Source organism: Solea solea, chromosome 3, assembly GCF_958295425.1.
Source record: "Solea solea chromosome 3, fSolSol10.1, whole genome shotgun sequence".
In the NCBI taxonomy this organism is placed as follows: domain Eukaryota; kingdom Metazoa; phylum Chordata; class Actinopteri; order Pleuronectiformes; family Soleidae; genus Solea; species Solea solea.
In genome coordinates this window covers 25702532-26279247 of record NC_081136.1, presented here as the reverse complement: position 1 = coordinate 26279247, position 576716 = coordinate 25702532, and the positions used below count along the sequence as shown (strand labels likewise).

The 576716-nt window shown below is 40.8% G+C and overlaps 18 protein-coding genes, 1 non-coding gene and 1 pseudogene across 40 annotated transcripts in view; 9 read left to right on the top strand and 11 right to left on the bottom strand.

Annotated features, from left to right (window-relative positions):
- slc38a2 (solute carrier family 38 member 2) overlaps positions 1 to 7974 on the bottom strand; it is a 9241-nt gene extending 1267 nt beyond the window's left edge. Inside the window, exons 1-16 of the mRNA XM_058623787.1 lie at positions 7649 to 7974; positions 6126 to 6245; positions 5938 to 6013; positions 5735 to 5850; positions 4372 to 4445; positions 4189 to 4281; positions 4003 to 4078; positions 3121 to 3203; positions 2931 to 2989; positions 2464 to 2631; positions 2277 to 2356; positions 2069 to 2169; positions 1243 to 1367; positions 1009 to 1153; positions 812 to 909; positions 1 to 718 (exon numbers count right to left, since the gene is read on the bottom strand). The exon at positions 1 to 718 is cut by the window's left edge and continues 1267 nt beyond it. Coding sequence (XP_058479770.1) covers positions 602 to 718; positions 812 to 909; positions 1009 to 1153; positions 1243 to 1367; positions 2069 to 2169; positions 2277 to 2356; positions 2464 to 2631; positions 2931 to 2989; positions 3121 to 3203; positions 4003 to 4078; positions 4189 to 4281; positions 4372 to 4445; positions 5735 to 5850; positions 5938 to 6013; positions 6126 to 6244 — 1530 coding nt within the window. The 5' untranslated portion in view covers position 6245; positions 7649 to 7974 and the 3' untranslated portion in view covers positions 1 to 601. The remainder of the gene's footprint in view (positions 719 to 811; positions 910 to 1008; positions 1154 to 1242; positions 1368 to 2068; positions 2170 to 2276; positions 2357 to 2463; positions 2632 to 2930; positions 2990 to 3120; positions 3204 to 4002; positions 4079 to 4188; positions 4282 to 4371; positions 4446 to 5734; positions 5851 to 5937; positions 6014 to 6125; positions 6246 to 7648) is intronic.
- A 25643-nt stretch (positions 7975 to 33617) lies between these two features.
- Positions 33618 to 64005, bottom strand: slc38a4 (solute carrier family 38 member 4). Of its 2 annotated transcripts, none has more exons than XM_058625053.1 (16): positions 63899 to 64005; positions 48922 to 49131; positions 48314 to 48410; positions 48023 to 48138; positions 46785 to 46858; positions 46348 to 46440; positions 46001 to 46082; positions 45819 to 45901; positions 44058 to 44116; positions 42113 to 42364; positions 41323 to 41402; positions 40854 to 40954; positions 40209 to 40333; positions 35629 to 35773; positions 35083 to 35180; positions 33618 to 34935 (listed from the first exon to the last, which is right to left on the bottom strand). In XM_058625053.1, the coding sequence occupies exons 2-16, from the start codon at positions 49035 to 49037 to the stop codon at positions 34831 to 34833; spliced, it is 1626 nt and encodes a 541-aa protein (XP_058481036.1). In that variant the 5' UTR covers positions 49038 to 49131; positions 63899 to 64005; the 3' UTR covers positions 33618 to 34830. The 2 variants fall into 2 exon arrangements, with proteins under 2 accessions (XP_058481036.1, XP_058481037.1); XM_058625054.1 differs by lacking the exon at positions 63899 to 64005 and adding an exon at positions 53242 to 53370.
- Positions 47158 to 47240, bottom strand: trnal-uag (transfer RNA leucine (anticodon UAG)). Its single transcript has one exon. It is a non-coding gene; the product is annotated as a tRNA-Leu (tRNA).
- A 22928-nt stretch (positions 64006 to 86933) lies between the features above and the next one.
- On the top strand, positions 86934 to 92139 carry LOC131456508 (amphoterin-induced protein 2-like). Its single transcript, XM_058624899.1, has 2 exons — positions 86934 to 87234; positions 88506 to 92139. The coding sequence occupies exon 2, from the start codon at positions 88602 to 88604 to the stop codon at positions 90114 to 90116; it is 1515 nt and encodes a 504-aa protein (XP_058480882.1). The 5' UTR covers positions 86934 to 87234; positions 88506 to 88601; the 3' UTR covers positions 90117 to 92139.
- Positions 92140 to 107812: 15673 nt separating this feature from the next.
- LOC131456507 (anoctamin-4-like) lies at positions 107813 to 149409 on the bottom strand. Of its 2 annotated transcripts, XM_058624897.1 has the most exons (29): positions 149003 to 149409; positions 145714 to 145788; positions 137070 to 137294; positions 130642 to 130854; positions 130048 to 130211; positions 129801 to 129950; positions 128026 to 128126; positions 127005 to 127049; positions 126791 to 126922; positions 126510 to 126616; positions 125558 to 125613; positions 125304 to 125425; positions 125066 to 125200; positions 122784 to 122880; positions 122344 to 122404; positions 116663 to 116745; positions 115780 to 115920; positions 114119 to 114283; positions 113944 to 113980; positions 113654 to 113765; positions 112994 to 113051; positions 112013 to 112110; positions 111097 to 111239; positions 110077 to 110229; positions 109837 to 109984; positions 109627 to 109746; positions 109412 to 109517; positions 108972 to 109175; positions 107813 to 108301 (listed from the first exon to the last, which is right to left on the bottom strand). In XM_058624897.1, exons 1-28 carry the CDS (start codon positions 149232 to 149234, stop codon positions 108984 to 108986), a joined length of 3471 nt encoding a protein of 1156 aa, XP_058480880.1. In that variant the 5' UTR covers positions 149235 to 149409; the 3' UTR covers positions 107813 to 108301; positions 108972 to 108983. The 2 variants fall into 2 exon arrangements, with proteins under 2 accessions (XP_058480880.1, XP_058480881.1); XM_058624898.1 differs by lacking the exon at positions 127005 to 127049.
- An 8267-nt stretch (positions 149410 to 157676) lies between these two features.
- On the top strand, positions 157677 to 159933 carry LOC131457263 (angiopoietin-related protein 5-like). 2 transcript variants are annotated; one of them, XM_058626205.1, is made up of 7 exons: positions 157677 to 157736; positions 157836 to 157910; positions 158033 to 158063; positions 158164 to 158255; positions 158502 to 158619; positions 158885 to 159064; positions 159547 to 159932. In XM_058626205.1, exons 2-7 carry the CDS (start codon positions 157842 to 157844, stop codon positions 159837 to 159839), a joined length of 783 nt encoding a protein of 260 aa, XP_058482188.1. In that variant the 5' UTR covers positions 157677 to 157736; positions 157836 to 157841; the 3' UTR covers positions 159840 to 159932. The 2 variants fall into 2 exon arrangements, with proteins under 2 accessions (XP_058482188.1, XP_058482187.1); XM_058626204.1 differs by lacking the exon at positions 157677 to 157736 and having other exon boundaries at positions 157830 to 157910; positions 159547 to 159933.
- A 669-nt stretch (positions 159934 to 160602) lies between these two features.
- On the bottom strand, positions 160603 to 167232 carry LOC131457260 (NACHT, LRR and PYD domains-containing protein 12-like; annotated as a pseudogene).
- A 90-nt stretch (positions 167233 to 167322) lies between these two features.
- On the bottom strand, positions 167323 to 172536 carry LOC131457262 (homeodomain-interacting protein kinase 2-like). The gene is made up of 10 exons (XM_058626203.1): positions 172514 to 172536; positions 172204 to 172419; positions 171898 to 172089; positions 171627 to 171808; positions 171325 to 171448; positions 170271 to 170393; positions 169923 to 170176; positions 168740 to 169006; positions 168346 to 168563; positions 167323 to 167878 (listed from the first exon to the last, which is right to left on the bottom strand). The coding sequence occupies exons 2-10, from the start codon at positions 172384 to 172386 to the stop codon at positions 167835 to 167837; spliced, it is 1587 nt and encodes a 528-aa protein (XP_058482186.1). The 5' UTR covers positions 172387 to 172419; positions 172514 to 172536; the 3' UTR covers positions 167323 to 167834.
- Positions 172537 to 173192: 656 nt separating this feature from the next.
- Positions 173193 to 179932, top strand: LOC131456956 (zinc finger protein 11-like). Its single transcript, XM_058625677.1, has 9 exons — positions 173193 to 173511; positions 174812 to 175014; positions 175139 to 175228; positions 175322 to 175417; positions 175524 to 175634; positions 175914 to 176037; positions 176159 to 177311; positions 177529 to 177581; positions 178543 to 179932. Exons 1-9 carry the CDS (start codon positions 173478 to 173480, stop codon positions 179814 to 179816), a joined length of 3138 nt encoding a protein of 1045 aa, XP_058481660.1. The 5' UTR covers positions 173193 to 173477; the 3' UTR covers positions 179817 to 179932.
- Positions 179933 to 180124: 192 nt separating this feature from the next.
- On the bottom strand, positions 180125 to 183312 carry apex1 (APEX nuclease (multifunctional DNA repair enzyme) 1). 2 transcript variants are annotated; one of them, XM_058625679.1, is made up of 5 exons: positions 183203 to 183312; positions 181976 to 182113; positions 181676 to 181839; positions 181361 to 181553; positions 180125 to 181108 (listed from the first exon to the last, which is right to left on the bottom strand). In XM_058625679.1, the coding sequence occupies exons 1-5, from the start codon at positions 183258 to 183260 to the stop codon at positions 180594 to 180596; spliced, it is 1068 nt and encodes a 355-aa protein (XP_058481662.1). In that variant the 5' UTR covers positions 183261 to 183312; the 3' UTR covers positions 180125 to 180593. The 2 variants fall into 2 exon arrangements, with proteins under 2 accessions (XP_058481662.1, XP_058481661.1); XM_058625678.1 differs by having other exon boundaries at positions 183197 to 183277.
- A 161-nt stretch (positions 183313 to 183473) lies between these two features.
- osgep (O-sialoglycoprotein endopeptidase) lies at positions 183474 to 195596 on the top strand. Its single transcript, XM_058625721.1, has 12 exons — positions 183474 to 183621; positions 184404 to 184523; positions 184626 to 184745; positions 185613 to 185788; positions 185898 to 185993; positions 186076 to 186125; positions 186225 to 186303; positions 186420 to 186485; positions 186837 to 186927; positions 187280 to 187355; positions 189874 to 189972; positions 195227 to 195596. The coding sequence occupies exons 2-12, from the start codon at positions 184409 to 184411 to the stop codon at positions 195264 to 195266; spliced, it is 1008 nt and encodes a 335-aa protein (XP_058481704.1). The 5' UTR covers positions 183474 to 183621; positions 184404 to 184408; the 3' UTR covers positions 195267 to 195596.
- si:ch211-214j24.10 (uncharacterized protein LOC558894 homolog) lies at positions 195579 to 201623 on the bottom strand. The gene is made up of 4 exons (XM_058625722.1): positions 201470 to 201623; positions 198256 to 199044; positions 197371 to 197403; positions 195579 to 196415 (listed from the first exon to the last, which is right to left on the bottom strand). The coding sequence occupies exons 1-4, from the start codon at positions 201483 to 201485 to the stop codon at positions 196366 to 196368; spliced, it is 888 nt and encodes a 295-aa protein (XP_058481705.1). The 5' UTR covers positions 201486 to 201623; the 3' UTR covers positions 195579 to 196365.
- Positions 201624 to 202510: 887 nt separating this feature from the next.
- Positions 202511 to 210562, bottom strand: LOC131457234 (zinc finger protein ZFP2-like). 3 transcript variants are annotated; one of them, XM_058626151.1, is made up of 8 exons: positions 210364 to 210562; positions 207810 to 208889; positions 206694 to 206896; positions 206423 to 206515; positions 205718 to 205813; positions 205498 to 205608; positions 204649 to 204772; positions 202511 to 204297 (listed from the first exon to the last, which is right to left on the bottom strand). In XM_058626151.1, exons 2-8 carry the CDS (start codon positions 207850 to 207852, stop codon positions 202814 to 202816), a joined length of 2154 nt encoding a protein of 717 aa, XP_058482134.1. In that variant the 5' UTR covers positions 207853 to 208889; positions 210364 to 210562; the 3' UTR covers positions 202511 to 202813. The 3 variants fall into 3 exon arrangements, with proteins under 3 accessions (XP_058482134.1, XP_058482135.1, XP_058482136.1); XM_058626152.1 differs by having other exon boundaries at positions 204649 to 204733; XM_058626153.1 differs by lacking the exon at positions 206694 to 206896.
- Positions 210563 to 211233: 671 nt separating this feature from the next.
- nav3 (neuron navigator 3) lies at positions 211234 to 464616 on the bottom strand. 16 transcript variants are annotated; one of them, XM_058626189.1, is made up of 42 exons: positions 464566 to 464616; positions 447642 to 448090; positions 315965 to 316082; positions 313828 to 313880; positions 298229 to 298301; positions 293331 to 293511; positions 286933 to 287001; positions 281938 to 282080; positions 277664 to 278774; positions 274177 to 274292; positions 265548 to 265656; positions 259228 to 259635; positions 257516 to 257635; positions 244828 to 244951; positions 243660 to 243969; positions 242462 to 243188; positions 240871 to 241296; positions 240028 to 240069; positions 238274 to 238431; positions 237754 to 237948; positions 237267 to 237319; positions 236144 to 236167; positions 234793 to 234816; positions 234551 to 234628; positions 229713 to 229796; positions 228599 to 228710; positions 228248 to 228372; positions 225679 to 225702; positions 225074 to 225240; positions 224778 to 224864; positions 223777 to 223930; positions 222408 to 222594; positions 220491 to 220588; positions 220304 to 220396; positions 219660 to 219828; positions 219176 to 219411; positions 218721 to 218875; positions 218312 to 218383; positions 217620 to 217816; positions 217347 to 217465; positions 216458 to 216661; positions 211234 to 215242 (listed from the first exon to the last, which is right to left on the bottom strand). In XM_058626189.1, the coding sequence occupies exons 2-42, from the start codon at positions 447708 to 447710 to the stop codon at positions 215123 to 215125; spliced, it is 7134 nt and encodes a 2377-aa protein (XP_058482172.1). In that variant the 5' UTR covers positions 447711 to 448090; positions 464566 to 464616; the 3' UTR covers positions 211234 to 215122. The 16 variants fall into 16 exon arrangements, with proteins under 16 accessions (XP_058482172.1, XP_058482171.1, XP_058482163.1 ...); XM_058626188.1 differs by lacking the exon at positions 464566 to 464616 and adding an exon at positions 462199 to 462628; XM_058626180.1 differs by lacking the exons at positions 447642 to 448090; positions 464566 to 464616 and adding an exon at positions 363161 to 363674.
- A 76703-nt stretch (positions 464617 to 541319) lies between these two features.
- LOC131456793 (fish-egg lectin-like) lies at positions 541320 to 543157 on the bottom strand. The gene is made up of 5 exons (XM_058625434.1): positions 543041 to 543157; positions 542686 to 542922; positions 542246 to 542466; positions 542017 to 542138; positions 541320 to 541798 (listed from the first exon to the last, which is right to left on the bottom strand). Exons 1-5 carry the CDS (start codon positions 543093 to 543095, stop codon positions 541657 to 541659), a joined length of 777 nt encoding a protein of 258 aa, XP_058481417.1. The 5' UTR covers positions 543096 to 543157; the 3' UTR covers positions 541320 to 541656.
- Positions 543158 to 547851: 4694 nt separating this feature from the next.
- LOC131457042 (fish-egg lectin-like) lies at positions 547852 to 550231 on the top strand. Its single transcript, XM_058625809.1, has 5 exons — positions 547852 to 548056; positions 548186 to 548422; positions 549105 to 549325; positions 549414 to 549541; positions 549792 to 550231. The coding sequence occupies exons 1-5, from the start codon at positions 548005 to 548007 to the stop codon at positions 549931 to 549933; spliced, it is 780 nt and encodes a 259-aa protein (XP_058481792.1). The 5' UTR covers positions 547852 to 548004; the 3' UTR covers positions 549934 to 550231.
- A 1143-nt stretch (positions 550232 to 551374) lies between these two features.
- On the top strand, positions 551375 to 553280 carry LOC131456819 (fish-egg lectin-like). Its single transcript, XM_058625470.1, has 5 exons — positions 551375 to 551482; positions 551599 to 551844; positions 552083 to 552306; positions 552401 to 552528; positions 552866 to 553280. The coding sequence occupies exons 1-5, from the start codon at positions 551428 to 551430 to the stop codon at positions 553044 to 553046; spliced, it is 834 nt and encodes a 277-aa protein (XP_058481453.1). The 5' UTR covers positions 551375 to 551427; the 3' UTR covers positions 553047 to 553280.
- Positions 553281 to 556680: 3400 nt separating this feature from the next.
- Positions 556681 to 558612, top strand: LOC131456642 (fish-egg lectin-like). The gene is made up of 5 exons (XM_058625141.1): positions 556681 to 556788; positions 556905 to 557150; positions 557394 to 557617; positions 557712 to 557839; positions 558200 to 558612. The coding sequence occupies exons 1-5, from the start codon at positions 556734 to 556736 to the stop codon at positions 558381 to 558383; spliced, it is 837 nt and encodes a 278-aa protein (XP_058481124.1). The 5' UTR covers positions 556681 to 556733; the 3' UTR covers positions 558384 to 558612.
- Positions 558613 to 560221: 1609 nt separating this feature from the next.
- On the top strand, positions 560222 to 561918 carry LOC131456643 (fish-egg lectin-like). Its single transcript, XM_058625142.1, has 5 exons — positions 560222 to 560311; positions 560417 to 560656; positions 560895 to 561118; positions 561213 to 561340; positions 561553 to 561918. The coding sequence occupies exons 1-5, from the start codon at positions 560260 to 560262 to the stop codon at positions 561692 to 561694; spliced, it is 786 nt and encodes a 261-aa protein (XP_058481125.1). The 5' UTR covers positions 560222 to 560259; the 3' UTR covers positions 561695 to 561918.
- Positions 561919 to 565928: 4010 nt separating this feature from the next.
- On the top strand, positions 565929 to 567862 carry LOC131456747 (fish-egg lectin-like). Its single transcript, XM_058625349.1, has 5 exons — positions 565929 to 566038; positions 566187 to 566432; positions 566679 to 566902; positions 566996 to 567123; positions 567462 to 567862. Exons 1-5 carry the CDS (start codon positions 565984 to 565986, stop codon positions 567631 to 567633), a joined length of 825 nt encoding a protein of 274 aa, XP_058481332.1. The 5' UTR covers positions 565929 to 565983; the 3' UTR covers positions 567634 to 567862.
- The last annotated feature ends 8854 nt before the right edge of the window (positions 567863 to 576716 follow it).

The window sequence follows — 576716 nt, the reverse complement described above, 5'->3', positions numbered from 1 at the left end:
CTTTACAAATAAATTGTTTTTGGCAAAGTTGAAGAAGGATAAAAAAAAAAAAAAAAAGTTAACGGATGAAACAAATGTTGGAAGGAACTTAATTGTCCTTAAGGAGGATAAACATTCAAATGTGTTGCCCCTGCTGTCAACAGATGCGCGTACCTCTCTCAGTGAGACCAGATCTGAGGTCAGAGCCACACTCGTGCACATGCACGTAACGCCGCGCCTGAGTGTGAGCTGAATGGTGAACTCTAAGACTATGAGGCACCTTCATATATTTGTTTTCAGCTGTACCAAAAAGAGAGTAAAAACGAGCAAAAAAATAACAATAACAACAAAAAAAACTACGATAAAAAGGGAGACGAAAAAAAAACAAAAAACGAGTAAAACACCATCTTTGTGGCCTATAACAGCAAACTGTACAAAGTTTCAATACATTCTCTTGGAATGGCAATGGTCTGTTGCTCAGGAAGTCAGAGCTGAGCAGCAAGTGAGTTCTTGTCTTTTTTCATAATTTACATTATTCTTTTTCTTTTTTGTTGTAAGATCTTGTGGTTGTCACCGTCTTTCTCGCTTCCATCCCGGCTGCGGCACGGGGGGGGGCGGAGCTTTAGTGTCCGTTGTCGTGCTTGTCCTGGCCGACTGTGGCGTTATGGATCCAGTCCATGATGATGAGGGTCATGCTGCCGATCATGACCACGAGGCCGCACATCAGGAAAGCAGTGGCCTAAAGAGAGAGAGAGAGAGAGACAATATGAGCGAACGGGTCCCATCAGTCCATGGGCGTAACATTTAGCGTAAGTTTAAAACTCCTCCTTACCCCGATCTTTTGCACGGACTTCATGGACTCCTTCTTCACCAGTTTGATGTAGAAAGCCGAGGGCAGGATGAAGATGAGCATAGCAGCAGCAGATGCACCTGTGAGCAGAAGGAAAATCCCAACGTTAGTCACGTAACATTTTTTTGTATTGGAGTTTGTTTGTCTTTTTTAGACATTAAACCCAGAGAGACACGCACCGATGAAGCCAAAGATGTCCCTGATGGTGGGGACGAAGATGACCAGGGCGTTGGTGCATCCCAGCAGCACCACGGTGATGATGATGTGGCGGATCCAGCTGAATTCCTTCGAGCTGGACAGGTGATGGTTGATGGAGGTGCGAATCTGCCAAGAGAGACGGGGGAGGTTATTCTGACACTACAGGGAAAGTTCTGTTTCCGTGTGGACGAGGAACTAAGATCTTTGACACTTACAGGGAACAGCACCACGGGAACGGTGAGGGTGACGGCGGCCAGAACGGCCAGACGGACGACCAGCAGGAGCGTGTCGGACTTGTAGAATTTGGAGTAGGTGTGCAGCAGCTCAGGCTCCACGTGGACTGTGGAGAAAGAGGCGAGACTCCATTTAGACAAGCAGAACAGGTAAAACCAGTCGAGATGCACGTGACGAACATGCAGATTCCACAGAAACAGGAGAGATCAATTGTGACTGTGTGTGTTTGTACTTGAAAAAGTGCGTCTGTTCTTTCTTTACTTGCTTTGATCGTGACTAATTTCAAAGAATCCCTTCCGTTAAGATTAGCTGCCGTGTTTGTGCACGGCTTCACTTTTGCCTTTTCCAAAACGTCACGATGATTTCTCAATCCATACACGCCCTTGCTCAAAAACTATTTGCAGAGCTTTGCCCTGTCGTGACGACTGAGGAAGCCGTTGCTGGCAGCCCTGTTCTTGTATAACCAGTTAGTTGTTCCGAGAACACTTCTCCATATTCACTCAGATGTTCCAGCCACGGCAAACAGGAACACAAACACGCTGGCAACCTTGTCAGTTCCGCATCAGGTGGGTTTTTTCCCAGTCTTACATAACAGTCCTGGCCCTGTCCTTGATAGTTTCTGTATCTGTATTTAATTAAGACTTGGAGGCTTGTCCTCTTAACTCTGGGTCAATGACCTGCTCTGACAATACTTTGGGGGGCAATGACTGCTTGTTACACCCACACTGGTGTTGTTACCTCCTTGTTGCATTGTAGTCATTTGATTCCAGTGCATTTTGGTGCATTTACAAAACTTTAAAGACTCACTATTGAAAGTCAGGTATCCGAAAAGTCCGGCGAGCAGATACATGATGAACATGGCCAGGAAGGACACGTTGGCGACGCCCTGCATCTTTCTGCGGGAGCGGCTGTTGAAAAGAGACAAAATATTGTAATTGAGACACAAAAATCACATCAATCCGAAATTTCAATTTGGCATCGTGCTGATGGAAAAAAAAGAAAGTTGTGCACTCACTCTTTGAGCTCCTCGTACATGGGCAGGATGGCCGGGTGGCAAACGAAGGCGAAGGTCAGGATGGGAACGGCGTAGACGGTCTGGAGGGCCACGAAAATGCGACAAAATGAATACGATTGATCGGGGTTTTGTGGCACAAACGGTCTCTTCTCTGCACTTTTGCAGCAAAAGAGCAAAAGACCCTCACCTGCGAGTTGTAGACAAAGTACTTCGGCGTGCAGGCGTCCTCGCTGTAGTCCACGGCGGTGGAGTTTAGTTGGGACAAGCTCGAGTTCAGCAACTTGCTGAAGGTTTCGTTGAAAGCGTGGACGTCCTCGGGCAGAGGGCACGGGGTCTGGAACTTCTTGATGATCACCTGGAGGACAAATGAAGAGGTTGTAGATGTGAGCGTTGTGTGCTGACATTTACACTCGTGTCATGAATCAGTCAAAAGATGCCAGAGTTACTTTGTTGTGTTTTTCATGACAGTGGTTTAATGAAATCACTATGAAATCACTATGAATTCCCAGTGTTCCAAAGGAAGGGGAGCTGCTGTGGAAAAGTTGAAACGTGCTCTCTGACTAAGACGTCTCTGGAACAGCAGACTGCTTCATGTGCCAATGTTGTGTGCAGGAAATACGTGTGTGTGTGTGTGTGTGTGTGAGTTTGACTCACCACAACCAGGAAAAACACCATGCAGAGCAGAGACAGACCACTGGTGTAACCGAGGTAACCTGGAGAGGAGAGGGGAGGCAACACACCAACACATGAGCTACTGTTTTTACGATACCCTGTGGAAAGTACTCTTGACTTTTTTTTCCGAACATGTTCAGAACACGTTGAGAAACACACAGGCAGCTCTTACCTAAGTTCTTGAGCAGAGAGAGGGGCAGGATGATGAAGAAGGACACCAGCAGCACCAGGTAGTCTCCGTTAGTGTACCACTCTCTATAACACAGCAAAGAACCACATGTCAGTCACACCTAGCCATTGATTAAGTAATAAAAAAAAATAATACTTATATTCAATCTATTTTAAGTATATAATGTAAGCATTGGTAGTAGAAGGATGAGCACAAACGCCACATTGAAAGAACAGTCTTGACACATCCTGTGTCTTTTTGCATCTTTCACAAACTAAGCCGCGCCAGTTTTTTGGACTTGCAGCGAGTCTGTGGTGAGCTCATCTCGCGCTCCGTCTCGACGCGGAACCCGGCAGCATCTCCTAAAAGGGCTCTTTGAAGCGACTGAGCACTGACTGACTGTTCTTTTAAACTGTCGTCCCTCCCCCCGCTACAACAGAGAGACTTCTCTGACAAGAGCACTTGGGGGGGGGGGGGGACAAAGGACAGCGGTTTGGTTTTGTTGTGCGGCTTCACCTCGGATGTCTGTGTCATTTAGAAAGTCTAAACGTTTTTTTTCAAACACATCACTTCTGACACTCAAGTCCTGACTCTACGAACACGTCCGGTGGCCTGAGTAAACGACGCATCCTTGCACAACTGCTTTATAGATATTTTCATTGCCACAGATAAATCGTTACCGAAACTCAATCAATTGTTCTTTGGCCAAAAGCCGACCGAGGCAGATCAGACCGGTTTCTTGGAACACATTTATTTAACTCTGTGTTAAACGGAGAGGGAAAATGTGGCGCCGATGTTTAACTGTGTGTCAAGATTCTCAGACACCGGACGATATTTTCTCATATAAAACAACAACGTAGAAGAAGAAGATATCTGATCACTCACTCATTGTTGGGTCCCACAAAATTCAGAATGACGATGGGCAGCTCGTATTTGACGATGTAGAGGTAGCTTGACATGGCTGAAAAAGACAATAAAAAGCAATTAGCACTTCCACGGAACAACACCGTGCTTAAAGACTGACTCATGTTTCCAAACACAATAGTTGTTTTTCTAGCCACGGTCTCTCACCTCCAATGTTCTGCATGGTAATGGAGAAGGATGCAGCCAGTTTCCCCGGCAACCCGAAGGCTTTGTAGCCCAGCTGCTCGTACACAAGTGCACCTATGGAGAAGAAACAACAGAAAAGAAATTAAAGGTTGGCAAAGTTAAATCCAAAGAAGACACTGATACACGGCTGTCTCAGATACGCACCTCCTTCATTGGCCGTCTTCAGCAGCAAGTGGACAGAATACAAGGAGAAGATGGCGACAGCCACGAGGAGAATCCTGTAAACAGAGGCCAATAAAAAGAGGAATGTTAATTCTCCTCAGCCTGAGGCAGGACAAGAGGATTTGTGACTCGAGTGCACTTTGTCACAACGTTCTCGTGAGTGGGAGAATCGTCTGCAACGTTTTCCCTGTAAGGGATGATCTTAGCGCCCTTGTGATGCTGCAGCAGCAGCAGCAGCAGCAGCAGCACTGTGTGCCTGGTGTATTAATAGTCAGGGTCATTTAAGACCTGCTCTGTAAAGACACACTGTTACCTCTGATCGTCCAGCTGCTTAAAGCCTTTGGCGTGCCTACCTGCCTCTGACACTCACAACCCGTTATCACTTTATACACGGTGGGATCTACAAATATATGCTCTGCATGGCCTCATTGTTTGATGTCAACAGACTTGTGTTTTTGAAACACACACACATTGTCGGCGACATTGTCTTAATCTGAGATAGGGAGCAACTATACACACGATTTGTAATCCCTCACTTCCCGCAGTTGTCGGGCTCAGGTTGGTCAGCTGCCTGCCGACAGTGCAGCGTCGCCTGCGCCATTCATGATCTCCGTGCTGTGAGCGCGTAGGCTCTCCTTACGTAACTCTGGCCCAAAGGCAGCCGGATTAACTCGGCTAAGCTGCTTCTCCTGTCACTCCTCGTGTTTTCAAACAGACGTGCGACTGTCATTAGGTGGCAGGACAAGTGATTCTGCGCTCTTAAAATACTTTATAATAATTTGAACAATTTGACAGAGAACGCTGTTGAGGTGGTGGTAAAAACCCCTTGTGTATGACCCAAGGAGAAGTGGCATCTTGGTTCACCTGACAACATCAATCTCCAAATTTGCTTACACTTAAAATGGCGCAGCGAGGAAATGTCACAAACCCAGGGTCTCATTTAAATTGGTGACATTGTATAACCAGTAGAGGGAGCTCTTACTAGAACACAGTGAACTATAGCAAACCTGATTGAGAGGCAGTAAGCATTTATAAACCTTCCACCCCCTGTGCAATCACCTCAGGGTACACACACACACACAGCACAGGCGGGAAATAAACACCCTGTATCTAACCAGCATAAGACCTTGATGCAGCAAATGAAACCACACCTGCAAACGCTTTCTCCTCTGCTGTGGCTGAGATATGACACCAACACTCATCTGTGTCAAGAGCTGGTTTTCGTTTTACTTTTAAGTAATCCTTCCTTCTCTAGACCAAATACAGTTCGAAAGTTTTCCTCTCTGTATTATAAAAATGTTTCAGTATCTTTATTGTGAACACGGATGAGTAATTAGAGACTTACACAAAGAGGGCAATGCCAGTGTTGGCCATAGCGTAGGAAAGACCCAGGATGCCGCTGCCCATGATGGCGTTGCCCAGGTTGAAGACGGACATGCCAAAGGAAGCATTGCCCTGATGCTGTGGAGAAAACGAGAGACTGTTAGGGAACGGTGACACCTGTGTTTACAGGAGAGGAGTGAAGTGGAGTCAAAGAGGAGCTCTTACATATTCAGTCTCATACTTCTTCTTTCCCAGGCTGTTTTCGGGGAGGAATTTCTGATTCTCTGGGTCCAGATCCGAGCTTTGGTTTGAAAAGGAAGTAGAAGAGAATTTAAAGACATGAACACCAGGGGCGTTTGGGGTGTGTGGAGTGTTTATGTTCAGATGTGAAAAGTACTGCAGTCGCTCCTCACCAGCCCAGTGGGGTTTTCTTGTCCTGGTAGGTGGCCTCAATGCCACTGAAGCTGCTGTTGTCTTCATCTTGACACTGGTTCAGATACTCCATCTCCGTTCTGGTGCCAGTCTCATTCATACTGCCGAAAGATGACACATTTAGTAATTTTAATCTTCTTTGTTGTTTTAAGGGCGTTTAGCATGTGTGACGTTGCATTACTGCCCCCTTTTTTATCATTGGTATGTTTGGTATTTTCTCACATTGGCGTCTTATTGTTGAATTACCGCCTTGAGTTTTACTTCTTTTATTATTTACTTTTTATCTTTTATCTTTTATTGTTATTATTATTATTATTATTGTTCTTTTATACTCTATTATTCTTTTTTCTTCATTTGCTCGCACTTAAAAATGTGTTGTATAAATTAATTCTTCATCTTCCTTCTTTTTTTCCCTTCCTCTTCTTTTCCTTATTATTACAAATTAAACGCATTCCTGTTGTCTGCGTCATGCCCGCCCACTCCAGCCCGTCTAGCTGTGCGCGTTCACGCGTCCCCTCAGAATAATCAATATTATGGCCACCATGCCCGCGCAGTCGGTCATGTGACTCGCCTTTGCAGGGAGGGAGGGGGGGAGTGGGTGACGCACCGGCAGCAGTGGAAAAATACCAGACCGGCATCACACTGTCAGGCGCTGAATGACAAAAATAAATAAATAAAAAAAAAACATAGAAAACGCCGCAGACTTTGCGCACGTTTTCCTTCTAAACCACATGGAAACGTGCGTCTTTTTATTTCGCACACACAACATATGTGAGTTGTGTTTCCCTAATAAAAGAACCACATTGAACTAAAACTGATCACTTAATATTTTACTTTATATCAACAATCATTAAGTAGGTGCGCACATGTGCGTCCTCCCTTAAAAAAAAGGAAAAAAGAAGGCGCAGTGACTCCAGTGGCATTTAGTGACATTATATCCACGACCGGCTCCAATGGAAACAAAGGCACGTGTTGTCCCTTAATGGGCATGGCCCCTCCATTTTGCGCAGAGCGCAGAGAGCGCTCAAATTCAGTCTGGTGGTGCTGATTAAAGCCACTTCTCTAATGGACTCACACAGGCGCGACAGTGATATTTTGGAATGGAGACATTTGTGTTGACTCTTGGTCTGGCACAGTGACAGCTGTTCTACCACCTCCAGACATGAGAGCAGCACTGCAGCACCACCCTCATCATATATTTATTTAGACCAGGACTGACCTGCTTACAAATAAAGCCTCGGGTCACTCAGAGGGGGGTTGGAAACTAACATTTCAGGCTTTAAAAAAAACCAAAAACATTTAATCTGGTAGGATATAGATGTAATATTAATTAGCTGGGCTCAAATAAGAGACAACATCTTTATTTTAGTGATCTTCAGAATTCAAAGCAAATGAAACCAGACAGTGAATGGATTTACGCACATTGGAGTGTTGTGCCGCCGCGTCTACACCCACTCATCACTGACTGACTGACTGTCAGTGGAGAAAATGCCGGCAGTCTTACCTTTCAGAGATGAGGCAGGAGGCCTGTAAAATCCTTCCACTGGTGAGAAAAATGAATTAAAAGATGTCCAGATGATTTCTTCACGAGAGACCCGTTGATCCTTCAGTGGATGTCGTTGAAAATGTGAACGGAAAAAAAGCTGAAATGTCGTTTTGAAAGAGCCCTCTGTTATCAGAGTCAAGAAACACTGGCCGAAGTAGCAAATAAACACGCAAAGAAAGCTGACGCAAGAGAGGAAATAAATGTAGTCACTACAATTAAGGCAATTTCCACAGAGCAGTGGCGCACTCAATCACAGCTCCCTGATCTGCTACAGGGAGGGATGGAGACTCACCCTTTTTAAAGATGAGCGTTGCATCAGCTCAGACGGAGGGGGGAGGGGGAAGAAGAATGGGGGGGGGAGGAGCTAACAGGAGGCGTGGCTCCATTTTTTCCCTTTTTTTTTCTTACCCCAGCACAGTCGTGGGTTTGTGTACAAACAGAGGAGTGACCTAGAGAGTGGAAACCTACGGACACTGTATTACAGACCAGCACTGTACTGAGTTTATCAGCGGGTTGATCAATGACTACAGTCAGTCAATCAAACAATCAATTAATCAATCAAACAATCAGTCAATCAACTGCCGTATAATAAAGCATCTGATACTATTGAAGTCGAGTCCCCAATGTTCAAGTTTAAGTGAGAGTCGTCAAATTCTGAGTTGAGTGTGACAGGAGCTTTAATCGATTAATGCAGGATTATACTGTACGTTAGACTGTAATATGTGAACACTTAAAGGAGTCAACTGACTGTGGAGTGTGGTATCGTGGACCATTGATGTTATCAGATAAAGAGCCACCGTGGGGCTTTGATGTCTTTGATGGCGAATATATGGTAGATATATTAAAATAGAAAATATTTAGTGAACACTTGCTCCCGGTGTTTGATGCTGGGCTAACATAGGTGAAAATGTTTTTTTTTTTCAGTGTTATGTTAATAAACCAGACGTCTACAGTTTGGAACGTCAAATAAATAATTTCCATGTATTGTTGATCCGAGAGAGGCTTGGATATATGTGGATGAAAATAGAACCTGGATGTATGGCAAGTGGAAATAAGTGTACAAAACCTTTACATGACTCTTGGTTGACTCAGGAATAGAAACAATACATACGATAACAAGCCTGCCACTACTTTAGTCCCCAAGAAGGTCGGAGTGTTCAAGTCCCAGCCACCAATTTTTTTTTTTAAAAAGTAGTCAAATCGTCAGCATTTAAGTCATCAAGGGAACGTCCGGTGTTTAGTGTCTGCCAAGCGCTGCATGACTATCGAGAAAACACCCACAGGAAGGAGGAGCGTGAAGTATGGGACGCGTGTGTCTCTCACACATTTTTTTTGGTTTCAAAGTTTCATTTTCAAACATGTGACATGTGTATATTTTGATACGAGAATTAGTCAGAGCGCTTATCTTCGACTTTTCAGTCTGAATCGAGTCTAGTTTAAGTCCAAGTCAGCAGTGCTGGAGTCCTCTTTTGAGTCAGAGTCCTGGACCGCAGGACTACACAGCAATATTTTATCATAACGACGTTTGGTGTTAGTTACATTGATATCATTATCAGTGTTTTATCAGCAACTTAAACCATTTGAAATACGCAACATTACGTTTAGATGTTCCACTAATTATCCTTTATGTTTAGTGAGTGTTGCATTTGTTCATTTGAACCTGTTTGTGTAAGTGACACACAGTATTTGCCAAGAGTTTGAATGTGAGATAGAGTTTTATTTGAGTTCTGGCTGATAGCAGAAGTCATGGTGTGATGTGGCTGTGTATTTGGATGCAGAGCTCGAAGCCTCACCAGGTACAAACCACCATCATCCTCACTTCCTCTCTTTACCCGAAAGCACTGCAGTGAGTCAAAACAGTGTCATGTTGATGAGCACATGTGTGCAGACTCGTGAATAATTCATGTAATTGTGCTTCAGAAATGTGACTGTTGTTTGCAAACGTACAATGGCACAACATTTGATCCTGGCTTTAATGTTTGGATCTATAACCTTTAGCTAAGTGCACTTAACTCACTCAAATTGTGTTGTTGCTGTGGTGGAAAAGGCCCAGTGTTGTAAAAATGAAGGTGAAACCATGTTCATTTGCCAGAAAATGAAGATAAACAATTCACATTTTTACAACTACACAATCACATTTATCTGATTCAGGTGTTTGTGATTTACAAGAGTTTCCCCTCTCTTGACTTTCTCGATCGATAACACGCACATCTCGTCAGATACGCAGACGCAGGTTCGCGTCAGATGTATTTCCTTTGAAGGGAAAGTGGACTGAAAGTGGCCCGGACGCCTGTCGGTCCACATCAGGGTGGGCGCAGCAGCTTCAAAGCAGACCTCCATATCTAAAGGAGATTACGCTCAAACGGCGTCATGTGACTATGGGCCATCCTGATCCTCAATTATGTTGGCTCATCTCGTTAGGTCAGGTGTATTGTGTGAGTGTGTGTGTGTGTGTGGGAGAGAGAGAGAGGGAGAGAGAGTCAGAGGGAAACGTTCCACAGCTCTGGTTTCCAGTTTATTATTAATGTAGTGAGGACTGAGCGTAGCACACTCTGTTAATTATTAGGCCGGTGTATGGAAAAACCTTTGAATTCCAGGACTGGAAAATAATGTTCCCTTCTGTTGCAACTGCTGCTAATACTACAACTGTTTTTCTACTACTTTACAACATCCCGATAAGGATCACGCACACATTCTTCATCACTGTCTCCCTCCACTGCAACACTCACAACATCACAACATTTTTTTTTTTTACGATGGTCCGCTGTCAATCATTTCCTGCATTATAACAAACCCCTCTGGAGGGATCTTTAAAGTGTAATCTACACTGATAAATACAGTATTTATGCCATGAAAGTACAGTGTTGTGGACGCAGTCATTTACAGAAGACATACAGTCTGTAATTTACCGTGAATGTGCAGTCATACATTTCACAACGTCGTGTGGTAAAACCACTTTTACTCTTAAGGCTCGCTACTACTTGTACTATTACCACTTGTACTACAGCTACACACGTCAGACTACACTGATACCACTATTATTACTAAAGTGAATCGTTAACTATTTTGACGATCAATGAGTCGCTTTGGGAAACAGTTTTCAGATTTTTCAGCTTCTTAAATGTGATTATTTTCTAGTTTCTTTGCTCATATAACAAAAAAATCATTACAATTGAATACTTTTTGGGTTTGTTGCCATTTTCTAACATTTTATGGACCAATTACTACATCTCTCTACTATAACTACCTGCTAATCTCCTCAGGGCACTTCAGGTTTGACTGCAGGAATCAGCTGCAGGTAAAGGGAAATAAAGGGGTCTTTTGTCTTTTTGTCTCTATACCAGGAACTGCTTCCCAATTTTTTTTAGGCCTCACATTAATTTTGAGCTTTGAGATCTTATGACACATGATTACTGCAGACATTCTACCCGCTGAGAGTGATCACTGTTTCCATAGTGACGAGGAAGGATTTTGGGATGCAAACGGATCCACGGAGCTGGTCTGTTTTCCAGAAATTATTATAATTTTTTTTTTTTTTTTTAATGATGTGCAGACATTTTCTTGTAAAGGTCTCTCAATTTCTCCTGTTTCATGAACAGAAAAAAGAACCCACCCCCCCAAAAAGGAAGTCCTGTCTTTGTAGTGTAGTTGCTATACACACTAGTGCTTTAGTTTTCCCTGACTTTGTGCTTAAATCTTCACTGCACTTTGCTCACACTTGACAATGTTTGAATAATCTAAAAATAGTAATTATAATATAATTATTCGTATTCATTATCATGAACACAGAACACAGCAAACACATTTTTAACATTAACAATGAGAGAAATCAATTATTCAAAGGTGAAGAAAACTTGTGTTTATACTCATAATCTGCGCACATTCACACACACACATACATTGTGCATTCCACAGCTCTCAGTCCCACATTAGTACATTTGTGACTCACTCTATGTACAAGCCTTTGTTTGGGGTTTTAGCTCGAGCCAGCAGACCTAAGAAGGCTCAGGAAACTGGAGCAGGGGTCAGAGGAACATTTACTACAACGTCAATGAACCCACTGGAGGAAGATCAGGAAGTTTAGCTGAGGGAGTGTCCATGGTCGGCCTGTTGACTGAAGGTGTGGTCGAAATAGTCCACAAGGGTAGAAACCACGGTAACGAGAACGCGACAACTCATTCCCTCTTCGACAGGGTTGTCCATTCTCGCCGACCGTGTCATGTGGCAGCTGTCACACCGGGAGCCAATTCCTGAGAAGTTTTACGAAACAAGGCGTTCACTGTAACAGCGTCTGATACTGTGAACTGTATAATGCATGATTAAGCTGCCTCTGGGTTGTAAGCCCACAACAATGCCACTCAGCAAACTCATATGGGTGTGTGTGTGTGCATGTACTTGACCTTGTCAGGACCAGTCGTCCTCATTCGGTCCTACCGTATTTAACTTATGAGGTCCCGGTAGAGGTCAGTGTTAGGATGTAAATTACTGTTAAGTTAAGGTTAAGGTTAAGGTTAAGGTTAAGCATTGGCTGGTTGGGATTCAGGTTTGGGCTTAAAGTGAATAGAAGTCAATGCAGAGTTTGGTGTGGGTGTGTTGCCTTTTGTTGTTTAATTACTCTGGGGAATTAGTCTGCCACACACACACACACACCTATGCAGAGTATGAAGAAATGCTGATGTCGGATGACGTCCTCTGAGAAAGTTAATTGTCAACCATCGTAGTTGTAGTGTAGGCTGTTATTTTGTAATCATTTGGCGAAATGCGACAGGAGACATCCTGTCCCTGTCCTCACTATCAATGGAGGAAACCACAGCTTTCACAAGAAACAGGGCGATTTGAAGCATGAGTAGAAAAGGGTTGCAACACTGTTCAGTCTGGCAGTCTTTTCAAATCTCTGGAGAAGTGTTTACTTTAAATAGCCGTGATGTGAGAATGAGACATTTTTTAACTCGGGTGTCTGCAAACGTGTCACCTGAGATGAGTGACATTAGGTTATGACATTGTGGTGCACTGAGGGCTGTACTCGTTGCGCTATACTAGATAAATAACCGGTCGCTCAACTTTCATGACAATGCTGAGTCATTATAAGACAATAATAATATGATTAAAAAAAAAAGAAAACCCAAACAAACAACAACTTCCTTGTGAGAATGAGAAATGATAGATTCCACTCTTACTTATGTGTAGCACAACAATGCTACATGCGCTAATGTAAAGCGAAGGAGAAGCAATGGCTCAGTAAGAGTGAGCTTGAGTGAAAGGCTAACATTTACTTTCAGGACATAAACAGGAGGAACGACTTTTATATGTGTAACCTGTGACTGGTTCGACTTGACGAGTGACTCAGTGTGTTTGGAGATCCTGTTTCGTTGAGGTCACTTGTGGATAAAGTATTATTTTTTTCTCTCTGTCATTCAACTATTGCATGATATTCCTCCACACACTCGACACAGCAAGTTCTATACATTATTATTTATTACCATAACAAACTACTACAGGTTCTTTTCTCTTGTGTTTCCATTCTGTACTGAATATGAGGAGGAGGGGCTTCTCACACGTTTATGTTTTTACATAGCCCCGCCCACTTCCCCACCCAACCACATAGGTGTAATCACCTGGGAGTGAAAACACCTGTTCCATAGAGGAAATCTTAACTTTCATTTTTTAGCTTGAAGACACAGGAGCTGCTGGTCTACTGCCGCCCTGTTTGGTGAGTTTATGGAAGTCACAAGAAAACACATTCAAATGTAGCACATAGCAAACAAAAACTATATACAACATGTGACATTGCTGCATTAAAATATCTAAAAAGACATATATAACTTGTTGAATAGTGTCTTTAAATTAGCCAAAATGCTTCCAAATGCTTCCAAAATTTTAATGACATCAGATGCATTACCTTTGGGGCCACACCCCTTAGTGGCATCGTAAGATTTACCTTGACAGTGGTGAAGAAGTCAACAATGATCCCACACTGTTTCCTGACATCATCAAACTAGGTCTTTTGTCATGTTTTGATTAGTTTAGTTGGCTAGTTGCTAGCATGTCGAGTTCCAGTCTTCATACTCATTTACTTACTGACATACATTTACTTAAGAATGTCCAATTCTTTAAGCTGATAAGGGCATAGAATCAGTCTCCTTATCAGCCCAGAAAATTAGTACGGTTTGGAATGGCTTGCATTTTGACTTGTGTGATACGTAGCGTGAAATCATAACGGCTGTTATTTTCCTGCCCGATTTGTGGCTGCTTGTCTCAACAGGACGTCAATCTTTGTACGGAGAAAAGACGGCGGGTGTTTGCTTCAACCTCCATGGTTTATTTATACTTTTTCTGTCACCCAATCAGCGACTGACTGTGACTGACTGTCGCTGGTGTGGCTCCGCCCTGACTGTACTGTGCCATTTCACTCTGGTACGTGCCAAGGGAAGGGTACCAAAGAATGGAACAGTAGTGGTTGGTTATTTTGGCACTATTGCTAATGGAATCACAAAAAAAAAATACGTACTGTACCAAACCAAACGGTTAAAACCCTTGTGTCCCTGCTGTCACACGTATTATCAGTGCATGTAAATGGTGGCATGCTCGGCAAAGTCAGTGTTGACAATGTGCAAATACCACATATATGCACATTACACACAAAATCTGAACTTTTCCTTTAGCAGTATCCACACAAATAAGCAGTTCAGGTCCAATCATCCCACAGTGGGTAACCTCCTGTCCATTTCTTATGTAAGTCCACTGTATACTGTCCAAATGAACATCACCTCTAAATGTGCCAGTCTCCCACCAAGCCCCCCCGCCTGTCTCTATGTGTTAAACTTTCATTTTCCCTGACTGTAGACCATGGATTTTCTTGCTCCTCAAACTTACTGACCCCTTCCCCACTGTGTGTCTTCCTGGAATAGTCGACCTCTGAGGAGGATCTTTATTACAATATAGACTGGCAACTTTTTCTTCCCTTTTTTCCACACAGGAGGAGACCTCATGCTTTATTAGGAAAATAAATGTTGGTTTTTTTCAGGTGTGAATGAAACGTTCTGCAGGGGTCAAATGCGTGAGAGCTGAACTGGTGTAGGATCCGACAGTTTCTGGGACTGGTGAGTTTTGAACTGTTAGCTTAATCTTAAATTCCATGTTTCACATGTGGCTGCGCTTGTGCCCCCTTTTTTTTAGGGCGTGTGAGTACAGCCGCTGTATTTTGGTGACACAAAAGAGGCTGGTGTCCATCAGACTGAAAAGCAAACAGGTCGCCAAAAAGGACGTGAGTTGTCTTTTGGAAACCTTGTTGTGACGCTCGCATACGCGCGCACACAAACACACACTCACACACACTCACACAGAGGCGTAGTTGATCCTGATCGGACGTGAGGCCTGCGACAGGATCAAGGTCACTACGTAAACACAACCTCCGAACACAGTGGGAAAAATCCAACAACCGTCACTGGAGTGTCTTCACAGTTTGGACTGCACTCCAGTAGATTGACCTCAAACGGCAAAATAACCATTGAATTTTCACACAGTTTTCCACGCCAGTCGCATTCCATCGCAGCGTTAGCTTCGAAATGATTGCACATAACTCATATTAGGAACACAAGGTTCGTTGAGATTGCGTCATACTGGAACAGCCAAAATGAAGATGGTCCCTTTCACACTAATATTTGTGTGTAAAATGTGACGTCATAAGTGAAAAAATAGAAACATTCATGGCTTATGGCTGTTAATTGACAGAAAAGACGAATGTGCATAATTGTGTTGCACCAAAACATGTTCAGGACTTTGCATCATTGAAAAAAAGAGCAAAGTGAAGATAAAACAAACCCTGTGCTCCTCGGTTATTTAAACTGGACGCAGAGTTAACTCATTTCCACTGGTCAGAAACCCCTTTAAAACTGAATTTGAAAGTTTTTTGTCCAGTGTCGGTGTGGTATATTTATTATCCTACCAATCATTTGACTTGCGCACCAGGAAATCAAAACTTTAGTCAAGTTTTTTTTGTAGTGCGTTGCTGTTTTAAAGGAAGTGTGTGGATTATTTATCTGTAGAACAGACACACTCTGTATGTACTGTACATGTACCAACCAGAAACACAACAATTCATGATGAAAAATCTGCTCAGTAGTTTTTCTGTAACCAAGAACTTTGTTCACCAGCATACACTAGACTAGTGGTCACTGTATCTGGTGAGTTATACTTAACAAAACGAGACACTCAAATTAGTGCTAGACTCTAAAATATCGTTCCTAGAAAGGTCCCTGGGTGGTTTCTTGGTAAGCTAAGGGAGGAAAAATGACTGTTGAGAGTAATGACATGCTTCCTCATTTCATGCTTCGTTCAGCACAAAACAAGAGTGTTACAAAGAGGACAAACGCTCAAATAATCACTGACAACTAAAATTTAGGAGAGGAGCGGCTACAAAACCAACACCAATATTTCCAGCTCCCATCTCCATGAGTTTAGTTTTGACCAGATAATAAAAATAATCATCTTTCCAATGTCAAGATGTGCTGGAGCATCTCTTAATTCAGCAGCATTACCTCTGTAATCCTCTTACTGGTGGGAAAGTGGTTTAGCGGGCGCATTCTTTATGACAAGGGCACAAATGGAGGGATCACGTTAGTCTTAGGGGCCCCAGAGGGGAGGGCCAGGCCGTTCGTCTCACTCTCCAAAAACTTTCCACCCAGGATGGCCCTCGGTCATCCCTGTGAACCCACTGACTCCCTGTCCACCTCTGCCGGGCTGCTGTGGGATGTATGCTCTCTCACAAAGAGAGTGGAGACTGAAAGACTGGCAAAACAAATGTGTCAGAGGTCACACTTTGACCTTATTTTCAAGAGTCACTCCCAACAATTGTTGCACACATGAATTATTATTTGGCAGCACAATAGTCAATAATAAATCTTTTTTTTAAAGTTTGTTGCAAATGCTATGATGATTGAAATGTCCCACCTTACCTCCAGTATGATACCAGTACTAGTTTCAGACACATTTTTTCCATCGTACACCCGAGTTGTTATGGTCACTTCATGTGAGTCTTCAGGCAGAGTTTTCTTCAGGCAGAGCAAAACAATTGCACCTTTGACTAAAAACATCCTGGTCTAAGGTCAATGATTACAAATCATTTATTTTAAATTTGATTTTAATATAAAATGTCTTTGTTAAATCTGTTTAATTCACACACCCATAATTAATTAAAAGGCTTCAGTTTTTTGTTTTTTTTTAAAACAAGTATTTTTTTTTTCAATGTGTATTTTGCATTTATTATTACTGCACGTTTTCCACTTAGTGATTATGTTTGATTTTGTTTGATTTCTTTCCAATTTCTTCCTTTTTCTGTTAAGTGAATTTGACTGAAATCCATCTAAATAAGAACACATTGTAATGTGGGAAATGTAACACAATGTGTGTTTTTTTCCCATGTTTAGATTATAACTGAAACTTGGCTTTTCGGCTGCTTTTGACCTGAAAAAGACGTAAAACTGTGAAGATAGTTATTTCAGTTTCACTCCTCGCACAGCTCCAGCTGCTTTGCTTTGTGGGGCGGTACATGTGTGTTTGTGTACTTGTGCGTGATAGTGTAGCTCTTAAAACACAAAGTGAGTCCGATCGTCTTGGACGAGCAGCGGGGAGAGGAAAAAAAAAATGGAGAAAGGGCACGGAAAGGTAAATCAGTTCACAGCGCAGGGTAAAGTCAGGGCAGTGGAATTAATGGAGCAGCATCAGACGCACACACACACACACATAGGGATTTATTGTACAAATGTTAATACAGTTTATACAATAAGATTTTGAGATTTGCAATTTGCATTGTCAAGGGTTATAGAAAATACTTTTTTTTTAATTTAAACTGAATTGAGGAAGAGGGCCTTTCCTTACTTTGCTCCTTCTCCATGGTGTGATTTGCAGAAACTTGAAGATACAGTATAATCTAAATTTAAAAAAGGAAAATCCATGTTTAATTATTTGAATCATCAATTATTTATTAGGAAAATAAATAGTAGGGGGATCGGGCATTGGTGGTGATTAGCGTCTTGGATATGTCAAAGAACAACAAAATCAAAATTGATTTGATTGTGTTGGTATTTTATTCTGCATTTTATTTTATTTAATTTTTTTGTAATGGTAACTGCAGCAACAGAGGAAGTTAGAAATTAATAATTCAAATAATTAAACTGGCATTTAAAGTCTTCAAATCTTGTTGTATGATGATTTAAAAGCAGTTTTTCATAGAAGTACATTTTTGTCACAAAGGTGTCCAAAAGGTAGCAAATTTGAGGAGGGCACAAGTGTTAGTCGAGTTGCTTCTGTTCTCCTCCTGTTCATACATTTCACTGTTGTTTTTTATTCTCTACTGAATGTGTTTCACAATTGAGCTGTGTGTGGTGAGTTGGTTTTGCCGTCTTTCTTGTAAAAAAGATTTCTATCTCAAGAAACTTCCTCCAGGGTTAAATGAAGATAAAATAAACAAAATCTTTTTTAGTAGTCCCTTAAAAGGAAGGTGCAGTATGTTATATTTTACATTCAACTTTGTAAATGTGGTTAAATTGGCTAATGTGAGAGAGAATGTGTGTGTGTGTGTGTGTGTTTTTGGTATATTTTCGTACCTTAAATGAACATCATACAGAAATAGTGGTTAGTGATTGAGAAACACAGGCTTGTCAGTACATGATAACTTCTGACTTCCTATCTGCTCTGTGTGTCTCTTGTCCATTGAACACAGGAAGTGTAATGAAATACTTACACTATGACAGTTTCCTGTCTGCAGCTAAAAGTGAAGACGCAAACTGGAACCTGATGTCAGGAAGAGGTGAAGTGTCAACTACGGTAAAACAATGTACTAGTTATTTTCCAGAAGTGCCATGTAATGAAAACATTGCTTTTTTCCTGTCCTTTCCTTAAAATGGCTTTAACGAGAAGAACAGATTGTAACACCACAGAGCGTGGAGGGGAGTTGCTTGTTTGGGGGGGGGCATGTGCAAAATTACAGTCCGTGGGGGTGGGGGCAGGAAGGCTATGGGGGCTACAGAGAGTTCATGAGTCTGACAGCTCCAGGGTAGAAGCTGTTCCTCAGTCTTGTTGTCCTGCTCTTGATGCTCCGTAGCCTCCTGCCTGAGGGGAGGGGGTGAAGGGTACATGATGCAGATGGCCTTTTTCCTGCATCTGGAGGTGAAGAGGTCCGTGGTGGTGGGAAGGCTGCTGCCCACAGTTCTCTGTGCAGCTTTCACCACTCTCTGCAGAGCCTTCTTCTCTGCTGCCGTGCCAAGTCCAGCGCGTCTCAAACTCCTGAGGAAGTACAGGCGCTGGTGTGCCTTCCGGACCAGGCTGGAAGTGTTGCTGCTCCAGGTGAGGTCGTCCTTGAGATGCACGCCCAGGTACCCGAGGCTGGAGACCACTTCCACCGCTGTTCCTCCGATGTGCAGGGGAGAATGGGGGGGATGTCTGCCCCTCCTGAAATCCACGATCATCTTCTTTGTAGTCTCGGTTGTGTAGGACTAGATGTTGCTATACCCTCAAAAATAATAGGACCGATGACACTCTGTGGGATGGTCAATTGAGTGATGGCATCCATTGGGTTGTCAAGTGGGCGCCCTCCTTCTTGGGTGTTTCGCTGATGGGCCCACGACACCTCCAGAGGGTTCAGCAGTGAATCCCAGCGTCCCAGGTTCACTCCCTAGATGCCATCAACTCATTTGAAGGCCCAGGCAGAGTCCTTCCTCTTCGGCCACAGACACTGGCTCCCCTTCTCTCTTCTACCCTGGAGAGGTCTACCCTGGATGTTGAGGTGGCTACGAACCCTCTGCAGCCTACTTCCACTGGGCGTATGTTCGCTTTCTGGTTGTTGTGCGTCGGCTGCAAGTAGGCCTCCTCCACTGCACTCTCCCAGGGCACCGTGAGCTCAATGATGTACACGAGCTTGAGTGAGGCTGACCACAGAACAAGGTCCGGTCGCAAGTTGGTGGATGCGATCTCAGCTGGGAAGCAGAGCTTCGTGCTCGAGTCTGCCAACAGCTTCCAGTCCCGTGCTCTGCCCAGCTGCCCAGTGTCTGGTCTTATGGTGGTGAGGCTTGATTGCCCCTTGCCCTCCCGGGCAACAGGATGGTGGGGGAGGAAGGGCGCTTGCGCTTGTTCTGCGACTTTCCAGCACTGCCCCAAGATTGTTATTATGTTAAATATGATATAGTTCTGTGATCGGGTAGCTATCACAGAGTTATTACACAACACTTTTACTCAGTCAGAAGCCAGAATTCCACTTGGAGTGAGTCCTCTCTCCTCCTGAGTTTGGGCCGATTTTGATGTATTTTGCCGAGCTCATCAAAGCTGGCGAGGTGATACAGTGAGGGGAATGGTAACTTCAGCAACAGAGGAAGTTAGAAATCTGCCAGCTTTAGCATCGCATTTTGCATTGATTTGTTCATTTATTCAGAGTAATTCTGTCATTATAGTTTTATGAAGAGGTCTATAAGAAAAACAACATCACTTACATCAGTGTTTTCACTTAAAACTGATCAGCTCTCGTCTTGACACTCAACTGTGCTTTTGCAACAACATCACTTTTTCATTTTCGCACTGCAGAGCTATTCTTGGAAATGACTTTGTAAGTGTGGTGAGTGGACACACTGTGACACTATGAGTGCAAGTATGTAGCAGTGCAGTGTGACACTGTAGCTACGTATGACTGATTGATTTGTAGTGTGTTTGCTAAATTGCAGCCCTTCCATCTATAGGCCTGCTATGTTGACCGGAGACACGGTTCAAACTGGCGCTGGCATTGCGAGGTGTTACGTTGTGTATTTTGATCTTAACGTGTAAAGTATCAGTGTTGAATATGAGGGAAAGGTCGGGCTGTGTGAAGTTTCTTAAGTCGAGATGCCTCACTATCGACCTGGGAGGTTGGGAGTGTTTTTTTTCCAAAGCGCAGATCATTAAGGGACATCAAATGATCATATCATAAGCTGCCCCACAACAAGTACAAAACATTACCTTTGTTACATCAGACACTTCTTTAAATACCTTTAAAGTTAAATAAACACATTAGCATAAGATACAGTAATAGTAGCGTTTTAAACCTGCAATTACAAGCTCTGCTGCTCATACGCAGCCAAACAAAGACTTAAGTGTTACAGTCCGTGTATTTTTCCATCTTAGTACAGATGAAAACAAAGCACAGAAGCCATGTAATAACCATGATGATGTCATCGTTTCGCCAAAATGCCACACTTTGTGACCACACGGACTCGTACACTTTCCAATTCAGTCGGTGGTGCACTCTTGCTTTGGTCAAAAGAGAGGAAGATGGTAACTTGCTTGAGGTTATGTGAGGATGTCCGCTGGTACTACACATGAACAACTCATGAACAACATTTAAAATGAACGCTACTCCGGCCATGTACCCACGTGTGTTATTGTGTAGTGGTGCTCTGAAGACATGGAATGAGGAAAGTATGAACCAGTAAAACTGCAGAAACATGTCAGGGGAACTACGATGGCCACTTATTGTCTCCACTTCAAAATGTGAAACACATAATCTGGCTGGTTTGTCCATGATGGCTGCTGCAGAAACCCGGTTACCTATGTAAAGCAAGGCCATTGCCTAGAGTACATGTAAAAGACTTATTCCAAAGCTGCAAAAAACAGTTGTTTTTAAGCAGTTATACACAGAAACTTACTTCTTAGGGTCATATATTCAATGAAATTGTCCAGTGTGTAATAATCCTCAGTCACACGCTCCTCAAATCGTCCTGAGTCTCCTTTTAACTCCTAACCATAAACACAAACCTAGTTCTAACCATCAGAAGCCCTTTAAAGTTGTGAGTTGGAGCATGTGTTTGTGTTTATTGACTCTCTCTGTGTGCATTTTTAATAGAATTAATAAATATAAAAGTACTGAAATAAGAGAGATTATTCAGATTTTAGAAAGTGAAAGCACTTTTTTTTTTAAGTCTTAACATCTGTACAAAAGTTGTGATGCAGGCATTTTAAATGTACATGTTTAGACTTCATAACAATTGAAGAAAACAACATGTAAATGTTGTTGTTTTTTTTTTATTGTAGACTTTCCCTGTGTCGCTGCACATGCTCTGCTGAAACACCTGTCTGACATTTCAGCTAACGATCCACCCAGGTGTGTTTGGTTTGTGCCTCGTTAGCGCACACTGGTATAAGAGAGGAGCCGTCTGTGACCGGGGTTTGCTTTCTTTGACTTTGGTGAGAGAAAGTGGAAGCAGAAATGGGGAGGGTTGATGATGCTTTTAAATGTTTGTTTGTTTTGGCACTGCCAAATGTGACAAAGATCTTATGGGACCGAGCTGATGCTGTACTAGTGCTTTTGTTTTAATGGTTGAAATGCACGTTTGCATCAAGGGGAAAATGATGTGCTCGCATGTGTCTTTCAAAAACCATGTGAAAGCAAGTGTAGCGCAAACATTCTGATGGGCATGACAGCAAAGAGGCAATCATTGATCCAGAAATAACCCACGTAAACAAACGAGTAACCACACACTGCAGGAGCCTGTGTTCACTGTTCAGCCAGTTGCCAGCTGTCGCTGAACGCTGGACATACTGCAGTCTTCTGTCCTGTGTGGCAGTGAGTCATCATGACTGTGTGTTACAGCAGGTCCGCCCTTCATGCTATCATGTGGCAATGAGGAAAGACGGCTTTAAAAAATAAGCCCATTCCAAACATCTGCTGCATGTCCCACAGGCCATGCCAGCTTAGACAGCCACATCTGATGCAGACTATAACTATTTAGAGGGGGGAAAAAAAGACACAATGATTAAATCCACACTTGCTTTCTCTGTGGCTGTTAAAAAGAAATCATAAGAGAGGTCGTGCACTGTGGCACAAGTATGAGGATGCTCCACAGTAGCAGGCAGTACTGGAGGAACTGGTTAGATAATTAAAATCTAAGCATGTTTCACACATGTTGAGTTTCATGTAACAAGTTAACTCGATATAAAAGGGAAAAAAATGCACAAAATCCTATCACCTGTGCTCACATTTACTAGTTTGTAAAGAATCTGTTGACCTAGTAATGCACTGCTGAAAACTGCGTCAACGTGGACCTTGACTCCTTGCTGCGTATGACTCTATATGAAATACTATTCAGTTCAGGAGGGATGTCTTATGTGACACAGCTCCATCCTGTCCCAATGTCTTCTGAATCAAATCATAATATGTCATCTTTAAAATGCTCTATGTCAACGTAGGAAATGCATGCACTGTGTAGGTCCTTCATAGATTCTGATAGATTTTGTGAAAATCACCAAAAGTCTTCCTGGCAGAGCATAAAGACACTTTTTTTTCCAGTATACTGTATCTAGATCTTAATATTGGTAAAAACATGGAGGGTGGTGTTGGCGCCAATCCTCAGCTGACGTGGGGCAAAAGGCGAGGCACACACCTTGGACATGGTCACACTCACACTTATGGTCAATCCCCAATTTGGGGAATAGCACCTGGAGAGAACTCGCACACACACGGGGGAGAACATGGAAACGCCACACAGAAAGGTCCTCAGTCAAACTCATTAATATATTAATGCTACAGCTCTTATGTAATCTTCACTTGATATTGTATATCAGACAAATACTTGTTTTATAATTATACATAATAAACACAGACAGTTGATCTCCTGACAGCAGCTGTGCTGCTAACCTCAACAGCAAATATTATCTTGTTTTTATGGTTTATTTTCTAATAATATTAATAATTGTACAGTGAACAGGGAAACGGGCCTGTGAATAGAAAATGGTGCAAATTTCATTGCAAATTTCTTTCTTTGAATATAACTGCATTTACTGAGTAAGTCACATTCAAGAATGGCATTTTAATGAAAGATTAACTTTTTGCTCATGCTCATTTTTAACCCTTCCGAGCAACAAATGTCGAACGCTACACGCTGTTACGCATAATATGTGTTTCTTTGTTTGTCTGTGGTGGCATTTTTGCAGATTTTCTGGATAGGACAGATAGTAACATGTCCACTTTTAATCAGATCAACACAAAAGCTTCTTGAGTCATGACCCGATCTTTCACAAAAAACACACACCGACGCTGGGTGGATTGTGAGTAATCCTGCAGACAGACAGTCTCCCGACGTGGTGGAGGTTATGAAACTGAACGCTCAAGGATTGAACGATTGAACCAATTTCTTTATCAAAATTAAAAGCAGAGGTAACGTCTGGTTTGTTCCATATGTTACTCTTTCTGCTTAAAACCTGGTGCGTGGTATCACCTACCCACAATGCAGCTCAACAAGTCCACCACCTTCAGCTTTTAAATATCTTAAACAAAATACTATTTCCTTCCTATGAAATGTATTTCCTGGCTGTTTTCTATTGCATGTTTTTCTCCATAGCATGTTGTGTCTGTACTTTTCTGAGACAAAAATAGTTAAAGGTCATCCTTTTTCTTGTCACTTCTCCATACGCTGAAGGGGTTTACTCACTGCTTGCTTTCAAGCTTGACATTTCCATGGGAACCAATCTTCTGAATACAAATACCCGGTGAAGAAAATTGACTTTTATTTGTTTCGTTTCTCACTTTCAAAGTAATAATCTGAGAAACCTTTGTCTGCCGTTTGTTGTTGTGGTGGAAATACCACACATGACATGTGAAACACTGAAGCAGAGGAGCAAGACCTGTCACTAAAGTAGTAAATAAAGTAGAGAAGTCGCCATTGGCTGCTGATTGTAACCTGATACGCCTCCACCAGTGTTTAATGCATGTTGATGAGGCATTGTGATGCAGCAAAACTGCACCTACAAAAAAAGATTTCAAAAAGCCTTTGTTATCACCTGTAAGCATGTGCAACATTTCCAAAGAAAGAAACGCACTTCCCTGTGTTTCTGTGTTTCTCCACAGAACTGGTGAAAACCTGTGTTGAATGTGCGTGTTGTTCTCTGATATGTGTTTTTTTTTGGGGGGGTGGTAAAAGGAAGTGGTGAATCATGTTTCATGTTTTGGAAAAAGCAAAAGATGATATTGCGCGCCAAACACGTAAGCGCACTCGACTCCAAAATAAATAAACCTTTTCCCTTTCATTAGATACATAAAACAAATAGAGTCCATTGTTCTCACTCCACCTTATCTTTCAGTATGTTCTATCAAATTCTGCTTAGTCATGCCAGGTTATGAGGATTCAATCACCTGCAGGAAGCGTGGAGTAAAGTCATTCAAAACTATATAGAGTCTTTGTGCTACTGGGTTTTTTGTTTGTTTTAATAAAGCATCATGAGAGGGTCTGTGGCTTCATGGATTTACCTTTATGAATTCCATACTGTCTGAGACCTGCTTATACAATATCTGACATATTTTCATTGGCATAACAACATGACATATGTATCAGAATCCCCCAGATATTGGTCTGGATGGTGCGTTTGTTCTCTGCCTTCCACACATTTAGATTATCCAGGAATGTCTGGAGGAACCACGGAGAAGTTTAGTGTTCAAGAGAGTTTAGAGTTAAAGCTGCAGTGCGTAACTGTAAATTAAAAATAAAGAGTAGTAATCTGACATGTTAGAGGCGTCTTATTTTGAAAGATTTTTTTTTCTGTTCACATTAAATAAAAACCCAGAATAATCTGAAGCTGGGTCAGACACAAACAACAATACATATCAATGTATTATTAGCACATAATCCCATTCATGGCATTTTTGTTGGATAAAATGAGTTGGCTCTCCCAACAGTGACCTTTGAACTGTACACTCTGTCCCACCAGGAATCTTTTCCAGCGCACATGTTAACTTATCATTGTTTGCCTGTCACTGTGGAATGTTAAGTTTCTAATCACAAATATAATGCGTCACAATTCTGGGATGTTATCTTATCCACAGGAAGTCACAGTGATGCCTCTACTCTGATAACAGTCACATTACAGTCAGGCCCATAAATGTTGTTGTTGTTGTTGTTGTTTTTTTTTTAAGCAATGGAGTGTGAACTTCATTATGTCAAACCGGTGTAGCTGGTTAAGTCCAATATACTCAAGTATTCCAAGTATACGATTCAATTTCAGTATAATCAACCTTTATTTTGAAATGTATTTGTCAATCTGAAGTGGAAATGTTCGTTTCTAGTGTCAGGTGAAAAAATAAAACATATTTTTGCACATAAAAATACCCTCAGTAATTAGTAGTGTAAATGAAAAAAAATCTGGTGTTCAAGTACAACTACAGTGTTTTTTTTTTTTATAAACCCTTTTGGTTTTCTTCATTTGAAATTATTAATACACTATTTTAACATGTAGTGAATTGTAAATAACCCCCAGATATTGAAAGTTATTCTGGAAAAATGGACAAAAGCACTTACTCACAGGACATTTTCTGGTTAAAAAAAGCAAAAAAAAAGTCCAGATGGACATTTTGAGGCTTATGTGTTAAAGGGTTAATAATAATAATAATAATAATAATGTAATAAATTCACTCTAATTCTCTATTTCCACTGAGACACAAGTGTCACATTTGATAATGAGGTTTTGCTGCGTCGCCATGTTGACACGTCTGACCTGCTGCACTCTTACACTCTTATATCATCTGCTGACTCATCCTAGAAGCGCCCCCTGACAGATCAATACCAAACCTCTCCGCACAGTTGCCCTCTTGCACCAGAATGTGGGTTTTACCACCGCGTTGCCATCTTTGTGTGTGTGTCACACTGCACCCTCAAGTAAAACACACCAAATCAAACAGGGAGCTCTGATCCCGGACGCCCGGAGAGCCTGAGAGGAAGTAGTCTCAGTGCACTGTCAACACAACACAAATGTTATGCATGCTTGCACCAAAAAGAACATTTTGTGCGCTTTAAAAAAAAAAGAGGCAAACTGTGACTAATAATGAATAATCATAAAAGTAAATGTATGAAATATACAAAATCGGATACGTACACAGTTAATTGTATAAATAGACATTGCAAGTTTTGTTTTAATGATGCTGGACAGCTTAAAATGATAATATAATCTTTACCATCGACAAATGGTTTGGATTAACAATTATTTGAAAAGAATTAAAGGGAAAAAGAAGAATACCATAGTTTTTATTTAAAAACCTCCATATGCTACAACAACACTGTGGTTTAATATATAAATAAACCATTCTTTTTTTTTTTTAAAACAACTAACATGTGAGACGATGACGTGTAGGAAAGTCTACATCAATTCAAAGAAAAACAAGTTTATGTTTATTTATGATGCATGGGGACAAAAAGGTGATGCTCCAACAATTCACACTCACACACACACGTGTTTGTGTTTATTGACTCTCCTGCTGTGTGTGTGTGTGTGTGTGTGTGTGTGTGTGTGTGTCCGTGCGTGTGCGTGCCTCTGGAAGGCTGACATTTGCCCGTCTCTGGTGATGCTCCTGTTGTGTTATGATGCCGCAGCCACCAGCCACCACCAACCAGCAGCCTGAGCGCTTATATAACACGGAGGCAGACACATTTCACACATTCCCTCTCAACACACACACACAGGAAAATCCTTCCATGTCTTGTTTTCTCGGTGAAATGAAGTCCTTGCCCGGTCGTGACACTGAGCTGACTGCTCTGCTGTAATGGACACTGAATTGCTGTTACACAACAGCCTATTAGCACCTATACTGAACAGCTTCACCTTGGCGATACAGCGTGTGTTGCGATCCATGCAGGATGTCCTTCGTCATCCTTCATGAGCACATTTTCTGAAGAGAGTTTAGTTTAATGACCTTGGGGGATCACGTGTGTGTGCTTTTATCATTATTTTCAGTGTCTGTGACAATACTCACTTGTGCATATGCAATTTTCCTTTTTAAGCAGGGAGAGTGTTGCTGTTGCCACGGGGCAGATCCTTGCATCAGTCATCTGTGGCTCAGCCGGTGCATGAAAATAACTTGCCAACCATATTAGAAGCTGAGCTCACTCACTCACTCACTCACTCACAGGGATACGGTGAAGAGATCAGATAACTGGGGGCAAAAAAGTCAAGTGAAATCAGCCCACAGCCACTAGATGAGGATGCCTCCCATGATGCTTCACTCTGAAGGTCTTCCTGGCATATCTGACTGTGAAGGGAAGATGAGGTCACACCGGGAACATATTGTATCCCAGGACTTGATCTTCCTCTGGAACAGCTGGCATCACTGCTTTGTGTGCTGGCACATGACCCACATATCATAATCAATCATGGATAGAGAACTCTGTGTTCTCTATCCCCCCCCCCCCTGCAGTGCATACCTTTTGGGTTTTTTGTGTACTTTTAAATTTGAATTTTACTTAAGTAAGTATATTTTTTTTTTTTACAACCTGAATTAAAATGTGACCCATTTTGACTGATACAAAATTGTGTTTATTTTGTCAGCACTTTCATTGGTAAAGGTTTGCCTTTCATTTAAAAACTATTTATGTGAGATGTGTGTCCCCATGACCTTTTTGTACGACACAAGAAAGAACGACAACCTTGTTAAAAAAAAGTATGTAAGAGTACATTTTAAACAAGCTACTCTTTTACTTTAACTTGAGTACATTTTTTAGACGAGTACTTTTACTTGTACTTCAGTAAAAATGTATCAAAATAGTGATACTTTTACTTGAGTAGAATATTTCAGTTCTCTTTCCACCTTCGATAATTCCACCCCTGCCTTGTGTTTATGAGCATATTTGTATGCTGTGTACTTCATCTGAAAATGGGCCCAGTCAAGCAAAACTATCAGACCTGACTGAAGGAGCATTTGTGCGTGTACAGCAGCAGCACACGAGCCAATGACCGGGCATTAAAATTCACTTCCAAGTTGTGTTTTCACCAACTTGTTTGCAGCCGTCTCGCTTTACTAGCACGATCTTTGCCGTTGCGTCCATCTGCCTTGAAGTAGAACAAAGCACATCCTGTGTGCACCGCGTGCATGTCATCAAGTGACATGAGCTCTAGATGCTGCTGTGCGAGAGTCATGTGGAGCTAATGGGCTTAATCGGCATTTACTCGTCCAACAGTGGTTTGAATGTTACGGGCGTTTGATTATGTTTGAAAGCCGCTCACTACAGCTTAAATAAATCAGTCCACAATGTATCATCCACCTTTTACAGTTCCCCTCACTGCCTCACTCTCACAGCTCTTATCAGTGTTATTTCCACCAGCAGGCAGCTGTTTGAAACTGTGCACCACCATTCCTCACTGCACTAACCTTGGCTGTATGGCTTTCCCGAAGTCTACTCGTTTGACCAGTCTGAGGACACTGTAGGAGCTTTTACACCAATACTATCTGCGTGTGGCTGAAATCTCCGCAGGCTTTTTCCCACACTGATATTAGGTTATAAACCGTAAGCATATTCCTGGAATTCAGCTCCCTGTACAGAACAGCTCAGTTAATCCTCATAAAAAGAAGATCGAGGAGAGGAAAATGCAGGGATCCAATGTGATGGGGTGGTTAATGGGTAACAAGAAGTGGAAAAGAAAAGAAGGAATTTGATGAAGGGCACAAGATATGAGGAGAGGAAAGTAGACCGGTTAAATGATTACTTGTTTTTCTTCTTAATTCTTTTATTTTTTGGAGCTATTTTCTGATCTTTGCTTTTAAGCGATCCCAGATTTCCGTCATAAAGAAGGAGTTCTGTTGTGACGCTCAGTGACAAATGGATTGTGAATCAAATTCTTGTGAAACTACTTGAACTATTGAGTGACGTCACACTCCCAGTCATTCACCAATAGTTTGCAAAGTGTAGGAAATCCTGTTATTCTTTCATACCCGGTGATTCAGATCTCAAAACAGCTGCAGTCGTAACGCACGAGGCATGCTCCTTTGTCGGTGTCGCACTTGGAATTCTTTGTTTTGCGCATATGCACCTGGCTGCAGCCGACAAATGCCGCTTTCAGTTCAGCAAATCTGATTATTCTTTGGCTTGCCTGTTCCTCCATGGAGGATTAACAGTATTCTCACATTTGGTCGCCCGCTGCGTGCCAAGGAGGCAAAATGGAGGAGAGAGGGTGAGGCTGAAATACAGGAGGTTGAATGAAGCCCTCTATATGTATATATATGTATATATATATAATTATTATTATTATTTTTTTTTTTTTTGCAATCAAACAAATGCAGAAGTAATGTGAAAAGTGAAAAAGCCACAGGCGCCTAATTCCACTCCGTGGAAGTCCCTGAATGAATATCTGCGGCAGCTTATCGTGTCCAGCCTGATGTTTGACCTGTAGATACTGTGTGAATTTGGAAAGAACTGCAAAGGTTACTTAATTCCCTTTTTTTCCCCCCCCCACCCCTTCATGTAACCTTCTGGGAACATTGCGAGCTGGTGTTACAAGTCACCAGTAGATGCTAGCGAGACACGAACAGGAGGATCTGCTTTATTTGTCGAGGCCTCGTATGATCGTATGATGGCACATGTCAAAACAGACGGAAAAGTTATATAAGATTATGTAAGACTGTGTAATTGATGATATATAGTATATCCAAGTTTATTAAAGGACACTGGTACTGTACAGCACTACATATACTACGACTAGAAATCACTGCAAAATGACTATATAATCCTTGGCTTCCATTGTAAATAAGCAAAGATATGTTTTTTTAAGATTGACAGCTACAAGTAGTTCTGTGTTCCATTGTATGGAACAAACTAGAGAAAGCACACATAGCACTTTCATATTGGTTTGCAAACCGGTGTTTCATGGTTAGCGGTTTGCAAACCCCCAAAATTTTAACCCGCAAGCACTTTCACGTGGGAAAAGAAATTTCGTTGGAACCTGACAAGTTGGTTACCAACGGGAACCAAAAAACAAACTTCCTGTTTCCTTGCAAACGGTTATTTATACAATCAATAGGCATGTCAGTGTAAGCTGTAGATGAGAGGAAGAAGGAAGGACAGTGAAAGTGATCTGTACCAGCATCACTTTCTAAACCCCTAAAACCTTATACTTTCCTCCTTGTGACATAACCTGGAGATTATTTAATCCAAATCCCATCCCTTTTTTTTAGTTACGCTGCTCACACACACACAGACAGACAGGCACTCAATGCGGGGACAAACATGACCTCTTAGTCAGAGTTAAGTATCTGCAGTGATGTCTATCAAGATTCATTTGATACATATTTCCTTTTTTATAATATACAGTATATGGTGAATATAAATCACAATTTAGCTCAGCACATATACGTAAAGTCCTTTACACAAAGTTAACGATAGTATTATCGATGTATAATCATGTTTATACCCCGATCCACAGGGCATTGAATATGTGGCCAACACCACAGAATAGTTCCTGAATTATATATGCATATTATTAACTGACGTCATTGTCCTTATAGTGCGCGACTATTCAACGACAAACATTTTCCAACCAGGAAATGTAGCAGCAGGTGAGGACATGTTTAAAAAGGGCATTCAAAATATAATAAAAATCATTTTGGTCATAACTGTCCTTTGTACACCTCAAAGTGTGTTCAAAAGTGCACAGTATTAGCTGTCACTATTTAAAAAACAAACAAACAAACAAACCTGTTTGTCATCTTATAAAATACATTTTAATGCTAATAAAAATATTAGCATTAGCATTAGCATTTGTTTCTGTTTGAAATAAGGTGAACGTGTCATATACGACTCACAAACGTACCTTTTTAACAGAATACAAAATAACTAACAATGCTAGCAAACCTATCAGACTACTGTATGAATGTAGAGTATGTGGGAGTCTCTGAGGGACAGTGAAACCACAGGCTCGGCCGCTATGAAGCTAGCTACAGGCCGCATTTGAAGAAGCTGGTTGTAGTGCGTCACCTTGTTGTTACAAATGGCGGCTGCACAAAAAGCACAAAAACAAACTTTTACATTTCACATTTTATTGGTCATCATAAGGAAACAGCATCACTGATTTAAAAAAAAAAAAAAGAAAGAAAAACAATATGACAAAACACCCCCTTCATTTGGGTAAAATTACAAATGTGAATGAATGTCCAGCCTGATCCACAGGAAGCAGGCACGCCGCACACAGCAGAAGCATTTCTCCATTCTCCCGACTCAAAGGGTCCCAACAAAAATAAGGCTGGTGCTTTTGTACAAGTTGTGTGAGAAACTCAGTCAACACCTTTGCTGGGAACTTATGATTCTTCTTCTAGGCCAGCACCAATATACAACAACATTGTACATCTTGGCTCAATCATGCAGAAGAGGGGAAGAGATTTGAGATTATCCATGAAACGATGACGCAAAAGTACATCCAGAGTGAATACCTGAGATACTAGAAGGGGTGGAGGTGTAGCGTTGGCAGTATTCTGCTAAAAAAAACAATGATGCCTCTCGTTCTAAATGAGCTTTTTTTTAAAAAAAAAAAAAAAAAAAAAAAAAAAGATGAAACCCAAATCTCACCAATCTTCTACTGATTTGCCAGTGATGAGAAACACCACTGACAACAACAACAACAACAAAGAAATGCTTATTAGCAGGCAAACATTCGTCAAAGTGTTAAAGGGAGAAAAAAAAATAAAAGCACACAAGATTTTCAAATGGCGGACAATCCATGATTGAACATTAACAGCCGGTACCAAAGCTCGCAGAATCGCTCAGACCCTGGAAAGCTTCAGTTCAAGTAACATCATCAAATAAGATGCTATAAATAGGCAATGATAACAGCGTGGTGTGAAATACTTCGGCATAAGAAAGTGTCCTTGTCGAGCTTCAGAGGTGGCAAACAGGAAAAAAGATTCTTGTTATACAATCTGCTCATTGGTGTGTGGCTACATCGGATAAATACCTTAAATTACAGATTATTAAGGCGTCCTGTTCTGAAACCTGTTGCTAGAAAACCAATGAAATAAACCGTTATGACGCAGACAGGTGATTAATTCATGCAGAGAAGGCAAGTTAACAAAAAAAAAGGATATAAAGACCCAAGTTTCAACAAATATACAAGCTTCAAATAAAGGGGGGGGGGGGGGGGGGGGTAACTAGTTATAGAGCAAGACAAAAGACTAACACATGTTTCATATATATATATTTAAAGTGTATTATACTAAAACAAACACTGGATTGCAGAATACTTGTAAGGCAGAATCCCCGACAACCCGCTCACAGACGATGAGTCTAAAGTGTACCATAATATAAAGAGTATTTACAGAGCATTTACAATTGTCCAAAAAGACCATGTTTAAAATCCAAAAACATGCACATAATACACTATTTCATTTGAAATATCTATCTGTTTAATGTACATAGATCCACAAAGGATCTATAAAAGTCGTCCACTTTGGCTGGAGCCGGAGAAAAGGGTCAAATGAATCTTGACTTTCCTCTTTGTTAAAAATAAAATGTCCGTCTCACTGCGTAAAAAATGAACAAACGTGAATACTGAAGTTATGGAACTACCTGATATTAAGTCCAAGGAGCTCAATGACTGTACTGTGTCCACATGAACCGGGACAGAAAAAGTGACCTGTGTGCCCTGCTTCAAGTGCTCCAAAACAAAAATGCTTCTCAGTTTTCCCCCCGCAACAACAAAGCTGAGACTTCTCCCTCGTGAAGGGTGAGCGTGACCGTTTTTGTTAAAAGTACAGATCACTTATCATCCCAGTCTGAGATTAAAAGACGATTGTAGTTTTTTTTTGAGCTTGGTTGACCGTCAAGCATGCATGGGTCACATCCTCTGCGTGTGTAATAGGTTTTTAAACGCTGCTCCTCTGCTTTTAATTCAGATATTATGAAGCGTGTGATATTATGAACCGTCTTCTTTGAAAGTAATACTTTGACATTTTAGGGGAAAGCTTGAAACTTGAAGAGCTAAAAATATCTTTTTATTTCAACTCAAATGTAAGTTTATTGGGAGTTATTTCCTCATTCATATATTGATAATTAGCAAAGAGAGAAGACAAAACACTGCTTTGGTTCCTTTCTTCTAATTCTAGGTGAGGAGAAAAACTAAGAATAACCTTCCCCATAAAATATCAAAGTATTTTTAGACAGTATAGGCACATTTTATTTTAGAAACATAAAAGTAAGGCCCAGTTTTCTCAATGCACCTTAGTGTTAGGCATATGTCAGAAAGAGTCATTGTATGGCACGTGTGGAAAGTATTGATTTTCACTTCTTGAATTCACATCGTTTGGATTACAAAGTAATCTTTCAGTGAGCCCTGCTGATTGAATTGAATTCATCATTTTTTTTGTTCTTATTTAGTTAGTTTTCACACTGTTACAGCATACTACGTGGTAGAACACTATTAAGTGCCTTTTAATATACATATATATATCTATATATATTATTCCATGTGGGTTCAAAAGGAGGATTGAAAGGCACGGCGCTATATGAGGTCAGATATCACGTATGTGCAACACCTTTTTTTTTTTTCTTTTTCTTTCTTTTCTTCAGTAGATAAAACTCAGTAATGTACAATCATACTGTTGCATGTTCAGATCCCTCTGTTGACAGTCAGCGTGGATCATTTGTGTGACTAACAGATCCTCGAGAGTGTGGAGAATCAGGCCGATTCACGCAAGCGTGCACGGAGACTTTGGCAAAGCTTATGACTGTGAACACGTGACATAACAGCAGAGAAAATGTTGTTTCGGGATGATGATGATGATGATGATGATGATGATGATGATGATACATTTGTGCGCGCGTGATAGCTCTACACACATAACCAGAGTGAAGTGTAACGCTAGTGCTAAGTGCTCCTTGTTTCATGGTGGACAACACTCCGCACAGAACACTCTGTGAGGGGCTCGCGGCGCCTGGCGTTCACAGACGCCGGCGTGACTGTCACACAATTCATGTTTAATAAAAATAACTAGAATAACGAGGATGATGATGATGATTTCAAACTGGTTACAGTAAAGTACATTAAACCAGTCTGTTTTTCCCCCTCGCTGGGATTTGATTCTCTTGACTTCAATGTGTCACATCCAGAACTTTTCAGCAAAAAAACAAAAAAACTAAAACTAAAAAAATATATATATATATATATATATATATAGACGTTCCCTCCAGTGATATTCTCTCTGTGGGGGCACATCATAGTGCAGCACATCATGTCTTTATACTGAGGTTTCATGATTGACGTTTGAAAACAGATGAGGCAAAAAGGGAAACGTGGAAGTGGAAGAACGCAGTGGGGACGGAGGGTGGGGCTCAGGGCGCCGCTTTTAAGTGGGGGAGTGGGGGAGAAAGGAGAGGACCTTAATGGCCACCGCTGGAGCCTGGCGGGTTGTGAATCCAGTCGAGGACGATGAGCGACAAGCTGCCGATCATGAATACGATTCCCACGACCAGGAAGACGGCCGCCTGCAAAGTGAAGACAAGAACAAGAGGCGGATGAGGGATTGAATGTGCGCTGACGCACAGCGGGGAGTCTGCAGAGTGTGGAACATGATACAGTGAGAAAGCTGTCGGTGTGTGTGTGTGTGTGTGTGTGTGTTCCTGCACTCTTACCCCGATCTTCTGTGGGGAGCGGAACGGGATTGATTTTACCAGGCGGAGGTAAAAGGCAGCAGGTAGGATGAAGATGAGCATGGTGGCCGCAGAAGAACCTGCAACAGAAAGCAGAGGGAAATGGTGATTCGGCCAATCAGAGAGCAGCATTCCACACTGTCACCTGATTATTGGAATTTGTGTTGCATTGAGGTCAAATTCATGATGAAATCATGAAGGTTTTGTCACAAAACTGCAGGACCACGTACTTTTCTTTTTAAACTCCACACAATCTGGTCAAATTAGCTACTGGGGCCAAGTTTAAGTCACTGTGACAGTTTTCAGACAATAACAACTCTTTAACTGATATATATTCGGCCCATCGTTCCCTTGTTAAATATCAGAACGCTCATTGTGTGTGTTGTGAGTTTGTGTGTGCAGGCCTCAACCTGGTGCAGGCTCAACTGCAACTGTTTTATATCAAACTTATATCATTATTATTTGACCTCGGTGATATTTGAACGTGTCCCCGCGACGAACCGCACATTGTTCAGAGCGGCGACTCACCAATAAAGCCGAAGATGTCTCTGATTGTCGGGACAAAGATCACCAGCAAGTTGTTGCAGGCCAGAATCACGACGGCGATGAGCAGGTGGCGAGTCCAGCTGAACTCCCGACCGCTGAATAACAAGGTCGTGATGGAGGAGCGGATCTGGGGAACACAGAGTATTGACATTTAAAGTTTTCGGCTGACACAGACTCCTTTCATTAGCATGTCATGGAACTGCTACTACTAGAAAGGATGTAAACACTCTTTCGCAACTCTGCCATTTCCTCCTTCTTTTTAACTGGTTTATGCATCGAGGTTAGAGTGGGCAGAGCCGTTCTTTTTCATCTGCGTGTCAACGGCTTGGGCTGCTGTAGAAACATGGTGGTGCAAGATAGGGGCCTCCATCATGCAGAGACCTTAAGGTGCTTATTCTAAGGCTACAAAAACCAAGAAATATTTTATTATAAAGTGATTATTAAACCTGATGACGCCTCCTTATGGGTACACACTGGACCTTTGTGGTATATGACCGTGTTTTCGTCCGTCTATGTCTATGTTTAACACACAAGTCGTTCCATTAACATTAACAGTCGAGTCGGCAGAGTGTCAGCTCGGCTGCCCTGTTGCCTGACACTGATTCCCACACTTGGCCTTGACTGAAGTGTGTGTGTGAGTGTGAGAGGGAAACATGGAGAACCTGGAGATCACAGCTAAGCTGCTGGGCCACAGACAGCCTGTTGGAGCCACTAGTGGGTGAAAGGTTGGCAGGTGAAACCTGAGGCACGGGGAGCTCACAGGACGCAGGGGGGGAAGGTTGAAGGGGGGGCAGTGCCTGTGGCACCCATTGACAAAGGCAGGGGATTATCTCCCACAGTGCAACGGAACCATGGGATTGCATCAGCCGCCTGTGAGAGGAGGACGGCCTTGCCAGCAAGTGGGAGGTGTGTCTTTCCAAAAAGCTGCTATTGTATAAGACGCCTTCACCTCCGACAAGTCTGTCTTCCTTCCCCTTTTTAGTTACTAGTGCTAAATTCGGATAGATCCGTCGCCATGGCGACACATTTTAATCCCAGCCGTGGCAGACTCTCTTAAACAGTGTGTGTGGAGAAGGTCTGTCATTATTTAATGAGCCTGAAAAGGACAAGACTGAGCTGTACGTCTCTGTCTCTCTGAGAGCCACTGCACCAAGAACTCCACATGCCTTCTTTGTCTCCTTTCACGTTGGAACAAGATTCATATGCAGTTAGTTAGTGGGTGCACAGCGGAGATTAAAAAAAAAAACCCATCACATTCACTGGATTTTCTGCTCTGTCAGATTGAGCCAGGCGAACTCAGGAGGCACCGCGGTGACGCCTGCCCTTTAACATGGACAGCCAAAGAAACGTCTTGTTTGACAGATACAGTAATAATGATAGTTCATCTCTCCTGAAACTCTCTCTCTCCCCGGTCACCAGTTGCATAATTCCCGACTAAAACTCGGGCTTAGGCGTGGTATTTCTATCCAGGGCTCCGAACTATTCAGCACTTGGCTGTTAACTGGTGCAAAGGCTTTGGAGTTCAGTGTGCGATGTTTGCACATTTTTTAAACACATACACATAAACACACGGGGGTATGTGGACAGACGAGCTGTAGGCAGACAAATCTGGAATCAGCCAGGTGCTGAGACCAGAGCTGCTCCTGCAACGTTTGTCCAAACCAGAAAGAGATAAAAGCAAACCTTTTCGCCTCGAACCGGTTTTTACTGAAAACAAGGGTCGTGTTTTCTTTGAGTCCAGATTTCTGCACACGTGAAAGTGCATTCGAAACTGGAGTCGAAGCAGCAGCCGCACATTTGAATTTGAGCGGCTACAGAGAGAGAGAGAGAGAGAGAGAGAGAGAGAGAGAGAGAGAGAGAGAGCGAGAGAGGCACGTTGTAAAAGTCCCTTTTCATGGGTATTAATATCAACAGGAAGTGGTGTCTGCGTGTTTTTAACAACACATGCAACGAACCATCGCTTTAAATGAGCTTCACTGCCATGTCAACAACAGTCTGCAGCATTTCAGTTCCACAATTCCACAGCTGATAGGCACACAGATGGTGTGTGCCAAAAAACGGATCTCTGTTCCAGACAGAAATATGATTTCATTTACATCACTTAATAAAATGGAAACTTTGATGCCATTTTAGAGGTTCCCCTGAAGCTTTACAAATGCTTTATATTACACTCGATAAAGGATTTTTTTTTTCTTTTACTAATATAAAGGTAATAATTAAATATGAGACACCTTTTGTCCCACTGGTTTTAATAATTCAAACCTTTTCGAATTAACAATTAAAGAATTAAAAGCTTAAAGGTGATTAAAAGACACTTTTAAAGCTTACAATATCAAGTGCTACTAATGACACGCAAAAGTACATGATGGCGGCATTTTAACGTTATTACGCTGTTAGTACGCTGTTATGACGCTGTTATGACACTGTTATTACGCTGATCTGCAGACCTCTGCCATGGATTCATGAATCCAGCAAGACCCTGAGAACTGGGGCATGTTTGACTCCACATAAAGCCCTTTCATTATGAACTGGATCTCGCTAAAGCCTAATCTGGCCTCCCTTTACAACTATCCTTCACGTGACTGCACAACCTACACACACACACACACACACAGGTCCACACCTACACTTGTATTTTCAAACGCTCAGTCCTCCCACACGCACACATTCTCTCCCCTCCCACCTGAGCCAAGGACGGCCGCAGACAAAGCTGTTGTTAATCTCTCGACGAAGGTCAATGGCATTTCCCTTCAAGATGAAGGTCAGGCTATCTGAGGGAAGATTCTTAAATGTCAAATGGAAACTTGGCAGAGTTGACTGTGGGACGAAGTCATTCTTTTTGTCCAAAGTCGGACATCGGTTTCCAAAGTTCTTCAATCTGTGGTTAAATTATGGCGAGATTAAGTGCTGGCCAGTCGAATATAGACGCACAAAACCACGGCCGTGTCATTCCCATTGCCGCACGTCCTCATCTGCACAGCTGACACGGCTCACGTTACGCCTTTTCCATGCAGGTATTTCTACAGTACACGAGAACCGGTTTTTAAAACAGTGTCCAAGTGAACGAGCGAGTATGAGCACGAGGTTGTGTTGCTGCTCTTTTCACTGTGCTCCACCTCACCACTGCTCTTTTCGCTGCTTCACCTTTCAGGCCTGTGTTCAATTACACAGCAACCCTCGTCTCGTAATCACACTGTCTTTACTGCGAGGGCTACTCGAAGTTGACGGAATATGGGTGTGTGTGTGTGTGTGTGTCACACACGAATATTCAGTGCGGTAACTACATGTTTGCTGTTCCCCTGACTAGACATAATCCCAAATCACCAGTTTGTCATCCGCGTGGTATAATCTGTGTCGTGTGAAAGACACAGATCAGTGCACGCTGACTAAATTTGGGCGATGTGGCTGCCAACTAAATGAAATAAAGTTAACCCACATTTAAGGAGGAGGGCAAGTCCCTGAGCGAGGTTGGCGCTCCTGCTTCCCTGCTACGCTGTCAATAAACTGCACCCCGCTCTGTCTCAATGGTTCTGTCCTTTAATCTCCCTGAAGGTGGCACTTAGGGTGTGAGTTTTTCCTCTCCCGAGGTGGTAAACTTCCACTGCAGAGAGAGACGGGGTCACATTTTCTCTCTTACGCTGTCTTCTGATGTACTGTCTCTTTGTGTGTTAATAGAATGAGGAACTGTTTAAGAGTAATAATTAAAGGGGGTATTATTCTTATTTCCATTTGTACAAATGCATGTATGTGTGTGTGTGTGTGTGATGTCCAGCTGTGTTTTGGTCACTGCTGCATCATTCTGTCATTCCCCTGAGACTGAATCCCATTGAATCTGCTGCCATCGAGCGGACACTGCCCGTAGCTACACCTCAGTCTCAATAGCAACACATCTGCTGCCATCTGGTGGCACACTAGTGTCACTACAACCACGTGTGGGGGGGGGAAAAAAAGAGAAAAAGACACAAGAATAAGCAGCTGCTTGTCTCGCTCTCTCTCTTTTTCTGTGTGTGTGTGTGTGTGTGTGTGTTACTCAGGCCAGCAGCCACTTTTCTTCCCCTTGTGTCAGATTGGGGCCAAGTTAAAATTAGACCATGACCATATAAGGGCAGGGAAGTGAGAGGAGAGGGCTATGTGACCGAGACAAATAGTTTTGGTGGCCGGTCATCGCACACAGGCTTTGACAGAGGCTTTGGCTCCATCTTGCGAAAAAAGGCCAGTGAACACTGACCAGACACGAAAAGTAAGACAGGCGTATGTGTTTGGGGATTTCAGATGACGACACGAGGAAAACTGAACAGTGTGTTCTTTTTCACCTGCCAGGAAACACATCAGCCTTGTCCACAAAATGACTCTGCATAAAGAAACCCAGAGAGGCTGCAGTGTTTGGTCGTACACATTAGCCGCTCGGTGTGTCAAGATCCTTTAAATTACAAGGGTGGAGTTTGTGTTTGTGTGTTTCTGTGTGAAGCGCGTTTGTGCGCTCTGACGTCAACCGGGTTATGCCAGCGCTCGGTGAGACAGACAACAGAGGAAGGCTGCGTGTTTGTGTGTGCTGTACTTACGGGGAAAAGCACGATGGGCACGGTCAGGGTGACGGCGGTGAGGACGGCCAAACGCACCAGCAGCAGCAGCGTGTCGAACTTATAGACCTTGGTGAAGGTGTGGAGCAACTCTGCTTCTACGTTACCTGTGTCGGGGGAGGGGGGGGGGAGGAAAAAACAACAACACCGGTTACATGAATGCAACAAAAGAGTCTGGGAACAAAGAGTAAGATGCTTTCACACAAAGATAAAGCGGTATACCCGGGCTTTTTGCCAAGCCACGTCACCCGCTCAAAACTGGTGATGTCACAAATGTGACGAGGTTACAGTCGTTACTATTTTCTAACAACACTGCACGATGAATCGATTATATAATAATATTATTTGAAGTTGTTTTCATGATTAAAACAAGATTTCTGATTGTTTAAGCTTCTTAAACGTGAGTATTTTCTTCATTTCTTTGCTCTGGATAACAAAGAAATCATTCAAAGTTCATCACTTTGGTTTGTGGACGTTTAAGAACATCATCATTTCCAGGTTTGACGAACACCGCTCACCATTTTTTAAGGTTTTCTGATATTTTATGGCGCAAACGATCCGTCGAGAAAATAATCGACAGATTAATCGATTATGAAAATAATCGTTAGTTGCGGTTCTACTTCTTACCGTAAAATGTGAGGTAGCCAAACAGCGCCGACAGCATGTACATGACGAGCATGGCCAAGATGGACAGGTTGGAAACGTTCTGCATCTTTTTCCTGCTGCGACTGGAAAAAGGGAACACACACACACACACACACTCTTACTCACTTTTAGAAGGTTTGGAGTTGCTGGGTCAATTTGTCGTCATATGCGTGACACATTGTGTATTTATCCATGGTGACAGCCAAAATCTGAAAACCCCTCTTTTGAGTTTGGTTTGCAATTCGATGAATTCTTAGTTTTGAATGATGATTATTATGTTCCATTCTGCCTAATCATTAAGGATATAGAATCCCTGTTCACAGTTATGTTGTGGTGAATAGGTATTTGTTTTTGAGATCAACACTAAAATGTCTGTACCAAAGACAATCTGTAAGGCTTGATAATGAGTTTGTGTGCAGTGGAATAATTTTTTTGGTGGCAGCACACTTACTCTTTCAGCTCACTGTAGATGGGCAGGACTTCAGGGTGGCAGACGAAGGCGAAGGCCAGGATTGGCACAGTGTACGCTGTCTGTGGGAACATAGCAGAGAAATAAACGGACACATTAAAGACACCAAACAGTCCACAGTCCACAATCCCAGGGATACATCCTGGACAGGTCACCAGTCCATCACAGGGCCACATAGAGACACTCTCACCTACAGAGGGTCCAATTCCCCTAATCCTCAAATCTGCATGTGTTTGGACTGGGGGAAGAAACCGGAGAACCCCCCCCGTTCCAAAATTATAATCATTTGAGTGTTTAGGTTTTGAAATAAAATCTAATTTTTTTAATTTTTCTTTAAAAATAAATGAAACAAGTCAGGATTTAATGGTTTAGAGTGAGGTTTAATAGCAGCTTCACTCTGGCTACTGACAGGTTGGGCAACTTTTAAGTCTTTCATTAAGGCTTAAAGATCAGGAACACACAGGAACTTTCTGCCATGGCTGTTGTGTAAACAAAAAGTATGTCATATTCATGATTTATGATATATAAAAAAACTCCACACACCCTAAAATACCCAACCTTAACCAAACATGCCTCTGCAAATGCTTGGTGCTTTGTTTGCTTTGCGTATCGTGTACATTCCTCTGTTTAAGCCCATTGATGACAAACTGACAGTTGGCTAATACAGTGTTGACGTCTTCTTGTGTTGAGACTGAACATGAAACGACCTCTTAAAGTTCACCAAGGTTACGTTGTGGGTCAGTGAAAGGTTGCACCGCCGAGCCCACTGTACCTGTGAGTTGAAGATGAAATATTTGGGCGTGCACTTCTCGTCGTCATCGGGGTGAGGCTCGAAGTGGACGCCGGTGGAGTGGTGAGCGTCGGGGCTGCCCGGCACCGACGGGGAAACATCAGCACGGGAGAACTCCATGGAATGGTTTAGCGCGTACATCCCCGACATGTCCGAGGAGTTCATGCTGAGGTTGGACGAGTGGTGGCTCAGGAAAGGAAGAGGACAGGGCACCTGCGTCTTTTTGTAGATAATCTGGAAAATAACGACGCAGAGGTATGGTCTCTACGCTGTAATCATTTTTTTTAAAACTGTAAAATTTATCAGAGCAGTGAGAGTGAAACAAAACACCAGAACAGCAAGTTAATATAGTTAAGGTGCATTTCTACCAGGGTGGGTACTTTGCATTAAAACAAAGAGGATTCAAAGTGTTTGTTTTTAAACTAATAATGCCAGCATCTTATTATTCTTTATCTATTAGCAGGCTACACTTTTTCACAATGGTATGATATATAGTAGGTGACACAGCGATCACTATACAGCCATCACACATGCAAACGAGTGATGGGAAGTTCCGGCTCTTTTCAAAGATTCGGCTCATTTGGCTCGGCTCCCTTAGAACAGCTCCTAAATGGCTCTTCACTGAGTCTCACTCCGTCTATTTTAGCCTAATTTAGCATTTATGAATGGTTTGTGTGTTGGTACGCAGCTTTTTAATCAGTGTTTTCACAAAAGCCTTATTCTTATAACCTAACCAACCATCCTAACCCTGCACCGAGCTTCGCAGTCTCCAATATCTTTGAAATGCAGCCAGACGCTGCTTCTTTTTCGGTTTCCGCTCATTTCTTCTTGAGCTTGCATTTAAATCTGGTTCCCCCCACCCACCTGTCATCTCTCTGTCGCTCTGTATGAAGCTGGCCTGTACCACCACACTGGCTATTTTCCAAGGGTCTGCCCCCTATGTTCTTTTACATAATGGTATGACCCTAGTCTGTCCTCGCATGGCCTTGGCCGCAAGGTGTGCCCATCGAAATAAAAAGTCCCGCTCCTGCCTACATGGATTCTCTTTCGCTACAAAGAAGGCGACTCTTCACGGACGACACGTCACTAACGCAAACCCAGAACGGGGGGGTACCCTTTCCAACTTTCTAAAATCAAAAAGCAAATAATTGCGTTCACATACCAAACCAAACCGAACTATCCTGCTTTGGTTGAAACAAGGACTAATGTGTGAAAACAGAGAGAGAGAGAGAGCGAGACTTGTTTGCTAGTTAACACTGAAGTCTTCTCCATTTGTGGAGACTAACTGATGTTTTTAATCCAGTCTGACTGTGCAGAAGTGTCCGTCGTCAGGACGTGTGTGTGTGTGTGTGTGTGTGTGTGTCAGTGTGCACGTCTGTTGGCTCAGAGGACAGATAGAGGAAGATTTTGACAGAGGAAAAACGGTGTGTTGATCGGCGTTGGCAGCTACAAATAAATCAAAATATGGGCACTGAGAAGTGTAAAAATACTTTCTGTTCACGTGGAAACTGCAGCCGGTCAGAGAAAGAGCGAGAGAGAGCGAGAGACCCCATCCTTTAAGCAGACACTGCTGGTTTTTCCTGGCACAGAGAATGTGACAGAGGATCCCCCTCTCTCTCTCTCTCTCTCTCTGCAGTGGAAGATTACTGCCTCAGAGAGGAGAGTGGAAAAAACCCAGTCGGGACGATAGAGCGCATCACAAAGCGCTTTCGTGGAAACGTTCCTCTATATGTGATGTGTTAGTGATTGATAAGGTGAAGAAAAAAATCCAACTGGAAAATGAAAATCCTGTCTGTCTGCCTGTGTCACCGAGCTACTACGGAGCAAGATGTGGCCACATCAGGCTTTAAAATGGGTGTAATCCCCTCCCCCCACATCAACATGTTGACCAGTCCATAATGTCACACTGTGAGGAGGCTGAACTTACCACAGCCAGGAAGAAGACCATGCAGGTGAGGGAGAAGCCACTGGTATAGCCCAGGTAACCTACCGAGGAGAGAGAGAGAGAGAGAGAGAGAAAAGGAGAAAAGAATCAGCAATGACATCTGTGGCCTTCAGTCACATCAGCCGTCTATTTTAAAATAAACGTCACATCCAATTCTCAGATGTCACCAAAAAGCGACCTTTAAGCATCAGCTCAGATATCAGAACACAAGGAAACGAATGCTTGTGAGCAGGGCTGCAACAACCTTCACTAAGTCAATCAAGTTCCTCTTAAACGCTTCTGGTTTCTTTGCTCCATATGAACAAAAAATAAAGCATTAGAAACATTTCCATTTGTGGGCACAACAAGTTGTTTGAGAACATCATCATTTAAAGGTTTGGGAAACACTAACCAACATTTTCTGACGTGTTATGGACCAAACAACTACTAATTGAGAAAACAATGAATGGATTGAGTTGCAACTCTACTTCAACAGCTTCATCACCAATACTGTTGTGGCTTATCAAAGTCAGTATCAGCTCAGGCAGTTCTTAAGGCAGTGCCCATGATCTGAATGACATCATCTGGGCCATTGAACTCCCATATGCTGCGTGTCAGGACTGAGACGAGTAGAAACACGTCTGCTTAGTGTGTTCCATCTGAGTGTCTGAGCTGACCACAAGCTAAACTGCAGTGTTACATTACTGGAACTCCGGAGTTGACCGAGCTGACTAAGGGCTCGACTAGTGTTACGTTACCGGCGCATGCGTGGAGCCGCTTTCGGGGCAGCTGCTCGATCACGGACGCACTGAGACCTTTGGCTTCAGGCTTCATCAAGTGAACATTAGGCCTTATTAGGAGTCAGGAGTCAGGAGTTTTGATTTTACGTATTTTTCCATGTGCACTTAACGTGAGCTATGCTTGTTGTTTAATTTGGACTACTGTTCTTCTCCCCATTTCTTCTACTATTCTTCTTCTCTTCTTAACCCAACACTAGCAGGCAAACTATTGAGCGACTGTCAGCCTCTGCCTCACTAGGTGGCGATATTGACCTATTACATAACACACGAGAAGCACTTTGTTAGCAAGTTGTTAGCATGCCAAGCGCCCTTCTCTGTATGTCCACTGACTTATTATATTGAGTTCTATTCATTGACAGAGCATGAAGTCAGACTACTTCTCAGTTAGTCTGACTAACACTAGTGTCATGTAAATATACAACAAAAATATTTGTTTTGGGAGTCACGTTTTTGTCATTTCCTGTTTTATTTTGGTGAGGGTTTAGGGTTTCCTGTTGGTCTACACTTCATCTACCTTGTCCTTGTCTTGTCTGATTACCTTGAGTGTTTGCACCTGGTGTCATTGCCTGATTGTCAGCCCCTGGTCCACTTTCCCTTTCCCCTTCTTAAGTCGCTCATTTCCTTTCGTCCTTTGTCTCCATGTTCTTTGTTACCTTGTTCATGTTTAGAGTGTTGAATCAAGTTGATATAGTTAACGTTTTCTGGTTATAGGTTTGTTTTTTCGCCTTTTCTCTTGCCTTTGGCATTCTTCTAATTTCGTGTTTTTGAATAGTGTTTTTGCTCTTGCCTTTGGCATTCTTTTTTGTTTTTTTGTTTGTGTTTTTGAGGGAGTAAAAAAGCCTCATTTTTGATTTTACGTATCTGTCTCGTGCCTATTGGATCCAAGCTCTGTTGTACGAACCCTGACAAAAGCTTAAATATTAATCTAAAGAGAACTTGAGTTCTAATCTTACTTAATCCTTACCAAGATTCTTCAGGAGAGACAGGGGCAGAATGATTCCAATTGACACAAACACCACCAGGTAGTTTCCGTTCATGTACCATTCACTGCGAACGTGAAACACGGGTTAACATCAGGGCAGATGATACTATATACGTGCACTTAACAGCACATACACACACACACACACACACACACACACTCACCCGGAGATTTCTTGTAAACCCAAAAAGGCCCGGATCACCTCAGGAAGCTCATACTTCACGATAAAGAGGTAGCTGGATATTGCTGCAGAACGACAACAGGGAAAATGTGTTGTTTTTACACGATATATATATATATATATATATACAGACTCAGACAATGGGGGACAATGTAAAGGGGAAAATGATTTAAGGTATCTTAGTAAGTCCACTAATGGTTGAATGAAGAATCTTTTTTTTTGTTTTGTTGTTAGTGGTGACGAATCTGTCGAACTTGTGGCCCCTAAAATCATAATCATAAAGTTCTTTTGTTGGTCTTTGTACAATAAACGCACAAAATAAGTCATTACCTCCGATGTTTTGCATGGTGATGGACACAAAAGCAGCCATTTTCCCCGGCCAGCCGAATGCTCTCTCCCCCAGCTTTTCATAGATGAGGGATCCTGCCAGAACAGAACAGAAGTAGATAAAATAATGATGCATTAACGATGAAGGTTTTACTGTGAGACTATCTGATGCAAAATACTGCAGAGCAGAAAGTACTTCACTAGCAGTAGTTTAAATTTCTGGTAATGTGAGCTTACTTTCTGGCAAAAAACCTTTATTCTCCTTATCTTCCATAACTGCTGTTCCATATTTTCATTTTGTACTCATTTTTACTCGTGTTTAAAATAATCCTGGACCACTTTTGGGGGGTCCTGACCCCCAGGGTAAAGAAACCAGCAGTAACTTTCTACATCAGTCTTAAAGGAAACCGCCGAGCTTGGGCGTTAAGTGAAATACCAACCTCCTTCTTTTGACGCCACAAGGAGAAGGTGTACAGAATACAGGGAGAGAATGGCAACGGCGATGAGGAGGATTCTGCAAACAGATGGAAAGCAAAGTTTGATGCTCGGTGCAACACAGTTAAACATCAGGTTTATAACCCCATTCCCACTGGTCAAAAAATGGGAATTTAAATCCAGGTTTAACTGGGAATGTGTCGAATCAGCATCTACTCCCAGTTCAAATGGAAGTGTTGGCGTAAATGTGACAAACAGAAGGATACCAAGTTAATTTAATCTACGGCAGAAGGAGGTTAAAAGAATTTGGATGAGAAACAATTCAAAAAACATATTTTATAACATATATAATTCAAAAGAAAAAAAAAAAAAAATAACTGTCAGAAGTGGGATTTGAACCCACGCCTCCAGAGGAGACTGCGGCCTAAACGCAGCGCCTTAGACCACTCGGCCATCCTGACTGATGAAAACAGCAAAACTATGACTGACCATCTTCAGGTGTCATCAAACACACATCAAGGACTCATGAGTCACACAGCAGCTGCTCAGATGTGTTCGTCGTCCATTTGTTTTGGGGGTGAAAACTGCTGTGTGGTTTCAAAGCTTATGTTTCCCTGCTCCATCTAGACTGTGTTTCAGCGACGTGACAGCGCCTACGTTTTTAGACCCAGCAAAGGTGCTTGGATGGTGGACAGAGTTGGTGGGATTGAGAGGGTGTAAGGTGACAGAGAGGGGTGTCAGATGTTGGAAGTCATTCGTGCACGGGACAGTGTTGGTCGTGCACTTGAGGGCAGAGGGTACAAACGTTCACGCTCCGATTGCCTCCAAGAATAAATGTTACCTCGCAGTGACTCATTTTAAAATACACTCTGTGCAAAATGGAATGTTTTCAAACAAAGCTGCATTTATGTGCTTGGCTTCCTGAGTCAGGAAGTCCTTTCAACTTCTTTGTAGTTATGTGCTTTTACCTTGAAATGTAAAGTTTCCTCTGGCCACAGCCTTGACTTCTTATCAGTATGCATGCTATCAAATAGCCGATCTAACTGCACTGTCAAGTGCATTTTATAAACATAACTCATTTCTATGAGGGGGGCATTTTCATTTGTGGTACAAAAAAATAATTTTCAAATAATTCTGACACCCCCTGAATGCTCCATTACCTCATCATTTACTCAGTGTGATCAAAAATGTCACAAAAAGCATGCATTATTGTTTCTTTCATCTAGCTTCGATCACAACTTACGAAAAGAGAACGATGCCAGTGTTGGACATGGCGTAAGACAGGCCCAGGATGCCGCTGCCCATGATGGCGTTACTCAAGTTGAAGACAGACATCCCGAAGGAGGTGTGACCTGGATGCTGCTCAGGCAGAAGAGAGAGAGAAAGAGAGAGAGAGAGAGAGCGGGGGAGAAAAATCTGTTTAAGACAGGTGAACCACGCAGAAGAAACATTTGGCTTTGAAATAGTTACAGATCATACTCTATGGTAGGAAACAAACTGATGACATTGTGTTGTGATCTGTGAATTTTCTTACATATTCGTCATGATAATCTTCATATTTCTTCTTCCTCATCATCCCATTTGTCAAGAACTTCTGGCTTTCTCCATCATCAATGTCGTCAGTGAACTGGCTGTGAGGACCGAGAAAGAATCAGTGTCGGCAGATGCTTGAAAAGAAGGCACTTCTCTCTATGCAATATACACTATATATACTGTATATATGTATATATATCTATATCTATATATATGTAAATATGTATATATATATATATATATATATACATATATATGTATATATAAACTATTAACACAAATTGTAGTTTTTGCTCTTTTAATGACCTGCTAGAATGAATCCATTCATCTGAATTAACATTTTCCATCTCTAAACAAATATTACAAGCTTCTATTCCTTGTCTATAACCAAATAATATATCCTTGACTGTACACTTGCTGGTTTAATCAGGTGTCTCTTTTACGACACATGGAGACAGTAGTTGCGGCTTATACAGAAAAGTATTAGTAGGTCCAAAATATTTCAAGGGCAAAATTAACAGAAATGTGCCAAACGCGCCGACAAACCAGAGTTACAGTGTCACATGAAGCCGTTAGGAGTCAACACATTTGGATATGTGACCTGCTGACCTGCTTATGGTGGCCTTCTCTGCCTCTATGTAGCGGTCGTCCAGGCTGTCGTTGCTCTCGTCATCAGCCTCTGTGCAGACTTTTCTCAGCTCCATGTGATCCATAGCTCCTGGCATAGCGGTGCACAGGACGATACAAGGCAGAGAAATTCCGTTTTTTTACAATCTCGGGGCAAAGATGTCGACAAGGTGGAGATACTTCTGGAAATAACTAACAAACAAACAGACAAAACATGGGAGGAAAGAGTCAGTGATGCAAAGTTCAAACCTCACTTCTTGAAAGTGCTGTTCAGAGACTTTATTATGATTCAAACATTTTAAGAGGTGTACACAGATAATCGTGGTATGACCTCAAAATGATAGTCGAAAGCAAAGTTCATAAGAAAAGCAATTTGCAACTGCAGAATAATATATTCTCTGGTCTCACTGTCCACAATGGGCCCTTTTGGCCTTGATGAAGAACAGGGCCCCTCTCCACTGTAAACCAGTCAATCTCATTTCCTGGAAGTATGAGGGTGTTTGTTATGTTACCTCGCGGAGGAGAGTTAGCACATGACGCAGTCATACTGCCCCGAAATCAGCTTTACCAACACTAACAGGGCAGAAGTCATGTATGATACTCCTATTTTCCATCTTTATACCACCTTGATTTATGGTATTAATGGTCCTACTTTGTATATAACAAGTGAGTAAAAACACATGAATGACAAACAAAAGGCATCATTATGTCTAACATGAACCTGATGCCTTCTCAAGGACATGACCAGCCGATGCTGACGCAAACAGATGACTGGCTGGTGTTAAGTCAACAAACCCTTAAACCAGGTTAAAGACACAGTCATGAGGCCGCCCGACCACAGCCTTCTTCAACAGAAAAAGAAACACATTATATAGGGGTTACATAATAGTCAACTTATGTAAGTAGGACAGGGCTGGCACAGGACAGGGAGTGGAATATTTAAGGCCAAGCTAGTCTATGTATAGGGGCTGCTGGACTTACAGGCTTGGACGGTAAAATCTCAAACCTGACAAACAACTAACCACAGCAAAAAAACAAACAAAACGAAACCCCACGGCAGCTTAATTTGACTGTAATTTTGTTTGGTTTTTCCGGAGAGGTCGGAACATTCTCCTTGACAATATTCCAGGGGGGACGTTATGTGTGTGGGACCAGTGCAGCTTATCCCATCACAACCACAGACATTTGAGACAAACACACTGTGTAAAAACGTTCAGTAAAAATTCAGGTGAGCCAGGTTATATGTTTTTTCTGTAAATTCTGCCCGCACACAGTCGACTGGACCCGTAAAAAACACCGAGCGCTGACCACGTAGCTTCTTAAGCTCATAAGAGGAACAAGGAAAAGCAGCACGCTAACAGACGCGCGCCTGGACAAAGCACAAACACAGCTACAAGCAGGTCAGCAGAGACGATAGGACGAGAATTTGTCCAGGACTTTGTGGCTGTGTGTGCCGAGTCAGACAATACTCTAGAAAAGCTAAGAAGCTACGGTCATTTCTAGTCAAATCATGCAAACAACGAGGAGGCGTGGCTTGAACAGTAGCCTCTGACAACACCATAATATGCTAGAAAGCGATTTCTAACAGTCAGACATGTTATGTCTGAAGTTATGTACTTCTGGACTAAAAGCACATGTTTTAACATTACATTACATTACTTACATGTCATTTAGCAGACGCTTTTATCCAAAGCGACTTACAATAAGTGCGTTTAAACATTTGGGTACAAACAAGAGATAGAAGTAAGTAAGAGCTTCAAGTAAGTCAAACTATAAAGTGCTAGTCATAAGTGCGATGTATAAGCAAGTCTTTTTTTTCTTAGTCAACAGTGTTGCGTAAATAAATGTATACATTTATTGTACTGCATTTTATTAATTCACATTCTAAGACAATGTTTGCAGGTACAATAAGAGTTCAGAAAAATCTAAGAAAAACTGAAGTGGAATTGAAAAATTAAACGACAATAAAATCTCTCTCATACACCCAGGTCCTTGGTTCCCAAATAATGTCAATTAGAGCAAATGCCGATTTTAAAAAAAACTCGCTGAATTGCAGAGTCATTTAATCTGGAGTTAAATACCAAATGAACACATCCCCACTGGTAAAAAACCCATTTAAACTACGAATTAAACAGGTCTGTGGACCAGTGGGAATGAGGTAAGAAACTGTCTTGTTTAGGAAATTGTTGCACAGCAGGATCTTTGCATCACAAGTGTTTACAGTAGACGATGGAAAGCAGTATGTAAGTATACACTGCATATAATGTCAGAGGTGTTAAATCCCCCACTTGGTTTAGGTAGTTTGACCCTCAGGAGAAGGCTCTCCTTTTAAATAGTCTGCTGTTTTCATTTCAGAAGAATGCAGCTTTCAAGTGCAGTGTCCCAGAGCCAACACAGATTTAGTGGCCGCATTACCGTTAACAACTACATCACACACACCAGTACATCTAATCTCTCAGTGTCACACGCTGCTGTGTGGCGGGAGGGAACCGCTGAGTCTTTCCGCACATCTCACTGCCAAGAGGATTAACCTGGCTGAACTTTATCATTATATTCATTCAAGGAACGTCTGTCTGTCTGTCTATCTGTCCAGGCTGTGTCCAGGCTGACTCAGTTGAAGCGCCGGATGCTGAGCCGGTGAGCGACGCTGCATGTGTTCCTTGATTGACTTAGAACTATATACCATTAAAGTATAGTTCCTGTCCGTTTGTCCGTGTATTGCTAAACGCGCTGCTTCTGCATGCCTCAACACATTTGTGCCAATAGAGAGAGGATACCAAAGGCAGTGTGCCACGCACGGGTTTGCTGAGTCACTTGAAGATAGACGAGGGCAGCACCCGAGATGCGGGTACTGCCCTCGTCTATCTATAAATGCAAGGACCGTCTGTCTGTCTGGCTGTTTGTTGCATAACTGTCTGACAAGTCGCTCAACTCGAGAGGTGACTTTGACATGGTTTCGATAAGAAATAAATGACAATGGGTACGGGTACTTCATTAGAATTGCCCAATTTAACCCTAATTAAAAATGAAGAAAAACAAAAAAAAATTATTTAGAAAAAACACTATATTTGAAATTTGAACAGTATAAAACTTTTAAAAGAACATTTGTTTGAGTCTTCGTCTCAATGTCCAAAAATGGGCCAAAAAATGTAAACTATGCACAGGCGTTTTTTCCAACTCTCTCTCCTCTCTGATGACAAAGCTGCAACAGTGCAACAGTTTTTCCCCGATTCCCCAAATTACAGTAATGCAAAGTGTGCTTGCACAAACGTGTCGTCTTCGATACACTCTGTGTTAAAGGGTTTAAAGCCATTGTTGTTAATAAGATAGTCACTCATTTGGCAGTTTGCCTCGCAGCAAGGAAGACAGACAGACATCTACCTGATGTAGATCCGACTTCACACCAGCAATTAACACAATGCATGGAAACTAGAGTTTGAATGGCCACTTCTCGCATTTTCTTAAGGCTTTCACAGCTGTAAATGAGGACTTCAGAGCCCATTTGCAAACTAGATCAAACCCACATACAAAAACAGAAGAAACAACTGTAAACAATGAGACTGTGGGAGGAGACGCTTCTAACTTTTCCAACGACTGGTATTTCGCAGGAACACCGAAACTACGACTACTATGAATTCTGCAAGGGAATACTCTGTCTGAACAATTCATTGAACTACAAAGGCTGCAATGTAGGCATTTTATTTGTGAGATTCTTCTATGTTACATGCCAGTTGCCAGAAAATGCAATACAGATACTTCTCACTGAATTGTCTCCTGTGGAAATGTCCAATCTTCTTGTGAATTAGATAACACAGTTTAGTTAAAAAAATTACACTGCGACTCTGTTGCAATAGAAAGTAAGAAAGAAAGAAAGAAAGAAGGAGATGAATGGTCTTCTTCAGCTTAATTCAGTTACACAACATCATGCAGTTTCAGCTCTACAATAAATAATACAACTATATTTTAAGAAGGAAAAACAAGGATCCTGCATCCAACAAGAGATTAATTTAGTACTATTGAAACAATCCGGCAAACTCATATATCCTCCACCCAAACAAAGTCTTGCATCAGCCAACCACTTCTGTGCAGTTGGCTCTTGCCTGCAACAGCTCAGCATTCTGCAGTAAATCAAGAAAACTGAAAGCAAGGGGAGGGGGAAAAAAAAGGCATTTGCTCCAAAAACCTACAGTTTACAGAAGAAAGTCCTCGTGTAAGACGACACTTCCCTTTGGAAATCTGTGTCTGAAAGATTATTTTCATGCAAAATGAAGCAAAGCTTTGAGAGAAAGTGTGTATACTCACTTCTTATTATCAAGAAAGTTCCCTTTTCTGTCCCCTACGCTTTCTTTTTGGAGGATTTTGTGATTACAAAGTAGGATGTATGCTACAACAGAAGTGTGAGGAGCCGCAGCAGCTCTTCAGTAACTCAGGTGAAAATACAGGCTTTTAAAATGGAGGAGGGAGGGCCTCTCTCAACCAATGAGGACAGACAGTTTGCATAGGCCCCTCCCTTGAGTATGGTTGTAACCACATAGATATAAACATGTCTGGTTCAACAGAAGAGAGCAAGAAGGCCAATGGAGGGGAAAATAACTAAAGTACCCACAAGAGGGGCGCCTCTAGGTGATAATGAATGGACAAACAGAGAGAGAGAGAGACAGAGAGAGAGAGAGAGAATCTTAGGACACAATGTTCATCCCCATCAGACTGAGGACACTATGTAGCACCAACTCTGTTATATACCCACTGTTGCTTCAACCTGGGATCACATGACAAACTATATGACCACCATGGTCTAAGCGGATGCTAAGTGTCCACATCGGACATGCTTATGTGCATCGACCTACAATGAACTTGCGAGCCGAAGACGGTGATCTCCCACACTCAGACCACCGGCTCTAACGTCACTGTACCACCTCTTGTGAAACACACACAAAGACAGATTGTTTGTTCATGCAGCTGCACACACACACACACACACACACACACACACACACACACACACGTGCAAGACCCAGAGATACCCAGCTGCACTGTGGACAATAGTCAGAGGCTTTTGGTGTAGGTTGTGCCCGCTGACTGACCAATGAGAGAATCGGCAGACGGTGTTGTCGGGATGTCACTTTGCCCCGAGGCCACATTCACGTCAAGGATAAAGCGTTATCTCTGTCTACTTTTGTGATTCAGCCTGAATGAAAGTCAAAGACAGGAGATAATAACTGAATAAATCCTTTAGAATACATGTATGTGCAAATATTTGAACTCAATATCAAAGATGCGACTCAACTGTTACTTATTTTATAATTCATTTATGAGGTCTCATTTTCAATGAAGCTCAGAATTTTGTATGAATTCAATGTATCTGAACATGAAGAGCTAAACTTTCACAATCACTTCTGTGACTTCATTGATAATAATTGAATCATTTCAATTATACTGCAATGTGAATTCAGACGCAATACAACTACTCATATTCTTACAAGATAATCTTTAAAGGAACTACACTGACATTTCACGTGAGATACCAAACTTCCACAACAGTAAACTCCTTGACACTATCCACTCTGTAGCTGCTCCTCTATTCCTTAAATGGCACCTTGGGAGTGTACATGGGGGGGCTTCGTACACACATTCAGTCAATCACCTCTGACCAGAAAGCGCTCCATCAAGACCCAATTCTACAACATGCCAGACTCAAATGGTTGGCGGTGGCGGCGGCGGGGGTCACAAACTTCAGAGAGAAGCAGCTAACTTTAGAAGTGAGCAATGACTCAGCTACCCTTGAAATCTGATGTACACTGTCTTCTGACAAGTGAAGAAATAACGCCCAAACAACGTCATCAGACTAAATGAATGCTAACAAAAAAACCAAACCCTCTTATTGTACGTTTAGAAAGGAAGCAAAGACCTACAGTAGGACATTATTTCCCCCTGTAACGCTGTTGAAATCATAAAAAATAGGCTTGATCGACCACAGCATTGGAGCTGGATACTGATATCATGGCTGATCTATGTGTAGTGTGCACATGGGAATTGTATTTGGCGCTTCAGGCATATTTATAATCACAAATTAGGTCTTTTGCCAGAGAAATTATTTAAGTATGTGTCTTATTGTACAACAAACCAAACTGAAGTACATTCATTTTTTCTACAAAGCATGTCACTGTGTGTTGAGAAAGTGTCTTCTTCTTTGTTGTGACACAGATGGGGTTGGTAAAAAAAAAAAAACAAAGAAAGAAAAAGGATTTGCTCAAGTAAGAGTTGAGGCAACACTATTTGCTTCTTTCGCTCCAGCGCAGCTGTGGGTCTTTGTAGTGGCTGGTTCACTGCAGCAAGAGTGCAACACCTCATAAAAACTCCTCTAATTGCCACCAAACCACGGCCAAGTCCAAAACACTTTCATTTGAAGAACGGCAGCATTTCAGCTGTGTTTCAGAAGTAATGTGGCCATAACAACACACTAAAAATAAGTTAGTGAAACAAGTTACCATTCAGGAACACTTTGCTGGTGTAAGTCAGAAGTTGACTTTCTCCTCTGCTGTTGTTTGATGAGACACAACGATGGTGAAAAGTAAGACGAGACATGAGATGAGAATTTTTGAGTCTGTAATCTGCAAATGTCCTAAAATAACCTTGGTGACAGCCAAGCAACATCAGCTGAGATATGTTCCCCCGTTTAAACTGACTGATGTGGCTTTAACTTGACAGAGATTTTATGTAATTATGCAGCACATACATACATTAAAGTTAATTAAAAAAAGTGTCTGTCTTCCCTATTTTTAGTTTGTATGAATAACGAATACATAAATAATTGTGACTAAACGACTACAAAAACTGATGAGTCGAAGACTAAGACGATCGTTAGATGCAGCCCTGTATGAGACAAATATTAAATAAAAGACTACTTTCTATCAAATGACCTCAGGGCTATGACATGGACTATGGAAAAGTTTGGCCTCTTCAAGAATTTCACAGGTCAGTGGGTAACAGATATTTCTGTCGCCTGCATCTATCATCTCTCTGTTCTGTGGACTCTTACACGTAGGTGACTGCCGTCAAATATATAACATGACACTTGGCCATTAATATTTGTAGAAACCCGTTAAACTCTTGCTTTCGCTTGCACGTGAGCGGTCCATCTCACAAACACGGCACAACTGGCGAAGTTTCTCTTTTTGACAAGAAGCTCATTCGGCCTCGGTTCTATTTAGTTTTTAGCGACCACAGTCTGTCACTGGAAGCAGTTTGGACCGAAAGCTCATGGAGGTCAGTGTAGAATCGATCGATTCACAGGTAATCCTATTGGATTCTTATCGCATTTGGACTTTCAAAGTTCATCGAATGTTTTTTTCTTTTCTTGGAAATATTGACACGCTTCTATCTCTCTGGCTAATTGCCAATTAGCACATAGACTTTAATTCTGTCCAAAACAACAAACGAAACTTTACTATTTCTTGGCAGGGAGGAGTCTTTCTGTCACTGAAGTTGCCGGGTAACCTATGTTGCCTTGGGGGAGGTGAGACCTGTTCACATACCACAAAGCCAGGTGTCAACAGTCGGACACCAAGTTCTCCACCTCCACGTTTCTTTTTTTTTCTACTGCTTTGTGACTTTGTGCAAGTCAAAATGGTATCAAGTTTTGAGCCTGTAGTGCGTAACATTTAAATATAATTAAACATTAAGTATAAACAAAGAGGTGAATCCTACTCCTCCTACTATAAAACCTGGTTGCTCAGCAGGTTCATGTGTTCAGCACTACTTGCCCCCACCCCCTTGTGCCCTGCCACTACGCCCATTACGCCCCTAACCCTAAATTAACACCATACCATTATCATCTCAATAACAAACCACAGCGAGTAGTAAAACTTAACCACAATACAATACAATACTCACTGTGTATGTTCAGGATGATGTAAGCATAGATTTACAGCTGCTGCCTGAAGTCAGTGAAGTTTTACTGTGCATGACAATAAATGCAACCACATCACATGGAGCTGTGAGAGACAGGACATCTGTGTAAAACGAAGGGTCCGCCTTCTTTCAAATGTTTTCAGGCTCCCAGTGCGTCCACGTAGGAGGAATTCATCATTCTGAGTGTGGCACATTGAGACAACCTCCTCCCACACACACACACACACACACACTCTCCTTCAGTTTTCCTCCTGTCAATCTGCAGTCTTGCGTTTCACACGTTGGAAGCAGATGGATGTGTCAGGAAGGCCGCGGCTCATTGTCGACAGCGGGGTCAAAGAAGGCGTCGTTCAATGCCAAGTGACTCGAGAAGCAAACATTAGTTTATGTTCTAGGTCCAAACAAAGATAACGTGATAATGTGTGAAATGTTTGATGCATTTAAAGGAACAGCAGTATTGAGCTGCATATTTTATATTCCCCCAACATGGTTTGTGTGTAGAGCTGAAACAATGAATTTATTATTAATCGATCACTAAATTAATCGACAACTATTTTGATAATCGATTAATCGGTTCGAAGCTTTTTTCATGAATAAAACAAGATTTCCGATTGTTTAAGCTTCTTAAATGTGAGTATTTTCTTAATTTCTTTGCTCTGGATAACGAAGAAATCATTAAAAGTGAATCATTTTAGTTTGTGGACAAAACAAGACATTTGAGAACGTCATCATTTCCAAGATTGACGAACACCGATCAACATAGGCTTTCTGATATTTTATGGACCAAACGATTAATCGAGAAAATAATCGACAGATTAACCGATTATGAAAATAATCGTTAGTTGCAGCTCTATCTGTGTGCATGTGTTTCAGGCGGATCGCGACTCATCTCCCGACAGCTACTGTTGACGTGTTCCAGAACAACCCAAGAGGCTTTGCTCATTATAAGGCTTTTCTGAGTGTTTACTACCTCCTTCTCTGCATAACATATTCCTTTTTTTTACAATGTGCTCTTCACACTCACATGCCTTCAGTGCGGTTACCGTTTATGCATTATTTACTTGGGTTGTCTCTCATTCAATTAACCTGTTCACAGCATTGCACCAGACACAGTGCAGCGAACATATGTACACTCCCACTGATGCCGACTGAAGCTGGAGCTGATAAAACTCCTGCACTGCAGAGTAATTAGGGAGTGAAGACAGATTTAACAAATTCCCATTGGTTAAAAAAAAAAAACAAAAAAAAAACCTTCTTTAGACCTGGAATTAATGTGGTTTTCTGACTGGTGGGAATGGGGTACAACAAAGTGCTGTTTTCTTTGCCTCATACAGCCATAAATGTGGCTCTGGGCCAGCACATGCCTTCAGGCTGAGTTTAGACTGTATGGTTATGTGATACATTAACAGAAATAATAGGAAAGGAGCTCTCCCTCAAGAACCCACTATCCCGGACTCCCCCTTTCTCTCATATTACTGTAGTCTCTCACCTTCTGAAGAAACTGCTGCAGAATGTCCAAGGAACGATCTGTGCAAACCATTAACTGACAGTCATTCCTGGCATCTCTCGTTTTTTTTGCAGGCTGTTTTTGAAGAGGTACAATACAATGACCGGTAAATACAGACATGAGTACAATGCAAGAGCTAAAAACTGGGAAAACTGCAACTCGTGTGTGTATGTTGAAAAAGTCTTTGTGACGTTCTCCGAACACAATCGGGAAAATTGAAGGGACGGTGACAATTCAACAGGCAAGTGGAAAACTCTGACTGAACAAAAAAAACAAAACACATATTGACAAAAACTCTGTGTCGTCATGAGGCAGAGAAGGCCAGATGAGCTTCAGCAAACATTGTATTGACCTTTCGTCTTTGCTGTTTTCTTCTTATCACTTAATATCGATCTACTAGTACGTGTGTGCAAATGGGGATGCAAGGATCCTGCTTTGTAACAAGAGTGACCTTGACCTTGAGAGGAACAGTCAGTACATTTAGAAACACTAGAAAAACACAAATTCTTGTGTTGGTCCAACTGAAAATCTGATTTCTCTGACTCACACAACTTATTTGTGAGACGATGCGATTGGGAGTCAAACTACTACGGCATGTACACCTTTATTCAGACATCGTCTGACTGGAGCTATAACTACAACTAAAACTCTGAAATAATATAAGGAAGTGGTAAAAAAAAAATGAGCATAACACAACAGCGACAAAAACATAGTGAAATTCAAGCCGGTGCATTTGAGATTTCATGTCAGTTTAAAGAGCTGACTAAGTTCATGGTAGGGCTGTCACTTTTATAATAAATGAATTTATAATGACTTATAATTCCACTAAGTACAACCGCAGCTCAGCTTAACTGTACTGCTAGTCTATTGGCCCAACAAGATAGTTTTTGTGTTATTTTTATCGTGACTGATTGAGTTTATGTCAGATTCTGGTTGACCACACCGGAGCTTGAAGACTAAGAATGTCCAGTCTGTGCTATTTTCCACCGTGTGACATTACAGAATCATCCACTAAGTGTAATTTGAGGGCACGGGAGCAAGCGTTTGTCCAAATATCTCAGGTTGTTATGTCACCTGTACAAAAATGTCACTGGCCGCCACAGACGTGGAACAGAGTGCTCATTCAGGAGGACACCACATTATTTGCGATCGTGTTTGCTGATTTGCCTCCACTTGAACTCTGGCCAACAATGGAGGACCGTGGCAAATGCTCCGTACAGGAAATTGCATATTTTCAAGCTCATTTGTGAGGGGAACAAAAAGTCTCATACAAAGAGCTCCTCACAGTGTCTCTGTTTGAAGACATCAGATGACTCTCATCAAGACCTGTCCTCATTGGTCAAACCTCGCCTCGGCAATTCATCTGCCAGACTTCAGCATGCCGAATGAAGTGCAGCACATCCAAGGAGAATTAAGTCTTTCAACACATAATGACATAGTGAAGAATTCATAACGAATCTGCTCAACTGTTTGTTCAGAGACACGTTGTTGTCGTGCATTTGGCTGCTGCTCAGTTCTGACAACAAGAGACTAATGACAGTCTCCCTTTGCCTAATCTGTCACTTTGATATCTTTAGATTGATAGATTAAATGATGTAGTTAACGGATTATCATCTACTGTAATCCTGGCTCAGATTCTAAGACTATACATTCACCTAAAGGAATGAGCAGGTCTATGTTACTGCATGTTCCAAAAGTTCCCCAAAACATGACAATTTTAACATGCAGGTTATTAGTAGTTCTCAGGCTTTTATTGTGTTTTCCAATTCTAAAGGGGGGGTTTAAGGGTATCGCTGACAGAGTGGAAGAAAAGCATATGGAATATGTAGCAAATGGAAGGCTTATAGCCATAGTCTGCATCCGGTGACTTACTGTAGACTAAACAAAGTTCAACAACGAAAGCCTGAGGTTTTACAACGGGTGTAGCTGCCTCCTGTCTCAGGGGAACATATCATGCACATGTTAAGGTATATCATTATAATTTAGCTCATGACTTGGAGAGTTTACATGTTCAAATATCAGAAAACATTTTTACCCAAAGTGGATACTTCTTTTAATCCTCTCAGAGAAATAAAGTGCTCCAGTCTTCCCTCTCCAAAACCTACTCTGCTTTGATTTGTCAGCCGGTCAGTCCGCTGTGATTGGTCAACCGCTTCCAGCATGTGGGGGAAGTCACACACCCAAGATACCTGCCGGGGTCCAAGTCCGACGGCAAGGATGGAGAAGCCACCACTCTCCAACAACTCATCGCATGCATTGATAACAACCACGATGAGACACGCACCGTAGCAGTCATGTAGTTGGACCCGCAACAGCTCTCTACCGTAGCTGACCACATCCCGGGTAAATAAGGTAAACAAGTGACTTTGTGTCGCTGATGTTTGTGGTGCAGATTGGTAAACGACATCAACAACGGGCTCCATTCATCTTGACTCAGAAATCATTTAAGCTAGAGCAGACAGATCAACTAGATAACCAAATCTACCGTCAGTGGAAGCAGAGGCAGCAGCTACTACCAGGCCCAGGCTTTAGCAACCAGCGCTGGGCCCCAACAGCAGCGGCATATTATGCAATCAGTATCAGTAACGATAGCTGACAAGTGCTCAGTGATTCTATTTTGTTGCAATTTGTACAACATTTCAGTCAAACGTAGATGGACAGTTGATTAAATAAGCCAAAAACATACTTATTATACTTACTATACTACGTCTCTATAATGTTTTCATCATTTAGCAGTGATTTAAGAGAGACCTTGTCCTTTTCATAACACGGCGTCGTCACAACATAGCGATACCCCGATATACAAACTCTTTTCAGGATGCTCTTGTCTGTGTGTTCATCACATCCTTAGTTACAGAAGTAAGAGTCTGACAACTGACCCAACTGACCGCTCGTTTTCTGAGATCATTTTGAGAGAGAGCGAGTCAAGTCAAGTCACAAGTCATGGCGTAAAAGATGCTGTACAACAGGCTTTATGTACCTAGATGTAGTTCTGTGATCACAGGCTCATGACAGAAACTGGAAGAGCTGTGTGAGGCTGCGTGTCCTTCCTGTTTGGTCATTATCGTAAAAGACACGAGAGTACTTTTCCCCAATAATGTGTTGTGTCTTGAAAAGGAACCCTGTGTGAAAAACAAGGTAGATAACACTGAATGCTGTTCTCTTCATTGTTTTGGACATGGTGTAACACATTCTTCGAAGGAAATGGGGAAAGGCTTGCAGGGGAACAATGTCGATTTGGATGGCGTTTTTTTTTTCTGCTGCAATTACAATGAACAATAGGTTTAAAGTTCAAGGTGTAAGGTTGTGTCACTTAGTTTTCACACGTGTACGTGATTCAATGGATATTTGCACACAGTTAATTCACATTGCTTCATTCCACCTTTCAAGATTCTGAATGACCGATTACATAAATGCGGTCCCGCAGATAAAAATAGGCAGCTCTTTACAATGTACAGTGTGTGTGTGCCACCATCTCAGATTTCCATTCAGTGTATTGAGTATATTTGGAAAACTGCCACACACGCTGTGCCTTTGTGTCAGCGACACTCTCACTCTCCTTTGAGACTTACTTGGTGTAAAGGCTGTGGCTCATTTAGACTCAATCGAGGTCCAAGTTACATCAGCCAGCAGCAGCAGTGGCACTTCAACCCCCAACTGCTGCATATAGGTTTGACCTATATGTGTCATTTTGGGTCGAACAGCCAATGAGGAGCCAAGGATCCAAGTTTCACTTCACTTCACTTCACTTCACCCTGACTAAAGTTTCCTGAGGAGTCAACGTGATGAGAGTTTTCAATATAACCCAATGAATTAAATCACATTTGTTGACTACGAAACTGCTGCTTATCACTATTGTGATAATCCACTTATCAGTTTAAGTGATTAAATGTGAATGTGTTGGGGTTACTTTACTCATCTTTAACAGTAAACCGAACATCTGCAAGTGATCGGATAAACGAGAACATAATCAAAAAAAAAGGAACTAGAGATAGAGAAAATAATCTTAACTTACAGCCCTTTAAACGAACGGGCATAATAAGACTTGCATTCACTATCCTTCTCATTTCAATTCATGCACACTTCTTTTTGTGCGGCGTTTACCGTGTCACGATCCCTGTGACACACAACAAAGACACGGGCGAGCTTAAAATGCCACTGTTATATAAGTAAGATGGATGAGTTGAGACTAGGTTAAGCGCACATACACATTCACTGTGTGGCAACCAGGGTTTTTTTTTAGCATTGAGTTGGACAATTGCAAGAAGCTGAACTCACTACTCAAACACGCCTCAGCTGAAATATTCTCCTGGCTGAATCTAGTCTTTGTCTCTGCTGTATGTGACTTGACGCGGGCGTTGTGTTGGTTTTTCAGAAAGTGACAATGACACATATCTGAGACGATTCCGCGGATTGCCTGCGTGATTCAACGCCTTATTTCCATTGGTTTTCTCTTGAAAGAACCATTACGAAACCCTAGCACCAGTTGAACAACAGCAAATGTGACAAGTGGGAAGAGTGAGAACATGTGAGATGAACTTTTAGATAATTTAGATGTGGTTAATCCAGTCTCCAGTGAGAGTGAGACTCACTGTAGCCCGTGGGCTGTAGTGCCACAGGCTACAGTTTAAACAAGTCAAATTATGTCAGCAATTAATAATTTCAAAACATTTTCTATCAACGCATGACAACAATCTGATCCTGTGATTACAAGTCACAACACATGTATTAGTCCTCAATGAACCCGGCGGGCCACGCGCAGCATGCCCAGTTACATAACTCAGTTTTTAAATGAATAATTGATCACAAAATAAACCAGTTTTCCCCCACTCAGCACTCCACGTACAACAGTCTCCGCCGTGTTTCTACCATTTCCGAGCTGAGTGCAGGGACAGTGACGGTTAGAGGATGCAGACCGCAAACAATAACAGTCGCCTTTGTGTTTTCTCGTGAAGCGAACGAGGGGAAAAAACACGGGACGCACGAGCAAAAACGTGGGGCAGCACGCAGGACACAGCAGAGCCACGCAGAACGTACACTTTCACTCCATGTGATCAACTGGTGAGTGCAGTGGCACATTATCCGAGTCTCACAAGTGAGATAAATGAAGGCAAAAAAAATCCTCGTTTTGTTGGAGAAATAACAAAAAAAAAATCAAAATAAAAACATCTAGTTCTAGTGACGCCCTACGCGCTCCACAGGAAGCTCATCCCACTCAGCCACTGTTGCTCTGCAGCTTCACTTCATACGTTTGTCTACATTGCTGATCAACGAGTGCGAAGAAAATAAAATGCATTTTAAATTTCGTTTGCTTTAAATCTTTTTTTTTATTCTCTTCATCTTCTCAGACTGCACAATCTGGATTTTTAACTCCGCGCGCCCAGCTCACATCAAATATGAACTCGCAAAACACATGCGCGGGTGCAAACTGTGCAATACTAATCATTAAAGACTATCAGCACTGCTGCTAATAAGAAATAATAATGACGATGATGATGATGATGATGATAATAATAATAAAAGAATGGATGCATAAGTTACCTATTACTCGAGCGTGGCAGACAGTTGCTCGCAGGCGGAGGAGGAGGCGCAGCAATGAAAACAGGAGTTGGAGACCCTTCCCATTTAACAAGCATGGAGACTGAGTGGAATTTTCCATCTGCCATGTGATGATGGCAGCCGTCGGAGCGTCGTGTTACACCGCCGCGATCTGCTGGGAGGGGGGAGGAGGAGGGCGTGTGGGGAGGTGCACTCCTTCTGTCTGGAGATCACCCCCCGCCTTTTACAAGTGAAAAGACACTAGTGCTGGGAAGCAGTTGGTGGGGGGCGTACTTCTTTTTAAGTAGTAAAGCCACAGTAGAGATCTCAAACTGGACTTACAGTGTGGACAGTCACAATTTAGACAGATAACCTCAATTCACATTGTTGAAGGTCCAGAAGATATTTAATAGTTGTCAGAAAGTGGCATCATTTCTTCTCGAAATGAAGTCGTGAACATCTGAAAGGTTCATCTTGACTAAGAAGAATTTTAACCACGGTTATCGTTGAGGCGGGAAACGGGTTGGTCCTGTTTTGATGTTGCAGATCAAGAATGCGATCGTAATCATCATAAAGTGAGGCATGATGGGAAGAGGAGTTGAGTATGTTCAGCGTGGCGCTCGTACTTGATCCTGAGTGTCTGTTCTTTAAGAAGCATCTCCTGCACCAGATAAATGCCTGGGGCCCCCGGAGAAAAGGGGCCCCCCTGGGTACACTTTCAATGACAGCCATATTCATTCATTCAGTCGACGTCTACCGATTTATCCTCCACATCAGGGTGCTGGTGCCCACTCCAGCTGACAAAGAGCAAAAGGCAGGGTACACCCTTGACCGGTTCCCCAGTCTATTGCAGATGACAACCATAAAGGTTCAACGGCATTTCTGGAGCCCCAAAAAACACAAATAACAAGTGGGCCCCTGATAACCAGTAGTGTGCACCTCTAACGCTACATCTGAGGGAGTGTATATCCCATCACACTGTAGCAACCAAGTTTTGTGAGCAGTGGAATTCACTTTTCCTGGGCACGTCTTTGTGTTTTCAGTCATGATCCAACCGGTTTGCAGCTAAGCCTCGCTTTACTAGCACCGTGTTGCTGTTGACTCTGTCTGTTTTGACAAAAAAAAAAAGACCACTCCCCGCGTGCAGCGCCGGAATGTTGCCGAGCAACACAAAATCTAAACAACCCTATACTGAGAAACACAGAGAGAGCTGTGTGGAAATCACAAGGTTGATCAGCACGGTGTGAACTCATTTGACAAGGGTTCAAGTGTAAGGGATATTTATCATTAAAAGTTATGCACTTGAGTTTTAAATGTTACAATGACATGCTGTAGGGACTGCCTCAACCGACCAGTTTAAGTGTTCCAACTTCTTTATCTCGTGACATGGAATCAGAATGCATATTTATATTGGCTGAAGTGTGTGGCCCTTGCACATGGTATCTTAGATCATATGAGATGTTTGTTTAATGAGTGCGTGTGTTTACTGACTGAGGTTCTTTGTTTACATCCTGGCCGGTCACTCCACACCCCCAATTCACTGCAATTATGGCGTGAAGGGACAGTGGGAGTGAAAACATCTAGAGGGTATTAGGATGTGCTTAAAAAGGCCCAGTATGTAAGAATGAGTGACATCAAATGGTGAGACTCAAGAATGTAACAACTCCCTCCACTCACCCTTCTCTTTACCAAGCATTTCATGGCCTTCATAAACCACTGGTCAGACAGTATTTTTTACAGTCTAATATTAGCTTTGTTATATGTGTGAACTACATGGTGGCAAGATGTAGAAATTAAGCAATAACCACAGCTAAAACAGCGAATGTGGAAAGTAGTTGTATCTTTTTTTTTCTGTGACACCTGCTATTTCTGAAATGTCTACATCTTCTGTTTACTGCAGACAAACAAACATGTGTAAACTAGGAGATTCTCTGGTTAAACTCGGAGAACACATATGGCAAATCTACCCAATTTTTCACATATTCTTTCAGCATAGAAACGTATGCATTTCTGAAGAAAAACAATAACACTGTACAGTAAATGAATAAACACCCCTTCCATTCAAAAACACATTTGAATGAACATAATCCCTATCAGTATCAGGACTTGCACCAAGTTTCCTTATGAACTTTCACTTCTTTTGAGTTTTAAAAAGAAAAAAAACCAGCGGTGTCTCTGTATCATTTCTCAAGAGTCTCAAATAATTAAAGGAAATTGGGGTGACACATCTTTTGCAATATTCAATAGATTTAACAGGACTGTTTAAATCAGTGATCTCAAACCAATGTCAAAGCCACATTCGTGTTTGTCCATATCACCACTCTACATGCTGGATTGTTTCCAACACGATCTCTGTCTCATTTCTTGAGAAATTCAATTAAATTGGAAGAGATTTCATAAGTGTCCCTGCATCATTTCTTGAGCGTCTCAAAAATATAGAAAATTGCAACATTAAAAAGAAATTGGGGTGAGTCACATTTTAGTCATATCCATTTAATAGAACTACGGTGACCCTCCCACACCAGAAAGGATCATAAGTTCATGGCTTACTCGCTACACTGCTAAATAGGGATACCAAAATTGCGGCCTTTTCCTCAAATGCATGTTACATTACATTATTACATTACATGTCATTTAGCAGACGCTTTTATCCAAAGCGACTTACAATAAGTGCATTTAAACATTTGGGTACAAATAAGAGCTAGAAGTAAGTAAGAGCTTTAAGTAAACCAAATTATGAAGTGCTAGTCGTAAGTGCGATGTATAGGTTTTTTTGGTTTTTTTTTGTCGTCATCGTCTTAGTCGAGGTAGAGTCGGAAGAAATGTGTCTTTAGTCGGCGGCGGAAGATGTGGAGGCTTTCCACTGTCCGGATGTCGATGGGGAGCTCGTTCCACCATTTGGGAGCGAGGACAGTGAACAGTCTCGAGTTCTGTGAATGCCTCTGCGATCCACTCCTTGTAGGTTTAAATAAAAACATGAAGTGTCTCTGTGTCATTTCTCAAGAGTCTCAAGAATAGAAAAATATTGCAACTTTAAAGGAAATTGGGGTGCAACTACTGTCACCTCTTAGTCACAGCTTTTGCAATATTTCCTAGATTTAACAGGACTGTTTAAATCAGTGACCTCAAACCACTGACAAAGCCACAGTCTACACTTCCATCAACTTCATGTGGCCCACCAAGTTACAATGGAGTTCCATTTTTATTGTGAACTATATATATCATTTCATAGAAACACATATGAACACTTTTATTTTGAAATTCTGTGAAACTAATGTTTTTTTTATTACAATTTCATGATGGAATATCGAGATATAATCTTAAACTCATGACTGAATAGTTACTTTATTCCAAAAAGGTTGGAATTTTTATCACTTGAATGGCCCCCTACTGGCCTTTTAGCTTCTCCCTTTCAAGGGGTTCATCACAGCAGATAATCCTCATATTTAATTTGCTGAGATCTTTACACCAAGCACTTTTCCTGAAACATTGCATGTGACTGGCAAGGAGTCAAACTGACAACCTTTCAGTCACAAGCCAAGAGCCCTTTCCGCTTGGCTACAGGCCCCACTTTAGTTACCATTAATAATTTTTTACTAAAAAACATTAACTTTCGTTGAATTGGCTATGTTTGTTAGCTGATGCCGCTAGTTAGCATAAACACATACGTGAAAATCTATTGGTTATGATAGTTTGATTGAACGTCTATCCAGCCAATCACGGCCCCACGACCCGCCCACAGACATGCGCGACGTAAACAGCTGATGCTCGTTAATGATAATTAACTTCATGCTGAAACCTCTGCTTCTGACTTACGAAGCAACCCAGCTATATGAAACAAGTAGAGGGACATTTGTAAGTTTGTCTTGTTATATGTGATGTGACGTAAAATATCATATTAGTGAACATGTAGTAAAAAGGCCAAACACTTGAACATTCTAAATGTTAGCTATGTTGTTGATACTAGCATTGCCGGAAGTAGACAACTGTTTTTTGGGGCATCCTCTATCCTTTGTTTTTATATTCTGTTTACAATGTCTCTTGTTGCTGTGCTTAGGTTAAACATTTTCCACAGACACTCCCTGAGTTGTCAAGATATACAGGAACATGCACACAGTGAAAAAGCAGAAGATATCTGGATGCTAATATAAGTCACTCTTATGAATAACATTAGTTATTGTGATCTTTGCTTTGGATGGAAACAAACATGAACTTTTATTGTAATGTAGTCAAGTTTTTGAATAATAAGAATGAAACTATAATTCATACACATTACAACTGTGTTCTGCATGTTTAGGACAGGAAAACACACACCAGGGGTTAACCTCAGTGAAAGAGAATGAAAGTACCCTTGCATTAGAAATGTCATCGTTTGCTGAGGGGGAATTGTGTTTTTGAGGTTTGCTTTAGCAGGAGGAAAGCGATACACCTTAAAAGTGTAAATATGTGGTGTATGTAAGAATATATACTGGAAAAGTGTAGTGAGATATTTATTTTACAAATGGGGAGAATTTATTTTTTACATTTGAATTTAAAAATTTGAATTTAAAAAAGAAACCTTTCAAAATCACACGTTTTTCCAGTATAGTAATATTGTGTGGGTGTGTATATGGGGTATGTGTGTGTGTGTGTATGTATGTATGTATGTATGTGTATATATATATATATATATATATATATATATATATATATATATATGTGTGTATGTGTATGTGTATATATGTGTGTGTATATATATATATATATATATATATATATACTGTATTTTTTTTTTACAGTTATTTAAAGATTACAAAACTGACAATTCAATATCTACACCCTGCTACCACCATAGACTAAACTGTTTCTGTGGTGTGTCAGTGTTGGAGAGTGTGGTAGTGAGCAGTCAAGGGTGTGGTGCTGCAGTGGACATTGTGAATATACTAGTATTTGCCTATGGTGGTGAAGAATGAAGGAATGCATGTTTACGAATTATGATCCAACATGTTGAGACTGAAGATGGTTTGTTTGTTGCTCATGTGCCTTTTTTTCTGAAAAACAGACTGAAAAACAATCCCCATGTTTAAACAACAACGTTTGTTTTTAATCTAACGATAGAACTCTAAATGAACTATCAATAAAACAGCCCATTGAACAAATCCACTGTTCTTCTTCCAGACATGTACTGCCCAGTTTAACACGCAACCTACGAAAATGTAATGGACTCATCCTTTGTATCTAATGTTCTCTGCTTCCTCCCACTGTTCTCAGGGTGGAAAAAGGAAGCCGATGTTTGCTCAACAACATCTGCAAAAGTTTTCAACTCTCAACACGGACATCATTTCCTTTTAAGGAGGTACAATTAGATGATTGACAGTTGAGGAACACACCTCACTGAGTACTCGGTGTACAGCCTAATTGCCATCTATTCATTCATTTTGTGCAGGGCCATGGGAAGCTGAAGCCCATCCCAGCATGTACTGGATGAAAGGTATGTCTTGTGATGACTGATCCCTTACCGGTCATCACATACAGTCACATTTTGACACCTTATATTTTCAGTGTGGGGCTATTTGTTTCCAACATAATTAGATTCAGTATGTGGCATTAACTGGTGAGGATGGGTAGGGGAGTTGGGGACAACACAAACATTAAGTCACAGAAAGTTCTTATGTTAAAACTTCTAAAAACTTTTATATTTTATAAAGTTATATGTGGAAAACACCCAAAGGTTTCTGGATTATAATGAAACTCTAGCAGGTCAAATTAGACCATGGCGGCTTGCCACAGTCTGGGTAACTAATGGCAAGCACTGGTGGTCCCATGAAGAACCATTCATGTGCCGTTTAGTTTTCTAATCATCCTCACAAGGCCCTAATTAGTAATCACAATCTCTAAAAAGAACTGCTCTATCTTCATGTGAATTTTATTATTGTGCTGAAATGGCATTGTACTGAACAAATATAAAAAGTTTAATTGTTTGCCAATCCCCGCTGCCATTAGTGACTGCTGCTACACCCACAAATACATTTTCTGGCATAAAAGCTGGGGTTAGTTTTGTGTGTGTGTGTGTGTGTCCACACTCCCTTTTTAGTTACAACTCAAGGACTTTTTCTGTCATCAGCACTGACTTTTTTTTTTATCCTCATGAGAACCAAAGCCTGGTCTTTAATGAGGTACAACCTTAAGTCAAAGTCTTATGTAAGGGTCAAGAATATGGCTTGTGTGTTTGAGTGGACAAAAAAACCTCAATGAATAAATTGTATTGTCCAAAACGAATATCTCAACAATATGTACAAAAATGATGAAATGGATCAGAATGTTATTGTGAATAAGTTTGAAAGTAACATGCAAATGTTCTCATCTGTTGTGTGAGGATTCTCTGTATCCTATAGCACCATCAAATGACTGAAAACTTGTATAGATCCTTAAAAAGAACGATATTACAGTTTCAGAAAATTATGTTAAAGAATGCATTAACTTTTTCAACCAATCGTCAAGGATCTTAATAGAAGTGCGAACTGTCTCAATTGGAAGTAAAGGATGCTCTCATGTACAGTAAAACTTTGAGGCTTGTCTTGTCAGTAGCTTCTTCAAGTGGCAACCAGTCGTGACGTCACCCATAAGAATCCAGACTGGTTTAGAAGCCTCCAGAATTGTGATTTGGCCAGTGCCATGTTGACGTTGTGCAGCTAGAAGTTCAGAGGCATCACCTTAACGAGGCTCTTGTTGGATGATACAGCTGTCAATGTAACTGTATTTTCGAGTTTTTTTCCCCTCTAAATAAGTGGTAAATCGGCTTATTTCCCCATAGACTTGGTTTCAAACAGACATATTTTACAAACAGCAAAGACACCCCCTAGTGGTGGAAGACTACATCCATTTGTAATGAACAGTCAATTTTCTACATACCTGCTTTTTGCATGTGACTTGTTGACAAATCATTTGCTGTTGTGTTTCAAGATTTAAGGGTTCACTGTGAATAAATGGCCATGTTCCTGTTATGGTGTCTATGCAGCTGTGGAAATTTGTATTTTGACGTTACGTGACTTGTCTCGTGTTCTGAGTTCTGAGTACTTTATCGAATATACACAGATATTCGATAAAGCATCTCACATGAGAGCAAGTTTCCTTCAGCTGACAATAATTAAACACTTCTGACACAGAGTGATTGGGTTTAGTTTCCATCCACAGGTACATTTATTAGCTCTTGGGACCATTTTAGGTCACCAGAAGGTGCTCCAGTAAACCGGACTCTTCCCTAATCCTGCAGTGTATATTTTTCTGAAATGAGCTGTCCATGAATGAGAGTAGCAGTATGGTTACTATCTGTTATATACTTAGTATTGTGGACTATCATGACATGGCATCTGCAGAGTCAGGAGCCTTCTTGTACTGTCCGTTGGCAGGCTGAGATGCACGTCCGAACTTTCGTGAAACCTAGCTCAGAAAGCTGGGTGACCTACTTAGCTGAAATAGCAAGCACATTTCACTGGTGGAGCTGGCGAGAGGTGAGAGATTTGAAGCCTCGATTGACATAGTGACACCACACAATGTGCTAGAGAGCTTCATAAGATTTATTTGCAGATATGGAAGGCTGATGGGAGATCTGCCAATAAATTTAACAGAACAGCTTAACACATTTCTATTGCGAAAGATGAGTGCCAAGGGGAACAGTGACCTGCGTTTGATTCCATTCGCTGTCCTTTGCTGCATGACTTTCCCTCGTCTCTTTCCTCCCTGGGTGCCAATTTGCTATTTGTATATTTTAAAAGCAGAGTAAAATGTGAATGCCTATGGAATGGGGCCGTAAAAACTCTACTATCCTATGTTTTATTAATAATAGCCAATAAATCGATCGATAGGAGCTCCCTCAAGGTTGACTCCTTTTGTTTGTTGCTAAAAAAAAGTGGAAAAAAGTTGTGCAGTTCTAGTGTTACTGCCTTTAAGTTATTTTAACAAATATCTTTGCAGTGGAATGACCTACAGGCAGTAAAGCAGTAACCTGAGAAGACCTCACGTGCATGACTGTAATCTACTTCGTTGTGGCCTTTAAACCTCTTTCAATAAAGATAGTGGAATCAGTCAACTCACTTTAGAGATTTACTGAAATTTAATTTGGCCTACAAGAAAAACAACAAAGGGGTTTCTAATCATGTGACCCTCATTTTGAGGGCGTTATTTTATCAGTTATCAATTTCATTAACTTAATATTGGACTGCAGTTGTGAGTTACAGTCTTAAAGCTCAGCACAGTTATTAAAATCATTATTCAAATTTAGCAAGAAGACCTAAATTTGAATAGATATGTCATCTAATTAGGTTAGGGTTAATAAAAAAAAAGTGCTGCTGAGAAGTTGAAAGCACTGCAATTCATTGTGTTTTTTTATGCAATTCTTTATAATGCAACTACAGAAAACATGCATCTTCCACACAAATGTTGTACAACTGTATAATTAGTTTTATGGCAGCAGTTTGTTAAATAGTGGAAAGCAACAGTAAATTGATAGTTTGATGGGACCATTTATTGTACAGTCAACCCCCCCCCCCCCGTGTCACAGCTCGATCAATTGACACTTATGTTGGGAATGTTTTGTGAACTCTAATCTAGCATAATATCCTGTTTCTGTGAACAGTCTGTGCTTTGGTTGAGGTTACTGTGGTTTGTTAAACAGTGCAAGGACTTCAAAGTGTCAACACCTTTTGTGGAGGTACATTGCTCTTGTCGCCAGTGTTCAAGTTCAATTCTAATACTGATTTACGTTAGTGCAGGACCTATCTTCTTCATGAACACTGGGCTGAGAAATATTTGCAAATTGAGCTAGAAGGACTGAGCATGCGTCAGAGTACCTGAGATATATGCTGGTTGGATGGTGGACTGTCCTTTTGAAGGCTAGGCAGCTTTATTTATATAGCACATTTCATACACCGAGACAGCTTAATGTGTCAGTTAAAAATTCGAAACACTGAATCACACAAATTTAATAATACCCAAATATAATGATATAGGACAGAAAAAAAAATGAAAACCTAGCTAGGAAAATAAATAAAATAGAGCACATAATATGATAGTGCAGCATAAGCAATTTCCTTACTAAATTATTAAAATAATGTAAAGCATAAGATTAAAATTTAAAGTGCTTTAAACGAGCTCAGTAATAAGCATCGCAGAATAGAAATGTTTTTAACCTCGATTGAAAAAGATTCACATTTGGTGCTGATTTCAGATCTATTGTACGGTGGCCTGGAAGTGCAAACCAGTTGAAATAATGGTTATACTGTTTTGCACTTCCAGGCCACCGTACTATTGATCGCTTCTCCTGTGCAGCATAACGGCTAAATGCTGCTAGATTTAGATTTGAACTCTGGGCTTGACTTTCAGACCTGTAAATCTCAGAGACCTACTAGGTTTATATTATTTTAATATGTCATGAATGTTTTCTGGACCTAACATTTAGCGATTTGTAGACTAGCAGTTATTCGATAAATAATTAAAAATTAGTTAAAGGTCCAGTGTGTAAGATTTAGTGGGATCCACTGATAAGACTGCAGTGTCACAAATGCAGGGCTCCCTTGCCCACCACTCTAAACTGCGTAAACCAAATGATTGTTACTTTTAGTAAACATGCACCTTTACAAACTTATTATATTGAAGATATTATATTAAATGTATGCCCGCCTAAATGTTCTTGCACCTTTTTAAGTCTTGTTAAAATGGCAGAGCCTTAAGAGATCTGATGTACTGACCTCCAGGGTTCGTCTTACTATTATTTTTGAATCCCTGTATATTTTGAACAGTGAAATGCAGTTGAACCAGGGTCAGCCTCCCCGTCCTCTCTGTTCAAACACTGTTGAAATCAACAGCTGAACTTGAGCATAAAAGACAAATAGAGCTTACATAAACTTCAGACGGGAACATACCTGTTACTGTGGATACCTCCTGTTGAGCAAACCAGTCAAACAAAATCTCCCATTATGTAACTTGCACAGAAATGTCAAAAGTCTACTCGTGTTAGAATGATTAGTGGGATACCTTAGCTGCATATGAAGAATAAAGTCTCTGTCTGAACCTCGAATATTGTATTTGCTGATGATAGACAATCATGGCGTGGTCTCCCACTGTTTTCTACATGGACAACAACCACATCTGTGTTTATGCTGTGGTTTGATGGACAAAAACACAGTCTTCATCTCGGACCACAGACCCTGACAAAGACCCTTCACCTCTTAGAAATGCATGTTTATCCAGATGGATGATGTTCTGACCAACCAACAATCGTCTAAGAATAGCCTCAAGTCTAACAAATACCGTTTTTAAATTAAGGTGAAGCCTTTAATAACAAATTTGTTGCAGAGTGGAGTTATTATATTCAGATTATTTGTTTCAGTCAAATAAAAAAACAATTGAGTGAAAAATATTAGAGATCCATATTCATTAGAGGATCAGCTCTTTGATCAGGACTCTAATTTTTTCACGTGACCACACCTACTTAACTAATGACCTAACTTTCACTCTTTAAATGTGCGCCATGTTGACATGTAACTAGGAAGTCCTGACATGCGGATTAACAAAACTGAACATGCCAAAGTGGCACAGAACTAAGGAAACAAAGAAACTCAACACAAGCGATGTGAGAGCATACTCATTATGTCTCCAGTGGGTTCGGTCAGTTGAGAGTTTATTAGAGTTGCAAACTTTGCTTTGAAATAATTTATAAATTCTCATTACTTAAAGGAATGCTTCACCGATTTGCATTTAGCTTTGTAGTACTAGAATAGGAGTAGTATTTAATATTTTTGAAAAATTGTGCTTCCCAACCCTAGTTTACCCTGAGTCAAGAAATATTTTTTTGTTACGTGCCTACCAGTGACACTTGGTCCGAGCCTTAAAACTGCAACACTTTCCACATTTTTTAGACCCACTCGTAGGGGAACGATACCTCATTCAGTGTCCGCCATCTTTGCTAACAGTTACGCTAACAGGACCAAGTGTCACTGGTGGACACGTAACATAGGCGTGTACTTTTTTCTAATGAATATAATCGATCAAACAAATAAAACATTCCAGTCAGCTGAGGCAGTCACATGCAGCAGCTAGCACCCGTCACAAGTAATAAGGAATCTCGCACATGAGTGTACGCGTACTGCACCACATGGACGCGAAGCTGCAATCTCGTTATTGGTGATAATCATTTGTCTCTCAGAGGTCAAAAATGTCATTACCCTGTAAAGCTGTAAAAATCAAGGTGAGGAAACGTGCAGGTTCTCTTATCTCTAAGAAGTCTCCAGTTTGGATAAGTAGTGTTTACATACACTACACTTGTATCTAATTTATGACCCCAGCGAGGATGTTAAAAGAATATTGTGGTGTGTGTATGTTCAGAAATGTATACATTTTTCTCGATTGGTTTAGTTTGGAACAATATGAAGTCACAGTGGGTGGTGTTCCTGTTGGTGCATCCTCTGATCCCTCCTGTGTGCCCCTCATGCCTGGGCGACAACACAATACTGCAAGGCCTCAACATAATTTCCCAATTATTTCGCTTCTCTGCTCAATTAATTTTTGGGACTTCTTACACAACCTATTATGCAATGTGTTTTGCAGCCATTTATTTTTCTCAACCTTGTTCGCTAATAGGTCTTTGGGCAGGTTTTTTTTTTTTTTTGCTTTTGACATTCACATGCTCATGAAAGGAGCCCCCTGCTCCCCTCCTGCTGCTGGGGGTTTGGCTACAACAAACCCAAACAAGCCAACGGTCGCCAGGGTTGGAGAGATCACTGCAGCGATGCACACGTGTCCCTAAAAAAGTTTGAAGAAAACAGGCGACACGTGCAGTTTGTCAGTTACTGCACAGCTTGGTCATAATGGTCAATATGTCCACAGGCCATCTGGTGTGACAAATTCTAAAACAAAGCCATCTTCCTGTTGTCACATTAATCTGGATAATTGAAAGATTCAATATGTTTTTTTTGTGTTTTTGATAAATTCTTTAAACACATGGACTGTTGTGAATACACTTACAAATCTTTTAAAACTTAACTCTACAGTGCTGTGCACATACTATATTTTTCATTAACTGTCATTAGCATTGATTTTTATCCTGTTTAAAGATCTCTTGAACTTGGCAATAATAGTTAATTTGCAAGTCCATATAAAAAAAAAACAACAATTAAGTGAAATGAAAACACTATCATCCCATAACTAGAACATAAAAAACACTCGGAAAAAGTTTTGTTATTTGGCTTAAGTTGGCAGTAGTTCTGGTTTATTTTCAGGTCTCTAAAAAATAGTATTTAATATTGTAGCTTGAAAACTTCTAATAAACTGTGATAATATACCAACATACACACATGCGCGCGCACACACAGCCACACACACACACAGACTTTTATTTGCAACTGGTGGGGAGCCTTATCATTTTCAGTCCTGCAGCTAAACCAACTAAATCTGTAAAGTGTTCCCAACTGGACCTTTCTGTAAATTGACGATACAAACCTGATACTGATATTTATAGTCTGAAATAGCTACACATCTGTAATATAACTAAATATGCTATAAAAAGTAAAGCTACAAAAATAACCAACAGCTTAGTTTGTCTACATGTGACAGACCCTATAGCTTCAGTTGTCACATGACGTAATCACATTCATCACACCCTCCTGGAGACAGTGGAGAAAGTTAGTCTTTTTTTATCTTTTTTTATTCAGTGTCAGTTTAAATATCCAGTGGCGTACATGAAACATGCTTGTTGGGAAGGGGACACAAACATACGTCAAATCCTTTTGTGTGACTAAGTGTATCCAAGGCCACACTGGCTCTAGATAAGCTGTCACAATACAGCCATTTCCTGTCCATCAAACGTTCAGTTGCCGCACAGAGACTCACTGGAGTGTTGTGGTAGAAATACGAGGAAGGACGGAGGATAAGAATGGAAAGGAATGTTTACAAGTCGATGGTGTTTTGCTGTCATTTTTGGACATTCTGTGCATGAGTGATATTGTGAATATGAACTTGTTACTTGTAGGGTTGCAAATTCCAGGGCATTTTACTCTACTAGTTTAGTTGGGTTAATACAGTTAATTTTTAACAATAAATATTTTTTGTCTAAATTTTAAACACATCCTTTAGTGGTGTATAAGTTATATGACCTTCATTTAGCAAAGTACTAATGTTTTACAATTACTGGGACGACCTGGGGAAACTTTTTTAAACCTCTGTTTCAATGCTGGATGCATTAGAAAAATAATGGTACTGCAAAAAAGAGAGAGCTGCATGCTGAGTCTGCTTTATCTCATATTTGTTACCATGTTCTTTATTGTCTTTTGCAAATTATGTTAGTGTTTTGTGTGAGGTGCTCTGCTGGTTTAAATCGTATTTACATAAAAGTGGCAACTGGTAAGCCCCTTTTCCACCTATGGTCCCAGCTCGCCTTGGTCCGGCTCGGTACGGTTTAGGTTTTTTTTCCACTACAAAATAGTACCTACTCAACGTGGGCGGAGTCATCACTGCACAGCTGCATGAAACTGCCGTGACTTTGTTTTATACGCCACACACACAAACTAGTGACTAGTGACTTGTAAAGCAGTTGTTTTCAGTGTAACTGAATCATTAGAATCAGTTAATTAAAATATTTGTTCAGTACTTGTTTCAGTACTGTCTGACACAGTCACTGGACTGAAATACAGCGGCAGGGTTTGTGATGCGGCTTGCCAATCGCGATCAGCAGTGCTGTCGCTAAATACACCAGACTCCTCTGTTAAATATTAAGATTTTAGACATAGACGAGCCGTTGGAAACGTTGCTGGTAGTGACCTCATCCACAAGAATCTGAACTTTGAAAGCTTGAAGGCACCTTGAGGTTTTGCAAAAGGAAATGTACTGGCAAACCGGAAACACTATGTCCACTTTTCTCTGATTACACAGCATGTGAGATCCATAGAAATGAAAACGAAAGGAAACTGACGTGTTGCGTGACTAAAAAATAGGTGACATATCATTCGTTGAAATTCTTCACGGTGTTACATCAGTGCCTAATGGGTGACCTGGGGTTGTAAAAAAGGGCAATTAACTGATTAATGATTCATGATAACATTGGTAGCATAGTAGCCAGTTAATGTGGCATAAAGAGCAACACCGGAAAGGTCACACAAACACCTGAGTGCGTCTAGATTATTTACTGATGGAATGTAGAATAAAATGTAAAAATGTTTTTCTGACCCAATGAAACTGCTGTTTTCACAAAAACAGCAGTGAGTGGTCTATGCATATTTCCACAATACTATTTTGACCTAATCAGGATCATATACTGACATAATTGGCAGTTTCAACCACCTTCAATGTGCCGAACTTTTGCCAAAGTTCATGTATCAGATCACCTGAAAATCCTTTTTTTCCATGATGAGAATGTCCCTTGTGAGAGGGTTTAGACAAACAGATTTGTTTGTATGGATTGTCATGTGCCACTTGTTTTCACAAATTGAGTTGCTCTAATTCACTGAGATGTCAAGTCAGAGCCTGGTACTTTTCCTTTAGGCAGCTGAACAAATGGAAAGGGCCTTTGAAAGTTTCTCAGCGGTCGTGCCTTATCAAGGGTCATCTTTTTTCTCCTCCCTCTTTTCCTTGGGCTTTTGTGTGCCCGTTGAGTGTGTATGTGGGTGGGTGGGGTAATGGAAGTCCCTGTGCGAGAACGTTATTGTTTCTGGAGCTGCAGATGACACGCTTCTTAGCACCAGAGGGAGAATCTACTGAGTGTGAGGGTAAAGCTTTGTCTGTACTTCTGCCACCTTCATTGGGCCCCACCAGCTTCCTGTTAGTCTTATATTTTTGGATTTGACCTATGACATTATAAACCCACCACAAGTAGGAACATGTTGAATGCACAGGGAACTGATATAGGGGATACAACTTGGAATCAAAAAGGAGGCATATTTGCCAAATGTTTTTTAAAACTCAAAGACACTGGAAGAAATTAAACCATTGGCTTTGAATTTTTACTCAAGGACACAGACTGTGTTATCTACCTGGAATGTGAACTCTCTAACCTCCTCTAGCCTGGACCTTTCCTCTTAAATGTTGCAGGGGATAAGGGCGTGTATGTGTGCGTGTGTGTGTGTGAGAGAGAAAATACATTTTATTTGTTACCTCTTTACCAACACTGATCTTGTCAGGACCAGTAGTCCTCATGGTGATCAAAACCCGGTCCTAATGAGGCACAAGCTAATTTCTGCGGAGACTAAGATTTGAATTATGGTTAGGTGAAAGTTAGAGTTTGGAATTAACTGGTTATGGTTAACTTATATCACTTTGTTTAGGCTTAAGAAGAAAAGCTGCACAAACCTGTGTGTGTGTGTGTGTGTGTGTGTGTGTGTGTGTGTGTGTGTGTGTGTGTGTGTGTGTGTGTGCGTGTGCGTGCGTGTGCGTGCGTGCGTGCGTGTCTTCTTTTGGGGGAGGGTCTTAACATTCACTTTGTGGTGATGGCATGATGTATGACGAAAACAACCCTTTTCACCTCCCACAGTTGTCGCTGTGTGTACACGTGTGTCAACATGGTAGAGAAGAAAAACGATCCATGACAAAACAGGCTTAAAACACACACCTATGCACACACAGCTACAAAAACACAACTGTATGTGGCGTCTCTGAGTGTCAATGGCAAAAACAGATTCTATCTTTAAAAATAGGTTAATTGGTTCAATGTATATCTTTGGTGATATTATTTTAGGTTAGCAAATAAAATTATATGAAGCCCAGTTTTCATCACATCACTGTATTTTTGCCACTGTCTTACCTATTTACTAATTTATCTTTGATTTTATTTGCACTGATCTTAGGTGACAGCTTTGTAATGTTGAGTTTAAAGCCTGAAATTGGAATTGGTTTTCCTCCTTTTTACACATTCGTCACACATGTCGGTTTTCCATTTCTAATTTGCTCAGAACATTCTCGAAACAGACAATATATCATCACCTCAAAATGTTTGCTGAATCATTCGTATTTCCAGATCCTACGTGCTAGTAAAAAAGCAACATGCTTCTTATTTTTCCTTTTTTAATAACTGAGGTGCACTGAACTGCTTAGTTTTCATGCTTTTGTGAAGTTGGGGATAAAGTCGGATATCATGACTTTGCAATTCTCCAAAACATGATTCCACAAATCCTCACACACCAGAAGAAACCTTTATCACACAGTCAGACTTATTTTCAACTTCCCTTATGTTTCTCCATGACAGTAGTGAGAGAGTACTGACTATAACAGTCAGGGTCACATTGATTTAAAGGGTTTGACCTATCTCTTACTACATAATTTCAGATAAATACACGGTACATCTAATCAAACCGATAATACATGTGAATGCTGATGGGGCAAAGAAACTAAATGTATTCAGGTTTACGCAGAATGCCACTTACTGTAACTTAACACTGATTTATAATGGAGCCTACATTACTGTTTGCATGTGTAAACCTAGATTTATGGCAATGCCAGTAAATGCATGAAATTGAAAATACTTTGAAGGTGTATTTTGACACACTCTCCCTATTCACATTAAGTGCGATGCGATTAAATTAATATAATTATTATGTGAACACTGCCAGGATCAGGCCCAGCAAGTTAAAGAGTGAATCTGAAGTCTGTAAAGACAGAAGTCGTCAAACATCTGCTGCCGTTTTGTGTGATTGCTGCAGTATGTGAACAAAAGTTTACAGTGTGTCTTTGAAAAGTAACTGAACATGCCTGCTTAGTATACGAATACACACAGAAATGAGCTGTGACTGAGCAGTAATACCTCATGTGTCCACATGAGGGTGCTGTTTGACAACTGTAGGATGAGCAGCGTCACAGTCGGGCATGCATGCTGACCTATTAACTTGTCCCAAGACATTTGTAAAACAAGACTACTGAGTACTTTAACCCACACAGCCATTTTAAAGGCTTTTCTTTTGTTGCATGTAAACAATTTTGTGCTTTAAATGGTTTCACTCAGATTAAAAGACTGAAGGCTTTCTCTTTCTTATGTGTACCTAGAAAAATAATATGCAGAAAAACAAATTTTCTAATCCCACTGCATAAACCAAAAATAAATTGAGATCACACCAGTCATGTTTATTTAAATGAGAGTCAAATAATTGATGTAAATTAGACAAGAGGTTTGGAAGAAAATGGGATGTATATTTAATTGGAGCTGGACCCGAGGATCAGAGCTGTATGTAATTTCCTGCGAAATATGAAGATCAAACTGAGAGAGGCTGTCATTGTTAACTGCTGCCACGCAGACTTGAATCTGCCAATGTATTAAACAGCAGCCAGAAGACAATCTAACCCAAATAAATGTGCAGCTCTAACAGACAAAGTCTTTTGGTATTTTTTGTCATTATGTTCTTGTGCGAAGTCTCAGAGAGAATCTCGTTCAAGCGTGTCTTGAATAAGAATAAACGTGGCGTAATGGACCTTTTTTCACAGCAGATATTTCTCAACATGTAATAGCAGGACAAACCCAGGTCCTACCAGTCACGCTAATTCTATTTCCATTCCAGGTTTAGGAGAGTCAGGGGTTGTGTTATTATTCAAGTGTATGGGTAGGTCACACAGTACTTGACTCTAGAAGCAAGATCCTTGTTGTTGCCATGTATCTGCCGGCACTGTAGTTCATAACAGGTGTGTGTTACTAAATCACATCCCTGCCTAACAATACAAATCCCCATTTAATTTGTTCCATTATTCACAGTTAAACTTGTTGGCTTGGACACATTTAAACACTACAAAACACTTCTCAGTGTCACAAGGATTCTGCAAGGTGACACATACCCACACATTATCAAAGAGGAGGTGGTAGGCAGCTCGTTGAACCAGGCAGAATAGTGTGTTTTGAGGATTTGAACTCGCATATAACACCGAGCGTCTGTCTGCAATAAGCAGCTCTGAGCACATAGAGTCAAAATATGCAGGTGCTATTATATCATCGGTGATGGTGCATGTTGTGTTTGGTTAGCCAAAGTGATTTTAATATAAAATATTATCATGATGGCAGTCCATCTCAACGGCAGATGATGGCGATTGTTTAGTAAACATCCAGACATTCTAGCCACTTAAGAGTCATTGTATACTCATAAACAATCATATCTAACAGTATTTCCCTCATTTTTGTTTTACACATGGACCCACATTGTGGATCCCAGTCTCTATAAATGACATAGGACAATAAAAATAGCAGAAACTCAGATTTTTGATGTTTTAAATCCACATTTTGATTGCAGATTATATAGATTTTTCTCACTGTGTAATGTTTACATTGTACAAGTCTGTGATTCTTCATGTGAACCCAGTCACATGTTGCCACTGTTTATTTATGTCATCACTAATGTTGTTATGCATTGTCTGTATTTAGAATTTCAGTCCCATTAAAACTACAGCATTTTGCACGTTGAGCTTCTCTGAGGTTATGCTGCTTTTTGTTTTCTCTCTTACATGTTGGTTAAAGTAGAAGGTTTAAAATATTATATACACCTGCTCGTCAACAGTGTGTTAGTGTGTCTTTGAGTATTTTATAACTTGTTTTAATGTGTGTCTGTGGCACTTTATGTTTGATATTCATTTTAACTAAACACTGCACTAGAACAGCCATCACACACCAAAACAAATATTTGACGACCCTGTGCTTCCTTTGTTCTCAGCAGGGAGTTGTTCTGCCTCATCTACATCATATATTACAAATACATTAGCGTTGCCATGATACGCTCCACAGCAGTGATTGCAATAAACCTAATAGTGACTTCACATTTGCCAAACAAAGTTTGCAAACCCCCACTACCCCCACATGGTGAGATAAATAGCCCTCATCATCCATACTCTGGCTGCTCACTAATGAAAACATCCATGTTCCCATCAGGTTTCCTACTGTAGACATCAAGAAGAAGAAAAGTCAATTCAAGTCAAGTGAGGCCCTTTAGCAGCTCACATGGCTCTCAGTCTCCTTAAAACCAGACCATTATTGACTCTGGTCATATAGTCTTTCTCTGTCGGAGACCTCATTAGTCGAAGAACATGGTTAATTCTCTGGAGGAAATTCTGCAAGGTCACATTCATGGGTGTCAACAAATGTGCTCTGCTGCCGCACTGGCTCCCAAAACAAACAGAGAGGCTTGGATGAAAACACACAGAGGAGAGTTTTTTTTTATATATATATATATATATACATATTTTAGTTTAAACGTATAAAAACAGCAAGGCAGTAGTTGTCAGCAATTAAAAGAATAATAATAAAAAAGAATAAATAAAAGAATCTTCGTAAGTGCACCAGAGTTTTGTATCATAATGAAAGAATGTCCTGTAGTGTGATATACAGCTTTATTTCTTAATTGTTTTGAGCTCTTTAGCACAGAGGTAATTACTGAAGTGTTAAATGGCTTATTTTAATTGTAGGGGATTTATTTACTACCAATAATTATGGCTGTAGCAAATGGTGATGCCACATAGTGAAACAAACAAACATACTATAAAATGAACGTGTCTGCTCGGTAATTGTACACCCCTACAGTAATTATGGCATATCGTAATTATGGCAGGTCCTGCCATTAAAACATCTGGCAGCTTCTAAGCTTTGTCAAAGCCTCGAGTGCAGCCGTTGAAAGGGTCGTCATTGATAGATGACAGATACACGGCAGCTGTAAAAGTGTCAAATAAATGACTACATTTTCAGAAATAATTTGTCTCTAGTGCTCATATATTTATTTATTATTTTTACCTTTGACCTTGGTTGGATGACGCTTTTATTTTCAAAACATTTGAAGAGCAGTGACACAGGACATGTTGACGGTTATAGTTCGCTCCATATGATGTAGTTTGTCAACAGCTGTTCACACGGTGAATAATTCAAGAGAAAGTTAATTTGCACTTGGATGGATGGATGGATGGATAGATGGATTTGTCCTTGCTCTTCATCAGTGTGAGTTTATTCATTCTCACCAGAACATTGCATCCTCGCTGATCAACACAGTATTTGAACACCTCATAATTGTACCATTTAATATCAGCAGCTGACGCAGTTATGGAGTGCCTGACCCGACATCTGCACAATTGTAACCCATTTTTATGGTCTGTCAAGCACTATTTCCAAAAAAAAAAGTCTATTGTGAAATAGACAAGAAATGCATTGGCTTTCTTGCTGAGAAATGAGTTTGATTTTGATCTGTTTAACAATAATGGAAATGGAAACAGCTTGACTAGCTGTGCTGTCATGAGAAGAAAGCTCCATATTCACACTGCGATGTTGTATTTTTAAAACATATCGCAACTACTTCATGGTAGGAGACCTTTGAAAAGGAAACCTTTGAAAAAGCATCGGCATAAATCCATGCTCCTACTTGTCATCATTGTTTCTTGTTTATTGTATTTTCTGTCACTAAGCAACCAGCTGCAGAGGAGAGATCTGTACCAGTATGCTCATGGCTAGTGTCACTGTTGGGTGACGGTTTATTTTTGATGCGGAGCCACAACACTTGTCTGGTTTGAAAGGATTTGTGTTTGTTTTGTTTTGACGTGCATGAAAACCCAAATGTGAAGATGCCAAGTGAGAACAATGCATGCGCACAAATCTGGGCTTAAATTCAAACTTCAAACACAAAATGAACGCCATTGCGTCCTCATAATGAACTGTCATAATTAAAATATTCAACTATACCAGTCAAGTTGGTTTATAATTGAGTAAAAAAAAAAACTCTGACAAAAGAAATTGCACCTAATTATGAGTAAGTAACAAATGGGTACCTCTGAGTAGCCGTCAGAATCAGTTATTGTGAGGGAACACAAAAGCTTGTTCGAAAGATATTTCCCACCGTGACCCTGTCTGAGCTCTGTAATGGCACAATGAGAGGAGTTCAGCTAAACGATGCTGTTAAGCTGGATGATGATTCTTGGTGGATTTCACCGCTGTCCTCCTTGTACAAATGTCACCGTCCAAACCTCAGGGAACACAGCTTTTGCCCCATTTTATCTGCAGCACAATCATCATCCTTATGTGGTCTTAGCTCATGGATGGACAGATAAATGGGTTGCTGAACTCCGAAAACGAATTGTCTTGTGTCTTTTATCTGCAGCACAATCATCATCCTTATGTGGTCTGAGCTCATGGATGGACAGATAAATGGGTTGCTGAACCCCGAAAACGAATTGTCTTGTGTCTTCAGCCAGCACTCGGAGTCCTGCTGGCATTCATTCTTACTGTGTTATTATTGGCTAATTATCTGCTTTACTGGGATCTAAAATGTATGCAGTTACATGAAAGCTCTGCTGTCTGATTCTTGCAGTATTAGGTATACAGTCATTTGTAAAATCAATGCTCCAAATTTTCATTACTGCTTCCACATTAAAGAGCATTAAGTCATCGGGTATAAAGAAGGAACTGGCAGCGTCCATCAGTTATCCAACTGTGTGATAGCAAAGATGGGCACTCTGACAAAAGTCCCCAGAGACCTTCCCCTTTGATCGCCGGCACCATGGAAACATACAGCGATTTGTCCTGTCACAGTGTCCCGGGTGGAAAGCTCATAATTACAAGTGCATTGTGATTAGACTGATGTCAGGATGGTGAGACAACAATCCTCATTCTCGACTCTCTTCCAACTAAACAAATTGACTCATTTTAGAGAAGATAATTCAGGTGATTTTCTTTCCCCCTCTACTTTCTCCAGGAATTGAATTGGTTGTGTTAAATGCAGATACTCGACTGAACGAGACGGTAAACGGGGAAGCAAACGGCAGACGGAGCTTCAAGTTCACAGCTCACAACCTTGACAAAGTGATTAGGTTGAAGACTACTTTGATGCAGCATGAAAGGCACCATCTGCTACTTGCAATCTGAACCCACCCAGACAGTGGGAAACCACATCTGCAGCTCAGACAGAAGCATTTAAGAAAACAAAGTTACATGTCATTGTAATATTGCAAAGTAAAGCGAAGAAATGGAGCAGCTATTTTCTTATTCCAACGCCACATAAATACTGGGGATTATTTAGACTAATGCCAAATATTCTGCTTCAACAAGCAAATATGAAAATAGCTTTTTAGTTTAAAATGGGTAAAGATTGATTTTATAAGCTGCATAAACATTTCCACGACTAATGCATTTTTCCTGGCACATGATTTGCCCTTGTATCGACCTTTAACAGCACAGTGCTACACAACAGCAACAAATCTGCTACTTTGTTAGAGAGAGAAGACATCTTCAGGGTCACACATGGTTAATTGGGATGCTATCTCTTGCCAAGCTGCCATTAACAGCACAATGGTGAAATGAACCATAGACAGCTGTGGCAGTCTCTGCTGGAGTTATGAGATGCATGCAAGTGCAGCGTTTTAAAAGCTTAAAAACAGTATGTTAAAACATTAACATACTGTTTATTATTAACAATGAAAAATACTTACTTTCAATATGACTTGTATAATGTTAAAACATTAACATACTGTTTATTATTAACAATGAAAAATACTTACTTTCAATATGACTTGTATAATTGGAACCCTGAGAAACCTGAGTGAGGTTTATAATGTCGCTTTACTGAAAATAAAATATTCACCAAAGGTAATATAAAGGCATAGTGCTTTCAAACTAAGTGGTGTAGTATTATCCAAAGGAAACACGTGAGGTGAGTTTAATAGCAGTACCATCATGGTGACGAATTGAATTGAATCTTTTAAAAATATCTTTTTTAGGGTGTTGCACTTTGTAGACGGTCCCTGCGCTCCGGGCTCACTGACGACTGCACGTAGTCGAAATCAATGTAGTTTCACTAGCTGTTTTTTGATGAAAACGAGGTTCTACCTTGTTTTACATCACTATGATTCAACATATGTGTTTTCAACACTGCTTCGTTTCAATGTTCTTGCCTGCGGAGGTTCGGATGTGTGATATCTTTCTAACTTTACTTCACTAAAAATAATGAGAGTTTGTTGTTGCACAGATGCTGTTGCCTTCTCTCCTGCTCTCCTCCTCATCTGTGTGCACCTCACCTCCATCTCCTCCTCTTCTCCTCCCCTCTCCGCCTCTTGGCTCCGTCCACTCACACACGATTGGTGTGTTATTGGCTGCTGTTCAGTCTGGCGTTTACTCTCAGGACGATCCTCTCCCTCCCTCAGCTGCGTGTAACCCGACCTGCAGGTGAACAGTTCAGCTGCTGCCTCCCTGCTCTTCCCTCTCACTCTCGGCGGCGGATCATCTGTTTCGGTTTTGGAGCAAACGCGTTTTGTTTCCAAATGAGCGAAATTCCGTGTAGGATTTTTTATTTATTTACTCGGGACGTGATCTTTCACCGTGTCTGGCGCACGTGAAGACGATGGTGAGAGCAGACAGCGGTGTGGAGGTGAAGAAGGTGAGCTGTCTCCAGGGTTTACTCTGTTTTTGTTTTGGTTTCTCAGAAGTCCACCAGTATGATCCTATGTCTGTTATGTTATAATATAGAAAACTTTACATTTTACTTTCACTTTTAATTTTGTACATGTTCAGATTAAATCTTATTCTACTCTCTTGTGTAAAGATTGCATTGATACTCTATTGGCTTAATATTTTGCTAGTAATTGGATAGGAAATAGTTTAATCTTCCTTTCTAAATTCTATCTGAGCACATGTTTTGAATTTATGCCAGTGGCTTGATACCACGTATCCCACATACCTTAAGTATGATATCAGTCTTTTTACAATTTTACACTCCTCTGTTCTGCTGTTGTTTTTTCTTTAAACATTAAATCAAGTCCACATAGGTCCACTTGATCACTGCAGACATGAATTCCTCACATTCTCAGTCATAAATTGGTGATTAGTCCGTCTCTCTTTTACAACATTCATGTGAATATATAGGGTTTTTGGATTGCGTCACATTATGGTGTCCTCTTGTCCAATATCTAATCAGTTTTTTTTATATCAGCATCTGAATGATACAGATACTAAATATCACATGGGGTCATCTCTATATAAAACTCAATACATTTTGTTTTACACTGGCTTCAAACATGGGAAAATAAAATCCAGTAAATAAAACGCCACTGCCATTATTATGTTTTTGCTTAGTAAATAAATAAAACACCTTTTGAGTATTAAAGTAAATATTCACTTGGCTTTAACAATGTCCCAGTTTGAAGTATAAACTGTAAATTACCGACATACCTGTTGGCTGCAGTTTTTGAGGAAGCCTATGGGGATTTTAAAATATTGAGTCATGTGACTTGATTTAAACGATGCCGTGGAACTACAGCAGAGCAGCGGTGTGTATTTTATTTGTGGTGAACAGGGGAGGAGTATGGATTATGTGCATGTATGGATTAAGTTTCACTTGTTCTAGCAGTTTCTACCAGTTGTCATGTGCAGATGATGCCAGCAGCTATCACAGTTGGATTTACATGAGGATCATTATTTATTTTTAGTTGCCTGCAATTCTTCTCCCTGCATTGTATTTTTACCCACATACTGTTACTATGTGTTGTCCCTGTTTACACAGTATTTAACTGTGTTTATATACAAATAAATCATTCAAATATGTATATTAATTAGTCACAAAATTATTTTTGCATTTTTACGTATAATAGTTCAATAAAACACAAGATTAATTTCCATTTTCTCTTTATCTTCCTTGTTTTCCCTCCTCAGTTCATAAATGTCGTCTGTTATCAGATCCGTGTAATGCTGACATGTGTACACCCAGTGAGACTGTGACCTGAGATCTCGCCTAAAGGGAAGACCAGGATGCATCCCATTGCATCACAGCTTTTAGGCAAGACCGGCGTTGGAGGGCACCATTGTAACCCAGCTGCTGCAGTCTTGCTGCTGCTTCTGTGTCGTGGCTTCCTTCCCTCTGTGGCTGTTTGCCCACCCTGCTGCCTTTGCACCAGTGATATAATTTCCTGCAGCGGCTGCAATCTGTCCACACTGCCCTTTGATTTACCAAGCTATGCCACACGGCTGGACCTCAGCCACAATCTTCTCACTGCCCTGCCAACCAATTGGATCCCCCAACCGTTTGATCGACTCATTACGTTGGTTATCAACAGAAACTCGATAAGCAAAATTGAGGTGAATGCTTTCAATGTCACCCCACATGTGCTGCACCTAGACCTCTCATCCAACCAAATGACAGCACTGAACCTGTCCCTTTTCACTGGGTTGAAGGAACTGAAAGAGCTGTTGCTCTTTGACAACCGCATTGTCCAGATCTACCCGGGGGCTTTCAGTGGTCTTCACAGCCTGCAAAAACTCTACCTCTCTGGGAATAGACTGAAGGCTTTTCCCCTTGGACTTTATTGGGAACCTGGAGGTCCTCACAACCTGACTTTTCTTGATATGTCCTATAACAGACTGTCTAAAGTACCTGTTCAGAGTTTGCTGTCTCTCACCCGCGAAGGTAGAGTTTATTTGCAGGAAAACCCTTTGGTCTGTGACTGTGCTTTACTTGCCTTGCTTGAGTACTGGATGTGGAAACAATATCGCCCCTTAGTTGACTTCAAAGCTGAATACCCATGTAGGGATGACTCCATATCAGGACTGGTCTGCAGCCAACCGGACATGTTGGACATGCCCCTTGAGTTGCAGACTTACAAAGAGGAGCCTGGTAAATGGCTCAGAGTACCATGTCCAGGCCTGACTTCTTCAGCTGAAGAGGGGCAGGTGGTTTTCTGGGTTACACCAAAGGCTGTAGTCAATTCATCAACCAGTGATCCGAGTGCTCACTTTATCGTTCTCCCCAATGGCACACTGGAAATCAGAGGAGCAGTCATCGAGGATTCTGGTACGTATGGGTGTGTGGCAGCACGTCAGCGACACTATGACCCCCTTGAGTCTGTGGAGGTTAACGTGGTTGTCGGAAACTTGAGCAGTGCCTCTGCCAGAGGCTTGACAAACCGCAGTGGGACAGAGCATTTTAACACTGCATTCACCACCCTCGTTTCCTGTTTTATCAGCATCGTATTGGTGCTGCTTTACTTGTACCTCACCCCATGTCGGTGCAGAGACAGCCGCGGTGGCACCAGAGGGTGCGGCGGACGAGCCTGGATTCTCTGTTCAGACCCCAGAGAGGTGGAGTCAGGACACCGGCGGTCAAACGGAAAGAGGGTAGCATTCTTAGAGCCTCAGGCAGAGGACTCAGATATTTGTGCTCCAAAAACACCAGCAATGAACTTGGGTCATGTTACTACTGAGGGAATTCTAAAGAATGGAAGTAGGACAGTGGGACAGACCCACACAGACCCTGCTCACATGGCATAGCAAGAAATTGACCATTTACACACTTGTATATTCTCAGTCTGTTTTTTTTTTTTTTTACAATACCTTGCTTTAGTACACACTGAAATTTGAATCTATTTGATGCAAACTAGTGTACTGTATGTCTTGTGAAGTGCTTTTGCACTGTAGTTGTGGTTTTTGTAGCAGGAAATGCAGACCTCGTGTAGGCAGATTTTCAATATTGTCTCAACTACACTTTAGATCTTTTTTATATTACAAAAATTCCATGGGAACAATGGAATAATTTTATTATCTCAAGAATGATAAATGTGGGAGGATTTTTAAGTTTTTCTGAGAAGAACGTGTGTGTGTGTATGTATATGTGTATATGCGTATATATGTATGTATGTGTGTGTATATATATATGTGTGTATACAGACACACACTTGATTTGATAAGCAGCTAGAGGCATTGATATGTGGTGTACGGTACATTTCGCAGAGACCTTTCTTATTTTAGACATCTGTCTCTGTCTAGATTATCTGAACTCAAAGATATGTCGATCAAATATGACCTTGTTATTTTATAAAATATGTATAAACTGCCATCTTAATCCAAGGGGTTAACAATTGTAGTATTGAACCATTTCACAAATACAGCCAGTTCTTATTTTCTCATTTTTAGACTTTGAACAATAATGCGACGGTTTACTGTCATTTTTATGACCAGGTGTGGCCTGTTGTACCAAGTGCAAAGCTGTTAATGGAAACCTTTATGTGGCTCAAAGAAGTGCAAGTGAAAATAGATTGGAGGATAAATTTGATATGCTTAACTCACAAGGTCAAAAACACGTTCTTGCCTGCTTTTATAAACCATATGAAACAGTTTTCATAGGCATATATGGCTACAAGTAGAACTGGCTACGGTGGTGTTGTCCCCTGTCACGGCATGGAAGGTGTTTTCACCGTTGTGTGGGTGTGTGTGTCGTAAATCACACGAGCTGTAGCAGGAATGACTGTTTAAGCAAGTCATCAAACCAAAGCCAGAGGTCAACGATACTGTAGCTGTGGTCTGAGCAAGAAGTGTAGAAAATAGAGAGGACGCTATCCAGGAGCTTGTCAACACAAAGGAATGAATTATGCATGTCAGCCTGGCTTCAGCCTAAACAAACAAGAAATCACAGCCAACCACAACCAGGTTTGCAGCCATTGAAGCCTGACAAAGTAGAATTATGTCTGATTAAGTGAGGCTATTTTTTTTTTGCTTTTCAGTGTAAATAATCACAAAATGATAACAACTCCACAGTTGCAAAGTTACATTGATCATCATTCTGTTTATTAAGAATGACTGTTACGTGACGGGGGTGTCATATTGTCGTTGAATAATGTTTACAATGTGAGATCACATCCACAATTCCATTTAGCTTCATTTTATTGCCGTATTACAAGATATGACAGAGGAGAAAAGTTACTGGTTGTAATTCGTGTAGACTGTCGCAGTCAAATGAACGAGCATGAAATCTTTACTTGCCAAATACCAGCTTAAAGCTGAAGTATGGACTGTTTAACTGTCATAATTTGATCACTATATATATAAATAGTGATAATGTCATTTAAGACACTGGCTGTTCAACACATTAGACACTTTGTTCCCTTTTCCTTTAGTTAAAATGGGACTCGGGGCCCACAGCTTTATAAATGACAGATTTGTGGAGGAATTGATCCTCATCACTTCAGACAGGAGTGTTCAGGCTCGGTGATGAAGCCACAGTCAGGCCAGATCAGCATCACAGTAATCAGGAGTTTTGTCACTCCACTCCAAGCCCACCATGACCTACATTCCTTTGTCCTTTGTCTGTTTGTATAGGTGTCGAGCCATTTCTAAGGTGCCAGGAGGCTTGTTATATATGTATATATTTTGTTTTTGGCTGTACTCGTACAGATTGTCTGAATATCAACTTCTCTATATGTATATACAGTATTTATTTTGTTCTTGTACACATTGTCAATTTTTTGATGACTACAGTGATTGATATTTGTAGCTATGAAATAAAATGTTTCAGTGAGTACGAGTGTTATTTTCTCCCTGCAAGTGTCATCATACTTGTTTATTTCCCCTTTTAATCGTTTTTTGGCTCCTCTCTCTGGTCAAATCTTTTTCTTCATCACTCTAAACCGAAAATGTGGGGCTTTTCGGGTGACAAATGAAAAGTAGTGTTACATCTAGTGGGATTTAAGGATGACGGATAACCTCTTAGTGACAACACAATCACAGTGAAAATGAAATCCCCTTAAAAGCCTTTCCAGTGGCTATGGAAAAATCCATTTTTTTTCCCCCCGGTGTTCACTTGGAGTGGTGAGACCATGTCGTAATGTTGGGGAAACACAGCTTCATGATTTCAGAGGAGAGGCCAATGGCAAGTGCTGAACAGAGGCTTCATCATGATGGATCCCATTGGGACCAATTTAAGCACCTTGTCATTGTGGTTCACATATGTTAACACATTTAGATGACATTTAGATAGATGCAGGCGTTGACAGTGGAGCAAAAAAGACTTGTTGGTGACCGAGTTGTCACTTCTTATTATTTTACTGACTGTAACAGAATCATAGGATAGAATATTATTAGTGTGATTTAAAGCTATTTGTTTTTATTTTGCCCGGGTTTGGACAATGTAACATTATTTATATGCTGTGTCCTTCATCTGAAAGCAGGCTCTGTCCATACCAAAACTATCAGTCCTGACTGAGGGAATGTTTGAGTGAAGCCAGCAGCTGCACAGGATAAGAATCATATATCCTGTCAAACTGCTGGACATTTAGATTTCTTAAACAGTAGAATTCACTTCTGAAACTTTTCCATCGGCTCTTCTTTGTCTCTTCAGTCATACCCCAACCTGTTTGCAGCCATCTCGCTTTACTAGTACAATGTCGCCGTCTGTCTTCACATAAAATTAATCACTTCCTGTGTACAGTATGAGAATGTCTCATAATGCTCAGAAGGCTTTTCCATTAGCGATAGTACCTGGAATCTGGTACCTTTTTTCGTACCTGCTCTTGTGAGGTTCCAAGTGAACGTCAGACTGCCGGCCATGATTGGCAGAATGTCGGCACTGGTAGAGCAGGAAGTACTCAACGATTCTGTGAACAAATCTTTTTCATTAACTGAGTGCTAAGGTTACTAGCTTGTGTGTGTCGCATATAAAATGACGTCACAGCAGTTTCATGCAGCCTTGCTATGATGAATCTGCCCACGTTGCGGAGGTACTATAGTATAGTAATGGAAAACCGTACCCAACTGAGTCATGCTGGAACTGTGTAGCAGAAAAGAACCATAAGAAATACATTGAATCATCTGGAGTTATGCAGTTTTAGGTAGAAGATTCTTTGCATATATTCTGTATTAAAAAAGATGAAGGCTTCCAATGACAACACAAAGAGTTTTGAATCCTCATGATTCACAATATGACCAGAAGTTCACCTGTAATCAGGCATAGATAATATTACATGTGCCGTACTTTATCTATTGTCCTCCAAGTGTGAACACAATTAACAAAATTGACCTTTTCAAACCTAATTACTAATTCAAACCTCAGAAAAATGTTCACTGACTTCAATTCAGCTTTTTTTTTCTTTTTTCTTTTTTTCAGCCAGCAGAGTCAGACACTGGTTAACTGCTTCTTCCATTTAAATGTACATTCTATGGTTTCTGGTTCTTTGCTAAGAACGAGAAATTAAAGACACTGAGTTGTGTCATGGTTACTTTAGGATTCAGTGTTAGGGTCTGCATTTTGTCTATTCCAGCTCGTCACTAGACAACAGTGAGTGGATCGTTAGATGCACAATGACTTGTGTGCCGAGTGATTTTTAACTTAATTTTTATGATTCTTGCAATTTAGCAGTAGTCCCTTTAGCACTGGGAGCAGTTTCAGTGCAGTACTGTGTTGTATGTTTCCCATATTTTCTGGATCTGTTCCAATAAGGTGAGTGAGAAATAATCATACTGGTTGGGTTATAGTAGCATTGCTAAAACAACAAATCTAATGGTGGCCTAAGACTTTTGCACAGCACTGTAGTAGTAATGGAGCCGCAGGATGTAGTTTCAAGAGGCTTTTAATCTCTTCTGTGCCCAATATAAATGTAGTAATTTCCCGACTATCCATAATTCAAACGCTAGTTGAGTGTAATGGATGTGTGGGTCGTAGCTTTAATAGAAACATTAATGTGAACACATTTAAGATAATGGCACCATTTAGCTAATTGTTCTCACTGTTTAATTAACACAGCTTTATTATAGATAGCCGCTTACTTGTACACAGTCTACAATTAGCTGGCAGTTCATGCCAAACCATGTAGTGTGAAAATAAACTTCCTATAATCCTGGGAATCATACCTTTCAGTCAACATTTATATCATCGATAAAATAAAAATGTTATTGTGGAATCGGAGCTTACAATATGCTGATGTAAACAAATATGCTTACAACATGCATCAAAAATGAATTATGCATGTCTCCTTAAAAAAAAAAAAAAATATGGATAAATAAAATGCCATTTAATGGCGACTTCCGTCACAGCACACTAATGCTGGCAGCACGTGTGCCACGTGTGTATACATGCTGCAGATTTAATAATTTCCAGAGGGATGCTGGTGACATGCATGAAGAAAAATCCATTAAAAAAACTGCGCCATTTGCAATTCTTTATTTTTTCATTGCAAATACAACCCATTTAGAGTGACCAAATGCAGACTCAAGAAATATTTAAATTGTTTTTATATATCTGTGGAACAAGCAGATTTGTGTTGAATGAGAAGTACATTATTATGGTATACAGTAGACTGGAAAATACGTAATACACCGTGAAGGAGTTCTGCAATAATTGAAAGGCTCCTGCTTGTTGATGGACTGACTGTGTCCCTCAGTGTGGTGGTGAACATGAGAGGTTTTGCCATGTGTTTTCAAGATCTTACCTCGTGATGTTTAATTTTCCTTTAAGGCCTTTCATATGCAAATACACCTAGTTCATTAGCATGTCTCCTCTTTATTTAGGACTCTCACTATGACCCTTGCTATTGTGATCAATGATGATCTAGTGTGGTCGTTTTAAGAATAGACCAAAGAGACACTAATGTTTTTTTTTAAGAGTTCTGATGATTTACATAAAAGTTTCAATGTGACAATAATAATTGTTACATAAAAGAGAACAACACAACAGAACTAGAGACGGCACAAACCCCCAGAGAGGCGGCCAAGTTTCTCACACAGTCTGTTCACTCCCCTACCTCTCAAGGTCGAATTTGGTTGACAAGGTCAAATAGTTTGGTTAAAGAAAACTCAAAAAACTCAAACTCCAAATATCTAAAAACTCCAAACTGTATCTGGATCACTGCGATAATCTAAAACTTGCTTCTTGGGATTATAACCCTTCATTCACAGAATATTTTATCCAAATCGGCCATTTTCTTTTATGTTCTGCTGCTCATTGACAGACAGCCAGACAGACAACCTTGACCAAAAACGGAAGCTCCTTAACTTAAAACACAGCATTAAAGAATACAAATGCACACATAGAATAATCTAATATATGACATAGTAGCTGTCTAAAGATAATATCAAAACTAGGGATGTATATCGTTAGGATTTTATCAATATCGATACCGATACTCCTTATCGGTACCGACACTTATCGATACTACATGTAATTTTGTGTAAAAAATAAAGATGTTACAAGATGTTAAAAGATTCAACCTTTTTGTTATTACCACAAGGTAATATTAAAGCTTCAACAGAACAGAAGCTATGCAATTACAAATGCTTTCTTTCTGCTGTCATCTTCATTTGTCTGGCGATTTGTGAATGGGTTTGTCTGCAATGTCGGCGGAGCTGTGGTAGCTGCTGTTTGGTTCATGCTGCCTACAGTCTTTAGCGTTAGCCGGGCTGCTAACTTTGTTATAGCAATCAAACATGCCACACTCCTTTAGCTTCATACTATGAGCACACTCCAAGTGAAAAAAAATACAGATAACAGTACCGTTTGTCCAGAATCTTAACAGTACCCTGGTTCGGACCCAATTAGGAAACGGTACCAAAAAGTACCGGCCCTCGGTAAACATCCCTAATCAAAACTGAACGAAGAATATAGTGCAATCCATCATTTAAGCAGGGAGGATTCAGTGTGGCCTTAGGAGCAGCCACTTTCACAATAGCAGCAGCAGCAGCATATGAAACATTTTCCATTTATTTATTTTCTTCTTTTTGCAATTTTGGTGCTACTGTCAAATGCAGACTGTCTATTTGACACAGATTTACTGATTAGATTCACTGTCTTGAGGCAGAGATGCTGGCTGTCAGGAGGAAGTGATCAGCTCAAACTGAACGTTGAAAACCTGAAAAATTGACTGTTGTAATAATTGCAGCCAGAAATGGGAAGTTGGTTTCTTCTTTTCTATATCTTATCTCATCTCTACATTAAATCGCTGTACTTTGCGTTAAATTCATCCGCATTTGTAGTACATTAGAGGTGCATTGGAAGTGTCTTTGTCTCTTTTGATTTTACCAAAGATACCTTCCATCCATCATCATTCTTCATCTTGAAAAACTGCAAGAATTAGCCTTTAAAATGTCAATAATATAACATTATGACCTGTCTGTGAAGGTTAAAAGACACTGACAAACTCAAGCAGGTCCAGTCACCTATAAATAGTCTCTTGAAGAGAACAGGAAGGTGCAATAGCAGAATATACAACTAGGATCGCCTTCCATAACACTAATACTGCTTAGGCACAATGAAAGCAACTGAAAATACTGTAAATACTGTGAGCATGGAATCATGAAAGTGCTTCAGACCATAACAGTCAGTGTTGTGGTGAGAGGTGCTGAAGAATGGATGTTTCATCAACTCTATAGGCTTTAGTTTAAGGAGCATATCAGAGTAAGTGGAGGAGGCAGACAGAGGAGGGAATGTGATTCATTGCTGTGAGAGTGATGTGAGCTATTTGTTGAAGGGATGAGTGTTCAACCCACAGTCACATCGGGAGGAATTCTAATGTTGTGACTGTAGATAAAAGCCAGACTGACCCGGTATTGTCAATATACTAGACCAGGTTTTTCAACAGCACTTGAGAGAGGGCAGTTGGAACAATAGCAGGTAAAAATACGAGCTCACATTGTGCTTCAGTAAAATGTGCAATAGTAACACTAGTTATATGTTATGTCGTGTTAGATAAGGATCAGGATAAACACGATATGTGGTGCATGTTTTAAATTTATTACATTAAGTCACAGAGGTGGGGGACTTGACTCGAGTCTGACTTAAGAAGCAAATTTCAGGACTTGAGACTTGCTTGACTAATGTTGGTGAAAGACTCGACTTAAGGCCCTGGTATACTTCCGCAAACCCGTGCTTATGACACAAATTGTGTCAACGTGCAGGATGTTTTTCCATGGTTTAATATAGGCCATTTTAACACTTCTTCGTAAAATAATTAAATGATGATTAAAGATGATGACGACGTTATTGTGATATTTTATACTGTAATATTACACAACTACTGTATATATGCCAGTGTATACAGACAAATGTTCTTTCTGTCTGTTCGGTCTGATAGTATTGCTTGACAGAACCAAGTAATACTATCACTTTTCATTTGGAGCACACAAACAATGTTTCTGCTCACAAAGACCAAACTGAGGCAGAATAATATTAATAAAAAACATGATGCACTGCAGCTTTAAATAAAAATATAAAAAAATATATATCTTGTAGAATTTATTTTTCTTCTTTTTGGTGGTAAATTTCAACCTACAAGGTCTTCATACCTTTGTTCTACCTCATCAGAGTTTTTGTGGCATGCATTGTAGATTGAAAAGCATTAAAATACAGAGCAGGGACAAAGTTATCACAATTCTGAGAAAAAACCTTTTTCCCTACAAGAAACCACATATATGCTTCACATTTACAGTAGCAAGGTTATTCTGTAGAAGCCTGTAGTGGTTGACCATAGCTATTTATTTTGTGATTGGATTTAAACACAAGGGCATACTGATTCAATAATGAACTGAACGCGCATTAATTCTACCAATAAAATACACATGGCTTTCATGTCAAGCTGATATGAAAGCAGATCATCACGACTGCCAGAGAAGGCTGGAAGCCATTTCCTTTCACTAAATTGCTTGGCATATTCTCAGCCATCGAGAAACTGGTTCAAGGTGAATGTTTGACACTGGGTTTTCTCTGAAGACCAACATCAAGCGCTGTGTGCAGTGGACTTTAAAGGGCGCTGGTGCTCAAAGCCTGTGGTGTAGCTTCTCTGTTTGGACACAGGAACTGCTCCATTTTTATTCTATAAAGGTGCAGTTTGCAATGTTTTGTCTTCGTTTATTAGAACATTGTACTTTTGGAGATTATCTGTGCCACCATCCAGCACATGTGATTATACACACACGTGAACCTGCCCGATTCGGGGGCTTATAAAAGTTAATAAAAATCACCAGTACTTCTAATATTTCTAAATGTGATTGCAAAGTAGGCTGTAATTTGATTAAACACAGATATTACAGGCTAAATAGTGAGGAAAATGTCATGACTTTAATTTAAAAAAGTTCTTTCATGTAAAGCAGTGAGTTTTTTTTCTCATTAATATTGAATTAATCCCTCATGTGAGGCTCCTGTCAGTCAAAGCTGCTCTGGGTTTTCTGTTGCTGGGGTTTGACTTTTAGAGTTTTAATATTAGTTTTTGCTGTTTCTGTTTAGTCATAGCTCTGTCAATCCATTAATCTCTTGATCATTTTCTGGATCAATCCAGTACTCGTTTGGTCCATAAAATATTCAGAAAATGTTTATCGGTAATTCCCAAACCTGGAAATAATGATGATCTCGAATGATCTCAAACCAAAGTTTTAATGACTCTTTTGTTACATGGAGTAAAGTAACTTAGCACTAGTAAAAAAATATTCCCATTTAATAAGATGACAAATAACTTAAACCGATGAATTGATTATCAAAATAGTTGATGATTAGTTTTGTAATCTATCAATAACCGATGTTTGATCCAGAAAATGGTGAAACTTTGAATTTGATTACCAAATATGAGAATCCGACATCAGATAACTTATTCTTGTTTGTTTATTTAACTAAAGACTCAAAGCGATTAATTAGCAAAATAGAGGTTGATTAATTCAGTAGTCAATTACTAATAGGTCAATGTTTTAACTGTTTCAGCCCTTGTGTCCTTTAAATTAGTTTCTGAAAATTCTGAAATAAAAATGTAAAACCTTTTCTCACTCCTGAGGATAAAGAATGGCCACATGGCAAAAAAAAGGCTTAGTATTGTTAAAGTCACCAAACGACTAAACAGGCATTATTTAACTGTATATAAGTTATTTAACAACAACAACATCAACTTACTTAAACTTAAAGCCACAGCAGTCCTGACATTTTTATATTCTGCACACAATTACAGTGAGTCTAAGACAGACAGGGGCAAGGTGCAGCCTTCATGTCCCACAGTGTGACAGCAGGAGCTGTAAAAGCTTGTAGTGAGAGGACAGACAGAAAAAGAGAATGTTGCCGGCCACAGATACAGCAGCCGGAGCTGACCCAGATTCCTGCAGAGTTAAGGTTGAGAGGAGTCTCTCGTCTGCAGAGTCATTTTCTGAAGCGAGCAATGACAGATTTGCCCTCAAAAATGTGTTATCCAATATTTCGAAGCAGATGTAGGGTCACAGTCTGAGTATGAATGTAAGCTGCTGCCCATATATCAAACATACCATTATAGGCCTTAATAATAATAGTAATAATCATAAAATGTTGAGATATTTTCTCAACAGTGTTACAAAGTGCTTAACAGTAAAAATCGAGGAGGGAAAAGTGATATACTAGACTTGAATTCTAGAGCTGATTGTTACATATGTGAAATTAAAACGATTAAGCCCATAATACAGTGCATCATATGGCAGGGCTGTTTTCTTTTATTTTGGTATGAAATAGTGGTGCTCATGTTTTATTTGGATGTTTTCTTGCACATGTCTAACAAGCTTCCTGGTTAAAAAAAAACGGGGATGCAAACCTCGGCAGCTGTAAAACCAGCTCTGCCGAAATATGCACCCCTTGTTTATTTTATTTTGTATTTGGGATGAAATAGTGATGCAGAGTGACATCCGACACGGGAATCAAACTGAACAATGTAGGTCACTCTTATATTGAAGTCTGGTGTATTTAGTGACCGAAAGCCGGTGATTGTGACCCGCATCCCAACCCCTTCCTCCATATTTTAATTCAGCGACTGTGTCTTTGCTCCAGTCATGCACTTATCTTTTTAATTAACTGATTCTAATGATTCAGGACACTGAAAAGAACTGCTTTGTTCATCACTTGTTTGTGTCGAGTATAAAACAACGTCACGGCATTTCTGTGCAGCCGTGCTATGGCGATTCCGCCCTCCTGTTGAGGAGGTAATATAGTAATGGAAAACGGACCAAACCATGTAGAGTCAGGCCGAGCCGTGCTACAACTGTATAGTGGAAAAGCGCCATATACTGTAATCATGAGAGCTTTGGGGTGTCTCCTCTTGACATTTTGGAATAACACTTTGGGCTCCATCAGTCGTACCAATTTAATAGTGGCAAGACCATTTAATGCTTTCAATGTAAGACATTTTTTTAAAATCACTATGGAGGCTAATAGGGAGACGGTGAAAGGAGGCAAGGACAGGAGTGATGTGCTCTTATTTTGTGCTTCTGGTGATTAGCCGAGCAGCAGGAGATTGCAGTTGAACACAGTGGAGGGAAGACTGATTGATACCATAGTGTAATACATTACAATTGTCAAGAATAAGATTCACAAGGACGACACAAGGAGAAAAAAATTTTTCAACATTGAAACTGTGTTGAAGCTTCAGGTCTCTTTCTCGTGGAAGTGAGATTCAACATTCTTTATTTGACATTTACGAAGTAACAATGCAACATTATTACCAGTAATGAAATTCTTTGTGCTCAGTGGAAATGGCAATAAAATACAAATACGAGCGTAATAATACATATAAACGAGAGATAAAGTGACTGTAGAATAAAATAAAATAGGCATAGATAGCAGTGATTAACAAGTGGTTAACTGTAGAATACCGGGTCCACTACTGGCTACACACATAGACACACAATACATAGAATATCCTAAGCTGTATTTTTACTTCATGTAATTTAAACATTTTTAAATTTGATTTCTGGTCCCTGGTGGCACTTTGTTTCTGTGTTGTCACATTAGAAGGAACAATCGTTAGCCTATATCATTACCTGCCTGTGTCATTTGCTGTGTGCGTTCATATTGCCAGCCACATTGACTTTCATGTGAGTGCAATGACCCTCTCAAACAGCACCTATATGCACATTAATACCTCATCACCAAAAACAGAAAACACAATTTTTGTTAGACTACTTGTATTGAAGTAGGATGTAAGTGGGAAATGGAAGCTGGGAGAGATTTGGTGTCCAGACAACCCTGAAGAAAATCCGATCAGAGTCACCTCCATGGAATCAAATGGCACTGAGCCACTTCAGCCTGGCAATCTGATGGTATAGCCTATGTATAGCCCTATCATAATTTGAGTGACATATTGTTTATGTATTTGAGGTAAAGTTCTTGCACAATGGTAGAACAAATAGCCGTGAGTAAAACAACAATTCAAGACCAGGGTGAGACGAAACATCACAGTGTCATCCAGGTGTGTGTTAACACAGCCACAAAAGGCATAGATTGTTTGTGACTCAGTGAACCACCTGTCCCGAGCTTGCTAGTCGTAACTCTTTTTGTTTGGCCTGATTCAGTCCCATATTCCTTGCCCATGAATGATGCACAAATTCCAGTTGACTCCTGAGCCCTCCTGTTCATGAGTAGCTCAGCTGGTGTCGCATCAGTTGTGTTCTGAGGGGTTGACCTATACAGAACTTGGCTAACTTTGTCTCCTCCCCCATCTCTTTGATTCCTTCCTTAAACGCCCGTATGGCCCTTTCAGAACATCCCTTTAATGAGTTGTGACATGTTTTATACCTTTTTTTTTTTTGTTTTCATAAAATGTTCAAACTCTGCACTCACCAGGCATGGCGCGTTATCACTTATTAGGACGGCTGGGATCCCATGGGTGGCAAAGATGCCCCTCATTTTTTTCCACTGTTCATCAATCACAATTAGGAACCTTGTTCCTAATACTGGCCCACAAAAATCCACGTGCAGCCTCATCCAGGGTCACAGATGTAGTGGTGCCACTGCTGGTGTGGCTTAGTTGGACTGGCATGCATGGATGGCACTTGCGCACTTCTGATTCCAAGCCTGCATCCATGTTGGGCCACCACATGTAACTGCAGGCGAACACTTTCATTCTTGAGACCCCTGCATGGGCCTCATGAAGCTCTTGCGTCATAATCTGTCTCACTTGTGGTGGGATTATTGCTCTACTCCCTCCATCATATGCACCCATCCTCCACACTTAGGGTGCATTCTCACCAGCCCTTCTAAATCGAATCCTAGTTCATTTGCTCGGAAAGTCCCGTTCGTTTGGGGAGGTGTGAATGCACAACCGAACTCTGATCCGCACCAAAGAAGCAAACTCTGGTCCGCCTACAAACGTAAATCGCGGTTTGCTTCAAGTGAACCAAATGCAGGAAGCGGACTACAACGCATTTGTGGGTAAACACAACCAAAACATACGTGTGTGTGTAGAACGATAGCCGGGAGAAATGGCTGAGCCCATTATTGCAGCGTATACAGTATGTGTCTATGTTCACATACAACCATAGGATTTGATGCAGCTCCATGTTTTGCTCTTATGTGCAGGAAGCGACCAACAGATGAGCGAGTTTCCTTGTTCATTGTCCTGTCTTCTCCTTCAGTAATTATTGATGCAGCCACCACCTCAGGCGAGGAGGGGAATACGTCACTTAAAAGGAAAGTGTGAAAGCCAACCCCCGATTGAACCGAGTCCCCAATCGCGCCGAGTCTAGCGGACTATTAGGTGTGAAAACAACCTTAGTTTGTTTTGCCGTTGCATGCATGGCTACACGTCCGTGTAACATTACACAATCGAGTTCACTAACTCATCTGTCGTTTCAGGTCTTGCCCTCCTATGTAATCGACTCAATTCCCCTCACCTGTTGTTCCACATCCCTTCTACTCACCTGCAGCTCATTAGTTCCTCTCTATATATACCAGCTCACTATCACCTTACCTCTGCCAGATTGTCTTGTGTTTTTGCCAAGCGCTCCCATGTTCCTTGTTTTTGTAGCCTGTCTGATCTGACCTGTTTCATGTTCTGATGTACTGAAGATAATAGCCAGTGCCTCTTTCTCAGGATGGGAATAACCCCTGATGATAATATCTGTGGTACAATACATGATCTGTCCTTTAATTCCTTTGAATGTTTTACCATGGGTGTTTGAAAATGTTTTACTTTCTACCCATGAAGAAGTTTGTAACCACAATGAACTGGTTTCTTCAACTTTCACTCAGGAGCAATAATTCCTCTTCATTTATCTGACATTTATCGTGATAATGCTGTGTAGGGTTTTCCAATAAAACCCATCTGAGTCCAGTGTTTATGGCTGACGCGTGTTTCCGAAAAAGTTTTTAGATTTATTCGCTAAAAAAATTACAAAAGGGAAAAGTGTACGTGAATCTACAGATCGACTCTTATCCTCTCTGAACATGGTCTGAACACAGTCAGAAAACCGTGAACACACCTTTTAGTGCACTTCCTTAAAGGTCCCCTTAAAGCTACAGGTGCTAATTGCTTCTCTCGCATAAGAAACAAATTGTGACATTTTAAATTAAATTCCAATTAACATAATAATTAGGACCTAACTTACACTTTTAAGTGTGGGTAAATAATCAGAACTAATATTAAACCCAAACATAATCAATCATAAACTGAAACTACTATGAAATACATAAATTATTCCTATGACACCTACAAATGCATTGCGAAGGGCGTTAATGTAGATGGGACTGAAAATTAAAATTGCTTGTGTTATTGCATGAGCATTCACGGATCAAACCAAATGCCAAGGATGTACGGTATGTGTCACTTTGTTCAAGAAATTAAAGTCTGATCTGGGACTACAGATCTTAGGTGGATCAATACGTGAAAGGAAACTTACTGAAGACTAAAGGGAAAAAAAGGACAATTGTAATGAGACCGACAGGGAAAACAACAGGAGAAAGAAAGAAGGGGACATGCAGAGATGGCGTAGTCAGCTGTGTTGCCCTGGCAACTGCAGCCAGGAAACAGCAGGAGTGTTTAATTTTCATGTGTTTTTTTTTGTTTTCCTGTCGTTTGCAGGGAGGATCCAGGATGTGACATCATGGCAAAGAAACAACACCTGGGAACGCCAATAATTTATTATCGCAAGGTAAGTGAAGTTAAATGCACCATATTCAATGAGATTAAAATGGATGAACCAAAACATGGTATTAAAAACACCACTGTCAAATAATAGTAGAAATGATGATTTAAAGTGATTTACGATCACACCATGGCAAATTTGAGTAATTTAATAAAAGCAAACACAACAAATGTGTGAAAATACGAATAATTTGAGAAGTAATGAATCTTACTTTCAAATCTAGAAATTGCAATGTTCATGTAAAACCGTGACAGGGATTCTTCTGGCTGCGCATGGCTGATCAGGAAAGTCACATAGTGCTGGGATGAAGCAGATGATTGTTATTTAAGTGGCTAATTGCTGATTTATATTAACACTAGAGGGAGTCGAGATTTCAGCACCGAGCGCCTGCTGAGTTCAGTAGTCTGTGGCACATTTGCCACTTCAGTCTTGGCAGTAGCTGATGGTTGCACTGTTGGATCAGATGAACGGAGGGTTCAGCTGGTCAGGTGAGCACACTCCTATGTTTTCTGTCAGAAAAGAATCATACCTTGCAATGGTAACTGCACTGAAGGCGGGTACAGACATTGACGAGGCGTTACACAGCAAGAATCTCAGAAGCTACTGATCTACTCGATAGAAAATGTATCATCAAATACTGCTGGAACTACAATTAATGTACATTTTTCCCTGTACCGTTTTGTCTGACCAAAAACCTTTACCATAATAATAGGATTTTTTGGTGGTTTTCATATAAGCATATATACATATATGACTTTATACTTCTTTCTAGAATGAAAAAATAATGTATTTCTTTAAGTCTAATAGTACATTTAAAGTGGAAATGGGTTTTGGTTTTTACCTGCGGCTGCCACTGCTGAAATCGAGAAATTAAAGGCTCAATCTTTGGATTTATGGCAAAAAAGGACCTGTGTCCGTAAAGCGCTCTCTCTTTTTTTGCCCCAATAGTTATCGGTGGCTTTTTGTGTGAAAGTGGAAATGTGCTGGTAGAAAAATTCCGCAAATAAAGTTACATTTAATGGAAAAGGTAAAGACAAAACCAGAGAACCTTGAAAAAGATTGCTGTGAGAAATTGAATAAATGTGACATATGACTGTGGTTTTACAGTAAACAGGAGCCATGTTGTCATCCTCTCTTTGTGACATTCAGTTCTCTTACTTTACAATTCAGACTTTTATCAAAGTATTCCTTGGGATCTTGCGACTCTTCAACGCGTCCAAAAGAGTCCGTCTTTACCACATTAACTTCGCCACCTTCCTCTTCCTCTTCCTCGGCTGACTTGCCGTTCCAGCACACCTCAGCTGAACTGCAGCCCTTACACAGAGTGCCGCGCTTCCAAAATGCAGGATATGAGGAAATGTCAGATATTATCCTCTGAAAGCTTTATGTAACCCCTGGGCTTGTGTCAGGGGTAATCCTCTTAGAGAGGAGACGAGTTGCTTTAATAGGAAACAAAAACACAGTTTGCCTCCTCTGTTGTGTTTGATGATAAAAATGGAGTTTGATCAGAGGCCACAACACCAGTGTAATCCACGCTGAAGGACGAGACCAGCCACAGTGTTGGGTGCTGGATAAACTGGTGTGTATTAAATCTGCAGGGAAGTCTTAACACAACAGTGTAGTGAGTGGGACTGTGTAAGGCTGAGTCATACAGTACAAGGTAGAATGATGTTATTCCATTTATAATTTGAAATCTGATTGAAATTTTTAAAAGCACCATTGATTTTTGCAGCTTTTTTTTGCAGAGAACATGCTCACAAAGGGCTGCGTTTCATCATAAACCACATCTCAGTGAAGATATCTGTAAAAGCCTTTTTATCTGCAGTGAGAGGGATAACGAGCTGGTCAGCCATTCAGACCAGTCTATTATCGATCAATTTTAGAGGAAAAGCAGACTCCAAATTATCATTACATACGCTTTTAGTTAATTCAGTCAAAACTTTTTGTTATTATTATTGGCTTGTCCACGGTAATGTTCTTACAGTGGAACGTTTATATAGAAATCTGTATCTTCAAGGCAACACAGCTCTCTGCCTCCCCCGTGTGGTGGCAAAGACACTTTGTCCCTGTGCGTGAGCGTGATAGAAGATTAAAATGTCCCATTTGGAGGGTTTAGGAGAATAAATTGTTCTAGACCTCTGTTCATGGTTCATTATCCATACCCATAACGTCTCATATCATTCATTTAACTGTGAAATGACATTTACAGATGGAAGAAATGATCAGTTTAAGGTTGTTTTTTTGCCTCACTCATCAGTAATGTCATTATAACCTTTCAGCATTATGTAAATCCGGTGAGCTGCGAGAGAGCGAGAGAATAACACTTCTCTGTGGCTTCTGTTTTCAGCCTCTCAACTAAATATGTTGTGGCACAAGAGGATGTGACCAATTACGGTGCAGTTCCGAGAGAGACAGCGTGGGAGCTCATTACTGGCTGTTCCATTACACCTCGTCTGCATAGAGGTGATTGCTGGCAACAAGTTTAAATAAGGAATGAGTCTGTGCTCATCTGATGAGAGGAGCTCAGGACAGACAGTTGCAATATCAAGTATTATAGAAAAATATGCAATAAGGTAAATTGGACACTCTAACTTGACCATAGGTGTGATTGTGAGAGTGGATGGTTGTTTGTCTATGTATGTGGCCCTGTGATGGACTGGTGTACCCAGCCTTTCACCCTATGTCAGCTGCGATTGGCGGCAGTGCAGCCCCAGCAGCCTTCATGCGGAGGATAAAGCGGTAGAAGATGAATGAATTAACTTTTAACTTGTTTGGTATGGGGATGCGGTGGTGAGTTGTGTCACAGCAAAAATGTTTTAGGTATGAATCCAACTGCTGCCTTTGTATGTGGTATTTGTGTGTATTTTGTTGAGTCAAAGTTAAGATTAATTTTCTGTAACATTTTTAGTAGCGATAAAAACAACAAAATTTTCCTTTGTGACGTGTTTCCAAATTTCACAATTTCAATCCAGTTTTAAACATTTTGAGTACTTTTTGCTCAGGTGTGTTTATGTAGTTGGTGAAAATTATTTTTATTTTCATTGCCAAGGTTGTGCTGGAAAAAAAGGATATAAGACACTCTATGTTGCACATTCTTATAGCCTCTGTATTTACTGTTTACGTTTTTACATAGTAATGGAAAAAAGCAACTGAATGCTCTGTGTTCTAAGGATAACCACAGCATAACCACTAACCCCCAGCCCCCCATAAAAAACACACACATGCAGTCAAATTAAGTTAAAATCTATTTACATTAAATATCTTTATTACTGCATTTATCAATCTTAATTCACATGGAAAGCATTTTCAATGTCAGCTAAATGTGGGCTCAGATAGATCTTAATTTGTCTTCTACTACACTATAGCAGAGCAGAGGGCCTAACATTCATTCAAACAGCTTCATTTACAATAAAGCAAAATGTGAACTCCTCAAACCAGGAGAAAATGTAAACAAGGTTTGTCATTCAGTAAGCTCAGCAGAGTTGTATTCTCCTTCTACGTCAAACAGTAAATCTGCTAAAGTTTTGTTTGAAACTGTCATTCGGGGTCTGAAGACACACGCTGTCGACAATCCAAAGGAGATGAAACTGTCCAGAGAACAAAGAGTAGTAAATCTTGTTTCTGACTGTTCCAGAGGACACAATGTGGTTCTGAGTCAGGAGGCTGAAAGTGAAGGATCTCTGCCATCCTGCTGCTGTCCACTTGGAGGCGTTGGTCTGACATGACAGGAGGAAAGAGGGGAAGAGTGAGGGTCCAGTATCATCATGCAGGAAACCCAGCAGCCTTCACTTTCCTGGATTGTGCCTTAGAAAACCAAACTGACAGCTGACAACCTGGAAATAAGAGAAACTACATGGTGAGCTTTACAGGAAACGGTCATGATGGGGTTTAAATGCTTCATTGTGTTATTTTTTTATTTTTTCTAAATTCGGTATTATTTCAGTTATTAGAATTTTAGTTTACTTTCTCTAGTCAAAGAGTTACAGATGGACTAAAGCTACGAGAAATTAGGTTTCCGTAAGTTTTAGCATTCACTTAGCTATTGCAGCAACAAGTCTCTCATTTTAGGGTTGAGAAAAAGCCGGTTGTACCCAGTGACGACAGTGATGGCAACTGTTGCTATAAGATGTTATTCACCACAGCTAGAAAACACTAAGGTTTTGTTGATAATTAGTCCTGACATTATACGCAGATAAAACTGTATATACTTAAAGATCATAACATATATTGTAAAATATAGTATACTGTTTGTTTGAATGCTCTAAAAAGTATTGCATGCTACCCTTTTGGCTAACGGATAATACCAGCATCTTAGTTTACTATCCTAGTAACATTTGGAAGGGCCAGAAACAAAATCTGAGTAGCCAAAACTGTTTCCATGAGCAACTCTTTTTACATGTGGAGAAATCCAAACCTTATGACTGGATGATCTTTGTAGTGGAGGGGCAGATTTTACCCTTACATATAACATTTTCTTGGTTGATGAAACATGTCTGGTCTTACCAGTTGATGTGTTCAGGGCCATTCCTTGTGGTGGGCCCTGACTTTCTTCTTTTTTGCGTTCTTCTCTTTCTGCAGTCTCTCCAGCTCTGCCTCATACATCATCTCCTGGATCAGGTATTTCTCCCTGCGCATGCGGTCCCTCAGGTCCTTGGGAAGGTCTGGGATTAGGTACGCAATTAGGGTCTTGATGGCAAAGACCATATGCTGCAAAAAAAACCCCAGAAACATCAGAACATCTTCTGTGTTCAGCTCATCACTAATTGTATCTCTTGGCTGTTTGTGGGTGCAGGTGATGCACAGTGGCTTATTGTGACATGTCTTTGCTGAAATGTTGATGAGATCGGTGAGTGAACTGGAACTGAACCCACATTTTATCTGAATCCAGTTCAGAAACGAGTCTACTGTGTGGAGTCATTCATCAAAGACTGACAAACACTCACCTCAAAGACAATAATAAAGGCGAGTCTTGCTGCCAGGACGTGCCAGAACTGTAGAGTGTACGAGTAGGGCTCCGCAGAGTCTGGAGGCTCCCTATAGTCTCGATACCTGATGGGTCACAACACGTAGGTCAAAATGGAAATGTGTTACTTGTCCTGTTAAACAAAGGGTGAGCAAACGAACAGGAACATGCAATGTGTGCTCAGTAATGTGCGACCTGCAGTATGTTACAGCTTCTCCAAAGAGCTCAGAGCCATTAGTCCTGGGCTGTGATCGCTTCTCAAAGTCGGACACTCGGAACACTGAGAGACTGGCGTTGACATAACCCATCATACACCTGAGGATCACATGCCAATACATAATTCAATCAAACACTTTATAGTATTGAAACAAAACGAAAGAAATTCATTGTTCGATTGTTTCTCACCCTTGCCCTGCTCGGCCCTGACCAGCACAAGGTCCGTATTTGTAGGCGTAAACAAGGCGAGGGATGAAGTCTGAGGTGACAGCGATGACAAAAGCATTGGTGATGACTGAGAGGATGCCAATGCCTTCCAGAATGCCATACCAGATCCCTGCCATAAATAAACACGTGTTCACTGTTTACACAGGAAGCCAATCGTTTGTGGCTTGAGAAAATTGAGATAAGTGCACTGTATTTCATTACCTATGTCTTTGGCTTGTGATGGCAGAGGCCGCCGCCACTGTGTGACAAATTTGTAGGCGTCTAAACGGATCTCAATGATGTTGTTGAGCAGCGCTAAGAGAGGGGCCAGAGGGAACGCGGCCACAAAGATGGTCGTGAAGCCGAACTGTAAAACTGAAACACAGCACAAGGATTTAGATCACACTTTCAGTGTGTCACGTCACATAAGCGCTTACTTTGACTGTTTAAATCCAAGATTAACTCCGCTATTAGCTTCAGTTAAATCCTGAGGGTGTCGATTAGCTGCTAACTTCTCCACAATGTTCACCAGTGAAGCTGAAAACAGCTTCAGACTCAAGTCCCAAATCCCCCCAAAACCCAGACAATGATCTCAAGGACACTAAGATGCTATGTAGAACTGCAATGATTCTTCGCTGCGTCCATCACCGTATTTACTTCACTTGTTTACTTAGTATTAGTTTTGTAAAAGGTGAAATATTATAAATTGAAAGTACTCTGTGACCTCTGCGAAGAGAATCCGGATCATCTCCCACCAAGTTTCAGATAAAATAAGTTTTTGTAGTTTTTCTTGTAATCTTGCCTATAGACATACATTTTAATGTATGTCACAGATTAATGACACTGAAAACATGAACACTTTGTGAGCAGTAATATATATATGTATATATATATATATATATATATATATATATATATATATATATATATGTATATATATATATTGCAATATTGATAAACAATGGCGACCAGGGACAAAAAAAGCCTTTCTGCCCAATTTCAATCCACAAAAAAAAACAGTTGCGTAACAAGGACTACAGCTGCTGTATTGCAAATGAAAACATGTATCACTGTTGTTCTGAAAACTGTGCTGTAGAAGATTAAATTGTTGAGAGCATTTGGGATTACCTTAAAATAAAGATGCGATATCAAAGGATGTGACATTAATATTGGCACAGTTTTTTTCCCCCAGTACTGACCATGAGAGGAAATTGCATGGATTGAGATTAAGATTCCACATACTCATCTCCAAATATTCATCGAAGAGTCCGTAGGCATTCATTGGTTGCAGGTTGTAATCCCTCTCCCACTGAGGGAAGCTGGCCTTAGCGTTTGGCCCATGCTCTCGCCTCAGCCTCCGCCGTGTCCACCAGTTTTGGATCAGTCTAAAATAACAAATAAACAATGTACACGTTCAAATGTGTATAGTAGTATAAAAGACAGTATAAAAACACATGAAAACCTAGGTCTTTGTAGGGTTGTGTCTGTTGCTACTAATGACCCTTTTCCACTATGGTCCCGCCGGAACCTGGGACCTGCTGAGATGACCAACATTGCCGCAGCTTCACTGAATTAATGAAAGCATTCAGCACTTACTGCATCCCAGAATGATGAGATATACTATATGGACAAAAGTATTTGGCCACACCTGTTAAGTATTGAATTCAGTTGTTTCAATCAGGATTTGGGCTAGGCTTCATCTTCAATGCAGGAAAATCTTAACTCATCTCGGACAATGCTATGCTTCCAACTTTGTGGCGACAGTTTGAGGAAGGTCCTTTTCTATTCCAACATGACTGTGCCCCAGTGCACAAAGCAAGGACTATAAAGATATGGTTCACCTTTGGGATGAACTGGAACAGAGATTGTGAGCCAGGTCTTCTCATCCAACATCAGTGCCTGACCTCATAACTGCTCTACAGAATGGATGGGCACAAACTCACATAGAAACCCTTCAAAATCTTGAGGAAACTCCATATTAAAGTACTGCATGTGTATTTGAATCCTAACCCTATGTCATTATAGTCCCTGTTGATGAACTTTTGTCCATATAGTGCATTTCCACCTTTTTTCCCCAAGGACACAGTAAATTGATACTACGTCTTACTGTAGATACATACCAATTTAGTAAGAATGACGACAAACAGACAAAACTCACGGGTAGCCGAGCTCCATAAAGTTGTTCCAGGTCTGTTTTAGCACCATGATGATCCCCATCTGCATACAGAGGTCAATGAGACAGCCACTGGGGTGGCACTGCAGATACAAGAAGACAGAGAGAAACCGGGGCAACATGATCAGTAGCACTGGCTTACAATGGCATTCCCAAAATGTCTGCAAAAATGGAGGCACTCGTGTGCATCATCCTCGTGTTAGGTTTTGTCCGTATCACTCACTGGAAAACACACATTGTCACTGCATTATATAAGTTGTAGAGGAAGAATTCTATCTAAACACCATGAGTAGACACACTTTTGCCATACGTACTTCTTTGTATTTACTATATTACACCTTATATACATTTAGAATGACCAAAGTCTTTCCTGTTAATATTATAATTATCTTTGCATTGCATTGTGGGACGATATCATACAGCAACAGCTCACAAAACCGGTTACATTCATTAATAGAAGGAAACCGACTAATTCCTATGATTTTATGGTGTGGTTATATATATATATATATATATATATACAATAGAAATGATAACATTGTTGTTGTTTGACATCTAAAGAACCTTGTCAACTTTGAAATGTCAGTGTGCGGGCAATTCTTTTGAAAGATTTCTGCTCCAAAGGCACAACTCCCTCCAAGCAAAATCATCATGACTTGGCATAACTACGAAAGGCTGACTTAGGCTACACTGTTCATTACATGTCACAGTACAGAGATTTTTTTTTTTTCCAATTCTGCAGCCAGGGGAACAAGTGGGAGCCCATTAGCTCAGCATCTAAAAGTGCCAGCTCAGTCCCTTAGTTCCCTCACATTATTTCAGTGTATATTTTCCAGCATACACCTATAATCACTTATTGCTGATGGTGTTTAAATGCCTCATAGTTGGGCATAATAGCCCTAATGTCTTATTTAGAAATACTTAGATCCATAATGATTTGCTGCCCCACAAGAATACATTACTCACCTCTTCCAGTTTCCAGCGATTGATGAGGCGTAGATATGCACCAGGCCGACCCGTAAATCTGTCAACCAAGAAAAAAAAGTTGCCCTTTTTTTTTTCAATAATTGATCAATTAATCAAACAATCTTTATTTGTACAACACTTTTCATACATATGAAATGCAAGACAAAGTGCTTTACTTAAAAAAAAAAACATCCCCACCCACACCATATAATCACACATTTACCCAGGTACATTCACACACATTGATAAGTGTGAGTTGTTTTTTTTTTGTTTTGTTTTTTAAATGTAGTAAATTGGGTGATCTAAAAATGAAAGTTGAAGTCGAATACCTACCTAAGATTTGGGTGAATATGTTAGAACCTTCATACTGTGCAGTCTTGTGTTGGGTCTTGTGTCTGACTGCTATATTATGTATGATCTCCAATTTCTTTGTGTACTTAAGAGGGCACACTCTTTACTCGTCACATCATTTCCTTAAGAAAGTTTGAATATTTAAACCGTGAGGTTATCTCTTAACCTGATAAAAAATATTTAATCAGACAACATGGGGATTAGCCTGTGTTTTAGTTGTCATTACTCTTTTGATAATCTTATTTTCTTTAATTAAATTAATCCATTCCTGCAGTGACACCCGTCTTACTTGATTGTTGTCTTTCTTACCTTCCTAAAAAGAAGGCAATGTAGAATGTTGAACTGTTGAGGTTGACAAACTGAAAAAGGAACATCTTGAGAGTGAAGCTGTTCTCCCACTCTGACTCTGTCCTCGGCTGCTCTGTGGATACACAGAGAAATGGAATAGTGAGACACGGGATCAATTAAAAAGGGTATATACTGTATGTATATTCTAATCAGTTGTATGGGTTAAATGACAGGGTTAATGACAAAGATGTCATTAAAACTGAACAGAATAAGGTAATTAGATAATCGATCTAATGGTGAAGTCAACTTACCTAAGTTAGTGAGAAGAAGAGCAACTTTTTCATAGAGCTAGAGAAAAATACAGGTTTAAGCTTAGTTTCGAGGGAGGAAGTTGCACATTTTGTCACTTACAGTGATTGCGTTACTGCTATTCAGTTATTAACTGATTGACCGTTGATCTCTGTACCATAACAGCCAGAAACTCACCACGTTGAGGAGCATGATGATGCAAAAGTTGATGCAGACTGCCGTGCCCGTGGTTGCCACCTGAGAGTTGTTCCTGATAAGAGCCCAGCCAAAGGCGGCAAAGGTGCTGACAGTGATGACGCGGTAAATGACAATGCCAAACACAGCAGCAATCACCACCAGAATCTGTGACATCAGAGTCATGCAAAGAGTATTGATACAACAAATTATAGTAAATGACAAATTTACATTGCACTGACAATATAATCTAAAATTACAAACATGAATTTAAATAGCCAGAAAATAAATGTCATATCCTTAATTTAATGTCCTCATGTCCTCTTTTTTTTAACAGTAGCACATTATTTGTTCAACAGTAATCCACAAAAGTGGGGACAGATAAATATAATTGTAACAAGGGAACACAATAATTAGATACAAGTACAAAGACAGACCTTGAAACGATTTTATAAAATAAATTTGTGACATTTTTACAAAAAAAATGCATTGATAAATAATTGATTGTGTGCACCTCAGTGCTGCCTCAAAATTAGCTAAGGCGTGCCACAAGGCTCAGTTGTAGGGCCCACTCTTTTTTGATCAATGTTTATAATGTTGGTCAGAATATTACTGATGCATCTTTTCATATTTATGCTGATAACACAATTGTTTCTTGTCACACAAACACTTTTGCTTTGGACTTTCAAATTTCACATTTGGCATTTGACACATTCATTCAGACCTGTCCCATCTTAGTTTTGTGCTAAATGCTAACGAAAACAAAAGGTATACTATTTAAAAAAACAAACAACATATTAAAATTTGAATACATGTACATAGCTTTTAGTATGTTATCTACGTTTACGTGACAATTTAACTTGAATGTGTTGTATAGTTTAGTTTAGCCCTAGTTTGTTTAGTAAATGTTGTTAAACAGGTCTTTCTTGTGAATGAGACTCTGGTCTCAGGAGATTACCTGTATAAATAAAGGTTAAATACAAATATATGAAAACATTTAAGTTTTTATCTTGGAAAGAAGGTTTACATATAATATGCAGTTTGGATGAAATTGGTCAATATTGGCCAAACATAAATTTGCGTTTGACAGTTAAGTTAAATAAGACTGATCTAAATCAATAGTGCACTTAATGAATTCAAGGAATTGTCCTATAGAAGAGCATGGAGATAAAAATCCTCTACATCAGTGGTCACCAACGTGGTGCCCACAGGCTCATTTCACTTCACCTCACTTGCATGTATCCATATGATCACTGTGTAAAATGTCCTTGATATTGTTTATAAAAACTGTGATAATCATTAGGAGTAAGCACTGGAATTAATGTGTATGCAATTGAATGCATAATATTCATTATTTAAATGGTAAATTGCATAAAATGTTAATATGGTAGCCCTCCATATTATTCTCTACCCTTCAGGTAGCTCTTGGTCTCAAAAAGGTTGGTGACCCCTGCTCTACATGAACATAATTTACTAAACTTGCAAAAATATTATGGAACCCTTTTATAAATTACCACATTCAGAGAGCATGTTACAAAACTTGTTTTGAACAGGCTCCTGTGCAAACAAAATGAAAATATTCCACATGGTTAAGTGTTTGTATAAGCCTGTAGGGAAGATACATGCAAAGGCGAAGGTCTAGCTAGTTGACACTTCAAACTAACCATGAAGAAGATCCCGGATGTTGAGACAACAAGGCGACTGTATTTATCAGTGAATGCTTGGTAAGGCTCAGGTTTTCCAGATATGGGGTTCATCCTCTCTTTCTTTGAGTATTTGGCTTCAAACTGAGGACGTATTTCATCCTGAAAAACAACGGACAAGACTGTACCAGCAAAATCAACTCTACTTGTGTTTCCTCCCTAACACAAATGAATCTGAGTGGTGCTTGAGTACAACCGTTGAATGTGATAAATAGATGCTAGCGAGACCTGTCCTTTCCCATAATAACAAACACAATGGAGACGTAGCAATGTAGAAACTTGTGTTCAACGTCAGTGAACTTGACATGAAAGTTAAAGCTGCAGTGTGTAACTTTTGATCATTTTTATTCTTTGTTATTCTACATCCGTTTGGTCTTCATGAACAGAAATGATGTTAATAATTTGTCGGCTTTGTCCTTCATCTAAAAACAGGCTCTGTTAAGCAGTGATAATAGACCTGACTGAGGCAGTGTTTGTGTGTCTCTATTGTCTATTTTGTTCTGACTGAGAGTTTCATTACAGTGACAAACTCACTGTTAATGAGATAAAATGGTACATTTCCACGAAGTCATAACAGACTCCTGGTGCCAGCAACAATCAAACATTTATACATTCACTAGACTGACACAGTCTTAACAAAGATATGAGGAGTATTGTATGTCTCAAGGGTAGAGTTGCTGTGAAGGTAGAAATACATTATTTGAGTTGAAGATCTTTTTGGGGGATGTCAAAGATAAAAAGAGTAATACCTTGGCAAATGAAGCTGCATAGAAAAACCTCTGTATATATATATAAATACCTCAAAATGTCCTAAAAATGTATTGACACACGGACGATAGTTTACCTCGTCTTCCTCCCAGTCGATCAGGTCCCAGTCGTATGCGAGGACAGCCCTGCGTCTTTTCCAGAACTCCAGGAAGACCGTTGCTGAAAAACATCCATAAAACAGTATCAGGTGTCTGTATTTATATAGTGCTTTTCTAGTCGTGACCACTCAAAGCTGGTTTAAGGCCCTGGCATACTTACGCACACACCGTGCAACGCAGCCCAGATTTTGGAACCGCGCGCAAAGAGAGCGTTGGGTGTGCAACAGGGCCTTTACACTACATTTATACAGCAACTATGTGCAGCACCTGTTTTATCACTTATCTTTAGCAAAGCTAGGAATCAAACCCACAACCTTTGAGTTGAAAGACTTCTTGCTCAATCGCTGAGCTGAGTAGTGATCGCAGGACTGCTTAGTCCTAATGAAATTCAATTCTCTGTTCTCTAAATTTCTGGGAAGCTATCTGCATTGTGTTAAATGATCCTTGCAAAAAAACAAACTGGCTGCTGTTGCTTGAGACAAGATCAATACCATCGCTAGGAGTAAACTAAAACAGGAAAGTTGCAGGTCATCAATCCAAAACATTGAGGAGAAAGACACACAGGGAAGTTTCTTCATCACTACAGTGGAGTTCCATTAATGGGATTCCAGAGAGACGTGTCTGTGTGAAGTCGGGGTGAATAGTTCACACGAACTGAGACCAAGTCATGACCAAGAAGTCCAGATTGTACTGAAACCAAGATGAGACGAGACATTTCAGGACCAAGAACGAGTCTCCATGCTATCAAATCATGAATCAAGAAATGTTTGGACAAACTGGTCAGAAGTCACATCATCCACGGACTTCCACCCACAATCGACCACCACCAGTTTGCATACAGGGATAACAGATAGACAGTGGACCCATGTGGAGCAGAAGGACTCAACCTCCTGAGGGTCCTGAAAAACAACGCCCTAACCAAGTAGCTGCTGGCGTTCCTTCTCTTCTGCATCACAGGGTGGTTCGCACCAGCTGCACTGCTCAGGAAAAGACAGCGCCCTCTCCAGAGGGTCAACAACACAGCACAGAAGATCATCGGCTGTGCTCTCCTGTCCTTAGAGGAGCTGTACAGGTCCCACAGGACAGCAAGCCAAAACAAACAGGCTGGAAAACAACACACGTCGAAGGGCTGCTGCAGTAATATATGAACACTGGAGGGTATGCTTCTTTTTCATGAACCTGTGCCATATTGTACCTGTAACACAGTGAAGCATCTATAAGCATGATGGAAGCACTTTTATTTTAATATACTAACATATACCGTATATTTATATATTTTATTTGGGTCTGTTTATTAGAAATTCTCTCTTTTTAATCTTTGTACTTAGGTAAATTGTTTTAGTAAGATCATTAGATTGCCATCTTTACACTGAATGGGTCCAATTTTGTTGTTTTTGGAAGCATGTATTTACAACCAACCTAACTGCGCATAGAACTAACCAAGTAAACAAACCAAGTAAAAATGTGTCCTGAGGAGACGTCAGTGATCTTAACACCTAGGCTAGTTCTGAGCATTACAGTGCTAGAGGACAGTGTGACACCATGAGCCCGATGTCCACGTGAAATAGTGGAATGTGTAGTGTGTGGATGTTATAAAGATAAACAATAACTGCTAATAGTCATGTTAAGGGCCACGGGAGTGTATGCTTTTATTTTAGTTTTAGCTCCCGGCACTTTGATCCCAATGTAAACATGTTTCACAGTAAAATAAAAGCCACTCCCAAGACAGCTTGTTACAGAGCTAGAGTTTGTAACCCTCATGGATAAAGTAGAGCCAACTATTCTTCAGGTCAGGACAGAACAACAATCAGGTAACGGGTCGACAGATTTTTATTTTTATTTTTAAAGGAGGGAGGATTGTGGTACGTGTTGAGATGTCTGGTAGGGCTGGAAATGGATTACTTATCCAAGTCAGAAGCAGCTGATCAGCAGATCTGAGAGACCACGATGGAGCATAGCACTGAAGCAAGTCAGAGAGGTAGTGTGGAGCAAGGCCATGTAGATAGTGATAGCCAGTGAAGTGGCTCATGTGTTAGGTAGAAGGGCCCCTAGGTAGTTTTTTGCTAGGGGTCCAAAGGAGGCAGGGGCAAATCCTACTGAGCTACATTTACATTAGTCAATCAGTTACTATTTTAGTATAAGAGACTCTCCCATGTCCTTTTCATCAGCATGGGTTTATCTGTAAGTTTGTCCTTTTGTTAGCAACCTCCTGTCTCCAGTTTTTGACTGATCAATGAGAATGTTTCTTTCCCATTACATTTTTGTGAGAATCTACGTACCGATAACATCACAGAAAAATGATCACATTTTGATCACAAGCTTGTTTTGAGTGTGTAAGAGAGCGACTGACTGACTGAATGAATGAATGAATGAATGAATCAAAGCACATGGTATAAGTTTTTAACCATTCAAAAATAAATCATGAATGCTCTGAATGTTAATAATGTGGTGGAGGCTATGAATCAACAAATGGATGCTGGTTTGTCTAAAACTGTGGATGAGAGGACGTCACTTTCACCACAGGTCACAAACGACAGTAACTACGAGTGCTATCAGCTGGTTTGAAGCCAAGATAATCAAACCGTGTTTAATTTATCTCAGGGCAAAGTAACACTGCTGTGTTTTCTACTCATGTGTTCACAGAGCATAATGAGATTCTCTCTCTCATTACCATAGCGAGAGATTGCTTCGGGAGACATTCACGAAAGTAAGTAATGCCGAACAAAGTCCTATGGATAGCTTACTTATTGCCTGTTTACATGCCTCAGCTCAGCAGTGCATGTGCAGGGACTTTGGTCTGATCCAAGGCTTTTATTTTCACCCTATTTCCAACCACGTTGCCTTCTTTTATTATGCCCAGGACCATGTTGAACATGCAGCAGGGGAAGATGTTTTTGTGAATGTCTGAGAGCCACTGCTTCCCGTGTGCAGCCAGCAGGGGAGCACACTTCTGAGGAAACTTAATGAAGGGATTTAAGCTGATTCTCTTGAAGCAGAATCACTTTGACGGCCGCAGCAAGAGTGAATTCCGTAACAGAGACGCTTTAAGGTCAGTACATTCATGGGTTTTTTAGATTGAAAAGAAAAATGTTCTTGCAGATGTTAGAGCAGGCTCATGCACGTCTGTGCAGCTGTGAAAACAACTTTAGTCCACAGCCAAAGTTTCACATTCATCATGTGTACTTCGTTTTCTGCTGCTCTCTACTGTGCTCACTCCGCTGTGTGTGCTTTAATTAACAGGCAAGTCCATTATGTTGTTAGTTTTAAGAACTGAAAACTTGACAGTGACAGTATAGTGTCCTGTAACTGACTGGTTAAGGTGATATTAGTAGTCAACAGTGAGTATAACCTTAAATTCCACAAGCTGTTGTACTGGCTACAGTTAGACACTATTAACCTTATTTTAAACTACACTAAGGTAAAGATCTAATTGAAATCTTACATATTTAGTTTCCCCAACACTATCAATGTACTTTGAATTGAATTGTTGCAACTTTTATTGCAAATAACACCAAAAAGATAATTTCTGTCTCTTGTATTTAAAGTGGAAGTTTTTTTTTATATCATACAAATCATGTTACACTGTTTCAAATCTTGTGAATTCAAATAAAATGTTATATTTATATTGTTATATCAGTTTCAGTACTCGCATTTTGTTTGCTCTGCCCATGATGTTGGATTCTTGTGTAGACCAGCATTTGTTGTTGGCTGTTTGCTTAGAGGTTCCGTGGATTCATGTCTCTCCTTTAACTTGTTTCTTTTTTAAGTGTCACTCAACGTGTAAGGGCCTCATGGCTGAGATAATAACTTCTAAACTTGAAACAACACTTGAGAAAGAATTGACGCTTTTTGCAAACTGCTTTAACCTTAATATAATATGATGTAATGTAAAAAATACACTGATGCAGCTATGTGGTTAAACCATGACTCTCCTGCAGGGACCAAACATCTGACCAATGGGATTCCTCCAGAGCCAGAACTTGACTCGGGGCTTCACCCAGCAAGAGGTCACCAACTGGGAGTCAATATCACACCAACAGCAGTCATTATCTGGTACTCAAATGAATGTCACCTAATGAAAATGTCTTGATGAGTAAATGTACTCAAAATTACAGGAACAAATAGTGAGCCTAATTAAGAAGAGTAATTTCACTCTAAAGTGAACATGTATCTGTGCATTAATCCAGCTCTGCCTACATTAATCTCTTCATCCCTGCTCCTCTTTCTCTGCAATTTTAAATAAAGATAAAAATTGTGAGATCCCATCAGATATGTAAGTATCACCGTAGATGCCACCGTGTCAGAGTAAACCTTGGTTGTAAAGTAATACAAATACTGTCCAGCAGACATGATTTTGTCTTTGTTTACATGATCAGGCTGATTCTCCGGTGACATTTATGAATGTTTACACTGTTACAGTGTTTTCTACACCTGCTGGTTTTTGATCGATGGCTCTTTAAGAAACCTTTAAAACTAACTATGGTTTCTGTTTTACATTCTTAACTTTTCTCGACCAAAAGTCTGTCACACTGTTGTTTCCTCTGTAATCGCCATAAATCTTTAATAAGAGTGTGCAACAGATAGTATTTCCACTGGCAACAGGACAATGTCTGAATATGTCTGAGCATCTGAATTATTAACACACTCTAATGCAACAGGGCGCAGGCTTTTCACTCTATGCTGCAATGTATGAGAGCTGGACCACTGCCTGTCCATGAAAGCAATGACTGTGGCAGTTTGGATATGATATATCTGATATATGATTCAGATTTCATCTCATAGCCTCTGTTCCTCCTTCCCCTTCAACAGTTAACACCATAATCCTGCTGGGTGTGTTGACCTTTGCCCTCCAGCTGTGTTTACTTCTGTTCGTCCTGCTGAGATGTTGGAGAATCAGCAACAAAGTAGAAAAGGCGCTCAAGCATCAAGACACTGAAAAGCAAACTATTGGTGAGCACTGAGTCTGGTGTGAACACTGATGTTTTTTACTGAAACATCAATTTAAGTGTATTGCTTTTATTAATATCAAATTTAGAATCATGTGGAAAGATATTTTGTATTTATGTTTAAACCTTTCTGTAAAAAGTATCTTCATTATTGCTGTATAAAAGTGAGTTAATGATAGATCTATATAAAGGTTAATTGTAATGAGGGAGGTCACAACCTCCACAAAAGTTTCCCACTTTCTTCAGCACAGAGATTTGAGGTTAATTTCTCCCTCTTTTTTCCCTCTAGCTTTGTCAACCATCTGTACAGACACACATCAGCTATTTGATTGTGGGACGCCATCACATTTGACATCACGTTCAGTGTTTGTAGATGACGATGAATACGAACCCTTCACAAACTCACAGTTGGCACCGTCCATACCCTGGGACCTTGTTCAGGGCTGAGTAAATGAACACATTCACGGAATGACTGCCTTCATGTGTCATCTACTGTACATGTAATGATGTTTGTTTGTTGCAGCTTCTTGAATGTGAATACCAAATGATAAATAGATGAATCACGGGATTAACCAGTAATGTAACTGCTGTGAAGTGTGATTTATCAGCCAACATGGCCCCCTTAAGCTCAATATGTCGCTTTTATGGCTCAACACATTTGGCTAGTTGACAGAACGGAGCATGTAGTTGCTGGAAAGATCATGTCGACTCACCCCAAACAGCCATGAAGACGGCAAAGAAAACAGTTGCCCCGTTATCAAAAAGATGTGTGACCTAAAGAAAAAAACAACAACAAAAAAACTAGATTGAATAACTATTTCACACAGTTCACAATGCATTTCTATAGAGATAAACAGACTGCCATTAATTGTTTTGTTTTCTCTTTATCTGTGGCCTGAATGTGTCAGATTCCTCAGTGGCACGGAACACACCCTTTATCTTCCTCTTGGTGCCAGCCTTGAAGTTATCAGGAGTGTGGCGTCTAAGACTAGACATCTTACACATAACTGTGTGCGAGTTCATGAACTTCCCCTCACAATTGTGTTAATTCTTATTTTAAGGGAACGTCTGCTATTAGAACAACACAACAATAACAACATGCATCACGTCTGTCAGGAACATTTTGTCGTCCCACTCACTGTGGCGACACTACCTTGGCGTAGATGCAGCTGTCAGACAGTCTCAGGTAGGGACAGTACTGGTCACAGATGGGACACATGATGACGTCAGTGGCCTGGCAGATTTCTTTACTGGAGAGAAAGACACAGCGTTCAGTTCATCACATCCCAGTAAGCCTGTGTTTGTCACACAATTTTCTACTGTATTAAGAAATGGAGTTTGGGACAGCCCTCACAGCTTAACAGGGATTTTAGGGAGTTAAAAGCCTGGTTTTGACAGTCCGTCAATCAAAACCATAATAAAAAACCTTGTTTGTTGACGTCGGGAAGCAGCGTGGCATCATGGGAATTGTCATCTTGTCATGTTTGATGTGTTTGCGCTTCAGCAGCAGAACAGTAGTAATACAGAATATTTCCTTCCTTTCATGAAGTGGATGATGTCATTAAAAGGTGACCAAAGATATCTTTGATAGAAGTAGAATAGAGTTTAGGGAAGCGTTTGGTTATTGTAAGTACTCCACTCAACAAAATATACAACACTATTCTTGTTTTAGAAAGTTTAATGCAGAAATGTTACTTATCATATATTAAGGTTAGGATAAGGGTTGGAATTTGGCCTTTCATTGAGATTGTTAAAGTTAAAGGAAAATACTTCAGCGATTTGCATTAAGCTTTGTATTAGTAGAATAGGGGTAGTATTTTTGAAATATTGTGCTTCCGAACCTCAGTTTCCCCTGAGTTGAGAAATATCTTCCTTCTTTTCTTTGTTACGTGCCCACCAGTGACACTTCCTCCTGTTAACATAACTGTTAGCAAAGATGGCGGACACTGTTTACATTGTGGGAATGAGGTCCGTCCCCCTATGAGTGGGTCTAAAAAGTGCGGAATTAGCTTGGTCCTGTTAGCGTAACTGTTAGCAAAAATGGCGGACACTGTTTACATTCTGGGAATGAGGTCCCGTCCCCCTACGAGTGGGTCTAAGAAGTGCGGAATTAGCGTTGCAGTTTCAAGCCTCGGACCAAGTGTCACTGGTGGGCACAGCCCAAAAAATATTTCTCAACTCATGGGAATACTACAATACTCATTTCAAAAATACTACAACTGTTCTAGTAATACAAAGCTAAATGCAAATTGGTGAAGTATTCCTTTAAAGTTAAGGTAAAATGCAATGACATTTAGTGTGTGTGTGATTGATAAAATGATGATGCTCCTCTTACTCCACAGCACTGCATTGTTTCACAAACTGATGACGGAGCACATTCACATTTAGTTTAACCAGAGAAACCTGGTCAAATGTATTGAACTTAAGAAACGTCCAAGACCAGGTTACACGGGACAATTTCACGCTCCACTGCCTTATCTGTAATACAGAATTAGTTTTGTGCCCGCAAACAGTTGTTGTAACTGAGTGTGTGACCTCTATTTGCTTTTGAGTGTGTTTAAAGCACAGACAACAATATGAAGCGCATTTAAAGCTGCGGTAGGATGGATAGTCTTGTCCCTGGGTTGTTATAATTTGGGATTAAGGCTATGTGATCTATTCATCTTTTAAAGGAATACTTCACTGATTTGCATTTAGCTTTGTATTACTAGAACAGTTGCAGTATTTTTGAAAAATGGTGCTTCCCAACCTTAGTTTCCCAGAGTCGAGAAATATCTTCACTATTCTGGTAATACAAAGCTAAATACAAGTCAGCGAAGTATTCCTTTAAATGATCCAACAATATTGACATATTTTTAGCATTTATTATTGGACTATTTTTTCCCATTATTTAGTTTTGGGGATTTGTATTTATATTTTAGTTCAGTTACAATTTATGTGACTTAATATTTGATTGTTCTATGTTCTATAAACATTTTAATTCATATACGTTGAATGCAATTCATTTCTAACTTTTCAACCTTTTTTTTTTTTTCATTTTTAACACAGTGGATATGGAACAGAAACTTTAAATCATTTTCCACCTCAAATTGAAATCACAGTATCTGCCAGAAAAATCACAATTAGATATTCTTCACAATTCATTCTACTCGAATAAGTGAAGCTGCAACAACACCAAAAATATGTTGCCTACTTTAGCTTTAAAGCCTCTTCTTTCCAACATTTTACCTCCACCATGGATGTTATGTCTCTATGTGAGCAGCAGACTAGTAGTAGTAGCTCAAAAATACATATTTTGATTCAGTGTTCTGGAGAAGAAATGATTACGTTGTGGTGGTTACGTGGATCATAATTCTGTTCATTGTAAGTCACAGTGAGAAACTGGGCGTACTTTTTCTAGCATTTCACATACATTTATCAGGAAAGAGTGTTTACCTGACCTGGCAGTGGTCCAAAGTGAAAATGCCGTACACAAACACCAGGAGGCCGACCAGAGCAGCAGGAAACAGCATCCCGGTGTACCAGCCAAGCCAGGCAAAGTATAGGCCGATCTTCTCCCCAAAATACCTCCTGAAACAGCAGCGAAACTTCAGCATCCTTGAATTGATTCTTTTACGAATCATTCATACAGACGTACATCCTGAGGAGCTGTCTCTTCACAGGACTAAGATACCTGATGAGGTCCAGTGGTTGGTACTTGTACCACACGCCCCACCAGGCCCAGCACTCGTACAGCAAGTGCCGATGGTTCTCAGCTCCATGTGTCCTGATAGAGTTTTTGCTGTGGTAGCTTCCCTGTTAAAGTGCAAACACAAACACGCGGACGTGGAGCATCGTCACGTGTCTTTTAGTGCAAGTGCTTGCAAGTGACAGAACTGAATGAATGAATGAATGGATGTTTTTTTTTATGAAGACCGGTGTCATTACCTCATGAAGAGGGAAAGCTGCTTCATAGGAGTTATTGCTCAAAAGACGATTGAGCCCTGCAACCAAAAAGAGAGAATGATGAGAAACGTGTCTGATACAGTGAGAAGCGGTGAAATCATTTATGTACTATAACTTGCCTATGACAAAAAAATTGCAAATAATTTCCACATACACACGAATGGGAAACGGTCGAAAAAAAAAGATCACCACCCAGCCCTCACAGTGTCGTCATACTTTAACGTAGAGATGTGGTTGAAACTTTAAACGGGTCACAAGACTTGAGACTTTTCTCACCTCAATTTCCTATTACGCTTTTTAAACAGTCACAGTTTAAGTTTTGCATTTTTTTTGTATGTTTTCAGATTTTAGAATGAGTGTGTATTGCGTGGCTAGAGGTTCATGTAAATAATCACAAAAATCTTCTTCTCCTGCCCACAATTTCCAACATACACAGACATTTTCTTTTTTTTACATAAAAACGTTGCTATGGTTTCTATGGTTGTGGACAGTTAGAAAATAGGTGTTTGGAAGGGGGAGGGGGAAGCAGGGAGGAGGAGGGGCTTGCACAACCAGCTGCAAGAGTCAGTCTCTCTCTCTCTCTCTCTCTGAAATACTTCAAGTTTTAAAGATTCAATTAAATCCCAATCCAAATTGGCAGCATGAAGCTGGCGCGATCAAAATTTTGCAGCGGAATTTACTAGTTTATTAGACAAAGTATTAAGGCTACATTGAGGGAAAAGAAATGCACAGACTTCGAGAATAAAGTCTTCATTTGCCAGATTAAAGTTGTACATTTACGAGATTAAAGTCGTGAGAATAAAGTCGTAAATTTATGAGACTAAAGTCGTTAATGCACGAGAATAAAGTCGTAAATCTACGATAATAAAGTCGTAAATTTATGAGACTAAAGTCGTTAATACACGAGAATAAAGTCGTCCCGAGGAAAACTCACCCATTTTATTTTTCCCCTCCTCGTATTTGACTCTCTGGAGGATGTGGTGGACGATGCGGCTTCTGGTGGCGTTGTTGAAAAAAGTGTCTTTGTTGTGGATGATGAAACTGCAGTGAAACAAACTGGTTATTACAAATCTGTCTGCTGTGACCGAGTGGCGCGTTTGTGTGTGTGTGTGTGTGAGGAAGTAGAAAACGCAACACGCAGCAACGTGAGATGGGATAAAAATCCATCTCCCGTTGATTTTACCATTTAAAGGACACTAAAACGTAAAAACTCACTGATGTATCCTTGAGCGACTGAAGGGGGCGGTGAAGCTTTCGTTCTCCTCCAGGTCTGGCAGAGTGTTGTTGTCAAACTTCATGGGCTTGCGCGGAAGCCAGCCTCGAAATTTGTTGACGCGCTTCTCCATCCTGCAAATGACAGTTGCGTTAAAGCTGCTGTAGTTAAAACTGCGTCGCCTGATCGCCGTAAAGCCTCACGTCGCACACTCACCTGCTCATGAACTTGTGCCGTCGATGCTTATAAAAGATTTTCCTCCTGGAGTTTGGAAGGTGGAGAACAATTTACTTGGATGACAGTTTAGTAATGAGGATAGTGTTAATGAATGATAAGGATAACAATAGCATATCGTTACTAACCCTGCGGTTAAAATGCCTACAAGTAGTTTTAATCATTATTAAGTCATGATAATCTAATCACTATAATAAAGAGAAAAGGTTCAATTTCAAAAAACGTATTAACGGGGGTTTTAGGGGACCTGAAATGGTATTTTTTGAAAACGCCACCCAGAGTGGGAAAATCTCAAAACGCCGTTTCTGTGTGGACAGTGAATTCAATACTTTAGGATAAGGATGACGTCATATTCCCAGCTCTCTCTTGCGCTGTCATTCATCGTCTTGTGTTTGGAGATTGTTTGACAGTGTTACCAGCTACTGTCAATGGAAAGTAACTGAAGTCAGTCTGAATAGACAGTCGACTGCACTGAACATCCACAGCTCGTCCTTGTCTGTGACTGATGTGCGCTGCGCTCACACTGTGTGTGTGTGTGTGTGTGTGTGTGTGTGACACTCCGCTCGCAGTAAATACAGTTGGCTGGATCTCACTCAAGTATTTAGGGTTATGACAGAAAGTTGCTAGATTTGTTGCTTCTTTAAAAAAAAAAAAAACACTTAAACAAACACACATTATTTTCTCACATTTCTCCCCCTGGCTCGGTTCATTCTGCCTGTGTTTCTGTTATTATATTTAATGTTTACGATGTCTTTTTTGGGTGTAACGTTACAGCGCAACTTACAGTCCTGGCATATGTACTGCAGCGTTTTGAGTTGCTTCGGGTGGTTCCGTGTGGACGTGGATATTTCCTGAAACAACGCCGTGTTTACAGGGAACTTTTTTTTTTAAAAAAACAGCAAAGAAAAGGATTGTTGACGTTTCGTGCCGTTTCCGCCCGGACGTGGCGTGTGCTTTGTTGTGATGAAACACACAAAGTGACACAAAGTGTTTGTTGTCTCACCTAAAAGGCATGCGAATGTTCATGAGCTCTGCATAGCGACAGAGCACATCCCACGGTGCGTGAAGCTTCAGAAAGATCACGTCACTGTTTGTTAAAGACGCCTAAGAAACAAACAGAAGAGAATAACAATTTCACCTCAGAGAAAAAATACAGTGAAAATAGGGAGGACGCAAACAACAACACATACAAACAAAAGAAATGTAATTAGCACAGTGATGATTAGACCAAGAATGAATAGCAGTAAAAACAATTAAGATCACATTTAAAAAGCAACTGAAACTAATAAAACAGTGAGATTTAAGTTACTCATTATCCTCCTATTATGTCTGAGTGGGTGTTGCCAGATTTGAATTGGTGGGAGGTCCTTTTGATTTAAAAAAGAAGGCTTGTGTGTTGATGCGGGTTTTAGGCCACAGAGGGTTTCTAGAATTGAAATCAGGCCCGTGGCATTCGTAAGTTTCAAATTGGCTGGTGTAAAGGCAGTGGCATAGTCAGCTACTCAGCGTGTGATTAACATTAATGTGTGTTTTTTCCTGACGGCGTAGGAGCCGGTGTGAAGGTGCACAAATCAGGGGCTCAAAGGAAAGAGGCCTGAAATGAACAGAATGACTCAACACAAGAACTGCACATAAGTGGGCTGTTGAAGAGCCATTCTCTTCCTCTGCATATTCTGGAACACGGTGTCTGTGACGCTTGAGTATTGACTGTGCTGAAGTTAAACACACACACACACACACACACACACACACGTCACTCTTTCAAGAGACACTTTAACTAAATAGGAAGCCGCCAGGGAGAGAATTGCCATCAGCATGTTCTTTTTCAGTCAGTCTGTACAACTGATGATTGTTCAGCCAGTCGCGTTGCATGCATTCTACGACAAAAAACATTAAAGGACTTAAATGCTTCTTCACACAAACTGGCACTGATGTCGCTCATGTTGCATGGACAACATGGATGCAGCTGCTGGTAAGAAAAACTTTCAGGTAGAAAATTATGATCGTAAAATAAATGAACTTTAAATGAACTTAAATGAACCCACCAACATTTTCTAAAAGCTGTATAAAGAAATCTAACAAAAAAACACACATTAACCTAAAGAAACCCTAACCCAGTAACCCAATGATTGACTGAGATGGGCCGCATGAATTTAGAGGGTTCATTGGCACAAATTACATATTCTACACATAAGTTTGTCTGTAAAAGTATATTACATAAAATAAAAATCGTTACATTTCCATAGCCTCACAATTACCCTCGTATAAGAACGACACAGGTAAGAGGCTGCCATCTCATTTCTCTGAATGGATGTGCGTACAACACAAACAAAGAACATCTCAGTCCACAAAAAAACCAACGTATAAACCAGTGAACAACAAGTCGAGCCCTGATTGTTGTGGTTTCCAGTTCAGCTGGCTGAGTTGTCCTACCATCCATGGACTTAAAAAAAAAAAAAAAATCCAATTCTTAGAGCTGGCAGAGCATCAAACCGTTCTCCTTGTCCATCTGAGAAAATGTATTGGCCAGGATTTTTTGCCATTTCTCTTGCTGTCTTTCTCTTCTTGTGTTCCGGCTTCTTCAATTGAATGTACACATGCAGTGGCTCCCGACTGACTGTGAGAAATTGGATTTCTTACACTTACAGTGAGTCAGTTAAAAGCCTGGATTTAACCGAACTTGGTGTGAGAGGGCCACTGTGATTTCAGTTTATATTCTTCTGTTTATTAATGCACCCGGACATAACGTTGACCATACTCTCTTCTTTTTTTTTTTACCTCTTTCTCCATTTGTAAACCCTCAGCACGGATATTCCGCTCAAACACCTCCCTCTTCTCTGAGAGCGAGCTGGACTTCCTGTACACCAGGATGTAGTCGATGCGGCTCTTTCCGTCGCTGAAGCAAATGCCGCTGGACTTACTCCTCCCCTGCAGACAGACAGACAGACAATCAGAGTCTTCTGTGGTTTATTACAGACCAATGAAGTTCGTTGAAAAAGGTGAAAAAGTGATTTTCTCCACTGACCTCTGAGTGAGCAGAGTCGGACTTTGTGTTGTCGTCGAGGATGCTGCTGTGCGTGGCCGGATTCAGCAGCGTGGAGTCGTCGTCGTCGTCGTCGCCGCCTCTGGACGGGCTGCTGATGCCCTCTGACCTCTCCTTCTCCAGCAGAACATTGACATCCTTCACAGCTGGAGGAAAAAGGGGAGTTTTCGTGTGGATTAATATGCTGTAGTGTGAGATAAACCAACTTCTATCACACTCTAACCAAAATCAGTGGAGTTCAGATCTCGTGCTTTGCCTGGGACACACAGGAAGTGATTTGTTTTATGTCAAGACATTCCAAAGCAACAACATCGCAATAATAAAGCGAGACAGTTGCAAACAAGCAGTTTCTCATGTGAATTCTACTGCTTAAAAAAGCCCCGTCAGATAAGAACAATGACAGTTGTGTTTTTCATCAGGAGTTTTGACTGTTGACCCCATTGTTTGTCCTTGAAGTGGTGAAAGAGAGTCAACACACTGACCATGAACCCATGAGTCGCTCGACATCACGGAGCGTCACGGACACATAACTGCATTTGTACAGAAATATCGGGGTTAGTCGATGTTGGGTCTCACCCAGACGAGGCGCATCGTCCTGAGTGCTGGAATCAGGGGCTCCAGCCGAGGATTCCTCCATGATGTCTGCCTTCCCACTGGAGGGGAAGGCGAAAAGTCTGACCGCTGCCTGGTAGCCGGAGGATGAGGCTGAGGCTGAGGGCTGCAGCGGGACTCTGCGTCGGTGGAGGCTCTGATGTTGAGACTCAGACCCATGTAGAGACAAACTCACACCTGCAGATTTCAGACACATGAAACGCGAGAATGTTTAAGTGGCACGGATCGTTGTGAGGAGGAAAAAAAAAGAATCACATATAACCCAGATTTGAATATGTGTCTGAGTTCAGTGATAGTCTGGCACTTCTCATTTGTCTTATCTGTTCTGATTGCTTAAAAGGGTTTGATGTGGCCGACAGTAAGGCAGAGCTAATGGTTCAATGCAATCGCCAAAGATCTCTATGGTCAATAAATCTTATGAGTTTACTATGAAAGAGCAGTAAAACCACACCGCACACTGCTGCAAGGCAAACAAAATGAAGAGGAGCAGCTGAAACTAGTGATTATAAGACCATTAACCCTTTAACACTTTTTTTTGTGTGCTTATTTTAACCATAAAAGGGCTGTGATGTAGTGCTTTTGCCAATTTTCAGAATAACTTTCAATATCTGGCAGTTATGTATAACTTAGTGCATGTTAACATAGTGTATTATCAATTTAAAATGAAGAAAAACACAAAGTTTTATTAAAAAAATAAATACTGGAGTCGTACATGAACACCAGATTATACGTATAAAACATACAGTATTTAAAGTAACATTTGTTTGAGTCTTTGTCTCAATGTCCAAAAACGGGCCAAAAAACTATAAACAGGCGTTTTTCCAACTCTTTTACGGACGAGTTCATGCAAAAACTGCTCAGTGTCAAAGGGTCAACTCCTCAGGAAAATGTTTTGTGACGTTATAAATGACGTGAGAAGTAGACAAATTCTCCCACTGACATTCATGCAAACTAAATTGACTGACATTTTTATACCCAGTCTTTAAATGAAATCACTTCACTACTTAGGGGTATAAATGCATGACATATTAAAGTGTCTAACCACAGTCAAGCCCTTTCTTCACTCTCCTATGTTATGCTCTGCCCTCACTTAATTCCAGGGTAAACAGTATCTTGCTCTGAGCTCTTAAATGCTCAGTGTTTAAGTTATCTTTAAGTTATAAGTTATAAGTCAATATCTGTTTTCTGGAAATGATGCTCAAGTAAGTCTGCTTTTAAAAAACTTCAATGAAAGGTAGTGAACGGATTAAATGAGTGAAAGATGCGTCCAGCAGCAAAGTGATGACAGCAGAAATCTGACTCTTGAATCAAAGTCTTATATTCAGCAACAAACGCGTCAACAGGTTCAGAGAAGCACCACACACACTACACAGGGTGTGAAGGGTGACATTTAAGTTTAAAAGAAAATAATAGGGTGAACTAGAGCGGGGGGTAAAGCCCAGCTCAGTCATTTTTATCTCTCTAACAAGGATTATCCTCGAAAGACCTTGGAAAAAAAAAGCCTCACATTGGAGACACAATCTAATTGGGTCTATTTGTCAACCGCACGCTGTTTGGAGAAAGAAATTGTCCAAAGATGCAGCGACTAAAACAGTTTAAATCCATTTATCTCAACCTGTCTCTATGTGATACTTTCAGTCCTCTGGAGAACAGGAGGACTTCAGTGGAGGTGGGTGGATGTCTTGGTGCTGAATGACTCAGCTATATTTTTCTGCTGAGCCGTGGTCCCAGCGACACACAGAGAGAGAGGTCGAGGAAGCATCTGTGCTCTTAATCAGCTGTTGATGCTTTGCAGCTCTGGATTGACGCAGCGAATAGAAATGTGAGGAATCTCTTTACAAAAGAAGAAAAAGAAAAAGAAAGAAAATTGCAGCTGTGAGTCCTCATCCTTTACTCAGAGCTGCAGCAATCACACTGATCGCTGATGCTGCATCCTGTGCTAATCAAACTAACACTAATAATTGCGATATCATAATAGAACCAAAATAGACACTGAACTTGTTGTGATATAGTGTTGCTGTAAAGTGCAGAAATGGTAGCAGTTTGTATTATCGCCGTTCCTTTGCTGCGCATTTGTGATCGTGGATGTTTACGTTGTCGCAGTTTCGGTCTCGCGACATAACGTTTTCGGGATCGCTACATAGTCACACTTTAGCAACAGTTTCTTCAGTACAGACATAAACACAGGTCAAAGACATGTAGGGTCTTTCATGAAGCATGGTCCTTAACCCTTACAACACTTTAAACGTACAGTATCTACAGAGGCTATAAGAACGACTACTTTATATCACTACTAAAAATGCCATATAAAATGAATCATGACTCAACAACGCATAAGAAGATGAAAGAAAACACTTCTTTTTTTTTAAGCCTGAACATGTGACCCATAAACCAGGATGTCCATATAAGGAGTCGTGTGCCACGCCGCCTGAGCACTAAGGGTTAAACTAAGGAAAAGAAAACATGCATGGTAAATAAATGAATAAATAAATAAATAATAACGCCAAAAGATAAGGATAAAAATATGCATCTACATTCTTATTCTTGTGACATTAAATCACCAGCAGTCGAAAGGACGCAAGGCAAGGTAATGCGTATAGAGGTGACACTTTTGAAGCTCCATTAAAGCAGGAAAAGAGATGTGATGCATGTGGGGAGTCTCTCTGTCTCAACCAGTGTTTGGTAAAGTTTACATGTAAACTGTGTCTTCCCTGTGTTGCATGACTTGGCATGAGAACTGCTTAAAACAGGCGTGTCCAAAGTCCAAAGTGAGATTCTGTACGGTCAGCAGCTTCGCTTTTTATAATGTATTATTTACGGCCAGGGAGGGAATTGGAAATCTTCACATTATCATAATTGTTAATAAAAGTTTGGACACCCTGGGCTTAAAAGGCAGGTTTCCCCTCTGATGAATCCATTTACAGGAATGTTCGAGGAACCACTTAGTGCCATGACAATGGAATATAATGGAATATGGAATATTGTCTTGTTCAAGTATAATCACTTTTTTTTTGTTTTCTTGGCCATCATCTGGACGAGTGATCGAGCGATGTCGAGCCTCATCTCGTGTTTCAATCCACTCCAAATGGAGGAGAAACAGGTGATTGTTCTGTAGTTCTGCTGCGGGGAGCAACAGTCAACAGTCTCCGCTGCGTATTCTGGACACTCACCGACCCCGTTTCCTCTGCTGGTCTCATTAGAAGGAGCGAGAGCTGCTCTCTATAAATATTGGCTCTCAGAGGACTGACACACTACACATTAGCCTACATTATGCTGTTATGCTGAGACTGTGGCTCATCAAACAATGTATCCATCAAAGTTTAATGGCCCTGTGGCTCGTCTGTAACTCGAGCCACAGCTGAGGTTTCATGCTCCTGAAGCTTTGGCAGCCCAAGCACACGGTGGTGCAGTGGACGGTTCGCTTCGCGTACAGTAAATACAACTTATCATATTTCATTAGGGATGTGATAGGACAATGTTTTTCAAATCAAAAAACAAAGAGATAATCAAGTTGTAAAGGCTGCAGTTAAGGACGGGCAAAACAATAAAATAGCAAAAAAATGCTATTCTTCAGTATAACAAAGTATATATTGATATAAAATCAGACAATTGCTGTGAAATCAGATTTGTGAAATGTTACTGTGCGATTATTGTTGTTGACTGGTTTCTTCAGCTTTCAACATTCCTTATTAATTATTTATTATCATTTTATCACAATAATTATACATATCTACTGAACTTTTTTATATTATTTTTTATAGTGATAAGGGGTTTTGGTGATATCGCTCAACAATATGACAGACATTTAATGTTTCTATTGGATTACATCTATATCTTACATGCTGCCAACATGCACTGTATATATATTCCATTTTTTTATCTGCTGAGAACATTATATAATATATTATCATGTGGTATGTGCTGAAAACATCGAGGTGGCTTTTTAACCCTTGCTTATACTTGAGCCACAAAATACTTTATACTTATTATTCAATTGTTGTTGTTTTTTTTGTTTTGCTTTAATCAACTTTAAAAGCTGCTGTGTATCTGTCTATCAAAAATGTAGGTGTGTTTTTAAATTCAGCAGCTCACTTAGATGTGCCGAAGTTTTCAAATAGAATCACAACACTCACTCTGACTTAGTAAGTAGTAGCCAAAAAGTATGACTGGAGCAGCATAAGCTATTAAACGTTGATCAAATATGTAACAGACGCGTAACCTACTTACTTCACGTTCATGAGCCTCTCGAGTCTAAATATTGGAGGATTGTTTCAAGTCTAGTGGGTCGTTAAGTTTAATATACTGTACATGAAAGGAGAATCTGACAGTGACACAATTCAACGCAGAAAATCATCCGTCATTTCTACAGAATTATATTCTTCACCAGGTAGAGATGAGAATCCTGAAGTTCCTTGTCAGCTGTATGATAATCATGATTGTTTTTAAATGAAACAGTAACTCTAGAGTCAAGATTGTCTTACACCCGATAACAAAGTACCATCATTACCAGTTACCACTGGGAACAGTAACTGTATGTTTGGTCGATTCATCGTCACTGAGGAAAGTGCACTGATTCAAGCAGAGAGGAGAGTGTGTGTGTGTGTGTGTGTGTGTGTCTGCTGCAGATTGTGAGACATCTTGGCCGGTCCTCACCTCTTTCAATAGGTTTTTTCAGGTTAAGAGTTATAATTTGGCTTAGGTTAAGAGTGGGGATTAGGCATCTAGCTGCGCTGGTTGTGGTTCGGGTTGCATTTCGCCTCCGAGTGTCCTCACTACAGCCGCTGTATGTAGTGCATGTGTGGCAAAAGGGACCAGATGTCAGTCACTTGTGAGGATGCATACATGCACTCGCGCTTTGTGCCGGACGCTGTTCACGCAGTGCCATGCTCACAGCAGGCACATGTCCACTTGCGTCACATGACCCACTGCAATACTGTGATACGACAGGTAGCAGAATTTGTATGTTTGAAAAGATTTTTTTTGCATGATCAAGAGAGCGGGGGTGGGGGGGGGGGACAAATACGAGCAACGTGTCAAGGTCAAATACTCGTATGGGCACAGGGATAACGTGAAAGAGATGAAGCTACATTTATAAACAGGAGTGGGAGCAAGACAGACAGAGAGAGAGAGAGAGACAGACAGAGAGAGAGAGAGCACTGCAGCAAAAAAAAAACATCCACTCTTGAGAACAAGCTGCCTTTGCTTCAAGACAACTTGATGACACTCACCGTGTGAAGGTAGAAAGAAGAAGGGAGGCAGCTTCTTCCCTTAGAGGGCGGCAAAAAAAAATGAGGGGGGGCTTCCCTGCTGAGTCGCATCAGACGCCAAAACAGCCGGGATACTATTTCCTATCATCACACACACACACACACACATGCAGCGGTCACCCCACCTCCACCTCCACCTCCTCCTTCTCCTCCCAGTCCCAGCGTACAAGTGACCTCACTGGGGGAAACAAACCAGAGCAACATCCCAAGAGGGAAACCAGCCACTATTTACTCCTCACTCCTCCTCATCAGTGCCACGGACCATCCACCGCCACAACACGCAGACACACACACACACACACACTCACACACACACGGACGACTCTGTCACAGAAAAGATGCTAAAGCGGCAGGCAGCAGAAGAGGAAGGGGGGGAGAAGCTGTCAATTCTTCTCTGAGGAGAAAAAAAAAAACACACACAAGCATGAGCAGGATGTTTACAGTGGCACAGAGAGAGAGAGAGGGAGAGAGAGAGGGGGGAAAGAGAGAGAGAGAGAGGAGGTGCATGGCACCCTATGGTATTCTTAATCAGTTTTCAATGCAGCCAATCAGAGGGGAAGCCGCTCTGGTAGCAGCCAATGAGGAAAGAGGGCTGGCTCTGTCAGTGGTGTTGCCTGAGAGCGAAACAATGACATTTGGCACTGATGACAGAAGCTGTGTGCAGACACACACACACACACACACACAAAATTCCTGCAGATTATCAGCAGAGATTATAGGTCCCTGCATTTATTATACTCATACTGGTCATGAGAAGACTCTTCAGAGGAAGTGATGCATGCGACATAAAGTGCACCAGAGCTAACGCCGGTAAATGAGCGGGTGTGAGAAAATATTGCTTTTGACCTCCTCTCAAAAGACAAATAAATTGTTTAGGCAAGTAGTGTTTTTTTTTTTTTTTAATATAAATCACTTTGACGGAAAGTATGTGGCAATATACCATTCAATATTGTACTGCCTTTGTATACAAAATTAGAATAATATTCAAAATAGAACAGCGACTAACATTATTTTCATTATTTTCAATACAATTTCAGTTTGTTTCAGAGGCAGTTTAAACCCTTTTTTTTTGTTTTTACAGTTATTGTAATAATACAGTGAGTCCCAATCATGCTTTATACGTACTTGTGCTACTGTCACACAGCGTCTCCTGGCTGGCGCTGCAGGTGGGCAGCGGGCTCACTGACAGTGACGCTGGGCAGGACACCGGCTCGAAGTGGTCACCGACGGGCGGGACGGCCGTGGCCTCCGAGTGGACGCAGTCCAGACTGGGCAGATTTTGACTGCTGCCTGGGAACGGGCTCTTCCAGTGGGAGAACCCGATCGCCACTTGACCTCCGAGATCGAAACCTGCAATACAGAAACACAGATAACGATAGAAAAAGTAACACGTGTCCAACAATATCACATTAATAACAGGAAAATAGTCTTATAAACTTTAAACCATACATTCAAACTGTATGTAGACTGTAGACTTGAACATGAAAACAATCCATGATCAGTTATATCACATTCATGTATTCGGTATTGTTGCCCTCTAGTGGCAGAAGCTGTCAGCAGCATGACAAGAAACCCAACTGAAGAGGTGTGAAGTATCAGCCAGCATGATATTAAACATGATTGCTGTACTTAAGTACAACATTCACGTATCTGTACTTTACTTTCTTATTTATACTTATAGCAACTTTTACTTTTACTCCACTACATTTATTCCTCCAACTATCTTTGTAACTCGTTACTACCAAATTTAAATCAGGAGAAGAAGAGTTGGTCATGGTCTGTATTTATATAGAGCTTTTCTAGTCTTTCTAATCTTTCATACCTGCAACATGGGGTTAGGTGCCTTGCTCAAGGAAAACATAGACGAGCAGAGCCAGGAATTGAACCCACAACCTTCCGGTTGAACGACAACTCGCCCAAGACTGAGCTACCATGGCTCAATCCTCACTTTTTTAATACTTTTACTTACTAAAACGTCGTATATTTTATTATAAAAAGTGACTTCAACTTGTACCAAAGTCATTTTGAGTGACCAGTCTCTGCTGCTCTCTTTGCTCCATGAGGATCCACACACACACACACACACACACACACACACACACACACACACACACACACACACACACACACACACACACACACACACACACACACACACACACACACACACGCTGCTGAACCAGCTCATCACCACCCCAACCTTCGATTTCACGTCTCTCTCTGTTTCATGGCAGTGAATTACCCAGTGTATACATTCATTGACTCGCGTTAAACTATAATGTACTGTAGAATGTAGCCAGAACGTTGTGTTTAGTTACTGTACTGTAGTTAACATGAGCAGTATTAACCCCTTAATGCCTAACCCTCACAATGTTTTGCTTATTTTAACCATAAAAGGACCAGAACATGTCCTGTCGATTTCTCCATAATAACGTTCAATATCTGGGAGTTATTCACAATTTACTGCATGTCAAAATACTGTTTTAACTATTTAAAATTAAGAAAAAAAACCACTGTAGTTATACTCAAACACCAGATATTGCATGTGCAATTTGATATTTGAACAGTATAAAACATATTTACAATAACATTTGGCCAAATAATGGAAACTATGGACCGGCGTGTTCCCAACTCTCTCCTCTCTGGTGACAAAGGCACTGATTCTCGGGCTTCCTGTAACAGCACGAGTGAAATTACCGTAATAACCACATATTGGTTTTGACATGCAGCTTCTCAGCTTTCAGAAACCATCGGATTTTTTCCGATAGCACAAACCGTCGCATATTTGCAGTGATGCAAACGTGACGTCTGTGATACATACGCTTAGTGTTAAAGGGGTTTAATACACCTACACAGAATCACCATCCCAGAACCAAGAGATTAAAGCAAGTATTAATAAGCTGTATGTGTGTATATGTATATATAATGTATATAATGCTCACTAAGAACATGCTGTGTACTGTGTGTATTTTCCTGCTTACTCAGCCCCACATACATAATTTGGTACCTTTGGAGACACACGTGTGAAAGTCACAGCATACGTCCCGTGTTGTGCTTGGTTGCACAATGTACAGAACACCAAATATAAGATGGATTTCCTGTGCTACGTGTTATGTAAAACACCTGGGCAAGTGGGACACCCCTCATCACACGCACACACTCAACTCGTCGTTTCCTGTGAAACACAAAGCCCAGCAGATTTCGGAGGCACATCAGCAAAGAACAAACGCAGTCTGATCAATAGCAGAGTGGAGGGAACGCCCGGCTGTCTCTGAGCATCACAACGCACCGCTGAGGAGGAGCGGAAGAGGTTCTTCTTCTGAATCCTGAGCTATATACATCCCATCTCAGCAGGTTTACAGATCTGATTTCACTAAAAAAGAAGAAACAAGAAGGGCAACCGCGTCAGGCTGTCCCTGGGTGTCCCCGTGATAATGTTTGTGCTCGTGTCAGCTGCAGCTGCAAAAACTAGAGCACTCAGGTCATTATTTCCTCTCAGGGGAATTTGTCTAGTATGACACTTTTTTATAGGGAGAAAAGTCCAACGGCTCTGTTGAAATGAGAGGAAAGGGAATTGTCTTTGGTGAACGGGGTCATGGAGTACATTTGATAATAGCATTAGCTGTGTGATCATTGAAGAATATCTCACTTGCAGCAGCATAGTATTGGACCACAGCATGGATTTTGGTTTTAAAGTTACAGTGAGTAGGATTTAAATAAAATAAAATAAAATAAAATAAAATAAAATAAAATAAAATTAAATTAAATTTTACAGACTATACTATTTATTGGGTTTAACAAAAATAAGCTTAAGTAAACAAGTAATCAGTTATAGGCTTATTTATAATAAGCATCTAACTGTCACAATTAAATAAATCATAACTGGTGCACAGAAATAGGTAACATTATAATCTCCTTAACCAACTCCCCATCACTCTCAGTTTGATTGAGAAAGTTTGGTTCTTGTTGCTCACACATTAAAACTTTAACAGAGCAGTTCTTCTTGATACACTTGGGGATTTTAGGACCTAACTGTAAATAAAAATCTTAATACATCTTAATGTGACTTTATAGTAAAATAAAGGTTAAATTAATAAATTAAGTTTTTGGACAATGTTCTGTTTGGACTTTCTGTTGTTCTGTTATAGTTCTTTGGTGGTTTCCTGTTTTATTTTGTAGTATTTCTTCTTTAAGTTTGACTTCCTGTCCTGTCTCCACTCATGATTGCCTGACACACCCTAATGTGCTTCACCTGTGTCTTATTAGTTTCACCTGTGTTGGAATTCCCCCTTTAAATCACCTGTGGTGACAAAGGTGGGACGCGCAAACAAAAGGAAGACATTTATGTTCAATACGAAGCAGAGTCATCAAGAAACAGCGTCGCGTGGGCGAGGGAAACTCTGGAGTTCATACTCATATTGTGCAGGACTGATAATGATGACGGGTCTGCAGAGAATAATGTGAGGAGCATCTTAGAGCGTGTAGAAAGCGCACAGGGAAGCAAAGTGATATTCTCATATCTGGCGATGACTGGACTTTATGAAAGGATTTAAGACGACCATAACATAAGAAGAAAGAGGACCTGAGGGTGCCTGTAATGCAACTACATGGATGCCAGCTGCCATAAAACACCAAAGAGGAAGAGTTTCACCTCCAAGGTATTTTTCTGTTTGAGTTTTACTTCACGCCACCCCCTCCTGCTTTGCTTTGCTCTGTTTTTTGGTTGTTTAACCCTCTTATGACCTTCACCATAATGAGGCTGCCTGGATTTATTTAGATGTTATGGCTGTAGTGTTGTCAAGAAATGTTCAATGAGTGAATGTTTCCCAAGATCACTTTCACTGTCGATATCTGGCAGTTATTCAAACGTTTAGGAATAAGCTGACGTCACATACGTGTGACGCGCTGGCGAATCTTGTCTGTGATTGGACGCAGAAGTCCTGAGGGCTCTATTTCTCTGCTTCCCGGTATTCATCCATCCATCCGTCTTCTACCCCTTTATCCTCCACATGAGGGTCACGCGGGGTGCTGTGTCAATCTCGGCCGACATAGGGTGAAAGGCGCGGTACACCCTGGACAGATCGCCTGTCCATAGTTTTTGAATTTTCTAGATATCACAAATGGTCTAGGAGTTACGGTGATGAGAAGGGTCACAGAAGGGTTCATCAAAGATTTTTTGGGGGGGAAAACATTTTATTGACGCTTGCTCCTTTTAAGTTGGTCCATGTCATGTATGCATGTGTGTTTGTTGTGCTTTTTTTACACCACATTGATAACTACAGTGAGCCAACAATCCTCAACACGACATGACATGCAGGGAGGGACAGAGGTTGTAATCTACACCTGGCATGCATCCGAACGTCCTCCAAAAGTACCGGCGCAAAGCCTTTTCGCACGAAGGGTGTTCTAAGCGATATCAATGCACAGTCATCGGAAAATTGTGCCCACGTGTCTCTCCGAGGTGAGAGAGTCCCAGATCTGTAGAACCTTCACCTCCTTAGGCGCTCAGGAGGAGTAAGAAAACAAGCGAGCGCAGGTGCAGGTATCTGGGCCACAGAGGGACACAGGGCATTGCACAGGGACTGAGAGAGTGAGCCATTTTCAGTTTGAAAGTCAACAGTCATCACAGTGGACGCTATGAAGGGACAGGAAACAGGATTTGAATTTTCTAGATATCACAAACGGTCTAGGAGTTACGGTGATGAGAAGTACACATGTCAAATCCTGTTGGCGACGACAGGATGGTAACATGAAGGGTTAAAGGGTAAACAACCTCTATTACCACAATCTTTTGGTGCCATTTCCTGTGTCCCACTACCCAATTGCGTCCAGAATTGGCTCAAACAATTCAATTTGGTTTGACTGTGACTGAGGTCTGATCGGGCCCTTTTGCCCTCACACACTAACAGATTTCTGTGCCAAGTCGCCATGCCGACCGACCGTCCCTAAGTAGTGCTGACTGAATTACACCAACTACGTCCAACTGTGAATCGTGGCTAACAACTAAAAATCTTGTGGTGTGTCCCCAGCTTATGTGTTCGTTTTGTGCTTGGGATGCATAAGCGCATGCTTTGAAATGCTTTACTCAGCACAAGTATTCTTTACGACAACAAAAAAAGCAGCATCTTGCTGTTTCAAGGTCAAGTGAGGCAGAAAATCAGTGATGGAAGAAACGTGTCTTCACAGCCCAGACGACCTTTTTATGTTTAGCTTCAATTTCAATGGGCTGATCACACGGAGTCCCTCACTAGAGCCTAACTGCCATGTGTATAGTAAGTGCACAACAAATAAGACACTAGATATGTGTCTTTTAACTTTGGCTAAACGTAGACTAGCTGATTCATTTGCTGGCACTTTTCATGCTAAGCTAATTGGTTGTATTTTCAGCAACAGAACGATGCATTACCGCCTCCTTCTGGAATCTTCCTCCTCTCCATCCTTTGCCTCCTCACTTCCTCCTATTTACCTTACCTTCACACCATACCCTGGTCATATGCTAATAATAATAATAATGATGATACTTCAGAGGTTGCAGAATCAATGCGGTGTAATACTATACTCAATTTAAACTCTATAAAATATTTAATACAAGTGACAATGCTGGAGGATGATGTGCTCTTCATGGCATGAGTTAAATGAAGGTCTTCAGAGTTTTAAAAAGAACTCTATTCCACTTTGCTCCGCAGCCTTTCATGAGAACCATCCTTGAACTGCATCTGACACACTGTGACCACTGTGACCACCACCTTGAAGAAGGTCATGCCTGAAATGCACTTCAGCACAAAACAAGGTTAGTGTCAGGAAAATGACCACACATTGTGCTTTTCTGGTCATCCCCCCGCCCCATCCCCCACCCCGTTGAAAACAAACTGGCATTTTTGAAGCCTTGACATTCACACTTTGACCAGCATCATGACGTCTCCTGCAACCAGGCACTTTTTGGAAGGCACATGCTGTCGGCCACGTACCTGTCCTCTCAGGTATTGTGCTTTTAAGTATAGGTGAACAAAAATATGTACCTTGAATAAGCTAATTATAAATCGTAAAAAAAAAGATGCAGGCTATACTCTCCTTGTGGCACTTGGAAAGTGTGTGCTGGCTAAGTTAGACCCACATAAAATATTAACATTTCTTCTCCCGTTCACAACTACAGCAAAATGTTTATTCACGGCAGTCAACTTGAGTGCTTTTAATCCTGATGTGTGATAAATGTATATGTATATATATATATATATATATATATACCCTCCCTGGGAAATACACAAACACCTCTGCACAGTTTTCATTACTGCTGACAAATCAGCCATGTGCAGTGATATACTGGTTGATCTTAATCTGTTCCAGATATACGGGTGTGATGTATACACTGTATGTTAGCTGATAGGCAAGAAGAAATTAGATCGTCACTTTTTTTATTTTTTTCACATACTGGCTATACCTTTTTAGCATATTTTTATTTTTTTTGTGTGTGTTTTAAAAATGATAATAAGACTTGCAGTTTGCTGACTAAATGATGTCAATACATCCAGAATCCCAGTTTCAAAACCCACCTGTCCTGTGACAGACGGATACATGCACTCATCTCACATTATGTTAGATTATTTGCCTCCAGATGTGAAAGACATTATTTTTCCACTCCTGCATTGCTTAGAATTGGTAACATTGCCATTCAAAGATGATAATTGTGACAATGAGAATTCAATTATTATAAAACAGTTTGTATGTAATGTTTGGACACCGCTGACTGAAATAATGAAATGCCGTATTTTTGTCACAAAATGTAAAAACTCCATGTACACATCAGTGAGCACGTTCCATAGTTTCATTAGTCCAGTATTGGTTCTATATTTGTTTTATTTAGCGTGTCTCTTAACCTCAACAAAGTATGACATATGGTAGTGAACTGTACAATAATTTAACACTTTAACACTCTTAGTTTATAGAGAATAACAATAGATAAAGATGGAGGATGTAACAAATGACTGATCGTTCAGGACTTTTCCAAAACAGACTGTGATGCTGACTGTTGTCCAACAAAGGCTGCACTCAGACAGCACTCTAACTACTTTTTGACCTCCGAGTGCATGGCCATGACTATAGATTTTTCCCTTTGTTAAGCCAAAGGGGGGAGTCCCAACTGTCCAAAACTCTCCTTCAGCACTTCATTAGTTTGTTTTTCACCTTAGGGAGGAGAGAGGAACACCTGCATGCAGCAGCACAGCCTGAGCTGAACCCACACTCTTCACTGTCACAGCAGCTCGTTCTCCCACTCTAACCAGGCACTGCTGTGATGGACACTGGAGAAAAAAAACCTTCTGTGACCGACAGGAAAGTTATTTCAGACGGCTCCGTCAACTATGCATTATTTTCTGTCTAAAAAGCCTTGACATTCAAATAAAGTTGCATGTCAGGGGAAATCTTTAATTTTCTTACTGCTTAGCAAACCTTCGCTTCATAGTCCCCTCCTTCCCGGCCGGCTGTCACAAAGCTTATCGTTTTTACAGCAGTGTAAGCTCTGTACACACATTTACCTCATAAAAAGGTACACTGTACTGGTACACTTTTTTTTTTTTCTTTGCAATAAACACTTCTTCAGGACTGGCCCTGTCTGAGGAACTGGTTAATTTTAGAGCAAAGGTTTTAATTATGGTTAGGTTAGGTTGAGGCTTTGATTGGTTATCATTAAGGTTAGGGATAAGGCTTTCTTTAGGCTGTAGTCAATGCAGTGTGTGTGTGTGTGTGTGTGTGTGTGTGTGTGTGTGAGAGAGAGAGAATCTGATGTGGTTTGCTGTTCCCCTCATAAGACATTTCCATAATGATTAAAGTATATAAATGTAATATTGTAAAACACAATATTAATTGGTAGTTAATGAGCTGATATGATACGCGGTAATGGGTAAGTTGGATATATAGGAAAAAAGAAAATGTAGAAATCCATGATCCCAAACCCTTAAATTTGTGGGCTGTTCAGTTCTAACTTTATAGGGGCAGAATATGTGTTAATGTTTTTACAATGGCTGATTATGGCAAGGTGATGAAGGCATCAGCACGAATGTGTGAACAGCTTGGTATGAAAAAATAGTGTGTGAGTGTAGATCCTCAAGGTCGTGATGTCGGTATGGGATAAGAACATGTGGTACAGAGCTACATCCTTAGTTAGCAGTTGTCATTGCTATGTTTGTAAGCATAACATGGGATTGATTAAACAATAAACAGGAGTACCTGAATGTATGTATGTGTGTGTGTGTGTGTGTGTGTGTTACACAGTATATACATTTCATGAGACTTGCTCCATCAGCTAACATGGAGGAAGAAGTTACTGACATGCACTGCAACCAGCCACCAGGGGGCGATGGAAACAATCTGGCTTCACCTGTCACATTGTCCTTGTCTTTATTGAGACTAGAGTTGCACGATATTAGTAAAACAAACTATACATGACGATTTCGCTTCATTTTAATGACTTTGACTTCTGAGAAATATACGAATACTTATGTATAAAATGTACATGTACTGCTTTGGCTTCACTTCGATTCAAAAACATTTTAAGTGTAAAGCAGGGTGCCATGATGTGAGAAAATGTTATAATAAACAAGACAAAAGAATAATCTAAACTGCAGGTGGGGACTGTGAGAGTGAATGGCCCAAGCAACGGCTCGACACATAACTGGAATGCACTGGATGTGGATTTCATGGAAATATGCAATTATACGCTCAAGATATTAGACAATATTTAAATAAGCAAGGCTCTGGAACCAAGTGTACTCACCAATAGTGATTTGACTGACGCAGCTGTAGAAGGTTCCCGAAGAGACATTGTAGCTGCTACTGCTGGGCTCGCGGTCTGTGATGGGAGCAGAGATCACACACGGTTGAGTTAAAAAAAAAAAAATATATATATATATATATATATATATATATATACTGTATATACATATATAATTATAAGGCAGTTCTTACAGTTCATTCATCACCTACTGCTGATATTATAGATGTATATGGCAAAAATAAGGCAGGGTCCCACAGTATCACGTATCTGACAGTTGAAATGTGTCCACTCAGCCAGTGAGTACAGTTCTGTTGCAGAGCGCCGGTGGAAACCTGCGACCCTGCAGCGTTACAGGACTGAAACTAATCCTGCAACGTTAGAGTCCTGTTCCATCCAACTACACGGGGAGAAATCCCTTGACCTTGACACAGTTGGGGGAATAAAATCCACAACTCTGGCAGCTTTGCTGCCTCAGTCGAACAATTTATATGAAGCGGGAACAAAAATCATCCACTGTGGTAGGACACCGATAATGACATTCACAATGCTGGCAGTGAAATGGGAACGAGCCCTTAATAACTCTTAAAGACTCCAGAGGAAATGACGCCTCACTCTCCATGAGGCTCCGTCTGTCTGATAGTTGACTACAGAGTACATATGGAATAACTGTTTGAAAAAAAAAAAAAAAAAGGTCTATGGCTATGTTGTATGTTTGCCAATCCACAGACAGTAGTTACTGTGTGTGACTATTTAATCGATATGTACATTGAATATTTCCTTTTTATTTAGCTCATGACTTTTGTATACCTCAAGGGGGACCTGCAGTATCTGGCTTAATATGGCTGCTATATATTCAACTACTATATATATTCACCTGCTAGGTGCTACCTTTGTATGTTTACAGGAACCTGTCTTAATAAAAGCAGTGAGACTGAACGGGAAACATAATTGCTGAGCCAAAAGGTGTTTTGTTGTGCTTTGTGCTGCTTTGAGGAGACTATTGAGAGTTGCGTCGGCAGTTGTCACAGCCTCAATTCAAACTGAAGTGTCAGTTTTTTTCCAAAAGTCATTGAAACAACAGCAAATGGACTCGCTACAAATCAACACTGGCTCCTAAATCTTCACAGTTTCTATATAGCTGGTGTGTATATACATAATAAAAACAATATAAAAATATTTGAACATGAAGTCCATTAATAAAATAACCATGACACTGGAAGTCACAGGCCTAGAGTTCCATATTATCATGTACCACCTGACTGATTGTTCCCCCCTACATGAAAACTTATACAAACGCTTCCGCTGATTAAGCAATTTGCCGGAAGCTCTCATTTCATTTTTTTTTTTTTTTTTCTTTCCCTGATCTAACACCAAGAGCTGCATCAAAGAAGAGTAAGAGCAGCAGAGCATGGACATTTATCACGGAGCTGGAGTCTTTTCAGCTGAAGGACGTGCATTTGCTCGCATGTTTGGAGATAAAGCTGCAGGTATCGTTTGTTACAAAAGCCACGGGACGTCAGCAAGTGGACTCACCCGCTGAACAGCTTCCAACTGTTTCATAATTCATCATCAGAGTGCACTTTAAAGTGGGTTCAACGTTTTATACGCGTTGTGTACAAAATATTACACCAATATTTTCAAACTAGGATCCAGTAAGTGACTGGAACAACATTGCACAATGATGATTACAGCACTGTCCTAATGTGAGCATCCAATATGGAGCAATACAGTAGGTTTCCATCCACCTGTTTTATGCACATGTTCTCTTTGTATGTGAATACCAGGATGAAATCTTGCAGACATTTTGCATAAAATTAGAAGTAAAAGTAGAAACGTTGGCATGTCAAACAAAGGTGAATGTGAAAGAGTGCAAGTAAAGAATGAAGAGTGAGAACGTCACTCCAGCATAAACGGTGGACAAGAAAAGTAAGGTGGAGACTGATGAGAAAAATCACAATGTTACCCAGACTTGATACAAGATGCAAATATTATGACAATGAGAATCAGCAATGGAACATGACCACAGATGCGACAGAAGCAAATTTCCAAATAATCATCCATCAATAATACGTCATTAAATTGCACCTTCTTAACCTAATGACCCAGACTTTAACTTTTGTGCCACCCACTGCTTATCTCTGTGAATTAACTCCCATTATTTGCTTAAGGGCAACATGCACACTTAAATGTTACATTTGGTGGAATATACTCTATTATTCCAAGAGTATATTATTATTACCGCCCCCCCCCCCCCCCCCAGCCCTTTAACTAAAATGTATGTGCACATGCATAAAGTTAAGTTGTGATTAATTTATGTCTGGTTTTACTATTCAAAATAACATTAGATGCTATAAAATGTCAATGCAAACTATATTATGCGCAAATTATGTTGTCAGTCGGGTGGCTATGATTTGTTGTCTTTAAAAAAGGCGGGTCCCCATATAAAAGCTTTGTGAAACACTGCTTAAGGTGATGCAGCAGTGTTGTTTTTTTAATACTGTATCCTCACTTGATCCTATCATTGTTCAAGTGAAAATGAGCAATTAAAATGAAATATTCCTTAGGTTAGGGTTCTGGTGCACTCTTGGTGGCTGCAAACTAACTACTAACTAGTTTGTGTATGTTGTGTAATTCAAAAGTCTTGGAGGGAACGAAGTGTTCCGAGTGTAGACCCACACCCTGACCTTACATCACATTTAAAGCAGTGAAAAAGAATTACTATTATTATTATCTTTATTATAGTAGTATTTAAAATTAAACCACATGCAAATGTACAAACATGACACTTAAGTGAAGAACACCATTCACATGCAAATTAAATAAACAAGTCAAATACTTTGAGACAAAAGCGAGACCCAATAATCATAATAAAACAGTTCATAAACAGTTCATACAAATTAGGAGAGATAAACACAGTGGGACTAGGGCTTGTTCATTTGTAATCTTCAATTTGGATTAAGATGGTTGCATTTTTCATTGTCATAAATTGAAGGGATCATTGTGTGTTTTTAATGTTAAATGATGTCAAATTTCCCGAGGATTAAATAGCATTAATAATAATAATAACAATTATAAAAATTGACCGAGGAAAGTGATTTTAAAAGGAGTCCAGTGATCATATATTTTGGGCAGAAAGCGATATGTGAATGTGTCCAACCAAAGAGTTTCAGAGTTGGAAGAATAAATGAGTTTCAGCACCACACACACACACACACACACAAACACACACACACACAAACGGTTCCTGTGTGCTCCATCATTTATTTGCTGTTTCCTGAGTGACTATTACCTGCCGATCCCGAGGACAGCCGCGTCGCGATGGCGCTGCGAGGACTGCGTGGACTTCCCGGACAAACCCGCACCAGCTCGTCCTGACACTGCAAACAGATCACCTGGTTCTCCTGGTGGTTCTCCCCGACTTTGCTGCAGCCGATGGGCTCACCACCCGCCGCCTGGATCTTCATACCTGAGCTCATCTGACGGACCAGTCGCATGTCTGCCGCTGCTTCATGCTCGAGCATCTTCCTCAGGACGACTGCACCGCCGGCGCTCGCACTTACTGTTATTATTACGCATGGCTTTGCGGTGTGAAGGCACCAACTTCTGTGGTTGGTACCTACAGCATCCGTAGCTCCACCCACCCCTCTCCTCCTGTGTATTCAAACATTATGATGGTGCTGCTGCTGTTGCTGCTCACTCCGGCTCACCTCCGCTCCAGTACCCTGTCAGACTCTCTGTGCTCGTGGAGGAAGCTGGTGATGTTGCAGTCTTTACGCACTACACTGCAGGCGTGGCAGCTTCACGTGGTTCCGGGGATCAGAAGTTCTTGTGGAAAATGTGCATTGTCTTGATGACTAAGCCATAAAAAGTACATAGTAACGTATCATCCAATACCAAGTTAAAGATGTTGTGCTTAACTTTAAAATGTGATTTACATTAGAATTATTTTCAAAAGACTGACCATGATGTGTCCCATCAGCTTCATATTACTCTCTGTATTTCACAGCAGAAGTGTTTAGATCTCGTTTCACTTTGTGACACAGGAAGTGATTTGTTTTTCATCAAAACAGAGGCAGCAGCAACAATGTGTTGGTAAAGCAAGGCGTCTGTAAACGGGGATTTGGATTATGACTGAAAACATGGTTTCAGAAGTAAAATTGTATCTTTGGAAAAACTCAAAACTTTCAGCAGTGGGATGGATTATATATCCATTCTTTCCCCTGTATACGCTCAACTGTCCCCACAGTCGGGTGTAATAATGCTCGACAGAGCTCGTTTTCAGATGGAGGAAGTAACGTACAAGTATTGTTACAATGTTTCTGTTCATGAAGACCAAACAACAGAGGAATAATACCATCAACAACAAAAGTCACTTAATTACACACTGCTCCTTTAATGTAACCTAAAGTCAACAGCAAATGTTTCCCCACTGGCAGCCATGTTTAAGTGAGAGTGCACACGGTACGTTTACATGCACAGTTCAATTGAGCCATAGTCTGACTAAGACAACATGTCCAATTATACGTGAGGAGAAATCCGATTTATTGGCCGTGAATATCCGCTTCCATCGTGGCACTGTATCTTTCTTTAAGCTAGTGCGTATTGACTCATTTTCCTGTTGACAGACAAACTGCGTGATGGATCACTCTGTGGTTCTGTGTGTTTCGTACCTGCTGCTCATGTTAATCAAGATACAAATTAGATGGAACATGGCAAGACTCCACTGCTCTATGATTTCCAGCAACAGTACTACAGTTTATACAACGTCCGCTTCTACTTCCAGGGCAAAGACCGGAATAATCGCACTATGAATGGCATTATTCAGGTATGATAGTCCGATTAAGACTAGCGAGATATTAGTCGAACTATCGTGTTTACGTGACAGTATTTACAAATGTTAAAACCGGACTTTTAACATGCATGTAAACGCATGTCTCATTCTGGATTTTGGTGACAGGGACACACTCGCTGTGCACTTGGCACAGTCAGTGCTGCCTGTGTTAGTACACCATGCAACCACACTTCAAAACACCTGAATTATACCTTTTTAAGATGTGTTCTAGCAGAAAGTTAAAGGTCCAGTTTGTAAGAACTAATGACATCTAAAGATCACACTGCAGAACAAACAAAAGACTAATAAGATGTAGAGCTCATTTTTACAATTGTGTCAAGGAATTACAGTGGCCTTCACATACAGAATGTTGCTCTTATTTGTTTGTGTGGTAAATGGAGGTGCAAGATGAAGGCCTCCATAACACCCTCTGGAGGCCCCTTACCTGAAAACATAGAAACATTCTATTTTTATTTCAGTCATTATACACTAAATATTAAAAATATTTATTGGAGTATTTTGAATATCTGCCAATAAACCCTCCTAAATGTTGCACACTGGACCTTTAACATTAGCATGCTAGTCAGTTAGCCCACAACTGGCTCATGTTCCATTCTGATAAACTATAAATATAAATTCAACAATGACAGAAACTTGAAAACACAATATGTAGGTTAGGTCCATAACATTAATGTCCCAGACATTGTAGACATTTTTAAAACCAGAACTGTATGTTTGTTTGCATATTCCAGCCTTGGCTGAGCTGAATAATTTGGACATGAGACTTCAGTTGAGGAAGTCCCTATGGCTCAAGGGAAATAGCCCAGTTCTGTCAGGTAATAATTCAGCTACTGCAGAAATCCTTTATACTGTTCTACATTTACAAGCAGAGTGTGGACTCAGACTCAGCTGAGCGAGGCCCGACCTGCTGCCAGGAAATCAAACTGTGTGTCAGCTTTAGTTTGTTCATCATCTCTTATTTTACATCCATCGTGCTGCCATCGTCAGAAAAGCACTAACACGGGACAAAGTGCACATGAAGACGAGTAATACTGATCATTGTGATAATCGTACTAACCTTTTATCTGTGTGTGTTCGGTCTGATAGTGGCGTTGAAGGGGACACTTTTGTGATTCAACTTCATGGGACATCCACGATGTGTTATACACAGATGAGGACAAATGGAGACAATACGAGGGGACAGTTGCTGAAATCCCTTTTTACAAGCTCTGACTAATGGCGATCAGTCTATCTGTATCTCCTCTGGCAGCAGTAGAGCACATAAGTTGCTAATGTATCTTTGGCTACACTGAAGGACTTTCTACTCAGCTGATGGCGTCTTTTGGGGAAACAAAAATAAATCACAGACGAAAGAAACTGAGCGAGGGCTGACATTTGGTTATGCTCTAGATTCGGCTAAGGTCCATGACTTGATTAAAAAGATCCAGCGGTGCAATAGCTCCTAAACCTTTTCTGCAGGACCCGTGTTCGGCAGATTAAAAATTCAAGCCTATTTGTTCCCGTCCCATACGGTGGAAAGTGCAGTTAGTTAGTTAACCCTTTAAGCCTGATTGGTCCCTACAAATGCCCCCTTTTTTAAACTGTTGTTCAAAGTTAATGCCTAATGTCCTAAATGAATGTTTAGAAACAGCTTTTTAATCTTTCTTGGGCTCATTTGGAATGTTGGACTAGATTTTTGTAGTCCTTTGAAAGGGGAGGAGCTACTGAATTATCATCACGTTACGGTATTTTTGTGGTCAAGGAGTTGCTGAAGGGGATCAGTGTCATCTGTGTGCATGGAATCATTGTGAGCATTGTGTTATCCTCTGTCAAAAAAAACCAAAAACAGGCAATTCCTCCTTTGGTTTACTCAATTTTACTCAGGCATAATAACAGACACAGTATTTCTATCACTGGTTATACGTTCTCTGAGGTCCCTAGATGTCCTTAGACACCAACAAGATAAAGATGCAGATGAATTAATTATTGTGGAGCAATTCCTCAATTACTTCGGGTATGTTTTTTTTAGGCATTTTTCTCTGAAAAATTGAGTCGGCAGATCTTTATATCTTTACAGCAAAAAAAAAATCACAAGAATCATCTTCTGTCCAACTTCTTAGTCTGTAAATTCTTTAACCTTTATTTACATTTCATTTGGTGTCATTAATAGATATTCTCCTGCTACTGCAGCTAGTGTGCTGCATGAACAATAGTACTCAAGTTACCTTTAAATTTCATGGTATTGTCTGAATAAGAACTTGACAGTGAAGCAGAGAAGAAGAATAGTGTGTGGGTTTTAATGTCTGGTCTCTGTTGCCGCAGGAAGCATAGCAAACAGTAGGTGGCAGCACAGTACATCAGTTCACTCGAAGCACTGCCACCAGTCAATGTTTGACCGCGGCAGTTTGATTTATTTCAGACTGTTTCTATCATTTATTCTCTGCGATACACTTGTTGTGGTTGGACATGTTGTGTGTTCAGAGATGGTCCTCTACATACTATGGTTGTTATTAGTGTGTGTTTGAGTGACTTACTTTTTGCCTTTCTATTATTTTGAATCTATCTGGCCATTCTTCTCTGATCTCTAGCATCAACAAAGCATTATACATATACATATATATATATATATATATATTATATACCAGGGAAGTGCTGTGCACTCTGTATTTTCCCTTTTTTTTTAAGTATCCTCTCTAAATCCCAGTAGAGCAGGAGTTTCTGAAATACTCAGACGAGCTCATCGGGCACCAACAACTCAAATTCACTCAAATCCCCTCATTCTAATGCTCACTGTGAACGTTGTAAGTTCACCTTCACCATGTCTATGCTTTAAGTTTCTAACAAGCAGTTGAACAAGCGAATCTAGCCGTACAGTGGCCAGTGAGTGTAGATCTCAAGATAACGTTCACAGGCTGAGGCCAGTTTGACCCTTCATGGTCTAGTACACCTCTGTAACTGCCACGCCCCTCCATCTGACCACAGGATGGCCAGAACGGCCATTAGTGAGCTGACGACTACAGTTCTCTGTACTTTCCCAGAAGTTGAATAGGTGTTGCTTTGTTTGTTTGTTGGGAGGTTGATGAAAGACCCGCAGATCTCTGACAACTTATTTTCGGTGGGTTTATCCGTCAACCATGTTGATTCCATTAGCCGGGACTTGACAGCGAGTGGCTGCGCTCCAAGCTCTATCAGTCTCCCATCACAAGCTAGTGAGAGGAAAAAGGGATGGAGAAATAGGGAGAAAGAGATGGAAAGAGGTAAATAATGGCTGGACCTTTTTACGATACAACTCCTCTCTACGAAACCCCTACCCACCGAGTGATGGCGGGATATGACCTGACATGGGAAGCTGAAACGTGCTAAAAAGTCAGAATTAATAGTGTATTTCTAATCTTTGGGTACAAATTCACCTGAATGTGTTGATAGTGCTGCACAGTTGACAACAATAACCTCCATATGGCGAAATCAGATAGCAGCAGCATTATTCCATTCCTGTATGAGGTGGCCCAGAGCCCTAATGCCCTCTTTGTGAATGTGAAAAAGTGAATGTATAAAGTAAGTGTATAAAATGACCACCCCGGCTGCCTTGTCACATAAATCTCCTCCTCATTTACCGCTGGTATGGCTGAAATTCCGTTCCTGGGCAAGTAGATTTGAGAAAACACTTCAGGTCTGGCAAGTTATCAGATAAGGCAATACCCATCCCCATTTAGGGTGAGCCGAATTGGATCTAGGGAGACGTGCATGCAGCCAGAGTGCCGTATTTCATTATGAATAAAAAAACAGAATAAATATTTGTTTTTTTTGTGAAAGAGTCTCACAAGCTCTTGAGTGTGTCTCACTGTCTCTCTGTCTCACTGGTCTGGTGACGCACTTCTCTGTCTCACACACACACACACACACACACACACACACACGTATACTGCTGACATACTGTCCTGCTGACACACGTGTTAGCAATGCTATTCACGTGTTAACATGTATAACATTTATTCTTTCCTTCTCTTCCTCACATGTGATTTATTTTGAAAGCTAAATTAGAGTTAATTACTGTATTTATGATAATTGAGTAAAGTGTGTGGAACGTACGGCTCCTTTCATCCTTTGTGTCATACTTTGACGCCTGGGCGTGGACACCTGAAAACTGTATGTTCAGTTCACCACCGCGTAATCTGCGAGAACTTGGCAGCACAGTGCAAAACAAACGTACGCCCGCCGGCGCCCAGGCGTATTCACCTGAGATATTATCGAAAGCCGTCCAAAGCCATTGGACAGTCAATAACTGTCCAGATTCCTTGTTGACAGGATGGCCGATGGCTATACAGCTGATTCAGCATGATGAAGCAGCATTGGACGTGTATCGCTGGTTGCTTGTGCTGAGTCCCAGGCCTAAGATCAGCCAACAATACAGATAATGCACAGAATTAAACATCTTATAATAATTATACATCATAAAAATACAAACTTCAGGTTTGGCTATAGGCAACAAGTGGAAGTGGAAGATATTTCACATTTCGTTCCAGAGGCTTGGACACCAGACTCTCTGGTCTCTTAAATGACCCTAATTACCCTCTTTACCACCATGATACAGGTAAAACAGGTATCCAGCCCACAGAGGATAAATACCAGTTAGTCAGAACCAAAGGGGCCTCTTGGGGCCTAAAGCTAAATAAATACCTGCATGACAGACATGAAAAGATAAAGCACTTAAAGCTTGAAGAAATTCATTAGAACAATATAATTCCTTCCCAAGGAAAAGATGAATTAAACTGCATGTTACAGCTACTGGCCGTTATGTTCCTTTTCCTGTGTGTCTGTGTGTGTGTGTGTGTGTGTGTGTTACTGTGTTAGAAAGACTCTGATCCCTCCTTCCTTATGGTGCTCCTGCTTCCTGTTTTAAAGGTACAAAAATACTACTTTGTCTAAGTACTTCAAGTTTTAAAGGTTCAAACGACCCAAAACGGCACCAAGAAGCAGGCACGATTGAGATTTGGCAGCGGAATTTTCTAGTTTAAATGTTAATTGTCTAGCTAAGTCAGACTTCAGGGTGCTCTTTTGGTGTTTTTTGTTTAATCCAGATCGTTGAATTTTTGAACAGCCTATCTAAATCTGGTTAACATTGCAACAAAGAAAACAAACAAAACATTTGAACAATAAAACAAAATGAAATATGGGTTCACTTAAAGAAAATAAGCAAAGGAAATGCAATGTCTCAAGTTTAGCATTTGTTTTCTTTTGTACAATGGCAGATATACAAACATACAGTATAATATTTAAAACATTTTAAATTTTGTTTCCAGATGAGGATGTGAATGAGCCAAAGATGCACGGGGGAGCAGCCGTCATTGTCACCATCACTAGTGCTGAAACCATATCCATTCTGGTCATGGAGAGCATCACATTTAAACAGAGTTGAAAATAATTAAAGGTCTTGTTCTTTTACATTTGTCAGAAAAACAGGAAAATGTAGAACTTGAAGTCATTATTTGCTCATTTATGTTAATGACTCCACAGTTGTGACAAGGCTACAGTACCTGCATTTCCTTCATATTCCCCAACGTCTAAGGTTTTTGTACAGGGCGTAAAGAGTGCGACCATCATGGGTATACAAGTCCACCCTGGGGGTCCACGTCTTTTTCTGGGTCATAGAGAAGACCTTGCTCAGACCAAGCCAGTGATTCTCTGATGGAATAAGCAGAGCATGGAAAACAAATAATTATAGATGTGTTTCAAATCAGTTTCCACACAAAATTAAACCCTGTGCACCAAAAACAGACTTTGAGAGTTTTACTGTAACAGTCATCACATCTGCATTATTCACATTCGTTCCTCTCTTTCGCCCTATATCAGCTGAGATTGGTACCCTCATGTGATGGATCTTGGATTTTATTACAGATAGTTTTAAAATGTTAATGTCAAACATCCATAAAGCATTTTGAGTGGCACTTGATTTGTTCAGAAAGTGCTGTATGTAGAAGGATTAATAGATTGAAGATGCCCTGTTGATGGATTGCCTTGAACTTGTATTATTGTATTATTGACCTACATTAGCCTCAGCTGTATTTTTCTGCCACTAGGTTTGGATCATGAACATCAGGCCCGGTGTCACGAGGGGGCAAACGATCACTTTACCCCTAACTGAAGAATTCAACTGTATTATGTTAGGATTTTTTTATCGTTTCAGAGTGGTGACAGTATGGGTTATAGTGGTTTTGTTGATCTACTAGTTTATGTGTTTGTGAAACGTAGCCTATATTTTTTTCTTGGCACCGCCTCCTCTCTGCACGTCATTCGACCCTGCGTCATTTACTGCTGGCACTGGGCCTGATGAACACGAGATTTAATGTCTTCCAGGTGTGTCAATGATAACTTAATGAGTCCACAATGTACAGAGCCAAAAGGATCTCATTTGACAAGTTTGGTAACTGCATGTGTTCTAATTCAATTCAAACCAAAGTCTCCCCGTTTTTTACTTTACCAAACATTCACCTTTTTGTGTTTTGACAACAAAATCAGACAAACTGACTCACAATGTACAATTCAACATGTCAACGTCAAATCTCGTGTTCATGAGCTGAGGCTAATGTAGGTCAGTAATGCAAGTTCCATCAGGGCATCTTCAATCTGCTAATCCTTCTACATACAGCTCTTTTTGAACGAATCAAATGCCACTCGAAATGCTTTATGGATGTTTGACGAAGAAACGTATAATAAAAATTTGTTTGACATTAACGTTTTAAGGCTATTGTGATCTGTAATAAAATCCAAGATCCATCCATGTAAACTCCATGCAGGAAGGACCTTGTTTCCGACCGGGTCTTCTTGCTGCAAAGGCAGCAAGATGTCACAAATAAAATAAAATAATAAAAAAAAAACTCCTCCAATGATTTTGTTTATTTTATTCATCTGTGGATTTCAACTAGCAACAGTGTGCATTGATAAGTACTGTACCAGGCGTTTACTATTTGACACAGAAACTTGGAAAGGAACTCCAACTGGAATCGGTCAAAGAACTGGGCCAGAGTTCTGAACATACCGTACATGTGAAAGAAAACAAAAATACTTTAAGGGGAATGTGACACAGTTTTCTCCTCCCCAGGAAGCAACAGACTTAAAATACTAAGGAGGAGTGGTGGCTTAGTCAGTCAGGGAAAAGCAGCTGCCTCTGTTGTGGAATTTGAGACACACACAGGTAAGTGTCAAGAGACAGAAATGATTAACCTTTACTTTCCTTTACAAAGCGCAACGTGAGATATATCAGTTCAAACTAAATGGTCGCTGTAAAATGCAGGTCAAAATGAAGAGGCTGGTTTTATGTTGTGGACTCATTTTGGCACTTCTCTTGAGCAGCAAAGCACAAGTCGAGGTAAATGAAGAAAACCTATACTTTCTTCTCTCTAAGGCTCCGACTATAATGTCTATATCTTTACACTGTTTATTTCCCACCATCAAGTCTCACTCTGACAATTGTTTCTGTGATATTTCTAGGGACAAAGTGGCCAAAGTCCTTCTCATCAAGGTACATACAGAGCATATTATTACATATCATTTCATAGGATGTAGACACCATGCGTTCATATGGACTGAAGGTTGTTTTTCTCTTGTCATGTGCACCTCAGGAACAGACTGCACACAGATTCATTCTCAGAACCCTGCAGCTCCCAGTGGTGTTTATGTAATCAAGCCTGTTGGAGTCAAAAATACCTTCCAGGTAACAAACGTGACATGATACAATACTTTGTTTTGAAAGAGAAATAAAAAGAATTTGTAATTATAATCACGAAAAACAAGATCACAGTGTATCAATGGGCAACAGTACAGGTGTACCATACCTCTGTTGTGTGTATTATGTTATGTTATCAGCTTTGTTGTTTTTATGTCTGACAATAGGTGTCATCAGTCTTTATTAAATAATGAACAGCCGTTTTCTTACACATTTCCTGGACTACCTGCTCAGGTGTACTGTGAGATGCAGACAGATGGAGGCTGGACGGTGCTGCAGAGACGCAGTGGACGAGACGTTTCTTTCCGCAGAAACTGGGCAGAATATAAAGATGGTTTTGGAGACCTAATGCGTAAGTAACATGCTGCACTGCGCTGACGGCTGCCGCGTGTCATTATGTGAGTGAAGTGCTTGTCGAGCAGAACGAGGCCTATCATTTTGTGGCGTAAAGGAACGCTCACATTGCACTGTGAGGATGAACTTTGACCAATTTTGTGATTACTGTTACAGTAAAAATCTCAAAGTCTGTTTTTGGTGCACAGGGTTTAATTGTGCATGGAAACTGATTTGAAACACATCTATAATTATTTGTTTACCATGCTCTGCTTATCCATCAGAGAATCACTGGCTTGGTCTGAGCAAGGTCTTCTCTATGACCCAGAAAAAGACCTGGACCCTCAGGGTGGACTTGTATACCCATGATGGTCGCACTCTTTACGCCCTGTACAAAAACTTTAGACTGGGCGATGAGACATCAGGTTTCAAACTACATGTTGGGGAATACGATGGAAATGCAGGTACTGTAAGAAACGTATACTGTCTCACTGATGGCCTTTTTACATCACTTTTTATTGCTGTTGCTGTAAATACAGTATAATCAAATGTAACCAAACATCGTTAATAAAGAGACATATGTAAAATATGTACAGGAGCAACCCTGAGTTAAAATATTGTTGAGTTTAGTTGCCAAAGAAACTTGAAATACAGAAACAAGTACTTGCACTCTTTTTCTCCCCTGGTCGAGATGTTTTTGGGAGGGATAGTGAGGCCTTTTAGGATTAATTGCAACTTGATGTGATTTTTAAATTTTTTTGACTTCATGTATTCCTTACATATAACATTTACTAAAACGAATTAGCAAAGTTAATCTGGACATACAATTGGGGAGTAATGAACATAAATGGGCAAATAACGACTTCATGTTGTAGACTACATTTTCCTGCTTTCATCACAAATGTAAAAGAACAAGACCTTTAATTATTTTCAACTCTGTTTAAAGGTGATGCCCTCCAAGACCAGAATGGATACGGTTTCAGCACTAGTGATCGTGACAATGACGGCTGCTCCCCGTGCATCTTTGGTGACATTGCTCGGTATAAGTGCGTCGGATCTCAGGAGGGTTGGTGGTACAGTCGATGCGGCTCTGCCAGTCTCAACGGTGACTGGCATGCTAGTGGTGATCACATCGGCTGGTCGTCAGGCCTTCACTGGAGAACCGACAAATTTCCAAAACTTTACTCAGTCAAGGGCAGCAAAATGATGATCAAGTCTTGCTTAAAGGGCAGCCCGTGACCAAGTGGAAAGGGAACTTGGCTTGTAACCGGAAGGTTGCCAGTTCAAGTCCCCACCAGGTCAAAAGGGCTGGGTTACCCCTGAGCAAGGTACCCAACCCCCATTGCTCTCTGGGCGCGACTCAGTGTGGCAGCCCACTGCTCCTAATTCTAGGATGGGTCAAATGCAGAGAAATAATTTCCTTAAGGGGATTAATAAAGTGTATTTATCTTACCTAAAGTCCTGAAGAATTTTGTTGCATTACATTTCATCAGTTGCTGAGCTCCTCATTGAGGAGCTTCATTTCAAAAGGTGGAGAAATATGACATTTGAAACAGGAATGATGGATGCCGTTGTATATTTGCCATTTGTACAAAAGAAAACTCATAAAATTACTGGATATCATTGTGTTTTATTTTATTGTCAAATGTTTTGTTTGTTTGCTTTGTTGCAATATGACGACCCCGGCTCATTATGGAGGGGGAAGCAAACATTCACTAAAACTAAAATACAAGACAGGAAGAGCACCCTGAAGTCTGACCTACAGCTAGACAAAGAATATTTAAACTAAACTAAAACACAGGTCCAGGCCTTCAACACAAGTCACAAAAGATGGCACACACAGGCCAAGTGAAATGGCTAACAATTAATACTAACTCTCCACTACCAATAACACCATATAATAGTCAGCCAAATTACAAGGAGGCATCCAACAAGAACAACAACAAGAAACAGAGTTACACAGGACGACTTTTAACCTACACACAATATCAAAAACAGGAGAGAGTGATGTCCTCCAAACCTAAAACTAACTAACTTGCTGTGATAGCTCGTGTTCCTGAATTTCCCTGATTGGAGATCAATAAAGATCTATGTTAACTTGTCTAACTGATCTCCCACTTTGTTGATGATGAGATATTTGTGCATGTGTGTGTGCAATCTGACAGCACAATCACATTAAAATAGAAGACACTTGCAGTTATAAATGTAAAATCTGTAACAAATCAAATTTGAATCGGCTGAGAGCAATGTGGCCGTTAATCAGATTGTAGCCTAAAAGAGAGAAAGACACAATTTCCTCCATAAGTACTGTAAAATTGTTCATAACTACATTTAAAATGCATTTATTGTGACTGTACTACAGCTGAGTGAGATCTTTCTGGAATTCCCTCCTCTGTACAAATGATAACAGTGCTGTCGTCCTTCTCCATCCCAAACCCAGCATAGAGGGGCTCAGTGAAAGTGTTGTAGAATGTGTGAAGGTGACTGAGGCTCCCAGAGGAGATGCTGTAGAAGGACAGGGTTCCACCAGGCCAGTCCAGATACACTCCAACCCTGTAGGAGTGAGACAGAGGTGCTGGTATCTCCTCAATCTGGTCATTATGTTTAGCACTGTAGTGATCCTCAGAGCAGTACAGAGTCCAGGACTGGTCTGTGTCGCCAAACCCGGAGAGATAAGGGCCTGCCTTTCGACGGATGCTCCTCATAGCCAAAGCAACATCCACCCAGGATCCCCTCCACTCCACTTCCCAGTAGTGGCGTTGAGTGAGGGCTTGGTGACAGAGAACCTGGGACACACTCTCAAACCTGTCAGGGTGATCTGGGTACGGCTGCTCCCTCCTCACCCATGTCACCTGCTTCCCCCCGTCATACACAAAGAGGGATTTGGCTGCCGTGTCTTTGTTGAGCGTCAGTGTGCATGCATCTGTAGAAGACACAAATATGTTTCAATTAATTAATTAATTAATTAATTAATTGATTAATTACAAAGAAAGAAAGAAAGTCACGTAAATATATATTTTAGCTCTATTCTGCCATCTGTTGGACAAATGACAACACAACAATTAATAAAAACCTTCATAAACCTTTAGGTGCATGTAAGTGAGAATATCACTTACACTTTTTCAGTGTTGATTTCAAGTAGCACTCGGCATTATGGTCCACACTGTCGATACGGGATTAATGGATGAGAAACGTTAATCCACAACAGACATCAAAATGAAGTATATATAATCATTTATAGCTATTTTTTGGAACCAAATAATAATAAGCCTTTGATATTTACTTTTACTTTTTCTTGCCCCACCATGTTTTTACAGCTGCCCAAATAAAAAAAAACATTGTCGCTTACTATACAAACCAAGAATGACTTTCTGGTATGCGAAGGCCACCGTAGTTCCCCGACATATTTGGGAGAGGTGAACAGAGTCCCCTGTTTGTTGCGATATACAGCTTTTACCATTAACTGTTAGTGCCCCCTACATGCTGAAACTTAAAGAAGCAATGTTTACATTTTTATTAACACTGTTTAACGTTAACACTGTTTTACCTGAGTATTTCTAGTTTACACTGTGGGTTGTCCCGCTGCACAGCGAGCAGCTTCACTCCAGAGTCCTGCAGGTAATTGTAGCTGAGGTCCAGCTGCCTCAGGTAAAAGGAGTTGGAGCTCAGTGCTGAAGCCAAATAAGCACAGCCTTCCACTGTGACTCCACAGAATGACAACCTATGTTCACACAAAAATATGCTGATTGACATTCATTGTCACGTTTTCTAGATAAGATTGCTATTTACTAGATGACTATGAGCTGACCTTAACGTCTCCAGTTTGCATTGTGCACTAGCCAGTCCTTCAGAAAGCAACTTCACCTCAGAGTCCTGCAAATCATTCCCACTCAGATCAAGCTCTGTCATGTGAGAGGTGTCGGAGCCAATGATTGAGGCAAAATCACTGCAGCATTTCTGGAGACTCCCATCATTTGTCCTGTACATGAGAATATATTCTGTCTTAATTCTTTTTGGTTGCCTTATTAAAGCAAAAGGCTGCACTGGAATTATACTGTATGGTGTACATATGACTGTCATTATGCATCCTTGTGTTATATTTTTGTGTTCACCTTAATTTCTCCAGTTTACAGTCTGGGCTCCTCAGTCCGGCAAACAGGAGCTGAAAGTCTGGACCCTGCAGGTTGTTTCGTCCCAGGTCCAGCTCTTTGAGATGGGTAGAGCTGCAGCTGAGAGCTGAGCCAATGGGATTGCAGCATTTGTGTGTAAGGCCACAGCAGCTGAGACTGGTAAATTATACATTTCAGATCAAATTATTTTTTTATATATGCTGCAAGGGCTGCAACAAACCTCTCTCTCTCTCTCTCTCTCTCGTCTATACATCTAAGTAAATGTGTCAGAAATCCCTACATTGCTCTTACATCTGAGGCAGCTTGTTTAGAATTATTTTGCCCTCTAGAGGACAAACTGTGATTGGTTTGTCTTTCAACAAATATGTTTGTATAAGATTCCGTGGTAAAAAATAGAATCAGGGCTGAGCATCAACACAAAATGCCATTCTCACTGAGTAAAATATAATGAAATACAGTAATAATGGCTTGACTGACCTGACAGGGTGAAACAAGAATGCTCATGTTCTACAAAATGGTGGAGGCACTGACCTGAGTGTTTCCAGTCTACAATGTGGACTCTTCAGTCCTTCAGTAAGCTGGGATACACCAGAATCTTTCACACTGTTGTTACTCAGGTCCAGATTTTTCAGTTGAGATACACCTGAGCTTAAAAGCAAGGCCAGATCTTCACAAGAACCATCCTTGAGCTTGCACTGATTCAACCTGTGGAAGAGGAGAATTTGATTTAAATGTGTTTAAATCCAAGCAAGATATTTGTCAGAAAGAAGTTCAGGTTTTACCTTAATGTTTCCAGTTTGCAGTGATGGCTGCATAGTCCCATAGTCAGAGGCTTTAGTCCTGTTTTTTGAAAGTCATTAGCACTTAGGTCCAGTTCTCTGAGTTGGGTTGACTCTGAGCCCAGAACAACCCCCAGTGCTTCACAGCAGCCTCCCTCCAGTTTACAACTATGCAATCTTAAAGATGGAAAAAAGAAGCTATATTATTATCCTTATAATCCACAGGCCCTGCACAGTAAGTATTGTGTGCTGGGATGTGAAAAACAAAATACCACAAGGCAGAACAACCTCAGGCTATGGGAATGGTTTTTAATCAGCTTCTCCCTGGTGTAAAAAGTCACACTTATGCCCACTAATTTTTTTAGTATAAAAGTGACTTGAGTGTTACAGACCTCAACTTCTTCAGTTTACAATTTGGACTTGATAGTCCAACAGAAAGCACTATCACCCCTGAGTCTTTTAGGCTGTTGTCACTCAGGTCCAGCTCTATCAGGTGAGAGGAGGTCAAGTTCAGTGCAGAGGCCAAAAGTTGGCAGCTGGTTTCAGTGAGGTGGCACTGATTTAACCTACAAAGTGACACATGGGAGAAAATGACTCATGGAAAAAGTATATCAAGTAAATCTGTAGGCTATAGGTAAAAGTCCAACATCAGCTGCAATAAAAGGTATCACTTCTGTCAGCACCTTGGAGAGCAATAACATCTAATATGTAAGAAGAACAGAGGTTACTATGTGTGACAACTCACAGAGCATGTGTGGAGGACGTTATGACAGGCAGCAGCTTCACTACTCCTTCCTCAGATCTTATGTACTTCTTCAGGTCAAACGTCTCTGTGGCCTCTGATGTCATCAATTCAAACGTGAGTGCTGACCACTGAACTGGAGACAGGTCTTTGTTATCAAGTGTCCCAGAACTCATAAAACGCTGGATCTCCTGCACTAAAGACTCATCTTTGAGCTCACTTAGACAATGGAATAAGTTGAGCTTGGCCTCTGGTTCCTCTTTGATCTTCTCCTTGATAAACTGGACAGTTCTTGCTACGTCTTCTTCTCCTACTGCGTCCACGTCAAGTATTCTGCCCAGGAGCTCCTGGTTTGATTTCAGTGACAGTCCCAGGAGAAAGCGAAGGAACAGGTCCCAGTGGCCGTCCTTGCTCGCCAAGGCTTTTTCAATAGCTGTTTGGTGAAATTTGAACATAGACTTGGGGAGCAACCATGTAGACATTCTTTTCAGATCTCCAACAAGAATGTTGTCCTTTCTTTGCATGTAGGAGTGATGGGCATACACAGCTGCCAGAAACTCCTGAACAGTCAAATGTACAAAACTAAAAGCCTCTTGCCTCCGTCTTCCCTCCTTCACAAACAACTTTGTGCAAACTCCCGAGTAAACAGTTGCCTCTTGCACATCACATTCTTTCAGGTCAGCCTCATAGAAGATCAGGTGGCCCTTCTCCAGTTGCTTGTATGCCAGTTTAGCTAGCTTCAAAACAACACAGTCACTTTGTACTGGATTATGCCTTTCTCTCATCTTGTCCGTTTGACACAGAAGGAGATACGCGTACATCTCTGTCAAAGTGTTTGGCATGTGTCCGGTCAAGTTGTCACACAACATTTTCTTCATCACAGTGGCAGTGATCCAGCAGAAAACAGGTATTTGACACATGACACAGAGACTCTTTGATGACTCGACATGGTTGAGGATTTTGATGGCGAGGTTTTTGTCACACAAGTGCCTCCTGAAGTATTCCTCCCTCTGCTTTTCAGTAAAGCCCTTGACTTCTGTCCACTGGTGGATGTATTTTCGAGGGATATTGCTGACTGTGGCAGGCCGGGACGTGATCCAAACAAGGGAGTTACAGAGCAAATCTCCCGTGATGAGGTTTGTGATCAGGACATCCAGTGAGGCTGGCTCTGTCTCATCTCTCAAGACCTTGTTGAGCTTAAAGTTTAAGGGCAGGAGGGTCTCATCAAGACCATCTAAGATGAACAAGACTTGGGATTCTGTTCCCAATGTCTCAAGAGGTTTGCTGTCAGGGAAGAACTTGTGGAGCAGCTGCATCAGACTGTAGTCCTTGTCATGTATGTTGGGATTTAGTTCACGGAAAGGAAGAGGGAAAATGAAGGTGATGTCCTGGTTTTCTTCTCCTTCAGCCCAGCTTAGGATAAACTTCTGCAAGCACAGTTCTGATCCCCTTGTCTTGATTGGGGTTAGGTTTGAAAATATCACCAACTTTGATTATAGTTTCCCCTGCTGTCACATGGTTGAACCTCTGCTGCCTGGTTTCATGCTCGTCACTGAGGCCTCCCCATGCTCCTTCTATCACATGCAGTTCAGTGTAGATTCTGTTGAGGTAGACGTTCTCCCCCTCATCTGCATTACCTTGATAAATGTTTTTGTACTTTTCCCTCAGAGTGAATTTCAGTTTGTCTCGAATTGCATGGTGGGGGATTTCTGTTCAAGAATTCAACAATAATAATTGAGTTCAAATTTGAACTATTCACATTAAAATCCTGTGTCTGAAAATAGCTTTATAATTTGGAATTTGTGTGTGTTTATCTGCTTACCTTTGGGTGTTTGGTTGCTTTGGACTGATAAAGAAACACAGAAGAAAATGATGTTATCTGGCCAAACTATTTAGTCCCACAACATCAGTTGGCGATCTTTAAAAAAGTCATGTTTTACCTTCCTCATACTTCTTCTTTAATGTTTCAGCAGACAATTTCAGTTGCATCTTTGAAAGTATATACACCGTGACTGTAACAGCGTCTTCGTAGCCATATGCCTGTACCAAGTGATCCACAGTGCCCTCTCTGTCCACCCCATCAAGCCTAGCCTTTGGAATATGAGGAAATCCTTCAACAACTTTACTGGACAGATACCAGCGGAACGTCCTAAACTGTTCAACAACAAGCTCATCGAAGGCTTCCAACAACAGCTCTGGGACAGACGCCATATCAGTTCTCCATATGGATCATATAGCTGACCATTCCTGTTACTGCGCGGCCATCCTTTGTCTGAAAACACTTTCAGTTTTGCCTTTATGTAGGCTAACACTTGATGTGTTAGTTCACTGTTGACCCTGCCCCTTCTTATCACGACTGCACTTGTTTGCTTGCGATAAACTAGTCAAGTCAGTGCAGGCAGGATGGTGACTGGTATAGGGGTTGTTGATGGTAAAAATGATAATGACGTATAATAAAGTAGCTTTGCCCGAACACTGTGAGGTTGTGAGTATATCATGTGGTTCACTATGCAGTGTTAATGGTTTGAATCTCTGTCACTATCACGGAGGATCTTAGTTTTGTTAACTTGATCAACAATAAGAAATAGACAAGACACCTATGAGATGATCTTCTATATACCTTAGTTGGAACAGGTGCTAATTTGACTGGGTCTGGCAACCTTACAATGTTAGAAAAATGATTAATGAATTACAGGAACTGCTTTACTTCCTACCTGTATGTGTGATGCCAAGCCATGAATCAGAAGCATGATTGTCCTAATTAGTAAATCATTATGATGTTCTTTGACCGTTCAATCATAAAATGTGAAACAATCTAATAATTTGTAGCTGTGTGACAGATTTTATCCCTGTTTTTTTTATTATTTGTTTTATGTATATCCTCTGTGACTGCAGAACCTGTAACCCTGCAGGGTAAATTGGACTACATTAACATTTTTAGATTGATTGACTATAAATGATTCAGTTATAAAGGTCTGAAAACACCAGCTGAGCAACATATTACTGCATAGTCTACCTACCTATGCTGTTTATTCGTAAATACATTCACACATATGACTCACTGCATATACTGTACACTGAATGTATTCAATATGCACCTTTATCCGCACATAAACAAACACACTTAATATAACATAATTTGATTTAAAATTGGACACTCTAAATTGACAGTGGGTGTGAGTGGGAGAGCGGATAGTTGTTTGTCTCTATATGTGTCCCTGTGATGGACTGGCGACCTGTCCAGTAAGCTGGATGGATGGATAATTTGACAAAATACTAAAGATACAAAACAGTACCATTGTATAATATTACATGTTTCAGTTACTTAACTGTCCCCCCCAAAAAATCAACACCTGTAGACTTGTATTTCTTAAGTCAATAAAAGACTAAATGGAAATGAATGAAATTACATTAAAAAAAAATACATTAAGAAATTAAAGATCGATTCACACATCTCCTCTATCCAGATCCAAGGGCTCCATAATTCATTAAACAACTAAACATCTCCCTTAACTAAGTGCAACACCTCTTCCTTTCCTTAATTATCTCCCTTCTCTCTTCTTCTCGTTTTAACAGGGTCATCCTAGGTCAATCTGCACTTGATTCTTTCAGACCTTCTGAGGATTTCTGAAAAAGAACAAAAAAAATGTAAGTAAACAGGTTAAACTAACTCGTCATAAACATAATACATAAAGACTCACCTACACCATTTTATCTCAATATATATATTTCCCTATTCATCTCAAGTGTCTGTGTGCATGTGAGTGGTTGGCTCTTTCTTTTTTTAACCTCTTAAGGACCTTTTTGGTATAAATGCTGACTAGGTCCTCTTCATGGGGACCAAAACCTGGTCCTAATGTGGCAGAACCTAATTTCTGAGGAACTTTGGTTAGGGTTAAGATGTGAATTATGGTTGGGAATGGGGTTAGGCATTAAGGTAAGGAACGAGGTTTTGTTAAAGGTGTCTAAACTAATGGAGGTCAATACAGTTTGTTAACATGAATATCTGCACAAATGTGTGTGTGTGTGTGTGTGTGTGTGTGTGTGTGTGTGTGAGAGAGAGAGAGAGAGAGAGAGAGAGCACAAGATCTTACTTTTGACACCATTTTCCAGTTTGTTGACTGGGACACTGTTGGCCTTTTTAATTCTTCTGCCCTTCCACCCTGGGCGGTTGTTTTCTGTAGTTGTGCTTAAAACAGCATCAATCCTCTTGCGTCCCTTTGACTTGTCTGGTCTCATTTGCTCTCTAGTCTCTGCTGGCACTTCTTTCTGGCTTCCTCTTTTCCTCTTCTTGACTTGGAAACGCTCTGGGCTTTAGTGATATAAAAAAAAAATATGTGAATACAAAAACATCATGAACATCTTGAAACAATTGTTTGAGTTGCTTTGTTGCCACTGTTAGATGTGAAGATCAACACTGCACTCATGTCTGGACATTAGCCATGAAACAGCCATAATTGATAAGCTCCACATATTTCAGACACCTACGTGTTGTCATGATGTGGATCCTCATCGGTATCCCTTCTTCTCTTTCTGTCATCTGCCTTGTCCTCGCTGATGATAGAGTCTGAAGGTGAGAAATGCTCATTTGCACTCAACCAAACAGAGCTGCCTTCAGAGGGGTCACTGCCTCGTGAGCTGGCAGTGATGTAAGAGGAATCCTCACTCTGGTATGTTGACGGGACTGTGCTGTCTTTCTCGTTATCAGAGCTCAGACCCTGAAAGGTGCTCCTCTGCTTCATGAACGACTGCACACTGGAAGAAAACCAATCAATGAGTCACATTGCATCATCTACTTCCATTATGTACAGTATATATATCTATATACACCACCTTTTTTTGTTTCTTTGCAAAACGTGATGGGAGCCAACCTGGGGGGGCTTTTTTAATCCCTTTTTGTTTTTAATCTCCTCACTTCCCTGTTTGTTACAGACCCAAATTTAATATGGTGTAGTAGTCAGGAGAGGCTGGGGGTGTGTAGTAGGAACTTGCTGTGACAACGAACAAGTGTTAGTTTGAATCATTCTAATTCACATAGTCTGCAATACCTTTATATAGTGTGCAGTGGAACTTAATCCATGTCTGGTGAGTGAAATGAAATCAATGTATGGGACGTTACAAAGTGGGTGTTTCTGAAATTCAAATCTTACATAAGAAATCAAATAAACTTCACCTTCGTCATTGTCATTTATTACGCAAGCACCTTCAGTGGGTATAATGTCTTCCATTGTCCATGATAAAGTCTGTTTGAAAGAAAGTCTATGGGCAAGGGTGGCTACTTGTACCTTGATTTATGCAGCAAACATTAGAATTAACGCTCTCAATCCCTACTGTGAAGTCTTCTTCAGAAGTCAATTGTGTAATATATGTTCCCCAGTGATAGCTGGTATCGTCCAATAGGAGCTTGGTAAGAGGTGATGCCTTTAAACATGGTGCCGGCCAACTCGTTACTCTGGAGGCTTCAAAACGCCAGATCAGATTCCTATGGGTGTCATTGCCAGTTGGTATTAACCTATACTGATATCAGTCTGTTGAAGTTACAGTAGGGGTTTTAGATGGTTTTTATGTTTCTCTTTGTCCAATACCATTTTATCATTAAGTATTGTATCAGCTGATCCCCACTCAGCACAGAGACAGTACACACAGCGTGCAGAACAATCCATACACTTACTAGGGGGAGCAGCCGAATATGTCGACAAGGTGGTCCATTGTGATAAATGGGTGCTGAAGAATCTGCATGGGCGTGATTCTGTCAGCAGCATCCACCGTCAACATCTTTGTCACCAGGTCAGCAAAGCTCACCCTTTCACAGATTTCACAAAAGGTGTCTTTGTCTGACGCTCTATAAGGCGCCTTCTGCAGGATTGTCTGAAGATCACTCAGCATGTTGCCCTTGTCAGTGGAAATCGTCTCATCACGTCTTGACTAGAAGGAGGAAAAGATTTAGTTGGATCATTTACTCACAGACTGAAGGATAGGCACAGATATGTATGCATTTAAAATCACAGTCAAATATTACCACAAAGGTCCACTGGTTGGTTCCGGGTCGCAAGACATTTTTCTTGAAAAACTCTGCCGTGTACCGTCCTGCATCGAGCACACGGACTGGTGGCTGTCCAACGGTGAAGACGATCCATCTCATCTGTGGGCAGAGTACAGTGTCGTGTTTAGAGACTGACTTTAATGTCAGAAATGTACCTTAAAGTTAAACTTAAGTTAAAACAAAGGTTTTGTGAAAAGGAGATATCTGTGATTTCACACAATCCCACATCAATCATATGGATTCAGGGCTTTTAGAGCGAGAGGAGAGTTGTTGTCTGATTTAAGGTCTAGTGTGCAAGAATTAGTGACATCTTTCCAAAGCATGTCAGGGAACTACAGTGGTCTTCAAACACCAGAGAGGATGTTAACACTCCTCAACTCTCTGTCAGTAATCTTCCTCTTCAAAACCTAAGACGCACACTCTGGCTGGTTTGTCTGACTGCTGTGAAAACATGTTGGCACAAGATGGCGGAATAGAATAAATAGAGTACTACCCATAATTATGCTTGTATTAATGCAGAACCGCTTTAAAATAAAAAAAAAATAGTTTGGTTTTTGTAGCCTTAGAATAAACCTTTAAAATTAACTTGAGGTAAGGGCCTTGTATAGCGGCCGCCATCGTAAGTCACCATGTTCCTACATCAGTCACATCACATGTGCACTTATTGAAGAGGTTACTATGCAAATGAAGAAGTGCTGCCTATACGTACATTTGACGCTTAAACACACAAAATAGATAACAGCAGAGAGTGAACGCGCCAGGAGAGCTGTGCAATGGCGCTTAGATTCTTTCTGGTATGCAAAGGCCACCATAGTTCCCTGACAAGCTTGGGAAAGCAAGGTTTGTTTGTTACAGTCTGCTATGTCACCATCAGATGTTACACATTGTTTACACACTGAGCTGAATAAAATGCTCAAAGTCAGTGATCATGTAATGGAATGTGGCCCACTGCTGATTATTCAATTTGCATATTGAAATAAAATAATCATACCAAGACTGTGTTTTAAGCTTATTATTGTGTAATGCTAACCATGTCATATTCATCACAGCCCTGGAAAAGTACTTTGCCCAGTAGGAGTTCAGCAGCAACGCATCCCAAAGACCAAACATCGATGGCCTCGTTGAAGGGACTTCCAAGCAAGACCTCTGGAGCTCTAAGAAGAAAAGGTCACAAAGACTAATGAAGAAGTCAGTCTCTGTTTCATGTCAGTGTTTTGAATATACAATGATTTGGTATGACATTATCCTCAGTTAAAAAACCTGAGATGCCAGCATTCAGGGTTTCACATCTTCTCTAACACACATACACATGCACAGATGTCACTGACTTACCTGTAACACCTGGACTGGAGGTTTACACCCACATGTTTCTCAGGATGTCTGCATGCTAAACCAAAGTCAATGACTTTGACTCTCACTGGCCTTTGTAAATGGTCCACCACCATAACGTTTTTCGGCTTTAAGTCAGCATGAACCACCCCGATGCCCTTTAGAAACTCTAGGGCAGTAGCCATCTGAAATCATGACGACATGTGACACTAGTGTGAAAATCATCACATCACAATGTAATTTGTGGTGAATCTGAAATGTTCCGGAAACAAACCTGCTGCACAATGGAGCGTATCACCGCCATCTCCAGAGTCTGATTGTGGTTATTCTCGATGAATTGTTTAAGGTTCATGTCCAGTTTCTCAAACTCAAGACAGAGTTGGCCCTTGAAGGTGAAGTAGGTGTTCAGTTTGAGGATATTGAAGTTGTCTAAGTTGAAGTTTCTCATTGACTTGAGAAAAGCCACCTGCGATCATAAATGTTAGAGAGGTAAGTGTTTTAAAATTCTTACTTGACATATTACTGATTTATTGTACAAGTGGAATGTTGAATATAATAGGTGTGTGTGTGTGTATTGCACCTCTTTCTTGGCAGCTTCCATACACTGTGGTGACCGGAGGATTTTTAAAGCCACAATTTCATTGGTGGTTGTTTTCCTGCACTTAGTGACTATCCCATAGGTACCTCTGCCTAGAAGCTCCTGCACCTCATAATGAGTGGAGTCAGAGGGGATGAGTTCATCAACGGAGATACTGAAATACATTGTAAATGCTGAAATCTGCAGGTTTTTCCACACCTGACAAGAGAGAACAAAATAAGACATTCATATATAATTATAAATATATACTATATCAGTTATCTGTCAGTGTTAATTAAAAACAAAAACCTACCAAAATTGTGAAAAAGTAAATGTGAAATGAAGAGCTAAAACAATTTCTTCCTGCATAAAATGCAACTAAGTTCTCTTGCCTTTGATCTGTGCATGATCTACCTTACCACGACAACCCACATACACATCAAAGGTAGATGATGGTGACATACATATCCATTCATTTTCAAAAGCAAAAAGGCAGTAAGGCTAAAAACATTTCATATCTAAATACATCTGAAGTAATTTTAGTAAATTAAAATGATTAATTTTAATATAATAAGCAAGTTCTCTCTGCTCTCTCATATTAGGATTTCATAACTGACCGACCTCCAGGTCACGTCACATTAATGCTATTTACTCCTGGATGTGGACAAAAGAAAGGTCTTCCTCCTGCTCTTGTTATTTTATGGCAGTTGGCCATCATGTTGCAGTCCTACCTTCTTTACCCTTTTCTGTTTTTCTCCCTCTCAAGAAACTGCAACTGACTAAACTGTCCCAAAGCTTGAATTAAAGGATCAAAGCTGTGAGGTCATCATGATATAACCTCCTCCTTGTTATATATGCATATATTACATACAATAGTCATTGTATGTGCAATGACAGAATACAGGAAGAAATCAAAAGGTACATCAATTAATAAATGATCCAAAAGTGAAAAGCGAGCCAAAACAAAACAAAAGTCTAATTTCTTGAGCCTCCAGCAGATGGCAGTAAGAAAAAGAAAGAAAATGTCACCTGCTGTAAAATATATACATAAGGAAGAAGAAGAACCCTAACCAACAAGCCAGCTGGTGTTTAATATTTACTTCCCCACTTATGCTTCTAATTTAAAATGTTACTTCACAGCTACAGATGAACAACTTCCTTAGCCACAGCTTTGTCATTCAGCGGCTTCTAGTAACAGTCCTGTGGCTGATAGCTAGCCAGCTGGCTAACAGCAGCTAACCGCAGCTAGTCAAACTTTTCAACACTGGAAAGAGAGGATGGACTCTTGTGTTTTTACGGCCATTTCCAAAGGTTGGTTTAACGGAGAATATATAACAGACTTTTAATAAAACTATTAATGTTGATAATTTGAGTTGAAGTTATCACAACACACTGGGTTTTGGCTAAGTTAGCCATGGTTGCTAGCGTACTGCGGGTGGATTATCCTCGGAAAGCAATGTTGCATTGGCATGTTTTGTTTCCGTCGTTCCGTAATGTAAAGCATTTTGACAGCACGTTTACTACATTACGCAGACTTTTCAGAAATGGCAAACGTTAGCCCACTGCTTTGAATGACACTGAGGTTATTGAACATAGACTGACGCGTTTCCTGCAAGGATGCGTTCAGATCACGTTACTGTTGTTTTTGCAGGATGTTGGAAAAATCTCTGTTCATGAAGTGTCCTATACTGAATGAGAATTTCAGATAAAATGTGTTATTTTCCCACTCTTTACTATTTGTCATTGTTAGGACTATAGTACACACCTGTATATTACAGAAATAAACTAACATCACATACAAATGACATAGAATTTGTTAAAATGTGACTGAGCAATAGGGCTGAACGATTTTGAATAAATATCTTATTACGCTTATTTTGATAGGAAATGCAATTGCGATATCAGAAGGAGTGTTAACGTCCTCTCTGGTGTTTGAAGACCACTGTAGTTCCCTGACATGCTTTGGAAAGATGTCCCTAATTCTTGCACACTAGACCTTAAATCAGACAACAACTCTCCTCTCGCTCTAAAAGCCCTGAATCCATATGATTGATGTGTGATTGTGTGAAATCACACATATCTCATTTTCACAAAACCTTTGTTTTAACTTTAGTTTATCATTATTCTCATAACATTTTATTAATTGTTCAGCCCTACTGAGCAATGAATTATAATTGCAGTCTAGGTGTCACTCTTTATCATTACAGTTGTACACAACAATACACTTACTGGGAAGCACTCATGTGTCTGCCAAAGTTACTTAGTTTTCCACATTGTCGGACTATCAATACACTCCCCTATGGCTGGTGTTAGAGCATTATTTTTGGAAAAATCGGAATCTGGACCTTTGTCTTAATCACAACCAAAATCATTTCATTGTGTCACAACCTACATCCCCAAAAAACTAACCTTAATGCATCTCTTACTTTTGCTTTTCACAAATAAACAAAAAACTGACAAATTTGGCAGAAAACATAACCTCCTCAGAAGAAGGAATCACGGCACTGACATGTAATTTTGTCAGATCAGACTGAAAATATGTAAACACTTAATTAGTGACAGACAAGTGAGCTGTATTTATCTTCAGTCTACCTGTGTTCTTGTTTTTCAGATGGGGCCTTACCTCTGGCGTCACTGCGCCTCCTGGTCCCACCTCTGCAGCTCATGACAGCCTGGATGTGGCAGGTGCTGAAGAGACAGGATGTCATGAACTACTGGAACGTGGCAGAGTTTGTCGCACTGGTAATGGACATGGTTCCAGAGCTGCTTATGTACAAGCACAGAACACAACTGAATTTGGGATTAAAAGCCAGGGTGGGTATCATGGCAAGGCATTCATAGCTAATGTAATATTTTAATTTTTAAGATGTAGGTAATGTAGACTTTATAGACTGCTAAAGACATGTAAACACTGGATGTTTGTTTTTTTCCTGAATAGTACATCCTTGAGTTGTGCCGATTTGAACTTGCTGAAACTGACTTAATCTTATCTCACCTGGACAAGATTAAATCTCAGCACACCACACAGGTACGTGGTGTCTTCTTGGTCTTTGGGCCCCACATTTCAGCTACCTATCTCACTTGCAACTAACTGTGGGTCATGTTTAAGCCCATATTACAGATGGAAACAGCAGAGGAGGAGAAAGTAGTAGTTAACTTTCTTGAGTTAATCCAGGCTCTGCTCAAAGATCCTGAAGAGAGAAGAGACTTTTTCTCAGTAAGAAAATATCACTTCCACCTGCGTGGATATAGAGATATAGAGCAAGTACCTGACTTTGTAGTGAAATTGGTATTTTTATCACAGTGTCTTTATCCTTTTAAAGGAGGTCTTCCCTGCAGAGTATGGGCCACAATATCACAGTGATCTGCTGATACTGTTTTGGGAATTCCACTGTCGGCTTGCTCAGCTGTTGCCCGTTCCTGACCTTGAACAGGTGAGGTGTAATTTTGACTAAAAACACAAGACTTTGTACGCAAACATTTTTCCAGACTAAACTGATAAAGACTGTTGTCATGAGCCTTCCAGGGAACTTCTGTTTCAGGTAGCATTTTCCTCCTCTTCTGTCCTATCCTTTACACTGCAAATGACGTGATTTAATAAATATGTGGGTAATATAGATGCAATGGCTAACAAATCGAATTGGTGGTGGTAAGTGTTGAAACCTGAGGACATTGGATTTGGTGTAGTTTATATTTTCATCGGTTTCCCTCAGACAATGTCCTGGCTTGGAGCTGAACACTCACTGCTGGAGGATTGTGTGCATTCCTTCTCCAAGCCTGCAGACCTGAAACATTTACTCCAGCACCACAAAAGCTTGGGACATTTAGAGCAACACGGTGAGTAAATACTTGTTTTTTCCATTTTTTGTTTACGTTTCACTTTTATTTGTGGACACAACTAAAAGTGAAAAAAATAAGTTTTTTGTTCCTGTCCTTTTTCTTTTTTCTTTTTGTGCAGTACCTCCATGTGGCATGGGCGACAGCATCCTTTCCTCCCTCTCTGCAGGTCCTCTTACGAAAGTGACAAAAACTATAGAACAGTCCAAATCAGGTTCACTGTCAGGCTTCAGCGATGAAACACAGACTGTATCATTTGTGGATGATGTAGCAGTTGAAATAATCACTGTCACAGATTACGCAGAGGTTGAATTAGCCACAAGCACAGACAATGGGGTCATTATGCGAGAACACTGCTATGAAACTACAGACAGTGGCACAGAGGCTGACATTTCCTTGGTAATGCTTCCTGAAAAGGTGTCCAGGGAGGAGGAAGCTGATGAAGCAGAGGGAGGAGGGACACAAGGAAAGGCTGAAAGTGGTTTGATAGACCAGAGATTTTTCCAACCAGAATATGACAAGGACCAAGACCAAGCTTCCCCCCAACACAAAGTCTGTGTAGGTCCTCATGACTGTCCAGACTGTGAAAAGAAATTTCAGTTTGCCTCTTCACTAACTGCCCACAGGGTCATCCACACTGGTGAACGCCCCCACTGCTGCAATGACTGTGGTCGCTGCTTCTCTTTCAGACAATCCCTCGACAGGCACAGGCGCACGCACAAAATTGGACGCAAATACGACTGCGCCATCTGTGGTGAGACTTTCCTCTCCTTGTCAGCCCGCACAGAGCACAAGCAAACACACATGGAAGACGGTGTTTACATGTGTCAGCAGTGCAACAGGAAATTCAACTGGGAGCTGGCATTTGCCAGGCACTTAAAAACTCACACGGATTGTCACACTGCTAACAAGCTCACAGATGATGATGATGATGATGATGATGAGCGAGAGATTGGTTTAAGTGTTGAAGATATCTGCAAGGATCCTGTGAAGTGTCTGGAGCCTGGTTGTGAGGTGCAACTGCAAGCAGATGATAACAGTGATAAGGATCCAGAGAAAGCAGATGTTCAGACCAGTGAACTCATCACCTGTGATTCTGGAGGCCTGGTCCCTGAACTTCATAATCAAATCGCCTCTACGGTGAAGGTCCGCACAAGTGGGCGCAAACGCAAACCAACCATGAAGGTTCAGGTGATAAATTTACAGAAGAGCATAACTATGAAGAGAAAGAAGATCATCAATCCTGTGATCCTGAAGCCTCTTCCCGTGAGCTGGTAAAAACATCTAATCTTATTAATCATCTTTGAAATGTCCTTATCTCACAAAGTTTCTTTGTCATTATCATCTATCAACTGTACTCCGTTGGATTAGTTTCGATTTGTCTTTGGAAGTGAGCAAGTGCACTCCATGCTTGTTATAGTCATGTGTATGAATATATCGGTAATTCTCAGGCTGATCAAATCACCTCTTGCAAATGTTTTTCTTTAACAGTGCAGAGCACTCTTATGGGTCACCAATGGCCTCATCAAAGGACAGTGATGGAAGTGAGTTTTTTTCTTTTTATCACAGTTACATAATCAGACGGACATGGAACAGAAAAAGACCAGGAGCAGATGTATAACACTTGTTTTGAGTAGAGTTATATTTTTACAATATATGTGTGTTACTTATACTAGAAGCAGCATGCATTGTGATGACAACATTTACAGATATCAACTTTAATCATTCTCATCATGACACAAGGGATAGGGTGAGATGGAGGCAGATGATGGTAACCCCTAAAAGGAGAAGCCAAAAGAACTAACTCATCGTCAGTCATGATGAAAATAGTAATACAGTTAGAGAACGTAAGACACCAAACAATGTAAAAAAAAATAAGAAAATAGGTCGATGGAGTTGATGGAAATGCATTCAATTACAGGCAAGAGAGTAATAATAGTTTTCACCTCAACTCAGCAGGTTATGTCATTGTCAAGATGACATTGTTATTATTAACTAATACATGAACTAATAATATAGATAAACTAATTATAGTAGTTTTTTGTATATTTTTGATGGGCCTGTATGTCCTGAAAGGCATTGAAAGTTTAATGACTTCCCTTTACCCCAAATGACCAGTTATGAGAAGCATATCATTTTCTACAAATGATCTAATATATCTTATATGTTACAAAGTCACTGTTCCTGTTTGTAAAGAAATATGACTTCCTGTGCAGAGTCTGGTTAATATATGACAATGTATACTAAAACACACTTATATAATTACTTAATAATGTAAAATGTGTCATTAAAGGAGAACAGCAAATGCTTTATAATGTGCGCATGACATACTTGTAAATACGTTAAAGCATTACACTTGAAGAGAACAGGTGTCGTTAATAGAGAAACAACACAGTGTGATGGCAGTAGCTTGTTTGTACTGACACTTGTCAGTAGAAGTTAAAACATTGTTTTGTTTATAGTAAACACTACATTTAACCAGTTATATTTTCTTTTTTTTATTAGGATCTGTAGCCGATATCGCATCCACTGCTTTGTCCTGTTCAAAGTGCTCGCTTCACCATTCAGATGACGTGCAGGTTCAGCAGCACAGTGACAGCTTCCGCTCTGCTGAGACTGAGGAGCAGGAGGACATGACATCCCTTCTGTCTCTCCCAGATGAAGAGGGAAGTTTTGCTTGTGCAGACTGTGAGAAGAGCTTCAAGTTCCAGTCTTTACTTAAAGCCCATCAGCGCATCCACACAGGTGAACAGCCGTTCCTCTGTTCACAGTGCGGACGGCGGTTCTCCTTCAAACAGTCACTGGAGCGGCACAAGCAGACACACAAGTCTGGCCGCAAATACAAGTGCCTGATCTGTGGGGAGTTCTTCAAGACGTCACTGGCCCAGAGGGAACACAAGAGCACCCACATGGAGAATGGGGAGTATTTATGTTCAGAGTGTGGTAGGGCATTCGCCTGGAAGTCGGCACTAGTGAGACATCTGAAGATCCACGGAGAAGATGCTAACAAGGATGAGCATTCTTACAGATGCCCTCATTGTGACCTGAGCTTCAGCTGTGCCAGCTACTTGAACAGGCACATTCAGACTCACCAGGAAGAAAGAGTGCACACGTGCAACTGTGGAAAGAGCTTTGCCTACCAAGCCGCTCTCACTGCACACCAACGCATCCATCTGAAGGAGCGGCGGCACATATGCACTCAGTGTGGCAAGGGATTTCTCTACCGGGGGGGTTTGCTGAGCCACATGAAGATCCACTCTGAGGAGATGCCCTTCATATGCTCCTTCTGCGGCAAGAGCTTCAAGAGGGAGCGCAACATGAAGAAGCACGAGCGCTGCCACACCAGAGAAAATGTTTTCAGCTGCTCACAGTGCGACAAGAGTTTTGTTTACAAGGCCACTCTGATCCGTCACGAGCTGACTCATTCCGGTGAGAGGCCATATCTCTGCTCCGACTGTGGGAAGGGTTTCTTTTCCCATGCAGAGCTCCTGAAGCATGAACGTTTCCACACGGGCCACAAGCCATTCCAGTGCCCCCACTGTGGCAAGAAATTTACTCAGTCCTGTTACCTGACCGTCCACCTGCGCTACCACACCGGAGTGCGACCTTACGCCTGCACCGAATGTGACAAGAGCTTCCTGAGTGCCAACAGGCTCAAAAGACACCAACGAACACATTCAGGAGAAAAACCATACCTCTGTGGAGAATGTGGGAAGGGTTTCAGGCAGGCGTATAATCTCAAAATGCATCAACGGACCCATCTCATGACTTTAACATAGATTGACACTTTGGGAAGTTACAGTGGGACTGTAGTAACTTCAAAATGATTACTGTGAACTGCATTTAATATAGAATCTTGTGCTGAAAAACAATTAAAGCTGCTGTCAGCGATTTATTTTTTTTTGCTTATTTCCCGTCTTCTCGCCACGTCACCTCAAGAACCTGAGGCCAAGATACTCATGTCAAAGTATATAATTATTTTAAACATTTTATCTATTCAAATACATAAGGACAATTTCAAAATATACTGTAGTCTAACTTTGGCATAATATAGTTCAAATAACCTTTAAAAAAATTATCAGAAACATTTATATAAATTCAGTCTTTATTCAGAAATGAGCCAAATGTTTTTCAACAGTCTGGTTGGGAAAGAAAGCTTAAACATTTTGTGTTACAACATATACATTATCCCCAACAGCAATTTGAAACTTTTTGAATGATGACAAACATGAACTTGTGTCATATCAGCAGTAGCATAAAGTCATCTGGTTTTACAGTTGGTCATCACATTAGTGTTGTATTTTTACAGAAATTAAAAAGTAAATTCAGGTGTAAATGAATGGATTCATTTACTATGTTCACTAACAGGAAGAGGACAAATACAAGTAAAAAAGTAAATTAACAGAGTTACTACAGTGCTGGCTTTACTGAATGAATGACATAGGGCAAGTGTGGCTGAACTCAAATGGAGCAGTTGCTGGCAGCAGTCAGAAATGAAGTATTTAAATGACAGTGCACGACAGGCAGAGCAGAGACCCTTCTGCCCACTCAGTGAGTTACACAGCAATGTGCAGAGTGATGGGGCAGTGGTCGCTTCCCATCGCCTTATTCCGGATCTTGCTGTCGCACAAACCTGGCACCAAAGAAGATGAAAGCAAAAAGTAATCAAGCCTCCAGCCAACATTCTTTGCACGGGAATTCATCATGTAGGTCCAGAAGGTGTAGGCATGGGTCTGCTCGGGGTAAAGCTCGCGGAAGCTGTCGACGAATCCCGCTTCCAGAAGCTGACTGAAGCCCTCACGCTCCTCGGGGGTGAAGCCTGCATTTTTCTTGTTCCCCTTGGGGTTTTTAAGATCGATCTCCTGGTGTGCAACGTTGAGGTCACCACAAAGTACCACAGGTTTCTGGATGTCCAGCTCGCTTAGATACATCTTGAAGTCCTCATCCCAGGTTTTACGGTAATCTAAGCGCACCAAGCCTTTGCTGGAATTTGGCACATAGGTGGTCACCAGGTAGAAGTTGGGGAACTCGGCAGTGATGACCCGGCCCTCCTTGTCGTGCTCCTCTTTCCCTGGAGATGAAGAGCTTTATTAATTGTTTGTACAAAATGTCAAGTGAAAACATTCATTTGTTTTTTAGGGACTCTATACTAGAGACTTTTACAATTCTAATGATGAAATTTTACTAACTATTGGAAGATGCACTCAAAATTTGAACTTCTTGGTAGAATTTTCAAATAATCATTTCAATCTAAACATTTTTGGTCTGCTGTGTCTTGTATATATTGTTGGCGTTCTAAATGGTGTACAAGCCTAATACTTACCAATTCCATAGGTCACATTGAGGGGCTCAGTCTTGCAGAGCATGGCCACACCGCTGTAACCCCCCTTTTCATTTGAGCTAGCCCAGTACTTGTGCGGGTACTCAGGCATTGAGGTGATGTTGGCAGGGAGGTCTTTCTCTGCACACTTTGTCTCTTGTAGGCACAAAACATCTGGATTCTCCTCACGTACCCACTGGATTTTAAAAGCATAAATGAGAAGCATTGAGCACACATGCATTTACTCTGTATAACTCTGTATAACTCTGTATCAGGCTGGCAGTGAACTCGTGTTTCTCAGGGTCACTGCAAACTCACATCCAGGCCGTTCTTTTTCACCCAGGCCCTCAGTCCATCGACATTCCAGGAGGTGATCTTCGTGTTGGCTTCCCGTCCATCTTTGCTCGTCATTTTGTCAGGAGGATCATCGTACAGTATCGGGGCCTCTGGTTCCTTAGCACTCTTCCCTTTCTTTGCAGGAGCTGTGCAGTGGAAGACATGTTATAACACAAAATCCCATGAGGTCAGATATGTACTGAGCAAAAGCAAGTTATGTTTAGTCATTTTAAGAATGCAGGAACAGCATGTTTCTGAATATGCATGGGAACATGTAATTACCAGAGCCGGTGTCGTTCTCCCCCTCTGCAGTAGCTGCCTCCTCTGTCTTCTTGCCTCTCTTCATACTTGAACTCGCTCTGACCTTAAACACACTTTTCAGACACACAGCACGCACACAACACAACCTCAAACACGCCGCTACGGAAAAAAAAAGTTTTTAATTTATTAGGTGCACTCATTTCAACAATTTGCATTTTTTTGTATAAGGTTGCATCATTTGCAGGTTAATTCATAAATAACAATATATCAAATACAGAATCTGTACATGTTTCTTTGGAAATGAGTAAAAATGGTTGTTTCCAGCTATTCATTGGTAAATATCGTTTTGTGCTATATGTACATTGCAGCACATCACACATTGTGCACCCCAAGAACAAAAAAACCCTACTTATTTGCCTGTTTTCCAATCTTTAACACACTTGCTCAGAGCACACATGGTCAGATGATGGAATCTGATGATAGATCGATCGATATCAATAACAGTCTGTCGAACTTAACAAATATGCTCATTCGCAAAGCATAAATTAATATTGTAATAAAATAACTGACGTTCTACAGGAGACACTGTAACATATAGACCAATATTAGCCAAGTAATCCGTTTAATTGCAAATAAGTTGTTTGTGTAAGTTTGTTCAGTTGCTTCTTCCATGAAGTCCAAAACTCAGTGTGTACACGTACATTTGAAGGCGACCAGTCTCGCCTTCAAACAGACGCCATATTTCTGAAATCGTGAGCATCCTCGTGTTCACACTTATCCGTGTACTTTTTCAGATGGTGCACGTCAGCTTGATAAAGACCACGTGTGTTCCGAAAGCTTTTAATATGTTATCTGACAGGAGGAAAACGCACAGAGAGCGTTTATTTGTAAGTCGTTGCTGTGGAGAACAAAAACTGCGAAACGTACTAAATGCAACGTATGAATGAATTTGAGTTGAGTTTAAACAGCAACAATACGCATGCAGAAGACACTACACCGAACTACAGAATCCATACTGTTTTATTATGTGTGATGCACAACCAATTGAATGGGAAGCTAAGCTAACGCTAGCCCTTTCTCTGACAAAGAGAATAGAGCCTGCAGCTGCAGCAGTCGGCCTGCAATTACAATCTGTGTAGACTTTAATCTATATGATCCATCTGCTAATGCAAATGCGGTTAAATACCGCAAGTTTTTTCTTTTCAACCGTGTTTTAGTTAAAGGAGATGCAAATAATCTTACTCGTACTTTCACAACAGGATGTAAAGACCAGCCACACTCCCCCGAACAATCTCGCAAGTCGCATAAGATTTGTGAACGTGAGCACGCGCTCACTGTGTTATGGGGGTGACTACACTTGCGCCTGATATAAAACACAAACGGATAATGCCCCCTTTTTATTCATCGTCATAAGAAAGTGAGAATGACATCAGATACAACAGTAGAACGCATTTAATTGCAAGATTTTATCATGCTCACATGCTGCTGCGGGGAGATAAATTCTGTTTTAAGTGAGGCGCACTGTACAGCAATGTTGGGGTCCTCCGAGACTTATTTAGAACATTTGGGTTGCTGTAATTAACTCTGTTGGTAAAACAAGTGGTTTCATAGATTAACCGACTCGAATTGCGACTAATGCGTATTACCGTGGGAAACTGAAAAGCGAGGTATAATTGTCTTGTTACTCGCAGCAGCGTTTGTATTGTCTAATTTGTAGTTAGACTGCATGTTAACATTGCTAGCATAGCAGCAACACAGCCTTACAGAGTGGTTGATGTGAGTTATCTCCTGCTCCCACTGAGCTAATTAACATAATATGCTATTAACACGTTAGTTCTACACGTCAAGATGAACACTTCATTTGAGTACATTCATCTATATTTTGGTTTTATTGTTTTGTTATTGTTTACAATGAAATAGTGATTGTAAGGTAAATAAATATACATGATATTAGATACTGAGTGATACTGTGATTTCGGAAATTTTAAGGCTTGACAAGTTAAAGCTGTCAACATGACAAGTGTTCAACAAACATTGCAATGTTGCAGCCAAAGTTGTACAATAACTTTAACACACTCAAAAATATAACTTTCAAAAAAATTGTAATCTTCATGCAGGGAGGATGTATAATTTTGTTAAATCATATTGTGTAAGTTTTAGCTGTGTGTTCTGAATACACTGAATGTATTGTAATGACCTGCAGTTTTACTCTACAGTTAATCTGGGGGAACAGTGAACACAACACAATACATATAAAAAGTGACACCAGTATCCAGTCAAGCCAGCAAATGCTGCTGAGATGCAAATTTAGAATTTAGAAATTTGAATCATACCTATCTTCATATCTATTTATACATCAGACGTGTACTTTCTTAAGATACTCAGTCATTAATGAGAAAACTTTGTTGTTTTCTGCAGTTTCATCTCTATTCTGTTGACTGTTTTCCAGCTGCAATGACTGTAGTAATTGGGTTTGAAGGCAGTGCCAATAAGATTGGTATAGGAATCATTAGAGATGGTGAAGTTCTTTCCAATCCTCGACGAACTTACATCACTCCCCCAGGTCAAGGTGAGTCACATTTTTGTCCTATCTCCCCTTCTCCAATGCTACACAGTTAAAGTCATGTGTACAGTGAAGGTGACGGGGAAAGGTTTTTTTTTTACCCACCAGGATTCATGCCGAGCGACACAGCCAGGCATCACCGTGCTGTCATACTGACTGTCCTGAAGGAGGCTCTGGATCAAGCTGGGCTAAAGCCTGCAGACATTGATTGTGTGGCTTACACCAAAGGTAGTGTAAGATCCTGTGTGTTCATGTTTAATTTAAATGTTCCAGGACATTTGATAGAATGAGGGATCCTTTTGTCTCCTTACATGTTTTACAAATTTAAATTATTGTGTTAAATTAGAGTGCCATTCTATATTATTCTCTTAAACAAATGATATTCTTTGAGTAAAGTAGAATACATGCAGCTAATACAACAATTAATAATTAATAAAATTAAAAATGACTAGTCAAATGGAGAGGGAGAACAATCTAATAAACAGTGATACAACAACAACAACAATAATAATAATAATATTAATAATAATAAATATACACTATAAATTAAATTATAATAATCAGTAAATAATACCCCTCCCCCCAAAAACATACTTTTTAAGTATTGCCCATTGCACATACTATACATATGACTTAACTGCTCTAATAGTGCTTTCTTTCTTAGTTAAAGATTATCAACAGTCAGATGAACCTAACAAAGTCTGTAGCAATAAACAAGGCAAGGGAGACCTTGCCTTGTGTCATTCTAAACTGCTTATTACTTCAAATCCAGTTTTAGGAATGTATGTCGATTTTCAGCCTGCTCTGGTATGTTTAATTATTCCTCCTTGCCAAACATACCACACTGTACTTAGAGTGAAAGACATTTGTTTTTAAAATGGTAATGCTGCTCTTTACGTGGGTTCAGTTTGAACTTTAAAAACTCCTCTAAAGAGCTTCAGTTTATCATAGTACACAAAGACTCTCTACTGATGTCAGGTTGAGAAAACTTAATTTGAACTGACAGGCTTATATTACATTCTTTCCGAAACACAAACTGCATGACTTTTGCACCCCAGTATGGAAACCCTTTCACTTGTTCTTCTTCTTCTTCAGGTCCTGGTATGGGTGCCCCCTTAGTAACGACGGCTCTGGTGGCTCGTACAGTTGCACAGCTTTGGGGAAAGCCGCTCCTTGGTGTGAACCACTGTATCGGACATATAGAGATGGGTCGACTCATCACCAAAGCCAACAACCCCACTGTGCTGTATGTTAGTGGGGGGAACACACAGGTTTGTTTCCGCGTTATGAAGGTCTCATTCAATTGGACTAACTGCTGTTTTGTAATGACGCAACACACGTACATTTTTTTAATTTAGTAATTGGTTTCTTCCTGTGCAGGTTATTGCATACTCGGAGCGACGGTATAGAATATTTGGGGAGACCATTGACATTGCAGTTGGGAACTGTTTGGATAGGTTTGCCAGAGTTATAAAGGTTTGTGCTATTTTGATCTTCTTTTTGTCTGTATTTATAAAAGATGTATAACATTTCTATGCCCAACTGTTTCTCACCTCAGATTTCTAATGACCCCAGTCCAGGTTACAACATAGAGCAGATGGCCAAGAAGTGAGTGATGGTGTACAAAATACATTTATATACGATCTGCAGCTGTTGGACACTTAACAGCTTCACAGATATTCACTTTGCTTCTGTCCGTGTCCTTAGAGGGAGTCAGTATGTGGAGTTGCCATATACAGTTAAAGGAATGGATGTCTCATTTTCTGGGATCTTATCCTACATTGAGGTGAGTAGAAATTCATGTTACTTAATAAGTATATAATCTTATACTTTAATACTTACCTATATGTTCCCTCAGGGTTAATGTTAATGAGTCACATTTTTAAACTCTTTCTTTTATAGGAGGCTGCTCATAAGATGCTGAGCTCTGGTCAGTGTACAGCAGAGGACCTGTGTTTCTCACTTCAGGTGAGAAGGATCAAATAGGCTGTTTTTATATATGGTGACCTTTGTTGCTATAAAAACAGTTGTATGACTTTGTAGCACCTATTTGTGAGTTTCAAGATCCTAAATCTTGTCAAAGGTTGTTTTATCTTATTTGGTCTTAAATATGATGAACCTGCTGTTTCACCTCTCATTTCATCAGTACCTGAAGTTTTACCTGTTTTATTGTTTTTTAGAAAAGGACCAAGTTCTTATATTTGAAAATGAAATTAAAACTACATTACATTCTGAGTATAGCCATAGATTGACTTTGTATTGATGAATAATGGTTGCAGCTGTAATCATGATATTAAATTGTGTCTGTTTTCCCTGTAGGAGACATTATTCTCCATGCTGGTCGAGATCACAGAGAGGGCGATGGCTCACTGCGGCTCCCAGGAGGTCCTCATCGTTGGGGGTGTTGGCTGTGAGTAACACAGGAATGTAATGTCTGTTCAAATGTGTATTTCAATCTCATTTGTTTGTGATTCTGCCTGTGTTGAGTTTGTTATCATGCCCAGTAAATTGTACTTGTGAAATATCCCAATCATGTAGTAATATCAAGAGCAAAATGTTCCAATTTCTAGGAAAAAAGGGGTGAGTTTCTGTCACATGGGCAAAATTGCAATAGAGTACAGTGATATGATGTATATTGCGATTTGGATCGTGATAGTTAACCATCTGTAAAAAGTGGGTCCCTTTGTGGAAGGTTTCGGAAACACTGTTGTGTAGAATATCAGTTTGTATTGAATTGAGATGTGTTGTTAATTTTGCTGCAGGTAACCTGAGGCTACAGGAGATGATGGAGGTGATGTGTAAGGAGAGAGGAGCCAAGCTGTTTGCCACAGATGAACGGTAAAAATATTTATGTCAAGAGTTTGATTCAGCCGGGCTGTATATTACTGGACTGAAGTATTCTCATACAAGTTACACTTGTACCCTATCAGAATTTGTGATTTTCAGAGAATATGGATGACAATGCAAAAATGTTTCTTTCACTCATGGTTAGTGGTTGGGTGAAGCTAAATTATTGCTCTTTTTAAATCATAATGACAACACCACAAACTTCCCAAATGACCCTGATCAAAGTGTACATACCCTAGTTCTTAATACCATGGATTGACCCCTTTAACATCAATGACAGCTTGAAGTCTTTTGTGGTAGTGATGGATTATTTTCTCAGATGGTAAAGCTGCCCATTCTTCTTGGCAAAAAGCCTCTAGTTCCTGTAAATTGTTGAGCTCTCTTGGCTTCTGCAGCCCAATTTTTTTCAAGTGCCTCCTTATTGTGCTGATTGGCATTCTCAATTCCTTGGATATCTTTTTATGTCATTTTTAGTTCTGAAACAATTAATCGATTACTAAATTAATCGACAACTATTTTGATAATCGATTCATCGGTTCAAAGCTTTTTTCCATGATTAAAACAAGATTTCTGATTGTTTAAGCTTCTTAAATGTGAGTATTTCCTTCTTTTCTTTGCTCTGGATAACAAATAAATCATTGGTTTTGGTTTGTAGACAAAACAAGACATTTGAGAACATCATCATTTCCAGGTTTGACGAACAACGCTCAACATTTTTTAAGGTTTTCTGATATTTTATGGACCAAACGATAAATCGATGAATCGAGAAAATAATCGACAGATTAATCGATTATGAAAATAATTGTTAGTTGCAGCTCTAGTAATTTTCCTGTTTTATAAAGTTCAACTACCTTCACATGCAGATCCTTTGATAATTATTTTGCTTTGGATGAAAACATGCAGGGGTCTGTTCGGAGACTAGAAACTCACTGACTTTTGTTTGAATCCGGGCCAAAACCTCCAGGGTATGTTAACATTTGATCAGGGTCATTTAGCTAGTTTCTGTTGTCATTATGATTTTAAAAAAAGAACTCACAATAGTTATTTTAATACTATACTAGGGTTAGGGTTAGGGTATATATATATATATATGTATACATACACGTATGTATATGTACAGCGGAGGAAATAAAAGAATTGAACGCGTCAACATTTTTCTGAGTAAATGGGGTGGGGCTGATGGGGCTATCACTATTGGCTTTGCATGACATTTTCACAAGATGTCAATAACAACCCAAATAATCCACACATACAAATATATCAAAACAAATTAGTCCATAAATGAAGTTGTGTGTAATAAAGTGAAATGACACAGGGAGAAAGTATTGAATTCACTTGCTGAAATGTATTTAATACTTAGTAGTAAAGCCTTTGTTGGTAATGACAGCTTCAAGACGCCTCCTGTATGGAGAAACTAGTTGCACACAATGATCAGTTGTGATTTTTGCCCATTCTTCAAATCTTGAAGGTTCCGGGGGCATCTTCTATAAACTCTGATCTTCAATTCTTTCCAGAGGTTTTCAATCGGATTCAAGTGTGGTGATTGACTGGGCCATTCTAACAGATTGATTTACTTTCTCTTAAGCCAATTGATTGTTTCCTTGGCTGTGTGTTATATATTATGCATATATATATATATATATATATATATATATATATATGTATATGTGTGTGTGTATATACATATATATATACTGTATATATATGTGTGTATATATATGTGTGTGTATATACATATATATATATATATATATATACTGTATATATATGTGTATATATGTATATATATACATATATATGTGTGTGTGTGTATATATATATATATGTATATGTATATGTATCAGTCAGTCAGTCATCATCTACCGCTTTATCCTCTGCCAGAGGGTCGCGGGGGTGCTGTGCCAATCTCAGCTACATCGGGCGATAGGGGGGGTACACCCTGGACAGTTCGCCAGTCCATCGCAGGGTCACACAGATAGAGACAAACAACCATTCACTCTCACACTCACTCCTATGGTCAATTTAGAGTGTCCAATTTACCTAATCCCCACATTGCATGTTTTTGGACTGTGGGAGGAAGCCGGAGAACCCGGAGAGAACCCACGCACACACGGGGAGAACATTCAAACTCCATGCAGAAAGGCCCTTGTTCCAACCGGGGCTCGAACCCGGGTGCTAACCACTACACCACCGTGTGGCCCATGTATGTATGTATATGTATATATATATATATATATATATATATATGTGTGGCTTCACTTTACCCAGTATGTAAACTTATGAGCACAACTGTATATGCTTGTCTCACAAATTTGGTAGATCAGAATAACACAATGACCCTGCAGTAACATTTTTGTGTGGTTGGTGTAAATGCACACACAGGTACAAAGGTTTTTTTTGTGTCACATTGTATACTCAATCGCAGGTAAATTCCTGCAGATTTCAGACTCTTGGAAACATTGTGATATAAATGCAGGCCAGATAATACTTAGTTCACTTTGTCCCTCAGTTTCTGTATAGACAATGGTGCCATGATTGCTCAAGCTGGTTGGGAGATGTTCAGATCTGGTCAGGTGACACAACTGGAGGAATCATGGATAACACAAAGGTTGATCCCATTTTATTGTGGGTTTTTTTTCACAAACACTACAGCAAGGCATGGAAATATAGTATAGTAAGTGACAAACAGGTCATATCTGACATACTATTATGACGTTTTTGAGTGATTTCGGGCGTCATACTATACTAGGACTTTTTTGAGTGATTTTGGATGACATACTATACTACAGTATGGCTTTTTTGGACAACATACTATACTGTATCTTTTTGGTATAATTTTAGACGACATAAGATAATATGACTTTTTTGGTGTCATTTTGGATGACATACTATACTATGACTTTTTTTTAAGTGATTTTGGATGACATACTATACTATGACTTTTTTCAATGATTTTGGACGACATACTATATACTATGACTTTTTTGAGTGATTTTGGACGACATACTATATACTATGACTTTTTTGGGTGGTTTTGGACGACATACTATACTATGACTTTTTTGGGTGGTTTTGGACGACATACTGTACTATGACCTTTTTAAATGATTTTGGGCGACATACTATACTATGACCTTTTTCAATGATTTTTGACGACGTACTATACTATGACTTTTTTGAGTGATTTTGGACGACATACTATACTATGACCTTTTTCAATGATTTTGGACGACATACTATACAATGACCTTTTTCAATGATTTTGGACGACATACTATACTATGACTTTTTTGTGTGATCTTGGATGACGTACTATACTATGACTTTTTTGAGTGATTTTGGATGACATACTATACTATGACCTTTTTCAATGATTTTGGACGACATACTATACTATGACTTTTTTGAGTGATTTTGGACGACATACTATACTATGACCTTTTTCAATGATTTTGGACGACATACTATACAATGACCTTTTTCAATGATTTTGGACGACATACTATACTATGACTTTGTTGAGTGATTTTAGACGACATACTATACTATGACTTTTTTGTGTGATCTTGGATGACGTACTATACTATGACCTTTTTCAATGATTTTGGACGACATACTATACTATGACTTTTTTGAGTGATTTTGGACGACATACTATACTATGACCTTTTTCAATGATTTTGGACGACATACTATACAATGACCTTTTTCAATGATTTTGGACGACATACTATACTATGACTTTGTTGAGTGATTTTAGACGACATACTATACTATGACTTTTCTGTGTGGTTTTGGACGACATACTATGCTATGACTTTTTTGAGTGATTTTGGACGACATACTATACAATGACCTTTTTCAATGATTTTGGACGCCATACTATACTATGACCTTTTTCAATGATTTTGGACGACATGCTATACTATGACTTTTTTGTGTGATCTTGGACGACATACTATACTATGACTTTTTTGGTGTAATTTTGGACGACATACTATACTATGACTTTTTTGAGTGATTTTGGACGACATACTATACTATGACTTTTTGAGTGATCTTGGACAACATACTATACTATGACCTTTTTCAATGATTTTGGACGACATACTATACTATGACCTTTTTCAATGATTTCGGACGACATACTATACTATGACTTTTTTGGTGTAATTTTGGACGACATACTATACTATGACTTTTTTGAGTGATTTTGGACGACATACTATACTATGACTTTTAGAGTGATCTTGGACGACATACTATACTATGACCTTTTTCAATGATTTCGGACGACATACTATACTATGACTTTTTTGGTGTAATTTTGTACGACATACTATACTATGACCTTTTTCAATGATTTTGGACGACATACTATACTATGACTTTTTTGAGTGATTTTGGACGACATACTATACTATGACTTTTGTGTGATCTTGGACGACATACTATACTATGACTTTGTTGAGTGATTTTGGACGACATACTATACTATGACTTTTTTGGGTGGTTTTGGACGACATACTATACTATGACTTTTTTGGGTGGTTTTGGAAGACATACTATACTATGACTTTTTGAGTGATTTTGGACGACATACTATATTATGACCTTTTTCAATGATTTTGGACGACATACTGTACTATGACTTTTTTCAATGATTTTAGACGACATACTATACTATGACTTTTTTGGGTGATTTTGGACGACATACTATACTATGACTTTTTGAGTGATTTTGGACGACATACTATACTATGACCTTTTTGGGTGGTTTTGGACGACATACTATACTATGACTTTTTGAGTGATTTTGGACGACATACTATACTATGTCTTTTTGAGTGATTTTGGACGACATACTATACTATGACTTTTTTGGTGTAATTTTGGACGACATACTATACTATGACTTTTTGAGTGATTTTGGACGACATACTATACTATGACTTTTTGAGTGATTTTGGACGACATACTGTACTATGACCTCTTTCAATGATTTTGGACGACATACTATACTATGACTTTTTTGGGTGGTTTTGGATGACATACTATACTATGACTTTTTTGGTGGTTTTGGACGACATACTATACTATGACTTTTTTGGGTGGTTTTGGACGACATACTATACTATGACTTTTTTGGGTGGTTTTGGACGACATACTATACTATGACTTTTTGAGTGATTTTGGACGACATACTATACTATGACCTTTTTCAATGATTTTGGACGACATACTATACTATGACTTTTTGAGTGATTTTGGACGACATACTATGACCTTTTTCAATGATTTTGGACGACATACTATACTATGACTTTTTTGGTGTAATTTTGGACGACATACTATACTATGACCTTTGTCAATGATTTTGGACGACATACTATACTATGACTTTTTTGGTGTAATTTTGGACGACATACTATACTATGACTTTTTTCAATGATTTTAGACGACATACTATACTATGACTTTTTTGGGTGGTTTTGGACGACATACTATACTATGACTTTTTTGGGGGGTTTTGGACGACATACTATACTATGACTTTTTTGGTGTAATTTTGGACGACATACTATACTATGACCTTTGTCAATGATTTTGGACGACATACTATACTATGACTTTTTTGGTGTAATTTTGGACGACATACTATACTATGACTTTTTGAGTGATTTTGGACGACATACTATACTATGACTTTTTTGGGTGATCTTGGACGACATACTATACTATGACTTTTTTGGGTGGTTTTTGACGACATACTATACTATGACTTTTTGAGTGATTTTGGACGACATACTATACTATGACTTTTTGAGTGATTTTGGACGACATACTATACTATGACCTTTTTCAATGATTTTGGACGACATACTATACTATGACTTTTTTGTGTGATCTTGGACAACATACTATACTATGACCTTTTTCAATGATTTCGGACGACATACTATACTATGACTTTTTTTGTGTAATTTTGGACGACATACTATACTATGACCTTTTTCAATGATTTTGGACGACATACTATACTATGACTTTTTTGAGTGATTTTGGACGACATACTATACTATGACTTTTTTTGGGTGGTTTTGGACGACATACTATACTATGACTTTTTTGGGTGGTTTTGGAAGACATACTATACTATGACTTTTTGAATGATTTTGGACGACATACTGTACTATGATTTTTTCAATGATTTTAGACGACATACTATACTATGACTTTTTTGGGTGATTTTGGACGACATACTATACTATGACTTTTTGAGTGATTTTGGACGACATACTATACTATGACCTTTTTCAATGATTTTGGACGACATACTATACTATGACTTTTTGAGTGATTTTGGACGACATACTATACTATGACCTTTTTCAATGATTTTGGACGACATACTGTACTATGACTTTTTTCAATGATTTTAGACGACATACTATACTATGACTTTTTTGGGTGATTTTGGACGACATACTATACTATGACTTTTTGAGTGATTTTGGACGACATACTATACTATGACCTTTTTCAATGATTTTGGACGACATACTATACTATGACTTTTTGAGTGATTTTGGACGACATACTATACTATGACCTTTTTCAATGATTTTGGACGACATACTATACTATGACTTTTTGAGTGATTTTGGACGACATACTATACTATGACTTTTTTGGGTGGTTTTGGACGACATACTATACTATGACTTTTTTGGTGTAATTTTGGACGACATACTATACTATGACTTTTTTGGGTGGTTTTGGACGACATACTATACTATGACTTTTTGAGTGATTTTGGACGACATACTATACTATGACCTTTTTCAATGATTTTGGACGACATACTGTACTATGACTTTTTTCAATGATTTTAGACGACATACTATACTATGACTTTTTTGGGTGGTTTTGGACGACATACTATACTATGACTTTTTGAGTGATTTTGGACGACATACTATACTATGACTTTTTTGGGTGGTTTTGGACGACATACTATACTATGACTTTTTGAGTGATTTTGGACGACATACTATACTATGACCTTTTTCAATGATTTTGGACGACATACTATACTATGACTTTTTTAGTGATTTTGGACAACATACTATACTATGACTTTTTGAGTGATTTTGGACGACATACTATAGTATGACCTTTTTCAATGATTTTGGACGACATACTATACTATGACTTTTTTGGTGTAATTTTGGACGACATACTATACTATGACTTTTTGAGTGATTTTGGACGACATACTATACTATGACTTTTTGAGTGATTTTGGACGACATACTATACTATGACCTTTTTCAATGATTTTGGACGACATACTATACTATGACTTTTTTGTGTGATCTTGGACGACATACTATACTATGACTTTTTGAGTGATTTTGGACGACATACTATACTATGACCTTTTTCAATGATTTTGGACGACATACTATACTATGACTTTGTTGAGTGATTTTGGACGACATACTATACTATGACTTTTTGAGTGATTTTGGACGACATACTATACTATGACCTTTTTCAATGATTTTGGACAACATACTGTACTATGACCTCTTTCAATGATTTTGGACGACATACTATACTATGACTTTTTTGGGTGGTTTTGGATGACATACTATACTACGACTTTTTGGGTGGTTTTGGACGACATACTGTACTATGACCTCTTTCAATGATTTTGGACGACATACTATACTTTGACTTTTTGGGTGGTTTTGGACGACATACTATACTACTACATACATACTAAACACACTATAACATTTCAAAGATGAGGTTTTTCTCGTCTTTCTGTGTCATCATCCTTTTTCCTGTTGTAGGTTCAGAACTGATGAAGTGGAGGTGACGTGGCGAGACTGACATAATGGCTTCGAGCTAGAAGAAAAAAAGGACCCCTCAACTGTGCTGCATTTGGCCTTTTCATAACCAGATATTTGATTTGGTATAGTCATAAGTCCTGCAAGATTAACAGTACTGGAGGTTTATTGTGGGAGTCTTGTTTACATTAATTTTACAAGCTTCCTTTAGGGGTGAGGGGCCAAGCTGAAACTGAAGAGCATATTCTGAGATTATGTTTACTCACCTTTGCTAAACACCGTTTAAGAAACATGAACAGAAACTATTTTTGACTTTCAGCCTGTACAGACGCAATTAAGATTTCACACATTCAAATAAAAGGATGATGGACAATTTTATTCATTTTTATTGAGCAATACCGTTCACTTACATTTCCTCATTCTCCAGTGTAAATTTTCTTCTTCAATAAATTTTCTTTTCAAAAAAAAAATCAACATACTGGACACGGTGACATATCTTATTTCATGAGTAACATTCACCCGATTAGGGAATGAAATAAAAACAAAAGGAACACAGCATTAAGATCTGATGGGATAAAGGGTGAAATCTACTGTGCCATTGACTACACCCTTCTGTAAACTGAAGACATGGCTACAGAAGTCCTCTGCATACATAAACCATAAAACTCAAGCAGGTACAAGACATTCCGTTCATCATTAACAGGGATAAATTACTCTCATGAGGGTTTCTGCCACAGAAATTGGTCACAACAGATTTTTAACAAAGTGCTTGATTGACCACTTGCTTTACAAAAGGACCATATTTTGATAAAACTGCAGCTTTGGGGGGGGGGGGGGATTAAGTTATAGCCTCAGAGATTTAGAAAAAAAAGGAAGAAAAAAAAAGGACCAGCTCTAAACATATAAGCTAAGATAGCAATGAAAACATCGGATTAATTAAGGCAGGCTCTGTAAGGCATTAAAAAAAGTCCAATGTTGCAAGATCTCAGAGGAGTTAGTCCAAAGTGTCTCAGTGTGGTTTCGTGTGAAGACATCATCCTGAGTGCAGTGTGTGACAATGGGACTCAAACGTTGTCCGTCTTTTTATGTTTTCGTGTGCATGTAGGCGTGTGTTGTGTGTTGGCTTTGGGTTTCTGGCGCTGCTAGGCTGGGTGCTCCTGGGTGTCCTTGTACCAGACGATCCTTTTTGGATCTGGAAAACAACCAAACATAAAGGAAAATATTACAATTAATTTCAACTCAATCAGGACTTGTGCGTTGCTGTTCACTTTCTATAAAAAGGTACACATGTTCCACTGCTCATTACCACAAATATCAGATTGGTAGTGGTTTGGTAAGACAAGATCGGGGTCACGATGGAGACAAGTTTTAACTAGAAACAATGACAATATAACTTGAAAATACTTAAAAACATGTAACATTTTTAAAATTGTGACAGGATACATTTCCTTCAAGTCAGACTAGATTTCAAGATGGAAAAGTTATACATTTGTGTGTATTTACAGTAACTTGTAGTGCCACCACCTAATGGCCTGGAGTGTGAATCAATAGATAAGGCAAAAAAAATCTTTTTAATGACTCTTGTGAAACAGGTTTTCACTAGATGAGACATCTCATCATATATTAACCTCATCACACCCCTACTAATAAGCCAAATGCGTGGCAGCAACTTGATGCCTTTAGGCGTGATCAAGACAAGCTGCTTAAGTTCAAACACAGAATCAGAGCAGGGGGAAAAAAACCTGCTGATCTACTGGGATTTTAATGCACTGCCATCTTAAGGGTTTACAGAGAATGTCCACATGAGCAGCAGTCTGAAAAGCTTGTTGACACATTTTGTTTTTTTTACAATCAAGAAGTGTAAATGACCACAGCAGGTACCACTTTTAATTGAGACCCCCACCTAGCTGACGTTTTCATGGACCAGAGTTCTGTGAAACAATGTCTGTGATAAATATGACTAAGGAGTTTGCAAAATAGGCACAGTCACAACACTGCAGTGGCATGTTGAGGTGTTTTTAAAGAGTTAAAGCCCATTACAACACAAATCCCCACTGTGGCAGTCTTCAATGACTCAAACATGCTCACGTTTGGGGCTGAGCAGCAGCCCATCATCACCTAAAAATTAACTCTTCATATCAACTCACCTTTTTTCTGTCTGTTACAGGTAGAATTCCATTCTGAGGAGGAACAAAAATAAGAATTATTAGTAGAGACAATTATCAAACTAAAAAGTCACAGCATAGACTATATATATAAAAAAATGAACTCCCACTGTGAAGCCTCAACTTTTCTGATTCAACCACTGCTATGTCAAAAATTCACAGGTGTTAGCTGCAACCAGGTGGACAATACAACTCTCAATCACACTGGAGTTTAACTCATATGTCATGTGATATCCTTTTTCCACTTAATGAGAAGAATTATTCACAAAACTGACATGTTCTTTTAAATCAGGTTCTCAAAAAAGGGCCAGATTAAATAATGTGAAGCTGTCTGGGGGCCAATGGTCACTTCAGACCTTTTTTTAACAGTGACTTTACATACAAATGCACTGTTTAATTCAAATACATTTTCATTGTCACAACTACCATTGTTAAATGGCAATGGAACCACACAGGAGTGACAAATTATAGAAAAAGAAAAAAAATATGACCGCTACAGGTGGGTTTCGAACCCAGGACACTGGTTACAAAGCGCAACTCCTTTGTTAAAGTGCCTCCCTGGCCATAAATAATACATTATAAAACAAAAGCCATACAAAATCTTACTGAGGGCCATGATTGGTCCATGTGCTGGACTGTGGACATGCCGGTTTTAAATCAAACTAGTGATTGAGGCCATTCACTCCTCAGGAAAATGTTTACTGACATTATAAATCATGTCAAATGAGTAGTAAGCTCATTTTACATTGGACTTCCGTTCAAACATTGGAGTTGTTCCCTTGTGGCCAACTGCTGCCCCTTATCCCACTTTTCAGACATCCATTTTTTGTACATAGTCTATTCTTCAGAGCTTATCTTACTACTCACCCCTATTGTGATAGTTCAAAGCTTCTACTAGATGGCGACAGCTCAGCAGCAGCTTTCCGTTGCTCTCTTCCACCTCTGGGCGCGTGTTTGGGGTGATGGAGGTAGTGACTGGAACTGGTGTTTCTTGAGGAGCCTGGACTGTGGCTGCTGTATGGATCTGTGGGTCTTGTGACTGTTTAGCGTCTGTGGGCTGTGGTGGGAGGGCAGTGGGGTGAGGGCTGGTGCCCTCTGTGACAGGCCTCGTCTCACTGATGAAACTGAGACCCCACTGGTTCTGTAGCAGTACACCGATGAGGGGGCGGTCCTCCTCCAGCGCTCCACCTGCTGCTCCTGCTTTCACCTTGGAAGCGTAGCTGACAGCAGGCTGCAGCTTGGCAGGACTGTCCTGCACAGGGAAGGCAGGTGGGGGTTTGAGCAGTGACAGACTGTCCTCCACCCACCTCTCTTTTTGGTTAACCTTCTGTGGCCGCTCGCTAACTCGGCTGACTCCCTTCTGACTCTCCCTACGGAGGCTGCGCCCTTTGTGCTGCTGACCCTTGCGGTCCTTTTCCCTGCGGAAGGTGAAGCCGTGCGTGTGACTGGGTCCAATCAGGACACCCTCGGGTGAGAGCTGTCGGGGCTGTTGGTCACCTCCAGAGATGCAACCACCACCACCACCTCCGCAATTTCCTGAGCCAGGGGATAGGCGGCGGTTACGAATGTGGGGCTCTGAGTTAGCGGCTGAAACGAGGGCGGCTGGGTCACACAGGTTATCGGACTCACACACAGTGTTGCTGGCTTCCCATGTACCTGAAATAAGCATAACATGTTGGTCACACATCTGCAGTTTTTAAAAGTTGACACATTAGACACGATAGATAATTGTTTTTTTTTCCTCTGCTTCTCAATGACAATAGTGAAAATTTTTGTTTTCAAAAGAAGTTTATGGGCATCATTTTGAAGTCTAGGTAACACCTATTGCCATTGTACGTGTGCAGGATATGAAATGTGATTTTTTTTTTTCAAAGACTGCTTGAACTGCAGTAAATGCTGCTTTGTTTTTTTTAACAATGTTTTCTCAATATGATAACCTAACATTTTTTAATTACATACCCTCATACATTAACTACTTGGTGGGCAGAGAACTTGCTAGACACTTGCAACAAGACATTGCAGTTGGATTTAAATTATTATATTTACATTTATTCAAAGGTTACTTTAAGGCATTAAGATTTAGTATTTTTTTTCTAATAAAAACATTAAAAATACAGTTCATTTTTCAATTCAGACTGTACAGTAGGCTCATGGTCTTAAGAAAATTAAGAGATCCACAGAAAAACAACACAATGTATAGCATCTGGAATGTATTTGAAAAGTGCGGAACCTGATTCAGCTCTTTTAATTTAAGGATTTAATTTAGAGACGTATTAAGTAAAGAACTAAATGTAAACCTGCAATTCCTTAAGACAGCTTAAAGAGTATTGAGCTGCACAGACGCGAAAGCATTCAGGTCGGTTAGAGTAAAATTCCCAGAGCACCAATTACAGCACCTGTAGTCTGTGTGTGCTAAATGTCTTGTATGTTTGACCAGAATTTGACAATATAAATAGACTATTGTTTTCTTACACGTAAAGACTTATTTTATTTACCAAAGAAATACATAATCTAAATTGTATGCAAAACAGATCATACCGTTTTAGTACTGCAACTAACGATTATTTTAATAATCAAGTAATCTGTTGATTAATTTCTCAAATGATCAAGTAATTGTTTGGTCCATAAAATGTTAGAAAATGTTGATCAGTGTTACTCAAACCTGGAAAGGACATTGCCCTCAAATGTCTCGTTTTATCCTATCCTAACAATCCAGTTTTAATTATTTCTTTGTTATATAAAACAAAGAAATCCGAAAACATTCACATTTAAGAAACTACAACAAATAAATCAGAAAACTTGTTTTAATTCCTTAAACCACTTAAACATATGAATCAATTAACAAAATAGTCAATGATAATTTAGTAAATGATTAATAATTGATTCATTGTTTCAGCCCTAATCTAAAATTATATTTTGACACATTTTGGCTTTAATATTGCAGACCATATTGTGATTTCAATATAATTTCAATTAATTGTTCGACCCTACCAAAATATGCTACATATATTGGCACATTCTACTAGTATAATATATATATATATATATATATATATATATATATATATATATATATATGTATATGTGTGTGTGTGTGTGTGTGTGTATGTATATACACATACATACACACATAAAAAAGAACGTGGCATAAAAAAAGAAATAAGGAGGATTCAAACAACTGCAATGAGAGACTACAGCAGTTGGATTCGAACTATACTGACCTGGATTCAAAACCGTTGTGAATTTTAATGCATTTATTTCAACAATCCTGCTACTAAGCAACGTTTTCATCGTCCTGGTCTTCAGTCAGAAGAGAACCCAAAGCAGGAAAACGGTAATGCTGTCATATCATCATCGCATTATTCAACGACGTTATCGCATGCTTTCCTTATATAGTGTCGCCTCAATAAAAAGTATCAGTCTACTAGCAAAAATGTCATGTCACGAAAAACACAATTGTCGTATTCTTTGGGAGGCCGTGGTCTTGTCGGGTGTTAAAGATGAAGCGGGGACATAATTCACATGTTACATGAGTACAGTTGGCCTGACCAGCGTCCCGCTCCTCATTAGCACCACATTTCTATGAACGGGTGAGGTAGTTGTCCAGGTTAACAGGCCCGCCTCAGCATATAAAGATAATTATCCGATTTTAATCTTACACCCGCCACAGTCTCGGATTTGACGAGTAACTTTGCTGCCATTTCACGGGATTCTTACGGTTTGTAGCTGCGGAGCTAGCAGCCAGTACCGGAGTTAGCAAACTTTAATTAGCAGCGTCACTGTGCAGCGAATTAAACATGACTACTTTAATGGTCGTCATTGTGTTATATGTAGTATAGTTAAAACATGTCCTGATAGTAGCTACCGTCGACGAAGCGGCTTTATTTGCCGCGTATTAGGAACTCCGATGCTAGCTAGCTCGTTGGCCGAAGCCAAAGTTTCGTAACCCCCATTCAAAGCGGCGAGCAGCCTGCTATCGACACCGCTAGCAAGGTAGCTAACATCGTAGCGGGACAACAAAAAACACCAATGAAAGTAAAGAGTTTCGGTCATGTGTATCAGAAAAGTTGTACAAACTTACCTGTCTTGATATGCATGTCTTTTCGTCGGATGTGTCGTGGGAGCTGAACCGTTTACTAACTTTTGTTTACAGCGTTGGGAGAACGACAACTCGCTGGATGAGTCTTGACTGGCCACCCGGAAGCGACACGAGAATGTGGGTGGAACAGGAAGTCCCTGTAGATAAGCAGTCCGGCGGGAAACGTGGAGGGAAGTGAAATATTTAGCTTGCGTTATAATTACAATCCACGATAACATTGGTTCTTATAGATATGTATTTCTTTAGGCTCAAACGTCTCAAGTTAGTACTCGTTTTCCAAATTGTATAAATACAGCTACACAGCTTTTGTATCCTTTTTTTTTTTTAAATGTCGGTTGTTTACGTTTACACACGCAATACAATGTTCTGTTTTGAACGCCAAATCGTTAAATACGTTGTGTTAGAAATGATAATTAACGCAAATTCATACGAATGAGATTGGGATTAAAATTAAAATGTTGGGATTACTATACTAAAGACATGACATGAAACACAACAGCCCGGTAATCTGCCTATTGATGAGTTTTGCCCCTGGCTAAAAGTACAAATCATCCTCAGTGTGATAATTAAAGTTTAAAAAAAGGGGGGGGGGAGCGTGTTCTGTAGTCAAGACTACATCAAAGGGGTCACAGGAAACATCTAAATATTTGCCACTGCTTGAATTGATGTAAGCAATAAAGTAAGAACTTTTCAACACCAGGCACACAAGGTTCTCTAGAGACTGAAAAGAATATAAAGCAATAGCTGAAACCGTTTTTAACAGTTGTGGTGATGAACTGCCTTGGAGGAGACTTCGAAGAGTTGTGACTGAACCTTGAGCAAGGTTCACTTTACATACAGGAGTCTTTGTTCTGATGTCCTAAAAGGCCAGATGACCGAAGTATTGACCTAAACAGGAATAACATGCTTAACAATAGTCACAGTGTGAAGAGATAACGAAGTGGACGGTTGGCCTTCAAGTTTCTGGAAGACCACAATGAGTGAACCCAAGTGATGTTGAAAAGGACTGAAGTGGTGCTAAGATCAGGACATCAGCTCTGCTGGATCAGGAGCCGTTTATTTAAACAAGTTAATGATGTCCAATTACATAATTTTAGAAAAAAGTAAAAAAAAAGGACAAAGGGCATCACAAATTATTACATTTTAAATCTTCAATATTGTAACTGTTTTAAATCTGAGGTCAAAAGGAAAAGGCATCTACAGGCACAAGGCTACTGTTTTTATAATCAGACCTTTTGAGTGCTGGTAATGCACTTAATCTTTATTAGGGCGGTTTTCACTCTTGTCAATTTAAATTTAAATTACAAGAATCATGCTTCTGGCAGCTCAAATATTAAATGACTCCCCAGCTATGCCTTTGTTTATGTGTGTGCGCATGTGTCTCTTCAGCCTCGTAGATGTAGAGAAGGCTTTCTTACAGAAAAGACAGCTGTGTGGCTTCTCCCCAGTATGTGTCCTGATGTGCATGTTGAGGTCAGAGGAGCATCTGAACCTCCTCTCACAGTAGGAGCAGGGATAAGGCCTTTCTCCTGTGTGGATACGCTTGTGGAGGAGGAGCTCACCGGAAGTGAGAAAAGACTTTCCGCAGTGAGGGCATTGGTGGGGTCGCTCTCCTGTGTGAGTCAGGTTATGCCGGACGAGCGAGGTGGACTTGGCAAACGTCTTTCCACAGTGCGCGCATGCGAAGGGCCGCTCACCTGTGTGTGTATTGAGGTGTTCACTTTGAGCACGCTTAGTTTTAAAGCTCTTGGGGCACTGTGAGCAGCTGAATGGCCTGAAGTTGCTGTGGCTGCGCTGGTGTCGGCCCAGCTCTCCATGTGTGAGGAATGTCTTCTCACAGGTGCTGCAGATGTATGGCCTCTCACCTGTGTGGGTTCTCTCATGGCGTTTGAGGCTGGCCAATTGAGTGAAGCTCTTCTCACAGTAGGAGCACTGGAAAGGCCGCTGGCCGTTGTGGGTTAGCAGGTGCCTGTTGAGTATCTGGAGCTGTGTGAAGCTCTTCCCACACTCTGTGCACGGGTATGGACGGTCCCTGCTATGGATCTGCTGGTGCTTATTTAGAAGCCATACATGGGTGAAGCTTTTGCCACACTCACAGGCAAATGGTCGCTCACCTGTGTGCTTCATCTGGTGTCTCTTTAAATCTGAAGCTCTGCTGTAGATCTTCTCACACAGTGAGCATTTGTATTGTCTGCGTGCCACATGGCCCTGCCTGTGCCTCAGCCGCTCCAGGATGCTACTGAAGCTCTCCCCACATTTCTGACATTTGTACAGACCATCATCTTTCTCTAAAGTCTCATCTGCTACTACAACCTCTGTAGTTAAGTCTAGCGGAGGGTCGCATGTCTGGCCACACGTGGTTCGTTCAAAGTGCAGTTTGAGCAGACCCATCTGTGTGAAGCGTTTGCCACACTGGGAACAGAGGAAGGGCCGCTCTCCGGTGTGAATGCGCTGGTGTCGAGTCAGATCCCAAGAGTTCCTGAAGCCCTTCTTACACTCCTCGCAGGTGTAAGGCCGCTCACCTGTGTGCGTCCGCTGATGACGAGTCACATCTGAGGCACGGGTGAAAGTTTTGCCACATTCCTGACACATGTGGGGGTCAGGTCTAACGTGGATGGGGAAAGGCTTTGGGAACTCAGGGTACTGGAACCTCTTCTTTGGGGCCTCAGTTGTTTCTGCAGCCTCCTGGACTTTGCCAAAGTGCTCTGGGTGACTGTGCTCAATGTGCTGCAGCAGGTATGACTCCTGCATGTGGAAGAATGGACAATAGGAGCAGGCAAAGACCTGCATGGACATCTCCACAGATGTACCTATACAGAACAGAGAATATGCAGAATGTTTTACGTTCGCTGTGTTGCCGCATAAAACCTTGCAACTAGGAATGCAACTAACAATTATTTTCTTGATTAGCTCTTTAGTCAACAAAATGTGAGAAATGTTGATGCGCGTTTCCCAAACTTGAAATGATTATGTTCACAAATGTCTTGTTTTGTCTCCAGACTAAAATTATTAAAATGATTGTTTAGTTTTTTTGTTATCTGGAGCAAACAAACTAGAACATTTTCAAATTTAAGAAGCTGGAAAATCAGAGAACTTGTTTTAATGATTAAAAGTTGGCAAAAACTTTGGATCCCAGATCACACTGCCTCTGGTTTTCTTACCTTGAGTGCCAAGGTGTTCCAGGCATTTATGGTGTTTCAGTAAAGACCTCAGGTCATCAGGATTGGAAAGTGCCTGCAGGCAGTCCTTCAGTACAGAGGGTGCAGAGGTCAGCCATGAAACAGTCTATTTTGACAATAAAAACCATAATGAGACAGTGAACATGTGACTCAATGAAACTTGTTTCACATCTACAGTACTGTGCAAAGGTCTCAGGGTACCACCAGCTGTCTGTAATTCTGTGATCACTGGCATTTGGATTGGAAGGATGTGACTGAAAGTTGGTCTTATATACTATCAAGCTGTTAATGAGTTAAGTTGAACTCATACAACATGTGTATATAATGCTCAAGCATATCTTGAATCAACCTGGTGTAATAGACCTTTTTTTTATTTGTTAACATGATATAGTTGGGCAAACACATGTTTTACCACTAACATTAATTAAGGTTCCACCCAAGAGAATCCGAGTCAAGTTAAGTTAAGTGTAAGGATAGGTCACACTAAATATTGACACTTTATCCTGTAGAAGCCATTTTTTAAACTGCATAAATGTTTCTGGATGTGTTCCAATAAAGTGATTGAGAAATAATTATATTGTATGGTCATTATAGCATTGCTACAATAACATGATGACAAGATCACCACCATATTGCTTAGAACTCAAAATAATCACTAATGTTGTTGCCAGTACAACCTGACTATCTGACTGCTTGATGTTTAAGGTAGTATATATTCAATATTTTGAATATAAGGACAATGGCAGTGACCAGTCATCCATGTCAAACGCAATCCTCAGGAGTTAGTTATACTACGATAATGATAGCACCAGTTGTACTGTCATTTCCCACCTGGCCGAGGTCAGGTACTGGCAGGAGTTTCTCCATTTTGGAAAGAAGCTCCCACACAAGCAGCTGCGTGTCTGTATCATAGTTGGAACCATAGTCTGTAGGGAAAACCTCCTGAGAAGAACAAAGGAAAAAGTGTTACTTTAAAATCCAGCTGTGCACACAAAGTATAATTACAGAAAACAATTAAGTGCACAAAAAAAAAAATCAGTGTGGGATTTGCCTGATAAAAGTGCTCCCTCTCTGCTGGGTCTTTGACGAGTGTTAGGATGAGCTCCATGAAAATTGCCTCCTCAGCATCCACCTCTGCATCTCCGCTCTGAGTATACAGTGACTGGTACTCAATCATCTCCAAACAACATAAGCATATTAATCTGGCTGATGGTTACAGGGGACAAGCCTTGACTGTGCTGTACATATGTTAAGACCCTGTCCAGACTTGGTATTAAAATCTGTCATGAATGATCAGATCACAAGTGGACAGTCCTAAGTACAGGTCTGAACACACCAAACTGCATCTTAAGATCTGCTCACAAAAACCACATTCAGATGTGGTTTGAGGCAATTGTGGTCTAAATCTTTAGCATGAATGACTCCTGAGGACACAGTAAAGAGCACCTCCACAGCTGATGTCCTCTGACCTGCTGCAGTTTCAGTGTTTTAACATTTCTCAGTGCCCAAATATTGATTGATTTATAGCCATCAGTGCACTACAACATTTACAGTAAATGTCCTTCTTTTAATAGTTCAAATCATCCATGTTACAGCAGCTGGAGAAGGGCTTTGATTCACTCAGCTCCCCCCCAACATGTTTTCTCTCTCTCACCTCACACATAAACACATAGAAAACAAACAAATCTGTGCAATCAGACTCGTTAAAAACATCATTTTGTGCAGTCATAGTTTGCATTATGCACTTGTGACTTACCCCTGTGTATCCTGGTGGGCGGATTCGTTCCAAATAAGGCTGTATACACAACATGTTGGCTGTTTTCTCATCCCTGCACAGCTCAAGAATAATCTGAGGAGAGAGACACAAAGATAAGCGGGACTTTTTCATCTGAAGCCCAGTAATTAAAGCCCCATTTCCGCTAAGTGGTCAAGTTTGGTTTAATAGCCCAGGGGTATCAGGGGTCCCCTCCTATAGAGTGGAGATATACACTAGACACACAGCAGTCTCTCCGTTGGTCAACTCTTACTCTGGCTCGCAGTCGGAGAAGTAGTTTGCCTCGTTGCTTTGGACTGAGCAGGTCTGGAACTGTGGCTGTTACCAGCGAAACAAACTCGTCCAGCTTTTCATAATCGAGAATGTCTCTCCGCTGAGCCACCTGCCACATGGCTGCAGACAGCAACCTCAGAGGAGGGATAAGCAACCTCAGTGATGACAACGGCAGGAACACATCTGTACAAACACAGGCGTGAGGTGAACAGGGTCATGACAAGCCTCTGTGAAGTGACAGGTCATATTTCTCCCCCCTTTTTTTTTATCCTCCACCAAGGCCACATTTGTCTGTGAACTCCAAAATGACAGGAAAGATTTTTGATGACATGTTCTGGGGATGCAGGCCATGGCCAGAGGAAGAAATGATGAAAAAGGATATATTCAGCTAAAAATGTCAGTTTTGCTTGGGGGAAAACATATAACAGTACCTCATATGTCTGCGTTACTGTGTAATTTAATCGAAATCCAAGGGACACTGTGGAAAACTGAAAACTACACTTTAGAGTGATTTCTCTAAGTCAATATAGGGTATGAACGAGAACATAACATTGATATTAAGCTGGTACTTCATTGCTGCTCACCGAGTAAACCTTATCCATCTCCTTTTGTCAACGTTATTTAAAATAATGAAGAGAATCAGTCAGGGTTGTTGCAGTGGTGCAGGCAGCCACCAACTTTCACAGAACGACAACGGCACTTAAAATCCTGTACTGTAGTGATTATAAACTCAGCTCTTCCATGTTTCTTTTTCTACACACACATACAGCCGTTCAACATTATATTCTGCATCAATTAATTTCTCTCACTCACCAGGAGCCATAAACATAAACAATAACTCATTTAGCTTAAGTTCGCAACTTGGCATAACGATGAGCATTGTAGCATAGACACTGGTTCAAAGACAAAGATAGTGATAAAACAACATAAAGTGTTTTATTTACTTAACACAATATTTAAAAACAGTGACTGTTGTTCAGGCTTTACGTTTCAATGTTTATATTGGTATACGTTAGCTACAATCACTGGTGTTGGCGGGGGAAAACATGCTAACCACACAACGTGAGAAAGCTAGTTAAGGTTAGCAGCGACAGACCTGTGTTTTCCAGCTGATACGAACTGACAGACGTGTCCATCATTGACACAACACACACAAACACGTTTACGAGAGTCTCCTCCAAACTAATGGTTACAAGTCATTTGTCAGCAGCGCTTGCCGAAGCGGAAACATGCCTACCTCTTTTCAAAATAAAAGTCTTCAAAATACCGAGCAAACCTGAAGGCAACGAAATGAAAAAGATAACTCTTTACCTGATCAAAATCGAAAAGCAAAGCTATACTTTATATTTTCTTTATATTATCGCTATATAAAGCAAATGTATTTCAGTAGCCGTCTACAGGATTTAGCTTGTGGCTACTGTGTGAGCGTCAACACAGTGATCACTGAATTATATTGTATTGAGTGTATCTGAATCAATCCTTTCATTTACTGCTCAGTTAAAGAGAAAGACACACCTGGTTGAAAACACAAACTCATTGCAGAAAGTGATCACTGTACTGTTGGTGAACGTATGTTCTGAACTGTGAGCAACTGTGAAGCCTTAAAGTGCTTAAGATGGAATAGTCACCATTCAGCAGGTAGAGAGAATCACTTTATTTCCAGTATGTGCAAACTGTCACTACATTGTTTTTTAATGTTTTCACAAAGCAAGTACAATGTGATCACTTATCCAATGCTTTGTATTATTTTTTTCAAAACGGCTCTTCTCTTTCCAGGAGTTAATTGTTGGTGCTGTGGTCTGACATATTTATAATGATAATACTTAAAATAGCATTTTAGTGATATTATAGATACATTTTTACAAGTCTTCATGGTGCAATTGCCACTCTTCAATATATAAATATTTCATTTTCCCCCCTCCTTCCCCATGGTAACAACATGATGCAGTCCAGGAAGAAGCAGCAGCAGCAGCTGGCACAGGGTCAGAAGGGGAAGGCATTTTGTGGTTCAAATCTCTGATATGAAAGCAGGATGCCATGGTTTCATGGTCCAAGGCGTGGAAGCTTGAGATGTTATGTCAGATAATGCAACGTTCAGTTCAGTCAAAGCTCGGTTTGCATTCCAGACTAAAGGGCGGGGCCAGCATGTCCTCAGGCTCCAAAATCCAGGAGACAACTTTAAAAAGAGGGACAAAAATAAAATGGTAAAATCCATGAAGCCTGATTAAAAACAAGTGGCAGACAGTTCCAAATATAGAAAAAGGTTACTGATTAAAATAAAGTTATGAAGTAGTGAATGACAGCAGTTTGAACTGAACAGGTTTAGTACATTCATGAGGGTAATTTAAGGTCAGCGTTAGTGAAAAATCGCAATCACAGGAAGTTTATCAGCTGACCATTAGATTGTTTGACTGACAGAAAAATGAGTCACATTTTATAATTTTTCTAGGCAAACAAGCACAATAAATGCTGGTGCCATTTCCTTATACTGTATGTATGAATTTGTTGGTTTATGTAGACAAGCCCAGTTTCCTGAGTTTCATATTTTATAGATTAATAATTATCAAAAATGATTAAAAATAAACTATTTTGCAACTCAGGTTAAACGTGCTACTTCTCTTGTAGCTTTATACATCCAGTAAAAAATATTGGTAAAATTGTTATTGGTTAAGATGTATGTGACTACAGGCCTGTATGTGCTGTTCAACTTAAATACAGCAAAGAAAATCAGGTTAGACGGATGAAATATACTGCTGAGTTCAATGGACAGTTATTAATTAATTATTTAAGATTAACCTATATATATATATATATATATATATATATATATACACATATATATATATATAAATAAATATAAATATATGTATAGATGTGTTTTTTAAACAGTAGTCCAGTGTTGATAATAAGCTTTCTGAGGCTATTCCATGATAAAAATCAATTTAATTATATTTTATGAAAAATGTATCCATTGCGTTCACAAATGTATCTTAACATGGCAGATCTTTAAATTCAAATTTGATCTCTGATTTGTGACTTTATTCAACCTATGAGCTTGGTCTGTTCTTAAACTTGTATTATTTAACCGAGTCTGGTCCTCGACTTCTGTTTAGTTGTTATATGCCAATTTATTACCTGTGGCAAGGAGATTTTTTGTTTTCAGTCTCATCTGTCTGTCTGTGAGCAGAAACTCAAAAATAAAGGAGAATTCTGAGAATGTAGGTTAAGACCAAAAAAGAAATTGTTTGGTTTAGGTGATGATCCAGGTATGGATCCAGATTAAATTAAAAATGTTAATGTTATGAGGTAAGGCAGTGTATTGACATTGTAGATATCTTTTTACTTGTATGTAGTACTATGATACTACATATACTATATATATATATACACACACACTATATAATATATATATATATATATATATATATATATATATATATATATATATATATACATACAATACAAACAGACAAGCTTCGACGAATGTGTTGCGAATTGGGACAAACTTCCGGGCTTTGGGAAGTTTAAGTTAAATTTAAAAAAACAGCGTTGAAGAAATGATATTCATTGTGTCGTTGTGTCAATAATGACTAGTAGTAAGTTCGTCCTGAAACTTCCGTAACCGCCCTCGGCTAACTAGTGCCACTCACCTTTTCACGGAACTATGAAATACATGACGAGGAAAAACACGATATCAAAGAGCACGAACAGCCAGAAGTCAAACCAGTAAGAGTGTTTCGGTAAAGACACCGCCGCGGATTTAGATTTAAACATTTTAACATCTTCCTCGGATTCTCTTTCAGGAGCTGCGCCGAGTCCCATGTTTGCTTCCGTTTGAGCTGCGAGCCACCCCGGAAACACGTGACCTCATTCTTGATGTTGTTTCCGGCAAAAGAGACACTGCATTGCTGCCCCCCAATGTTCGGAGTTTACATTACAGTTTGTTATAGCCTGTATTTCAAGTAACACTTTTCCTATTCGCTTAGTCATTTCTTCTTTAAAATCTCCCAGTATCGTTTTGAGACAGAATATTTGAACACCAACATTTTCCATCTTTATGAATAAAGCTCTAATTTCTGCAAAAAATGTACAATGCGCCAGTCCATGCCAGGTCACAGTGGCCATAGCAAGACAACAACTCCAAACACACAGCCATTGTAATTAAGAATTTTCCTCAGTGTAAAGATCAAGGAGACCTGGAAGTGAAGGTATGGCCCCCACACAGAGCCCTGATGTGAACATCATCGAGTTTGTCTGGGATCAAATGAAGAGACATTTGTGTATAAAAAGAGATGATTACACTCCACTGTCGCATTGTGTGTGAACATACTAGTGCCATGTTTTGGGACGATCTCAAAGCACTGGGAAACTATTACATGTTGACCCATGCAATAACTCACCACTCTTCTTTCTTTACTTTGGCAGTTTATGGCAACCCACCTCTGATGATCTCACCCCACCCCTGATATACAGATCCCACCGGTTCATCTCACATGGACACAAAAGACAGAAACTCAGCGTGTTGTTTGCTTGTGTGACACCAAATACCATTTATTAGGGCTTTACAAAGACTACAAAATCCTCCAGATGAGTTAAATCACTGTCTCTGTCTATTTACATGATATGTTACATACAAATGTACAAAATATAAAACATTTAAGGACAAATGTTTCACCCAGAAAAGAAGAAAACTTTCTCTCCAACCAGAGTAAATGCTATGGTTTTCAACTGAGATGTAACTGCAAAGGTGTAAGTGGGGAAAAAATTGTTACCGGTTAATCATTAGCACGACGGTGTACACTGTTAACGGCGTCCAAGCTCTGAACTAATGGCCTACAACAGGAGTGTAGAGTAGCTGAGAGGTTAAATGTGGGATAGCTAAGCTCAGGTTTGATACATAGGTGTAAGTCAAGTTAAGGAGCCACCTGTTACTATGGTAACTGCTCCCTTAGCATGCAACCACACACCCTTGCAGACACAAGGACGGTGAAGTTGGCAACATATATTGTACTGAAATGTGCGAACCATCAGAGGCCTGGCTGTCGAGACACGTGAAGCTAAACACAGGTAGGATTGTATAGGATTGGATTGTCCTGAGGTTGTGACAATGTGACTCGTCTCTGGTGGGCTTTGACTGACAAGTAGCACCGGTTGGTTGTTGGTAAGTGTATACAGTACGGTGTCAGGTCAGCTTCAGTGCCTCAAACAGCGAACAAGCCCAACGTGGCGGTAAGCTTGGGTTAAAATGTCCACAGAGAAGTGCTTTTAAGAAACAACAGGCATTCATATAGACAGAGAGGATCCAGAAGAGATTATGGCAGGATGCGGGAAAACTGGAAAAGTGCCTCTTTTTTTCTTTTCTTTTTTTTTGTTCTCAGTCTGTGATGTCAGTGAGTCAACAAACAGTTCACTAACTTTACACCGTTGGCCTCCTGCATAGGCGAAACATCCAATCACTACAAGACACATACCTGTTTCTGACAGCGTGTTGAGTTTTTGCCTTCCTTTTTTCCCCTCCCCTCTGTTTTCAAAGTACAATAATTTACTCAGCGGGATAAGCATATTGTAACATCAACAGAGCAGAATGCATCTTTGATTCACTGTGCAAGACTTAAGTATTTACAACCCACCCCCGACCTCAAAGTGTGCAAAACCAACCCACTCGTTAAACAAAGAGAGGACAATCAAAATTTAAAATGGCTTCCGTCCAATACGCATACATAAAGGTAAAGGTCTCTTCTCAATGCATCCCCTTTAAAAAGCTTTAAAACATGCTCATCAGGCTAGAAAACCCAAAACAGTTTGGTTGTGCTCCTGTCTGTTCAAGTGAGCCCAGCTCAACTGGGCGCAAAACAACAACTAAAAAAATACCCCGTCCCTTTTAAATGTTTTTACAATATTGGTCAGTTTTTGAATTCAAATGACAGCAATGACTCTTTTATACTTCAACTGTCGGGAACAAGAAGAAGCGGAGGGTGGGATGTGAGAGAGCGACCACAAACAAGAAGCTGTTTTTCAAGCTACAAGCAGCATCTTCATCATCATCATCATCATCATCATCCATCAGCCTCCCAAACGTTTGCACATTTAAGGCAGTGAGAAAGCACCAGCACCACTGTTCTCATATAGAGTTACTGAGCTGATCTCTTTAATTTGCATTTCAAAATACTAATGATAGTTATTTTTTTGGTACCTCATGGATCCCAGATGAACTGCAGACGCTGAACTGCAGACTCTCACATGAGTGCCAGAGATTTCCAAGCAAGACGCAGCCATTTTATATTGTCAGTTTTTATAATAATCAATATTTTTTTTTTTAAGTGATAAAACAGTGTCACAGCTCTGTCAGGTGACACCAGTTAATTATCCAGCCTACTGTTGTCCTGTTACTGTCTGAAATTCCCCCATTTTCTACTTAGATCACAACGAGATGAAACTATTTTCAAAGGACTATCTGCTAAGCCCCACCCCCTTTATACACTGTACACTATGCCAGTCAAGCTTTACATTTTCCAGCTCATTCGTTATAATAACAACTGTCTCCTAAAATTGGTCTTTGGCACTTTGACAGCGGCATACATTACGTAACACTTTTTGTTCTTCGAAAAGTCCATTTGCACCAATGGATTTATATATTCTAAAGCTTATTAGACATCAAAACAACAAAGTCTTACAGTTTGTATCTGGAGAGTGTTCATGGGTCACAACTAACGCTGCTAAATCTAGTCCTTGCATTATTTACTCTTGTCTTTTTGGATTAGGAAAGGCTTCAATCAACGCCAGCCTTTTTTTCTTTTTTTCAACACTGAGTATCTGAACGTAAGAGCTCAGGAGGAGAAATCCAAAGCTTGACGGACATGAGCGGACAGTCACTGATTAGGGGAGGAGCTTAGCAAATGATCAGCTGATGCTGTTGTGCGCTGTAACAACATGCTTCAGATGTAAATAAAGCGGAAAAAAGAACTAAATCTAAGTCCACAAATGGGCAGCTTTGCATTGTGGTGGGAAGTGTTTGGTTATGTGTGTGTGTGTGTGTGTGTGTACATTTGGCAGTAAATCAAAGGGAAACATTGGCACTTGTCCATATTTTGCTTCACAGTAACGATGTGGCCGATGACACGGACAATGAGCTGTCATTGTGCTTGTTGGCATGCAGGGCAGAGAGGAGCGACATGGCAGTGCCTGACACTGATGATGAGGTTCAGGGCAGGAGAGAAGCACCGTGAGGCTCAAGTCATGACTGAGCGTGTGTGTGTGTGTGTGTGTGTGTGTGTGTGTGTCCAGGTGTAGAGGCTGTGCCACCACTGACTGGCCCAAGTGAATGTTTAAAAAAGGTAATGACAATGTCAGTGACACAGAGGTAAACAACTAGATAGAAAGTGTCCTGTAGCCCTGAACCTGATTCTAAAAAGAAAGTAACTGTCAGCTGAGCTCAAACGACAAATCTAAACTGACATTACTGAAACTCAGAATCAATTTGATGAATCTGTAACGACTCCAATTTGTATGTGAAGGATCAACATTCAGCGTTAGAGCTACGAGCCTCAAGTGAAGCCACCAGAGGGCATCACCTCCCCTAAAACCAAGCCGCAGTGTTGTCCTCCTCCCTGCCTTTCTCAGATTGGACGTCACGTACCTCAGAGGTGGTGGAGATACCATGCCTTGCTCAAGGACACTTTGGCAGGCTGCACTGTTGGTCAAATGCAGGCTTGAACTGGTTAAAGCCACGGATTAAAAGAAAACTCCCGCTGCCGGTGTGTAAGTGCATTTATATGGGTGTGTGTTTGTGAGAAGCACCTCTGTAAACAAGGAAATACGTTTAAAAAAAAACCCCGAAACACAATAACCACCCGCCCCCGCTTGTAAACATCTGAAGATATAACTGGGTTTTAAAAAACGAAAATCCAGTTTTATCATGTCAACCTTTCGCGCTCTCTCTCTCATGTTTGTAACTCTCTGGAAATTGACGTCTCAAAAGGAAAGTGTGGCTCATCCTAGCTGAGCACAGACTGTGGTTTATGTCTTGAAAGTCAACTGAAGAGGAACATCCTGCCCACACACATATATGAAAAGTTGTATTGTTAAAATGTTATAGATCCAATAAAACTCACTCGCTAACTTAAATATTTCACGCCGGCAAAATAGAAGTGATCCAACTCATATGATTGTTTGTCATTGTAATCAAGTTGGAAACTGCTCTTTAAAACATATACTTTTGATTTAATATTGCACCATCATTATGTCAAAAATAGGAGTTTACTTTGAAATGGTGGATATACCATTTAGGATAATAAAACTTTTCATATATCATACGTCTATAGAGGTCAAGTCTTATAGTGATGGAGGTTTATGTGTTCCCTGGTTCAAGGAGTCCAAGGATCCGTTTGTCCTCAAACGCAGCGCTCGCTCTTATAGCGCCGACTCAAGGGAGGAGTCCAGCTGGTCGTCATGGTGACTGGTGCTGTCACTGTCGCAGCTCTGTGTGCTGGAGTAGTTCGCTGCCTCCTGCAGCCGTAGCAGCATATTCATCTGCAAACACAGCACAGCAAACAATGTGATAACAGACTGTGAGTGGGGGAAACTACAACATGTCAGACACTAAACACAAACACTGATTGGAATTAGTAAAAACTAAGCGAAGTCACATGCAGAGTATGTCATTTCTGCTGCTCGGTGACGCTCAGTAAAAACAAAAAGACATAGTCTGATGACAGCGGGGAAGCAGGGGAGCGGCGGGGGATCATGGGAAGACAGAAAGAGCTTTGGTGGCAGAATGTGTCCTGATCCATTAGTGACAAACACACACAACTAAAGTGCAATAAACTGGCTAATTAGTAGAACTGAATATTTTCTCGCTCACTTGGACATTTCATAATGTGTTTGCACCAGAGGTTGAACAGAAATACAGCTCTCTATGGATTTTAAGAGTGTGTGTCTTGTAGTTTTTTGGAGAAATATTTTAGCTGACGAGTGGCTGTAGCCAGTGGTTCAGCTTTCGTATTCTGTTTTGTCTTCACCATCTGCAGTCATGTTGTCTGTAAAAACAAAATCAACCACCAAGTCAAATGAACATCATCATTAACTTTTTTAAAATGTTGTTTTTTGGGATGAAAGCACTTTACAGAGCTCACAGTGAAGCGCCACAATAAAACTGCAGAAACCTCTCAGCCCTGGAAAAGAGCTCATTGTCTCAATAATGCATCTGGTGCATGGCTTCAAGTGTTCCGAAAACCAGTCTTGGCAACACCTGTGCTCATCGTACACACACACACACACACACACAAGTCCACTTGCTAAATCAAGGCAATTGTTTTTGGATGACTAGCCTTTAAGTCCTCTTAGGCTCTAATAACCCTGCAAATGGAAATTAATTCTCTCTTTCCACCCATTTGCCTTCTCCTCTCTCTCCCCTCCCCTCAATAGTGGATCCTACAAAGTGTGTGTGTGTGTGTTCTGTGCTTCTAGTTTTGCAAAAGCCAATGCAACACTTGTGAGATGTTTCTATGGAAACCAGCAATAAATGAGTAACCATGGATTTGCACTATGTACACATTTGCTCTATTGAAGGTAGACATTTGTCGTCATAACACCTCATGTTCCGCACTTTCTAATTTAATTGCTATTCCACATTATTTTTGTCATCTCTCTGTGAACTTAACTCTCCTTAACAGGCTCTTTAATGACACAGATAAGTGTGTGTGTGTGTGTGTGTGTGTGTGTGTGTGTGTCGTGTGTCCTCCTCACCAGTGGGTCTCCCTCAGTGTCACTCTGAGACACTTGCTTGGACGAGGCTCCCTCCTTGGAGGAGTTGTAGCTGTCGTATCCCACGTCCTCCGGCCTCAGCTGCAGCAGTGACTGGCCGTCCTGCTGCAGAGAGGCGGCGTTCCACGGATACGTGTCGTTCACCCACTTGGACGGATCCTCCCATGCTGCTCTTTTGCCGTACAGCTGCAAAGTGGTCAAAGGACGGGGGGAAAGAGGAATGAAGAATTACTCGATTATTAATCGCCAACTATTTTGATCATCGATGAAGCGGTTTGAAGCTTGAAGATTTCTCTGTGTTTCAGCTTCTTAAATGGTAACATTTTCTGATTTCTTTGCAAAGAAATCCTTAAAACCAGATCACTTTGGTATGAGGACAAAAACAAGACATTCGAGAACATCATCGTTTCCAGGTCTGACAAACACGGACGACATTTTTCAACATTTTCTGACATTTCATGGACCAAACGATGACTCGATTAATCGAGAAAACAATCGACTGTCGATAATCGATTATGAAAATAATCGTTAGCCGCAGCTGTAGTAATTACACATAAAGGTGTTTGCTAATGTTATATAGGGAGTCATATATGGACACATTATTTCAGTTTTTGCATCTTAGGTCAATAAAATGTTAATTAATATGACCAATAAAACAGGGACACACTTCCATGTCCCACCTTTGAAGCCTTTGTTACATGAGAAAAAGTAATTTTTCTTATTGATATTTTTGAAATGAAGTCTCTGAAGAAAGAACTGTGCATTTGTTGAAAACAAAGCAGCTTTATAACACAGCTTGTCTTGGATTTCAAATCCTATATTTCTTACAGATTCTGCAGCAGACTAAGCAGAAAGCTCATTTCTGACATACCTGGAGCCCTTCTCGCACGGCTTCCAGCAGATACGGCACCAGAGAGTAGTTCCACAGGTCCGTGAACCAAACACGAGAGCCTTCTACATCCATGGGACAGGACAGGAAGAGACGGGGGCCTGCGGGCACAACGAGTGTTTGTTGAATGGAAAATAGAAAGACCAAAGTCATTGATGATTGGAGCTGAAGTTATGATCATAATATTTAAAGATTGTATTCTGCATAAATAGATCAAATATGAGCCACACAGTGTGTCCGTATGCGTGAACTGACCTATGGTGACATCGGAGGAACTGTGTGCTTCCAGGAAGCCGTTGAGATGCTGCCAGATCTTCGGGATCCAGTCGATAATCTTTATCAAGTCATTGCTGCGCATGTTTTTCTTGATCTCAGTCTCCACCAGCTTCCTGCGCAGGAAACGGCCCAGGAATCCTTTGATTGGCTCAGTGTGGTTGGTGCACAGCACCCACCTGTGACAGAAGGGATCATCAGTGAGGAAACAAAGTGGGAGACTCATTTTGGATGTTTTTTTTTTAGTTTGATTTATTATGTATTTAAGTTTTTTTGCCTAATGACTTCACGTTTGCAAAATCATCAGCTCGTCAAACATAGCAACCACAAATAACTCGGCACCATATTCCCTTTAATTAAAAAGTCTAATTATCTGAGAGATGTAATTATATCACTCCCTGTGGAAAATGGCCTTTAGTTGACAATCTGAGAACTAACATGCTGCTCGGAAATTGAAATCAAACACACTGTGTGAGAGGCGAGATTTAATCAAATCGAGTAAACCCAACCGGTGTCATTTGTACACATCACACAGACCTACACAATATGTACAACAACACAATCAGTATTTTAACCCCCCCCCCACAAAAAATTAACCACTAATACCACAATGATCTGAACTCAAATAAAGATATTTCAGTGTGGGACAAAGCTTTGGTTAAGGTGTCACAAACCTGAAGTTGTGGTGTAACTCGAGGTTAGGAGACGAGGAAACTCCTTGATTCATGGTCCCAATAACATACGGACTATAGGAGACGAGGAACAAACAAAACACGCAATTAGTTATTAGTCAGACACTAAAGAGCTGCTGCATTACAGTTCAGACACCAGGGTGGCTTCTCTGTGAATCCCTGTCTGCTGTGAACCACTCATCAAAGTATGTTAGAATTAGTGACATCTATTGGTGACACTGCAATCCAACATTTATACACGTGCAAAAAAAACGTATAGTTAATATATTCAATTCCTGCCAATAAACCCTCCTAAATATTACAAAATGGAACTTTAATTATATTATTACACCCGCACCATTGCACCACAGCTCTGCCTAAATAAAGAAAGCCAGGGAGAGTTCTGCCTCACCATTTATGGTACTTGCAGTTGAGGAAACCGTTGAATATGTCACTGAGGGAGCCGATGTGGTGGAGGTTGTCCAGGACGACCACAGTGGGGAGCTCCATGTCCGTCTCCTCAGAGTTGCACTGCTCTGCCAGGTTGGACAGGTACTGACGCAAATCCTGGAGGGAGGAGGCATGTGAGGCAGTTTTGAAGTGTTGGTCACAGTTTCAGTCTCCACTATTATATCTATTATTTTTATCTTAAACTCTAGTCATTTAAATAGACAGATTTGTAGAAAATAATTTTTTGACAATGACTGCTTCCTCTGGACTCATTTTAACAGCAGAGAGGCTTCTTCAGCTCTGGTTCAGTTACGGTAGAGAAGGCTCAGAGACCAATGTGAACACACACACACACACACACACACACACACACACACACCACCACCACAACATATGACTTGTGTGTGTTCTTTCTACCTTGCTGGAGTTCTGGTCCACGTTGAAGCTGGCCACGTTGTGCTCCGTCACCTCCTGCCCCATTTGGGATATGATGTACTCGGCCAGCTTGACAGCCAGGAAGGACTTGCCGGTGCCGCTGGGTCCTGAGAGGATGATGCGACGGTGCTCCATCAGCAGGTTGAGGTACCGCTGGATGATGGGTTTTGGGATGAGCGTGTCAAACACCAGACTGTCTATACTGTTGTCCTTCACTCCTGAGAAGACGAAGGAAGGAAAATGAAGGTTTATCGTATAATTAAATAAAGTTTAAAGTAAAATCAAGGAGACATCCTTGTGTGCAAACAGTCGATAAATAATTTCAACGTCCACACTGAATTGAAACAACACAGCGATTAGAGCAATAATGGTGTATTTCTCCTCTGTCAAACACTTTCTATGGGACTCAGCTGCATTATTTGCAGCCATCCTTGAATAGAAACTCCTCGCTTCCTCGCTGCCACACCTTTGAGGTTGACCTTGATGATGTTGTTGTCGCCCACCAGGTAGCCGCAGGGCAGCAGCTCAGGCACTTCGGAGGCGTGGGCGCGAACCACCCCCCCCATCCTGTAGCAGACGATGCTGTCTGAGTTGAGACCCAGGGTGGTCAGAGGGTCCACGCGAAATACGTACTCCTGCAGGGAGGACAGAGGGAGATGAGGGGGCTGCGACGTTTATAGCGCTTAAAATACGTTGCGACTCCAGCGAGATCACAACCACTTCACCTCAGTCAAGCTTACACAGTCAGTCAGTCAGAGACAACACGAGCTGGAGGAGTGATTTTTGCACCACATCAGAGCTCAGCAAACCAAGATGGAAAGAACGAAAAAAAATATCTAGTCTTTGATAATGAAAACACAAATGCATAGTCGAGTCACCTTTTTAGAGGAATCGGAGATAATTGTTACAGCTACATACAGTTCAAACATTACTTGATAAGATAAAGGTGAGTTTTCACTTCCTTTTAATGATGAAATACTACATGATTCACTGACAGTCACCAGCAACGAAAAGCTACAAGGAACGCCTGTGCTTTTAAAATGTCTGCCATTAAAAATGAAACAAAAAAACTGCATCTGTATTTAAGAGCAAAGACTTGTGTTGTTTTACCTTGAAGAGGCGCCGGATGACGCCGTCCAGGACGTCCCACTTGGTTTTTCCACTCACGCCTATCGACCCAATCAGGTACTGGCTCTGTGTGTCCTAAAATGTAGTGAAATGAATAAAAATCACATCTGATTTCAGTGGTTTAAGCTGGAGGACAGTTGAAATGAACGTAAAAATGTAATTCACTGACCTTAGTTTTATTTGGCCCACTGTTGATGTTGACCACTATACGCACACTCCGGCCCTCTTTGCGTAGATTGCCCTCATAGCTGTCATCTAGCAGAATATCTGGAAGAAAAACTTTCTATTACGAAACACATCAAACTTTATTTAATCAGACTCTTGATTAATTTCCGAAAAACAAACTTTCTCCCCACCAGCAAATTACAGCTATACACGGACAAACAGAGTCCCAAGAAAAGGGAAGCAAATTTGTTTCTTTCATGTGATAATTACTTTTACATTTAATCATGGTTTTCATCTCGACGGCTCTCTAGTGTTTGTGCTGAATGATAATGACAATATGAGTCAGCATCATACAGTCAGAACCCAAATATTATAACGGAAACATTTCCTGAAATACCACAGGTTTGGGGATCCACAGTGCAGAATGTGGTCATAACACAAACCTAAGCTAAGAAGTTAAGAAAGAACAAATCCATCCATCCATCCATTCTCTACTGCTTTACCCTCTAGATGAGGAACGTGGGGGGAGCTGGAGCCAATCCCAGCTGGGATAAACCCAGGACACATTGACCAGTCACTCTCATATTCACACCTACGATGAATGTAGAGTGTCCAATGAATCTAATCCCTAAATTTGCATGTTTTAGAACTGTGGGAGGAAGTCTGGTACCCAGAGACGTGCAAACTCCACACAGGCAATTGGTCAAACCTGGATCTGAACTTGACTATAAAGACAGGCTATGAAGGTGATTAGATTAATTGTCATGTTTAGCTCCCGACAACCTCAGCAGCAACACTTACTCTAGTTTAAGCAGGCTGTAGCTTTATACTGTATGAAGTGAGTAATGAGTAAACTCAAACAGTCCTCGATCTGACCAGTGGTGAATCTTCATCAGCTGCTGCCGTCCGGCCAAAAATAACAAACAACATAAAACTGAAGGAGATGAAGTATTCTCCTATTTCAGTGAGGCTGTGATTTCTTTAATCTTTGCTCACAAACCATTAACAAACCAAACCATAAATCTCTATCCTCTTTTCGATGGTACATTTTATTTGGCTGGATTCCCTTAGCTCTGTGTTGAGGCGATAACGGCCTGCGTAGCCTACTCATCGCCCCATGTGTCACTGTTCTTGGTTCGTCCCTCCATCAATTAACCAGGGCCTGAGTCCTCGAGTGAGACAGCTGCTGCCTTCTATGTAAATTACCGGACATGTAGGAGGGACAAAAGTTCTCAAACCAGAGCAGGCGGAGATTCAACATGTTGATGTTTGTGTGTGTGTGTGCATTAGACTCCTGCTGTATGGCAAGCCCTCGCAGATGAGAGAGGAGCTGTTTCTACTGTTTCTACTACAGCCAGTACAGAGAGAGCTAATCCATCGTGATGCCACATGAAAACAAACTTCTGTTCATAGACCTGAGCATATTTGAGAATCTGTTTTGTTGATTTATCTTTCTTTCTCTGGCCTCTCCTGAATATACCTGAACTGTTTCCTCTTGTGTGGACATTAGCTCTCTCCAGAGCTACAAAGAGGTAATGGACATTGAAAATTGGGGACAGAATAAAAAACATTCTGTGTCTTGCATCTGTGTTATACATATGCACTTATCTGCAGCCCAAAATAAATATATTTGTTTTTTCACATCACAGGTGTAAAAAGGCCTTTGCACTGCCATGGTAGCGGTTTAATTCTTTAATATATTGAATACACCACCTTTTTGAGAAAACATCCCATTGTGAAACAGCTTTTCTGCGTCATGTTTGACCAATAACACAGGGTGTTATTTTCTGCTTCACTGCCTCGAATCACTCTCACACTTACTGTGGTCATAACCCAGGCCAAACTGCAGACTGTGAACACTGATCGGTGCAGACACTTGAGATGGATGCACTGCAGACAGCGGCACTGACACTGAACTGACCTGACATGATGGTGTCAGTGATGTTGAGGTTATTTAGCGACAACCCCAAGGACTGACGCGAAGAGGACGAGGAGGTGCTGGAGGTCTCAGAAGGCGGCCGGGCGGTTTTGACGGGCGTGGCCGTGGGCGTCGCGTTGCTGCTGGATTTGAGGCGGTCGTTCTCCGCTTTCAGCATCTCTATCTCGTTCTGGTCAGAGAGAAAAGACGGAACAGCGTAGAAAATGGTTTCAGCTTCACATTAACATGCTGCTCACACTGTTTGACCACGGTTGAATCAGTATTGTTTGAGTTTCGGGGCTGTAAGCAGCTGTCTAATCTTCAAGGGTCTCTTTGTAGAGAAGGCTAGGAGTTAGACGAGGAGCCTTACATGATCCCTAGATCTGAGAAGAGACTATAGGCTTCTACAGACAAGGCGAACCACATCCAAAAAGATCCACTTCACTCAGACTTTTATCGTGATGGTGTTTGAACATGTGCTTCTTTTATAGATGGCAAAGCATCTCTGAAGATTTCCTTTGAAACGATGGGTTCAGTCATTTATATGATGTGCTTTATTCAGCTTCATGGACAATTAAACAATTTTACTGGATGAAGTGTTGCTCACCTTGACAATGCATTAAGAAAGTCTGTTATTTCACCGAGCTGGAGGAAAACCAGTCAACAAGCTGGGGTATTCTATTTTTTCACAGAGTCATGTATGGTATTACTCTGTGAAGTTTGACCTTTAGACTGAATGAAATAGTCCAATATTTTTGGTACATACACTTTCTTGCTGTAGACAGTAGCACAAAACGTCTGATACATTAGCGTTAGCCTAGCTAAGTGTGAAGAAAACAAAAAGAAACAGTTTGCCTTAAAAAAAGTTAAAAGGTTAGAGCTTAGTTAACAATTCCGAAGATTTCAATTTATACCTCAGGTTTTTTCACAATAAAAAACAAGATAACACCTGTCAGCTTGTTAGAAATGCTTAAAAATGGGATTTTGTTACCTATAGAAAAGGTAGGTGCCTTCATCCCTCCTTCTGCCAGTAACTCAGTAACTTGAGTTGCTTCTGTCAGTAACTCAACTCCCTGACTGGTACAGTAGCTGCATGCACTACTTTAGCCCAGTTAGATTAGACAGAAGAGGGAAATGTAGCACTACAAAAGGTCATTTCTGTTTCTATAAGTCTCCATCTGGGCCTTTGGAGAAAATTGTCAAAGGAAAAGACCATTTTCCTGCAATAGTATAGCAAGACTTTGAGGAAGAAAAAAACAGTTTAAATATAAAGTTTTATAAAAAAAATCACCAACTGATTCTCCTGGCAATTATTCATGTTGCTCTAGTTTATCAGGTGTCAAGCACAAACAGACCCTACAGGTGAAAGTACCTGCATGCGGTTCATGGCCTCTCGGATCTGGTCAAGGTGGTGCGCAGAACTGAGCGCCTCCAAGCGTATATCTGTCAACTTGAGCTCCTTCTCTCTTAACTCATTCTTCAGCTGGAGGATGATTTCGGCCTCTGCCTCGGTGCATTCACACAACCTGCAGCCGGGATTACACACAGGGAGCAGGACGGGGTCACCTTGAGGGTTTCACCAAAACACAAAACCCAACCATAGAAACACACACACTGTACACACGTCATAGAAGTGCTAAGAGAGCTAAGGCTTGAAGCTCAAAGGAAGACTGTAAAAACAACTGTACAGGCAGATGCAACATGAAGGTGAAAAAGGAAGTGTGGCATTTGGGACAGCAAATCCTTCACAGTAACAAAACTCACTCATATTTTCTTATTTAAGCCAGAGACTTTTATAGGTGAAAACAGTGCAGCTGTGATCCCAGCATGCACAGTTGTTCACAGTGTTTTCTTTAGGACTCATATGTATGCGCAGTGTGTGATACTGTATGTACAGTACAGAGATAAAGTTACTTTACTTTTCAGCAGGCAGAGATGTGAAATCCAACTTCCTAACTTTGCTCATGTGCTAAGCTAAAAACACATCCTTCATGGATCACTGTCATTCGAGGCTCAAACACGTCCACATGCCCTGCCCTTGAGCAAACTGAGGTGATCTCACCAGCTCCCAAACAGCACAGCAGATGTGCGCCGTGTCCTTGCATGGCTTACTGGTTTGATTGCACTGACGTGAATATGAGACTTGTCACTGCTCCTTCTTATCATTTTAAACCATTAATCCAAATGAATGCCCCTTGTTCTTCACTAAGAGCTGGACACTCTCGAGTTCCAGGTCCAGTTCATGAGCCACTGAAGCCTATCGCCGCTCACATGCCAAGGTTTTTTCACAGCATTGAGATGCAAAATTAGGTCACACCAAAACACCCCACTCCACATTCAGTCAATGGGAGCATGCCACACAGCGCCTGTTACCGAGATCTGTGCTTGTAGACCACATGACCATTTTGCTTTTTCTTTGGTGTCCAAATAGGGGAGGACTTGCTATCGCAAATGCACTTGCTACGGCGTCACAGAAAATGATGAACAGAAGGACAGAGGAAAGGACATAAAAGAAAAGGGAGGAGTGGTTTAAAAGAAAAAAACATAAATAATAAGGATTCAGACAGTCAACATGTCTACAGTACATATAAGTTTTGACTTAAATGTTACTGAGAATGGATCAATTTATACAAGTATGTGCGCATGTAAGGGGCGGCGTGAGTACTCACTCTGTCGTGGAGGGGGAAGAATGCAACGTGGCGATGCTGCCTTGCCTGTTGTCATGCTGCAGTTTGGGTGAGGATGGCAGTGAGTCTGTCATCTCCTCCGTCTCGTCATGTGCTGACTGGGATTTGGTTTTCTTCTTGCTGAAGGCCTGCTTAAAGGAGCTGCGCAACTGCAAGACCCAAAACACAAACACACAGAGGCAGAGGTGTCAATACTGCCACGTGCCTCTCCTGTCAATTATGGAGAGATGCGTTCACATCTCGGCAGATCAGGAAATCACTCCGCACTGTTTCCAAGCAATGGTCACTGTCTAGACTAAGTAAAGTGGGAAGCAAGGCCGTAAGTAGAGAAAGTACGAGATGGCAAAGGGGAGATGAGGCTTTTTAATGACCCTAGAAATTAGGGCTAAGCAGGCAATCAAAATGAGTGGGGGGCATCAAAGAAGGGGAAGGGAAGGGTAGCTGTTTCCATGCCGACGTTTCCAGAAAGAGAAAGAAGAGCTTGCGCTGAGAGGGAGAAACTATAAGGGATGCGAAGGAAGCTAAGGGAGGGGAGATGGGGAAATAAGCACTGCAAACATACAGGAGACACTCTGGAAGCCACTGACCTGAGCTGGGATGGAATCAGCCACCTGAAGATGCAGAGTACACTCAGCGTTAAGTCACACTAACACACACACACACACACACACTCCCGCTCGCTTCACCCAACAACATCAAACCCTCTGCTGATTAAAGCTAATTGCCGCGAATGTGCGTGTGTGTTTTTACTGAGCAGCTGTGCAACTTTGTCCTGATGATGTACAATTATTGCTTTGGCACGGATGCTGATGATAATGATGATTAGTGTTATTATAATTACATTCACGACATCCTATGCATTTTCACCCTCCTACTAACCCGAAAAAACACATTCACGGGCGTGTTTGTCGCTTGGATTTTTGATGGCTGCTGATGCAGAATGGTGACTCACATGACAAGGGAGCACAGACTCGATAAACCTCTTCAAATCATAGCGAGGAGCTTTGCATGCTAGTGGCTTCAAATGGCAGGGAAATGGTTTCTTTTTCATACCATATCAGCAGTGCATGGTACCAAACATGGCTTTACAATATAAATACAACGCCTGTATTACAAGATATTCAGGAGGGCCAGTATCAAAAGAATCCTAATTATACAATAACAAAACACACAAATATGGTGCATGAATTAAATAATGTATGCTATAGCACCACTAACAACACCTAGTGAATTATGGAAAAGGCTCCAGCCTCAAATGGACCATCATCATGGTTCTCTTAAATAAGGTTTTAATATTTATGTGTATGCTGAACAATAACAACATGCATTACGAGTCTCTGTGGGGACATTTAGGTCTTCCACGGGGACATCAGACATCAGATATAATCTGAACCATAGACTTTATATGAAAATAGTCCTCCAGTTGCAAAACGAACGTCCCTTTTTCACGGCAAGAACCAGTTACAGACGTCAACTGCATCCAGTGTCCTGTTTTATCGTCTATTAACCTCTAAATAGGAACATCTTTTCCCAAAAAAGAATGACATCATTTCTCATGAAGATTAGTGATCGAGAACATTAACTCCTCATGAAAATGTTTACTGATATTACAAATCAAGTGACAAGTAGTCTAATTTTACCATAGACTTCAATTTAAATGTAGTTATTTTTAATTTCTCCCTTGTGGCTTCCTGGGCTTCACTTTTCAAACCAGACTCTGTCCATTTTTGCATAGTGTCCTCTCAACTAACCGTGAGTCAATGTCAATAACAGGCCAGAAGTTTGCTTACGACCTTACTAAAAAGTAGTCGACTGTATATAGTCATTATAGTGTATATTACACGCTTTTCTGCTTACTTTACCTCATACTACCTTTGCTTCAGCTCTGTCTTTTTCAACCACATGTGCAGCAAAGCAAAAATGTATGCAAATGAATAATTAATAGCTGCTTAAATAAGGGACTGATTTGTATTCATGAGCCCGTATTCAATCTTTTTTTGGGTCTCACTTAACATAGCGGGCTAGGATGTCACACTGCGTGGTGAACTTTTGGGCTGTTTGTGTGCATTTAATTTCAAGGGCAGGTGCTCTGCATTGCAGCCGACTGAAAACTGGCTCTGGGCCTGGGTGTTTTTGGATGAGATGAAATCTCCAATATGTCATCGGTCCAATTCAGTGAACTGCAGCAAAAATGCTCTCAGGGACACTGCGTTGATAGTGTAGAGCAAAGCAAAGAGCGGCGATGTTGAAGATGGGGACGGAGGCTTGATTTATGGTTATTTGTGGACTAATTTCTCAGAGGAATAGGACATAAAAAAGATGGGTACTGCACTAAGCAAAGGTCCTCTTTGTCTCAAAGGTGTAAGTAGATCAAGGACATTGTAGCAAACTGAGACACCAAAAAAAAACAACAACACCATTTTAGCTTTCAAGAGACCAGTGAGAGTAAACTTTGTGTTGGACTTGTGATAGAGAAATAGAAACATATCTGTGCTGTTTGACTAAGTGTAGTTGAGTAAGTGAGGGACTGAGAGCGCTTCTGTTGAGACAGCTAGATATTTCACATCTGCTGAGACTTTCCCACTTGTCACAGCAATTCAGTCAACTCTTCCCCAACCTCTGGGCAAATAGCACCCTGGTTTTAAGCTGAACATCAGTATCTGTGATGTTACTTCCCACTTTATCATCTTACCAAACCAATTTGCATGTTGTTGGCTCTGAATATGCCATTTTACGTGCTTCTTGAACAGTAATTGCAGGGGAGTCAACTCTACTGCTTGACCTTGTGTCCGTCCTCACCACAGGATGATACCTTGGGTACTCAAGCTGATACCAACTCAAAATGGTAACCTAGCAACCGTGACATGATGGATGGCGACGTTAATATCATTTGACCTATGGGAATCTGAGCACACTATGCACTCTCCAACCTCAGGAACAGAGAATGTTTGCACTACCTCACCTATCCCCCCCAAGCAATGAAGATTTTGCAATAAATCTAACGTTGATAAGTTAACTCAATGAACTAATACCACAGTATGAGTTTATTGTGAAAAGAAAACATAGGATGACTTTTCTTCTGATATGTTTTTTTGTATGTGGAATTCAGTTTTTGCTTCACAGTGATGCGTCCTCATCTTTGTTTTCTCCACCTACCCAGCTCTTCTTCTTCTTCTTCTTGTCCTCGGCATCCTTGCCCAAGCTGCCCATGCTGGAGTGACTGGCTGCGCTGTTGATGCTGGACATGCTTTCAGACGACTGCTGCCGTCTTATCCGCAGATCTGGGAAAAGACAGGCTGGTCAGTTGGTTGATTTCCAGCTTTTTTTTTTACTGTTCTGCTCGATTTGACTCAGCTGGGCTTGAATAAGCATAGCATTTTTTTTAAAAAGTTGCATTTAACTGATATTACTGCTATTTTTGCGATTGCATTGGCCCATGAACCACTTTTTCAAACATCAGATCATTTTAGATTCTGGTCCAATGTCCCCTGCTGGTTCCTTCATTACCTTTGTGGAAATGGTCAGGACCGTTGAGAGCCACCTGAATGGCCGTCTGTGCGTCTGTGTTCTGGGTCTTCAGCGTCTCTATGGTCTCCCGCAACTCAACTAACTCAGACTCCTGAAGAAAGAGAGAACACAAACATTATTGTGTGTGTGTGTTTTTCCGAGAAAGAGAGAGAGAGAGAGGGGTGGGTGGGCGTAATCTTTGTAGTCAGTAATAAAACAGATGGGACATTTATTTATGAGCAGAAGTAGTTATTTTTAAAAAGGATGACACACAAGTTGTTGGAATGAACCAATTAGCTTTGTCACCAGAAACAAATTATTAAAATTTTGATTTGGCTTTGCCTTCAGAGGTTGAGAATGAGGGGCAAAAAACAGGGGATGCTATTTTGGTGAAGATAGGAGATTCACAGTGGATTTGCCCCAAAGCCAACACCACCTGCTTAGAATAAATAAAAATAAAGCTCTTCTGTCTGTTAAACAAACACAATCAGATAGAGGGCGTCTCATACTATGCCTTTGCTGAAAACCTACTGAGGGCTGCAGATAGGGTTTCTGCTTTAATTAAAAGTTGGGATGGCCTTGTTTGACAAAGACATCCCACCAGATCCCACTCTGCTTTCATTTATAGGGGATTTAAAAGGTGCCAGGGCTCATCAGTGTGGAATGCGAGTGTGTATGTGTGTGCGTGGGTATATGCAAACAGAGGGAAGCATTCATTATTTACTGGATATAACTTTGAACATATTGCAGCTGCTAATCTGCGTTCATGAGTATTTCACCTCCATAAAAGCTAGAAACCGAAAGAAGAAGAAAAAGAAAAGCTCACGTTAGTAAATAGAACATCAATTTGTAAGGAAATGGAGAAATTGGAGGTGGGAGCAGATAAATACTGGAGGATTTCTGCAGAAGACATTGGTTGTAAATGGGCTTTTTAGCCTTTAGGTTTATGAAATATGCAGAAACTTTGCTTGTGTAAACTTTAGGAGAAAGTTTTAGGAAAACTCTTATACGGGTCAGGAACGGAACCTTAAAGGTAAGAAAATCCATCCAAACACGTTCTGTGCATGTTCACGCACATGCACTATATTTCACATTCAGGACTAAGCCTTTGTACCTTTTGTTCAGCAGTCATGGTGAGACTCTGCAGGCGGCAGGTCATGTTGCTCAAGCTCTTTTCAAAGGCTGCCACCAGGTGAGCCTGTAGAAACACACAGAGACGCAGGGATCCAGAGTAACACGTCAATACATTGCTGTAACAATGGGTCTGGGGTAAAGGAATCAGGATATTTGTCAGATCAGGGTTCTTTACCCTCTGGAAAAGGGTTAATCTATTATCTATTAAGAATCTCTTTTGATAATTAAAATGACAAAGTAAACACATACATCTAAAAGTGGCTAAAAATGACGATCAAACGCTGCTGTCACTGTTAATACTAGTGCCATGAACCTGAACTAATACCATGAGGAAAACTCTCAGCAGTGAGAGAAGGATGTTAATATGACAGAGGCACAGGATGCTTCCCCTGACTTCATCTATCACCTGAAGATGCAGCAACATCAAGCCATCTGCTCTACTGACCCTGTCTTTCGCTTGGGAATAGATTTGTTTGAGTGTGTGTGTGTGTGTGTGTGCTATGTCTGTGAGTGTGTGTGTGTGTGTGTGTGTGTGTGTATGTGTACGGCAAACGTATCGTCCCATCCTGAGACACCTGTCAGGCCTGGTGTGTCACACAGAGGTGGGCGTTCTGCCCAGACCGATCACAGACTCTCTGCTCTACACACCCAAACACACATTTGTTACACTATACGTATGAGGACTTTCATTTACGGAATATAGCAGCACATATGCAATATGCAATCTATCCCGAAACAGCTCTGTGCCTGGGATAATCTAATATAAAAGCGCTTTTACATCAGTTCAGACATCCATTTAAGCAGCATGCACACCACTGTAATGGAGCAAATACATAGAAATGTAGGTTGTACTGTAAGTGAATAAAGGAAGTACATTTTTTCTCACATATGGATATATGAAAATAGAAGAATTGTAAAATACGGTTAAACTGCGGGGGCTGCATTTGCTTTAGTATTAATGATTTAACATATACTATGTGTTTAACATATACTATGTGTGTAACCCTACTATAACTGTGGAGATATTCTCAGTAAAAGGGAAACAAATACTAACAATAATAATAAACAGTATAAGTAGAAGCAGGGTGACAGAAGACATGAGACCAAGACATAAATAATTTCTTTATATTCTACTCACTTTCTCAAACTCACAGGACACCAGCATTACTCCCTGAGGCACTCCACTCTACATTTTTTTTTTACTGCGAATCCACCAATACTGTTGCCTAAAGCATCATATAGGCAACACACAGTATGAGCTACACTGAACCAATGAATATGCAACAACAGACCCTGAATATTCTTCTTCTCAATCTTCAGTTTGTACACACACACACGCACACATATGCAGTAGCACCCTGTGCCTGTTCTCCTCTGTGTCCCTGGCTGAATCTCAGAGGATCTTGACCTTTAGAAATGCCATCTGCTCCAACACATCTCTCCAATGCCTCATCACTTTCCAGCTCCACCTGTGAGCTCCAGCTCCCCCCCACCACCTCCCACCCCCAACAGCCCACCTGTCCTCCCTGAAGTAGTTGCTCATCAGACTCTAATGTGTCCTGGTGTTCATGGCTGAACCATCTGTGCAACGACCGGGACCCAAAATCCTGTTTGTCATGATTTTGAGGTACAGAATAAAGATGTTCAATCAAACCAGAGAACCGGTAAAGAAAAGAAATCACTGATTGATGCTACTCTACATTTTGAGGTTGAGTTGGGAGTAGTAGACATTGTCTACAGCCCTTAAACACTACAGCAAGAAGAGGAGGGGACAATAATAAGGTTGAAAATGAGGGAGGAGGAGAAGAAAAGCAGAGGTAACCTCCTTCGACGTAAACAGGAAGGTAGAAGAGGCAGGGTGACAGGGAAAGGTCAGCAGTAATAGGGATGAGATTAAGAGGGGAGGAAATCTGTGTCCCTCTATGTTGGTTTTGCTAAATAGCTTTTCTTTTTGAAATAGACACAAAGATGTGGTTCATTAAAGTAACACCAGGAAAGTGTACCGAACAAATAGGTTTTTAATGCTCAATGCTCAACTCATTCATACGAGATCACACAGGATGACAGTAATAAGATTTGTTTATAATTATTGTAATAAGGATGCAATCATAAGATTTGCTTTAAGATCCAATTTCCTGAACAAAACAGAGACCAAAGTTATTAATAATAATAATACAAGTAATTGCATATGCGGTGGCAGAGCAAATGAGACGAGAACAAGATCAGATGACCTCAATCACTGCACATTTCCTCTCATGAGAGAGAAAACAATGATGCATTCAGCCACTGGAGGTTAACACAAGACTGTTTAGAGGATTTTTTTTCCTCACAAAATGCCTCCTTTAATCCTTAAAATAATAGATTTATTTTGCTTCCATATGTACGCACAGAAACTGGAGGGGAAAAAAAAGAGCATGAAATGAGCTGCAGAAGGATTTGAAGCTTAGCGAGTTAGCCTCGCTAAATGCTTTTAAACTCCCGACAATGTCGCTGATTTTAGTCAAGCTATTATATAAATACTATACTATATAAATATTTTAATGTGCTGCTGCCTATTCTGGACTGGTCTCCCTTGAAAAGGAGATGGGACTTTTCCCTGGTGAAAGAAAGAGACATTTATTTTGTATATTTTGACCATTTCACCTTTGCTTGAGTTCAGAATTGTTGTTGTTTCCCCTGTAGCTTGAAACAGGAAAAAAGGTTGAGGCCCATTTTTATGACACATTTTACGATACACATGTTAGGTGTATCCATACAATAGTATATGTCAGAGAGATTAATGTAATATATCACAATTAAATGTAGTTTCTCATGGACAGATTACCTGTAAGTACATATGCTTTGAAAGTATTTGTTGTGGCACACTGTGAGATGAAACAACTTCACAGTGATCTGCCTGTTTGCAGGTTTATTTGTGTAAATGTGTGTCTACTGTGTGTGGGTGTGTGTGTGTGTGTGCAGGAATAGAGATGATTAAAGTGTGTTTCTGGCATGTATTACATGTGCAAACTCCCAATCTCACACACACACACGCTTTGGACTGTAGGTGGAGAGCATGTGAGGGCCACTGGCTGACATTTCCACAGTCACACTCCCCACTGGGAGGATAAGATGAGCTTATAGCACCAACAGCCCACCATGCTGTCATGTACATGTAGATATTGTGTGATTCATTCCCAGTCAAACATGACAGAAACTGTATTTTTTTTAAATACTAAAACGGGAGATATAAAGCACATTGGTATAGGTTGTACGTTTACATATGGCCCGGCACTGTACCCTTTTTTATTGTTTTGATGTTTGCTGACCCTGCAGAAAGCAGATATGATGAGACACTTTTGGCAATATCATATATCCCAATATGTTCATATTTTCCTACACAAACCTTACGCAACGCAATCTACTATATATATCAGTCATGGAATACAGTAAAATAAACCACCAAACATTTGATGCTGCAGAATTCAAATTCACGTATTCATGCCCTGATTTGCCGTGGAATAATTTCTTACGCTTCTGATCCCGTCTCTAAATGTAAAAGTGTGTTAGTGTCTCTTAATTATCTCGCTAAATATTCATAATAAGCTGCATGTGATGTGATGCTAATAATAAAGTATAATCATTCGCTTACTTTACTATTGTCAAACTAAACTGAATAAAAGATGAGACAGGTACAAACAACTCACTACATGATTTGATGATGGGGAACGCCTCACTTGACAACAGTGAGAGTGAGTTCCTCCCTTTAAAGTGGCTTTATCGCTGGTGACCTGATGTGCTAACCTGTTTTTATAAATGTACCACGGATGAGTACAAAATTGAACTAAATATTGGAGTTATTTTGATCACACTGCCAATCTCCGCAAACACACACTTGAGTCATTACATACGACTATTAGCAATTAAATTAATTACACTATTTTGCTAATCCCTTGAGAGCAAAGTAATCGCATTGTTAAGTAACACTGTCAAGCTGGTGAGGCTGGTTCTCACCGGCCTCACTCTCTCCACTGACACATGTACCTGCTCACTGGGTGAACTGTTGGGTTTCTTTTCCTTCTAAAATATTGTCAATGTTGTGATTTGGTGCTATATAAATGAAAATGTCAAAGCTGCCTTTGAAAGCAACAGAGTTACCACTTCATTATCATATAGGTAGGACAGACCAGGAAGAATAGTAATCATTTCCAATATTTTGACGACTGAGAGGACACCATATCGAATGGTGGAGCTATTTGACTCTTACTTAACTCTGTTACCATGCATTCAGTTTCCTCTCTGTGCAACTTTGTGATCAAAGTGTTGGGCCAAAGTTTCAAATGATAGTATTTGTTGATCTCTGAAGCTCAGCCCAAAGACAGCTGTGAGCCGCGGGTCGGAGGGGTTTCTCACTATTTCACCAAAACATGATGCACTGCAGCCTTGTCAGTTCTCCTCATCCCCCTGTTCTCTTTCTGTGCCTGTCTGTCTCGGCTTGATCCTCTCCGCTTGGCTGAATTTGAGAGCGGCTCCAGTTCTTGTTGAAACCCCACAGAAGAGACAAAAGCAAAGATAGTCGATTTGCACTGCATGGTAGACACCCAAACACTATGTACGGAGAAGCACGCAAACACACACACACCTCAACCAAATCAAAACACACCGAAGCTGCACAGCCGCTTCAAACACAGAGAAAGGGATTTAGTGGGCGTCTTAAAGATTTATATTCTCTCCACAGCTTTGATAGGAAACAGTTGCCATAAAAGCCCTAAGACAGCAGGTTATCATGCAAATGAGCCGGGCTGTTTTCACCCCGTCTTTTGAAGTAAACAAACTCACATTGGCAGACAGCTGAGACGTCAAGGTCGCCACCTTCTCCTGAGAGGCGTCCAGCTCCCGACGCAGTTTTCTGATTTGCTGGTTGGGGAAAGAAAAGAAAGCAAGTGAACGCAGAGTCAATGCTCCTGAAAAGAGGTGTTGAACTTGCAACGCCCGTGTAGATATTTTTCGAAGCTGCAATTACAAGATCAACACTGTAAAGACACTGGGGTGAAATGTGAACATAAAGTGAGGGGGATTACCGTGGAATTTTGGACTGTTTGGCCCTTGATTGAAAAGAGAAGAGTATAAATTAACACTATGTTGCATGCCTTCATCAAACAGCATGTAGCCCGGAGAGACAGAGGTTTGCACAAGCCACGGCACTGGTTGTCTTTTGGTTAGACTGTGAGCAGCGAAGCAGGAGCTACAGGTAAGTAATCCCTTACCTGGGTCAAATAGTATTGGCAAATACCTGATATTGTTCCTTATCTGTCAGTTTACACACAAGAACAACACAAGTACGGAGGTACTCGTATATAGTCTTTTTGTTTTGATAAATTATGTATGAAATGTCCTTTAATCTTGACACTTTGTGGCATTGGATTTAGATTTCTACTTTGTTTTTTGGGAGATTGTTGTTTCTAAACCTCCTTGTTAACAGTCATGTCACCATTACAATTAATGTCTCATGGGGATGAAGACAAATTCAGTTAATGTACAGGCTACCTGTCACTAACACAAGTCGGATTTAATGGGAAAACAGACCTAAATGGTACTGCAGTGTACAGTCACTGCAATCCATGATTGTAGTGTTAGCAAAGAGAGAGTTGTCATGAAATGCCACCTATCCGACATGATTTGAACATAGACTACGATGAATTTGCCGTTACTGTTTGATCCAAACACGGATAAACATGTGCACACCAAAGGAAGTTGAACTCGAAAAAAACTCCAAACATAAAACTGGAAAATCAAAGAATAATCAGTGATAAAATGTCGAATGAGGGCAAATAAAGAAGCCAGATGGCAGGGCATGCATTAGATATGTGCAGTGTAAGTTTCTGTATTAATCAAACTGAAAGACGCTGTGTAGCACAGTAAGGATGTGTGGTTATTTATGATCAAGACGAAATAAATGCACAAAGCAATGCAACATAGGGTTAAACCGCTTTAATGTAGAACTTGAAACCATTTTTTTCCACCATCACTTTCTTCATGTGTTTTTTTTTTTTACTGGCTTTGAATTAAAGAAAAACAAATATCACTGTTTTTGCTTTGATTGATACTGTTTTTGACCTCAGATGCAGTGCAAAAAAAAAAAGGCACACAGATATAAAGACACACAACCAGCAGTCGCCAGAAGGCAGACAAACATGCATGTGATATGAGGTTGTAGGACTCAATCCCACACAGAACTAAATGGAATCTGCTAAGTGAAAAGCTATCTTCAGTGTGCACACAGGAAGGCACCTCACCGCCCACCCCCACCTACAGTGCAGCCACTGAGCAGCTTCATGGTGTAAATATCTGTGACCGCACTGATGTAAAGCAGAGATGTGCTAGAGGGAAACATGCAGACAGACAGGGAAACACATCGTTACCCATCCTTACCTCTGAGTGTGCTTTCTCCTCTGTCTGTAAGAAAGCAGCAAAAAAATCTTTCAGAAAACCTTGAACGTTGGCTCAGTGAATGAGAACATACACCATGACAAGCATTTTCATGCTGAAGTTAGGAAGACAAAATGGCTAAAGCAGAGATGAAGAGAAGTAAAACAAATCTTCAATTAAAGAGATATTAAAATGCATAAAAAGAAAACAAAATGACTGAAAAATGACAGAACCAAGACTTGAGCTTGAGCAGAAGGAAAACTCGGACCTTTCCTCTGCAACCCAGTGCAATTAGAAACAGGCTGAGGTGGAAGGCAATCCATTCTTCTCCTTAAAACTAATCTATTACTGCCTCAGCGATTGTGACAAATCCAGAACTGCACAAGGTCTTAGAAACCCAACATCTGTCCACAGTCGTAGGTGCCAAAGTTACTTTAAAAGAAATCATGGAATGATGTTTTTCCTATACAGAAATTCAAGGTACAACATATTGGAAGAACAAGCATGTGAGATTTAATGAGGAGCTGGAGGATTTCATGTGGCACTATTGAAAAAGAAAAAGAAAAAAAAAGATTTTTTTTAATAGAATTGATTTAATGATGATGCCATTTTAGATTTGCATTTTAAAACTACTATTATCTCATATTGTCAAATATACAATACATCTAGCTTTTAGATATGGACCAAAATGAACCTGGAGTTGGAGTTTCTGGTCACCAGGTGGATTTAAATTCAATATTTGCTTTCCTTTTAGTAATGTTTTCTTCTCAACCATCAACGTGGGATTTATTTGGGTGCTAAAATGCTCAATTATGTTTCACAGGCTTGCTGTAAACTTTATGGTTCGGTGCTGGAGACGGAACACACACTGGGCTTTTTCTGAGCGTCTCTCTGAAAACAGCTGCTTGTTGTCTGGAAAAGACTCAACCAGAACACAAAATGTTGCCGGCAGGAAAAGAAAACAGCGAGCGGAACAAGAGTAAAAAATAAACAAACTGTTGATTGGAGCAGCTTTAACTAAGCATTTATACAACAGAATTAGAATACCAGTCACAGATAAGTGGCGGCAATGCTAATGTGGAAGTGCTGAGATTTAAAAAGGAGAAGAAGCTGTTCAGCTACTTACTGCAGAGTAGAGTGAAGATGTGCTGGAGACCAGTGACAATGACGAGCCATGGACTGTGACAGAGCCAGAGAGAGAGAGAGAGAGAGTAATGAGTGTCTACATTTTAAAAACAACAGGGGGAAATGCCACAGATAAAATGAAGACATGATATCTGCAATATTTTCCAGTTGAACGAGCACTGCATATGCTAAGCCCCTCTGATGATGTTAAATTAAAAAAAGGCAGAAAAAACCATGATTTGGCCATTTGACCTCTTTATGGAGGCAATCACCGTCTCTTCAATCGCACATAAAAGCATCAGCACGGAGCGAGTATCACTCAAGTCACTCACAGCAAACAGCGAGAGCTTATTAAATCGGATATTTAAGTACTTGACGAATGGGTACTTTGCTCGAGTGCCCTTTATGGACCATAAATTATTTTTAAAGGTATGTTAGCATTGGAGCTTTATTTTGGAACTCATTCATTGATTTTCAGCGCCTCCCACCTTCGTCAGTGCTGTCCCTGAAGGAGCCGGAGCGGCTGATGCCCCGCGGGCGATCTTCCAAGGAGGTCGCGCTGCCACCCAGTGGGTGACCCTCTCCATACAGGTCAAAGGAGTCCTGGGCAGGGATGCTGTTGGAACGGCTCATGCTGGTGTTGTTTGGTGGCAGGTTATACTGGCTGTTGTTGGTGGGACTCACTGCACAGAGGATAGAAAGGAGATCAGGGTGAGTGTCAAGGTGAATTTGTCATATATAATTTGAAATGTGCACATTTCTGACAAGCTTCATTTTCAAACAAAGTACTCTGTTTAAACTATTCTTAGTCGTGAAAATGAGAGAAAATCTGCATTAGGAATTAAGCAAGGTTTTGTGCCATGTCTGTTTCTTTCGGTGTCCTGTGATGTTTAGGTTGTTTAAATCAAGCACTTAACAAATTATGTTTGGTTTTAGGGCTGCATGTGGCAGTTCATTCAATAATAACAATATATATGCTACAATTAGACTTTATTTCTATAGACTTACACAGGTTTGAGTAGTGGTATTTTCCAATTGCGGTGCAGGTAGCTCCTGGAGGAGACAGTGGGGACTGGCTGCCTGTGTCCTGAAGCCCCCCTGTTGAATGGGACCTCAGCCATTCCTTCCCTTCGTCATTTGAAGTCTGCCGAGCGGACGCTGGGTACCTGAAACCCCCAAAGAAAGTGTAAACCTGCAGCATTTCCAGTGGCATACACATGGATATGTGGAAGTCCAGTGAAGTTGATGGAATAAGTATGAAGCTGATACTAGACACAAGTGAGAATATGCTTATAATAAAGCATGCAGGCTCATCAGAGTGGCGTTCACATGCTTACGTGCACACACTTTCATACACAGTATGATGTAATATATAAAAACACCCTTGTTGCTCAAAGCTGCCAAACGCAAAGACACACACTGCTGCTCGCTGTTCACTTCTTCTCTCCCCAGCTCTAAAGTGGCTTGGCAGCAGACGGCCCTTATCACACACATGACAATCCGCCATATTTAATCCTCTGAGGATGATAATTGAGTTTGCACTCATCCCTTTTCAGCAGCGTCTTCCTTCATGCGACCCCATTACTACACTTGTCACATCTGACTCTAATGCCGCGCCTATACTGTATTCTGTCCCTCCAGGGATTGGACGGTGCTAAGAGTGTGCTGACTGGATGACAAAGGAGCATTCATCCCTCGCTTCAGTTGAAATGGTATTGACTGGAAAATTCAGAGGTCAGTCAGTGTTTGACTCAGTATATTTATTGCCAGACACATATTTACATGTCTAAAGGGGGCAATCACTAGTCTAAGCTCCATGTGTAGGGAATCTGAAGATCAGACAATTTGACCAGACCATTAGAAGGAGAAAAGACGTACGTTTCTTGAAATTCAACAGGTTTGGGGCTGATTCCTGCCGAGGTTTTACATTCAACTCACCTGCCTCTGCTGCTGCCAGAGGAAATGTTATCAGGGGATTTAGGCTGTTTTACGGAGCTGAGGAGGAGGAACCTCCCTGACATAGTCACTGCTTTTGCTGCATTTCTAGCGATGCTTGAGATGACGGATGGGGATGAGGATGCACACAGAGAAGCAGACAGGCAAACAGACAAGCATGCACCTGTGTGTGCTCATTTGAGGCAGTGTTCACACTGCATAACAATTGACTTCCTCACTCTGAGACATCATTATTAAGATAAAACAATTGGCAGAGAAATACCTCGGGGTTTTGGAAAGATGTTTCAATTATATCAAGAAATAAGCATATTTCTTTCTACAAAAATACATTCTGCAAAATCTGTCACTCCGCATAAGATACTGACAAGACTATTTTATGGATGAGTGGATCCAAACCTGCACTAATAGAGCATGGCAAACTGCTCATTTATGACTTTTTTATTACATTCAAATCACACAAACGTTTGTCTAACATGGATTACAATAAGTGACTTCAAATAATGCTGGAGCAAGAACTAGCTCCACCAGGCAAGTTCTACCATTTAGCTACTTCTCCTATTTAGCAATACAAGGCTAAATATTATATAATTTGTCATTTATTTATTATTTACTATACTCAACAATCTTTTTATGCTATGGCAATCAAGAAGCCACATCAAGTGTAGGTGCCACACATACTGTGCGACAACGCGAACATAAACTTGATAAAGCTTGTAATTTGCAAGTGCATGCAGGCTCATGTTATCAGTGTGAACGTGTGGAAGAACAACAGGTTACATAGAGGTCTGACTACACATGTGTTGTACCTCAGTCCTTTTTTGGGGAGTGTGTTTCTGTCAAGAGGCATGCTGTTAAAACACAGAGGATGAGCGGATTAGATGAACACCAGAAAACAGCTCTTTCTGTATGGGCTAAAAAAAAGTAAGTACTAAAAGTATGCCATATTTTACAACGTTGACCTCAGACATATACATACACATACAATATGTAAATGGATGTATTCTACGGAAACAACATTAAAGACGCAAGCTAACTCATCACTGTACAACAGACAACAAATATAAACGATTTTTCAATTGTTTCATTTTTGAGACACTAAACTGATAAGGAAAAATAGACTTGTGCCTTGTTTACTGTGTGCATGGTGTGTGGACAAAACAATGGACAGTTAGAGTTCTTTGTTTGGGAATGTGTATCTGAAAGACTCTGAATTACTTCTCAGGAATAGTTGCAAGTGACACTGTCTTAGACTATCTGACAGCAGATGACATTTACGATGCTTCAGTTACCAAATTAAGATTGCTAACTGGTCAACATGCTAGAACTAATTATGATTACTAGCATTTGTTAACATTACGATAACATTATACGGGAATGCCATTGATTCTGTTTCCCTGACACCACATTTGACTGAAGTGAATTACACGTTGTATGTATTCTAGTACTGTTCTAGTTGAAAATACCAAACATAAGTCTTCAATAAACTGTGTGCTGGATGAGCGATTTCCCTCAATTATCTTTATTGCTGTTATTATTCAGGTTTACTTGATGGTATGTTTATATTGAAGGTGAGGAGATGTGCTTTTTGTCTCTGTTCTCAAATGAAACAATGAATACGATTCAGCCCAATTGAATTTCCTGTTACTCACCCCTCAGACAGGGTGGACTTGACACTGCCGGTTCGTGTAATCTTTGGCCCTTGGTGGCCCAGTGGCAGATCAATAGACTCAGAGCTGGTGTGCAGACTGGTCATGCTTTGGCAGCTCAGTGTGTCCTTGCTGCCAGCTGATGAGCTACAGGCAGGCCAGGGCCGAGCGTTGGAGGGTAGGGAGAGGCCAGAGGCCGGGCTGGAGGCCAGGGAGTCAGTGCACAAGTCTGGGGTTTTACCGTACAGTGGGCTGCTGCAACCACTCATGCCACTAGCGCTGCCCAGGCTCCCTGTGCCAGAGGAGGGTGAGTCCAGACTGGCCTGCCTTGCCAATGTGCCGTGGGGGCTGCCCAGAATTGAGGGGCACTTGCCAGAGTCGGGCGTACCTGGGGAGCTGGCCTTGCTGCTGGCTTTGGTGCCAAACAATCTGGGGGGTAGAGAGGTGGGTGCAGTCATTCAGAAATGCTCAAAGGACAAGTGATGAGCGTCTGCAAGATCCATACTGGATTACTTCATAGGCGTCTTGTAAATTAAATTGTGTTTCTGCATTTGTCACAAGAATCAAGAAGCAAAACTGTGAAAAGGATCAGTGTAGTAGAAAAAGACTGTCTCTAATAATATTCCACATCTTTATTTTAACACCAACTTCAAACTGCAGATAAAACACTAAGTGGACGTCCCGACACATTTGTCCCGTTTGCAGCAAACTCTCCACAACTTACATCTACACATCTGCTTTTTTTTTTTTTACCCGTTTCAACCCTGTAACTTCAAATAACCTTATCTGTTAGGCCACTCAACACTGGTCACCTCCTGCATATGCTCTGACAGCTGGTTATTCTGCTCCAGCCTGTCCCAGTCTGTCATCACAATCACACAAAATACATCGATGGCACATTCTCTCTCTCACCCTCTCTCTCTTGAATACATGCAGATTAAACATGTTGGCTTGAAAAATGGGATGGATGAATGTTTGGACACGCCTGATGAACGCATGCCTCTAATGAGTCAGAGATTGGTGTGCCCAGAAACTGCTGTCGGATCAACACTGGTGAGCTGGATCAATGAGACCTAAATGAAAAGCTATCAGACCTTCATTTCCAGGGTAAAGATATGCTTCATAGCTGCAGAGGCTTATCAAATATTACAAAGATTAACGTTGAATGGCTGTGCAGCTGAGTAAAATCAGTATTTTGTCTGGGAACGTTTCATTCAGCCGTTAGACGCTACCCAGTCAGGTCTGATAGTATTGCTTGACAGCGATAGGTTTCAGCTGGAGGATGCAGCATATTAATAATGTTAAATTGGTATTAATGTATTAATAATGTTTCACAAAGACCAAAGGCAGGGGCAGAAAAATAACATAAGGCAACAAGAAAAATCCCCCAAAGCCACGCGCTGCAGCTTTAAGCATCTTATATTTACAGTATATGCAAATGTCTATGCCAAAGAACACATCTAAAACTGATATAGATGACTTTAAACACCACTGATGAGATCTGAAATATGACAGCGGTGAAGTGGTTACATAGAAACACACATGGTGAAGGACAGAGACAGAATGAAAGCAGATGGTATATTTAGTGTCTGACCTGCGGAAGGTAGGTGAAGCGATATCAGGATACTTGGAACCTGGCTGCCTGAGGCCTGACTGGCCTGTCGAGGTGGACGTCGGACTGGCTTTGGGGGATGTGGATAGTCCTGCTGTCGGGTCCTGGTCTGACACTGCTACTTTCTCCTTGTCTGTCTGGTTTACTGTGATGGGACTGGAGCGGTCTGAGCCCACTTTTCCATCTCTGCGCTTTGCGCCCGTTTGTGCCGCTGCCCCACCAGCTGACTTGCCACTGACATTTGAGTCGATGCTGCTGGAGCTGGAGCGATGCCCGCTGCGTCCTGCTGCTGCCCCACTGGAGGATTTGGCTGGTCTGGGCAGAGAGCGGTATTGGAGGGTCACTTTGGAGCCTCCGCAGCTGAGTAGAATGCCGTCATCTTGGGGCTGTGAGCCATCCAGGCTGGTCTTCCGCACACCACCAATGCCTGTGCCTTTGCCAAGTGCAGCTGAGGACTTGGGCGCCTTGCCCAGGGTGGCTGAGCCACTGGCGAGTGTTGCCCCACTGGAGGTGATTAGGGTGCCACTGGGACCTGGAATCTTCTTGTATCCAAATGAGCTTGTAGCAGGTGGGCGTGCGATGCCAGAGGGGGGTTTCTTGCCTTCATCCCCACTGCTCTTCCCTGCATCTGAGGGTGAGCGTTGAATGGCAGCTGAACTCTTGGAAGGTGCTTTGCCCTTCTCTGAGGCCTTAGCGTCGTCAGTTTTGCCTGTCAATGTGCATAAACTCTTATTAGCATAAATACAAAAACAACATTCACAGCAGATTTTTTTGGCCTGAAACCATCGCACAGCGGGAACAGCCAAATTAGTTCTGGCCTAAAGCCAGAGGTTTTATTTTATCACAGCTCAGCTTCATTGAAAACTGAGATTTATCTGAACAAAACTGCTAGTTTTGCTGCATAGACTAAATGCCTTTAAACACATGAAAAAGAACATTATATTATGTTGACCATTTGTTAATGGTTAATACTCAAATCTTGCAACTTAAAAAAGCACAGCTAGCTAACACATGGTGTAAAACTACATTTAACATTTTAAAATCGATTCTTATTCAGCTACAACACAAAACTGGTACCTTTGCCCATTTCCTCCTATTTATGAGTCAGCTGTCTTTCCTACTGGACCTAATGTCTATCTGTTGTGTTTGGTTAAAAAAAATAAGAGCCAGTCTCACTTACCTGGAGTTTTGTGGGCAGCAGAAGTAGCCTTAGTCCTGGGCGGTGTGATGCCCACCTGGGCTGTCATGCCCCTCCTCCATGAGCCTGTCTGGGACATCTGGGCCAGTGCAGCAGCCTTCTGACCTGCCTCCTCATACTGACCCTGGGTTTGGGAGGAAGGGGAGGATGACGAAGTCTTCCAGCGGGAGGATCCACTGCTGGGGTCCATGCTTGCATCCAGCTCCTCCTCTACCTTCTTCAGGTCCTCAGCTCCGGCCCAACTGCTGCTCACCTCCTGCTCTGCATGCTTGGACCTGCTTCCTCTCTGCGACTGAGTGGTGGTCAAAGAGAAGCATGTCAAAGACTTTAAGAGATGATTAAAGAATGCTTCAGTAAAATAATGAAACTAACTTTTAGAGAGGAGTTTAATTTAACACAGTTAACCAAGTTTAACAAGTTCAGAACTATTGTCAGTCTACACAATGAAATATATTGCAAGTCCCTGGACAAGTGGAGCAGTGTGTGTGTGTGTGATGATAACCCATGTCCATATTTCCTTTTTTGGGACACATGCAAACACACCCACACACATAAATACATACACAACAGTGACAACTCCAGCCTACCTTGACAGATGGCCAGTCTCCCTAGCAACACCAGAGTCTCTTAAGAGCACAGTCTGTTGAGCATTTCATGATTGGCCAATAATACTTGGCAGATACAAAGCCTTATGAGGAGAACTGAACAATGGCCTTCAGACCACAAATAATTCCCTCTCCTGTGATTTCAAAGCTCAAACAGACGTTGGCCTCGCTTTCATGCCAAACTTTTTTAAAGGCTGAATCAAATACGATCAGGAATCAGAAACTTATTTTTGGAAAATGAATCATTTCCATCATTTAGTGGTATTTTCTATTAATGTCTGTCCACTTATGTTTTTTCATTTAAAGATCTGTGGCTTAACATTGCACTTTCATAGGGTAGAAAAAGATTATTATTATTATATATATATATATATATATATATATATATATACATATATATATATATATACATATATATATGAATAGCAACTTTAAACTAAACTAAACTTTAAACTAAAAATCCTAACAGATGCCACAGGACATCAGATTCCGTAGAGCTGAGGAGTTGAACTTGCACTCAAATACTCAAGTGCTTGTTTCCTTACCTGTGCTCCCTTGCTTTTGCGTGATGAGGTAGAAGCAGAGTAGGCAGGTGTGTTCAGATCATCCGTGCTGATGTTGTCCAACGTGTCACTCAGACCACTGCTCACCGAGCTGCTGTCGTCCCAACTATAAAGGGAAAGAAAAGGACAGGGATAAAGGAGTGGTTAGTAAGGTCCATGAAGCTACATCAGTAGCAGAGATGATGACAGTACTGAATCTGCCGCCATCTTTTACTGTGGTGAAACCTTTCTTGTAAATATCAATGTGGGATCTCAGACAAAAGTAAAATGCTAATACTTTTCTCATTGTCTAATCAATGGCTCTGCTAGTCGACTTGTAGATCATTTTTAATTGCCCAATGTGTCTCCTCTTTCTTGGGACCCACTGACTTCTGGGTATTTGAATTATTTTTGAGGGGGGAAAAAATGGTATTGGCTCATTAATCGTTAAGCTTCTCATTAACTCTGAGAGACTGGAGGAATAAAAGGATCTTCATTAGCACAATCATTATTTCGCCGTTGTTGAAGGCGGACAGACGCTATGAGCTCCCTAAATGACGAGGCATGTGGATCAGACACTGATCGTTTCCACACAGTCTGTTTAATTATACCGGAATTACAGCTCTGAAAGCTCATCTTTTGCAATTGGACACAGTAAACCACCTTCGATAACTATACATAATCTCCTTTTTTTGATTGCACTGTTCTCTCAATTCGCACAACAAATCCAAACGAGAGGTAGGAGTTTCATTCAAAGGGAAAAAGAAATGAACCCAGACCCAGTCCCAGTCACGACCCACAACATGACTCACACAGGCCCACAAGTTCATCTGATCTACATCAAAGCAGCAAGTAACAGTTATATGCAAAGAAGCAGTCAATTATTGCAACAACACATTAAAAATGAGTTTCACTGACTGATGTCAAACACCCACTACATTTGAAAACGTGTTTTTTTTTTCCCAAATTAAAATAAAATAACACTCCCAGAAGCTAATTACATTTTTTCAACAAGTAATTTCAGGCGCACCATCTATAATTCATGGGAGACAAGATTGTAACCTGAAGGCAGACTGAAAATGAGAGAATAATTACTCAATTTTGGAAGGCTCACAAGGAGGAAGTGAGCAGGCGAGCAGCAGATGTGTGGAAGAATACAGTATCTGTCAAGGGAAGACGGTGGCGTTATCTGTTATAGTGGAGGAGCTGCCAAGCTTAAAACAAGCATACCTTTCCTGATGTAAATGCAAAGGTCCGTGGTACATGCAAAATTGATAGATGGTCTATATTCGACCGACATCTGGAAAGAAGAATGCAACGCAGTGGAGACAACCTGTAACCCAGTTGTCCACTGGTGCAGTGCAGAATTGATTTGCTCTACAGGAAAGTGCATCATTAACCTTCAAAGCAAAAACCTGACCAAGTCCATGATTCAATAAAATGACAAACTGCAGGCTTGTGTATAGTATGTCACATATGAAATGTTTGGTAACAACAAAACATTTCATTTTTGTATGTTAATGTGTGCAAACATCGCTAAAATCAACTCCAACACACCATTTAAAAACAAACAAAAAAAACAGGTCATGGGTCTTTGTGTAACAGAACATTATCAGTCATTATCAGAGATGGATGTTTTAATGGAGGATCTTGTTTTACAAAGACAGAAATCTTCAGTATCCTCACTGCCAGTCTCTGCTTTTGAGCCGTGTTTTACAGCTTTAGTGCTTCAAAATAAAAGAGGCTGCTGCTGCTGTGCAGTCGGTGAAGCTCTGATATCAAACAAGTCTTTAATTGAGTGTGATTCTGCACACGCCAGGCTTTTAAAAACAAAGCCTGTGGAAATCGACGGCTTTAACACAAATCTTCCTTTAATCACTTTTTCCTCATCTTTTCTCGAGGCTTTACTGATCCCGTGGCTTTGTTTTTAGAGTGAGGGCATCTTTATTTCACAGCACCCAACTGCTGCTGACTTGCTCCAATAAGAATAAGAAGTGCTTTGGTGCTGGGCAGGGACCTTGTTGGTGACAGCAGTTCACCTTGACAGTCTGATCAAGAGTTACGTCTCTGAAGTGACAGGAGCGTTGAAGTGCACGCTGGCGCTTCCTCTGAGACAACAGAGGCAGACGCAGCCAAGTTAAATGATCCAAACAAAAGGAATCAGTCTAAAGTGACTTGGCTATACACTCCTAAACTATACAACATATGAGAGAAACGTGTTTGAAAGCTGAAGGTCAGGAGAAAACAGGGGCTCAGGTGGTTCCTAATGGGTGGTCTGCCCATTCAAGCTTCTGAGAAAGTGAAAAACGGGATCACTTCACTCCTATCATGTTATGAACAAAATTAAATCCAGTGCTGTGGATTTAATCGATGATGAAACAACAAGGGAAAGAATTGACACACAGTGCATCATCATAGCACACAAACGCGGAAAGCAGATGGCTGTGAGGAAAACCATCAACTTGAAATTCTTATCTAAACATGAGAATAATCAAGCGTGGCTTCCTTAAGCGCCAACATATCTCTCACTGCTCCAGGGTGGTCTTTCTAATACAATGCTGAAAGTCTTCTTTATGGAGAATTAATCTCAACTGTGGTTAATATGATTAAACAATTTTCTTGGGTAATTTGTGCCTAATTAACACAACGGCTCACAGTGAGCGTCTTTTTGAGTCATAATAACAAAGTAAAGATGCCCTTTAGCTTTTGCTTTTATTTAAGGACACTCAAGCTACTTAACAAACTGGGATAGTTTAAGTTAACGCACAGGTTACTTTTATAGGGTATTAAGCTTTCACTATTTACAGTTTTCTGCACGCTACCTGGAAATGAAATGGGTACCAAAAGCGATAGTTAAAGCACTAAAGAGGGAAAAGTACATGTGGATTGTGTGTGCACTGTTTTATTAACACCACCAGGAACCATAGAAACCACTGGGTTTCTACTGAGGAAGGCACTTAAAGGACAGAGTTGTTTTCTTTGTTTACACAGGTCACTGACCTTTATCAAGACAGAAACATCCTGCAACTTTGAAAATAGCACGTAGAGGCGGTAGTTATGCATCGCACCAATGTGTCGCCATACTAACAGGGTCATAAGATGATAAGATAATAAGATAATACTAAAATATAGCAGGCATTGTATACCTTGCTCACCACTTATTTTTTTTTTGTTAGCCCTGATAAATTAACACCAAAGACAAGATATAGCTGAGGCCGGCTGTTAACCTTTAAGTTCTTATCTTCAGCACAGATTGAGGTAGAAGTTAACTCATCAATATTGATCAAAACCCCCATACATTTTTACGGATATAGGACAGGGCAGACCTTCAGTGGCTCAGCCAATCCTGTCGTGCTGCTTAGTGAACAGTAATAAATGACTCTGGAGACAGATAGATAATAGATGAGACTGGGGCTGCTGGAGAAGAGCATACATGAGCTTTCCTGGGACAAATGCTGACGAAATACAAAGCCTGATACTGCCTGATGCTTAAAAGTGACATACCACCATACCGTAGACACACGTCATTCAATCAATCGATTCCCCACTCGTGCTTTTACACTGAAACAACAGGACAGTAGTCTAATTAAATGGCATAGACTAGAGGCCGACTTGCTAGATTTACGATGAATGCTGTGGATGAACAGGCTCCTCCCCCTCAGATATGGGGGCACCGTTTAAAAAAAGGCACAGGCAAACTTGATAACCCCACGGTGAGGGCGGGTGAGTTGATCTTTTGTGTCATAACGTCTTAAATTAACAATGTAGAGAGCAGAATGCTTGAGAGGAGGCTGAAGTGGAAGCTTCTCTCTCTCTCTCTCTCTCTCTGCTTTGGAAATGAGGCCGTGAAACGGGCAGCAAGGCTTCTTTGAAATCCACCTAAAACACACATATTTTCCTTCTTCTGACACCACAACATGCGTATAGCAGGGTTGTTTGTAAGTGAATTGTTCTTTAGTCCCTGGACCTGTTGTGGAAAATCTCAGTATGCAATTTTACAACAAAGTGCTGCTGAGGTGCCATTCGGAAGGCAAGTCAACGGCAGCAAGCAGGTGAGAAGATGTGACCTCACCACTGCAAGAGTGCAACAAGTGATTATTTTGTTACGGATTTTATTTGAGATTTTATTGTCACTCTGCCTGCTGTTACACAGTTTGTTTGGAAGAACATAGCTGCTCCCATACTGTGCTACTCAACCAAGCAAACATGATCTCATTCAATATTCAACACACTAGGCCTTCAACTGACTTAAGAAGAAAATGCTAGAAGCAATATAAAAAAACCCCCCCAGCAGTGAATAAATGTGTTTGATTGTTTTAAAGTACATGCACTTGAACATTGCCTCGAGATGAGAAGATGCAAACACCTGATCTCTTGTATAACAAAGGTGAACAAATTGTAATGCTATTTTATTTTACAATTATTTCATAATTGTAAAATATACTTAAACCATGTGGATAATGTCATTTTGTCATTGTTTGATGGTCCACAATTCAATTAGAATAGAGAATTCATTGGCGAGGCCTCTGCTGCTGTTTAACTGACAGTCAATGAGGCCGGTGAATTGCTCAGCTGAATGTGTGGGTGTGTGAGAATATTTACATTAACATTAAACATATTCAAATGTATTATAATCATATTAACTCTGAACTAAAAAAAAAAAACACACTGAGGTCCAATGAAACTCATCCACTTGACTACAGGATTGTAAGTTCAAGAGCAATAATTAACTGTCTACAGTAAATTCAAATGCAACAAAGCCACAACAACGTCCCTTTCAAATGACACAAGAACAAAACGTGAACTGGGTGTTTCTGTACAGTCTCACTCTCCCATACATGCATACAGGATATACACATAAGTAACAGAGCTCTGTAAAAAACATTCTCACTTACTATAAAGTACAACAATCACAGTTATTGCAACAAAATATCCACACAAAAGAATTTACACTCCCTCTCTGCTAAAGCACAGAGACCTGCTTTGACAGCAAACAACACCGTGTGACTCAACACACAAAAGATATTGGTTGGAGCTTTGTTGTCAGCTCACCTGTAATGGGTTGGACGCTGCCTGTCAACTTACCACAGCAGTGATTGTTAGTTCCCCTACTGCAGCCACAACAACTGGAGGTAAAACCACAGGAGGCAGAGAAGCCGTGAGACGAGTCCGAGTCCAACGAGGAAATGGAAAGGAGACAGAAAAGAAGAAAGGACTACTTCACTCTTCCACTTTCACCCCTCACTGCTGCTGCGGGCTCTCCCTCCCTTCTCCTCGTCTCCTCGCCCCTCCTCACCAGGATGGGCCTGTCAGAGCTGAGGGAGGCAATCAGACCTGCCTTCAGCGGTGGGTTATGGAGGGTTAATTAAAGGGGGATGACAATGCACAATCAAATGAGTGCTTGGCTGGACGAGAGCCTGCAGTCCCTCGTCTTCGTCGAATACCTCTGACAGGAAGTGATCTTGTGCATAATACGTAAGATGCCTGAGAAAAGTCTCAGCATATAGCCTCATATTGGGACATTATTCATAACTCTACTCTCTCAAATATTCAAAGACCCCAATGATGGCTGATGAAGACGAATAATTAATCTTTATTTATCAAGGAAAGGTGAGGTTTTTCACCCTAATTCAAAGTCTGACAAATGTATCACAAGCCTTTTGTCATCATTTGGACATTAAATGCCACCTGCCTCCTACTAAACCCTAAGATTAAACAAACTAATATAATTAGAATCACTGCTGCGTTGTGTGGCAAAGCAAATCAGGCAGCTGCCCACACAGAAATACGTATTTGTTCGAGGCGTCATTTCACAAGGAGAAAGAAATTGTGAAATCCAATTCAGCTCAACAACAATCTCGGTTAAGAAGAGGAAAAGTGACCTTGGAAGAACCGAATGGAGAATGTTTCTGCTGTCAGGCAGTGACAGACGGCGGAACATCAGCGCTGCTTTGCGACGCTATTGAAGACAACTATAGGCTCTCTGCTGCAATGCAGTCGAAGTTGAAGACAACTATAGGCTCTCTGCTGCAATGCAGTCGAAGTTGACGGCAGAATCTTTAGCTGCTCAGAAGCAAAGGGGTTTCCATGCTAATACATCCCTGTAGGGGTTTGGTCAAGTCGGCTGGCAAATGTGCAAACAAAAGGCCGAAATAAATGCTCCCAACCCACTGCTGCCCAAATCATCAGCCTCCTCCTCCTTTTGGATTAGGAGACCAACCCTTTCCTTACCCCAAGCTGAGTAAACTCTTCTCTATATAGCTCTTCACAGGGTCCTCAGAAATAAAACATAGACCAACAGACACAAAGACAGATGTCTGGAATTATTATCAGGATAGCAAACTGAATGGTTTGAGACACTGGTTGCACAATAGGAGTTTGCAGTGAACTATTTCCCCACATGTTGGCAGCAATTCATATCTTACATCCTAGCATTTAATCATATACTCTTAAAAAATTCATGTGGTAATGCTCTCTCATGTTCTGAATTGTTATTATTATTACTATTATTATTGGACTTATTATGTCATAAATCAAATCACATTATCACAGTTAGATCCCTAGAACAGTCTCACAGTGAACTCAACCATGTTGGGAACCAGACGGTCAACAACCTGGTGAGGTTAGGGTTGGAATAAATTGGCCGTCTGCTTCAGCTTTCTGTGGCTGATCACTTGGCAAACTGTTCATCCTCAGCTGTTCTGGCACAGATGACCCTTTATCTGTTTAGGATTACGGTATTACAAGTTGACAGACAGAGGTGGCATATTGGCATCTGTACCAAGCACCTCAGAATCAAACCACCAGTGATCTTGGTGTGTGTCCAGAATCAATGACGAGTACCAGACGACCAGCTGCTTGTCTCTGCAAGAAAGAGACACAGCTTTGCCACAATTAACTGCAGAATTGTTCTTAATTGTACGTCATTCCTGATGCTTGAAACTCGACAACCGAATACAATACACTACAAAACGAGCTTCTCACATTGCAACCGTCGTTTACAAAGGGAGTTTATCTGCTGGAGATTCTGTGCAGTACTTTTCAGCATTCATCAGTACTGTCCATTTATGACAATAAAGCTTTGTTGAAAATAAAAAGAGAAAACCGGAACAGGATGTGCTGTGTTTGTGACATATTAGACAAATGCATCCAGTGATAAAGTGATTGGATATATAAAAGATAGAACTTCAGAAAGGTTGGACTTTATGACAACACTGCGCAACAGGGTCTCAGTAAATGAGCAAGGACGGGCTCTTTGTCGATTGTGATTTTCATTTGGACTGAATAGGTCAGAACCTTTAACCGAGAAGGTCTTAAGCTGATTTGTCTCGAAATCTATCCTCATTAGCAACTATCACGAGCACGGTGAATACAACTTCCATGAAACTTTTCGGTTAAAAGCAGCTACAGGTGATACTTTGATTTCAAGGTTTAATTTATTTTTGTAAATTCAGCACGGCCTATTGATAAGTGTAACAAAGAATTGGCTTTAACTTCATGCAGACAATTCAATCAGTTAAATGGATCCTCAGTCCAAGTGAACCCCTCACAGGCACAACCATAAATAACCTGCAGGTTCCCCTCTGTTAACACGCGGCCTTTTAACCAGACAAACTTTTATTCGATTAAAAGTTTCAAACCAGCAGAGCGTTAAGACTCAAGATATATTGGCATCATTGCGTGTTATGGAGGGAACTGCGCTCATTCTTATAAAGCACTACATCACTTCTTTGTTAAGATCAATGGGCCACTTTCCTATTCTCTCCTACCATTTTCCTCACATCGCGTCTGATGCAGTGCTCTAGTGTAACTGCTGGACCTATAGACAAACATTAAGACAACCTTAATTTGTTTTTACTTACAGACACACCTCTTTTAATATTATTTAGTCTATTACATAACAAATGGTAAGCCTTATGCGCCTGGTACATACAGTAATACAAGGCATCATGACAGGCTTATAAGGTCATCCTTACGATGACTCAACATCTCTTTTCCCCTAAATGTGATGAATTAATGAGGGGGGGTAACATACATTCTGACCTAATTAACTTATACAGAACGCCAAAGGAAGGGATGCAAATGAATGATTGTTAATGTCTTATGTCACCTTTAAGGTGAGTCACCACAATGGCATTGCCGTTTCCGATAAATCACAGCAGCTCTGGGACAGTGAATGTGAATAAGGGACAATTTACACGGTGTACAGATGCCTAAACACCGACAGGACAGGACAGATAAAGAGATAACGTCGGGGATGATAAACCAGTCCGTTCAGCACTCTGCTAGATGTGAGACGGAGATAGAATTTAAACACCCCAGTGTCTTTAACTTTTTAAACAACTATTTTTCTCCATTTCTTCAGAATTCATCTCAATTTTCACTGGCAATTAACTTTGTAAAGTCTTTCAATGAATGTTTTTATTTAACAGAGTCAATAGCAGAGATTTTCAAAAGTGTAATTTTACTTCTGAGCCCCTTTCAATGAATGGATGGAAGGCAAATAAGTGACTTATAAAATATTTTAAAGGGAATTGTGTAAGCACAAGGAACGATTTGCATTTGTATATCCTGTGCTCCATTTAGGTGGAATTACTAAAGAAATATAAGTACATGAAAACAGAAAGAGAGAGACAAGTTACTGAACAGTTTCGAACATTTTAGTGAAACTCAAAAATCACTACTGTTTGAGATGCACGGTGAGAGATAGGGCCCTAAACCGAGATGAGCTACGCAGAAACCTGAAAAAAATGACTGATTTTGTTGCTGTTTGTGTGGAAAAAAAACATCTCCTTTAAAGTCTCCTCACTGCTCACGGCAGTGCTGACGAAGGCGAAGCAACTGCACGACGACTGTCACAGAGTGACAGCAGGGACACACACACACACATACACACACACACATACACATAAACACATGGACAAGCGCACAAACAAAGCATGTCAAGTCCGGTCAACACACCCAAAAAACACAAACTTGTCTCTAATCTCCCAAAGCTTCAAAAAAAATGCAGAGCCAGCTGCCACAGAAAGAGAGAGAGAGAGAGAGAGAGAGAGAGAGAGAGGGAGTGAGAGGGAGAGCAAGATGCTAAAAGCGAGGCCCTGTTACTTATTCATGTCTCGGCTGAGAACGGGGAGCCTGTGTCAAAACATCCTCCTTAGTTGTCTTTTCTTGAAAGTAAAGCCATGAGTATGAACTCATCTATGTTGCATGACACTCAGGAGGCTATTTTTAGAGAGAGGCTTTTAGCCAGGGCTGAATTCCCCATTGTTTTCCAACAGAATCGGAGCGTTTCCGATTCAGCCGCTCTAAAACAGATGGTTAGTTAAAGCAAAATGAAAAACACCTCTTCACACACAGGTTCTTTGCCGAAAGGTCTTTGCACATAAATGGTGACGGGAGAAACAGCACAGAAGTGAAATAAGATTCATTTGATGCACCCTTTCCAGTCACACTAAGCTTGATGCATTTGAGAAAAGAAAGCATCTGCTGTCCAAAGGCCATGTTGACTTCTCAGCCTTGTCTTCGCCCTTTGAAGACAACCACCTTCAGAAAATGACACGCATTACTTCCTGAATATTTTGCCAAGCAGCAGGGACACCCACGGAGCTGATCTGAGCCAGAAGATGATCTGAGCAACATCTTACAGCAGTTAGAATGACATCAAGTACACCTGTCATGTAAGGTTTACCGCAACAAACGGAATATCACGCGGCTCCAGCCTTGCCATTGTCTGTGCCACCTGCTAGCTATGAGTCTCGACCCGGTGAGTCACTTAGATGCACTTCCTCGGGGGCTCTGTTGGTCGGGTGGGGTGGGGGATGAAGCTGCAGTGAGTGGCAGCCAGGGGAGTTGTTATGGAGCGGATAAAGTGTGGCGCGAATAATGAGCCCCATGGGAGCTGGGTTTGTGTGCGCAGACCAGCTCCCACTTTCTGCATCTCTCCCTGCTGCTGCCAGTTCACCACAACTGGGAGTGAGGGATGTGGTGTGTGTACTTGTGGAAGGGTGAGTTTATTCTTGGTTGAGGTTTCGTGTGGCTTTGAATTGTGTGTGCTACCTTCTCTCTTAAAATAAGAGGAAGTTCAAAAGAAGGAGGGAAAAGTGCCATGTCATTGCTCAGTATTTCTTTCCAAATTAACAAGGAGCCTTTCAGCTACACATTGCCAATTTTTTGGCGACAAGAGCACAAAAATATTTCTCAACAGCAGTCATGCGACATGCGAGGCAAGTCCTCACTTTGCTTTGAGATGAGTTTACAGCCTCAGTGCAGAGTCGCTATAGGCTCCTGTGGCATTCCCGCTCGTATTCTTATACACACACAGTTGTGCGATTGTGCTATTGTACTATTGTAAATGTCCAGGTATATTTAAAGCAGTAGAGTCCCCTTTCGAAATTTGTCATTGGAACTTCTTGGTGTTTTCAACTATAAGGTGACTGCATGAAGAGCTGTGTGGAGCTGATAGGCTTACGCACTACAGCTTTAATTAAGACATGTAATATCATGTTATAGAGGCAGTTGACAAATGCCATGATCAGCTCAGTTAAATAAATCTGGGCTCATAAGGGAAAGAGAAACTACACAATTTAGATTTTGACTCTCTTACAGCCGCAGAAGAAATGCTTGGCATGCACTTAACTTTCCTAAAAATGTTCTTCAAAGTCAGTGATTACTTATTGTTGGACTCGAACTTGGGCCTTAACTTCAGGAGGGTTATGTTAAAAAAATAAATAAATAGAAAAATGCTCTGGGATACAGAGGAGAGAGGATCATGGAGGGGAGTTCCTGTCTCACAGAAGAAGCTATAAGTCAGGCTGAGGTGTGAAGCTCAGTGTGGAAATCGCTTTGCAAATGAGTTTTTTTTTTCCCCCTGTGAGAGTTGACGTGTGTCAGTGGGAAACGACAGCTCAGCTTCTGACAGCCACACGTCAGAGGGAGACAGGAGTTAGCAGTATGTGTATTTGTGTGTGTGTGTCCACGTGTGTTTATATGTGCAGAGTTTTGTAATGGAAAAGGGGATGAAGGAAAACGGGGAGGAAAACATGGTACCACAGCTCAGATTCTGATCCTATCTGGAGTTGGTTGCCTGCAGGCATCTTAAGGGGAAGCACGCATCAATATTTTCTCATTTCCCCCGGGGCCCTGAGCGCTAACACCAACTTTAGCTGAAAAAAAACTGCAATTTTCTGGATTTATGTCAAAGCTAGGTGAAAGATACATAAAGAGAAAAAAAACATTAAAATGCTCAGTTAAAACACAAGCGGGGCAAAGCTGAGACCTGGCAAAGTTCACTGGGTTCATGTTAATTCTAATCCAGTCTGAGTGTCAGAGTCTGACAGGCAGATCAGTTTGAAACTGACAGGAGCAGGTCGATCGCATACTCTGAACCTCTGGTCAGGTCTAGCATGTTTTGATACTCGACAGAACACAAATATGATTGGACTCTGGCCTCTGGCTGACCGAGCTTGACAGACTGTTGTGACACAAGCACGTAACCAAGAAGCAGCGGGGTCGTCTGGGCTGTGAAACAGGAACCAGGGCACAGACACAGCAGGAAGCATTCACATCTTCAGGTCATTTCCTACTCTCTCTCCATCTTCCTGAATACAATCGCAAATAAACCTGATAATAACTAGGCGCGACATTTGTATTTATTTATTTTACTGACTTATTTTTACGCCCAAAAGAGTTGTCTCAAAGCTTCCCAGGCCTCCCACTCCTCTCAAAACTGCCACTCATTAAAATCTTGACAGAAGTTGAAGCTGTGACTCTGGGAAATGTCACCGCATTAGTCGATTCCCAGCAGCCTCTCTGAAGGCTGGCCATCACAATCTGGGCTTGACAGCTTCAAATCGATACCACGTCTTGGATGTCCCTGCAGTAAGACGGTGACCTGACAATCACCTCAGAAGGACTTTAACTTCTTTACAACTCTCCACTCGGGGGGGTTACTCTTAGTTTCGGTATAAATTATACTTATACTGGACACAGTTACATCTGTGATGAGCAAATGAGACATAAAATACTAGCACACGTCTTTCACATCATCAGCAAAGAGTAATACACTTTCCTAATGCTTGATATGATATTGTTTCTGTGCTCTAAAAATAATTAGAATTTTAGTATCATTTTGATATTCATACAGTTCTAGAAATAAAGTTGTAGTCTAACCTTAACCATACAGCATTCAAGAGCTGGATAACCCAAGTGTAAATGTTCCCATTCCCTCTGATTACTTGCGCTAGGTAGCTGTCACCGTGGCGAATGCTTCACCTGCCATTACATCAATCCCATTCAATTGGCTGGAAGAGGACGTGCCTCCAGTTTCTGCTTGGAAAAGCTGAAACACCTTCAACCTTGCTTTCAATCATAGCACTGGGCATGGCTTCTCTCGCGCACATGCATCACTGGCTGCAAAGCACAGCCTGGTGCCTTTGCCCATGCAAACGCCCACCAAGCTGCAGGTGACAGGTGATTTTGCCAGGCACTGAGGCTTGCATTATTCAAGCCACTGTAAGGTGGAACAAAATACCTAAAGTGAAAATCGATTTGTGTAATGTAAACGTGTGCAAATTTGGATATTTAACGATGCGCTTTCATCCATTAAACGTGTCCTTGGATGAAAGTCTGTGCCGTCCGTACACATACATCCAACAAAAAGAACCGTATGAGTGACAGACTCCGTCTTTACCTGTCGATGTCGCCCTGCATCTCTTTGCTTCCTCTCTGGGATACGTCTCGTGAAGACGTCACGTCTGACGGTCTGCCCGTGTTCCTTGCATACAGATGGAGGCCACCGTCTGTAATGTATCTGTGAGAGGAAAACCAATTAGAGGACGTACATGCCCGACCTTATACAAGCCACTTAAGTGTTTACTTGTTTTTTTTTCTTCATTAACAAAACAAGAGAAAAAGGCTTGTTTGATTGGTGTGACTAACGAATGCTGAAATGATTTGAATCTTTGAACAAACAACAGAGGTATAGTGAGTTTGCATATCGGGTGATGTGTACGTATATGGCTGTGAGTAAGTGGGAGCACTAAAAGCTACCACCAGATAGCTATCAGACATGGTTGATAGAACATGGGGACCATTAGTGTTCAGCTAATTAAGCTTATAATTCAGCTAATCACCTTTCCCTCCTGATCTGTTGCTATATTTTTTTGCCTGACATGTCTTTAACGCGACGGCACTCCATCGTTCATTAATTATCTTCTTCTTCTTCTGAGTCTTCATCTGAGTCTTAGTTTGTCTGTGTTGTAGGCTGAACTGCATTTCCAGCACACACACCACTTGCTCAAGCATCTCTTGCTATTAAATGACCTAAGGTCAGAAGCCCACACATTTGTCGTCATAATGTTTTGTGCAGAGACACTGACTTGTCTGTCTTCAATAGATAATCTTTTATGTGAAGCATTCCTCTCAAAGCATAACCATGTTGTAACCTTGGTGGATGCTTGCAGGTGATTTGTATGGATGTGCAAAGCAAAAAAAAAACAAAAAAAAAAAACCTTGGCCTTGACAAGTGTATTAATACACAGCTAACTGTGAACGGAAATGTGTCACTTGTATTCATCATGCTTCAAAAGACTTCTGATAAGTGGTATTTTAGGTATTATAAATGATATAGAAGATGCAGAATGTAGTGTGTTATAGAAAGCAAAGCTGTCAAGCTAGTAACTGTTACTGTATAAAAAGAAAACATGTATGTATAAGGTTGTATGTAATGCGGTTTCACACCACACCACACCATGCAGTGTGATACATGCTATTATGAACAAATACCAAAACATTGAAATCTGATGAGGGCAAATATTCTATCTTGTAAGGGATGCTTTGATACCACTTATCAGTTAGAGTCAGTTAGAGATAGACACCAAATAAAGCAGTCTCGTCATTGCCTGGAGGTTCCAGGTGCAGTCTTTGGAGACAGTGCGCCTGTTTTAATCTACGTGGCTCAGCTTTGTTAACCAGCCAATGGCTAACACTGGCTGACTGTGTATAAACATGTATGTAGTATTCCTGTTTATTATTATTGTTGTTTAAATGGAAGTCTATGGGAGACTTCTCACCTGATTTTTAATGTCAGTAAACATTTTTCTTCCAGGTTAGGTCTCAATCACAAGATTCAGGTCTTCTTCAGTAGAAAAGGATGTCGCTTTTTAGAGGATATTAGACGATAAAGACGATAAGATGGAAGACCCTATTCAAAATACACTGCTAAAATTGAACTCCACTGTTGAAAGTTGCTTCAAAGGCTGTAGGAAACGTGGTCATGCCGTTAAAAGTTAGTCTAAATCAGTTAACACCGGGTAAATATGGTATCATGCCTCATTATCAGCACTGTTGTTCATGCCATTGAAACAGCAACCTGTGTGGAAGCTAACATGCTGTTCATCCTACCCGTTGGTGATCTCATCCATCCGGTTGCTCTTCCCTAGGACGTCCCCATCACTCATGTACCCTGCCACCTCCATCTGCTTCCCTCCTTCCAGCCCGCCTCCTCCCTTCTCTCCCTGCTCCGCCCCCCTCGCCCCTGTCCCTGGAGCTCGTCTCAGGGGGGCGCTGAACACAAACCTGGTGGAGTCCGAGTGCCCACTGTAGCGCCCTGTGGTCGTGCCAGCGCCCGCCGTGTTGGTCCTGGGTGCAGCGTAGCTGCTGGGCATTGAGGGGGCATCGCCCGCCTGGAGACGTGGGGTTTGTGTTTGGCCCAGTCGCCAAGCCATGGGGGAGGAGCGTGCAGTGAGGGCTGGGAGACTCCGTCCATTCACCTCAGTGGTTACTGTGGTGTCAAAGGTTGTTTCTAATGTACTGTGGAGACAAAAGTAGGGGGAAATTTTTGAAGGGAACTGTTAAACTTTGATCTTAAAAGCTCAGTATAGAAGATCTTTGATAAAGTGCCTCACATAGACCCGGAAGCCTTCGATGAACCCATCATATCAAGTGCATCACCGTGTGAAGGGCAAACCATTCAAGTGAAAAGATCAGCTATATTTCAGGAGAGAGCTGTCAAAATAAGTGGAGGGCTGCTCCCATCAGATCACATGCTCGTGTTTCTCACATGACTGTGTGTGTGTGTGTGTGTGTGTGTTTGTGTCACCTTCCAAAAACACTGTTTTGGTGAAAATGAAAACCCTGTGAGAGCATACTGTATGTCAGTCCTTCTTGGTACATCACATTGAGACCGTTGTTGGCAAATATCCTTCAAGTATTTTCATAAATTATTACAAATTATTATTGATCTGATAGGATTGTGTCAAATGACAGATATCATTGCAGCTGAAACATGATTAGTCTTCTGGGATAGGAGGAGAAAAAAAAAAAACATGTATTCTGAGAGTTAGTAAAATGTTGGCAAAGAAAAGAGCCAAGACAAGGAATTAATGAGGGAAACAAAGGCTAATGACTCACTCTACTTGATCAACTTATCAAACAATTTCTCTTCTAATGCTGGAGAAGAATCCAACAATGTCACCTGCAACATACAGCTTTTCAACACATGCCAAAAAACCTTGCCAGTTCTTTTCTCCGCTTCTCTTCTTCTTTTTTTTGGCAAGAACAGAAGGCAAAATCAAAATGATGGGATCAATTCCTAAGTGCTGCAGACCACACACACACCAAGCCCGTGCAACTTGATACATCATTGCAGCAATAGCAGCAGCAGCTCCTCGCTGGAGCTCTCTCTGCTGGGAAAAACAGTGCACTGCAGTCATATGATGAAAGATATCAGGAGCTGATATTAAACCAGAAAGAGGGCACTGGCATTTGCCCTAAGCGTTTGCATCAAATGTGCATTCTACTCACAAATATCCCACTGTAGACAGATTAATGGGAGTGTTGCATGGCATTATAATAGACACTGCCCATCCAAAAAAGTCTTAATGTCTATTGTACAAGACTGTGAGCTCAGTGCTATGATCTGGTGTTGCTTCAGTGGGTCAGGTCTCGGTTCATCAACATTACACGCCCAAAAATGAGGTACACAGTCCAGACTTTTTGAGAGGGGGCTGGACAACACTTCACACAGTCGTCCAACCTTAATTTGAGACACATAATGTGACATCGTATAAGCTTATATGCATGTGATATGCATCAGAAACAAAAGGAGGCATACCTGAAGGCGTGAACACTGCCATGGAAACAGGACTAACACAAAGCCGAAGTGTAAATACAGCTTCAGGTGTGCCTGTTGTTACAGACGCCAACACTACTTTCACAATACCAGGGTATGAGGGGTGTGTGGTAGCAGCATTATCCACGATAAACCATGAAAAGCCTATGCTTTATCGTTCGAATGATTCTGTGCCGTGTTTTGCAGATGAACTGTGGGATGAGACACCAGCATGGGCGTTGGCCTCGGTGTGCCTCTGTCCTCTATTATGTTCATCAAAAGCAGTGTCTCACACAGAGAAAGGGCAGTGGACTGCACCACTGGGATGCCAAGCAACAAGATTAGAGAGTCAGGGATGCTGACCAGATTCACACCACATCTCTATCAACACCTAAACACACACACACACACACACACACACACACACACACACACACACCATTAACCATTTGGACACAATGTGTTGGGCTATAAGAGCTTATCTTTACCTTCAGTTACCTTCAGGCAGAATAGAGAGCAAGCGAGAGAGAGAGGGAGGGAGGGAGGGAGAGAGAGAGAACGAAAACAGATGTGTGTGTGTGTGTATGTGTGTTCATGTCAGTATTAGTGAGTGAAGAAAGCGAGGATATGTGCTAAGGTGCAGCGAAAGGGAAATGCCTACCACATATGAACAGATAACCAACAGTCAACAAATAGCCTCTAGCTCACATGCGCAAATATTACACAGAACTTAACGATCTCGGAAACTTTTGACCACGTATCCCCCGAAAACCCTGCTGTGTTTTGAGGAGCTTTACTTCTCGAGTCTATCTGCTGTGAAGCAGAACTGAAAGCAAAATAAATCCTAACAGAGGGAGACGACTTTGTGTTTAGCCAAGAGCTCGGCAGAAGAAGAAGAATCCATGTTCACAGCAGGGAGTTACTTATTGCTGAACGTCGCTAGATATAAATTACACTGGAACCTTCTCTTGTAGCTGCTAATGAGGCCTGAAAGTTTAAGGTGTCAATGTTCACAAAAGCAGTTACATTTTTTTATATATATATATATATATAGTTTTTATATATTGGTCGTATAAGTGATCATAAAAGATAGGAGCAAGTGATTAATCAGCAGTAACGGGAGAGGGAAATGAAAACACTGTAAACCTGCAGTTCACCTCTAAAGTAATAATGATCCAAGGCAGGTTCACTGTTGGTATTTTAAATAGACTCTTCTTCTGACTACAGTGGTGCAATCAACTGCAGTCTGGAAGTTTATGAAGACCATAAGGGACAATATTGTCTGGCTGATGTTTGACTAAGAAGCCAAGTCACTCCTCCATCATAGATCATTATGTCAAGAAGTGCCTTATATGACCTTTTTGACCAACAATTTCTTACAAGGACTAACTATTTAGGGCCAGTGCTTTTAGCGTACTGCTGCAATTATCACACATCACTAGTACATGAGTAAACATTTAAGAGGAAAACATCTCCTACATTGCTGTGAAATGAATAATTGAACCAAGCCAAGTAGACTGAGTAATCTAAATATAAATACACAATAAACATGTCCACAGGGTGAAGCAATTATGTTCAAATGTCATTCAGCAGCAGCTGAATCTCCATGGGACTCGTTTTGGGTTCCTCACAATAGAGCAGACAGAGCAAACAAGAGACGGAGATTTCCCTGCTACACGACGTTTGTCCTTGAACGTTAGAGACTTACGCGTCTTTCTGTCCAATTCTGACGTCAGTCAAAACTATTTTCATGGTTGGAACTGGAAAGGTCTATCTAGGTCGTACGGTCAAGAGTATGGATCGCAGAAGACGCAGCACACATGCTTTTTTTTGAAGAATGTAGTGGATGTGAATGAAGCTGCTGCGATTGCTGCAGCCCTGTAGTAAGGTCAGTGCAATGTGAAAGGGAAATAAGTCAGTATGTTTCCGGGAACATTCAATTGTTTGTAGTATTTTTGAAAACTGTGCATCTTAAGTTACCATAAAAAGCCAAAACACACGATTGCTATAACCCCACATGTAGTTACATTTAATCACGATATTTATGATTTAAATTATCTGATGTGTTACGTTTGGGAATGTACAGTGTGTGATGAAAGAACAGACGGAGGGTTCTTTTGTGCTGCAGTACAATTATAAGGCAGACGGGCAAAACATCTGTCTCCCTTGGTCTCTCCATGAATTTCTAACATCCCAGCGTCATACTATACATCATTTGTCAGCTGTAAGTTACAATTAAAACACATGATTGTGTTCAATAAAATATAGTGAAATTAATAAATGAATGATGAAATGCATCATTCCTGATGAATTCTGAACCCTTCAGCCTCGCCTTGTGTCAGCAGGATTACTCAAAACCTACTCAACGAATTTACTTACGTAAAATATAGTATTAACCTCGGCAGTGGTATGCACTTTATGCCTCCATCTATTTGGCTATGCCTTCAAAAAAGTGCTTAGAGCATTTCGGGTTAGAGTTATTAATCCCCTCAACTACAATTATCAACATGTAGACATCAATTGTACACACATGCTTCTCACAGTGCACATATTGTCTGCTCATTTCATCCATTAAGTGGCCAATATATGGCTTCCACCACTGATACAAGGACTTTGTTACTGAGAGAAGACAAAGTCTAAAAATAATAACAATGATGATCAACATGACAGTCATGTCCGCGCGAGCGCAACAGTGATTAATTACTTGCGGAGAGTCAGAGCGTCATGGTGATTTCAGCCACTTCTTATTCAGGGTAAGGGATTCGGACGGACTGGCCAGGATTTTGTCAAATGTTTAGATTGGAGCTCGATGCGGTCGCGCACTTAAGCTCCATCTTCACTAACTGTACCTCTACAAATCACGGAAAAACAGTGTGTGACTCAAGATGGTTTGACGTGTCTTGTCTTGATTGCGTGCGAATGCGAATTGTGTCCTATAAGACCAATCAGACCACATGCACATCAGCCCCCGTGAGATGACGCGGTGAGACAATAGCGCTGCACTGATTGTGCTTGGCTAACATTCCTTTGACATGAAAAAAAAAGAAAAAAAGATGTAGAAAACAAACACACTAGTGAACACAGACACACACAGACACAATCAGACAGACACACACACACAGACACAGACTGCCATCTGTCATGGCTGTCGGCAGCCTGGCCATCTTCCATTTTCCACATAGGGCAAAACACACAACAACAATAATTGACTGGAGGAGAAGGAGAGAGATGAGCAGGGAAGCGCTGCCTGGGGAGCTCACGAAAAACAATGGTTACCATTTCTGTCTTAAACTGCAGTCACTACACTGTTTGTTGTTATTTTGTTGCCCATTTCTCAACAATACGGTTCAGCCCTTTAAGGTGCTCTCCTTCCATCAGCTCCTGAATGTACATCGGTGCCCGTGGAGGACGACGGTGACGCCTGTGTTTAATTAAATGTAGGGGAAATGGAGGGGAAATCATTCATACTTGGGAGATATACTGTAGATCCCCGATGAATCTGTGTGATAAACTGTGCGAGGTGAGTCAGAAGTAGCAACATCAGAGCTGCATTTATTTGAAAAGGACAACGGGTGCACGATAACACTTGACTAATTTGAGCTGACACAAAACGCAGATTACAGAGGAAGCTTGTCTTTTTTTTGTTTTAACTACGCCCCCCCCCCCTTTATTTTGTCAGTGACTCAGTCATGACATATGTGTCTCTTCTTCTTCTTCTGATGTGTGTCTTTTGATGTAGCAGTGTTTCTGAAGTTGTCTCCCTCTCACACTAATGTAAGAAAAAAAAACAGTTGAAAGCAGACGCACATAAAACCACCTGCGATGGCTTAAGCTTTAGGTATTTCAATATTGTGTTTGATTTATATTTATGAAACAGTTTCTGACTGAAAGTGAATGGTGCCTGTAGAGAGAAACAGGTGGGTCTACTATAAATTTTCAATGAATATTCATGTCACGCCAGTATGAATAATTAAGAAAAAGCACACCAGGGTTAGATGGAATGCAATATACTCATGTATGATTCTATTTGACGGTTATCTCAGTTAAAATGCAGCAGCGCAAAATCTTATTGTGCAGAACAATCTACTGAAATTAAATTCATTTGATTTTATCTTTTACGAGTGGAGCCTGTATCCCGTCTCCGTGCATCACGTGCTATTGTGGGAGCAGATTACAACAGACTCAGGCTACATCTCACTAATTCATCTTAGTTTTAGAATCAAGTAAACAAATACAGTCGACCATTAATGAATGCAAAATACTATGGATAATATAATATATTCATAAGTGTTGCTGACATTCTTTTTTTTTTTAATAAATGTGTCTAATCCATGTGGAGGACATAAATTATGATTGGAGCAACTGGCAACTATTCCATTAGCGGGCTAATATACATAATAATATGCATTTTCACACTTTTTCATACATAGACTGGCAGGAATTTTTAAAAAAAAAATCTTTTGGATGAAGATGGTTTTGGCTTCCAGTAAAATAATTTTGTATGAATGTAAACGGATTGTAAAGACAGGTCTGAACTGTCAGTTTAAACCGCAAGGGTGTGTATGTATGTAAAAGAAAACGTTATTACGAGTAAAAGAGTGTGTGTGCCCACCTGTGGCTGATCTGAGTCCCCCGTAGACTGGACATGGTTTCTTCGAGGTTCTGTCGCAGGTCGGCGATGTTCTTCACCGTCCTCATGCGTCTCGTCTCAGGATCCTCTCCTGAAGAAGACATTCATTTTTTTGATAAGATTTACCGAGACACTTGAAGTTACACAAACGCACAAAGACACACGCACGTCCCCATTCAGACATTTCAATAAATCAGCTTGTACGACTGAACGTGTCTTTTTTCACTCTAATAAGTGGACACATTATTTTACACAGCATTGACAGTTTCCCTTCAGGCCGATATGAAAATATTATAGTGCCACGACACCACACACTCAGTCAGCTTTGCCTTTGCTGCTACTTCACTCCGCCATTGTCTGTCTCGCCCTACAGCAGCACACAGCCAGAGAAGCACTTCATAATGCTTTATACCTCTCAACACATTGCTGTGGTGTGACATTAGGTCTTCTCCGAAGAAGTGCCGCTAACAAGCACAGGGTGGGCAACATTTCGGAACTGTGAGCCAAGGGCACACACCAAAGAATCTGCATGTCTGCTCCAATTAAGCCTCTCCGTCGGCTCGTCAGGCTCCGAAACGGCAGCAGGGTAATTAAAAAGCGAGATGACACGGAGGAAGGATGCAGGTCACGCGGCTCTCTGGATCTTCCTCAGGTGTTGTTCAGAGGAAAACTGTCTCCACTGTGAAGATGAGTGATTCTCTACACGGCAACTTTATGGTGAGATGAATGCTAGAAGCTGTTTTCTGTCACTAGGGTGTTGATTTTGAGATACTGACAGCGAGCCGTGGTGATTACTATGACTGGAGCAAATGGGAGCAGTAAGTGGAAGATTTAAAAAAAAAAAGAAGGCCCCCAGCGACTCCTGTGGCACAGCTCAGTGCCAGCAAGAGAAAAATGGTTCAGGTGTTGCAGTGAATCTGTGCCGCCAACATAAGTTTACAAACCCCGATGCACAGTTGCTCTTCTCACAGACACACACTGCACATCGTTTCCTTTTGAATAGACATCCACACTTTGCAGGATGGAACTCTATGTGCACATTTCCTCTCCATTGTTTCTACAATTCATATATTTCCCCCATGATTTGAACAGACTACTGTGACACCACCAGGTTTACCAGGTCCAAAAAGTGACAGACACACACTTAACTCATTTCAGTAACCTTATTTCAAGGGGAACTATTCTTAGGGATGTCCTTTACTTGCATTTCATTAGGTGTCACTGTGTATTTGCCCTGTTTTACATATTTTACATGCTGATTGTTACAGCGGATACAGCTGCTGTGACCATGTTGGTCCTGTAGGGAGACCTTGTTAAATAAAAGTTACATTAATGATATCCCTGGGACACGAGACAGCTTAGAGACTGAGAATGATACGGTTCGGACATTTCTTCCTGCACATTAATTTAATGAGAGGGATCACAGTTATTGTCTAGTTCCTCTATTTCTGTAATTCGTCTTCTGTTTCGGACGTCGTCGTTGCTCTCGCCGCCTCTCACGGGACTCTTTTCAAGAAAAGATCCAATTACAATCCCATTACAAAGTGACATGAGGAGATCTGGACTCAGTCCTGGACAAGGATCTGGTCTCCATCATGAAGATGCACTAGATAAAACATCGAGAAGCAGTTTGGAAGCATGATGTTTTGTTTTTGTGTGGGGATATGCAGACAGAAATGCAGGACCTGAGGTTTCACCTGCACAATAGCTAAGCTGAACCAGAATGCAAATTTGGGGCTGTCAACTGATAAAAGTATATAATGGTGATTAATTGCACGATTATCGATAGTTAACTCGCAATAAATCACAAAAATAATCACATATTATTGTAATAGCCTTATCAGTGGACACATATATGCTTGCTTTATGCAGACTTATTTTTTTTCATTATTGCTACAAAGGTTGTGTGGATGAAAGATGTTATCTGTGGCTGACAGTGTGGGGTCCATTGTGATGCAACTCCCACTGCCACACAAACATATATATATATCATCATGTTTCACTATCTACCAATCTCCTCCTCTGCTCCATTTCACTAGTGCAGCTGCGGCACTAACAAATGCAGACAGACTAATATGCAGACAGACTAATATGATACAAGCAGCGTGATTCTGTGACAGAGCGAACCAACGTCGCCTCTCTCTCTCTCCCCTCTACCTCGCAGCAGAGCTGCAGCCTCCTACATTTAATTATTTCACAAGATTCACTGTATACCCTTGATACTTGGCAAAGGAAATGTAATGTTCATTGTCTCTCTTTCAACTCAGCAACTCCAGTTATGGATGTTACTGAATCTTTTGTCCATACCGTAGTGGTTTGTTATTCACCTGTAGCTGCTATAACTGATGTAACTATTTCTATTTCAGTATCCAACACTGCAGAAAGGTGAAGAGTCACACAGCAATCATTTGGATTCAAGCTGCTCTCCAGATCTTGGCCCAGGAAGCGTGCGCCGCAGCCAAACTGGCCAGTGAGGGGGTTTGAATAGGGCACGCATGCACATGGGCACACAGACAAATACACACATGTAAGCTTGTTGAGGGGGGAATTAACGGACATAATTTAGTCTCCAACGTAAACCAAAGGCAAGGTTTGTATGTAGGTTTATTTATTTCAGTCATGCCAGTTAGATCAGTTTATCCTTTTATACAGGTTGTAAGACAATGACGGGGTTTAATCAAAAATCTGTCCAAAACCACACACAAAATGAAAGTCTTCCAAGAAAACAATAAAATCCACTATAGAATTCAAATAGCTGCAGATAGAGACTGAAGCATTTGCACACACACACACACACATCCTCGTAGGTTGTGTGTGTTTTGCCGGTTTTCAATAATGCATGCAAACAAATACTGATGCCCATCACTCCAGCTGACTGCTATTACTCAGTTACACAGTCATCCAATGGTAATGCACGCAAATGCGAGCCCACTCCAAAAATGTACACACACACGGAAAATACAAGTCGAACACAACAATATGCTACCTGCTTCTTTGTGGAGCTGTGCCACAGATCAACCTTGACGAAGCCTTTGTTGTCAGTTACCGCAGCAGCTCCCTCGTGTACACAAACGTACACACACACTAATGTACAAAATGATAGATGTCTCTATATCCACGTGCAATTTTATGGCCCTGTTAGTAAATGCATTTGCTAACCGGAGCAGCACACCAGAAGCTTGTTAATACATATTAAAGACAAATACTCCCCCTGGGCTAAAAGCACAGACTCTATCTCAGAAGCTGCTGGAAACTGTGAGAGCCAGCTTTGATGGGGCGAGTGAGTTTAATACGGATCTAAATGACTTCTCAATACATACATAGACTGGTATATTGTGATTTTTCGGGAACGCAGCAATCAGCCAGCTGACGACATTCCACCGCTTCATCCTCAAGGGGTTTTGTTTGAATTTGGCCAATTATGCGCCATTACGGAGATGAAAATGTCCTCCAATGAGCATTGAATGCTCCTTTAAACCACGGCATTATGTTGTTCCCGCTCAGCAGTGAGATCGTCAATTAATACCAGGGTTCCCATTTCAGTGGCAGCCATACCAGAGCCACTAGCACGTTTATAGAACTTTGTTGCAGGTGTTGTTTCTGATGCTTCCAGTTGCAAACATGTGGTGGTTACTGAATCCTCAAGCATTAAGGTGATTATGGTCATGAAGTTCTCTTGTGATCGTTGTCAAGGACACATGTCCACCTTCATCCTGGAGAGACCGATCTTCTTGGTTTGTCCACAGGACTCCTCAGTCTTCCTTCTACAGCACGTCGGGATCTCTTGGCTTTAGTGAGACAGCTATCTCTGCGTCATATCATAGAGGTTGATTATTCACTTGCACGTTTACTTCTTTGCGTCCACTTCACTCCAATCCAAAGTAAAGTAAAACCAAAGTAAAACCAAAAAGGCACTTTAAAATGTGGGCGTTATGGGTTACAGGGACTATGTCACAGATACACTTCCAATATTGGTCCAAACCAACTTAAATTAAAGCTGAGTGTTTGCACTTCATGTGGAAATCCATTATTCTACTTCTGATTAAATGTGCTGCAGAGACGAGCCCGAAGAACACTACAAGTAGAAAAATAAAGTGCCATACACACTCTAAAACAATTACTTGTGTGCATATATATGGTGTGGATACACTTACACATGCACAGACACACACACACATACAGTCAAAGGTGTAGTAATAAGCTATTGATCATGTTGGCTGTGTGAGGGAGGTGCACGTATAAAAGGCAATGTAAGAGGTGTTGATTTGTCATTATCTTCTGTGTGTGTCTTTTATGCTGCGTCATGCCTAAACCTGGCTAAAGGAAGCCAGCAGTAATGTGCTCTATGCCAGGAGCTCACCTTGCTGTGCTGTGCATTTTTACTTTGCTTTATCTTCAAAGTCACAATAATAATTTCTTCTGTCACGGCTATAAAAGAAAAAAAAAAACAAAAACAAACTGCAGCTCCCCTCCCTGTTTCCTTTCCTCTGACATCAAAGCGAGGTCCTCGTTCTAAAAGCACATTATGCACAGAAATGTTTTACACCAAACTCACATATGCTGCGTTCTGGTGAAGATCACACCTATGGGTATGGGTTTTTACACTGAGAGGCACAGTGAACTCAAATTAAAGCACTAAACAGTGCTGCACACATAGTAAGTGCATTATTCACAGACAATGACAAGGAGTGACGTAAAGGATGTCTACCATTTTTGACTACCTGTGTAGATTCATTTAAAGTAGTTGTGAGGGAGGCTAAATTGTGTGTGTGTGTTAAGGAAGGATGGGTGTGTGTGTGTGTGTGTGTGTGTGTGTGCTTACACAGCTCTTGCCGTTTTCTTAAATACGCTCTTAAAATGCTAATAGTGTGCTCTAAGAAATAGGCTTCTGCATCACAAGGATTAAGAAAATAACCAGCTTATTAAAGGCGCATTCTATCACGCCGTTCTCATATTCTGCTCGAGTTAGCATTTTTTAAACCACAACGTAATGACTTGAGAGTGAGCACACGTTATTTTAAAGGAAACAAATGGAAAATGACTTCAAGTGTTTTCGAGAAATGTGATGGTTGTTCTCTACATGATGTATTAAATGACACATTCATGCTGACTTGCTGGGGTTGGTTGAGACTGTATAGACTTACGATGGCGAGTTTGCGTGTGCAGAACTTTCTCCAGATCACCCAGCATGGTGAGGATCACCTCCTTATCCAGCTGAGCCGTTCCCTCGCGAGGACCTCCCTCTGAAACCTCCTCTTCTGCCCAACCCCCCCTGTCCCTCTCCCTGTCTCCCTGCTTCTTGCCTGCTCCTTGTTCCTCGACTGAACGCCCACTGCTGCCCTCTTCATCTGCTCCTGCTGCCTCTACCCTGGACTTGCGCTGCGCCTCCGTCCGTGGATGGCCACTGTATGATGCCCGCTGTGGTCGTCCGCCTGCAGCTGTGCTCCTCCAAGGGACTGGGATGAGGGAATGCTCGGATTGAGAAAGCACCTTAGTGAGGGAGAGTGACAGAGATCGAGCTCTGGTGCCCCGTGCACCTGCACCTCTTGGCACCACCTCCTTCCTGGGGCTCCCTTGCAGGCTACCTCCTGCCCGTTGCATGGAACAGGAGTGCGATGAAGAGTTCTGAGGTTGGGAAACGTGAAATGGTGGCTCATCAAGTTCAAAAGAGTAAACCTGCTGCTCACCGTCACTGAGCAAGGTCAGGTTAGTGAGTGAGCGCTGCTTGAGCCGCAGGTTGAGGTTGTCAGGGAGCGGCTGGGGAGGCCGTCGAGCTGGGCTGCCTCCCTGATACACAGAGAACTCCGCTCCTCTCTTCATCTCTACTCACTGCGCTCCCCTCCTGTTTTTCAGATTACCTCTTTACCTCCAGTGGCTGAACGTATGCATGTAAAAGGTTCCACCTGTGTGCTGCTCTCCCTTTCACATCTTGGCTGCACTTTCACAGAGAGCAGAGGGAGAGAAGGAGGAACCGGGGGACAGTGGAGGCAGAGAGATGTGTCCCTGTGTCCCACGCCACCTGACTGAGGTCCAGGCTTCAGAGAGCCGCGGGGCGAAGAGCAGAGAAAAACCATCCCTTCCAGATACAAAGGTAAAATCCAGATCCATCGTTGAGGCAGCCCATGCTCATCGTCAGACACCAAGGCTGGAAAAAGACACTTACTCCATCCACTCCATCTCCACTTCTCATCCTGTCTCTCCGTCTTCTTGGCTCCTTGCTTTTGCCTCAGCACAGGCAGAGGCGTGGATGAATGAGTCGCTACATCTCTCACCAACACATTCCCTTTCGCTCTCTCGTCCGTGCTCACACTCTCATTATCTTGCCTTCGACTAAACGAGTTTCTTTTCATTCACTCTTATCGCTCCCCCCCACCTTCTGTCTCTCCTTTAATTACCACCTCTCTGCCACATTTCTCCTGCCTCCCCTCTGACTCTCTGACGGTCCTGCTCTCCTCACAGTGGAAAATGAACGGGTGGTGAAGCCGGCAACCAGGCTCTTATAGCTTTCTGTCTGCCAGTTCATTCCAGCATGCAGCCTGCAGTTCTCTCTCTCTCTCCCTCTCTCTCTCTCCATCTATCAGCCCTCCCTTTCTGTGATTATCACCCTCTCTTTTCCTTAATCCCTTTCATTGTCTCACTTTTTGTTCAGCTCCCCCCTTCTCCCTTGCTCTTATCTGTTCTCCCTCACTCTACCCTCACCCTCTCTCTCTCTCTCTCTCTCTCTCTCTCTCTCTCTCTCTCTCTCTGTCTGTCTCTCCATCTCTCTCTCTCTCTCTTCCTTGCAGTGTGACAGTGAGTTGTTTGGACAGTGCACCTGTAAGATTGCGGCTCCCGCAGTTCCCCGCTGGCCATCCGACTTAATTAAATGCTATCTTGAGGAGTGAAAGCAGCGAGCCCGCAGCTTATCGTGGATCAACAGTGAGACCGCAACCAAAAGATTCTCATCAATCAGTCCGAGCGTTATTAGCCCTGTTGCTATTAGTCACAGCTGTCCTCCACACATTTTCACATCCCGCTTACCAATAGCTGAAAGACACACGGAGCGGTCACTTCATACGTCAATACTCTGCAGCAACCATTTTACGCAAATCTTTGCAATGTGACCAATACAAATAAAGACACTCATTTCTCAACTACACATGTAAATAAAGACGCTTGTGCTCTTTTGACGTCTGAGTGTGTCACTGCTGATACTGGTTCAGCCCGTATATGTAGCAATAAGCAGCCTTGTCATGCGGTCACTGCGGCATGCGTACACTTGAACGTGTCCATTTACGCCGCTCAGTTGGAAAAACAGCGGATGTGAGACGACCGTGAAACGCGTGACAACAAAGCGCAAGTGTTTGAAATGGACCTCAAACAAAGGGAATTGGTCAGGAGTGCAGTCTAATTTTATCTGCCAAACGACGGCCTTTGGAAAAGCCACGACGAGAGCAAAATGTCTGGAATGTCATTACCCGACCTGACATCCCAAACCTGTAATCACGTCCTGTTGTTTGTGCACGCAGAGCTTTATAGACAAAGTCTTTCTGGCTTCACTTTGAACTTGACATCTTTTTTTTTTTTTTTTTTAATCAGCTGACCTTTTGTTTATTGGATCATTTATTTTACTTAGAGTCACAAAAAAAAGCGTCTTCGCAAATTCAAACAACAAGAAAAATAACTTGGAGAATAAATAAAACTCCAGCACTAGAAATCCAATTGAAAACAATGGTGTGGTCATCTGTGCCAGTGGTTTGTGTTTTGATGGTGCTGCCTTGTTTTAAACTTAAACTCATCCAGCTCCTTGTCAGCAGATGGAGCTTGTGGCCTGAAACTCTTGACCTCTCAGCTCTAGACGCTCAATTACACAGATGTCCACTTTGTGTAATTAAAGGACAATGAGGATGTTTGCAGTCCATCCCTCTTTGCGAACAAACATAAATCGAAGTTTAACCAGCACTATTCCACTACGTGAGTGATGGGGTTGCGAATGCACGTGGGATACACAAAGAGGCTCTCTCATAGATGATGGCAGTCAGCAAAGCTGTACACAAAGAGCCACAGATGCTGCCTATGTCCGTCCGTCCGTTCGTCTGCCTGTCAGCACTGACCTTTTCCTTACTCTGCATCAACTCGACACAGAACAGAGATCCCACATTAAACACAGACAAGGTCAGGTCAACATACATACAACACATTCCCTTGAACCAGCAGCAGAAACCAGTCAACCGAGCCTCAAATGTAGCCTTGAACAATCTCTTATTCTGCACCAAAAAACAACCTTAAATGTTGTAAACCCCAAACCTTTGAAATGGGTACCCTCTTGTTGAAGACGATGCACTATAATTCACAATATAAACCATCACATAATATAGCAATACGAGTGAACTAGTTTAATATACAGACTTCATATTCAGGGCAGCGCTGCGGCAGGACTGAGGTTAACCTTTAAATAAATACAGTGGCTGCACAGCAGATGAAGGTAAACTGTTGCTCTATGAATACATCTGAGTGCAAATTCCGATAATAACAAAAGAGAAATGTAAACATCCAAGGGCATGTGCCCATTCACACTCCCGGTCCGAGAAAAGGGACCCATGCACGACTGACTGTTGTTGATCAACTGTACCTGATATTTCCTCCAGGCACTGTTTGGCTGTCTTGCTGTACACAAGCTCTCCCTTGGTGGGGCTGAGGCAGGGGTCAACTGGGGCCATCATGGTGCAGTCATTTTCTGAGAATGTCCTGAAGGCACAGAAAACAAATCATGCACGGCGGTTATCGAGACGGGCTGAAGTAGTCGGTGAACGGGTGCTCTTTATGACAGTGGCAAAAGATGCTTCAGGAGGAAGAAAAAAAGCGTCGCACACTTTAGCTCCAAGTGCATTTTTTCTTTGCAGATAACATTTCAGTGCTTAGGTATTTTCTCTCATAGTCTACAGGCATAAGAAGTTAAAGGGAAAAAGTCACATTTCCAAATCATTTCCAAAGAATGACAAACCACAATGGCAGTTAAAATAGTATATATACTTTTTTTTTTTTATAAAGTCAACATGTCAACCCTATATTTTCCTCCATCAAAACAGTTTTTCACATGAATTGTGTACCCTCATTTTGTGAAGATAGGATTCCATCTTAACTCAACATTATCTTAAAAATTACAAATGTTATTCTATCCCATTAAATAAGTGTCATTTGCTTTCAGCCTTGTATAATATTAGTGTAAAGGAATGAAGAAAAAAAAAACACCCAAAAAATACTTTCACATTAATAATTAAGCATCACATAAAAATTGTATGGTCGGCTTGTAAAGAGGCTAAAATGGTATATAGCTGATGATAAGTCAGACAGATGCTGGTGATGGAATTTAAGGATTATTTTTTGGTGTTTTTTAAGAGCAACAGCCAGAATATTTTCCTACTTTGGGCTGAGACTTTGTTTCTTCAGTGTTAGAAAAGAGTTCAATTTCCGAGTCAGCTACTAGTCCCAGACACATATTTAACAGATGGACACCTCAAAGGGAGGAGGGGAATGGTCTTGGATGAGATGCTTTCTGTGAGTGGTGTGGAGTGTGTGTGTGTGTGTGTGTGTGTGTGTGTGTGTGTGTGTGTGTGTGTTTGTGCAGGAGTGTGCAACAAATGTGTGTTTGTGTGCATCTGCTTCCCCTCCTCAAGCCCGAGCTGCATCTGCCTGCATTGTTTGTTTGCTCATCTGAAGAAACAAGTACCGAGTCCAGTACACTTCATGAGATAACTGTGCTGCACACGCCAAGAGCAGAACACAAAACCATGCATGTGCAAACGGGCAACAAACAGACCAACAACTCAACACACAGACGCCGAGAGATGATACACATTCAAACACGATGCACGCACGCACACGCAAGCGCGCGCCACACACGCGATGGAAAGCATGAAAACTTACCACATGCTCGTGAAAATCTTGAAATACGCACAGTAAAACTTGCATAAACACATCAACAGATCTAAGCACAGACTGCTTCATTCTTTCCCTTTTACTCAGACACGACATTCACACACACACACACACACACATGATGCTACCACCACCTGCAGAGCTGCAGATAAAACGTGGCCTCCAGTTTGACAGACATTAGCTTGCGACTTCAGCTGAAGCTTTTCTCTCCTCACCTCAGTATTTTCACAGAGAGACACAGACAGAGATATTTCCCCACATCTGCTGCAACTTACAATGTGGACCCGAAATACCTAGTTTTGGCACACATGGTAACCGATGCAATGACGATTCATTATTCAATATGATTGATCCTGTTACTTCCATAGGGATGGTTTGCTTCTCCCTGCTTCTGCAACTGTGATTGTGACTGCACCAGCAAAAGTAATTCCATCTGCCGTTTCGTCAACAGATAATCTAAGGAGATCGACATCACACTGCCATAAATGTGGTTTGTTTGTAAGGTGAAAACTAATCAGCACTGAGCATCAATTTTCATTAACTTTATATGAGTATGTATCGCAACAGAAATCTGGATTTTGGAAGGCACCGTGTTCCGTTAGCAGCAGCATAGAAGATTTGTGTGTGTTCTAAATTGTTCCATGACCACACTGGTCTGTTCAGCTTTGCAGGAACAACAGCTTAAAGTGTATAGAGACAAAGATGCTTAATTGGGCCAAAAAGGATGATGAATTACAGCGCAGCAGGAGGCCTTCACGCTGACGTGCTGACGACTGTGGCGAAGTTTCAGCATTTATGGTGTAAAATTAGGCAGATAATGATGGAAGACGAGGATACTTAACATCTGTATCTGATTATGTATTTTTATTATTGGTTAAAAAAAAAAAAAAAAAACTAAAACAAATGTTGAGTTGCAAAATTGGTTCAGAAAAAGGTATTTTTTACAAGCCACTGTAGAATTTCTTGCTTAACTCTACCCACTCAAATAACCCAAATTTGGACTCTGCAGTTAGAATTAATGGCAAACATGGCAGTGGGTGCTAAACTCTAGTCCATGCAGAGAAATGTTCGGTTGGAGCTTTGTGGATGACAGATGGTATCATCCACTTCCACTTTTTCCTACACTCAATATTTCTCTGTTCTCTTTTTTTTGCTTATCGAGTGGGCCGCCTGCATCTTTATTTCTGTCTTCATAAATGACAGTCACTATTACTCACTCGCCGCCCTGGAATGATACCCGCAGCAGTTTAACTTGCTAAATGTGTGGGATTTAAGTAAGTCTAATGCTTCGAGGAGCCGCAGCTGAATCTGGCAGCGCTGACAGTGCACAACAGAGGAGATAGTAGAGAGAGGAGAGGAGAGAAGAGAAGGGGTGAAGGATTAAGCTTTGTTTAATGGGATTCCTATATCGCTCTCTCTTTGAGCACAAAGGCTTCCCAGTGATTTGGCAGTTTCTCCTGGATTACCTCAGCTTTTGTAGGAGAAAATTGTCCTGCTGGGCAGATTTACCAACTTCCAATACCTCTGATGGCTGTAATGACAGGAAAACCGTGCACCAGCTGCATGCATCAAAACAAGACTGGTTGAATGAAGAGCGGGGGAATGTGTTCCTGAAAACCACCAGTGGCCTGGACTCTCGCAGAAAAGATGGAACACAGACAGTTAAATAATAGGCTTTGGAAAGTACCAGGCAGCGGATGTCAGTTTATTCAGTAATGGCTGTCGAGGGATGTGGAGGCGAAACCAAGATGCATAGTGCCAGCTGATCACGTCAATACATGTACGAGTGACTGTAAGCAATGGGACTATCACTTTTCAGTTTTTTTTAAACGCCTATTAGTACAATAAGACGTGATATTAAAATAAGAGGCAAAGTTATGTTGTGCTGCGGTGACACACAATTAAGCTAAATCGTCCTCCAGAGCAGACAATCAAATCATCCAAATATCGTTCAAGGGTTAGCATGGCGCATAATATTTGTTCAAACTTGTTTGATTTTGGGGTTATTTTTTCGAAAAAAGAAACAAGCAGCCCCAGGCGACACACGTGTCTTAGTATGTGCAGGTATGACTTTAAGATTCAAGGTATATAGTTGAAAAAACTCTATGGGGAAACTCATTATGGTAAAGCATTTAATCATAAATGTCTGGTCGGTATACACACACACACACATATCTCACCTGTACATGAAGGGGGCCACAGTGGCAGTATTGGGATGGTTGTGCTGCTGCTGCTGAGGAAGCTGAACCACTCCGTTCCCCCCCAGTGCTCCTCCACCTCCTCCTCCCAGCATCCCGCTCGATCCAGAGAGCGCTGAGGTGCTGGTGGAGGAGGTCATGCTGGTCCGTTTTCCTTCTGGGCCGCCGACGGAACGCTGCATATAGAAACTTCCACCTTGCCCTCCTTTTGTCATTTTCCCTTTCTCCCCCTCTCCTCCCCGGATGTTGCCGCTGCTGTTTAAGGCAGCCTGACTTTGGGTCTGGGACGGACTCTGAGGCTTTGCTGTTGTTGTTGTTGAGGGAGCTTTTAGTCCTGGCTTTGGGATGCCAGTGGAGGCACCACCGTCTTTCTTACCCGACGATGGCTTCCCTCCCTTGGGGATGAGGCTGGCAATTTTGGATGTCTTTTTGTTGGAGTCTGCAGAAGACTCACGCTCCTCTTTGGGTGGAGAACTTTCCTTAGACGGTTTCCCAGACTTGCTTTTGTCTTCCTTGTCTTTGTACCTAGTGCCATTGGCAGACGCTTTTGAAAATGAGGAGGAGGGGGACGTAGAGGACGTCTTGCTTGGTGGCGTGAGGGACGATGACGGGGTTTTGGTAGGGATTTGCTTGGCTGTAGCACTGCTACTGCCACTGCTGCACACTGACCCTGTGGGTGTCAGTCCGTCCTCGCCATACTCGGACAGGTCATCCTCCTCCTGCAGAGCCATCTCTGCGACGGATGGCGACGCTCGCGAAGCCGATCTAGGGTTAATCATGCGGAACTTATCCAGCATTGACCTCTGGGGGCCGCCACCAACTGTGGATCCCATTTTTGATCCATCAATGCCATGAGGCTGAAGTCCTTCTGGGGACTGGGTTGAAGGAGTGGTGGAAGGTGAGTGCGTGGGGCTGGCCAACATTGACGAAGTGGCACTGTGTTTAAGGTTCATGGACTTGCTGCGCCAGGACTTGCCGGCTGTGGGTGAGGGGATGGCAGAGGCCAGCTGCTGCCCACTGAGGCTGGTGGGAACTGTTCCACCAATACTGCTCCCATTCATCCCACTGGGTACGGGGATGCCCCTCACTGCTTCTAAACCAATCAGAGAAACAGAGAGGATTATTTGACATGGCATCTTTAATCACAATTAAGACATTCAAAACAACACCATGGAAACCATAATTACTTTTGAGCATTTGATGTTTACTGCAGTTCTTTCTATTCTGTAATTAATATGCAAGACTCATAATGTTAAATAGTCAGAAACAAGTGTAGTGCAGGTAAGGATTTGGAGCTCAGACAATGGCAAACTTTCAGCAGCATTTGAATTCGCTGCTGACTTCCTCCTTAGTTTTACACACATTACAACAAAGCAAACCTCGAGAGGATTTCAAGCTAGTGAAAAATTAAAGAGGATATTTTCAATTGATGATATCGGATAGGTTCTCAAAAAAAAAACAAACCTCTACTGTCATTACACTGATAAAATAAAAAGGAGGTTGCATTGAATGTGCTGTATCTTCCTGTTGCAACTTTCACCCCCTGAATTACACTCCTACAGAGGCCTGTCACAGCATGTCTGCAGGCGGATCACAGTGGTTATCAGGGAGAGACCATCATGTTGTAGCCATGACAACGGAAATAAATCCCACCACCTATGTTTACCATGGGTAGAACGTTTCTCGCCTGAAAGAGAACCATCCTCCTGTTCAATTTCACATTTTAATCTTGGATGATCAACATGTTAAATAATTGTGTCTGATTTGACTACTTATGGCAATAAATACTGACCTGAGCTCGTCATTCACTGTCTATAAACAGCTGTGTTGCAGAGGGAAAGAGACAAGTGGAGAAAAAAGTGAACCATGCAAAGTCCACTTAAAAGTGCTGAGTATACTGTGCGTCTATGCCTCTAAACCAGAAATGTCTCCCCGAGTGTTTGTTCTCATTGTGACATAAACTGCAGCTTTTGAAGAAACCTTTGCTTTTCAAAGAAAGAAAAATCAAACATCAGACACGGGAAAGCCTCTCCTGCTGTGAGCGAGTTTGAAGCCTCTTTTAAGAAGAAGCCGTGCTGATAAATAGCAGGTAAAGGGACGGGCAGAATTAGAGGGTTTATTTACGAATTAAAATGAACAAATGAACATGGGGTGTTTGACACTGGATACGTACGCATATAGCGTCATTATGTCATATAAAAGTAAATATACAGTCTACCGTGGCATATTTTACAGCAATATAAAACTTCATTGCAAAATTGAAAATGAATAACACTGGGAATCACTGTCCTACAAGATTAACATTTTCTTGGTCTTCAACCATGAGCGCTACATGAACTTATATGTCCTGGTCTCACACCAAGTATTAGCTGTTGTGATTTAGTTTGAACGAGGAGACGCTCAGCCCCTGGATTTTGTCTTTGTGTGTTGCATCTGATAATAATAGAATAAAAGGGAGCTGTGTTCTAATGTGTCCTCTATATTACTCCTCAACTGAACTCTACAGATAGTGTGGGGTCCAACGAGGCAGTTCATGGACGTGAACGAAAGAGTTTGCAGTGTGTGTCTTTTGACTGATTAATTGACCCTGTCCTTCGAGACACCCCCCCCCCCCCCCACACACACACCAGCTCCCCTTTACACATGCCAGAGGCTTTTCACAGCATCACCACATTTTTCACTGTGCAGTGACTTGCCATTGTCATGGCAACAGACAATGTTCTTTTTTTTTTTTTTTTGCCTCAGCGGCCAAGGACCCTCGACCCTGTGCTAAGACAAACACATATACCAGCCGGGCTGCTGCTGCTTCTGCATCTATACGTGTCATATATATGCTGAAACTCAGAGGCAAGATGGAAAGATTAAAGCAAGTAGGTCTGTTGAAATAACACACAAACCTCTCCACATCACATTACACCACTGTCAGATAAAAGACATTATCACCTGGCAAGATAATTTGATTGTATATGGGACTGTCGGACCAACTACTGCTTTATCTATGTACCTAAATTAATCATTGTTTGGATTGACGTTTAAACACTGATAAAAATTAATCACAGGTTGATATTACCATTTTTGCAAATCGGGTATGCAGAGTGTTTTGTCATTACTGCATAGTAAAACAAAAAAGCATTGTTTGTGTATGCAGTGAGAGGCAGTCCAAATTGTCTTCTTTGTATACATCTAAGTCTAAAGTCAAGTCAACATGGGCGTTGTATTTACACAAAGGTCCAGACTAGATGTTGACAAAATGATTAAAGCATAACACAAAAGCTACAAGAGGAAAATAAAAACAAATAGATGCACCACGTAAAGTGGTAAATGGCTCAACCGTCAAATAAGACCATGTAAAATGTGTCAGGCAAAAATGAAAATACCCATTAGAGAGACGACAAATTGGAGAAGATGAATAAAATGGCATCGTGTATCTGTTTCTCTGTCTTCCCTTCTGTCTACTACCTGCTTTTTGGCCAGACATTTCTGGCTGCATCGCTGACATTTCGCCACAATTGATTGTTCTCCCTCTTCTCTTTTCCTTTCTGACCATAACAGGGTTTCATCTCCCCCTGCAGTGAAGCTCCAACACCTGCTGTCTCATCTCAGCAGACTGAAGGTATCTCTGGCACAGAACCAAGTGCACTGTGAGAAATGGCCCGGAAAGGATGCATCACCGAAGAACTAAATGATTAAAGATGATCGAATTCATTTTTTACTATTCAAGTGACTGTGAGCCGTTAGACTCCATTATCATTACTGTACGTGAGCCAACACATCATGATTATTAATGTAAATGAGCCAAAAGTAAATCTTGTGTGAGAGCCATTAAAGTAACAGAGGTTGTTAAAACAACTATTTACTTGTAAATAATACATTTTTCCTCTTCCTGTTAACTTTCAGTTCACTAATGTGAGACTGTTTCTCAAAAACTAAATGACTCTCATTAGCTTCATCATGCTTGGCAGAGCAGCTGCCTGAATTTGGCCCTTTGGTCATCTCTAAAATGGCTCGCGCCATGCTGGGAAAATGTGTCGCCGCCTCCATTTATTGGCGTCCACTGTAAGTTGGAATAAAGAGAGTTTGGGGTGATTCAGCAGGCTGGTTAAGACTGGTGAAGTGAGCTTCGCTGCTCTGAGTCAGTGGTGCCATCATGTGGCTGGGATGGAGAATATAAAATGGGTGTGACTCTCTACCATCAAACTCTGTATGCACTGTATTCTGTGTGTGTGATGAAGCTGTGAGGACAGTGGCTTTCTTACCTCGGTCATTTCCACTGGCATACTGAAGAGGCTTGCTCTTGTCGATGCTGTTGAAACTCTGGCTGCGACGGTTGAGGTTAGAGGAGCCGGGGCTCCTGGAGGCCCCGCTGCCTGCAGCAGGTACCCTAGAGGGCCCCGGTAACCTGCGGAAAAAGACACTTTTTAAAAACTTTTTGTTGTTGTTTACAAAAACGGCTTGAGGCAGAGCTACACCTGTGACAGAAATATGTTAATACAGTCATGTTAACTGACACAAAATGGAGAGGATGACTTCACATTGGCACTAAAACAAAAAAGTGATACCAGAAATGTATTATTTCTGTCTTCAGAGCAGGTTTTTAATAAATAAAGACATCTGTTGCTAGAAAATGCCCATGTTTAACACATATGTACATATCTATTGGTTTTTGTACATTATGTATCTGTCTTCTACTTAAAGTGATTTCATTAATGACGGGGGGCCAAAACACAAAGGGTCTCCTTCAACTGACATTTGAGCATTTTCCTATGTTGCCCTTTTAAAGTATTATAATCCTCTTGTCTTCAGTATTTCGTTGCTGAACCGTGGCAGAGTAGCCAAACAAGAAGGACTTTGATACTAAATATACAGCGACTCTGATAGATATTTGGTCGATTTGCATATACGTCAAACTCGTGCAGTCTCATAGAAGCTTCAGCTGAACTTTTAAATGGACACAAAGTCGACAGTGGATTTAATACAGGATCATATAAATTAAAATTGAGGCTTGGTTGTAGTGCAGGACACAGAGCAGAGCTGCTGTAAGTGCTCTCTGTGCCACTGTGACATGAATACTAAGGCTGAGCTCTGTATGTATTAGAGTGTAAAGTGAAAATACATCAAAAAAATTGTGTGTGTGTTCCCTTGTGGGTTGATGGGGGTGAAGTAAGTGAAAAAACTTTGCCTCCACTCACTTTATATATGATTCATCACTACATTTTATGGGAGTAAAGAAACGTATGAAAGCTGCAGTATACTGCAGCTCTTTTTTCTTTTATTTCTTCTGACAATGTATAGATTTATACACACACACACTATAACACATAATCCATTTCTCAAAAGAATCATATCTGCCAGTGTCAAAGGTCAAAATAATGATATAATCAAACACTTGTTGTTACTGCACAATAACCTTTGAGGATTTCATTTTCAAATTCAAATTTTGCAACTTGTTTAAGGACCATGACGGTCATTTTGACGACCTCTTCTGCTTCAATCTAATTATTTTTAGATGTTTTAGGAAACTGTTCCAAAGATCACATTTTTCACCACCGTAGCGTTTTATATACATTTTTGTTTTCTCACACGTGCACACACATAAAGTATGATGCCGAGTGGAAGCGAGTTGCTTGCATCAGAGTGATGTGGGTTTTTCCATTCCTAGCCTAGCGATGTTTAATATGAAAGATGGAAGGAGAAGAAACCTTGAGCCAAATCAGAAAATGTGCTCCCTTTCTGTCTTCCTGTCCTCGTGTCTTTTAACCATGATAATCAATTCGCTACGCTGAATATGTCACTCGCGTCTGTGTTAAATCGCTGAAGTATTCCTTTAAGTCTGACAGTTAATGACCACTCAGCATCTCTTAATGCCCCTCCTTTATCACAGTGGTCTCCAACTGATCCTGCTCCCTGTTTATCTACTCAAATCAGCTCAGCAGGTCAATTGTTGATATCAGGTCAAGTCAAATTATTTCCCTAATCATAACCAAAGCTTCGCAGATCACAAAGCTGCCTCACGGGGGGGGGGGGGTTAATCTGAAGAGCATCACAGGCCCTTCTGTCCTTGGATCATGTTCACAGCATGAGGTTAAACTATACCTGCAGTAAGTCAGCTCAGGTACTGTGAAATGCAAACATTATTTTACATACGTGACGATAAAAACATAATAGGCAAAAACCTGCTGATAAGTAGCGGAAACAATGCCAGTTGTGAATATTTCATACGCTGCTTTTACACTCTACTGTACATCTGCACTGGCGACAACAGACTGCAGACAGCAGTGTGTTCACAGATGCTAATCCAGGTCTCAGAGCGGAGACTTGGTGCTCTGCCTGGGTGATCTCACTGAGCTGCAGCCAGAGGAAGTCCCTCAGCTCAAACAGATGGACTGCTACAGTAACAAACACATATTGTAATAGAGAGCCAAAGAGAGATAGAGAGAGGGACAGAGGGCAGAAGAATGCAGCAGAGCAAACAAGAGAGCGATTGAATTTTGGTGTTCAGAATGAAATACAACCCATTCACACATGCACTGATAGTGGTGTTTTAGCGGAGGGAGCTTTTGAAACAAGCAACTGGGAGTGAATTAAAAATGATCAATAACAACATTAAAAGAAAGAAGAAAAATTAAGAGGAATGGGAAGATGATGCAGAGAGCAGGAGAGTCAGAGGACACTCGCTGCAGATGCAGACAACAGAAAATGAAAGATGCATAGTGGGGGGAAAAAGGAGAGAGATTGCAGCAATTCAGTCCCTTTTATCATCAGATTCTTTCATCTTCCAAAATACATGTGATAATGCCCCGGCAAAATGGATCTGTAGGGGAAAATAAGATTGTTTTAGAACAGACTTTGGTGACGTGTATGTGTGACAGAGATCTCCATCCTGCAACTGGAATGAAGAGGAGAGAGGAGAGGATCTGGACATCACATTATTCAGCCAGTCAGTCACTGGCTACTGCAGACGGGAGAGCATTTTCTATTCATTCTCTGCTGGGGTCTTGCCAGTGAGTGTGGCTCAAACCAGCACCTACACTTCCGCGTTTTTTAATAATACCCTCTGTTTGCCAGAATGCAAAGGAGTATTTCTACTCCCTCTTAATGGGATGTCAGCATATTACAAAGTAGGAAGTAGGTGCCAAAATATGAACCACCAGCCTCCCACTCCAGAGGCACTCACTTTAACCACTCTAACTTTACAATGTATTTTCTGGGCTGATATGAATGTGCATTCATTTCTGCATTGTTTACATTTTTTACATGTTTTTTTAAACATTGACAAAGGATAATGTAGCTCTGTGTTTATTGTCAAAGATTATAAGACCCGAGTGTCTGCTAATTATGTAATAACATAATCAATGACAGCAGTAAAACTGTATGTTTGCATGTAGGATTTGTACTTAATAACATAGTGGGATGGTCCTTTAAAGGCTGCGTAAGTTCATGCGGATAAAACTCTTTCAGTGTCGTTTTCATCAAAGAAAGCTACAGGTTGCTTAAACTCAAGAGAAACAAAATAAGAATTAATGACATGAAGTACAAGTACAACCACTATGTGGATCTGAAGTATAAATGAAAACGCTCTGTTTGGTGGGCACAGCTTCTAATGCTCCAAACACAAAAGCTAACCAAACAAACACTGAACCATTATAAGTCACTGCAGTGAACAGAGAAGTACAATTATAGCAAAGAGCACTTCCCCCGGGAAGGTAATACAGACAACACAGTGGATATGTTTTCACACTTGTTAGTACAAACCAAAACAAGTATAAGGAGCAGCTCCTTTAGCTCAAGCGAACAAGCTAAATATTATATAAAGATCATATTTTAAATGGCACACAAGAAATACATCAATTGTAAGAACTGATTTTTTTACTTTCTTCAGTAACAGGAGGTGAGACAGAACTCACGTCACCACACACAGGGATGGTTACGATGCTTAATAACCTCCACTGTTTTCTTTTTGTTTTGGTTTGTTTTGCTGTGTACAAATCTCTATCAGAGTGCGGGTAATATAAAAGCAATTTCTGCAGCATTGAGGATTGATGTCTGCGATGTGAGAGGGGAGATTACCACCCATAGGGTTGGAGCTGCTGGCTGCAGCAATTTTGCCATTGCTCAGTAGCGGCTGGAGAGGAATTATTTGGACAAATGCTGCAAAGCATTAGACAACTGCACTCCTGGGTGTGCACGTGCTGTATGTGAGTGGTGAATTGTGGGTGCATGTCTTAGTATATGAACATATGTGTTTCTACCTGTGAAGTTTTGGCCATATGTGTACATTACATGTACGTGTGTACGTGTCCAAATCTGTGCAGACTACTGTCGTCTCGAAACATCGCGCAACATTTTGCAGATTTTGAGGCCTGTGGTTCCCTAACTCTAAGCTACAGCACAGAGCTGACACCGAGAGTTTACCATCAGTGGAAGCTGATTTAACAGCAGCTGCTTTGCCAACGTTTGCAAAAGAGAGATTCTCGAAGGACAGAAAGGAACCCTTCAAGTGTAATAAACAACCTCTCTAAAAAGCTTTGCATTCGATTCTTAATTTCCTTATGGTGATTCTGGCAATGTTTGTAAGGGTGTGTGTGTGTTAATGCTGTGTCAAACGTCTGTAGCTGTTACCTGTCAGTCAAACCGTGACTGACATTTTGTTTTCTTAAGTCAGTTTGGTCGGTGAGTTTTAGTGTTTCTTTTCTCTCTTTATTTTTTTTCAGAAATGAATTTAGCGCAATTAAGACAACATTATTTACTCGAGGTCAGTACTTGCTTACTTGCACATTACTGCAGTAGCATGGAGAGAACTTCTCTGCTACCACATTTACATTTAAATGTGTCACTTTGAATGCGCCGGTCTTGACGTTAATGAGAACGACTCCATGACAAAACTACAACGCCAGATGATTATTTCCAGAAAAGCTGAAGTCACACTGCGGGTGTTCCAAACTGAAAAGGTTATGTTTAATAAGGCTGATAAGTCTTGGGCTAAAAAAGGTACAAGGGAATGTTATAATTAACTCCTCACGGATCCTGCAACTATGAGCTGACTGGTCTGGTGACTGTGTCCTTCAGGAGAAAAACAACACTGAATCACTATCAGCTGTTCCGTGGCTGACCTCTGACTTCCCTTTGATGGTCACACAATGTAATATAATGGAAATGGTCAAAACACAATGTGACTTGGATACAAGCAATTCGGAATGTGGAACACTGTATGGATTTGTCATAATTGACATAACGTTTAGTGCTGTATTTACCTTGTGTTCTTCTTTTGTGGTGACCCTATTCCACTGTGGCCCGGAGGACTTGCATATCGTGCTGTCAGACTGAGGAGAGAGCAGAAGGGAAGACATTACTATACTCTTAAGACAAGTGGATCTATGCCTGAATGTGTAGAGGAGGTAAAGATAGACGGAGCAAGAGAACATTGTTTACGAACTGGATCATGCCACCAGATATTTAATGTGACACATGTTTAATACCACATGCGTATGACTAAGCCAATAATGTCCATTTACAGAGCCGCCGACATTAAACAGCCAGGAAAAAAAAACTTTGGCAATCAACTTCGTGGCTGCACCGTTTGAAGAAAACCCCTAGAAAACACAACACACAAGGCAGAGGCTTCGGAAAAGTCCACAGCACGAGTCACGTCACAGTTTATTGCCCGACACTCACTGTTAGTCATTCACACAGGAATTAAAATGGGCCGTTACAGGTGGGCTGTAAAACGTTTGACAGGAAGTAGTTAAACTAATGTAGAGTGCTTTATGAACAAAGAGGTCATCATACGTAAACCCACCCTGAAGTCAAAGACCAGTTAGGAATGTTGTGTGTGAATGTCTAAAGTGTAATGGCCTGTGTGAACTATTACGACTCACAACCACGTGAGTATCTCTCTCTCTCTCTCTCTCGTATCTCTCACACACACACTGAACAGACTCTCTATTGAAAGTTAATCTCTCTATCATAGAGGTACAGTATGCATATTATTTTTAGCTCAAAGACATATTTGTATGGGTTGATGTTGTCACAAAAACAACTCGTGAAAAACCATGTGTTATTTTCCGTAGAATTGACGACTTCTGTTTCTAGAAACACAAATGTACATAAACACAAGCTGTTGGCTTCATTTTAAATGTTATGTCAAACCTCCTGCTGACAATAACCTGGTTTCCATTCAAATTTTCCAAACCTTTGGCAAAAAAAAAAGAGCACATCTTCTACTGTTGAGCCAATACTGGGAAACTAGTTCACCAGGATCAGGAGTAGGTGCCGCAAAGTGTAAATACTGGGTCACAACAGGCACAAATTGATGAGGGAACCAAAGGCTGCCAAGCATTTGCCTCTGAGGCTGTTGATTCCTGGCTGCGTGTCATTGCTGCTCCCCATCATTTGTTGTTAGCTCTAAATCAAGAAATAGTGGCATTTCCTCATCAGTCCCCATATACTCTACCTCCTGTGCTGACCACAGTGACTACCATTTTCCCAGTGCAGTATGTCGACATATTCACATTTTCACAATATAATTGTAACTAGTGATAGCAATCATAAAAATAAAAAGACTACAATCACCCAGAGAATTCATTTCAAAAAGCAGTTTCACAGTTTCATCACAGAAAATTGACCATGCGCGAATAAGTATCTTGCCTCAAGTAATACTGAACATTGTATCAAAGAATTCTGTGTTGACAAAGAAGAGCCTTTTATACCGAGATGAATCAAAGCTTATTTTAACCCATACCTTCCACAGGCTGAACACACACTTGAGTTTCTCTTGAGGAGAGTTGAGACACAGACCAGCTGCAGCCGAGCAGTATTTGAAAACAGTCCTGTACAATGAGCTTAGAGCAGTGGAGCTGCACTTTCAGCCGCAGCACGGAGGAAGCACCCAACACCAGCAGCCTGCTCTGACGTTCTCCTCCTCTGGCAACGGGGAACAAGTCTGTTCTCTGTTGTGCGATTGTGGGCAGCTGATTTGTCGTTGGTGAGTGACAATAAAGTACCTATACTGTTTGGCTGAATGACGCACTGCAGTCATCACATCACATATTTTTTTTTTTTAACTTTGCATTAAACCCGATTATGAATAACTGCAGATCGCTTTGAATTCACCACATTGCCCCTCAGCAGAGTGAATGTAAAACGGTTTCAGCAGTGAGAGACTACAACATAATCAATCATGTAAGCAACTGATGCATTAAGTAGAAACTTTAAAAATACATCACTTTAATGAAAATAATTACACAGCCTAGGATAAATTAAATTTTGAGAGAGCTCATAAGTTGTGATATGAAGCATAAATTAAGTGAATACGTTGGTCATTTGTATTTTTTTTTACACGTGCACACGCACACACACACACACACTTATTAGTATTCATATCTCTCCCAATGGACAATGAACTTCCCTTTAAAACCATCTATGCTGAGGTGCCGAGTCATTGTGTATAAGTAATTGACCTTGTAGGTTATGCTAATTTACCTCAGAGCAGACAGCAGAACCCAGAGGAAGCCAGTTCATGGCAGTTCCCTATTATAGTGGCGAGTGCCTCTGGATCATGCTATTAATGTACTATATGATACATGACATGTCCGCGTTAATGGTGCCCGGCAACTAAATATGTTCCTCCATAACTTCCCAAACCCCTCACTGTTCACATCACAGTTCAGTTCCCATAAGTTGTTATTTTTGTTCTGGTCAATGTCCTAAATAGCACTCGTTTGTACTTAAACATGTGCTTCACATACCTCTCTTAGTTAATTTGATTTCTTTTATACATAGTGCAATGTTTAAAGTCAATAAAGGCTGCAGAGGTAAGCTTGTAGCAGCAGACAACACTTTTTTAGTGGGTGAAAAAATTGTGGAAAAAATGACAACTCTTCCCGACCCCTCCTCACCAAATATATACAATTCAATGAAGGTAGTGGTGTAAGCAACTGCTGTCCCAATGAGTTAAATACATGCAGCATAAAACCTTTTTGTGATTGACATCATTAGACGAATTGAAACAAATGTTTTCAATCAAATCAGAAAGATTCTTAGAGCGCATACAGCAAAAATCATGAAATCTAAATGAAGTAGCAAAAGTACCAGTCCATGCTGAGCTACAACAAACTAAAAACTATAAGACTATTGGAAGCAAACTATTTACCAGTTCATAATCCATTCTCCTCGTATCACCATGTGACCTCCAAAATAATCCAAACCTTTGGGGTTACTGCAACACTACTACTATGACGACTGCACACACACAGCTCAGCCTACAACTGTACCTAGGAGACGAGTCAGGCTTGGTCAGGCTGCTGCCTCTCCCATAAGGCAAACGACTCTTCCTGTCGCGAGAAATGGCGGTGGGCAGGCGCGAGGAGCGCCGGACCAGGGGGTCAACGTGTTCACCCCGGGACATGGTGAGTTAAAGAGGGGAGGGTTTGCTGTGCCCTGCCTGGCTGGGGGCCCCCTGCCTTCTAGAGCTCTGAAAAACTCCCGTGGCTCCGGCCTGTCTCAATCTGACCAATGGGAGTTTCCCTTTTGACACGCGCAGATTCACACACATCCCATACCCTATCTAAGACATCAGTTGCGGCCAGCAGGTGCCGTCTATAGAAAGCTCAGCATACTGCAACTGTAGATGTGCACCACTCCAAATATGTGTCAGTGTTGGAGTGTGTGGGAACGTGCGTCTCATCAGACAAATGACAAAGCGTAACTAATTTCAAACATCCAGTCCGGTGCTTTCTCCCATATATTTTACTGAAGCTACTCAGTCAAGTTTTTCATCTCCGTGTTTTGAATTGTGGGTGATGAGGAAGAGAAGCGTTCCTCATCAAAGTTGATATGGTCAATAAAAATCGCAGAGAAAGCAAAGTTAAAAAAAACAAAAAAAAAAACGGGATTCCATTCAATTTTGTGCTGTGGTCTCAAGTTATGCAGCGCATTCCTCATTTTCAAGCAGTCTAGACACAACACACAAGATGCAGGATGTGGTGTCCCACATATCTGTATGCAATACTGTTCTGAAATATATTAGTTTTAAAAGGCCACAGCATCTCCTCTCAGAGAGACGCCATACGTTTGTGATATTCACTGCAGCTCGGAAATGAGAACCACCAATGTTAGTTGTTGTTGTGTAACCTGTTCTTCATTGCCCCAAATGCACGTAGACTGCGTCTGAATCGGATGTTCAGCCATGCGAACATGTGCAGGTAGTAAAAGTTAAAGCAATAGTCGAGCAGGACCAGGTCAAAGTCCCACAGCTTACACACATTATAGCTACAGTGCACCGTGAACATGAGGAGAGCCATTCCTATACTTGCACCTTAGTTATTGAACGTGATTTCCATTGATGATGGAGCAAAGTGTTCATTTGCGCTGCATGTCATTTCTCTATAAATAACAAGACAATGGATTTGTCAATCACTTGGTAGCATTTGACCAGAATTATGGATCCAGTACTGCAACAACTGGTTAAAACCAAATATGCATGACTCCCTTATCACAGTCCAAGGCAAATACATGCAGATTGTGGATTAATTGAACACTCTAGATTAGCTGTAGGTGTGTGAAAGCGAGTGGTTGTTAGTCTCTGTTTGTTGGCCTTGCGATGGACTGGCGACCTGGCCAGGGTGTACCCCGTCTTTTGCATTATGTCAGCTGGTATTAGAAGCTTAGCGGAGAATAAAGTGGGACAAAAAGAATGAATGTTCACCGTAACAGATTTACAGATTATTGAGGCTAAATATTCCTGCAAAATCTGCAAAAAAAAAAAAAAAAATCACAGATTAATGACTGACTTTATCACTGTCAGACCCAGTTTGGTTTCCTGACCTCAACTGTGGCCTTCGGCATTCAGACGTGATTAACTCATCAGCCCGGGACAGTGAGAGGACAGTGAGACATTAGTGGAGCTGCAGACAGCAAGGGCAGAGGCTCTGTTTTGGAAATGAATTGAGCCACTTCACAGGGATCTTCCATCAAAAGATGTGTAACCAGACACACACATGTTTGGTTGAAAGACAAAGAGAATGGCTTCTGGAATGACTTTACGAGTGTGTGCATGTATGCGTGCACTTACTGGTATTGCATTATTTATTGGGGGGGTGACGCAGTGCAGAGCAGTGAAACTTTGCAAACTTTGCCGTTTGGTTTCATTTGTGTGCGTGAGGGTTCTCCACCTGTTGTGGTGGGGAGAGGCAGCTGTGCCCTTCATTTACATGCACAGTGCATTTACGACGCACAATGCACTCGTCCAGACAAAGTAAAGCTGGAGCTCCTGACAATAATATCCTCTTACTCATTTCTCGAGACTATCTGCTCTTATTGCACCGATTTTCCACACTGTACCTACACGACCCCCGCCCCCACCCACACACCCACACACACACACACAGATGCACGCAAAGCATGGCTAAACAGAGTCGTAACTTGATCTAGTCAGTAGGAATGTTGCTCATGTATGGCATGTCAGGCCGTCCTTCAGACGCTGCTCTAAGACCTGCTCCATCTATTTGCATCGCACAGGGAAAGACCCTTGCTTTTCCTGCCTTTTACTGCTCAGCTGTCAGTATACCAACACTTGCACTGTGCAATGTATAATAATACTAACAATAATAATAATGACCAAAAATGCTACTAATAATGACAACCTTTGCAAAGTGAAAACCTAGCAAAACTTCCTAAACTGTTGTGTTTTATTGTCCATGTTTAATTTTTTTGTTTCTACTTGTCCGATACCAATACCGATATCACAATCTTGAACATTTCCGATACTGATACTGATATCAGTCCACATCTTTTAAATTAATTAAGTTTATTAAGGAATCTACTTAGCCTTTTGAGCTTAAACCTAACCATAACCACCATTTGATATTAGATTTAGTGATTGTGTCCAGTACAGGACCGATACCGTGTATCATATCGGCTTATCCATATAAGCAGCCATCCAAAATTCAGCCTTTTACAGTAATGATATGTTACTTTATTTCACTCTGTAGATTTTCAAGCTAGTCTTCTCGGCTGAAGTTTCACTCATTATACAGAAGTATTCTGAATTAGCTTTTTAGTAGATAGCTAAAGTAAATGCTAACAAACCTTAACATAAAGACTGGAAACTGAGGAAGACTGAGCCAAAATCAGCAGATAATTAATGTGATAAACACAAGTGTAAAAACGGGGATGTACTGTATGTGCATTATTTGTGACCTTCAGGCAAAGCTACAGTGGGAAAATTGTTAATTGCAGCATAATCATGTACTTTACCTCTCTGCCACTGCAAGGACACGTTTTAATGTAGAGATTACATTAAAATGCTAAAAAAATGCTAAAAACAAAACAGCTGATGCAGCAAAAAACCAACTGAACATTTAATGAGAAACATCTTTCATGAAAGCTGCTACTTATTTCCTCTGGAAATCTGGTCATATAGATTTATGGTTTACAAAAGCTCTAACTGGACCCAATTAAGCATCCGAAAAGCAATAAACCAGGCAACCTCTCTTGCAGCATGCACCCTAAAAATAATGGGTCAGTTAACGCAAACCAGTCACATGAGATTACCACGCTGACCTGTGGACTACCTCTGCCTCACAGGAGACCCAGCAACGTTCCACGTACTACACCCCAACCACATGGAGCACCGACAGTGTAAAACACATACCTGGACTGCATCTCTTGTGTTTGTCTGTTGTGGCTGCTGGCGGATGGCGCAGTGCTGCTGGTCTGCTGGCTGAGCTCCACCAGGGACTGGTAGTACTGCTGCTGTTGTTGCTGCTGCTGCTTGTAGCGCGACAGGATGAAGAAGAGGCCCAGGATGCTCTTTAGGTTGCCATTCCTGATCTCTGCACAAACAAAGACTCATGTGAGCTCATCATACGACTTCCTCCTGCACTGCAAATGTATATACACAAAACACGTTTTGTTCTTCACGTGGCATAGAGCAATTGTAGACCAACATCTTTTGTCAATTTATGAGAACCAAACCAGTGTCAGTGTTTGAAAAAAAAGAAAGAAAAATGCATTTTCAAGACCATTTATTGTGTATTTCAAACACATTGAACATCATTTGGAGATACAAGCTCAACAGCAGCTGTTATACAACAAGCATACGTTTTATGAGGGCAGTTATGCACTGGCTTGGTGGAGTCATTTTTGAATTCTGCACGAAGGGACACTTACTCAAAGAAGAGGAAGCAGTTGAAATAGATCCAGACATGAGCATCTGCTCACATACACAAGCTAACACAGCTGGGTAATTTAGGGGTGAAGCTCAGCATGGGAACGGCCAGAAATATTGAAGAGGATCTTCATTTACAGTTCTGCTTTGGTCATGAAATAGGGAACTGATATACAGTTGCTATTGCCACAGCTGTGGGACACTGACAGTCAGAAGCACCACAGCTCAGGCTATTGATATCATCATTGCATTACTGTAAGTATTACATGGATGTTTGGAGACTCCAAGAAGTTCTAGCCCTGCAGGTGTTTCCGTACGGTTCCCTTCTTTTAAAAGTTAATATTAAAACTTTTAAAGTAAACTTTAAATAAATGTTGAGTTTGAAAGCACAGTGGAACTTTATCTCGGCCTAATCTTACCCTCAAAAGATCTCAGGATCTCAAGTTCCTCTGAGACAAAACTCAAACAAATGCATCTCTCACACATTCCTGCACACACAGCTGAGATGGGATTCACTCGTCTAAGAGTATAGGGAAAATTGATTGCTGTGGCTAACGCACCCATTTGTGAAATGGACTTTTCATATCAAACCCCCGGTGAATGCTGGCACACACACAGAGGAACAGGAAAGATGGCAGCGGCTGACGCAGGGCTTTTAACTCCATTTTTCAATCTGGAGAGGCTGAAGCGTTTGCTGTTTGGAGTGTGAAAGTTAGAGAAGATTAATCTCTTGGGGGGTGTTTTCCATTTTCTAACACCCAGAGGTGGTAATTTATACCGGGCCCAAGAGAGGGCGTAAACAGCAGTGTTTACTATGCTTTAGAAAGACAATCATTAAAGACCAAAGGGGTTCTCTGGACTGGAACGAGTGCATTTAATAGCAATTATACTGATGTGGACAAGAAGAAAACAATATTTCACTGATCCCAAAAGGGAAACTGCATGCCTTAAGGCCAGGCTGCACTTGTTGGCCTTGTGTCCTGGTAATGAATATGCTTGCATCATAACATTACTGACCTGCACAGTTATATAGAAATGTAACTTGAGTAGAAAGATGAAGTCAATTGCAAGTACATGTTTCATTTGTATGTTTATTTTGGGAGACACTTCATGTTCCTGTTTTTATAGTTGGGTTGTCTTTTTTAGGACTCAAGGTTTCTGTCAACTGACTGGTGTGATTTCTTTTTTTTTGATACTGCGATACAACGGTCAAAACCTTATCTACAGCTTTACAGCGTGTCTGCATATTTCTCCATTGTGGTTTTTGGTTTGGATTCACATCTGGTGATTGTGGACGTCACTGACATTCATTGGATTCACTTTCGTGTACATGTACATTGGCTTTTTGTAGGTCATTAAGAGCTAAATAAGGTCAGCAATAATACTTAGATTAGATTGTGACACGGGCCCCAAAGTCTAGCAAGGAAACCTGCAAACCATCAACACCACACTACTACACTATAGCTGTGCAGAATGATGAACACAATCTCAAGCCCCCCTTGTGGTTGAGAAGAAAATAACTTGCCACTTTTAAATTCCCCCCTTTAGAAATGTTCAAACCTTGACTTGTAAAGCAGGAGGACTCTGAGGGAATGTAGCAGAAAAGTGTTTCTCTTTATTGGCCCTTACTCAAGGAAAAATATATCCTTTGCTCCTGATGGGTTTTTAAGTCGACATTCAGTGTTCATTTTCTTATTTAGAGAGGTGACTTTTTTAATGAGTCACAAAGCATATATAAACTTATATTGTGTCTTCGCCTATTTAATGTGCAGTCAAGGTATTTCTTTCAAAGTCCTTAACATGGTTTTCTCCTTTCTGATGTTGCTGCACTGAGTTTCTTTTAATTCCTTTGATTTCAATGAGCTCCCATTTAAGTTCAAATAAATGATAATAAATGATTTAAAATAGGTCTTGTTTGCTAGACCAAATCTTCTTTCACAGGTATTTTGGATTGACATTAAACAAAACTTGAACCTAATGCCTTGCCCATGCCCTAGGCCTGACCCTCAATGCAATTATGGTAAATTACGCAGCTGAAATCTTGCTGTCACAGCACATATGAGCGTTTAAGTGGACTAATGAAATTAGACCTATTTTGAGGGGGGAAAAAAAGAAGAAGAAAATCACCCACTGAGATCAATAAGCATGGACTTTATTGTGGTGAGCAGGTCATACTGAGGGTTAATTGCTAACACTGAAACCACAAGGAGCTTGTTCTGCTTAGATCTCCGTTGCAGAAAACCTGCAGTGCATAGAAGCTCTAATAACTGCTCACGGCAGCCCAATATCAACTAGAGGAAATGTGCGTTTGAGGCCTTTGCACCTGCTTCTGCGCCTGGAAACAGTAGAGTGAACTTCCTGTGGATAATTATCACATTTCAAGTCATAAAAATTGCTGCTTTTGATATACTTTTGTAGTTATGGGATCATTTGTGCGATTCCGTTTGAGTTGAGCTGATGCTTCAGGTCCAGTTTAACGAAACATGTGTTTCACAATATCAACTGAAATATGGTAGTACTTAGCATTAAAGTTCAACAAGGTTCAACATATTGAGCACATGCAGCGGCTATAGTGAGTTAGCATGTTAGCATAAGGACTGAACACAACATCGAATGGAAATTAGTTTTGCACAAATTGAACTATATATAAAAATGAATGAATTTCAAAACAGGGTGCATCGTCTGGTGACCATGAATATGAAGTGTCTTCATCACACTATCATATAACATTTATCTCATCATATTCTAATGATGCAGGCTTTAATCTTTAGTCATTGGTGTCATTATTATCTTTTCATTCATAAAAAAAAAGAGTTTCTTTATTTGAATCTATATCTATGGAGATACACCCTTAAGATGCTTTTTCTAGAACTCTGGCTCCCAACCTTCCACCAGAGCACAAGGGGACTTCTAAAAGAGGTCATTATAACAAATAAAATGTTAATGTATGCACATCAAAGATTCCACTTCATTTTATTCCCCTGCCTTGCTTAAAAAAAAAAAAAAAAAAAAAAAAAAAGGTATAAAGAGAGCATATGGCAGCCAATGAAACCCAGGAAACTCTGGGCTGATTCAAGATAATAGAGGGGAGACATGGCCATCTCACTGAACTATAACAAACACACGTGCGCTGTTAACGCCACAGGTTGAGGCCCCGAGTGAAAGATGGACTGAGTGAAGAGTGATGATGAAAGGCAGCAGCAACAGCAACAGACTAGGAGTAACCCAATAGCCCATATATTTACAGACCCACTTTGAAATTCCAGGTCTAGTGAGTCACCTTGCTGTTTTTAGTGCTGTCGTGGTGGGAAGAGAATTGGGAGCTATTGGTCAGTGTGTCAGGCTCTCAGATTATTTCTGCTGCTGGGGGTGGGGTCAAGGGCACATTCACCTCCACAATGTTTAAAGAGGGGCGGAGACAACATGAGGTCTCGGCAAACGCAGGTCCTAAATAACGGCGGGAGGGAGTTTCTCGTCTGTTATATCGAAAGTGAGGGTTTAACTTCATATGTATGGAGAGGTTCTTAAATCTTAAAGGTTTAAATCTCACTTGAATATTTGGGCAGTTGCATTGCCGCAAAGTTACAGGGTTGATTTCCTTGAGTCATTAAAGTGCAAATTTTCATTATTTTTCACTGGAAAGGAAATCTCTGCTCTATAGGGACTGGTATAAGCACTCAGCTACTGCACTTTGACAACTACCTAATAAATGGCTGGTCAGGTGTGGGCTGTAGAAATCAAGTGGCACACATTAAATGACAGTGCCACACAATAAATCAGGTAGGATTTGAATGTTTTGCAGCAGCTCCTTACATGTAATGTAGAAAAAAAAAATAAAAATAAATACCCTGAGTGCAGTTGGATTTATTTATGAACTTGGTAAAGTTAAGTGTAAAACATAATCATAAAACCTAGTTTGGACCCATACTCTATTTTATTTTATTTTTTTTACCTTGGCCTTGTGAGACAATTTCAGTGTATCATTGAATTTGGCGAGCAGTCATCTGTCATATAACACGTGCACCCTGATGGGTGGAAGGCCAATCCTTCGCTGCAGTTTTTATCCTCACATAATCCACTTTGATGCCCTAATGATAACCTACAGTGCCATCGCGAACGCTGCAGATGGAGAAACTGTGCACCCCTGCCATGATATCATGCCATGGCTGATGAAGTGAAGTGTAATGCTATGTCTTGGAAATTGTGTTAATACTTTGAGAAATGGAAAACTACCCACAGCGAGTTTGGGTGACGCTGGACCTTAAATCCTTTTCCAGGTCTTGAAATTAAAGGGAGATTAAACAGGGAGGGATTCTGCTGAGCCACTGATTCAATTAAGGGTTTCATCGGACTTTGAATTGCATATTGTTCGTTCTTCTTACCTTCTGCTGAGAGCCCTTGTACATTCACTCCTCTGGCGTCCAGGAAACTGAGACAGGCGTCCACATTTTCAATCTGTGGAGAAGATGGCAGACAGTCAGCACAAAGGACAGACGCTGCAAGAATGCGCCTATCGTTAACATTCAGTGGGTCTAAATGTCTCGGGGGAGAGGATGTGGATGATCACTGTTATTACCCATAAAGCACATCATTGTGTGGTCATTACTCGACCCCCTTGCGCCCCCGGGGACCCCGGCTGTGTGTCATACTGACCGCAGTGTGTGTCGCCACCTACACAGACCGGAGCACGTCACACGCGCACGGGGCACACACATTATGTACACACAACGCCAGGGACATGTGTTATGTGTGGTCGATACACACATTTCCATGTAAACACAGTGCGTGTCAGTGAGCGTGGATCCATCGAGTCCTTCTATGACAGTCGACGGTGCTCAGTATCACAAAGCCTCACTGAGGGTGCAGTTATGAGGGGAATTCTTGCATTCCTTGACTCAGGCCCATGGGTGGCTTCATTAGCATGGTGGTGGCAGCAGCCAGCACCACTCAAGAGGCCTTTTTTATTATGAGGTCAAAGGTTGGGGCGCCCGGGTTTGCCGCAGTGTGCCAAGGCCACACAAAGGGTGAGCTGGGCTACTCAGACAGACGTCCAGTGGGCAATGGTGATTCATGAGCTGTAACTTTTTCTGAGCTGGCTCCGTCTCCCTGTCTCTTAATGTGTTCTTTCACTGTGCCTGTATCACTTTATTTAAATGAGAGAGACACTTCATAGGACCGGGATAATGAGTCGTATCTGCCCACAGCCCATTTCAATACTTGCTGATTTGTCTTTTGCTCCCATTGAGCTGAACTCAATTGTCCTCAGTGGTTTAATAATATGTATTTCGGTGGCATTTTACAGAATAGAGACAATCAGCACTGCCTTAATGGTCCTAGAAAGGCAGAGAATGACAGGCATTTCACGGGTTTGCTATCTCCTGGGCACAATTAACTCCAGTTATGAAAAGCTCAATCATCAGAAACGTTTTGATTGAGATTCCAAACTTTTTTTTAAATTGAGTTTCTTAAAAAAATAGACAAGATAAAGCACCGTACATGTAAGTGAACGGGTGCCGTGTTGCATGTGCCACCTCTAACATAGAAGATGGAACTCGACAGAGAGGTGGTCCTCATTAAATGCTCGGTAATCTAACAAAGCCCATGTGTCTCCAGACATAGTGTACATACAGTATGTCACAACAAGGGGGACTCATCAAACCATCAACTGCAGCGCAATAGCGTCATAAAATCCTAAATGTTGTTTATGTTGCTCAAGGGCACGTCATAAACTTCCAGAAGACTGAAATGTCAACACATGCTGCATTACCAGAGACCTTGAAGTCACATATGAAGCCTGGCACCATCTGCCTGACACCACTCACCTCCTCTCCTCATTTCCCAGCAACCAAACATATTTCCGCCAGCAGTCAGCAGACCCTCTAACATGTGGGCTGCCATATTTTCTTCCCACATGCTACACACAGACTGACACATGTGGGCCTGGCTGCTCGCTCCTCTGAACATACCACATGCACACTCTCGGAGGTTTGTATGTGGAGAGACATGTGCAGCGCAGCATCTGCGAATGTATTAATTAAGAGCGAGTGGGATGATGACATGAAATGCTGAAAGCATATAATCGGAAAAAAAAAAATCTATCTCCTAGTTGGAGACAGATTTCTGTGTTTTTTTGTTTTTTTTTGATGAAACTGCCGCCTTCTTTCTCTAAGCCTACAAATGGCGATCCAAGCAGAAAGTCGAAGGCTTTTAGACGAAACCGCTGTTTGCTTAACTTTAAAATGATGCAAACATGTGGAACGATGATTGAAGGCGTTGATGACGGACAGGCCATTAGTGTTCCACAGGGTTCTGGTGATGTTTAACTGCTGGTTTGGTGGGTGGTTTGGCTTTGTGGCGTCGCGCAACAGTTTCCCGAGAAGCCGGCGTGATTTAATTTTCCAATCCCGGCTGGCATCCGACAGTTCCACATAAGCCATTAAAGGCAATTTGGGCAAGGGCATTTTTTGATGACGAGCACTTCACCCCAGTCATGAAGCACTTATGGAGGCAGGGGAAAAAGGAAGCAACATGTTGAGGAGTGACAGGAGGGCGGCACATGAGCGACATACGCTGCGGTAAGAAAATCTGCCACTGAGCATGGAAGAATAATGAGTGGGGGGGGGGGGGGGAAGCTGTTTCTTCTGAAATAATCACTTCCAATTAAACAATGTTTCATTCAGAGAGCCACAGTGCAAATCAACACATCACATTCAAACAAAACACAGACAGCTGAGCGGAGAACAGCGCGTGCTATACGGCTGGTGTTGCTGCGTACAAAACCACACTCCCCTGGAAACACGTAGTCATATTTTAAGAGGCACAGACCAGACTGTAAAAGATGACGAGGATAACATTTTGAATTTTACATGTACGAGGAAACAAATCTGTTATAGGGGAATTCTGGCTTTGTACAGTAACAGAGGTTGGCTGGAACACAGTAATCTATGTTTTGTCCTTTGTAGGAACATATCACCTTGTTTATCGTTGGCCATCTGCTGCTTGTGACCATGCAGCATGCCTGCAAAGACATGCAAGGTGTTTAATGTTAATGCTTACAGGGATATTTAGAGCTTGGAAAACATCCACTGCTGTTTAGGTGCTTATCAGACGTATTAAGGTGCACACTTTTTTGGACCAGCGGGTCATGTCATCGTTGTAATAGCCATGGTAATTGTACAAAAGGTGTGTTAATTTTGAAGACGTCATTCATAAATGGGTGAGAAGTTTTTTTTTGGTCTGTATGGAGTTTGCATGTTCTCCCCGTGTGTGCGTACTGCATGTTTTCGGACTGTGGGAGGAAGCCGGAGAAAATATGGGGATTAGGTAAGTTGGACACAGAGTGAATGGTTTGTTTGCCTCTATATGTGGCCCTGCTATGGACTGGCGAACTGTCCAGTCTGTGACCCTGTCTATTGCCCTATGACAGCTGAGATTGGCACAGCACCTCCCCCACAACATTACATGTCATTTAGCAGACACTTTTCATCCAAAGCGACTTACAATAAGTGCATTTCAACATTCAGGTACAAACAACCCTCCTGTGGAGGATAAAGTGGTAGAAGATGGATGTTTACATTTTGCAACCTAGGAATTTATGGTGGCAAAGTAACGAGGGGAAACTGTCATTGTGGGTTTCATTATGAAGTATATGCCGCCATTAGTGTTTCGGTCTCATGTGGATGATTACCTTCATCATTATTTTCAACAACAAATTCCACTCTCTCAGACAAACACTATACATACAGTGGTTTTGGGAATAATTGGTTGCATTGAGGCAGCTGCACATGTCGTCAGCTCAACTAGCAAATGGTTCACATGGCAAGACTATAAAGTTGCCAGTTTGTCTTTTGCCATTTATATATCTTTAAATTTGTCTCTCTTCAAATGGAAAGTTAATTGCAGTTCACTGGTATTCTTTGTGGCAAATGACTCAGCTTTTTTGTCTGACTTAACTCAGAGGAGCGTCTATGTGAGGGTTAATCCTGGTTAATCTCTATATGCGGCACACGCACATTATAAGAGTACATTTATTTACTCTTTCCTCTCCAGTGAGACATGGTGAGTCACCAAAACGAGACATCAGCTACATCTGCATGTTTGCAGCGTAATGTGTTCACATCATGCCTGTGAAAAAGTCTTCGGTAATGTTTTAACAGTATCGAGTGACTAATGTATGATGACTGAGATTGGAAAGTGTTATCCCTTAGATGCAACTGTCAAATACAAATGGGCCAACACCTCAATTACCACTTCCTGCCGGATAGAAAACAAACTTCCATTAAGACAGGGCTGGAAAAGCAGGCGTTAGCGCTTCACAGCACATGGGAACAGCTCAATAATTAAAGGGTTTCAGTCCAAATGGTATATTCACTGGAAAATGCAAATCCATAAGTCAGGTTTTAAAAACGCTGATGACTCAAGCCACGCATGGGACGACTCAGTTGACTTCTAGTTTTTTCTTTTCCAAGTTGTTTCACGTGATTATTCTCTGAAGGCTGTCACTTATTATTCATCTTTTTCACACCCACATGAAAACAGAACTAAAATCTCATCTTCTCGATTGGAACCTGCATCAACAATCAGGAACTGTGAAGTCTGATTAAAAGTGAGACTGATTTGGATTTGCTATACTGACACCACTGTGTCAAAGTTTGCTTTTTTTCTTCCATGCGACAGAATGTCAAGCAGATAAAAGCAAACTATTCTGCATCTATTAATTTTTCACAGCACTCGGAAACCTAATGAGGCGGAGCTTCTCACACGACATGACTGGGATGCTTTCTTACAGCCGAAATGTCTTTTATTGATCATTGCTGCTGAGCAGAGCTGCATGGAAAAATGTAATGTTTACACGCAGGAAACGCCAAATTCTTCTGCTTTCATCTGCTGAAGGACGTGGCAGCTTACAGCACTTGACTGCACTGTCAGAATGTCAAAGCACCGCGCTGCTCGTCTCTCACTCCATCAATGCTTTGTCTGTGCCACGCTTCCCACTGGAGGCCTGACACTCGTGCTTCCACTGGTCTCATCTGTAACAGCCCATTGGGTCCTCTCTCACCCTGTCCTATCACTCTTGCTGTTTCAAAAACAGGGCAGCGGCTGACAGATGAGGACTCAAAACAGATCAAATGGGCAGAGCTGAAGATCGGCTGATAGGCAGAGGGGAGGCAGCAGGTTAAAGGATCCTGTCTAATTATGCATCATGCAAAAAACCTAAAGAAGAGAAATGGTTTTTCTCATCAGACAATGACCAGGGGAACTGTTTGATGCTGTTATTAATCACAATAATATTAATAATTAACCACGGGGCAGCCCGTGGCCAAGTGGAAAGGGAACTTGGCTTGTCGCCGGTTCAAGTCCCCACCAGGTCAAAAGAGCTGGGGTAATCCTGAGCAAGGTACCCAACCCCTATTGCCCCCCTACTCAGTGTGGCAGCCCACTGATCAAATGCAGAGAAACAATTTCCCTAAGGGGATTAATAAAAGTATATCTATAATAACAAGTGGGGGCGAGCTGATTCCATTCTTGGTATCAGTCAAGACTGAGCTAATGCTCAATATAACTAGATTGGATATCGACATGTGAGCAAACATGACTTATTAGTAACAATATTAGCATGTTTGCACTTCAAACCACACATAAAGATAAAACACAATAAAGCAGTTGGTGTATTCAATGGGAGAAATGGTCCTAGTGCCCCCAGCCCACTTCTTCCCTGCAGCCCTATTGTTGACTTATTTTAAAATAAACAAGTCAAAAGGGCAAAACAAACGTGTGTAGTCTTGTAAAAAGACTGTATCGGATTGATAGCGGGAGATACTCAAGGCTGTAGAATGTTTGAAAGAGCTGTTTTGCTCATTTTTAAAGAGATCACGAGTTTGACCCACAGGCTTAACCTCATTCATGCAGATTCATTTGGCCTGCTCAGCCTAACAAAGTGCACATTCAGTATTATGCCCTGAACTCTTCTGTAACTAAAAAAAAAGGATCCCCAATTAGATTCAGTTTAAGTAGCCAGGCCTTCAGAGATGAAAACAAGTTGGTGTGAGTTGATGTTTATCACATCAAAGCCCAGCTTGTTGCACATAAATTAAAACATTTTCTTCAAGGATTTTTACAGCCTGTGACATAACTGTTTCTCACAGGAACTACATCAGCACAGTCAGAACATAAACACATGTCACAAGCAGGATCTGCATGGCAACGCAAGCCTATATCCATGGACGTCTCAATTATATACGGTGGTCGAGTTTAAGATGTTTACAGCATCAAATGACTTGGAGGGCTTCCACATGGCTTCATGCGTCTGCATGTGTGTCCACATGAGTGGAGGCTGTGTGAGGGAGCAGCAGAGAGAGAGAAATAAAGAGGGTAAAGAGTAAAAAAAAAAAGATGTGACCAACTGGATCACTTAGAGTTCATCTCTGTACAAAAACAACAATATATGAATAAAAGAAATGTTAAAGAGATGTTGAAATGGACAGTCCATTAATTACAGGTAGAAAATGAAGTTCCTTGTATGTATCATTGTCCAAAACCACTGCATCTTACACTGCAACAACAAAATTCTAGTCGTAAGATTCTAATGAATCCAACTGCATATGGATCACCACCAAAATTCCGTTCGGTCATATAAATCCCTAACCCTAACCCCTATGCAACCAAAGTCATACAGTTCTTGGTGGAGGTAATGACCATAATGTAACTTGATACTTTATGCCCCGTGAGTCAATCTCCGTGTGCATTTATTGAAGTAGCTGAGATTGAACACAAGAATTTTTCTTTTGCCTTTTAAGCAAACACGAGTCGGAATCCAGTCCTGACTCGTCTGACTTGTGTCTGTCTGTCACGAAAACATCATACCAGGCCTGCTACTGACCATCCCCGACATTGTGAAGAGCATTAGGCTGTCAAACCTGTCTGAGGCCGTCTCCACCAAAAGGTCAGTGAGGTTAAGCTGCTGACTCTTAAGGCATCTGTTTGCATAACCTGGAGACCTATCTATGGTGCAAGGTGACAGATATCTGCACAGCCCTGCGGCTGACGGTGAACAGTGTTGTCCTGCTAACCCATATTAAAACAAATAAGACACAGTTTTTTTTTTTTTAAAGCTGCAAATGAGCACCCATTGCACAAGAGGGAGTCTATGTGAGGGCTACTTCAGGGAATTGTTAAGTGGGCTCATGGTCCAGCTCAATAAAACTAACTGTGACGGAAGGAGGACCGCGAAAGTATGATGAGCTGCCTCAGTCGTAACATACCTGAGTGAACCTACTATGAGCCATTAAAAGTGGGGAAAATGAAGCAGGGGGTAAAACTGTCTGGAAAATGATCTTGTGTTATGGTGTTGAACACAGCGCTACCATAAGCATCTTTCAAACGCGCTGCAGTCCTCTTTAAATCACTGCAGTCGCTCAGCTCGTATACCACACGTTTTGACACAGCGTTTCCTATTTTGCAAGTTAAATGTTGAAAAAAAAAACCCAACAGAATGATCGAGAACCAGATACATAACTCACAAGTAGTGTCATAAACAATGATGTGACAGACCCAGGGTTGTTTTTCTTTGAGTTTGGTGGATTATTGTACGTTGTGTAGAGTATGTGGCGTTCACTGTTGTGTATCATATATTGTACTTATGTGAAGAGTTATGTCTGCTATTTTGACGGGGTCCCACTTGTGGCAGTTAGTTTTTTTTTTTTTATCTCACTGGGATTTCCTGGTGACATAAAATCAAATGGCCATACTTTCGCTCTCTCCTGGGTGTCCAATAAAACTGTGCTGCGGATTTTACACCAGCTTTTCCCAGATGTTAAACGTCAGATACAGTTTCCTCTGCTGCAGTGGTCAGTCTGTGGTCATAAATCAGGCTTGGCAGCTCATTTACATTCCTCTCCTCCCACATGTTGTGCCACTAAACAGTCATATCAGTGACCTGTTGTTGGTTCTCTTCTATTTCACCTGTGCTAAACCCCTTTGTGGTCCTTTAGGACAAACAACAGCTTGGCCATTTGAGCATGTAAAGCAATATTATAGGGCCGAACAATTTGGATAACAGTGGATACAGTAATGTGCGAATACGTTAGGCAGGTGTGGAAAAAATAAGAATGCTTTGCACGAATATAAATGAATGATATTTTCAAAAATCTAAATCAAATCGTTATTCGGTGTGATCGATGACACGCTGAATGCTCAACTAAAGTAAGACCAGGTTTACTTGTGTCTAACATGTAACTGTGTCTATTTCAATTAGCATAGAACAAAGAGCAACAAAGAAATAAAAGGTCTTTATTGTGATTTGCTAATGGCTTTATTTCAAATTGTAATGATTTGATTAATTGTTCAGCCAGGTACAAACTCTCTTTTACAGTGGGACGGATGTATTCAGTGGACAGTGGACTTGTAGGTCATTCTTCATATCCTTTTGTGAGTTTGCATTTGTTTAACACTGTACAGTCAACAGAGCTGAAGACTTCCGTTTTGACTTCTCGGTACAGAATTTATTGCATTTATGGGAGAATGTGTGAAAAAGAAATCTTCACCAAAGCCACAAACTTTGACTTTTTGAACAAACAAAACCTAGTTGTCGAGCAGACTACAAGGACCTTGTTGTTCAGACGGTGAGGAATGAGAGTGATGTTCAGTGATCACTTGCGGCCATGGCGCTTGCAATGGTTGGCCGAGGGAGGATTCCAGCTGGCTTGAGTTCACTGAGGGCAGGGAGATGGGAAGCTACTGTAACGGTGTGATAGAACGAGTGAATGTAATAGGAGGAAGAGCAACGGAGGATGGAGAAGATAAGAAGAATACTGAACAAGAAGCAGGTTTCTGATCTCTGATGTGTGTGTTTAACACAAACAAAGGGACACATTCCCTGTTCACAGCAGCTATGGACGGAGGGAAACAGTGGAACGACTTGATTGTTTGGTGTCTTATTGCTCCCCAATTGCAACATGCACACTTAATAAAGGGACATTCGCAGAAATGAAGAGTGGCTGTAGCCCGGTGTTCAGCAGTCAAACAAACCCGGAGCTTGATCAAAGGTAAACAGTCCTTCACAGTGCCAGTTTAACAAGGCGGCACAGCATCCGCCGATGCCATTCATTTATAATGAGTATTTCTATTGTAATAAGGTTCTGTTTATGGCACTAAACACATCAGAAGGTCAACCTGTGTTCCACAACACAAAATAAATAAAGTGGGGGGGGGGAAAGGACTATGAAGAGGATTCACAAGAGTCAGAGAATGAAGGGATTAATGTTCACACATTGTGGGAGTGAGTTTTACTACAACAGCTGCTGAGGCAATTGAGCAGCCATACAGTGAAAAGTGGATTACAGTTCGACTCCCTTGGAGCTGGCTGTAGACCTCCCACATGATTCACCATGAACTTCTTTTCGACACGAATTTCACTGGACTTCATGCTTTTCGACAATATGCCGTGTTGAAAACAAGGCAAATGTGTTTTGGCCCAAACAAGACGACAGAAACAGTTGCAGCAAAAAAAAAGAAAAAAGGATACGACTGATTTCATTGAGGGCAATCGATGTTTTTGTGTTATTTCCTTGAATTGTTTACCACTAAGACATACAGACTGCAAAAAAAGAAGAGTGATTGACTGAATTCTATACTCTGACTTTGAATAGCTTTTGTTTCAGCCGTCCACGTTGCCCATCTGCCTTTGCCCTCTTTAGCCTATGTTCTCTGCCAAACACTGGGCATGCACAATGACATCAGGGCTGTTTCAGAAGCCTAGAGCTCCTATCATCCAGTTGTCGGTGTATTTCCAGACCAACTGAGTCTCATAATAGGCAAGTGGACTGACAGCCAGAATCAATGACATGAGGAATAGTGTCACACAGATGCCAGTTGGTTTGGCCTTTGAGGGACCCGGGCCAGGGAGTCAAATTAGAAACATGCTTAATTAGAAGTGGAGATCAACAGCGAGCTGTGCTGAGGATGATGATAATGATGCGCCAGGCTGGTGAAGATGACACCACTGAGTGGCTCATGCTATTTTGTCCTCTTGTCAGGCTTCGTGTGCAGGCAGCCAACAGATGGAGCCCAGATGAGACGAGTGGTCTTTTATAGTCTCTAAGAAACCCTATACTCAATTAGGCCACAAAGGCAGCGCACCGATTCCAGACATGCTCCTAAGACCAAAATACTAAACTGTCTACAATAACTGACTATGCACAGGCATTTAAACACACAAAGCTCACGGTTTTGGAGTTAAGTTTGGGATTCTAAGGTGCAGTAGTTCACCAGAAGCTTAAATGTGTAGTATCAAACACAGTTTCTTGCTAAAGAGCTTCAGCTTCAACGCTACGGTTGTGAAACTTCAAAGTTTCCCAAATGAAAAGCTACTTCAAGTCGTTATTTGTTCGATCGCAATCGCTCCTGCAACACAATCCTCCGCCAAAGTGATTTCAGCATCTTTGTATTAACAATTAACAGTTTGTTTTCCCTGACATCCTCCGACGAGGTTGTCAGAAGCCAAACAGACACACATGCGCACAGTCTGACAGAGAAACGACACCGTTATCCATATTGCAGACAAGTGCTGCGTGGTTTGCCTTTTGTGTATAATGAAGAGGATGTGTGTTGTGAGGCTTTGATATTTCTGCTGAGCGGCTTTCTTTTCCTGTCTGTTGCCTGCCGCTCGTACATCTGTGCACAAATTAGGGAAGTGAAATAAACATTCCTTCATTTGATTTAAAAGTCAGTCCACGCACTGATATAACGGCAGTAGAAGACGGATGGATCTAATTTCTTTAGATGTCTGAGAGTGTCATAGAGTGTGAGGTTTGACGTGAAGGAGGGATTACAACGAGAAATGAATGAGGTGTTTAAAGCTTCACACAAACTCTAACTGTGGGTCTCAACTCACTGTAAGCGTTTAGAGTTTTACGTCGTAATGACTTCTAACCAAAACACCATGATAGCAAAGTCAAATTCATGTGTTGTAAACATGCAAGTAATCACAAACAGTCTAAACTGAAGCTAACATCGGTTATGTCACACTCCCGCTCCTCTGACAAATTGAATCCACCAAAGCTGCCTCACATCGCTCTCGAGACACTGAATCACATTTGTGCATTGTACATTTTAATAACTCCGCTTCTATATATCGCTACAAAGCTGAGAAGCAGTGAAAGGAAAAGCACATAAAAACAGTGGAAAGATTACACAGTGTTGAAAGCCTCTCGTGCCACACTTCTGTCACTCCTCATGCTCAGCATCTTCACTGGCTTTCACAGTGGTCTCTGACGATTCCTTCTCGGACCAAATATGTGGTTGGGGAACAGCTCCGTATTCGAAACCCACCCCCAAAGTGCATAAACAAAATTCCCAGCAATTATTCTGTTTCCTATACAAATGCATCCAACCAAAACCGTCTCAAACCAGGACGTTTTGATCGGTCTGACCACAGACAACAACACGGCCCTTAAATGTGAGGCTTCCAATTTGCATTTATTTATGTTTCATTTGCCTTCAAGAAAAGCAGAAGAAAAAAAAACCTTTTGTTTCATTAGTGCAAGAGGCTACTGTGCAATATGGCTACAGTGGAGCTCTGACATTTTGTTATAGTGATTTTCTTGTTTTTAGTGAACGGCATGCTGCCGTCATAAGCGGAGGGAATTCAACATCGAGTGTTTTATCGCCTATACTTACACTAAGGGGGACCACGAAAAAAGGACTGAGTATTCTTTTTCCACACTTTGGCGACTGGTAGGGCCTCCAGAGTCCCAAATATAAGTATTGAAATGATTAAAAAGTTGATTTTGCATAATATGTCCCCTTTAAGACAAACTGTGAGAAAACAGCAACAGGACAAGGGATTTAGAGGATCTGAGAAAGGAAACAACAAACTGTTATTTAGAGGTTGTTAACCGCACATTACTACACACGATTACTTTGAAGTCTAAGAAAACATGTACTTATATCCATGTGTGTATGCTACAAATGCAGGCTTTTACTATAGAATGCAGCGGCAATGAGTTCAAATGTCAGACTCTACACATTGATCCTTCCCAGTGTTGTAATGTAACAAAGTACAAACACTTTGTTACTGTACTTGAGTACAAAATTCACGTATCTGTACTTTACTTTGTTATTTACATTTCTAGCAACTTGTACTTGTACTCCACCACATTTAGTCCTCTAACTATCTTAGTTACTCGTTACTACCAAATAAAATCAGAAGAAGAAGAGTTGGTAATGGTCTGTATTTATATAGCGCTTTTCTAGTATTTATATAGCGTTTTTCTAGCGTCTTGCTCAAGGACACATTATAGACTCGCAGAGCCAGGAATTGAACCCACAACCTTCCAGTTGAACGACAACTCGCCCTAGCACTGAATAGATTTTTAAAGACTAAAGTACATTTTACATCAGACAAATTACCTTTGATACTCAATTACAGTAAAGTAATATTATAAAGAGTAACTTCAACTTCCACCAAAGTCATTTTCTGGTAAGATTCTTGTACGTTTACTCAAGTATCTCTTTTAGGTACTTTACACAAGACTGATCCTTCGAAATCAGAAGAAGTAGAGGAGAATGACGTGGGACGTAGGGGGTTATTCACACTGCTCTTAAATATGCTCTCCCATGAGTCCTTGGGGCAGACAGAGGTGAGACCTCTCAGCCTCATACTTTTAAAAAAATACTTTCCTGTTAAGAGAAAAACAGGAATTTAGCTTGATATGATCTGCCACAACAGCTTGTATCGGCTGTTCTGTGAGAATTCCTTGCACAGCTTTCTTGGCCTTTACACGACAGACACATCGGCCAAGTTTTTTCAGTCTGATAAGTTCTACAGGAAATTATTGTCTTTAAGTGATTTGTGGATCAATCGCATTGCGGCGGCCAGTTAAGAGAAAAAGTGTGTATGATGAGCTGGGAGGTTTGCAGATGCTGCAGATGCTGCAGATGCTGGTGCTGTGCTGGATCTAGCAGCTGCTCAGCTGGCCTCAGTCCACTCACCAGACCAGCAGTTAAAAAAAAAAAAACTGGCTTCTGACACCAGGATCATCATTTCAAGTCCCAATGGGAAGAATCAGTGCAGACGACGTAAATCAGAGTCATCTGCTCCTCCACCGACAGCTGCTGCTACCGTGATGTTTCTGGCCGAGGTGTTGAAGCTGCAGGTGCTACGTGGCCTGTGGCAGGTCTCCAACTTTCACAGCTCATGTTGTCCTGATGCAGCCAAAAGTTCTTCAGTTTTCCTCAGGATGAAGTAAAGGTTGTCAGTAAATAACCCAGGTCCCACATTGATATAGATGCACATGCTCGTGGGATAGAGGAAATTGCCAGTATGGAGCCACAAGGTCAGAAAAGTAAATCCAGGACTGGGCAGTTTTGATAACTGTCATGCTCCATCAACAGCAGTGACTGACAGCATGTGGAATTGTGGGGTTTGTTTAGAATGTGCTTGTGTTCATTCTAAAAAGTCAAAAAATATGACAAATATATCAAATATTGTGACGCACCCTCTGTGATATGAACATTTCCTCCAGGTTACTATAACCACTAAATATTTACCTTGCCACAGTGTGGCTACACAATGGATGTTGTGGGTGTTTGGGCGCGTAATATGATTCTTTCCCTACGCGCCTCCACACTGTAAGCAAGCGTGCTTCCTCAAACTTAATTTTCTGAAGCTGGCCAGACCCTCTGTGGTCTGAGCAGGTGGTGGATCAATGGGCTTAGTAAGTGACTGAGACAAAGAGCGAACTGCGCACACACGCAGACACACACACACTCGTTGCTGGCATCTTGAGCCACATGCCTGCAGTGCTGCAGCAGCTCGCCCCAGTAATTGGTGCGTCAGTCTGGACTCAGCTGTTTCAGGCCGGGACCACAATCACTTTTACGTGCCAAGAAAAATACGTCTGCAGATGTTTATCTTCCCAGAAGTGGTGGTGACACACTGAGCCCACACAATGACATTAGAGTCCACATGACCTTTACATTATCTCCCTTCCTGGTCCTTTAATGTTGTTTTTCTAAGAGAGTGCACCGCCTGCTTACACTACAGCTGGACTCACAAAACAACAAAACAGCTGAAATTGACTTGACCGTGTGAACCCAGCTGTGAATTGCACATCACAACCGTTGAGATCTGTTGTCTGGCTGTCACCTGTTGCATATGGAAGAAAAACAAAATACTGCATTTAGTGCTGTCAAGAGATTAATTTTTTTTTTTAGAGATTAATTAATTATGATCTGTAATTAATTAGTCTAATAAATCTCTTTTTTAATCGCACCTAATTACTTAGAAAAGCCCTCAACTTGAGGTATTTTCATTTAAATTCATTATTACATTATTGTGGCAGATCAAAAGATCGATATATAACAAAAAAAAAAGTAGTTTTATGAAGTCATTTGTTGTTTTAACAAACAGATGCAGCCATTTACATTCCCGCTGTGTTCTTTTGTCAAACTCCAAATAATTAGAAAATACAAATTAAAAATAAAACATCAGGTCTCCAGTTTAGTTTGGCGAAGAGTTTTGCTACAGCTCGCTAAGTTGCTAACGTTAGCTGCGGCTGCACTCGCGACTGGGTGCTTTGCATTGACGTGGTAGGCTAAACTTGAGCTTCGGTGGTAAGCAAACTCCTTCTTACACAGACGGCATATCACTTTACCTTTATTAATATAAATTATATTAACGCGATAAAAAAACATAACGCGCTAAATATGACTGCGATTAATTAACGCGATAATTTGACACCCCTAACTGCAATAAATAAAACAGTTTCTAATGAATGTTTTCTCAAAGAGTCACAACGACTTATACCCAACATCACACACTCCTCACCCACCGTGTCTTACAATGAAAACACGCCACAACAGCCAAACAGCTTTAGTCACTTTTAATGGAAGGAGGGCAGATGCCGGGGCAAACCGACACTGCATAAACACTTAGTCAACTCCACTTAAAGTGAGGGGTAATTATCTCAGATTGACGACAATCAGCAGTTGTATGAGCCGTCGTCTCATTAACGACACCGCCAGCATCACTCATGGCACATGGCAGCCAGAAATTCAGATTATTGAAAAAGACAGTACATCAAGTATGTCAGGGTTTGATGTTTTCAAGGCTCTTTGCTCGAGTGGCAGTGTGGTCACACCAGTCATCGCTTTGCTGCGAAGTGGAGATGCTTCTGGTTTGTGAGTGGCTTTAATCAGAATTGGCTGTCATTGGCTGCTTTAAGGCAGGGGTCGAATATCAACAGTGAATAAAACAGTGTAACAGTGTGAAAAAATAAATAAATAATAATGATAATGTCCTCCATTCAAACATCGTAGCAAATATTCATTATATCCAAAACGTGTGTGAGATATCACGTTCAAAGGAGCTACTTTATGCATTAAAGCATTATTGTTTGGTCAGGGCATACAAACTGAAAAGAGGAAAAAAAGTAAGTTATAGATACACATATGTGTGTGTGTGTGTGTGTGTGTGAAATATTTAAGAAGATGAGGGAGAAACTGGGAGTCTTCCCAAAGGGACTCTGCAGTGCCCATGAAACATTTATCAATGAATTGTTATTTTATGGACCTTTCATGCATTTATTCGTGTAAAACCCTAATCTGACAAATGAATAGTTGCTATAGCTGTCGCAAAAAAAGTAAACATGACAGACCAGCAAGCCCACCATCGTTCTTAGAGACGAAGTGGAGTCGGTATGCACACAGTTACGAGCGCGTGCACTGCTGTGCATCACCTGAGCTCTGTAATAATGTAGTGCAGTGTGATCTCGATCTGTAATAAAGGATTATTCATTCATTTCTAAAGGTTTATTTTAGTGCGTCTCCGTTGGTTGACTCGACAAAAATACAACAGTGAAACTTACTCACGGCTCGGCAGTAAGAGTCAGCACCTCACACACTTCAAGTAATTATTCCTTTACAAACATACCACGCTCACTACAAGAGTGTTACAAATGAATGGAGGAAATAGAACACTCACCATTTGTGACTGGCTCCTCGGGCTGCCATTGATGTCCTCCACCTTCTCATTCGCTGTATGAGAAAGTAAATGCAGTTAGATTGTCTGCTGTTGTCACATGCTCAACTTTCACATCCAAAATTCCAACCCCCGTTCGTTTAGGTACACTAATCCACGAGGAAACCTCTGTTGCAAAAAGCATCAGCGCTGGTGTGCGTGTGTGTATGTGTGTGTGTGTGTCTGTGCGTGCGTGCGTGCGTGTGTGTTTGTGTGCGAGCATGTGCATGAATGTGTCAGCGATGTGTGGCTGTGTAATGCCGAGGTGCAGAGCGACGCAGGAGAGGTCTGGGAAGGAAAGCTGCCTAATTCGTCAGCTGCCGCTGGAGAATTACTGACAGGCCTGCTTGGCCTCATTGTCTGTTTGGGCGAGAAGGGAGGGTAAAGTTTCAGAGAGAGAGAGAGAGAGAGAGAGAGAGAGAGAGAGAGAGGGAGAGAGCAAAGAAGGAGAGATGTTGAGTGAGTTGGAGAGGAGATAGTAAATCCCAAAAAGAAAAATGTTCTACACAGTGATGCAGAATGATACAAAGAGAAGAGGAAAGACAAAAGACAAAAGAATACAACACAGGTGAGTCTAAAGGAGGGGAGGGGTGACTGTTAAGTTACCTAACCCTGAGAACACGAACCATTTCTATGTTAAAACGTACTTATATCCTTTTTTCAGCACAACCTAGGCAATCTGATGGAGAACGTCTTTCATTTTCACCAACTATATAAACACACCCGCGCAGAAAGTACTCAAAATGTTTAAAATCAGACTGAATTCGCGAAATTGTTTTTTTTATGAACAAGAAAACGAAAAGCAGTCTATTTTGGGACTTCTGACGGAGGAAAAAAAAAGCATATTTAAAGAGTGACCTATAAACACACACACCCCCTAGGATGTCCATATAAGGAGTTGTGCATTATTGTCACAGCAATTTACCATGGGTGCAACACCAAGGGTTAAAATGTATGTAGATATGCATGTAGATGTTAAACAAGCTGAATAATTGACCATCATATCTATCTATCTATCTATCTATCTATCTATCTATCTATCTATCTATCTATCTATCTATCTATCTATCTATCTATCTATCTATCTATCTATCTATCTATCTATCTATCATCCATCCATCCAAAGGCAAGTTAAATCCAAAACTTTTTAAGACTTTTTTTTTTTTTAAATGATCCACTCTACACAATATTTTATTCTCTAGTAGAATATTTTGTATTTTCATGTTTTTTATTTATACATATCTGCTTTTTTCCCCTACATTTTTATTCTAATACTAAATTCTAACACCCTTATGTTCTACTGGGGATATCTTACACATTTGAAATGTAAACTCCAAATCATTTTAGGAGTTCAATAAAGCGAAAAAAGCTGAAGCCTGAATTACATTTTCCACATCTGTGTGGCTCTCGGAGTGTCATCATCTGCCCGTGGCTGTGTGAGGATCCATGTGGTCAAGCTGTGCACAGCCCGGAAATGTATGACCACAAAGAATGTACATGTGAACTGTGAAACACCTACAATGCCACAGTGTGACTGAGGCTGGACTGTGATTACCGATGTTCGAGTGGAACTCCGAACACACTTTCGGCGTCGTTGTAATTTGTTGCTCAGTCATGTGTCACTTGGTTGCTCTGATGCGACCGAAGCGAAAAATCAATGACGTGAGGTGTAAAAGACAAAGAAAGCGAGAGACCTAAAAAAATGAGTTGAAGACAAAAATGGAGGCACAAAGAGAAGCAGGGCACCAGAGAGGAGGCGGAGGAGGGTGAAATAAAAGACAGATAGAGAAGAAGTAAAGACTCTCTGTGCTCTATTGGGAGACTCACACTTCTGTACCCCAGGGCAGCAGAGTCATAGATCTCCATAGCAGGCAGCGCTCCCGCCCAGCACCCATAACAAGGACTAGCTGCTGTGATTTGGCCCAAATATCAGACTGAGGTGCAGATTCCCTCTCACTCACCACAACAAGGAATACACAGCAAAGAGCGAGGGGGGGTTTCTAAATAATATTTTAATACCGCTAATAATTAATCCGCACATCATGAATTTGGTTCTGTCCTCTGCGTGTGTGTGTGTGTGTGTGTGTGTGTGTGTACCTACCTATGATCTGGATGATCTGTGCCAGCAGGACTCCATCGGTGATGTCCTGGCTCAGGTCCTTGATGAGGCGTGGACAGCCAGACTTGGCCAGGTAGTGATTGGCCCAGTCTGTGTAAATCTGCAAAGAGAGGAACAGATGCACTGTCAGTGTGTGTGTGTGTGTGTATGTGTGTGAGAGTGTCTGAGAGACAGAGACAGAGACGTGATGTGATGTGTTAGATTATAACCCGACACTAAAAATGACCTGTGTGCACGAAAATGAGCAGCTATCAGTTCTTTGTGTGAGTGATATGATGCAACGGATAATATAAAGTCAGACTGCTCGAGTCAAAAAGCTGGTTCGGATGCAGTGACATCCATTTACGTTTCAACACACATGGCCTAACAGTGCTTTCTGGTGTTCATATCATTACATGTGAAGTACATTTTTGATTTTGTGATGTTTCTTGTTACATCACATGTGTTCAGACTGTATTTACTGTAACAGTTCAATTCCACTTGAATGCTGGCATCACATAACTGTTATATTGGCCATGCCTGCTAAAGGTTCCACTTTAATATACTTAAATACCATATCAGAAGCAATAATGACGCGTAAAAGACAAGACACTCAATAATCCTGACATGAAATGAAAACAGCAAGACTTTATTTTCTGAGCTGTTTTAAGAACTAAATTCCAGATTTAAAATACAAAGAAAACTAAAAGGAATGTTTTGACCACAATGCAGATTAAAATCTTTCAATGACTCTAAATCGGACCTTTCAAGTAATAACCTGATGATCTGATGAAGATCTCCCCATAACAGGTGGGCTCACTCTCCCAACCGTGTTTGTCAAACTGGGAAAGCGGCGTGGCGGCTAATCTCGTACGCACTGTGTCACCTAAAACCTCTTATCAGCCGCTTTGTCTTTCATTGGAGCCCACGAGCCAAACAACACGCAGCGCTTAGTCTGCGAGACGACAGACTGGTCTCGACAGCTGCCGCGGAAGATGTGAATCACATTTGGCCCCATTACAGCAGACTTACTGTAAATTGAGGGTTTTTTTTGTGTGTGTGTACAAAAAGTGTAAAAACTGAAGAAGCTAAAGGGAAAGAAACTTCCCTCAACCCTAGAAAAGGGTGTTTTCTTTCCATTCACACACTCCACTTTTTAAGGAACAGACTGAACCTGAACTTAAAGAGCTGCAGTGCTCCCAAGTGTGTGGAAGGTGCATTTGATTTCCATATGACAGCCATGCGGGGACATCTTTCTTCCTACTGAAATGAGATTCTGGGAGGAAAAGGAAATCGAAACCCTACCCATATAAGGAAAGTGACTGTAGCTTGAAACTCTTTGTGGTATTGCTTGGTAAAGAATAACTGAGCAGAATTCATTTTTTTGCGTGGGGGAAATTGGAAGAAAAAAATCAAAAATAAAGTTCAGATTAAAATGCTTTTCCTGTCCGTGAAATATGTGACAGAACGCTCACATCGTCGTGTTTTTTCCACAAACAACATTTCTGTAAATAGTAAAGGCTTCTCGCCATCTTACATGGGCAGACATTTCCCCAAGGAATTCCCCCTATAAAAACTTCCTCATGATGAAATGATCCTTTTTTCCCCTCATTTACCTCACACCCCACTCTCAATTAAAAACATTCTCATCCCGCCCTTTCTTCTGTTTTATTGGAAACGGGTCCTTTGCCTACTTTGAAGGCACCGCCCTCGCAGAAGTCTGTATCTGTTGTGGTTTCTTTCAGCGACTTTCTCCATGATGAGAAGTCGTAAAAGCGTTAAAACCCCTAAAAAGAGGGCCATATAGTCATAGGGAAAACACGCACACACACACACACACACACAAAGGCATCTACTAAAACCTGCTTGCAAAAAAGAAGCACATGCACACAAACAAATGTACCGCAAATGCAGACCACATCCCGTCGGGGGGCAAGTAAACAAACTTGGGAAGAATGAGAAAGTGTGTGCGTGTGTGCGTGCGTGTGTGTGTGTGTGTGTGTGCGTGCGTGTGCGCTGCTGCTGACAACTACAGTCATATCACGCTGCAGTAAGTCCGACAAGGCTCAAACACAAACTGTCGGACAGCTGTGGTAAACAGAGATGTGCGATGAAGAGGAGGAAGATGAGGATGTGTGGTTTCAACTGTTACCCTGTTCAGCAGCCTGGTGCCACTGAATACTATACGTCTTTCTCTTCCTTTCCCTGTCTCTGTAGAGACCGTGTACTACTTCAAAAAAGGACATAGCCTACCTGTATGAAAAGTGAAGCCACCAGAGGGCGACTGGGTGCAAAAAGAACCTACTTGCCAATAGATTTATGATGTCTATAAGCATTTTCCTGAAGCGTTTAAGGGTCTCAATCGCTAATTTCGGGTCTTCTGCAATAGAAGATTGCGTATAATTTGTAAATGATGCTACGGTCAGAAGAAAATAGACATATGAGTGGACCAAGTCACAACAAGAGACTTTGTCTCCTTTTATATAAAGTCTATGACAAATTCTCTCTACAGCAGTAGACCGCATGCGAGTCATCTCTCTGGCAGAACGTTCATTCCTCACAGTTATTAACACAATTCTGTCCACTATTCCGATTCATACACGTTTTTAACAAATACTTTCACATGAATATTAAGAATTCTGTTCAGTGAGATGTCATGTGTCAGTGTCTGCTAGAATCAGACCTGCAGAGGTGGATTCCTTCATCTGCTGCAGTGGCTCCGCTCTTTGTGTGGATCACAGCATCAGTGGACAAAGTCACAGCTTCGTGTGCAGCGCTATTCATTCCTTTGCCTTTGGCATATTTGGCTTTTATCAACAGGCCGAGGTTCCACGTGGGATTTTGGTGCAACATGAAACTGCATATGTATATATATATATATATAGATATAGATAGATACTGTTAATCCTACAGGTATAGCACTTTAGTTTTTCTGACTCCACAGCTACACAACATTGATAGGTTCACTTTTCCTGAAAGGCGCAGTTTCAGCCTGCAGGAATACTTTTTTTTATTCTGAAGCAGCACGTCTTTGTGACTGCTCACAAATATGCAGAGGGACTTTCTGCTTGTTTTGGTTCCGTGGACTGTTTTTGGAACAGCACGAGCTGTAAAATTCAGTCTGAAACTAGAACATGTCTGCTCGCAGCAGAAACTGTCACGCTGGCAAAACACTATTCTTTTCAGCCATTCCACAAGACCTGCCTCACTTATGTTGTCACAGAAGGTGTCCACAATGCTGATTCATTACTTAATTGCACAAAGAAATAGGATTTCTTACCAAATACACTGACACTAACATAAAACAATTCAACCAATGCTTGAAAGATGGAAGTTAAATATTTAGAGTGAAACAGCTGCAACGAGATTGTTGCTGCTTCATAAAAGTTGCCCCACATCTACGCTTGGACACTTTCTGAACTTCTTTGTGAGAAGATCGGTTTAAAAAAACAACACAAGGAAAAAAGTAGACTGCAATAGAGCCAAGATGCCTTCAAGTCCTCCTACTTCTCCCTTCTACTGGTTTATTCGAAAACGGCAAGAATGAAGCAAAGATCTGACTGTGATGTCTTGGGTTCACACTTGACCTGGGGCCTGTGTCTCCTGTCACACTCTCTGCCTCACACTATCATCCCCTCATCTCTGATTCTCCTCTTTCTGACAAGGCACAAAGTTCTCAGAAGCGTTTTTTTTTTTGTGAGCGGCTCGTCTCCACCGCCACAGATCCACTCGCTTCTCAACTCCTCGTTGTCACTCAAGAGTTGAGGCTGTCAGCCTTCCTGCACCCATTCTCCTCTCCACCTCTCTCTCTCACTCAATCCAGCGCTCTGTGAAGAGCTGATGCCGGCATGCAGCGACAAAACATCAGCAGCAACGCCACCTTCAGTGGAACTGGCTGAGACCACCACTGACATCATAGACATACAGAAGAGGACACACACACACACACACACACACACACACACACACACACAAACAGAGCTACTGAAACAAAAGCATGACACACATTGATCTCCCCCCCCTCCCGTTGCCCACCGCCTTCCTCTTTCTTTCTTTCGGCAACCAGCATCAATCAGCAAAAGTCCAGTCTCTGTGGTGATGTTATCCTCACTGATGCCACATGAAGTATCTTTCCTCCTCTTTCTCTGTCCTCCTCCTCCTCCTCCTCCTCCTCTCTACTTCCTCTGCAGATACGTCCCCCTCTGTGTCTGGGATCCAAACGGCTGCCAACAAACAGCCAGCTCTCACCCTGGAGGAGATAAACTGTCTTCAACAGTCCTGATCACAATGCAGTGACTGGAGCTACGCAGGTACTAATGAAAGAGCCTGCAGTGGTGCAGCTCAGCCTGCAGGGGGAGCAGGGTAAAAGGAGAACCCCGAGAGGCTGAAGTGAGAGGAGACGGGACAGAGAGAGGAACATGAACTGTGCAGGACTGACTGTATTTATGAATGTGCTTAAGCTGCACGCTGTTAAGGTATAGGCTCTTTAATCAGGGCATCATTCCAACACTGTCTAATAAATAAAGAACTTAATTGCATTGAAGGGCTTTGAGCATGCACAGAGTCACCGTGAGGATATTTAGCTGTGTAATGCTGTTTGAACCAGAGAGACGTCTCCTCTGTGGCTGCATTGGCTGAAAAACCTCAGCTTGGCACAGCTCGGCCACTCCCGCTTGGATCCTAAATGTAATTAAACACAACATAAAGCCACGTTAACTAAACGAGCAACGAGCCAACGTAGTCAATAGCTGTGATGTGTTGAAGCTTCTCATCAGGATTCCCTGCATCTCTGTGTCTGGTGCCTGACAGACCAAGTGATGGAGGGATGGAAACAGCCAGCAGCAGAATATCAGCGTCGCTGCCAAGTCAGTTTATGGGGCATGTTTAAAAAAAGAAGGAAGAAAAAAAAAAAAAAAAGACAGCAGGAAGTGGAAGTTTGACCACTAACTTTAACACATCTCTGCCAATAAAATATAATGATAAAGGATCCCCTTTGTGTGTTTTAAGACATCATCTGCTTTAACCCTTAAACACCGAGCGTATCGCTGACGACGCGTTGGCGCAAGTGGAAGAAATGTGTACGTAGTTTCCCTTTTTGTCTTGTTTTTGCACACTGAGAGACAAAGACTCCACAATGTTATTGTAAATATGTTTCATACTGTTCAGATTTCAAGTTGAACATGCAAAATGTGTTGTCATTTCCAACTGCAGTGTTTTTCCTCAATTTCAAATCGTTAAAACCATATTTTAAAATGCAGTTTATTGTAAACAACTGCCAGATATTGAAAGTTATTATGAAAAAAAGGGCAAAAGCACTTAGTTACAGGACATTTTCTGGTCCTTTTAAGGTTAAAATAAGCGGGACATTTTGAGGCTTAGGTGTTAAAGGGTTAATAATGTATATAGCATGTAACTTAATATGTAAACAAACGTCCATTATATCCAAACTAATGCCAAATGAGTTACACAGTGGTGATTAAGTCTATCGGCTCGACACGAGCGTCTGTGTTTAGCAGTGTTTGGATCTTGTGTCGCTTGGCGACCGTCCGACGAAACTCTGGCTCCAGCCGGCTGAAGGGTTTCGACTTTTATAAAGTGAGGATGCAAATGTGAATATTTGTCTCTGATCATTAGATGACTGTCCTGCTCCTGGAGGTGACCTACAGTGAGCATCTGCTTAGATATTTATATGGCAAAAAAAAAAGTAGGAAGAAGAAGAAGGAAAAAAAAGAAAAGAAAAGAACTCTTTAAAGGCAGATGGCCTCTTTCTGTGTCCAACTACTTTATCTAAGCACATGGAAGCCATTTCCACAATGTAAACCTTTTTGCTGTTCCCTGGGATAAGTCTGACACATCTCTATTCCCTCTGAAACAATCATTATCTTGTCCTGGAAGCAGAGTAGAGAGGCCTCCTTCAAACGCACCTAATCCAGAGGTAATAGCAGCAGGCAGCTTTCCAACAAGGCTCTATTCCAATCTTGCGGACACCCAAGTGGAGAGTTTATACTTCTGAGGTATACAAACCACTGACTTCAGGATTATTTGTTGCTTGCCCTAGTAGTGAGACGGGACCCGGAATAATAAGTACTTATGTGAAAGCATTCTCACAAATAATGAAAAAAAAAAGAAATCTAGAGGCAGTAAACTGAACGTTCTTCACCGCAGCAACCAAGATGTGATCACTAAGAGGATTCAGGTGTGAGAAAAGGTCCAGTTGTAGTTACGAGAATGATAAACCAGCTTTAAACACACAGTGATAAAACATGAAAAAAAAAACCAGACGAGAGAACAGAGGTGATTGTTCGAGTTTATGCACGAGTGGGACTACAAATGAGGCTTATGAAAGCAAATCAATTCACTCTGTCCGAGACCAAAACGGCTTTGACTCTTCAGCCAAAGTCTTACTCAACATTTCCTCAGAACTGAAGAGTGTGCATCACTGTTTGTTTTGCTTCATTTGTCCGAAAAAACAAACTGATTCGGGAAGTGTGTTGCCTTCAAAGCATTGATTACGGCGTCATCACGGTCATTCGACAGATCCCTCCAAGAAGTTGAGCTGCTCTCACACAAAAAAGACAACAACTCCAGACAACTGACCCAGTGACTTCACTACGTATAATCAGCGGAGAACAGAGGAGCAGCTCGAGCTGCTAAAAACTGAAACATTCAGTGCCCAGCTTTCTCATGCCATCGTCAGCCAAGCCACTTTGTCATTTCAGGGGAAATCCTAAGCTGAAAATGACATAATTGCACGACAGAGAGGTTTGGACACACGGGCCAACGTTGGACCTGCTCACACTCGTCAGTCATCACTGATCGGTTGGAGCACAGCGGGGGCTACAGGCCAAGCAGGGAGCGAGACAGAGGGAGAAGATGGTCAAAAAAAAAAACCAGGAAAGAAGTGACAGCTGAAAAACAGCTTGATAATGGATGGGAGCGAATGAAATTTCAAGGCGGACAGGAAAAAAGACAAAAAGACACGTCTGTTGACAGATATATAGTCTGTACGCTGTCAGTGTTGTGGGCACAAAATCATTTACATCAGGTTTTTAGGGAGGACGCGAGTGAACAACACTGAAATATCCCGTTCACAGAGCGAGGAGACGAGAGTCTTTCTACCTCACTCACAATAACAAGGCGAAAACTCAGAACTCTGATTCAGGTTTGACGTGATGAAACTCCGTCAGCTGTGAGGAAGCTGCAGTCATTTTTATACATCCTCCAAACACACATCCTCAAACATTAACACGCTTCCTCTCTCTGCCAGTGGCCCTGACCCCGAAACCAGACAACGGAGGAGTAAGATTTACAGCGCCTCTCTTCACCCCTCCCCCTCCCCCTCTCTCTCTCTCTCTCGGTGCAACAGGTCATTTTAGTTTACACTGCTATAAAACATTAAGGTGAGTCGCTGAAAACAAACTGTGAGTAGTAAAATGGAAAAAAATAAATCAAGGCGCCGAGTTGAGTAACGTTTCTCCAATGTGTTTAAAAAATGGGCACGGCATCAAGGGTCCTCATTCCATGCAAAATAAATACGTATCTCTAAGAGAAACAAATACAATTTCAGTTTGGAGGTGGCCACTTAAAGTGCTTTTGAATTCACGACTGATACTGTACATGCAACATGGAAACCTCTTATTCTTCTGTTGTTAGGACCAGTGATACTGTTAGGTGACTGTACATTTACAGAGAAGGATGTTTTTGTTGGTGGCGTTGCAGCATTTACATTGTGGACAGCTGCCTCTTAGCCTTAATATTTCCCACGCGACTGATCGTGCACAGTCATCTCTGCCCACTGACCGTGTCCGTGCAATTTCCGCAGATTCAGAAATGTAGAGGGCATTTTTTTTTTTGTGCTGACGGTCTAGTGCAGGTTTTAGTGCCGACGTGGCAGAATCTCGCTGCTGCAGATCAGCAACTGTTCATGAAAACACAAAGTAGTTAACTCCACTATACAATATGTCCTCTGCTGTGAGTGTATATATATATATTTTTTTTTTTTAAAACATTACAGAAGGAACATTATATTAAAAAAAGAGTGTTCTTATCTTATGTGGAGGATTTATAGCAAGAACTTATCATTAAAGGCTTTGTACAGCCTGATGATATTACAAAATGAAGTGACATTTACAACATAAAGTTCAAGTTTCCCCTCCATCTACTGATGTTCTCCAAATAAACACGTTTTATATATACTGTATATTTTATTATACATTAAAACCACAGTCATTTAATGTAAGAAATTTTTGGAAATCATTTCTTTTTATCACTGTTATTTGAAAGTTCGCCTGTCTACAGTACTTTTATTATGGAGATAAAAATACTAGACATCCCATAAATAAGCTCGACCAAAGTGGTGTGTTCAAGCCATCGTCTCTGCCCTTAAATTACAGACATGTAGACTGTTACAGATGCTGAAGTAGTCGCTCTCCCACACGCACACGCACACACACACACACATGCAGAACGTGTCCTCACATTAAGGTTTATGAGACTTTGGCGCATACGCATACACTGAAGAGCAGTAGCTCACCTTACCATGGTAACCACAGCATGGTGAGGCAGCGTCTGGCTCGGTGGCTCTGTGGCCATCGTGCTGGCAAAGGACAGTCTGGACAAACACACACACACACACAAACTCTCACTTCCCTTTCACCCCTATTATGTGCTTTACAAAAATCACCTTCCAAAAACAAAACAAAAATGTGGATTGGATCTAATCCAGTCAGATCATGTATGAAAAAATGGCTGTATCAAGGTTTTAGAATCCAATTTGGAAGTTCAGTCATCCATTTGTATCTGGACAATGTGAAATATGACTGTTCACACCCGGCATTAAAATGCATCCTGGATGCATCTCTCCTGTGATCATGAGTATGATCAGATCTGGTGGGGGAGGGAGGGGAGGTTGAGTGAATACAAATAAATCAATGTATGGGTAGAGATTAGTGTAAAAACACCCGGAAACTGCTGTTGGTCAGTGGAGTTCAGATGAGGACGCGTCCACCTTAATTCGGATCTGAGGACACATTCAGGATGGAGTGTTCAGACCTGCACTGAGACCAACTCGGAACAGATGTTAACGCCAGGCCTGAATGAGGTCATAAATAGCCAGCAGATATTTGTGTGAGTTTAAGAGGAGCCCTATGTTAATTATCTAGACTTCCTACCACAAGCATAGATCAGTATTCAACGAGCTGCATTATTTTACTGTAGTGGTAACAGCTCTAATTGTGACCCTGTGTTAAACAGCGGGCAAACTTCTCCTGCTCGGAGGCGGTGGACCGAACACTTAACAAGCGTCCTCGGGCTTTCTGCTGACACCCATCTATTCCGAGGTCGCCGCTGGGGCTCTGTAATCGTTCCTTTGGCTTCTTTTAGCTCCGCCCACTCCGAAACATACAAATAAATCAGGAAAGGCAAACGGGCTACTGTGTGATCATAGATGTGCTGCTAGTTCAGTGGTATAGCACGAGCCGCGGGGGCCCCGCCGGATGCCGCTTTTTATCTGTAATTGCCTCGTTCCAGAGACTGTCCCACTAATTCATCCACATAACGGTGCGCAGTTCTGCCAGAAATGCAAGGTTACAGGTGCACAATAGCTTTCTTATCATGACCACAACCAGACCGCACAGAGGGTTCACATTATTCTATCAACCCATTCTAACAAAAACCAAATGATGAGGATGCGATCTGTGTCGGCGTGACTCACCACTGGCCTACACAGATTAGTCACACTTTCTCACAGCATCTTGCCAGTTTACTGTTCATTAAATCAAGATGAGTCAGCGGAGCGTGACTGCGCTGTGGTTGCCTGATGGTGCCCACAGTGCTCCACTTGGGATTTGGAGGCACTTTCACTTTCACAGCCACAATTATTTCTGCCAGTGTAAGCTGCGTGTCTCACTGGACAATCGCGCCCTGATAAAATGGATTTCATTTGCAGTTAAAGAGCCATTTTTTCGCGGAATGACGATTCCATGGACGGAGAGGGGGGGGCCTTGTTATCAGCCCCGCGCAGACCGGAGGTCAAAGGGTTGCGCGTGTTTACAGAAGAAAACACTCATAATCACAGCCGCTGCGCTTACGCTAATCCAACAAAGCCATCGACAGCATGCAAGCAGCAAACATCTTGATCAGGCTTTAGCCCTCACTGGGCAAATCTGGCCTTTGTAGTTTGTGTACAAACCATAAGATGATAGACGCACATTTATATGCAAGTCTGCCATCTGCATGTCGAGAAACAAATGAATGTAGATTGTTCGATTAATGGGCTTTTGATTGGATGCTGGCCAGACTGCCCGGAGCCAAACCTCTCAGAGAAACGATGCTCGGCCACATAATAATCAGTATGGTTGTTTAACAGCTGATTGTTCTGCTTATCTTCTATCTTATCTTTATTAATAACACAAGGAGGTGGTTGAATAGGGGAGGGTGTCGTTTGTTTCATGTGGTATGTTTCTGTGGTAGTTGACTTGTTTCTGAAGTTGGCTATAACAGGTATAAAGGTATACAGTTGTTGATTATGATAGTGAAATAATTACAGTTTCAACGATATGTGTGATGGTAATAAAGTCTAACAGCTGTGTATGGAATCCTTTTATTCTTTGCCCCTCTTCCAGTGAAATGTGGTTAAAATAATCTCAGTTTAATATGGTTGACATTAGTTTGTCCAAGAAAATAGCAGCTGAAAATACAATTAATTTTCTCCAGCTGCCATGGGAATTTATAAAGATAAAGGCTTCCTAAAAAATAAAACTGCGCAGTGCACAATGTTTTTTTTAGCAACACAGAATTCAAAATAAACACATGAGTTTAAGAACTTAAATATTATTTACACATTGATGCAGTTATTGCTCATATAATCCCCCTATAGTATAATTTGTGTCTTCCCCACGGCCTCCAGCAGAGGGCTCTACCACACTGACCACTTGCCTTCTCACCCAGCGGCAGCATCAGCAGCATCTGCCGTTGGTGAAGCTGCTGGCTGCTGAGAAGCAGTCACGCGGCTGGTATGAATGAACTTAATGAGTTATTCAAGGATCGTCTGTGAATCAGCGTGAGTAAGTGAAAGCCAGGATGGCCGACCACTTCAAAAAGCAGAGTGGCTCTGGCTCTTTGGTAAGTAACGAAGCATATTTCCCAGTGTTGTCTGCAGCCAATAAACCAGATTCCACATGTTCACATCTTTAAGGAAAAGATGATTAAAAAGACACTGGTGAATGTGAGTGAGTGTTCGCATGTCTTACCTGAAGATCAGCTGTTAACTAATAGCTCTTTACAGCAAAACAAAATCAAGAACATAGAAAATGAAATGGTGAATAAAAACCTGATGATGTGATCTGAAAGGTGAGAGCGTGATAAAGACAATCTTCTGTGCATATTGGGGAATAAAATGTAGCACACCTGCCCCCGCTTCACTGATTTTGGTAATAGCAAAAGCCTGGTTCAAAAATAAAAAAAACATGTTTTCATTGTTTTAACATTAAGTTGTTGAAAAAGGCTTTCTCTTGAAGTTTTTTTCAATAAACAAAACCTAAAATATAACAGCTGCTTCTCAGTAAATTGTCTTTTTTTTGTTGTCAAAGCACATGCACAACACTGTTCCGATATAAAGAAATCTGTGGTATATAGGACCAGGAGTCAGCAGAGACACACCGATCAACAGTTATTACTTAATGACTGTAATAACATCGAGGTTAACTCGGAGGGGAAACAAGAAGTGTCCGTGTTGCTGAGTATGAAGAAACCATGGGGAGATTGGGGTCATGACCCCCCAGGGTCAGAGACTGAATGAACCCAATTGGCTGTCTAATGGCGCTGTCAACACGGTTAAAGAGGATGACTGACTCTTCACTTCTGTGTGTGCACACAGCAAAGTTATATACCTATACATATATAAATATATAAAGGTATGTATATATATATATATATATATATATATATATACACACACACATACATACATATATATATATATATATATATATTTATATCTGTACAACTGGGTTTATAACACACATTTAGTTTCCAATGGCTTCAAAAGGAAATGAACATAGTATATCTTAATGTTGCAGTTGCCACACTGACACTGATTAAATGAACACATTTTCCCACACCCGACATTAACATCTACATAGTTAATCGTCTAGCTGCTAATTCAGTGGTGCAGGGACCTGCCGTATGATGCTTTTTTTATCTTTAATTGCCTCATTCCAGAGCCTGCCCCTTTTTTTCGTCCACATATAGCATGTCATCATGCATGACAGTGTGCAGAATTATCACCTAATTTCTGTGATGGGTATCATTCATGTTACCAGTTACAATTGCAAGTCTCCTTTGATTGGATTAACCTTGGGTTGACTGGTGGACAAAGGGGAAACTAAAAGCACTATTTTAGAGGTTAAGACAATTGCAAAGTAACACTGGCATAAACAACAACTTCTGCTGCCTGAAACTAAAACTGTGTATTTTTAAATGGTCAGGCAGCACAACAATCATCCGAGAAATCACCTTAACAAATCAGATTACCTCTCCTTTGGACAGGGATTCCAGTAACAGTGCAGCCCACACAACCTGCAGCTGTCACACAGTGAGGCAGACACAGTGTAAGAACACAGGTTAAATAACTGTGCGGTTAGCTTGGCTGCTTGTACCCATCAGCGCTGACATTTCCTGTAAATGCAGTGTGGATGTGTTACACATCTGGGGCCAGGGGTTTATGCTCGGGCCTGAGTCACAGGTGACTGCTGCTGAGTCACGGAATCCTGCGTGTGCTTTCATTCATCCCCGCTGCATGGACCATGTTTTCTCCTTTCATTCACTCACAGACAGTGAGTCGCTCATGCTCTCCTTGCATGTGAGTGTTGCCAATTGCCCTTCATTGCTTTCTCCATGTCAGGTCATTCCACTGATTGATTTCATCTTCATTGTAATTATGATGTATGTTCTGAGTTTTCACCTTCTGCTACCATTACTTCTGTAATGGTAGCAACTAATGACCTTTTTAGTTTTTCAGTTCTAGTTTAGTAACCTATGCATTTAACTTTTAAAATAAATAAATGCCTGTTATATTCTAACCATTGTCAAATAAGTGCATGCCGTTCTGATTCAACCCATCACCTCCACATGACTCTTGGCTGGCTTACATGGTTAGCAACAAGACCTGGGTTTGTGAAACAAACATGTAATAGACCATGCAATAGGACTGAAACAAACATGTAATAGAAGTGAAACAAACATGTAATAGACCATGCAATAGAACTGAATCAAACATGTAATAGAAGTGAAACAAACATGTCATAGACCATGTAATAGGACTGAAACAAACATGTAATAAACCATGCAATGGGACTGAAACAAACATGTAATAGAAGTGAAACAAACATGTAATAGACCATGCAATAGGACTGAAACAAACATGTAATAGAATTGAAACAAACATGTAATAGACCATGTAATAGAAGTGAAACAAATATGTAATAGACCATGAAAAAGAACTGAAACAAACATGTAATAGAAGTGAAACAAACAAGTAATAGACCATGTAATAGAAGTGAAACAAACAAGTAATAGACCATGTAATAGAAGTGAAACAAACAAGTAATAGACCATGTAATAGAAGTGAAACAAACAAGTAATAGACCATGTAATAGAAGTGAAACAAATATGTAATAGACCATGTAATAGAAGTGAAACACATATGTAATTAGACCATGTAATAGAAGTGAAACAAACATGTAATAGCCCATGTAATGGAAGTGAAACAAACATGTAATAGCCCATGTAATAGAAGTGAAACAAACATATAATACACCATGTATAGAGGAGCTTAGCTCTTGTGTTCCCGTGTTGCACATTTGTTTTACTAAGACTGACGGAGGCAACAGCAACATTGTGCTAGAAAAGCAGGACGCTTGCAGAATGAATGAAAACACAAAGTCTACTGGAGTTCAATGGGATTAAGCTTCTTGTAACCGCCCGCCCCCATGGTGCTGCTGTATACAACAAACACTCCCTCAGTCAGATGAAAAATACAGCACACAAATATTGTTACATTGGTTCTGTCCACAAAGACCAAAGAGGCAGCACAATAACGTCAACAGCATAAATCACCAAAGACCTAAGCGCTGCAGCTTTCATTTAACATTTTTCTTTTAAACTGCCATTTCATAGCTTCGTTATATAACATCAGATTTTGTTTTCATTCTCCATTCTTCCCCCCCCCCCCACCCCCTCTGAACTATAAGAACAGGCTGTGATATGCAGCTGTTACAACAGAGGTTAGAGTTCACTCGGTCTACGCTCTGTCAGGATTTCCTTCTTTTGCTTTTCTAAAAGAAAGGACTTGTGGAGCTGCCTCGGCCAAGAGGGAAACAGCCCAGTCTTGACAGATACACAGAGACTGGACACGGCCAGAAACGCGTGCAGACTTCCACCAATGCAGTGTTAAGGATTTCCTCACTCGTTTCCTTGTCACTTCTTTTTTGTTTTCCCAAACTGATGGCTGGCGATATGAAGCAACATGTGGGGTCCCCTGCACTCTGAGCCTCTGTGGGTTAATGTCTAATGTCTAACAATTTCTAATCCCAACCCTTAACCTAACACTATCCTAAACCCAATTCTACCCTTAAATCCAAGTCTAAACCCTCAAAAAGCCATGTAAAGTTGTTGTTATCACAATTTTTGTCCTCTCAGCCTCCTACAGACATGTATACCCCCCTCCAACCCAGCCACACACACACACACACACACACACACACACACACACACAGCTCCAGGCTTCCACTCTTTCAGTAACCCCACACAGCTACAAAAACAAAGTCCAGACAAAAGGAAATAAAGCATGCACGGTTTCTTGCGCAAGTGTGTGCTCAAGAAGAGAGCATTTGGACAAGAACGAACCAGAAAGCAGAGAGTGAAGCGAAGTGAAGGTTCTTTATCAAGAAAAGTGCAAGCAAAAAATGTGCGTGCATGCATGTGTGTTTCAAAAGTTCAAATTATGACCATGAGATCTGTAGAAGTAAGCGTGGGGGGGACAAACACCTGCTGTCAGACGGGCTGCAGCGGCGACATAAATGAAGGACAACAAAAGGAAAAAGGAGGGAAGCACATTTTATTCTGAGTGAACCTGCAGGACCTCAGCCAGGGCAAGAAGAAAACACGAGCAGCTATTTCTGAGGCGAGTCATTTTCGCAAATGATCCCGACTTTCCAATTCCCTGTGATTTTGTTTTTTTGTGCTCCTGACTTCTATTGTTTGGCACTGATTTGGGGGAAGAAAGTACCTCCACACAGCATTCTGCTTCAGGACACTTGTGCTCACTACAGTGACTATGGGAAAGCCCTGCCAATTTCCTCGCATGCAACTTCAAATGGGTTCATCAAAGCATTGTGTGTGTGTATGTGTGTACCGTCAAGACCAGTGAAAGAAATACAACCTTTTCACCCTCTTTTCTGCTCAGCCTTTTCTTGTGGGGATGAAAATTTGAGACGCTCTGGGCGAATTGTGGGTCACAGTGTGCCATAAAATCTTGGGGACCGTTATCACAGAAGCGTGTTTTAATCTGACCGTTAACACACACACACACACACACACGCGCGCATCCCCTCTGCCTCTGTTCAGTTGAAGATGAGTGACTATTAGCTTGCCTGGTCACCTCAGATCCTGCACAGGACGGCTGTGCAGGAAGGACCCATGGGGTGAAAGACAGGGTGATCAGCTTACAAGAACCCAGCAGTTGACAACATTATTTATGACCCATCCCTAATGGATTTTGAGTGACAGAAGTTTCAGTCCACTGGCAGGGACAAAGGAAAAGAGAAAAAGAAAGCTAATGCCCATGAGGACGATGGACTGCTTTCACAACGTACCCCTCTTGGGTTGGGCTGGGTGGTGAGGGAGCACCGGAAAGGGAACAAGAAGGAAAAAGGGTCAAGGGAAGCGACATGAGGAATACTTTTCATCTCTCTGAGGAGTGGGAGTGATGAAGAGCGATGTGTCTGCATTTCTTTCCAGTCTATTTGCCCTGCGTCTAGACCCAGAGTCAACGGGACAGGCCCAATAAAAAAGGCTGGATATTACAGAGCGGAGTCTCGGTTAAGCAGAGTCCAAAAATACTGATGAAAGGCTACACTGTGGACTCGCTGAGGACACTGAACTCTGATGATAGCCACTAAAAAAAAAAAAAAAAAAAAAAAAAATGGATCTTCCAAAGACCACACGAGTAATGCATCAGATTTTTCACTAATGCTCCAGATAAAGCTGAACGGGTTTACTGTTACATTATCCTTACAACAGCTGTAAACACAACAGGAGCTTAACATTCCTGCTGCTGCGAAAAAGTGACAACTCAACAACAGGGGAAGCAAACGGTAACTAGAGCAAAGTAAAGACTTTGTCGTTGACTTTTAATATAAATAGGGCAATTAGAAGCTTTCAACAACACGGAGGAGACATTTCACACTTCCCTTCATCCTTTCCATGAGGTAAAATAAACATGACAATGGGGTATAGAGGTATGCCTTTAAGAGTGTTTGAAGTCGGCACGTATTGGAATGTGCATATTTTAAAATGAATAACAGTCTGGGTGTTTGACGCTGGTTAATGTACATCGAGTTCTGGCCCGGCCTTGAAAATCTGTGATCAAAGGGCTGAGTGGACTGCAGCTTTCTGCACTGTCAAAGAGTGTGACAGCGACTTTAACTCGGTCTATTCCTTTCCTGGGAGATGAGGCCGATGGGAAACAATGGGATTCAGTTCCCATTGTGGCATGGGAAAATAACCAATGGACAAAAAAGAGAGAAATAACACGTCACTTTTTTTTTTTTTATCTGATTCACACTCAGCACAGCTGGATATTGTCCCTACACTAAACACTGATTGATGTGTTTGTTCTTATTAAGCTGAAACAATCCTTTGGGGTGCAGAGCTCCGACCAGATCAGACACAGACTTAGTAATCTCGCTTCACACTCCCAGAGTGCACTGTGGTGCACGTCACAACACACTATCTGCAGAGCCCAGGGGTTTAGTGCTGTTGTGGACTGATTGTGTGCCTTGCAGAGAGGAAATTCTAAAAAAAAACAAAAAAAACATGAGTGTTTGTGTGGATATAAAATGGCTGTACAAGTGTAAATGTGCACATCATGTGCTGCATTTTCAGATTTCGGGCCAAGTGCAGACCTTCATTTTAAAACAATCTGACCGCGTGCCAAAGTCACAATGTGCAGCAGCAGCAGCTTATGTGCACTAAAATCCGGCGATCCTGCCAAAGCCAGACTACAGAGGTTTTATAATCAACATCAATATGCAGAGTCAACACTTAAGAAACAAGGAGACCTCGCCGGAGAAACCAAATCCATCATAGAACACGAAAAGCCTTGACAAGTGTGTGGGTAATGTCAAACTTTACAACGGAGCGACTCGCCATTATTAGCCCGACAACATGTTTCCACTCAAAAACTCTTTTTTCTTTATCAGACATCAGCAGAGGCCATGAAAGAGTTCAACCTTCCGATGTGGGTGGTTCAGAGGAAAAAAGTACAGGAGCCCTTTTTTATTTTCTATTATGCATGCACACCTCACACTGACATCCTATGAGTCTCCCAAGATACAGTAACACAAATATCATCACACACATATACCAATCCAAGAGTTGAAATAACTCCATAAACAATACAATTGACTGAATGATTTGGGTAAGATATCTCATTTAGATTTCTGCGCCACATATTGTGATTTCAAGTCAATATTCACTTCAATATTTACTCTATTATAGATTTAAAACCATTTTGATTTGAAAGTTGTGAAAGTGAACCACGCAACCTTTGTTTCTTCTGCCGAGATAAGTGGAGGAAGCAATGGATCCTCTATCGTCACTGTATCGCTCTCATCTGCCTCGCCAGTGCAGAGAAGCGACGGCGATAGCGAGTGTTAAGTATCCAGTCAAGTGCCGATACCTGCAGTGAATAACAATCAGGTGATCCTGCCGTGGCTGCAGTCTTTTGGAGGAAGAATAATGTAGAGGCAAACCAGTAAGTGCCTGTTCTGAAGTAATAATCTGTCCCTGAAAGTACTCCGTTCTCCTGGAGGAATAAAACATTATCTCAACTTCATTATCCAGTGAAGTGAGACATTTCCAGCTGGTATAAGTGATATGATTTGTCTACCTTTAAGCAAAGTTACTCACAGCTGCTTTAATCCAACACATAGTTACACGTAAGTTAATATATCAACCGGAGCTGCAAGTTGGCAGATGTGAGGATGGACCTTTCCAGTGAAATCTCAACAGCAAGAAAAAAAAAAAAGGCTGTATATAGAAATGGATGTGGTCTATAGAAGAGAAGTATCAGTTAGCCACCAGGGGTCAACTGCACTGATTATAAAAATATCAGTGGCGATTCATATATATATATATCAGTGAAAAATGTTTATAATAATATACAATAATAATTTTGAAAAAAGGTCTAAGGGAAAATTAGCTTCCACTTCTCACTTGATTTAATATCAGTAAACATTTTCCTGAGGAGTTCATTGTCTCAGTTGCTAGTTCAGGTCGTCTTCAATAGAACACGATGTCAATTTTGTAAATGAGGCCACATGGTGGAATAGTGACAAGCAATGGAATGGATGGTGACCAGTCCAGGGTGTACCCAGCCTTGTCAGCTGGGACTGACTTCAGGGACCCTCATGTGGTAGAAAATGAATGAATGAATGTTTCCATTTGTAAGGAAAAAAATGATAAATGATAAAGCATGGCACATACAACAGGACATAACTGTGTTGGACAACTGGTATTGTCCGAGAGGTGTCTGGTTGCAGGTGACGTCTGTGGCGCCGGTCTAATTATATATCTCAAGGTTTCACAGTGGGAGTTTATTTAGGAATTGGAAGACTACATTTATTTTTTATATACAGTAGAGTCTAATGTCAGAGGTCATTTTCCTGGGGATGGGGTTTATTTGTGTCTGATTTTCAGACAAAAAAATACACTTTGCTTTCCAAATGTGTCCCCCATGCCTCCCATTTTCACCCGCCTCATATTTTCTCCTCATTTCATCTCCCGTTAGCGTCACATCTCGCTCCGTCTCCTCTTCATCCCTTCCACATCATTTCATAGAAACGTGATCACAAAGCCTTTGCGTGATCCCTGGTGGGATAAGGAGGGAAGAAAGGAGGGAGGGAGGGAGGTAGCGCTGTCTCATTTTGCTTAAGCGACGGCGGGAGATGATGAGAGAATCAGGTGTTTCGTCTGGATGATATAATGTGGCCGAATAAGCAAAGGGTCACAGCTGGGTTGTGAGCTGAACTGCTCTGCCGTGTTCTGCCCATATCTCTGTGTCCCTGTCAGTTTTTGCTCTTATTATTCTCATTTAATCACAGTAATCCTGAGTCATCACGCTCTTCTTCCTTTTACCATCATCTCAATTTGGTTTTCTCTTCATACGTGACATATGTCCCAGCTACTGTGAATGAAAAACACATTCCAATAAAAGAGTTTGGTTGAGACAGCTCAGAGACTGAGAAGTCAACAAGAGGCCACAGGGGAGATCCCAGGGTGTGTTTCTGATTTACCTTCTCAATATAATGTGGCGGCTCCACGGGCCAGCCGAGCAATGCTTCTGGGAAGAGATAGCAATTCATTTTGCTCACGGATGGATTTCCAACCTGCGCCTTCCCCGACTGCAGCTGCAGATTTTGACATACAAATATACAATATAACTTATACTATTTTTTCGAGGCTATAATCCGAAGCACCTTTGAGTAGGAAGGGTGGAGCCTCGGTGGGAATCAAACCCCAAATGCCATAAATCAGCGAGGAGTTTTGAATTTCATAAAATGAAAACCATCATTCCCGTAAACCCCCTGCCTTGACTCAGTTTGTTTTAGAGATGAAAAATAAATGTAGGAACTTATAGGAGAGTTTGACGACAGCCATGTGCTTTCTGATCAAACAGTCAATGTAAGATACGGGAAAAGTGAGCTGAAAGTTCTGAAAGCCAACATTTTTTTTTAACCTCTTTTCATTTCTACTATAAACAATTCATTCAAATACAGTTACAGCCATTAGAGATGTACTTCATCTGAACTCATAATAGAATCACGTTTGCTTTACTGTATATCTGCACAGCCAAACAGCTGGCTGTCTTAGGTCAGTATACAGACTGGAAAGGGCCCACAGCAGACCTGAATTCTGAAGTCTAAATGAAACAGAATCCACCTCACAGCACCTCTCAGCTGTTTGTTCAATCCGAACAGTAAATGAAGTGTGAAAATGGCACGTTGTAGTGTCTTTTTTTTTTTTTTTTTTGTGTGTGGTTATGTCTCAGATTACCTCTGACTCCAGGAAGCTACGATGACTCGCCAACACATAGTCTGGCATATAGTCCACATCAAACCCACAACTTGTCATTTTTACACGTCGGCTTGTGTGCGTATTTTTAAGCAAACACGATTTAACATTTTAATAAGTGTGCTTAAGAGGTGGTGGTAGGCAGATTGTGTTTGTTTTGGGCAAAGCGAGGCTAGCGGTTTCCCCACTGCTCTCCAGCCTTTCGTCCTTAGATAAGCAAACCAACTCCTGGCCTGATCTACACGTTAGACTTATAGAAATAAGAGTTGTATTTATGCTCTCATCAAACTCAGCAGGAGGCAAATAGGCTTATTGACCAACGTGTCAAAATACACTATTCTTTACTAATCTTGCTGGTGCTTCGAACACGGTCAGTCCACAGTCACACATGCTCTTATAACTGAGCGTCTTTCTTTACCCTTTGCACTCAAATTGTCAAAATAATATTTTCTTATGATAGAAGAGAAGAGAAGTAGAAAACTAAACATGTAAAATGTATAGAGTCCAAGAGTAGTCTAGCAGGAATATGCTTGACTGCAATGCAGTAGCCGATTTTTTACGAAAAAAACCAAAAACACTTTTCATAAAGTATTTGTTATTCAAAGGCTTTGAGCATATTCATTACCATTAATAACTGTGGTCGTCGAGTAAAAGTATTTTTCCTCTCTTCAAAATGACAAGAGAGTCTCGTTTAGTAGAAAACCCAATTTTAAATAAATACGAGAGCATTTTCTGGTACCATCTGCAGATGAAGCATGTGCTTCAGAATGGTTATTTTTTATTAGTGTTTCCATCTCTCTCCAGAGCCGTCTCCAAACTAAATGACTGTTTTTATGGAGTCGCTGTGTTGTTAAAGGTACTTTTTCGTCCTTGTCCCTCTGCTCGCCTCTGCGCCTTTTCCATGCCATCCATCATCCTCTGAGGTCACCGCAACACTTTTGGCAGGAATATTCTTGGCATTGCAAAAACAACAACAACAACAATAAAAGCCTTCATCTGGGTAAAAAAAAACTGAACTGTGATTGAGTACATAGAGCAGGGGAAAAAAAATCTGCTTTTTGCAAAACCATGATGATTTTATTTACTTATTTTCTTTTAAGAAAGTGGGCAACCCCCTAATTATTACCCAAAACCCAGAATGTTCCATATGGCTTTGAGGCCACGTGACATTGAGACGTCTCCGTCTTCAGAATGATACTAAATCATCAGAAAAACAGTGAGTCATTTTCACCAATAAAAACTGCTATCCCAAAGAGGACTTTGTAAATGATATGCTCCTCTCAAATGGAGGGTTTTGAATGTGAGGGCCCCTGAAACCTTAGACCCATGGCCACTCGGTTTTTGTGGTGCGTGTCAGTAATTCCTCCCCTCAACGGGGGAGAAAGTGATATTTTGAAGCCACAGGGGAATTGCCCCCATCACCACAAGCTTCATCTTCGTCTTACAAGTCTAATACACGGAGGATTCTACCAAGGCTGGGGTGTGGGAACGTGTGGCTATATCGAATGAAGAAACTTTTCTTCAAAGAACGAACTCAGCCAGCTGATGCACACACGCATGCACACGCACGCACGCACTTGCACGCAGGAAAGTTGAGCTTTCATTTCGAAATGTCTGTGCAGGGTCAGAAGCTCTTTGATTGAAGTGGAACTGGATCCGCACGGCTCTATTTGGTGACCAGTGCCTCCACTGGAAGCAGCATCAACATCTGGCAGGACTGGTTTTAACACCCAGTTCGAAACAGCACCTCCGGAATGACTGCTACTACAAATTTTGCAGCTTGAAATCATAAAAGTGAAACTTTAACATCCTTTATGACCTGCCTTTATGAAGGTAGCAATGTCCCTGTAGTAATAGTAAAGGGCCTTTGCTTAATCGTTTTAAACCAGACACTAATCTGAGTCAGATTGGTAAGATTAAAGCCAAGTTCACACGACTACGAGACTTTCAGGGTCATAGGACTGCTGTGCATCCAGCACTTGCGGTGACTGTGAATTCAAACCACATGAGTGACCAGCAGCGGCAGAGGTCACACACTAAACGATTCTTCCCCAGTTTGGAGCCACAGACTGATTTATCACATCACGGAAACATGTACGAGAAGTGACACTGGAAATGAGGTGTGAAACCAGGATTAATTATTTATAATACAGGATTATTTCTCTTTTTTTTTCCCTTCTCCCTCTTCTTGTCTCTGGTGATGCCTATTATATTATATAGTTTATATATGTTATAGTGATTATACCTCATCAGGAGTAGTCTTTCAAAACGTTTATCTGAAAGTCTGTTTCTTCTGGGGGTAAGCACAAACCTCGCAGGCTGAACAGCCTCTCCACTGGTGCACCGAGTGGCAGTGTTAGATTTCATGAACACAACTTTCACTCGTTGGGGAAAAACGTTTGAGGACTTCTCACTCTGAGCCTGATCTCACGTACTCAAGTACCTCTGAGTCTGCGCTAAAGGACATTGCGTCTTCCTCCTCCTCATCGAGAGGAAAAAAGTCTTTCTCATTGGCGCTGCTGTCAAATCTGTCCCTGGGAAAAGCAACGTTGTGCCAAATTGAAAAAGGAACTATGTTTCGTTACTACATTTTCAGTAAAAGCGCGTTACACCACTTTTTACCTGAAAAAAGTAGTTCGGTTTATACACTTCTCATTGGCAAATTATCAGGATTAAAGTTGTGTGAATTCGGCTTTTGCTGCATCTGAGGACAGGTTACACATTGTAAAATAAGTGCAATCCTAACTTTTTTTTGTTTGCTGTAAAAGAAATGTCCAGGTGAGGAAAGTCTACTGACACACAGTAGCTACTCTCAGTGTCCTTGAGTGAGGTCATTTCAGCCACTTAAAAAAGCCTACATCTGCAATGCGTTCAGTGTTAAGTGGATTAAAACTGAAACTATAACGAAAAAACATGTTATTTAGAGACCTCGCCGCCAATGTGGCTCATATATCACATTCACACTGTAATTTGTCACATGTGGTTGAAAGCATCAGTGCGCCCGAGCTTTGTTTTGACACGAGCCTGCTGTGCGTCACGTACGTTCACACATCTCAGCCCATGAAGTTAACGCGCAGTGCTGGTAAACATTTGCTGTTGCACACACGCCACATTTCTCAGCAGGCCTCTAGGTGCTGCCACTTGCAGGAATGTGTGTCATCTCGGGTCTCCCATAATGCCTAACCAGCAGTGGAGTATAGTTCCCACAGCTGTAGTGACCTCTGACGGGTCAGGTAAACACCGAGTGACCTTCAGTAAATAAAGACAGCTATTTGGCTTGTCAGGACCATCGTTATCTCAAGACCCATCTTTGAAAGAACTCTCTTCTTCTGCACAAAGTACTAATACACACTCCTCATGTAGGGTTTGACCTCTATGGGTTTTGGAGGGCTCATGATAGTGGTAAATCAGCAAATATGAGTATCAAAGATCCCTGAAATTCTTCTTAAGTCTTAGGTAAGGTAAACTTTCACTACAAACAGGCTCATGATAGTGGTAAATCAGCAAATATGAGTATCAAAGATCCCTGAAATTCTTCTTAAGTCTTAGGTAAGGTAAACTTTCACTACAAACAGACTAGAAACCACACACTGAAGATCTCCAGGTGTATCTTGCACAACATTGCGATAATATATTCATCCGTCTTCAAGAGAATGGACCCCAATCTCACCTCCACAAGAAAATCTGCTGTCCGTAAGGTTCAGTCTCACCCACCCTCCCACTGACACAGTCAAACTATCACTCAGAGTTTTTTGGCTGGATGTTTGAGCCTTGCCAGCATGCAGGCGACCTTTCACCTCCACCATTTGTCAAACAAACTTGTTTCTGAGACTGGATAGGTGCCTCGCCTTACCGCCGAGACCCAGAGGAATGTGGCCGCCCGCAGAAGGTTGCGCAACAGTGAAGCACATCAAGCGGCGATAGGGTCAATTACCTTTGTGAAGCTCTGAAGGCTGTCAGAGGGCTCGTTGCAACATGGGATTGGTGGCATTTTAGGAGCCGCCAGGAGACAAAAGTTTGACACACGGTGTCTCGGTTTTCCGTGTTAGTCATCAGAACGGATTTGTTAAAGACAGAGAAAAGAATTTGTCTCTCGCATGTTATATTACTCCCATATTTTGTTACACTATACAACCATTTAGCCACAACACTGAAACCAGCGACTGGCTCTTTTATTGTCGCTGATCAGTAAATATAAGCGGGGAGCTCAAGGAAGTGTTGATCAATACTGACACAGTGATTTAGGAACAATGAGACTGTTGTGTCTCTGAACATTACTGCATCCTCTTGAGCCCATTGTTCTGGCACGGATTCATCAAATACAGACATTCACAGAGGGATTATAGATGTCCTCACTCACTCCCCACTAAATACCCTCTGAGGCATTTTAAGGTAACTACTAGAACTAAAGAGAAGATGGTGTTACAGGAAGAAAATGCTTTGATTTTTTTTTGTACTTTATAGGTAGACGCACAGTTGGATCGTGGAATAATGAATACAGGTGAAATAGTCTTGGAGAACAGAGTGCCAAAAGCATTTAAAACATAGTTTACATGGCATAAAATGGTTGGAATTAGTCTTATGACAACTAATCAAACTATGCAATCTCAAAAACCTCCTCTGATCTGTGTTACACCGTGCCTGTCGGCTGCTTGTTGCCGCTGACAGCTCTTCCCAAGCAACAAATCTTCCTCAAAACCTCGGGACTGTCCTCTCTGTGTTTGATGATGTAATTCGATGACGAGCACTGAGGCGCTGAAAGCGCTCGCGGCCACAGGGGAGCTCTTTTCTAGGGGTTTGCAAAACCACCAGCTGGTCCGTTTGTGCAGTGACAGGAGGACAGAGCCTCCTCAGAGAAAGCTGAGCACATGTCTGCGTACGACTGACAGGAGCCGGTAAACAAGCGCCCGTGATCGCCGGTAAACACAAATTAGCTTGCCATGAAAGACGAATGGCAAATCTGTGTCATTTTCAAATGGGATTAAGTGCCGAAAACAAACTGGAGAGATCTTTGCAGACGCAACGTTGCTGAGCTAATGAAGATTTAACAAGGTTTTTTTTTTTTCCACTTCTTTGCATTCTGAAAAAGCAGAGGCAGAAGCGGGGTAAGCATGTTTGTTACACATCATTAACCGCTGTATTATGTGATGTTATACATTGCCACTAATGCACTGAAACTAATCACCTTTCCTCCAGTGTCACTGATAAGCTCCTTCTATCTCTTATCTCTAATCTCTAATCTCGGCTCCGAAACACTATCAGGCATATGCCTCCAATAATGTCTCATTAGGATATCAAAGTCTTTATGGAGGCAGTTTATCTCTTCCCAGCCAGACCCAGCTAATTAAATCCAGAGCTGGATAGTGATCTAGTAAGTGTGTCAGTGGATTAGTAGGGCCTGTCACCACGGTAACCCACGAGGGCTGAAGTTGTTTCCTGAGGTTTGTTGCTTTCAAATGACTCTGTGAAGCATCTTCGCTCAATATCTGCCTGATCACCCTTTCTTCCTGAGGCGAGTGACTCTGCGCTGCGATTCATCATCTCTCCCAATCAGCAACAAGCAGGAAATTAAAACAGATGTAAAGCATGACTCGTGACCTACTTTTTTTTTCTCGGCCATTATCAGCTTTTATATGTGACAAAAACAAATTAGCAGGAAAGATGACCAATGGGTTTGTCTGTTTGTTTGTTTTTCTGCGGAGGTTCAACATCCTGCTTTTATTTTTGATTTCTTTCCGCCTTCCGTTTGCTAAGCTAGACTCCCTCTGCTTTTGTTTATGTCTTTGACGTTCCTGTTTTCCTGGCTCTCGTTTGGGAATCGGATGATGTGAATGAAAAGCATCCACCTCTGTTACTGTACGCCTCAGCGTGCCAAAGACCTTGAAATGTGGGTAGGGTAACTTTGGCACAAAGGTCGTACGGCCTGCCAAGATCGGGACCTTGAGAAGTTGGGCTGTTGTGGTAAGACACGACACGACCGCACCGGGAAGTTTGTGATGGGGGGAGGAGGCTGGAGTGGCTGTCTTGACTGACCACAACACCAATGTATGGTCAGAGAGATTGTCAACAACTGCAGTTTCAAGGAGAAGTCACTGTATCCGTGTCCTTTTTTTTTTTCCTTTTTCTCTCTTTTTTTTATGCTGACTATGTGCAATGAACTCTATTCTCTTTGCTTTTTTGTTTTTTTTGAGTTGCTGCTGGTGGTCCCCCATTCATTCAACATTCTGCCTCAACACAGTTATCTCAAATGTAAAAGGCGTCATTAGTCGGCGAGAACCGATTCTCACGTGAGACAATTGTAGACTGATTGGGGGGGAAATGACAGATTTTAAAGCCATTTGTCTTGCTTTCACTGTCCATGGCGAGTTGAGATTTTGAATGCAAATCCATGAAACCCTCTGATCATTTCCAGTCTTCTCTCCTCCGAGCATTTCCTTTCTCATGAACTCCGACAGCGTTGACTGCTACTTATCCCCAGAGCATCTTCCCTTTTTTTTTTTCTCTCCTCCTCCTCCTCCTCCTCCTTTCTCTTGTGAGAAATGGGCTTTTGTATGCTTTGAGAGCAGTTGGAACACAGGAACTCCTGCTGGCTGGGGCAATCCCTTCTGGATTTCATCTTGGTACTGGTGCGAGCATAGTGCTGAAATCGCATGTTGGAAGTGTGATTAATGACAGAAACTCAGGGGCCCATTGGAGGGTGGGTGTGCAAGATCAGCATGATACTACGGAAGGCCGATGTACTATATAGAGTTAGCCCACAACACCTTTGAAAATATGTTTTGTCGACAACAGTTTGGGCCGAAATTCTCTCAAAATCACGTGTGCAGTAAGTGGTTTCAGTGACTCGTCTTTAAATACTATCTCCCCCTTAGCTGCTGTGTCGAACCACCAGGTGCGACTGTCTTTACTAGGATAAGTAGACAACCATAAGCCAGGTTTGCTCAGCACTGAACTGGATACAAGCCTGTAAACGAGCCAAGCGGAGCTGGAGCGCTTCCAAACAGGTGCAGCACTGCCGTCCCGACAGGAGGCAGGTGTGTGTGTGTGTGTGTGAGTTGAAGGGCTGGAGGGAGGTTTTGTCTGATATGATTATTGTATTATCTTATCGTCTTGGGAACTGGTCCTGATCTGCCGCTTCCTGCAGTAGGGGGGGAAGGGACGAGGACAGAGTTTGAGAGATAAATGTGTCTGGTCTAAATGAGTGTTCAGTTCATGTTAAAGTTTTAGGTCAATATCTGAAAATCTGGCAAAAAAAAAAACATTTTAAACACGTGTAGTCAACAGTTTTTATGGTCTGTTAAGTCTAATATATGATGGCATTTTATGGCTCCTCACATTAAATATCACTCGTGTCTTCTCTTTATTTACACAATTCATGTTACGCTGCGTCTGTACGTAGATTGAAAGAGCAGTGACATGCAACAAGAATTCCTATCTGGAGTCAAACGGGGGTTGCAGCAGTACATGTAAACACCAGTGCTCTTCCGTATTTCAGGGCTTATGTGGTGGAGTAAAGGCGTTTAAGGAGTTATATTGAGAGTACTATGTCTATTGTTCAATAACTAAGGGCAGACACCATGTTATTAATATGTTTTTGAAACAACTCTCAGTTAGTTACTCAGATAGAAATAATGTTATCCTTATAATCATGTTACTTCAATGTGTACAATATACAGGTGAGGCTGATTGGAAGCGTTTGCTGGTATTTTTCCCTGGTGTTTTGCATGCAACACTTAATCTCGCGATAAAAAATTGACGGCGTTAAAATGGGTTTGCGTTAACGCTGTTAATAACGCGTTTAACTGACAGCACTATTATAAATATATAAAGGGGTGCAGAGACTGCAAAGTGTGCAAGAGACTACCTTTGAGAAATACATACATATATAGTAACACCCACATCTCAAGCACTTCAAAGCTGATGGGTGCCAGAAGCAGAACGACAGTTTATTCATGGGTCAGTTAGTGCAGGTGGGATTCTGAGGAATCCAAGCCGACCACTGAAGGAGACTTCAGAGGAGGCGACCAGGAGGGGAATGTCAACAACGACCGCTTCCCAAGAACACACACGCTAGCGATAACCACTATATATTACGCTTGCCTTCGAGGTGAGTGTGCGTGCGTGTATGCGCGCGCACGCACAATAAATCTTAAGTGACACTGTTGTCTTTGTAGAATATCTTATATTTCACATGTTTTCACGCACATATTTTAAACTGCTATGTTTGCCTTTGCGGAATATCTCATTTCGTGCGCGGAGCTCAATGCACGTGCACACACGGCGCGATACCTTCGAGGTATGCGGCTGCAGGAACACACCGCCACTCCAAAGACTACAGTCTTGTCTTTGAGAAACACCTCCAGACTGTTCCCAGAAAAACAGGAAAAGTCTTTTTCGGAGAGTGTTGTGTTGAAAACAGCAGCCTGCAAACTCGGGTACAGCGTCACAGTGCCACTTCAAACGGGGCATGTGAAGGGAACTGCCTGTCTGTCAGAGCATGCAGGCTGAAGCTCCAGTGGAAACAAGCACACACACAGACACACACACATGCACGGTTGTCCCACTTTTCTTCCACGGTTTAAGATTTAACTCTTCACACTCCAGAATTTTGCTGAACAACTTTTACATCAGGAAAGAGTCTAAATAATATGAGTATACATTCGCTTCATTGGACGTGTCTGCTTAGAGTGCAACAAGAATTTTGACTTTCTTTTCCCGCTCCTCTGACAACAGAGCGAGTTAGAAGGTTATCTTTCAGCCAGATGAGACTTGAAGATTGTGCAGCTGATTCTCACACACTTGGAAGCTGTGTCTGTGTCTCTTTCTGCGCCCAGACAGATACTGGCCAGCCAGACGAGGACCTCCAAAGAGTTGAGTTATTCCTGTTGCTTCCTGCTGGGACTGGCCTCCACCTCGCAACATCAAAGCACAGGCAAGCTCCTTTATCACAGGGGCAAAGTCACTGAAGTGAATCCACCAGCTCCCAGACACACACACACACACACACGAGAATTTCTAGATACAGACTGACTAACACACTTACAAGCAGCTTTATTTTGCCAGTATGTCTTTATTGTTCAGTGGTGTCGATAACAGATGAAGGTAAGGGGTCATGCCCCTTTTCACTTGGCGATGGAACTGCTCTATCACTGTACATGGTATCAGTAACGAGACTACATCGCAGTGCTACTGTTTCTCGTAACAGCAGAAACTACTGCACTTTAACCACTTTTCATAGTCCGGAGCATTATCTCCCTCCAGCTCGACAGGAAACTGTCTAATATTAGCTGAGACAAGATGTGGCAAATCACCAATGTCTTGTGTTTTAATTGCTTCATATTTTCCATCCTTCATTCAGACTAAATCATTAGTGTTGTACAAACTCTGATGAGTGTTTTTAAGGGGTCAGTTGGGACAATAGCGTTACAGTTTTTCCTAGTTTTCAGTTATAAAAATCATTTAGATTAACCTGGGGGATAGTTTATAAGCTTTTTGTGATCTCACTGCTCGTTTCTTGCACCATTGATTTATCTTTTGTTTTTTTTAACAACTCTTAGTGCGCTCTCAACTCAGATCATCTACAGTATCAGTGTTATTGATAGAAATGGCGGCCAGAACTACAAAAACACGACCAGAGGTGTACTAAAGCCGACGTGCCCTTGGATGTGTGATGAGGTCATTTGTAAGTGAAAACACATGACCGACGACACGTGATCTCCCCCACTTTGAAAAGGCAGTTAGAGCCAATGCATGGATTGGAGCACTACCTTGCTTCAGGTTTGATTGCTTAACTTGCGTTTAAAGAAAAAAAAACACGGCCATGTGAGTGCACATACTTATTTAATTTCATGCATGAACGAGTCGGGCTTTATTGTGCCATAACCAGCCATTTATTCTCCATCTGGTCTTATCAACACATGTTTTTTTTTATGATTTCTGTGATTTATAGTGTGATTTTACTGAGTTTTTTTTTTTGTTTTTTTTACGGTGCTTCTATTAAATCAAATCTGCGAACAAATGTTGCACATTCAGAACTGAACTGACCAGGTCATCGAGCCAAGTTGGTGTCCTTCCATATCAAATATCTACTAACTGGCAATCAAAGTAATCATAGATTCCCACTGTAAAAAGCTGACCACTAAAACAATTACAGTATAACCGCATCTAAATTAGCCCCATGGCACCCTCCCTCAAAACACGATTGATCAAGAAATGTGAGGGAGAGCTGTGGTCTGCATTTCCTCATGACTTGATAAAATGCCTGGACAAAGTCGGAAACGGCTTTACGGACCGAAAAAAAAGAGCAGCCTATCAAACAGAGGTCATTTTGCTTTGCGCGGTCTCTCCGCAGGAACAACATTTACTCACAGACGCCAAGACATCCCACAAAATATTCCAATTAAAATCACACTAATCAAAGCTCTTGCCTTCATCCTATTATACAACAGGCCTGTTGAAAACTCCCTCTCTGCTGTTTAATACACTTTCTTGCAACTGTTTTCCAATGGAGCGCAGTGTGAAATCTGTCTGTGCTGTGGAGGCAAAGTCCACGGAGGTGCCAAATCTTTTTGAGCTGACCTGAAAATGTGCAAAACGAGTGGGTGGGGCTATAGTATAAACAATCCTCCTTGCTGAAGTGTCGTTGGAAATGAATATCAGTCAGTAGCCTGAGCCTGCATCACTCAACGGTGTGTAAAGGTCCTGAGTGTGAGCAATACAGAGAAAATATTAAGTCAGAGCAGAGGGAGAACCTTAAATCAGGGTCAGTGGGGTGTGAAATAAGGAAAAGCTCATTTAATCTGACAGAGACAGTGACTTTCATTTTGGTAAAGCAATCCATACCGGCACTGGTAAACAGAAGCTGTAAAAAAAAAAAAGGTGACACAATTGTTTTAATAAGAATTCAGTGCAGTGTCTGTTTAGAAATATTCCTTTTGGCGGCCATTCAGGATCACAATGCAAACAGTAATGTGTAACTGAGAGTAGTTGACGATGAAAAGCAAAAGGTTTTAGCATCCAGCGTGTGAAAGTCAGATTTATACTGCACACAATCTCCACTACTGCTAATAATTTGATGGTGGTTCAGATTTAAGTGTAACTAAATCCCCTCTCCTGCAGCTAACATCCTGATTTGGAAATCGACGTGGTGTTCTATGCTTCACGTGGTAGAGAGAGGACAGCTCTGGCAATTAAAAAAAAAAGGGGGAGGAGCCTGGGACAAGGAGCCTTGTGCTGATTAGACAAGAGAGTGATGAAAGAATGCAGCAGTGACGAAAGAGTGGACTGAAATTTGGTGTTTGGTCAGACAAAGGCAGAAGGAAAGCTAATTTTCATCAAAACATGTATCATTTCAATATTTTACACTAATCTGTGAGGTTTTACACCTGGATCAAAAAATAACATTATTATATACCCATATAAACTGCTATTCATCTGAAAACAGGTAATTTCGCATGGTGTCTTCTTAGATTCTTTACAAATGGTACCAAGTATAACATCATCTAGAGATTGAGTCTGTTTTCAGCACTTGAGAAGTGTGAGGATCCTGAGCAGTATTCCAACCTTTGCCTCTTCCCATTTTTCCGATTGTCTCTTATGTTTGTCTCTGGGGGGCGGGGCTACAATGACAGCTTCAAGTCTGTGTTTGCCTCACTGGAATGAGCATGGCCTCAAGGCTGCAAATGCTCCATGTATGTGCCTTTCCACACTCTTTGTCACATCAATGTAAGTGAGTATTATTTCTCTTAACGTTCAATCAACAAATTAGGAAACAGAGCAGCGTGCTGCAGACAAGCAGCAAGAAAGATGAGTTCCAGAAAACGTGTGCAGTGTTTACAAGGCTTCACAGGGGGGTCTGAAACTCCCAGCAGCTGACCAGTGTAAACAGCCCTAATGAGCCCATTAGTGCACAGAGCAGACGACCACCGTGTTGTCTGTTCCTTTGTGGCCCAACGTTTTGTGTTTGTGTGTCATGAGAAAAAGCTGAAGGAGAGATTAATGATAACTATTCTGTATGTTGCAGTTGTGAGGGCGTTTGGCTCTGAAAGTTTTTACTTATCCAGAGTTGACTTTGCTATGTATGCGTTTTTAGCAGAGCCGCACTTGCGCACTCGCAATGCTCCACACTCCACACTTTCATGTCTGGAAGTCTTCATGTGTCGGCTTCTGAGCAGCTGCAGCACAGAACTTAGATGTCCAGTGTTTTGCTCAAGGGCACCAATGTAGTCTTAACGGCTTTTTTATTCAAATGATCCAGCCAGCCAGGATTGAATTCTCTAACCTCTGGAACTACCCTTCTCTCAAAGCTTTTGCAACTGTTTGAGGAGCGCGGCTGTGGGAAAGTGTGTGTGCGTGTGCAATATTGGTTGTGTGGTATCAAGGGAAGGGAAAGTGACAAAATAGTGGAGCGAGAGAAAACTATTTTACAGTAAAAATTGCTCATTTAAACAAACGAAGAGGTTTTAGCTGGGTGCAATAGAAATGCCAATTTCTGGCTGCCTCAGGGTGAGTGAGACTTACTTAAGCCTGCAAAGAGCATTTATACAGGAAGACGTGCGAAGAATGGGCTTTGCTGACAGCCTTCATGCAATTTTTCCAGTGAGGACAGATGGAGGCTCGCCGCTAAAGAGAACTAACTGAAAAGCCTGTGCAGTATTGACGCACGAGGGGCATAATTTCCCATGTCACAGAGCATCAATAAATATGTTCAAATATTTAAACAGATTTCCTCTAATTACATCCCTGCTGACCTCTGGATGCGATACTGCCTTCAGGGCCGACCACTTCAGGCTCGTGTTGAAACAACCACAGATGTAATTCTTCAGGTTAGGCGTCCAAGTTCGCCCAGGACAGTATTATATGGTGTACAACTTGACATGGATGGCAGTGCTCACCGGCTCTGCTGCGACATCCAAGGCAAACATACTTTTACCAAGTGTGGCTAATGTTCCGACCCAGAACATTAGATGAAGTGTCATATGCCGAGGACAGACAGAGTGCAGCCACTGAGAGAGCTGGCTGCTTTCTCAGCTTGGTGTTAGGGCTTGGCAGATTTGAGGACAGCGGTGGAAAATGGACCCATAATTCGCTCCTAATGTTCCCCTTACCTTTTAATAAAGCGACTGTCTGCTGACAATATGACTCATTAATGGTGAGTATCCACTCCACCCTATCCATCTTTCCCCTGACAAATGTATATGTGTTTGGATGGTGGTGACAAGTCATGCCAATACTAGTAATGTGTCATTGTGTCATTGTCTCGATGTGTCATTGTCTCCAATGCTGTTTTAAGTGTGGTTGATTGGAAAATCCCAGCTCAGATGAATATGGAGACAAACAAATGCTATTTTACAACACTGCTTTTAATACTAAACCAATTTTCAGTATTTGTCAAACTACACTGTAACGCGACAATGAAAAGTTGGCTTTCATTCTGTAAGAGCTGAAAAAAGCACCAAAGCAAGGTTTTTCCAAGAATATTTCAGTTGTTAACACCATACTGCAACACACACAAACACACAAAGCCTATCAATTGATCAGTTTTTCCTTCCATCGCAGACCTGCGTCATGTTCCAACTGCTCCATTTGGAACCATTGGCCCTTCACAAGATTAAAAGTCCAAGTGTGCATGCCATGCAAGGCCTGCTGCTGCTGCTGCTGCTGCTGCTGCTGGAGCCAAATATTGAAAATGTCAACTTCCTGGCAAGCAGGGATCACCTTTAATCATCATATTGTAACAGTACTTTCCACACAAGCTGGAGCAGAAGGACTACGGTGTTTTCGAAGGAGTCATGGCGGTGTGTGCAGCTACGATGAAAACAAAATGCGTGGAGTAATAACTTTTGGGCAACTAGTCAAATATGGCTCTCAGGATAAGTCCCAAACCCTTACACAAGTAAAAGTCTGGGGTCTTGTTCCCACCCACGCCTTCACACTACAAGGTGCTGCTCTGACATTTTACTGGAACGTCGGTGAAAATGGCAGATGTTCAATGGGAATATGTCCAAATGGATGCTTGCGCCTCGTCTTTTTAGGGCACTTGTGGCTCCTACATGGCTACGTGAGGTTGTGTGTTACTGTGTATAATATACACAGTGGGCTAATATAATATAAGCTGGTCATTGTGCTATGACCTGCCAAGTCAAGTGTATTTTGTAGTGTTGGTTCACTTACTACTACACTTGCTACTCATTTGAAATGAATCTCTTGTTTTTAACGAGGATGACATCTGAATTTGGATTAAAGCATATCTCAGCAGGACTATACCATAGAAGCCATAGTGACGCTGTAAAAGAGGTGTGATCACATGACTATACGGATATCCATGTGTAGAGCAGTGCAGTATATACAGACTTTAAGCAACCTGTTGAGTTCATAAGAAGCCAAGTGCTGAACGATGAAGCATTTGGCTCATCTGGTTTTCTTAGACTGTGATTGCATAACCTGGAATTATTAAGAAAGGAAAACCACACACACACACACACACTCGAACCATTGGGCCATAAAAAATCTGTTAGCAAGATGGTGTTTGAGCATACTAAGCTGTAAAAATGTCTTCAAGTTGCTGTGCCAAAGGCAGCGGAACACACCCAAAATGGGGGTGAAGTGGGTTGGTATAAAGCGTAAACAACTTCACTATTAAAGTGTTACAGCCCGTCTTTGCAGCACCAAGTGCTACTCTGGAGTGGAGACCTGGGAAATTGAGGCTCTCACACACACCCACACAAAAAAAAAAGCACATATTCCTGTCTCCCGTTCCACACACTCGCCATATATTTGTACGCACAAGACAAATGCACAGTACTTGCATGGTTATTGTTAACAAGCGTTAAACCTTCAGCATCATGTTTCTTTTAGGTCATTTAACAAGGCTAAAAAAAAAAAAAACTGCAGTAACCACTTTCCCGCCTGTTTGGAAACACATAAATAAAGAGAGCTTGCTTCACATGGAGATGTTGCAACAAAACAGCGTCCAAAAATTTAATTGGATGGAAAAAGAGTTTGTAAGTTTCTCACTGGGACACTACAAGATCAGTCCAAATGGGAAGGGAGGAAAGGGGACGTAGCCTTACAATCACACCTTCATTTTCCCATTCTCCTCACCGACTCTCTCTGGGTCGGGTCAAAGTAACAGACATCCTGTTAGACAAGTCTGTCCTGCAGTTTGGCAGGTCCAGGTAACCGAGTATCCACTTTAACCTTCACTCTGAGGAGAGAGGAAGTGAGTGCTGGGTGTGAGGGTAACTGCTGCTGGACGGATCCCGATATCAGTCATCAAGTGCATGTTTGATTGATGTGGGAAAGGACATTAACTTTCAAACTAAAGGTCTCATCTCACTCTCACTCTATAGTGTGCACTGGGAAAAACGCTGTATAGTATTGACCAGCAGACAGCCAGAAGACTCCCCTGAGAGCAGCCCTTGCTCCTGCTCATTCAGCACATCTGGGGAGCAGCATAGTGACCATGAGGAGCTCTCAAACTTCCTAGTGAATAGCACAGTCAGCACAAAGGACCCACCCCAATAGCTTCAGTTGACTTAAATGTAGTTTGCCTTAGGTCTACTGGCAAACAGAATTGGGGTTTTCCTCCTGTTGCTTTACACAAATAGTCCCCTGCAGATTAGGCCGAGCACTTCTTCCTAAAATCATAGATATCAACCCTACATACCGGAGGACGATACTACTTGCTTGTGGATCTTGTGTGTCTGCTGCACTTCTAGGCTGTATATTTTGAACTCAAATTGGGTTTTTACTGTTCAAGTCCGTTTCTGAAAGACTCATGTGGCTTTTCTGTATGTGCCTTCACACCAGAATGCTGCAACCTACAATAAGGGCAACCTCACATCATAACATGTTTAGCTAAATGTGAAAAACCAACTAGGTAACAAATAGCCTGCAAGACCGACTAACTTAAAAATAATAATAATAATAATAATATTCCCAGCACAGTAAATACTGTATTTTTTATAGCTTTCTTCTCCCCTCCCTGCTGCTCATTCTCTCACGGGGTCCTTATGGCACATACTGTGTGTGTATTGCTCCCTGTGCGAGAGGATCCTCACTCTGTCAACACTGTAACTCAACTCTTCTCCCCAAGACTAATGGCCCCTGTCAAGCATACGGAAATTAATATCAGCCAGCACCAATCTGCTGACAACGAGAGAAGAAGGGGCAATGTTCGCTGGCCCTCATTCTGCCATACACCTCACAATCATGGAGACATTGCCGTCATTATAGATGAATCAATACATTCATTACATATAATCAAGTCAGTGGAACACAAGAGTGAGAAAAGTGTATGATTTTCTGTTTATGAGATCTTATGAAGTTTATAAAGATTCTTCACTTGCCTCGGCATCTCTGATCAGGGATCAGTTTCATTCAGTTATCTTCACTATCTTGGTTGTGCCTTGATGTGCAACATCTGGCCCACACTGTGTCCATATCACAATCCCAAGCCTGGCATATAGCTTTAGCTCCCACACTCAATCCACTTCCTCTCCGTCTTCTTAAGCTCTCACGCCCTATTGCAACTTTATTCAACTGGCCTGACTCCAGCTGTAACCAAGAGAGAGATATTTAGTTCCCTAAATTATGATGTGAGGCAGTGTCTCTGACACAACTAGCAGAATTTCTTCTCTCCCCTCAGACTCACACTTTTCTTCCCCACCATCCAGATATTTGACCCCCAACTCCTAAATGCTTGTCCTCTAGGTATCTTACCTGCAGCTGTTCTCTCCACAGGGCCGAAAAAAGGAAGCCAGACACAGAGAGTGATTACGGGTTTAAACCTGAATGGGGTGCCTGCATCTGCTTCCAATCCAGCAGGAAGTTAACTCATACCATCCACATCTTCTATGAGTAAGTCCCAAACAACAGAACAGTGCCGATACTGTTGGCTGCTTAGCCAGGCTTCTTTGAGAAGTTGTACCTGTGCCTAAACAACAACTCTTATACTCCCTTAATCCTCAAGGGTGGGATGATCTTAACTCTCCAGTCAGGGCAGCAGACTCACACAGCTCAACACAATCCAAGGTTACACAATTCCTTTTTTTTTTTCTTCTGTGTAAGCTTGACTGTTCACACGCATGTTCTTACTCTTTTACTCATGTACATATTCTTCAGTCAATATCGATATTGAAATATGAGATATGGGTTGCTTAGAATGAAATGTCCTTTAAATCGCTCTAGCGTTTTACTGTCGGTGTGCAGCAGTGGCTATGATCTCCCCAGTTCTAACCTGATACTTTTATTGTGTGAAATGATCTTTCTCTCTTCCTCCATCATCTCGAGTGCTGACTTCCTCACAAAGTCATGGACTTCGAAAAGCTGATAGACTTCTTCAAATCTCAAAATGACCCAGATGAATGAAAGTACAAGCGTATCTCAGCGTAAATCATTTTGATTTGGATAAAGGCTTCAGGAAGGGCATCTGTACTGGGAAGTAGCATGGCACGATACAAAAGCCTCTTGTCCTATCACCAGTGGGACAGCTGACTTTGGACGAGCTATTGGCAAGTGGCTCGTCAAGCATGTGAACCTTGGTAACTACGACAAGGAACCACTTGTCCTCTCATTACAACTCAATGTCATCAGTCTTAGATGGCTGACAGTCCCTCCTCATCATAATGGGATTATATGAGAGAAATTGTTGGTCAAGCGTTCACACATCTCGCGTATGGGCTAACCTCAACAAACCAATTATTGATGCAATGACCTACTACTGTTTACACGGACAAAGACTCCTCTTGTATGTAATTCACCTCTACTTTACCATGTGGGGAAGGTCATTATACTATTAGGAACCTTATCCCAAAAATAAGTATAAAAGTAAATAATGTTTCCTAACAGGAATAAGGAGGAAAGTGTTCATGGTGATCATGCAGATTAATGGATTTAAAATCTATCACTGCAGATGTAGTCCAACAAACCCGCTGCTTGTTTAAGTGACAACGATCACCGTCACTGACTCGGGGAGAGAGACGCAAAAAAAAAAAACTCAAGGATACAAGTTACAAGCAAGTTTCACGTGGGAGTAACAACAAAAGCAGCAAGAGCCAGTAAATAAAAACCTAACACTGATGTGTGTCATGAGACTGATCCTGTGAGAAAACATGCCCTTGCCTGAAACAGCAGAGCTTTGTAAGCCATGGGGAGGAAAAGGAGAGTGTGTAAAGGGAGGGCGGTGTTAGACGTCAGGCTCCACATCTCTTGAGACACTGTCAAGGACCAACAGCTCGGGTTAGAGAGTGAACCAACTTTATGGGGCAAACTTAATAAAGTGTAACTACAGTGGCAATAAGGTTGGGACGTTGAGGTAGAAATGACTGTTTTTTTAACGGACAGGCACTTGGTGTATGAGTGAAAAAGGGGGCCCGCCTGCAGCTTAGAGAAACAGCAGAAATCAAGAGAGCAGAAGGTTGACAGAAGAGCTCGGACCATGAAGTCTACAGTAGATCACTAATGGAGCGTAGACCTCACATAACTAAAATTATAATGGGGTGCCACGATTTATTTTCTTGATCTACCTCCTACTTTTCTAGGTTGTGGTCTGTGAAAACCCAGGATACAGAAGATTGATATTAAAAGTGATGATAATCATACCTTCGAGTGAGAGACACTTAAACACACTTAACTCAAACATCAAAAGACTGTCAGAGAGGACACACACATGAACACAGTGTAACCACGCAAACCACATACAGAGAGAAGAAGTAGGATCACGGACTGCGTCCTAGTCCTCCTTGCTCGAAGACATAAACATTAAAAGCTGAACCACCGATCCTTCCCACTACTTAAAAAAAATGCTTCATAATTTATGTTACTGTAAAAGACCTCATTTAACTTCATTTCATTTTTTTATTGACACAGACGCACAGACACAGACACGCACCCGCAAGGCTCCAGTTGCAGCTCTGCAACATGCAGTTTCACACTCCATTTACTGTTACCAAAAAGGCCGTGGACAAATCAAACGCTGCCTCGGTGCCCTTCAGAACGGCCAGGGGCTGCAGGGGTCACGTACCACTGACTCATCCAATGACCTCATGGCTGTATCAGGATAAGGTCCTGCTCACGCCTACGTGATCTTTCCACGACTGTGAATCTTCAAGAGCTACCGTGTGCGCGCCAGTGAGTCCAGCAATCAAAGACCACCTCTCTGCTTTCAATACATTCCACTATAACCATATTTTAGGTTGGGCTAAAAGAGTTGGCATCTGTAATCTTATCATTACTTCTTCTCTTTATTTTTTTTTTTATTTACTTTTATATTCAGTTTTATTTTTTTTAATTCAGGGGGCAAGAATGGGGCAAGGGTCAGTGGTTTGAAAGATTGCATAAAAAAAAGAGTAAACATAAAGAAAAAGTGGATTTAATTCCATTTGGCCTTTTAATGGCTATTGCATAAGAATTGCACATTAAACGATATATTAAAACATAAAGCAGAAAACTAATGAACTTTAGAGGCTGCTTGTGGGTAATGATGAGTCTCAATGTAAGGGCTAACCGCTCTTAAAAACACGTGTGCTTGCTCTGTTAAGCGGCCTGTAAAAGCGTGTGCCAACAGAGGGCACAGCAACAAACCGCCACCCAGTAACCCACCAGAACTAGCTTTTCATCCCACCATCTGTCTCCGAGGGTTGGTCTGTGTTTTCTATTTATTTATCAAATACATCCCAGAGTCAACCCTTTAAGTAACGCAGGGGAGGATGATTGATGCTGTTTTTCCAGCAACATGCCACAAACAAGCACACGTGCAAATGGCAACCACAGTCTTTTTTTCTATGGACATTTCAGTTCATTTTCCTCATTCAGGGTTTTTTGACTGTACCATAGATGATAAAATCCCATAAAAAACACACAACGTATTTGCCTGCCAAAATCATTATTGTATTTTACGTCTAAAGTACCAGTTACTGACAGATAACTAATAATTCAAGACTTATGAAATCATTCCTGACATAAATAGTAAACATATACTATATCGAATAACCAAGTCTTTCATCAAATCTGGAAATGAATCACTTTTACCTTACTTTGACTTAAAAGAGCACATCATCTTCAATGTCACTTGTTTACTGTAAACTGTGAGTAATGTTGTTCTTTTGGGAACTATACTGTAACTGGGCCAAGAGACTGTATAGTTCCCTGTATGTGACTATGTATTTACAGTTGCTCAATCTACCCCCGTCAATCCCAGATGCCCAGGAAACCCAGTCATCAGGTTGATAGCTTGTAATCTACCTCTGTTGCTGTGTAAATTGTGAGTCAATACCACAGAGACCACTCGCTTGACTCATCAGCAGTCATTCCTCCCGCGTGCCTCAAAACAACTCTCTCTCTCTCTCCATCTCTCTCTCCAGCTCACACACAGACACTGAGGGTATTGAGATGCGTTAGCATGCCTGCACCATATATGCTTGACTGAACACTTTTCGCACCATTGTTGTGACTTTCCCAGAGAAGAGAAGAGAAGAGAAGAGAAGAGAAGAGAAGAGAAGAGAAGAGAAGAGAAGAGAAGAGAAGAGAAGAGAAGAGAAGAGAAGAGAAGGTGAACTATTTGCTCAGAGGAGAAAAGGTTATCTGTGACAGCTGGGAAGACAGAACTGGGCCAGGTGTGTGTTAACTCTGTCCTGCTGCTTTTCTCATTATAAATATCTCAAAGGGAGCGAAAGATAGACAAAAAAATAAGAAGAGAGGGAGAGAGGGAAAAGGGGGAGGTGGGGCATGGTGATGAAATGGATGGGGGGGAAAGATTACAAAAAAGAAAAAAAGAAAAGAGGTGTAAAGGTCAAAAGGAAAATACCAGTAAGTAAATTGGAAAGAGTGGAATAAGAGAAAGGCTCCAGTCAGGAGAGACAGAAAGTTTGAGGCCAAGGAAGTACTCAAAGAGGAATGCTGGGAATGGGAATGAACAGAAAGACAGTGACAGGAGAAGAAGGCAAGGAAAAAAAAAAAAGAAGAGCTGGGAAGAGGTGAAAGTGGGGACGGGTGGAGAGTCAAGAAAGGAGAGAGGAGGCTGCTAAGAAAACAGAGCAGATGGAGAGACTGTTGACAGACAACTAAAGAGAGGTAAATGAAGACAATCGGAGGTGGACGTAAAGGTGACACACCATCAACACACGCTGTTTGTGGAGGTGTGTGTGTGTGTCTCTCTCTGCTGACCTTAACATGCTTACAAATATATTAGAATTACATAAACCATAACAAAAAGAGACTACGATGTATGGTTTACAGGAAGTTACACGCAAAAGAACTCCTTTTATGGCAGAGCTGGGGAGTTCAGATGTGTCCAACCCAAACAATGTCCAAGTGTTCAAAAATATTTAACTATTTCTGGAATTAAGAAGAACCTTTTCAGTTTAAGTGTGCTTATGTTGTACGACCCTTTAAAGATCAAAATTCTTATACACTGTGTGTGCACTTGTATAGATAGGGGTCAAATTGTGTTGAGTCCATAACATCAACGTCTCACATGAGTTCTACAATTATTTCTTAGACAGAAAGTGGAAGATGACTGTTAGTGTCACCAAAAACTACAGAATTAAACTATTTCTAATGTGACATCCATCCATAAAAAAATCAATGTATCTTATATAAAAGGATATTTAAATTCTGGTAAACAAAAACCCTCGGTTTTCAGACTCAGTGGAGTCCTCTTCATAGCTTCTACTGCTAAACTCTTGTCGTTTTTTTTTATTGTTTTGCAGTGGGCCTTGTTTTGGAAGTGAACACTGTGACTGTACTTCCAGGGGAAGGTATTTTTAACTGGTGTGGCTTCACTGTACTGTACTGTAAACACCAGCCGCTCTGTGTGTTCTCCCTCCAAGACTTAAACACAGTGACCGACAGCAGACTCCCCACGGCACAAAAGGCAATGAAATACTGAGCGTAAGACAAAAGGCACTGGGAGAGGAGGGGAAAAAGAGGACTGGAAAGTATAATATTGTCTCAGATATTTTCCCAATTTCAACACAGGGGTCATTAAGGAATCTCAGCTCTGTGGCAGAAGTGCACAGACTAATGCAAACAAATGTGAAGAGTGAATCACATTTAGTACTTACTCAGCTGCAACATATGTTCATCTACTCTGTTTTTTGCATTTCCTGACTTAATTTGATAATCTTATGGTTCAGAGTCATGTGTTAAACCAAAAATCACTGCCATGTTTCCGATTTGGTTCAGGCCAAGAGATCTTGGCTCATGAGACCACAGACCATCGGCTACAATGCTGCTACAGCTGCAGAGACAAACCCCTGCAAGTGCTGCACAGCGGCAGAAGAAAGACCGCAAAAACGGACACTAACAGTCATGAGCTGCCTGCTTCTTTTCTGTTATGGGAGGTCAAAGTTTTTGCAGCGATAAAAGCCTGAAGAACACAAAGGTGTGTTTCAAAGCGAGCTGGTAGAAGTGTAAAATAGCAGCACTGCTCCTCTTCTGGTTTGTATCCAAAACCCCTCAAACCCATCCATGTCTCTACTGGAGCAAGTAAGAACCCCTCTCACTCCCTGTGTTCTCTTGGTTGTTTTTAACCACATTCAAGTCACTGGGCGGCAACAAGCAAGTCCTGAACAAGACTCGGAAAGACAGCGAGAGCCCACAGTGACCACTGATGTGCTGGAATCATAAAAGCATCATAGTTTAAAGTTTTCCAATTGTTCAGTAGTCAACTGTACACATGTTGTTTATAAGATTGAATTATCCTTTGTTTACATTAAGCTAAATACAAATCCCTGTAAGACAAAAATACTATATATATATATATATATATATATATATATATATATATATATATATATATATATATATATATATATATATATATATATATATATATATATATATACATAATATTAACATCTTTAAATGCATGGTTGTGTGAAAATGGTATGACTGTGCAAAATTAGTCAATAAAACATGATGTCAATTTTACACACTATATTCTAGAGGATAAAAGACAGCACATAAGTGGACACCAGGGTGATTGACAGTTGGTATTGTGGGTGACATTAGGACTGGTTGTCGCTTGGCAAACATAATGTGCATATATGCTCAAATACTGAAGATAACACTTGCTATGATTGTGTGCAAAATACTGTACATTTACAATGAAATATTGGAGACAATCCTTGCATAAGGAATGACTTTATATTAGAGTTGCAACTAATGATTATTTTCATAATGGATTAATTTGTCGATTATTTTCTCTATTAATCGTTTGGTCCATAAAATATCAGAAAACCTTAAAAATGTTGACGTTTAAGAAGCTTAAACAATCGGAAATCTTGTTTTAATCATGAAAAAAGCTTCAAACTGATTATCAGCTTATTCAGCTCTACTTTATATAAGAGCAATACAAGTAGAATCAGGGCGACAGATTTGAAGAGATGGCACTGAGTCCATGATAGAAAGGAAAAAGAGGGAGGGAGGTACAGGGAGATACATTCTATACATTCAGTTACTCAAACTGGCAGGACACCAACATTGCTCCCTGTGGCACTAAACCCCACATTCGTACCTGGAATACACATATATTGTTGCCTTAAGTGTCACATAAGGCCACAGTATGAGTTGTGGGAAAACAAGGAATATGCAACAACATGCACTGAATAAGCAGCAGGTTGTTATGTTCCTTAAGTGAGGGCAGTGTGTCTGGCACATGCAGCAAACAACTTCCACTAACACCAGAGGTAAACAGAAAAGCAGTCAGCAGGATTGATACTGTACAATGACCAACGTAAAGACAGTGCCTACATACAACTATTGTGCTGAAAGTTGAAGTTGGGGAACTCAGTTTACTAACTATTCATTAACAGCTAAAATGCAAAAAGAAATTCATCAATGCATTTGCAGCTTAGCAAATATGTAAATAAAATGTCATACAGACTACATCTAGATTTGTAGCATTTGAACTGAAGCATCAATGAGTGCATGCACATCAATAGATGTATCCCATGTAGACCGTACGCAGTTCTTCAAGGATGAATGAATCTATTCTTCCGTCATAATTGTGAATTTAATTAAAAGGTCAGAGGAAATCTTCAATTCTATCTCTCACAAACAGCTCTAAATTACACACAAAGTCCTCTGGGCTATATGGGATCTTTCATTGTTGCCAAAGCGCTCGATGCACAAGATAAGCAACCATCGGTGTTGGCGGTGTTGACACTTCATTAAAATCCAGTTGACTCAGATAAGCTTGTCATTTTGCAGCGCCAGGGGCAGTGACTGATGTGATGTGTCAGCAGAGAGCGCAATAAGACGAGCAAAATGTCTTTCTTGTTCTCTTCTACGTCTTTGACAGCCTCAAACCATGAATGGATGACGCGGGGAAAGCTTGCGGAGACACTGAAAACTTGAAGAAACTCAAGATGTGCAATGCTTTTGCTCACGAGAGCTGCGCAGCATAAGCACCAGTCATACAGGAAGTCATGGTGCGTGCCATTAATTGTATTTGAGGAATATCCATTTTGCAGGAAGTTGATTTTTTTTTTCTTATAGTAGAAATACTCCAGAATCACCATTGACACCAACTCTAACCAACACTGACTGACATATGAAAGCTATAGACTGTGTGCTAATTGTTTAATGCAACATAGAATAATTTGACTTTTCAAATTCAGCGAATGCTTCAGTTGTTCAGAGAAACAATGCACGAGACACTCCTCTGAAAGGAGCACTTGTCATCTCCTGTTTATATAAATGAGAAATTATCTATTGCATAATACACTGTTGATATAACTACTTCTGACCACCGTCCAAAATGAGTCGTCTCGCAGTTAGACCCCGAGAGTTTGCTGCACCACTCCTGGGCATTTCCTCTTGGCGTGTGACAGTGTACGTGCACACAAGTCGTTTCCACTGTTTTATACCAGGCTGATGTCTTTAAATGTAAGACCTCTGAGGCCAAACACAGCGGTGGGTGCTGAGCTTTAGACCGAGCTGCACACTGGATGTGTTTCACTGGACTTTCTGTCTTCAGCAGACGTCACACCAAAGGAAAAATAACAAATCCCTTGTTCTTTGCACCTCATTTATCTTTCTTTCACTTCAGTTGTAATCGTTCAGTAGAGGCACAGCGACGTTGTCAGTGAAGCTCATATCAATATACTTTAAATATTCAAACACCACCCAGGTTAAAAGGATAGGATGGAATAAACAAGCCAACACATGCTGGCCGTATTGTATATATATATATATATATATATATATATATATGAGGGGGTTGGATGTGCACAAACAAGCATGCTGTCATGCACTGCACACGTACACACACACTCACTGTGCTATGCTTGATCCCATTTGATCATAGGACTCCATGTAAAGGCGTAATGACAGCATTTACTCCACCTTCTCTGCCCCTTTTTTGTCTCCAAAAAAAACTCAGTGAAGAAAGCTCTCTAAGCACTGCACTGCCGAATTAGACAGACTAATTACCCCCCTCCATACCTCCCATTCCTCACCCACACTGACAGGCTGGGGCAGGCAAGACATTTCTGCCTGCCTTCCAAGCTTTCCAGTGACAGGGACTGTAAGGTGAAGTGATCGCACACTTCTGGCAATGCAGCGCTGGCTCTGACCAATCAGTTCGCTCAGTTCTTGGCGAGGGCTCTGTGGTGCAGTTGTGAGTGATGAGATGAGAAGTGTGGGGGGGAAAAATGCACAAATGGTTTAATTTGTGAAATTCACTAACTCACTGTTTCTAATAACTATTTTAACCTTTTTTCTTTCGCAAACCTAGTTGTGTTAACAAGCTCAAAGTCAAGCAGAAGTTGTGGACTCAGTCACGGACATGCTGGGAGAATTTAGAGACAGGGGAGCCTGCTGACCCGTGCTTTGATGTCCTCTGCCCACGTTTCCTCTGGGTCACGAGGAAAATCAGCAGCTTTGTTCAGTACCACAAGTCTGAGAGCAAGGAAAGGGAATCAGGGTCAGTGAGTTTTAGGTTGTTTTTTTTTTTTTGTCTCCGTCAGGAAGTCTTGTAAATGTAGAAAAAGGCAACAGCGGGTGGAAACGAGGGGAGGAGAGCTCGACTGGCCAAACAGGAAAGTTTCAGTTTGTGCTCTGACAGCTCTGGATGTGGGACGGGCCGAGGTGCTGCTGAAACTATTTGGCGGGGAGGTTTGAAATCTCCTTCCTTGTCAAGATGGACCTGCCCTGCATTCTCTGTCGCAGCTCAGGAAACCGAGCCAGACATTCCTTAAAAAGGGAAAGAGCTTGGCACACAGCGGTTTTCATACGGTGGAGCACTTAACAATGATCTCTCGGCATCCATTAACCATCTGCAAAATCTTGACAATGTTGGAGGTATAAGCTTTGGGAGCATGGAGCAGCAGTGGTGATCTATCTGAAATGTTATACTAAAGCATTAAGGCCTTCTCAGGTGGCAGTCAGTGCCTCTGTCATAGTTCCTTCCAGAGGAGATGACATGGTTCACTGCACTGGTAGGGATCGCAATAGTCTGAACTCACACAATCCCTGAACTTTCCATTCCACACACACACACACACACACAGATTAGTAAATGATGAACAGAGTGAATGGGAAGCAGGATGAGGTAATACACTGCAAGCCATACATTAGTCATCAAGTTTCCCCCTTATTTGATGATCACAAACCAGCGACATCATCTCACCGGAGCACAGATGACTCATGACTGTGTGCCTGGACTCAGGGCTGTGGTGAGACACCTGCTAAAACCTTGGTGGAGAAGCAACAGACACAGGCACAAAGAGAGCGAGCTGGACAAGCCTGTCACTGTTGGCTCTTTCATCCCTGACACCTGTGGAGTGCACACACTGCCTGCGCACACACACACACACACAGAGAGAGTCCATCTCCACTAACCTTGCAGATCTTGCTCTCCTCTGTCTCGGCTCTGGACTTCCCCTCTGATGTCTTTTCCTGCCGGTACTCGGACTTGAGTGACAGCTGGCAGGAAAGCCCTGGGGCACCCTCACCTGCCCTGATCTCCTGCTGCCGGGACATGTAGCCCTGCGCGGTGGCTGCCCTCACCGCACTGGGGATGGGAAGAGCCGTGTGCACTGGTTTTGTGCCCACAGAGGAGGGTTGCCTGAGCTTGGAGGCTACACCAACCACCGGCATGGTACGTCCCAGGCACAAAAATAATAACACGGGAGAGGGAGAGAGGTCCAAAAAAGTATAATAAGGAAAGGGAAACAAATCTGCAGTGTCTCCAACTGATATTTGGCACTGGAAAGGAAATCTAAAAAAAAAAAAAAAAAAAAAAAAGAAAAGAAAAGAAAAGGAAAAAAGCAGCAGCTGCCTCTCAGACTGAGAGGAAAGCAACTGCGATCATTCTGTAGCCTACTGCAAGCAGGACTCACAGAAACTGAGAAGGGTTCTCCTTTCCTCCTGTTCACTCCCTCCTCCTTCTCCTCCCACAAGCAAGTCTGCTCCCTCCCCTTCACTCACTCGCGCTCTCTCCCTTTTTGCTCGCTCACTGTCAGAGGCGTACCACAAGCTCAGCCAAAGCAGCTCAAGGTGGCGTGAACTCCTCTGGATGGTAAAAGCACCAGTCGGCAAAACGGTGATTACAGAGACGTGCGTGTGTGTGTGTGTGTGTGTGTGTGTGCGTGCGTGTGTGTGTGTGTGCGTGAGAGTGTACACAGGCTGCCACTGCTCCTCAACAGCTCTCTTCTCTCCCCCATATTAACTGCACACACTGAAATAGATGTACATTTGCAGCTAACTCTCCCTCTCAATAAGACAAACAGTAAACTGGGATAGGAGGAAAACCTTGTACATATCAAGAAAATAATAAATATATATATATATATATATATATATATATATATATATATATATGTGTATATATATATATATATATATATATATATATATATATATATATATATATATATACATATATACAGATACATTTAAAAAAAAAAACATGAGGGTTGGTTATTATAGTGTAATGTGTTTTTATCACAAAGTGAGTTAGCTCAATGCATTTTACATCAGTATTACTGAAGTGTTACTGAATTATCACCCAGCCTTGTAGTAGGGGTTTCTCTCGGTTACTCTTGTCTTTATTACTTTTTAAGAGGCCAAAGAGAAGAACAACAACCCTAATATATTGCAAAAAGAAATTTAGCTGTTAGTTTTTTTTTAATGAATACTCAGTGACCAGTGATTGAATCCATTAAACACAAATATAAATACAAGAACGTTTCCTATAGCGTACAGTATGTATATGGCACAATAAACAAAGTGGTAATTGATCTATTACTTTAACCCCTGGGGTCAGCTTGACCGTTTCACTGGGAAGATGGTGGAGCGTTTATATAATCAGTTTGTTCTGTGGACGGCGGACAGACTGGTTTAGGATCAGCGTTGTGCTGCAGTGCAGATATGAGCAGCTTGTAAGTGTACAGGGTTTGCTGATGTTGCAAATAACTGAACTTTAGAGGCTGGGAGATCTAAGAGTTGTGTACAGTCACTGAGATTACGCTATCGCTGCTGAATGGTCAGTAAGGCCCTGCATTTGTACGGCTGCCTGTACGTGTGTAACTTTTTTGTTTAAAACTGGTTTCAGGCTGCTCGTCTGTGACAAAAAACAGACATGTGCATCAATGTCTAATGTACGTGTACGTGACTGGGACAACAGGAGGCGGACAGCATCTGCCATAAACGAGACAGAAACACAGTAAAAAATCCACTTTGCTTAACCCTTAAGGGGCAGAGTGTGGCCAAGTGGAAAGGGAACTTGGCTTGTAACCGGAAGGTCGCTGGTTCAAGTCCCCACCAGGTCGAAAGGGCTGGGGTACCCCTGAGCAAGGTACCCAACCCCCATTGCTCCCCGGGCGCTACTCAGTGTGGCAGCCCACTGCTCCTAATTCTAGGATGGGTCAAAAATGCAGAGAACAATTTCCCTAAGGGGATTAATAAAGTATCTAAAAACATTTTTTTTAAATGATTTTGAAATCATGCATATCACAGTAAAATCTCCTCAAGTGTTTCTTTTGATCACAGAAGTTTTTTTTTTTTTTAAAGCTTTGTTCTCCGAGCAGTTGTTTCCAACAAGAGTTTGGTGAAACGGCAAATTAATTAGGTGCAGTAAGGCAGATATATATCTGTGACACAGGATCCACGCAACTACTACAACTGCAAGTGTTCCATCAGATGTTTTGCTGAGACGCAGATGAGCAGATGAACTGCATTTGGACTGAATTAACCAGACACAATTTAACATGTCGGCCTTTTTCCCCCCCCACTACTTTTTCTAATGGCTCCCTGCTTTGTGCAAGACATAAAAGGGAGTGAAAGTTTTATATGGAAAGACTCCATCTGTTTCAGTTTAGGGGACAAGGAGATGTGCTAGAGTCAGAGGGGCACACATTGTGGTGTCATGACAAACCGGAAATGTTTAACACATCGTTCTCTAAACAGAGCAGAGGAGAGTAAGGAAACCAAACACGGGGACTGTCTCAATAAATGTCACCTTACCACAAAACCATTACACCTAATATATTGTCTTCTGGACAAGACACTGACACACGTAGAGTTTTCACAGTCTCTCTTTTTGGCAGTTGAACCTCAATTCTGAAGTGTACGAGAAGGTCAAAAGTAAAAAAATTCTTTAATACTGCTTCTCCTTGCCACAGGTTGGCACCAGGTGCTCCAGCATGTTTTCAATCATATACCAGGGGCTCTCATGAATAGACTAAAACAACAGGATACCACGTGAATGAATGGCAAAAGACCAAATCTAACTCGGACTACTGCTGCCTGCCGAGTTACACGAACTGGAGAATATTTGGCGGGCTTCCAGCCTCCCAGGACCTCAGAGACGTTTTGGAAACCCTCATTCTTCCCCCTTGACTTGTGTCAGTTTCTGGAGAAAATCACCTTACACTGCAGAATAATTGCACAGTTGGAATGAGAGTCTCGACTACCTGCAGGTAAGGAGGCCAGAGCTGGAAGTTCCACATTCAACAACAGTGAGTTGTTCCAAAGTCAACATCGGCAGAGGAAATCTCAGGTTCAATTCTATGCACACAAACGTGATGCGGCAGGTCATTACCCTTATGTTTGGCCACCAGGACCAACCACTTCTCTAAAAATAGTGCCCTGGCCGAGCTGTGTTTTGGTTGAAATGTGAAGAACAGGGTGAGGGAAAGAATGGAATGAATTTAAATGGAGAGGGATGTGGACGAAAGGATATTAAATGCTCACACTGGAAGCAGAATTTCAAATTTAAAATATATGACACAGCCAAACTGCAAGGTAATGAGTGCAAGACCACCTTAGATATTAAATTCTGCCCAATTATGAAATTGAGTTGGGACAACTGGTCACCACAAAGAAATGGAAAGGATTACAGCAAACTTTACGATGCAATAAAAGTACAAAGGTATGTTGTGATCTCCGTACACTAGGGTTGACTGCAAAACAATAATCTAAAGATGCACAGGACTCCATTCTCAAACTCTACGGACCAGAGAGTTTAAGACCAACCATGACCATTGATGTGCATCCTAAAGAGGAAGACAGCTTCACAAGAAGCACAGATACAGTCTTGTTAAAAATGCCATCATCTTATTTTGCACAGACATGAAAAGGACTTAACCACACCTAAATTTAAGCTCCGGTGACTATTCATGTGTAGTTGTGGTCTCGCTGGAAACCTATTCTTGGTTTCCACCGAAACCACCACTAAATATCTGGTGGAGAGGCAGCGCATTCCAGCTGAGGGGAGGCTGAAGATGGAGGTGGTGGTCAAGGAGGGAAGTGGATGAAAGCTGGGAGGCTGAATGCACTAACCATCTCCACGTACCACGGGCCGCAGCCGAAAGCAGCATCGTATTATTAACCCACACTTGCTAAGTGTAGCTCTCCTCAGGTAGGACCTGTCACAGTCATTTTGCGGCGTGTAATTGAATAAACTCGTCCAAAATAACAGCCCTGTCTGTGAGTCAGTTTTCCAGCAGCAGGTGCTGTGTGAAAGTATTCTAAAAAAAAAATGGCGTCTCTCCTGTTTGGATGCGACGTCACCTTTGTGATGTTTGGTTCAAAGTGCTAACACTATGTCGCTGATGGAAAGAAAAACAAGGCCGATACCATTTGAAGCAGGAAGAATAACACAGATATTTTCGGGTTATGGAATCGATCGTGTCATGTTTATTATCTGTTTCAGGCAGTGGATGGATGGTCGCTAGACTGCTCTGTTTGGTGTGAGTGTGTGTGTGTGTGCGCGTGTGTGTGATATATATGAAAGATACCGCCCGGTGTGAGATGACGTCACTACGGCACTATGGTTGCGCTGTGGCTGTGAAAACAAACGCGCTGACATGTTGGAGATAAGAGAGGTCAAGCACCTTCCACCCTTGTGGCATGCTCACACACACACACACACACGCGCACAAATGCACGCACGCACACACACACTTAGGGTTTAAACATCCCCTGGGGGGGCAAGACAGATAGTCACGCACCTGGCCCGGTCTGCACTCTGAATGCTATCAGTCAACCGCACATCAGACAACATGGAAAATAAAACAAACACACTGGTGCTGACACACACACACACATAACAGAGAGGTACCTGAGCAAATGCAGGCATGTACGGCGCCTCAGTAAACACGCTCAGCTCAGTGAGCGTGTGCCATTAACTTATATCATGCATGACCTGGGAGGACATAAACATGCATTCACTTTCATCTCCCCTCTGTCACTCTGTTTGTTTCTCAGGGAGATTCCTGCTCCTCAGTCAACCTGCAGTTGTACACATAAACAAACACACACAAAAAAACCTGAGAGCATCATGGGATGTTCCTTATTTCACCCTATTGTGGAGATCACCTGTCAATATTCAAGGATGCAAAACAATTCAAGTACACTTAAGGTAAAAATATTTAAGGAATGTTCTTGTATTGTTTGCTGCAGGCTGTGAAGATACTGCACACAACTAATGTAATTGACAGTACAGTAGTTGAGAACTTCTATACTACTGATTCAACACAGAGACAATGCTTTCAGACAAGTCACCAGAATTCAAATATCATGCTCTCTGAGTTCATCACACTCTGTGTTGTGCATGTCAGTTATTAAAAATCCAGATAAATACCGGTGCTTGAGCAGACGGTCTCAAAAAAAGAAGGGGTCCATTAGAATGAGTTTATAATGCTGGCTTTGTGCTTTGTTAAAGAATAGGTCTGCCGTAGAGTGATTTGAAAAAAAAAAAAAAAAGTGTTTCACGTTGTTTGAATAACAGCCTACAAAAGTAAAAGAAGCAAAGCAAAAAAAAATGTATGAATCAAAATTATGCTTTCACTACTGTTTTTTTTACCCTTCCATTAATCATCTTGCAAAGCCCTCACATTTTCTGTGACCCTTTGGAGCAACCCAACACCTTGGTAGTGAATCACTGTTTCACAGCACTCTGTTAATACTCAGTCCTTGTGAGTTGCTGTGTGTCCTCAATAGTTCATTTGTAAAAAAAAAAAAAAAAAAAAACACACAGCCTGTTAGATTTTGGGCAGAGAGTGGGCAGGTTTGAGGGATTGTGGAATTTGAAAAATGCCCTGTTCCAAGGCTATATAGTTATAAACAAAACATTAAAAACAACTTTGACGAATTAACGGTAATTAAGGCTTCCTGAATTCCTCGCACAGCGTGCTGTTTAAAATGCCATGTGGCGGGCTAATACCCCTACTACAATGAATCAAAGGGAGCATTTGGATATACTCCGGCAGCGGGACTTCCCCCAGCGCTGTGGTTGGGACAATTCTGGCTTGTCCTGTCCGTCCAGTTCTTCTGCTGTTTCCTGCCCAACCTATCTTACACTTCACTTTTGTTCATTCATTATATATTCATTTGACTTAATGCCTCTCCATTACACTTGCTCATGTATATATGCATAGCTACACTACCTGCTGCGCTCACACCGCACTTATACACTGACACTGACTCACAGTCAACACCTTTGAATCTCCTATTGATCCATTCTCTCATTAAGTATCCAGACTTTAATTCACTCATTTTCTACTTGTAATCTCATTCCTCCCCTCATATCCGCCTTGAATACAATACATTATTTGATTCAATTAGCTAGTCAGTAATCTGATTGCTTCCTCCTGAATGACTTGCTTTTGCACTTTTCATTCTCCGTTTCCTGCCAAGCGAATGCATCACCGTTCCCAAGCTCATTTTATAACGAACCACTTCCAGAGTCGGACTATGGATCGAAAGTCCAGTCTTTCATTGACAGGCTTCAACAGACACACTTTTCCATCACAACAACAAAGCTTCCCTTACTTCTCCTCTGCAAAGCATACACTGTACTTTTACACTTGACAAAATGGTATAGGCCAAAGGCTGTCATTCCTTGCGGCCTGTTCGGCGTAATTTATAATCCCATTTATGACCATCACATTCCTTTCCCTTGTGATTCGCTACGGTCTTCCCCACATCCACCCTGCATCTCAATGTTTCCCCCCTCTTGCGAAAGACTTGTGTCCCAGCAAATCTTGGATTTCACAGCTGGAGTTGATAAAGTCCCGAAGAGCCGAAATGAGACGCCCGCCTGAAGGACAACGACCTGAGACAAAAGAGGACGTCTGTGTCCAACAGAGGGCAGTATCAAAGCACAAATGACCAGAAAACAAGAAAGGCACAACTACCTTAAAAAATAAACACTTCATTCATATTTATCTTAACACAGACAGAGCATTTATTAATTCAATTTGAATGTGAGTGAAATAAAAAAATGAATTAGTGCAATTTTAGTCTGATGACTAGCACAAACCACACAGAGACAATGTGGCACAGTGCTCTATTGTTTCAGGGTTAGGCCAAGCCAATACAAAACTGATATGACAAGAATGTTGGCGCACTCATTGCTATTGTTGGTAAATTCAATTTTAGTTTGACGGATCAAGCCCAAAATGTCATGAAATAGCGTGATATTATTGCAGCAGTAAACAGCATCACATGTTTCTCTTGATTCATTGCAGGGAGTGTAGTCGTGTTTCGGTGCTTTCACAAGTCTGCAGTCGACTGCAATCAATTGTAGTCATTTAGTTATAGAGCCAGGTGGTGAAATGCATTCATTTGCGATCATATACTTGCTCTGCGACAATGTGAAGTGTCAAAAACAAAACACAAAAAGTTGTTCAGTCATTTGGGACAGGATTTAGCCAGACTTCCAGTCTACAGCCTCTGCATTACAGCATGTTAGAGTTTAGCAACAACTAGTCTAAACCTGCACCTGATGTTATTGCATGAATGCGTTATGAGTATTTTTTTGAACTGCAAAAACACTACAAGATTAAGATGAACAGGTTTGTGGTCGTTGTCAGTCTTGTTCTCAGACGACAAACTTTAAGAAACTTCCCCACAGGAATAATGCCTTCTCTAATATGACCTTACCTTCTCTTGCACCCTCACAGCCCTGTCTCCTAACATTACATATACAACGCCTATACAATATCAACTGACCTGGCCTATTTCAACCCTAAACATTTTTCTCAAACAGCAGAAAATTAATCTATACCCCCTCAGCAACTTGTGACAGTAAATAAGGGGAGCTTGTTGACTTCTCCTCAGATAAACACGTCATCTGTGACTGGCCCAGGGTTGCATTGACTCACTTGATTCGCTTAAAGAAGTGGGTTAAAGGCACCTGTACCCCCAGGATGCTGGCACTTGGTCAACAGACCCAGATGTGCGTCGTGTGGTTCGTGTGGCATGGTACATACACAAATGTACCCATTAACATAAAAGTAGAACGCACGACACAACATGATAACGCACAAAAAATGCAGACAGAACCGGCCTGCACTCACAACATCTCATTATGTTTAATGTCTACTCAACAGCACCGGCTTGTTAAAGATGCCTTGAAACAAAGCCTGTGGCGCTGTACTGTACTGTACTGTACATGCTCACTGTCTTGTAAAATGCCGTCCAGTCATTACATACGTTTTTCAAGGAAAAAGCAGCTGGCGGGCTACCTCTGCTCCGTTTAAATTTATGAGGCGATGAGGGCTAGGGTAGAGGAGAGTGAGGACAGTCATCTAATTGGTACACTCTGACCCTCAAAGCAACAACTCATGGGCTCTCGGGGAGATTAGGATCCACCTCCGTGGCTCCATGAAAACGAGCGAGCAGGAAGTGTGTCTACCTATGCGAGCATGTGCGTGACAAGACAGTGTTGACAGTAGGAGTTCCTCTCCTCTGACACTAATGTGTCGGCTGAACATCCTGTTGACTGATGGCATATTGAAGCGGCCACTGCTTATGCTTACTCACTGCTGTACATTTCATTGCTTAAAGCTGCAGTGTGCAGTGTGCAGCCTCTGTTAAGTCTTCATTAAACAGAAATGATTTAATTGGGCTCTGTCAAGCAATACTATCAGACCTGGCTAAGTTATTATATATATTATAGTGTATACAACAGCAGAGCAGGGGTGGGCTAGGGCAAAAAGCATTTGTCCCATCAAACTGCAGATTAAAGTAGGCTGTTTTGTGAAGTGAAAGTTTTGGTGTTTCCACTCATACTCCAACCTGTTTGCAGCCGTCTCGCTTTACTAGAGCAGCATTTCCATTGACTATATGCACGGTGCATCACTTACAACTTACGCAAAATATAAGTCAGCTCTACTTCTGGTCAGTTGTTGCTCATGGGTAACATGGTCTTTTTAAGGTAACTTAGCGATGAAACCATCCGATATCAATTTTGATCAGTTTACAGTTATTTTAGTAGTTAGCCCTGAGGGATGCAACACGGCCTAAAACGCATTTCATTTTTACAGCATCGATTGATGTGAAGTTAATGTAAAAATTATTGCTTTCTTTTATATTTTTAGACATAAGTGTTGTGATAGAGAATAACATTTCGCTGGTGACCAACAATGAAATACTTGGTGAGCCACTTCTGTTTACCAAATTGAACCATGGGTAACATCACCATATGAAAAACTGTAGGAAACAAAAACTGAAACATGTCAATGCAAAACAAGTTCAAGTGGTTGCTGTTTGGTCACTACCATGACATAATGCCATCATTTTGGATATGGCAAAAAAGAATGGTATTTGCCATCTCAGTATTCAATCAATTGTGCACATCATAACGACAAGTTTGGGCCAAAAAGTTGTCTATTTCACCTTTAAAGAACATAAAAACACGTACAACTAGCAGATTGTAGACATAAAGCATGTGGAATGTCTGCATGTGTGAAACGAGGTGATTTATTTTAAATGGTGAAGCGGAGCGACTGCCGATGCTAATGATCTTTACACTAACAGCCAAAGTCTGTGGTTAAAAGAGAAGATAGTGGTGTCTAAAGTGCATATGTGTGTGGTCCTTTGAGTGTGTTTACATGTGAGACTCTTTTCCTTGATTTCAGTGTGTCTGATGACAGCAGCTCAAAGCCTAATGCTCCTCGGTTTTAAACTGACCTAACCTATTTGAGGATTCACTTACAGTTAAATGGGAACACACACACATTCATTTTTTTTTTTTAGACCAGATTCAAATATGCTGCTTGTGTGACTGACTGAATTGGAAAGCGCAAATGAGATTAAATTGGTTTGCATATTTATTATTACAATTCTGTAACTATGATATTGTAACTTTTTCTTGTTGAGGAAGCCTGACTACAGTACAAATTGAAAAAAATATCTGATTAAAAAGCCAACAAAACAGAAGAGTTTTAATAAAGCATGAACATGATGTGTATAAAGAGACAACAAGGATAACAAATGGGCTGCTGGAATTTGGAATTGAAATAAAGGCTGACTGTGCTGACCATAGGGTGAATAAGGTCTGGAAAAAAAACATATTTCCGTAGCATTCAGAAGTCATGACATAAAACACATGAAAGCTCCAGATTAGTCATTTCTAAACTGTTATATTTGGCACTATTCAGCAATCTGAGACTACTGTGAACCTAAAATGAATTAACTTAATGGGTTCTCCTGGTGCGGAAAGGTGGAGGAGGTGAAGGTTTGACTTGGGGTTGCTGCAGGTTTTTGCATTGTACAGAGAAAGTCGTGTTTTACGCTGGTGAGAGGCACTTTGTCATATTGTGAGAGAAATATGAACAATGGTGACTGTGAACGCAGTACCACTTTCTACATCTGTCTCGTATGTACTGGTTAATGAAATCATTCTGCTTGTTCTTCATTTTATTGTATGATCCACAGCCGAGTCAAATCAATGTATTGCTACATCAGCTGGTTGGAGGGGGCATTGTGTTGGCTGTGTCATCTGTTGACAAGGTTTGAAAAACTGAGGTCTGTTGCCTTGGCAATGGGCAGAAAATGCTGTTTCCCACATAAATCTAGTCTCTGAAGATTGACTTCCTTATAGTTATGCAATCACAGGTACAAAACCTTACACTCACATGAACATGCAATTACTTTTCTGGATACGTAAAGGCAGTAAAGGCAAAGGATAGAGAAGAGGAAGGCAGTAATATAACATAATACATAATAATAACAATGCATTGACGAGCCTATATATAGCCAGCACCGTTCAGCGTGAGAGCTGAAGCCACACTTACAGGCAGAGTTTGCATCTTAGCTTCAGACCTGCATAGAGCTGTATTGAGCCTCATGTTCATTTCGGAGGGCGTGTTGATACCTAAGGTAACACAAAGCTTCAAATATCTATTTGGTGCATTAGGCCATGACATTAACTCAGTCATGGTTTGAGGATTGGTTGGTTCTCATGCAAATAAGTTTTTTATTGCAAAAAGCTATATTTTTTTTTAAACTGCTTCTGCGTCCTTCACATCCTGTTTTATTCTTTTACACCATGAGGTATACACAGGGTTTTAAACACACACAAAGGGCCTCTAATAGAAAGGGATTGTGGAGGAGTTTGTCTTTCTGTTTTTCCCTCTAGTGAGTCATGTTACTCTTCAGAAGCAACCAACACAAAACAGAATATAGCACAAGGGAGAGTACTGCCATGTCAAAGTGGTTAAACTCTGTACGTGTTTCAGCTGTTTGAACGGTGCACATCGCAATGTCACACTGGAAAAAAGGTACAGAAGTAATGAAGATGGCAAAATGACGGATGTCATGTTTACATTACCACTGATTGGAGCTGGAGCTGATAAAACCCCACGTTTCTTACGGAGATATTTGACCTGGATGTGAATGCAGTGTGTATGCATTCCCATTGCAAACAAAAGCCAGATGCTTGCGGGTGTAAGCGGGTTCTCTGACCAATGGAGAAGGAGCTTTTACCCAATGGATGAGCTTGACATCCGTGTGCGTTTTGACAGGGGAGCTTGCCTTGGTAGAAGTGACCGGGAGGACGTGCCATCCTTATTCTCAGAAACTGTCTACAGTACAAGTGATACTTTGACCAATGCAAATGCTAATGTCCCAAAACGATAATAAATCTTTTAAGTTTAAGTCATGTGGAGACTACAATGAACCAAGTCTGAGAATCATGAAATCCTTCTCTCTGCTTTGTGGTGGAGAAGCAGCGGAGGGGTGATTTTGTCAAAGTGATATAGCAGTGGGGAACTCATGATTTAGCAGCAGAGTAGCAGCTGGCGCTGCACTGTCCCAACACTCACATCCCAAACACTACTGTGGATAACCACTTGCAGGGAATGCTATTGACACTTTTCCTGTGCACAGATCCAGCAGCTACTTATATGTAAAAGTCATTGGCAGTGCAGTTACCAGTACCACAATGTGATTAAAGGGCTAAATTGACTTTGAAATCATACCCCAGAGTAACACAGACTTTATTTTTGTCTTGTAGCTGTGGAAGTAAATCAAACTGAGGAGGAAAGAGTGAGTTGCAGGGCTGCCAAAAACTGCTAATTCCTTCCTACTTCCCTTTACTGGCTCCTTGCCTCCAGACAAAGAGTTGAAACAGAATGTGCAGATCTGTTGGTTATGCGCCGGCTGAGTTTAGACCTTGATTACACCGGGAGTTAAGCAGCTCTTTTCACAGAGGACATGTCTGAGGGTGCAGTCACCTGGCTCGCATCCAGTCTCAGGTTACGATTGGTAAAAAACAACAACAAATGCGAGCAAATGAAAACAAACAGACACACATCAGCTAGATTCCACAGACATAAAGCATAGCAAAAGTAAATACAAATATACATGTATATATCAAAGTGCAGAGAGGGTAACAAATGTGATTCAGTCCGAGGGATTTACTGTAAGTTAGGTTGACTCAGCCATTGTGGGTTGTGTGCCTCTTTGAGTCAGTTCTTTATTCCTGTTCCTCCTTCAGAGCAGACACACAGAGTGGATTAAAGACAGACAATTTGTTAAAACAAACCCTCGCTTGCCAGAAGTGATGGTGGTTATTACTGGATCCCTGCCACGTATGGAACTGTTTCCATTATTGTTCAGCTGGCTGTGTCTCCCTCACTGAGCGATAGGTAGCTCATGGCGAAGATTGCTGAAACTTTATCTAAGTTGGGACAGGGATGCCATCTGAGCAGGATTATTACAGTAATGATAATGGGGCTTTGAGGTTTTTTGAGAAAGATCTTAAGCTTTAGGATTTGTGATAAATCAATTAATATATGTGCCAGAAGACTTTTTGGGGTTTTTCCCAATTTCGCAAGAAAGCCATTTGTCTCACTTTTATTATTACTACTATTACTATAATACTATAATGTTTAATATTCCAATTAATTTTGTTAGGAGCTACAGGGAAAAAAACAAACAAGCATCAAATACAGAGGGTTAGGGTTAGTGGATTACCATGACGGCAGTCAAAACCTTTATAAGCAGTCTGGTCACTCCTGCTATTCACTCAAATAATCTCTTCATCCCATCATGAGGCCAATTACCTTCTGTTACCTATGCTGTTACCTGGTTTTTAGACAGAAGGAAAGAGGAATATACACATTAAAATCACTTGAACTTCCCACTTTACTTGTTGAGGGCAGTGAAGATAAGGCTTAGGCCTCTTTGGCTGTATTTGGACTTTCTTAAAGAGCTGAACATGTGGCTAAATTCTGAGAGCTTTGCGCATTAAGTCCACTTCTCTTGCTCAAATTGTTCTGACGGAAAAACCAAACCGGGCCTGAGAGCTGCCAACAGCCAGCCGGCCAGCCAGTCAGTACGATCCTGCTTCACTCCCAAGTCTCCACCCCCACGACCACATGCACGTTGTCCAATTAAGGTCCTCTACTCCGTGCTTTGAGCCCAGGGAGACTGCCATAGGCTGCCAAGCCCCAAACAATCTGGTCAGGGGAGTTAATCTCGCTCTCTGGGCTTGACAGACCGTGGTGTGTGACGTTGCGCGCTCTGACACTTCATCATCAGTGGGTGGGCACTGGCGCGTGGGCACACGGCTATAAAAGGCCTGAAGTAGTCAGATATATGCCCCACGCCCCCTCCTGCCACTGTGTTTGGACCAACTGCCAGTCTGAGGAGAGTGCGTGGACATGTTTGTGTGTGTGCGTCCGCTGGAGCATGATGGCTAGACTTTACACTTGCTGCGAGATCGTGAGCAGTGTTATATACATACAGCAGACTCCTGCCAGTAAACCATAACACTCAGCCATAGTGAAATGCTGCTCTGCTGCCCTGGCTAACAGGCAGCTATGCTCACCACTGCATACTGTCACATTACTTTCAATTTTTCCTGATATTTGATTGTGTAGTTAACATTCACAGGTGTCTCCACTGATTTCCAAGACAAATCCAAACTTTTGAGGCATTAATGTCTTTGTCAAAAGAGGCGTCACTATTCAATGAGAAAAAAAACAAGCCGGAAGTCTGAAGCTTGACAAAAACATGCAGAATCTCTCTTCCTTGAGATGTTTTCAGACACAGCATGGACCTTTATTTGCTCTCTGAGATTGTGGAGTTTCCTCCAAACCCTCTGAGAAACTGGAGCAGGGACGCACAATGCTCGCTCCTCTAACTTTTAAGCTTCCACTGTCATTTCCTATTTATCGTAGGAAGCAGTGGTGCACTGCACGAAAGAGCTTTTCAGATGCGACAGTGGTCATTGGTTCAGTCATAGCTGGGTTCCTACAGTTTCCCACACGGACTGTAAATGGATTAACAGCAGAGATGACAAGTGTTCACGTGTATGTGGATCCGTTTATATATTATATTAGCATTATAATTTCCTCTATCAACATTCCTGCCCTAACCTCAACTATAGGCTTGACTTCCACATGGCCTGAGGAAGTCATTACTGGACTGCTAGTCGTCTCTAATCATAGCCTAGTGGCGATATTATCTTTTCAGATGGAGACTGATGGTGGAACAGGTCCTTCTCTTGTTTTTTTGTTTTTTTTTTGCTTCAAAATATGAATTCAAGATTTGGTTGTGGTAGTGCAGGGTGTGGAGGGCTGGTTTTGTCAAGAAGACGTAGGGCAATGGAATGATGTGGGGATCGAACCCTGTGGCTGTTCTCTACGCCATTGCTGAACTATTTTTCCACACAAACAAATAATGTCACAGCACCTGTCGGAACAAGCAGCAAAGAGCTGAAAGAAAGCCCGTCCTGCAGTTTCACTGGAAGAGAAGCAAATAATACATCATGCCCATATATAATGCTTTATTACCTATTTGACAATGTAGGATTGTGTAGAGACCATTATCTCATTAATTAAATGGTTACTGACTTTATAAATAAAGTGAGACATACACTCATTTTCTCATAGACTACACAAACTGACTTCTTTTTCCAAATAGTGAAATCAATTCCTGGACCCAAAGACCATGTCCATCCTAATGTAATGTGCATTATGGGCCTGATCAAGTGTAGTTCCCAACAACCATGGATTAAATTATTGTCTTTACACTTAAAAAAGAGCTGACAGCTACAGAGCGACACACTGCTGTATAATATTCAAAGCTAGGTTTGATTTGTTAGACATCCTTGCTTCAAATAAGAGGGAGACACATTCAGGGTTTTTTTTTTTATTATTGTGATATGTAATATTAATATTTTTGAAGTCCAACAGGAAATGCAGCGATTGAACCATGCAGAGTAGAAGATGGATCGGCCGGAGGGGAGATTGAGTTGGCGATGAGCTGCTCTGTAGATGGAGTTTACTGAAGTGGAATAAAATGCTTTGCATAGTAGGTTATGAAAGTAAACAGCTGAGTCATGGTAAGATCTGAGTGACTGAGAGAGAGTGCGGGTGATCTGTTGATGACAGATTTTCTGTGTGTTTATGTGGAGGTTTACATTTATATTTACAACTGTGTCTTGTGCAAGTGTACGGCCTTTTTGTTTTGCATTGTGGGTACTTAAGAGTTCCTATCCTTTAATGGATGTGTAATGACTCTGTGTGATGCCACAAAGAGGAAAGCTGGAGTTGAATCCAAGAAGTGGTGGAGAGTAAGAGTCATATCCTCCCACAATACATAAAGAAACAGTTGTTGTACTACCCACTTTGAGAACCAGGATAAACATTTGTCACCAGACCTTTGTCACATTTCATTTAATCTGTCGTCAGCATAAAGAACAGATTGGAGTTATAGCTCGGCAAGTATTTCTCATGAAGCAGTGCTGCTGCTGCTGTGGGTGAACAAATAATCTCACTGGAGTTCATCCGGAGTAGGCGGAGTCTCAGTGGACTTTCTCCCTTCTCTCATTAGTTATTAACAATCAAACTAATTCTGCTTTTGGTATGAGGTACATGGTTGGTTTGAGAATTAAAAATAAAGAAAAAAAGAAAAAAGGATTGTGTACCATCCCACTGTGGAAAGTAAGCAGAGGCTGCAGCATCCACCCACCCAGCTGGAGAGTGATCCCATGACTACTGGACTGTGAAATTACCACAAATACAACAGGAGGAGGAAAAAAAACACACACGCATGTTTTACTGCCTCTGTAGTGAGGGCCAGAAATGTTAATTTCACAAACAAATTTCCCTCCAGAATCTGCAGTACAGAGATTGGGGCATTAGTCTTTTTGTGGTTTCTGTGCAGGGACAGAAAACAAATAAATAGACTCCCTGCCCTTGCAAGAGTTGCTTAAAAAGGGCAATTAAAAACACAACTCAGGCTTGATGGAGATACCAGAGGTAGTGAAGTGAGGAGGGGAAGGTGTGAGGGAATGTTAGGCAGATAGGAGCTGCCAATCAGAATTAATGAAATATAAGCATTTTTCATTTCTGCTTCTGGGTATTTTTTTTAACACTTTGGAGTGGTTTGCTGTGGGGACAGTGGGAAGTTATTCTTCTCCTAATGACTATTGCTAAATACCCATTGGAGCCAGTGTGGAATGGGTCTAATAGCCCAGATGGTGGCGGTGGTGGAGGAGGGATGTGGATAAGAAGAACGGATGCTATTGGCCTGAAGCAGCAGATCAGCATCTGAATACTTGCAAAACTGGGTTTGGAGCACACCTACTCATTAAAGTAATAGCAAGCTCTTAAAGGCTGACGTATGGACAAATGGCTGTGGTGAAAGAGTGCCGTAGTGGGTGAAGGTCACAGAGTACGTCCACGGGATCAAGGAATCCTCTGCACGTCCTGCTATGACCTCTTTATTCCGTAGCAGTCATTTTGGTTTCCCTCCGATTCCTTCTATTTCATTTGTGCCATAGAACAATTTCGCAAATCACCTAGTTTTCAGGGATCGTGTTTCCTCTAATTTTGTGTACCTAAGCGGGTTGGGCCTGGCAACATATAAAGTCATGAATAAGAATGAAATCTGTTTGTGTCTTACTTGTCTTCTACTTCTTCTCGTAAAACGAAAGAGGGTGCTCTTTACCATGAGAGACGGACAACGGTGCGGCTGAATCTCAGTCTCAGCTGAGAATCCATACAACTTGAAATCACAGTTAAAACGTGGAGATAAGAAGCAAAGAAAAGGTACTGAAAGGTACAAATAAATAACCCTCCTAAAGCCTAATGAATGTAGCTTTTTTCAAGGTTTATACTATGTTCGACAAAGTAACAGTTAAAAGGTGAAATGAATATGTTTATGGTAACTCCACCAAAGTGCTTGAATGTCAATGGACAGCTTGAGGACAGAGAGTCTCTCAAATGCTGGAAAAGCTACAACTTTGTCTCACGCGTTACAAGTCAGTCACAAGGTCATCACATGCGCATGGTACAGTGGTGTGGGCCTAAAGTGAAGGCTACAGTACACGGGAAAACACACACAGTCTCTCGGAGCGATTCAGCAGCTTTTTGGTGTCCTGCTGAGGTGTCGCAGAAGTGTGAGAGCTGCTGTTCAGAGGCTCAAAGCCAGAGGGACATCGAGGGGGACTCACAGTGAGTCCGCACATCAAAGCCGTGCTGCCGTAAGCTGCTTTTTGAAAGTCACAGTCTGTATTCACTGTCCTCCTGCTCCCTCGACGGTGTGGTGTGTGTGTTCTTCTGCCTTTCTTTCTTTCTTTCTTTCTTTCTTTCTTACTCCTTTCCCCTCCCTTTCTACTTAACCCAAAGAGGAGGAAAAAAGAAGGAGAGACAAAGAGTTGAGTGGGCAAAAGGGAACACAAAGCAACTCCAGCAGACCCTGAGCGGCCTGTGAGGCTACAAAAGCAGTCTTAAACAATATGATTAGCACGTGACATTTTGAGTGTACGTCTATAAACCCATTACCAGGATTGTGTGGAACTCAAACGAGACTATTCTTTATAATTCCATGGGGCATTGTAGCTCTTAAAATCAGAGCAAGCTAATTCTTGAAAGCTCAACTGGTCCATAAGACTAAGAAATAAATCGACAAACAAACGATGATTCACGTTAAATACTTGCGGAATTCTAATTAAATGGATATACAGCATGACTCTGAACAGGTAGGGAACCTCACTTCTTTATGGACCACATTCTAAAATCAAATGGGTTTTTTTTCCTCATGATTATCAATGAAGCGATCAAGTACGGACTTCCTTCATATCGGCTGCGGCCACATTTAATCAAAGCCTGCTGTTTAGTCTTGCATAGTTTGGGTTTGGAGGTTATTATACGACCATTAATTCTGTTCCCTCAACAGACAGAGTGCAGACACAGCACCAGCAAGACTAAGAAGTAAAGGGCTGAATTTTGTCGGAAATCAAAGTTGCAACTTCCCCTATGTTCATATTACATGAATTTCAGAAATACTGTGTGCAGATTGGATTTGTTTAAATTCATGTGGCTGAAACACATGCTAATATATAGTATAGAAAAGTACTAATGAGAGAGTTAAACATCACACATGTGTATGTGCTCTGTAGTGGAGAGACTCAGCTTTAATGATGAGGAGTGAGTAAATGGATTAAACTTGACTGAATGCTTCCGGATTAGCACGAAATTCACCACGATGAAGCAATTCTCACAAAGAGGAGAGAGACATCATATTGCCATTTATCCTACATTGTGTAGTGATTATGGCCCATATTGTGGATCGCCGGTATCACAAGCAGTCATACCACCACGTGTTACAGAGGATCTACTGTAATGAAGCAGCAAAAACAAATTTAGGAGGTCATTTTAATGCCTTGCTACATAGCCCCCCCCCCCTCCCACTTCTTCTCCTTCATTAATATTTCTATCACATCCAAACAAAAAGTACTGCTTCTATTACTGCTGACTGGGAGAGGATGAGGCAAATGACCTTTTCAAAGCGGTGTCGAGCAGGGCAATATTTCGCTGTCTGTCAGGCCGCTGATGTGTTTTCTGTTATCTCTTTGTGGGCAGTTTAAGGACAGCACAGCCACATTTTAAATGCATAAATCACTCAGCCATAAAACTCATTATTGTGTGCACGGGGAGTGTGTATTTGTGTAGGACTGTGTGCGTGTGCGTGTGTGTGTGTGTGGTGGTATGGCTTCTGACTCTGGATTTCTCCCAAAGATCGGAATATGTTTTGTTTTTTTGCCTTTTTTTTTTGACAGGAAAATGATCAGCCTGGTGACCACGGTTAACAGATGGAAATAATTAGCAATCTCACATTCACATTCCATCAGTGCTGCATGGACTCTATCATTCCCAAAGGAGCATTCACCATGTCAGCAACTTTTTTAATGTCTCAAATGAAAGAGAAATCTTCTGTGCACACAGATACAATCTTATACTGTGTATTTGAAAAAAGGACGTCGATTTTTGTTTTTGAAACCGGAAGTTTGTGTCTCGTTCGTACCTACTGAATGATACTAGCTGTCACTTGCGCTGATTGATGTCCACTGTGCCTTGTTCTATCATCTATCTTGCTCTAAATTGGAATTTACAAAACTGACATCAAGACCTAAAGCGACTGAGACCATCAACTTCCTCAGAAAAATATTTACATGCACTAGAAATCAAGTTTTCCCATAGACTTCCTCTCAAACTAAGTTCTTCTCACAGACAGTGGAGTCACCCACTGGATACTAGAGCTGCAACTAATGATTATTTTCATAATCGATTAATCTGTCGAATATTTTCTTGATTAATCGATTCATCGTTTGGTCCATAAAATATCAGAAAACTTTAAAAAGTGTTGATTGGTGTTCATCAAACCTGGAAATGATGATGTTCTCAAATGTCTTGTTTTGTCCACAAACTAAAATATTATCCAGAGCAAAGAAATGAAAAAAATACTCGCATTTAAGAAGCTTAAACTATGGGAAATCTTGTTTGAATCATGAAAAAAGCTTCAAACCGATTAATCGATAATCAAAATAGTTAATAGTTTTACATTTTATTTTTACAATCTAAACATACAAGCATATAGAGATGTGAAGACCTAAACAAAAAAAGGTGAGGGGGGGGGGGCTCAAATTTGACATCAACCAAAATAAACTGCTAAATGCTTTTAAATAACAGAGAGTCCTCTGCTGCTCTTCAGCACATCTGTCAGAGCAGGAGACAAAAGCTTTAAGTCATTTTTCTTGTTCTTTGGCTTCGTCTGGGACGTTCTGCTCTAAGTGTCTTATAATGAACGGTTGGCCAACTTGTATATGATTCTGATTATGGTGCTTGGATGCCGCTCTGTGTTTTGCTGTTTGTCCCGGCCAAACCCGCCTGTCCAATCTGGTTGAATAGCACAGCATGAGAAAGTCCACCATCTCAGTCCGGCAGCGACTGATGCGTCTCCTGTTGCTATTTTTTCTCTCTTCCTTTGACCCTGGTAGCTTCTGAAATTTCATTTTCTTTCATTTTTACATGTGTGTTAAGTGTTACGCTCATAGACTTCGCGTTTATAACAACTTCCTATGTTGGTCATTTGTGTCAACTGTTTCCATTAGTCCCGTCAGATGGATAATAGATTATACAGTGTGAATATTGAACATATTGATATATATATATATATAAATATATATACATATAGGTGATAATTGGTGTCTACACTACACTAGGAAATACCGACCTGAGACCACAGTGCAATGTCACATGGTCAAGGCTATGATGGCAAACCAAACACGTATAAGTGTTCAGGCCTGGTGGATTACTGTCAAAACAAAAAAAATGATTGCTGTATACATTTTCACCAACGAAGCAGACAATACAGTGGAGAAGCAGCTTTGGATATGCTATACTGTGATTACATTTACAAATGCTTCAGTCCAGCTCCAGAGAGGCTTGCTCTCCAGCGTTTCCAAGCCTTAAAAATGTTAAAGTTTGAAAACATTTCTTTAAAAACACCGTTTATTTGAAAACTCAAGGGCTTTTTATTTAGTCTGGATGGGCAGGAACTGAGACCTTTGAACCAAACCCCCGACTATCAGCAGTGGAAAGAAAAGCTCAGATCACACTTAATATCAGTTTCAGTTTCACCTCATCGTCAGTCTCGGAACAAAAACACTTACTCTTCACCACTGATGTTTCTCATTACTCGTACTTTCTGAAACTAAGCAAAAGACGTGGGGAGAAAGTGTGCTTCTCTGTTTACACTGGCACGAGAACGACGGTCGGGCCTAACCGGTCACATGATATACATTTTTGAATGTGTTAGGAATTAGGATGGATATGGGAATGAAACATTCTTTAAGACTGAAGATTATTTTTTTCATCTAAAGACGCCGTTGTCAAAGAAAAAACATCATACTATGGATATAGCCTGTATCTACTACAGCATAACCAATATGTGAACATAGCTTAAGTACACAACTATCAGGTTGAATTGAAGAATCCTGAATTTTAGGATTATTACTGTTGCATTTGACTTTTACTATTGACTAAAAGAAAATATCTATTTTATGATCACCCACATAATTAATTCGCTGTATGTTTGTTCAGTGTATTACTTTTAAAATGCTGCACTTATAATATTTGAATGCTTCCTGGTGGCCAAAGTGTGAGGGAATGAGAATGTGAGCCTGTGTTGTGTTCGTGCCCACACAGTTGCCCTCACGCTTCTGCATGTGTGTGTGTGTGTGTATGTGTGTTATATTGAGTATCCACACCAGCAGCAGTGATCAGCAGAGAGGAAGTCAGGCTGATATGCAGGAGTGAGGAGGGTTAGAGAGCGAGCTGTGAGTGAGGACAGACGTCTGACGACTTCAGCGGATGATAAGCAACATAGCAATAAGCAATACGAAATGCCGCGTGAGTGGAAAAAAATGCCTGTGAAGTGACGAGCTGTGAACATGCTAAAAGGTCATTAAACACGCGTGCAGGCGACATGAGGAGGATATAGAAAGAGAGTGACTGAGTCAGGGTGGATTGGGTCACCTGTTCGGCAACCTTCATCAATGCACAGAATCGGATCTATATAGATATTGTTTGTTCAATGACGGGGAAAAGACTGAGGGTATAAGTGTGCCTGCATCAGCACAAGAGCAATGGCCACCTTCTCTTCTGTTTGAGCAGAAGGAATGGAGACATTAGATCAGGGTGACTTGAGCAATTACTGTCGAGTGACGGAATGTTCCTCAGCAGATAAGTTTCCACTCCATTGGTCGACTTCACGTGTCCACAGACTACTAGGACTGGGAAGGATTCGGCAGATGAATCTGTTTACTATCACTAAGTTAGGCTACTCTGAGCAACAACAAGTGGATAGCTTTGCTTGAAATAAAACATATATGTATTTCAACTCACCGCGTTTGTTATTTGGCCAAACGTGTTCGATTAGCATATAACCCAATGATGGTACTAGAAATAATGAGTGTATCATGAATAGTTCAGTTAGACATTTAAACAGGAAATGCTGGAGACTGAGTCACGACCTTCCAATCAGAGACTGACCCATATACAGTAGTTCCAATAAACTGGATTAGTAATTTCTATGGCATTTCATCCGAAAAACAAGTTTGTGGTGCTAGATTAAATCTCACTGAACCCTAAATTCATGTCATAGAAAAACAAACAAACTGATTGTTGAAATATAGTTTACTCTGAAAAGGTCTGACAAGCTGCCAACATAGCTGTTGCAAACACTTCCATCTTATCTACTGGTGACCTGACAAAAAAAATCAAAGGGGGAAACTTCTAAATGTTGTTTCTTCTCTTCACTGAAAACCTGCTTCTCCTCTTTCCCTCTGAAGTGTTTCACTGATAGTTCTACTCTTTTGCCTGGTGAGTGGTTTGCATTTACATATCCCTGTGTTTGAAGTGCTTTTCAATGAAATGACAAAGATCGCACAGAAATCAAGATCCTCTCGTCCATCCAAGTCATGCACTCCATGTACATTCCCTGCTTCCTGGTGATTGATTTTTCACTTTTGACTTATTCTGATCCATCATTTTCTCACTGTCAGTTAACATGGAGTAAATATGTTAAATGTAGCAGAACACGGTTTAGTTTCTTCCTGGCATCCTCGCGTCATCTCTTCAGTTTGTTCTAATGTGTCACCATCTGCGGTCGTTTGAGAAAAGACAGCATCTTTGGGAAACGGGGATGATTGGGGCACAACCCGCTCATTAATCACGAAGCCTCAGTCAGAGACGGCCCTGCTGTAAATATTAGGTGATTCAATATTACTCTCATCGTCATTATCCGCTATTACGCTGAGGAGGAACACACACGCGTTCTGATTCTGTGGCCCCAAAATGCTGTCTGGGCTCTAGATGAGGAAGTAATCACTCGACTACAGTGTCTGAACATTTTCAGTACAAGTGAGGGCAGCAAAACCGCCAAAGCCACACCAGAATGAAAAGGAGAGTGTAATGGGCAAAGTCATTTGAGTTTGATAGTTGCTTTCAGCTGTTCTTGTGCTTTTGCCATCCAAAAATGCACTGGAGCCGTTACAGAGGTGGAAACACACTTCGTCCTCCTTTAAAAGTCAACATTTGTGTGAGCAGTTTGCCTTTTAGTTGTGTTTGATACACTCAAGGAGCTGCTGGCTTTGTAAACATTTTGAAATACTTCACTGGATTTGTTTTTCTACATTATTAGACATTTGCAGTCACTTTGGCAGAAATAAGGCAAATAAGAACAAATTAAAGCAGACAACGTGCCAAGTATAAACAATCTCTCAAGACGACACATGTACTTATATTCGTTTGATCTGAAGCGGTGTTGTTGTAAGTGGTAAGATATAAAAAAAGCAGGTTAATAATGATTGATTAAAAAACAATGGTTGGTAGTGCAGCAGGACTTTATACAATTTATATATAAAATAATGTCTCGACCATCAAAACAGAGGCATGCATGTGCACACACACACACTCAAACAGACTCACACACAGACAAGAAAAATTCTGAATGAAGCAGTTCACACTCATTTTACATTCATGACAAATTGTGACTGAACGCTACCCCGCCATGTGTGTGTGTGTGTGTGTGTGTGTGTGTAAGGAGAGAGGGTAAACACTTGATCACACAGAGCAATTATTTCTTGCTGCACCACATCCGAGAACTGCAGGGCATATAATAAATCAGCTTTTTTAAATATGAATATTTAATATTCACCATTCAACAACATTTAGTCAGGGTCTCAGTTTTAGTGGATCTAACAGCGGGGGGGGCTTACGCAGATGTTGCAGGATAAATGCAGGATCAGTGCTGCATTGAGGGATTAAAACTGGTTTCACACACACACACTAACCCAAGCACACATGACCCATTATTCTCCCAAGTCACGGTGCCCTTCCTTTCCAGAATTATCCACAAGCTTATGAGTAGAACCTTGAGAAAATGGGAGAGTAGGTACAGCAACAAGAATATAGGATTTTCCATATAATAGTACACTGAAGAAATAATTGAATAAGGAAATTGAGAGGTCCAAGCAAGATAAATGGATATTCATTCATGGCTTCTTGAATGCATGTATGGACAGTGAGTTTGTGCATTGTTGCATGCTCACAGAAGCACTCTGCCTCATCCATTCAGAACAGCACTCATTTTCATCTGACTAAAGAGCAAGTAGATAGGTCATAATAATCTCCAAAGGACTGTGTGACATAGAAGACAGCGCTTAGCAAACAGAATTGATTGGAAAACCCCGGAGCTGAAAAAAACCCCCAACAAGATTTGTTGTTCCTCAATAAAACAACCCACACAATCATGATTTTTGTTTGGAGCTCACCTGTTTGGCACGCAGATCTGCCTTTGATGGAATGATAGGGCTGGCGGCAGGGGTGACGGGGGCACTACGGCTGCCCCCAGCCAACATTAAACGCACCGATGAGAGCCACTTCATAATAGCAAGGTGAAAGGATTTCACTCCGACCCAAGAAAAGGTGTCCAGAGGCAAACAAAGAAGTTAAAAAAAAGAAGAAAAGCCCTGGAGGTGGATAGAGAAACCGGCATGGAAGGAAACACAAATACCACGAGGCTTGGGCTCATTTAGTCTCACTGATCCATACGCACATGTCCATCACATACTGACAGAGATCAAACTTGTAGTAACATACAAGCAAGCGCGGATAAGCGCTAATCCAACACACATGGATACAACCACACACACACACCAATCTGCCCCCACTACCCCAGTGACATACAATCCTTCCTCCATCGTTCATATGACCATCTGTCACTTTCCTGACTTCCTCATGTTCTCTAGCTGCATACATTTAACGAGTGTTGTGCAACCCTATCAACACATACTGTACACACGCACACAATATTTTTGTGATTGCAGTTCTGTTAAAATTTGGCTATACTGTTGTTGTTGAACCTTTGCTAAGCCTGCAGTTGTAACAGTAGCCTGCAACTTTTTTTAATTATCATATATAATATACTCCCAAAAAAACAAGTATCTAATGTGTTACCAAAATTGAATTGTTGTACCTTTTGCTGGTTTGGTGATTCATGGTTCAGTTAATTCAGTTAATCAGAGTAATAGCATGAAATCCTTAGCAGGAATCAAAACTGGCTACTTCAGAGAACTTCAATGTACAAATGCTAGTAGAGAACAAATCACACCAGCTCATCAAACCATTAAAGTACTGCCAATGGCCAAAGCCTCCATATCAGATCTAACAGGCTGAAGATCAACGTCCATACGAGTAAACCAGACAGACTGCTTTTTAGGCTGTGCACGTGCATGCACTGTCCTGTCACAGCAGTAAAAATGTGGGGTTTTTCTTATAACCATCATTTGATGTGGTGGCATCAAAGCAACCACAATAATGACAAAAAAAATCTGTAAGATATTCATGATTGAATACAACTCTTACACATGCATGTGTAAACCATAAGTAGACCCCTTGCCAAGGAGCACATATGCAAAACAGGAAGGAATAAGAAAAAAAACAGTTCTTTGTTTTATGTAATTTGGTAAAGCCTACCTTGGGAATAATCAGTACAAATAGTCAAAGTCATGTTTGAGTGCTTGCATGGTGTGCTATTATTTAAATCCACATGGCTGCGTCTTTGTGAAAACCACACTGATTCCACAAGGTTTTATACACTTCATGCTTTTCATGTCAATTCTACAGATCCGAAAAGCAATGCGTGGTAACAAATGTCACAAAGTTGTACAGTTTGAAAGATGATAATCCCCCACGGGGTTTCACAAGAGACTCCGGTACTATTGCTGGCAGGAAGACAGTCGGCAGATGAAAGGTAGTTCGGAGTAAAGTGTGTAGCTGTGTGCGTTAATTGTAAATGTGTGTGTGTTAGTGTGTGTCCAGCTTCCCCCTGTGGCCTGGCTGGGTGGGACATGGTGATATGTTGAGGCCTCTGCTGATGTCTGTTTTGATACTGGTGAGGACAAAGCTTTGACTTTATTCATCTCTTAATCCCTGGTCTCACTGTGGCATCCCATATGGCCCCCGGAAACATTGCATTTGAATGAGTCTGAAAGTGTCATTTGTACAAAAGCAAGGGTTGCTCAAGAGTAAGACAAATTATTACGTCAAAGCAGATCAAGAGATGTAAAGTGACAAGCATAGCCTACTTTTGAAGGCCGCTGAATCGTGAGTGTGTGCATCTTTGTGCGAGTGTATGAGTGTGTGTGTTCACGAGTCTATATCTCCAAACAAGGAACTGTGCCTTTGGGAGACATCAACTCTGTCTAATCTCCAACGCAGAGACATTTCCAGTAACAAACACTGATGCAAAACATGTCACCGAGCCAGACTACAGGCTCATCTACAACGCACTCTGCTTTCAAGTCTTGATTTGTGATGCAACGTCCCTGTTGCTGTAATGAGTTCAATATTACACTGGGAAGGATACAATTAAACCTCCGACAAAGCTAAAACCCCAACAATGGCTTTGACATGAGCTCTGCCGGGGGCATAGACACATATGTCAAGTGGTGAGTCTGCTTCAGTGGGCGGCAGAAGGGATAATAAAAGTAGTGTCAGTTGTGGTTTGTCAATGAAGAGATCACAATATTGAAAGGAGAAACCACAAAAGCACACATGTAACACACTCATTGTCACATATACAATGTAAAATGTGATCATTTGAAAGTGATAGTGAATGAACATTAGTGAGTGGTTTGAAAGTGAGCTTAACAATGCTTGTCTAACACTAGCATTGTGTTGTGTTTGAAATGCTGGAGGCTGATTATTGATATGCTATCCCTGCTGTCCTCTTTGCCTGAATCATTACTGAATAATGAAATCATGACTTAATTGGTACCTTGAAGATGTGCCTTAATTAACATTTTTATCAAACATTTTCCCTTCCATGTGTGTTTTTAGAATGGTTGCTTATATTTGAATTTTTTTTGATTGGATATACAGTACAATATTTTAAATGACCACACTTTTACTATCAATATCTTCAAGTATTCTTCGCACCCGTGAATTCTGACTTCTATACAGTATAGTAACATTACATTTGTAAACAGTAGTTTGTAAATCTTACTGTTGTTAGGGTATAAGTACAAGGTAAATGTAGCCTGAGATGCAAAGTGCAGGTTCAAAGAAGTCCATGTCCTACTTGTGAGGCTTATTGTTGGGATCACAAGGTAATAACAAAACATGATCTCCGAACAGAAGAGCATATTGCTGGTATTTGCAATTAAGAGGAGATTTTTGATTCTGGTAGCTTCAAATATATGACAAAATGAAGGGACCCTCCTGCTCCTAGTGGAACCAATGTCGTAGACAGTATCACAAGAGGAGGACAGCTCTCAAAGTTTGCTGCTTTGCAAAACCTAAAGCAACATTTAAACATATCTCACATGGTGGCTGCATAAGGAACTGTGGCTCTTAAAAAGCCTGAAGCTACTTTCTGTCGACAACTGACTTAAAGCTACAGTTCATCTAAATGAACAAACAAACAACCGAAAACTTTATCAGTCACCACAAATCCCGACGACAGACCAGAGCCACAATTTTGGTCCAGACATATAAACATAAAGATTCAGTGTAAACTGTACTGTCTGCCATGCCGGCGTGAGGAGGATGATGCAAGGGTAAAGACACACCAATCCCCAAGCAAAGGGGGGTGGGGGGTCAAATATCATCTATTATGTTGATTTTTCTTTTTGTCAGTAAATGACCTTTAAAGCCATGCCCACAGCAAATGTAATTGAAATTGAGAGAGAAAAATGCAAAAAGAGAGGTAGGATGGAGAAAAAGGTGGTGTTATGACCACTTAAACAGCAAGCGCAGGGACTCCTCCACATTCCTTCCTGCTCCCACAACCCTCCCATGTTTTCAGTGCTCACTCAGTTCTGAAATGCCCCAGTGGAGACGACTGCTTTTATCCAACTCCAAGTGGCCTGGGAGAAAATCAAGAGGGCCGTAAATGTCTCGGCGTGAGAGAGACAATAAAAACTAAATCCTTGAAGACAGAAAAGGGCTTTTCCAAAGCAGGCAGATACAAAACTCCCTACTCCACCCTTCGACTTAAATGTGCTGCATGTGACAATTGTTAGCTTTGCAAAAAGAAACGTGTGTACAATGTAAAGTCTTGTAGATCTGAAAGACAGTTTTATTTAAAGGGAGTAGACATTGACTTCACATTCATTTAGGCTGTGGACCTGAACCTCTGTACATGCACTATGCGATCTTGAGACATCTGCTTTCATCGTGTGTTTGCCATGGCCACAATATGCCCAGCTAAAGTTGCATAGTGTTGCTTTAAGAATCTCAGACTGAGTGCTGACTTCTTTTTAAATGACACGTCGAGACGAAACAAAGACGAGACCAACAAATGTGTCCTTGAAATGTAAAGAGTGAGGAAATCCCAGAAGCCACTGGGATATGGAGAGTTTTTACTTGCCCAGCTTCCCTACGTGTGAGGGCTCTGACCATGTCATTTCTTTTGTTGAACTGTAATTTGTCATGGTCCTGCTAGTCCCATTGTATGGTTTAGAATTTATGCCATGACATTATGGGCTCTAGTATAATAATCCAAGCACATGGTGTAAAGTGTATGGGGCATTGAGGGACGTCCAAATCTAGGTTTGCTACTGTATTGTAATGATGGAAGAAATGACACTTTAGACCTAATGTCTTTCCCCACTACCTCAGTACAGCAATGCACTTTTCCTTAGATAATCATAGAAATCAGCACACCCACGGGTGGTAAGATTGGTGCAAGTGTATTAACTTTTTTAAACAACATGGCTGCTGGTCAGGAAAATGAAAACTGTCTGTACCGTCTGCAATAAACTAAGAAAACCATGGGTTTAACTACTGCACCAAACTAAACTTCAGTTGCTTCAAAATAAAGTGAAATGAGTTTAGTCTTAATGTGTGTTGGTCCACACTTCAGGGTCGATGCTGTGTGTGTCACTAAGTGTTTGCATAGCAGCAGTAAACCACAGCTCAAGCTAACAGAACTCATTTGCCAGGTCCTTTAATGGCCGATAAATCCTGTCACCTCATATAAAATGCGACCAGTTGCATCTTCCATATATCCCAACAAACACACATGCTGTTTCTTCACAGCTGAAGCAGAGTGATAAATAACCCACAGCTTGTCATGCAGCATGAAAGTGAGGCAGCCCAGGTGGGAGTGACTGAAGGATGATGTATAGCAGGGTCACGATAGACCACTGTAAAAATGCACATAAATAATGAGACACCAACATATATATATATATATATATATATATATATATATACATAAAAAAAAATATAAAGAGTGACCTTGATGAGAACTTAATTTTGAGGGAGCTGACTGGTGTTGCAGTGCAGCTTGGCTGGAGATTTACATGACTTCTCTTATCCGGTGCCAAATGATTTAGGGGCCAGTGAGGACTTGAAATGTTTTTAGAGGCTTTTTACCCCCAGCAACAGCATTTTTGGAACAAGACAGATGTAAACAATTACTGAGTAAAATGCTCATGACAAGGAGAAACCAGAGGGGGATTAGCTGAGTTTCATCTCCAGAGTTTAATTGATACATGTGCAAAAACATGTTCGTTTGTTTTGTTTTTTTATTTGAGGAACTGACGCCCTTCGCTTGCCTTTAAAGCTTTGTATCTCACATGCTTTGGCTCGACTCGGTTGTGAGACAACTGCTGTGCTTTGAGACTACCGTTTAGAATGAAGGGGCTCTCTTCACGTTGACGACTGTGTCAATCAAAGGGCAAAATAAGTGAGAACTTCAGCTGAGGCTGTCACTGCCAGAAAATATTGAATTTGTGCCAAAGCATGCGGCTGCAGGTAGACAGGTGTGATAACCTGATGATTGATGAGAGGAACAGTATATGAAGAAGTTCAACACTGGGGCGGGAAAGGAAGAACACTTGGTGATGATGGTGGGGGAGATGAACTGACAGGAATATGACCAGGATATAACATTCAGTCAAGCTTATCATTATTATGTTATAATATTGATCCAGCAATAAGTTTCCAGGATCAGACCAAACGTGACGGTTACATCAACAGGTTTTCTGCCAACTGGTTGCCAGTTAAACCTGCAAAACTCTCAAGTTATAAGAATACAAATACAATAAAAATCCTGATTTCTTTCATCTCCTCCAGTGTTTGCTGAGCACAACACGTTCTTAGAATAGATTTGGGTAATTACTCCCCACGCCGCCTGAATAATTTATCCCCACTTTTCCCTAGAATAAGCCTGCAAAGCCTGAATAAGTTTCTGCCAAAATTAAATCTGTAGTAAACACTGGCTCTCTCATATGTGCAGAGAGAATGAGTTGGCATTACAGGGTAGAAATGCTGCATAACATTTTGCAAACCAGATGTCTGGTTTATGGCACGACAGAGGCAGAGAGGCTTGGGAGAAGGTCATGAGGTACAGTACATCAGTGGACAACAGGTCACTGAAAGGATTTCACGTGCCCACAAGAGAGAGGAAAGAAGCACAACACAATTACCTGCATCCACAAACTCACCTATAGTGGAGAAAACATAGCAACAAAACCGCATTAACATACAGCTGAAGCTTTAGGCAAAACAGTGATTAGCAACACAACGATGTTGTGTCAAAACAGAAGGTGAACAACACTATTGCATTGTTTCACTGCCAACTGGCCTCGTGCCATGTAGCCTTCACCTGTAGAGCTTTTGACAGTAAATCTTGTGTGATTGTGTGAAGGCGGCTTGTTGTCAAGCAGGTTTGCCCTCTTGGTGCATTGTGTACATATCAAGGAAAATGTTTTGTGGAAATTAATCGCAAAGTGTCACAACATAAAAATATAATTGCTTCCCTGTGATTGAAATGCGATAGGAGTGGGAAACAAATTGAGTTTCGGGTTCAAAAGTTCAGGTGAAGCAGAATAATGCTTGGTTTTTTAAAATGTTTGGTTCTTAGATTAACACACACATCAGATTTACAACATATTTTTTCTATATTTTCCAATATTTTGACTTCACTAATCATAGATAATCATGTGTTTCAGGAGAAACTTAATTGTCTAAAAAGCATATGTGCTAGACAGCATGTCCTTGTGTATAAAAGCCTAATTGGTCATGGTGTATATTATTGTTCAGCTTGACTGCCTGTTGTCCTAGAGGTCTCCACATCCCCTTCTGCTTAGTTGGTGAAAGTGTACCATATTTTAATTTGACGTGCACTCTGTTGCCCGCTATGCTCTTGTCAGAAAACTCTGACGTTTTATTTCTATGTGGAAATAAGTGCGAAGGGTCGAGGGGACACAAATGACAAAACAGCTGCATATGAATGCAAGTCTTGTCACCACAAAACCACCACATGTGATTTAGTGAAATCAGGACATGGGTCTCTGTGGGTAAGAAACATTAGTGTTTTTTGATTGGATTAACTCAATGTGCAGCCTTTAGCTGCAGTAACAGCAGGAACTGTGCAAGAAGACAGATATTAAAGAAAAATGCTTTGACAACACAAACCACAGGATCCAAATAAATGAATGCAACCGATCAAAAACAACTTTACCAATAACTGATGGATAAAAGATGCACTGCTTAAGGGTAGAGAAAGGAAAATAGAGTTAGCTCCCTCTGTAAGGCCCACTGTCAATTTTAAGCAATGGGAAAGAAGTATAGATGTTGCATATTGTTTAAATCAGTGTTATGCTTTATATAAAAAACAAAGAAACAAACAGATGGAAGTTTCTCCTCTCCAATTCTTTCCTGCACTTTTAGTAAAAGTATGAACAATTTAGGCAGCTCAGCGTGGAAGTTTGGAAATTGGAGTTGCAACTTAACCATAACGGTTTTAGTCCAAAGACTAAGAGGGACATTGTTATCCTTTTCCCCCCAGTTAATCATTCTAGTTTACCAGTAATCTTTGGTCACACTGGCAAACACACTTTGTTTTCCACGGCATGACAAACACACATCGGTAAAACATCATACACAAGCATGTGTGGTCCTGAGTTGACTTCCTTTGTGTTTTGCTGTTTTGCTTTGAGGTAAATCAGGTGTCTGCAAGAGTGGACGAGTTTTTAAGTGGCTCTGGAGACTTTGTGGGACAAACAAGCAGCTAGTTCCTGTCTCAACAACCAAAACCTCAGACTGTGCTTCACATACGGCAGGAATTTAAGCAAAACGAGAGAGTGTCTAAGTCATCCATCTGTGCACTTCGTTTTGCATCTGACTCTTTGGTACGTCTACCAAAGACTTTATCAAAACATGGTTCCTAGTGGGTCACTGAGGGTTTCTTTGTAATCGATGATATCTGTAGAACAGCAGAAATAGATTATTTCACACAAAACACCATTTTCTGTTTCCACTGCTAAGCAGCTAAATCCTGACCATTTACTTAATTAGAGGGGTGAGCTTTCACTCACGCTCTCAGTCCCAGGCAGCTGCCAATCTATAATGAAGAACAAAAGCGGCACATCTGCTGTGGCTTTGGCAAGAGACTACCAAGTCAGCCTCAAAGCAAACTCCAACCTTTTATAGTAACCATAAAACGACCGCACTCAGTGCTGGGATAGAAAACAAGAGGAAAAAAAAAATCATATTAATAATCTGGGTAAACAAAATCTGCTGGCTGTGCAGAAACACACTCAGATGGAAGGACAATTGAGCTTTGAGGCAACTAAAGGACAAGTATCAACAGGGCTAATCCACCGGAAGCTACAACTCATGATTCTTCCAAGTAAGGAAACTGGACACCATCATTATATCTGCGAAATTTGCAGCTCTGGAAAAAAGTAAAAACAAGCAAACTAGACAAAAGTGTTGGCATGTGAAAGATCTTGCATGTCAAACAGATTTCAAGACGTGAGCCAGTCCAAAGACTTACAACACAAGACATATTTACTTGGATATGTGGGTTTGGCTTTGGCTTATGGCTGCCCATAAGAAAGGAGCTGGAGAATCAGTCGTTTCACATGAGGCAGTTCCTTCATACAACTGATAGTGAGAGAGAAGATTGGCTCATTGGAAAATAAAGCAATGAGGTCAAAAGACAAGAGTCAAATAGTGAGTCTTTAACTACTGTACAAATAGTGTGTACCAATCAAATTAAGTGTTCTTCTGTTCTTTCAGTTTTTCCTTTCAGAGACAAAGTCATATTTTTGACACCAAGTGGTAGCACTGAGGTCAAACTTAAAATGTTTGCTTTTGTGGACGTTCACCAGATGTGGACTGGAGCTGTCGGCTCATCAGCTCATAGTTTAGGGGCTTCTGATTGGAACATCATTAAAGCACCATTCGCAGGGTCACGTCTGGGAAACAGACAAGCGCCATCCATCACGTCCAGATGAAGACGTTCCCAGGAAACGTGTGGTCAATCTGCATTTTCACTGTCAGCAGTCATTTGCTCAGTATGCACTGGCTTCTTTCAACAGGCTGCCTTTTGCTGTGCCTAAGACTGTGATGTTGTAATACCCTACTGGTTGGCCAATGGACAAGATCAGCTACAGAGCACTACATGCATTAGGGTAGTTTCATTCATTGTCTTTGCCAAGGACAGTAATGCAGGAAGTATCTCATTTAAAAGATCACAAATGTGCCATAGCAAAGCAATGCTGCTCTAAAAAGCAAAGTATCCATATCAATAATCACTTCAGGGAACTCTTTAATGGTTTAAAGTTTTACTTTAACAGTTACAAGTGCATGTAATATTTATTCCGAGTGGGGGTGGGCATACATACAAAAAGTATGACTAATTAGGCTTCCAGGGAATTATGAACAAAAATGTAACTAATGTGTGACTTAACCGTAGAAAAACTGGAGTTTAAAATACATTAGTGCATGCCATAAAAACGAAGAGGCAATTATGTGCAACCAAATAATTTGCTGCATCATGTAAAAGTTAGGCCTGGGGATCAATATTGTTTGGCAATTTAAAAATAACACACACACGCTCAGTGGCAAATATACCTGCCCGAAACAGCTCATCAAGTTAAGGCAGGGCACCATGAGAAAAGTTCTAATTTGGAAGTGCAGCAGGCCGAAGAGGAAGCTGGAAAGCTGAATTTCTATGCTACATTAAGGTAACACCAGGCCTTCAGAAGCAAATCCTGATCCTAAGCTGGAGCAGCTCTCCATCCCTCAACCCTGCATAAAATGAGATAAAGCGAGTTCATCCCTTCCAGAGATGATACGCTCACGCCGCACCAGGCTGAGCTGCGTCACTAACACTAGGCCATGATTTGCAGGCAACATAGATCTCTGTTTACAATGTCCTTGTCGCTTGCAAGAACGGCGTTATATTCAACACCATTCCTCAACAACAGGTAAAAGTTAGAGTTAGTGGCATCTAATGTTGAGATTGCAGGATTTGACAAATGGAGGACTCGTTCGCTCACCCCTTCCTTTCCCAAGAGAATCAGGAATCGACAGTGGCCTTCACATTCCAAAAAGGAATGTTGGTCTTTCTTTGAGTTGTACACTTCCACTTCAACATGTAAAACACATCTGACTGGGTTGCCAGTTTAGGCTGCAAACATTGCAGCACAAGATGGCAGTTTCCCTAACGATACAAATAAATGGCGTATTTTAAGGCTACAGAAACCAACAGTTATTCACAACCAAGGCCCAGAGGCCAGTTGGGAATAAGTATGCAATTGGTTGTGGCCTATTACATCTTTGTGTAGCGCTAAAGATCCTTTTGAGTTACCTTGATTTAACTTAATGACAACATTGTAGGCCATCTCCTGAACACACACACTCTGCGGATTCATTTGTGTCAACTGAGAGTTTGATTAATTCCCTCTGTTGAGCACGAACCCATTTATCGTTGCTTGTAGCTATAAGTATGCAATGCCCACAACATAAATAATTATTGCTAGGTCTACAATTTCATTTTACAGTGGCATTGTATTGAGACCAAGAAAAATATGAGTCCGGTATGTCTGAAAGGTATGGATTAACATAAAGGACCGTTTCAGCTAACAGGTGTGACACAGTTATGGATAAACACCACGGTCCAATTATTTACCCTCTGTTTGACTGCCCATTGTATACTACACTCTTTGAGACACATCATCACATCGATTAGCTGACATCCACAGATCAATTTGTTTTAATGAAGGTATATCTCCCAGTAATACTTTCTCCCAGAGACTTTATCTGGGGCATGGAGAGAATTCTTCACGACTATCAATACTCCCCTGTGCCAAAAACACATTTTGTGTCTGGAAATAAATCCTGACTGTGTTGTTGATTCTCGTCATCGGGATCAGAGAATTGATTTTGCTTGAATGTCAAGCAATACCTGTGGGTTATAAATGGCAGTTCTCAGAAGTGAAATGAACTGTTTGTGTTTACATCAGAGGCAGATTACAACTGTCCCCCTCTTTCTATCCTTTTTCTGATAAATACGTTCAATAATTCAGCAGCTGGTACAGATGGTACCCGTTGAGCTCCAGGACAAACATTTATCTTCTTGGGCTGTGCAGCAAACAAATAACAAGGGCATGGTCAGTCAGATTTGCAATGGGCATGGTAAAAAAAAGTGTTGGAATCTCTGCATCACTTCAGTCAGGTTCTTTACATTTTAAATGCATCTTTTTTTTAATATTCATCACTTCTTGTTTGTATTTCTCACTGAGCTTCCACAATGCCCAAGATTCAGTGTCTGTTGCTTTTCTGGAAGGATTGTGGGAGAAGGAAAGAGGATGTTGACTCTGAGTTACCTTAAAAGTCCGCCATGTGGGCTTGTTTTATGCCAGCAATCACAGAGAGACACACACACACACACACAGGCACACACTCATTTCCTCAAAAATACTTACCCCACACGCCCAAACACTACCCCAGCAACACACAAACAAAGATGTAAATCCATCCGGGAGCCCAAATGTTTACAGTGCTCTGTTGCCAGCAGACTGACGGTTCACATTGGCTTTGGCGTCCTCCGCTCTTTCACCAGAGATGCCTTTCAGTTGTTACCTGTGGTTTTGTTACTCAGTCATTTTGCAGCTGGAGGTCACTGGGCTGCTTTGCTAATCAGCTGTTTGGAAGTGGCCGGCATCGGTCCCGACGATGGGCCATGAAAATGTCAACAAAAACACTGACCAGTGATGTCTTGTTCTGGTTTTGCACCAGAGAAAATGGCCTGCTAATAAATGAAGCAAAAAATAAAGACGGTTTTCCCTTCTGTCCTCCTTCAACATTGGTTTTTGAGTTGGACAGTGCAACAACCATATTTTGACAATGTGCCCCTTCTTGCACACATGCAGTCCATTGTTACATGAATACAATGCTTCTGAATAATCAGGTAAAATAGTGCATTTATCAGCAGATTCTCCACTTTATAATTGACTCAATTGACAAAGCTCTACTTGGCAGCTAAACCAGACAAAGCTGTTTGTCATAGGGTGTGGGTGGGGATTTAGATAACAATCTGATATACTGTATTCTGCCATTATTATTCACTGAAGTGTGCATTAAGTGATCACTCATTTTAGCAAAGAATACAAGGGCAGAGAAAATAAACTAAAATAAAACAAAGACATCTGTTAGTATGTTTCAAGATTAAAATCTTTTTGTTCCTTTTCAGATGACAGAAGAATGGCATGATCAAGTCATTTCACATTAACAATGTTCTTCTTAGGCTTCAGCTACAAAGTGTAACAGTGAAAAATAGCTTATGCAGAAAGATTTTTTACTTTGTTTACAGTGTTGTTCAGCTTTTTATACGGTCTGTGTCATCAGTGAAATATTTTAGGTCATCTAATCTTTCTTTTGAATATTTGCTCCTTAAACAGATCACAAATTGGACCCAAGGAACTTTGTCCTTCTCTATAATTTTAGTTTTTGACCCTGGCGACATGAGCTAGTTCATCAAATGATGACATTACTTTTTTTTTCATTGTCTCATGAATATCTTTGGTCAGCTTATGAAGTTAAAAGGGCATATGTAGTGAATTCATCTGTAGTGATTTGAGGACTGCAAAGTCAAAAAAAAAGGAATAAAACTTTGTTTTAGGACATTTCTGATGTGTATGTGAACTTTCTTTACCTCAGTGGCAGGAGACCAAGTCAATACTGTCCATATTCAACCAATAATGGTCAGTGCAAAGCCCAACATAAGTGTTGATATGACTCAATCCACTTTTCTTTATTTTTCAACAAGGAATCATGACATCAAGCGAGAAGGAGACAAAGAAAGGCTGCTTGTTTGACTCTGAGGTTGAGGAGCTTGTGAGATGAGGTCCGGATATTGTTGCCGCCTTGCACTGTCAGCATGTCACCAGTGTGTCACCACAATAATTATGTGCTTCACACCTTGATAAATTAAAGCGGAGATAATGCTGTTCATTCATGTAGTGTGAATCAATAATCTGGTTTCAGTTTATCACCTCATCTTCTGCATCACAGGTTTCATGGCTCCGAAATGTGCATGTGCCAGAGGTGGGGCACAGTTGCACACATTTTCCAATCAAATTTCTATAGATCCTAACTTTTGTGTGGGGAGGGTCGTATGAGCGTTGCACTTAATACGACTAAACTGAGATTTTTAACTTGTAAAATCTGTCTGCAGGGGCTTTCAACATGTAGTTTGTTTTTGACTTGTTTTAATGCCTTACAAATAAAGGTATTGGGCTTGTCAACACTTGCTGTTGCTTGTTTTCGCTGCTGTTTTCAAAAGAATCCCACTCAAGTCCACTTAAAGCTGCCAGCATGTGATGCTGCCACTGTTAAGTGCTGCAGTTGAACTGTCATCCCACAGCCTTTGTGGTAGGCCTGCTGACATCAATATGCTCACTCCTGTCATTTCCTTTGACATTCTCTGTGACACAGTCATTAGGCAGTTACATGACTCAAGCTAGCAGATGATGAGCCAGTGGCAGATCAGGGGGATCGGGCAGATGAGGAGGTTCTGAGAGTTGTCTGAACAGCTGCAGGTGGATGATCACTGAATCAAAGAACATCGATGCACAGCTTAGACCACACTTTCACTTTTTTGCTTTCTTGGACAATGGTTTGTAACCAATTTCTTATTAGTCATCAAAATTATACAGCTATCTTCAATATTTTCAGTCACTGAAGGTCCGTCTGCTGCACGTCTGTCTGTGTGTAGATGCAGATTCAGAATCACTTGGGATGTTTTAAACAAAAACAAACTAAGGTCACAAGGTATTGCTCAGAGATATGTTGTTTGCAACATAAATTCCAGCCAGAGTTCGACTGCTAAATGCTGCTTGGTATAGTTGTGAACCTAGAGGGAGAAAGAGGGGGGGTGAAGACCCCCCACTGGTCCTCAGCTGCCCCAGGGTGTCTGGAATTATGTAATGGGTTGGCAGCAAGGGCTGCATTTCTATTTACTAATAATAACCAAGGCCTTTTGAACATAACCCATCTGGACATCCACCCAGTGGTCAGAGGGAATGAAGAATTACATGCCCTGACTCCTAAGATTCATTTGCCTGAAAAGAAGAACAAACAAATGTCATTGACTTCCAAAATGAAGTTTTGCCTCATTAGAAAAATGGATATGGTCCGAAAAAGGTGCATACAGAGAGGGGGGGGAGGGAGAGAGAGAGAGAGAGAGAGAGAGGGGTGTTCATGCAGATCCTTTTAAGGAAGCTCAAACACTCACAGTTCATTTGGACAGCCAGCCTAACCTCCATAATCTTAATCACAATCAGTTAACTCTATCCTTAACCTATAACCTCAATTTAAATCTTAGCCCTAAAGTTAACCAGTTCCCCTGAAATGAAACTTGCCTTAATCTCCGCCCCGCAAACTATGAAACTCCAACTAAACTCAGACCGCAGCGGACTGTCTTGTCTCATTCACAAAAATATTCACTGTGCTCACACATTATTCTCACCTGTCAAACACAACTTCAGCCATGACTGGTTTACAACTATCTCCTAAAGCATGTGTTTTAAGATTAGCTTTAGTAGCTGCATACTGTAGATAAGATTGTAGCACATTATTTTGGTCTCTTGAAATCCCACAGGAAGACAAGCTGTGACCCAGTTTGGATTCTGAATCATGATTATATAAACTGTCACTCTTTTCTGCAGCTTCAAGAAACATTCTGAAATTCTTTGTACACACAGGCACGTACATATAAGACATTTTGCTTCAGTGCTCTATTATCTAAAAATCCAGACTGATAATGGTGTAAACATTCTATTAAGATAATTTAATATGTTTTAGATTTGGCTTTGAACCTTTGATTCAATTTCTTATCAACAACACAACCCTAAACTAAGCCAAACAAATCATCTCTTTCTTTTGATTCAAACCACTTAATACTTACTCATCTTTAGAACCCAGCTCTATACAAACGGCCTTAAGCCTTTGTCAAGAAAATGTGCAAGAAAAAGATGCCTGCACCTTCATATCATATTAATCATAATCATATTTTTTTACAAAACTTTCTGTGTTTCTATGTTGTTTCCCATGAGATGAAGGGTGTTGATCCAAGATGAAACAGTTTTGTGTGAACCGATAAGTCAGTCATCATCTACCGCTTTATCCTCCACCAGAGGGTCGAGGGGGGTGCTGTGCCCAATCTCAGCTACATCGGGCGATAGGCGGGGTCGACCCCGGACAGTTCGCCAGTCCTGAACCGATAAAACTGATTCAAAATTCCAAATATGTTTGAATATAAAATCCAAAACACTAACCCCTTTTTTATCTCTACAAACTGAGTGTAACTGAGTGACCACAGCTCCTCTCTACACTCCCCTCTTGTGGTTACAGGATGTTTCAGGTTGTCAGTGCGTGAAGTCAAGCTTCCCTGCTCCACAGTATCACCTGAATTATTAAAATGATGCGTGAACTGCTGTATGCCTGGGTCAAGGAGAACACGGTATGAATGGGTTGTGACACTGCTGCTGTCAGTTTACAGACACCACCTGCTACAGCTCTTTTACAACACATTTTTGATTTTTATGCCAGGTATAAGGTCTGTTTGGAAGATGTAAAAAAAAAAGAAATAAACAAATCAACCAATAAATAGTATAATGACAAAGGAGGTATTATTATAAAGAGGCGAACAACTACCACATATAACAAATTCAGGAAAAAAATAATTTAACCACTTTTTTTTTTATTTAATAAAACAAAAAGTAGAATCTAAAAGTACATAAGGAAAATTAACTTGAGGCAGGTGACGAGGAAGTGCCAAAACTGATGTAGCGTCAGAGGTTTTAGGTGAGATAAAGTCAATAATATGGGTCAGATTCGACGTGTCAAACAAAAATTCTATAGAGAAGAAGATAGCACAAAAAATATGAGTCTGCTACTGCATTTTGGCTTTATGTGCAGCATTTAGGTGACAATATTACTAGTTTTGTAATATCAGTATGGTCAGTAGTCATGAAATTGTCTCCAGGTGTCAGTGATACACATCGCGTTCACATTGGGACGGACAACCCAAAATCATTATGCTGTTGCCATCATCTCACCTTCATCTCATTTCATATCATACCATATCTTGTATTCTGGTGCATTGAATGAACTGAACAATAGCCTTAATCCAGGATAATCTGGATTAGCCTAGAAAAAAAACATTCTGAATCAAAATCAGATATTGTGTTTCCATGCAGATTACATTATCAGTGTGTTTAACAAGCCTGAATGAGGAACAAATCCTTCAGTCTCCTGAGTCCCGGTGCAGACCGACAGTGTTGAGGACACAGATCACTGCACACTGAGTGGCATGCATGTAGTGAGAGAGGAGGGAATCTGAGAGAGAATGGGCTGTGACCTATATCAGCGCTACACACACATCCCAGTCAGTGGAGATAATGAACCTGAATCTCTCGTATTTAATTTCCTACTTATCTCGTGTTCTTCTTCTGTGTTCCTTCATGCATCTCTTCATTCTACTCTACCTCTCCGATTAAATGAACTACTTCAAAGTTCAACTCGTGAATGCTGATCAATGCTCCCTTTATTGGGATTAGATCAGTGCAGGATCAGAGCTCACGAACCTTGGCAGAGGCGTGGCTTTTCATCTCAGCAGTTGAAAAAGACTAAGCACAGCACTGTGTCTCATTTCAACAGGAGACTGATAGAAATCAACACAATGGTAGCATGTTAGACTTTGTTAAATGGACTGCATGTGCACTCGTGCTTGACAAACCCTCAAGGCAGTGGCATTTGAGAGGGGGCACCTTGAACAAAACAGTTGACGAATAATTGTCAAATAAGAAACACAAACAAGTTGTTAAATGTGCCATGAGAAATGGAATGTGTTTGGAAATGATAAATTGACCTTGACTTGCAATTCTATACAAGAAAAATAACGAAAAAAAACCTTTTGATCAATAGCATCCATGTCTGGCACATTTGAGTGCAGACTGGATTCACAACAGTGTAACTGATAGGCAAACTCCTACCAAAGCATCTGCTGGTGAAATGAACAGACAATGTGTGAGGATTGGTGAGAGGTGAGTTTCAGGTTCCCCCGTCTTCTGAACGGCTCTGAGATTGGAATACAGATTGAAAAGGAGCAGGGTGAGAGAAGGACGATCCGAGTGCATTTAATGAGCACAATGGCTCCACAGAGTGTGAACAAAGGGCCTTTAATGCACCTGAATGTGTGCATTGAGTTGCGATGAGATCATAAATTAGTGGATCAAGAAGGAAAAAGGTGAGGATTGAAGGGTTGGAATGAGAGGAAGGGGATCTTATAGGGGCAATGAAGGACAGAGGGAAAAAAAGGAAAGGGTTGTATTTGCCTTTAGGGTTTTGTTGACATCATGACAGCAGCAGGCAGGGTAACTTGTGTGGACAGGAAAAAACCCTGAGGGTTGGACATGTGTTTCTACTGAGAACAAGACATCCAGATGAAATAAATACCATGGGAATAAAAACATGTAAATGAAGAGTATATAATGCATTATGCTACCATCTTCCTGCAATGTCATAGCTAACTGCTGAGGTTCTAATAGATTTTAAAAAGTTGTGTTGTATTTTTTCCCCTGTTAATCTGACTTTTATTGGTATTCTGATCCTGTGGGCTGCATGGCTAAACCCACAGGTCGTGTACTTGGTAGTTTTCAGATTAAGAAGTTCTTTATTTTTCCTTGGCCCTGCAGCCTGCTGCCATGGAGTAACAGTGGTAAAATGTGGTCAGCCACTTTTGGACTCTGACGGAATGGTCAGTTCCTTCAAACACAAGCTTGCATGGAAATTGTGGCTGATGCTTCTGGCAGAATACTTTTGAATCAAGTGCGTCAGAGTACGCATAAGTAATACAATGTCAGCCCAGAATTGCATCATAAAATAAAAGTCTTAAAGCATAAAAGAACAACAGAGAAGAACAATAATTTAAAAGCAGAGTTCAAATAACCAACAGTGCAAATAAATGAATACAAAAATAAGAAAAGAAAAAAAAACATGTCATAATATGTGCCACCATTTTTGCAAGTTGAGTGCAGCCAGGAAGGAAGTAACCAACACGTCTTGTCTTGCTAGAAATGCATCTGAAGGTAGTAGCGCACACAGCATGTGTGGAAAAACATAACCAATGCAAACTCTTGTGTGCACTGCATGGTGCAATTAAATGATGAATATGGTTCATTGTTGTCATATACAGTGGATAGCAGCAAGTGCGATAATAAAGATGCTCAAATGGACGATGTACAGTATAAAGGTCTAGACTGAGTTGTATGTTCCTTACACAAATCCATGCCAACAACCTGTAATGCGTGTGATGCACTCAACACTTGACTGTTTAAACTTTAAATAAAATGCTTGATAACGTGATACATTTCAAGGAATAAAGTATTTCATTTCTGACTAGGATCACTATTCAAATATTTTAATACCAAGAATTGCAAGGATGGTACCAATTGGGACAACTCCTGACTGTTCAGACTTTGCTTAACCCAGGACCACAGACAACCCCACTGCTCTTTTCTCTATTTTGTAGTGGTGTAACAATCAAGCACTACCAGGCTCTCTAATGAACAAGGGGCTATCCAGCTATGCAGTTTTACTTGTTTTTTTTTTTTTTTAACCGTAATTCCAAAACAATCAGGGATAGTTACGATTACGTTATCACATGGTTAACATGTCCAACATGATACCCTTAATAATCCACACTCATCACTCGCATGACTGCAATCGGTTTGAGCTGAAGACTTTGTTCATCAACCAAAAGACCTGCATTTACCTGAATGCCAAAGGTAAATAATAAGCTGTCTACTGACAAGCCTCAATAACTATCCACCAGTGTTAATATAAAATAACACTATATTACAGCAATAGAGAAGAACTAGAGAAATACACAGAGGGAAGGAGGGAGTATTATCAAACATGCATTCTGTTCTGTGTGAAGAGTGACAGGGCAACAGAGAACAAAGTGCAAGAAGAAGCATGAGGAGAACAGAGACGGAGAGGAATGGAGATCGATCAAATCTGAGAAAGAAGCGAAGTTTCCATCTACCTGTAAGACACTTCTCAAATATGTCAGATTGAGAATGTTACTGAAAAATGTTAGACAAAATGAAGGAAATAAAACAGCTTTCAAACCATACATGCCTGAAAAGAAGTGATATCGCATGGCTTTGATAAAGTCAATGGTAGAACATGAATTTGGCAGTTTGCTAAAGCTGTAACTCATACCCATAAACGTATATGTATATACTGTATATAAAAAGGAAGGCACAATGAAAAACAGACAAAGTGCAGGTTTTCCTGAAGCCACTGAAAATGCAGCCTTTCACAGACTTGGCAAACTGCTGGGCTGTCACACTGCAGGTGACCCCAAACCAACCCCGAACACAGCAGGGGCAGCGTGGGGCCACTGTTGGGGTTGGAAGGGCAGTGGAGGCAGACACAGGGAGACCACAGTGAGGCTACAGTTATGGTAAAAGAGAGGGATCAGGGCTCCACAAGAGCAAAACCACAGGCACTGTTGGTTGGTAGTGTAAGAGAGGGAGAAGGTAAGGGATGGAGGGCAACCATGTCCAGTGAGGATGAAGTGACCCAGAGCTGAACAAGTGTCGGTCAAAGTCTTCTGTTCATGTGAATGTGCAGCACGAAAAAACACACATACCACAGTCCTGTACCTGTACACAAACCAGCAAGCAAGGAGGTCACCGCCACTGAATAGAACGACTGGATTGTATGCCAGAGTAGAATAATAAAACTTTGACTCAAGCCTCTCAGGAGCATTATTCCTTTAGTCATGGCAGGAAAAATACCCAGAATGCTTGTACTGTGGTGAAGGCTGAGGGAAACCGGATCAGGAGCTCAAGCTGCAGCTCAGTGGGGGATGAGGTGTGGGTTCGGAAGCCGGGTCTTTAATGAGGTGTCAGACTGAATGGTCCAGCAGTGATACACCCATCCAACCTTTGTGTGGCCTGAGCAGCACCCAGGGGAACCCATCAGGGACCATCAAACAGAAGCCACGGTTGTGCAAAAGCTGCTCACAGTCCATTACTGGCCTGGAATCAGACCATGTGTCTCCTGCCAAAACCTTTCAATATCAGTAGCCCATGTTTAAACGAAAGGATTCTGCTGACATGCTCTTTTGTATAACAACTTGTAAAGATTCTTAGAGTCAAAGAGGCGAAATAAAACAAAAAAGTAGAGTTAAACTTGTGAGTGTGAGTGAGAGAAAAGTAGAAGAAAACTGAATTCCTTGTGCCTGCAGACATTATATATAGTATAAAACACACTATCCTTGTCAGTTTTAGAAGAGAAAAAAAGTAGCACACAATCTTGTTGAAAGTAGAAGCAGAGATGGATTTGAGATTATAACGATCAACTGGTTTTAACGTATTCTGAATGGGACCATTTGGAAATATTAAAACACAACATAGCTGGAAAACACATTATACAAAATACAGCTCAGATAAAATGCAACATGGCGATTTGAATACTGTGCATTCCTCAATTAGTAAAATACTCAAAGATTAGTTAGTTTTCTAATCCAATTTGAAATGTTTTAAATGTTGGAGATGCATCATTGTATTACGTGTAATGTTGAATATTTCAGTTAAACTGTATACTGCAGTTTCAAGCAGAACAAGCAGAGAGTCAGACAATGCAGAATCAAATGTCCAGTCTATTTCAGATAAGTATCTATCATGATAGCAAAGGTTTCAATAGGGCATATGATACCAGTAACCCCAGACATGTAATTGCCTCACCTGTCAATAGATGGCAGTGTTCTGTCTGTGATGGTGAGGGGAAGAGACCCCTGCAAAGAGGGAGGCTGCAGTAATAATGAATCTAACCTTGGGAGACAATTGCTTGGCTGCAAATGATCCACCTTCAACAGTGGGAGGCAGAGATTGGGTGGAGCTGCGCCTGCTCCCCACAGAACAGCAGATTAACATCATTTTACAGTTATATTACAGGCGTTTAGCAGATGCTTTCATCCTCTGTGACAAAAGGAGCAGGGTAAGCTTCAAGCTTCAGCTGCTGGGTTAGGAACTAATGGATGGAAATATGGGAGCCTTCACTGTAAGACATTGTTGAACAGTAAGCTGATAAGTAGATGGTGTAAGTCATCCAATTCATCCATTCTACATGTTTAATCTATTCAGAGGTAAAGGCAGAGGAGGGTGGCCTCATTAACATCTCTGCATGCAAAGTAAAAGAGAGAGGACAAACAACGGGCAAAGAGCAGGGAGAGTGAGGGAGCAGAAAAAAGAATAAGAATGAGGAGGAAATTGGAGCAGGAGACAATGAAAGACAAAGCAAAAATAAGGAGGAAGATTTTTGCAGATTGGGAAAGCTGGGGAAAAGGTCAGCAGCATCTTCAGCACTTCTCCTTGATAAACGAAGGTAAACAGTGGCCTGGATGAATCCTCTTATGTCCTTACTTACTAAGATGTCAAGTGTTCAATCACTGGGTCTATATATGGGCTCCTGTGGGGCAGCGAGACTATAGCTGTGTGCAGCAAGCACTGGATTAAACAACAGAAAAGCCAAAATGTCAGATCTTTGTGTTCATTTTAAAAGCATTACATAGAAGATAAAATAAACTGTGCAAGGAGCCTCTCCATATCCACGGTGACAGGTATTTGCAAGTGCAATTCATGTCATCTTATTATTTTGCCTGAAGACTTCTTCTTCTGGAATAACAAAGACATAGATTCCAACCAGGCAACCAGCAAAACGTAAGATATTCATTATATGCAAATCTGCCTTTGAACACAGCCATTGCCATGGTATGTTCCTGGCTTTAAAGCAACATTATGTAGGATTGTCACCTTCAAATAATGTCTCCAAAATTACAACAGTTACATAAAGAACTACAACATTCTCCCTTACGATATGAGTCCTCTCGTACATCTTGTCATGAATCAAGTGATTCAAACAATGTGCATACAATGAGCAATAGGTTATATAAGCTGGGTTCTATCACAATTTTGTGTTGGGTTTGTGGAATGGAACAAATAATACAATTTACCAACTCTGGGGGAAGCTGTGATCAAATGCTACATTGTGTTACTTCAATACCGATGAAACATGACTGAGAATACTCCTTTAAATCAGGGGTTCTCAAATTGGGGTTCAGGGACAGTGCGTGACACACTGCCATTAAAAGTTTTCAGCCTCATCCATTACATGCACAAAACAAAAAACAAAAGGCTTAAGCGTTCTTCAAAGATAAAACATTTTTTCCAACTGTGAATAGTTTATAAAAAATACTTTTCAAATCAATCACTCGTCAAATTATTCCAAGATTCAGTTACAAAACATTTTTTAGAGTAAGGAGTGTAATGGCAGACATGTGGAATAATCATGGTGTAGTAACATTGAAGCACAAAAACTACAAGGTTAAAGGTTTTGGAAAAGACTAATAAAACAAGTTCTTTTGTTTCAAATGTAAGGTTTCCATGTCTCTCACACATGTAGCAGTAATTCTCCAAGAACACTAAAACTACAGGGTTTGTTTTTTTTATCCATCATTATTTGAACATTTAAGATCATTTGAATCAATGACTCGCCTTATCCTCCTTCACGATTCATTACCTTTCCTCAAACTGCTCAGACCAACATCACCTCCCACTATCAGCAGGACCAACTCACCACAAACTGAAGGCTGATGTTTATATATTTATATATAATGGCTGGGTTATTCTGGCATGTACCACAGTCCACCCCCTGCACCCCATACCTCCAACATGATAACAGGATGCTGAGAAATGCTTATGAAAGGGCTCAGCCACACAACACCACAACCACACACTTAAACCTTGGCACAAAAAAATATGGCTGACAAGCCTCTGGCGAGGCTTTTATGCTGACTTTCCATTCCTCAGCCATTTCATAACCATCAACTGTCATAAAATGTGAGGAAGCACCAGAGAGGGAGACACTTCCTGCTCATCTCTGCTGTGACTGCATGTTAATAAGAACGGAAATGCACTTGGTCAACAAATAACCTCATCAATCACAACGCTCTGTAAATACAGTAAACCCATCAATCTGGGACCAGTTCATCAGTATATGAAGGGTGCTGCAAAAGTGATACAGAAGAAAATAACTCAGTGATCCGAGATATTGGACGTCTATTCACCGCTCCAAGTGAAAACTGATACGAATGCAGTAACAGAATAAACTGTCTGTGTTTTACCAACTCTAACATCAGGTCCAAGCCGCTAAAATGTAACCTGACAGAATATTAGGATCACAAGAAACATAATACCTCGTATCACATTACTGTCTTGAAATCAAAATCACACAGTGTGACACAATCAGGGGGAAACAAGCTGCATCAAGTCATGAAATGGGTTTTATGTTTTTAACTATGCACACCAAACTTCGATTAAGTAACCTTATGAGAAGTCATCACTTCTCTGCCCCCGGTTTCTCTTTTTGACACGTCCATTTCTTGTTTGTAATCTGTTTCTTGAATTTGTGACATTCATTAAAACGTGCGCTATTGACCTCTTAGTCAGGTCACCCTTGCAAATGAGATCTCTATCTCAATGGGTCTTTCGCCTGGTCAATTAAAGGTTAAATAAATTAATAAAAGGCAAGATAGGAATAGATATGACCCAGCCTGAGGGGCACTTACAGCTGAAGAAATGACAACAAATAACATCATTTCGGAAAGGAGATTTCCACATTTTATAGAAAAGAGTGCGGAAAATTAATTAGATATTCAGGAAAGGACTTCCTGGGTGGTTTTAATTGGTAGTACAGTGAGAGCACACCTGCCATCAGTTCACTGTGATTTCCACAAAGCCAGAATAACCTCACTTATTCCTAATTGATTAATCCTGCAGCACAGCCGGAACAATGCCTGGAGGACAACACTCTGGGTGTGAGTGTGTGTATGTGTGTAACCTCATACATCAGTTTATGCAGTTAAACCTGAGAGGTGTGTCGGTGCATAGGTGCGGCCTGAATGTGACTCACGACACTAATGAGACCTTTAATGGCTCTTTAACAACAGGGTCACAAGAACATGACCTCACTGTCATTAATTGGACATGCGAGATTATAAACGGAAAGTATGAAAATTGCCGGCTACTAGACACATACATGATGAACTGTACACTGCTGTTCCCCACCTGGAGAGAAGTGTCTTGCTACACACTGGGTCAGAGTTCAGAGGCTGCAACAGCAAAGACGCTGCTCAATGGAACTGCAGGCCACATTTGCCTTGAAGGTATAACAGAGACAACGTAAAGAGAGAGTTAAAAGTGATATAAAGAGTTTTCCAGTTCAGTCAGATGTGAACCTGTGGTTGCACCACTGCTGGTCGTCCGCTGGCTGCAGTGGTCAGATGGTATTAGGGCTACATAAGAGAGATGAATGGCTGCTGACAGGCTGAAGAAAGACCAAAGCATACATACATATCTTTGGTTTTTAGTTGACATCTTTGAGCTGTTGGAAGGTGGTGGAGGCAGTGATTTTGCATGCGTGTGTGTGTGTGTAAATGCAAGTATTGGGAAGGTTTACACTGGTGGAATTAACTGCTGTGGTCTCTGTCCGGATCCTGAGTTCATGACCCCCCTCTCTCTTCTCAACAAGCTGCTCTTTGTCTCTTTTTGCCTCTAATTTGATGAGCAGTGTGTTTGCCCCTACTGTTTCACTTTCTACTATTATTTTTAGTGGTACTATTACAACACAGAGTCAGCAAAACATATAGTTAACTTGTCAAAATGATGAGGTTTTCACAGTTACTATCAAGAGGAAAAAGCCCAAAATCTATGTAACACACAGCTTGATTAAGTGCACAGAAAGCTGCATGGTAAGACTGAGGAGAAATTCAGTATGTATAATTTATAGCAGCTCCATGCTATTGGAAAAAAAAACTCAAATAGCATACCAATTAAGTTATTTTCTCTGCTGTTTTGGAGGCCCCGTGATTATTTAGATAGAGGAGGTGCAGAGAGGGTTTGGCCTGAAGCCCGACATCAAGCCCTGGGGCATGGAGATCCTCTCCTTTGCTCCTCGTGACCACTGACGTCTAAAGTTACGTTACATAGAGCTGCCTCCCTTCCTGCATCACATATTGTGAGACTTGTTTTACCGCCTGTTTGTTTTTGTTTCTGGGTGTGTGCGCGACTTTGGGTTTGCTTGTGTATCTTCAAATAAGTACACGGAAACTGCTGAGATAGACATCCAGCCGGTCCAAACGTGGCTTTTCATCAAGTGTCAGTCCAATTTCTATGTTGAAGTTAATTCCTGTGCCCTTTTAACTTGCGACCAACAGTGATCGACAGTTGCTGACATTGTATCTGACCCAACTGGATTGCCTAGATGTGGTAAAATCCAACTGTATGGTACATTAAGGCCTAAATAATATCTCCAACAAGTAATCCATCATGTTCTGGAGGGATTCACTGTCATATCACTTACATTTAGCTACATGTGTGCTCTAGAACCACTTTCTAACAACTTGAAATCATTGTGAGAAGAGAAAAGACAAATTAAATGGTAAAAGATATTGAGATATGGATTACACTCTGAAGGCGTAGCGCTGGGATTTCAACACTGGCAAAGGAACAGTTACTCGTTTTTGTGTTGTCAGTCCGTCTCTGTTTAGCTACAACCTACAAGCTTAAATTTTCCTGAGGAAAAAAAAAAGACTGCCTTAGGGGGAAGCGACAGACTGCTGCCCCATGTGATGCTTGGCGCCATCATTTGGCGACTGGCACTGCCAATCTGGGCCCCATCATGGGACCCACCTTTAGAAAGAAACCGCCCACTGCGTGGCACAGATGGGTTGTTGTTGAGATGGCACACTTGCTTGGTGCATTGATTCACACTGACCTCATGTTATTTTACAACAGAAGGGGAATCAAAATATAATTCATTCATAAGAAATATTTTCATACTGACAGCAATAACTCTGAGGTTCTTTTTCGCTGGTGCCAGAAGTGAAAACAAATGGGTCTGTTGTGACTCGACCATAGTTATTACCTGCATGCAGAATAATTGTAGTATAACAGAACAGATGCATTTGAAGACACTTCTCTGCAGCTACATGTTCCTTATCGCTGCACGGAGAATCAATTCCAGGTCCGTGTCACCCTACATACAGGATGGAGGTTGTTTATTCCCCTACAATGCAATTATTTTGGGATGATTCACACACAAGGTGCCTGAGTTCATATTGCACAAAGCTGCTGGGAGCCAAAACAAGATAAAACGTGTATTTTCCTTAAAAACAAAACAAAAAAAAAAGATGCCAACAGGAGCCCTCAGAGAGCACAGACCTACACGGAGGTTGAAACACTATGTCATCTGCATTTGACACAACGGCACCTGAGATTTTTACATTTTGATCCCCTGAATCCAGAAGACTTTCTGGACCTGTATAGAACCTAAGCTACTTATACTATGTGTTGATATATGCCATTAATTTTGTGTGTGACTTCCAGTTTGGCAATTCTGGTCAGTAGTTTAGTTAGTTAGTACCTTTAACAACCTTGACAGATAACATTGCGTCTACAAAAACAGGTAACATGTGTGAGGTCAGGGGTTGATATAAGAGCAGTGGGTTGAAGCAAAATGCTTTAATGGAACAGGAATGTTTTGATGATCGGTGGTAAATCGCAATGTGGATCCAAAGCTATTTCGAGTCCACATCCTCATGTCGTCTTATGTTATACTATACAGATGTGGAACTGACCTGCCATTTCTATTTGTTATTGATTCCTTAAGACTATAGACATGATATAATGTTACACTTGTAGGTGAAAAGCATTGCTTTGCCTCCTGATGGGTCATTTTGGGTAAAGGATGCCGTCATATTAAGGTCCTTGTTTTCCATCGGTCATTGATCACATGATCAGGGTCATACTTTGAATTAGCCATCTGGTTTTTGTTATTTTGCATAGTAATGTGCTCCAGAGCATTCACTGTTTAATCCGTTGTATCCACTGATGTTGAGCCTTAGATGACATTATTTTACCCAGTGTAAGGCTGGGGCATTGTGGATTCACAAGTTATTTAAAAATAATTGGTAAACATCCTGACGGTCTGTGTCAATGTGGGAGTTTGGAAACAGTTCGCCATGTTTGGTTGTTATCCTCATGTAACAGATATAGACGCCAGCAGCAACAGTTGCTCTGCGATCCGTCAGATGTTGTGTTCTTTTATTTTCAATGAAGTCCATTTTTGCAGAGGACATCTATTTCCATGATAATGGTTGTACATTTTTACATTACATACAGCACTGCACACACACACACACACACAGCAATACAAAGAGCTGATGCTGATAAAGAAATTAGCTATATAATCAGATAAAAACTCTATATAGACTATAAGATTAAAACAGTATTTTGAAGTTGTATACTGATAGTGTCTACAAAGTGCTGACTTTCAGAGTGTTCAATGCACAACTTAGTAGACAGTCAGTCAGCAAAAGTGCATTCAATCAAATGAGAAAACCTTGTTCTTGTATTGAGTAGGGAGGGAATCTGTCCTATAATTGTACCAGTTTTCTTTGGTCAATACCAAAGTATCAATAACTGTAAAAACAACTATTGATATTTATGTCACATATTAGAATAGAATAGAAAATACAAGTGCATGTTCTGCTTTCTAAATGTCCTCATATGATGACAAAGCTGCTGGTGTCAGGCAATTACGTTACTTACGCCAGCCATCGTGGCAAACAGGCACTTCAAAATGTGGGCTCACTTTGCCAAAGTTAGTGTGAACATTTCAACAAAGCTGACGTTGCTGCTGCTTTTAATGGAACTGCAGCATTAATGGTGCTCTGATGCTGATGGAAACTTGACTGATGGCATCACTCATTATGGCTAACTGCTACTCAATAAAGACATTGTTGGCATCATCATTAAGAACTCCTAACACCAGCTGAATGCCAAAAGAGAGAGTTGGAAAAATAAAGGTTTTTACCAATTTCTGGAAATGGGATGATTTAATTTAGATGGAGATGTTAAAGCAGCCACATGTTTTCTACAATGACAACATGAAGATTGAAGTTCACTAAAAAAGCCACTTTGTTTGCTAAAATAGAAAATTAGATTGAGCAAGTGAAAAAAGGGGAACCACATGAAGCCAGGGGTTAAAGAGAGTATCTGTCCTTTACTGATTTATCCCTCTCCTTTCTACAGGAATATTATGGGTAAGACAACATTTTCAAATTGTTTATTAAACACTATAAGCTCATTTATTGCTGTCTACTCAGACAGTTATATCATTCCTGCAGGACTGAAGAGGCCCATTGAAGACCCATTAGAAGTAATATGGAGCGGTTAAAGAGTGTGTCCCCCTCCCCACAGAGGGACACTTCACACAGCTGAACAGGTGGCTGTATGTGTGTGTGTGTGTGTGTGTGTGTGTGTGTGTGTGTGATTCTTAGCAATATATTGTCTTTCATTCAATTCATGGCTTTCATGTCAGGTTACAAGTGTGCTTTTGTTCCTAAAGAGTGTTTCAGTGCATGCCATACTATTATTATTATAGGCCTTATTATTATTAATTCACTTGTCACCTGTGGGGGAGTGTCTGCCCATGTGTGTGTGCATGTGTGTCAGTCATTTAGCCACCAGACTCCTCGGTGACGTGATGCTCACAGCAGCAGCCTTGTTTAGATGCTTATAACCATTGCGGGATAACAGGGTGCCAGTGGTTCTCTGTCTGTCTGAGCGTCAACCGTGTGTGTCAACATGAATCATTACACTTCTCATCTCTTATGCTGCCTGCGGATACACAGAAACACACACAGACACACACATTATCATCCCATTGTGCTATGTTGAAATGTATGAAAACAAACTGTGACCACCCAGGACATTCACTTTCAGCACAACAGCTGCCTGTTGGGTCATATTGTATTTTTGCTTCTCCTTTGTGGCAGATGATGGTCAGAAGACTAAAAAGGCTTCATATCTACAATCCTGGCCTGAATATTGTTGACATTTACAACTGTTTGTTAGGCAGCCAACTGACTTAATGACTTAATGAAAGTTGTGTGGCATCTTTAGGGACCTGGCAGCTGTGTTGAGGTGAGACACCAACTCACTTTGTGTGTACACAACGGTGTGCAATATTATGTTTGTCTTTCTAATAAGATTGAGTATCTGAAAGTGTGTGGCATTATCCATATTGAATCATTATCACACCTCTTGCCTCTTTATGATTGCCTGCTAGAATTCAAATGAGAAAAAAAGACAGGCCACAATGAACAGCCTGAATGTTAATTTGATGCTGAAGGAGAGAACTGTCTAATGTGTTGATCTTAAAATGCCTTTTCTCTCTTAATCAGAATTTCCCATTCGTTTTTCTCCTATGTATTTTACCGTGGGAGCGTTACAAATATTGCAGTAGCAGAAATGGCTGAGGGAGGAACTGTGAATTGATAAATTTTAAACACTTGATGTTTAAGACAAAGACTGCCATATTTAATTAACACTGTTGGCCTTTGTAGCATTTTAATAATACAAAAATAAATCATTATTCCACCATTCCTAGATGTTGTAAACCATTGGGAGACACTTAAACTCATGCCAGCCTCACGATCTGAGACAGAAACCCACAAAAGATCTTGCAAGAGACGAGCCAAAGACCAGATGAGTGACTGGAATTAAAAAGCAACCCATACAGATACAGTATAGTCTATGATATCACATAACAGTAGTCTGGTTTGGGTTGACATCTGAATGTTTGGAAATGAAAAAAATAGAAAAAGAAAAAAAATGGAATACTTATTTGAGGTTTAAAGTGCCATGAGAGTACACATTGGAAACATGTGTGGTCCCAGTATGAATCAAACCTCTAACCCTGGCAGAGTAAGCACAGTACACTGGGTTTTCTAGAGGGAAAACAGTGCGTGAAGCAACAAACAGTACAACAGTGAGAGCAGCAGTGTGTGCAAACACTGCTGCCCATGTAAAAAAAACAACATATTTTTGTCAGTGCAGCGGGTGTTCAGATGAGATGGTTTCAGCAGTATGAAGTAAGTAGATTATGAATAGATTATTTTAAAAAATCAATAAATCTTGAGATTTTAATAATTAATTTATTTGTTGTTTGGTCTAAAAAATGTCAGAAATCTGTTTTTAATGAGTGTTTCCCGAACCTTGAAATGATCATGTTCTTAATTGTCTTGTTTTGTGTAAAAAAAAACCTCTATTATTAATTGCAAAAATGATTCACATTTAGGAAGCTGAAGAGGAGTCATTTTCTTAAAAAAAGACACTCAAAACAATCAATCAATAATCAAAATAGTTAACAATTTAGTAATTGATTATTTATCAAAAATTTGACACTCTAAATTGACCATAGGTGTGATTGTGAGAGTGGGTGTTGTCACTATATGTGGCCCTGTGATGGACTGGCGAACTGACTATCGCCCTAAGTCAGCCGAGATTGGCACAGCTCTCCCTGTGACCCTCTTGTGGAGGATAAAGCGGTAGAAGATGGATGGATGGATGGATGGATGGATTATTTATCGATTCATTGAGGCAGCCCTAAAATACGTGTGCATGTACAAAGGAGAATGTGTGTTTAACCTCAACGCATGTTGACAGACATGAGATGACAGCTTTCTATGTATGAGACTGAATAAAAGTCAAGCTTTGCTCCCAGAAATAACCACAGACTGTACTGAATAAAACGTTACATCGTCTACATGCACAAACTGGATTTAAAATATCAGAGCAATTAGCGTTGCCTTGCACTGATATCGTGGATTCTTAATCTGACCATACTTAACCGAAACACTAAGTCCTACCCCATGCAAATCTTGTGATTTACCTCACATGGTCCCAACAATGTGACTATATTATGAGATCAATGACCCCACGGTCTCCATAAAACAATCTCCAAAACACATTTATGCTGTACAGAATACATATAATACAGCATAGGTCCACCCACTAATGCAAACTATACCCATCAATAGCATGCATGCACAAAGTAACTTCATAACTCTTTCTCTGACTTTAATAGGACTTCCTACTATGCTTGACATACTATGTAGAATAGCTGTGATGTGATGTAAAGAGAAATGAGACAGGAATGGAGTGTGAAGAAAAAGCGATTTGGGCAATAGTGATGTGAACAGCTTGTCTCACTTTGGCCCCGTCTCTACAGATCAAGGGATGCAGACAGTGGGGCAACTGTGAGAAGCAATAACCCTGTCAGAAGCATGAACAACCACCTCCTGTGGTCAAGACACAGAGAAAGGGTAGATAAACAAATACTTTACAAAAGAAATCCGCTGTGACACATGGTAGAACTGAGCCACAGGGAGCTAAGTTAACATATTGTAATGCCAGTTTAATAACATAAACTATGAAATTAAGCTTTCAAATGACTAAATGTTGAGGAAGGAACTGAGATTATGCCGAGTATGAGAACAGGACAGATTATTTTCAGTGAACAAGTGTATTTTAAAGTTTTATTTTTAAATTTAATGAAATGTTTTTTTCTCTTTCCAGACACCAAGATTGCTCGATACGGCCACCAAAACATGAAATAGACTCAGATTGATAGACCTGGTGGTTTCTTATCTGTTCACCTGATGCCTAATCCTCCGTCTCCCTGTCTCTGTCCACCGCTCTGTGTATCCATCTTTGTTGCCCTCTTTTCTGTGACTTGTTCCTGTTGTTCTAACACACACATGGCTACACTCATGCACAAAAGTAAATGCCAAGGCAGCTCACCTTCACGCTGCCCATAGGTGATGCGTGCATGGCATTTTGTCAACATGACAGCTGAAGACAGCCATCATAAACTCCTTCTGACAGAAGCAGATGGTCTTATGGTTCACTATTTGATACACCACACTGAATCACAGTCCAGCTTCTACACTCGGTCAGTCTGCACAGCACTCCTCTGTGTGTGCAACAAACGCTACATGGTGTTGGTTGTCAGCTGGCAAGTCGCAATGAGCCTTGTTAAATCACTTAGGTGCATGTCATTGTCTGGGTTTTTGTAGCGTACAAGCACAAGTTAGAGTGAGCAAAAAAGGGATTTCACTGTATTCCAGGAAAAGAAATGCTGAAATCTGGTCTGCTGGGGCGACTCTGCCTTCTACTGTAATGTGTTTCTCCTTGGTGGTGGTTTGGAACATTAACATTCAAAAGTGAAAGCTCTAGAAGCCACTCTTTGTCTTTCAATGACAGATTATAACCCAAGGCCAGTCTAAGTTTAAGAAGCATCACCATTTTTCTGTGAATAATCACCTCAAGAGCAAACCTAACCATCTATTAAAGAGTAAAATCTTAAGCTTCAGTAGCCTCTAGAGGTTGCAATGTTCTTTCCATTGTGAGATTTTGACAAACCCACTAAGTGTTCTTAAATCCCTACTTGTTGTGAGGTTAAAAATGGAAAGTTTTACTATGCTTTGAGGAAAGGCCTTGGGGAGACCAAGGTCAGTATACTTAACAATTTAATGGCAGCGGTAGATTAGCTTGGTCATAAGGGGTCGTAGAGATCATATGTAAGTACAGTTGACATTTTGACCTTAGGACATAAGGGACTACCAATATTAAACTCTACAATCTTGCACTGACTAATTCTCTAATCTGTACAGTATTAGTAGAGATCCCTTGCTTTTAATTAAGGCACTGACTGTGGATGAACTGAATCAACTGTTTATAGCTGTTTTGAGTCTCCGATCTTTGGTGTTTGCCAACTTCTGTATAAAGTATGCCAGTGCTCTCTATTTCCCCAACTTTCTAAATCTAATTAGACTAGATTTTGAAATAGAAAACCCTTGGTTACTAATAGTAAAACACTTCATTGTTATTATCATCATGTAGTTTTAACAGGGGATAGGACTGTGAACAGCATTTGCTCAGTGTACCATTTGTTGCTATACCGACTGTCCAGCTAGAACCAGTACTGCTCATAGCACTATAATAAGGATTCACCCTTCTTCTTTAACCTTTGGATCGACCTGAATCACTCTTACTTTGGAGGATGTTCCATATTTAGAATCTTTAACACCTTACCTCAAAAGCAAAGGAGACATTAAAATGCAGATGAATATTAGTGTACAGGGGCAGGGACAGTACATTTTCTCATTGACAACTATGACCCTGCTCTATTTCAAAGAGGAACAACTATCCCTATTGGTTTACTTATATATATTTGACAATGTCATTAATATAGCAGGAGTTTATTAACTGCTGCAGTCTGCCTTAACCTTGAACAGCTCTGCTGCTGATAAACCTCACTATGGACCATCCTAATGACCTCGTACTTCCAGTCTTGGATTCACTCCAAAAATCATTCCCCCGAAGAGTTAGCTTTCCAGAATAAAGACGACATAGAGATCCATCAAAGATAAAGTAGGGCTGAGGAAGATGGGACAGTCAAGAAAAGTTTGCCTATTGACTGACTATAAGGTTTGGCTACATGCAGGTAATCTGGCATAAATTTAATACAGTGAAAGCTGGATATAGCAAACTGGCATTGGCGTGCTTTCAACGGGTAATTTATTCCACTTTGGCCATGGTTCAGAAGCAAATGATCAAAGCTGATACGTAATAATACTTTTCTGATAAATGTACAAAGAGACAGAAAAAAAGGACAGTATGGTGGTGCACTGTAATATTAAGCAAACGTTCAAATTTTGATCAAAACATTAAAGTGGTTGGCACTAATCAAAGTCTAATAAATGATGTGTTAGTGCCACAAATGGAGATAATAGAAAAGTGTGTTTTTAAGTTTGGTTGTGAATATTGTTCCAATGACAAAATTATCAACTCTGTTAAATACATCTGACTGCCTTTCATCCATGATGGCTTTGCTGGCGTAGTGTGTGTGGAGCTGAAACAAAAAAGAAATAAGAGGACTTATTGACTGACTGCATAAATTGCTAGCACTGGGCCCAGAGAATGAGTGACAATGATTGACTGTGTATTCTCCATCAAATCTCAAATAAGCTTGTAATCTGTCTAACGCCATGAGAGGTGACTCTGGTGGAATCTGGATCCAATGATAATGAAATACCAAAGCGGGCCCATTTTCCAGGTGAGCTCCACTGAAAAGCATGAAAGGTCCTCTGATGACTCACATGGGTGACCCTCTATCTCTAGAATGCAACTGTGCAACAGCAACGTGTTTCACCTTCACCTTTCCTCTGAAGCATGACTTTAATAGAATCTCTGGATTTGCATGTTTTTATACATTAGTAATAGGAAACAGGCAACGCGTGTGGCATCATGGCCCATGCGCAGTCCTTCCCCAGCCCTCATGAATTTTCATCACCTTACAAGGAAGACATGAACCTTTTTGTACAACCAGCAACCATCACACCCTTTCATGTGTGACCTGTGATCTATATTTCTACTGGTTAATCTGGGATGCTGGAGGGTGGGGGCTCATTATCGGGGTAGGGGTGAACAAGCAGGAATGAGACAGTCCAAATACCTCGGTGAACTAGCTTGTGTCACTGTTGGTGTGGTAAAAACAAACAAGTGTCCGGCCTGGGTGAAATCTCATGGCTTAACTGTCATTTAAGTGGTAAATTCTGCAAATGAGCTCATCTTGAGCGCGTGTAATGCCAAGCCTCAATTCTATAAAGATGGATAATCCCTTTACAATATGCAAATAACCTAAAGGGATTATAAAAAAGAAAAGAAAAACATGCCAACCAAAAGGAAGGTGGGGATGTGATGTGGCTGTGGAAGAATGAAAAGGAGTATTTGTTTAGAGTTTTTGATGAAAAACTGAGAATGTGTCCACTCTGTTCTTGAGTAACAAGGTCACTCTCAGGTTTTAAACAGAACTTTTAGAGGAAAAAAAACAAGAAAGCTAATTAATTGACTCAGGCGTAACACTTTTCTTGCTCCATGATAGAGATCAGCAGTAACTACTGCACACAAAGCTCACAGGAAATGAACACTGAGAGTAGTCGCTGATGCCCGAGTGAAAGAAGATTGCTCTGCATTTAGGGTGGATTAATCATTGTGTGTGAAAGTTGAGTTAAAAAGGTGAATATTCACTATAATCTTTGTGACAGGTGATTGTATTAGGAAAGCTTGAAAATTCACACAGGTAAACAGATACAAGACTTGTAAAAACAGTTTTTTACAGTATTTGATTGGAAAACAACCAGACACAGCCTTAAGGAATGCAAGAAAATGTAAACCACACAAAACGTGGCAGCAGCAAAAACAAAGACAGATCTGAGCAGGTTCATAGTGACAACATTGACAGTATGGCAGACCTAATGGCTCCCTCAATATCAACCAATGCAATTGTTCATTTGCTTGACTAAAATTACCCTCTGAAAAGAAGATCCATTTTTTCATTCTGAAAAAGAAAAGAAAACTCAGGTACAGTTGAGCCAAGAGGAGCTGCGTGGTTGTAAAGTACAAGTGAGTTGTAGTTCAGAGATAAAAGTGAAGAACCTATGTCCAGATAGAAATAGAGCTTCAGCAGATATTAGCACAGAGAAGATTTCTCCTGCTCTAGTGGCCATGACTTCATAAATTCTCTATACCTTTGATTAAACTCGCCAAGTGTGAGTGCAAAGATTCAAATCTATGTACTGAGGGACAGAAATGTCTGTGATATATCACTTGCTGTCATGTCACTGTAGGGTTTTATGGAGCGCAAATGAGCCCTTTCATATTACAAGGCAGAAAATACATTGCTTAGTTCACTCTGCAAGGTCACTTACCTACAGCTAACACATCATGTGCATCATCCATTGTACGTGCCTGAAACTGGATAAGTAGACATCATCATGCATTATTAAGCAGTTGTGGTCTATCAAACCGTAGTGCCTCCCCTGAGCAACTCTCTGACTTGTCTAAAATGCAAAAGAGATGCAGGTAAGTCTTGATTACAATAGTAGGCATAGAGAAGGACATGTAGTTTATTTCTCCCATCTGTGGCGTTTGGCAGAGCTGCGCTATACTTCACAGTAACAACTGGCATGAAAATAGATGTGGGACAAAACATCTGTCACTCACAAGGCTGAGTTCTCGATTGACCGCCACCTGTCCAAGCTGTTTATGAAAACTGAAATTCAATTCACGCGAGTCTCTACCGTGGAAACCAGCCAAAAAGAGCATTTGCCCTCTAATGGGTTCTGGGAGACCTGATTAGTGTGCAGGCGATAGGGTACATCTACAGGTGATGTTGTATTATGAAATGATGATTTCATTTGCTGCCCTGTAGCAACAGACATGCATTAGGTGAAGTGGAAGGGGGTATCTGGCTGTATTGCTCTTCTTTATCCTACTCCAAGACAAAGACAAAATGAAACATGAAATTTCCCTGAAACCACTATGTGTACTCTGTCACGTAAGTGAAATGAAGGGTGAAAGTGAATCCATCAACAAATTAGGTGTTAATATTAAGAAAACTTGATTTGTTGTGCAGTTTACTCAGCGGTCAGCCTGGTAAATTAATAAATAAAACCCTATATGACTGTGTTTCTATTTACACAGGTCTATATTCAAGAATACATGATAAAAATAAGATCTTTACAAAAAACTGCTAATTATATTCTTCCATGTCACTGAAGGTCTGATGGAAAATCTTAATTAATTGTTACGATCCTGTCAATTCCTCTGGGGCTTTGTCCCTCTGTGTATGCCGTGTCTGTGTGTGTTGCAGGGGGCGGGCGTAATTGGACTGATTGACAGGCCTATAAGGAGACGGATCATGTCAGGTGACCAGCGTCATTTTGTTTTTCCTATTGTTCCATAAATATCTCTACTAACACAACAGAGATGTTTGGACAGGGGGCAAAATGAAAGGTCCATAACATGACTTTATTTGAGTATTGTGACCAAGTAAGAGGCCTTAAACTATATACAATTATTGTATTTCATTTATTTTTAAGCCTGATGGGCGGGGCAAGGGGTTTTAAAGGGGCTGCTAAGAGCCTCATAGAGGAGTGTATGGGGAGGTTATGGAGAAGGTAACATCTGCATTGGCAAGGTCAGCTGTGGACTTTGGTTTGTTACTTACGTTAAGGGTTATTGGAGAACACTTCATTACTTTTATCTATAGAAACATTTTTGTAAATATCTATTTTTTCCTATTTTTGTGTATTTTTCCCACCTGTAAATATTTTTTTTACTGTGTTCACCTTGGGTATTTGGGACATTAAAAGGGCTGCATGTTTTTCTTGTATTAGAGGAGTTAGTAGAACAACCCCGCGACAACTATAAAAATATCGGTGATTCATTTAGTAATCCTTTAATGATCGATTAATCGTTGCAGTCCTACAAAATAACACAGAAAGGTCAGTGCCCAGTGACATGAGGCGACGACAAACGAGAAACAGATCGCGAAACGATCTCATCACCAGATGCCCTTTCATGAGCAAAACAAAGCAGCAGAGGCAGCAGGGACGTGTTCAGCGGGTGACTCGATATAAAGTGCAAGATAAATAGTTGCTTGACAATGGCATTTTTAAAACCCCATGGCTTTCAGATAAACACTAAACAAACACTAGAATGGCTGAATCTTAAACGCTGATGCATATTGAGGACATTTTATTTCTGTAAAATGTCAGGCAGTAAGATGACTTTTCACACATGCTGTACACCTGTGTTTATTACAAGCAAGAGCATTTTGCACCTGTATATGTAAGCACATTTTACTATTTTCATAATTAGTCAAAAGCACTTTATGCTGCCTTAGGGAAGCAGTGTGCCATCAAGTGTAAGTTTCTACTTAAATAATAGTATGGGTGCTTGATGGGATACACAACTGCTGTGGTTTGAAACAAGTAAAAGCATGTGTTGTGCATGGTTCTGCCTCGGTCAGGTATAAGATTAAGACCAATTACCATGATAAAACCGTCATTTAGTTGTGTGGTATGAGATTCTGATGAGCTAAATGTTGAAATATAAACAACTGAGTTCACACAATTCTGATTTAAGCCTATCACCTCTTCACAACTCTCTCTAGGTTTCTCGGTATAGCAGTGTTAAGATATTGTGTCACCCAGCTAAAAAAAAAATGTTCAGATGAACAGCATGCAAATAATATTATATTTCTGGTTATAAAGACCAAGCAGGCAGAATAATAACATCCACAACAAAAATCACCAAACGTTATGCACTGCAGCTTTAAATAAGAACTATACACGTCCTTTGAAAATTCTCAATACAGATCCAAATCCTCAATTGACTAGTTCAATATCATTTACTACCATACTGTCTCATGTCTTGCTGTAATAACTTCCTTTGGCCTGCTCTGCAGTCACTTCATGAGCTCTACAAAGACCTTTGTGAAGGCCTCTTATTATTCCAGTCAGATCCTTGCAGGATATCTTCAGTAATTACACTGAAGCCGGCATAGCAGGTGTCTGTATAATGAAAGAACAGGAGCGTGCACTTATTTCCACCATGCTGAGGAAGCAATGGCTCATGAGGCTTATCTATTTGCATAATGAGCGCAGATCCGTGGACAGGCAAAATGGGAGCAGCCCCTGAGTGTGGCCAGCACAATGTAGCCAAAAGACTACAGGTGAGACAAGAGTGCAAAGAGAAGCCGACTCAACGGCGTACCACTGCTGACTACCAGCAGAACAATGTAATTGGACTAAACAAGTGTCAAACATAATTTCAGCAGCAGATGAAGACAGGCGTGCTAAAGCCCAACTCTGGGGCGGCAGTACATTTGGAAGAACCTGACTGACAACCCATTTGCAAATCCATTTCTCTGCCTGTCAGTCTGAGTGCGAGGCACAATGTCATTGCAACACCTCTGTGAACAACAGTAATCTTGTTCCAGTGTCAAAACTACTTGGTAAAATGTCATTTCAGAGCAACCCTAACAAGTTGAAAGTAAAAAGTTATTTCACTGTTACAAACACATTTCGATCAATTAATAGAAAGTGATTGCTTGAGCAGAGACAATACAAACTGTTTTTAGTAAACATACAGTAAAGAGACAGTTTAAAGAGACACAGTTGAGTGGAGATTTGGATACCTAAATAGACCGGGACATAGGACAAACACCAGAAGCCACTGACATTCACTGAACTCCTTTTCTTGTTTATAAAACCAGAGATGACTTTTGCTTTGTGACATGAAGCATATTTCATACACTGCTGCCTTCGATTGGCAAATTGTAAAACTGCATGTAGGCGGGTGTGCAGGTGTTTCTAATAAAGTGCAGAGGGAGTGTCATTGAGAATCAATAGTGTTAATGCTTTCCTTCCAATTGTTGGTTTCACTAATGAGTTCCTGTCCTCGAGTTAAGAGAGTGCCTGTGTTTGGTTTAATCTAAGGTTGGAATGAAAACCTGCAGACCATTAGCTCCATGGCACACTGTTACCCTGGTATAGGGTTTACCCTCCTAGCCTCTGGCATTTGATCCTTCCATGCACATTTAATATGGAGCATGCTTAGTTGATTCTTCTATTATTGCCATAATAGATAACCATTACATTACTGACAGCTGCAACGTTGCGGTTTATCTTGCACATTCAAGAGCAGGATGCGATGAATTAACTGCGGTTGGGTGCAGGGACAGTGAAACGAGAAATGTCCCTTATTTATTGTGTGTGAATCATAATTGCTTGCTAGTTTAGAAATCATTAATGGTGTCATAGAGTGCCAAAACCCAACTCATTGGATTGTTTCTCTGCAAAACATCACTAACACAGCGCTTTCTCTCTTGTTCAGTGTAATGATTTTTGTCATTAATCAATATAACAAGTCAACTAATTAATTTTCATGTGGAATTAGGTGCTTGTCTCCTTTTGTAGTCCATCATGTGAAAAGAAACAGGATTAACCACTCATTTGATCTCTGTGTGTTGGCCCTGCGATGGACTGGTGACCTGACCAGGGTGTACCACGCCTCACGGCTCCAGTCACCCACGACCCTCATGTGGAGGAATTAATGAATAGGATATTTTCTCAATTGTAGGCCACTTATTCTGTGAATAGTTGCAATATTAAAAAACCACATTGATTATAGGAAAATTTGGAGTTGTATTCCCTCACCAGACAAAAGAAGCCTGAATGTGGGTGTAAACACACGTAGAGCCATAAATACCCACATGAACCGGGCAAACAACTGCCACCTAATACTGTAGGAGTCTATAAATAAACAGACCACGTTTGGCCTTAAATGATTCAGCTATGGAGACAGTGGAAAGAGTGTGTGTATTAGTTTCCACTTTTCGTTGGGAGAACATAAATAACGTTAATGCAATTTGAAATGGGAAGTAGCTCTACCCCACAGGAATCCACAGTCATCTCTGTGCTTATACCACAGATGATACCATTTTTTTTTTTATCATAACATTTAAAAATTCAGTGTTCACTTTCATTTTAACAATGAGGGTTACTATATGTCATTAGAGATTCATAAGTAGCATTGCATTCCAAATGCAATATCTTTTTTTTTAGGACAGGCTGAATCCAAATCAATGCTGAGGAACAAAGTGCAGCTTTACCACTGACCATTTGCATTGGCCACTATAACATGCCTGAGTCTCCAACTGAATACAGTTTTGACCCTTAATCTTAAATATAGATAAGGAATTAATATGAACCATAACCCATATGAACTCCATAACCCCCCAAACTTATCTTGTTCAGGCGCAATTAATGTAGACGCTACTGCTTACATCTCTTTTCACATTTGCAGTTATACTCCACAACACCAGGAATCAGGGTTCAGTGGTGCCCCAAGGTCAACAAGGCTGCACTCACATGTTGCTTAAAGACTTGACAGTGGGCCTGCCAGATGCTTGGTGCAGAAGACGGCAAACAGAAGTTAGGAGAGCGGCGTCTATCAACTTGTTTGTGTGTATGCCATTGCTGGGTGTGCTCTGCCTGACAAAAACACCAGCAACAGGGAGAATAACAACTCTGTTTGGACGGCGTAGTCTTTCATCTGAAACATATTAATGTCAATTTAATGGCGAGCACCTGTGCTACAATATTTGCATAATGTGATTTGATTGGGCAGCACTACCACATGAAAAAGTGAATGAGCAGTGTTTCACTTAATGCCTCCATCACGTACATGAGAGTCCCCTTTAAACATACTGTAGGTGATTGCCAATCACAGATTTCATTCTTGGCAGATTTGCAAAGTATAAAATGGCACCATGCTCTTGAAAACAGGACATTTAATGGGGAGACATTCAGTATATCAGTGGTTTCGCAACCCTGTGATGCTTAACGATTATCACATTGAATCTTGGTAGACCAATTCATTTAACAGTCTTTTATCGCCTGTAAAAATTCAATTAATCTTCTGCTTCATAACAATTTCCAAGGCTATTCCAATGTCTACCACAACTGTGAAAATCTTTCCAATTCAGCAATAAAAACATGATAGAGAAAAAGTGAACGACCACACATGCTGATCAGCAGAAAGATGCCATGGTCTCCAACTTCCTTTCTCTTTTTGTCTTTGTCTTCACCACCGGCTCTTTTTCCCTCTGCACTCGATGGGTGGGAGGCAGAGATGTTCAAACCATTAGTGGGCTCTTAGTCACACTTGTAAAGCTGATTGCAAGTGGAGGGGTACTGTGTGAAATTCAAATTATGGCACTTATTTTAGAGTGAAGACACCCAATATGAAATGGTAATTTACCTGGCCCTAGGTTATACACAAGGAGGGGCCACACAAGGACACACTGATAAAATGTAGTACATATTATATATTATTATATTATATATTATTCTGAGGCACTAGTTTCTCACAGAGAAAAAGTAATAGTTGCAATAGTAAAAAAATTCAATTCAAATTCAAATACTTAAGCTCTGATTTAGACCTCTACAACCCCTGACAAAACTGAATGTATTTAGTGTAGGGATGCAACGAAATTAAAATTGTTGGCTGAAACCGAAAACTGAAACACCGATCCAATCTAATTTTGATGTCATGGCTGGGACTGTCTGTACTTACCTCACTAAAGTAAAGGCATTGTAATTATAGTATATTATATTATAGATATATAGATTAATATTCATGCTTCAAAGAATAAATCAATTAAGAATCTATGAAATCTATGAATATCTGATATGTTGGATCTCATCAACGACGGTGCATGCCCCTCATCTGGTGCAGACAGACGGACCTTTTTTTCAATGCACCACTCCTGCGTTGTGCGCCTCTCCAGCCCTGGGCGCGGCTCCTGCGATGTGTGCTTCTCCGCATCCAAGCAGACTCTCCACATTCAATGCCGCCTGGAATAATTTCTCTCATTCACACATTATTACGAGTACAGTTGCGACTCTTTCCGCCGACATGTTTCGGTCGCCGAATTTTCGGTGCATCTCTAATTTAGTTATTGATAATCTTACAGAAAGTAAGGAACCCCACAGTTGAATGGTAGCATCTACTCCACATTTAGTCTGCTACAATCTTGTTACAATCTTGTTAATCCCTCTCACAGTAATACTTTTAACCCGGTTAAAAGTCTGTTGTTGTCTCGGGGCTAGAGGATGCTGCTGTCAATGCCATCCTCCTCCTCCTCCTCCTCTACTTCTTCTTCAGGTCTTGCCACTGCAGTTGCATGGCTTACTCACAGTTGACAGACTCTTATTACTCAGACACAGCATGCATTTTTATGTGGCAAGGCATTACCCCCAACACTGGCTGTTACACTGACAACCACAACTGTTAAATGTATGTTTTTAATGTAGACAATTGGCATCATTAGATATAGAGAACCGGTATCATGGAACCTACGTATATTCATCTGGAGAAAAGTCAGTGGTTTGAGAGTTTACTGAGTACGTTGAGGTTGTTCATTTGTTACAGAAACAAGGAAACAATGTCTCTTGTCTTTGATAGACAATATATATACACATATATATATGTAGCAAATATAAAAATATATACTACCCTGTATGTCTAAAGGCATTCATAAGTTACAATTTTGTATCAAGCAAGAATCAACTTACAAAAGCATGCGATGCCACACTCAGATGTTTTATTTGGCATTTAACTCAACATAAAACCTAAAGCACATTTCATGGCCTTTAACTGTCATAATTCACCCAGTTTAACTGTTGTATTGTATGGCAACATTATTCCCAGTTAATACGATGTGGTATTTACGAGCCTTTTCTGGACAGCAGCTGAAGCACAGACCTCATGAACCCTTCCAATCATTCTGCAAATAGCTGGGCAGGGAAGAGGAGGGAGCTCTCTGTGAAATGAGAACAACTGCAACTTCAAAAAAATGTTGCTTCTCATATGGTGAACAGAATCTGCTCTTGTGCATACTCATTAAAGATAGAATCAATAGGAAAGGTCTAAAATGGATTTTAACAGCTTTTAATAGATTTGAATATTGTTCCCTGACTGCACTGTGTATGACTCTTTCAGCACATGTGATCTTACTCATATTCAAAACATCTACATCAAGTTCTTCATTACTTAACCTGTAGGTGGTGTGTACTGCAAAGTGTGGAGATGTTTGGATGAGTTGATAGCACTCAAGAAAAGAGGTGAAGTTGGAGTACAAAAAGGAGAGAGCGGAACAAACAACAATGAACCCCGCTGCCAAGGTGACACCACATCTCTGACCAGCTCTCTGCCCTGTTGTGCCTTCAATCCTGTTGATGAAATGCTGAGGCCCAGTGCCAGACTCTCTCCTCACATTGACAAATGTTGAAGAGATATGTCAGATACCCTGTTGTTGACCACATTTTGAAACACAAAGAGTCTCTTTCAGCAACAGACCTACAAAGACACAAGCTGCACTCACAATGTTGTGATATCCATTGAAGAGCCAAAGCTATGTCCATATTTTTGTGGAGAGACCCCACACATTAACCATGATGAAAAAAAGACTAGCAGATGAACAGACAACCTCGGGACTTTAAATATGGACACAGTCCTGACCCAGACTACATTACACAATTACCACCGAAATCTAAACGCTGACAATGCTGACATGAAAGTCGAGTGGAACGTTTAATGAACACTGAGCATGGCCATCTTGTATTAATAGTCTGAACACACACGATTCCTTTGCACCTCCATGGCCTTTCCAAATGTAATTAGTTTCCAAAATGATTCACTGGCATAAAGTGTGAAGAAATGCAAAGGACAGAGAAGGTTGAATGTTGTAAGTAAGAAAGAGTACAGAAGGAGTACAGGGGGATCATTCTCAAAGGAACCTGAGCAATGGGCAGCAGAGTATGACTGAATGAGAGCTTAAATAGAGACTGTGGGATATGTGCGCATACATGTGTATGTCTCTGATGTAATGAATGTGAGGAGCATGGTCAGGGATTATATAGAGTAAGGATAAACATCTCTCCACACTGAAGGGATCAGTGTGAAAGTGCATAGGAGTGACACTGTAATTTTCACTGCTGTCACGCTGCCTCCTCTGGGCTGTGTGTTTTTTAACAGATATCAGATTTTTGCTGCAGTCAGTCAGTGTGATTCTTTGAGATAAAGGTTTTACTGAATGTTTTTAGGTGTTTACGAAAAAGTTTAAAACTTTGCCTCCTCTAATCTTGGAAGATTTTGCTTTTGGCTGAACCACAGAGGCTCAGAACATCAGTATACTAAAAGGGAGGGACTAAAGTGACGGTATTGTTCCATAACAACAATGGTGGCTCCTAATGAGGTTAGCCTGGATGGTGCAACAGCACTAGTTAGATCACAACCAGAGAAGAGCAGCACTGAAGGACTTTCTCCATTCAACAATTGTTTCCACTTTTCTCCAGACTGGCTTTGGTAACCCTGATAGACAGATGGTTTATCTAATCACCTGCCAAGAATATTTAAATGCTCCTGCCCATTTCCAAGCAGTTTCCAGCAAAGCCTTTACAGATGGTTCTGTGTATTAACCATCTGCTCCATCAGGTTGTTAGTCTTTAGTATTGATGAAATTCCAAGACCAATGAAGGATTTCAAATCAACCAGATTAGGTGCTTTGACAATGTCATCTGTGCCAAAGATTGTCTTGTTAGAATATTGAACAACATTTATTTATTTTTGTATGTCTGGTAGGCAGACTGCAAATCACTATGCTAGTTTACTTAGGTAGAAAAAGAAACATGTGTTTCTTTTGGAGAAACTCTAATGGCGTATTTCCACCAGCTCAATAACCAATGCCCTTTGTCTACCAGTGAACTCAGTACCCTGCAATTGAACTTAGTACCCTAATTCATTTGCCTGACATGTCACAAAACAGCCAGCCGGTAACTTGTGGGTCCCCTTCATTAATCTGCATTTGCATTCTTACTGCAACAAACATTTTAAGTGGATACGGACGTGAACGTCAAGTACATTCAATGTCTCCAGATTCAGATATCCATGTGTCCAAAGGAACACCAGGGACTTCAGACCAAAAACTGACACTTTCAACATGTGTCTATCATTTGCAAGAGCCCATTCTTTTAAGTTTCATGAGTAGACATGGGTTTCATTGAAAAGCTGTGGTTTACTTGAAAGCGGACAGTTTGAACCAAAACAAATGACAAAATAAACTTTTCCAGTCTTTGTTATTGAAACAAAACAACACACTTTGCAGGGTTAAATCAAAAATATGTATTGATTGGTGTAACAAAGCAATCAAATGTAACTTTGATATTTGAAGGTTTGTATTATTTCATGTGGGTTTTTTTTTTTTTTTTTTGAACAAAACACTTTCTGTTCTCCCCAATTTAATATGTGGTCTCTCTTTCTTTGTGTATTAGTGTTTCCAGAAGTAAATTGACTTTCTGTCTATCTCTGCCAAACCACAGGTTGCACAGAAGACACCTCCAGGTGAAGGCTAATGCCCTTCACCTGGAATCAAAGTCTGGCCACGCAGCAGGGGACTGCAAAGAGAGAATAAGAGGTTTTTTTTTATCTTTTGCTGACATCATAAGGACTGGGCAGCAATTTCACAGTATTTATTGTGATACAGGTTTCTTCAATACCAATATAACAATGATATACTCTATATCGATATTATGTTTGTGCAGATTGCAAACAAGATGCAACACATAATTACTAGATGGGTTTTTTTCTGTAACAGACACATAGAATGAAACCTGCCACCCGTGTTCAAACAACGCCACAATATTAATAATGTTTCCTTTAGCTTGATTTAAAATAAGTCTAAATATTTTCACATTTCAGTTTGTTCACTTCAGATTTTTAGTGATCTACAGTCAGTTTTGTATGATCCTTAAGTAAAACGATCACTTCTCAGGACTAAAATAATATTACCTGTCTAATAGGGTGTTTAATTTGAATTATTGTATTCACAGCAATAACTGTCAATCTGTAGCAGGTGTTAACTTTAGGAAAAATGATCATAGGAAATGCTGCTTAACAATGACGATACAAAAAAATAGAAAAGGTTGAACTTGAGGTTTTAGCATACTGTAATATTTTGCAGAGCTTTCAGCAGCTTATTATGGCTTTCATCTTCAAAAATAAGTTGTTTAAGGAGGCAACAGTGACAGAACATTTTGAGTAAGTTGAATTCAACCTGATATGTTCTATTCTTAGTCATCATTTCTAAATGTCTTCAAACTAAAAGCAATGCTTACGGTCAAATGGTAGTAAAACTTTTAACACTCATGTTTTTCATGTTTTGTTCTGGTCTTGGAATGTGTCAGTCACCACATTCTCTGACAGCAGGTGAACATTATTCGCTCTTCCAGCTAAGTGCAGGTCTGTCACCCACAACAGGAGACCATGCAGGGAAGTGGGTCCCTGTTAACACTGTCTGCCTCCCACACATATGTTCCACCAGTCTACCCCCAGGAAAGAAATTATGCCTCAACAAAGAACAGAGAAAGTCAAAGTGTGGTACCTCACCACAAAAATCAGAGCAGTAGTTTTACTGAATAAAAGTGCAACAAAAGGGAGGGACTGATTGATACTATGAAAAATCTCGATATTTCGCGTGGCAATATTATAACCATTCTTACTGTTAGAGCTGCTGTGTGACTTTATCACAATATATGATTTAGCAAATACTGAGTATATCGCAATATCGTGATAATATCATATCGTGACTTAAATATTGTGATAATATCATATTGTGGTGTATCTAGGCAATTCCCACTTCATGCACTACTGTCATGTTTGCCAATGATAGCAGGTCGGAAACATTGCCAGAGGCTGGCCTGACGATGGTTCTCCGGCAGAGTCAATACCAGGATGATGAAACGAAACTGAGGTGCTCTGTTGGAAGCAATAAAGGCAATTTCTAAGATGAAAGAAAAAACTCTGAGGATCAATGTGTGGTGTGTGTCCTCTGCTGGGAGGTAGAGTGAATGTGCCAGATTAAAGGTGACAGTGTGGTGTTACTGAAGCATAACTGCAGGACCAAAGTAAAGGACTGGTCAATCAATAGTAATCACAAACATGGCAACAGTCATGGCCGAGTTACTGCTGTGATGGTGTTAGACACTGTAACCTTGTGTCCTTAGCTTATAACACTTGCCTTGTGGTAATTTGGCTGACACTCTTAAGCTCACATGTACAGTATCTTGGACATGGGAGTAATTGTGCAGCTGTAAGACTGTGTTTTTAGTTTGTAAGAACTCAGCCCACTCTGCAATCGGAATGAGGCCCAGAATCTTGCTGTAACACAGGTCATTTCATGGGTTATTGCCTAACTCTTGTTTCATCTTGCAACAAGCATGTAGCATGGGTCATTTACATGGCTGATATACACCATCAGCTAGCAGCAATAAGAACAAAGCAAATTAAATGAGGTTGAAAACATCCTTGTTATCAGGCAGGCAGTTTTTGCATCTCCCCAGACCCATTATGTTTGGATTACTATGCACTAAAACAGATATTTGCCATTTGATGGATAGTATTATGTGAAGTGGACATGTTGCTGCATATCGATAGGTGTGCCACATGGGGACATCAAAGGGGACTGTAAAGAACATATTGTTATTGTTTTGTGTAATAAAAAGCTGTCCAGTCAGAGCCATGGAAAATCTGGACAGTTCAGCACAGCATTCTTTTTTTTTCTTTTAATCTGTTAAATAATGTAGTGCTGTGGTTGTTGGGCTGGGATTATTCAGTTGTTATTGTCACCACATGTGTTTAGCTGTGTTTTGTTTCCCAGCATTGTTTTAAATATGCACTGAATGCTGAATTCCATTGTTCCTTTATAAAAAGGACCAACTATCTCTTAAGTACAAACTCTGGTTACTCTGTAGGCTAAATGCTTTATGGTTCTTTAGCACAGGTTCTTTATTAGCCCTGGGAAAGGTATATATGTGTTTAATTAAAGAGGGCAGTCATAAATATGTTTAAGTCATCACATGATGTGTGTGTTCTCTCTGATGTGAGTGGTGTATAGTGTTCCACACTTACAGAAAAAATAAACAAATAAATTAAATCAAACAATTCCTCAGGAGATGGAAATTATTTTGAAAATGTTCCTAACAGTATGATACCTGTATTATATGCAGATCTTAAGCCATTGGTGAAAGCTCTGAAATAGCCTCTACTCTTGTGTTTCCAATTTTAACGTGTTAAACAGTACAGTCTGGTATCTGCATAGAGGTTACTGGCTAAGAGAAGATACAAAGTCAAATGACAGAGGATGATCTGTTTCTCATTCCACAGCTGTCGATTGTCATTTCCAAAATGGATACTCTCCATCTCCATTTGGCACATCTGTTGCGGATACCATTTAGTATTTTAAGTTAGGGCACAATTTTATTTCTCTTTCATCTTTGTTGTTTGCCAAGAATCATGACAGAGTCTATTAACATTGTTAGTGAATGGAAAGATATTTATGGAATAAACTTCCAAGTTGTGTCACCTTCTGTCAAAGGGTCATTTCTAACTTTTCCAAACGTCTTTTCCTACTTAGTTGTCACTGTTTGTTCCATTGAGATAAAATGGTCTCCAAGGAGCTTCCACAATCCATTGGTGTCTGGCGTATTGAAAAGTTGGTCCTCTGTTGAACTTTCAGTGACATTTAATCACGCTAACTTTTTAATGCCACTATGTCTGTGTTGTCAGCCCATTGCAGTTGTGGTTTCCTATGCTGCAGCCCAAGCTTTTCTTTTCCTTTGCATTTCTCTCACAACTTCTCAAGAAACGAGTGATCACTAAAATGCAGCCAGATGTTGGAAGTGTCTGAGGTACCATTCTCACTTGAATGAGACTAAATTCTACTCTAAGCCAACTGGCACACTGTTCATGAGGGAAGTGGTTCAATTTAGTCTGAATAACCAGGCTTTAGTGGTAGATGAGGAGTGGCAGGACAATCTCCAGGGTTGCCAATACACAGGCAATTAGTGTACACACATCTGTTGCTGTGGACTACTTGTCAAACTACTAGATTTGTTAACTGGTAAACAGGGAGGTTTTGATTCTGGTTCTCAGCACACACACATTCAGAATTTAATATTCTACACTAGCAAATTATGGAGTATTTTGAGTGCCCCACAAGACATAAGATCTTTAAAAGGAAAAGACGGACAAAAGACCAACTGAAGCTGAAATCAAGTGGCCCCTTATCACTAATTGTGTTACCATAACTCATTTCTAAGTTAAAGTGGATTAAGGCAAGGGGAAAAAAAACAACAGACTGTGCAGAAGAATAACAACCGACTGTGGAGTCTCTCCAATGTCATTAAAACTTGGACAATTAGTCATTTAAGTGGCAACACATACTGATTTAATTGTAACAAACTAATTGGAAGCAGTAGAGACCAGCAGGATTCTGTGAACAAAGTCGAGCACCGACTAAATATACTGTAAACATGCTGTGCACATGTGGAAACAACAAATACTGTATTTTAATGTTGCCTTTACTATAGTCTTCAACCAGTATGAAAAAAACAAAATGCTATCTCTTTCTATTGTCATAGACTCATAACACACAAACAAAACTATGGGATTTCTTTAGTAATATAGATGCAAGCCAAACACAGACTTACAATTGATACCCATGTCATGATGAGTACTTAATAATGTAGGGCAGTGAAAGAGTCAATGGTCCACCTCATTAGATGATTTCAAAGTTGAGGCCATAAGGCCATCCACACACTATGAAAATAATAATGACGCTGAGAGGCAGCCAACATGGTGCACCAGCTAAATTAGAAAATCACATCCAATTAACACTTCAAAGTGAGGCATCACATTCCCCTGGGTATGAGGACAATGACATTAAAATGACAATATCACAGAGTAAAGAATAGAAGTACATTGTTTCTGACTGAGTAAACCAATACATCTTTGTGATTTCCATATAGCCATTGTTCTCTCAGGTCAAGCCTATTGTCTGTTGCATCTTTTATTCTTACACACAGACTTATTCAGTCTCCTCTCTTATCAAAACATATCAAAATTAATATCTGAGTCCAGGAATTAGTTTTGCCTGAGCTGGGGCTGAGTAACATCATAGAGGTATATACAAGCTCCATGACTCATTTCCATGATTTAAGGATAACATGAGTCATATAGATCACATAGCTGCTTTTGTAGCCTGTACTTTTGTGAAAATTATATATTACTCGCAATGCGCAACCCTCAAAACACAGATAGCCACAGAAAGAAAGTTGTTTTTCAAACCAATTATTTTTATTTAAAAAAATAAAAATGTTGACGTGTACATCTAGGCTTATTCACATAAACCTAAACATGTATCTGTTCAGAACATCTCTGCATAAAGTTCTCACTGAATGCATTGAGCAAAAAAATAGTTTGAAAGCTTCTTCTAAATGTAACAGCAAATACTTTTCCACACCATTACAGGGGGAAAGGTCTGACAAGTCATGTAGCTGCATTCTGTAAGAATTATGAACTAGCAAATTGTTTAAATTACAAGAGCCTGGGACATTTGGTTTCTGAAAGGCCTTCACAGATTGCCTCTTAAATAAGGAGGTATTGCAATCCAGGCTGGCAAATATCGCATTGTTAAATATTCTTCATTGCCTGTATTACCACCACAGACCTTTGTTTTTACATCTTCTTCTACACTGAAAATAAATCTATAGGGGAAGCCCAAGGACTCAAATTCTTACCACTTGACGGTATTTGATTACCATTAAAATAAAACTCTCAGTCTCTGGCAGCATAAATGCTACACTTTTCATACATTCTGCAGAGAGACCACATTTAGAACTGACATTAACATCCATCCCGAGTGATCTAATCACAAGTGGACAGCTCCAAGTGCTTCATCAACACATCTTGAGATAAAATCATTTAGACCACATTCGGAGTTGGTCTGTGATGCATGTGGCCACATCCTTTTACATGAATGCAAATGTGTCCCCAGAAAGGAATAAAGGTTGCCTTACTCTGTGCTGCTGCACTTCCATAACAACAGGGAAATATATTTCATTTCTCAGGGCCAATACTTTGATTCATTTGTGGCCTCTATTTTTAAATACTTTTATTCCATAGTAGAGTTGAACACAGGGCATTGGTGCACTCAGCCTCTCCTGACCCTGCTCTCCCTCTTTCTCTTTCCCTGTGCTGACACAAGCACACCCACGCCAACACATGAACACTTTGAGAATGGACACACCATTTTGTCTTTGCAAACAGAAATGATGCTCATGTGTATTTGCACAAAGCAGGAAAGTAAGACCTAATCACTAGTGGTCACAGGAGACGTATTCAGGATGCATTCTAATGCCAGGTCTTACAGTTGTTCACTTGGGATTGGATCGCTTAGAATGGATGCTAATAAAAGGTCCGACAATTAGCAAACAAGGTGTTCTCAATAAGAAAGTCTATGTGCTAAAAGATACAAAATTGAGGCCAAATGAAATGCATAGCAACCAGCCAAAACTGTAAATAATTAAATCTCAATCTAGGCCTCAGAGAGTCTGAGAGAGAAGTCGATGATCTAATCTTCAACAAGGTGTAAAGATATAGTTTTCATGCCCAGGGTTAGTCCTGACTAGGTGAGTGAGGTATCAGGTTTTCTTCACCCTAATACCAGTAAATCCATGGACATTACAAATCAGTTTCGCTCTTATTTGCTCTTTGGTCATGATAGTTGATTTACTAACTATATTTATTGCATCATTAAATACATTCTGCAACATTTCAAAGCTCTCCAAAGCAGGATCATCTTGTCTAACAGACTGGAATAGAACCACGGTATGTCCCTGAGCCAAAAGGCCCACAAATAACACCAGAATTAAAAATGAGAAATACTGCTTTCTTCTAGGCAGCACATTTATCTGAAGAGGCAGAGAGAGCGTTTTCATCCAAGGCCAAGCCCTGGTCTCTGTGATCAGTCGGCCATGTTGCGGAGGAAAGGCTTATTATGTGGTTGTGTGTGAGCCTTGTTTGTTGTGACCTTGAGGGCTCTTCCCATGGTGCAATGGAGTTCTGCAAAATGAGAGGAGTGACCACAGGATCCGCCCCAGGGAATAAAAAATAAAGTGACCAAACAATGTCAAACTGTGCATTTTCTCCCATGTTTTGGTTTAGCCTGCACAAACACGTCCGCAGTATCACAGGATTTTGACACATATTACAGTTTCCCTATCTGCCTGGTTATGTCTTCATCTTCTCCCCCCTTTTATCCCGTCTTGTTCATCCCAGTTCAGATTTTTCTGGGGCTAAACCACAACATTTCTGGAAGCTACATCAATACTTAAGTCTCAATATGCATCTATCTGCACAGACTCCGCTCTGTTAAATCTATAAGTGAACTCACATCAAGGACCCACACATTTCCTGCTTGCAAGCTAACTGGCAATTGTACAAAGAACAGACCCTTTCCTGCAATCACAAAACTAACCAGAAATACCCCTCAAAATGAGGGCAAGAGGGGCCCTTAACACAGCTGCTCTGTTAAGTATGTGGACAGAGGGAGACATGTGGTTTACTTTAGCCAAAACTTCCTACAGCACTGAATTAGAACCCAACACCTGCACAGTCTCCCCACAAGTATGTTAACGAAACCAATAAATGTCATCTGATATTTGAAATATAATTCTGGTGAACAGTTAAAACATTTGTATCTTGTGAACATAATAAAAATAAAAAATAAAATAAAATGTCTCTGAAGACAGAAGGTGTTAACATTCAAAAGATATACAACAATCTAGCTGTTAAATAAGAATCATCACCTTCTGGTTTCAAACAGGTGTGCAGCAATCTGTTGCCTTCACGTCTGACAATGACCAATTTACAGTCAAAAATAGCACAGCCCCTCTCCTGTCAGCTTGTCAAATGGAGTGTGGATTTGTTTTTTTCACCCTTTCCATTGCTTGTTCAACACACTTTTTCATTGTGCAGGTACACACATGTCTCTGTAGATGACAGTACATCAAGACCAAAAATAGTTGGAGGGGCTTCTCTCTATGCCGATATCCATCCATCCATCCATCCATCCATCTATTTTCCACCGCTTTATCCTCCACATGAGGGCCGTGGGGGGCTGTGCCAATCTCAGCTGACATAGGGCGATAGGCAGGGTTCACCCTAGACAGTTTGCCAGACATTTAATAAAACTCACTAGAAGGCCCTATAGGTCTGAACCTGACCTAGTCAGATTGCATATTTCCTCTGACTGGGTCACACTCTATTTCCTACCTTCCATCTACAGACAATTTTAGAGTTTAGTCAAATGCAAGGGTTCTGGAGATGGCCCAAGAGCATTTTTATATTCCTATATCAAACAGTTTTTGTACATTTATTTTAATTAAGTGTGATTTGTGATTCATTAAATGCTCTTTTTCTCACTATACGTTTAGCACAGAACAAGTGGCTATTTAGAATAATTGAGTATTTATTTATAGATAGGAGAACGAGCCAAAAGCTCAGTGGAGTGCAAAATAAAACTCTGTTAGATGCCTCATTCCATGAGCTGGGATAACTTCCTTGCTGGATCTTTTGCTGCTTAATTGTACATACAGAGGATATAACAAACATGACACCAGTGGAATAAATGCAACACTGACCCCCTGTCCTCTTTGTGGTTGTTACAAGTCTGCATCAGTCATGACCCAGTGCGCGTGTCTCTCAACTTCCCCCCAGGAAGCTGGCCCCTCTTAGGAGTCCAGCTGTTGTGATAATCCTGTTATCTGCCTTTAAAGGTGCAGGGGAGGAAATGCAGTCGGAATGTTGATGCAGAGCACCATGTTAGTGCCAGGTATCTCACCTGCTTTCAAGTGTGTCAGGTTTAACTTCACAGTTATACTAGATCAGTGCAAATCCATTTGGATGCCATCCAGACACACATGCATGTAGGTACACTCGCACCGACATTGTTACTGCTGACAGCTTGCTTCTTGACTTGACTTACAACTCCACACTCAAGGGGTACAACATTACATGCTGTGAGGTGAACATGCATAATGCATGAAAACATCTACCATCAACATGAATTCAAAACTCACTCATGTGCATAGGTTTAGAGCAATGCGGATGCCATACAAATCAAATTATTAGACAGTAGAACAAAATAGAGACACTGCAGAAACACCTCAAAACAAAAAACTTCACCTTTATGGCAAAGTTTTCTTTTTGTAGCTGAGATACTGCCACTGTAACAATTCACTTCCTGCATACAGATTTACCAGGAGTATTTTCAAGATATGTTTTGCATAAAAGTATAAACCAAATTGTCCATTTTACTTTCAAAGATTGAGGGGGGGGTTCCCCCAGATTAATTGTTTCAAATTGAAATGGCCAATGTTGCTTTATAGTTTCATTTTTGCACTTCGACCACAGACAGAGACACAGCAAAGGTCTCAAATCACAACGTAATTACCATTTTTATAGCGTATACTATTGGTTACAAAGTAGATCCCTTATTCATAGGATGTTGCTTCTCAAGCAGGGATAATGGGATTCCATTTGAACACCTTGCACCCTGTTTGTGGCCTTGTCTCCTTTTACGACGGGGTGATATTTCAGCATACAGGGCTGCAAAAGACCTCCCATCACGTAAAAAGGATTTCTGCGGTGCTTTATGGCAGACATAGGCATGCACTCACTTGAACATGCTGCATGGAGGTAAAGGCAATCCATCTGATTTCCCCATCTGACTGTAACCATGTCTGAAAGCTGTGATTTAAAACCGGGTTCTAACAGATTAATGCAGCTTGATCTCTGTGCCTGTAAAACCAATGTGGAAACTTGAGGCAACAGGGGTCTCAATATCATCTAGAAGGTGAGCATGCCGCAAACAGCACACTTTTAATGGTACCCAAGGATTTTAGCGATTACCACTGATCACTACTTGGCTTGAGGTGTGTAAGTGATCTGGCTGGGGTACCTCGCAATTGCCTCTTCCACTGGGAGAAGAAATTCAGGTAAACAAGGAATAATGGAAGATTTTAACGAAACCTGAATAAAGTCCCTCTACAGCTGAGAAATGAATATGATTTTTACATAAATGTGTTTGTGTGGTTTCCTTGCTGTGATTCTGTATCAAGGTAGTCTCACCCAGAGAATGGTGCACAGTGCTGTGTCAGTTCTAGCTTAGCTGTAGTGGTGTAGGGTGCAGATATGGAGCGGTTTGCCGTTTCCTTCATGTCACAGGGTTTATTCCTCTCTTTCTGCCTGGACTCTTGCGCACTCTCCCAACACAGTTTTTTTTTTTCACTCTTGCCAATTTCATTCCCCCGTGTTTCTCACAGTCTTTAGTTGGTGTCATTTTGTTCTTTTTCTAAATCCCTTCGGCATATCCCTCTCTCTCCCTTCTCACTTTTTTTTTATCCTTCTCTCCCTAACTCTCTATCTGACCAGGACATCACCGCTCTCATCACTTTGCCTCTGAGGCTTATTTCTGTGAATGCCATGCTTGTGACGATGTCCTGTTTTGACATGTTTTCCCTTCTACTTTATTCAGTGGTCTCAACCCACTAATTTCTTGTGGAATGAGCTGCTGATGTACCATCTTAAAATCCAGTGTGTGTGTGTGTGTTTGTATATGTATTTGACGGCTGGGTTGGTGAGGTCTTTAAAAATGTCACCACAATTTCACCATAACCCTAACCCTATAATGCTGCCGTGTAGAAAGATTTGTATGAAGAGGAGTCAATCTAACAAGGATCCCTGGTGGTGACCATTATCTATGTAAAACATGGTGGGGTGATTCACACATCAAGATTTTATCTAAGAGTCTAAAGGTTTTAAGTACTTTCAGCAAGGCTTTGAGGTTCAGTACAACACAGACAACTTTGAACGTGGGCAAATAAGTTTCATATTGATCAAAGCCCACAACGCAGACCTGGCTAACCAACAGAAAAGGAACCCAAACAAAATGACTAAAGGTCATAAAGCCAGCAAAAAGACTCAGACACATTTGATTGATGACAGACAAGAGAAGATCTATCTTAGGTCTTCCAAAAAGCAAGACAGTGATTTAACTTCTATTTCACTCATTGAGAAGTATTTGATTTTGCTCTTGAAATAAAATCATTGATTGTGAGGTGATGGATATTGAAGGCTTTCATGACTCTGCCAATATATTGTCCATACTGTATATTCCCATATGCATATTAGAGCAATGCTTCCTTCCATTTCCTTAGGTCAATTTAAGGATGATATCATGAGAATGAGTCAGGTCATGCCCTGTAATCAAGGTTGTCTACCACACACCAACTACTTTCACATGTAGCAGTCTCTAGCATTATTTCTTCCATTTCCTTCTCTCCTGACTGGCTATTTTTATTCTCAATGATACTTCAGCTCCTCTTTTACATGCTCCTCCTGCAGCCACAGATTACAGTTTGCACCTCATTCTACATGAAGCTACTCTATACAAGTTTGTGAACTTTTTCATCTTCCTTTTTTTTTTCCTTCCCTTTACAAACATGTTCTCCAAGAATTTACTATGGCTCGGCATAAAATTTGACCAGCTGTTTAAATTAAGTGTGATGCACTAAACAGTAATATGTCATGTTTATTGTGTTTTGTTCTTTAACAAATCCTGCTTTAATGTTTACTTATAAACAATATCCATACTACAATTAATTTTTTCATGTACCACACATTTTTAATAAGAACCTCAGACATTTGAGAAGTTTCTAAACATACTGTATACTCAACAGAGCATGTGAAATGAATATGATCAAGCCAGTTTTTCAATTAATTTATACATATATTCTGCATTTGCAGCACAAGAGGCAAGCATATATTTTATGACTGAGACCAGAACCACTGTCAGACGGAAAAATGTGTGCGTGAACCATGTTCAATGTTAGTGAAACAATTGTGTTAACCATGAAGACACAAACTGGAATTTTGACAAAAAGATAAAGTGGATGAGTGTGAAAGAAACCTGCAACACACCAACAATACAACCTCAAAATATATGGGTATACATATACATATCCCCTGGTATACATTCTAATACAGATTTCCCTCCCAGCCCTAATTAGGGTCTAAAAGTCTAACCTAGAAATGATTTTAGACTTAAAGACTAAAATCAGAGTGCTACATACTTTTCCCATTGCATCCTCCGCTCTGACATCAGCACAGTGATACAGTGGTATGTATCAAATCCCCACAATACGAATCAATGGCATTAAATTATTCACTCCTCTTTCACCAACCAGCCCCCCCGGAGTTTTAAAACAATCCATCATACATTACTGCCAATGGGGGCATATGCAAAACAACACCCTCGGAGGGATCTATTGGTTGAAATGCTTGAGATTATCTCAATTAAATATTTCCCAGCATGTGACGAATGCTCACAGGTGACTGGGCGATGAGAATACTTCCCGGAGAAGCCTTAGCAACACAGCTGCTGCCCCTGTCTGACCAAACACAACCAATCACTGTGTGCAAATTTTTCCGTTTGAGTCAGGAGGGCACCATCTATCTGAGAAAAGGGCTGTGAGTAAGAGGGGGAGGAAAAGAGAAACAGGTGTGGGAGAAAAAGAGGAAAATGAGGAGGAGGGCGAAGGAAGAAAATATTGTCACGGTGATAGAAGGAGGGGTGCCTTTCCATTTGCTAACTGTTTTTTCTTTGGAAGTTCATTTGTACTAAAAATGTATGCTCACATTGGCACAGTCATTGCCAAGTTGGTCAACTATAGGAATGAAAAATCTAACTAAAGGAAATCTATTATAAATGCAAAAAGGCTCCTCAGAGGAGCACTTAGACACTGTGGGAATTTTCCATTCCCTGCCAAGAGTGAGAAGACTGACTCTTACATCTGCAATGTATAGTTATAGCAGAGACACACCACTTACATTACTTTCAATAGTCTGTAATGGTAGAGTAGGACACATATTTCGCTCCTTTCTCCCAGTACCCAATCATATCTATAAAAACCAAGCTGGTAAATGTCTTTATAAATCATGTTTTTACACTTGTACTGATCTACTGGCGACTAATGGTCAGACCCTTTTGAACGAGGTGACAAAGTGGAATTATAATGACACTTTGGGGATGTTAAATAACCCAATCACATCAAGTAATTACAACAAACACATGCAAGCACACGCACAAAAACACTGTTAAAAGCTCAGAAACATTAAAAGCTCAGACATATCATATAATAGGACAATTAAAAGTCTTCCAGGTGCTTATTCTTTAAAAATGTCTGTCTCCTATACGAAGGTCAAGTGAGAGAGACAGGGAAGGGAGATATAGAAAGCTTATCTTTTGCATGCCAGATCTTCCCGACCAAAACAGTGCCCAAAGTGCACCAAATCAATTCCCTCACCAGATAAATATTTCATGTGACTCATTGCTAAATTTCAACTTCAAAGGGTGGTTCCTTTACCGAGAAGTCAGCTCCCATGTACAGTATGTTCCAAATCCACAAAGCTTAGAATTGTACAAGTGATTAGAAATAAGAGAATAAACACAGATAATGAATGAAGGGTGAGCCCAACTCTTTGATTTTAGTGATCACATGGATATTTTTGATTTTTACACCTACTGCATATAGCCCTTCTTCCTGTGCATTCTCTGAATAAGGTATACAATGTTTCCTGGCAGCACAATCAGCAATATGACTGTGGATTTAAAGAGTAAAAAAAGAGCCCCCCCAGATGGCACTCGGGCCTAAAAGGAAGGGGAAAAAAAGAGTAAAGTACAATCATCTTTTTATGAGAGATCCTAATAGTGCTACAAATGTCAGACCTGATGTATTATTGCCTGTTCACTGCACTCAGACGTTCCCTGGGTTTCGCCTGGACAATCATTACGTGTATCAAAAGCACTTCATTAAAGGAATCAGGTCAACGTAAAACACGGAGAGACACAGAAGAGTGTGTGTGTGTGTGTCAGTAAATGCAGGTAAGTATAGTGACTCTCTCAATGAGTTGTTGTGGTTGTTATTCCTTCAAGTGCCAACTCTAGTCCTGAGTTTCATTATACCAGAGTTTACTCACAAGAAAGGCAATTTTCATATTGATTCTGAATATTTTGTCACATGACTTTACAATTTAGACGCTTTTAGCAATCAGACAGACATGCCACTCCTAGTGTCCACAAAACGCTCAGAGCTGCGTTGAGTTGGGAACTTGCTCACAGTTACTGTATCTAAAGCACCTCTGCCTTCTACTGAATGAGAGGTTGCATATCATATTACTAAAAAAACACCAAGGACTCAACATAAAAAGCATCTCAAACGGAGAGTAAATATGTGATTTCAGGAGGGGGTGGGGGGCATGCCCTGCACTGTCATGTCACATAGGCAGAGATGAAAGACTGGAGGCACTGAGAAGGAGCTAAAACTTCCCCCCCGATCGTCTTTATAAATAGCTATTAGGAGATATGGAGCAAAGCAGCCACTGGGAATTCATACAACAGCAGCAATTGTACTAACATATTCTAGTTTTTTTTGTAAAAAGAACAACAAGCCAGCCGACAAAAACAAACAAACTTTCATCCTTTGGCTTCCACTAGTACATACAAGTGAAAAACAGCAAAAGCCAATCCACTTTTCTCTGAAGCAGCAACATGCATAAACAGCACATTACAGGAGAAGATCAAAGAAGAGCATGTTGAAGCAGAAGAGGAAAAAAAACAGCAGTTTTCCCTACCTTCTTCTGGTCCTCCAGCTTTTGACTTGTTGACTTCTTGCCATGCTTGCTACCTTCCGGTACATCCATCCCTGGTCCAAATAAAGAATAACTCCAGAATAAATTCACGGGAATAACGCTGAAAGGGAATCCAGGTGGCTACAGTTTGCCGACAGGGCCCTGTGTCCGGCTCACGCCTTCACCCGGACACAGGCAATCCATGGCAGGTGGTGGTTTGTATGTTTTGAGTAAAATATGTTGAATGTTATCAGAGGTACAAAGTATTTGTTGAATAGGCCAAAAGCCAAATCGGTAGCAAAAGGCTACCAACAGAGCATCATGGTGACGACTGGAGTAGAGAGATCAGTGATGAGGATGTTCAGCCTGCAGGTCGTGTAGTTTTCTCATAGGACTGCAACTTCTTCTTCAGATTGCTTTTTGTAGTTCCAACACAAAGTCTTCCCCGATATCTGAGGACAGGAGAAAGAAAGAGACAGAGAGAAAACATGTGATTCAAACAGACAAAAAGCTAAAGAAAAAAGAGAGAGAGTAGCATTTTTTTGCTCTTGCAATTAATGCAAATCTCTATGCCTCTCCAAAAAGTAAACATTCCCCTTGGTGCTGCACTGTACAAATGATGAGGGTATCTACATATCAAAGTGAATGTTGCCATGGCGCTCAAAGAAGGAGAAAGACAGAGAAGCCTCTACTACAGAACAAGCTGTTGATTCTGCTCTGGGATTTTTGTTTTTTTGTCCAAATGTTTTTCCACCAAAACACTGAAGGGGAAGAAGTGAATCATGTTGAGGTTGAGTAAACGTGTGACCTAGGAAGGGTCCACACATGAAAAGATAACCACAGGATCAGTAGCTGGGCCCTTTGTGGACTGTACAAGGGGTCAAACTTTTAACATTATGCATAACACAGTGCCTGCCTTGCATTAGAGCATGATTTGTGATTGGAACCTCAAACCTGCCAGTGAGTGTTCTATACCTAAAATGTGGAGCCTCATAACTCTAATCCTAGACAGGCAGTGTGGGGAAATGATTTACTGTGTTACTACAAGGCTTAAAAGCTCATCTTTACACTAATGGTTTTTGTTGTGGAGTGAATTAATTTCACTTTAATAAGCAATTTATTCAATTATTTACCATTTTAAACAAGTAAGCTACATCATTATCCTTGAAAAATTGTCAACTTCTACCAGTGACTCTTCTTAGTTACTGACTGTAAGCTATATGGCTGGTATGTCAGAAAATCTGCTGACAGGCTTTGCAGGGAAAAAAAACAGGGATGTGAGTGGTACGGCCCAAACAGTATAAGGAATTCCAAAAATGATTCCAGTGGCTGATTAGACAATCAAAATGCAAATAATAAATACCTTTCAAACATTTGTCTTAAAAAGATTAGACTTAAACTAAAAGTGCACAAAACAGCTATGATGCCCATTGTATAAAAATACTTCATACTTTAATCTGTGCAAAATATAACAACAATTTTAAATTATTAGACAGCCCCTTGAGATGAATCATCTCATTTTTCAGGGATCATACATTGAACATACAATACAACACACATGAAACATACAATAAATAACTCACAAGACACCTATCCATATAACAAACACCCACTCCCAATTAGTTCTATTACATTTAAAAAAAAAAAAAAAAAAAAAAAAGGAGCTTAATATTCAAAAGGATTAGAATTAGAATTAAAAATAATGGCATGAGTAGGTATGTGGTATTAAAAATTGCTGGATAATGGATATAGTAATACTGGAATTGCGAGTACACATACTTGACAATGACAGAATCACTGTACTCTATTGCAAATGCACAGAAATTTCCACACACAGAAATACAATTGCACCATCACTAAAATCAATAACTCTCTGCACAACTCAGCAACTGAGTTGGCCATTCAAATGCTCCAATAATCCCTCAAGACAAATGTGCTGTGAGACACAGAAAACAGACCACCAGTAGGCCATTAGGGAACCTGACCTTTGTTCACCTTTCCCCCTCTTTAAGCACTAACCTGAGCTTAATACATTTCTTTGCCATGACTAGCCTGGCTCCATTGTGCCATGTAAACCTGCAACCCTGTCAGTTACTTTAGGGCAATCATGTCAAGTGTTGCCAACTCCGAATTGGTTCTTAGGGGACATCATGAAGCGTGTGATGGAGCCCAGTGAAATTTTCCACGAAAAACTCAGTCATAGCTTCTAGCAGTAAGCTGTGAAAAGCTCTCCTCTCAAGTACCATGGGGATGCTGTTCCATTATATAGTAGCCTCAAACAACAAGCAAAGTATGGGGAATATTTGCAGCAATAAGTGATGAGAAATATTCAGCCACTGAATTTAATTATTTTGGCATAGGGATTACCACTGTATTCCAGAAATACTGAATTTGCTAAAAGCACAGCTGTGTTGCCCCTAGACTTTCCCATTTCCCTCAGCAGTGGAATTATATCAGGGACTTTCCAAACTAATGCATACTGCATGATAGCTAATTTGGTAATTTATTTTCTTCTTGAATATTGCAAAAGAAACAATGGCATCTAACGTGGCATGTTCTTTTGGTTGCTGCATAAAAGGATAGCTGACACTCCCTGTCACAGGGTGACAAGCTGGCCTCCTATATAGGCCACTAGTGTCAGAGATTACGCTACATTCACTTTGCCTGAAAGCAACAGCAGGTACATAACACCTTGAGCAAGGAAGCAAGGACTTTGAAGGAGAACAAAATAATATGACATGGCTGCAGCACTATACATCTTGTATCGTAGAATAGAAAAAATAGACAACAGAAATCTTATAATGTATCATTTTTTTTAATAGCCAGCGCTAACATTTCCTATCAAAACCTTATCCTGCCAGTATATAATAAGGCAATAGCTACACTGTGATATAAACACATGAAATACAGTTGTCAAGGTATCACAAGGTTGATGGACAGTCTACAACTCAAGCAAAACTCACCAGTTTTTTACTAATACAAATGCATTGGCCAACTACTTAAGAAAAGTGACCAAAATGAGTAATGGTGGCATGGAAGAAAAACGAAAAAAAACTTTAAGTTTAAAATTTTAAACAGAAATGCAATATTCATTAATTCCGTTGCGCACACAGGGAGCACATCCAAACTCCACAACAATGCAGAGGCAACAATGCCAGTCACTGTAACACCGTGAGGCACAAGAATTCAATATTTTAGGAGGAAAAAGATCTTTCTAATGCTTGTTATTAATTTTTGAGCAGATATTTTGACACGGTAGAATAGAAAAAGCACAGGTGTTTCTAATAACATTGTCAGTGGTTGCGTTCTACCGTCGTGAGTTAGTAAGTCATGACTGTTTAATGTCAGTACCTGGCAACCAAAGCATCTCTGTGACATTTTTTCATCATTAATGTCATTAATTGCAGCTGTGCTTTTTCCTATTTGACGTAAATGTACAAGGGTGTGCGTGTGGTTTTAATAGTAGTAAATAAATTGTTTCAATTCAATAGGACATGTTTTAATATAATGGACAATTATAAATGTGTTTGCTTGTTGAACAGCATTTCACTTTTTTTGTAAAATATAACATTTCATTTGAATGAACTAGCTTGCAGCTGAAATAATATTTAAACACATTTATTGAAACATTACATTAGAGGCTAATTTAATGACATCCATATACTCATGCCACTAAAAGTGTTGGCATTAAACTGAATATGTTGAAAAGAAAAAACGACTTAAAACAGATGTGTGTTGCTAGCTTTGTGCTGTTACACACACAAATGTCTGCCATTAACAGTTAGCTTAACATGCTAGCCACATGTCAGAAACTCACGTCAAGCAGACGAGAAACAAATACTCACCACTTTGTTGGTCTTTAAAAACAGGCAAAAAGGCACACCTCAGTCGTATCGGGACTATAAGTAACAAAGTAATAACAACAGAAAACATGGCTCACTCACATAGCTAACATGAACTAGCAAGCTAAGTACATCTGCCCATCACAGGTGTTGATACTTAGACTGAGAGTCACCGCCTACACACTCTTAGGCTACTATAAAGTATTGTAAAGTTCTAGCTGCAATACACAATACCACTTCATATTGCAGTTAATGTGAAGTTAAACTTGTTAAAAGATGATAATAAGTCTGCCCCCACAGATATACAGTGATGTCAACGTTAGCGCGCTAATTTTGGCGATTAAATTAAATAATTTAACGCATTAAAAAAAAAAAAAAAAAAAAAAAAAAAAACTGCAGTTAACGTTGTTTGTTTACTTCCGGTGGCGACGTGTGCAGGCAAACCGAGCCATGACGGACTTTTAGGGGGAAAGTTTCATTTTAAAAAGTTAACCAAAATGCATGTTAGCGTGTGCACAAGCAACATGTTAAAAACATCAAGATGTCTTATTTTGTCACTAATGTGTTAGTTATTTCAATATGGACTAAATATTCAAAGATGTTGTGAGCGTCAGCAACATCTTACCGTATCTTTTATATACTGAAAAATGTCATAATCTTATTATTTTGTGTTTAGTAATTCCGACAGACAAACGCACCTCTTTTGTATTAAGGTGGTACCTGCACTTGTTTTTTCTCACTTCAAACACTAGTGACATGTTATTGTGCAGAATAAAGTTACTGTCAATAATTTGACAGTAAAAATTTAGATTTGCAGACATAAATCTGTCTGTGATTGTCATTATTAGTACTTAAAATAATATAAATAATTTAATATAAAATGATTTGTCATAATCTGTTGACTGCAAACTCCACATCTACCTGTTTTGGTTAACAGGATGGACTTGCCTCTCACAAAATATGCATGCAATTGAGGCGACTACGTATTTATTTGTCTATGCCTGGCCCATGTCCTACCTGCTACTTTATGACTGAAGCCACCCACCAGGGGGCACTCCAGATGTTTTGGCTTAATTTTTAGGGCGGGCCTGTCACGTCATCCATCTTTTTTATTATACAGTCTATTTCAAAACCATGCATGCCATTTAAATAATTCCCAATCAATAAAATCTATATTCCTCTCCATCCATTTGACATTGATTGAAAGACAAATACTCAGACATTCCATCTTGCCGCTTGACAACAGAGATGTAAATAAAAATGTCTTTTGAGAAACATGCAATACTGTATACTGTGCAGTATTGTGTGTTTGACACCACATTGTGTTAATTTGAACTGCAGCAAACAGTCAAACGTGATTCATATTGTGCGTTTGCTCTTAAAGTAAAAAGCTCGAGCAACAAAACACCTGCTGAAATAATCAGAAATGGAATAAAACTTTGGGAATCATGTTCCTATGTTTATTGTTAAAGGGAATGTTAACGTGAGTTATAATCCCCTTTGGTTGTGGAGTTTTATTGGAAGCAAATCTCCATATAGTGTATATGAGCAACAGCCGCTGCAGTTCCATCACAGCCTGGCGCCTAATCCCACCTTCAGTATCTACAGCTGCTCGACATTTCCCCCCTTTCACAAGCACTTGGTATTCAGCGGGTGTCTGTAACTCTCACAGTGGTCAATAAAGTTTGATTCATGAGACCTGGGGCCGTAACTACACACTGCCGCTTTAATTCGAGGAGATGTAAATGATGGCCATAGATCCAGCCTAATTTCCTTAGGGAGCAAAGAGGGGTTGGGGGAGCGTGAGCCATAAATTATCACCTCAACAGGTCATAGGTCAGACATAAAGAATGCTCCACCATCACATTAAAATACTATCATGCATTATTTCAACATAAACCTCATTTTATTTTTGCCTCACAGCCAGCCAAAACAAGGGAAATGCTAAATCAGATTTTCCTGCAGTGTTACTGTAAAATGTAATATATTACATATTCATTGTCACTTGTGTTAAAAGTAAAACGTTATATTATAATATTACTTTCTTTGTAAAGTAACGCATTACAATACTGTTGCATCACATGCCACCGCTTACAACTTGTCACTAGTCATCTAACTGAGAGAGGGTTTTACTATGAGTCAAGCTCAACACAGCCAGGCTTTCTTTCAGTGATCTGGTTCAATATAACTTGTAGGAAGAAAATGCTGATGGTGTAAATCCAAGTTCACAAGTTATGTAATTTATTACATAAATTGTATTTAATTTTATCATTAAATCATGAGTTTTGTGATTGCAGTAGAACTTCTTAAACAGATCTCACATTATAATTGCCAATAAAAGACACCGGGAAATTTAGGGCAAGTCATGATTAAACCAAATTTTATTGAAACTTTTAAATCAATATTTTATTAACTGCAGTTATAGAAAAATAAGACGATGAACTCATCCTTAGTGTTTTATACATATGTCTATTCATCATCTTTCAGTGTTGGATGATAAGAGCTATTCAGCATGAATGTCAGTGTCTGTTCACCTCGGACGCTTACATTATTATTATTATTATCACCTGAAACACACTTCTGGTGACTTTGTTCAGTGTCATCATTGTTAACTGAATAACATACGGAACAGTTTCTTTATCTGAGAGGCAAAAACAACTACTGAGTTAGAAGTGAGAAAATACTGATGACATTGTTTCACAAGGGCGCGATACTGCAAAATAATTTGTGTTATCATACTTTATCACTGTAACCAACATAGTTTATCTGCCTATTACAAAAACAGCATTACAACTACAACGTCATTCCTATACAAACATCTGGCAATATGGTAACCACTGGACAGAATAGGTGGAAATATTCTCGGCAATTCATATTGAACATTTGACATTTATGGTTGTCATTGTTGTTATTGCGTTGCCATAATTTAATAAGCTCCACAAAGGGGTCAGTAATAATAGTAGTAAATCCAAAGAATGCAATAGGGATCCACATTATATTTGATACGACCTCTGAGCAGCCCCCTTTGTCAAAATGTCAGCACAGTGACCATTTTAACCTCAAAATTGTATATATACAGACCTAATACTGTGGCAGGTACATCCAAAAGGTAGGGGGGCATGACTATTATGGTGTTATTAAACAAGTGGAGGCAGAGAATAACACCAAATATTGAAAATACAACCATGAATACACCAATTGATTAGTATTATTATTTTTTTTTTTTTAAACTTGAATAATGACAGCTTAGTACAGTATATTCACATCACAGCAGGGCAGTGGGAACCATATGGGAGAACAAAGAAACCAGATGCTACAGTAAATATTAATGATGTGCAGAATGTGTATTGTCATAATAATATAAACAGGCCTGCAGGGGCCACATGCATGTATAGGGAGTGTGTAGGTGTCTGCGCAGTCCTAATGCAGGTATATTTATGATAGGAAGTCTTCTATATTGCCCACGTCTGTGAACCTTTCCAGGCTCTGGACAGTCAGGCTCCAAGTGTGTTTACTTTCCAGTTTGCTGCCTCAGCCACAGCTGAACATATAGATACTAAAAAACCTGTTGTGGTTGGTCCACGGAATGCTTCTTCCTATTATTACTTACAGCATCCATTCCAGGAAAGGCTATCAAATGGAAAGCAGGAAGCTGCAACGGGCCATAAAGCTCGGAAACATAAAAGTAAGTATAAAAAGTAAACAGAAAAACTAAATCCCAGACGTCCTGCGAGATGAAAATTCTTGAGCATATAGAAAAACATATGCACTCCACTAAAAAAATGATTAAATAACTTCACCTGAAGACAGAGTGCCTACGCTTTTTCTCCACAGTTGCCTGCAGTGTCAACATCTACGAGGACTTCTGGGATTTTGTATATTTTGACGTGAATCTCTAAAGAGCACCAGTCGGTTCAGTTAAAGACATGCAGTGCTTTCTTTATTGCTTGTAAACTTAAAAAAAAATTGAGGTGTAATACAAGTCCTGCATCTCCTCTCAAACATAACATTGTGCCTATTGTGCGATCTATCAATCTGTCCATCTTTTCATCAAAATTCCACTAATCTATCTATCTAGAAATACCACATACCAAGGGTCTTTTACTCGGTAACAAGGAACAACCTACACCGAATGTTTTTTTTTTTTCCTGTTGTCACGGTAACAGAGGAGAGAAGACCCCACTGTAAGTGTGGGTGTGTTCAGTGTATCCTGGCTCCATTATCACCACTGTGGAGGTGAAGAATGAGACAAGAAGCGGCAGCTCATTAGCTTGAGGAGCAAATCCTGCACTGTCATTTTTGTGCTGTCTGTTTGTTCCACACACTCGCCCGAGTCTGACATTTTCCCGGCGCCTTGCTGTTTATTGTTTGCAGGGATGAAACCTCGTTTGGCTGTGACAACAAAATGATTCAGCAATGATACCAGTATTTTCGCAGCTTAAGTGGTACTTGTCAAGCACCTTTGCTTGTTTGGGGTTTTTATATCTCACAGTGGCAACGGCATTTAACAATAACAAAAATATGAATCAGTGTAAAACAAATGTACATGACACTAAAAAGAATAAAGCAATTATGAACTTTGCTGCTGCAAGGAACCAGCTCACTATTATGTCTGAAATGCAGCACGATATCTGTAGCCAGGAAGCAAACACAACCAAGTAATAGAGCTACAAAACCTGCAGATATAAATTTCAACATATTTTACCCCCTAAAAAGAGGTAGAGGCAGAAGTATGCCAGGGTATTTATCAAGGTGATGGATGGGTTTGAAGTGAAACTGCAGGAATATTTTCCCATTGTAGCTGTGTCTCAATTCAGGAGCCACCTCCTTTTTAACAGTGCTGATGATGTCTCTACTCTAATGTCCCGTTTCCAAGGTCCTCCAAACACGGCTGACAAATGAGACCAAGCGAAGAAGGACCCAACAGGTTATACAGTTCATTGGCACGATTCATTGCCACCAGAGACGGATGTTTTGAAAGGAGACTGTTGTGGCCCACGATGACAAAACGTCAGAAAAATCACACGTCCTCGCCCTCATTGAACGGCTAACAATACCCACGTTAAATGAATAACTATCCTAAAAACTATTATGTGCCATGAGTGATCTGTACTGCGTCCATTTGCAACCATGTTGCTAGGCAACAGCAGTAACACGCGGGGTGGACCCCACATCGACCAGACCGTTTCATTTTGGCCCAGCTTCTGTGGTACACCTCCTCTGGAGGATGCAGCCCCCTGAATTGAGACAAGGCTTGTTACAATATGTTCAAGGTTATTTAATGACTGACCTGCAGCTTTTAAAGGAGCAGACTTCTATTTTTATTCTTATCAGAAAGAATATTTTCATAGTTGTGTGTCTCATTTTTTTGTTCTTAGACACATACATTTTGCAATGTAAGGCCACTGCTAATGTACATGCAGCCTCTGCTACACTTCTCTTTGTCCTGAGAGGGATTCCTCACTTGTGAGCTGACGTGTGAACACAGGTTGTAGAAACTAAAATTGGACTAAATTATTCAGAGTGAGGCTCTGCCTGTTTACGCCGTAGTCAGGTTTTTCCATTAGTGTTGCATATTTGGGGAATACGCGATATACTTGGGGAAATGTGTTTTGAGGAGATAGCACATTAACGAGTCGTAATAAACGCAATCACCCTGCATTATACCTACAGTAAAAATGTTTGCAATTGCCAAAATGGTTTTTTTTCCACGCACAAAACATTCAGACTCAATCAATTGTGTGTAATTTCAAGTATTTCATCTGCCTGGCTGAGGCATATCCAGCATTGCTCCCCCCCCCCGCTATAACATCATCCCTGTTCCTGTTGTCTGTTAAAAAAAATAAATAAATAAACTTCCCGCCCTTCCATTCATCCGCATTACCACTCAGTTACATTTAGATTACAATAATATGCTTTCACTTAGGCAAGCCTCCTCTGCTGCATGAGCCAAACCCATTCTCCACCCTCCACAGCCGACTGTGTGGGGGCATTATGACGGCACATAATCTTGTGATATTGTGTCGGGATTAGCATCAAATCTCATTATGGCTGTGGTGGATCGCAGGGAAGGGAGGCATGGAGACGCGGAGTTGGCACTGCAGCTCTACAGATGTGTTGTTTAGGTTTTTACGCAGGGCAAGGGCACGTTGGAGAAGAGAGATGAGATCCGGGGGTGTGAAATCTCAATTTCACATGATGGAATTTGGCAGGTTAATTTGTTATACATTAAATCTGCCGTGTGGGTGTGTTCAACAAACGCACAAGGCACAGCTGACTGGGACTACATCCAGACTTCTGCATTTAAATTGAAAATGGCATTTTAACATAAGATACATAAATAAATAAATCTGTGTCCAGATGAGCATTTTAACTCTGTTTCAGAAGTAATCTGTAGTCATACTAATACACCTTAAAATGCACTTGTCAAACCATTCAGGTACAATAGGCAGATGATTCTCTCCTCTGCAGTTCTTTGTTGAGTGGCAGAGAGTGAAAAAAGGATTTATTTTTGATAGTTTGAGGTGAAACTAAAATGGAAACTAGCTGCTTCTTCATTTCCCAAGGTCTCTGTTTTTGCTCATCTATACCAAAATGTGGCTTTTTGATAATAATTTTTGGAAATGAAAACCGAGTGGTTGCGACCTGAGACAAACCCATCAAAGGTGCAAAGGTTAACAGGTCAAAACAGGACGTGCAGCACAGCATACAAATAATCAAACCACCCCCATCCTCCTCCTTCAGCTCACCATGCCTCACCCCTCCACAACAAACACCCTATCTCTGTTTGCATTTTTCCCTCCTCCTTGCGCTTCATAAACCACTATTTTACTACCCATACGTGATAATTGCCTCAGTGATATATGGCCAGTACCAGGGTAGGGCTCAATTTTACTCCATTTAAGATGGCGCTACAGCAAAGTGGTGTTCAGGGGAGTGCCCCTCCCCTTGTTGAATAAAACTAATTGTTAAGCCACAATCATATTTAGACACATACATTACATCCCCTTTTCCAGAGAGTGGAACAGAAACACACATGCACGCATCACACACACCCTTAATGCCCTTAGTTCCACATTGTATGAAAACAAACACATGAATTCAAACAAATGCACACACACACACACACACACACACATACAGTATATATACTCCCTCTCCCGCTGTGGTGCACCGTGCTGGTTATTGAGCCTCCGGAACGTCACTAAATCACAGTGAGGCCCCAGCAGAAATGAGGGATAACAGCGCACGCATGTTGCAACCATTGATTGCCAAATGCATCATCTTTACACATTCCCAACAGGGCGTGGAGTGTTGGGGGAGGGACACCTAAACAGGGATCGGGGTGCTGTCTTTTACACGCAGGCAACGGTTGGGGAAGTCTGTTCTTGCAGTTGCAATCCAATTGTGCTGGTATCATCAGGCATGTTTTTACAGCGCAGCGGAATTGAATTTCCAATGCTTTGTGTGGCCTCTGAACAAAACCATAATGGTCCAACTACTTAATTTGTCACAATGTGAATCTGAGAATCAGCATGTGTGACAGATATTAGCACTGAAAGGAGCAGCGATTATTGCATTTGATTACATTTTGAATAAATGATCATGTTAGGTTATTTGTCATTTATTGTGTCATTATAACATGGTAACAGTGATTATAGTAATCCCCTATAAGCCTTGTTTCCACGATGTTATTCTTTGACACTTTCCTTGCACCTGTAAGTTCAAAGTCTCACCAGTTATAGTGCTGGTTGCTGGTCTTTGAAACAGGGGATGCTCATTTCAGGCCCAGTTTTTTATAAAAACATCCTTACATAAATTATTTTTATTTACAGTACAATATCGCTAGATCGCTAATCTGCTTAGCAAATCTAGCAAATTGTTTGTATTGTGTAGACTATATGTCTACAGACTTCCCTTGCAAAATCCACAAAGAACTAAGGCAGAAAAGACTCTGGTGTCATGTATGTTCTCATGTCATGTAACTCTGTCAATCAAAAACGGGTTCCGCCTTTCAGACAGTTTGTCTAATCATCATGCAGAAGCCCAGCGTCTACGCCCGCCCACTGCTACATTGACTCCGAGAGAAGCTGAGCTTCCCTGGAAGTGACAGTTTTGCCGCATTTGTCCAATCCCCATCGAGCTCACCACAGTGAAAAAAAACTATTCTGTGCCGTCCCATAAAGAACAGTTGAAGCTGAGCGTCAAGTCATTTTAATGCGGAGGCTGCTACGGGAATATGAAAATCACGTAAGCCAATCCGTCGTCTGTGTTTTACAGATGATTCTGAACAAAATAGTGACCATATTTTAGCGCACATTTAGCATTGAAATGTAAATACAACACATAGTTGATGACATTTGAGGAAGCTGAGCTTCCCTTACTGTCTTAGAACAATCACCACTGATCCTCAGTTATATAAACAGCTTCACCAAATCCATCTATCATTACAAGATCATAAAAACAACACAGTTATAGACACAAATAATCAAGCAGAAAGGTGGATAAACTGAACAGGGAGAGCTGGGTGGATCATAACATATGATTGGTTACCAAGGAGACAAGTGAAACCTTCTAACAATTATCAGATGTGTCAATCAACAAGCAAAAAAAAACAAGCTAAAAGTTGCCTGCTGATGATTTTTTACACTATAAGTTAGTGCATATTTTAAAAACTGATTTAAATAATATTGTAATGATATACAAATCGATCACATACATATTTGTATAGTTTAAATGCTGTTTTCAGACCATTTGGAAATAAGTCACAATTTTCACCTCTTTTCATTACTCATTTCATCACTTTCATACTTTACTTTCTATAATAAAAAGTCATGGAGGAGCAAAAGTGATTGGTGAACCGCCCGATCATACCAGCTGCTGTTATATCTCGTGCGATCTCGTATCACAGAACTAAATAAAGCTTTGGATTGGAACAGAGCAACTGATAAGCACCACCTGATTAATAAAGTGTTAATCGCTCAGTTCAGCTAATGATTAATAAAGTGTTAATGCCTCAGCTAAGCTCATGTTACTCCAACATAATTTCTCTCTTCACTGCTGATGAAACCTCACATCAGCTCCTGAATCATTCCATTCACTGTAGATTTTGTGGTTGCCATGGTCACACAGCAAGCAGATGCTGTAGGGGATAATTAAAAAAAAAAAAAGTTAAACCATCATTAACAAAACACAGCAGCAAATAGTTGTGCCCATTCTTAAAAGCAACAGCCGCTATCCCAGGAAGGCAAATACCTTCTTTTACTATACGAAGCCATTAATTATACAAAACACTGACGTCTGAGGTCAGATTTAAGGTGCTCACAGCATTAAAACGTCGGCTTGTTATAGAAAAGACATGAAAGGTGCTGAACCAGCGGTGAGTTCATCTGTTCACATGCTTTTTGCTGGTGAATCACCGGCTGCGTCATCTGGGGAATTGATTGTTGTAAATAACACCAGTTACTCCTTTGACTTTACCTTATGTCAACTTCATTAAATAGGTAAGGTGACGTGAAACTGTTCATTACATGTGTATCGCAGTGAAAGGTACTGCTTTGTTGGAGTTTATGGAAACACAAGAACAATGAACCTTCAGAACTGAATTCCTTCCAAATCTACATCACATTTATTTTACCCTGTCAATTTAATTCAGTTTTCTACATATACACATTCCAAAAGCTATACTCTCAAAAGGAGGGATATGTACCAATATCTCCACAGCTGGGACTGACAATGAAAAGTGCTGAATCTGATATTGACCGGGTTGGCAAATATATTCAAAAACACGATTCCTTAAAACAGCTTGAGGAGTAACTGTCGCTGTGACTTGGTTAGTTAATGTGTAGAATCTTAGCACTGACTCAAGTGTGTCATACTGTACCTAGAAATCCTATGTATGTGGGGTGGAGGGAGAGTTAGGTGAGGTGTGGTGATCTAGGAGCAAGAGAGGACCCTTCAAGTCTCCAGATTTCATTAGCCAGACTGTGATGTACTGCTGTACCACACACACACAACTTCACAGAGAGAGAGAGAGAGAGAGAGGGGGAGAGAGATGAGATGTTAGTTTCCCAGCCTCCTCCCAACACCCTCCCCCACTCTCTCATCTTCATCCTCCTCCTTAACACACCTCACACCCTCCATCAGTCACATCCATCACACAAGACCTCCACAGATGGGCCAGTAAACACACGCACACAGAGCTCAGCTAAACATTTCCTCTCTTTCTTACTCATACACACACACACACACACACACTCCCCGGGCCTGTATCACAAACACACAAACAGACTTCCATCTGACACATTTTAAACAGCTCAGAAACCAAACCAGAAACCCAATTAGTACTCTCAATAATTAACCACATCAGAGCCGCCTGAGAGACAGTGTCTTATACTCGCACAAGCAAAGCAACATATGGGTTCAGGCAGTGGAGGTACAGGAATAAGGGACAGTGGGGGACTTCCTGTAGTGTGTCAAGTCTGCTGCTAATTTCCCCATGTATCTGATCAATATGCAGGGGGAAAAAAAGACCAGCACTTACGAACCTCGCCCCTTTGCGAGAAGCAAGGCTGTGACATGCAGGATTAGTCTAATTAATGAAAAAAAAGGGAGAAAGTGAATCTGTAAAAAAACCCACAAAACTTGGTTACAAAGGAAACATGAATCATGTGGCTAATCAACAAGTTGGTCCCCAAAGTGACACATGCATAACTCACCTTTATATCTCCAGCCAGGTACTCATTTACTGGAGGATTCAACTCAGAAAAAAAGAAAAATCCCACTCAAAATCCAGCTCTTGATTTTCAGAGTGTTATCCAGCATTCCATACATACATCACAAATCCAAACCTGTCTGCAAGGTGAGAGAGAAAAAAATCAAAAAAATCCAATTTTATCTTGTTAACCCTTTCGTCCTGGACGCAAACTCTTTCCTCTTGTAGCCTGAGGAAACGTGCCTGCTGCCCCTCTGTGTGTGCGAGGGAGTAGTTGTAGTTGTAATAATAATAGCAGCAGCAGCAGCACCAGCAGCAGCAGTAGTAGTTGTAGTAGTAGTAGAATGAGGTGGGATGGATGGTGGAAAGAGGAGGGGATTGATGCTGAGTGGCTCACATCATGAGAGAAGTCGTAATCTCTGCACCGGCATCCTCTCAGCGAGGGAATCGAGCCGCCAGAGAAGAAGAAGAAAAGGAGGAGGAGGCGAGAGGCATGAAGGCAGGCAATGGTGAATGAGTGGAGGATGCAAGCTCCCTCCCTCCCCTTCACACAGCTGAGTCTCTCTCTCCCTCTCTCTCTCTCTCACTCTCTCTCTGTGTCTACACTGTTCACACACTCGTGCACACACTCCTACCCCCGCCCTGCCACAGATTGCATTGCACTGATGAAATTTTAATGGTTCTTTTAGGAAGAATAATGAACATGCTAGTCTCTGGAGTTGGGGTGTGTGTTGGGGAGGTGTTCTATACTCCACACATGCCTACAGAGGCGTGCAACATACAAGCACGTATGTGTGCACAGTATACCAGTGTTTCTTTTTCTTTTTTTTGTTGTTGCCTCTCCTCTTACCAACACATTCACCAGCGCATACTCCCACTCATACACAACCTGCACACATTCGCCGACACACTCCTCACTTGTACATTTGCACACCACACACTGAAACACAGAGATGTGCACATGCCACAGCTCACGTTCGGAAACATCAAACACTGCTACTGACACACACACATATTTCCAGTCGGATAGAAGAACCCATCCCCAAAACGCTCCCTTGGTGCACGCACGTGAACACACACACACACACACACACATGCACATGCACACACCCAAGCGAAGTGGAACAAAGAGAGCAGCAGAGGCAGCATGTGGAGGCACCGGCAAGAACGCTATGGTGGGAGAAGAGGAGTGAAAAGTGCCAGAATCTTCAAAGTACAGTCAGTCTACATCGTGGTGAAGAAGTAGATTCACATGATAATAAAATGTCACACAAAGTATTCAAAAGCCAAGAGAAAAACACTTGCACCCAATTGGTTTCCATTCAAATCAAACTGAGTAAAAAAAAAGAAAATAATAAACACTGTGTCATCACAGTGTTCCTAAGCCCAAGATGACATCTTTAAAATTTAGCTCAAATTATAAAAGACTTTCTTTGAATAAGATAGAATTAGTTTTCAGCCTCTAATTGATTCTGATTATTCACAGCACCTGTCTGTGAATAAAAACCCATTGACAAGAGTCACACTACTGTGTTTAGAATGAAAGTTGTTATTGACTGGCATCCACGATGGGTTCATTTAGAATTATGTTGAATTTAATTTATATTTAGTAAAAAAATTTATAACTCAATGTATTGCAATAGTGGGTGTGGTGAGATCACATCACATAGCAGTGTGGCAACAACCAAAACCCACATATTCTCATTCAAATGATGCAGTCCCAGTTTACCACAATCAAACAAGGGAACAACAGCAGAGATAACCGGCTGCTCCGTGCATTTTACAATTCTTTTATTTGTTTTTAAATCCTTAAATGGTCTTGCCCCGCCTTACCTCTCTGAGCTTCTTAATCCCTACACTCCTGCCCGGTCTCTGAGGTCAGCTGATCAGGAGGGAAGATTGTGAAATTAAATATAAATCAAACAGAGCTGATTGCCCTTTTTTCATGTCTAAGCTTCAGTCTCTCACTAACTGGCAGCCTTCAGATAAATACCGCCTCCTCAGTCAGGAGCAACAGAGTGATGAAGCTGACATGAGTGGAAGTCCAAGGATCAATCTGTTTATAAATAAACCCTTGCAATATCTATGCACCAGTCATATTCTACTGGTAAGGAGATGTAGAAAATAACATTTTGTTGCCAAAAAATATTGAAAAACATCACGTCAGAGACTGACCTGCTGTGATGAGCAGTGGTTTAAGTACAATATTGACTTTAAAGTCAAGCAGCACAAGGTCGAACCTTGAATTATAATAACATGAGCACCAGAAACATGCTTTAAAAGCACATGCAAAAAAAAAAAAGTAAGTCAGAGCACATATTCAAGTCAAGCAATAGATAATAGATCATGAGTAAATGGGGATTGAACCTACATCAAACCCAGGATGGCTCGGGCTCCTTCACTGTTGCTCCTCTAACCACAGCACTGACTTAGATCCTGAAAATACAGAAGAGATTTTGTTACAATTTAACCAAAGATGTACCTCAAATGTGATGGTAATCTTTCTCAACCAATTTCTGCGAATGTTTGCCAACTCTCTACTCACAGTCATTCTGGGTGGAATAAAATCAGGATGACTGCCACGAGACGGCGGTTTTCATTTCTAATACGGCGTAGAATGTCTTATACTGCAGATCTTGCAGGCGATTTGTTCAACCACAGTCACTTTCATGCCAACTGCTCCCCCCCTGCAGCTCACAGCTACCCCACAAAAAACAACCAAAAAAAAAACCAGGACAAGGCATTAAAGCAACTTTAAGCACAAGCACATAAGCTGTTTTCTGGAAAAGTTTCCCCATCAACTGAAATGAAGGAAATAAACTCCGAGTCAACTCTCACAGCTATGAAAATAGCTCTCATCCCTCATGTAAAGGTGCTTTACCCCACCTTTGCAAAGTTCCCAAAAATCAATGTTGGAAAGTCGTGATTTAAATATCGGCTTTTAAGACCACTTTCATTCCCAGGTAATTCTCAAGAGCTTTACAATGTAAGGGGGAGACTCATAGACATGCACCGCCACTTTAAAGTTCCCTTTAAGACAAACTCCGTACTTGAGGATCCAGAAGAAAACAAGGCTGCTGAGTGTGTGAGGGAAGTGTTTGAGGTCTGTCAGCGATGATGGGAATGCCATGGAGACGCAGCCTGAAAAGGCACTTAGGAGCCAAGCAGGGGTTTGATGGGAATAGTCATGATGTGTGACACACGAGTCATCCTCCATCCCGGGACACAAAATCAACAGCTTACGAGGTTAAAGCTGTGTGGAGAAGCTGCTACGAGATTTACGATATTAAAAAAAAAAAGAAAAGAAAAGAAACAGCGCTTGTATGATATTAGAAACAACATGGCAGATTAAATTAAGGTGGGAGGTGTATTCTGTCTGACATATATGCACTAGTGCTCCTCTGGGGACACGAGAACAAAAACACCAGCTTAGACAGGTGAGAGCTGTCTGGAGAGGAAATAAAATACTAAGACTGCGATCGTAAACAACCGGTAATATTCTCTTTGGTGGAGGCTATGCTCATTTGTCAAACAGTATTGAATTCATAAAACATGTTGTCACATAACCCAGCCGAAAGAGGCAAAGTATAAACGCCGAAAATGGTCGTAAAATTGGTTCATTTCTTGCTCCAAACAGGTTGACACCCGACAGCGCCAAACCAAATTAAACATAAAGATAAATGATCTCGCTCTCTCATAAAGGTTACTTTCGTAGCATACTGAAACGAATAGCTGCCTGGAAGGTGGAAACCAAAAGCAAATCTGAATCTAAATGCTAATGGTATGATTTGGAGAGTCAAGTGAACACAGCCCTGTAGTGTATGAGTTTAGAAATGCAAAAAAAAACCACTGGTGTGGTTCATAAAAAAAGGACACAAGGTTCGTTTGGTGCAAAAAAAAAAGCCAAATCCAATTAAGAGGTTGTTTCTGGGCGTTACCTCGCCTTTTTTTTTTATTTTTTATCATCCATGTCTTAGCCTCTGGGTTCAGTGAATAAGATGGACGGAGTCTGAAGAGTTGCAAAATTGAGAGCAGTCATGCATGAGTCTGGGTGTGTATTCAGAGATAAGGGTTTCCATAACTAAGAGAAATATGTGGCGCCCTGTCTGCAGGTCCATTAATGACATCAGCAGCCTGAGCACTCCTCCGACTCTCGCTCTCCCTGCCCTGCTCAGGTGAAGTTTTACACCACCGCATTTATGAGACGTCGTAATGGGAGGGTGCAGCTCGAAACAAATGGGGGCCGATTAAATGTAAAGGCTTGCAGGGCATGCGGCCGAGTGAAAAATATAATGACGCCTTTTTGAGAAAACCAATTTCTAAACCTTTAATTGAAACAGAGGTGACTGTTAGCGGCTTATCCGGGAAATTGAATATTGACAGACCACGGTGCTTTATTATATTAACACAATAAATGAACAGGAATAATAAACATGCTCATTCATTTTCAGCATTAGCTACAGTGGCCACAATAGCAATACAGTACCTATTGTTATTTTTGTTGTTTTGTTTTTTTTCAAATTTGTTGTTCAGTTACATCTTATTCTTCTATTCAACATTTTCAGCCAAGAATAGGAACTGTTTATGACACAGAATCTTAAAAATTGTGGAATTCTACCGAAGCAAGTTGTGAAACCAAAATATTTATCCTAGTGGAAATGAGCTATAATTAACAATAAACATTAAGATATCAAATTAAAACCATCATAACTTAATTAATGTAATTTAAAACTGCCTTTTTACATTAACAGGATACACAGATTGAAAACATGCAGGTACTACGGGTTCACATATATCAAGGTGTCAAAAGGATTCTATTTTAACGATCACATTTGAACAAATATGTGAATCTGTTATGTATTCAATTCTAAACTAAACACACACACACAAAAACACACCACAGGCTCCTCTGATCACTCAGGAGTATGGGAGGAATGAAACTAGAGCAATTTGAGAGACAATGGCAGAATCCTTTGAAATGAGGCTTTCATCCATTCAGCCTGACACGTACTGTACTTACACCCCCAAATCACAACAACAACACAGTTTGGTTTTCTTCTTTCAAAGAAAACATGCTTCATTATCCAGTCATTTACATGCCCAGTGCTTGATCTTCAGTGATACACATCAGGAAATGCGTCACTGGTAACGTATGACAATACTTCTTTATCACTCCCATAATGACAGCACAGAATGCCCTCGTGGCAGTTATTGCTGTGTAGAGCACAGGGCCATGTAGAACGTCATCATCCCACTGGTGTTGTCCATTCATCCTGTTTGAGTGAAAACATGGCAGGGACATGACTAACCTCTGATGTTGTTAATTAACCACAATCACCATGCTTCACCGAGGCCCCAGCTGTTTCTAGGCAAATATGAACATCGAGGAAAAGCTCTCTGGGGGGAAGTGGAGCCGAGAGTGACGGCTTTTCACCACTTCCTGATTGGCTGGATGGATTTCCTGTGTGCCACTGTGGGAACTCAGGTCTGCAACAGTACAGGATTGTGAAACGACAGCTCATCATCACCTGTTAATTTGTGTGCTCCACAACTGGTGGATGTTTCCATCGTGCAGAATTTCAATTTTCCGTCCGGTCTCGGGTGACTTTTCAGATCCGTGCAGGATTCTCCAGTGTTTCACTGTTCCAGTAAAGACAAGACTGCACAGATGATGAACGGTGGAATAACTGAGCACATTAATAACCACATCGTGTACCAACGGTTTGCATGATGAAGGCTGGCCTCTCTGATAATAGACAGACATTAGCAGCAAGCCAGAAGGGTCGAGACTGAAGGCTACAGCAGCTACGTGATCCGCCCCCAACACCCTGCCTCCACCGCTCCTCCCTACCCCTCTGTTTTATTGTTACATCTCATTTTCTCCTGATCCATTCTCGTGACATTGGTGAGCATATGCTCAGGTTGAGGTCAGGGACATGTGATGGTATTAGTGTCTTGAGGAAAATGGATGGCTCCTCTGACTGTCAACAGTGTGGGGGCGGATGGTTGTTTAGCAGCCTATTGATTCACATAACGGAGTCCTATTAAATAAATCAAGAGCGTTGACTTTGTTTACGTGGTAAACCTGCAATATCAATGTGCCACGGCTCCAAGAGTGACACTAAAGGTCTGTATGCCGCTTAGTCATTCCGTCACTTTGGCACCAAGAGAAATATCATAACTTTTTAATTGATAGTCGCAGAATTAAATTTAGTCCCACACAGGATGAACTGCGGTGATCTTTTGACATTTAATCAAGCGGCATGATTCCAAATTGTAATATTGAGTATGAAGTAGAGAGCTGTTGACCATGAGGGACAGTCACACACTAAGTTGATCATTAACACAAACAATGGAACCACTAAAAAGAGATTTTCCTAAATAAGCGTTGTACCGCTGTGCCGATAATGAACAATGACATAGAACAGACACAGATGGAGGACAACCAGCAGCTACGGTTTGTCCCGACAAGACGTCAAGCTTAAAGACTGTAAGGGAATTACACTTTTCTGTCACCCAATCAGCTTACTGTCGTGGGTCCAGCTCCAGCCGTGCCGTGCCATTACATCAAGGGAAGGATCCCGAAAAATTGAACGGTTGGGGCCAGTTATTTTGGTACTGTTCCTAATGGAAGTGCTTGATGTACTGTACCAAACCAAACCATTCCACTCAGTGCAAACATTAGTGATTTCATCTCAGTACACACAAAATCCATCCATCTGGGCCACTATGCAGCATCCAAACAAGATCGACTCAAAGGATTCATCTGATTTGAGTTTGAGAAGGAGGAGTTATCACCTAATTAGGGTCAAAGTTAGTCTTGACTATAGGGCCTTTAGTGCACATTTACACGTGTGCCTGGCAGCTAAGTGATTGCTTTGAGGATTTCCACGGGCTGTTAGCAGATGTGATGTGAGCCGGAGCTGCTGGGGCGACGGTGCCCGGAATGGTTTTCTTTTGTGTGCCGCTGTGTTGACGACACAATGTTTCATCAGCAGATAAAGCACAAACAGCACTTATTTGCCTTTACTGTGCAGCGAGATACGTTTCAATGAAAGCAGCAGAAGGGGGAATCAAAAGCGTTGTGTGCTGACAAAGTAGGCAAAGATTGGCTAAAAGAAGAAGGAAAAAGCAAATACAGGGCTGCAAAAATGGGATTAAAGGGCAGGTAAAGGGGGTGATTTGTCTTATGGTTTTCTAACACAATGGTATAATTGCGCAAGATGGGATGTGAAGTGATTCATGATGGAAAGGGGGATGTTCTGTATCTATAAGGGCCGTTGAAGTGTTTTAAATGGCTGATTGACCAGACTGCTAAACAAAAACGACTAATTCCCAGTGAGACCTGCATCCCATACCTTCCCTCTCAAAAGACCTTAGTGCCACCATTGTGCATGGGGAATATTGGCAAAGATCCCTGTGCATAAACACACACACACACACACACGCATTAGATAAATTGGCTCCCCTGACGAGCAATTGTTCTGTAAAATGGTAGGTTACCGTGATGCAACGCCGTGGAAGTGGGAGTCATAGTATTTGTATTAATTCCTTCACTGCTGGTGCAAAACATTAGCAAAGATGTTAAATTATGAGCCAGATTATGCACTCCCTTTAGCTAATGAACAGGAAAATGGAAAACTGCCTGTGTGTTAGATCATTTTTACAGTTAACTGGTAATGAAGGCTGGGTTGGGTTACTTTGCTAAATGTTTCAGAGCATTATATGGAGGAGGGGGGAGAAAAACAAGTAATTTTATGTAAAATGAAATTGAGTCATGTATCTGAGAACATGCCTTTAATGACAGGGTGGAATGAAACTGATACTTAATTAGTCTGGCGTTGGAACATTGAATAAAGTCTGGAAAGGCACGCAGAGTGTTGACAAAAAGCTAATTACACACAATGATATGGAATAATGCGGAGATGCCTTCCCCCCCGGGGTCACAGAGAAACAACAATAAATAAGACAAGCTAATAAAAGCTACATCAAGAGGATTAGCACTGCTATGAATAATTGAAGACGCAGCTTAAATACCTTGTGAAGGACATGGGTCTCAGTTGCCTTATACTGTCTGGCTTATGTGAGGCTTCTGCCGAGCAAACAGCATCATTCATTCATCATTCATCCTTAATTCTTGTGGTCGTATTTGCTTGAAACAGTCCATGATTCAATTCAGTCTCAAATGACGTTGACATCATTTGCCGATCGTTTTATTCAACCAAATTTCAAACCCAGCACTTTGGCTGTTGGCAACTGCTGAGGTGAAGTGTGGTTACATTTTTCAAACCACAATAGACGGACGTCACTCATCTCAAAGTCAGGACAAATGGTCAGGGTTGTACTAGAACTAGATTGAGCATAAAATTTCCAATATCGACCAATATCGGACCGATACCGATACTGACCAACACCGATTCCACAGTATATATATAATAGTATATTTTAGAAATGCCGTGTTGACGCCACCAATTAGCCCACCCCCAGCTCCTAAAAGCACTCAACCTTGGGTACATCCTGTCATGATGTTGAGTGTCTGAGATTTGTGATGTGAGCTTGCCATAACAAGCTTCTTCACAGCAATCAATCAATCACCCAACCGGGAGCTCATATTGCTGCAAAAGACCCAGCTCAAACAAACAAACAAAAGAAACTACACTACAGTCACAAAACATGCATTTGGCTGCACAGCTCGCCACAGAAGCAGCAGTGAGCGGAAAACCGCCAAGTCACATCATGTGTATCATTTTGTCCGAGTTACACGACGAACGCATCATCTTCAATTTAGGCCTGGAAGCCATTGGACCGCTTTTATTATCAACACAGACAGACAGACAGATTGTGTGGCATTATGACACCAGCTGTCACTCAAAACACAACGGCCAATCAGTGTATGACAGTCACACTGTCTTTCATGACTGCCAGACTGGAAGGGGGAGGGAACAAAAAAATGGACAGAAGATGCTGGGTTTGGCTCCAAAAATGCATTCAAAAATGTAAACTCTTAAAAAAAAAACATTAAAAAAATGGATTATTGTAATTACTATCAATATTATTAGTAGTATGTTGTGCAGACATATGCATTTAAAAGGCAGGCTTGTATGATCAACATTGACTATACTCTTAGATATGAACCCTTTCTCACTCTTACACATTGGATTTTATTCAAAGCGACATACAACAAAGAACAATCGAAAAATAGAGAGATGAAATAACAGCCTCTGTGATTTTCTCATTGCTTTGAGCCCTAAATGAAACACAATATTCCATAATGGAGACTGGTGAACTCTACAATTTCATCACACCAGAGCATCAAAATCTAGTTTTCTCAGTCTCAGCAGTTTTAATATTTTTTGTCCATTCTTTTTTTTTTAACTATTATTATGTATCATTGATTCCCTACCAAATAAAAGTGCAGTGAATGGCCCTTTTAAGGGCTTCATATTTGAAAGAAATCTTTCATTCATCAAATGACAGTCTGCCAGAAAGGTTGCAGTGCTTACATGAAACAATGATGTTCCTCATGTGGGATCCATGCGCCACAATGAGGCAGCAGGAGCCTGTGCCTGACCTACCAGTTAAAAATCAATATTCCAAAGCAAAACATCTCCGGTTCCCATGAGAGACCCTATAGTCAATAAGCCAAAAATATCTGTGGGTGAAATTATATCACCAGCTGTTGTATGTTGCATTCAACCTGATCAAACGCAGCTTTAGTTGACAGAAAGAACAAAATAGCTTATGAGAGACACTTTTATTAGTGTGGACTGTAAACATTATACCCACAATTTTTTTTTTTGCATTTTGGTGACAGCAACAGTGCTGAAAAATGAGAATTTAATGCATGCCAAAGAAAGCCGCTCTAATACAGAGCCAGTAAATTAAATCAGGATGGTTAAGGCCAGTCATGCGTCTCTGCATTACAGGGAACAGCACCTTATGTGTGTCAGTCTGCCTGTCACACAAAATGAGCAGCCCAGAGGTTGTTTGGTGCAAATTAAATTCCAGTGAGGGGTGAATTTACATTTAAAAAAAAAAAAAAGAAAAAGAAAAGAAAAAAGAAGCAATCTAATTAAACTACCACACACGGTCATGTATCTTAAATTACATGCCAACACCATGCTAATGCAGAAAAACTAGGACCAGTCACCAGCCTTCATGCACATGGCTGCCGGGGCTGTTGGAAAGAGACACCGGAAAGGTGATGAGCAAACACCGCGAACGTGCTTATGTGAAACGAGATTAAAGCAAAAACCCAGCAAAGTAATTTAATTTTCACAGCTTTGCCTTTGATTAAAAAGGGTTAGTCATTTTCGTTTTTTTTTGCATATTGTTTCTTACCCTCAGTCTTACCTGCCCAAGTGACACGGTGCTAAATCAAATTCTCTCGCTATTTTGGTATCTAACATCATGGCTCTGTGCAACACAAAGACAGAGATCAAATTCCCCTGAAGAGAGGAGAGGAGAGGAGAGGAGAGGAGCTGTGGACTTGTTGATGTGCTGGATGAAAGCTGATATTGAATTGTGTTATGAGAGGCCACCCACAGCTGTGATGTTGTTGGAGCAGGTGGGCAGCGAGGGGAATCAGACACAACTGCTGAGCCTTTTAATTCTGACTCACAGAGGAGATGGAACGCGACCCAAAGAGTCGAGAGATGACGTTTCAGTGTGAAGTGAATTTGCTGGAGACTTGGCATCTAATTACTTGCTTCACATGGACGCACATTGTGGTAAAAGCAAACCAGAACTTTTGGTTCTGATTTAAATTCACACTTCTAACAAACTGTGACTCATACTTCTAACCCTTTATATGGGTGCTGTAAAGTCCTGAAAAAAATGTCCATAATTGTTGGAAAGTTGGAAATGGTTAATTGTTTTTAGCTAATTATGTGGTTAAAAGCAAGGACTTACTTAGTTCACATGTCACACAAGAAGTAGGGTTAACAGTTGGCTGACTGTAGTTGAAAAATCGGACATTTTTAAAAGCATTTAAGACTTTTCTTTTTAGCTTTAGCTTTTTATCATTCGTACACTGCATTTAAGCATCTTGTTCTGCCATATTTTTTATTCAAATTGTTCATTTTATCACTGTATTTCACATCTTATTGTATCCTATTATATATGAAAAAGGTGCAATTATGATGTTTAGTTTGTCCCTTGTGGGCTATTGTAAAAATAAGGTGGTCCCAAATGGCAGTCTCTGTAAGTCTACTTTCAACTATTTTTACTTCTGCTTAACTCATTTTACACAATGGACCTTTAACATTGCTGCATATTTCCACTAAGCTCTTTCTACATACAAGTACACACACAGTACATTAGATGTATTGATCTCATGTAGCCCGATTCAGCGTGTCATTAAATGTCAAATCAGTTTCTTTGACGATATATTGTTTAAAGAGACTGCGGACAACTTTAGAGTGCCCTGTGCCTCCTGGTGTTTGGTCAGTTACATAAAGACACAGCGGTAGCAATTAGCCACAGAGTCGATCCGGATGAAGGATTTTCTCTCCTCATCGTTTGGAATAATGCAGTTCTTTGGTGCCGTCGATGGAGCTGTCATTTTTTTTTCCCCTCCCAAAAAAAGAGTGAACGAATGGGAAAGTAAAATTGTGAAAGGGAGCAATATAAAACCAGATCAGTGTCAGTTTTATTACCTCCGATGTTAAAAGTTTAAAATCAAGTGATCTATTTCATGTTTAATACCTGATTTTACATATTTTTAAGTTATCTTGCATGGCAAGCACAGCTCAATACAAAATGTTTTATCTTTCTCTGTGATCATCTCGCTCACCTTTACTTTTGGATTCATTCTAGGTGACACAAAAAGTAGTTCTTTGCAAGTTTCCCCATCTGCTCTAAATCATTAGAATTCCCCAACTCCCAGCTCTCTTCTTGTGTGGCGTATCAGACTGTGAACCAGCTGTGTCAGGCCTATTAGATAGATGACAGAAAGAGGGAACGAGTCACGGACTGTTAACAAGAACTTGTCTGAAACAGAGGTGTGTTTCCTGACTCGGTGCGCGCTCGGTGCCAGGGTTCACTTGTGAAAGCCAGCCAGCCTCCCAGGGCATCATTACAAGCTCCCACACACCTGCCATGGAGGAATCGCCAGCTATCGTACGATATGTGTGCATGTTTATGTATGAGTGTGTATCAGAGTCAGGGCTTGCGGGGTAGGGAGGACACACGGGTGATTTTACATCGGGCGACTTTACAATATGTGCTCAAGAAATATCCTCGCTCTTCAAAATTTCAGCATTTCAGCCTCTAATGTCTTTAAACGAACACCTATTACAGGCCATCATGTGTTTGCGGCAACTCACAGTCCAACACTGGCATTTCACACAGTTTACATATGGCGTACAGGCAGTGCAACTGAATGAATTAGAGCCAGCAGAAATAGAGAGCAGTACTGAGATGATAAACTTCCTGAGACCAACAGGTAGAACATAAATCTGCAGCTTTAACTATTTAACACCTAAGCCTCAAAATGTCTATAAAAGGGCCAGAAAATGTCCTGTGAATTAGTGCTTTTGCCCATTTTTCCACAATATCTTTCAATATCTGGCAGTAATTGACAATTTACTGCATGTTAAAGTAGTGTATTAACAAATTAAATGAAGAAAACCAAAAAGTCTTATTCAAAACCGGCTTTTTCTGGCTTCGTGCAACAGTAACGTATTAAACTCGGCTTTTAGAAACCACTGGAATTGTTTATGATAGCACAAACCGTCGCGTAATTACGGTAATGCAAAGTGTTGTCTGCGATACGCTCGGTGTTAAAGGGTTAAGACCAATAACTACATCACTTTTACGTAGTTATGTTGAGCACTCGAAATGGCATTTTGCCATTTTAATCAAGAAGGTGGTTGACTAATCTAAAGATTAGCATGGGTGGAACAGCTGGCTTGCCTCATTCACAATGACAAGAGTATGTAAACAGAGACACCTACTGTATTCTCCACACCATTTTTATTATCTGTGCTAACTCTTCTCTCTTCTCCTCCAACCAGTTATCACATCACTTGTGTTGCAACAGTCTTTGTTGTGACATTGGACTGTAATATCACTGTGCAGAAATATGCTGCACATTTGGTCTGAGGGTATGTTCACACATGGACATGATATTCTCATGTTGATACACATAGACAACTAAGCGCTAAAAATAACCACGGCCTTTTAAGTACTGCAATGCAACGAAACACCTCCAACAAATGTTTATCTAAGACCACGTTTAATCAGACCCATGTGGGACAAAAGCACTGAACTGCGCCACACAAATATAGACAATGATACAATAATTGCTCATTAGTAATAAACTCCTGGCAATTCTGTTAAATCATCATCATGCAGCTTGTTAGCTGGAGCAATTATCATTTTGGTTCTTATAGTAAAGGGTATTCGCAAAAGGAGAGAAGCAGCCGGTGAGTCAGATGAGATCCATGTCTGTTGAGCCGTAAAAACGTTCTCTGCAATATGTTCTCGCACAACAAGGATTTATTTGTTTTTAGGAGAGTGTAATTTTGATCCACCCACCTGATTCATTGCATTAGCCGCTCTTGGCATCCACACTGCAAATTGAGGAGCCAATTAAGCAGGAGTTATTAGATTTGTTTTTTCTTCTTGTAACTTCATCTGCTGAAATGTGACCCAATTCCAGACTCTATCCATCTTCTACCGCTTTATCCTCCACATGAGGGTCGTGGGGGGGAGCTGTGCCAATCTCAGTCGACATAGGGCAATAGGCGGGGTACACCCTGGACAGTTCGCCAGTCCACCACAGGGCCACATACGTTCACAAACCACCACCCACTCTCAAAATCACACCTATGGTCAATTTAGAGTGTCCAATTTGTTCCCCATATTGCATGTTTTTGGACCCGGAGAAAACCCACACACACGGGGAGAACATGCAAACGCCATGCAGAGAGGCCCTAATAGAGATTCTAAACATGTTGGTTGAAGTGAGGTTGACAAAAAGACTCACATTATGAAAGCTACTCTAACCGAAGAATATGTTTGCCACTTCATCTCACCAAAAATAAATCTGAACTTTCTAAACCACTCATTCAAAGCACCAAATTCGATTGAGAAGTTGTGACTCGGGTGTTTGAAATACTTGACACACACTTTCCCAACAGGGCAGACGTGATCCTGTGTCCCTGCAAGATTAAAATGTTACTTTTCTCGAGAGGAGCTTTGCTGCAGGAAACATAATAAAGCAAGACCAGGCAGGAAAGGGCCGTGTAACGATGACATAACATGGCAAAATCTGTTTTCCTTGTGTCGCAGCTGGCAGCCATGTTTTCAATAAATAGTGTGTCTGCCTGTTAAACGCTGATTCTCAGCGCAGGGGGGAGCGTGTGTCATTAACTTTTTACCACCACCCTTCAAAAATCCTGAACTATGCATTTAAGACCTATAGGAGTGTAGATCGACAGGCCTTCAGATGTGAAACCATTTCAGAATTCTTCAAACCACAAAGCTCATTATCACCTCACACGTGCAGTGATGAATGCATACATATGCCCACGTCATGTGGGTCACACGTACGACACTTACTCATTTCCTTTCACCTCTGCATAGTGTTCCGTGTACCTGATACACTTAACAGGTCGAGGAACCAGTCAGGTGTTGTTATGTCAACTGCTCCACTAGTAGAATGGAGGCCATTTCACGTCAGCAACACACGCACACACACAAAAAACCCTTTTCAGTATTCATCTTGAGCTTGTTTTCCGATGCGAGTATAGCTGGGTGGGGCTGGAATTCACAGCGCCGCCGACTATCATGCTCACACGAGTGACCCCGATAACGACAGCTTTAAAAATAGTGGCATACAGTCATAAAAAGTGGGTCTCAGGAGGGCTGGTGGGGGTAAATCTAACAGCAGTGTGTGGCACACTCTTCCCTCTCCTGCGCTCACATTGTGGATCCTGGAGGGAGGCTGTCAAACCTCCTCATCGTCTTCTACGTGTTCGCTGCTGTGGCGGTCGGTCCATCTAAAACATCACTGCAGGGGTGTTGAATTGTAACGATGCTGGATTATTGTGTTCTTGAATAACGTCGATGTGTAAGTGCTTCCATGAGCGGAGGAAATGAGATCATTGCATTATTGAAATAAAAAAATTGATCCGCGACAGTTAAAGGCTGAGCTCTGAGAAAATTGCTGCTGGAATTAAGCGCGATGGAACAAGAAATCTGTGTTTTAAAGCATTAACCCAACTGTCAGAACAGTGGCAACACGCTGCATTTACACACCCTGTTAATTAGGGGAAAATAAATATCATGCTGTGTTAGCTGAGCTCTGATGGCAACACAGAAGGTTAAAAACTGAAGGTTACAGTGGCTTTCGGATCCAAGGATTCATCGATCATCCACTGCCACAGAATTTACAATATGTTGTGGTGTTTTCACCACATCTATATAATCAATTTCAATTCAGTGAGGAGACTAAAGTTGTTTTATCAACTTAATGGTAACAAAGCACCAGTGAATATTGAACATTTACCACAATTATATGCCAGTTTGCTACAGGTAGACCTGTCGACATACACAATGGTGCACAAAGGAAGAGCGGCATGGATGGATTCTTGAGGGTACAGTTAAACGTGACACAGACTTTGAAGTTTACATGCTCACAAAATATCTTTTTCAGACGCACAATCCAAAAACAAAAAACCCTGCATGGAATGGAAATAAAGTAAATCGATACTGCAACCACTGTTTGACTATTGAAAGAAGAAATGAATCACTAGTATCCCTCAAGTCGTCAGGTATCATAAACGCTTCAAAACGTATAAACACGTCAACAGTTGTGTTGTTCTTTAAATCTTGAAGCTATCACCTTTTTCCAAAGTGGATGCATTTCATATGGCAACAAACCCCCTTAATTTGTCAATACTTTTCGGGAAAAAAAAAAAAAAAAAAAAAAAATGGTTTTATTGGAAAAACCCCATATGCAACAGAGCGTGGAGCTGAGAACAGTGCCAGTGGGAGCAGGCGGCCGGAGCTGAACAGAAATGTAAATTGGCGGTCAGGAGGCACGGGCCAGAAACCTTGTCAGCTGCACTCCTACAAACAGTAATAACTCTCTACAATCACACCATAATGATATGCTTGAGGTCCTGTTAAGGCTGCATGTAATAATGGTCTCATTTTCTGTGTGTGTTTGCAGAGAGGACGGGAGCAGCGGCACTGAAGAGCACTGGGTTGTGTTGAGGCCCTATGGTGGCAACTGGGGTCACACTGGATCATTATCCTCTCCATTAACATCTCAATTACACACCATCACTCACATTAAGAGCAGGGAGATATGGCTCTGACCTTTGTTTGAGGTATTACTCCAACCACTGTCCAGCTCCTCCTCTGTAATTCAGAAACACGACCTTGAACCCCAGCACTTTCTCGGTGCTAACTGCTTTCCATCCGTCATGCTTTACCCATCCCTCGCTTCCTGCTAATCGCCATTATAAGCAACTTACATAAAGAGATGTTGGACTAAGACATTTATGTTCCGGACTATCACACTGCTCCAAAAATCTGCCCTGAGTGGTGTATGTAAGCTTTCTCAACTTCAATTGAGCCATTGCCTCATTGACCCATGGGTCCATACATTGCTCATATAGAGTGAGCTGTCTTTCCAACAGGAAGGAGAATGGAAGAGTGTGGGTCTCCACTCACCTTCTGCCAAACACTGAAACATTTCTTCACAGGACACACAGATCCTCGTCTGGCAAAGACCGTACCCCAAAAATGCTCTCATATTTGGAAAGGAAAAAAAGAGGACTAGAAATGCATTGTTGGGTCTCAGTTGGGCAAGACCCAGCCGCCGATAGATGGAATCTGTCAAGTACTTTAAATAGTGTTAAACTACATTTACCTCACTTCATGGATCACTTCCAGATTTCATTTAAGAGCCTGTCACTAGTCTTCTTCCCAATTGCTCCCATTTCCCCATTTTTTTTTTTAAGCGATGATCAAGGAAGATAGGTGGCCTTTGTGAAAACAGTCTTTCAACTAAGTGGAAGGCATTTGGGTGTTGCAGATATGGATGGTGTTGAAAAAGTATAAAAAAGAAACACTTTAATCCCAAATCATTTGACTATCAGGATTAAATGCATAGACATTTTGTCCATGAACATGTCTCAAGAAGAACAAGAAACAGTGTGCAAGACTGATAGTGGCACACAGGGAATATGCTAATTTTAGTCCAAAGTGGATTCCACACTGTGCCCAGATTTTAAATGAGGGACTTAATTCACTGTCCACGGCTGGTTAAAAGCCTTAAGATTCTGGAGCAAAGAGTGGGATGGGTCACTGTCCGGAAGGCCCATTGTTTGAACGATAACCCATTCTGACTCCTAATGAACTTGCTGTTCTGTGGCAAAAAATTACAAATACCTCGAAATCTAGAAAGGGGAATTGAATAATAAAGTACTTGCTGCCTTAATTACTGTTGACAAGCTCCCGCTGTGTAATGTACACTACAGAAACCCTCCAGTTTTCAAGTGAGCTTAACAGTGGTCGGAAAGCAAATGAGTAAGCAGCCCCCTCGAGTGTAGATGGAATAAAATGATAAATGAGAAAATAAAAAAAAGAACAAAAAAGATTATGTGCAGTGAGTCACTCAGTACTCTCTGAATAAAGATGAATGAAAACTAACTTCCCACCTCTCTGCCCTCTTCTAGCATCCATTTTTTTTTCACCTCCAGCCACCTTTCCCTCTTGTCTCATTTTGCCCCCTCCCTCCGTCAAAAAGCTGGTTTACATGTATGAGGTGTGATGAAAGAGGCAGAAATGCAGTTTATGGGGGGAGGGGGACATGAGTCTTAAGCACACCTATGCTACCACTGGATTATTCCCATAATTCAGCACCCCACCCACTTCCTCGCAGCCCCCGCTCCTCGTGCTCTGCAACCATAGTGCTTCAGCCAAAAATGTGGTGACAATGGAAGGAGACGCTTTATTTCATGTGCCGTTTCCAACAGCACAGCAGTAATGAGGAACAACATTAACATTTTTGCTGACACGTGTTTCCTCCCCCTCCCTCGTCAGGCATTAGATTCCAGTTTGCAGCGTGGAGCTATTTGTGAGCAGGGTTGAAGTAAGACATTATACACCCAGTACGTGGTACTTAGCAGGATAACGTCTTAGTATGATGACAAAAATATTCGGATACAAAAGAGTTTTCACTCTTTTTTTTCCACACTGTGTCTACTGAGGGTTTCTACGAGTATGCACAACGGCGTACGATGCTGTGTTGATGTTAAAACAAAAAGGGAAACACTGCACACAACGCCTTTTCCCTGCCTCAAGATGAACAAAGCTCACCTCCTATTAGGAGCATCAACTATTTAAAACAACATCAATAAAGGATACACACCTGCACCACACTTGGTGCTGCTTTGCTCTAGAGCTGCAACTAACGATTATTTTCATAATCGATTCATCTGTTGATTATTTTCTCGATTAATCGTTTGGTCCATAAAATATCAGAAAACCTTAAAAAATATTGATCGGTGTTCGTCAAACCTGGAAATGATGATGTCTTTTTTGTCCACAAACTAAAATGATTAACTTTTAATGATTTCTTTGTTATCCAGAGCAAAGAAATTAAGAAAATAGTCACATTTAAGAAGCTTAAACAATCAGAAATCTTGTTTTAATCATGAAAAAGCTTCAAACTGATTAATCGATGATCAAAATAGTTGTCGATTAACTTAGGAATTGATCAATAATCGTTTTATCAATTAATTGTTTCAGCTCCCACTGTCAGACTGAACCTGCCGTCTAATGGCTTAGACAAACTTAATCATATGCAAGTATCTAACCAACAGATTCCCTCATAACAGCCAAGTCAAGCTCGTCTTATCACAAGTGTCATGAAGGTGGCACTCCCTGCTTCTCAACCATGGCGCATCCTTGTGAATGGTAGGAGAGAATGAGAGGGAGGGGGCGCCGATAAGAGAGAGCCCCTTCATGTTGAACACCCCCATAAAAAATAGATAAAACCAGGAACATTTTTGAAAAAGTAATTGGCTCCCTGATGGCTTCCTTTCACCACTTCATATTCCACCAAAAAAATAAGCCAAGCAGACACCACACAAGACTTGTAGCACAGCAACGGGAACGATGGTGAATGCATGCACAAATGGGTGAAGGGGCTGCAGTGATTAAATAGCTGATTTTACGGTGGCGATTCTGACTTAGTAACACATTAGAGCACATTTTCCTGTCTTTGTGTTAGATTCCTAATGGTTCGATAGTGTGACAACATCTTAACAGCTGGTCTGCGTGTGTGTGTGTGTGTGTGTGTGTATGGACAGTGAGCGTGAATTCCATTTGAGCCATTTTCTACACAAAAGAGGTCAGAGAGATCAATCAGCCGCTCAGCTTCTCATTGTGGTTTAATTACTCTGACAGAGAGCAGAGTGCAGCCTCACCGAAATGCAAACCTCTGCATTCTGACAAACGGCGTCAGACGTAATTGCTTCCAAACGAGCTACTTAACGGACGCGAGCATCAATATCAGAGCAGGAGAACTGTCACAACTCACGGGCAAAATATGGAACAGACATCCACTGTGATTTCCTTCATTCCAACAGCTAAAGCACATAATAATTGAAATATTACTATATAGCCTGAGCAAAAAATAAAATAAAATGTCTGTTTATTGAAAAGGTTAATTTACTTTCCTTTTTTTTTTTTTCCATGGCTCCTTTATCTGACAACACATTAAGTTCCTAATTTGATGCTCATTATTTCTACACAAGGACATACAAACCTGCTGGCTCTTCTATCATCGGCCTCTGGCTATTTATTATTTGACAAATCTATGAAACCTGTCCTTTGGCCACTGGATGAATGATTGTTGCGGATAACTGTGAGAAAGTAGAGGACAGTGTGGCCATTAGGGAGGGCATCCTTTAACATTTAATGAACAGCACTGACAGTGTCCAAGCACAAGTCGTCCTACAGGTGGACTGCTTTGAGCTTAAGGCAGGTAATTCTGCATTAGCCCAGTCTAACTGAGGTAATGAATTTTGTTTGCGAGACCCACAGAAAGATCTCTTTTTATGTATTTCCAATAAAGCCATAAAAAATGTCCAGGGACTCACTAGTATTTTAGCACTGGTATTTTGGAACCGCTTTTCTACTGCAGAAGTAGTCCCAGCGATGCAGTTATCAACATGTTCTGTTGCACTACTTAAACACAACAGCATCACGGACGAATTAAGACATCTCCAAAATGTTCTACAAGAGAATTCTACAGAGCAGTAGTAGAGCAGTCCTTCATTTGAAGACATGCTCTGTCAAACAATACTATCAGACCTGACTGAGGGAGCGTTGGTGTGTATACAGTGGCAGTGCAGTTTTCTGTAATTATCCAGTACTTTTTGTAATATTTTACAGAAAATGTACAGTATAGTGGTCCAAGTTTCATTGGAGACAACTTTCTGATCTGTTCTTTCTGTTCCTCTACAGAAACTAGAGACCATATTAACCACATTTGATGTGAATAGTTACTGTAGTTGTGTTTTAGCTTAAACAGCTAAACTAATGGGTAACAACAACACTATCTGTACTCTGCAACCCACATGGGTGTCAATACATGACAGTAGACAGTACAACAATTTCAAGTACTGTACTACTTACCAACATAGAGCTGGTTATATCAGCAGAATACTACGTCACAACAGAAGTTCATGTATATTACATTTTTAATAACGGACAAGAATATTATATAATTGTTTTTTCTTGTGGTTTATTCTTAAAGGAGCTTCAACTTTGTTAATTAAAAATGTCACACCTTTTTGTTTATAAATGAACTGTAATTTGGACGGGCCAACCCAATTGAAAATTTAAATAACGATAATCTGATAATTTCAAATGAACAAAGTGATATTTTGACTCATTTTTTAAACAATAATCTTCACTCAAACCCAATAAAACTGTTGTAGCTATTTTTAAGCACTATGCACATGCGCAACCGTTGTCTTTTACCCATTCCAGTGTCTTCAGCTGGTGCTAAGACAACAGAACATCAGAGTAAACAAGCAAGTCTGTTGAAAGACGATTTGCTGGGTTTTCATCTTGGCATCCTCACTGGTAATTAGCAACTTGTGCAGCTGGTTCCAGCTTACAAAGTAAACTGTTCCCATTACAGTTTTCCAATGTGAGGTGGTGAGGCAAAAGCTTACAATTCTAAACTGTATTCAGGCGGAAGGGTAAACAACATCAATGGAAGATCTCGAGACAGATAGACATTGATCTCAGCATTGGCTTGAAGGCAACTGTGAATGAGTTTGTCACTTTACTGTGAGATTATTTTTATCCCTTAAGGAGATGATCATAAAGTCAGAGATAGTCAGACAGTGCCAGTAGAGAAATAGGAACACAACACAAGGTGTTGTAGTGATTATTCTTTCCTGCTTTTATCCAGGTCAACTAGTCCATCTATCCAGGGCACAGAGCCTCCACAGAGTAGGGTTCTTGAATATAACACCAAAGATTGTTGTTGTGTCTGTATCACATATCTGAGACACAGATATCAGGCAGGGCTCATTTTACTTAAATAACTGCATGGTGGTGTTGATAAGATGTGAGAGAATGTATAGTAATACTCAGTCTGGGGTCAGTGAGACTATCACGTGGCCATCACGTGAAGGTGATCAGTGGTGTGAGATCCCTAGTGACTCAGAGGAAAAATAGGCTGGAGGAAGACGGCAAAGTGGCAGGTGCACAGTCTGCAGTCTGAATAAAGCGTGAGCACAGCTGTGCCAAGAGCTGGCTGCAGCTGACAAACAAATCAGGTCATTAGGGCAGCTTCATGCTTAATCAGGAATTTCACGAACACGGGGAAGTAATGTGTAACAGAACAGAGCAATACGGCCATAAAATAATCAGATTAATAGAATCCGTGCATATGCACCTGCAGCCAAAGTTCCCTTTATAAATCACAGTCCACCTGGAATGGAGCTGCAACCTTGGATCAGCCTCATATTCTGCCTCGACCAACCACATACAGCCATTACACTAAAGACAAGCCTGCTGATCAGTGGTTCTTCATGATTAATTCAAGGAGCATGAAAAATGGTATAGTTGTGTGTGTCTGCCATTGGATTTATTTCCACATTTGTCTTATTTAGTGCTGGATAAAGGTTTGTGTCTCCAGTGTGTGTGCGTTGGAACACAGTCGTATTCACACCCTAAAACTATATGAAAAACCAAAGCATAGAATGGACAATATGCACTATAATTCATTCTTTTATGTTCTCTCACATTATCTAGGAGTTAAGAAGGCAAAAATATATACAGTAATTGCTGGCAGACATTCTTGAATCTTTCCATTTCTAGGTAGAGTGTAAACTGTGATGGCTCTGCAACCACAGTTTAAGTTTAAGTGTTTTGTTTGCATATGGATGTGCTTTTTCTCTGAATTCAAACTCCATGAATCAATCAATATATTCATTGTGTGTGTGTGCGCTGTATTCTATAGTTATGTAGAGGATAGTCAGGACCAGTAGTAGAACCTGGTCCTATAGGCAGAATCTAACTAGAAAAGTGATTAAATTTAAGGCTGAGATTTGAATTGTACTTACAATAGGTTATGTTTGCGTTAGGGTAAGAAATAATGCTTTAGTTAGAGTTAGGCTGTCTCATCATCCATCTTGATTTGCAAAACGTGCTATATGCATGATTTCCCCCAGCTGATCATAGAGTCTATCAAAGATAGAATAATGGTATCAAAAAAAAGAGAAATCTCTCGATTGGGCTTTAATGTTTGAGCTTTACCTCAGGCAGTCTCTGCTGTTCCACTCCTGCTGATCCCCCTGATGACTGACAGCAAAGTACGGGTGGTAATTAGATCATGATAGGCACTATGATGTATCAAAGAGCTGCCAGTCTTGCCATCTGAAATTATCTTAGACTCTGTGCTCTCTGGGGAGAGAGAGAGAAGATCAAATGAAGGAACTCGGGTAGAATAAGAGTTATTCAGATTCAAATCTGTTTGAATAACCCACTCACAGACTTTTGGACCTAATCCAAAGGTTAATCCATTTTGATATGACTTGGCTGTATACAGAAACGATCAATATCTGGGTCAAAATTGGAAAATAATTGTGCCTCGCAGCATCAGTTATGGTTAATTTACTCTGACACCGCATTAGTGGCTGCCAGCGAGGTGATCATGTTGGTCAGGAGAACACAATACAGTGAAGAATGGAAGTGACATCTGTAATCAACAAAAGGTGTCCTCTCAGGAGTAACTGTAATGTCTGGGTCACCACCTCTGACTGCTAATAAATGACAAGAGACATGCAGCTCCACAGATTTTATAGCCGCAGGCTGGAATTGGTTACATGGATTTGTCATGCAAAATATCTATAAGTAAAATCCATATTTATCACAGAATCAGACCACCCAGAGCTTGCGTCTCAGTGCTAACCCAAGACTGCTATTTTTGATTGGCCATTGTGGTGATTTAACCTGGCAACCCTTAACGCAGCCCTCATTGTTTAATTAGTTTATGCTAAAAAAGACAGTGGTTCACCTAATGGCTTAACGGGTGCTGTGTACCTTTAAGAGCACCAGTGCGTGACGAGCTAACGTGCTGCAGCAACGGATCATGTCACATTCATCACAGCCTGTCTTTTAGCAACACTCTTGCTAACCCACTAATGACAAATTATTTTGTTAGGTTCACTTTTGTGTGATAGGGGTTCTACAGCATGCTCAAAGGAATAGCCTGTCACTTAAAAAACTTGATTTGTGGAAAAAGTGTCAGCCATAGTAAATACTGTAAACAGAAATAAAAACCTCAAATGAAATAATGCCCCTGTTTGCTGCAGGCTTGTTTAATTTGCCTCATATTTGACGTTAGGATTTTGTCTATATGCACACAGTACATGCAAACAACACAGTGATTTGTCACTTGTGGAGAAAGTTAAGCATCCACATATGAAAAGTTGTTGAAAACACAGACAACGGATTTTAATTTTGCGAGTGCAGACAAAGCCAAATATATATCAACTGAGGAACAGAGCGGAACACAGACTGCACTTGAGTGTGGCGAGGAAGATTGCTTTCAGGTCAGAATGTAATGAAATAACTGGACAACAAGAAGCCGTCAAACAACACAAGACGAAACCTGAATAGTCAGTGCACAATAAATGGGAAAGGGTAAACCAAGACTTAATAAGCAGAGGGAGAACAGTCACGGACACACATCGGTGAGGTGGTTTGTAATCCACTGACAAAACTGACCATGAGGCCTGTAAACAACATCAGTGTTTATCACCAAGTCTCCAGACTTATTTCCAATTTGCGCTTGATCTCAAAAGTTGAGGTAAAAACCCCAACTAGACAGAGGAAAACATTATTATTATTATTATAATTTCTACTATTAATACATTGACTGAATACACCAGTGATAAGACATGATGATGTTCCAGACATTTAAATGAGGAGCTTTTCTCTGTCTGGATATCTCAGAATTTTAATTGAATACTGCTGTTACAGAAGATAAGGTGTTTTGTGCGGGAATTAATACAGTGTCTCTGTGGCTGTAATATAAATGAGAATCTGTTATGGCGCTTTTCCACTACACAGTCACAGTCTATTAGCGATAGTACCTAATACTTTTTTTAGTACCAGCTCTGGCGAGGTTCCAAGCGAGCTGAGCCGATACTATACATGACGTCGACAGTTGTCAAAAAGTCAAAACCGAACAATGCCGAACTGCAGATCAGTTAAAAAGACTTCAAAATCCTGAAGACATGCTTCAATCTCCAACATTTAACAAGGAAATGTCTAAAATCTCAATATTTAACAGAGGAAAAAGCTGCCGAAAGCAGTGACTGCTCCAGTCGTGCAGGAAGTACTGAACAAATCTGTGAACAAATATTTTGAATGAACTTATTCTAATGATTCCGTACACAGAAAACAACTGCTTTACAAGTCACTAGTCTGTGTGTGTCACGTTTAAAACGACAGCCTTGCTATGAGGTACTATAGGCATGGAAAACCATAATAAACCGTGCTGTAACAGTATGGCGGGAAAGGCCATTCGAGCTTCAGAAAAGAGAAGAGAATGCAGACGTATCCAGGTACAAGCAAAGGATGCTCAGAGAGAGGCTATGGTTCTCTGATGCTCTGTGAATCAACAGGAGCTGTGACACTGGTAAAGGCTGGTGGGCTAAAGCTTGTGCCAAACTTAATGCACCAAGATAAAACAAAAAAAAAAAAATGATAGATTATGGCTGTCAATAGATTACTAATTAATCTCACATTATGAAATTCATTGATTCATTAATCCTTCTTTTTAAACACAGAACTACACATAGAACTATTTGATTTCAAAGAGACTCGCCAACCAGGTCATCTTAAAAAAAAAGGCCAACATGGAGGACTGCCATCCCGTACGCAACAATAACATGTGTTAACATCAAAACAAAAAAACTCATAATAATTTAGTCGCGCAATTAGTCGTGCATCGGTCTTTTTGACAGTCAAGGCAAATGATCGCAACTTCTGGCCATTGTCAATAAATTGTGCCGTGACACCCACGTCACTTTTGGGTAACGGGTAACTTTTGTTTTATCGATGGTTCCGTCAATGAAACCTTCCACCCAACAATCGCTCACCTCTCTCCATCCTCAGCTACCAGCGTGGATAATTCCCAGCTTTCATGTCAGAGGTCAGTGGTCACCAGAAGTAAACAAATTTTAACACGTTAATCGCGGCTGTTTTAATCGCGGTTAACGCGTTGACTTTGACAGCCCTAACACTTACAGCTAAAACATGTAAAACAATTAAATTGCTTGTAGAGACGCAGGCTCACTGAAACACAACAGAATGGTTTTCCCTCTCTCTCACACACGTACACATACTGAAGGACATAAGCCTCCCAACCCCCCGCCTCGGTCTGTCTGTGCCCCTCTCTCCCCCCTGCTCTCCTGGGTAATCAGCTATGAGGCCATAAACACTCATCCATCCACAGCCACACACCTGCTGCAATCTGTTGACTTTGAACAGCATCTTTCACCTGTCGCTCTCGGTGGCTGAGAGAAAAGTGTGAGCCCGCAGTTGGTTTGGAAATGTACCAGTTCTGCCTGGTTGGCTTTCATTGTGTGCCCAAATGTGACCCATTGGGATTATCTGACAGCTTCCAGCGCCAGCGCAGCAGAGGTGATGAATGTTGTGATGTAGCGGCGGTTGTAGATGACATCTTTTTTTTTTTTCCTTTTTCTTTCTGCCTGGTTACTGAACATGTGTTTCACTTTACATCAGTGACTTTTCAGCCTTACAGCTTTCAAGTGAAAACAAAAGCTGAATTCTTAGCTGGTGGATGTTAACACTCGCAGTTACTCTGTATTTAATTGGCGGTGAATAGTACTCCCGCAGATTTGTCACACTAGAATATCAAAATATGTTTGCTTTGTTGGGTGACTTTTCAACTTTTAAGTTTAATTGCACATTATTTAATTTCTGCACAATGAAATGGAAAAAAAACAAAACACATTGGTTTACCAGTTATTGTCCTCACACTGATGTTTCGTAGAAGGTTTGTCCCAGAAGTTAGATATTGCAGAGATGGGTAAAGTGAATGACAGCATTTAAAGGTTAACAGAACGGGAACAGTCCATTACTTTAAATAGAAACATGGATTTCTATGAATTTAAAGAGTGTTGGAAATTATTTTGGCTAATGTAAGTGCAATACCCAACAAAATATCTACCATTTCAATACAGAAATGTTACATATTACATCTTTTACTTGCTTAATAAGGGAGTTAACTGGTTAAATAGTTGAACACAAAACAATATTGTGTAACCCTGTTTTCAATATTGCCTGTTATCTGCTATTCATGAAAAGGCCAAGGGTATTACTCAATAAGCTTGGGTTTCTTTCTTCTCATTATCAGACATTTTTTTCCACTGTATTATTTTCACAAATAAAGCCTTCATTCTTTTGTTCATTCATGCCAATAAAGAACCTGGAAATCGTATCCCATGGCAACATCTTGATGCAACTCCTTTTGTCTGACCAGCATGAACCACAGCCACAGATATTAAATTGACAATCACTGACGACAAAGCTCACAAACACATATTTACACGTGACTGTCGCACACTGTCCATCTTTCCCTCTTTATGTTTTCACTCTATATACCTACATACAGACAATTCAAAAATGCACCAAAACAAACAACTCTATGCACATATGCACAAGTCAACAAAGCGCGGCTACTGTAAGCATTCACTGAGTAAACAAACCACCTTGAGCTGCACAGTCAACATACACGAAGCACAGCAAATCACTACTTGTCAATACGCTCGACTCCGATATGAACACTTAATTAAGATACACCCGCAGTAGTGATCTCTTTGCAATCTCCGTCATTTTTCCTCCATAATTGACAATTACAGCGGAGGAAATCCCGTGAACAAACACAATCAGACAGCGGAGATCAGATTTTTAAACCCTGCACATGCCGCGCCCCATTGGTAATCAATGGAGGCTTAGAGGCATATACTGATCGGCATGCAGATGTGCTCATCACGTGCTGACAGTAGTCAAGAGCCGGCAGACATGCAAATGCTACAGCGCTTAATGGTGCTGTAGTCGACATCACAGAGGTGACCTGCTGTGATCGATTGCAACTTTCCTCTGGGGATTGGTTTTGAATTGAGTTAAGAAGCCGTGGACGACACAGCACTGCAACAAAAGTGAAGGATTTCTTGTGTTTGATTATCTTGAAAATCCATCCAATCCAGAAAAAACAACACATATGATAAGCTGTTAAGTCTTGATGCTGAACATGAGTAAAACTAGGAGTGTCAAATTATTGTATTAATTAATTAATTACAGTCATATTTAGCATGTTATGTTTTTTAACTGCATTAACCTAATTTTTAATCTCTGACTTTACTGTTTCTGTATGCAAGTTGCTTTTTTTTTTTTCTTCTTTTTTATGTGTTGGGCTTTTTGTGCTTGAGCTGTTGGGGTTGGAAAGCAATGGTCAGTCACACCGTGGAGTGGACATTGGCTGTAAAATGTGTTTAGAGGTGATTACAGAGAGGAAACGTGAAAATGGAGCATGTGAGAGTTCTCGGACCAATGAACAGGACACTTACATTTCAAAAATGCCCCCGACGGCACCATTAATAACGGTAAAGTGATATGCCGTCTGTGTAAGAAGGAGTTTGCTTACCACAGCTCCGTCCTCCTCAGACAACCAGAGTTCTCCAGTGAGCCCAGCTGAACTATCGCTGAACATTGTGTAAAATAAACGTCATTACCAACTGTCGGAAGGCAGAGTAGATCACCGGGGCGGAGACAGAGCAGGCAGGTCGGGGACAGGCTGGGTCGGTACCGGGGAATTCATCCGAAAACCGCTGGAGAGACGAGTACTGGCGACCGTACTGGTAATCTGGCACTGAGTGAACTGAGAGGGGAGCTTATATACTGGGTTGATTGGTGATCAGAGGCAGCTGAGTGCAACAGGTGGGGAGAGTTAGACTAATGAGCAGGGAGTGGCTGGCAGGCCATGTGAGGAGAAGGAGGGGCTGGTGAGCTGAGGAGAAGGAGGTGACAGAGAGAAGATCATGACCGTTAGCAGCGAAGCCGTTAGCGAAGCCGTTTGCCAAACTAAACTGGAGGAGAACAGCAAGTCTGCGACCGACAGGCTACTTTATATGGACCTGATGTTTTATTTTTCATTTATATTTTCTAATTATTTGGAGTTGAAGTGACTGCATCTGTTCAAGGTTGATAAAACAATTTATTTATTTATTTATTTATTTCGGTCATGTCAGTTAGATCACTCATCATCACACATCGTCGTAGTGTAGTTCACACAATACACATAACCAAAAGGGAAAGCGGGAGAAGCAAAAGCTTATCTAGTCCCGCCTCCATTATCCACAGAACACATATTTTCATCATTCAATACATAATTATTCTCTTTCTTATGACATTTTGACAAAAATTGTTTCAGCATCAGGTAGCACTCAGAGATGTAGTCTAGCTCAGTCAGAAAAGTCACAAAATTATCCCTTATGTCCCTGTTTGAAATGACAGGTTGCAGATATATGCTAGAGGTGAAACAATTCAATCTATTACTTTCTTAATTAGCTTCATGTCGAGGTCGTCAACATCCGTGGATGTTTTTGCTACGCATTTGTTGACCAGGTGTCTAATCTCTCTGTCCTTCACTGGGGTGAGAAACATTGTGCTGGGGTTTCTGTCTCTGTCCTTATCAAAGTGGTCCCAGTGAAGGAGTGAGTCCGGAATGTTCTTCGCCAGATTCGGGCCCCACATTGACAAAGAATTCATTGAATCTTTCTGCTATGATTTCCTTGTTATCTTCTTTCGTGTTATTGTCCTTGAAGTATAGAGAATATCCCATAGTTTTTTAGTACAGCTCATGTTTTCTGCTAGCAGATTACTGTAGTATTCTTTCTTGCAATCATTTAGGATGCTATTTAGTTTGTTCCTGTATCGTTTGTATCTCGTTTCTGACTGTTCCGTCCTTAATCTCTAGTATTGTCTATACCGTGTGTTTTTCTTCTTGCAGGCATTTATCAATGTTTTTGTGAACCATGGTTTCCCCTTCTTATTCTGATTTGCGTGTCTTTTCTTTACAGGACAGTGTCTATTATACAGTGTTTTTAAATATTTGCAAAAAGGAATCGTAAGAGCCATTTACATCTGTTTCTTTGTAGACCTCGTTCCAGTCTTGCCTCATTAGTTCATTTCTCAGTGTAAGCATCCCCTTTTCAGTCCTGACCCTTCTATATGTGATTTTGTTCAGTGTCGTGTAATGAGGGGTTGTAAGACCATTGTATACATCATATTAGTGAAGTCATCAATCATGGAATTTTGTTTTGGGTTGAGTAAGTCAATATTCACATCACCACAGATTAAAACCCTCTTTTGGCTAGTCCCTGACAACATCCTTATGTCTGCCTTTCGTCACACAGATTTCAATCAATAAAAACAATAAATTACTTTGTAATGTTGTTATATATCAATCTTTTGATCTGCCACAATAATGTAATAATGAATTTAAATGGAAAATACCTTCTCACCATTTTTAGGTGAGATTAAAAAAGAGATTAATTAGATCAATTATTTACATATCATAAATAATTAATTGCTCAAGTCTTTTTTTTAATCTCTTGCCAGCACTAAGTAAAACGTTTAATTTCTTTTAAATATCAAATATTTCATTTTATTTATGTACTTACTGGATTATTCATTTTAATGCATGCGTGTTCTGGTGGTCATCCAGAATTCACCGAACTGCAATTAACTGACGACGTGTGTTTGCGTGTTCGTGTGCGTCTCGGGGCAGCAAATGTTGGCAAAGTCGTTCAAAAGCTGTTCATCTGTGGCTCGCCTTCAGAGAACGGCTAAGAAAATGAAGCTGTTTTTGTGTGTACGTGTGTGTTTGTGAGAGTGTGTATGCTCTTGTTTTCTGTTGTTATTGTGTTCACGTACGTTGAGAGTATTTCATCTCGAAGGACTGTTTCGGGGTTAGGATTTTGTCGTAAGGGGAAGCTCAGATTTGCATACGTACTGTAAACAGTATATAGTTCATATAAGATACTCTATATACTCTTTAGTTATGGGCCTGACGAATGTAAACGTATGTATTTTATTGATAAACCATAAAATCAACACCTTTGGTGGAAACGATTTCAAATGTTGCTCCTTTAGTCATTTATAAAATATGTTCTCATCTAAGTTCAGTTAGGAAATCTACTCTTTGGCTTGCTTCCTGCTTATGATTTATCTCGGCTTCATCTCCTCCCGTGCATGCGAATATGATTTTCACTGTCATTTCCTGGTTGCTGTAAATTGAGACATCAGTTGTTCGTAATCTGGTTTCATCTATCAAATAGGACAGCAACACATCATCTCTGTTATCCGTCATCTCGCGTTTACACAACGCGGTTGCTTCCTGCATTCGTCAACAACCATCATCATTACCAGTGTCTGGACTCGTCCAAGCCCCAAAGACTCTATGATCCAATTGTATTTGTTTATATGTGTTATATAAATATTTATACGCTCTCCAAAGCAAATTGATATTGTAAGACAAGATTTATTTTGTACGGCCAATTCAAAACGTTGAAAATGCGGTGGTTTTGTTTTATGGGATGGAGCAGGAACTGTTTTGGGTGGCACAGAGCAGAGTGATATGGAAAAAGGTTTAGAATTTTAGAGTTTTATTGCCATTCCAGTCTGCACTTAAGCGAGAAGGTGATAAGAATTAGTGACGGAGGTCCCGGTAACAGCCTATAAGCACCAGCACGTCATGTGTCCAATCTCAAATCAATCAATGGAGAGCTTCACATGTACAGATTGAGCCTAAGTCCTGCAGGTGTACTCCGTCAGGTCACAGTCTACCCACAATCCTCTGTGGAGGGATAAGGCAGCTGTGATGGACGAGACAGCGCTGAGGACCCTTCAGGAGTGTAGTGTTCCATTAGCCGGGGCGGTGATGTACTGCTGGTCCCTCCTCCATTCACTCTCTCACAGATTCACATTCAAACGTGTTGGAGGAGCAGGATGGAACTCTCCATTCTCATTCAACGTGCGTCATTCGAGCGAACCGAGCGGTCCATTTTGCTTTATCAATTAAAATGTCCAGTTCTGATCAAATGCTGGCTACATCTTATTTTTGAATTGTGAGGTGAATTTCTTTTTATATGACAACAATTATGATTATATAGAATTGTGTATACAGTCCGCTCCAGCAGCAGCTGGACTCTGAAGTTGTCCTTGGACATGCCTGACCTCGCACGTCTTCATTCTTCAAAGGCAGCAAATCACCAAGGACAATCTCCAGCTCAACTGCCCTCCATACAGAGGAGGAAAGAAAAACTCTCCGAGACAAAAATGTACACGGCGTCTATTCACTTATTCTCCAAGGACGGCCAGAGAAGCCGATAAGCTTTGTTGGTGAGAGGTGGCTGTTGTGCTGCAGCTGGAGATGCTGCGCACACTTTTTTGTCTTTGTGAAGGCAGCTAGCGACTCGGTTTCGGGGCCCAGAGGGAGTGAGTCAGAAAATGAATACGAGAGTGGGAGAGAAAAGAGTGCGCGTGTCAAGAGACGCAAACAGAAAGACGATGAAGTGACAATGTAAGTGTGACAAAAGAGATGGGTATTAGAGGCATGGCAAGAGGATGGGGACAGAAAAGAAACCGAAAAAAACCAAAGAAGCTTGGATGCCATCTTCGCTACCACACCTCACTTACCTACAGTAACCTGTGACAGCAGATGAAGGCCAACCCACTCCACCGAGTAATTGTTTTTTTTTACTCATGAGAGCAGAATTCCAGGAACCCACAGTTAAATTCACTGAATAAATTGACAGCTCTAGTTAACAGCCAGAGCAGAACAGCAGTGGAATCTTGTTTACTCTTCACTGACACAGCCTCAGTTAATGAAGAGTCGTCTGCTAAAAGCAGATCCGATCTGTCTGTTTAGCGAGTTTATTCAGCCAATCAGCGACTCATCGTGTATGCTCTTATTTCTTTTTTCTTTTATTGCCAGTCTGCTGCGTCATAATTCAGCTTCACTGAATTCACATCACCTGAAACCACAGCCGTGCACTTGCTGAAGAAGACGATGAGATGCGATTAAAAGGTAGACGTGCAAATGCCACTACAAACAGGATAAGATAACTGATAATGATTTTTTTTATATTTCAGAATCTGTTGATTATTTTCTTGATTATTTGGTAAATAAATTGTCAGAAAATGGTGAAAGTGTCAGTCACTGTTTCCTAAACCTCAAAATGACAACATCCTTAAAGGTCTTCTTTTGTGCACTGTCATTTCAAAACAAATAAACCACAAATGACTCGGAATCTTTAAAAAGAAAACCTTTACATTTAAATGGCTTAAAACAGAGAGTGATTTTCCAACAGTTGAGACCTGTATTTATAACTGACAGAGTAAGTTGGTGACCATTAACTTTGATGATAATTGCCACGAAAGCCATAGCAATTAACTTGAACTCCATGAGCTATTAAGCTACAAAATGAAACTAGTTAATGGCTGTTGTCTGATTAGATTGCTTCTTTGTCTGCTAGTAACAGAACAATTTCAGGTTCGATGGCCAAAACTAGTTTTTAATCACAAAATGACTGTATAACTTTGATATTCATACTATTATCTGGAAGTGGAAACCTGGGTATTGCACTGTTAAGTAATACAATTTTAATCAGGTGAGAAAAACTGTACTGCCTGTATAAATGACTACTTTGAAGAAACCATTTCATTTACAAAGTGCAGTCCAAACTATCATAATGAATGCGCAGTTCATCATTCTGCTTTTCCAAGTGCTACAACCCAGGAGAGGGAGGAGAGACAGTACAGGAATAACAAAGTTTAGACACTGAGGCAATACCCTCACAGACAGAAGAAGCAATTCAAAGTTATGTTTTAGCCATGTTTACATTATGTTATGGTTCAGTTTGGAACGGTAAAGCCCTGGGTCAGGCCTGTGTTCTTGCCTGAGAACAGTACATTAGGTAGCGTAGCGTGACATCGGACGGGTGAGATGACAACGAAGGCGACACAGCAGACAAAAACACAATGGAGGACATGCAGCAGCTCTTTTTTTCCTGCTGTTTGTGGCTGTTTGTCTCAACAAGACATCAAGCTTTGTATGAGAACAGACTGCGGGCATTGAAGACAGGGAGTTACGTACCCTACCATTTTACTCTGGTGCCAAACATGGAATGGTGGATGCTACTTGCATCCACCATTCTTGCACAGAAACGCAAAGAAAATGCGTACCGTACCAAACCGAACCGCTCCACTCTTGAAACATGTGGAGGAGAGAGAAAAAGAAAGGAAGAAAACAGAATCTGAGAGAGTGTTGGTATTTACACTGACTGACAGCTCCCACTGACCAGCAGAAAAAGCATGTGATTTTTCTGGACGGCAGCCATGTGAACATCAGGCACGTCTGTATTAAAAGAACTGGAATAGCCACATCCAGGGAATGGTGACATCGTATAAGTGCATGGGTGTTCACCTGAACAATACACTCTCTCCAGGAAGGGTCAGCGCAGACCTTCTATGACTGTGTAGTGGCATCCGGGGCACAACAGCAAACAGGAAGAGGCTGCAGAGACTGATTAAAAAAGGGGAAAAGAAGCCAGCTTGGTCCTGGGATGACCCCTTGACCCAGTGGAGGTGGTGGGAGAGAAGAGGATGATAGCCAAGCTCTCATCTATGATGCACAGCATCACAGCACTGGGCTCCTCCTTCAGTGACAAACTGAAACGTCTGGTCATTCATCCCTGCTGCTTTTCAGCTGTGCACAAGCACTGCTCTCAGTAGACCCCATGGAACGTGTTAGTCATCCTATGTGCCATATAGCGCTGTCACTTGACACAAGTGCAATATCTCAAGTGCAATCCTGGTTTACACAGAAAGTGTTAAGATCATGCTTTGTATATTCTGGTTACTATTGTATAAACTATTCTATTTTTATAATCTTAATAGTCTATATCATTCTATATTCTACATAACATTGTGTTATCCATTTGTCATCCTTCTTATGATATCCATTATTCATTTTTTCCAAAAATGGCATCAATTTGATCCAGGGGAAAATAATCTCCAATCTCCTCTGTCCAGCGTGAACAATGGGAGAAGGAGGAAAAGGAGAAGGAGGAAAAGGAGGAGGAGGAGAAGAAAAAGAAAAGGCTGCAGGGTCAGAACTGTGTGGCCAACACTCAAACAAGCAGGACAAGTTTCTTAGCAACAAGCTGTGTGGGAAAAACCACCCGTAGCAAAGCAACCTGCTGGATTATTTACCGTTGAAGGATTCCCTGGATAACAGAAGAAGGTATTATTACAGCTTTTCTCCATGTAGTAGTCATACTTACATGGAAAAAGTGTTCAAAGATCACAGATCAGAAGATATTGAAGCACTAAAAACATCATAATTCATTGAACCTGAATGTGAAAAAAGTGTTATAAACTATCAACACTAAACTGAGGAGAGTCTACCCTACAGGGCGCCAGCTTTACCAACTCAGCTATCCAGCGCCCCTAGAACTTATATCTACATCTACAGGTATAGAAGTGTTGATGGACATTCCTATGCATGCACAGCAACTGTGAAGTTTAGGAGATGTGGGGAGAGGAACTGGGGCAGCTCTTGTAGCGAGCGTCATTGAGATCAGACACACGAGTGATTCACTGGAGGAAGAGGAGAAGGATGAGGAGGTGTGGGCTCAGTTGGTGCACTGCATCTGCAGGCAAGCAGAGTTCATGCTCGACTGAAGATACTGGATGACTTCACCGCTTCCTCCCGTTTTCTCCACTAAGCGCACACACACACACACATATAAAAACCTTGTAGACTACCATGAGCAGGGAGGTGACTTCACTTTCCAATCAAGTGGGATGACTTCATTGCTGTCTTTCCTGTCTCTCATAATCTTTTCTCTCACTTCATTTTTACCATCTTTTTTCTTTGATTAAATATTCATCACAGACAAACTCATTTCCCTGGGTCTGCATTAATCACGAAAAAAAAACAACAACCTCTAAATGCTCTAATTTATTCAATAAAATGCCAGCCCATTTGGTAGTTTTGTAAATATTTCACAATGTAAAGAGGGAAAAGAAACGCTAGAATGCTTTTACTGTCCTCATCCTCTATCAACAATACTCCCTGTTTACTTACAGTGTATAAGCCAGCATGTAGATAACATTATTTTTATGATGGTATATAGTCTTGGGAAATGCACCACAAAAATATGTTTTAGTTGTCTTCAGGGAACCCTGCTTTCATCTGTGTATTATCCGTGTAATATGAGATCCAATTTGAACAAAGCTGATTCAAACCACGTACCATTTCCATCGGATCATCGCGGTCGCTCCGATAGGCTTTCAAAGTGTCTTCTTGAGCGACTTGAGCGACAACAACAGTGATGTAGATCCGGAGAGACGGTTATTGGGAGGCGCTTTAAACGACTGACACAGCGGAAGAAAATAGTTCAAATTTTATCGTGACTAGTAGCACTGTGAAGAACAATGGTTAAAAAAGTCTTTGTGGTGAAGTGCTCCATTTTTGTAAGTCAGTTGTCAAGGAAACAACCTGGCAGATGCCACAGTTTCTGTTTGAAAGTGCTCCCAAACTAAAATCAGCATGCCACTGTATTGTATAATATTATATTGCACTTATAAATGTATATTATATTTCATTCACCTTAAGTTCTACAACACAAGTGTAGAGAACAATGTATATTTTCTGTAGGAGGTAAGAATACACATATTAAAAAAAGGAAAATTTGATTCTCCAGAGGACACAGACAATAGTGGACAGAGCTGAGAGGATGCTGGCTGCTTTGTTAACGCACATCTACCAAACACATGAGGTCACTGCTGCTAATGCTGCTGCTGCTGCTGCTGCTGCTGCCACACAGAGAGGCACACACACCAACAGCCTTCCCGGTAGATAAGAGAATGAGATGGCACAAAGGCCAGGTTTTTCTGCCCAGTTTGCCAACATGAGCTGCATGTGTTTTATTTTATAGGCTGAGCTGCCACATCACCAGCTCCACGAGACACAGGCAGGGCAGAAATGATAGTAAATAAATATATAAACAAGAGCACAGATCCTTGTGTGTGTGTGCGTGTCCAATCCTCCTTAATTAAACCTTGCCTATTTCTCCATGGATGTGGCATTTCAACCAGCGGTCCTCTGCAAAGCCAAAATGTCTGCACTCACACAGCGTTTACTCGCAGTTCAGGAGTGAACACAGGAGGGTGGGCTCACCTAATGAGACACAGGAGCACACACACACACACACACACACACACACTGCAAAGTATGCACAGAAATAAACACTCAGATTAACATTTCAAAAGGATATCATGCTATTAAAATAAAATTACTCTGATACAGTAAGAGAACATACATCTTTACAAGTAGTAGTTTGAAAATTGATTGAAAAATTTATAGAAAGGGCCCTCAAATTCCAACCTGTTACAGTCAGCGATGGTCCTTTCCCATGGGTATTCATGGACATGTGCATGTGTACAGTATATTTCCATATTCAAATATTCAAATGTGGAAACAGTATGTATCATTGGTTGCTTTGGTTTCCCCTACTGTCAATCAAATGTGTTCAAACCACACCCAACCCATGCAATCTTGACAAAGCTGGTCAGCTGAATTTATGAGCATTAAATAATATAATATATGCCCATATTTTAATGCACCTCCACTATAGAGCCTCCTGTTTCTCCTTTGGTTGAGATGCTTTTGAGGGGAGTACAGAGGCTTTTAGGTTTGGTCATGTTTGGTAATTCCCACATCTGCTACCCACATGTTGAAGTGGTTAAAGAAGACCAAAACACAAACACGTTTCAAATCATGTTCTTGCATATAGTCCCTTTAAGGTTTAAATATTCACCATTTAATTAAGTATATTTGTTAGATGTATAGTGTATATCCTTCGTGGAAGGATATACAGTATAGTGGAAGTCACGCTCAGTCGGAGGTAGATACAATAATACTCTCTTTTGGTATTAACATTAATGAGACAGTGAGACACTGTGAATTTGTAACATTTAGATTTTCCATTATTCCCTGACTTTGCAGCCCACCTCTATCACTGTCTGCTAAATTGACCCACTTTCCTTCAGGGATCAATAAAGTTCATCTTATCTCGCCGCGTGAAATTTCTCATCTCACGAGTATTGCTCTACGACGTCAAATAGCTGCGGGCAACTGGGCAGACATTATCACATCGCAGTCACTGCCACGGCGACAGTGGGCCCCCGATGTGAGTGTCCCTCTGCCTCCCTCATAAAAACATGAAGCTCTGCATTGTTTGACCTCTGCACCTGCCTGGAGGGCGGACGCCTGCTTGATGTGTCGGGGAGGGGGAAGCAGGCTGATCGAGATTCCCCCAACCAGGCAAGGCAATAAATCGAAGGGGTGATGACAGTGGTGGCGGCAGCAGTGGTATGTAGGAGACGAAAGAGTGGAAGATAAAAAAAATAAAAAAAGAGAGAGATAGTCGCTCAAGTGAAAGAGCTACGACAGACACACAAATATGTCCGTCACTGGTTTCCTTTTCGTTATGGGTCATGTCCCCTTGTCTCAGTGCTACTCACTTCACACTCACCCCCGAGGCGTCATGTCCAATTAGTACGTGCAGTGCAGCCATGGTCAAGCTGCTACTGAGGAACTAGAAAAAACAAAGGTCTGTTTCCTCAAAGGATGCAACCAAAGCTGAACCTATGACAAACGAAAACTGTATTCAATGACTGTTGAAGGTTTAAGATCAGAAATGTTCATATTAAGAGCAGGATATGATTAATATGGAGCAATTCCATTCAATTTGTTTGATACAATTCCATGCAATACAATTCTTCTTTTTTTTTTTTTTCGATGTCAATGATTTAATAGCAGTTTTTCTACAGTGTACATTTTTTGCCACAAAGGCGTCGAGAGCGTAGTAAATCATTTCTAAAATCGGAAGTGAAGCAGCCTTTTGCACAAGAGGATAATCGTCTTTAAGAACCAAACAGAGGTCCATGACCTGGACGACTGAGGACCTTCACAGACTTATTATATATAATATGTAACTGTAGCAGCGTTACAGCACCACATACAGGCCTGGCATATGCACTACAGCGTTGAGAATCAAATGAAGACATTTCCGGAAGCTTTGCTTTGTTTTTCGGAAATGTGAATAAGACCTTTAACTACATTACGGCTGACCAATTAAACGAAATTTTTATCGAAATCGCAATTCAGCCAATTGGAATTTTTAAATCGCAGGAGGGGGTTCTCCGGCTTCCTCCCACAGTCCAAAAAATATGGGGATTTAGGTAAATTGGACACTCTAAAACCATCTGGACCATAGGTGTGAGTGTGAGAGTTGATGGCTGTTTGTCTCTATGTGGCCCTGTGATGGACTGGTGTGTCCAGGGTGTACCCCGCCTATCGCTCTATGTCAGGTGAGATCAGCACAGCCAAATTTGAATAAGCCAAACATATTACTGCTTTCCTTTAAATAGGTATTGCATTAAAGAATCCTACAGGTTTTGTTCATTTCAAGACAAGAATCTGTCACTGTGTTTACTGCTTTTACACTGTTAAAAATAAATAAACTTGAGCCGTTATGTATGAATGAACCTTTTTGACTAAATGAATGAATAAAAAAGTGATATAAAGTGGAAAGAAATAGAACATAGCTTTGTGTGCCAGCTCAGTGAGCGTGCCTTTGAGGTAATATCAAAACAAATCAGCATTTCAGAGACATCCGCTCTCTCATTACATAACGTATCAAAGTGTTTTGGGACAAATCATTTGGACTTCAGACGTGAGACAACACAGAAAGAAGATTAGACACGGACTCTTGCAAGTCTCATTTACAAGCATTTCAAGACATTGTGGCAAAGTTACAGCATAGCAGCTTCATTAAAACAATTCATAACATTAAAAGACAAGCTATCGGCTGTCAGTTCATAGTGCATTCAGATCAATACAGTGGTTTTATAACCAGCTACCAACCGGCTACACTGGCAGGCACTTGAGGACACGCAGTCTTGTATTTCAATATTATGCAGCCTCAAACAGCCCAAAGTCCCAATGCAATGCTGTGTTCACAGGCCTTTAGTGCCTGTGGACTTACGCAGGAGAGGAAATGAAGAGAGCTCTAATATGAAGCTGGGGTTCAACAGACTTATGCAGCAGCGCTTCATGAAGATTAATATCAAGGCTAATAAAAAGGAGGGTTCTGACCCACATCACACAGTTGGTGTGAATCTAACCACAGGGAAGAGCAAGTGGAAACCGGTACGGACGTCTGAACTCCCATTTTGAAGCCTCCACAATTAGGCGCTATGTTGACGTGCAAAGTTCAAAGGCGTCACCTTCATCCTGGCCTTAATGTGCACTAATTCATTGTCTATGTTCCTCTAAATGGGAACATAATTTACTAAATTGGCATTAAGGACCAAGACGTGCAGTCTATGGGATACAGCTATTTTTTCCCCCTGTTTTTAGTTTTAGGATCCAGCTTGATTATTTTGAGGAGAGAAATGATTTGTTCAAATTCAAATTTCATCTTACATGTGCTCAACAGACCCGCACTCCAGCAGATTCTGTCAGTCAAAGTCTGTCACTTTGATGTTTGGGAAACACTGAGCACCAACCGACGCTATTTTCTCTAATGAATGGACACACTAATTGAATAATTGTGAAAATAATTGACATATTATTCCACAAAGAAAAGACTGACAGAAGATATATGCCACATAACTGCAAATTGAGCTCATTAAAGAACTTTTTTTTGTTAAATGAAGACTGACATTTAATAGCCCAGTAGATATCATCCACTCTGGTTGCCTTACTGGGCCACAAATAGATCACAGAGAAAATCATTCAGCCCAATCATCTGGTCACCGGGAAACACCTCTGATAGCTGCGGGTGGTCTGCTAAGTGCTCCACATCCAGCCGATACACTCGTCAAGCATTTATATTTGTTCACATCCCCCCCCACGCTTTGTGCTTTGTCCATCACCTTCATGCATATTGCATGCACTGGTGTCAGCCCTTTGCCTCGAGGATGCTCATCCTCTGCCGACAACAAAAAGGAGGATTCACGGGCATCTGGAGAGCAACATCCCTGTACAGTACGTCACAATAGAGGGAATACAGAGCCTGACGCTGCAGCGGCCAGAAAGCAAGGAAACGCTTTTGGTGACAGATAACACCGCTGACCTACAGAGAAGAGGGTGAAGAGAAGACACCCTTTGTGTGCGGAGAAAAGGGGACAACGGAGGGCTGGGTGTCTGGAGAACTGACTGTACATGTGGAAATAAAAGGAATGTCAGAGATGGGATAAGTGAAATGAAATAACATGCTTAATTTATTCACATTATCTATCAAAAATAATGGCAGTATGATTTTGACCACAGTGTGCAGCAGTAATGCACTTACTAATGTAATGTGTGTTTCCTGAAATCACATTTCTTTTAAACTAACCACAGTCAAACCCTTTGATGCCGCACATCTCAGCAAAAAACGATCACACTCAGCAGGTTTATTTGCCACCAAAGTTTCTGATATTGTAGAACAATATCCGCTGCTATGGACTTCAGTTTTATTAAAAGGTTTTATGACTATATTCAGACTTCCACAGGTTTTAATGAGGGTTACAGAAAGACAATGGACTGACTACGACTTTGTCTTTACCTAACCCTAACCATAGTGTACTGAATCTAACTTTTCTGTTAATTAACACTAATGTGAAGACATACTTTAACACAACCTGTAACAGCGCACACACACACACACAGTCAGTCTCATGCAAAGATGTAAATCAAGTGTATACATCTATATAAAACACACCTGATGGATTCACGGTTGGTGTTTCCATAAATTACGTGCGATAGCGATCACAGTTGACGTTTCTCTGTAAATCAGCCTCCTAATTCCAATTTCACCAAACTACCAGGGCCATCACCATCCACAGTTTACAAGCTGATTACTGCGATGAGCACAGCTGCACTGAATAAACCTAAGTGGTGCCGTAAAAAAGGAGCCTCAAAAAGGAGCTTTCACCGGACGTAAATTCAAACAGAAACCCTTCTTACATCTCCTGTAAAGTTCCCCTTTTAATCAGCACAATGACACTGGCAGAGAGGTGAAACAATTCACACAGATTCCTTCCTCACCATTCGTGGCCGAAAGCCAACAGCGTGAAAAAGGGCAGGAACCATTCATTTCCAGCTTCCTCTCTGAAGTTTGTTCAGTACGGGAAGAAATATGGAACCTGCTGACCTTTCTCACAAAGCAAATCAAAAAGGAAGGTGTTCAGTCTGCTCTGAGCATCCAAACACAAGTGAACAATGCAAACCGCTGAGATAGTATCACAAATAAAATGCAACAAGGCGATAAAATACAATTATTGCTATGTCAAATGTCTTTCTGTTCTAAAGTAGGTTAGCTTCACAGACATGCTGACATGGGAGTTCTGCACATGAGCTCTCTCAAATGTTTTCTGGTCTCATTTCCATGCAAAGTCTTGCTGTTATTATGGGAAAAAAAACAACAAAAAAACAAAATTAAAGATCAAAGTTGCAGAGATGTGGTTGGTTTCAGAGTGGACCACAAGTGGAATAGGAGAAGTCGCGTCAAGGTGTGCCAAGCGATGAAGTCAACTATTCTGGGACTTTGGAAGGAAAACGACCAATTAGAAGGCGAATAGCCATCATCGCTCTGGCCAAGAGTGAATCATGCGGAGAGGAAGGGAGGATGTGAGCCACTTTGATGGGCAGGTGATGAGAGATTGTTACCCTTACTGGTCAGGAGAGGCAACTAGTCAAAGCAGGTCGGGTGCAATGTGAACTTTTGACTTCACACACTGAAACCGCTGTAGTCCCACATGGTAACACAGGACATCTGAGTAGCTGCTCTCACTGAAGTAGATAAAAAAAGCATGTTTGGTCATTTTAACTTCATATCGTAGGGCTGCCTCTGTTCGTGAACAGAAACAATTTAACCGTATGTGTATGCTGCATCCATCTGAAAACAGGCGCTGTCTAGTAGTACTGTCAGACCTGGCAGGGAGCTTTTTTTGTGTATACACCAGCAGCACTGGGGCAAGAAGTGTTTATCCAGTGTTTTTTTTGAGCAGTAGAATTTACTTCTAAAACTTCACAAAAACTGGCCTCAGTTAAACTCCAGCCTGTTTGCGGTCATTTCATTTCATTAGAAAAAAAATGTTGCTGTTGCCTCTGCCTGTCTAGTCATAAAATCAGTCACTTCCTGTGTGCAGTGCAGGTGACACAAGATCTGACCGCTACTAAACTCAGAAGCAGAGAGAGAGTCATGTCAAACGAGGATTGGCTGACTCACATTAAACATACTTTACTGTCATTCTGTGCTGCGACCTGTCAACACGGATGACTAAGGCCCTCCCTTTTAAAAAAGTTCATCTTGTAGCAGAAGAGGCACCAAAGAGGTCCGTGATGAATGAGTCTGTGATGCAGTCGGAGCAGAAGCAGCCAAGGTTCCCCGTAATGCTATCAAAGTTACAATAACAAACAGGCAGTGACAGACTTGGCGAACATTATTAATGGATCCCCACAAGGAAAACCCCCTCAGTAGCTCCTAAAGGCCCTGTGTGAACTTTAAATACGAGCAAGAGCACACACTTGGGAACACGAGGGTACAGATGTAGCCACAGCATGAGCCCTATATAGTAGAAGAAACTGCTGAACTCCATTCTCCAGAGGGATAGTAAGAAAACATCTAATTAAGTTCTCTGCTATGCAGTATGACAGTGTTAGGGATGAGCTGAAAAGTAGCTGACGAAGGAGATTTTTTTTTTTTGCACTTTCACAGTGTGTGTGTCATTTGAGAATAGTTGTCTGCAGGAGTGATGTAAAACAAACACAATACTAGGAGGCTCTCTGGGAGCACATGACACCACTAACACTTACTGTGCAATGCCATATCTCACAGTGTCAACAAAAGCCAGAAAAAAAGAAATCTGCCATCCTTCGGATCAATACAGAAACGTAATGGGCTCTTCCTTGTCCAAGGAACAATAGGGCTGGGTATCACTGCTGATTTCCTGAATTGATTTTGATTCACACGGCCCCAATTTGATTCATTTCTTTTTTCATTCGATTTGATTTGATTTAATAGTGATTCATTTAGAGATATTTCCGTTTCCATATTCTTTTTGTTTGGTTATGAGAGAGATTTTGACAGAACAAATGCTAAAAATAAAAATGTGGGTCCCTCTAACCTGGTATAAATATTGTGCAATATCCAGCCTAGAATAACCCAGACATTTTAAAGTGATTTACAAGTTGTCCAGCAGAGGGCGCTGTCAGCAAAGCTTGGCCTGCATCCATGGCCATATTGTCATCAGAAGAAAACCAAGTGGAGTTTGCAAGTTCTTCCTATGTGTGTGTGTGTGTGTGTGTGTGTGTGTGTTTTCTCCGGGTTCTCCAGTTTTCCTCCCACAGTCCAAAAACACGCAGAAGTTAATTGAACACTAATTTGACGATAGGTGGGAACGTGTGAGTGAATGGTTGTTTGTCTCTCTGTGTGTTGGCCCTGCCATGGACTGGCAACCTGTCCAGGATGTACCCCGCCTTTTGCCCTATGTCAGCTGGGATTGCTTCAAAGAGGTCCTCCTGCCTCATGCGGAGGACAAAGACGCGCAGGTCCTCAGTCAGTGAGTCAGAAGGTTCAACAGAATATAGCCAGATATGATTTACACTCTAAAACTGACAAATGATGTCCGGAGTCCTGATCAGCACAAATGTTCATAGTTCTCTGCTATAAATTCCGATGGTTTCTCATGAAATGACAGCTGTCAAAACTCGCCATTAAAACTGTCGACAGCTCTGCGAGCAAGTGACCTGCTGAGGCACAAAATACAGAAAATTAGCTGCCAGTTTCGGTAAAAGACGCGGCTGTGAGCAGCGGTGAATAGGGCGAGCAGTGCTGTCACTCTGTGTCATCTTCTCAGGTGGACCACATCTCAGAAAGTGCTGCAGTCGTTTCAAAACATCGTTGTTTCGTTAATGCCTGAGGAAACAAATCCTGCCCATACCTTCCCGCTGTTCTCAACACTAAAGGAAACAGCGCTCTCTTAATGAGGAGCCTCTCGGCTGTAAGTTGCATTTCTTCTATAGTTTAAAGCAAGTGTAACATGTACATTGTAAATTGTATAGTGGAAATAGAAGAAAAAAAGAGCTAAAATAGATATTGGACCAGAGAACATATTCAAAGGTGCATCGTAAGGGACAGTCTAATGATATGTTCCTGCAGCACATACGCAGGTTGTGTTCTTTATTATTCTTTATTTATGAGATCATATAAATGAGGAATAGCAATAATAAAACCTACACTGTGCAGTAATAATGCAGAGACAACGGTAATGGCACAGCAGACCAGACCAGGTAAATTACTTTGATAATTCCACAGAATTTCAAAATAAAAGCTGATCAATATACACTAATTTTTCACAAGACTTTGAAACAAACAAACTACCAAAATAACACACTAAGACATTGAAAAAAATGTATACAAATTTTAAAAATGCTGATATTTCTTTATATAACTTTACATGCTGGTTTGACATTAGCACATCTTATATTATTTTAAGATGGTAACATGCAACCTCTAATGCCGAGGTGGTCTTTCGTTCATTTTCCAAGGGTCATTTTGTCACATTATGTGATCACAGACCCAGAAACCTGTGCCATGATATGACCATCAGACATGACACACTACATAGGTGGTATCCAACACGACCAGTTATGGGGACGTTTAGAGGAAAAGGGGCTGGGACATGTAGTTTGTCATAAAACTCTACATAATTCATTCATTGCGCAATTGGTTATTTAATTACAAATTAATACTTTGTATATTCCTTCATTACGATAGATAGATAGATGGATGGATGGATGGATGTCATAAAGCATTCACAGGTCGCTGTTCCCACACCTGGTTGATTCAAACGCAGACAAGTGAGACGTCCAGTGGATGAAGGAAATGCATTCACTCCTGCTTGCAGTCCCAGCATAGCTTGCAATCTACTGTGTTGTTTACAAGGAACCAAAGCCAATCACTCAGCTGCTCCTGACAGCAAGTGGCAGTCTAATAACGCATGCTGTGTGAAGTATTTTCGGGGTATCTAGTACACGTCCTCCAATCAAATTCAAATTTGGTCCTCTAAACGTTCTTGTCGTCAAGTCGTTTATCTGCTGTGGCTCGAAGCCAAAGCATAATGAACAACTAATCCATACGTACAAGTGCGCTTGTTTCCCCACTATCAAGTGAATAAAACAAAAGGAAGTGTCCCAGCTGTTTGGCTGAAGGTAAATTCCACCTGCTCACCGATGGCAGCACACATTCTGATCACTTGTTGATGAACTGAAACTAAAGCGCCTTTAAGGATCTTGGTCCAGCTGGAGCTGCAGCTGAATTTCAAATAAGACCACCTGACTTCTGTTACTGCTGAGTGTGAGGCTTTTGTTCAAGCTCAATAACCTTCGCCAAAAAAATGTGTAAACTGCCCTTTGAAATACTATTTTCTGCTTGGTAAATTTCTACTTTTGCATTATATTTCACTCATTTCATGGCTCAATATCCTTGTTTTATTGTCTTGTTTTAATTAAGGTATCATCTCTGCCTGTATAGCTGTGTGGTAATGTGTGAAAAGAGTGGATGACTACAGACATCCCTCGCTCAACCGTCCCTCCTGTATCTCTCAACACAGTTAGGCCACGGCTGGGTGGACCACCACAGACTGATCACCTATGGTGAAGGGAAATCATTGTTGCTATGGAAACATCATTTAGAAAGCCAACGATTCCAGGCACATATGTTGCCCTCAATCTGATTTAGCAAAGTTGATACTGGTCCATCCTCAGGTTTGGATAGGAGTGGTGAAAAACATTATCATAGTCAGTAATAAACGGCATGGTTCTCTTTTAGACAGCATAACAACTGACAGCAGAAAAGAGTGCGGTGAATGCAGTCACATGTTTTTAAGAAGAATTCAATGTGTGCATCATAACTGCTGTCTTACTGTATGTGATTGTCAATGTCTATATCCTTTCTTTGTCTTTGATGATTAAAGCTGCAGTGCATAACTTTTATATCTAAATATATGTGTATATATATATATATATATATATATACATACATACATATATTTTCTGTATGTGTTTGTTTATTGTGAACAGAAATGAAATGAATTGATTGTATGCTGCCTCCTTCATCTGAACACCAGCTCTGTTAATCAATGCAATGTGACCTGACTGAGGGAGCGTGTATACAATGACAGTGCAGGGGCAGGTGGGGACAGGGGGCAGCGGACACTTCAATCATAATCCGACGTGTTTACTACCATCTCGCGTAGGGCTGCGTGATAAATTGTTAAAAAGTTGCGATCTCCATTCACAACTACACGTGATCGATTCTTCTGCATTGTATTTCATTGCAAATAAACCATCCTATTTTTCCTCTCTGTGTTTCTCACCCCGAAACGCAGCCTTGTTGCCGCCTTCTCTCTCAACATATGAAGCCCCATTTACATCACGTGTTTCAGTGGAGGCGGGAGCACGTCTGCAGTTGACATTTTAGAGGCAGCGGCGCTGAGTGAGTGCGGCAAGAAGAAACCGTGATCAATTCTAAGAAAAAACAAACCGACATTCATATTGTTTCCAGAATCGTGCAGCCCTAAATCTCACGGTGTTTAACTTTCTGTGCACATTTGTTTGTGTTTAAAAAAATCATGCACTACAGTTTTAGCCAGACTGCCTTTAGGACTGCACTGGCACAAAAACTCAGTAAATAGTTATTAGTGAGCGCAAATCATAATGCTTAATTCAATTTGCACAGGCGTATTCATTTTATGAGATTCTTACACCTCCAGCCAAATGTAAAAAACATTTTCTGCTCGTTATCTCCCTTTTGCTGAGCGATTCTTTTATTAACCCTAATACTGTTATTAACGCGCTTCAGTGGTGCTCGATGGCAGATTTAGCTGATGTACATATAGACAACGCCAACTGAACTCACTCACTCCTCTCTTAAGCAGGACACACACTGTTTAACAGTCATGACAAACCGTGTCACACAAGCATTGTGCCAGTTTCCTTGGAAAGCCAGACTTGTCGCTGTGCCTTTGTTGTGTCTGTTAAACCCTGTGTGCACCGACAGGCACAGGGAGGAAAGGCACTCTGTGTTCTGCTCAAAGGTCGCCCGGGGACCTGGCTTCCTCTGTGACACAGGCTCCAGGACCTGCTCTATTGTCAGATCATGTGTCCTGCAGTATGTAAACAATTATGGCGCTCTGTAATTATCATGCTACTGGCAGGGACACAAAAATGGGGATTACAGAAAAAGGCATTACGTTGAATAATAAAGCTAATTAGCCGAGTGGATAAACAATGTGGCTGCACGTTTATTCGAAGGGCTGTTCGGAGGCAGGAACATTTAAAAGCGGTGCGCTGATGCTTTGCTGAGTTGGTGTAAAATCTGTTCTCAGTGATGATAAAAAAAAAAACAGCACTGAAGGATGCCTCAAAACAGCCAAAAAGTGTACGTGAGGAAAATGGACACCGTTTCCAAACCAGTACAACTACGTTGTGATCATGATGGACAAAATGAGACCAAGGAGAGACGAGTGCAGGGGGTGGAGCAAATCTGTTTCCATCCATGCAATATGAAGGAGTTAATCATCACTGCAGCAATTTTCAGAGTGCCTGCTTTTTCAGGACAGCAGCAGTGGGGTGCATTAGCTGTTCATTAGCCAGCAGGCAGGGAGCCATGAGCGCATTGATTAGGTCTGTGCTCAGTGCCAGGACCCATGTCTATGGCCTGTGGATATTAGAGAGTCACCATCTCTCTCTTACACTGAACTGCCAATACAGCGTGTTCATCTGATTTATCCCACGTGGATATACAATCGATATTTACATGTACAGTGTGTTTTGGATATATTACTAAGGTATTAACACAGTTACACCACCGAATATAGAAACCTGACGAATGCAAATGCCTCATTCGGTGAGTTATTATTATTATTATTGTTGTTGTCAAGCAACACATGGCATTGCCATACACATGGCAATGGACCGGAAAAGACGAGACAGAAGAGGGTGTTGCATGGATTGTGTGCGGTGGCAGCAAACTAAAGGCAAGGTAATAGGATATAGATTGATATGTAAGAATGTAACGTCACAATGATGGAAAAGGAAATAAATAAAGAAGGGATACAGAAGAAAATAAAGTGAGCTTTCTGGGACGTGCTTTACTTCAATGAGCTCTATTTTTATAAACTAATAACAGCTGCTAGGCATACAAACTTTACAACTGCCGTATGTGGAATTAACCTCACATCAGAATGAACATCACGTGACAGAGACAAAACAGGTTAATGGGAAGATATAGATGTGGGGACTTGTACAAAAGTGCAGTGAGATGTAGAGCGACAGATGGTGCTGGGTGTCCTCTAGGTAAAATTCAGACACCCCTCAGAGTGTCTAATATGCAGCATTGCATCGCATATACATTATTGAGTGATTACTGTGACAGCACTCCCTCTCGTTTCGCTGTTTCAAAGTGTGCCCTGAAGGAGGAACTGGGACTTATTTGTGGCTACTAAATGAAGCGACCATGATTTGCACATGTAACGATGCAGCCTGAGACGCCAGCAAACATAAAACAGCTTTATTTCTGAACTTTTTTTGGTTTGCATTTTGCATCGAGCTTCCGACTTTGGTCAAGTGTTTTTCTCTGTCATTGGCACGACTTCTGTTCTTTCACTGGACGCGAAACATAAATGATTTCAACTTCAAATTGAAGCTAAAGACTACATGTTTGGTAGCTTTACTCGTTAATGAACAAAGGTTAATCTCGTCACATGATTTCCAGCAACAGTGCTGCAGTTTATAGGTCATCTCCCGTATAACATTGAATCTCATTATCCAGGTGGTATGTTAGTCCCAAGACTAGCTTGGATTTAGTCCAAAACCAAATTATTGTCACAGTCTGACCAACATCAGACTTTTAACATGCATGTAAACGCACTGACGGCCTATGCTGCACACATTGCATCCATTTCTCCATATAAATAATCCATCCCATTTCACTGAGTCCCAAAAAGGACACGTCATGTTTCCTCCAGGAAATTGCCTGTGCAAATGTCAGGAAGGTAATGCTTTTACATCAATGCATCACATGCATTCACTGCGTGGAGTCCGACATCACACGACAAGTGACACTACAAGTACTGTTCGTCACTCATGGGTCCAAATCTAATCTTAAAGCGGCCATGTTTCTGTCTGATAACATAATCATGCACCCAGTGCCAACATGAACCTCCTCTGGAATTCCCTGTCAGGTCGGGCTTAACAAGACTCCTTCAGCTGACACAGGATGCACTGTCCAGCAAAGTCAAATGACATACAAATTAATTCACGCCTAACATGGAAGCGTGTCTTTTCCAAGACAATTCAGCAAACTAGAGCTGCAACTAACGATTTCTGTGTTATCCAGAGCAAAGAAATGAAGAAAATACTCACATTTAAGAAGCTTAAACGATGAATCGATTATCAAAATAGTTGTCGATAGTTGTCGAGAGTTGTTCGAATTTAGTAATCGATTCATCGGTTAATTGTTTCAGCTCTACAGCAAGTACAACCTGTGCAACCATTGTGATTAAGAGGGTTATCCTTGTAAGTTCAGCTGTATTTCACTGTTATGCAACTAGAATGAAGTAATCGCAACACATTCAGGTCTTAATTGTCACAGTGTGCTCGTGCATGTTATCCGTGGTTCCCTTTCACGTCCAAACATTACACCAAATTCAATAGATACAATAAATGCTATGTCTTTAACATAGTGTTTACACCCTTGCTGGGCCATGTCCCAGAGGACTCCGATATTATGGTCATGGAGCACCATCACCCCCGCCCACCCCCGCCCACTCTTGCTTTGCTGACCTGACCTTCCACTGTCCATTTGTCCATGTGTGTATGTGTTGCAGGAGAAGGGCAGTGTTAGGGATTACATGACCCTCCAGGCAGCTGTAAAACACGGCTTATGGCACTATGGTGCTCCAGGTGCAACAGTAGCTTCCTCCCATGGTGTAACGCAGAGGGGGGTGGGGTTGGCATTCTGATCTCCTCAGAACGGGAGGATGGAGGAAACCAATGGAGGCAAACAAGGCCAGTGTGTGAAGCCCCTTTCTTGCTGACTTGTATTCCCATGTGACAATATGACAATCCAATTAGTGCTCCATTTCAAACCATTCACAGCTGTTCAAACCGGAGAAAGAAAAATGAAGAGGGCCAATGATGGAGCTATGACACTTCTGTTTTGCAGCAGATTATTTCAATGCATGATGGTGATAGATTACTATAGATATATCATCTCCTTGTGTATTTGCAGTTAAAGAATGAGAGGAGGTAGAACCATCCCGTGAGATCTGAAACTGTGAGACTTTGCTTTAGTCGATTGCGTGTGTGAAAATGGGAACAATTCAGCTGAGAGTGTTGCTTCATCGAAACCAAGGTAGCACGAAGGCAACGGACAACCTTGACGCAAGAAAAGTGGAAAAACTCTGCATTACATTTAATATATTTTGGGGGGGGGGGGGAGGCGGCGAGGGAGTGTGGGCCAGTGATCAACAGCTGGCTCAGCAGAGAGGAACAGTGTCATGCATTAATGCTGAATCACACCCCACAGATGCAGCCTTACGCAAATGCTTATTGATTTCCAAATGACTGGATAGACCGTTTTGTACTGTGTTGCAGATGCAGGTTGAAGAAGGAAGGAAATAAAATAGTCTTCCAAGGTCAAAACTCAGTGAGTGATGACACTCTGCTGGTTAATGGGCCAGGACAGAATGCTCGTCATTACATGCCTCCACACTTGCCTCCCTGCATACAGGTCAAGCTTTGATCATTTATTCGGTGGCATTGACTATTGCCACGAGATGGAAAGCTCGCGTTGCACAATCCGTTCTCAGTGACCAGTGTTTGTGCCCCGAGTGGTCACGTGTCCCAGAGAAAGACGGTCAAATCTCATAACTCAACACATCACAACTTCATGGATAAAATGGTGAACGTGATCTGCAAATACTTTTCCACAGACGCTCTGTAAGTGCCCTGGTTTCCAGCGTCATCTCTGTGAACCAACATGCACACGGAGAGAAACAAGACCAAAATCAAATAATCAATTTGACTTTTTCCCCCCCTTTGTCACGCTGCTCCCAATATTTGTACATGATGACAGTCATCTGTGCACAGCTGCAGCAGTGTGGTGACTGTTTCACTACTGTAATCACCAGTTTTCCAGAGAGCTCCAGTACAATGAGACCAATGTGGTATTGACGCTTCTTGGCAAGACTCCAAGCTCAGCTCGACGTGATCTGAAAAGGACTCCGACCAAAATATTGTCTCAACTGCACATGGAGGGATGGATGAGCCACGATTTTGATGCTTGAACAAATAATCAACAGCTCAACGTACGTTTACGCAGAAGAAAAACCCAGGTTTGCTGAACGTCCTCTCTATCTATCTATCTATAAAAGGGCTTTTTGGGTATAAACTGGCTTTAACCAGTGACAAACAATACATGTGACTGTCATGTGCTAGATAAGGAAGTGGCATTCGCTTTAAATGGTTTGTTAAATTGAGAAGCCCGGCTGCTGCTGTCAAACGTGTTGGAAACAAAGCCTTCTCTCACTTTCTTTTATCTACTGTTTATGTCACAACTCTTCAACCATAAACAAGCTCAGGCTATCTGTCGAAATGAAGGTTTTCAGGGCAACTGTCTTATCTGAGCTGTTTGTTTGGAGAAGAGTCCGATCTCAGTCCAAGGTGGTAGCGCATCAAGCTCATCATCCGTTTATCTTTGGCTTCACCAAATTCTCCAATGCAAATCTTTTTTTTACTATACAAATTGACTGTTAACGTTCCAGGGAACTTAAATAAAAGTTGCTCATTGTTGCACAGCTGTGGTTCTCTGTGTCAATGTGATGATGTCGTCAAACGACTCGGCTTTATTGACAGATCTGAAAAAAATTATCATTAATCATATTAATACCCTAATTAACACTGTAATGACTTCTTCATATATATATACCTGTATATATATATATATATATATATATATATATATATACACACACACACACACATATGTATATATATATATATATATATATATATATATATATATATATATACACATATATATGAATACACAACTTTAACCAGGTTGTGATAATATATGCAAGAGCCTCTTCCTTTTTGTCAAATTAGTTATTCAAGACAACCCCCACAATAATCAACCCCACTGATTAGCAGTTCAATCAAAAGCTGCAATAAAACTGAGCAAAAAGAAACGTGTTCACTTCCAACAATGCTATTGGCCACTGAGCAACATGCTGCTTACTCTGTCTCTTCCAAATAATACATTTATGCTCAAAAGCCCTCATTGTTTATCCTCCATCTGCGTTTCAACTTTACTGTCCTTAACTGATCCAGGCAATCAGTCGACACTGATATGAGACACAGTCATGCACACGCACACACACACACACACACACACACACACACACACACACACACACACACACACACGGGTGAGTCAGATCATGATACTATAATCCAGACTCTCAGCAGAAGTCCATCTGATGCTCCTGCAGAGGGGCGCGGCAGTCAGCTCTTCACCCTCCCACTTTACACGTAGAATGAATGACCTCTGCCCTTTCCTGGCGTTGATCCTCACAGCTATGAACACCCAGCTGTGGGATAGGAGCCAGATGTTCCACAGTCAGAGGTAAATACGAGAAGCATCTTGTGATTTTAAAAGTATAATCAGAGGGCACCAGAATGGTGTGGCAATTACAGTTCATGTCCTTGAAGGGAGAGCACAGGTTCAAGCCCCAGTCATTGTTCCGTTCTCCAACAAACCTCAATGTACTTGTGGATTCATTCATTTATTTATCTTAATTTGCACAATTCACTAAAAAAAAAAGTGCATTTTCAGCTGAGCATATGAACATTTGAGCCATCCAATTTAATGACCTTCTTGGGGTAAATGCTGACAAATTAGTATAGTGGTTTAATCCAGCTCCAGGGGGCTCTTCCAAATTCCATTTCTAAACATTTGGACAGCGATTTAATTTCCCAAATCAAACAGCAAACTGAATGGACGTGGGCCTGTTGCCATTTCAGATGATAAAATACTACATCTTTTGGGAGCAGGAGAATGATTGTGTACATGCATCAAACGTACGCTGTTCTCCAGGATGTTTCCGATCATGTAAACGCTCCATGACAAGGAGACAGTGAGACCCAACATCTAAACAGATTATTTCAACATGCACCAATGACAGTTTGCCAGTGTTTCTTATCTAATCTGATTATTTATGTTAAAACACAGGTCTCCTTCCCAATTTAGCCCCCCATCTCCTGCACCTGCTGCAGCCCCCTAACTACAGATGTAAACCACCAGGCCCAGCATGCATCACATCCATCCACTCTCCAACACAATTCCCTGCCTCTCCTCACGCCACAACACCCGAACCCCTATTCATTAACTGCCGCCATCACTGTTCATCTTGTGTGACATTTCTGGCAGTAATGTGCCGGTCCGTCGGTGGCAGCATGTCACAGCGTAAATCATAAGGCCCGGTCGATGAGCTACAGACGCCACACCCACCGAGCAGACTGGGGAGAAGGAGACAGGCAAATGGGAGGACAGATAAGTGAGAAGGAAAGGAAAAAAGTTGCTAGGTAGAGAAGAAAAAAAAAAAGATTATGCTGATTGGCAGTCACCATGGTGATTCTGCTACATTTTTTTCTGTCATTCTGCCACCCCCCCCATTCTTTATCAGGCCGGGCCAACTGTTTCAACATCGGATCGGGCCAGTGATTGAGATGCGAGGAAAGATGCAGGACTGACAAATCCAACACTACTGCTTTTGGTCCTTGCCAGAAATCGGGTCCAAGCTCTGTAATTACACAGCTGAAATTCTGATTTGATTGCTCACACCAGGCCTTTTGGGTGTGACCTTTTTCATAATTGTACAGCGCTGAGGTGTTTCCAAAACCTAATACCAGGCTGACATTTATTAGCACATTCCAACAGCCTCGGCGATTGGCTAACTGGTGTGCATAATAAAGGGCAAAACCATATTGAAGATGTTTTTTATTACCGCAAAAAAAAAAAAAAAATCCGTAAAATCTCGCCAGCATGGTAAGGCAGCTCTTGGTCTGCACACATCAATCTCCAGAGGGAAATGGGATCAGAGAATGCTCCCGGAGCCGCAGCCAGCAGATTTAATAATCGGTTGCTTTCTTGTACATTTTCCAGGCCTCACAGACATGGGACAGAACCATTTGATTTCCAGAGGAGGACACTGGGATTTGTGAAAGTGGTCTGTCACATTTCTGCATCCCATCTTCAATTTAGTGTTCATGCTTGACTGGCTCTTTTTAATGGCTTCTTATGAAAAATGTGGCTTCTTTCAACAACAAAAGAGATGTCTTTCATTGAGCTGGCTACTTTGCGCAAATCTAATCCGTCACTTTGCCCAAAGAAAACACATCCCAAGATTCAACTGGTCCAGAAATGGTAGAAAAAAAATTTGAAAATTCAGACACATTTTGAAAACAGCTTTCAGTTTGATGGCCTCTAACCTTACTAGAGCTGAAACGATTAATCGAGGAATCGATTATTAATCGATTACTAAATTAATCGACAACTATTTTGGTAAACGATTAATCGGTTTGAAGCTTTTTTCATGATTAAAACAAGATTGTTCTCAGTTTCTTTGCTCTGGATAAGAAATTCAAAAGAAAAGTCAATCATTTTGGTTTGTGGACAAAACAAGACATTTGAGAACATCATCATTTCCAGGTTTGACAAACACCGATCAACATTTTTTAAGGTTTTTTGATATTTTATGGACCAAACGATTAATCGATTAATCGAGAAAATAATCGAACGATTAATTGATTATGAAAATAATCGTTAGTTGCAGCTCTAAACCTTACCAATGTCTCAGTCAGCAGTGGAGGTGGTGTCCGGTCTAATTCTCCAGGTAACTGTCTATGACATGGGGGGGGGGGGGTAAATGTGCCCAGTGAGGGCTTGTAGCTCTCGGACCACATTTACACAACAGCTCCATTAACAGGCAAATCCACTATAAGCAGGAACTGTCTTGCTCATCAGTTCATGCCGAGCCTGTCTTCATGCCCCACTATCTGCTGTAGCACTGCATCATCTTACGATGAGTGAGTTCACAAGTCACTGAGTCACAGAGAATATAACTATTTGTAAAAGCAAACTTTTACCAGGCTGTTGACCGAGCGTTATTCATTTATTTATCTATTATTTTTTGTCTTAGTCAGTTTTACCTCATCAGCATAATCCTTTTTACTCGCCTTATAAGACGGACTTTTTTCCTCAGAAATCTCATGTTTAGTTGTTGTTAATGTTATGTGCTGTTAGGATGGTTGATGAGCGAGGGGTAGGATGATGGGTGAGTGTGCTGGGTGCTTGTTCCTTGTTGCACTGCTTTGTATGAAAGGTGCCATTTAAATCAAATCTGATGGATTGATTGATCGGAATTGATATGAACATGAATCCTCAGTCAATCGATCGCATGTGGACAGCTCGAAGTCTAATTGTTTATACCCCGACATTAAAAAAGTGCCGGCTCCATCACCATTGATCACATGATGTTAATTCCAGTGTGGACGCGTTTGTGTGTATATGTGTGTGTGTGTGTGACTCAAAGCTCTACTCGCAGTTGCAACATGGAATAATATACTAACTGTAAAGTGTAAATGTGGCTCTAAATCAGGGTTGTTGTTTTTTTTAAAGAGGGCCAGATTTAATCATGTGAAGATTTCCGGGGGCCAATGGTCACTTCAGACCTTTACATACAAATGCACTGTTTTATAAAAATGTAATTTTCACTGTCACAATTATTATTTGAAAATGGAAATATAACCAAATCTAAGCCACACAGGAGTGATTTTTTTTTTTATTTATTTTTTTTTTTTAATTGCCTTTCTTTCACCTCTGGAGTCAAATAACAATATGGGATGAGTGCATATAGCGGTCTGTCACAGGTGGGTTTCAAACCTAGGACTTTGAGCTGAGCTAAAGGGGGTGACATGTAACCACGGCCAAATTATGAAAGTCCCTCCCTGGCCATGAATAATACGTCCTAAAGGACAGATTATGCTCATGCATGTGCAGGAATGTGGCCACAAACCCAAACCAAATGTGATTTTTGTGATCAGACTTGAGGATGCATTCAGAGCTGCACTTAGAGCAGTCTGGATTTGATCAGATCAATCAGGGGGTCATAGTTCCATTCTCATACTTTCTGTTTTCATCTCCTAGACTGTAAGTATGTGCACAGTCAGTTGTGTCAGTGCTGCAAATCAGCAGGTCTTTTCTGTCCCAACATAGCCAATAAGCTTGTCGTCATCTCTCTCAAATATGTTGTATTTTCCTGCCTTAGTTCCCTCGCTCTGCTATTATATGCTCCTCCTTCCACCTCCTCATTTTGGACTTTTGGGAATTTCCTAATTGCAGCTCAGAAGCAGAGACACTTATTATTATTATTATTATTATTATTATGATGATCTGTGATATATTCCGTGATATATGCTGTTATATCTGTGGGAAAAAGAAGACATTTTTCATTCACTGGTCTCTCATGATTGAAAGACATGTATGTTTATAGCACATCGTTTATAGTATGATACATCTAGGCTATATGTAAAGCCTGTAAAGATGAAGCAAATATGAAGAATGAAAAAGATTGGAAAATATGAGATACTGTTACTTTTCAAGTTGTAAGCTAATCTAAAAATGTACAATCAATAAAAAGCTCATTTATGACTTCTTGGAACCTAAAACCAGGAGCAATCTTTTAACTGTGATCTGCGGTGCCGCAATTAATAGACGATGCCTTAAATGTTGCTCTTTGATCAGTGGATTTGATTTCAGTGTCCAAGCTCAAGTGGTGCATTATCGTCGACACACAAGCTTCTAATCTCTGCTTAGAAGCCCTGGGAAATCCATTAAAAGCTCCTCTGAGGCTGCAGACATTTGTAATATGCTTAGTGGAAAACCCAAAAAAGGACTTTAAACTCCCTTGGGGAAAAACGGGGAGAATGAAGAACATGCAGCAGAAAATGGTCAACTCAAGGTTTGCCATGATGGAAGCAATGCAGTCGGTTCAATCTTTTGGATTGGTATGAATAACTGGCAGAAGTTTTAAATCCTGAAATAAACCATGTGCGGGTATTTTAACTTGAGAAATGCAGAAGCGGCTAACAAATGTGAAGCTGATAAGTACAGCCAAAATTAGTTTCTTTGAATCAAAGGCTGAACATTCCTGATTGCTCAGTTATAGGAGAGTGTGACAGTGGAAAATGTACGTAGTCTGTGTGTCTGGGAAGAAAAGTCAGTGTGTATAGACATCTATGACAATACAAGCCTGAATCTCACGTCCTTAGAACAACTGTAAACAAGTTTAATGTCCTCTTTTTGAGGCAAACAGACCATAAACATGGCCTGTGCTGTTGCCAACAAATAGGGTTATTTCTGGTTTCAAAAAACAACATGATGCTGACAAAAAATATCAAGGTTTAAAAGCAGCAGTTTATGATCCAGTGGGTGACATCACTTTTAAAAGTAAATATCGAAGGTATTCTCGTGGTTCTCTCGTGGTTTTTCAGACACTGCTTAGCACACATTGCTGCTGTATACAGAGTAAGGTGTCCACCTCTTAAATGTAATTCTTTCTCTTACACACACACACACACACACACATATAGGGGGATATACAGTAGATAATAGACTACAAAAAGAATACATTCTGTTTTTGTTATGCAAATCATACTTAATGTAATTACAGGGTATTAAAGCTTGCCGCTGGAGCACAAGTGCATAATATCACTGCTATGTAATTTACATCACATTACTAATCCCAATGACATGTCTGAAGCATAATTGAATAACAAGCTCTGCTGCTGTGATGTCATCCTATATATATATAGTATAATAGTCTGCGTTCCATCATAGGGCTACGCCTCTTTTTTTTTATCTTTTTTTTTTTTTTTTTTTTTTTCAATTGCAAGATAGGGTTGATACATGAATGTGGACCATAATAAATAATAAGGGAAAAGGATAATACACTGGGAGGTTGTAACATTTATCTGAGAGTGGTAAGAAAGTGTGGTGTGGTGTGGTGAGCGTGTGTGTGTGTGTGCATGCATGTGTGAATGAGTTTCTCTATAGGGAATGTAAATGAATAATTCAAGATAAATCAAACTCAGAAAGAATAAATAATAATACAAAAAAGATGAGGTTTTGAGAATAATGACAGAAGACAATAATGAATAATGACGATATCAACCACTACAACAAACAAAAAAGTAATAATGATGCAGATATAGGGTTTCAACTGACAAAAAGGTGTCGTTGCTCTTGTGAATCACAGCTAGAAATATGAGCAACAGATTCCTGAATTTGGCGACGGGGTTGTTCTGAGTGACGTCTCCAAGCAGACCGAGAGGTGGCCGGGATTCTGTAACTAAGAATACTTTATTAATTTTAATGGTTTCTGTTGCCATGTGGGAGAGTGTTACCAAGTAAGAGGTCAGGATTGTGCCATTTGGAAAATATTTGCAGGGTGTTAGTGCTGATTTTGTTATTTTACTACAGCTCCACCAGGCTGCCAGACAAGTGGCAATTACTGTATTTTGTCGAGATATTGAATTTTTATTTTTATTTTTCGATGAACTGCGGTAGGAAAATGAGGTCTGAGCCCTCATGAGACTAATTTTGTGTCATGTTTTATTACTACTGAATCCCTTTAATGTGAATGTTGTACTGGTGCAGCAAGGGGTTCAATAGAGATGGTGAATAGAGAGGGTGAATATGGGCGTCCTTGGCTGGTTCTTTTGTGAAGTATGAATCTTTCTACGGTTATAATATGGATGGTTAGTGTGACCATTGGTGAGGTGCAAAGAGTTTCAATCCAATGGCTGAATGACTCTCCAAAAAGAAAATCCAACTAAATTTATCAATTGAATTTTCATGCATCCAGTGGTACAATTTTTATATTTATATATACACATGTATATATATATATATATATATATATACACACACACACACACACACACACATACATACATACACATATATATATATATACACACACACACACGTATAGACTTATCACAAAGAGTAAGGGCATTTGTGTTTGGTGAATTATTTCTTTGTTGTAACAATACTTCTTGGCAACTCATATTATAGCATTGGAAAGCCTGTTTTAAATGGTGACACATTTGTAAGGAGAATGCATGGGTTGAGCAGCAGAGTTCAGTACTATATGTGGGTTGCGCTCATGAAAAACTTGCCAAATCTTCCCTGCCAATGCCAAACAGCTTATTCTGCTTTTGACTCTTGTTTGGCGTCATTTATTGGATTGGATGATTGAAGTCTGAAGAAACAAGATATGTTGGCAATTTAGCAATTTATTCACTTAACCAACGGGGGCCTCAGTAGCATGTGGAAGAACCATACACAGCCATGAACAGCCTGGCACCTCCTCCTCATGCTGGTCACTAAGATGACAACACCCCGCCCCCAAAGGGCGGGGTATATCAGAGGCTACCTCTGACCTCAACACCATTTAACACTCGTGGGATCAGCTTGGACATGCTGTTCATGCCAGAGTGACCAACACAGCCACATTGGCTGATATGCAACAAATGCTGGTTGAAGAATGGGATGCCATCCCACAGCAGTGTGTGACCAAGCTGGTGAGGAGGTGTCAGGCTGTTATGGCTGTGTATGGTTCCTCCACATGCTATTGAGGCCCCTGTTTGTTAAATGAATAAATTGTTCAAATTGCCATTATGTCTTGTTCCTTCAGACTTCAATCGTCCAAATCCGATAAATGACACCAAATAAGAGGTAATAGCAGAATAAGCAGTTTGGCATTGGCAGAGAAGATTTGTCCAGTTTTTCAGGGGCGCAACCCACATACTCAACTCTGCTGCTCAACCCAAAAATGCATTTTCCTTACAAATGTGGCACCATTTAAAAGGGAAATAAACAGGCTTTTGAACGGTATGAAATGTATTGATAAGAAGATAAGCCATTTTATCTGGGTGTATTAGAGTTTTTGGTTCTTAGTGTCTGTTTCATTCCTAGTGGCTAAGGCTTTAGTGACTTTTGATTAAGGGAATTGAGCAATCACTTAAGGGGTTGGTTTGGGTCTATAAACCAGACGATTTTAGTTGAAGTGACCTGATGGCCATATTTACTTGCGCAGGAATTGTGGTAGTGGCTTTTATTTCTAAGGTGAAATAAGAGAGAGTGTGTATGTCAGAAAACAAGACTGTGCCAGGTGGTGGATACCTTTCTCCAGAGCAACTCACTATGCTATGATGACTGCTTGTCTTTTATTTTCATAGGAGGAAGGGAATGATAATTAGATAGTGTCAGCTGGAGCCCAAATTTGCCTGAAACAACGCTATCACAATTTTAAAAGTCCTAGTATGAAGCAAACTTAAATGTGTAATGCTTTATTGGTCATCCCTTTTTTTTTTTAAACAGCAGCTCGAGTGGACCTGGACTTTAAGAGCAGAGCTTTGGACATTTTGGACAACCCTGATCCCTGTGACTTAGTTTGGACCACGTTTGTCCGGCGAGGAAAAATAGTGGTCTGAGTAATGGAAACAGGACAAATTGCACTCTTCTCTCCAAACCTCGGTGCCAACTATCCCTCGCATGAGTTCAAATAACAAGCCTGTGTTATAAACAGGGTCCAGGGAAAGCTGACACATGCTACTGACCACCCGTACAAACATCCTGTCACATATGGTGCTCAGCCCAACATGCGAGCACACAGTGGCTGGGCAAATACTGCTGCTTGTACGATGTCTTTGCCAGATGAGGCTTGATTGGGTCATAATCAAGTATGATTCCCTTACTTGGTAGGACTGAAGAATAGGACTGAAAATATTAGGGCTGCAACTAAAAATTATTTTCTTGATTAATCGAGTAATCGTTTGATCCATAAAATGTCATAAAATGTTGAAAAATATTGATCAGTGTTTGTCAAACCTGGAAATGACGATATTCTCAATTGTCTTGTTTTGTCAACAAACCAAAATGATTCAGTTTTAATGATTTCTTAGTTATAGGAGCAAAGAAACCAGACAATATTTACATTTAAGAAGCTGAAAAATGACAGAAACACTCAAACAGAATAATAGATTTTTTTCAAGTAAAAAAAAATCACAATTTGAAACAATGCTTTTAGCAAATCGGAGACTTGAGTTGTTGAACTTTTGATTGTTCCTTATTTTATGCCACGTCAAAAACAATGTATTCCTTAACTTGACATTATCTTGTGGTAATGCTCTTGATCCATTATTTTTTTCAATTTCTAACATTGTGAATATTCAACTGAAGCGTAACTTTAAAAATGATATCGCAAACTAAATCACTATTGCAGTATTAGTCAATAAAATCACAGCTATTTGACTTCTACTTTTCACAATGTCTACAGCATTCTTTACATCCTGTATTTTGTCTCCACAAACAACAAAACATTGTTCATTTTTCAGATAGTTTAAAATAATTCATCTCATTCCAGAGCTCTGATTCATCACCCACATCTTTGAATTATATACATAATAGTTTCCCTACGGTTAGAAAAGCAGTTGACTAATCAGAGCTTTGTATGTGGGTTTTAAAGAGAAGTTTTCCTCCCTTCAGTTACCAAGCAACATCTGTGAAAAACTGGGACAATAAAATGGCCACAAATATGTTCACGAGTAGACGAGGTTGATGTATTTTGATGTAGAATCAAAATACTGGTTCTGATCAATGGGAAACGAGATTGACTGCTCCTAGCAACTGCCATCACATCTGTAAATGAAAATAATGCATCACTGACTGCTTAACAAGACATCAGCTAAAATGCTCTTGCTGTCATACAGATTGGAAGAAATTAAAGGATGAGTCAGATTTTTAGGGTTGCATCTAATAAGCAACATTAAACAGTTTAAATTTTACTCTCAAATCCACTTCATCAATTTGAACTGCTTTCAAATTCACTATTGAATCCAAGGTTCTGGTGCACAAGTGACAATTTATCCAAATATTGTCAGTGGAACTATTGTACTGGAATAGTTAACTGTTAGAAAACAATTGTTGTGGCACCAAGGTTTGGGAAACAAACTTGACTCCATTTTTAACATTTTATTGAAGGCTTGATATTCTAACAATATGAATTGTGTTTTTAAGGGTATATATATATATATATATATACATACATATATATCTCCTGGACAGATCACTTATCACAAACGGTCTAGGTAATGACAAGTATGCATTGTTGCCAACAGGATTGGTAACAGACGGGTTAAATCCTACACACTGTACCTTTGAGAGCCACATACTACCTTAGTGTAGTTTTACATCTCTGTTATGCTTCTCTATGGAGCACTGGTGCAGATGCAGCGTTAAGGAGAGTGAAAACATTAACCATCGAGCAGCTCGATGCTTTTCTCTTGTTAAATGGCTACAGGTAGAATTCTTTCCCCCCCCCCAGCATCTCTACTGAAACTCAGCCAAAGCTGCTTAATTTTGCATGGAAAAGGGCATGACTGATTTGTGAAACACTCTAGCTCAGTGTGACGAAGCAGTGCACTGGCCTCAAGTTTGAAGAAATGCACCACAGAAAGGAAGATCACTCACAAATTGCTTTCTAAATAAGCACCAGGATATCACAACGGGTATGGAGACTGTGATACATCTATAAAGGTCACAGATCTAATAGCTGCAGCTGTCTGTATCCATGAGCAGCCCTATTAATTAGCTGATCACCCACTAGCTCGTTCTCCCTCTCTTCAGATAAGTTAAATGCCATAAATGAAATCTGAAGCCGAACATGAAAGCTGGGCGCGAAGATTGTCTTTTATGCTCCGTCATCTTAATGGATGGTAGAAAAAAACTTGACATGCTAATAACTATACCCAAGGTAAAGTTGGTTTGGTAAGTGATATAATAGATCAACCATAAACTACCCTAATACTAACAACACCACCCAGTGTAGCAGAGGTGAACACATTCATTCAATAAATGGATTTCTGCTATTGCTTGTACACTGGGACAAGGACACGAGTCCGATTAACCAGTGCAGTCGAGCGCAAATTAACTGTGTGGAACTGGGCTGACAGTGGTCTCTTATTCTTGCTTCGTTTTTGGATGGAACCCAGGTAATGCATATTATGGTAATGTAATGGTTTTGGACCCCAAGATGAATCACATTCATGTAAAAGTGTTCTATGAAAGCACTTATTGCATAAACTGGCCTCAGAAGAAAAGGCCTAATTCCAGCCAATTACGATAGTTAGTATGGAAATAGAAGAATCATAAATCACGCTTTCTCCTCCCTTTACATTGATTCCTTTATGATTATGTCTTATAATGAAGCAATTATGAGTCGTTTGGTCCCTTAAGACAACACGGTTTGCCTGTCAGCCACCATATCAGACTGCAAATAAACTGAGGCGAGCACAGAGAGAACAGAGGGAGGGAGACGGGGGGGAGTTGGAGAGGAAGAGTCTGGCACAGCCTCCAGCTGTGATGAAATTCCTTTTTATCTTTATTTTACTCATGTCAAATGTATTATGAGGAAACTGACCCGGTTTGATGGACTGTATCTGGTGAAATGCTTTACATTGTGTATTCCAGGTAAACATTTTTGCTTTTTTCGATACAGTGTCATCTTCTGTTGATGAGGGGGGGAAGAAAAAGGGGAAAGCACCAGCGGCTTCAAGGGACAAACTCAAAGTGTGTGGAGTATGAAGTACCTACAACTGACAACATGGCTGCAAGCGAGGACACAAGGAAGAACGGATTCTAAACACATCACAGAATGTTCCCCTAATAAAATCTACCACTGCTTATGTCTACAATAGCTTAAGAATACGCTGACCACTTTTTTAATGACTGGAAAACAAGTCAGTTCCTCACACAACCACCTTCACAAAAGCCGAACTACCACTTTAAGGGGCATTGTCTTGATGACCACTCAAAGCTGCTCTACATTCACCCATTCACTCACACGTTCATACAGTGCAGCACGTTTTCCATCCCTTATCTTTCATACCCAGGGGTTAAGTGTCTTGCCCAAGGACAACCCACAACCTAACTTAGATAGTATTTAGTATCAAAATTGATGATCATGCGCTGGTCTCTAGGAATCCAGGGTTAATTGAGGCTTGACTCCACAAACTCAGTTTGTTGTACGGTATCCTATCTGGGAACATGTATTCATTGTAAAAAAAAAAAAAAATGGATTATTCATGTGAAAAAAAAAAAGATGGGGATCTTTAAAGGCGACATAGACCGGAAGCTCCAATTAATGCTGCGTTTGTGTGTGTATCTGCGTCATTACCTCGTTTATGAAACCCTAAAGTTTCAGAACAACAGTTCAGCCACTGCTGAGAAAATAGGGTTTTATTGTTTTCCTGGGCTCTGCGAAGCGGATCGGCACTTCTCTATGCTGATGATGTCATCAGAAATCCTCACCACTCCTCTCACCACCATAGCGGTGTCAAAATGCTCGACTTTCAAGCGGAGGAGGAGTGAAAAGAATCTCCTTCAACACAAGTTATGTTGATAAAACATTGAAAGAACCAACATGGTACAGAGTGACCCCTAAATATGAAGAATTATTCATTTAAATCGAATTCAGGTCAATCAGTTCCTACACTTTTGCTCACCTTTACAAACGAGGCTATCTTCTAAGTTGTTAATCATATCATTTCTTGATGTAAATATCTGGAAATAAAAGCTGAAATACTGATATTTTTGTGATATAGTCATCTTTTGATGTCAAACCAAAATGTTTAAGGGTACTGCAAACATAAAGGAATATCTCCACTCTTCCTATACTTTTGGAGGAGACTAAATCTGTTGTTGTTTTGCTCCAACGGTATTTCTATTAAGTACTCAGTAATAGTACTTAAAAGTGGTATCATTGCATACATTAGGCATACACTGAGCAGTAAAATTTACTTTTTGAATTTACTTAATGATTTTACACAAAATCTAGAGTCGTGTGGATTTCATCTGACAATGGTTTATTTATATTAACAAAGTTATGCATCTTAGTTTTACAGGTTATAAATATTGTCATTTAGTTTTTTTAGTGTGTTCTGTCTTCTCTGTCGCTGCAGTTTTCTTTCTTTTTGGTTTGTCATTAGTGTGTCACCACACACACATATTACACAGGAAGTTATTGAATACCCAGATCCATCATTGTTGGTTACAAGCACTGGTTAAACACCACGGCTGGATATTTCACCGATGACACTTTCTGCGCGCAACATTTTATGTGGCTGACAATGACTACCGAGACGTTTCAAGCTGTGAGTCATGCGTCATGAGTGTGGAAACATAAAAATGGAAATGTAACATTGAACGCTCTTGTTGCTGCTGCTGCTGCTGCTGCTGCTCACATATGTCATTTAGCTCCTATTTGCCCCTGCAGGCCTCTGTGTTTCTTGTTTTGCCTTTTAGTCCTGTTTGTTTTTGTGTGATTGAGACTTGGTGGTTAAGCAAGATGCTCTCCATTACAGAACGCTGTCACCACACAGTATTTTTCCCTCGAGCTGTAAAACCCAAAGTACAAGCAAGCAAGAACCAAACTATTGTCACCAAAGATTCAATACCAGGGGCAACAATGGTGGCGTTCCTCCTGATCATCTTTAAATATATAATTCTGTATTCCTACAGACGTGATTCATATTTTGTAGACTTTATATGCTAAACTTGTAGTCAGAGCTTTGAGGCTCTACTGGCCTTAATTTGTTGATGTGTGTTCTCTCTTATTTTTTCTTAATCATAGTATTGAATTGTTTTATTGTCTAATCCTGGAGTCATTCACGTGTATTCTTTAGTACTCTCTCCTCCATCCCTGCCCGGTCACTAATTTTTTGTCCCCACCTCTTCTCTGTCCCCCTCTTTTTTAAATCCCCCTCACATACACATACACACAAGTAAGTTTGAGTCACCATAACATTAGCATAGGAATGCATAAAAATAAAAAAAAAACAGCACGTGCTATAAATTAAGACCCTTCTGCAACTTGTGAATTTGAAAACGCGCAGATCAATCAGTGACCGCAGTCTAAAGTGTGTGAATGCATCAGCAAGTGATTCAAGGCTTTGCAATGTCATCTCGGCTGAGAGGACTTCAGCAGCAACACCAGGGAAATGAGAAATGAGCAGCGACCACTGGAACCACACACATGCCGTGCTTGCGACATTTCCACATCTTCCGAGCATGTACGGTCTACATTATCCAAGTAGACTGTTTGAGATGACTTTAGGTAGAAGCAGTAAATGTTCCATTCAAAACCAATGTCACCAAAATATACAGCTCGTATGTGTGAGTTGCTCTTGTGAGTGGAAGGTTGTCAGCAGAAAAGTGGCCTCCATGACATTCTAGGACTGAGATATATGGCCAAAAATGTAACCAAGTTGGTATAGTTGGTATGTCCATTTGGTGTTTTTTATTTTTAAAACATTATTTAAGACTAATGTTTGCGACCGAGTGCTTTCTACAACAAAAACATTTCAAACATCAGACAGTGAACACAAAACAGTTCCATGGTTTACAACTAGGCGTTTGTTTTATCGATGGTTCCGTCTCTCAGCTTCTTAAAATTAAATTTTAATTAACGCGTTAACTTTGACAGATTTTATACAATTTTGTTTTCTAATACGGCTAGTGTTCACAGCATCACCAGAGGTGTTTTGTTGATTGAGATCATTTTCACACCTAGTAGTCTGCTAGACTCGGTAAGATTGGGGACCCGGTTCAATTAGGGGTTGCAACATTCAGCCGGTCCGAGTTTGCGGCGGTGCATCAAGAATTACTGAAGGAGAAGACAAACAATGAACAAGAAAACTCGCTCATCTATTGGTTAATGCAGGGCAACTTCGGTTTCCTCCACTTAAGAGCAAAACATGGTCAACATTTGTCTTGGGTTTTTTATTTTGTTTTATGCAAACACCCTACACATATACTGTAAAAAAGGCTCAGCCAAGTGTTTTGGTTGCGTTTACCCACAATGCCTTGCGTTGGAGTCCACGACCTACATTTGGTTCACTTGAAGTGAACCGAGACCTATGTTTTAGGCGGATCAGAGTTTGCTTCTTTGTTGCACATTCACACCTCCCAAAACTAACCGGACTTTCTGAGCAAACGAACTAGGGTTCGATTAAGAACGGCTGGTGTGAACGCACCCCAACTCTCAAAGGATCCTCGTGTGTTTCACTGTATGACCAGAACAGTTTGTTCGACACAGCAGCGGACAGTTACACAGAAATAACATACTTTATGTCGCGATTGACCAATGAAAAGGAGTATTCAACCAAGTTGTGTGATAAACTGCAATTATTATTACTTTTTTACTACATCTGACTCTGAGAATTGTGTTTTATATGTTGCCCCTTCAAAGTCCCCTACTAAAAATAAGGCCATGTTCCCATCAACACTTCTCCCATGGGTAATATTCAACATTTCATCAACTCTGTGCTGGAAATATGTAGCCTTCATTACTGCATCACTACAAAATACTCAAACCGAATATGTATTATACAGTCAGAGTATGTGCGCTGAGATCAGTGGTTGTCTATGTAGCCTCCAGCTGTTCAATTCTTAACACAGATTGAGTGATTTGCATCCTCTGGCACCTACAGCACGGCTCATGCTTTGAAACGTACACTGAAACATTAACATGTGGCTTCGCAAAGCTGAAGTGAACTCACGTAACCCCCTGAAAACCTCATGACTCATAGAAGCCCTCTTCGGTTTAGCCGCAAGCTCACCCCTAACTGCTTTGTTGGTTCCATTGATGCCACGCTGATTGTTGCACAGGGAGAAAAAGCGGTTGCCTTCCCTTTGTGTCAGCAACATTCCTATTTCGGGGCCCCTGCCAAACCTTCACCAAGACGCACACGCACACAAACACCACAACCAGTCATTCGAGTAAAGTGACAGACACACAGCGAGTTGCCTCAGCAGAAGTGAATCCCCAGCAATATCATAATATCTAAAAATACTTTGAAATTTAAACAAAACACCAACCCCAAGAGCTTACGAGGACTCCTCTGGGGCACAGAGAGGATTGAATCATTTCATAATAATGTTGCGTTGAGCGACAGACAAATAAAGTGGGAGCAGATTAGGGTTTTCATAAGTCATCAGGCTTCACTGCATTTACATGCTGTGGAAGATGGACAGCACAATGAGGCAACGAGGTCAATGAAATGCGTTAAAAATGCCTTGCAACGCTACAACCAAGTAGATGTGCCTTCAGAGAAGAGCATTGTGTTTATGTTAAAAAATACAAAAAAAGGGAGCTGTGTAAAATGTCCATTTGAGCTCAGATTTGTGAGTACAGTAGGTGTGTGGGTGTACATGTGCCATATACTATATACTATATACAGTACTGCACACAAGTCTTAGGCCGCCAGCAATGCTAGAATGACCATAGTATTTAGTGTGAGCTACCTTTACACTTGATCAATACTGTTGAAGACGTGTCTTTGTCCTACAAATTCATGTAGAGGAGAAATATTTGCCGTGAAAAAGGTCTATTGTACCAGGTTTATTGCTTTACAGCATTACATACACGTGTTGCATGAGTTAAACTCATCGACAGCTTGCTAATTATGTAAGACCGACTTTCAGTTACGTCATTCCAGGCCAAATGCCAGTTATCACAGAATTTGACTGGCATAAAAACAACAAACTTGAGAGTTTTGCACATTATCGTATTTGTGTGCGTTAAATTAGGATTCTTGTGATCTTGTACAGTATGTGGTTGTATAGGGGTCCTGCATAAATGTGGTAGTAGCTTTTCACGTGCCTGCTGGGTAAAGTCTGTTGGCCTGCAGTCTGCATGTAATGTGCCTGCTTCAATACTTGCCTTACTACAAGATCATTAAACTGCCATCCCATATATCATTTTTGATTCACTCCTAAGAGGCAGCAAAAAAATAAAAAATGAAAATCTTTACAATGCAGTCTGAAGTCTCCCTGTGTTGAATACACATACCCTTTCAAATATTAAACTCAGCTTAAAATGAGGGGGGAGATGAATGAGTCTCATGTAAATAATAACCAAGCTCAGATATTCCTCCTTACCCTGCTCTCAGCCTGTCACATTCACGCTGATGGCTTATCAATCCTGCAGCAAATGACATTGAAAATGCAGATCCGTACCATTTGTGTGGTGCACCACTGCAATGCTTCATATTAACACGTTAGCGTGAGTCGGGTGTGAAAGGGGGCCCATTTGTTTGCCGCATATATACTTGCTACACGTGAGAGGAAGTGGATGCGGGATCCGTGTCTCTTCCTCCACTGCAGGTTTAAAGCTTCAGGTCTGTGTCCATCTTTTTATTTGCTCGTAGCACTTCCAAGTGTGGAATTCAGGGATCAGCTGGTTTTAATCAAATATTTCCCACTGAATGAAGCATTTGGAGCAACACTTTACAACTAACTAGAAATACTACAGGGTTCTAGCCAGGATTTTATTTTAGGGGATGAAAAATGCTGGAAAAATGCTCACTGATGTTATAAATCAGGTGAGAAGTCGTCTCATTTTCCCATAGACTTCCTTTCAATCTCCTTCTTCCAACCAGCGGAGTCACAAACTGGTGGCTATATGCTACTTCAGTCCAATGTGTGTGATAATACAGATAAACTGGCTAAAACAGGAAGAGTTTAATGTGTCTCAACATTCCACCAGTTTTGTCCCTTAATTGTCCGTCTACTACAGCATTTTCCTCAAAGTGCAGAACAGGTCAAAGTCCAGGGAGCCTAAATCTTCATTTTCAACGCCACCCTCACACTTCCTCATTGTGGCATAAACATTTTCCACAGCTCTAAGCGGCTTGGGAATGCAGTGCACTATCTATCCTGACAAGTTCCTTCAGCGTCCTCAAAAAGCAGCTTTGCTTTGCCATCACTGTCGTGAAGCTCTTTGCCCTGAACACTCAATGTTAAACAAATAGTCTTCCCTGATCCGCCCTCCTTTGTGTCCCTCATACCCAGCGCTCTCTGTCTGGGGAGACACCGGCAGGCCTTGCCCCTCCTCAGAAATTTGTCTTCGTCTATCTGCTTTGATCACAGACAGCTTTTTGTCATCTTCTCATTTTTGTAAAATCATTTTATGCTTACGTAAAAAAGGGTTAGAGTTAACACTGAGTATCTAGATGTTTGGCCTAGATTGACTGCTGGTCAAAAAGCAATGCATGGCCTAGCAGAGGCATGTGTCGCTATTGAATAGTCCATTTTGAGAAAGACTGATTACAATTTCATGAATGCATTTGATGGTGGGCTTTCAGGTGCTACATATGGATCCGAATAATCTAACGAGTCTCCTCCCAGAAATGCCAAGTAAGTTCATCGGTGCGGAAGGGAGAGCATGTCAATCATCTCTATCAAGGCCGTTGAAACCTCGCCTTCAGAGGTCCTTACTTCTTCTGAAATATCTTCTGCCATCACCGATCTCAGTGAAATCCCACCCTTATGATCCAACAGAGACATGACAAAGAAAGCAGAAAAAAGAAGTTGCAAAATGAAAGCTGTGACATTAAAGGAGGAGGAAGAAAGGGAGGGAAAAAGGGACAAGACTGGAGGAGAAGGAAAGCTCAGACATATTCGCACGGCGAGGAGCACACATTTGAAAAGTAATGAAGGCAAAGGAAGAAAAAGGAGATAGCCGTCATGGTGAATGTCGGTATGATCAAAGCCGTGCTGAGGGCTGAAAGGAGCAGACGATGGGAGCGACAATGTTAATGGAGGAGCTGAATGGAGGAGCTGAGGCTGGAGATGGGGGTCGAGCCCTTTGAGGCTCACTGCCGCCTCTTTCGGCTTCATACAGCACAGCTGACTGCTCACAATCAACCTCTATGAACTGTTCAACCCCGAGACATACCTGCACCACAAAGCCTCACCTTCACCTCAGAGCTCTACTCATTTTAAACAAGCTACTCCAAGCAAAGAAGTAGACACTCCTCCTCTTTGGTCTTCCACTGAAAACACAGACAGGATAGAGGCGTCGTGCACAAATATGACCCACACAACAAGTCTATATGTAACATACGGTGGTGGCTTGAAAAGAAGTACACAATTATCATCATTATTATCTTCCCTAGTGCTCAGCAGTATATTGGAAAACCAGTATTTCTTTTTTTTAATGTTATTTTTTTCATATACTGGAAGCCCGGTACATGAAAAACATAACGCTGAGAGTGAGCCTTTCTATTTGAAAAAGTCCCGTGATATACATTTTGGGTCATACTGCCCAGCTCTAATCTTCCCCATATAGCAACACAGAAGCATTTGATAAAGACAACAAAACATGGATCAATTTAAAGGAAAAACCTGACTTGGCAAACCACACACCCTACCTGCTGATCTTCAACCTAAGTAGACGATCCAAACACTCACCATGGCTGCTACGGAATCATCACGCCTGCCTGCTGCGCTGTTACTGAGCGAGGCTTAGGGAAAATCTCTTTGGTAGGGTTATTAGTATTCCCTGGGGATGGAATTCCAAGCCCTCTCCATTCTACAGCTTCTGGTGGAATGAATGAGGAGGTTAACACCATCAATGGGCCCACAGCCAGCTCTGACCTCTCACTGTTCTTGGGGGATTGGGACACCAGATGCAGCAGCAACTCACTTGTTACACAATCGAGGAAATAATTGGTGTGTCTGACTCGGCCGTGTAATTCAATTAGGGCGATAAATAAGCCGTTATTATTGTCTGGATCAAATACAAAGGATATAACGTGAAAAGTGCCATGGGTTTTTCTTTGTCTGCAAACCATGAAATCAAAACAAGCTTAAGGAATACACCCATAGGCCACTTGTAAAAAAAAAAAAAATGATTAATGATGATGATGATGATGATAAATGATTTCTGTTAGTTAACAGTCTTAGTTTATGTTGTTTTAAATTTGTCTGATGACTTTCTTATATATCGCTAAAGTGAGTAGGCCTGAGTGGGCTATACAAATACTCTCATTTACCAAATTCATCCTTGTTTGTTTTAAAATGATACAACTTCTGTTTGTACGTAAAAACAAACAAAAATAGCCCTTCTGAGTTACGGCCCAAGGTGTAATCACCATGATTTTGATGATTTATTTGCAACTGAGATGAAACAATGTTATCTGTTCATCTCAAAGCTGCGGTGTGCAACTTTTAAAACGAAACAATCGTCGGGATGAGTTCACACAAAGCCGTTCAGCAGCCGCAGTGTTTTGGATAACAATGCCCTGAATGAATGAGAATCTACACAGACACAACTCTCCCTATTTTTGTCAGTATCGCACTCTTTAGAGCTCCCTCAGCAACATTCCGTGAAGTGATTTATGTCAAGGCAGATAGAGACAACAAAACCGGCAGCAATACTGTTGTGCGACTGAAATCACACGAGCAAAGTGCCCATGAAAAGTTAATTCTACTGCTCAAAAAACCTGCTTCTTTAACAGTTGGCCCATTTTCAGGTGAATCATGCATCCTTCATGAAGTCCAGACACAGAATAATAACAGCAAACCCATGAACATGAATCACCAAACGTTACTCACTGCAGCTTTAATGCTCGTGTTCAAATGCGAGTGTGGTCCGTGAATGATTCTGCAAAACACTTTTGGGGCAATCGACCCTGCAGTTACTATAGACTTGGATGAAGGTCAAAACTGGCCACTCCATGATGAACTCTGTTTCAGGCATTTATGAGAGCAGGCTGTGTGGGACATTCTAAATAGACTAGGATGCGTGTGTGCTTAATAAAAAAAAAAAAACAGATCTCAGACAAAGCTTTCCTCTGAGGTAATACTTCACAGACATAAACGGTCAAGCGTCCACATCGGGTCACCCTCCAAGCATTCATTAAAAAAAAAAGCAGAAGGGGATGAGTGTGATGGATGGAGCCGCCAGTGCTGTCTGAGCATGTGTATGTCTGCAGAAGCTGCAGCCCTGTAAAGTTTGTCATTATCAAGGGACTGAGACAACAAGAACAGGTGGATACTGGGGCTAAATTCCCCTGAATAGAGACTGATCCAAGTGAAATGAAAACGAAGTAGCCCATCAATGAAGCAGGTTTCAGCTGGAACTAGTGTTTATTCGCAGCTCTAGCACACTTGCTGAACGGCAGCCTGTCAGGGTGAATATCAGCATAGTCCATGAATAACAATCAGTAAAAAAAACAAACAAACAAACAAACAAATAAATAACACGCCCTGTTGATCTGGCACTATACCTTCTGAAGAAGTGCTTCATTTATTCACAAGCCACACTCATTCAAAGTGCTGTCGCTCTGGAGCCATCCAGGTTGTGTCTTTTGTTCAGTCCCACAAGCCTCTGTGAGCGACCAACAGCCCAGCAACACACCGCTGTCAAGTGGCCAAATCCCCGCAAATTGGATGCTAAATGGTCTCACCTGGTGTGGAGCTGCAGAAGAGGGAGGCGCGGACTCTCGGCTTTATTTTATTTTCACCGCGGCTCCTTGTGCACGCAAGCAGACTGTGGCTGTTTCTACAGAAGAAGTACAAGCGTCACAAAATCAGCTGTAAGGTGTAAAAAAAAAAGATGTTCCTGGAGAGCGGAAAGGGAGGGGGCTGTGGGGGGCTGGGGTGTCCAGCTATCTGCCGGAGAAAAAGCTGTGCTGCTCATGCTGAGAGGAGGAGGCAGCAGCAGCAGCAGCCTGCAGATCCCAGCCCGCCTCAGCGCAGCACGGTGAGTGCAGCTGCACAGTTGGACACCAGATGGCAGTGTTGCACAGTGTTGGTTTATTGTTGGGTGTAGGGAGAACCTGGAGTTGTTTTTCTTTTAGATATAAACAACCCCTAAAGCGGAGGCCAATGAACTTCTAGTGAAGACAGTTGTTCAGTACAGGTAGGCACTACGATATTCCATCATGATATTGCAATAAAAGTATTCTTGATGAGTATTGCACACCATTTTCAAATAATAAAAAAAGAAATGATTCAAAATGATTTAATAAATAATAACAACAGGCAATAAATGGAATCCATCCATCCATCTTCTACCACTTTATCCTCCATCCATAGGGCAATCTGTCCAGTGTACACCCTGGACAGTTCATCACAGGGCCACATACATAGACAAACAACCATTCACTCTCACCTATGGTCAATTTGGAGTGTCCAATTGACCTAATCTCCATATGGAATGTTTTTGGACTGTGTGAGGAAGCCGTAGAACCCCGAGAAAAGCCATGTACACACTTGGAGAACATGCAAACTCCATGCAGAAAGGCCCTTGTTCCAACCCGGATCGTAAACCCAGGTCTTCTTACTACAAAGGCAAGAGAGATGCAAAATGATTCTATAAATAACACAAACAGGCAGAAATTAAATCAATAATAACATGGGACATTGTAGTTAAAACACTAGACAAGGTTGAAAAAAAACAAGGTTGACCAAAGTGCTTCGCAGATTTAAAGGCACAGCAACATAAAAGGTATAAAACATAAAATCAATAACAATAGAAGTAAAACAGTAAAATAGTGACATAATAAAACAATAAAATGGTAAAAAAAAAAAAAACTACATAGAAGTGTTGACTATTTTTATCCTGAGATGAAGGCCAGGGAGAAGAGGTGTGTCTTTAAAAGCATAATGTTATCTGCTGGGGGCAGATTTAATTTCCGAGGGTAACTCGTTACAAAGTTTAGAGCAGAAAAGGCCTGATCACCCTGGGTTTTAAGTCGGGATTTTGGCACATCTAAAAGCAGCCTGTTAATAGACCTCAGAGCTTGGGATGGAGCGTAAGGAAGAAGAAGTTCAGAGAGGTGAGATGGTGCCAAGAGAGCTTTAAAAACCAACAATACAATTTTAAAATCAATCCCAAAACGAACAGGAAGCCAATGGTGAGAGCGCAACACAGGTGTGATGTGGTCTCTTTTCTTTTTTTCCTGGTAAAAGGCATTCATTCTTACTTAAAAATGTCTGAAGCTGAATGTGAGATGCTTTTCCTATTATTTCGGATAAAAAGGGCAGTTTAGAAATTGCCCTGTCCAGGCTTTTATTTTTTAACAAGGGCATGCGTTATCTCTATACATGTGTAAATAGTAGACTGATCTTGGTTATGACTTTGTCTAACTCTGCTTTGGTCTTGGTCTTGTTAGTAAGGTCTTGACTACAGGTCTCGACTCATTATTTAGAAAGTTTGTTTTTTTCCTGGGCAAATCTATGAGGAATCTGCTCCTTTGGATCTTAATGTTTCTGCCACAAGAGTCTGGCCTTAGACTGACTGGAAAAAAAAGAAGATCTAAATCTAATTGTATTTTTGAAAGTGACAAGAGCAAAATTGACATTTTTAAGGCCAGGGTCCGTCAAGTTCACTGTTCATCTCATCTCTAAGGTTATAAGATTAATTGAATTAAAAACAAGAAAAAAAAAAGAAAAGTGGAGCTAATTGCATTCTGGTATTAGAGTCTGGTTTCCATGACTTCAGAGGACATTGCATTGACTTGGCTGTCAGACCCTGACCCTAACCTTAAAACATGTATTCACCTTAAAATAACTTATGTTATGGGGACTTGATTTTTGTCCCTATAATGAAGACAAGTCAACATAAAGGGACTGTGTAAACAGAGGTCCCCACAACATAAGTAATGCCTGGACCCCATTCACACCCACACACACACACACACACACACTCCAGGCTTATTAAATCACACCACTAGAGGGAACTAAAAATCTATTTATGCCTCTCCAAAGAGGCTGAATGATTTCATTAAGATTTGTGTGTGTGTGTGTGCATGTGTAAGAACTGGTTGTTGTGTTGGGCTCTTTCACTCGACTCGTGTTACTCAAAAAAACAATATCACTACTTAAAAAAAAGATTAGGTGATCAGTTACTACAAAAGCTTTTTGAACTTGTTCAGTTTTACAGTTAATTATTAAATCTGATCAGGCCAAGATAATTATATGCAGTGAGACTTGTTAGGGGCCACACGGTTGGTGTAGTGGTTAGCAGCAAGAAGACCTGGGTTTGTGACCTGGTCAGAACAAGGGCCTTTGTGCGTGGTGTTTGCATGTTTTCCCCGTGTGTGCGTGGGTTTTCTCTGGGTTCTTCGGCTTCCTCCCACAAACGAATAACATGCAATATGTGAATTAGGTAAATTGGACACAGGTGACCATAGGTGTCATTTTGAGAGTGAGTGGGTGATTGTTTGTCTCTATATGTGGCCCTGTGATGGACTGGGGAACTGTCCATGGTGTACCCTACCTTTCGCACTATGTCAGTTGAGATGGGCACAGCTCCCTCCGTGACCTTCATGTGGAGGATAAAGAGATAAAGAGGAGACTGGTTAGGCAGGTCAGGGATTATCTTTGTTTTGTTTTTGTGATACTCATTTATTTTGCACAAGTGTCACAAGTGTTTCCTGATTGACTGTGTGAAATATTACCTGACTCAAGCAGTTTGAGTTACTGTTGTTTCATTGCTGTACTTTTCTAAGTGGTTGTGCATACACAATAGGAGTGTTATGATATGAGGAAGTGCATTGTGGACTGACTGAGTGTCGAGATTCAGTCAGGGCCACAAACATGACACGATCCTTAAGGTCAAAGAAATAAATGTCCCTCTGTAAGGATTACAAATACCATTTATTTCGCTGTAACAGATGCTTTAAGACAATGTTGTAGTCAAGACCACATTTAGCCTACAAATCTAGACGCACCCCAGCGGTAGCAAATTTAATTTGCAGCCAGGGTGAGTCCAGTCGAGTAGAGTAGTGTCCGACTCTCCGTCTGCAGTAGACGGTTAGATTGAGCTCACTCATGAGGCAGAATCGTTAAGTATTTAGGTTTATGACAGAAAGTTGCTAGATTTGTCACTTTTATACGGTGGCTGACAAACCTGTGCAACAACCCAAAACACATGCAGGAGTAGAAACAAGCTGAATATTCACAAACGCTGCAGATTAAAAAACACAAACGAAAACAAAAACACACACAGACCCCAAAACACACGCAGGGCAGAAAACACACACAAACCCCAAAACACATGCAGGACAGAAAACACACACAAAACACACGCAGGACAGAAAACGCACACAAACCCCAAAACATATGCAGGACAGAAAACACACACAAACCCCAAAACACATGCAGGACAGAAAACACACACAAACCCCAAAACACACACACAAAACACACGCAGGACAGAAAACGCACACAAACCCCAAAACACACGTAGAAGCGGAAACACACACAAACCCCAAAACACAAGCAGAAACAAAAACACCAGCATATTCAATAATGGAAGTGGGTCTGTGGGAGCGTTCGTTTTCGTGTAACTCTATGACCAGTCGTAATTTTTTTGTTTTGGGGTTTGTGTCATAGTGATGTAGACAACGAGCTACAACCTCCTTTTCATCTGTTCTGTAAATGTCACAGTGGTACTGTACATGATAATACACAGTCCCTACACTACAGTCCCACTGACGACGGCACATAGAGATCAATAGTACGGGTCAATTCACGACTGGTATACAACTGATGGATGGATGATTATAATAGCATTATATCCCTTGTAAGACACTGATTTCAATTGTTTTAAATTGTTTTAGTCATTATATTAACAGCCCTACAGGCTCTAGTGTGTATCTCTGGAAGTACTAGACTCTTCTCTGTGTGTAAAGCTGTTGATCTGCCACTGCTCAGTTGCAATAAAAACTGGTTCTGTGGGCTGTTTCGGGAAACGAGGGAGGGATTGAAAATATTCGCCCAGTTTGACAACTTAAAAACACACTGACGAATATGATTTGAACAGTTCTTTCTGTTCATCGTGCAGTTGTCATACTCCCACCACTACAGAGCTACTGTGTGATTCTTGTTCATTTTGAAAGCAGACCCATACATGTTTTATGATTGTTGCAGTTTTGATGTGATGAATGGTAAAACTGGGTGTGGATTTGCAGCAGGACGAGCATACCCTGTACGCTCCCCAAACAGACAATGCTAACTTTTTTACATCGTAAAAATGTACCTGGTCTCCAATTGGTTCAGTTGGATACAGCACTCAAAACTTAATTTTACTTAGGGCCCCAATTTTGCCCTAAGTGTAATGTTTTTTTGGGTCCTGTATCCAGTCGGTGAATTTTAAACCATGCTGTTGCAGTCTTAGCAGTGCAACAAACACTGTGTGATTTTCAAGTGGCATGTTCAAGAGTTATTTATTTTATTCTTGAAATGTATTCATTTATTTATTTCCTTGTGTTAAGTGTTAAATACAAGTGTGTTAAGTGTTAAATACAAGTGTCAAATGTGAAAAAATATCTGGCATAAACTGGTAGTAACGTCAAGCATTTTATTATCATTATTATTAGAGAAAGGAAAACAGCAAAACATTCCTCACTACACAGAAGGAAACGTTCAATTCCAATACTTCTGCTTTGAAAATGTATTTTATTTCCTGATTTGAACATTAAGTTGTATGAAAATGACATATAGAAAACAAAATCAAGGGTTTTCAACAAAGTTGCACTTCATCTGACATTGTTTGTAGATACAGAAGAGATCTATCCAATATCAGTTCTTGCAGCATAAATGCTAATCACTTATTATACCCGATAACACCAGAGCCTATATGTTGAGGAAATAAATCAAATGTAAATTAGTTATTAAATGTGTGCACTAAATAATCCAAAGGATGAAACTTTAAAGGCATGATGGCAGAGATGTAGAGAGATGGATGCACATAAGCATCTGCCACTATGATGACTTTAGGGTGTGCAAACCAAAAGCAAACGAGATTCGGTCACAACCCAAAGGTTTTTCAGGTCGTAGGTCAGGTGTTTGATAGGCATGCACATCGGGATGTTCGTCCACCTAGAACCTTTATAGTTAGAACTGCTGATTGAAGTTCTGTTGATAAAGAAGTCAGAAAAATGTATGAAATCATCAACAGAGGCTGTGCACAAGACCTTTGAAGGTTTAGCTATTTCTTTTCTGTAAAGTAAAATTAGGTCAGAAAAACACTAACACAAAACAATTAAAATTTATTATAAATACTACAATGTGGCAGCCACAGTACAAATTCATATTTAGCTGTAAATAAGAGAATGAAAGGATGACTGGCTTACCTCTGGTACACCAAGCCAGTTGTAGACAATGCATAAACAGATCCATCAGTTCCAACGTCAATCATTTTCATTCCAGTTGACACATATTGCCAGCTAGTTGCTCTTGAACAGGTGTTACGAATCTACAAAAAGAAGCATGCACACATACATGTAAGTATTTTCATGATCTACGAGTTAATGTGACTGACATTATGACATCTTTGATATGAAAGAATTGAAAGTGTCCAACCTTTGCGACATAGACTTTGTAGTCATTAGTGATTCCCCAGCATGTCTCTGGGCCGCAACTGACGTACATCAACACTTTAGACAGGTATGACCATGTCAGGGAACCAGTTCCATAAAAAGCCAAAGTACGAGATTCTGACAGACATTGGGTTTGATTGCTGGTGGATTGTATTCCAACAACCTGACCAGGACCTCCCGCATCCACCTGCTGCAAGGTGTAACCTAAACACAAGTTCAGTACAAATGTACAGGTCATTTGGTCAGCAAGCACTTGTGCACTCTGTTTACAGAACATATAACACTTGTGAATCTGTTGGCCTATGTTTTTTTATTTATTTATTTATTTATTTATTAGAGGATACGCTCATTGATACTTGTGGACATAACACTAATAACAACAACAACAATAATAATAATAATGATAATAATAACAATAGTTACCAGAGGCTACTTTCCAGTTTCCAGCTACGAATTTGTACACCTTGTTGTTGCTGTCACATCCCCATGTTCCAGAAGGTCCCGTGGAGACATGCTTGAGGCTGGCTGAGCCCAGACTGTAGAAGTACGTTCCACTTAGAATATACGGCCTCTTGTACCTGTCTACTCCAACGACGTGTCCCAGTCCGGCATCAATCTGTTCGGGATTATAAAACCTGGGACCCTCCTTGCATGTCAATGCTGTGAAAACAATTATTTAGGTGACATTATATTCATCTTAAGAATGAAATCCAAATCTTAAATCCCTCCAGTTTTAATTATATAATCAATGAAAATGATAGACATGAAATATACGTACCGTGACTTGCAGCCAGGCAACACAGCACCACGATAAAGGCTGCAGCAACTTTCATGTTGTCTCTGTGTGTGAGTCGTTGATGTGTTTCGCACCTCAGGATGAAGATGTCTCTTTTATGAAGTTGAGTTGTGGCTTTTATACGTTTAGTCAATGCTCATTTAACTGGTTCTGCAGGCTTTTCGGGGAAGGAGGAAATATTTTGTTTTCTTTTCTTTTAATGAAACTTGTGCCCATATTTCTTTGGTGACTCTGACCAGCAGTCAAAACAAACACAGATTACAGATCAAACACAGATGGTTAAGCTGGTTGAAGATAAAAAAAACATATCAAACTAACCCATTAAAGAAAGTAACTTGGAAGATTCAAAGTGCATGTAAAACAATAAGAAAACATCTCCTCTGACTTTATCACCCCACAGGAAAATGTGTTACAAGAAATCTTAAAGCATTCTCTGCTCTGACAAGTGGCAGTGTGTCCGTTTGAGGAGCCAAACAGACACACACACCTCCTTTATTGTGGAGCACAGAAGGCAAAACATCACTGTTTGTCAGTGTCTCTGCAGAATAGTAAATCTAAACAGTCCACTTAAGCATTTATGAGCATGTGCATGCGTGCATGTGTCAGCCAAACTCCAGCCAACCTTTTGCCATGAAGATGATGATGATGATGCCGCAGTCGCATCTTCTGCTTAATCTACTTCTTTTGGTTTTTTATAGCTGTTGGCAAGCGTTCATTACTGCCCCCTGGATGGCTCCTGCTGCTGGAGCACAAGGACTTCTGGGATATCCTCCGCTGTGAAGGATATGCAAGTGTATCCTTCAGAAACAGGACAACGTCGGCCCCATGAGAAGGAGTCGTCGATTTGTGTGGCAATTGGGACAGCGCACAGTGCAGTGCTGTGACACATTTTTACAACATCCGGACGACAACTTTAGGGGATCCAGACCTTCAGCTAATGTCCCGTAATCAGTACGAAGCCAGTACAAGGAGGTCAAAAACAGGTCAGCAAAGGTATCCAAAAGGTCAAAGGCAGTAGGCATAATCCACTGCAGCAATTTGTGTCACTAACACAAAAGAACCCAAGAAGAAAAAATGCAACACTTGGCACATGCCAGCAAATAAGAAAATGCCAGCAAATAAGAAAACGCCAGCAAGTAACAAAACGCCAGCAAATAACAAAATGCCAGCAAGTAAGAAAACGCCAGCAAGTAAGAAAATGCCAGCAAGTAAGAAAACGCCAGCAAATAACAAAACACCAGCAAATAAGAAAACACCAGCAAATAACAAAACGCCAGCAAGTAACAAAACGCCAGCAAGTAACAAAACGCCAGCAAATAACAAAACACCAGCAATTAAGAAAACACCAGCAAATAACAAAACGCCAGCAAGTAACAAAATGCCAGCAAATAACAAAACACCAGCAAATAACAAAACACCAGCAAGTAACAAAACACCAGCAAATAACAAAACACCAGCAAATAACAAAACAACAGCAAATAACAAAACACCAGCAAGTAACAAAATGCCAGCAAGTAACAAAACACCAGCAAATAACAAAACACCAGCAAATAACAAAACACCAGCAAATAAGAAAACGCCAGCAATTAAGAAAACACCAGCAAGTAACAAAACGCCAGCAAATAACAAAACACCAGCAAATAAGAAAACGCCAGCAATTAAGAAAACACCAGCAAATAAGAAAACGCCAGCAAATAAGAAAACAACAGCAAATAAGAAAACACCAGCAAATAACAAAACACCAGCAAATAACAAAACACCAGCAAATAACAAAACACCAGCAAATAACAAAACGCCAGCAAATAACAAAACACCAGCAATTAAGAAAACAAAAGCAAATAACAAAACACCAGCAAATAACAAAACACCAGCAAATAAGAAAACAAAAGCATATTTAGAAAACACCAGCAAATAAGAAAACAACAGCAAGTAACAAAACGCCAGCAAGTAACAAAACGCCAGCAAGAAACAAAGCGCCAGCAAATAAGAAAACACCAGCAAATAAGAAAACACCAGCAAATAAGAAAACAACAGCAAATAACAAAACGCCAGCAAATAAGAAAACACCGGAAGTTCTCCGGGTCTGTGGGGGCGCTGTCGTGCAGGTCTACGACCAACCTGTTGACTCGCAGTGTTGGGCCAAACTGAAATACTGGTAAGTGATGGATGAGGGTGATGAAAATGTGTCTGTTAAGTAAACGTGGCTTTCGTTTGTCCCGAATGTATAAAAGAGGTGATAGTTTTGTAGTGAAAGACTGTGTTTTCCTGGTCTAAAAATATCCTATCAACAGCAGGGATACTGTAGAGGAGGGATATTGCCTTAATTGTGACGGGTGCTTAAGTACTTAGCTACTACGTATACCATTAGTTCCTGTTAAATGTTAGATAAACAATAAACTTGTCATCTTTTTACCCCATTAAACATATTGTCAAAAAGGAAGGAATACATGATTCATTGCGAAATACATTTTCAAATAAATGCTGTGATTATTAAAGACTTTGTGGTATGAGACACATTCTCTGGGATAATAAGATAAACAGGAGGACAGAATATGTTTTCATGGATCATTTCATAGGTTCCTGTGCTTCAACTGAGAAGAGAGAGTGATTTTCTGTAGTTATGTTTTGGAGTTTAATTGAATTCCCACGTGATAAGTTATTTTTTATTGTGAAGAATGTTGTAACAGTCATTAGATGCGGCGCTATTCTAATTCAATGCATTATTATTATCATCATCATCATTATTATTTTGCAAACCATTTACAATCCGTTTATTATAAAATTTACTGCGTATAACAGTGCACCTAGCGGGCAAGCCCAGCAACACAGCTAAAACATGTTTTTTTTGTTCTTGATGACTTCAACGTGTTCCCTTTCTCCTGTGGACTCAGCTAAAGTTTGCAGTTCTGTCTCTCTCTCGATCTCTGATAGATCTAACCAAGTCACCAGAGACGTTGCGAGTGTACAGTAATATAGGCACAGATTTTTGATCTGGCTTTTTTCAACATCCCACCATTGCCTCAAAGAACTAAAACTTGTTTTTTTTATTATTATTTTTTTTAAACCGTTGCAGAAAATGGAAGAAGCGGTTTTAAAACATTTGTCAGATAAAAGTGCTGTATTAAAATGCCAAAAAGCACTCCCTGACCTTATTTTGTTAATAAAAACAGAACAGCTCCTAAAAATACTTAAGCAGTGGATAAATAAATAATAATGGATAAGCCGTTTTCTCTGCAGCTGACCCAGGTTTACCTGTGCCATTAAAATTCCTCATTTGATTATAATACATATTTTAGTTTTTTCTTTGAAGCAGCATGAGGTTCTTGATGGTTTCTGACTTAAAGTCACAATTGTCACAAATCCCATATCACACCTGTATTTACGTCATGACACACTATTTGGGAGCCATTGGTCTCGAGCCAGAGCTATAAACTATTAAGTTTTATTTTGTTCTTTTTTTAAATGTATACTTTTTAAAGTATGTTGTAATTGCACAGAATTGGACCCATATGCTGCAACAGACAAATTAGAATGTTTAAAGGGGTTTATTGAAAAAAGCCTAATGACTGAGCGGTGATGAGTGCAAAGGCAGAGGTGGGGCAGGACGGCACTGGTATGGCTGGCAAGCAGACAGAGAGGAAAAATAGCTGCAGGAAAAAACAAGGTAAGAATACTCAGACTAAGCACTAGGAAGAAAACTAAAGAACAAAATGCTCTGGTCGGCATGCCACTGCACGCTAAATGATAGATAGATAGATAGATAGATAGATAGATAGATAGATAGATAGATAGATAGATAGATAGATAGATAGATAGATAGATAGATAGATAGATAGATAGATAGATAGATAGATAGATAGATAGATAGATAGATAGATAGATAGATAGATAGATAGATAGATAGATAGATAGATAGATAGATAGATAGATAGATAGATAGATAGATAGATAGATAGATAGATACTTTATTCATCTCACAGAGAAATTCACAGGAGTACATGAGCACATAATCCATATCCTACCTGTGTACAGTTTTTGTATGTTCAAACAGCAGCACCAAGATTGGAAGATGTGATGATTTTAATTGGAGGACAAACACGAGTTGAAACTTAAGAATATCTGGCTTCATTGGAAACTGGATAACTGTTGAAAAGCTGGAACATAACAAATACATATTTTTATACATCTGGATAGTCATATGTCACAAGAAAAATCTAAAATGTCAGAAAAATAACCCGAAAATCTCTGACATTAATCAGAGGGACGTTTATAAAGAATGAAGATGTCAGTATGTCAGCTGTCTGACAGTTCGAAGTTTGTTGTCCCTGACTGGATTTATGACCTTTTGCATATAGAAAAAATTTCATTTCTAGGCGTAGTCAAACCTGACATGAAACATTGTGTTCTAATTGCCATTAATGACAGGTGTATCCACTTAGGCTGGGACGTTCTAATTTGAATGTCAAACAATGCTTTGGTCTGATTTTAGATAAATGGATAATTTAATGAATTCAGGGATCAACAAAAATGTTTCTGGTCCCGCCAAACAAAATGCAGAGGAGAGGTGCGACACATCTACAAGACTAAAAAAACAAATTATACTAGCTTTATTTAGTACAACACACAATAGATTATAACATCTTCCATATAAATCTTTGCGTTCATTTCATTACATTAATCTCTCACAATGTCCACCTGGAAACGTGACACAAACATCACATAATTAAACCACAGATTGACTGGCACGTAATGTTCTAATTATCATGCAATTTACAATAAAACTGCTTCCTTTTACTTTGAAACACCCATATAATCCACATAACCGCTTTAACTCAAATTAAGAGTTTATAAGCCACACAAATCCGATGGGATGCAGGACAGTCACTCCACAGAGAGAATAGAGACAAGCTCATCCAGAGTTGCTCTACCAAACTCACAGAGACAACATGAAAGCTGTTGCAGCCTTTCTGCTGGTCCTGTACCTGGCTGTAAATCACGGTAAGTCTCTGTCAGATTTACTTTTTTAATTGTTCAAAAATAAGTTAGAATTAGTTTCTCCAGCATTAGAAAAAAACATGTGGTTATTGTGTTTCATCCTGCATGGAAATGTCTTGTTTGTCTTCACAGCATGGAAGTGCAAGGAGGCTCCAAGGCTGTATGGGGTCCAACAGATTGATGCTGGAATGGGACAAGTGGTTGTAGCGACAAGACACGGGCGGCCATATCAACTAAGTGGAAAGTACTGGTACAGTCTGGGCACATTCAGCCTCACGCATGTCACTGTGGGACCTGCAGGAACGTGGGGATGTGACAGAAGCAACAAGGTGTACAAATTTGTAGGCGGAAACTGGAAACAAATCAATGGTGACTATTATTATGTTTTCTCTCAATAACAAATGCAGCAAAAATGAGCTGGTCATCATTGATTTTGGACGGTTTACTGGTGTGTTATTGTAGTGCTGGTGCAGAACAAAGGAACAGTGTTGAGCTAACATGACATGAAAGAAAAAACAGAATGTTAAGGAGAATTTCTCTCTGCAAGTGAGATATTAAGGAAGATGAGAATCTGTTGATTGACAAGTTGAATAGGAATGGACCAGTGAGTTTGTTTAAAAGTTACTCGTATCTGCGATAAGAATAATCCCTTTACTTTTAAATAAAAACATATGATGCCAGACCTACAGAGAATTTGCATTTCGTTAAATAAAGGAGCAGATAATACATGGAAGTCTGATCGGGTTGCAAACGACCAACGTTTTCCTTAGGGTAGTAAAATTACTTCCCCAAATTATATTAGAATATGAGCTGGGATAAAGAGTAGAGAGACACTTTTTATTAGCAAGGTGATACAATCCAATGGATTTATTTAGTTGTTCTCTCCTATTTAAACTTCCATCAACAATTGCCAAGAATCCTGTAGTAAAATAAAATTGCGCTAATAGATTCACAGTATTTGTAACATGTACTGTACACACACACACACACACACAGCACAATTGACAATGCTTGATAACTAAAGACATCTATGTATTGCACTTATCTTCAGGTGAATCCTTGCATCAGGTGGATGCTGGGGGTGATGGTCAGGTTGTTGGAGTAGCCACCAGCAATTACTCCTGCTGTCTGAAGGACCACGTGGCTTGTAGCTTTTATGGCAAGGGCTCAGTGTCCTGGATTGCACTTGCAAAGAAAGTGAAATATATCAGCTGTGGGAAGAAGTATGGATGCTGGGCTGTCAACACGTTAAACCAGATCTTTGTGACAAAGGTTGGGCATTAAAACATCAGTCAAAATGTTAATGTGAGGAATCACACTCATAGGTCACAACGACATTTATGTTTATTTCTCATCACAGAATATCGTTCCCAGCACTTGTGCAACTGAAAGCTGGACAAATGTGCGGGGGCCAAAAATGACAATGATTGAAGTGTCAGGTGATGGAAAGGTTTTTGGAGTGGGAAAAGATGGCAAGGTGTACCAAAGGTAAGCCATAAGTCTTTCTTGAGTTTATAAAACATACTACAACAACAACAACAACAACAACAGCAGCAACTCAGTACTTCAAAAAACACGTGTTGGTCTTTAGGCATCTCAACTTAATGTGACTGCAACTCAATGTTCAGAAATTGGAAATCACAAGTCAGCATGTTAATGCGATGACAGTGGTGCAATAACTGAAGGGTTGTGAAAATATATTTTTGTTTGTTAATGTCGTTGACTTCTCCCTTAACAGAACTGGCATCACCAAGTCAAAGAGAGCAGGCAAACGTTGGGTAACCATCCCAATGTGCATGCCCATCAGTCACTTGACCTACGACCTGCACCACCTTTGGGTTGTGACCACCTCTGGTTGGCTTTTGCAGTGCACACACTAAAGTCATCAGTGTATCCAAGCTGCCATGCCTTCAAGAGTCAATCTCTCTTTTCATTTTCTGCTGTATCTAATCAATAACCTTCTCTTAGAGTATCGCTTGTCTGGGAATCATCAAACATTTGTGAAATATATTGTGATTTAATGCACAACATTTCTTATTTTACAAAATATAAGTCGACAGTTGTGCACACTTCAAAGGCAATGAGGACAACAGTGCTAAATGATGTCAGGCAATTATGGATAACTTCTTTCCTTGTGGTGTACTTTCTTCTACTTCAATAAATAATAATGGAAGCAAATGAATCTGGCTTCTGTCATGTTGCATCTGGTTCTTCCAAATAAAATGTACAAAAGTGCGACTTTGATCGACACTTTCAATATTTGGTATACATTTCCTACAATTGAATGTTCATATACTGCTTGTATAGGAATTCCAGGAAAAGGGTTATTTGTAGATTATATTGTGATTCACTTATTAACGATAAAGCATCAATGCACATCTCTGATCAGCAGTTAAGAATAATAGCAATTAAAAAAACGTGTTTTGTTGATCGGGAATTTTGATATCAGAGTGTTCATGTTTACATTCTGAACAAACACTGACAAACTTTCTTAGACTTTGGTTAAGCGTATAAATCAGTATGAGTGTTGTACACATCCCCAGTATCTCAGAGCAGAAAATGTTCCTGAATATTACAGAATCTTTTTGACACGTGTCGACTTTTTCAATCATTCAAATTCAGTAAATTGGTTAGCAACAAATTTGTATCCCATTACAAGGACTTTACAAGGCTGGCATATGTGAATCCAAAGATGGACAAGACTCCAAATGTGTACTTCTTCATGTACGCATGACTTCAATGTGTTGGGATTGGGTTTCCATATTTCAAAAACAAGTCTATTGAATTTGGGGAGGTTTTTAAATATACTTAAAATCCTCCACGTCCTTTATCTCCACTCCCTGTAGCCTCATGGTTCCACTTGGGTTTCTCTCATTCACACACATTTATTCTGTCTTACTGCAACCAACCTTCTTTCCTCTCCTTTCTAGAGCATATCTCCAACTCTCGAGCTTTTCCTCCGCCTGGTCTCTGCTCTCACCACAGATCACAATGTCATCTGCAAACATCATAGTCCATGGAGATTCCTGTCTAACCTCATCGGTCTAGCCTCATCAGAACCCTACCCTTGCTAAATACCTGCATTTTCCCACCAGATGCCTCTTGGATGAGAAGTGAAATGTCAAGTTGCCTATAGCAACACACCCAGTTTGAAGGACTGAAATAAATTGTTCATAACAGTTTATGAGTTCAACATAGTAAACAATACATTATGCAAATCACAAAAGCTGTTATTATCTGAGCCAGAGTATATACATACTGTACATCCTGCGGAACCTGATTTGGATGTGAATAAGCATCAATCTATGGTATATAAGCCACGAAAACCAAGGATGTAGGACAACAGACCTACATAGCACAGATACAGAGACAACATGAAAGCTATTGCAGGTTGCCTTTTGCTGGTGTTGTGTTTTGCGGTTGAGTGTTGTAAGTTTCTTGTAAGATTCATTTATTCCAGAATGAATCGTTTAAGGTCTATGATGAGAATTTTATTCTTAAAAGAATATACTGTACCTTTTCATTTCACTTTTTTCTCTTTACAGCTTGGGCAACATGGGAATGCAAAGAGGCACCAAGGCTGTATAGTATCAGACAGATTGATGCTGGAATGGGACAAGTGGTTGCAGCGACAAGATACGGACGGCCATATCAACTCAGCGGAAGGTACTGGTACAGTCTGGGCTTATCCAGCCTCAAGCATGTCAGTGTGGGACCTGCAGGAACGTGGGGATGTGACAGCAGCAACAAGGTGTACAAACTTGTAGGCGGAAACTGGAAAGTTGTCAATGGTAAATATTATTCTTATTTCCACATTAGCAGTGCTGTGTTTATGAGTTATCATTAATGAATGTGATTTGTGTATTGTGTATATCATAGGGCCAGACCAGAACAGTAGTCTTTGTTGGTTAATAAAAAACCGGGACCACCAGTTTCACAGTGTTTGTAGCATGTACTTAGCACAAAGAGCACAGTAAGAAAGGCTTGATAACTAAATGAGTCGCACCTATGTATTGTGCTTGTCTTCAGGTCAAACCTTGCAGCAGGTGGATGCTGGAGGTGATGGTCAGGTTGTTGGAGTAGCACCCACCACCAATTACTCCTACTGTCAGAGAGCCAAAAACGCTAGTAGCTATTATGGAGAGGGCACCCTTGCCTGGACTGGACTTACAAAGCCATTGGTATATGTCAGTTGTGGGAAAATGTTCGGCTGCTGGGGACTCGACACAAATAACAAGACCTTTGTGGCAAAGGTTGGGCATTAAAGCATCAGTCAAATCTTTACAAAGATAAATCTTATTCACTCACAGATTACTATAACACACACATGTATGTTTCTTATGACAGAAAGTCAACTCAACAACCTGTGTAACTGAAGGCTGGACACTTGTGAATGGGCCAAAAATGCAAATGATTGAAGTGTCAACTGATGGAGAGGTTTTTGGATTGACTTCAGATGGCAAGGTGTTTCAAAGGTAAGCCATTTGTCCCTCTAAAGTGTTAGCTGGGTATTTGAAAAAAATTGTTGGTATTTAAGGGTGTTGCATCTTAGTTTAATATAAATTACTTCAACTTAATGTTCACAAAATAGTCTGTATGTTGAAGAAATTGCAGTGGTGTAATTCCTAAATTCCTCAGCATGACTCTGATTACAGAACTTTGTTTAAAGAAATTCTCAATCCAAACCTAATCTTACTGAAAAGACAGGAAAGCTGAAATAAAATAAAAAAGAAATCTTGTGGTCTTCTGTTGATGGAAACACAACTGTTAATCTGATTGTTTCATACATTTATCCGACTTCTCTCTCAACAGACTTGGCATCACTGATTCACTGAGAGAAGGCAGCAGCTGGAAAAAAATCCCAATGTGCATGCCCATCAGTCATTTGACCTATGACCTGAACCATCTTTGGGTCGTGACCACCTCTGGTTGGCTGTTGCAGTGCACTCAAGAAGCAGCAGCACCACCAGCACCACCAGCACCACCAGTCTAACACTGGACTAGTCTCTTCATTCTCAAGAATCACTCACATGTAGAACTTTCTCCTGTCTGTTGGCGTTGTTTCTTCTCTGAAAATTTTGAGTTTTCTGATCTTTCCAAACAAAATGTACAACAAAAGAAGTACAACTTTGTTTAAAACCTTTAATTGTGGGTTCACTATGATTTTCATTTTTCTGAAACTGAATGTTCAAATCAGGAAATATAATAAAGTTTGATATCAGCAGCATTTTTATTGAATGTGTCCTGTGTCAGAGTAAAGGATCTTCTTTTTCAGCTTAGAATTATGTCAATGCTACTGCATGTTTAGTTCTTGAGATCTTAGTTAATTCATCTTAAAGGTCAGTCGGAACTATTAACTACACAATTTTCAAAAGAGCAACTTAATAATAAAGCACAATTCCACCCCCCCCCCCCCCAACATCAAAAAAAAAACCTCATCCCTAAGGGCCTGGACTGATTGTCATCATCGATGGAAAAAAATTAATTCCAAGGTTTATCAAGACATTTTGCAGGAGAACTTAAGGCCAACTGTCCACCAACTGAAGCTCAACAGAGGATGGGTGATGCAACAGGACAATGACCCAAAGTGCAGAACTAAATCAACAACAGAAGAAAATACACCTTTCGGAGTGGCCCAGTCAGAGTCCTGACCTCAACCTGATTGAGATGCTATGGTATGACCTCAAGAAAGAGATTCACACCAGACATCCCAAGAATATTGCTGAACTGAAACAGTTTTGTAAAGAAGAATGGTCCAAATTTCCTCCTGACTGTTGTGCAGGTCTGATCTGCAACTATGGGAAACGTTTGGTTGAGGTTATTGCTGCCAAAGCAGGATCAATCAGTCATTAAATCAAGGGTCCACATACTTTTTCCACACTGCACTGTGAATGTTTACATTGTGTGTTGAATAAAAACATGAAAACCTATAATTGTCTGTGAGGTATTAGTTTAAAAAGGCTGTGTTTGTCTATTGTTGTGACTTAGATGAAGATCAGATCACATTTTATGACCAATTTATGCAGAAATCCAGATAATTCCAAAGGGTTCACATACTTTTTTTTGCGACTGTATTGCTTGTTTCTCTGCTTGTGTTAACTCCTGTTCTTTCCTGTGCTCAGAACTCCCTTCCGTGTGCGTGCTGCCACTGAACCTTCTCCGCCGTCTGAATCAGATCTCTGCCTTCACCTCTGCATTAATTCATCTAATCTGTTAAGTCATTTTGTTAATAAACTGTTAAACTGCCTCCCGTCTTCGCTGCCTGCTCTTGGGTCCAGCACTCACCTTTAACAGAACAATCTGGCCACAATGGGCCCAGCACATACGGACTCCTAAAGGACAATATGGACGCTGTACAAACCCTTCACCAGGACGTAACACAATTAAGTACCCACTTCAACCAGATAACATCTCACCCTGTCCCTTCACCTTCACCAGCCTGCGTGGACCCCTCCATCCAGACTCCTGTTCCCTCCGCTCCTCCTCTACAGCATCGGGAGCCGCAGGTTCCTACACCAGAACGGTACCCTAGGGACATGGGTGCTTGTGGGCAGTTTCTCCTACAGTTCTCATCAGTTTTTCAGACCCAACCCTTTTCATACAGCTTAGACCAAACCCGCAGTTTATTGTCAAGGGATGAAGCGAGATGGGACACTGCATTGTGGGAAAGAGGCTCCCCCATTTGTAATTAATATCCATTGATGACATTGCCCTTCAAGGCGCGTTTACGCATGGACTATCTGATATAGTAGTTAAAGATGAGTTAGCGGCTAGGAATGAGTCACCTGACCTAGACACCTTAATTTCTCTCTCCATCCGCTTAGACAAATGCCTCTGCCAGCGTGTTAGGGAAAGATCGAGCCGCTCACAAGCCTCCTCATCCTGCCCATCACCTGTATCTCCGCCCGATCTATCCGCCTCGCCCACTTACTCATCTCCCTCAGCTGCCCCTGTTGAGCCCATGCAGTTGGGAAGTACTCGGCTAACCCCTGCAGAGCGTCCACGTCGCTTAGACTGCCTCTGCATCTACTGTGACCTCTCTAGGCATTTCCTGGCTTCCTGCCCTTCGGTGCCAAAGACTAGGCTCCACGCTGAATGGAAGATTACCGGTGAGCTTAAACTGTTTCCTCCACATCCAAATCAACCTCTTGTATGTTAATTAATGCCTCCATTCTCTGGCAACAGAACTCAAGCCCTTTAGCTGCTCTTGTGGACTCTGGTGCCGATGACAATTTCATAGACTCTCTCATCGCGCTAGCTAATATTCTGCTCGCCCAAACAGTAAACGCTCTCGAGAGCAGATTATTAGCATGCGTAACTCACCAAACTATCCCCCTCACTCTTGATGATTATCCGGTAATTATCAAAATATCCTTCACTTTTATTTTTAGTTATTTCCTCTCCCAATTCCCCTTTGGTTCTCAGTTCCCCTGGTTAAACTTCACAATCCTCATTTTGATTGGTCTGCCAGCTCCATCCTTAGCTGGAGTCTCCACTGTCACTTTTCTCTGCCTCCTCATCGCCCTTGTGATTGTGCAATTGACTTGAATAACTGTGGGAGTGTTGGTGAGACCAAAAGGCATTACAAGGTACTTAAAGTGGGGTTTTGAATGTCGTTTTTGGTGGCCCTCCATTGTAGGGGTCACACAAGCCTTTGTTGCTGCCTGTTCCATATGTGCCCGTAGCAAGGCAAGTCACCAACCTCCCTCTGGACTTCTGCGTCCCCTGCCAGTACCTTTTTAACGTTTTTTCTTCTTTGTCAGTTTGACTTATTATGATTGTGCATAAAATAAGAAAATGGAGAGTATTTCTTCTCCTACCAAAAATATACATTAAAAGAGGGACTTGTTTAAAACTTGTTTTTCTGGATTCAATATGTTTTAATTGCCCTACAACTCACAGTTCAAATCAGGAAATCAGGAAAATTCCATAAGCAGAAACATTGTTATTGAATGTCCCTCTGTGTCAGAGGGGTCTGTAACCTTTAGTGTCAAAAGAGCCATTTTTGACCCCTTCCCACACAAATATAAATAATCTGGAGCAACAAAACGTATTTGTTGAAATGTAGTAATATAAAAAGTGACCCACTGTGAAATGAATAAAACAATGTTGGATTTTATGTAGCTCATGCTTGAGAAAACATGCTGGCATATGTGAATCCAAACATGGACAAGACTCCAAATGTGTACTTCTTTATGTACACATGACTTCAATGTGTTGGGAATGGGTTTCCATATTTCAAAAACAAGTCTATTGAATTTGGGGAGGTTTTTAAATATAGCATTTGACTCAGAAATAGGATGTGACACATTTTTTAGTTGATTAGATATTAAAACACTTACAAAAAGAGCTGCAGGTTGCAGAATCCTACTCTTGCTAAATACCTGAATTTTCCCACCAGATGCCTCTTGTTTGAGAAGTGAAATGTCAAGTTGCCTATAGCAACACACCCAGTTTGAAGGACTGAAATAAATTGTTCATAACTGTCAGTTCAACATAGTAAACTCTGGCGCCATAATGCAAACCACAAAAGCTGTTATTATCTGAGCCAGAGTATATACATACTGTACATTCTGCAGAACCAGATTTGTATGTAAATAAGCATAAATCTATGGTATATAAGCCACGAAAACCAAGGATGTAGGACAACAGACCTACATAGCACAGATACAGAGACAACATGAAAGCTATTGCAGGTTGCCTTTTGCTGGTGTTGTGTTTTGCGGTTGAGTGTTGTAAGTTTCTTGTAAGATTCATTTATTCCAGAATGAATCGTTTAAGGTCTATGATGAGAATTTTATTCTTAAAAGAATATACTGTACCTTTTCATTTCACTTTTTTCTCTTTACAGCTTGGGCAACATGGGAATGCAAAGAGGCACCAAGGCTGTATAGTATCAGACAGATTGATGCTGGAATGGGACAAGTGGTTGCAGCGACAAGATACGGACGGCCATATCAACTAAGCGGAAGGTACTGGTACAGTCTGGGCTTATCCAGCCTCAAGCATGTCAGTGTGGGACCTGCAGGAACGTGGGGATGTGACAGCAGCAACAAGGTGTACAAACTTGTAGGCGGAAACTGGAAAGTTGTCAATGGTAAATATTATTCTTATTTCCACATTAGCAGTGCTGTGTTTATGAGTTATCATTAATGAATGTGATTTGTTTATTGTGTATATCATAGGGCCAGTCCAGAACAGTAGAACAGTCTTTGTTGGTTAATTAAAAAACAGGACCACCAGTTTCACAGTGTTTGTAGCATGTACTGTGCACAAAGAGCACAGTAAGAAAGGCTTGATAACTAAATGAGTCGCACCTATGTATTGTGCTTGTCTTCAGGTCAAACCTTGCAGCAGGTGGATGCTGGAGGTGATGGTCAGGTTGTTGGAGTAGCACCCACCACCAATTACTCCTACTGTCAGAGAGCCAAAAACGCTAGTAGCTATTATGGAGAGGGCACCCTTGCCTGGACTGGACTTACAAAGCCATTGGTATATGTCAGTTGTGGGAAAATGTTCGGCTGCTGGGGACTCGACACAAATAACAAGACCTTTGTGGCAAAGGTTGGGCATTAAAGCATCAGTCAAATCTTTACCAAGATAAATCCTATTCACTCATAGATTACTATAACACACATGTGTATGTTTCTTATGACAGAAAGTCAACTCAACAACCTGTGTAACTGAAGGCTGGACACGTGTGAATGGGCCAACAATGCAAATGATTGAAGTGTCAACTGATGGAGAGGTTTTTGGATTGACTTCAGATGGCAAGGTGTTTCAAAGGTAAGCCAGTTGTCCCTCTAAAGTGTTAGCTGGGTATTTGAAAAGAAATTGTCAGTATTTAAGGGTGTTGCATCTTAGTTTAATATAAATTACTTCAACTTAACGTTCACAGAATAGTCTGTATGTTGAAGAAATTGCAGTGGTGTAATTCCTAAGTTCCTCAGCATGACTCTGATTACAGAACTTAGTGTCTATTCATACAAATATTTGTTTAAAGAAATTCTCAATCCAAACATTATTTTACTGAAAAGACAGCAAAACCGAAATAAAATCAAAGAGAAATTTTGTGATCTTCTGTTGATGGAAACACAACTGTTAAGACGATTGTTTCATACATTTATCTGACTTCTCTCTCAACAGACTTGGCATCACTGATTCACTGAGAGAAGGCAGCAGCTGGAAAAGAATCCCAATGTGCATGCTCATCAGTCATTTGACCTATGATCTGAACCATCTTTGGGTCGTGACCACCTCTGGTTGGCTGTTGCAGTGCACTCAAGAAGAAGCAGCACCACCAGCACCACCACCAGCACCACCAGTCTAACACTGGACTAGTCTCTTCATTCTCAAGAATCACTCGCATGTAGAACTTCTTCCTGTCCGTTGGTGTCGTTTATCCTCTCAAAATGAGTTTTCTGGTCTTTCCAAACAAAATGTACAAAATAAGTACAACTTTGTTTACAATCTTTTAATTCTGGGTTCACTATGATTTAAATGTTTCTGAAACTGAACGTTCAAATCAGGAAATATAATAAAGTTTGATTTCAGCAGCATTTCCATTAAATGTGTCCTCTTGTGTCAGAATCAAAGGTTTTTTTTTCACCTTATAATTATGTCAATGCTACTGCATGTTTAGTTCTTGAGATCGTCGTCAATTCATCTTAAAAACCAGTCTGAACTATTAACTACACAATTTTCAAAAGAGCAACTTAATAATAAAGCACAATACCCCCCAACATCAAAACCTTATCCCAACTGCGAAGTGTGGTGGAGGGGCCATCATGGTTTGGGGCTATTTTGCTGCCTCAGGGCCTGGACAGATTGTCATCATCAATGGAAAAAAATGAATTCCAAAGTTTATCAAGACATTTTGCAGGAGAACTTAAGGCCAACTATCCACCAACTGAAGCTCAACAGAGGATGGGTGATGCAACAGGACAATGACCCAGAGTGCAGAACTAAATCAACAACAGAAGAAAATACACCTTTCGGAGTGGCCCAGTCAGAGTCCTGACCTCAACCTGATTGAGATGCTATGGTATGACCTCAAGAAAGAGATTCACACCAGACATCCCAAGAATATTGCTGAACTGAAACAGTTTTGTAAAGAAGAATGGTCCAAATTTCCTCCTGACTGTTGTGCAGGTCTGATCTGCAACTACGGGAAACGTTTGGTTGAGGTTATTGCTGCCAAAGCAGGATCAATCAGTCATTAAATCAAGGGTCCACATACTTTTTCCACACTGCACTGTGAATGTTTACATTGTGTATTTATATCTAATCTGTTAACTCATTCGTTAATAAACTGTTAAACTGCCTCCCGTCTTCGCTGCCTGCTCTTGGGTTTTATGTAGCTAACGCTTGAGAAAACCTGCTGGCATATGTGAATCCAAAGATGGACAAGACTCCAGATGTGTACTTCTTTATGTACACATGACTTCAATGTGTTGGGAATGGGTTTCCATATTTCAAAAACAAGTCTATTCAATTTGGGGAGGTTTTTAAATATGGCATTTGACTTAGAAATAGTGTAGGTGTCATATGAATAATTTCTGTATTTCATAGTAGTTTCAGTTCATGATTGATTATGTTTTTGATTCATATTAGTTCTGATGATTTAACCACATTTGAAAAAGTTTAGTTAGGTCCTAATTATTAATTAATTATTATGTTCACTATATTTGTGGTACTCAAGCATTGGTATTTAATTTAAAATGTCATAGTTTGTTTCTTATGAGAGAGAAGCAAAGGGGATCTTTAAGGAAGTGCACTAAAGGTGTGGGATGGCTTGAGAGCGAAAGGAGTTTGCGGTTTTCTGACCGTGTTCAGACCATGTTCAGAGGGGATAAGAGTCGATCTGTGGATTTACTTTTCCTTTTGTGGACTTATCCTTTTTTATCAAATAAATCTCTGAAATGTCTTTAATTTACTCAAGCAAATCCAGTGGCCTGTGGCCACACACCCAGTTTGAAGGACTGGCACAATTAATTTATAATTGTCAGTTCAAAACAATAAGCTCTGTGACTCTATGACGCAAATCACAAAAGTTGTAATTGTGACCCACAGCATCCTGCAGAACCAGATTTGGATGTAATTAAGCATCAATCAAAGTGGTATATAAGCCACGAAAACCAGGGATGTAGGACAACAGATCCACAGAGCAATCCAGAGGTGACCTACAGAGCAGACACGGGGACAACATGAAAGCTATTGCAGCCCTTTTGCTGGTGTTGTGTTATGTGGTTGAGAGTTGTAAGTTACTTTTAGATTCATTTATTCCAGAATGTATTGCTGAAGGTCTAAGATGAGGATTTTATGCTTTTTCATTTCACGTTACTAATGACTTTGTCTTTACAGCTACATGGGAATGCAAAGAGGCTCCAAGGCTGTATAGTATCAGACAGATTGATGCTGGAATGGGACAAGTGGTTGCAGCGACAAGATACGGACGGCCATATCAACTCAGTGGAAGGTACTGGTACAGTCTGGGCTTAGCCAGCCTCAAGCATGTCAGTGTGGGACCTGCAGGAACGTGGGGATGTGACAGCAGCAACAAGGTGTACAAACTTGTAGGCGGAAACTGGAAAGTTGTCAATGGTAAATATTATTCTTATTTCCACATTAGCAGTGCTGTGTTTATGAGTTATCATTAATGAATGTGATTTGTTTATTGTGTATATCATAGGGCCAGTCCAGAACAGTAGTCTTTGTTGGTTAATAAAAAACCGGGACCACCAGTTTCACAGTGTTTGCAGCATGTACTTAGCACAAAGAGCACAGTAAGAAAGGCTTGATAACTAAATGAGTCGCACCTATGTATTGTGCTTGTCTTCAGGTCAAACCTTGCAGCAGGTGGATGCTGGAGGTGATGGTCAGGTTGTTGGAGTAGCACCCACCACCAATTACTCCTACTGTCAGAGAGCCAAATACGCTTGTAGCTATTATGGAGTGGGCACCCTTGCCTGGACTGGACTTACAAAGCCATTGGTATATGTCAGTTGTGGGAAAATGTACGGCTGCTGGGGACTCGACACAAGGAACAGGACCTTTGTGGCAAAGGTTGGGCATTAAAGCATCAGTCAAATCTTTACCAAGGTAAATCTTATTCACTCACAGATTACTAAAACACACACATGTATGTTTCTTATGACAGAAAGTCAACCCAGACACTTGTGTACCTGACGGCTGGACACGTGTGAATGGGCCAACAATGCAAATGATTGAAGTGTCAACTGATGGAGAGGTTTTTGGAGTGACTTCAGATGGCAAGGTGTTTCAAAGGTAAGCCAGTTGTCCCTCTAAAGTGTTAGCTGGGTATTTGAAAAAAATTGTTGGTATTTAAGGGTGTTGCATCTTAGTTTAATATAAATTACTTCAACTTAATGTTCACAAAATAGTCTGTATGTTGAAGAAATTGCAGTGGTGTAATTCCTAAGTTCCACAGCATGTTAAGCTGATTGTTTCATACATTTATCTGACTTCTCTTTCAACAGACTTGGCATCACTGATTCACGGAGAGAAGGCAGAACCTGGAGAAAAATCCCAATGTGCATGCCCATCAGTCATTTGACCTATGACCTGAACCATCTTTGGGTCGTGACCTCCTCTGGTTGGCTGTTGCAGTGCACTAAATAAGAAGAAGCAGCACCAGTCTAACACTGTACTAGTCTTTTCATTCTGAAGAATCACTCGCATGTATAACTTCTTCCTGTCTGTTGGTGTTGTTTCTTCTCTGAAAATTAGTTTTCAAGTACAACTTTGTTTAAAACCTTTTAATTCTGGGTTCACTATGATTTAAATGTTTCCGAAACTGAATGTTCATATCAGGAAATATAATAAAAAGTTTGATATCAGCAGCATTTCTATTGAATGTGTCATATTGTGTCAGAATCAGAGGTTTTCTTTTTCAGCTTATAATTATGACAAGGCTACTGCATGTTTAGTTCTTGAGATCAGGGTTAATTCTTCTTAAAAGCCAGTCTGAACTATTCAATACACAAATTCAGAAAGAGTAAAAGACACTTAATAATAAAGCACTAAGAATGTGAATGCAAAAGACTGCAATCAAGATATGTCATTGTAGCTCAACAGGACCAAGAGTGTGAGTAAATATGTACTTTTACTTAGGTCTAAACTCCCTACCCCCAACCAAAATGCACTGAGGCATAAATGCTTTTGAAATCAGTGTTAAGGTGTTTAATATCTTGACGTAATTTACAACACTGACATCCTATTCTATTGAAGACCTGAAACTAGTGATTAACTCCATAAAAAATGAGTCGCCCTGCATTGTTTACACTGAAGCAAATTCAAAGCCTAGCTCTCCTGTTACACACAGTACATATTGAACAGGATGGCTAATGTAGGCTATGCAGTGTAAGCTCAGCTACCCCATTTTTTAATCATTCAAACCACAACTTAGCTGTTGATGTGTTCTGCTTTGTTGTGCTTAACGTTTCAATGTTTTATCCGTATGGATAATATCAATGTTACATTTACTATTAGGCATATATGTCTTGCAATTAATGTTATCGTTTTATCAGTGGTAAGGTCAATAGATTCATTGCTGACACAATAACAACATGTAATCAGCATCGTCAAAGACTGATCTTACACCAACCACAGACTGTTCACCCAGCCAAATTTTGCAAGGACACTGCACTATTAAGTCTAATTTTGAGCCATAATCAAAAGGGAAATGAAACATTCTGTTCTAATTGCGATTAGCGACTAATCTGATCTAATTTGTTCGCAGCACTCGTGCAATTGTAGGCTGGACATATGTTCTGGGACCAAGAATGACAATGATTGAAGTGTCAGGTGATGGAATGGCTTTTGGAGTGGGAACAGATGGCAAGGTATACCAAAGGTAAGCCATAAGTCTTTCTCGATTTTATAAAACATACAACAGCAGCAACTCAGTACTTCAAAAACATGTGTTGGAAATCACAAGTCAGCATGTTAATGCGATGACAGTGGTGCAATAACTGAAGCATTGTTTTTAAGATAAGATAGGATAAGATAGTCCTTTATTTGTCCCGCAGTGGGGAAATGTGCATTGTTACAGCAGCAAGACAGTAAAGATAAAGATAATAAGTAATAAACATGCATTGCCAAAAACGAAAATTACAATATACTAAGATATTAACACTTAGACTATAAAAAATTAGTGAAAAATAGAATGTTGAATGTACATTATAGACAGCAGAATATACACAGTATGTACTTGAAATTTACAGTATAAATATGTATAGGTATATTGCACTTGTGAAAAATGTACAGTATATTGCACGTGGAAGGGAGGAATGAGGAGCCTGGTTATGTGTGGTCTACTGCGAGCAGTGTTTGTTGTACAGTCTAACAGCTGAAGGAAGGAACGACCTGTGATACCGCTCCTTCAGACATTTAGGATGTTTCAGTCTGTTACTGAAGGAGCTGCCCAGTGCTGTGATAGTGTCCTGCAGAGGGTGGGAGAGATTGTCCATCAGAGATGATGGCTTGGTAGCCATTCTCCTCTCTCCCACCACCTCCACTGGGTCAAGGGGACATCCAAGGACAGAGCTGGCTTTTTTTAATCAGTCTGTCCAGCCTCTTCCTGTCCGCAGCTGTGATACTACTGCCCCAGCAGACCACTCCATAAAAAATGGCTGATGCCACTACCGAGTCATAGAAGGTCTTAAGGAGTTCTCCCTGCACCCCAGAAGACCTTAGTCTCCTCAACAGGTAGAGTCTGCTCTTACCCTTCCTGTAGAGCGCAGCAGCATGATCAGACCAGTCCAGTTCTGGGTCGTGACCTCCTCTTAGTGACTTTAGTGTGTCCTGCACACACTAAAGTCATCAGTGTATCCAAGCTGCCATGCCTTCAAACGTCAATCTCTATTTTCATTTTCTGCTGTATCTAATCAATAATCTTGTCTAAGTCAGAGTATCGCTTATCTGGGAATCATCAAAGATTTGTCAAATATATTGTGATTACCTTCTAAATGATTAAGTATTAATGCACAACATTTCTCATTTTACAAAATATAAGTCAACAGTTGTGCACATTTCAAAGGCGATGAGGACAACAGTGCTAAATGATGTCAGGCAATTAGCTCCTCCTCACAAACTATTAAAACAATTAATGACATAATTATGTTGGACAAAGGGCTGAATGCATAGGAATCTGTAGCTTGCATAACTTCCTTTCTCTTGGTGTACTTTCTTCTACTTCAATAAACGATATTGAAGGCAAGTTAATCTGGCTTCTGTCAGGTTGCATGTGGTTCTTCCAAACAGAATGTAAGAAAGTGTGACAGTTCAACACTTTAAATATTTGGTATAATTTTCCTACAATTGAATGTTCATTTATTGCTTATAATGGAATCCCTTAAAGTGGCCATAGCATGGCCCTATCTCACTTATATGTGAGATACGGAGGTGTACTTACTACTTACTTAAGTCGTTTTTATAGTCAAAAACCTCCTAGTCGCTGCAAACGAGCCGATGTAAATGTCTCATCACTGACGCTCTCGTCAGCCGCGCTGTTTCAGACCAAAACCACACCCGCAGAGCACGGACTGTCTTGTGATTGGCCAGTTACCTGGAAGTGACGTAATTGGCATGTCAGCTCTCAGACCCGCAGCTCCCCCTCTGGAAAGGCGGATGCATGGCTAGCAATTATCAAAACATTGAGTAATGCCGTCGTCACGACCCCTCGCCATAATCCCTTACGCATTTGATCCGGAGTCTGACCCAGAGTCGGAAGACACTGTGTCAAGTGAACCACCTCCATCGCAAAGCCCGCTGCAGGACGCCTGTAGCTCAGATAACGTTGTGGTTACCGAGATGTTAAACACACATGCAAATGAAACCCAAGCGTAGCGTGTAGCTTAGCCTGTAGCCGACTAGCTAATGCTAAACGACAGAACAAGCACACAAAGACAGTTTTACAAACCGTAAATATTGTAATATGCACTGCTCCTTCCTTTAGGTGAAGTTTTGTGCTGCGTCCTGCTTTATATTGCCTGAATTTTGTGTAATAATCCTCCGTGAAGTGGTTGCCGCATCCATGGAGGTATTTGGGAAATGTAGCAGGGACATTCCCATCAAATATGAAAGATATCCACTGAGCTTTTTTTTGCTCATTGGCAGGGAGTTGTGGAGCGTCTGGTATTGTTTATCACAACCCAGAACAGAGCAAAAACTCGCTGAACCTTTTTTCGATACGCTCAGCAGCTACAACAAGAGTAGTTCTTCTTCTTCTACGGTTGAAAGTATGTAACCGGATGTGCCCGGACTCTAGTGCCCAGAATAGGAGGCGTTGCTGTTTATAGTAGTGGTGAGATTCGCCAGTGATGTAATTAGTCAACGGAAGTGCCTTGCCGCTTTGTAGAGCTCAGGAAAACAATAAAACTCTGCACTCTCAGCAGTGGCTGAACTGATTGTTATGGACTTTTAGGGCTTCATAAACAAGGTAATGGCGCAGATACACACCCAAACGCAGCGTTAATTGGCACTTCCGGGCTATGGCCTCTTTAAACATATGTAAACAACCTTAAACTGGGTCAGGCGGATAATGACATACATCATTTACCACAATGACTCTCTAGCCTTGCTAAATACATGGATTTTCCCACCAGAGGCCTCTTGGATGAGAAGTGAAATGTCTTCAACTTTACTCAAGCAAATCAAGTTGCCTATAGCGACACACCCAGTTATATATGAAATGAAATAAATTGTTCATAATTATCAGTTCAACATAGTAAACTCTGGCTCCATGACACAAATCATAAGAGCTATTATTATTTATCTGAGCCAGAGTATACACAAACATCCCTGCAGAACCAGATTTGGATGTAATTAAGCATCAATCTATGGTATATAAGCCAAGAAAACCAAGGATGTAGGACAACAGACTGACATAGCACAGATACAGAGACAACATGAAAGCTATTGCAGGTTGCCTTTTGCTGGTGTTGTGTTCTGCGGTTGAGTGTTGTAAGTTTCTTTCAGATTCATTTATTCCAGAATTAATCGTTGAAGGTCTATAATGAGGATTTGATTCTTAAAAGAATATACCTTTTCATTCAACTTTTTTCTCTTTACAGCTTTTCATTTCACGTTACTAATGACTTTGTCTTTACAGCTTGGGCAACATGGGAATGCAAAGAGGCTCCAAGGCTGTATAGTATCAGACAGATTGATGCTGGAATGGGACAAGTGGTTGCAGCGACAAGATACGGACGGCCATATCAACTCAGTGGAAGGTACTGGTACAGTCTGGGCTTAGCCAGCCTCAAGCATGTCAGTGTGGGACCTGCAGGAACGTGGGGATGTGACAGCAGCAACAAGGTGTACAAACTTGTAGGCGGAAACTGGAAAGTTGTCAATGGTAAATATTATTCTTATTTCCACATTAGCAGTGCTGTGTTTATGAGTTAGCATTAATGAATGTGGTTTGTTTATTGTGTATATCATAGGGCCAGTCCAGAACAGTAGTCTTTGTTGGTTAATAAAAAACCGGGACCACCAGTTTGACAGTTTCACAGTGTTTGTAGCATGTACTGTGCACAAAGAGCACAGTAAGAAAGGCTTGATAACTAAATGAGTCGCACCTATGTATTGTGCTTGTCTTCAGGTCAAACCTTGCAGCAGGTGGATGCTGGAGGTGATGGTCAGGTTGTTGGAGTAGCACCCACCACCAATTACTCCTACTGTCAGAGAGCCAATTACGCTAGTAGCTATTATGGAGTGGGCACCCTTGCCTGGACTGGACTTACAAAGCCATTGGTATATGTCAGTTGTGGGAAAATGTTCGGCTGCTGGGGACTCGACACAAATAACAAGACCTTTGTGGCAAAGGTTGGGCATTAAAGCATCAGTCAAATCTTTACCAAGATAAATCCTATTCACTCATAGATTACAAAACACATACATGTATGTTTCTTATGACAGAAAGTCAACCCAGACACTTGTGTACCTGACGGCTGGACACGTGTGAATGGGCCAACAATGCAAATGATTGAAGTGTCAACTGATGGAGAGGTTTTTGGATTGACTTCAGATGGCAAGGTGTTTCAAAGGTAAGCCAGTTGTCCCTCTAAAGTGTTAGCTGGGTATTTGAAAAGAAATTGTCGATATTTAAGGGTGTTGCATCTTAGTTTAATATAAATTACTTCAACTTAATGTTCACAAAATAGTCTGTATGTTGAAGAAATTGCAGTGGTGTAATTCCTAAGTTCCTCAGCATGACTCTGATTACAGAACTTTGTTTAAAGAAATTCTCAATCCAAACATTATTTTACTGAAAAGACAACAAAACCGAAATAAAATCAAAGAGACATTTTGTGATCTTCTGTTGATGGAAACACAACTGTTAAGACAATTGTTTCATACATTTATCTGACTTCTCTCTCAACAGACTTGGCATCACTGATTCACTGAGAGAAGGCAGCAGCTGGAAAAAAATCCCAATGTGCATGCCCATCAGTCATTTGACCTATGACCTGAACCATCTTTGGGTCGTGACCACCTCTGGTTGGCTGTTGCAGTGCACTCAAGAAGAAGCAGCACCACCAGTACCACCAGCCTAACACTGGACTAGTCTCTTCATTCTCAAGAATCACTCGCATGTAGAACTTCTTCCTGTCCGTTGGTGTCGTTTATCCTCTCAAAATGAGTTTTCTGGTCTTTCCAAACAAAATGTACAAAATAAGTACAACTTTGTTTACAATCTTTTAATTCTGGGTTCACTATGATTTAAATGTTTCTGAAACTGAACGTTTAAATCAGGAAATATAATAAAGTTTGATTTCAGCAGCATTTCCATTAAATGTGTCCTCTTGTGTCAGAATCAAAGGGGTTTTTTTCACCTTATAATTATGTCAATGCTACTGCATGTTTTGTTCTTGAGATCGTCGTCAATTCCTCTTAAAAGCCAGTCTGAACTATTCAATACACACATTCACTAAGAGCGCAGTAAGAAAGGCTTGATAACTAAATGAGCTGCGCCTATGTATTGTGCTTGTCTTCAGGCTCAGATACACTAGTTTGGTCCTTGTTAGCTCCAATAGAGACCTCATTTTAACTAGTCAAGCATCTATAACTAAAGTCAAAGTCAGCTTTATTGTCAATTCTACACATATACCAGACATACAAAGAATCGAGAGGACGTTTCTTATTCGCCTGCCGTGAAAACAGTTAAAGTGCACAGGCACAACAGATGGACAGACATTTCCTAATACTAAATAACAAATAACAATACAAAAGATATGTTTGTACTGTAAAAGTAAATAAATAACAGCCGGTATAAACAGTGTAACGGTATAGTGTGTGTGTGTGGGGGGGGGGTTCAGTTTCCTGACAGCCTGAGGGATGTGGCTGGGGGTGGAAGGGGAGAGAATTTAGCTTCCTGACAGCTTGGTGGATGAAGGTTTTTGTGAGTCTGGTGGAGCGGGCATGGAGGCTCCTGTACCATCTTCCAGACGGCAGGAGGGTGAACAGACTGTGAGCAGGGTGACTGGCGTCGCTCACAATGGAGGTGGCTTTACGGGTGAGGCGGGTGGAGTATATGTCTTGTAGAGAGGGGAGTGGGGCACCAATGATTTTTCCAGCTGTATTCACTATGCGTAAGTGATCTCCTGCTGTGCTCAGTACACAGCTCAGTACAGCTCCCGCCCCACACAGTGATGCAGCTGGACAGGATGGTGCCCCGGTAGAATGAGCACATGATGGTTGGGGGAGGAAGTAGCTCCGCATTGTCGGGAGAGCGAGGGGGCGCTGCGTCCAAATGCGCCGCCATCTTACGTTTTGTAAACCCAGCGATTTGAAATCGCAGACCTTGTATTTCTTCATTTTCTATGTATTTAGTCCATGGGCCAGACCAGATTTTGGCACAACTCAAGGGGGCAAAATGGCATGAAAAGGTTCATGTCCACAGGTGATATTTTGGTATGATGGCAGTTATCAGCACAATTTAACCACCCCGTACAGAAAATAGGCCTCCAGGCATGCATGTATGGAGTCACCCTACAGCACCCCCTACTGGCCATAAACTGCTATAACACAAATGTCACAATAAGAATATTAATCGCAATTTCACAAATAATCACTTTCTGTAGGGCAAAAAAATTTGGTTTGGTTTTGTTTTCCTTCATGTTTTTGTATATAAAAGCGTATGCTTAGTGTATATATGTTTTTCTTCTTTCTACCCCTTTTCATTCTTTTCATTTTTGGGGGGGAATTGTTATTGTCATTTTATATGTTTCATTTTTGAATGAACTAATGAGCTGCAGGTGAGAGGAAGGGGCGTGGAACCCCAGGTAAGGGGAAGAGGGCAGGATCTAAAATGACAGGAGAGTTAGTGAAAATTTAAAACTTAAGTAAGTGATTCCCCACTCATGCTTGCATGGTGGGACATGGACAGCAAATGTGCTTGGGAAAGTAATAAAAACTAGAACATTTTGGGCGAAATTTCGATCGTACCAATGTGGTCAGGTGCACTTAAGCTGGTCATGTATTTTTTTCCCATTGCTGTGTTGAAGGTGGTCAGTGTCGGTGTGATGTGCCTAATAAAGGAGGCAACTGTTGGGTGGAATGAACCTTTAAAACTTTGACGAAGTTGACAAACGCCCCCACTTTTGTGATTGTTCTCAGCTCTCACCACTTAAACGGGATGCAATACACACTCATTATAAAACAGAAAAGATTTTAAAAAATAAAACACCACTACGTCTCTACATTAAACTGACACTGTGAAGCTGCAAATTGGGCTGGGTTGTGATCTTTTTTTTTTTTTTTTAGAGTGTCCCTTTTGGGAAAAGATCTGAGGACAATACATACAGTACTTCCTCGAGGAACACCGCCTTACCTGTTGAGTCACACTGCAGCAGACAATGAAATTATAAAAGCATCTTGCTTAGCCGGTATGTCTTAAACTTGAAACAGACCTTAGCTAAACTTGAGTAGGAACACGTGGTGCACAAAATATTTATTTCAAATGAATTCTACACCCATTTCAGGTATTCTGCTACTCTATTATTGTGGTGGTGCTGGTAAATTACCTTACATCCACACCCATGTTTTGTTGCACTGCTGGCTTGACAATCTTCAATGTTAACAGAAAGGGGGGGGGACCTTCCATACAAAACCTTTCAGTACAAAAGACCTTCAGTTGCTGTGATGCAGTGGGTCAATACATCAAATAGAGACATTTTTGGCCCAACATGAAAAATGTATAAAGCTGATTTCAAAATGATTAATTTTACTAGCTTACAGTTTTGTCTGTTTGCTTTTGCGTCATGTTTTTCAGTGGAAGTGCATAAAAAAGATTTTAGCAGAAGAGGGACCGACTCAGAAGTGTTGCTCCATAGCACTTTCTTACCCTTTAAATCCCTGACAGCACAGCTCTCACAGGTAACACCTTATCATACATCTGTTTCACCAATAGTTTCTCATATTTTTATTTACTTGTCACTTATAATGTTCCATGTTTTTCAGCTTTTAACTGTGTTGTGCACCCCCTTTTGTCTTATAATAGTGTCCCGCTGCTGCTGTGGGCCGGACAAGTAAAATAATAGCATAATAACGTATAAACAACAAGAACCCCAATGTTTTCCCTTTGTTTTATATTTAATCTTTTCACAAAACATATTTGAGAAAAACCTGAAAATGTTAGGCTTAATCTCACCATTGACACATGCGCATTGCAATTTACAGATCACAGTGGCAACAAAAAGGTACAAAACATTTAGCCACAGATCTCTGGAACTAAAAATTCTAGTATTTCACATATGATTAGAACATGTCAAGATCTAGAAATGATTTTACTACACATCTATGTAGTATTCCAAAAATAACAATGCGACCCCAGGGGACAAATTAAGAATGACTGTATGTTTAATTAAATAATTGCAGTTGATTATCTTCAACATAGTGTTAACTTTCCTGCTCTGCTTCTGGACAGTGGTCGGGGGGAAAAAACTGAGAGAGGAAACTTCACCTGTGTTTGTCCTATTATTACATGTCAAAAACCTTTAACGAGTTCAACTCATTAAAGGTTTGCCAACATAATTAAAATTCAATTAAATCACTCCACCTCAAATGCGGATGATCACGTTACGCCCTGTGTCAGCTGGGACACAAAGGAGAGTGCAACCTGGCCACTCCTGGCCATTTGACAGACATAAAAAACAACAAAGCTAGTGGTGTCTGCCCTTTGCATTTAGACCCTGTACTTGGTGTATCTCAGATTTTTTCTGTTCTGTTCCCTTCCCACGAATCTGAGGCCCTATCAACACGGAAACGCTCCGGAAAAAAAAACTTTTCCTGTAAACATGGCACCGTTCCAGGAAATGTCTCCATCCACACGCAGCGCCCCAAAACGACTCAAAGGATTTAAATACTGCACACATAGGGATATGACATGTTTGTCAAAGACAATATGAGTAATGTAATTACAAACCACTTTGTTGTTCTGTAACCACAGGGTATGGTGGCTGTCTCACACACAGCCCAGTACACACCCAACAGCTTACCAGCCTCTCTGCTCACTTCTGTTATTGTACCTTCAGGTTATTGCTTCGTGTTAAGTGAAATGCATCCCACACTATGAACTGCATAACAAAAGTTATATTTCAGATTTGGGTTTCCTTGTGTTTTCTCATTTAAAGAAACGGTGATAAAGACTAACTTTCGTTGCATCTATTCAGATGTACTGTAAGAGGAAATGACCACACAGGGGTAAACATCGGACCAAAACTGCTGTTGCACTTGGAACTTTGGGATAAATTGATGAGTATTGGCACTTCTCAAAGCCATTTGTTCGAACCCTTTGTTGACATGATTGTGAGTAATCATGTGACATGGCAATTTAGAGAAGGAGACCAGTGGCAGAAAGCATGTCTTTACTGTAAGTATAATAACATTAATGTAAGTAATTTGGCAGTTTATTTTCAGCTAGTTTACATCGTAACAAAAGGTAACAACCCATGCATTAAAGTAGTGTTTCAGTACCTATGATGTTTTTCTTGTGCTGTACAATTAGTTTTTTTCTTTATTTGACTAATGGTTCATTGATGTGAGATATTATTTATATTACCGTTTTGCATATAGTCTGCCTGTTCGTTTTAAAATATGTCCATACATAACATATTTGATTTCCTCGACCATTAAAGAAACAGTCGAGATGTTTATACAAAAGGATTTGGTGAGTGATTTCAGGATGATGATGAATATTTCAGATTTGTCACTTTTCAGTTTGTAAAAGCCTGTGTGTGTCCAGGATTGTATGTCAGTGAGGGCAGTTTGATAGTGTGGAGAGAGTGATGGATTTCGATGATATGTTGAGCATAACAGTGGAAATGAAGGCCATGATAGAATATGATGTGTCCAGGGGGTAAAAAAAAAAAAAGTTTGAAAAAAAACGTGCACTGGTCAAAGGCAAAGGAGAATAGATTTGTTTTTAAAAATGGATTTAAAAACTGAACGTGAGATGAGGTAAGGCAAAGCAAAAGCAGGTTTAACAAGATTTACAACACCGCTGTACTGAGAACTCTATCGAGTGGCTCTTTGGCTCCCTCTGTAAAATCCACTGCTACTGGGGGTGAAAATTCACTATGATTTTAATCTGGACAAATGGATGGGCTCTGAATAAATGCTTTTTTCAACGGAGGCAGATGACTAAGATTAGATCTGTTCTTTCTAGCTGAGACTTTGAGAAATGTATTCTTGCTTTTATTACAGCTATCTCTGTCTTTCCACTCTGACTTGCTGCAGCCATGTGTGTGATCAGATCATCAGCTGCTCTGATCAGTGGTTCCAAAATTACAGCTGAAGCTCAGAGGGGATCAGGGTCTCACGGTTGCTTTTGAGACAGAGTTTAAATGTTTTTACATTTAAAAGTAAAGCACAATAACTTTCTGCCTCCGTGTCTGAACAGAGAGCCGATCAGCTTGTTCGTCAGCCAGACATCACCAGCTGTATCATCAGATCTGGAAATAAATACGCTTAACTAAATGTCTGATTGATGCATGTCCTTGAGTTCATGGGAGTTGCTTTTTTCACATGTGTGGCTTGACAAGTGTCAAAACAAACATGCTGAACATGTTTGTTCACTGTTTCAAAAGGAACAGTGCTGCTTCCTTGAGAATTGCCCGCCCCTATCGAGGACTCTGCCCAAAAGCGAAACCTACCAGACTTCGCTCCCTCAATATTGGAATGTCTACAGATTGAGAGATACAGAAGCACACTTGACATTACTCAAAATAATATTTTAGATGTAGCATTTCATTTTTTTGTTTGTTTTTTGTTTTTAATACATGGCTGTCAAAATGTACTCAATCCTAATTTTAGAATTGTTTCATAAGTTCTAGACATGAAATGTAAAAAAAAAAAAAAAAAAGTCAAAACATGCATTTGTATGAGTTGCTGAGGTTTGTGTGTTCAATTGACATATGACATATTGTGATGAAATCAGGGACGTGTCAGTCAGATTTAACAAGTATCTACTTTCTGCCATGGGGCTCGCTGCATACATGCACACGTGCAAGTGTGTCCTTCTCGTGAATAGATGGAAACAAACCTACGCCCTTGAGTTACAGAAGGAATGTCAGTGTCTGCCAACTTTATCTTTTCAAAAACCTGCCTGTCTTCTAAATTGATTGTTTGTGCATCTAGGTTATGACTGACTGACACATCTGACATAGCATCTCAATTATGTACAAACATAACTGAGTGTTAAAGTGCAACTTGAACATGTACATGACTATATGCAGCTCATGTTAATGACCCAGTTCCTGAAGCAATGCCTCAGTACGACTATATAGGGCAGGGGTGTCCAAACCTTTTTTAACAAGGGCCAGATTTGAAAATATGAAGATTCCTGGGGGGCAATTGTCCCTTCGGACAGTAAAAGTTATATACAAATGCACTGTTTTGATAATCATTTTATTGTCATTTTCACAATTATCATTTGTAAATGGCCATGTAACCAAATCAAAGCCACGCAGGAGCGAAACAATTCTGCCTTTCTTTCACACAACATCATCCTAACATAACAGGAACATGTGTCCGTCTTCTTATGCTGAGCGAACAAGGATGACATGTAACTGTGGCCGTGCGAACATTTTAGTGACCACAGTGACCTGTGACCTCCACCCCCTGCACAAGGCTCAGTGCTTTCAGAAAGCTAAGGTTTTTGTTTTGTTTTGTTTTGGGGGTTCTCTGAATTTAGGGTGCCACAAAATTTGCCTCCATTGCTCCATGTGGGTGTTTTTTGCTGCTACTGCATGAAAAATTGCCCATGGCAATAATAAAGGTAACTTTGAGTTCTGTAAATCAGCTTCATGTGCCACCCGGATTATCCACCAGACAAATGACTTAATTATAATCGTTCCCAAAGTAGCAACTCTATCGAGTATTGACTAACTTACTAATTTCTTGCTAATGACTTAATAATTAAGGAATTTAATGGAAGAACTATTGGAATTTTACAAGCATGTAGATGATATTTAAATTAAAATCCGACTACAATACAAATCTTCACAACCTTGAAATGCCCCAGAGATCAGTTACAGACTGAACAAAGACGAGAAACCTTGATGCGAACTGATGCGAGTTGTTCTTTTCTTTTTTTATTTTGTAAAATAAATTTCGACTTAGAAAGCTTTACTTTTGTTCAGAAATCTGGTAGTTGCAGTTTTTGTCCTTGATTTAAGTTATCTGCATTTAAATCTCCTAAAATACATTAGCCATTTTTCGCTCATATGTTAACAGTGCGTGACTGAATAGATCTGAAAGTAAACAAATGGACTCTCTTCAAGCTGCCCAAGCAGGAACTCTGTGTGTGACTCCACCCCTGGACATCTTGTTTTTTTCTTGCCTTGTAAAGCAATCAGCATTTGCAATGTTGCAGCACTGGATTTTTCTTTTAGATTTATCTCTCTACTTCCTTCCCCGGCTAAAACGTGACCTCAAATGGCATACGTATATTTGCATTTGACGCATTTGCTTCAGGCAAGATAAGGCCCAGGGTTGGGGTTAGAGAGCCACAACCTGCACATGTTAACTGAGAGTAACTCTGAAACCTCCCGTCTCTTTTTAATCTGAATCCAAATTTGCATGTGTTGTGTTTTATTTGCATTTTTAGTTTATTTTAGACAGGGTTTTAACCACCCTGTATTGTATTTTACTGTTTTATTTACATCTTTTGTTTTATTTTCCCTTTGAGCTGCAATCTTGTAACCTTGTATGAAAGGTGCTACACAAATAAAGTTTATTATTATTATTATTATTATTATTATTATTATTATTATTATTATTATTATTATTATTATTATTATTATAACATTTTAATTCACTTTAAATCAGGTTGTATTTTGCTTGACAGATGATATTTTTTTCTTGTTTTTATGTTTACATGAATAGTAAACTTTAATTGGTGGAGGGGTGGCTTGTTTGAATCCCGGAAAGAGAAGTTGGTCGTCTCCTCATCATGTGATGATTATCTGCTGCTTCTACGAAGCAGACTCGCCTTCACATGTATTAGTCGCCTGTTACTAGCACACTAAAATTAACTCAAAAAGGTTAAATGTCAATACAAAATAAAATAGAGAGTTTTGTTTGTTTATTTTAAAGTGTATGTGTTGGATATTGAAGATGGACCTTCTGGGCAGCAGATTTGAATGAGGAAAGAACTTGTGTGCATATGAACACAGTGTCGCTTCTTATTTCTCTGGCATCCATGGGCTCATGCATGGTTTTGAATTGGGGTTGTTCTTTTAAGGTGGCCGCTGTACATATCTGTCACACTGTGTATTATCTTTCTAATAAGTGGCCACGTGCACACCTTATGAGAAGATAAGGTATCACGCTCATTCAAACTGAGGGCAACATTTGATAGAAAACACCTCTCACATACACCAAGTTTATTTCCCATCAGAACAATTTATCTGTGACTATTTATCCCAGGTATATCCTGCCACCCACATTTTTATTTTACAGAGATAAATGCATCTATAATGTTGATGTGCTATAACTAACATTTATAAGTCCATTCTTCACGTCACGTCTACAAAAATGACTCCCCTGAGGTTCTCAAACATAGGGTTGCACAGTCAGCACCGAAATGGAACAATACCTCATGCAATCACACTTCATAAAAGATAAAAGGTGTGATAAAAGATACAAAGCAACATTTCATCTAAACCTTCCACGCCCTCGTTTATGAAGGTGGTGCGATTAGGCTGAGATAGTTTTCTGTGTGCGTCACATGAAGCTTTCCTGGCACCGATGCCGATTGATGCTGCAGCTTAGGTGTGGTCAGCATTTGTGCGCTCACCCTTTTTGTTTCTCATTGTCTGTTGTCGTTATATAAATGGCCTTGACGACCGCGCAAAGCTGCTGTACACTACGGTTGTGCCATTCACACCATCTTTGTTTCATACCCACTCACAGATGGTTTCATCTAATTGAACTTTGTTTGTTTTTTAGCTATTGTTTTCTGCATGTCATTTTCTTGTTCTAAAACATATTCGACATAAAAATGTCATATATTCATAGAAGTCTACCCCTGTGCACTGCTACTGCAGATTTTTGAGATGGAGTGAAATGTCGGCCTCCCCCTTCCTCCGCACCACAATATCATTCATACAATCGTCATCATTTTAAGGCAAATGGC

Coding starts and splice junctions, on each gene's coding strand:
- slc38a4 (XM_058625053.1), bottom strand. CDS start 49,037: ATGCCAGGAGCTATGGATCACATGGAGCTGAGAAAAGTCTGCACAGAG. Junction 40,955..41,322: donor ATCTACAGTGAGCTGAAAGA/GTAAGTGTGCTG, acceptor CCCTTTTTCCAG/TCGCAGCAGGAAAAAGATGC. Junction 35,181..35,628: donor AGACATCTTCGGCTTTATTG/GTGAGTCGCCGC, acceptor TTTCTGTTGCAG/GTTCTTCTGCGGCCACCATG.
- LOC131456508 (XM_058624899.1), top strand. CDS start 88,602: ATGCATCCCATTGCATCACAGCTTTTAGGCAAGACCGGCGTTGGAGGG.
- LOC131456507 (XM_058624897.1), bottom strand. CDS start 149,234: ATGCTCGAGCATGAAGCAGCGGCAGACATGCGACTGGTCCGTCAGATG. Junction 122,881..125,065: donor TTGGACCACTGCCAGGTCAG/GTAAACACTCTT, acceptor CTTTCTCTCCAG/TAAAGAAATCTGCCAGGCCA. Junction 113,052..113,653: donor ATTGCCTTCTTTTTAGGAAG/GTAAGAAAGACA, acceptor CTTGGTTGACAG/ATTTACGGGTCGGCCTGGTG.
- LOC131457263 (XM_058626204.1), top strand. CDS start 157,830: ATGCAGGTCAAAATGAAGAGGCTGGTTTTATGTTGTGGACTCATTTTG. Junction 158,064..158,163: donor CCAAAGTCCTTCTCATCAAG/GTACATACAGAG, acceptor TGTGCACCTCAG/GAACAGACTGCACACAGATT. Junction 158,256..158,501: donor GAGTCAAAAATACCTTCCAG/GTAACAAACGTG, acceptor CTACCTGCTCAG/GTGTACTGTGAGATGCAGAC.
- LOC131457262 (XM_058626203.1), bottom strand. CDS start 172,386: ATGTATTTCAGTATCTCCGTTGATGAACTCATCCCCTCTGACTCCACT. Junction 168,564..168,739: donor GATCCACATCATGACAACAC/GTAGGTGTCTGA, acceptor ATATCACTAAAG/CCCAGAGCGTTTCCAAGTCA. Junction 167,879..168,345: donor ACTGGAAAATGGTGTCAAAA/GTAAGATCTTGT, acceptor GTTCTTTTTCAG/AAATCCTCAGAAGGTCTGAA.
- LOC131456956 (XM_058625677.1), top strand. CDS start 173,478: ATGGACTCTTGTGTTTTTACGGCCATTTCCAAAG. Junction 173,512..174,811: donor TTTTACGGCCATTTCCAAAG/GTTGGTTTAACG, acceptor CTTGTTTTTCAG/ATGGGGCCTTACCTCTGGCG. Junction 175,015..175,138: donor ATTTGGGATTAAAAGCCAGG/GTGGGTATCATG, acceptor TTTCCTGAATAG/TACATCCTTGAGTTGTGCCG.
- apex1 (XM_058625678.1), bottom strand. CDS start 183,260: ATGCGACTTGCGAGATTGTTCGGGGGAGTGTGGCTGGTCTTTACATCC. Junction 181,840..181,975: donor GGAGAACGACACCGGCTCTG/GTAATTACATGT, acceptor TCCACTGCACAG/CTCCTGCAAAGAAAGGGAAG. Junction 181,109..181,360: donor CAATGTGACCTATGGAATTG/GTAAGTATTAGG, acceptor CTTCATCTCCAG/GGAAAGAGGAGCACGACAAG.
- osgep (XM_058625721.1), top strand. CDS start 184,409: ATGACTGTAGTAATTGGGTTTGAAGGCAGTGCCAATAAGATTGGTATA. Junction 185,994..186,075: donor GGTTTGCCAGAGTTATAAAG/GTTTGTGCTATT, acceptor TTCTCACCTCAG/ATTTCTAATGACCCCAGTCC. Junction 186,928..187,279: donor CATCGTTGGGGGTGTTGGCT/GTGAGTAACACA, acceptor ATTTTGCTGCAG/GTAACCTGAGGCTACAGGAG.
- si:ch211-214j24.10 (XM_058625722.1), bottom strand. Junction 197,404..198,255: donor TTTGAACTATCACAATAGGG/GTGAGTAGTAAG, acceptor GTTCCTCCTCAG/AATGGAATTCTACCTGTAAC. Junction 196,416..197,370: donor CTGTAACAGACAGAAAAAAG/GTGAGTTGATAT, acceptor GTTGTTTTCCAG/ATCCAAAAAGGATCGTCTGG.
- LOC131457234 (XM_058626151.1), bottom strand. CDS start 207,852: ATGATGGACACGTCTGTCAGTTCGTATCAGCTGGAAAACACAG. Junction 205,814..206,422: donor GCCCACCAGGATACACAGGG/GTAAGTCACAAG, acceptor CTGTATACTCAG/AGCGGAGATGCAGAGGTGGA. Junction 204,298..204,648: donor GGAACACCTTGGCACTCAAG/GTAAGAAAACCA, acceptor TGTTCTGTATAG/GTACATCTGTGGAGATGTCC.
- nav3 (XM_058626180.1), bottom strand. CDS start 363,418: ATGCCGGTGGTTGGTGTAGCCTCCAAGCTCAGGCAACCCTCCTCTGTG. Junction 313,881..315,964: donor ACAGATCATCCAGATCATAG/GTAGGTACACAC, acceptor TTTCTCATACAG/CGAATGAGAAGGTGGAGGAC. Junction 234,817..236,143: donor AGGAGAAAGCACACTCAGAG/GTAAGGATGGGT, acceptor TTTTCAATCAAG/GGCCAAACAGTCCAAAATTC.
- LOC131456793 (XM_058625434.1), bottom strand. CDS start 543,095: ATGAAAGTTGCTGCAGCCTTTATCGTGGTGCTGTGTTGCCTGGCTGCA. Junction 542,923..543,040: donor TTGCCTGGCTGCAAGTCACG/GTACGTATATTT, acceptor TTGTTTTCACAG/CATTGACATGCAAGGAGGGT. Junction 542,139..542,245: donor ACAAAGTCTATGTCGCAAAG/GTTGGACACTTT, acceptor TTCTTTTTGTAG/ATTCGTAACACCTGTTCAAG.
- LOC131457042 (XM_058625809.1), top strand. CDS start 548,005: ATGAAAGCTGTTGCAGCCTTTCTGCTGGTCCTGTACCTGGCTGTAAAT. Junction 548,057..548,185: donor GTACCTGGCTGTAAATCACG/GTAAGTCTCTGT, acceptor TTGTCTTCACAG/CATGGAAGTGCAAGGAGGCT. Junction 549,326..549,413: donor ACCAGATCTTTGTGACAAAG/GTTGGGCATTAA, acceptor TTCTCATCACAG/AATATCGTTCCCAGCACTTG.
- LOC131456819 (XM_058625470.1), top strand. CDS start 551,428: ATGAAAGCTATTGCAGGTTGCCTTTTGCTGGTGTTGTGTTTTGCGGTT. Junction 551,483..551,598: donor GTGTTTTGCGGTTGAGTGTT/GTAAGTTTCTTG, acceptor TTCTCTTTACAG/CTTGGGCAACATGGGAATGC. Junction 552,529..552,865: donor GATGGCAAGGTGTTTCAAAG/GTAAGCCATTTG, acceptor CTCTCTCAACAG/ACTTGGCATCACTGATTCAC.
- LOC131456642 (XM_058625141.1), top strand. CDS start 556,734: ATGAAAGCTATTGCAGGTTGCCTTTTGCTGGTGTTGTGTTTTGCGGTT. Junction 556,789..556,904: donor GTGTTTTGCGGTTGAGTGTT/GTAAGTTTCTTG, acceptor TTCTCTTTACAG/CTTGGGCAACATGGGAATGC. Junction 557,618..557,711: donor ACAAGACCTTTGTGGCAAAG/GTTGGGCATTAA, acceptor TTCTTATGACAG/AAAGTCAACTCAACAACCTG.
- LOC131456643 (XM_058625142.1), top strand. CDS start 560,260: ATGAAAGCTATTGCAGCCCTTTTGCTGGTGTTGTGTTATGTGGTTGAG. Junction 560,312..560,416: donor GTGTTATGTGGTTGAGAGTT/GTAAGTTACTTT, acceptor TTGTCTTTACAG/CTACATGGGAATGCAAAGAG. Junction 561,119..561,212: donor ACAGGACCTTTGTGGCAAAG/GTTGGGCATTAA, acceptor TTCTTATGACAG/AAAGTCAACCCAGACACTTG.
- LOC131456747 (XM_058625349.1), top strand. CDS start 565,984: ATGAAAGCTATTGCAGGTTGCCTTTTGCTGGTGTTGTGTTCTGCGGTT. Junction 566,039..566,186: donor GTGTTCTGCGGTTGAGTGTT/GTAAGTTTCTTT, acceptor TTGTCTTTACAG/CTTGGGCAACATGGGAATGC. Junction 567,124..567,461: donor GATGGCAAGGTGTTTCAAAG/GTAAGCCAGTTG, acceptor CTCTCTCAACAG/ACTTGGCATCACTGATTCAC.